This window comes from Nyctereutes procyonoides, unplaced genomic scaffold (genome assembly GCF_905146905.1).
Source record: "Nyctereutes procyonoides isolate TBG_1078 unplaced genomic scaffold, NYPRO_anot_genome, whole genome shotgun sequence".
NCBI lineage: Eukaryota > Metazoa > Chordata > Mammalia > Carnivora > Canidae > Nyctereutes > Nyctereutes procyonoides.
Window position 1 is genome coordinate 1,446,526 of NW_026575031.1, and position 576,716 is coordinate 2,023,241.

A 576,716-nucleotide genomic window follows, 5' to 3' on the forward strand; every position below is an offset into this window, starting at 1 on the left:
AAAATCTGCATTCCAGATGAAACCTGCAGGGAAGCGGAAGAAAGCATTTAAAAAAAAAAAAAAAAAAGCTTCAAGAGCAGTAAATTACTGCCTTTGAGAGTTCTGGGCATTTTGAGGTCATCTCTTTCTTGTGAGCAGCTGTATCTGTGTGTGCTGCTGGGTGTCTTCGGCCTGGACGGTGTCCGGCTGCCCACCGACATTTAGACGGCAGAAGGGGGGGGGTCCTCACAAGCCTGTCCCGCCTCTTGTGCTGGTCCCTGCTGAATCCCGGGGGTGCCCAGGGCCATTCCCGAGTCTCCGTCGCTCACCTCACGGGGAGGAAGTCGCAAGCCCCCGGGAGGCACCGGGGCGGGGCCCGCAGCGAGGTCCCGGGCCGGGATGACTTTCCGCGCGACAAAACCCCTTTTGTCCGCAGAAATAAACACGGAAGTCCCAGAGGGCGGCCTCCCCGGTTCGTGTGCGGCGGGGGTGCGGCCGGGCTGCGTCTGGGCTCCTTCCCGCCGGGCGCCCCCGCCGGGCCTGGGCGCGCCGTCCTTGCACGCGCACACCCCGCACGCGCCGGAAGGACCCGGAGGGCCCGAGCGTGCGGCCCCGGGAGCGAGCGCCGGCGACGGTGCGCGGCGCTGCCTGAGGGAGCGGGGCCCACCTCACGGCGCGGCGCGGCGCTGCGGGGACATGGAGCGCGTTGGGGACTCCCCGCGTGGCGGCGAGGCTGTCGCGGAACCAGGAAAGCCCGAAGCCAGACCTGAGGCGGCCCCGTGGGTCCTGAGCAAGTTCTCTATGAAAACTCTGCTGGGCTTTACCAGTACGTTGGAATCTGTGGGGCCCGACGAGGAGGACGCGGCCCTGAAGGCGTCGCACAGCTTAGCGGGGGGGCCAGTGCCTCGGCTCCGGGACTCCGGCGCCGGCGCCGGCTCGGGCTCGGGCTCGGGCTCGGGCTCGGGCTCGGGGCCGCCGCGGGCTGAGGCCCCGGGTCCGCCCGACCCGGGCCCCGACGGCACGACCGCGGGGGCCGACGCGGGGCCGGGGTCGCAGGGAGGTCAGGGACGAGCGGACGCAGGGACGCCCCCCCCCGCGCCACAGCGGCTGCCACCCGGCACCCCGAGTGTGAACGGAGACGACGTGATTTTGGTTCGAGGGACCCTAGTGAACACCACCAGTGACTCCGACTCGGACGACGGGGGCCGGCGGCAGCCAGAAGGGGCAAGCGACAGCAGCCGGCCCCGGGCCTCCGGCCTCGGCCTCGGCCTCGTGTCGGAGCCGTCCCCAGGTCCCAGGGGAAGGCCACCAGCCTGCGGGGAGCCCGGCCCCGCCGGGGAAGGGGACGCGGCCGAGCCCGGCGCAGACGGTCCTCCAAGGGCTGCGTGTGAGAGAAGCGGCAGCCCGGAGCCCGGCGCCCGCAGTGGGCGCGCCGCAGGGGAGCGAGCCCCCGTCCTCCCGTCAGCGACCGCCCGGAGCGTGCCTGCCGGCGGCCCCCACCACGCCTCGCCTGAGAAGGAAGCTCCTGAGGAGAAATCGTTCCAGCTTCCAGCCTTCTTTAGCGGGCTGCGTGTGCTGAAGAAGGGCGCCGCAGGGGCCGGAGGGAAGACCATCACTGACATCAAACCGAAGGATGGAGACTTGGCTTTGCTCAAACTGACGCAGCCTGTCCACAAGTCCTTAGCGCAGGCCGGGCCTCAGGCGGGGAAGGCCGGGGAGCCCGCGGGGGAGCCCAAGGCCGCGCCCACTCTCCTGGAGCAGCTCTCCCAGCTGTTCACCCTTGACGCGCCCAAGGCAGAAGTGAAAGCAGAAGACCCCGAGCTGCCCAGAAAGGACGAGCTGGGCTGCAGTGCTGCCCAGGACAGCCAGGGTGGCCCCGGTGGAGTCCAAAGCCAGGGCGGAGAGGTGAAGCCCAAGCCTCCAGAGACAGCCCTGGAGGCCTTCAAAGCCATATTTGTTCGTCCCCCCAAAAAGGGGCCCACAGCTGACACCTCAGAGCTGGAAGCTCTCAAGCGCAGGATGAAGCATGAGAAGGAGTCTCTAAGAGCTGTGTTTGAAAGATCCAGGCCAAGGCCAGGGGATGGTCCCCCCGATTCCAAAAGCGTATGTAGAATTGGGTTATGTATTTTGCCGCAGTGTGCAATGCTGCCGTGTTGCTTTTTCAGGTTTCCTGTCAAAGCGAATCCCAGTTACCTATTGTTAGGGAGTGTCCTGTAGGTGAAAGAGGATTATGATCAGATTGTCCTTGTGAGGAGTTAAACGAGCGACTTTTTTCTTCCTTGTATTTTTCTGGAGTGTTGTAAGAGGGATATACAGAATGATGTGTGGGTACAAAGGGGAAGCTGTCACTGAGTTTAAACACTGATAGATGTTCTTTTTTTTTTTTTTTTAAGATTTTATTTATTTGAGAGAAAGAGAGAACATGAGAGAATACCAGCGGTAGAGAGGGAGAAGCAGGCTGCCCACTGAGCAGGGAGTCCAATGTGGGGCTTGACCCCAGGACCGTGGGATCATGACGTGAGCTGAAGGCAGACCCTTAACCAGCTGAGCCACCCAGGCGCCCCTGATAGTAGATGTTCTTGTGAAAAATTAAGCAACACGAGGAAGCAATGCAATGGGGAGATAGAGCCCACATTTCCTTACCTCTTAATTATAACTCTGCAGAAACTCCGTTTTAACTTTGAAAGTCTGTCATTTGGCAAAATATGGGTTTGTGACGTGATAAAAATGTTCCGTGTTGGTTATAAGGCATCCTGATCACTGGGTCTGGAACAAGCCCTGGTTTTAATTCTAACTCTGCCATTTACTGACTGGGTTGACCTCGATCACCTCTGAGCCTCCATCCTCTCATCTGCAAGATGAAGAAAATCACCCTTACCTACACAGGAGTTGTAGAGTAAGTGAAGTTGGCACATGGTAACCACCTAATTAGTGAATGAGTGTTACTGGTAAGAAAATCAATTCAGGTCACTTACAAAGGCTAGCAAACAATCTGCCAGTAGATCTTAAACATTCATAAGAACAGTAGAATTTTAGTATAATCTCAGCATATAGTTCTCATTCCCTCTTGTGTAGTTGATCATTTAAGGTGTTAAAAATTTAAAAATCTTTTGGAAACATTCTTAGAATGTAGTTGAAAATTAAACACAATCTAGCATTCTCCCAGTTGTAAAAATCAACCCCTATGAAAATGGCTTCAATATGAAGGCTATATCATTTATTTAAAGGAAAGAAAAACACATTGAAATCAGCAGTGTCGAGTGCTTAGAGAAATGTATCTTGACCTACAGCTGATGTTCATGGAAAATGCAAAACTAGCCTTTATATTATAAATAACCCTGGAGTTGTTTGGGACCCATGTATAATCATTCCTATAAACGTACCTGATGATAGAACATTTATATCTGTATCTTCAGCTCAGAGTTTGTGATTAAAAAAAAAAAGTTATAAGCATCATCTATTAATTGTATCATACTTGGCCTTCAGGGGGTTTTGTTTTGTTTTATATTGTTGTTTTTTCCACCCTTACTGATTACTTTACCTTTGTGGTAAAGGATCACTCTGTAGTGCAATGTTTCAATTACAGTGAATGAGTGCACTGGGCAGCTGGCCATGAAAATTAATTTTAGAATTAGGGTTAGCATGTTTCAGGGATTAATTTGCCCTGGCCACATTTCATGTAATATACTCTTTCCTTTACCTACTTTTTTCAACAGCCTGACCACAGCCCCACTGAGCAGGACGATAGGACTCCAGGCAGACTCCAAGCTGTCTGGCCACCCCCAAAGACAAAGGACACAGAAGAAAAAGTGGGATTGAAGTACACCGAAGCAGGTAATGTGAAAAGAAGCCAGGTACCCATGGAAAGAATCCTTTGCTGCAGTGGCTTTTAGTGGCTGGCTCGGTACTCTCCAGATTTGAGTGTGTGTTTCACTGCAAAATGTAAGGCTGAAGGCTTTTCTTTTTTGTGGTGCTGTTCAAGAGAACCTTTGCGCAGTTATCATTAATGAATCTCTTAGAGATGAAGGGTGAAGGCTGTGGAATGAATGAAGGGCAGCCCGTGTGTAAAGTAGGAGGACCTTTGGGGAACAGAGGAGGTGGATTACACATTCCTCAGGAAGCAGGTGGTGGGCTCTTGTCCTGTTGTGAGCTGGCAGGGCTGCTGGAAGAGGCAGAGAATGATTCTCCAGAGCTGCGATCTGATTTGTTGTCTGTCTCTGAGAATGCTTTCGAGCTACAGGAACCTTGTGCTGAGTGAATGTACAGAGCCTGTATCGGTTACTCTTTGGCCTTTCGTAGACAAAGCTTTATTTAATGCATGGCCAATTTTAGAGCAATCTAACTCTCTGGAAACCTTCCCAGGAGCTTTGCTTGAATATATTAAAATGGAATGGGCATCTAGATTTTTTACTCTAACTGAAATGTTCACACGAAATTAAAAAAAAAATAGTGTGGTATATCTGAAATGAATATATGTGTTTATGCAGTTCCGGTGAAACCTGTTTTCTTCCTGATATTTGAAGATTACCTATGCAACCTTGTATGTTGCTGGTTGTCTTGGGGTATGGGTGTCCTCGAAGATTGGCCTAACCATTTATAGAAAAATGTTTTCCGTTCCTATTCACTGGTAGACATAAATGGATCAAATTTGGGCTGGCTTAGTAATATGTGGGTTTTCTGCAGTATGGTCAGTTACTTCAGTGTTTGAGAACACAGATGCATGTTGAATTGGCAAATGAATCTTCAGATCTACAACCTGATGGCTCTTAGCCTCCGTTTACACGATTGCAGACTTTTGACCATCCCAAGACACCTACTACTTCACAGCATTTTTTTCTGCAGTGCTTGACTTATAGAATGGAAAGTATCATAGCCTTAGTGAAAAAAATACATATTGCTGTTCCAGTGTTCTTACCCACAGCTGATTTTTCCAAAATTGGAGTGCTTGCAGTTGCAATCATTGAACCACCTATCAAGTTCTTATGATCTGTCACAGTTTGAACGATTAAAAGTTCTGAAGTTTGCTTTAATACAAAACCAGGACACTGTGAGTTCTTATTCCTGGTTTGTATTTGTGAGCTAAGTCTTGTTCCTACCAATAGATCATGGTAGTCTTCCTTGTCATGATGAGCATTTGCTGAGTAGAGAAGTTAACTAAATGTCAAAAATGGTTTTTCAACCCACTTCAGGTAATATTTTGGGGGCATTTATACCTTTACAGAGATTCCTTAGTCCATTTCCAGAAGCTCAGAGGAATACCCGAGATGAGGTAGTTGACCTCATCAGTGGCTTTCCCAGTCTTTGCTTGTCATGCTATGTATTCTCAGAGCTTTCTAAGGTCTGGGATAAGATGGGGAAGGGAAAGACAGATAACAATAGTGCTGCTGGATGAGCTATGATAGCATAGTGACTGAGAGGGCTGGCTGTTGTCTGAAGAAGGCATCCAAGTCCCCAGCCAGTTCCCAACGAGTGACAGTACTTCCTTACCATCCTCCCAGGTCTGGTTCTCAGCTCCCTCAGAGCCTTCTAGGTGCTCCCTATTCTGATGTCCTTTTGGTGGGTGTCACATAAGATACCCCATGCCTGTAGTAAACCTATTGTTACCCTATTACTTGATATCAGCAGAGGGTTCCCTTATCATTTATTGCTAATTATCAAAGTTGCTAATTTTGAGAAAGTTAACATTTTCCCTGTGATTTTCTTAAACTGCTGTTGAGAAAACTTTTGGTTTGTTATTTAAAGCATTTTGTGGTATTTCCACTGGTTTCCCTCCTTGCCCTTAGGGAAACATACAAAATTTGCCACTCCGCAGAGTGCAAAGAAACAGTGAAATTAGATTCAAGATATTTCAAGGTGTTTGAAGTCTTTGCTTTTATATCTTCAGTGTTCTTTATTTTTCCTGGGGTATACAAGAATCTAGCATTCCTATTTTAAGTGTGTTGTTGAACTTCTCTGCTATCAACATTTAAGCCCAGTCCTTGGCAGAGCTGGGAAAAAGAATGTGTTTTTCATCACGAGTCCCACATCGTCCTTGTGCTGCCCTCAGCCACTTTAGACTTGCCATTGCTTAGATTTTCCTTTATACAGTGTTTGTTATTCAATGGCTTTTTTTTTCCCTGAGGGCTTAAGAGATCACCTAATACTGTAAACTCACCTTTTGTTCAAGGATAAAAAGAAAGCAGATATCCGAAAACTTGTCCCTTTAGACTATGGCTTCTGGAGTTCTCTTAGCCGCATGAGGGTAGCTGACCACTGTTGTTGCTGCCCATTGCTAAGAAGGCTCTCTGCCACTTCTAAAACCACCAGCATCATCTGTAGCTGTTGACACTGTAACTATCTCCCTTGGCAGATAAAGCTTTTGGCCCACCAGAGCCTCCAATGCCTTTCTGATAACACTGCACTCACCATCAAGGACACTTCTACTACCAAAGTATGAGCTCTTGGAACTTCGGTGATGTGCCAGCTAAAAGAATCACTGGCACCCATCAGAGCCATTATGTAAGAGCCTTGCCACTGGTGCTGGGGTTGACCTCTTCAACTCAGTGAGGGGCCTCTGTGTTAACTCACTGTTTCTGAATTGCTCTGCTCAAATGAAAGTGCATTGTTTTCTCCCATCTCCCATGCTGTGCTTTCTTACAGTATTATCTCTGCAATTCTTCTTTGTGTTTGGGATGCCTCACAATAATTTGGAGTGGAGAGAGCACTCCCCACACACCCCCGTGCCCTGTTCCTGGCACTTGGAATTGAGACATTCTGATTGACAGACCCCATAATCTTTTTTTTTTTCAAAGATTTTATTATTTATTCATGAAAGACACAGAGAGGCAGAGACACAGGCAGAGGGAGAAGTAGGCTCCCTGCAGGGGAGATCCCAGGACCCTGGGATCACCACCTGAGCCAAAGGCAGACGCTTAACCACTGAGCCACCCAGGCATCTTGACAGACGTCATATTCTTCTTAGAATTGTTTTTCCTTCTTTGGGTAAGGAGTTGGCTCTTGAAACAGGATGTGGGATGATCTTGTTTTTTTAGGAGGAATCTCTTTCAGTGGGCTCTTCACATCCTTAAATGGTTCATCAACTTCTGTTGAGTCCATACCACTTTACTATGCTGCAATATCTGGATTCAGTAAACTTAATTAGCTTTTGAAGCTTGGGGCAACGTAAAACTCAATCAGAGCAATATGAAAAGGTGTGTTGTGAAACATACAAGGGGCTACCTAAGAAAAATGTCTACCTTTATATTTGATGTGGCCAAAGCAATTTCTCGTGAGAAATAGATAACTACTGTTCTCTCTCTGCTGTTTCTCTTCTAATATACTATTCTGTGCGTGGTGAGGTGATATAAGGGTTAGTAACTTGCCCAAAGTCTTAAAAAACAAAACAAACAAACAAAAAAACTGGAAAGCACAAGGACCTTGGTATCATAGAATCATTGAATCATAACATTAATATAGGGTTAAACTTATTTTTATCTCAAACAAGAACGAATTTTTCTAAGCCATAGCATGTCACTTTTGTTTTCTTTTTGCTTTGTGAAGTGTAGGAGAAGCCCCTGGGGAAACCCAGAATTTCAGAGGGAGGCTGAGTGGTATGGCTAGGGCTGCCCAGCAGGAGCTATGGCCTTGAGTAGAGGGATACAGCTGATCCATGGTGTCTTGACTGGAAAGGATCTGTTAAATAAATAGCTTGAGTCTCTTTTTTGTCTTGTCTCGTCTCCTGCCATCATTCCCATTGGCCAAGTCCAAAGACAAATCTGAGGACTCAGAGCCATCTTATGCCATTCCTTTAGGACTGCAGGCCCTAGAATAGGGCACGGAAGGGGGAAGTGTGGATCTGTAGCAGCACATATAGGATACCCAGCACCTTTACACTTCCAGCAGATTCCAGGTTAGAGAAGTTCCTAAATCTCCCCAGTCTACATGGAGAATTGGCGCACATTTATCTCCATCACACCTGACCACACAGGGTTCTAATACAATAGCATGAAGAGAAAGCTCTCTTTTTTATCCTATGGGAGGATTATGTCTTCTGCTTTGATCGATTCTTAGAAAATATAATGCCCATCATTCAGAGCTTTGCTCTGTGAATACCTTCTTTATCTTAGTGTAGAGAGTTTGTTTACTGATTTTCTCTAAGTTTTAAATGTTTCCATATATTACTAAGTAGAATAACACATTTTGGAAATAACCAGAAATATCACAAATCAAAAGAAACTTTCTATAATTCTGTTTCATAGGGAAGCCATTGCCAACATTTTGAATTGTGAAAGGCCAATGTGAATTGAATACTTAAAAAATTTTTTTTGATCATCTTATAAAGGCTGCTTTTCACACTTGAAAATGTGACTCAATTCTTTATTGACTACATTTTAACCATGGCTATATTTATAGACCTTTAGTTTTTTAAGGTATAAGTAATATGGAAATAACAATTCTATAAATATTTTTGTTCATAAATGTTTAATTATGGTAAATTTCTTGTGCTAGAATTGCCAAATGAAAATATATGCCTTAATGCTTTCAATGTATATTAATTGCCACAGTTAATTTTTTACATAAATATATTCAGTATGAAGACAGTACTTTTCAAACATTGGAAAAATGTTTCCATCTTTACCATTTGCTTTTAATTTGTCCAGTGTGAAAACATTTTAAATATTTGTGTATAGTCAAGTCTATTATCATTTTAATGTGTAACTTTTCTTTTTTGGCTTAAGAAGACCTCTCTTAATCAGATCACCTATGTCTTCAAATTGCTCAAGTGATTTTTTTTTCCTAACTTTTCTTTCTTTCTATTTTATATCAAAAATTTGTTTTGGTGCATAGCTTTAGGCAGAGATCTAAGACCACTTTCCCCTCCCCCAAGGTGCTAATTTAACAACAAGCTTCTAGCATAGTTACTCTATGCTAAGTTTGGGACTGTTCAGGGCTTTCTATTGTCTTTGTGTTTATATTTTGTATGGGTGTCTTAATTATTCCAGCATTAAAATACATTTCAGAATCTGTTCAAGTTTTTATTCAATTAAAAAAAATGTTTTTGGCTTGCTTATTCTTCCAGAAAACATTAGTTTGCCTTGGTTTCAAAAGGATCCATTTAGGATTTTTACTGGAATTGCATTAATTTATGAATTAATGTGAAGGTAGAAATGAGAATGGAGATCTTGAAAATGCTTAGTATTTCTATTCTATGTGTTCTATTGAGAAGAACACATCTTCTCAAACTATTCAAATTTTCTTTTTTTGACTCAGTAAAAAATATTGCCTCATTTTTTTCTAAATATATTCCTAGGCATATTATTTAAAAAAATATTATATGCATCTCGTGATTTCATTTTTCCTAAAAGTCAAATGCATTCCTGAGAATCTAGTGGTTCATGTAATACCAGCTCCGAGGCCATGGCTGGACTGAGTGAAGGCTGCATTTTGAATTGACTGACCGGCTGATACCAGGGGAACTTTACCTCTATTTCACTCTGGTTAGTGATTCTGAATATTCTGAGGTTTCTTTAAAAATCTAACAAAGATAGAAAGCCATGGAAGAAGACACTGCAGTTAATTTTGCATATAGACTCTCTTTATCCCTGGACTTGCCCCCTGCCCCCTCCCCATCTCTCCCACCTGCCCAGGTTTAGATGAAGAACCTTTGATGCAGAAGCTTAGCCCAGAGCTGGGCTTCCTTTCCTGCTCATCTCCTATTTTATGTTATGAAGGATGACCCGAAATATCTAATTATTTATTAAGAAATGTAAAAACATATTATCATGGTGTGTGCGTTAGCCTCCTGAGAGGAAATGAAGTTAATGTTTGTGAGTTTTACATTAAAATGGTATTGTACATTAAAATGGTATTATTTGGGAAACTGGCAGTGACTTAATTACCCATGGAAGGAGAAAATACCCAGAAGAAAAGAGCACTTATTTTTTTCTGAAACAAGATGAACTATGCCCTTCTGGTTTCTCTTCCAATATACATCTGGAAAACTCTCCTCTCCACTGACTGCAGCTCCTGCCCTGGGGCTGGGGGATGGCATATGGACTGCCCTGCTGAGAGTGAGTACCGCAGCTTTAGTAGAAGAGAGAGAACCAACCTAGCGTGCCATTATGGTATTGCGAGTGAGCAAGCTGTCAATGCATGTGGCATTTCTTAGGGCTTACTCATACCATCTTGGAGTAGCTCAGGAACATCCCTCTTTAGAGTATTTTGGGAAATAACCCATCCTTCAACTTAATAAATATCTGCCTACTTTCTGGTTTGTTTCTAATTTTGGTTCCCTTGGTTATATAGGATAGAGCTGTTTGCTATGCTTCCTGGTGAGTCAGACATCCTTGCTTACCAGAAAGAGCTATATATATATTATTTTATTGGCCTGCTGTACTTTAAAAAACTTCTCCATTCATAGCTGACAGGCTGTATTAGCTATGAATATATTTTCCTTTAATGTCCTGTATCTAGATAAATGATCCCAGGTGTCTTCTTTCACGACCTAGGCAATAGGTTTATTCATTGTGTATTTTATAGGCCTTTGTGACATGTCACCATCATTTGGATGGAGTTATGGTGATAGTCCAGAAAATTGGAAGCTGTACAGACTACAAAGCAGAAAAGTCTTACATTTTGTGGCTATAGAAATAGGGTATATTAGGGAATAAGAGGTGATTAGAATGTGTGCTGGGCTTCTACTTGCTACATAGCTGGGAGCCATGGGGAGGGAGATAGATTCTTCCAACACAAATGAGAGCAAAAGCTTGATACAAAGCAGAAGCAATGGGAATTCCAAAATGTGGACCAGGGTCTTGGGAATTTCATGTTGTGTTCCCGGACTTTAGCTTGGTGGCGGCGGCGGGGGGGGGGGGGGGGGGGGGGGAGTAGGGGAGTAGAAACAAGAGATTAAAATATAGAACCCCAAATTATACAATATTGAAAACTGAGAGCTGCGAACACGTTAGAAATCATTTAGTTCATTGTATTCATTTTCCGCATGAGAGCCAAAGAGGTTATGACTTCCTGAAAGATACACATAATTAATAAGAGCTGGAATTACAATGGGAAGAAACGAATGGCTGCTTCAAGTCAGGGAGGGGCTGGAGAGTGATGGATTTTTTTTTCTCCTGCCAATGTACTGACATTTAAAGATCCAGCAAACAAACAAACAAACAAAAAAACACACGGGGGTGGGGGGAAACACATGGGGACCAGGAGCACTTAAGAATTATGATGGTTATTTAAAAAAACAAAACCAAAAAAAGATGGGACCTGAGTGAGTCAATCTGAATAATAAAGGAGGTTGTAGGTGTACCCTACCAGCTCATAGCCACAAAAATTGACTGGATCATTTCATGTTGCCTTTTTGATGCCTAAAAAGAGGAGGTTTAATATTATTTTTAATGCTGGCAAGGCTCACAGAAGCTATTCAAAGCAAATAAAAATGCTTAAAAAAATGCTCTGGTTTGCAGATTCTTGCAGAGTTCAAGTGGAGCTCATTGTTGGGCCACAGTTTATGTGCTAACGTACACAGTATGTATACATGTATTTAATTTTAGGAGCTACTTGAAAAAAACATTTTTATTTTAATGGTTGTATGTATCAGTAGTTTTATTGTGTCATAGAGAAAACAAGGACTCAAATCTGCTTCGAGGCTTCTTTTGGGAAGATGAGAATTAAGTTTGTACCATATCCTATGACACATCTTTACATATGCCTCTGCATATTTTTCTTCTTCCTTAAAAACCAATCCAGGTGGTTCCATTTTTCTTCTCTTTCTCAAATCTCCATCTATTTGCAACTGTCAAGTGTTCTTCCTCTGGTTCTTTGGCCAAGCAGCCCCTCCAGGCCCTGCCTCAGCATCCTCCCCTCTAGCTCGCCATACCTTTCCGTCTGCAGCCCGTTTGGTTCCTTCCTCTTGTCCTCCTCTAGTGGTCTCACAGCCATCACCGAGCTCAGCGAAGACAAGGCAGCCACAAAACTGTAAAACTTTTCCCACTGTGCAGAGAGACCAAATTACTGTATCTCAGAGAAATAACTAAAACACGAGGCTTCAATGTTTAAACTCTTGAGTGTTTCCCTCCAGATAAAGGGAGACACTGGATAAGAGAGTGAGAACATCTCATGAGAAAAGTGAACTCAGAAACTGACCAGGGAAGTCTTGAGGACAGTCCTAAGTTTGGAAATAAACCTTTGCTGACGGTACCATGAGTTTGTGCATCATGCAGACTTGAGCATGGAGCTTGGCTCTCTGCCTTGTAGTAGCTATGACCAGTTGCTATCCTCATACTAGTGAGGATGGTGATGATAATTGTAAATAGCTATTGTACGGATAAATTGAGATCATTGTGGTGCTATTGAACTTTATATATGGGCTCTTTTCGTTTATTTTTTAATATTTTTTATTGGAGTTCAGTTTGCCAACATATAGCATAACACCCAGTGCTCATCCCGCCAAGTGCCCCCCTCAGTGCCCATCACCCAGTCACCCCAAACCCCCACCCACTTCCCCTTCCACTACCTCTTGTTCATTTTCCAGAGTTAGGTGTCTCTCATCTTTTGTCACCCTCACTGATATTTTCACTCATTTTCTCTTCTTTCCCTTTATTCCCTTTCACTATTTTTTATACTCCCCAAATGAATGAGACCATGTAATGTTTTCCCTTTTCCGATTGATTTATTTCACTCAGCATAATACCCTCCAGGTCCCTCCATGTCGAAGCAAATAGTGGGTATTTGTCGTTTCTAGTGGCTGAGTAATATTCCATTGTATACATATACCACATATTCTTTATCCATTCATTTTTCGATGGACACCAAGGCTCCTTCCACAGTTTGGCTATTGTGGACATGCTGCTATAAAAATTGGGGTGCAGGTATTCCGGCATTTCACTGCATCTGTATCTTTGGGGTAAATCCCCAGCAGTGCAATTGCTGGGTCATAGGGCAGATCTATTTTTAACTCTTTGAGGAACCTCCACACAGTTTTCCAGAGTGGCTGTACCAGTTCACATTCCCACCAACAGTGCAAGAGGGTTCCCCTTTCTCCACATCCTCTCCAACATTTGTTGTTTCCTGCCTTGTTAATTTTACCCTTTCTTACTGGTGTGAGGTGGTATCTCATTGTGGTTTTGATTTGTATTTCCCTGATGGCCAGTGATGGAGAGCATTTTCTCATGTGCGTGTTGGCCATGTCTATGTCTTCCTCTGTGAGATTTCTGTTCATGTCTTTTGCCCATTTCAGGACTGGATTGTTTGTTTCTTTGCTGTTGAGTTTAATAAGTTCTTTATAGATCTTGGAAACTAGCCCTTTATCTGATAGGTCATTTGCAAATATCTTCTCCCATTCTGTAGGTTGTCTTTTAGTTTTGTTGACTGTTTCTTTTGCTGTGCAGAAGCTTCTTATCTTGATGACATCCCAATAATTCATTTTTGCTTTTGTTTCCCTTTCCTTCATGGATGTATCTTGCAAGAAGTTGCTGTGGCCAAGTTCAAAAAGGGTGTTGCCCATGTCCTCCTCTAGGATTTTGATGGAATCTTGTCCCACATTTAGATCTTTCATCCATTTTGAGTTTATCTTTGTGTCTGATGTAAGAGAATGGTCTAGTTTCATTCTTCTGCATGTGGATGTCCAATTTTCCCAGCACCATTCATTGAAGAGACTGTCTTTCTTCCAGTGGATAGTCTTTCCTGCTTTGTCAAGTATTAATTGACCATAAAGTTGAGGGTCCACTTCTGGATTCTCTATTCTGTTCCATTGATCTATGTGTCTGTTTTTGCGCCAGTACCACACTGTCTTGATGACCACAGCTTGTAGTACAATCTGAAATCTGGCATTGTGATGCCCTCAGCTATGGTTTTCTCTTTCAATATTCCCCTGGCTATTCGGGGTCTTTTCTGATTCTACACAGATATTCAGATGATTTTTTTCCAACTCTCTGAAGAAAGTCCATAGTATTTTGATAGGGATTACATTAAATGTGTAAATTGGCCTGGGTAACATTGACATTTTCACAATATTAATTCTTCCAATCCATGAGCATGGAATATCTTTCCATCTCTTTGTGTCTTCCTCAATTTCTTTTAGAAGTGTTCTGTAGTTTTTAGGGTATAGATTCTTTAGCTCTTTGGTTTGGTTTATTCCTAGGTATCTTATGCTTTTGGGTGCAATTGTAAATGGGATTGACTCCTTAATTTCTCTTTCTTCAGTCTCATTGTTAGTGTATAGAAATGCCACTGATTTCTGGGCATTGATTTTGTATCCTGTATATGCACTCTTTTAAAGCCAGTTTTTATTGAAGTATAATATACATGTGGAAAAAAGATCAAATTTCAAGTGTATGGCTCTGAGTTGTAAACAAAGTGAACATGCAAATCAGGAAATAGTACGTTACCTACCTCCAACCCCGCCCCCCAGTTTGCCCCCTTCTAGTAAACCACAATGAACCCTCCTTCAGAGGAAACTACTATCCTGATTTCTGACATTATAGATTAATTTCACCTGCTTTTGACCTTCACTTAAACTGACTCGTTTTGTGTCTGGCTCCTTTCCTTCAACATTACACTTGGGAAAACTGGACACATTGTCGTGTATACCTATAATTCAGTTATATAGTATTTCATTGTGTGAATATATCATAATTTATTCATTGTAGTGATGGTGGACATCGGTGTGGTCCCCAGGTTTGGGCTGTTACGATTATGTTGCTGTAAACTTTCTTGCATAGGTCTTTTGGGGGCACATAGGAACAATCTCTCTTAGGTATATTCTTGGGAGTGGAACTGTTGGTCACAAGGCATGTCTGTATTTAATGTTAGGAGATGATAATAAAAGTCTTCCAAAGTGATGATAGCAATTTTTTTTTCTTCCACAAATGCAGCAGGTTTGTTCATGATGGCCATGGAACAAACCCACATGTCCATCATCAGGTAAAAGGGTAAACAAACTGTGTACATACAGTAGGTAATAGGATACTTCTCAGCAATCACCACTGATACACTCAATAGCATGGCTCAGTCTCCAGACCCTTATGCTGAGCAAAGGTAGCCAGACACACAGGAGTTCATACGGTCCATTTCTATTCATCAAATTTACTAGAATAAACAAAACTAACCAATAGTGACAAAAACCAGATCAGTGGTTGTCTGTGGCTAGAGTAGATGAATTGACTGGACAGGGATGTAAGGGGACATTCTGGGGGGACATAGCTGATTGTGAGGTTGAACCCTGGGATTCACTTGTCAAAACTAAACTGTATACTTAAAGTTGAACATTATATTATTATACCTTTATAAAACTAATTTAAAAAATATTCTATAACCTAATGCTCTCCTCAATCATTCCCAGAGCTATATTTACATATAGCCTTACTTAGAGACTCATATGGGCCCTGTTCTAGAATAATATCACCTTATTCTCAGTAATTTTTCTTTTTTATTGGATTCTTCATTTTTAAAGCTTTCCAATATTACTTTCTTATATTTGTTTTCATGATCTTAATAATTTCCACTCCAGTCATCGGTACATCACAGTTCTGGTTGCTTCATACCTTTGCCAACATTAGGTGTTGTTGGTCTTTTTAATTTCAGCCATGCTGTTTTTTATGTGTGTGTGTGTGTGTGTGTGTGTGTTTTTTTTAAGATTTTATTTATTTATTCATGAGAGACACAGAGAGAGAGAGACAGAGACACAGGCAGAGGAAGAAGCAGGCTCCCTTTGGGGAGCCCCATGCAGGACTCATCCCAAGACCCCAGGCTCATGACCTGAGCCAAAGGCGCCCAAGCCATTCTGTTTTTAATTCGTGTTTCCTGATCAAGTATTCTTTTTTTTTTTTTTGATCAAGTATTCTTTGATATGCTTTTTGGTTCATTGGGTATTCAGGTTCACTATTCAAGTCACTCGTCTGACTTTAAGAGATTGTCTATCTTTTATGATATTGTAAAGAAGTTCTTTTTATATGCTGCATATGAGTCCGTTGGTTAATTGGGTTGGACATGTTTTCTTCCACCTTTTGGGTTATCTTTTCTCCTCCTTAATGGAGCCCTTTGATGAATAGAAATTCTCAGTTTTAGTACTGTCTTGTCCTTATGGTTAGGCATTTTGAGCCACTTTCAAGTAATTTTTATCTTAACTCCATCATGAAAATATTCTCTTCAGTTATCTTAGAAAGGCATTAGTGGGGATCCCTGGGTGGCGCAGCGGCTTGGCGCCTGCCTTTGGCCCAGGGCGCGATCCTGGAGACCCGGGATCGAATCCCATATCGGGCTCCCAGTGCATGGAGCCTGCTTCTCCCTCTGCCTGTGTCTCTCTCTGTCTCTCTCTCTCTGTGACTATCATAAATAAATAAATAAAAATTAAAAAAAATCTTTATAAAAAAAAAAAAAGAAAGGCATTAGTGCTCTTCATTTAGACCTCCGATATTCTTGGAATTAACTTTTGTGTCGGAGTTGAAGTGTGTGTGTGTGGGGGTGTCAAGTTTGTTTTTCACATACCCAAATTATCTTGAAGTTTTTCCTAAAAAAACCAAAAAAACACCTCTTCCCCTGACCACACCAATTCTCCATTCTGTTCTACCATTCTCTAAGCTTACCTAACCTTGTAAGAGTTTAACACTGTGTTAATAACTATAAATTTGTAATAAGCCGTGATCTGCTAGTGGCCTCTTACCTTGGTTATTCTCAGGTTTTTGTATTTCCGTATGTGTTTTAGAATTTTTATCAAATTTGGCATGGTTTTGATGACATTGGCATCTTGATAATACTGTTTTTAATTCCATAAATATCTCTACATAATGAAATAATTACTTGAATATAGTCTTCTCTAATTTCTCTCACTGTTATAGTTTTATTTGTAAAGGTCTTACACAATTTCCTTTAAACTCAAATTTATTCCTAAGTATTCTCAAATTTTTGATGGAATTAAGCCTATGTTTTTTTAAAATTCCATTTTCTGACTTTTTTGTTAGAATCTCTCTCTCATTGACCTTGCATTCAACTATGTATCTTGCACACCTGCTACCACATGGCTGTTTTTATTTTGGAAAAATGAGGAGATCTGGGAGTCTGGCTGGCTCCATGGTTGAGCATCTGCCTTTGGCTCAGATCCCAGAGTCCTGGGATCGAATCCCATTTCGGGCTCCCCGCAGGAGCCTGCTTTTCCCTCTGTCTGTGTCTCTGCCTCTCTATCTGTGTGTCTTTCATGAATAAATAAATAAAATCTTTAAAAAAAATGGAGATCTTTCCATGACAATACATACGGAGCATTTCCCTTCTACCTCATTTTTTGAAATGGCTACACAGTAGTCAATAAAATAGTAACTGTAACGTATTGAACCATTCTCATATTGATCTTCTTATTAAAGTTTTTTACCATTTACCATTCTACACAATTTCATGAAAGCATGTTTGCATCTATGTTGTGCATATCTATAAGTACTTTGATAGTTTAGAAGCAGAATTTCTGTGTTAGAGCCCTTGCCCCTTTTAACCACTGGTATTTATAGCACAATTGCTCTCTTAAAATATTGAATAAATTAATACTAAACTAAAGCAAGACTGGCCATTATTCACACTTTACTAATATTCATTGAATTTTTGCCAACCTGATGTTGAAAGTGCATTGTATTGTCTTTAATTTGCATTCCTCTAATACTAGAATGGTTGGACATCTTTTCATTTTATCTCTTGTGACTTCCTTTCTGCCCTTTTCCCTTTTGGAAATTGGGTCATTAGTCTTTACTCTTACTGTTTTGAAGCAGTTTTTTATATACTAAGGGAATTAATCTCTTGACTTTTTTTTAAAAGATTTTATTTATTTATTCATGAGAGACACAGAGAGAAAGACAGAGACAGAGACACACACACAGAGGGAGAAGCAGGCTCCATGCAGGGAGCCCAACGTGGGACTTGATCCCGGGTCTCCGGGATCAGGCCCTGGACTGAAGGCGGTGCTAAACCGCTGAGCTACCGGGGCTGCCCCCAATCTCTTGACTGTTGTATGTATTGCAGTCATAGTTTCCAGCTTGCCCTGTTGTTTGCCTTCTGTCATCTTTCATTACGTGGAAATGTTGTTTTATGTAGTCATAGTGCTATCTTTTCTGGATTTGTTGGTGGTGGTTCCTTTTAAGGAAGATTTCCCTAACTTAAACTATAACAATATCCTTTATTGTACTTGTATACTTTAGCTAACGCACCCATATGTTTGGATTTTTTTTCCCAATCTAGAGTCAGTTTTTGTGTGCAGTATAGATAAGGATGTGTCAAGCCTGGCCATGTGCTGTAATAACTAGGGAGTTTGGGCTGTGGAATCTAATGTCATGGGGTTTAATTTTAGTCTTCAGCAATTATTGAGGCAAGTTAACTACCTTTACCGGGCAAATTATTGGGCAGGCTAATTGATGTAGTTTTCTTCTGTCTTTGTGTGTGTGTGTGTGTGTGTTTTAAGTTGTTCAGTAGTCAATGAACTAATGCATTTAAAGACCTTAGCACAATGCCTGGCAAGTTGTAAAACCAAAGCAAAGTAAGCTGCTCTTAGTTTTGTTTCTTCTAGGTTGTTAACTACTTGCTCCGATACCATTTAATAGTTACTGCTCTGCTGATGTGGAGTGCCATCTCTCACATTTGTAAATTCCTTTCTATCTGCCAACCTGTTTCTAGATCCTTTAATATTTTCTGTTTTGTTTATCTAGGCCTCCTGCCAATTTTTATGTCTTTACAGTTGTAGTTTTAAATTTATTTAGTTGTCTGGCAATTCAAATCACCTTAATTTTTTTTTCCATCTAAATTTTGTTTGGGTAGTTGTGTATATACACTGTTGAATGTGAACTGGAAAGTCAGCTTCTCAAGATCTATGAAATGATCCCAGTGGAATTTCATATTATTATGCTTAATTATATTAAAATGTAGATCAATATTAGGGAGGCCTAATAATACTGAGTCCTCCTATTCAGAAACATAATTTATCTCTTGATCCTGTTCAGGATTTCTTTTATGTTCTTTAGTAAAGTTGTACAGTTTTCTTAGAGCTTATGCACATTTAAATTTCTGCGTATTTGATTATAAATGGGATCCATTTCTCATTATGTTTTAAGTTTGGTTTTGTTGATATAGCAAAGTGATTTCCATGTTTCTAATTTTAACTTTTTATAATTGTATTGGTTCTACTAGTCTTTCAGTTGAGAGCCTTGGATTTTTTTTTTTTGTAGGTAATTTATGACAATTTCTGTTTCCATCTTGGCCGTTCAATTTTTTTTATTATTTTATTCATTCAGAAGCGTTTATTCATATTTTATATGTGTAACATATAATGGTTTACATAATAAAATGAGTAGGCATTGACCATTTTTAAGTACAGTTCAATGATGTTAAGTATATTCATATTGCACAGTGGATCTTTTTCATCTTGCAAAACTGAAACTATACCCATAACAGAACTCTTCATTTCCCCCTTTCCCTCACTCTGGCAAGCACCATCCTATTTTCCATTTCTATGAATTTGACTACTCTATGTACCCCATGTAAGTGCAACCATACAGTACTTGTTTTTTGTGTCTAGCTTATTTTACTTAGCATAATGTCCTCAAGGTTCATTCATGCTGTAACATGTATCAGAGTTTCCTTTTTAAGGCTGAATAGTATTCCATTTTATGCATATACTGCATTTTGTTGATCATCCATCCATTGATGGGATATTGGTTGCTTCTACTTTTTTGGCTATTGTGAATGATGCTGCTATGAACATGACTGTACAGATATCTCCATGAGATCCTGTTTTCAGTTCTTTTTGGGCCTATACCTAGAAGTGGGATTGTTGGATCATATGGTAATTCTGTTATTTTTTGTGGCACCTCCATACTGTTTTCCCCAGCTGTTGCATTGTTCTACATTCCTTCCAACAGTGCACAAGCATTCTGGTTTCTCCAGAGTCTTGCTAACACTTGCTATGTTCTGAGTTTCTTGTTTATTTTTTTAATAGTAGCTGCTCTGATCCATGTGAAATAGTATCTCACAGTAGTTTTAATTTGCATTGGAGTCTTCATGTGCCTACTGGTCACTGTATATCTGCTTTGGGGAAATGTCTATTCAAATCCTCTGCCCGTTTTCAATCAAGTTTTTAGCAGTAAAAAAATAAAACACAAATTGTACCTTTCTTTTTTCTAGTCCTTTTCTACTGCTTATTACCTCCAAAATAAAGCTGGAAAAGTAGTGAATAGGAGACATTGTTGTGTTATTTCTGATTTTATAGGCTTCCTTCTAATGTTTACAGGTAAGCATTAAGTTGGTCACAGATTTTTGGTCAACAACTTTTATCAAGTTAAGGAACATTCTTTATAGATCGGGGTTTCTGTGGTAATATCGCAAAGTAATTTGAATTTGCTATATTAAATTCAAGGATATATTTATTGAAATGACCATTTGACCTATGTAATTTTCTTTATTCTGATTATCTAGTGATTACATTTTAAGTTTGTTAGTGTGGAACTATTTCAATATTCTTGGGCTAGTCCTATTTCATCGTGATGAAATACTGAATTTGATTTGTTGATTTTCTGGTTATTTTAAATAAGGAAAAGTCTTAGCCAAAAATAATGAATTCTGTGAATTCACGATAAAGAAAACTAACAGAGGACATTTCCAATATTTTAAGTAGCAAAGTATATGATGACTACAGCAAAGCTCTAGATTTGTTAAAGTAGAAATGACAACCAATTAGTTTTTAGATAATCTTCCTTGTTTTATTCTGATGTTATCTTTTCCTAAATATTAAGATTTCTTCTTCAGTGTACCACCAATCAAGATAAGTAGAAAGGAACTTTGAAAAAAGCTGCTATTGTGTGTTGAGCTACATGGCATGGCTAGGATGATTCCTAGGGGGTTCTCTTGACTTAGAACACATATTGTATCTTGTGTTGTAATCTTAGAAGGTACAGGTAAATGCCCGTGACATCAGAGTTAATGATGCTCCTAGATTATCTCTGTTATTTAGTAACATCTAGCACATTATTAGTGTTGAATCCATTGATGTTATTAGTTACACAATTACAAATAAAAATGTTTATTTAGCAAATGTTTACTGAGCATCTACCATGGACTAGTAAGTGTGATGAGTGATTAGAATATAAAGATGAGTAAGACAAGATCCTTGCACTCAATCAACTCATGCTTTTTTTTTCTTTCCTTTTTTAGTAGAGGGGCAGTAGGTAGGTGACAGAGTACGGTGGCAGAGGTGATATGTACAAAAAGAAATACAACAAAACATTTACATATACTCCTTGGTAAGATATAATACACATTATGTACATACAATATTATGTATACACACACACACACATATATATATATATAATGTATTTTTAACGTTTATAGTAGACCACATAGAAAAGTACAGTCAGTCCTATCTAGAGTAATTAGGGTGGGCCTTCTGGGCAGATTTGGAAGACAGTAAGCTGGATAAGTCAGGTAGAGGCAATGTAGACCAAACATATAAAGGAAAGACAGAGCAGAGTTTGTTTGAAGAACTGCAAGTAGTTTATTATGATCAATAGATAAGACACAGGAAATGATATGCAAAAGCATTAAGCCATATCTTTGGGGGAGCCATTAAAAGATTTTAGGCAGGGGAATAACAGGTCCAAATATGAGTTTTGCTCATTGCTCTAGAGGTATTGAGGATGATTATGGAACTAGGATGGAAGTGAGTGGGTGCTTGGGGACATAGGAAGATGAGTTTGGAGTTCTTTTTAGTCTCCAGAGGATGGATGATAAAGATAGATTTCTATCTTCTTGTGAATGGATACATTGAAAAAATTATTTATGATACTGATTATGAAATCAGAGTTAATAAAAATCAGTTTATACTTTTGGTTTCATTTTAGGTGATGACTTATACCTCTTGCTAAGCCTATTTCCAGGGCTATTAAAAAGAATAAAATGAGAAAATATGAATTAAAATCTTTTCCCAGCCTGAATGACTGTGGGATTTAATAGTGATATGTATTATTAAATACTATGTTTATAGACTATCCAGTTTGTGGATAAAATATGTTCAGCTCTAGGCCAACTTGCCTGAAACTCACATAAAATTAGTTGCATAATTTACCTCAGTTAATATTCTCAACAGTCTATTTCTATTTTAAACATTAAGTAATTGTCATGATTGCAACACTGAGACAAAATAACCCACTGCCATACCATGAGGGTCTCCATAATGAGCCACTCACTTTCTGAAGACATTATCTGCTCCTTCTTTGTTAAGAAGATCAATAGCATATCTTTTGAAGTTGGTAAACTGTTTACCTCTGCCTTTTTATCTTTCAAATTCTACCCATCCTACCCTGACCCCCAGTCCCAGCCTTGCTTCCTTTAGACAGCCTTGACTCCCACTCTCTCTAGAGCCTTCTGAATTCCTTGGTCGCTAGGTACTGCTCATGATAGGTCTTTTATTGTTGCGTTTTCAAATCTTAATATTGCTTAACATTTTGTGTTTGTTTTATCCCCCAATTAAGTCTTTCTCAATCTTGAGTGTGTGTGTAGGTGGAGGGGGTGCAAGGAACAACTGGGGAGCCTGCTAATTCAGATATCTAGAGTAGGCCCATGAATCTGCCTTTTTCACAAGATACCCAGGCAATTTGGATCAGCAGTCTTCAAACTGGGGGGCATAGAAAACCCTTCAAAGGAATAGAGTGGGGGATAGATAATTTTGAGCAAATTACTTTCCAGATTCTCAGCTTTCATGAGTACTCTTAATTTTTTTTAAAGATTTTATTTATTTATTCACGAGACACACACACACACGCACACACACACACACACGAGAGAGAGAGAGAGAGAGAGAGAGAGAGAGAGAGAGAGACAGGCAGAGGGAGAAACAGGCTCCATGTAGGACTCGATCCCAGGTCTCCCGGATCACGCCTTAAGGCTGAAGGCGGCGCTAAACCGCTGAGCCACTTGGGCTGCCCAAGTACTCTTAATTTAAATGAGCCATTCACCCAATTTATTAAAGGCATAAGTGCATAAGTCTTACCTATTCTAAATCTTGCTGTACCTTCCTCAAGTATAAAAACCTCCAGGGTATCAAAAGATAATTGCAAATAGTAGTGTCTGGGAAGCCTTCTTTATTAGAACATCAAAAAAAAAAATCCATTCTATTCATTCATTCCAGGAAGAGAGTAAATATATTTCCAATTAAATTTTAATGTTTAATAATCACACGAATATGTACTGGGTATTAATAAAAAATTTTGATACCTCAGTTCAATAGGAAACCGGGAGCTAAAATTCTGTGATCCTGGAAAACTTTTAAAAATCGAATTATTTTTGTATTTGTATTCTATAGAAATTATGAAGGTGAAAGATAATGGACATTTAAACATAAAACTATATGACTTTGGGATAAGTTCTGGAAAAAACTGAAATGTTTTGAATGATGAAAAAGAACCATGTAAAATTTCTGAATTTTTAAAAAAGATTTTATTTATTTATTCTTGAGAGACACAGAGACATAGGCAGAGGGAGAAGCAGGATCCCTGCAGGAAGCCTGATGTGGGACTCGATCCCAGAACCCCGGATCACAACCTGAGCCGAAGGCAGACACCCAACTGCTGAGCCACCCAGACACCCTGAATTTCTAAATGTTAAAGCAAAGTTTGTTCACAGCCTTTTAAAACAGATAATGCTGAATGGCAAGTCATGGTGTTATTGCATTCCATTAGATACATTTAAAAGTGTAGTGGCTTTATTTTTAAGGTATCAGTATTGACAAACCCCTCAGAATCTGTCCTTTGTAAATGTTTAAACTTATAATGAAAAACTTCAGCTTTCAATTTCAAAGTGTATGAGGAGTATGCTATTTTTTGGGGAAAAATTTTAGTGGGTGCATGAGCAAAAAAGAGTTTGAAGAGCCCTGTTCTTATTTACACTTTGAAAAATACTGCCTCTGAATCACCTGTGACCGAGTTAAAAATATAGACTATGGGATCTGATCCAGGAATGACAATATACCTGATAACAGCTGACATTTATTTAATTCTGAGTGCCAAGTGAAAGTGGTGGATTCATTTCTACAGAACGTGTCAGTGGTATTTGTCTTTCCTTGTGGTTTATTGCCTGGTTTTTAGTGGCTATAACTGGAAACTAAGGTTACGAAGGACACTTTCGTCACCAACAAGCCCTGCTCAGAGAACCTGCTCCCCTCCCCTGCTACCCCTGCACCTGTGGAGTCAGCTGGTCTTTATAGACTCTGAGAGGAAGCTCACTCACACTCAGATCAGCTGCGGAGTGTTGGAAGGAGAGCCGGAACGTGGCTGTCTCTACCTGGAACTAAGAGATTCTATCCTGTTGTGCTGCCCCTGGAGAACCATCCAGCTTCTGTTGTCTGGGGTATGAGCTAATAATCTTCCAGAACTCTAAGACTGGTCTCTGAGAGGTCAGCAAGAAACGAGTGCAGTGCCTGTCTTACTATGGATCAGGAATAAAATAAATCAGTTACTGCAAAGTTCAAAGTCATTAAAAAAAATGTGGTTACAACCTTGATAAGATATATAGGACAAAGAACAGAAGGAAATATAGCAAGATGTGAACAGTGGTTGCTTTAGAGGGGTGGATTTTCCTTTGTTTCCTAAATTCTAATACTACATATAAGCATGCTTCTATTGCCTTGATAATTTAGAAGTCTTTTCTAAATTATCCTCTTTGAGGGAGGGAATATGAAGCACTCATAAATGGTACAAAAGGGTACTACTCTACTCTTGTATTAGAGAGTATTTCCATATCTTATTGATAATAGTAATGAATTTTTACATCTCCTGAGACATATAGAAATGAACTAAATGTACATGGATTAAATAATTCGATTTTAATGTTTATTTTAATGCAGTGTAGTAGATAATTATCCTTATTTTACTGATGAGACTATTGTAGCTTGTTAAAGTTATATACTTTTCTTGGGCTTTGCAAAACTAGTAAAGAGAGGAGCCAATACTTGAGCCTTGGCAGTTGGCTACAGAACCAATATTTTGTGCTATTGAACTGACAGACTTGTCAGTTCACAGCATGCTGTCTCCCTTCAAGATAAAGGAACATTTCTAAGAAATGGGGATTCACTTTGGAATGAATAGAAAGAAAGGAGTATGGAATATACAGTGATAATGAATGGATAAAATCTCTTAACATTGGTTTCTTAAATTGCAAAGTGTTTAACTTAATAGACATTCAAATGAAGCATTTCAAATGAAATTGTTTGGTGGTGTTGCTTGAATGCTTCCTACACGCCTGCTATTATGTGCTAGACATTTGAGTTACATCTATGAGTCAAAACAGAAAAAAGCTTCCTGCCCTCAAGTTTACATGGGGGTGACGGGTGGGAATAGTGATGAATACAGATAATAAAGAACTATGGTAAATAAATTATATAGCATATTAGATGGTGATAAATGGTGTGGGAGGGGGGAAAGCTAGATAAGAAGCAATGGGACTGTGGTAGTAGGGTTTGTTGCAGTTTTAGATAGAGTGGTTAGGGTGGGACTCATTGAGAAGACAACCTTTGAGCAAAGATACAAGGCAAGAGAAAGAGATAAAGGAATGCCCGGAGAGGGAATGGCCAGTGTGATGACTCCTAAGTATGGGATGGGCATGGTATGGTCTGGTTAACTGGAGCAGTTAATCCACTAGCCAGAAGGAGAGATTCTTAGCCTGGGATCTAAGGACCTTTGAGGGGTCTAGGATAGAATTTTCAGGGGTTTATTAACTTGGATTAAAAAAACATGTCATTTTTTTATCCTTAATAATAACATCTAACTGAAATCAAACATTTCTTTCAACCACAAACGTAGGCCAAAAACCTCTGTGACCTTGTCAGAAATAGAAATCACAAGTAGTGTCACGTTATATTATAGCTGTTGCTATCTTAAAATATGGTTTTGTTCATCACCACGTCACATCAGAATTATGTTAGTAGTTAGGCCTGCCACTCTATCTTATTATTTAGTGACCTAATAAAGGAATGCATCTGTTCCTGTGTTACAATTAAAAATATTTTGACAATTCAGTTGGTTTCCTTTATGATCTGTTGTATCTGAGAAAGGGTCCATAGACTGCCAACTGCCAAAGGGGTCCATGGCACATGCACAAAAAGATTAAGGAACCCCTGGTGTGCAACACTGTTGGCCCGTGTAGGACATTGTTTGACACTGATGTCTGTGCTGAGAATGGAATGGGGAGCTGGTAGAGAATTTTGAGCAGGGCAGGACATGAATAACGTTTGTTTGCAAAAGCTCACTCTTTGGCTGCTGTGTTCACCTCCAGTGAGGCAGCAGGTAGACCCAGGGTTGCAGTTACGGGGTTATAATGGTGATTCAGACAAGAGATTGTACTTGTTCAGGAGATGGTAGCTTGGACTACAGTTGTTAGCAGTGGATGCAATAAAAAGTAATTGGATTCTGGATTGATTTTGGAGATAGAACCATCAGGATTTAGTGATAAATTGGATGTGAGGAAAAACAGGGATGATGTCAGGATTTTTGGCTTGAGCAATGGAAGGATCAAATTGACATGGACTGGGGGAGAAGACTGGGTGTAGAGGGAATATCAAGTTTTCTTTCTTTCTTTCTTTCTTGCATTGTTTCTGATGTGAAACTTAGGATGTTGATTTGACATACACAAGGAAGTGTTAGCAGGCATTTGGCTTTGTGTGTGGAGTTGGGGAAAAGGGTTTGTAAGCTGTGGATATACATTGGGAGTTATTTGCACATATTGGTGTTTAAAACTCAGGTTGAATGAGATGCTTGAGTGTAGATGGAAAAGGGGAACGAGGAGTGACCCACGGGAACTCCAACAGGAAGAGATTGAGACAAGGAGAAGGAATCTGCAAAGTAAACTGAGAAGGGGAGTCCAGTGAGGTAGGAGGAAAACCAATAGATCTGGAGTCCTGCATGCTAAGTGTAAAAAGACCTATCAAGGAGAGACGTAATGTGCCAAATGGTAGAGCAAGTAAAGACTGGGAATTGGCCACTGAATTTAAAAACAGGATATTGGAGAGTACGGGTGGGGGAGAGGGTGAAAGTTTAAATTGGAGTGGCTTGAAGTGAAAATGACAGTTGGAGACAGTTATATAGGAAATTTTTTTAGAAGTTTCATTGCAAAAGGAAAAAAGTTGGGGGAATAGCTGAGGGAGCACACAGAATTAAAAGAAAGCTTTCATTTTTTCCTGACTAGGATGGGACAAATAAATAGCATTTTTATATGCTAAGGAGAGAGTTCCAGTAGAAAGGGGAAATTTGGTGTAGGATGAGGGAAGAGCTGCTGGAATCATCTCTTTGAGCATGTGAGTAGGGTAGAGATCTTGTGTACTAGCAGAGAGGCTGACTTTGACAGGAGCATGGAAAAGCCTCTCTAGTAATCTGAGCAGAGAATGTGGGTATCTATGCTGCTATGCTGGGTGGGAGGATGTGGAGTTCTTGTAGCAGCTTCAGTTTTTTCAGTGAAGCAGGAAGCAAAGTTAGCCATTAAGAGTAAAGATGAAATAATAGGAATTGTGAAAACAGCTAAAAATACATACCTGTGTGCCAGGCACTGCTCTAAGCACTGTGCAAACATTAATTCCCATCTTCATAATAACCTTGTCAAGGAGGAAACATTTTTTTTTTAAATTTTTATTTATTTACGATAGGCACACAGTGAGAGAGAGAGAGTCAGAGACACAGGCAGAGGGAGAAGCAGGCTCCATGCACCGGGAGCCCGACGTGGGATTCGATCCCGGGTCTCCAGGATCGCGCCCTGGGCCAAAGGCAGGCGCCAAACCACTGCGCCACCCACGGATCCCAGGAGGAAACATCATTATCCCCTTTTACAGATGAGGAAACAAAGGACACAGGAGGTGAAATAATTTGACCCAGGTCCTACTGCTCATGAGTGGCAGAGCTAGAATTCAAACCAGGCCTTCTGGATCTAGAGTCTGCTCTCTCAATCATAACGGTATCTATTGCCAGATTGACCTTCCAAATGGTAGTGCCCACTTCTTTTTCTGAAGCGGTGACCTCCCATCCTACAAAACGGGATATTATACTATCTGCCTCTAAGGATTAGAAAAAGTAGGATAAAATGCTTAGCATGTTGCCTGGTTCATAGAAGATAGTAAATGTTGATGCTAACAATAGTTCTGGCAGCAGTAATCTTTTTGTTGATAATGATGAGGTCATTACCTTAGGACTCTATTGATTGCTTTTTAGACAACATTAGGTTTCATGATTTTTTTTTAAGATTTTATTTATTTATTCATGACAGACGCAGAGAAAGAGAGGCAGAGACACAGACAGAGGGAGAAGCAGGCTCCATGCAGGGAGCCCGATGTGGGACTCGATCCCGGGTCTCCAGGATCACACCCTGGGCCGAAGGCAGTGCTAAACCGCTGGGCCACCGGGGCTGCCCTAGGTTTCATGATTTAAAGGTGTTTTTCAATCGGACAAAGATGGTATCTTAATCTTTGTTACTATTTCTTTGATTACTGGCAAGATTGAACACTTGCTGATATGTTTATAAGACACGGAAACAGCGATCTGACTTTGTATTTCCATGACATCTGTTCCCACAGTTACTGGGGCCATGAGCTGCAAAGAGAATGCATGGATTCCTGAGCCTGGTCTCCAACTTATTGGTTGTGAGAGCCAAGGGAATGGAGCCAGCAGAGGCTGGTTGGCTGGATGCATGTGGGGGCACATTCAGCTCTGGCTTCTCTATTAGGGATAGCCATGAATGTGGCTCCAGGAATCACCTTCATGAAATGAAGCACATAATGACTGTTGGAAGAGGAGAAGAATAAATGTCGCTAAAGATGGACACTGTAATGGCCATGGGGAAAAACCTGTGGACGTGTGGGGATGAGTTGGTGCTGATTAGTTGGTGCTGATTAGTTGGTGCCATGAGCAGTGGGTTTCAAGAAACCACTAATTGGGGTGGATCTCCTGGAGAGGCCTGGGTATGAGTCAGATCTGCTCTGTGGAATATGAATTCTCTCTGAGGAAGTCCATGTCCTCAGGCTCGACCCGTAGCAGATACTCCATGATGCTGGCTCCTTCTGGTGGTGATGGCCGAAAGCTTAGGTTGGCATACCATGCTGTTTTTTGTCCTCTTCAATGACTATCTATTGAGCTGGGATAGGGTTAAGAGTGAATTCTGTCACCAGGCTTTTTGGGTTCAAATCCTGGCTGTATTCCTTATTACCTAAGTGAATATGGACAAGTACTTAATGTGCGACTTGGTTTCTTTATCTATAATATGGGAGTAATAATAACAATACCTCTTGCATAAAACTTCTGTGAAGATTGAGTTAAAAATATATTTCACCTAATGTATGATACACATTTTCCAGTTCTGTAATTATGGTGTGTTTTACCGTTGATGACATTTTACATTTATTATTGGTAGCATTTTCTTCTTTCTTGGTGGTACTTAAATACTGATGGATCTTAGAATCAATGCGTGCCTTGTGTTTGAGGAAATGTGTATTAGTAAATCATTAGACATGGGTTAGTAATAGAAAATGCTATATAAAGCATCATTTATTTGGTTTATAATCACAACCAGAACCTAATGATTCCACTAAACCCACAGGGATATTTTTATTGCAAGTTCCTTATCCTTGTACTGTGAGAGCTCTTAAAAGCAAAACAAAAATTCAAATAAGTCAGAATATCAGCGCATAAAGAGTCACATGATCTTTTGGTCCTTTGGGGCTTCTGGGATGTATTATGTGACTTTTAAAATTTATTTTTATTTTTTAATTTTTTTGTATTATGTAACTTTTAAGGCTACTTTTCTTGTTACGCTCCACTCTTGACCCCCCAGGTTAGACCCTCTACTTTGCTTTCATGACCACGTGGACAACCCATTTTCAATACCAGCCTCTCCATCCTTCCAGTGGTATTCTTTGCCAGTGCAGCCAGCTATACTCGATATTCTGGACCTTACTTTTATTCAAGAGAGCTTTAATTTTGAAATTGAATGATAACATCCCCATTTCTGTCCACCACCTTCTGTTATTCCAGCTTTCCCCTTCCAGTTCTCCAAAAACACAGATCCCTTCTCTTCCACACAAGCTTGGCTCCAAACATCTTTCTTCATGCCTGTTGGCATCTCCTGCCTTCCCTCCTTCCTAGGGCACTAAGATTCTGTCTGTTCAGTCAGATTCTTGGTGTTGTCCTTGATTTCATTACCTTATCACCTTTAGTAACATGCATCTGACAAAATCCCAGCCCTGGAGAGATCCAAATATTTGTTTCTTCCCACACTGTCCAGGAGCTCTGATACATGTTCCTGACCTATGCTCTTCTCTTCACAGCACCTGCTGCTTCAAATATTTTCCACTTCCTTCAGAACCCCTAGTTCTTTTACTCTCCGTTTATTATGAACCTATGACCTCATTTCAAAGCCATAATGAGGCTTCAAAATATGGTAGAAAACGTATTAGAAGTAATCAGGAAACCTGTGTTCTGAACAGCCATGTGACTACCCCCCCCACCAAGTCATAAATGTGTTTTTGCCTGCTGATTGAGATTTGATTTGGCTATTAGTTTTTCCCTATGTACTTTGCCTACAAAGTACAGTAGAGATGGTTAGCCTAGGTGACTTCTGAGATTCCACCTTTAAGATTCTGTGATTTTATGATTTAAGTTTTGTGTGGCTTTTTTTTTTAAAGATTTTATTTATTTATTCATGAGAGACACAGAGGCAGAGACATAGGCAGAGATAGAAGCAGGCTCCCCACGGGGTGCTTGATGTGGGACTCCATCCCAGAACCCTAGGATCCATCCCAGAACCCAGAACCTGGGCCAAAGGCAGATGCTCAACCACTGAGCCACCCAGGCATCCCTTTGTATGGCTTTTAAAACTAGCTTGAATTTGCAGAAAGATTATGATGATATCATTTCGTTAGGTAAAACATAAGAATTCTCACATGTAATAAAAACTAAGAAGACCTGTCACCTTTTGTGATGGCAAATTTATCCTTTTTCTCTATTATTATTTTTGAATTGTGAAAATTACTTCTTATGGTTTGACCTATCATTCTAACCATAGGAAGGAGGAAAAACTCAAGAAGTGCCTTGTTTCTGTAATAGTTAATCAAGACTTGGCCTTGGGGAGCCTGGGTGGCTCAGTCGGGTAAGCCTCTGACTCTTGGTTTCACCTGGGTTTATTATCTCAGGGTCATGAGATGAGCCCGGTGTGGGGCTCCATGCTCAGTGCAAGTCGGCTTGAGATTCCTTCCCCCTTCTGCTCCTCCCCCAGCTCGCATGCCTGTGCATTCTCTCTCTCTCTCTCTCTTAATAAATAAATAAATAAATAAATAAATAAATAAATAAATAAATAAATAAATAAATAAATAAATAAAATATTAAAAAAAAAAGACTTGAACTTGAATCTTAGACTGGGGGCTTTGCAGAAGAAAGATGTGTTTCTTGACCAGGTCCTATTCTGGAGTAGGTAGGGCTGTGTTGGCATCGCAGCCCTAGGAGCTTTGTTGCCAGACTGAGCTAAGCATGGCTATGAAATGAGCTGATCCCTTCTCATGTTGCCCAGATGGTGCATTTCTAAATGATAATCTGGCAGGTTACGTTGGGATTTACCACTTAAGTGGAATTGCCTAAAAGCTCTTGCCTTTTTTATGCTTATTTTTTCCCCATCTGCCATCCCTTCTATGTATTCCCAACATTTGAGCATTATTTCTGGATGCTAGAATTTCAGGGGAACTATAGTACATCAAGGAAGAACCCAGTTCCTGTATAATAGCTTTTGGATCAATGCAGAATTAGCTTTCATGGCCTCATTAGCTTGGATAGAGGAGAGCTTGGATGTAGCAGCCAGCAGAGGAGCATACTTTTTAGAGTCAAGATGTATGTGTTACTTTCTAGCCTCATTAGACATCATTGTTTGGGGATAAACCCACGGATGCCATGGTTCTCGAGCTTGGCCGTATGTCAGAATCACTTGGAGTGCTGTCAATCCCAGTGCCCAACAAGCATCTCATACCAATTACCTCTGTCTCTGTGCTGGGATCTATGCAGAAGTAGTTTTTAAACCAGCTATGTATTGGGTGATTCTATTACGTTGCCACAGCTGAGAATCTCTGAATAAGGGCATTAAATTGGTTGGCCTTCCCGTAAGCTGGTTGTATCTCCAGTTCATCTCTATTGATTTTTTTACTCTGGTAACAATGCAGCAAGATCAGAGGTGGTCAGCTGCACATGACTGATTTTCCAAAGTGTGTTGCAACCTCTGAGTAGTGACTGTATTTTGCCTGTGAATCAGTAGACTTCTCTTTATACGTTGTCAGTGGTATTATGAAGTTTCTACAAGAAGGGAAAGTGGGTGATTTGTGTATTTGTGTGTGTGCATATCTTGTCTCTGTTTTAGTTAATATGTTATTGTTTGTTCACTTGGAAAACTTGATAATTTACTTCATCATAACTTTTGGTGAGAAATTATCCGAAAGGATCAGATTACTTGGGGAAAAACAAAACTGAAAGTATCATTGTGAAACTAAACAGCATCCAGAAGATTTTTAAAAAGACGTGTTAAACTGAAATGTCTAGAACCAGTGTTTCTGGCTGGTGAAAAGGCTGGCATGCCAGTTGCCACCCTTGGGTATACACATTCTTCCAATATTTATACATTCTCAGCCCTTTGAATACAGTTCCCACTAAGAATTCTTAGAGATCCAAAAGTGGGATTTCCAGATAAAATATAGGTTGTCCAGTTAAAATGTGAACTTCAGATAAACAATGAATAATTACTTAGTATAAATAGGTCTTAAGTATGACATGAGACACACTAAAACAGTTATCTCTTATTTATCTAAAGTTCGCATTTGACCAAGTATCCTGTATTTTTATTTTCTAAATCTGGCAACTCTGGAGATGTTGGCTGGATGGAGAGCCAGAGCACTGTGCAGTTCTTCTGGGCTGGATCTCCTCCATGTGACCTTGCCTCTCACCATATTCCTGCATGGAATATGCAGAAGCTGCTACTCAGCTGTCCAGCCCACACTCTTACTCTGCTGTCTTCCTATATGTCTGATAGGTTTTCCCATCTTTGGTATTAGGACTAAGAGACATAGGCTTGAAAAGAACCACACACGCACACACACAACCTGCACTTAAATTCTGAATGGTAGAAGCAATGTTAGTTATGACCTCCTACTTCCAGCCAGTAAGCCCTGTGGCAGGTGCAGTATGTTGTATTTGAGTACTTTTCCACCATTTGGGAGATGCAAGAGTCCTGTCTCCCTTAGAAACCTGGGCATGTGGCCTGGCCTCCTGGGTACTTGTCTGGCCTGGTTTACTAGAAAATTCCACTCTCAATCAAGTTAAAACTGGCTAGCTTTCACCTACCTCTCCAGAGACTGACCTTCACCTTCCTCTCCTGAGGTTCGTTTTGTTGGTCTTAAAATAAAGGGCTCTGTCAGTTGAGTCGAGGCACAAGCTGGAACTTCTTCCAAAGTTTTCCATCAAGTCAACTAATGCTTATATGTGCCACCTGAAAAGGGTGGGGTGGGAGGGAGGGAGAGAATGTGGGTGTTTCTTACTAGTACTGTGTATATTAATTCTGTTTGAGGTGGGCAGTTTTTCTCACTTGATTATAAAGCTAAACCCAGTCTTATATGCACATAGTCTATACTGTGAAATTTTGGAGATAGCCATTATTATTTATAGAAGACAGTCCCGAATCCTGAATCATTTCAAACTTGTAGAAAAATAGCAAAAAGTATATAGCATATGTATACCACCTGTATGTAAACATTTTGCCATAGTTTCTTCAGACTTTTAAAAGCCAGGGTTGAGGCCCGTGTCGCAATCCTCCTTTAATCCATTTTCTCTGCTCACCTCCCCAGAGTTCCCAAAGTTGGTGTGGGAGCCGCCGCAACGCAGAACTGTAGGAGGCGCCATTCCCAGGCAGCCTGTGTGTTCCTAGGCAACGTGCAGTGTGGGTTTTCTAAACCCTGTACAAACAGTATTAATGTATAAATTTTGATGATCATATTATTGTAAATGACACCAGTTTTGTCTCTTCCTACTTCTTACGTGTTATTTCTTCCTGCCTTGTCCCAGACCTCTGGCATAATATAGGAAAATAAGGGCAACAGTGGGCATTCTCAATCTTGCTTCCTGAAGTTTCCTATTACATTTGAAGTTTGCTGAAAGTTCTTGATAGATATCATGAATTCGACTCCCTTCTGTTAATGGAAAGTTGGCTTTTCTTCTTTTTAAAATCAAGAATGAATGTTGAACTTTATTAAGATATTTTCCTGTGTCATTCTGTATTGTTTTGAGATTTTGAAGTAATGGTTTTTCTCCTTTAGTATATTGTGGTAGATGTAACTGATAAATTTTCAGATGACATGTAATTCTTGCATTCTTAGAATAAACTCTGCATAGTTGCCTTGTTTATTTTCACAAATCACTGAACTAGCTTTGCTAATTTTTGTTATTTTTAGTCTGTCCTTTTTCTGTTTTTAATTGCATTATAAAAAGAGAACATGGGGGATACCTGGGTGGCTCAGTGGTTGAGGGTCTGCCTTTGGTTCAAGGTGTGATCCCGGGATCTTGGGATCGAGTCCCACATCGGGCTCCCTGCATAGAGCCTGCTTCTCCCTCTGCTTGTGTCTCTGCCTCTCTGTGTGTCTCATGAATAAATAAATAAAATCTTAAAAAAAAAACAAAACATGGTCTGTATGATAGTATTCACTTTGAAATTTTTAAAGAGATTTTCAATATGAATCATCAGTTTTTACAAATATATGTGCCTAAAAAGGATGTGTATTGTTGATTTGTTGGGTTCTGGGTTATATATGATCAGGGTTATTAATTGTATCAGTGTTTTTATTTGCTTGATTTATTAATTTATGATGGAGGGGTATTGCTAGTCCCCTATTTTACTTATTTCTGTCAGTTTTTGCTTTATATATTTTAAGAGTAAGGTGTTAGTTGCATTCAAGGTCATGATTATACCTACCACCTAACTTAAGAAATAAAACATTACAAATGCATTTGAAGCATTTTGTATGCCCTTTACCATCCCCTTAGGTGAAATTGTTTGTTAATCCCGTGTACTTCTTTATACATAGGTATACAGTCCCCAAACAATATATAAAATGGTTATGTGTTTTAAAAGTCTATAAAAAAGGCATCCTCCTATGTGTATTTTTTGGTGACTTTTTCTCTCGGAATTATTTGTTAGATAATCTGTGTCAGTATGTATAGCTCTAGGTCATTTATTTTTATTTTTTAAATTATTTTTAAAAATATTTTATTTATTTGAGAGAGAGCACAAGCAAGGGGAGCGGCAGAGGGAGAGAGAAAAGCAGACTCTCCGCTCAACAGGGAGCTGCTGTGGGCTTGATCCCAGGACCCTGAGCCACCCAGGAGCCCTGGTTCATTCATTTTAATATCTGCATAGTATCACTTTGAATATATCACTCGATATTTTCTTAGCTGTTTTGGTGATACAAATTTAAATTTATTCCCACTTTTCATGGTTAGGAACAATGCTTCTAGTAAATGTTCTTTTTTTTTTTTTTTAACATTTGTGCTCATATGTGAATGCTTCATCAGGAGTAAATTTGAAGTAGCGTTTTTGGTTTTATTGGTGTATACCTGTAAATTCAATATTGACAAAATGATCTTTAGAGAGGTTGTAGCAATTAATGCTCTCATCAATAATGTGTGGAATTCTCATTCTTCTTTCTTACCAGCAGTTGGTATTAGCAGACTTTTTAACCATTCCCAGTCTGATGTGTGTGACATAATATCCCATTGTGGTTTTAATTTGTGTTGTTTTGAAGCCAAGGGAGTTTGTTCTTTTATAGGCTTATTAGCCATTTGGAGCTCTTCTTCCATGAATTGACTGTCCATTTGCTTATTTTTTTTTTATTCGTTGCTTCTTTTATTTCTTTATGGTACCTGCTTGTTCTATATGCTAATCTTTTATCAGTTATATGCTTTGCAAATGTTTTATCTATGTATATAGTGTATCACTTTCTAGCAACTTAATATACTTCATTTTGGTAATTTTAATGCAACTCAATTTAAAAATAGATTTCCCTCTTGTAAAAAATCTTTTTTTAAACCCCAATTTCATCAAGATACTGTAATGTCCTTCCAAGGTGTTTTTTTTCCCCCTTATGCTTTTCACATTTAGATTTTTAATCCACTGGAATTGATTCTTCTGTATGGTTTGAAGTATGAATACTTCTTATATTTGGATTAAGAAATAATCTACCCTTTCTCCATAAGTTTCAATATACTGTCCAACCACACATTCAGTTTCCTTATGTGAGTGGCTCTATTTACAGTCTTTATTTCCTATTTTATATGGTATATTTTGTTGTCTGTGTACCAATGGCAGAGTTCCTTAATTATGACTTTTTTATTATCCTTGTCTTTTCTGTGCTGTTTTTCATTAATTATCATGTTATCTTTTATTCACAAATTACTTCCTTGATTGTGCCAGCTTACCTAGCTTTTCAACTTTTAATTTCAATGAGTATACTTTACATTCGTAATATTTATGAATTCTTTAGTTACCTACTATTCTTTTTTAATCCATGGTGTGCTATTACTGTCATTGTTCATAATGGTTGTTTTTATGTTGGTGAAGATTCTAAGCACGACAAGAATACTTGTAACATGTTTAATATTTAAAACTTGTGGGATTATATTTAATATTTAAATATATATTTAATATTTAAAACTTTAATATACTTATTGTGGGATTTTGTGTTTCAATATTTGGTTTTGTTGCCTATGTTGACATTTAGCTTTCTTCACATGTACTGGCAGCTTGGTTTGAAGGCTCCCTATCTATAGTTTGCTTTAAAAGAAAAAAAAAAAAGACAAAAAGAAAATAAGTTATCCCCCCACCTTTATGCTTGTCTATTTTGCAATTGTCTTAGCTGGTCCTTGCAAGGTCCCCAGACCAGAAGTTGGTCTTCCATTGGTGTTTGGGGTTCCCAGGCCAAGATGGTAATATGGGTATTGCAGATTTAGTCACTGGGGACAAGAGTGGGCAGGGTTTGGAGTCTGGTCTTCATCCCTGTCTGTATCCTCCAGTTCAAGCCTCCAGATAGCAGTTGACAGCAGATTCTTCTATCTTCCCTTTAGCTACCCTACTCCTCCTTTCTCACTTTTTCTTTTTTAAGATGTATTCCTTTGAGAGAGAGAGAGAGAGAGAGAGAGAGCGCAAGTGAGCATGGTAGGGAGGGCCAGAGGGAGAAGGAGAGAGAGAATCCCAAGCAGACTCCATGCTGAGTACAGAGCCCAAGGTGGGGCTTGATTTCACCACCCTGAGATCAGGACCCAAGCAGAAACTAGGAGTCCAACGCTTAACCCACTGCACCACCTAGGCACCCCTCTCCCTTTTTCTAAGCAGCAAGCTTGCCCCCCTCCGTTTTCTACCCCGCCCCTCCCCGGGGACCCTCTCAGCCCCTGTTGCTCTACAGAAACCTGACTCCAGGCCATCCTGTCTGCCTCTGGAACTGGGGCCCAGCACTTCAGGTGCAAAGTACTGCTTGGCTGTTCTTTTCCAGTTCTGTTTCTCCAGGATGTTACTCTATTTTGGTTCTCATCTGTGACTTCTAACTTTCTTGCTTTGTATTTTAGATTTCCTTGTCATGCAGGTTTAGGAGAGAATGAAAAAGGTGAACCTATAACAACTGGAGGTCTGTTGGGTCCCTTAACTTTTTGGAAACCTGGTCAGAAATATCCCTTACTTGTTCCAGTTTTTCTTTTGCCTTTTTTTTTTTTTAAGATTTTATTTATTTATTCATGAGAGACCCAGACACACACACACACACACACACACACACACACACACACACACACAGGCAGAAGGAGAAGCAGGCTCTCTGCAGGGAGCCCAATACAGGACTCAATCCCAGGACCTGGTATCATGCCCTGAGGCAAAGACAGACCCTCAGCTGCTGAACCAACCAGGCGTCCCCCCAGTTTTTCTCATCTAGTTACCATGTCCACACTAGTCCATCTTTCATAGTAAAGAAAAGCCTTCATTTCACACTCTGGTCCACCCTCCTCAGTCCCCACGTGCCCACCCCTGCAGAACCCTGTGTCCTGGTGGCTGAGTTTCAAGTTTAAATATGAAGTATTGTGACTGCCACCTAATGGCAGTCATGGGGTACTTTCAGCCGTGGCCTGGATTTTATTCTGACAAGTGTGTGCCTCTTTAGATTTGCTTCCTGGCTTTGACATGCTACATGAATAGAAAGGGAAACATAAGTCGTAGGGAGCTTGTTATGTTCCTGGGGTTCTAAGCTGTTTAGTATCTCTCCTTTAACAGATTGAAAATAGGGGTGTCAGAAGAAAACCACAGGGAAAGGTGAGTTATCCCGCACCGGGAGCTGGAATTTCATTGAATGGATGTCCCGGTGGTAAGCTGTCTAATGGGGCCTGGCCTTGAATATGTGCCTGGGGCATCTGGGTAAAGTCAAGACATATAGCCATGAATTTGCTGACCTTTGTACCTATCTTATACCATCACCTTGGGACATACAGACTCAACTGCTTAGTATTTAAAGGATACACATACCTTAATCATCGCCCGCTTCCCTTCAGTTTATCCTCTTCTCTAAGCCCTTTTCTGTCCATTCCAGTTATTGAAAGCCTCTAAAGTGGTCTGAGTCTCCACATAGTAAACTTAACTGGACACTTAGCATGTTTATCAGCTATGACTGTAATAATGCTGTGTAACAGGCTGTACTGAAACCTAGTAGTTTTCAATCTCAAGCATTTATTTGCAGAAGCCATCTGTGGTTCAACCGAGGCAGGCTGGGCTGTTGCATGCTGTGCGCAGACTGGATGTGGCCACTGACTATGGTGAGGGCATAGGTGTGCGCTGTGGGACCCAGGCAGCCTGAGGAGTGGTCACCTGGGGTATGTTCTTTTGTGAAAGAGTAGGAGTGAAGGAGGCAGGCCAAACTGGGTGCAAGCAAATTTAAATAGTCTCTTTCCCATCATGTCAGTTCACTCTCCACTAGGAGAGTATCTCCTGGGGCTTCTGGAGATACTCTGTATCCCAAGCAGAAAGGGCAGGCATGAGTGCATGAGTACCTGCTGAGCAATGTTCCAGGCTTTGACAGCTGTGTATCAAACAAGTGAATGGAATCAAATCTTTTAAGAAAACAAAAGCTTCATGTGTTAATACTTCAGTGTAAGTGCGAAAAGCTTCTAAGACAATTCAAAAGAGAAGTCTTTCAGGCTGGCAATATGTGCTGTTCCCTTTCTTATACCTACCCACTGCCTCAACAGTGCCTGGCTTGTGGAGACACTAAACACATGAATGAAAGAGCTACCAGGCTTAGAGAGAAACTCCTAGGCTTCAAGAGTTGGGATAATCTCCCGGTCTATGAATACTGGCATTTTTATATTTCTGCCTGAAAAAATCCTAAATGTCCTTAACCACGGAGAGAGATTGAAAGATAAATTCCTAACCTCGCGGGATGTCTTCCAGCTCTTGTCCAATCATGTATTTTTCTGATAATGGAAACTAGTCATCTCCTTTTTATACCTATCTAGAACAACATAATGGCTACTTTCACTGATGATTCGTATAACTTCTACATGACCTCATCCTTTTTGAGGAGACAGGATGAATCTCTATCCAAATTTCATTCAGATGCTAAGATTGATAACTCCACACATACACCACACACAAGAGAGGGTAGGAAAAGGTTCACTTATTAAAATAATGAGACTTCTGGGGAGAGCAGACCAGAAAAAGCCTTGAAAGGAAAGAGACTGGTTTGGGATTTTACAGTGTTTAGGGGATAGAGCCGGGCTGAGGATCCCCACTTACGGGCAGTAGCTTGTGTGGTTCTAATTCCCTGCTTATGTCAAAGGCTTGTTATTTAGATTGTCCAGATGTGAGGCAAAAGAGACGAGGGAGAGGTATTATTAGCAGTCTGGCATCAAAAAAAAAAAAAAAAAAAGGTTGGGCTCCTTATTATACACTTCCACTGTTATTGTTGCAGATCCACTGATAAAGAGGTGTTATATTGACATTTCAGGTGATGGACATGTTGACAGCTGTTGACTTGGATTATACCCCATTTTTTTCTCTGGACTCCACTGACTTTAATCTTCCTCGATTGTTTCTAACAGATACCAAAGCAGCGATCCCTGCCCCGACCTGTACAACTACTGCATTGTTTACAGGCACATGGCGAGGGAAACAAATCTAGAAGACCTACCGTGTACCAAGAGCAGGCCAAATGCTTTGCCCTCCTGAGCATATAAATATGAAAGCTCAAATTTTATTTTATTCTTAGGTATTGAAGTAAGTTGTCTGTGATTTTGCCTTTGATGACCCAGCACTGTTTTCATTAATGTTAGAGATAGTTGGAGAAAGTTTCTGCATTTGTTCTTGGGTAACTTTGTTTGAATTCATCCGTCAGTAATTCCCAAATGACATCTCTTATGTACCAGCTCTGTGACTTGGAGCATATATTTATACATTTTTACTACTTCAAAAATTTTAAACTTTTTTTGTACTGTGTAGGACTTTCTGTATGAGTAAGAGTAACCTATCTTCAGAGGCAGTGGTTCTCAAACTATAGAATGCATCATGACCACTTGGGAGCCTCGTTAGAGCATCCTCTAAGTTTTTATTGAGTCTGAGGTGGGCCTGAGAATTAGCATTTCTGAGAAGTTCCCAGTGATCTTTAGTTCCAGAGACTAAACTTTGACCAACGCTATTCTTATAACAGTAATATTCATGAGGTTGTGGGTTTAATGTGCTAGTTTGATTTTTTTCCTAACATATATTAAAATAAATATTCACCTGTTAAAATTCAGCTATTAGCAAAAAAAAAAAAAGGACCTCATATTGTGCATGCAAAGCTTTGGAAACTCTGACTGAATATTCTCCAGGTATAAATTCAGAGAAAGGATCCTTTCCCTTTAAGACTGAAGGTATGTGCTTTAACCTGTGTGTAGCAATGTGAGGCAATGGGTCAAGCCAATGAAAGGTGAAGGCAGTGCAAATTAGAATGCATGAGCAGGAAGAGAGCCACAGTTCTCATCCATCAGGGAATCAGGAATTCTCTAATTCTCCAACTGTATGCATGATCCATTTCTTCCAATGGGATGTGTGTATATCTGTGTAGGGGAAGGGTTTGGATACATGTAAGAGCATATAAGTGAAAACCAGATACAACCACAAACTGGTGGCCATAGTTCTGAAAGTCCCAGTAGAGAAAATAGATGAATCACAATCACATAACTTGATGGGACCAGCCATTGTAACTCACACTGTTCATGTTAACCCTGGACTCGTCAAACCTCCCTGGGGTTAAAAATGCCCCAGGCCCCTTTTAAAAAGTTATAGAAAGGATTTATCAAGTCCACTAGTGATTCTAGTGATTGGGTGAAGCCAGCAACCTTTAAATGCCTAGGAACTTTGAGCATTGGTTGTACCTGAAGCTTACCCAACTATAAGAAGAACAGTAGTACCAAACGAACAACTCCACAGGGCAAAAATCACAGGCTGGTGGGCCAGAATGACCTTGCCGGCACTTACTAGCATTTGAGTTGGGGAAAGGTGTTCAAACTGTGTACCTCAGTTTGCTTATCTGTAAACCCACCTTGTGAGTGTGATGTGAAGATGTCATATATTAATTATCTGTGTCAAGTGCTTAGAACAGTTACTGAAAAATAGCACTCAGTGTTACTTGTACCCATTTATAATTAAGGGAAACTGAGTGGAACTCTAGTTTTGGTGACTACATGCCTCCCTATGTTAGTGAGATCACCTTCAATTCTGCTCTTGGTGAATTGGAAGATGCATACTCTCATGATACTCGGCAGAAAGCCTGTTTTGTTGTTGTGAGCTGATTGAAAAAAAAAAAAAAGGAACGTTTGTGCTACAAAAGGGATCCATTCAAATTAGATTAAGTACTTGACTAGAAAGAATTTTTTTTTTTTTTAATGGAGGTAAGTTCTTAAATATTTTTCCCCAAAATGTTGAATCCTGCCTGTCAGGATCCTTTTTCCTATTTCTGTCTTTTCATATAATATATTATTTTCATAAAAATATTCTTCAAGCTTCTTTCTTGTGGGCTGGGTTAATTGAATTTATTTGTTAATTTCCTTTGGTGCTAATGTAGCCTCAAAGTGGTCTGCCCTTCTCAAGCCCTGAAACTCAAAATCTTGATTTCTCTTTTTCATGTGGTAGTCCCAGAGCTACTGGAGACCAGGGTGAAATTCTCTTTTTAACAACAACAAAAAAAACATCCTTAGTCTTGAATTGAGATTTCTGCCTCACTACCCTCATGTCCGAGAAAGAAGGGCTCTACCTTTGCATCTGCAAACTTAGAAAATGTAGAGGAGGGGACTGCCACTAACTAGTCATGTTTGGAAACCACCAATCTTGCCTAGACTCATTATTCTGTAACTTTTATATTCTCTTGTAAATCCATGGCATGAGCATTCCTTCTCAGCAGTGGGGATGTGTTCTTTGCCACTTGTTACACTGGGAAATATTCAAAAATATTTGAAGAAGGGATGAATCATGATTTGCTGGGTGTTAGCTTTGCAATAGTCTCCATCAATCTCTAAATTAGTCATAACTATATCTGTCACACCCTTACAGGTACAGTTTACACAAAATGAATAATTTCAAATATATTCTGTGTAATTTCTATTTAGAATGCATATGTTATTTCCAAGGAGCATCAGTTTTGTAAGAAGGTTGGCTTAGCTACAATTTGCCAACTTTGTAAAGGCCTGGAATTGAGTTTTGATTATGCTTTTTTTCCTTACATTTTAATGTTAGGTATACATACAGAAAATGACATAAAACACATAGAGGTTAAAGAATAATTTTTCATTGACCCCCTCATGTGATGCCACCTTGCTCAATCATAACCCGACTCACTTTGTCTTTTCCTGGATTCCACCATTATCCTGACTTTTGTTACTATTATTTGCTTTCCTTTTATAGGTATTTTTTTCCATTGATGTGTAGCCAGGATGCAGATTGTTGGGTAGGGAGGTATGAGTAGCTTCAACTTTATTAGAAAAATACCAAGCATTTTTCATAGTGATTGTACCAGTTTGTACTCTTGCCACAATTATGTGAGTATTTTGTCAGCCTTCCAGTATTCCTGATTACTAATGAGGATGAGTACCTTTGAATATATCTGTACTAGCATGTTGTCTTTTTAGGTGCCTGTTGGCATTTTTTCACCCATTTTTCATTTTTTGTAGTTTTGTAGGAAATAATGCACATGCGTGTGCGCACACACACACACACACACACACACACACACACGATTTTTGATTATTTGTTTTAAGTGTATTTTCCCAATCTGTGGCCTTGTCTTTTCCCTCTATGATGTATTTTGGTGAAATGAAGTTCTTAATTTTAATGTATTCAAATTTTCTTTCCTTTATATGTAATGCTTTTTGAATCTTAAGTTTTTTTGTGACCTGAAATTATAAAAATATTCTGTTGTATTGTCTTATTAAACATTTGTAGTTTGGTTTTTTACAGTTTAGGTTTTAATCATCTTAAAATTGGTTATTATCAGCTATTAAGTTGGGATCCAATTTTTTGTTTTTCCATAGGCATAACCACTTTTCCTAACCAATAATTATTAGAAAGAACATTCTTAGTGTAAACAAAGGTCTTCCATGATACTTCTGTCTTGTAAAGTGACCAAGAATTCACCATGTCTTTCTGAGCCCTATAGTCTGTTCTGTTATCGATGAGCCCTCTTTCAACACTGTGCTACTTTAATTATGTTGTGATAAAAATAATTCTTATCAGAATGTAAGGCAAGTTGTCTTTTTTTGTATTTTCAAGAGTTTCTTGGCTCTTATTATTATTATTATTTTTTTGCATATCTGTGCTTCGGTATATGTTTTAGAATGAACTCTTTATTAAAAAAAAAACCGCAAACCCTTAGAAATGTTTAACAGCATTGCACTGAATCAATAAATCAACTTGGGAAAATTAACAACTTTACAATACTGAGTCTTATTAAAAAACATAGCTTGCTCACCCTCTGTGTCTTGGCAGTATATTTCAATATGATGTTTTTGTTTTCTAATGAGGTCTTACAAATTAATGAGATTTTTCTAAGTACTTTGTGTTTTTAGAGGTACTGTGAATGTTAGGTTTTCCTTTTTTTTTTTTTTTTTTAAGATTTTATTCCTTCATAAGAGACACACAGAGAGAGGCAGAGACAAGGCAGAGGGAGAAGCAGGCTTCCTCCAGGGAGCCTGAGGCAGGACTCAATTCCAGGACCCCGGGATCATGACCTGAGCCAAAGGCAGATGCTCAACCACTGAGCCACCCAGGTGCCCCAGGTTTTCTGTGTGAAACTTGGTGGTATCAGGATTTTGTATACTTATTTTATATTTAGCAAATCTACTAAACTCCTATATTAATTCTTTTTTTTTTTTCCAAAACGTACAATTTTTTATTTATTAAAACAAAGAAAAAAGCAAACAAAAAATTAAACTATCAATATATAGTATGCCTTTCTCATAAAAGAATAATTAGGATTACTTGCAAAATCTCTTTTTTTTTTTTTATAAATTAATTTTTATTGGTGTTCAATTTACCAACATACAGAATAACACCCAGTGCTCATCCCATCAAGTGTCCCCCTCAGTGCCCGTCACCCATTCACCCCCACCCCCCGCCCTCCTCCCCCTCCACCACCCCTAGTTCATTTCCCAGAGTTAGAAGTCTTTATGTTCTGTCTCCCTTTCTGATATTTCTCACACATTTCTTCTCCCTTCCCTTATATTCCCTTTCGCTATTATTCCTATTCCCCAAATGAATGAGAACATACACTGTTTGTCCTTCTCCGGTTACTGTGGCCAAGTTCAAAAAGGGTGTTGCCTGAGTTCTTCTCTGGGATTTTGATGGAATCTTGTCTCACATTTAGATCTTTCATCTATTTTGAGTTTATCTTTGTGTATGGTGCAAGAGAGTGGTCCAGTTTCATTCTTCTGCATGTGGATGTCCAATTTTCCCAGCACCATTTATTGAAGAGACTGTCTTTCTTCTAGTGGATCGTCTTTCCTCCTTTATCGTATATTAGTTGAGCATAAAGTTCAGGGTCCACTTCTGGGTTCTCTGTTCTGTTCCATTGATCTATATGTCTGTTTTTGTGCCAGTACCACACTGTCTTGATGAACACAGCTTTGTAGTACAACCTGAAATCTGGCATTGTGATGCCCCCAGATATGGTTTTCTTTTTTTAAAATTCCCCTGGCTGTTTGGGGTCTTTTCTGATTCCACACGAATCTTAAAATAATTTGTTCTAAGTCTCTGAAGAAAGTCCATGGTACTCTGCGCCTTTTGATGGGGTCATTAAGCCCATTCACGTTCAGAGTTACTATTGACAGATATGAGTTTAGTGTCATCATGATATCTATTTAGTCCTTGTTTTTGTGGATTGTTCCACTGACCTTCTTCTTAAAGGGGAGTTTTAAGAGTCCCCCTTAAAATTTCTTGCAGAGCTGGTTTGGAGGTCACATATTCTTTCAGTTCCTGCCTGTCTTGGAAGCTCTTTATCTCTCCTTCCATTTTGAATGAGAGCCTTGCTGGATAAAGTATTCTTGGTTGCATGTTCTTCTCATTTAGGACCCTGAATATATCCTGCCAGCCCTTTCTGGCCTGCCACGTCTCTGTGGAGAGGTCTGCTGTTACCCTAATATTCCTCCCCATGAAAGTCAGGGACTTCTTGTCTCTTGCTGCTTTAAGGATCTTCTCTTTATCTTTGGAATTTGCAAGCTTCACTATTAGATGTCGAGGTGTTGAACGGTTTTTATTGATTTTAGGGGGGGATCTCTCTATTTCCTGGATCTGAATGCCTGTTTCCCTTCCCAGATTGGGAAAGTTTTCAGCTAGGATTTGTTCAAATACATATTCTGGCCCTCTGGCCCTTTCGGCGCCCTCGGGAACCCCAATTAAACGTAGGTTTTTCTTCCTTAGAGTGTCATTTATTTGCCTTAATCTGTCTTCGTGGTTCTTTAATTGTTTATCTCTTTTTTCCTCAGTTTCCCTCTTTGCCATTAACTTGTCTTCTATGTCACTCACTCGTTCTTCCACCTCGTTAACCCTCGTCGTTAGGACTTCTAGTTTGGATTGCATCTCATTCAGTTGATTTTTAATTTCTGCCTGATTGGATCTAAATTCTGCAGTCATGAAGTCTCGTGAGTCCTTAATGCTTTTTTCTAGAGCCACCAGTAGCTGTAGAATAGTGCTTCTGAATTGGCTTTCTGACATTGAAGTGTAATCCAGATTTTGTAACTCTGTGGGAGCGAGGGCTGTTTCTGATTCTTTCTTTTGAGGTGAGGTTTTCCTTCTAGTCATTTTGCTCAGTGCAGAGTGGCCAAAACCAAGTTGTATTGGAACACGGGGGAGTATCACTGGTCCGTCCAGCTGGTCTTCTGGGGGAGGGGCCTGCTGTGCTGATTCTCAGGTGTTAGCACTTGGGGGAGCTGCTCTGCCCCTGCCTGCTGCCGGGCTCAGCGGGGGTTGTTTACCCCGCCAGGCCCCAGGAGGAACAGCAGCGGTTGCTATGGCAACTCTGGAAGCCTGGATTCAGCCTCCGCAGGAACTACGGGGCTCGGGGCTCTCGGCTCTCCGTCCGCAGGGCCTGGAGGCTCCGGGGCGGGGCCGCTGATCTGCTCAGCTCGGGGCAGGAGCGTCCTTGCTGTCTCGGGCCCTCCCGGCCTCTGCCTGTCCCGGGGGAGGCCGGATCCTGGGCTGTGTCCCGGCGCCCTGTACTCCGGGGCCTGCGCTGTGGGATTCGCGCTCCCGCCCCGCAGCCCCCTCCGCGGAGCCGCCGCCCGAGCCCCTCCGAGCTGCTCCGGTCGGTCCCTCCGTGCGCGCTGCAGCCCTTAGGGAGCTCGGAGCACTCTCCCGGGGCGCAGGTGTCTGTTAGTGTCCCCGGGAGCCCGAGGGCATCCCCGCTCTCCTGGGTCCTGCTCCAACTCCCTGCGAGCCCCTTTCCTCCCGGGAAGGTTGGTGCAGCTCCTGCTCCTCCGGGACGGGGCTCTCCTGTCCTGGGGACACTCGCCCCGGCCTCAGCCCGGCTCCTCGCGGGGCCCCTCCCCCTCGGAGGCCTTTTGTTTCTTTATTTCTTTTTCCCCGTCTTCCTACCTTGATAGAAGCGCGAACTCTTCTCACTGTAGCGTTCCAGCTGGTCTCTCTTTACATCTCAGGCCGAATTCGTAAATTTTCAGGATGGTTTGAAGGTTATCTAGGTAATTTGGTGGGGACAGGTGATTTGGGGACCCTGCTCTTCCGCCATCTTGCCCCTCCCTCGCTCCTATATTAATTCTAACATGTTATCTGCAGGCAGTCTTTTGGATTTTTCTAAATATATGATCATAATAATAGCTTAATTTTTTCTTTTATTTTTTATATGTAAATGCATGTATGCGTGTGTGTGTGTGTGTGTGTATGCACCCACGTTTTCTTTTTTCTTATCCTATTGCATCTGCTAGTATCTTAGGAAAATAATGAATAGAAATAGTAGTAACAGGTCTTCATGAGTTATGCTGAGTCTCCTAGAGAAAACATTTAAAAGTAAAATATTTGTTGATTTTTTAAAAAAATTAACACACTATGGGGGCAGCCTGGGTGGCTTAGTGGTTTAGCACCGCCTTCAGCCCAGGGCGTGATCCTGGAGACTCAGGATCGAGTCCCACGTCAGACTCCATGCATGGAGCCTGCTTCTCCCTCTGCCTGTGTCTCTGTCTCTCTCTCTCTCTCTCTCTGTTTCTCATGAATAAATAAATAAAATCTCAAAGAAAATTAACACATTATTGAATGGACTTTTTCTTTTTGATGCACAGTTTTATGAATTTTAACTCATGTGTGAATTCATGTAGCCAGCACGGTAATCAGGATTAAGAAAGGTTGTTAAGAAAGGTTTCACCCCCAAAATTCCTTTGTGTGCCATTCCTTTTTAGTCAAATTCTAGCTCCCCTCCTTCCCACCTCTGCCCACTGATGCTCTGATCTGTTTTTATCCCTATAACTTTCTTTTCCAGAATGTCATATGAATGGACGTAAACAATACTTAGCCCTCTGAGACTTTTTCACTCTGCATAATGTCTTTGAGATTGATTTATGTTGATGTATGTATCAATAGTAATTCCTTAGTATTGCTGAGCAGTATTCCATTCTATAGATATATCACAATTTGTTTATACATTCACCCTTCAATTACGTGTATTTCCTAGCTCTGCAATTTATCCATCTTTTTTGAATAAGAAAGCTGCTTAACTTCATAATGCATTGATTTCTTCATCATTAATGGGGGTAATGTAGCTACATCATAGGGTTATTGTAGGAGGAAAAATGAGTCAATATATATATGAAATACTTAGATAATGCCTGATATACAGTAAATGCTCAGTAAATACAATCTATTATCTCCAGTATTGTAAAGATTTTGTGGTAGAAAAACTTGACAAGTTCAAGAAAGTCAGAGTGCCTGGTCTGTAATGAACAAGGCAAAGACAGGGAGAGGTATGTGGGAGCCAGGTCATGAAGGACGCTATGTGCTGCAGTAAGGAGTTAGGATTTCACTCTAAGTGCATTGAAAAGCCGGGGATGAGAATAATCTGGTTCATGCCTTTACTAGATCATTCAGACTGCTGTGAGGAGAATGGGTTAAGGTGGTGGTAGTGAGAGTCAAAGCAGTTGACCTTTCTAGGATATTACAGAGGTCCAGGAGAAGACTATGGTGGCTTAGACCATAGTGGTGATTGATGAGTGTGGGGTTTGATTCAAGGTGTAGTTTGGATGTAAAATTCACAGAACTTGCTGACAGTTTCACAGCTTAGTATGACACATTCCCTGTAAGAGCAGCAGTGTGACCATTTATAATAACAGCAACACTCCTGTCCTGTTATGGCTTTACCAATGATTTCCCTCATCCATTTTTGGTTTGACACTGAGTTTTCATGCCTGATTTCTGAAATCCACTTGAAGAAATAGTCTGTCCTTTTATATATTTTTTAAACAACATCTAACTACTTCTTTAGTACTCATACTCATAACCCCAAACACATTGTTAAGAAAACAACTTATCCTACAAAAATGTTTTTCCATAGCATTTTGCTTTGTGGTCCTCCAGTCTGTATAGTTCTGTGACCCCACATACTTAGTCCTCCTGCTGGAAATAAAGTTGTCCAAGCTGCTTCATGCTTAGCCAGCGGGCTGGTAGTTTTGGTTGTTGGCTGGAGTTCTTGTATACACTTGGAATTTTTTTGTTGGAATCAAGGTTATTAGACTCAGGCTAAAATTGGATCAAAATTTATTTTTGTCCTCCTTTTAACTTCAAGGCACCCTAGATTATCTCGTCCAAATGACAAATGGTCTTGACTTTCTGAAGTGATCTAAAGATTAAAATAAGCCCTGGGTGCTTGCTTATTAGCTTGGCATTCAAATGGAGATTTTTTTTTTTAAGCAGTTAAAAATAGAGTTCTCTGATCTTACATACAAAGTTTTGTTTCCTGTGTGTCTGCTTTTTTTAAAAAAAGTTATTTATGTATTTATGAGACACAGAGAGAGAGGCAGAGGGAGAAGCAGGCTCCCCATGGAAAGCCCAATGCGGACCCCATCCCCTGACCCAGGATCCCGCTCTGAGCCAAAGGCAGTCAACCGCTGAGCCACCCAGGCATCCCCCAATGTGTGTCTTCTCTTAACTTGTCTGTATTCTCAGTGCCGCCTGAGCTTCCAGCTCCTCCTTAAAGACAAACACCTGACCCAGTCTTTATCTGGAACACTTATCATGGTGTTTTTTTTTTTTTTTCTTTTTTAACCCTGTCCTATCTGCTTAACTTGGGGCCTCTCATAATTCAGAGTTTGCCAAGTGGTAGGAAATTTCCCTTCTATCCTGAGCTACTTGTCCTGTCTTGTCCCATTTTTCAACATCTCTTGTTAGGTTAATGTCCAGCTGTGGCGTTTATTTACTTAGTTTACTTGTAGGAGGGACTCTGGCATCTTGGAGATTCTCACTTGCATTTTGTGCATAATTTTGTGTGCGTCTTTGTAATTGCCTTCTTTTGTGATCTTACAGAATACCAAGCTGCTATTTTACACTTGAAGAGGGAACACAAAGAAGAAATTGAAAACCTACAGGTATATCTCTTTGATTCTACTGAACCGGTTATATGAGACTGATGCTTCGTTTTCTCATGGGCCAAAGTAAATACTCCCCTTTTGTTTCCATATTTACCTAGACGGCATCTGCAGCTGGTACCTGCCAGTGGGCACTGCCTGCATTTATCGTGGGAAGGGAAGACTTGAACTCCATTTTTAATGTAATTCAACTCCTATTTCTAAGAAATGCCACAAGTGCATTTGAGTGGGAAAGGGATATGCTTAGAGAAAATATTGGTTTTATTTGCAAAGCAGGAAACAAGATATTTAGACTTTTACTGTTTGTAGGAAGTCTTTAAAAATCTGTTTTCCCGAAATAGGGGTGGTGGAAGGGGAGGTGGGCGGGGGGTGGGGGTGACTGGGTGGCGGGTGCTGAGGTGGGCACTTGACGGGATGAGCACTGGGTGTTATTCTGTATGTTGACAAATTGAACACCAATAAAAAAATAAATTTATTAAAAAAAATCTGTTTTCCCTATGCGCACTGTAAACTATTTTGTTTGGCTTATTCCCATTCATGTTTTTGTATCCATCCATCTCAGGATATCCTTGCAATAGGATGTCATAGCAGCCAGAGTTGTGCTGAGCCATCCATTCTCTATCCCTAAGGGGTGCTTGGAGATTGCTGACTTGATCTCAGAAAGACTGAGGGATTATTTATTCCTTCCACTATCTAATTGTCATTCCCTTAATGTTTGGTCTTTGTTTGCAGTGCCTATAACAGGAAGTTGTAGGGTTTTAATTTCAAATAGCTAAATATTGAATCGGGCACTGATTCTAGTTTACTGATGGTTGGATTGACCCATGCCTTAAGGGACAATAGCAAAATTTAAATAAAACTTGGTGTTTATTCAGTGCTAACTCATTACTTGCTAATTTAATGAATTTGTAGATCAAATATTCTTCTTTCCAATAAGTGGTAATGTGCTTTTTAAAATAACTGAGACACTGTATTGGATTATAGATAAAGCCATTGCAAATAGCAAAGAAAGGTTATTAAATAGGTCATATGGTGCATAAATTCAGCTTGTCTTAAGCAGTTTGGAGGGATGAATGAGTCCATTTCACAAAGAAACAAACAAGCAAAAAAAAAGGGGGGGTGGAGTACCTTTGTCTCCTGGGGGGGAAGAGAGGTGGTGGCTCTTAGCTCCTTTGTTACAAAATGCTCTATAGAGACCTCTCTTCTTTGTTTTGGTGTGAAAAGAGTCTCAGCTGTCTCAAAGGAAGTGAAATGGGGATCAATTTAAGAAACAGACTGCTAAAGAGGGTAGGCACAGAAGTGATTCTGTGAGCAAAAGTTTGTGAACAGCTAGGTCGTAAGTTCACACTGGCTTCCCGAGGTTTCAGATCAGCCTTATGAGGGCTTTGATAGTTAAATAATTTTCACAGTTATCAGCAGGCTCTTACTGTTTGAGTTCTTACTTTGTGCTGGGCATTGTTCTATGTATACTACATATATTATCTTGTGTCATTTCCACAAGAGTCCTATTATCTTACATCTCAAACTAAGGAAAGGTTGGAGAAGGAAAAGAGAAAAGTAAATGGAAGGGGAGAGATTATATTGGGATCATGATCTCCAGTTCAAAATAAGAGTTAAATTGAAATATGATCGACAATAAAAAAGGCTAAAAAATGTTCCTAATTTTACCTTAAGTTTTCTTTGTCTGGGAAAGAATGATCTGTTCCCTGGATGCTATTAGTAAACTTAAACTCTTTAGGTACCATATTTATGATTCATAGAAAATTGTTGAAATCCTGCGGCCATGACACACTACAGCCATCAGGATGGGGGCAGTGTACCCAATCTCTTCACTTACCTGTAGTTTGGGACTATTCCAGCGATCATCGACTGACAACCTTCAATAGGAACCTGAGAACTCCTATCCCTGACCTGACCTGAAGAAGTGTTTTTGGGCCAGCACAGCATTTTAAAGGTTGAATTAGGAATACATATTTTAAAATATGGAGGAGTTTCTAGCTGCTTCTAAAAAAACATGAGAAAACCTAGCAACAGTGGGCTTATTTTTGTTTGACTTCAACCAGCTGGGATTGAGGAAGCAGGTGTTTATTTCAACTGAGGTATATGTTCTCCAGTTTGCCACTGTCCCCACGCTGGGCCATTTCATCTACTTGGCCCCTTTCTGCTTTAATTAACCCCCATTCTCTGGCAGTTGAAAATAACTAGATGGGCAGCAACACCAACCAGTCAGAACAGAGGTAGTTCACAAAACAGACAGTGACCCAGCCTGACTGTGCTTGTGTGTGTTCATTGAACACCATCCTCACTTGTTTTATTCCACAAAGAAACAACCACATCTGTTGTGACAGGACTAGTAGAACACAGTGAGTGACAGAGCTGGTACCTCGATGTTCATTTCCTTCTACATGATTTCCGTCAGCAGCCCTTATTAGGTTTCCTTTCTCCACTTACAGGTCAAGAATGTCAGATGTGCTTCAGGACTTCTTCAGCATACCTTTCTAGAATAAAAAGGATTTCATACTTAACATATACAGGAAAAGTGACTCATTCTGCCACTATATACGAGAATTGATATGTATCACTTTAGTTTTTTTAGTTTGTTTCTACAGACTTTAAATAAATGGCATGATTTAATAAACAGAGAACCTAAAATCAGCTATTTTTTTAAAAAAAATTATTTGTGGGGGAGAGAAGGAGGGGCAGAGGAGAGGGAGAGAGTCTCCAGCAGACTACCTGCTGAGCACAGAGCCTGACATTCAGTCCTATAACACTGACATCAGGACTTGAGCCAAAATCAGGAGTTGGTTGCTCAACCAACTGCCCCAACCAGGCACTCCAGCTGTCTATTGTTTTTGAGTATAGATTTGTAGAGAAGTCACTTAATTATTCAGTTTTCCCCTTAGCAAAATGGAAACCTTACCACCTAACGTAATTTGATTGGAGGTTGACCTTTCTAATCCAGAGTCCCAAGGCTAGTAAGTGGGAGGTGTTTGGAGTTCGTAATCTCATGCATGCTCTGCAGTTAAGATGTATGGAGCACTGTGCACTACTAAAGCACTTAGTCCTCAGGCTTTGTCCTCGAACTGGCTTTTCGAAATATATAGCAACTTACATGCATATTCTCCTTATATTCTACAGCAAAGATTTGTTTATGCTTGGAATGAATTTACACACCATCTACATAAATTGAGAGCACTTGGCTGACTCAGATCTCCAGTAGGAGCGTGGTAGCAGATCAGACATTTTTTGACTTCACTACATTGTCATTTATGATGTAGCCACAGAAATCTTGCAATTTTGTTCAAGTGTGCCCTTCATTAAGCAAACTCTACTTTGAAGGTTTATGATCCCTTTATGATACTCAGCATCATCTGGCTCATTTTTCATTTTTGGATAGTTCTGTATTGCAGACTTCATTTTTGAAAAGACAGTATCTTCCTTTTCCAGGTTCTCACTTATCTGAGAAGTGTTTGCCTGGAGTTACCATTGTACAAGTTCATGACTATTGGGTGGAAATGAAATGTATTTCAGACCTGCCCTTTTAAGGCACATGATAAAACTAATCTCCCATGCTACAAATAAAGAGTTACTTCTTTGAGATTCCTAGGATCAAAGTTTTTTTGAATACTGTTCTGTGTTTATTCATATAATGTTATCTCAACGTACAATCCACTCCTTAAGTTCAAGTTAAAGTCTTCATATGGTTTTGTTACATTTTTTTATACTGTCAAAGTCCTGTTTATTAATCTGCTGGTGGTAAGCATATTGGAGAGAAAAATGATTTTTTTTTTCCCTCTCTCTGAAAGTACCTAGCAAAGTGCTTGGCCACATAGATGGTACGTAAACATATCTTATCTAACAACCTATAACTGAAAAATAATAGTACCTAAATTTAATCTTATCCCTACTTTGTGCCAACCTTTGTTCTAGGTACTTAACATTAGTATTATAAAGCATAAATGTAGAAATATAAGCTAAGTAATAGATTTGTCACCATTTTACAGTTGATAAAACACGAGGCTCCCAGACTAGTCAGTGGAGGAACCTGAATTTGAATTTACCTAGACCAGTCTGACTCTGAAACTGATACCCTTTACATTAATCAGTGAAGCATTACTGGAAAGAACATTAGATCCAGAATCAGAAGGTCTGGATTGTGGTCTTAAGTTTGGGATGATGAATAATGTGAACTTTGGCAGGGCTTTCAGCTCAGTTTCCTAATATCTAAAACGAGGGACTGGGCCATATAATCTCTAATAGTGCCTTTGAATTTTATTTATTTATAAAATTTTATTTATTTATTTTACTTATTTTTTAAGACTTTTTATATTCATGAGAGACACAGAGAAAGAGATAGAGACATAGGCAGAGGGAGAAGCAGGCTCCATTGCAGGGAGCCTGAGGCAGGACTGGATCCCAGGACCCCGGGATCATGCCATGAGCCAAAGGCAGATGCTCAACCACTGAGCCACCCAGGCGCCCCCAATGCCTTTGAATTTTATTATTTGTCCCACCATACTTGGAAAAAAAATTCAGTTTATCCATAACATTGCCCTTTCAGACTTGGGGTTATCTAACTCAGAATCTGTAAATCCCCACTATTTACATACATGCCCTTTTTTATCTTTTACACTCTTTTGGAGGTTCCCCTCTCTAACATGGGCTTTCTTCTCAGTTCTGCCCATCTCTTTGGGGGCAGTGTGTTCATGTTTCAGTAATGCTCTGCATGCTCGCTTCCTAGTGCTTTCTTAGATGCCTGACTCAGTGAAGGATGCAGCTCTTAAAATGATAAATGAAACTTTTACAAGTGGGCCAGTTCTTTATGACAGGAGGGAAGCAGGAGCATGGAATGGCCCCGGCTTCTTTGGCTCTCTGCTTCTTCATTTTTGAAAGTTGGAGTGTGTGAATGTGTTGGGGGCAGGATGCATGCCCTCCGCCTGGCTTTTGAGGAGCTCTGGATAATTTAAGAATGTTGTTTTTGATCAGCACTTTGAGCAACTTGGAAGTAGGTGCCATGGAAATAACACCGTTTTATCTCTTTTTAAGTAATGTTCTTCGCATTGTAGGACAGAAGAAAGATCTAGCCAGCAGTGACATTTCCCTCACGGGAACCTTTCTCATTTCCCCCATTCATCACATGGATAGTCCATAGGTGAGGGGAAACTTGACTGATGGCCTCTGGCAGGCACCTGCTCATTGTGCAATGCAGTCACATTGCTAATATGGTAACTCCCACTGTGAAATGATCCAGGGACAGATGCCAAACTAGAAATTAACTTACATTGTACCTTGTTATCCCCAAGAGAACCAAATGGTATCTTGGCCTCCATTAAACAAAACTTGTAGACTTCCTTTTCTCTCTTCAATCCACCCCACAGATCCCTTTCTCATTTTACACATGCTGTTGACACAAAATTGATTATAAGCTATATATGAGCTGATACAGCTAAACTTATAAAGAAACATAAATCCTGAGCCCTTTCCATTTGTTACGTTCTTGGTTATCAACACAATACATTTAAATCTGTTAGTTCCTGGAGAATACTGTGAGGAAGAGGGAGTCATTTGTAGAGGGATAAACAAAACCTTCACAATTATGAAAAATGATGATTTCATTAAACCCTCGTAGTATTCCCCTAAGTGTTGCTGTTAGTATAATTAATTACTAAGATGTCTAAAGAGAAGACAAAATTTAAAATGTTGAAGAATATTTTAATTCATTGTTTCATTGTGGATATAGAATACAATGTTATGCATTCAGTGGATTTGTTGGTTTACTGGGGTTGAGATGCTTCTTAGGCTGTTGGCTCCCTGGAAGACCACAGATATCATATCTGTGTTCATCAGGGATATTGGCCGGTGGTTATCCTTTTTAGTGGTGTCTTTATCTGGTTTTGGTTTCAAGGTAATGCTGGCCTCGTAAGATGAATTTGGAAGGTTTCTTTCCTTTTCTATTTTTTGGAATGGTTTGGGAAGAATAGGTATTAACTCTTTAAATGTTTGGTTGATTTCCCCTGCAAAGCTACATCTGGTCCTGGAGTTTTGTTTGTTCGGAGTTTTTTTGATTACTGATTCAATTCTTTTGCTAGTTATTGGTCTGTTCGACTTTTCTGTTTCTTCAGGTTCCAGTTTTGGGAGGTTATATGTTTCCAGGAATATATCTGTTTCTTTTTAGGTTGTCCCAATTTGTTGGGGTATAGTTTTTCATAATATTCTCTTATAATTGTTTGCATTTCTGTGGTGTTGTTTGTTATTTCTCTTCTCTCATTTGTGATTTTATTTATTTGAGTCCTTTCTCTTTTTTCCTTGATAAGTCTGGCTAGAGGTTTATCAATTTTATTGATTTTTCTTTTTTTAAGAACCAGCTCCTGTTTTCATTGATCTATTATATTGTTTTTTCAGTTTCTATGTCATTTATTTCTGTGCTAACCTTTATTATTTCCTTCCTTCTGCTGCCTTTAGCTTTTGTTTGTTGTTCTTTTGCAGATCCTTTAGGTATAAGGTTAGATTGTTTCTTGAGATTTTTCTTGCTTCTTAAGGTGGGCTTGTGTTGCTATAAACTTCCTGTGAACCACTTTTTGCTACATCACAGAGGTTTTAGACGTTGTGTTTTCATTTGTTTCCATGTACTTTTTGATTTCTTTCATTTCCTGCTTGACCCATTCATCATTTAGTGGGGTGTTATTTAACCTCCATAATCCTCTTTGCAGATTTTTTTCTTGTGGTTGACTTCTAGTTTCACAGCATTGTGGTCAGAAAAGAAGCATGATAGGACTTTGATCTTATTAAATTTGTGGGAGCTTGTTTGTGGCCTAATATGTGACCTATTCTAGAGAATGTTCCATGTACAATTGAAAAAGAATGTGTATTCTGATGTTTTAGAATGGAATGTTTTGAATGTATCTGTTAAACCCATCTAGTCCAGTGTGTTAATTGAAGCTGTTGTTTTCTTGTTGATTTTCTGTTTAGATGATCTGTCCATTGATGTGAGGTATTAAAGTCTCTATTATTGTATTATTATCAATTATTTTCTTTATGTTTGTTATTAACTGTTTTATATATTTGAGTGTTCCTATGTTGGGTGCATAAATATTAACAATCATTAGATCTTCTTATTGGATTGTCCCTTGTATGATTACATAGTGCCCTTCTTCATCTCTTATTACAGTCTTTATTTTAAAGTCTATTTCGTCCAATAATAAGTATTGCTAATCTGGCTTTTTTTTTGACATCCACTTGCATGATAGATGTTTCTCCATCCCCTCACTTTTAGTCTACAGGTGTCCTAAGTCTAAAATGAGACTCATGTAGGCAGTATTATAGATGGGTCTTGGTTTGTTTTTTAATCTGTTCTGTCACCCTATATCTTTTTATTGGAGCATTTAGTCCATTTACATTCAAAGTAATAATTGATATGTATTTATTGTGATATTATTATTTGTTTTGTGGTTGTTTCTGAAGATTTTTCTCTGATCCTTTCTTGTCTTTATTTCATGGTTCAACTGATTTGCTTAGTGACATATTTGGATTTCTTTCTCTTTATTCTTTGCCTACTTATTAGTGGCTTTGGATATATGGTTACCTTTGGATTTGTATATAACCACTTTTGCATAAAACAGTCTATATTAAGTTGATTGTTCTTTAAATTTGAACCCATTCTTTAGTCCTGTCCTCCTCACATTTTAGGTATATGTTGTCATGTTTTACATCATTTTATTTTGTGAGTTCTTGACTGATATCTTACAGACACATTCATTGTTAACTGCTTTTGTGTTTCCTACCTCCATACTGTCATTTTTGGTCTCTCCTTTCTACAAAGAATCCCCTTTGATATCTCTCACAGTGGTGGTTTAGTGGTCATGAACTCTGTTAGTGCTTGTTTGTCGAGGAAACTCTTTATCTCTCCTTCTATTCTGAATGTTAGATAGAGTATTCCTGGCTACCGATTTTTCCCAGTTAGCACTTTGAATAGATCATGCCACTCTCTTCTGGCTTGTAAAGTTTCTGCTGAAAAATCTCCTACTTGCCTTGTGGGGTTTCCCTTGCATGCTACTGTCTTCTTTTGTCTTGCTGCTTTTAGTTTTTTTTTTTTTTTTCTTTATCACTATACTTTGCCAATTTAATTACAATAGGTCTTGGTCTGGATCTGCTTTTGTTGATTTTGCTGGGGGTTTTCTGTGACTTCTGGATCTGGATATTTGTTTCTTTCCCCAGAATAGGGAAGTTTTCAGCTAATATGTCTTCAAATAAGTTTCTTCTCCCCTTTCTCTCTCTTCTTTTCCTGGGACTCCTGAAATTCGAATATTATTACATTTGATGGAGCTACTGAGTTCCCTAAGTCTATTCCCATTATGCATAATTCTTTTTCTTTCTTTCATTCAGCTTAATTACTTTCCATTACTCTTTCTTCTGGGTCATTAATTTGTTCCTCTGCTTCTTCCAGCCGGCTATTCATTCCATTATGTTTCTCATTTCGTTTATTAAGCCCTTTATCTATGCTATGTTATTCCTTATCTCTGTGTTAAGGATCTCATGCATGTCTTCCACTCTTTTCTCAAGTCCAGTGAGTATCCTTATGATCACTACTTTAAATACTCCATTGGGCAGGGCATGTTACGTATTTTGCTTAGATCTCTGCACCTGGACTTGTCCTGTTCTTTCATTTGGGATACATTTCTCTGTCTTCTCATTTTATCTAAGTCTCTATGCCTGTTTCTCTGTGTTAGAAAAGTCAGCTTTGTCTCCTGCTCTTGAGGACAATGGCCCTAAGAAGAAGAGGTCCTGTGGTGCCCTGCTGTGTAGTGTCCCCTGTTCCCCAGGCATTTCCATTGCCAGTATCTCCAATGTGTCCTCTGCTATTTTTGTCCTGGCCACTTTATCCTTCAGGCCAGTCATCTGCAGAGGCTCTCTTTGCCTGCTGTGGGCATTGTTTGATCCCTGGCCTACATGTGCTTGAGTCTGTTTGTGAAATGAGACCTGTTGCCACTGCTTCCAGAACTGAGGATCTGCAAAACTCCCACATCGGGAGACACTGTAAAAGCAGGGATTGGGCCTGTCTTCTGGGGGAGGGGACCCCCTCCTGCTGGGACTGAAGCAATCATGTCTGGAAGGAGCAGTTTCACTAGAGTGTGGGGGGTGGGGCTTGGTATAAACAAGTTGGGTAGCAAGTGTTGGGTCTGCACTGGTTCCCACAGGTGGCCCTGTGCTTATGCTAAGGGATGGGGAAGGGAAATGATACCTCCAGTTCATTTGTTCCTGGAAGGGATTCTCTGTGAAGACAGCCAATCTGGCACACACTCCAAGATGAGCAACTAACCTCCCTACTTGTGCCCAGGCACTGTTCAGATCACTCTTTCCATGCTGTATGTCTGAGAGTTGTTTGCCTACCTTTTCTCCAAGGGCAGCCCCAGTGCTTCTGTGCTCTCCTCAAGTCAAACATGCTGACCTTTAAAATTCCAGTCTTCAAGTCCCTCTGTTTGCAAGAACTCAGGAAATTTGGGCCCTTTCCCTTTCCCTTTCCAAGCCAGTTGTATGGGGAATCATCTTCTCCATATGCTCCCCTGTGTGCTGGTCTATCTCTTACCTTTCTCCATGACTGCGACTCCCTCCCCACTGCAACGGCCAAGATCCATTTCTCTCTCAAGCCGCATCTCTGTACCCCATATTTTCTTTAATGTGGCCTTCTCTGTACCTTTAGTTGGGAAGTTTGTTCTGCTAGTCTTCAGGTTGATTTCTCAGGTACTTGGGATGATTTGATAGTTATCTAGTTGTATTTCTGGGAGAAGGGGAAGCCAAGGGTCTTCCTGCTTTACTGCCATTTTCCCCTCATCCGAAAGCTGGACTCCTTTATTTGTTTATGTTGATTGCCTGCCTCTGCAGACATCAGAGTTGATGACCCTGGGCTGAGGTGTAAAAAGGCTGAGTTAGGATGTCCTCATCCTCTTTCTCCATGGTCTCTTGAATACCAAGCAAAAGTCCCTTGAGCTCTTAGATCTTTGTGGCCTTTTATATTTCTTTTTCTTTCCTTTTTCCTTCCTTCCTCATCCCATTTCTTCCTGCCTCCTGTGTTTTCCTGAAAGGGCTGTTGATGGAATAGAAAGGGCAGCAGTATCAGAAGGGGAAGTGAAAAATAAGCTCTTGGTACAAAATATTGGGTATGTCCTAGGACATTTAGGGAAGGAATGGGAAGAAATTTTGTTTGATTTTAGAATTTAAATGCTGACTACCCTTTGCTTTCTAACTTTATTGGAGATGGTTACAATCCGTTGCCGAATATGAGGTACTAACTCATATTTGCATTGGGCTCAGTGTGTCATATATATAATTTCTAATCAATTGAGACTCAGAGAAGTAAGGTCCTGTCCTGAGGTTTCATAGCTGGTTACTATGATGGCAAGATTTACTAACTAGATGTAACTTATTTCCAAATCTGTTCCTAGCCACTGTAAACTTAGTAACTGATTTGATATACTTTCTCTTAGTATAGTGGTTTTCTGAATTTTCATTTTCCTTCTTCCCCTAATCCTGTGGCAAAGACTTCTGCAGATCACCCTTTATTCTTATCCTATACAAGCTCTTCATATGAAATTAAAAAAAAAAAACCACAATGGTGGCGTTGTGGTGTTGGGAAAGAGATATGGGATGAGTCCTCTTATTTCTCTGGTTTCAGAAGTCACAAGCTGTTCTGGTATTCTTCTCACCAAAGTACAGAAGGAAGCAGCAGGTAGAAGTTTCCCTCTCCAGCTTCATTGCTCACAGTTGGTTCTGAGCCCTGTTTGAAGAGAGACTCTAATACTTCTCAACCTTCCTCTAGATAGTTGTCTATATTTATCATAGGAATTTGAAACCTGGGTCTCAAATCAATTTGTCAAGCCCACAAAGTAGGTCAGAAGATACTGGGGCAAAACTTTCAGGCATCCTGCCAGCTAGTTTCTTCATTGATTTCTGCATCAGGATTTCCTTAGCTATTCCCAAACCTTATTTTCTCTAATACAGCTTCTAAAACCCAGTATTACTGATCCCTTCAAACATGGAATGATGTGGCTATTCCCCTATGCTGTCACCTATTTGTTGCATGTGCCCATGTGTGCCCTGTAGCCTCTTCTGAGTCCAGCCTCCTGTGGGCTTTGCAATGCATGTTGTGTATTTGTTGCATGTTTATGTGTGTGCATGTGCATATATGCTTGCGTATATTCTGAGCATTTCATTCCAAGTTATTCTAACTTGCTCTGTGTCCCAGTAGAGGAATAACAACAATAATAATAGCTGGTGTTTACTGAGCATTTACTATGTGCCAGTCTTTATATATGAGGATTAGATGGGTTAGTACACCAATTCTATGAGGTGGCGCTCCTAACCTCCACCTGAACTACCTCTGAAAATTCTTACATCTTGAAAGTCCTTGCCACAGAGTATTCATGACATGACCCTTGTTTCTGGTCTGACCCTTGCTTTTGATCTATCGTTGAGTAGAATATCAGTCCTTAAGAGTGGTGGGCCTTAGAAACAGAACCTGCTGAAGAATGAATCTGTATAGTGAAGTCAACTAACCATTTGTTGGATGAAATTCAACTTAATTCCAGGCAATACAGCTGTATAAAAACCCAGATGTGGATTCTTCCTTGAGTTTGAATCCTAGCATTACTATATACTGTATGTGTTTTCTTGAACAAATTGCTTAAGCCTTTCTGAGCTTCATTTTATCATTAGAAAGAGGTGATGATGATATTATAACTTGGTTGATGTGTGTGCTGAGGGTAAGTACTGTGGTAGTCACGTATGGGATTGGAGGTACAATGGCATGTAGTAGTAGGTAGCCCATAAATTGTAACTATTGTAATTTTTCTGATGACCAGCATGTTTAGTTTAAGTCAGTGGCTGTTGAAGTTTATTTTTTGGTGGTAAAGTTCTTTCATTATAAACTCTGTACCTATATAAAATAAAAAACATTCTGTAATTAGTGTTATATCTAATGGTCCAAAGAGCATTGCTTTTCATATTTTTGTCACAGAAGTGTGATGCTCTCATTTCCATTACCTCCTATTAGTGGAACTATTGTTGCTGCTGTGATTTTGTCAAATAAACCTCTAAATATGTAAAATCATCCCAACAGTTACAACATAGATTTAGGGGGTACCTAGGCAAGATGTCGCATTTCAAATTGTTTTTGCTATAAAGATAAGCACTTCCTAAAATATAATTTCATATATGTAATTCTGCTTTTTATGATCAAATACCAATTGAGTACCTCTCAAACCCTAAGAGGTGTGCTAGACATAAAACATCATTCAATAATGATAACAATAGCAGCTAACATTTACTATATTACTGGATTAATATATGCCAGACACTCTACTTAGCACATCTTTTGGATTATTTTATTTAATCCTCACATAAATTCTTTACTCAGAGGATTTACTATCTAGTTAGAAAAATAGAATTTATGCCATAAAAGTCAAATAGCAACAGAGAGCCTAAAATAAGTACCTAGTATTACCTAGAGACTAATGAAAGACTATATGAGTGTTAACATCTACTTTTAAAAATATTATCTACTTTTAGCATAATTTGAGAATTTCAGATACTAGATCTCAACTAAGAGAATTATCAAGTCTCCGATTTTCTGATTACCATAAATAAGTGGCAGTCGTTTTTTTCTGTTTCTGGAAGCTACTGTGTCTCTGTAATACACTTATCTGTATTTCATTCTGGTATTTTGTATGGTATGACTCCTATCTGTTGCAAATACATATAATTTGCGTAATTTAAAGAAGGGTATATAGCATAGATATATGGGTTTGTGTGACAGATAATCTGGGTATTTTACAATTATTTTAGAAGCCATTCCCCATTCTTACCACTGGAGGTCAGCTTGACCCTTTTTCTCTTAATAAAGCTCCAAGTAGATTTTCTTTGTATTGAAGCAGCTTTCCAGTTCAGAACTTTGCTTTAAACACATGAAGAATAAAACTGCTCTTGGGATCCCTGGGTGGCGCAGCGGTTTGGCACCTGCCTTTGGCCCAGGGCACGATCCTGGAGACCCAGGATCGAATCCCACATCGGGCTCCCGGTGCATGGAGCCTGCTTCTCCCTCTGCCTATGTCTCTGCACCTCTCTCTCTCTCTCTGTGACTATCATAAATAAATATAAATTAAAAAAAATTTAAAAAATATAAATCTGCTCTTAATTTCATCTCAGAACAACATGCACAGATATGTACGTATAGGTCTATACTCATAGGCATAAGGCTCAACGTAGTTAAGCAGTATGTGATGTGTTGATGACCATACATGTATATGCACATTCTGTATGACAAAAGAAAAAGAGACACCAGAAAACAGTGCCTTATGAAAGTGATCATCTATGTTTCATCAAGTGGAATCATTAGGAGAGAATTAGAATTCTATCATTCACTAGATATTAAGTGTCAGGTGCTGTGCTAGTTGCTGGAAGAAGGAACAGAATAGACATGGTTCCTGCCCTCTGGGAGCTTGTAGTCCAGTCAAAGAGAAAGATATTGATAAAAATAATCACTCAGGAAGTATAATATTACAGTGGAGCGAAATACAGTATAGGTTGCTATGATAGGATGTTATTTAGCTTTGAAGTCACGGAAGTATTCCTTTAGGAAGTGCCATTTAAGCAGAGGCCTGAAGGGTGAGGAGGAGCTTGGCTGGTTTGAAGGACTATGAGGAGGCCAGTATGACTGGACAGAGGAGAAAGGTTGAGGATGAAGGTCTGGAGTAGTGGCTTGCAAAATTTTTAAATTGCATCTTGGAATAAGCAATGGATTTCACATCGAAACCTAGATTACATATTTGTGAGAAATAAGAGTTCTATTAAACAGAACTAATTTCAGGTGAACTTCTTCTGATATATTTAACTCTCTTATATTAAAAAGAATGCTGATGGGAAAGCATAAATTGATTTCCATCCCATGAATGGATCATGGGCCATGGTTTGAAAAGCACTGCCATAGAGGAGGGCAAGAAGCCATAATCTGGAAGGGCCTTCTTGGTCCTTAAGGTTTTCCAATTTCATCCTAAGAACACTGGGAATCTAATTCTGAGCAGAGAAGTGTGAGATATGAAAAGATTGGCATTTTCAAAAGACCTGCCTCCCTCCTAGGCTGCTGTTGTAGAGGGTAGATAGTAGGGGAGCTAGAGTGCAAGTGGAGAGGACAGTTGGCAACTGTTGCTGGCCTAGAGGTAGGAGGTAATACTGGCTTGGCTTAGGTTGGGGGCGAGAGAGAGAACTCACGTGCTCTGGCAAGAATCGTGAACCTTCTCTCCAGAGCTGATGGTTGCTTCTGCTAAAGCTGGAGCTGCTGACACTGCCATTGTGGCTTCCCTGTGAATGTTTGCACAGCTTGATTCTCCATTGGGTACCTAGACCCCTACTTGAACATTGTAAGTACACAACAAATGTTTTTTGAATAAGTAAATAATAGGGGGAAGAGAGTGCTGACAATAATGCTATGCTTTCAAGCATGAAAGGAGGACACTGTTTCTTGGTATCTGCATACCCTTCCCTCATCATTACTGTATGTATGCACGACACCAAGGCAATCACTCTTCTCTACAAATAGATGACAATTTTTTTATACTCTGGAAGCTGTTGTGGGTATCTGTCTGATACAGTTTATTAATAAGAATATGGCATGAGTCATATCTGCTGCAAAGAAATATAATGCACATAATTTAAAGTATTAATTGATAAAACAGAAAATTTTTTCAAACTTGGTTGAGGTTTATAAGTTGAACCATATGAAATTGCTGACATTTGACTTACTTTGACTTATAAAATGGCAAGTTCATTTATGCTTAATCTAATATATTCACAAATGCAAGGAGGTGAATGTGTGTCAGAATTATATTCTTCTGGCTGGAACACTTTGAAATGTTCACTGGAGCCTCAGGCAGGGATTGAGAAACTATAACTGACAGTATCATGAGGCATTGCCCACTGGATAGCGACACTGTATTCTCTGGTAACTCTTTTCAAATTTGAATTAGACCTATCGTGACCCTTGTGCCCCATGTTATTTTACAGAATTATTCTGGTGAACAATTTCCCAGCCTTCAGACAATCCATAAAAAAATACTGTAAACTGTTTATCCAACCTAAAATTAGTATTCCCTGCTCTAGTGAAAAGGCTAAGTGTGTCATTGATCTGAGTCCAAACTACTGTTTTACTCCATAAAAAAATGAACAGTTGTGACCCACTATTGATCATTTGGTCTCTGTAAAAGTATTTGTGCTTGTCTTCCCTCATAGACCTTTTATAGTAAAACCTTCATTTCTGGAATTAGAAGTTATAGGAATATTGTGGTACAGATCATTAAAAGGAGATTAAATGGAAAATCATTAAAAGATTGGGAATGGAAGTGAATTAAACATATAAGTTTTATTTATGGCATATCTTTTGTTAAATGTCTCACTGAATATTTCTTTTACTTCTTCCATAGATAGCAGGTTTTGTTTTGTTTTGTTTTGTTTTTGCAGGGGCGGTTTGGGGTTTTTTTAGGTAAATGAAGTTTGAAAGCTAAGATGGGGTCTGCCACTCATTAATAGATAACCTGGGGGTCTTTTTATTTTTTTAATTAATTTTCAGTTAGTCTTGCTAGAAATTTATGAACACTAAATCTGATATTCTTCCTACTTCAGACTTGTCATATAGTTCTCAGCCACATTATCCTCTAACTCCTAAGTAGTGAAAATCTGTATTTTCATCCGGAAAATGGGCTTTTTGATATTTTATTTTCAGCACCTAAAATAACAGTGATTCTTCTGATGTTGATGAATATAATACAGTATCATTATTTTTCTCCGGAATTCCGGCATTCTAGAGTAGTGGCTCACTCTTGAAGCTTGATTGCCAAAAACAAATGGAAACTCCTTTCCTTTGGCTATAAAATAAAGGTGGATGGGCCCAAAAAATGAGGAGGGGAGAAAACAAGATTGCATTACAAATCTGGCAACATCAGCCACACTAGTAAAATCAAATCCAATGTTGTTTTATGACTCTGAATTTATGTGAGTGCCTAGGATCAAAGTACTCCAATCCCACTGGACTACAGGGTCCAAGGTTCATGGCAAAAACTCATCAAAAAGAACATTTTAGTCGTTTAAGCTTTTCATTTTAATCAGCCTCAGTAATAAAAGAGCCTTTAGGTGTCCAAAAACATTTTGCAAGATCAAGAGGTTGTTTTCTCACTCGTAGAAGCAGCTTTCTTATTGGATCCATATAATGCCTGTGGCCTTAGAGTGTCAAAGGGCCACCGCCTCCACATTGTTTGCCCTTGTGGGATGGTTTCTTTTGATTCTTCTGTGTATTATGTGATAGTAAATTATGGTGTCTGACAGAAGGACCATAAAATTTTCACACAATCTATCAAGCTATTTCAGCCATTTAACGTTTGGTCTCTGACAGCAAGCCAGGTACTTCGTAATGTTTAGACAGAAACAGAGTCTACTGCCGACATCTTGACACATATCTGGAGACAGCTCTGCATAGGAGAAAGAACATGAGGCTTGACAGAAGATCCAGTCTTGAGTCTTAGTGGATACCTCCATGATTGTGGTTTGGGACAGTCTACAAAATGGGGATCCTACCTTACCACAGGTAGGATTCAGATTACCTAGGCTAATGTTTGTGAAGTTGCTATGCAGTAAGAAGAATGGATATGCACTAGGCATAGATTATGCACAGAACCAGCCTGAGTAGTTGTGCATTTTCAATAGGAGACCTGAGTAGGTAAAGGGGAAAGCCAGCCAGAGAGGAGCAAATTAAGGAAACGTTCCTGGAGAACACAGGAAAAGGTGCAATCAGAAACCCAGGAATTTGAATTAGCTTTAGGGGAAAGGGGAAAGGGCATAGAAGACAAGCAGAAAATAAAAAAGAATGTGTGCCTTCATCTCTAGACTATGCACACCTTTATTTCATTGCCTCGTTTTAAACTTTGGCCCCCATACGTACAAAAAGAAACGGCTAAGACCACAGATGAAGTAATTATCTCCTGCTATTAGTCCCCTATTGGTCTTCATTGGCTTGGATTCTAGATCGAGTGTCAGTGTTGAGATCCTTCTCGGATCTCCTCCCTTGACCTCTAGGACACTGAGTTCTCATTTTTCCTCCTCCTTTGACTATGCTTCTCCATCTTCTTTGCTTCCCCCCAGCCCTGCCTCCACAGCACCCCCCAAATGTGACCCTGAGAAAGGTAGCCTTTAGTTACCTGACCTTCCATGAGTTGTCTCTTAAAGATTTTATTGGCTGGGGCACATTGGTGGCTCAATGGTTGAGCATCTGCCTTTGGCTCAGGTTGTCATTCTGGAGTCTTGGGATCAAGTTCCACATCGCGGGGGGCGGGGGGGGACTCCCTCTGCCTATGTCTCTGCCTCTCTTTCTGTGTCTCTCATGAATAAATAACATATTTTTTTTAAAAAAAGATTTCATTGACTGCTATCTGTATGTAAAGTCTTTTTTAGAGCTATTTGTTTGCATTCAAATGTTTCCCTGAGTTCCAGCTCCAGGAAAAGTTCTCGTTTTTTTGCTGGAAAATCTGCCCTGGGAACTGGTTTCAGTATCTCAAAATTTAAAATTTCTGAAGCCAGTGCATCAATTCTTACAATCCCAGGATTGAAAAGACTCATCTACTTGTCTCCTTCTGACTTTTCCCCACCCAATACAAACACAGCATAAAACAGTCTTTTGGGGGGCTGCCCTATATATTTAAGGTTCCACTGTTCTCCTAAGAGTAAGAGTCCAGGTACAAAATCTCAGCCATCTTTGGCAACTTCACGCTTAGCTTCTGTATCTCGTGGATTGCTAAATTAGGATCATTTTAGCTCCATAGTCTCTTACATATACTTGTTCCTTGGCACTCAGCTTCTGTTTAGCTCTTCTTCTAATTTAGGCCCTTAGATCTTGCCTATATTCAAGACATGTTATATATTACTTAGAGATTGTTGTTTCTCTGTCTTTCCCACCTTTAGTGGTTCACTATTCTTTATTGAGTTCAAAGTTCTTAGTGTGTGGAATTTCAGACCTTTTAAAATCATACTCAAACTTCCAACTAGTCTTTTATTCCACTATTTCATATGCTTTCCCATCACTTTACCTTCTTTTACTTGGATTATTCACAATCTGCCATTCCACCTTTGCCAATCCTTTGCAGCCCAGGAAGGGCTCCTCATCATATACGAAACCATCTCTTGATTTCCCAGGGCTCCCTGCTCAACCCCTTGGCTCTTTATACCTGACCCAGGCACTTAGCAAGACTTTTTCTCATCTTACAATCTTGAAAGCAGAGATATTGTCTCTCCTTTACCTTCTGTGCTGAACATAAGATTGACATAAACTTTCAATAAATAGTAAACAGATGAATCTTCTATCACAGTAATACATGCATTAGTGCATAAATTAACTGCTGATTGGTTTTCCCTTTTTCTTCCTCCATAGTGGAACTAGATTTAAACCAAAGTGATTTTGCAGGCAGTATTTTTCACATTTAGAGACATGGGAGAATTGTACTAGGAAAACTATGTTCTTGGAACGTTTTCAAAACATAATTTTGACAACTTATGGTTTTCTACTGGGAGAATACTCTCTGTTTCTCATTGTCTTAGATGCACATTTATTAGATGTTGCACATTGAAACAAATTACGGTGAATGTGTGGTCATTAGTGGTGGGTGGTACTGAGAGTATGCAAAGGTGTAACAGATCATGTTTAAAACCAAAATTTTGGGGACGCCTGGGTGGCTCAGTGGTTGAGGTCTGCCTTCGGCTCAGGGCGTGATCTTGGGGTCCTGGGATCGAGTTTCGCATCGGGCTCCCTGCAGTGAGCCTGCTTCTCCCTCTGCCTGTGTCTCTGCCTCTCTCTCTCTATGTCTCTCAGGAATATATAAATAAAATCTTAAAAAAATACAAAATCTTTGAACACACCAACAAAATTAAACATAATTCTTTTAAGAATGGACAAGTCAATTGGAGGAAAATAAGGCAACCTCTTCCAAATATCTCATTCAATTTCAACTTTTTGCCTGCCATCACCTTTCTGAGATCAAAAGGTTGTCTAATACTTTTTTTCCCCTCCTTTCCTCTCTTTTTGTCTCTGCAGATTTCAAATTGTACCCAGGATTTATAAATAGAGCTTGAGAGATTCATTTATAATTTTCATAGGAGATTTTCTAGACTTGTGAGATAGGGATCAGTGGCCAAAGTAACTCTGTTGTCACTTAGACTCAAACATTGGACTCCTACAGCATCACTCACTTCTTGCTCATTAGCAACCTAATTATCTTCTAAAAAATAAAAAAGAGGGGGAGAGGCAGAGGCTGCCAGCTATCAGGAGTATCTCTTGGAATTATTTTACATTTTTCCCCTCTAACCTGCAACCAAATGCCATAAGAAAAGGTTTCTTTCAAATTTTATTTATTTAAAAAATATTTATTTACGGGATCCCTGGGTGGCACAGTGGTTTGGCGCCTGCCTTTGGCCCAGGGTACGATCCTGGAGACCTGGGATCGAATCCCACATCGGGCTCCTGGTGTATGGAGCCTGCTTCTCCCTCTGCCTATGTCTCTGCCTCTCTCTCTCTCTCTCTCTCTCTCTCTGTGACTATCATAAATAAATTTAAAAAAAATTTTTTTAAATTTATTTATTTATTTGAGAGAGAATGCGAGCAGTGGGGGAGAGGGAGAAGCAGACTCCCTGCTGAGCAGGGAGCCCAATGTGGGACTCAATCCCAGGACCTGATCATGACCTGAGTCAAAGGCAGATATGCTTAACTGACTGAGCCACCCAAATGCCCAAGAAAAGATTATTTTTCAAAACCAGTACTGAGGAGATGTGAATGTTCCTGGAAGATTTTGCATAGCAAACCCCCTAAAAAGTAGCTTTTATAAAACCAATTGTATCCAGAAACAGACAAATGTTTCCTTCTTTATAAGCTCCAACTTTGAGTACTGGACTGTTAGGTGCTTTCCTCACAGGTACATCATATTTGGGTTTAATTCTATACTTTTATTCTTACCTGTTGTTATGTTGATATGAAAATATGAAAAGCATGTAAAGGAAAGTAAAAGAAAGTGATTGAGAAGTTATTTGCTTTTATATTTGGCAACCATATTGGAGACTGTGGAATGTTTTCATGTAGTAAATTTGGACCAAGAAGAATGATATTCATGTCCATTTTTATAAAAATCAAAATTCCTTTCTTCCAAACACCTCCACCGTTCTAATCTGTTTCATATGTGTATTAATACTGTATTCAACGGCATGTAGTCAGAAAGGTTTCTATTGCTCCAATGTGTGGTGAGGGGAAGGTGATGGTCCAACATTGAGATTCCTAGTAATCTAAATATTTAAGTGTAAGTAGTTTGTAGTTATTTAGAATGGAGCCAGTTCATGTTCTCATGAAGGGTGCATGGCATAAAACTGGCAGGATCAAGCTCTTGTAGCTGACAAACACATTCCATGAGATAGTGGCATGTTGTTGGTATAAAACACTACAGCAGTCATGGGGTTTGATAAACATGATATAGCTGGTCCTGTGTCATCCTTAACCTGTGTATTTAGTTATTAACTTTTGAGTGACTTGTGAAGAAATTATGTATGAGTGTTCAAGTAATAGTGCCCCTACCTTTTCACATTATTAATACGTGTAGCTGTAATGTCTAAAATAGAAAAATTGGTGGAGAGAAAATTATAGCCATTTCAACCCCCTGTCAAACTAAATTTGATGTGACATTTAAGCTTTGCACAGAACAGTTAAACATTTATTTTGAAAACATTTCATGAATTATGTTCAGTGTTTGATCACTTAGGAAATAAGTATTCTGATTTAAATTCATATCTTGTAATTCCTGGAAAACTGAAAAATGTAATTCTTGTAACAATTATCCTTTCAAAAAGCACAAATTATGGAGATGACTATCAATCAAAAGTAATATAGTTTAATCTAAGTTTGGCGGGGATAAGGGGGGGTAGTGCAGGAGGAAAACAAGAATGTGGTTTGTCTATATTCCAAGAGAAAACAAGTCAAAATGAGATCTGATCTTTTCCAAGTTATTGTGTGCCTCATACTTGAGTGTAATTTCACATGCATCTTGATGTTCCAAGTATCGTTAAACATCTAGTAATTGGAATAAATGTTCTGCCAAATTCCATTTATTATCATAACTGTTAAAGGCATTCAGCACCCTAGATTTATAAATATATAATTAATATTCTTATAAAAAAATAAACCTACATGGGGGATTTACATTTTTCTTAATCCATGTTTACACAAAGAAAAGATCTGTTTTTAAATATTACATCAGATCTTTGTGAGCTCAAATTAATCAGTGTAATACTTTGCCAAAACTGTTTCTAAAAATGATGTGTATTGATGCCCCCTAGTCAGGGGACCTTCTCTGTGAACTTTTAGAATTCTCTGACCATTATTATAGGTCTCTCTGTTTTCAAGAATAGGTATTACAGATGTGCTTTGTCACTTGTTTCCTGTCAACCTCAATTACAAGGATCCCAAATGAAGCAAGCACGGCTCTAGAAATATTTCTGCCCCTTCCTAGATAGATCGATCTGTAGCTGGAGATGTTTAGTAAACTTGATTGCTTGTATACAGAAACTCAGAAAGAGCCTAGCCACCTTGAAGAATAAACCAGTCACTCAAATCGTCACAGGTGCTGTTTCAAGACTTCTTGTCAATCAAGGCATTTCTATGACCCTATCACTTTGGTGTCTATCCTGGTGAAGGAAGATTGGAAAATAAGTCACAACATTTGAATACACATGAGATAACTCATATTTATGACTTCACTTAATCACTTAATGATTTTAAGGTGTAAAGATGTTTGGAACTATAAAAACTCATACCAATAAAAGTGTGTGTATTCAAAACGATGGCATTATTAACATTTTTGGTGTAGAATGCTAATTTTGACTAATTTGGGGTCAATTTGTTGACCCCCATGTAGGTCCTGTGCTTATTATAAAGTAACTCAGTTTGGATGTCCACTGAATGAGACAGAGTTAATCAGGTCTGGATGGAGATGGACCTAAAACTTTGGATTTAGGAATTTCATGAGGCTTGTTGGAAAGAACACAGTCTCACATCAGCAATGCACTTATCAGGACCTAGTTAAGAGATAATAGCAGTAATCATACAAGTCAGGGAGCTTTCATCATATTTGTAAAAGTGCCCATATTTGTTGCATGGGCACTCCTGAGAGTAGTTCCTTCCTTTTGCTCTTCCCCTTCCTAAGTGAATGCAATAGCTATAGGCACAAGAGCCTTAGGGATGTCTTGGCTGGGGACATTGGAAAATTCATTTATTCAACAACTATCTGAATGCCCTGGCAGGACAGGCACTACTCGTGGCTCTAGGACTACATCAGTGAAAAGGGGAGATGAAAACATTTGTCCTCTTAACTTAATGTAATTGAGGTACTTGGAAGATGGAAGGAGGAAGGGAAGGTAGCAGTAGGTAGAGTGATTGCACGGTAGGAAGAGGACCTGGGTGTTGTACGCTTAAGTTCAGCTGCAGAGCCCCAAAATAGATGGAGGAAAAATCCACCAAATGGAGTAATTCAGGAAGCCATTAACAGTGGTTTTTCATGAGCCTTTTCAGTAAAGTGGTGGCGACTGAGACTGGATTTTGAGGAAGTACACAAAGAATATGGTAAAAATGCAAATACAGCTGACAACTGTAAATCTTTTAGAGCAACACTTGTCAATGAACATAACGGAAGATATTTTTTCTTGAGGATGGGGTAGAGTTAAGGCACATGTTCTCTTATTTGTGAGAAGGAGACACATTTGAGAAGAAGGACTCAAGCACTTATTAGGTAGAGGTAAAAAGGCAAGAGAGATATGTGTCAATGAATATGCAAAATATTGCTTGAGAAGAACTTTGACATAAACATTGTGTCTTGTACATAGCGATATCCTAGCTTTTTGTTAAATGATACAATTCTAGTGCATTTGAATGTTCATTCTCAGGGTATTTGGATCCTACTTAAGGCCTTTTATTTAGAAAATAAGGTTGACTTTTATTTAACTGTGTTATGTTCATCTGTTTCTCTAAGGTCACCATCTAAACAGGCATATACATATTAATTGTATCCAATATTAAATAAACTCTGGAGTGTTTTTCAGTCAGTTATTCTTGATTTCTCCTGGGTACATTATTCTGAGATTCTTTCACCTTCCATGAAAAGTATATTGGGAAGCAAGAGAGAAAATGTGATCCTTGTTTTACAGAATAGAATTTGCCAGCCTATAACACTGATGGGATCATAGGCCCCTTATGTCTTGGAGATCCTGTGAATAAAAGAGGAAGCTGCTCTAATAGTCCTGTGGAATAGACCGTTTTTATCGTTTTGGTTTTTTCCCCCTAGTCACAGAGACACCACCTATCAACCTATTGCAAACCCAAAGCACATTTCCTCATGCCCTGATCCTTCCTTGGAGGGAACATTAGAAAAAAACATTAATAGAGAAAATTCTTCATGTTGACCTAAGAATAGAAGACGTTAGGTCTTTTTACTTACAGAAGCAGAGAAGTAGGAACTGGTATCCTTGAAAACACTTCATGATCAATTACAATGAGAAAATCAGACTTGTCATAAATAATGTGATAGGAAGGAGACTGACAGAGGGGAAGTAATGAGACATCACAGTGTTAAAGGCAATGTAACAGCCTTCCCAGATCTCTGAGCTCTTAATAGACGTTGCTTGCTCCCTGGATGTGTTGTCACATAACAGTTGATGTGAGAGTGATGCTGAATGTAGTGGTACTGTCTTAGATGGTCACCACTAACCCCATCTGAGCCCTGACCTAGACAGAGAAAGTTCCAGAACCTGGGCCACAGTTGTGAAAATGCTATAGCATTGATGAGAAAGGTTAAACTTTTATGTTAGGGAAGCTAGACCTTTGTTCTAGAGACTTCTTTAGATGTTTTTGACTCATTTTACTCTGTGTCTGTAGTAATGTCTTCTCAAACACAACAAAGTTGCTTGGAAGTCCAACTGATAAGTGGCATTTTATTAGTATGTATTTATTTTACAGTTTTAAATTTATACAAATGTGTACATATTATTATAATGTCAATCTGTAAGATGCTTTTTAAATTTGAGATTCTTTTAAACACACTAAAAATCACCCTTTATAGTGTACAAGTTTTGACAAAACCATGCAGTCATGTTACCATAACCACAATGAAGACATAGAACATTCCATCACCACAGAAAATTTTTCTGTGTGCCTTGGAAGACATCCTCTCTCCTGACCTCTAGCCCTTGGCAACCATTTCTGCTTTTTCTGTCCCTATAGCCTTGACTTTCCCAGATTTTGATATGAATGGAGTCATATAGTATGTGGCCTTTTGAGTCCAGATTCTTTCCTTTTTTTTTAAGATTTTTTTTATTTATTCATGAGAGATAGAGAGAGAGAAGAGAGGCAGAGACATAGGCAGAGAGAGAAGCAGGCTTCATACAGGGAGCCCAATACGGGACTCCATCTGGGACTCCAGGATCACACCCTGGGCTGAAGGCAGATGCTTAACCACTGAGCCACCCACGCATCCCCCAGCTTCTTTTCTTAACACTTTTGAGGTTCATCCATATTGTTGGACCTAAGAGTATTCCATTCCTTTTTATTTCTGAGTAGATTTTACTTTGTGCATGTACCACCATTTGTTTATCCTTTCCCTGTTGAAGAACATTTGGGTGGCTTCCAATTTTGGCAAAGTGCTAGGGTTCTCCACAAGAAAATAAATAAAATAATAAACTAAAATAAAATGATTGAGTATATATGTGTATAGAGAGAAAGATTTATTTTCAGGAATGACTCATGCAGTTATGGAACCTGACGAGTCCCAGTATCTCCAAGGTGAGTTGACATGCTGGAGACCGGGAGAATGGGTGCCATACTTCAGCCTGAAGACCAACAGGCTTGGGATCCAAGGAAGAGCCAGTGTTGATGATTCCATTCCAAGGCAGGAAGAGGTTAATGTCTCAGTTCAAAGGAAGTTAGGAGGAGTTTGTTCTATTCAGGCCTTAAACTTGAAAGGATCGTGAGTACCATCCCCATTAGAGAAAGCAACCTGCTTTACTTTGTCTGCTTTACTTAGTCTACTGATTGATTCAAATGTTAATCTCATCTAAAAACACCCTCAAAGAACAGTTTGAAAAATGTTTGGCCAAATTACTGGGCACCCAGTGGCCCAGTCAAGTTGACCCACAAGAATAATCATGAGTGACTATTAATAAAGCTGCTAAAAACATGTATATGGATTTTCATTTTAAGATGTCTCATTTCACTTGGGCAAATACTTAGAAGTGGTATTGTTGGATAACATGGAAAAAGTGTGTATTTAGCTTTATAAGGAACAGGGAAATTGTTTTCTAAAGTGGGGGTGCCATTTTACATTCCCATTGGTCACCTAGGAGAGTTCTAGTTGCTTCATATCCTCACTAGTCCATGATATTGTCAGATACGTCAGTTTTCCTTCCTCTCTCTCCCTTCCTTTCAATAAATATGTAGTGGTATCTCATTGTGGTTTAGATAAGGGATGTTGAGCATCTTTTTTGTGTGCATAAATGTTATCCATGTATCTTCTTTCATGTGCTATTTGAATCTGTTTGAATCCTTCCATCCTGGAAGGACGAGGTTATTTTTTTTAATCTCTTTTTAAATTTTATTTAAATTCAATTTGCCAGTATATAGTATAACACCCAGTGCCCATCTCATCATGTGTCCTCCTTAATTTAATTTTTGTTTTGAAAGTTTTTTTACGTTCTGGGTACAAGTCTTTGTCAGATACATAATTTGCAGATAATTTTCTCCTAGTCTGAAGCTTATGTTTTAACACTGCCTTGCAAAAATTGGACTTTTGAAAAATTCCAATTTACCAATTTTTGTGGTGGATTTTGCTTTTGATGGCATATTTAAGACCTTGTTAAGAGTACATTTACTATGTCGAGCACTGAGTAATGTATAGAATTGTTGAATTTCTGTATTATACATATGAAACTAATATAACACTGCATGTTAATTATACTTCAATTAAAAAAAAAAAACTCTGCCTAATCCAGGATCATAAAGGTACTCTTACATGTTTTCATGAAGATGCTTTTCTGATAAACACAAATTTGAATTTAGGAGTTTTAAGTTTTGAGTCTTATATTAACCATAGCATCCAATTACTTTTTTTATTTTACTAAAATAAAATCACAAAAAAATCACATTCTATAAAATATATAGTTAAAAATGGGAGCAATTTAAAAAATTTCCCTTAGAATCCTAAGGTTATATTCAGTTAAAACAATACCTAAGATTGAAATATGAATTGCAGGGAATTTTTACAGTTGAATTAGTGACAATTAAAAATGGCTGCAGTTATTTTTAATCATGCACATCACTCTGTCTAAAAGCATCAATTATGAAAATAAATGCCAGAATCGCCCGTTTCTCTGCTCATTCTTTTGCTTGTTATCAAACAACAGACTGGTTTGCCAATGTAGGAGCCTGCACAGAGCTGATGAACCTGAGCCTTGGCTCTGCTTAATTAAATATGTTAACTCTGCTGTAGCGATATACCTGCATGTATAAGTGCAAGCTTGAATTTTAAAAGAGAGACCAGTGTAGAGTTACAACTTTCCTAATCAATGAAATTTGTCTTCAAAACATCCAAATAGATCCTGAAATATGTCAGGGAAAACTTTGTATTCGATTGCTGGAAAAACGTAAACAAAGCCAAATACTTTAGTAATAGATGTGCCATTAGTATTGAAATGGGTATATTTTTTTTTCATATAACTTTATGTCTTTCTTAAAGGCTAATCTTGTTCTTAGGTTAAATATCCTTTTAAAATAGCATTATAACTAAGTGTTTGCAGAACTGCTTAGATACCTCCATGGATCCCAAGATACCTGATTTGTAAGCCTTCTGATCTTTTTCTAACCTGCTTATTTTACAGATGAAGACTATAGCCAGAGATAAGATGGGAATTTGAGGTTCTACAGCAATCTTATGCTGAACTAAATCCAGGCACTCTGACCGCTATTTTAGTGTTTTTTTTCCATTACCTGACCCAGTCTCTCCAATTATAGTAGAAAATATTTCTCCTTGGGTCTATTACTTAGAGAACGAAGACTATCCCTAATTTTGTGAGCCCTTTTCTGGCATCTCAATTTATATCTTGTATAATGAGTGTGCCTTTTGGCTGGGGTGAGCAATTTTTGGAAATTTAAGACCTTTCCCTTCCTAGCTTCCTTAGAGGACATGTCCTAGGCCAGAGCCCAGATCTTAATGAAAAACATGTAAACCCTCTTGTTTTCCTTGTCGATTAGCCTATAATTTTAAATCCATTCAATGGCAGATTTATCAAGTGACTAATCCCTAGGAAGACTCGAAGTGGCAAGGAGAAGGTGGTTGTGGCCTAGGCACACATCATTGGTCATTTATTCAAAATGTTAAGGTAGGAAGCCAAATCCTCCAGCTTACTCATTGAAAATATATTCCGAGAGGTTAGTTTTAAGTGTTTAGACCCGGAGTGGCCTGTTCTTGTGTAGTAAAAGCAACATGAATAACCTGGGATATCTTTGCTGGACAAATCAACTATGGTCCTTGTTTTTTTTTTTTAGTTCTCAAGGAAAATGTTATGTGTCAATAATAATAATGTAAAATCCATACAGCTCAGTTGTCTTAAAAATTGGGAATAACTCACAAATATTTCTTCTCAGCCAGAATGTCTCAAAGCATGGATTGTTTCTTAATGTCATTTCTCTGACTTTTTTCACAAGATTTGATGCATTATAGATGCTCATTAAAGCTTACTTGAATATTAGATGGTAGTCAGACTTTGGTAAAAGTGAGATACAGTCTGTCTGGTTCATATATTACCACTATGAAGTTTAAGTCCATAAGTAGATATTTGTCACAATCATGCCCTGATCTCTTCCTTGCTATCAGAGAACTATGCTTTGGAAAAGATGTGGAAACTTTTTTCTAATCGTTAATCCCAGAGTTTATGCATAAGTGTCACCTTTACTTTTAGTACCAGACAGAACTCAACAGCTAGCCCCTCCTCACTTGCTCCCATTTGATAACACTATTTAAGTGACCTACTATCACTTCTCACTTCAAGGAAAAAAAAAATATATATAAGGTTGGGTAGTAGGTGTGGCAAACGTAATTGAGGGAGGAATCCACTTTATAGTTTCCAAAATGATACTATGGGACAGGTTGACATTGGCCATAAAATGGTGTCCCTTCATAGACAGTTCATGAGTTGAGAGGGAAACAGCAAAGTAATTGCTGTAATTACTTGAGGAACCTCAGTTTGTTGCCACATTGAGGATCAGTATTTACTATCTGTTGCTTCTAAGCTCACATGTACTCTTCAATGGGTCGTACATACCTTTTTGGACTGGCTGTAGTTCCAGTGGTGATAATAATACAACATAAAATTCCAAGTCCTCTCTCTTAATAGAGGAGTTAGTGCGTTGGCTCGTTGCCCAAAAATGTGCAGTCTTGGGTTTGCTCATTAAATTTAGAATTAATTTTTGTGAAACTGAAGTCTGAAAATCATTTTCGTGGATATCCCAAGGTATATCCATTCTGTGACTTACCCTACATTTTGTGATGTTAATAAGTTAGAAATGAAATGTTACCAGAATCCCCTGTGAGTAATGATTTTTTTTTTCTTTTATTCCACAAAAGCACTCTGGGTACAATTAAGTTTTGTTTTGTTTCCCAGGTAGGAACCTCAGTCCAGATTTCAAAACTTTTTTTTGTTTTCCTTCCCCACTGTTTCCTTGGATGATGATCCATGGTTATATTTGTTTATTTTTGAAGTATATTCCTGAATCCTCATAGTAACCTAAGATTGCAAAAATAAAGCATGACCTCATCGAAACAGCAAATTGAGCCACTAGTGTGTTTTCAGAGCACCTAAATGAGTCTGTTTGACCTCATGTGTACATTTGCATTAATAATGAGAGTTGGGACCCTATATGGCTTAGATAATATTGTGCTTTAAGTCTTTCTCATGCTTTATTCTAGGAAGTTTTGAGGGAAAGAGATATGATAAAATCTTAGGTGTGAAAATTATTAGCATTTTAGAACTAAAGGAAAACTTACTAAGTATTTTACATCTCTCATTTTAGATATTAATAAAATGAGGATGACAGGAAGTAAAAAAAATTTGGAAGTACAAGTAGCTAATGACTGAGATAACCAGGAGTAGAATCCAGATCTTTTGACCCTCAGCCAGTGCTTTCTTCTCCTCTTTCCTAGGAACCAAAAAACTTCAGATCTATTATTTACTCAGTGACTCCAATTCTTTTCCAGAAGAATAGAGGGCAAATATTTTAAATATTTTTGAGAAAGCATCTTTTGTCAAAAAAAAAATCTGTATTTTGTGTTGGCATTCCAATTTGAGAATTTTAAATGGGAAGGATTATTAATAACTGAGGATCTGGGATAAGGTGAAAAAAGCTAAAGCGAAAAGGTCTGAATTTGAGTTTATCTCATTGGCAGTTTACTTACTGTCTCTATACCCTTCTTCAACTGGAAAACGGTTACAGTACCAGCCTTGTCAGAGGTCATTGCCATAATTATAAACATTAATGTAATACAAATGCATTGTAAGCCATAGGTAGTATGTAATGTTGTTACTCAATAATTATCATGGACCAGTTTCTTATACCAAATACAAAAAAAAAAAAACTAAAAATGAATTAAAGATCTAATGTAAGACAATGAAACTATAAAGCTTCTTAAAGAAAACATAGACAATAATGTCTTGGACATTGGCCTTAGCAACACTTTTCTAGATATGACTTCTCAGGCAAGGGGAACAAAAGCAAAACTACATTATTGGGACTACTCTAAAATTAAAATCTTCTGCATGGTGAAGGAAACTGTCAATAAAAAGAAAAGGCAACACGCTGAATGAGAAAAGATATTTGCAAATGATGTATAAAATAAGGGTTAATATAAAAAATATATAAAGAACTTATACAACTCAACACCAAAAACCCCCAAATAATCTGACTTAAAAATGGGCAGAGGACCTGAATAGACATTTTCCCAAAGAAGACATGCAACTAGCCAACAGACAGATGAAAAGTTGATCAACATCAGGGAGATGCAAATCAAAACAATAATGAGCCATCACCTCACACCAGTCAGAATGACTAGAATCAAAAAGACAAGAAACAACAAGTGTTGGTGAGGATGTGGACAAAAAGAAACCCTGTGCATTGATGGCAGGGATGTAATTTGGTACAACCAGTATAGGAAAATACATGGAGTTTCCTCAGAAAATTAAAAATAGTAATATAAGAGAAAACACTAATTTGAAAAGATATATATGCTCCTCTGTTTATTGCAACATTATTTAAATGAGATATGGAAGCGACCCAAGTATCCATCAATAGATGAATGGATAAAGAAGACGTGGTACAGGGACACCTGGATGGCTCAGCGGTTGAGCGTCTGCTTTTGGCTCAGGTCATGATCCGAGGATCTGGGATTGAGTTCTGCATGCGACTCCTGCAAAGAGCCTGCTGCTCCCTCTGCCTATGTCTCTGCCCCTCTCTCTGTCTCTCATGAATAAATAAGACTTCTTAAAAAATAAATCTTAAAAAAAAGAAGACGTACATATACACAATGGACTATTACTGAGTCATTAAAAAATAACTGGACCTTGATATTTGTGACAACATGGATAGACCTAGAGGGTATTATGCCAAGTGAAAAAAGTCAGAGAAAGACACATACTATGTAGTGATACTTATATGTCTAATCTAAAAAAACAAAAACCAAACAGACCTATAAGTACAGAGAACAAACTTATGGTTACCAGATGGGAAGGGTTTGGGGGGGGATGGATGAAATGGGTGAAGGGGAGTAGGAGGTACAGGCTTCTGGTAATGGAATAAAGAAGTCAGAAGGATGAAAGGAACAGGATAGAGAATATAGTCAATGGTATTGTAATAAGCATTGTATGGTGACAGGTGGTAGCTAAACATCTGTGGTGAGCACAGTAGAACATATAGTGTGGTTGCATTACTGGGTTGTACACCTGAAACTAACATTGTGTGTTAGCTGTTTTTCAGTTTTAAACATTATTATGAAATACTATTATTTTAGCTTCTGTCAATTCAAAATGGTAAAGTGGAAGAAGTGTGAATTTAATATCAACCAGATTTAAGTTTCTTTGTCACCATTTTCCAGATATGGGGTCTTATAGAAGTTAACACATCTCCCAGACTGTCTGCCTTGCAGAGTTTCAAGGATTAAATTAAGGCATCTGGCATGGCGTCTAGCACACTTACTTTATGTTGGTTTCTTTTCTCTCACTATCTTAACTGAGCAGCAGCATGGTAGATGATTACTGGAGATAGCACCATTTTTACATGCGCAATTTAACTTTGTATTCTACAGCTTTGCATAGAATGGGTTTTACTCCCAAGTCAACTTAAGTGTCATTTTATCTTTTGATTGCTCTTTACTCCTTTTCCTGCCCAGTTTCTTTATTTATTCTCCTAGCAAGTTCTAATTATGTTGATGTATCAGATGTGCCTCATGTTTTTGAGTGTCCCTGAGATGGCCTCTTAGTTATAACATGATGTGATTTATTTCTGATAAGAACCAAAAAAAATTATTGATAATAGTTAATTAAAACCAGCTTTTGTTAGCTTTTGGGAATTTTGTCAAGCCCGATGCCATTTTGTTGTTGTTGTTGTTAATAGAGACTGGTTTTTATAGTAATAAGTGTCATGAGACACTTGTCAGGCACCCTAACTGCCATTGTGCAGCCTTCAAAAACAAAATAGAAAAGCCAGGATGCGCACATCCAAAGCCATACAGTAACTGTCTTCTCACCTCACCTGAGCACTCTGTAAGGCCCCAATTCCATCCCTTTGAGGCACTTGATGCTCTTGGGCCCTGTTTTCTTTCCTTCTGGCTGCTCAGACTCTACTTCTCCAAAGTGGTGAAGCTTCAGTTGTGCTTCTGTGCAGTCCCTGGGAATATTCTAACTTTCCCCAGCCCAGAATGTAGAATTTGGGAGAATCCCTGGAAAAGGCTGACTTACTCAAGTTGTATAGTAGATAACCTGATTTTTTACTGGCCCTGGCAGCACCACTGGGAGAGATTGTTCATAACAACAGAATGCTAACAGATGATTTTTCCACATTGTTTGGCACCATCATGATGTCTTTCATTAGCAGGCACTTTTCCACGTTCTTTTTGACAGACTTGTTTGTGGGGACCAGAGAAGCAAAAGACTCCCTCTGTTGCTTGGGTTTCAGTACAGTGTGTTCCTTCAATGATATCTCTGAGTAGTTGGTAATGTGAAGGATATTAAAAAATAATGAGGATTTGGTAAGGGGAAGGAAGGACCAGCCCCTGAGGAGGCTGGGGGAGTTACCTAGAGTCCAGTCCCTAATCAGATTAAAATCACAAATGTGGTTCAGTTCTACTAGATAGTTTATTATACTTCTGGGATCAGCCTTTAAGACTGTTGTGGAAAGTACACTAATCTACAGTATTTTGAGTTGTTAAAATTAAAACGAATGTCAACTTTTAGAAATACCCACACTCTAAAAAAGAAAAAAACAACCCTGGATCTTTTATTTGAATTTTGTAGGCAATACGACTATGAAATCTCATAGTTTATGTTGTGCTTGGGACTGTCAAAGAGTAAGTACTACATGTGATTCTGTTTTAAAATTTTCCTGAAGCTGCAAGTCTAGTTGTGTGGGTAATACAGAGGCACAAAGAAATCTGAATATTTAAAACTAAGGAAATAATTCAATTCCATAAGCATTTATGGATCACTAACTAGCCAAGCAATGTGCAATGTTCAAACATGAATAAGGCATGGTCCCCAACTGCCTGGAGCTTTTAGATTTACGAAGAAGATAAGCATAAATGACTATAATGTTATGTGAACCTAGCAAGTTCTTTGGCGACAAAGTCAAAGAAAAACTTTTGTCAAGAAAAGTTTAAGCCAGAAGATTCAGCTGAACTTGACTGAATTTTCCTTTGGGGATTTTGCTGGGTGAAAATGGAGAGAAAAGGTGTTTTTAAGTAGTGCAAATAGCATGTGCAAAAACATAAAAATGTGAGATTTGAATGTATGCTTGATTCTGTAACGGCGTGGCACAAGGGAAAGTATAGGGAAATATCTGGAAAAGTTAGCAGAGGCCAGGTTTTAAAGAGCCATGAGGTATTTTGGAAAGAATGTAGACTTACCTGCTGTCAAGAATAACTATTTTCAATATAGGTAATGAAGGGGTAGTCCCCTTAGAGGGACATATCAGAATTAGGAAGGGGCTTTTTCAAATAGCACGTCTTTGTTTGGCAGTTCTGAAATGACCCACAGGTAAGTCATTGCTAAAAAGAATGCACTGATATTGTAGCATCATGCTGTCTCGGCTGTGCTTGGAGCAGAGTGACGATGAAGGACAGTTGCTATTGATTTCAACTCTGGATGCTCTTTGGAATCCCTTGGCAAGCTTTAAGGATATCAGTGCAAGGATACCATCTCAGATCTCTGAGGATGGTCCTGCTCATCAGTATCTTTTACAGAGCTCTCTAGGTGTTTCTAAGGGGGAGCAGGCTGAGAAGCATGACATTAAATAGATATAAGTAAAGCCAGTAAAGAAAAGGAAAATGAAAACATAATGGTTTAATTGGGGTTGTTCTCATAAGGATTGTGAATTTGAATCTTTCTTAGAAGGAGACAGATATAGATCACTAGGCTATTGCAAGTGGGAAGAGGGTACAATTAAAAATGAAGGCAGTAGAAGCAATTCAAGTTATGAGTAGAAGAAGGTGAATAAAACATGGATGGCATCTGGTAAATAAAACTGAGGAATCCTGGAAAGGTGTCAAACGTTAGCACCTGTCTCCTTTCAAATGTTATATTGGGATGAATGTAGAAAGAACAAATTTGTAACAGGGAGGGGGCAGGGAGAGGGAAACCCCTAGTGCTTCATATGATCCAAAGATCATTTAACTAGGAATAAATGGAAGGTTCATAACTATCTTGTCTCCTGTGTGTGAGCATCATATTCAATATGAAAGTAAAGGAGACTGAAAGGAGAGTCACCAGGATTCAAAAGGATTATGTTCCCTTGACCCAACATCATCTGTAGCTTTGGCTATAAGGAAATAAGGCTTGACATTTCATAAGTACTCCTATGACCTTAGGCAAACATTGTCCAGGAAGGAGTACATGATTACCTGACAAAAAGTTCTACTCAGTGATTCACCAAATCACTAGCAGTCCTTCTAGCTGTGGCTCTAGGTAAAGGAGAGGTTTCCATGTGCAAAGTGGATGTGCAAAGGGGTGCTTAACAAGAAGTCGAGTGGAAAACAGGGTTAAAAACTAGCTTTGCCAAAGCCTCAATTCACATAGAATGTGTGGACTTGAGATGCTTCATTATTATAGCTAGGTACAACTTGAAATAATTTTTCTAGGATGTGGACAGATGCATAGTGAATGAGGTACTTACTTCCTACTTTAATCATTTTGAATTACTCTGCCATGCTGTCCTCCTGAGCCACAATCAAGACAATATCAGAAGGGGTTGTGAACTGGGAAGGGCAAAGATAAGTTGTCTCTTTGGGCCATTTGAATTTAAGTGGTCAGAGGCTTTCTTATTATAATCCCAACATATTGAATGGAGTACATGGAACTCGGTATTCTTTCTTATTTGGGAATTCTTCATATCAGTGGATACAGATTGTGAGGAAGCCACTCATGAAATCTATGCTTAGTGATCTGTCCCCCTTACTTTGGGTCTGTGGGTGAGGAGGGGAGTTGAGAGAAAACAGTGTTTGCAGGGGCCCAGATGCATGAAAGAACATGGTCCTGGGAGAGGCAAGATGCTATGCAAGAATGGTGTCCAGGGCATATCTGGGAAGAGGTAGGAGCCAAAAGTGAAGAAAGTTGACAGAAAATAGATCAGAGGAGACTTCATTAGGTCCAGGCTAAGAAGTTTTGGTGTCAGTCTGTAAGTAATGGCCAATTATTATTTTTTTAAATATTTAATTTATTTATTTCCTCATGAGAGATGCAGAGAGAGGAGAGAGAGAGGCAGAGACACAGGCAGAGGGAGATGCAGGCTCCCTGCAGGGAGCCGGACATGGGACTCGATCCCGGGACTCCAGGATCACACCCTGGGCCAAAGGCAAATGCTCAACCACTGAGCCACCCAGGCATCCTAATGGCCAGTTATTAAGGAGATATTAAGGAATAAAAATCTTTACTTATTAAAAAAAATTGTCCTGGAACCAGTATGGCTAAACTGTGGTCAGGAAGATTAGTTAGGTGGCTCTTTCCTTTGTCCAGAGAAAGAGGACCCAGTGAAAAGTTGAGGCAGTTGGGATGAAAGGAAGGGAATGAATCAGAGAAATCAGTGAGGTTGGTTGATAAACCATATGATGGGAATGAGAGAGAGAAAACAAGAAATCCAGTAGGACATCCAGGTTTCTGAATGTGATCACTGGGAAGATGATGATGCCATTAACTGCAAGAAGGAATTTCAGAGGAGGAACAAATTGAGGTTTGGCAATGATGAGTTCATGATGAGTTCAGACATGTTGAATTTGAGGTGCAGGTAGACCTGTCAAGAGAATAGTTGGAATTATGAGTTTAAGGTACCACTTTGGAAGTAATATTGTCTAGTAAGTAATTATTGCTTACCATATAAGCATGCAAGATGGTCTAGAAAGATTGTGTGATAAGGGTAAAATGGTAAGCCAGATGCCTGGGGAACAACATTTAAGGGATGAATGGAGGGAGAGGAGTCTCCAGACTGACTGGAGAGAGCTGAGGAATGGGAGGAAAGTGGGGGTGGGTAGAGAAAGTATAGTGGGTAGAGAAAAGAAAAGTGGGTAGAGAAAATCTCAAGGCACGGACAATAGTCAACTCTAACAGTACAGCCTAGAGGACAAGATAACTGCAAAGTGCTGACCAAATGTAAGACTCAAATCACAGGATTTCAAAGAGTTGGGGGTGAGGGACAGGGGGCAGAAGCCAATTGTAATTGGATTAAAGGGGAATGGATGAGAAAATAGATGAAGCAAGAGTTGTATGCTTTTTTCACCAAAAATTCAGCTGTGAAGAAGAGATAATGAGAAAGAAAGGGCAACAGATAGAACGGATTAAAGAAGATATCTTTAGGGGTGCCTAGGTGGCTCAGTCGGTTAAGCATCTGACTCTTGATTTCAGCTCAGGTCATGATTTAAGGGTCCTGAGATCAAGCCCCGTGTGGGGCTCTTGCTCAGTGGGGAGTCTGCTTGATGATTCTCCCTCTCCCTCTGCCCCTCCCCATCACTCCTTCAGAAAAAAGAGGTATCTTTATTTTTGCTTTATTTTTTTAAAAGATTTTATTTATTTATTCATAGAGACACAGAGAGGCAGAGACACAGGCAGAGGGAGAAGCAGGCTCCACACAGGGAGCCTGATGTGGGACTCGATCCCGGGTCTCCAGGATCACGCCCTGGGCTGCAGGCGCCACTAAACCGCTGTGCCACCGGGGCTGCCCTATTTTTGCTTTAGATGGATAGAACATGGTGTGAGGAGCCTGCGGAGAGCTGAAAGCAAGATGGTGTGGCCACTGGCCTCTGGGATCTGTCAGGCAGCGAAGAAACAGTAATAATGATAGCAAACTTATGTGGCACCTACTGTGTTCCAAATACTCCTTTATATACTGTTTTACATTTATCGACTCATTTACTTCTCAGCTGTCTTGTGAGGTGGAATCTGTTAGTATCCCCATGGTACTAATGGGGGTCCAGAGAGGTCAAATAACCTGCCTGATTTGTGCTCTACCCCACTGAACTAAGCAAATGCACTATAGTCACCAAAACAGTGTGTAGGTCCATATATCAGCTCCAGTGGCTTCAGAAGACCATTGGTTGAGAGGGGGTGGGGCAGGACCAAGGTGTTTGCTGTAGATGCAGGTCAGTCATGTGATTGAAGGAATGTTTCTCGGTGAAACGTGTCTTTGCAACTTTTTCATATTAAGAAATTGAAAATTGAAGAAAGTTATTAGTTTATCATTGCTATTTGACTCAAATTTCTTGGAAGAAGGTTAGTTGGGAACAACAGGCAAGAGTTAGTTTGTGGCAGAAAAGAATCAGTCACTGTAATGAAACTGACATGTTGGTGAGGGATTCTGTGGTCATCAAGGCAGGCTGTAGATAGAGGTGGGTAGGGGAGTGGGGAACAGATGGCGATGGGCAGGTCGTTGAAACACAGATAATCTTGATCACATAGTTGAATAAAGTTTGAAATTACTTCCAGGCACTTGGTAGTTGAACTCTGGAAAGACTGGGCAAACTTTTATATTGAAATGTCTTGTTTATCCAGACTTGACAAAGCTTTTCCTGGTCTTGTGCCCATCATTCCACAAAGGTGGGATTATTTGGAAATGTGAAAGAATCATTGAAAATCTGTTAGTCTTTTCTTCTATTAGCATTAGCAACAGTACCTGATAGTAACATTTATTCAGATGTCATATACCTTTCTAAAAACCCTTGAGATGGCACACGATCATCTTCACTTTACACTTGGGGAAACTCAGGCTTGAAGACACAAAGTTCCCTGTATAAGGTTATAAAGCTACCAAATGGCTAAGCTGGGCTGCAAACCAGGAAGTATGAATCTAGAGCTCAGGTGCCTAACTGGCTGTACAAGAAATAGATGGTGTCTAGATTTCTCCTGTTTTTTTCAGAGTTGCATCAGATGATCACATCATCTGTGTTCACAGATGAAAAAAATCAAATTTAGAAAAACCTTGACTCTGGCTCTTCTGACCACAGTTATTTGGGAGTTGGTTCATAAGGGGAAAAGACTAGTATAAATACAGCTTTCTATAGTATAAAATTAGTATAAAAAATTTGTCTTAATGTGGAGAATTTTCACATGTCTTTACCTTCTCTGATGAGGTCATTACAAATATTCTCTACCTTTCCTACGCAAAAAGGATCTGCTCTTGTATACACTTTGGGGTTCTAGACATTTGTGGGCTGAAATTATAGTGAAGAGTTTGGTTAGCCATCAGGAAGGCCCATAGGACAATGACTGGATAGAACTGTTGCAGTGGTTTTTATCTATCCATCTCTTCAGTATTATGTACTTGTCATGCTAGCTGCTAGGATACAGAGGTGAAAGCAGGTAGCCTCCCTGATTGTATCTCATGGAATGTATAATCTGACGAGAAAGGCAGAAATTAAATAAGGTCATCAGGAATTTTTAATTACCATGAAACTGGATTCTAGAAACCCTAATAACACTATAAATTTGACTGCTTCCCATTTAATCATAGTAGGCTAAAGGCTTTGAAGCCAAGGAAACAGACTAGTTAATGATCGAGAGCATGTCAGCTCTGTGCTAATAAGTGTAAAACCATAGAATCTCAAGGCATTGAAATACCTGAAAAGATAAGTATTAAAAAGGTGAATGTCCTTCCCATTTACAACTGCACCAAAAATTTTAAGATATCTAGAAGTAAACCTAACCAAAGAGGTAAAAGATCTATACTCTGAAAACTACACAACACTAATAAAAGAAATTGAAGAGGACACAAAGACATGGAAAACATTCCATGCTCATGGATTGCAAGAACATATATTGTTAAAATGTCTATACTACCCAAAGTAATCTACACATTGAATGCGATCCCTAACAAAATATCACCCGCATTTTTCACAAAGCTAGAACAAACAACGTTAAAATTTGTATGGAACCACAAAGGCCCTGAATAGCCAAAGCAATCTTGAAAAGCAAAGCTGGGAAGCATTACAATTCTAGACTTCAAGCTCTGTTACAAAGCTGTAGGCATCAAGATAGTATGGAACTGGCACAAAAAACAGACACATAGATCATTGGAACAGAATAGAAAACCCAGAAATGGACCCACAACTTTATGGTCAACTAATGTTTGACAAAGCAGGAAAGATTACCCAATGGGAAAAAAGTCTCTTTAACAAATGGTGATGGGAAAACTGGACCACTTTTTTACAACATACAGATAAAAAAAAATCCAAAATGGATGAAAGACCTAAATGTGAGACAGAAATTCATCAAAATCCTAGAAGAAAACACAGGCAGGCAACCTCTTTGACCTCAGCCATAGCAATTTCTTACTAGTCATGTCTCTGGACCCAAGGGAAACAAAAGCAAAATGAACTATTGGAACTTCATCAAGAAAAAAGGCTTCTGCACAGCAATGGAAACCATGAATAAGACTAAAAGACAACCTATGAAATGGTAGAAGATATTTGCAAATGACGTATCTGATAAAGGGTTAGTATCCAAAATCTATAAAAAAACTTATCAAACACTCAGGAAATAAATAATCCAATTAAGAAATGGGCTGAAGATATGCAGACATTCTTCCAAAGAAGACATCCAGATAGCCAATAGACACATGCTCAACATCACTTGCCGTCAGGGAAATACAAAACAAATACAAAACAAAACCACAATGAGATACCATCTCACACCTGTCATAATGGCTAAAATTAACACAGGAAACAACATATTGGCAAGGATGCAGAGAAAGGGGGATGTTCTTACACGGTTGGTGGGAATGCAAACTGGTGTAGCCACTCTGGAGAAAATTTGGAGGTTCCTCAAAAAGTTAAAAATAGAACTACCCTATGCCCCGGGAATCATACTACTAGATATTTACCCAAAGGACACAAAAATACTGATTTGAAGGGACACATGTGCCCTGATGTTTATAAAAGAACATTATCAACAATAGCCAAACTATAGAAAGAGCCCAAATGGTCACTGACTGATGAGTGGATAAGGAAGAAGTGGTCTGTGTGTGTGTGTGTGTGTGTGTGTGTGTGTGTGTACACACATAATAGAATATTGCTCCACCGTCAGAAAGAATGAAATCTTGCCATTTACAATGGCATGGATGGAGCTAGAGGGTGTTATGCTGAGTGAAATAAGTCAGTCAGGGAAAGACAAATACCATATGATTTCCCTTATATGTGGAATCTAAAAAACAAAACAGATGAACATAGAGGAAGGGGAAAAAAAAGAAAAGCAAACCATAAGAGACTCTATGAAGAACATACTGAGTGTACTGAGGGTTGATGGAGGGAGGTAGGCAGGGAATGAACTGAATGGGTGATGAGTATTAAGGAGGGCACTTGTTGTGATGAGTGCTGGAGGTTTTATGTAAGTGAGGAATCATGAAGTTCTACTCTGGAAACCAATATTACACTATATGTTAACTAATTAGAATTCAAATAAAAAATTGAGATAGGAAAAAAGGTCAATGTCTTATAAACTATAGTTTAAAATACTGGGTATGTGGAAGAGAAAAATAGCAAACCTTAATGTTCCCATTTTCTGTGCATTTGTATTGCTTATTTATTACCATATTATGAAAGATTATGAAGTAGACCCAAATACTGATCAGAAACAGCTTTGATGTGGAAACCTCTAGAAAATACACGTGTGATAGCTTCTTCTCACACCTTTTGTTTCTGCTGTGTTGGCCCAGAAACCCAATAGAAGAGGTAAGGAGACTATGAGGATAGCCAGAAATATCTCAATTTTTTTTCTTTTTCCAAACCAAAAGTAGTGAAAGATATATTCAAGCATGTGTATATTGTTATGAACACTTTGTTTTGCATTTGATATTAAAACTGGGTGCAAGTTCTTAGGGGGGCAGTTTTGCTTTAAGCCTTAATCTATGGTAATTATTCCCCAGCAAATTCATAAAGTGAAATTTATAGCCTGTTAAATCCTCTAAAGAATATCTCTGTCTTTCCCTGTGTTGATGTGGGCTGTGCTATGGTGGCCCAGGGATGGCTTTGAAGTTTTTATTTCTGATATTTGTTTTTTTTTTTTTTTTATAAATTCTTTTACTTTCTTCCTCACTGCGGTCTCTACAGGCTCAGTTTGAACTTCAAGCATTTCATATCCGAGGGGAGCATGCCGTGGTTACAGCAAGACTAGAAGAAACCATTGAAAATCTCAAACAGGAGTTAGAACACCGACAGCGAGGAGGATGTGAAGAGATGAGAGATGCGTGTATCTCCACTGACGATGATCATCCTCCAAAGACCTACAGAAATGTGTGCATCCAGACAGACAGAGAGACTTTTCTCAAACCCTGTGAAGGTGAAGGCAAGACAATCAGAAATAACCAGATAATACCCAAAAAGCTGAATATCTCCTCTTTAAGTCAGCTTTCTCCCCCAAATGACAACAAAGACATCCATGTACCACTTCAGGCTGTGGAATGCATTTCACCAAGTCAGCAAAAGACATCACCTCCCCCTCCTGCACCACCCCTACCAGCAGTCATCCCTCCCCCTCCTCCTCCTCCCCTCCCCCCTGGACTTGAACCTTTGCTACCAGTACCTCCAGCACCACCTGTGAGTGCTGGACCACCACCCCCTCCACCCCTTCCACTGCCGCCAAGTGCTGGGCCTCCTCTGCCTCCTCCTCCACCACCGCTTCCTAATTCCTCTACTCTGCCCAACAGTGGGGGGCCTCCTCCTGCTCCCACACCTCCAGGACTTGCACCCCCACCTCCTCCTGGACTTTTCTTCGGAGTTGGCCCTTCTAGCCAGTGTCCTCGGAAGCCAGCCATTGAGCCAAGCTGCCCCATGAAGCCTTTGTACTGGACTAGAATACAAATAAGTGATAAAAGGTAAGCCTAAGTCCTCTGGCCCCTTCTCAGATTGTGAATTCCCAGGATTTTGCACAAGTGACATTTTATTCTTACCAGTTGGATATCTGTGTACTGTAGCATTCATTCTCAGATGCAGTACAGTGAATACCTTGGATAAACAAGGTTCGAATGTTTAGGGGGAGAATGTGTGCCTCTACCAGGTCTTGTCTGTATTTATTACAGACTCTTGCTGGAAGAAACAGTTTCTGCAATGTCAGATCCTTCTGTAAGATAAAGGTTCCGTTTTACAGACTCTTGTTAGAGAAGAGCGGTGGTCTAGGTTAGAGCCTTCTCCAACATCCCTACAGCTAGCAAGTAATCATAAAGACATTGAGCCTGAACCTATACTTAGGTTCACTGAAGATTTTTAGAATATCTGTCTTGTCTTTAGATGGGATCCTCAACCTTATGATCTGGACATTTAACAGGTATGTGTCATTTTTTGGGTTTTATTAGAAGAGCCAGGCATAGCTGAATCGTTAGCTCTTTAGGTCAGAATTGACCTTAACAATAGAAAAATCTCTGCTTGAACTCTCTCTCATTCCCCTAACTGCTACATGCGCTCACATCTTATGCCTTGTTGTCCTTCAGAGAAAGTGCTGATATAGCACACCCAACATTTGTAGAGCTTGTTAAGCTGAGTCTGTAAGGCAGCAAGGTAGGTTGGTTGGAAACTTCCATTCAAATATATTTGAATCTAATTTCTTCTGCCTCATTTCAGTCTGTCAAGAGGACAATGAGAGAGATGTTGGGTTGCTTCTTCACAATCTCTAGATTTGAAGTCCATTTGTTTGCGAAGAACAGCAAATAGGGAACACATTTTTAAAAGTAAATTTTTTAGCTTATTCCTCAAATCAACATGTGGTGGTGAATCTTTCAATTTATATAACATTTTGTATGTGGAAGACAGGATATGAAAAATAACATGAAATTTACAATTATAAAGCAACTGGAAACCGCTATAGGAGGAGTGGGGATTACCTTCAAACTAAGCATATGATGAACTTCGTTGATTATGTGCTTCATATTGGCCTCTTTCCTCTAGCCATGAAATAAGAACCAAGGGTTTATGTGTGGAAAATCCTGATACTTTTTTAAAAATGCTGATACTTTGTTATTTCCCAAATGAATGGTTTAAAAGAGAGAGAGAAAAGATCTTGAAATAGCTCCTAATGATTAGCTGCAATACTAGTATTCCTTTTTGTCCCATTCAAGACTCAGTTGACATTTCCTAAGAAATAGTTTCCCAGAATATTTATTTGGAGCTGTATTCCCTTATTAGTGCTCTTGAATTAATGTACCAACATTCCAGGGTGATGAGTCCCACCTGTGTGCCCTCGGGTGGTATGTCCTGACAGCACGTGTAAGTGTTCCACACCTATGTCTTACTAGCCTGCCCCCACTCCATTCCCCTCAAGACTTCAGCAGCAGCCAACATCCTTCACCAGAGCAGTGGTAGAACAGAACTGCTGGGAGATACGGGCCCTTTGCCCACTGGCCAAGAAGGGACAGAGTCAAACTGGAGAAAATCATTATGTTTTTCCCTCTTTATGTCATTGGCCATTTTGAGAAAGAAAACAATGACATACTCAAGTTCTTACTAGTTTCACTATAAGTTCAGCTTTGAGCGAAATGAAAAGGAGATGAATATACTGACTTCCCCACACGAGGAAGCAACGTGGCCACTGCCTGCTGCTCCACACATTTAGCCTCTCCTATCGTGGGTCCCTCAAGATTGTTTTGCACCCTCAGAGCATGGATACTTCTTTTACACGAAAAGGCTGTAGAGATTCTGTATAGTATTGATTTATGTACAAAACTAAAATTATTTGAGGTGTATTTATCAAAAAGAGAGGAAATAGGCTTTTAGTGTTTTGTACAACCAGAAAGGTGAGCACTTTGTATATAATATATGCATGATAAATTTTGTAGTTGGTCTTCTGGGGAGCCAGGAGTAAAATATGATTTTTCTCTATTATGTATGCACTGCCTCTCATCCAATTAGATGGCTTTTCACTACTGACATGAGCTGATTTTTAACTTCTCCTTTGCATTCTTTGGTTTCTATTTTCTGGCTTCTAGAATAGGGAAGAATTATTTAAAGAAAAAGAAATCCTCGCCTATCTACTTTTTTGACCTCCTAATATCTATTTTTCCTTTATCTTTCCTCTTTCTTCCACTTCTCCCACCATTTCTCCCCTCTAGTCTTTCTTCCTTCCTTCTTCTTCTACCTTCCTTTTCCTGTGAGCTAGATTTCAACATTCAGTCATGAGAGAGGAGTTGGCCATTATAACAGATGAGATGGTCTATAGTGATTGAGTCCTTGGTACCACCCCACCAAATGCTAGCTGTCCCCAGCTCACTGAGAAGTAGTATTCCAAAATTCTTTTATTCGTTATTAGATGTAATACATGGTGATGGAGGAAGGGCTCAACCTGCCAAAGCCTACTTACTCTAGAATAGGAGTGGGTTTTAGCACTAGCCCTACTAGTGTGAGCTCAGAGTCCTTGGAGCTGAGGCCAAGCAGTACAGGTGCAGGGTTGGAGGGTGGGGGACGCATGGGTCTGAACAATCGAATCCCCCTTATGCATCACACCACCTCCCTCTATATACCTTCTCTTCAGCTTTCCAGAACCTTCATGAGAGGCAGACCAGCAACCCTTAACAGGCTGCATGCTTCAGAATTCCCTGCCATCTTTTCTGTCATCAAGAGCCCCTTTTCTAAGTACTGCTGAGATAAGCACTTAACATTAATGATGTTTGCATCTCAAATGGAAGTTAAGTGAGTGGTAGAGGTGGGTGGCTGGGGCAGGAACACATGGTTGCATGTACTTCATTGGAAGTCTTCTAGATCTTGGGTGATGATTTTATAGGTATTCATTATACTGTCCTGTGTTATATACATGTCACACATATACTCTTAAATGGCTCAATTATTATATTATTTTAAAAAGTGTAGAGAAGTGAATCTGAACACGCCAAAATGTCCCTATTTCATGGGAAAGGCAGCCATATAGCAAAAGGTGAACACAGAAATCCGAGAAGTCCATCTTCCCAACAGTGCTGAATGTGAAAATTACCTTTTAGGGATGCCTGGGTGACTCAGTGGTTGAGCATCTGTCTTTAGCTTAGAGTGTGATCCTAGAGTCTTGGAATCAAATCCCACATCAGACTTCCCACAGGGAGCCTGCTTCTCCCTCTGCCTATGTCTCTGCCTCTCTGTTTGTCTCTCATGAATAAATAAATAAAATCTTAAAAAAAAAAAGAAAATCACCTTTTAGCATCAAAAAATTTTGTGGGCCGCTCCATATAATAATAGTTCTTTTAGTTTTCAGTGACAGAGAAAATACATATTAAAACAAGGGGTAGTTACTTATAGACATTATGGATCATAATATATACATATATTTACAAAACAATACATGTGTGAATGAAACATTAGTTTTTTCTGTCTACGGGTATTCTGTCTATGGGTTTAAAAATAAGATAAGAAAGCAGACACTTGGGGGAAAATGTGTTCTGAAGGAAACCCTTCCAAGTGTGGTCTCAGAGGCTGTACTTTTGTACCTGATTCTCCATATCTTCTCTTTCTTTGTTTCAAAACTAGGGTGCCCTTGTTTTTTTTTAAGACAAAAACAAAAAACAGAAACAAAAAATACAGCCTCTCCATGGTTGCATTAGTTGAAATCTCTGTGGGCCTGGTACAATGAAGTTTTTTGGTTCATTTTCATTGTTGAATATAACTGTTGTTGGGGAAAAGTGTTATTAAATCAAGTATTTTTAAGTGAGCTCAGTCTGTTCACAAATTATGGGTCCTGCCCTAAGTTAACCTGAGCTAATCCTAAAAACCATTTTTAGAAATACTAGAAAGAGTCCAAAGAGAGAGTAAATCTTTACCTCAGTCGAAGGTGAAGAATTTTATTCTTTTTAAGAATTTTTTAAAAGAATTATCCCATTAATATCTCAGAATTGGTTATCTTTTCAGCATTTATATGATGCTCATTTTAACCCATGATGGAAACGCCACAGACTGAGGGAGGAACAGCTTACGTGGCTTCAATCCTGTGAATCCCAGGGTTTCTGGTCCCACATGATCTCTCTAGATCTCTCTCTCTCTTTGATTGTATGTGATGATCATTCATTTGTGGAAATGGGTGTTGCCTTTGATGTTCTAGAGTATATTTTGACATTAAAAAGTGTAACATGAAAAGCTTTTCATCAAACTTTGCTAGAAGGAAATATAAATAAATATATATTGTATATATAAATATATATATCTTAAGTGAGTTATAAAATGAATAAGAAATTTCATGATATTCTGTTCTGAGGTTAATGTTTACCTTGTCATTTTTCTCTTTTAAGCCAAAATGCTACACCAACCTTATGGGATTCCTTAGAAGAACCTGATATTCAGGATACTAGTGAATTTGAGTATTTATTCTCCAAAGACACAACTCAGCAGAAGAAAAAGCCTCTCTCAGAGACTTATGAGAAAAAGAACAAGGTCAAAAAGGTATTGAGTGACTCTAGTAATCATTCTCTTTTTTTGTTGTATGTGGGAATTCATTATGCGCTGCTGGTTTGCTATCATTCTGTTTTCCAAAAATGTTTTGGAAGGTTTTAAGTCACTGATGACAATAGGGAGTCAACAATTTGAGAAATCTGTGCTTGTACTTTCAGTCATGTCTGAATTTTCAAACTTTTCTTAATTTAATCTAGACTCTTTTCAGCTAATAATTCTATTGAAAAATATAAAATTTAACTTGCAATCAGTGGAAGTAGGCCGTGTATTATATGGAAAATATGTTTTACTCATTAACTTATTTATAAATCCATTCATTTAACAAATATTTACTGGGAGTGTATTTATGCTTGATTTTATTTTAGGCCCATGTGATTCAGGATGGTAACTATTAGTCACACGTGGCTGTTTACATTTAATTTATACAATTAGATAAAACTAAAAATTCAGTCCTTTAGTGGCACTTGCCACTTTTCAGTTTTGTTTTTGTGGCTAGTAGCTACCATATAGCACAGATTTTTTTTTAAGATTGTCATTATAAAAAGTTTTATTGAATAGTATAGTATGAGCATCTGGGATTGTTTGATGAGGAAACCCCAAAGACCTTTGCCATGTGATACTTACATTAAAAATCAGTGTTAGAAACAAAACATTAAACTACGTGATAGGGTAAGGAAGATGAATTTTGGCAGGGGCAGGGTGAAGGGGCGGGAGGAGGGCTTCAGTTTTAAGTGGAGTGTTCAGAATAGTCCTCACGGAGAAGCTGACTTCTGAGCAAAGACATGAGGACTTGAAGTCAAAGGCCACCAGCTATACATCAGAGAGCAAGTTCAAGGTTCCCCAAGCAGTTACCCAGATGTGAAGTTCAATGGCAGCTGAGCCATGCACTGCTAGGGCTGTGCAACCTAGGTCAAAGTCCTTCCTCTCTTTGCCTCCATCCCCTCACTGTAACCTGAGATAATGACTACTCATATTATTATTCTAAGTAGTTATTAAATGAGGTATGCCTTCATATCCCTCTTCAAGTGGAGGCAAACCTGTAGATCTGTTGGGCTTGATGGTCTTGAGCCTGGTGGGTGTATTCAGTGAGCTTATGGTCTATGCCAAAGCTGGGATTTTAGTTTTAGGGGGAAAAATGGAAAAAAACAGGGCACTTGGGTAGCTCAGTGGTTGAGCACCTGCCTTCAGCTCAGGGCATGATCCCAGGGTCCTAGGATTGAGTCCCACATCAGGCTCCCTGCAGGGAGCTTGCTTTTCCCTCTGCCTGTGTCTCTCCCTCTCTCTCTGTGACTCATGAGTGAATAAATAAAATTTTTAAGGAAAGAAAAGAAAAAGAAAAAAACCCGAGCTGAACCAATGCCAGAAAACTCTGAGCCTGCCCTCTGTGCTCCTGGTCACATTTCACACATTGAGATGGATGCCTTGGTCTCTTCCAAGAGTCAGATTTTTTTGTTGTTGTTTCTCTTAAAATGAAAGTGAAAGTAAATTGCAGAGGTTTTGAACAGCTGAGGAGTTTCAGCATCAGAGGCCCAACTTCTTCAGCTTAACCGCAGAATGATTCCCACACAAGGTGACCAGGATGAACCCTGGCCAAATGGGTCTCATTTCTAATGATCGGAGTGGAGTGTATGTTAGAGATTTAGAAGTCAAACATTCTGAATCTTGGTCGTGGGGGCTCAGCCAACTTTGAGACCTACATGGGAATACCTCCTAAGCAGAGCTAGTCTTCATTCCTCAGCCCACTCGACATTCCTAGTTCAGAAGCAGCTGTCAGAACTGTCTAAGCTTCTGCTGAACTCAAGACACTAGTTTCTATTTCATCTTTTATAATTGCATTTGAAGTTCCTGTCACCGGCAGTGGTTATCAGTAAGAAGTTACATATATTCTTAGGCTGAGCCAGGTATCCTGTTCTATAATATCTTATCATCTGAGGATTAGAAGGAACCTTACCAATTGGTGAATTCAGTGCCCTCATTTGGCACGTGAGAAACTGAGACCTAGAAAGATGACGTGACTTCTTGGGTTTGCACACCGGTAATCAGGAAAGTGTTGGTGACAACAGACACTGGAGAGGATGTACAAGAGCCTCAGGATGTGTCTTCAATTCCCCTTAATTTAAACATGGATTTGCCATGTGAATGATGGTCACAGATTTTATTGGGATAACTGAGCCAATGTTTATAAATGAGAGGGGTCATTAACAAAATCATCAACAAAATACAGCAACACTTGTGCAAATCCAAAGTATTTCCTATACTGTAAAAGTATAGGAAAAGTATCCCGAGGTATTTTTTTTTTCAGATTCAGTCTTCCAGTAGGAACCTAAATCTTTGAATAAAAGGATGCTTTAGGCATAACTTCAACAACAAGATATTTAGATTTAGAGCAGTTTTCCTTTGAATGTATCAACCATTCTAAATACCAGCTGTAATACTTAGATTTGTATCCCATACTTGGGCATGTGCCATCCTCATTTGTGACACCAAACGATTCTGACACTGCAAATATAGTAGTCTCCAAATTGAGAACCAGAGCTGAAAACATCAGCTCCTGTTGGCACCACCAACACTCAGTACTGTCTCCTATATATTTTTTTTGGTCCCTGATAACCTCAGAACACGTTGTTTCACTTTCCCACACAGATCCCTTTTCTATGAAATGGGGAATATCAACCCTTTACAGGTTTGTTATGGGGATAAAATGAAATCATGGTTATGAAAGTACTTTAAGTGCTTCCTAAGACTATGTATTAATAGTCTTAGTCTGTGAACCAATGAGAATGTTTTATGAAGAAATTCTTGAACATCATTGTTTCCCGAGGTCATTGAGGAGTCTTAAAATATTAGTATGTCCATTTCTGGAAATATCTGCAAATGGTGATCTCTAGACCATTCCTGTTTTTCAGGATTTATAGAATTCTACAACTTCTCTTAATGACACATGCAGACATCTGGTAGGTAGTTCATCTTACACTGGTTTATATAGTCTTTTGCCCTGTAAAACAAAGTTTCCACTGTCAATATGCCCATACTTCTATAGCCTCTGGGTTACATTTGTTCCTAGGGAAAGGTAGGTCACCTTGACAGGAGCTAGGAATGTGTCTTCATCCTAGCTTTCTAGCATCCTAGTCTTTCTCCCGGTACCTGTCAAAGAAGTGGCTGCTCTGATTAACTTTCCACTTGCTTTCCAAGCCCACCCTACAACTTTCAGAAAAATCAGCATGACCTGTCACTATTTTTCCTCTCTTGAGATGCCAAGATCTCACTTTGAATTATAAATAATCTCTGTGCTTGTTCCCTCCTCTGTAAAGATACATAAAATCATTCCCCTCCCTTTGCCTTTTTAATAGATATTTCCTAAGAATTCATAAGATGAAGACTGAGCACTCTAGGTGGGGATGGGGACGGGGACTGCTGGGGAGGGGTTGCAATGCTTCAGCAGACACAAATCTGTTGAAACTTCCTGGAGCCAAGAGCCTTCAGTTGTAATTTGGTCACTTTGGCCAGGATCATAGCTGTAATTCTCAAATCCCAGACTTGGTGTCTCAGTTTAGCAGGGAGGGGAGAAGGGTGGAACGAGAACGTTGTTTGGAAGCCTGAACATAAATCTATAGGGTTTTCATACCTGTTGCCTGCTAAGTTTATATAACTTCAGCTTTTGTATACATAAATGATTTCTCTGGGCTGCCTTAGTAAGGTATGTGCTTTATTTTTTTCTCCCAGAAGCGGGGATGATTTGCTTTATATTTCTCATATGTTTGAAAAATGAGCAGTGAGGTTAGAGGTTATCATCTATAGAAATGAGTGAAATAACTTGCCCATGTGTTGATGGCACCAACATATATGACCTTGAGGTCACTAGCACTGTGTCCAGATTCTGGAATGATAAGGGCTTTCCTGCTTAAAGGCCCCTGACTGGCCAGAGCTACTGAAAGCAAATGAGAGCATCTACTCCATGACTGGCACCAGTTTACAAAAGTTGTGCCTTGCAAATTTTATTTGGAAATAAGGTGGCCCAAAAAGTTAAGTTGTATTTTGACTTTATTTGCTTATTTAAAAAAAAAGTGTCTAGAGCTTGTCGATTATTGAGATCAATGATTCTTTCAGAATGTTAAATCTGAATATTATTTTTGGAGCCCAGCTGTATTTCTCTGTTGGCTGTTGAGCAGTAACCCTGCGGACTCCAGCCCCTGGCCTTGTCATGAGGATGCTCATTACGTCCCCAGCCACAAGAGGGCTCCTTAGAATGCCCAGACACTAGGCTAGAGGCACTGCTTTGAGCAGGAAGAAGGGGAGCCACGCAAGAGTTAACTGCCCCTCAGTGACCTCCTTGTTAAGTCTTGTTAAGTCTCTTCATTGTGGACCATGAGAGCACGTTATCCCCACAAAGTATCAGGAGCCAAGTGTGTATTAAGAAGGCTTGTAGGTATTGGTAGAATAGAAATTATTATTTGACATAGTTCCAGTGCTTAGTTAGCATGAATGATCGCAGTATAAAAATGCGTGCTCTGTTAGGATTAGCCCCTATGTAACTGATCCTGGAATCACCTTCACAACATGCTTGCACGCGTGCACACACACAGAACTCTTTAAATCTTCCATATCTAAAGGGAGGGGAGTTTAAAAAAAAAGAGTGAAGATACATTCAGATATAGATTTTGTTTTAAAAAACAAAAAAAATCAGGCCACCTGGATGGCTCAGTGGTTGAGCGTCTGCCTTTGGCTCAGGGCGTGATCCTGGGTTCCCTCCCGGCAGGGAGCCTGCTTCTCCCTCTGTGTCTCTGCCTCTCTTTGTGTGTGTCTCATGAATAAACAAATAAAATCGTAAAAAAAAAATCTGATTAGATATAACAAGATAGGCTAAGAGAAAATCATTCCAAATATTTATATTTTTAAAAAGCATCCTTCTACCTGGTTGAAGAAAGTTTTGAATTTTTGCCTATATTTTTCTGGACCTCTTTTTTTATTTATGCTGAATTCAGGCCCTTTTCTAAGACTTATGACATGGACTGGAGCTAGACAGTGATGAATGCCAATGTAGTGAGTCCCCTGGCCTCCACTTCTGAGCTAAAAGTATGTGAGGCTGTAACAAGAATAGGTAAAAATCGTACAGGTGCATTTAAGTCACAAAATCAGGTCGCTGGGTACTTTCTCAACTGAACTCGTAAATGCTTTGCAAAGTGCACACATCTTCAGTATACATGACGGTCATGTGCTCACACAGGTACATGCTTAATGTGGACAGAAATAAGTCTTAATTAACCTTGCATTTATGTAATGTATTTCAAGTGAAGATGACAAGGATTTCAACAGCGATAATAGTACATGATTTTGGTTGAGTGTTTGGCACATACTAACTTATCTCATTGTCACAAGAACCCAAGAAGAGGGTTGCTGCTATTATTCCCATTTCGCAGATGAGGGATTGTTAGCCTAGAGGGGTTATATAACTTTTCTAGCCTCGCACAGCTTTTTAGTGGTAAGGAAATGGATCTAACAAACACCCCAGAGCTTGTGCTCTTAATTACTTGGGTTTGATGGTCTCAGTTTAACTACAAGTACTGACTTGAAGTTCACTTGGAGAAGGCTGACCTGTATTCCTTGGTCATCGTTTAGTGAAAGAAGCACTGGCTTTGGTGTCATTAGGCCTGGTTTCTATGTCTGGCTCTGACCTTAGCCAACTATTGAATCTTGGGCAAGTTCCTGAAATTCTCTAGGTCTCCATTCTCATCTGTTTAAAGACACAAACTTTAGATGAATTACAATGATCCATTGTTACTTCCACCTTGAAAATAGAGGCACTCAAGATACACCAACTTTCCTTTTACTTACTAGAGAGAAGACAGATGAGGGCTTACATATGAACCAGCCTCTTAGCACTCAGCCCCCAGGCACCATCTGCTAGATCAAGCCACTTGATACCATCCCTCCATGTTGTGGGAGTCATAGATATGTGGGAGCTCAGGGAATAGTTGTCAATAACCCCCAATTTAAGAGACATAAATGAACTGGAGAATTCTCTTAAACTAAGTTTCTTTATGTACCGGGGTGTTGACTGGGAATATGATGGGGAAAATTGCAATGGAAAGGCACCAGAGGTCTTGTCTTCGAGGTAAGTAGTTAGCAGGTGCTGTGTGTGTGTCCAGTCACGTCACATTTCTGGCCTGAGTCTCTGTAATGGTCATGGCATCCAAAGTGCATGTTTTTAAAGATGCTTTCCAGATGCCGAATATCAGATCATATCTGTGTGGACACCTTCATGCACACACACATCTTGAAACCAAGTGTGTACAAGTGTGGGAGCAGAAAGAACCTGCACATTTGGACTGTGCTTCCTTGGTGAGTAGCATGGGATATAATGCACGCCAGCCTCCTGCTTCAGTTTTTTTCCCTCAAAGATGTGGTGTTCCCTCCTCACACTTGTCTCCACTCAATAGAAAATGCATTTGGCCACATCTGCCACTAGTCAGCCTGGCCAGCCCCCCACCCCCCAGGCTGGTTTGGCCCTCTACCATCCTCCCTCCCTCCTCTTTCAGAGTGTCCAGGATCCAGGGGCCAGCCCAGAGTTCAGGTTATACCAGACAGAGCTGCCCATGTGTTTTTCAAGACAGTCTAGCTTGACCCCATGACTATGGCCACATTTCCAATTGTTGATAAAATACCTTTTGGCCCAGAGCTTGATTTTGGTTAGGCCTGACCTGATTTCTCTCCAGCTGAGGCTAATTTGCATGGCTGTAAACACGGGCCTTACGAAGCTCACCAACTGTGATAAAAGCAAAGGAAACCTGAGACCACTGGCAACTCCAAAACCCGCCTTCGCCTTCTGAGCCTGACTCTGAGTCATGGCTCAGCCAGGGAGGGAGGCTGCCAGCATGCAGCAGCTAAAGAAATGTTATTCTGATTGATCTGATTAGGGCAGCAAGGTTAGCCATGGTCAATTTACAAAGACAGTATGAGAAGAAATCATGTGTAGAGCCATGTTATGGGTCAGCGAGGCCCCTGCCAGAAGTTAAGAAAAGCCCCAGCTCTGCCAGGACCATTATCAGATCTCCTGGGTGGGGTACAAATGAGACTGGAAGGTTAGGGGCCCCTCCAGTGGAATGAATGACAAAAGGGATTGGGCTGAGAAGAGCTAGTGAATCATGCTTGCTTCCAGCTGGATTGCTTAGCTGCCAAGCCCCTTACATGTGAGTGGGAGAGACTAGGAGCCCTCCAGTCCAGGAGCTAGGACAGGGGGACTGTCCTAGCTTCTCATTGTGATGGAAAGGAGAGGGTGGAAAGGCTAATTTGAGAAGAACATGAGGCTCTAGATTGACCCACCCACCGAAGCAGCCAGATGGAACCTATTGGGCATTCTGATCCCTTCCTCCACCCAGGAGTGGTTTAATTGGGATCTGGCTCCAGGCTCTGGTTACTAAATAACCTGAGTTTTAGTGTTTTCATTTTCATTAATTACCTTTTATGCTAGGTACCTTATTAGTCAATTAGGCATTTTGCATGTGCAAAATATCCTAGGAGGTGAGAAGGGGGTCTTTAAAAATAATTTAGAGCTGCAAGTACCAGGGGGTTAATTCATGACCTAATTATCACATCACTTTTTACTTTCTTGTAGACTCTTGTACAACTTCCTTAGTTTACAGCAAGCACAAAAACTAACTTTTAAACTTTGCTTTCAAATGGTTATTGCATTTATATTGATTTTGAGGATTTTGGATCCTACACTCTGGGTGTGGTTCTCTTCTTTCCTGTCCAACTTAGGAACATAAAGGGTACTTACAACACTGGGATAAGGTGCATTAATTAACAAAGAATTATTTAAAATGTAGCCAACTGAAAGCCACATTACTTGAGCTGGGGCTTATTATAGATAGTTCATTCTGTACTATAATTATGTTACTAATGGAAAAAATGAGACATTGAGATGGTTGCTTAGAGAAGAATGTGATTCAGAATGTAGCAGCAAAATGTCTAAAGTATACAATGTTTAGCCTGATTTAGTTAGACCTTGGAGAAACTGGACCATGTGATGTCTTTGTTTTGTATTACATATCCTCTTGGGGTGCGGTGATATCCACATAACTCAGCCCTGTAGGATGCAGCCATTCATTTGCCACCAGAGGAAGGGGTAAGCCTCTGAGTTTGAACGTACATGTGGAAGGAGATAGGTACAAAGTCCCTGTGCTTGTCTGTGAGTCCTGTCACCTGAGATCTTGGGGTTTGCCCCAGAGTCACTCACCAAGAAGCCAGTAGCAAGGCTGTCGTGGAGGCCTGAGCTCTAGGCTTCTGACTGGCTGTTTCAGCACACCCAGTACACAGAGAGTCACAACTAGTCAGGACAGAAGGGGGTAGTGTAGTGGTTCAACATGGGTTTCTTTCTGACTCATCACTGTATCCATGAGGAAAGGCTCTTCATCCTTCTAAGGCTCCTCTGTACAATTTCCTCCTCTATAAGGTGAGAATAATAATAGTACTTACTTCAGAGGGGACTCGAGCAGAGTTGCCATTTCTCATTCAGTGATGGCATCTGAGCCCCTAGAGAACTATAGGAGGTCACTTTTACTCGGTCCTTTCTGTGTGTGCCCACTGGGACAGGACAATGTGATTTTTTTAAATGAATTTAAATTGGATGCTCAGAGGTGAATGTCCTCAAGGTGTGCCAAGAGAAAACAATGTAATAGAACAAAAAGGTGAGAAAATTTGCCTCTATTTTCTAGTACTATTTTTATTTGGCTTGGTAATCCACGTTTGCAGTACAGTTTTAAGTGTGCCAGCTGTTGGCAGGGACATAGGTGGCCTGCATGACTCCTTTTAGAACATGTTAAGCTACAAATAAATATAAGCATGTCTAGAGTGGCTGATTTAGGTGATGATGGAATTTAAAGTATGATATTTTAGGTTGGTTTCCATAAAAAAATAGACTGAATAGCTATTATACTTTAATTTTCATCAGCATTATACATGGATGTAATTTTAAGACATAAGCAGTATTATGGGGCACCTGGGTGGCTTAGTCAGTGAAACAGCCAACTCTTCAGTTCAGATTGTGATCTCAGGGTTGTGAGACTGAGCCCTGCATTGGACTCCATGCCAGGCATGGAGCCTGCTTAAGATTCTCTCTCTTTCTCTCCCTCCCTCCCTCCCTCCCTCCCTCCCTCCCTCCCTCCATCTGTCCCTCCTCCCTTCTCTCTTTCTCCCTCTCTTAAAAAAAAGAAAAGAAAAGAAAAAGAGTTAAGCAGTATTAAAAGGCTTAAGAAAATGAAAATGTCCTGCTAATATCAATAAATTTCAAGTGTTTTTCATACAGACCACATCCTCTGATCAAACTGAAATTACAAATAAATAGAGAACTTAAATATGTTAATAACAAAAACCTCCTTGCCTTTTAAATTTTACATTAATACCTGTAAATAATTCATGGATCAAGAAAGAAGTTATAATGGGACTCAAAAAACACATTTAACTCAGAAAATAAAAATATTGGTTATCAAGACTCCTGGAAATGTATAAGTGTTTATATTAGGAAAGAAAAAGGTAAAAAATAATTTAGCTTTCAAAATTAATAGCTAAAAAATGAAGCCAAAGAAATTAGAAAAAATATTAGGTTAAATGACAAGAAAAGCCATTTTTTAGGTCAAATGGTATCAAATATTTACAATTTCATATCCTTCAACCAAATTTTTAAAAATGAGAATGAGAATTTTAAAAACTTTTAAAACAGTACAAAAGATCAGTAAAGTTAAAGATTTGTTCTTTGAAAAAATTGACACACTTTTGGCAGGATTGAGCAGAACAAACATATATAAAAACTCTAGGAAAGTAAAAGTGAATATAACTACAAGATGTAATAGAAATGTATAAGATATAAGGGAATACCATGAACAAGCTTTTGCTAATTAACATGAAATAAACAACTTCCTAGAAAAATATAAATTAACAAATTAGAATCCAAAAGAAACAGAACACCCGAATACCTATAAATATTAAGGAAATTGGGTCAGTAATTTAAAATCTCCCCACAGAGTACCAGATGGTTTGATTACATCAAACAGTTCCTTCTTACACAAAATGCTTTAGAGACTAGAAAATGATGTTACACTCAAAGCTGGTATAGCCTTGCTAGCAATATCAGACAAGGACAGGAAGTAAAGAAACGTTACAGGCTAATTTCTCTAATATAGATGTGAAGATCCTAAATAGAAGATTAGCTAATTGAATCCAGCAATGGATAAAAATTACTGTATTGAAAGCATTAAAGTAGACCTAAATGAAGGAGAGATATTCTCTTTATGAATAGGAAAACCAGTATTATAAAGATGTCAGTTAACCCCAAATTGATATCTAGTTTCAAAGTAATTCCAATCAAAATCTAAATAGGATTATTTGGAGTTTGACAAGCTTATTCTAAAAATTTGTGTGAAAGAGCAGAGGTTCAAAAAATAATGTGACAAACACAACCTTAATTGTGATGTTTAATAAAAAAGTCACAATAAAATAATTCCACTGGCCTGAAGTTAAACACATGAAAATCCAAGGAATTTTATAGAATCATATATGTATCTGTAGCAAAACTATTTTTCCTTAAGTCAGAGAATAAGAAACATAAAACTCAGAAAAAGAAAAAAATATGAAAAAGAAAAACCAGGATACTTATTCTATCTCATATCAAGAAAAATAAGGTAGTTATGGTATGGTAATAATTGGCACAGAAAACTAAACAAAGATTAATAGAATTGAGGGTTCAGAAGCAAAAATCAATATATGATAAATGTGGTATCTCAGTTCAGTGGGTAAAATTGACTATTAAGAAATATTGTAAAAATTGAATATATATATATCATATATATATATATATATATATATATATATATATATATCCCAAAGGAAAGAAAATAGATCCCTTCCTATATCATGGATAAAAATCAATTCCAGATGCATCAAGTACATGAAAGGAAAAAGTTAATAGTTTTTAAAAAGAATATAGGAGCCTATGTTTTAACCTCACATGGAAAAGACACAAAAAGTATAAATCAAATAAGAAATATGTGCACTAAAATAAAAAACTCCTGTTCATCAAAAGATAGCCCAAAAATATGAAAAGATAAGCTGCAAGCTTAGGGAAAACATTCATAACATATATAACTGAAGAAGAATTACTCTCCAAAATATATATAGAATTTTTACTGATCAGTAATCACTTGATCACCTTCTACTAGGAAAATAGGCAAAAGACATGAAAGGGCTTGTCCTGGAATGGTCAATAAACATGTGAAGAGATAATCAACAAGTCAGCAACTAAGAAATGCAGAGATCTCATTTTATACCCACCAGCTTGGCAAAAATTAATAGTAGAACTGTGAAATTTCAGAGGGATGTGGAATGGTAGGAATTCTCAGTGTGCTAATTGGGAAGTCAAGTGTTGCATGCACTTGGAAAGCACATTGGCTTTACCTGGTTCATGTAAACATGTACACCCTCTGTTCAAACTTCTACACATTTGTACCAGAAGATTCCTATGAGAATGTTTGTAAAGGCTTTGTTTATAATAGCAAAAATATGAAAATGACACTATCACCAGAGTAAATGAGTAGACTGAGGTTAGGGCACAGAATAGAATTCTATACAGCTTTGAAAATGAGTTAGCTTATCCACATCGATGATTTTTAAGTGAGATGTTGAGTGACAAAAGTCATGAATAATTCCATTGACTTGAAGGTCAAAATTGTGAAAGCCTATAAAGTTTATGGAATCATACATTTGTGATAAAATTATAACAAAAAATAAAAGCAAGGCAATAATAAACATAAAATCAGAAGAGTGGGTCTTTTGGGGAAGATTTGGGTAAGTTAGAGTGCTTCCAAAGGTGTTAGTAGTTCTCACTTTCTTAGCACTATGGACTTCCTATTTTGATAGACAAAGATTTTTGTATTTCAAAGTTCATTTTACATTTTTTAAAGAATACAATTAACTTCTTAAGTTCATAAATTATAGTTTCTTTACATATGTCTTTTGCTTACTTCTTTCCTTCTGTTCCAGCTTCCAAGTTCCTTTTTAATATTTTTTTGGTTCTGACATCTGTATTGCATGTTAAAGGAGTCTTCAAATAGTTGGTGATCTTTGGCTGCTATTGCACATATGAGACTGAGGTGTGATAAATCTGGATGGAAGCTCAGTAGAAATGGACAAGATTTGCCCAGTGGTGGATCACATGGTGGAGCAAACAGTTGCAGACCAGCCACTTCAGTTGGGAGTTTGTCTTTGCTTTTATTTTATTTTATTTTATTTCTAAAATGTTTTATTTATTTATTTGAGAGAGAGAGAGAGATAATATGGAGTTGTGGGGGAAGGGGCAGAGGGAGAAGCAGACTCCTTGCTGAGCAGGGAGCCTGATGTGGGCTCCCTTTTGGATCATGACCTGAGCTGAAGGCAGGTGCTTAACCCACGTAGCCACCCAGGAGCCCCTTGTCTTTGCTTTTAGACTGATGTGTTTTTTCAGATGGAATTTCTCTAGGTACCTGATTGGGGCTGATATGTCAGCCTTTCATATCTTAGCCTCAGCAGCTAGCATTCTGACAGAGAGGCTAAGAAAGGATGTGGAATTTTAAAAATTATTCCATTCCACTACAAGACCTCCACTCTACTGTCTACTTTGCCTGATGTCCATGAACCCCAAGTCTTTCTGGTTGAATTCCTCCAGAAACTCTATTTCCTGAACACAGGTGAGATTATACATCTGGCATCTACTTGCACTGTATACCACTTTTAAATTATCCCCTTATTTTTGGCTCCCCACCTCATCATTGCCTCCGCGAGCACACGATCCCTCTAATTTGTGCATGTCCGAGGTTCTCCCTTCCCCTGCAGACAACCAGGTTTGTCCTTCCACCATGCTGTGGAATTTGCTACTCTTTTAACGACTTCTGCCTTCACATTTTCTGTTTTGATAATTGCAGGGGGCCTCCTAGTTTCACTGAAGACAGGTTTTGGTTCTGATACTCAGTCCCACAATTCAGAGTTGGTTTTATAGGAGAAAAGGAAGCAAAAAACCTTTCCTTTGCTACCCTAAAACTCGTACGCATTTTGATTTTCACGTTTTAGAGGCTATTGCCTTGTTGCAACGTGAGGGATGAGGAGTGTACCTTCTTGCAGGAATGAGATGTATTTCAAGGGTGAGTGCACAGGCCTAGTAGTCAGGTGGCTGGTGACTCTGGGCAAATCACTTACTGTGTGCTTTTTGCACTTGCCTGCTATCAGGAGGTGATTCATTCCTACGAGAACCTCAGGGTACATACACTGATGACTGCAGTCAGGACTCAGGTAGGGGCTTATTCTTCAGGGATAACAGTAAGTAAATATTTTGGATCACTGTGTTATTCCATCCACGTGGCAGCCTGCAGGATAGCATATAGCATGTGCTCACTTTCCCTGGTGGCTGCACTGTGAGTGCGAGGACAATGATGAAGACTAATCACTGACTCGGGGAGAGGTGCTGGGTTCCATACTGTAAGCCCTGACAGCATGTCATTGCGGTTTTCAGGTACCTATACACCTTGCTCTTTCATCTTTCCTTCCTTGCTAGAATTTCCTGGAATCCTTATGGCATGTTTATTGAAGAAACTCAGTCAGCCTACTGGAAGCAGTGGCTCTTATGTCTACTGCTGTTGCCCAGAAGGTTAACAGAGTAGGACTTAGGTTGTAAATAGCTGTACATTTCAGCAATGGCTGCACATTAAAACCATGCACAGGGTAGTCCTAGGTGAAGTGTGTCCATAAAAGGGAAAACTAAAGTAGCCTCAGGCTCCCTTAAAGAAGGGACTTTGAAACTCTTTGAGTTTTGCCACTGATTTTGCCCTCTGGTGGCTTGAAGCCCTGAAACTAGAAGTGCCCACTTTCACTAGCTCTTCACCATCTGAGCAGGAATGGGAAAGAGCCAGGTAATTTGCATCGCAGTGCACCCTGAATCAAAGGCCATCCATCATTTCTGATATCTTGAATGCAGTGATTATCATATCAAAGACCTCAAATGACATTGAAGATAATAAGATTTCTGTTGCCCATCATCACTACCCAGCTTGGAGTAATTATTAGCATGTGTTCTTTTCAAAAGCCTAACATTCTAAGCTTTGGAGAGAAAAAGCCTTATTTGAGTCACCAAGGATATATAGGAGACTTAGAATTAAATGGGAAATACTGATAAGTCAGCAAGTCCAAAGTCTTACAAACTTTGTTTTTTAGAATCCTTAGGAGACCAGCATGGCTATCTGCATTCCCAGAGTTGACCCTTACGTAAGAAAGCAGTCGTCCTTGACTGGACATACAGCTTTCGGAGACTGCTAGAGACAGGGGCACATTTCCAGCTGGTCAGTCAGGAAAGAACCTCTGGGAATCAGGGATCTTATAAACCTATGTTTATACATACGTATAAACCTATGTATATATACATATACGTACATGTATATGTCATGTGCTAAGCACCAGTAAGAGTGACCAAACAGGATATTTATTTGAGGTCACCTGACTTTGCAAAGTGTGACGTGTGAAGTAGCAGCATAAGCATTACCTGGTAGCTTACTAGAAATAGAAGGCCCTCAGCCCCTGTGTTAGTTTCCTAGGCCTGCCTTAACACACTGGGTGACTAAAAACAACAAATTTATTGTCTCATAGTTCTGGAGGCTGGGAGTCTGAAATCGAGGTATTGGAAAGAGCCATCCTCCCCATGGAATCAGTAGGGGAATCCTCCTTCACCACATCCCATCTGTTGGTGGTTGGCTGGCCATGTCTGCCATCCCTTGGCATACAGTAGTGCAATTCCATTCTCTACCTTTCTCATTACTCGGCATTCTCCCTCTTTGTCTCTGTGTTTTCCCGTGGCCATTTTCCTTTGAGGATACCAGCCACATTGGATTAGGGGCCCATCTGACTCCACTATGACCTCATCTTTATTAATTACACCTGGCCCCATTTCCAAATCACATCAATCTGAGCTATTGGAGGCCTGATCCAATAGTTCAATTCAAAATAGGTCCTATCTCATTCCTAGTGAATGAGAATCTGTTTTTTTTTTTTTAATGAGGTCCCTGGTAATTCACATGCACACTAAACTCCTAGAGGATATCCCACAAATTTTTAATTGCCTTATACGACAGCTTTCTATGGACAACCACAGGCTTTTCCTACAGTTTGTAGAAGTATGTAGGATCCCGATCCCATGGAATCCCAATTTAGGAATAACTGAACAAAAGCTTTCACTGTTCTCCTCAGTGCTGGATCCAGTGAGAAGAGAAGGGAGGAGAAAGAACATTTACACTACTCATTTTGATAGCCAGGTGCATTGCTTGTTGGGATGGGATTTTACAGTAGAATTATAATATGGAAATTTAAAACAACAGTAAAACCTGATGTAAAGCTTGATGCCTCTGTTATATCTTGGGTGGTGAACCACTCTACTCCCATCCCTCCTAAAACAGAGAGTAAATAAATTCTCCATCCAGCGTTAAAGGTTAAGTTATATATGTGGAATAAGCTCCTGGCCTTAGGAGAGTTTGAGCCCTGATGGTTGGAGGCCACCTGAAGCCATGAATTGAATATTTGTGGGTTATCCTGAAGTTATTAACATTTGTCCTAAAGAGAATACCTCTTTCCTCTCGCTCTTGGACCACTGTAGCTTAGCATTCACACCATCAGTTTAAAAAGCAGAGTCTTGGACAGTTGGGCCTGTGTTTTGTTTTGGTTTTGTTTTATATTTTACTAGGGGTTGGATCTTTTCTTAGTCTTCTGTTTTCTTTTTCATTTTCTTTCTGCCACGTAGCCCTCTGTCCAACTGCTTCTCACCAGGTCAGCTGTCAGTAGTTTAGAATTGTTTCATGCCCGTTACAGCCAAGCACTCTTGAAGAGGCTTTGAGCTCTCTGAAATAATAGGATGACATTTCTCACCTCTACCTTTGTGTGATGGTACTTTGGTCCCACTAGAAGTTGGGGAAATGAATACACTGATGTCGCCTGGTCATTTTCTCTCCTAAGTCTCTGATGGATGGGAAAATGCATATGATTTCATATTGGCACAAAAATTCCCAAACCATCAGGATTATCTCCTGCCCATATTCCCATCCCCCTCCACCCCTGTCTCAGCCTCAGCCTTCACCTGCTGTGATCTTCTCTCCATTTGCTTTCTGAGCAGAATTCACTGGTCTGAAAACCAATAAAAGGGCTTTTCTGTCTCGTCAGTAAGGGCATGGGTTGCCAAATATGTTCTCAGATGCAAGACAGGATGACAATTCGCCTTTTCACATTTCTTGGTGAAGAGCCTAAATCCTTAAAGTAAACTTCATCTGAGCAATTTTATGTGTCCCCAAAAATAAGGCCATGGAAGAGATTCAGACCTAGCAGTCTGACAGAACAGTGAAGCTTAGTTTTCCTTGAAACATTTAGTGGGACAGATAATCAGGCTATGTGTGGAAAGCTTATTTTAGTGGCGTCATCAGGCCAGTTGATGGAGGCCACTACCCAGAAGCATACCTGGCCATACTGACCCATCAGAAGTGAGGGCTTGTTTGTAGCAAGTCAGGTGACACTTCATAATATGGCACCATGGAGCCAGCCAACTGACTCCTCTGGGTGTGATGCCAAAGAGTGGCAGGGGAGGGAACACAGGAGAAGGGACAAGGAACCTGAGTCAGCATTTATTTTCCTGGGCACCTGCCAAGAAACAATTGCATCTTTCCAAAGAAGTGCTCACTCTCCCTGAGGAGAGACAACAAGATGACTGCCAACTCTAGTCTTGCCATTCCCCTCTAGCTGGCCCTCGTTTCTGGCATTGACTGGGAGGAGGAATTGCTTACCTGTCCCATCTCCAGTCACTGCCACATTAGAAATGGCATGGAGTGCACAAGAATAGCCACACCTATGAAGTGTAATTGTGTCAATTGTTTCATCCCATGAATTTAAAAAATTTTGTATATAAGGCCTGCATCCATAGGCTATTGTGCTTCATGACCTTGTGTTATCTTATATCACCTCTTAGAATTCCCTTGGGAAATTCTCATTCTATCTTCCAAATTAGGTTTCTATTAATTATAAAATAAGAATTTGCAATTTGGCAGGGATGGGGTTGTGAACAGGTGACAGGTCAGTAGGAGAGCACTAAACCCAAGGTTTCCCTGTTGTACCATATCTTGTCCCCAGAAGATGCTACTCCCCAATCCAGCCAGTTTGGGGTCCACACTTATTTATGATTTCGATGTATCCAGTGTAGGTTATCAGCTTGACTCTTAGAGATTGTAGCCTGTAGGATAGGTTCGTCAATTTCTGTCTCTACTGTAGGATTCTGTCCGCCTACCAAATTAGTCCACAAGAATGTCTTCAAGATAAATGCAGCAGTCATTATGAAAGTCCCTGGATCCCTTTGGCAACCAGTGGCTTACAAATTCAAGGGATAACTGTTGACGAGATAACCTGATTTCTCATTAGTAGTGCATGTGCTTTAAACCAGCTTCTTAATGTCTGTGGTTTTGCCAAGTAGTGGCATTCAGTGAGTATTGATATGAAGCCTAAGCCAAAGATCACCAGTCTGAAGGCACAAAAATAGAAATAATGGTTGATTTTTTTTTAGAATTTTGCTTTGGAGAGGCAGATGGTCTCCTTTCTGTGTATTTTAAACTGTCTTCAATTTCCTTGAGAGGCAAACCACTCACTCATTGGTTCTATAGAGTCAAACATGACCTGCACATGGATAATTGAAATATATCCCTGTCATGTAAGTAGATATCTGCCTATATATGTGGATCTTTTATTTATTTGTTTTTTGTGAAGGAGAGGGTGATTCAGACAGAAAAGACAGCAACTTTCACATGCTTTTATTTGCCTAAAGTGCCCAGGAGATATTTATTGGTAATAACATATATGGCTGTATCTAACTAGATGTGGCGCCTGTTCTATGATAAAACCAACTTCACTGGAGATGGAAATCCTGTGACTGAAACTGACAAATTTCAAATGTGAGGACTAAACCAAAGAACAGAGTACCTACCTGATCTGGTATAGGTTTGAATGTGTTTGATATCTAGTGAAGATAGAGGTGTAGAAATCCATCGTCTTCATTTCCAGACAGGGAAGGTTCCCTGGAAGAAGAAGGCTTCCATAATTCTCTTAATTTTGTAGCTGTGCTGAACTCACTTGGCCAAGTAGGCTTCCAGTATTTGTGGTCTATTCAGACCATTTATTTTTATTTTTACTTCTGGCCACATCTGCCAAGCTCAGGCAGAAAGCTGAAGATATATGTGGATTTTATGTAGATGTGAAAAATCCCTCTGGGCCTGGCAGGAGTTCTTTCTCAGTCTGTCTGGCAAGACTTTTCTAGCTGAGTAGTCAGGGTGTGGTTTTTCCAATGCAGCAAATCTGCCCGTTTCTGTCTTAATTCTTATTCAAAGAGGCAGGTTCTTCTAAAAATCCACATATGTAAGAAATAATAATCATTTGGATACACTAGCTCAAGGTGCAGGATTAGGCAGTGTGGGATGTCGGCCTGCCTATCCCCTCTCTGGAAGGCATTGCAAGAGCTCCTTAGGCAATGTAATAGTACGCATGTGTGATATGCCCTAATCCAGCATGAGGCGGGGGTCTGGAAAAGCTTTGCCTTAAACTAGGCATGTCTAATAGGGTTTAACGCAACCTGTGAATTTGCCCCTGCACAAGGTCAGCTTGTAGGTCAGTGGAATGCTGCACAAATTGCATTCTCCTCCAGACTGTAATTATACCTCGGAGAAAGCTGTGTGCTGCCAAGTTCAGCTGACTCCAGATAGGACCAAGATAAACTGAGAGCTTGCTGACGTTTCTCAAAACCTGATTTTTAAAGATGTGGTAGAAAGCATCTCTTGTTTAAAAAAATAACAAATGACAATCATAAAGTTTATGAAGGAGCTTTGTGTAGAGGATGATGAGACTAGCTATTATCTGCCTTCCCTGAGCACAGAAAAAGATTATTTGAAGTGGAAGCATGAGGAATTTGAATCAGACATTAAGTGAAACTCCTTGGTGCCAAAAGTTACTTAATACTAGAAAATGAGCTTTATGACAAATCAAGTAATATGCACGCAAGGACAAAGAAAAATGAAAAATAGGCATTGAGAGTAGTCACAGAATAGGAATAGGATGAAAAGTTTAGGCCATTTTCACAATTAGCTGAGGTACCACTGTGTTTTATTTATTTGATGATATAAAATGACTATAAATATGCATACATTGTATGAAGGTAACCTTAATAATCTCTTAAAGAATGAACTCTCCCTTGTAAAGTCAGGTCCATCTTTAATTTCTGAGCCTACCCAAAGGCAGAAGGTAAAGTATTGTCTACAATATTTGCAAGTTTCTTCAATGCTAATGGTAAATGATCCCAAAACCCATTTCAACTAGTGTATGCACTGAATGAGCAAACTTTTATGGTACTTATACCATCTCATGAATATTCTCTGAAGTATCTTTTTTGAACAGCATGGGGTGGCCACTTTTTTCCCTAAGAATCTACATGGGGAGGAAGTCACATCAGAAGCTTCAAGGCATAATTCCACTGACTGGTTCCACATAAACATGGAAAAACATTTGTTTGACGTTCACATTATGAAACTATGGATCGATAAAATCAGAAGCCTACCAATGTCCAACAATCAAATATGGTGGCCTGGCTTCAAGGTCTTCTGCAGTCTGAAAGTCCTGGCTGCTTATTAGTTCTAATGCCTAGAAGAACCTTTGCCCCATTGATTATGCAAGATGGAAAGAGCCCCCTTCTATATGCCTAAGCAGAACATGAGCTACCATGGCATTTGGGGGTTCATGGTCTGCCAAGCTTATCATCTTTCAAATCTCCTTCACAGGGTAGTTTTCTGAGCATGAGACCTGGATTTTTGTTTCAGGAAAGGGACACTGAATGTAACTTTGGGAAGTGCTCTTAGGCTACCCAGGGGAAGATTGTGTCCCAAACAGCCATCTCCTTCAAAACCCCCATTTTCAGTGAGTCCTGGCTCATATACGGGAGATTATAGAGGAAGGACAATTAGAATCTCTTTATATTCACTGATCCCTATTAGTAACTCCTTTGTATCAGACTTATTTATATGAGTTTCCCCTTTACACTAGTCTTTGAACTCCCACTGAACATATATATGTGTGTGTGTGTATGTGTGTATATGTATATATACACCCTTTGCGGTAGTACACCAACATAGGAGTTCGCATATTGTGGATTTTGTTGAATTGGACTGACTACATTTCAGTATTGATGTAAGGATGAGTCAGGGAAGTTCTAGAAATAGAAGGCTGGTCTCCTGACTTTTCTCTTAACAACTAGTTGCCAGACTTTGATGCTGATGACTTTTCATAGCTGGCCAAGAGCCTGTGGCTGCTCAGCATGCTAAAGCTAAAAGCGAGAAGGACTATTGTATTTATAGCTATAGTTCTTAGTCGTATTTCTATTTCTACTTACATTGTAACATTGTTGGGAACCTTTGGTTTGAGCCAACTTCCAAAAAGTGTTAAAATGGCACAGAATAATAACAACTAGTAGGCTTAAATAATGGTTTGATGTTGATTAATTAAATTGTTTAATTAATAAATGTTTTGATAGAACTTTTGTATTTTAAATCCTGTGGCTATTTTTTTTTAAATGTATCAGTTAAATCTCCTACTATAAAAAGGACAGACGATTAAATATCTGACAATCTCAGGAACATAACGGTTCTAAAAATGTTCCACATAATCCTATGATCACCAGTTCACACCGTTCAGTAATGTAGATATGGAATGTGTAGATGATTAGGTTTGATTTCTTCCAAGCCTAGGATATCTTAGAGAAGCTAGTGGATGGGAGAGAATAAATATCCAATAATAGTTTATCTTTTTGTCATGTGTTCTTTCTCTTCAGAGAAGAATTTTTGAAGTTCACTTTATCTAGAGGTCGCCTTACTAAGAATGCATATAATGTAATGAAAGAAAAGCAAGGGGAATTTTCAGTTAATAGAGGGTTCTACACAAATTGATATAGTTATTTGAAATTTTAGCACGATTCTAAAAAATTATTTGAAAAACAATGTAATAATTATAGGTTGATAACTAGGTGATCATCTTTTTTTTTCAACCTTTTATCATGTTCTCAATCTTTGTTCTCCTTTCTTCTCTTTATTTTCTCCATCAGTTTTCTTTACTCCCATCTTCTTCCCTCCTTGATATTTTCTTCCTAGCTACTCTGCAATGAAGGCAAATGCCTCTGATAACAGGTGTGTATCTGGGTAAGGAGTTGTGAGATTCGATCACAAATATCAGAAGAACAACAAAAGTATTGGGTTATCAGAACAAGGTGTTCTTCTATTTTTGTGTCCCTTGCTTCAATGCCCTAGCAATGAGGAGACTACACTTACTTTATAAGCCTCTTGAGTGTGAAGTATCATTCTCTCTAGAAATCCATAGGGGACCACTAAAGGAATAAAAGTTTACTGTATCCTGATGCTCACTGCCTCTAATTCACAACTGTCCATTTGGATTGGCTTGTGTGCAGAGCTAGCATAATACCTAGTACATCACGGGGGGGGGGACAATAAAAGGTAATTCTCCTCTCTCTTCTTCCCTTAGAAAATGCCTCCTCACCACAGCAATCTCTGTGTAAATCTCTTTCTTTTTGCTATTCAGACATGTCCTTATTTAAATTTCTTTGCTGTGTACCAGCCTAATAGATCTAGTAATTGGAAAACATAGTAAAAAGGATACAAAGACAATCCACAAGAACATGTTACCAATAACCAAATGTTTAACCTTACTATTAAATCATTAGAAATGTAGAAGAGTGAAAAAACATTTTACTTATCATATTGGCCAAAAATTGTTAAACCGATCATACCCAAAAGGGTGAAGGACTAGGAAAACAGTCACTCTCCAATACTTGTCAGGAGAGTAAATTGATAGCATCTATTAGAAGCAATTTGGCAGTATCTATCAAAACTAAAAATGGACGTATTGTTTGAACAACTTCTGTAAATCTCTTCTATAGAAATATAAGCTCAAATGGTTATCTGCAGGGCTGCACTTTACAGCATTGTTAATAATAGACAAATTTTTGAGAATTTCTAAATGTCCATCAATAGAGGAATACTTAAATTATGTACCATACTTAAAGTGGTCCTGTCTGCACTGACATGGAAGGTATCAGTAATATATTTGGAAAAGAAAAAGAATTACACAGAACAAGGGGGGAAAGTTGCAGAACAAAATGTATTGCTCATCATTTTTATAAAGGTAAAATCCTACACATATGCCTACACATATGTGGCCATGCACACATGTTTAGATCTGGAAGGAGACAAACCCCCATTACTGGGGGTGGTAACTTGGCAGTGGAACTGGGAGATGAGAGAATATTTCACCTTTTACTTTTTTACATTCTTTATAGTTTGTATTTTTCATTACAGTTAAGCATTTGTTGCTTTTGTAATTAAAAATAATGAACTCACAAAAAGAAAATAGAAAAAAATAACAAATATTTCTCTAAACTTGACAACTCTCCAAAGACCAAAGTTTATACTAGTCTTTAGTCCCAAGCTCAGTACCTGGCAAACAGGAGTCGTTTAACATGTGTGTTAAACAAAGGAAACTTTGCCTGTTCCAATCTGTGTTCCTGTGACCACATTGGCCAAGAGTTGGGCAGAAGCTTCTAAAATATGACCAGAGAACCCACAGAGCACCTCTCTTTTTTCCTCCTCTTCCCTCTTGCTGACACTGTCTCCTCACATCTTGCACAGCCCAATCTTTTAACCGGTTTCAGAAAGATCGGAATATATGCTGAAGTCTTGGGTCAGCATTTTTATTCACCTGAACTCTCACTTGGTCTGTTGATTATGTATTCTTCCATGTGCTTCTCCTTAATCATTTTACATATTGGACTTAAGGATTTTTTAAAACATATATTCTATTCTTTTTCTTAGCCCTATCTTTACTTCTCATTTTCTCCTTGTCATTTGTTTGATATTGTCCCCCACTTCCTAACTTCCAAACTTATTACAAACTATGGTATTCAAAACAGTATGGTATTACTATCAAAACAAGCATAGAGACCAATGGAAAAGAATAGAGAGCCCAAAAATAAACCCATACAATTATGGTCAAATGATCTTCAATGAGGGTGCCAAAACTACAAAACAGGGAAAGGATAGGCTCCTCCTCAAAAAAACCTGCATATCCACATGCAAAAGAATGAAATTTGACCTTTGTCTTACAGCATTAACAGAAACCAACTCAAAATGGATTAAAGACTTAAATGTAAGATCTGAGACTATGGGGCACCTAGGTGGCTCAGTAGTTGAGCATCTGCCTTTGACTCAGGTCGTGATCCGGGGGTCCTGGGATTGAGTCCCAAATCCGGCTCCCCACAGGGAGCCTGCTTCTCCCTCTGCTTGTGTCTTCCTCTTTCTCTGTGTCTCTCATGAATAAATTAATACCTTTTATTTTAAAAAATATGAAACTATAAAATTCCTAGAAGAAAATATAGGGAGGAAAGCTTCATAACAATGGTCTTGGAATTATTTCCTGGATATGACACCAAAGCACAGGCAACAAAAGCAAAATTAGGTAAGTGGGACTACATCAAACTGAAAAGCTTCTGCATAATAGAGGAAACAGCAGAGTGAAAGGACAACCTATGGAATGGGAGAAAATATTTGCAAGCCATATATCTGATGCGGCATTAATGTCCCAAAGCATATAAGGAATGCCTACAACTCAATAAAAGAGAAACCTGATTGAAAAATGGGCAAAGAATCAGGGAAATACAAATCAAAACCACAATGAGATACCACCTCACACCAGTGAGAATGGGGAAAATAAACAAGGCAGGAAACCACAAATGTTGGAGAGGATGTGGAGAAAGGGGAGCCCTCTTACACTGTTGGTGGCAATGTGAACTGGTACAGCCACTCTGGAAAACTGTGTGGAGGTTCCTCAAAGAGTTAAAAATAGATCTGCCCTACGACCCAGCAATTGCACTGTTGGGGATTTACCCCAAAGATACAGATGCAGTGAAATGCATCTGCACCCCAATGTTGATAGCAGCAATGTCCACAATAGCCAAACTGTGGAAGGAGCCTCGGTGTCCATCGAAAGATGAATGGATAAGGAAGATGTGGTTTATGTATACAATGGAATATTACTCAGCCATTAGAAATGACAAATACCCACCATTTGCTTTGACGTGGATGGAACTGGAGGGTATTATGCTGAGTGAAATAAGTCAATCGGAGAAGGACAAACATTACATGGTCTCATTTATTTGAGGAATATAAAAAATAGTGAAAGGGAATAAAGGGGAAAGGAGAAAAAATGAGTGGGAAATATCAGAAGGGGAGACAGAACATGAGAAACTCCTAACTCTGGGAAACGAACTAACTAGGGGTGGTAGAAAGGGAGGTGGGCGGGGGGGTGGGGTGACTGGGTGATGGGCACTGAGCGGGGCACTTGATGGGATGAGCACTGGGTGTTATTCTATATGTTGGCAAATTGAACACAAATAAAAAATAAATTGATAAAAATAAATAAATAAATAAATAAATAAATAAATGCAAAAAAAAAAAAGGAAAATGGGCAAAGGACTTAAAAATAGGCATTTCTCCAAAGAAGACCTACAAATGGTCAAAGGTGTATGAAAAGATGTTCAACATCACTAATCATCAGGAAATGCAAATCGACACCACAGTGAGGTATCATCTTACATTTGTTAGAATAGCTATAATTTTTCAAAAAGGAAAAATTAAGAAAAGAACAAGTGTTCGATAATATGTGGAAAAATTGGAACTCCTGTGCATTATTGATGGGAATGTAAAATGGTACCGCTACTGTAAAAAACAGTATGGAGTTTCCTTAAAAAAAAAAAATAGAACTACCACATGACCCAGCAGCCTCACTTCTGGGTATTTATCCAGAAGAATTGAAAACAGAATGTCAAGGGGTTAATTGCACTCCCATGTTCACTGAAGCAGTATTCACAATAGCCAAGAAGTGGAAATAACCTAAATGCCCATCAATAGATGAATGGACAAAGACAATGTGATTTGTGTGTGAGTGTGTGTTTGTATGTGTAAGCATATTATCCAGCCTTAAGGAAATTATATCACATGCTACAATATGGATGAACTTTGAGAAAATGATGCTAAGTGAAATCAGCCTAGTCTCAGAAGGAAAACTACTGCATGATTCCACTTATATGAGGCATCTAAAGTAGTCAAGCTCATAGAAGTAGAAAGTAGAAGCAGAAAACTTCTAGGGGCTGGAGGAAGAAGGAAATATGGGCAGTAGCTGTTCAATAGGTATAGAGTCTCCATCATTTAGTATCTAAAAATTGTAGAAACCCGCTGTACAACGTGTTACAGTTAACAATGCTCTACTGAACATTTAAAAATTCATTAATAGAGTAGATTTCATGTTCTTTTATTATTATCATTAAGCCTTCCAATCTAGAAGGTAGGGAGGGAGGGAAGGAGGAAAGGAAGGAAGGAAAGAAACAAGCAAACCAACTAAGAGGTCTTAAGACATACATACATTCAGTGTCCATTGTGCTCCTACCACATTTGGGCTGCTTTTGAGAAACCTTGTATTATTCCACAATTGAAGAGAGATTACATGGAAACTTAGAGGTCTATTTTTAAAGGTCTAGTCAGAGGTAAGGAATTTGGTACAAATAGGGAGGAGAATACAATTGCTCTGACAAATGCTCTCCTTTGGGGAGGAAGCACTACATTTCATACAACTCTTAAGGTTTTAGTCCAGCTTAAGAGTAATAACACTCTTTTCAGACACTTGCCATGTCAAGCCATTAGACAAAATACAAGGATGGCTGATTGTGGTGACATCCTTTCCATAATTCAGCCTGGATGAACACTGCAGAGATATATATGCTTATTTTTCCCAATGACAGATAATCTTAGTCTCAATCTTTTCCCCTCTCTCTCAATTCCCTTCTGATTGTTCTCTTGCCTTCTTTTAATTAGCTATTAGAAGAACTTGCATTTAAACCTTGTCTTTGGGATCCCTGGGTGGCGCAGTGGTTTGGCGCCTGCCTTTGGCCCAGGGTGCGATCCTGGAGACCCAGGATCGAATCCCACGTTGGGCTCCCGGTGCATGGAGCCTGCTTCTCCCTCTGCCTGTGTCTCTGCCTCTCTCTCTCTGTGTGTGTGACTATCATAAATAAATAAAAATTTAAAACAAACAAACAAACAAACAAAAAAAAAACCTTGTCTTTCCTGTAGGTAGAATGTGTTACTCATGGTTTTCAGAACTGTACCTAAGTAGCTTGGTGGGTGTTTGTTTGAAGAAATTGTTGCTACCCATTTGTGATCTCATCATAAATTTGATTTCTATGCCTGTCTCCACGATGTCAGTGTGTATGCCATGATGAAGGTTTTTTTTTTTTAAGATTTTATTTATTTATTCATAAGAGACACGGAGAGAGGTAGAGACACAGGCAGAGGGAGAAGCAGGCTCCCTGTGGGGAGGCCAATGTGGGACCCAATCCTGGACTCCAGGATCATGCCCTGGGCCTAAAGGAGGCACTTAACCACTGAGCCACCCAGGCATCACCTGTGATGAAGGTTTAATCAATCACTATCCTGGACATTTAAGAATGAATCTAGTCAATTCCCAAAGCCTTTCTTCTTTTGAATTTTCTTTTCAATTAGTTCAGGTGATGTTCTATTTGCCTGTTTGGTTCTTTAAAGCAATTTTAACAAAGTGATTTTTTGGAGGTATAATTGATATACAACATTCATTTTCAATGTACAACATAATGATTCAGTATTTGTACACATTGCAAAATGATTGCCACAATAAATGTAGTTACCATCACCATACAAACAACCTACAAAACTTTTTTTCTTGTGATGAGAACTTATAGGATTTGCTCTCTTCAAAATTTTCAAATATGTACTGTAGCATTATTGACTACAGTCACCATATTGGACATTATATTACCATGGGTTACTTATTTTATAATTCAAAGTTTATATCTCTTTACACCCTTCATCCATTTTTGTCTGCCCCCAACCTTCCTCCACTCCAGTGAATACCCTTCTGTTCTCTATATCTACGAATTTTGTTTTGTTTTTTAGATTCCACATATAAGTGAATTCTATGATATTTGTCTTTCTCTGTCTGGCTTATTTCACTTAGCATGATACCCCCAAAGTTCATCCATGTTGTTGCATATGGCAGGATTTCATTCTTTTTTATGGAGGAGTAGTATTCCTTTGTATATATACCACATCTTCTTCACTTGCACATCCATCTATGGACACTTAGGTTGTTTCTGTATCTTGGCCATTATAAATAATGCTGCAATGAAAATGGGATGTATATATCTTTTCAAATTAGTGTATTTGTTTTCTTTAGATAAATACATTTTAGTAGAATTGCTGGAATAAGGTAACATTGGCTTTAAATGACACATTAGACCAGATGGACTTAACAGATATACACAGAAAATTCCTTCCAAAAACAATAAAATATATAATTTTTTCAAGTACACGTGGAACATTACCAAAGCAGACCATGTTAAGCCATAAAACAAGTCTCAATAGATTTAAGAAGGTTGAAATCATGTCAAGCATTTTTTGTGACTACAACAGTATGAAGCTAGAAATCAATTACGAGAAGAAAAGTGGAAAAAAATCACAAATAAGTGAAGATTAAACAATATGCTGCTGAATAACCAGTAGGTCAGCAAAGAAATCAAGGGAGAAAGAAAAGAATACCTAGAGGCAAATGAAAATAGGAATATAACATGCTAAAATCGATGGGATGCAGCAAAAGTGGTTCTAAGGGGGAAGTTCATGAAGATATAGGCCTACTGCAAGAAACAAGAAAAATCTTAAATAATCGAAATTCATACCTGAAGGAACTAGAAAAAGAACAAATGTAGCCCAAATTTAGTAGAAAGAAAAAAATAACAAAGACCGGAGTAGAAATAAATGAAATAGAGATTAAAAAGACAAGATCAAGGAAATTAAGGGCTGGTTATTGAAAAGATAAATAAAATTGACAAATCTTTAGCTAGACTCACTGAGAAAAATAGAGGAAAGGCTTAAATAAGTAAAATTAGAAGTGAAAAAGAAGTTACAATTGATAAGACATAAATACAAAGGAATATAACAGATTACTTTGAATGACTACATGCCAATAAGTTGGACATTCTAGATAAAATGGATAAATCACTAGAAACCCAGTCTCCTATGACTGAATCATAGTAAATCTAAACAGACTGATTACTAGTAAGGAGATTAAATGAGTAATCAAAAACCTGCCAACAAACAAAAGCCAAGACTGTACGGCACCACTATGAATTCTACCGAATATTCAAAGAAGATCTAAACTGCATCCTTCTCAAACTCTTCCAAAAAAATTAGAGGAAGGAATGCTTCCAAACTCATTTTACAAATCCAGCATTACCCTGATACTAAAACCAGACATGGGTACCACCAAAGAAAGAAAACCACAGCTCAATCAATATCTTTGATAAACATAGATGCAAAAATCCTTGACAAAATTTTAGCAAACCAAACTCAGTGATATATCAAAAGGATCATACATCATGATCAAGTGGGATTTATTCCAGGCCTGCAAGGATAGTTCAATATCAATAAAGTGGGTAGAGAAGGAACACACCTCAACATAATAGAGGCCATATATGACAAGCCCACAGCTAACAGCATACTCAAGGCTGAATCAGGATCAAGAAAGGATGTCCTCCCTCTCTTACCACTTTTATTCAACACAATACTGGAAGAACTAGCCAGAGGACTTAGGCAAGGAAAAGAAATAAAATGCATCCAGATTGGAAAGGAAGAAGTACAACTGTTGCTATTTGCAAATAACCTTAATTTATATATAGACTAAAGACTCTATTCCCAAAACCAGTAGAATAAACGAATTCAGTAAAATTTCAAGGTATAAAATAAATATACAAAAATCTGTTGCATTTCTATATACTAGTAGTGAATAATCCCAGAAATTTAGAAAATAAACTCATTTACAATTGTATTATTGTATTGAAAAGAATAAAGTATCTAGGAATAAATTTAAATGAGGTGACAGACCTATACACTGAAAAGTTTAAGACACTGACAATTAAATTTAAGACAATTAAATGGAAGGGTATTCTGTGTTTATGGATTGGAAGAATGAATATTGTCAAAATGTCCATACTGCCCAAAGCAATCTATAGGTTCAGTGGAATCCCTATAAAAATTCCAATGTCATTTTTTTTCAAAGAAATAGAACAAATAATCCTAAAGTGTGTATGAAACTACAAAAGACCTCAAATAGCCAAGGCAATCTTGAGAAAGAAAAACAAAACCAAAGTGACGGTCTTAGATAACTAAGCTCTCCAGACTTTACAAGGGCAAGCAAGGACTCAATCTGTCTGGATTACCTCTGTATCCTTAGAGTCCAAAGCTGTGCCAGGCATGTAAAAGATTCACAGCAGGTATTTGTTGAATGAATGAATTCATGGCTGAATACTTACATAAAACTTATGTGGTTTTTCTTAATTTTGTACTGGACTTTTAAAAATCATTTCACTTTAAAATTAGTGTTTTCAATCTAAGAAAAAGCCAGAAATTGCATTTTTAAAGAAAGTATTTGATTATATATAATCTCTTTTTCTTTTGGTTTTGCTTTCATATAAAAAAAAAGTAAAAGACTAAGTACCTACCTTCTTATTTCTTTTAAAAACTCTTGAAATTCTTTATCCCCCAAGAATCTTTCTCTAAGACTAATGTTGAAATTATTAAACACATTGGACTAAAAAATCAGAACTCCTTTTATCTTTTTTTAAGGATCTTATTTATTTATTCATGAGAGATATATAGAGAGAGGCAGAGACACAGGAGGAGGGGGAAGCAGGCTCCATGCAGGGAGCCCAATGGGGGACTCGATCCCAGGACCCCAGGATCACGCCCTGAGCCAAAGGTAGACGCTCAACCACTGAGCCACCCAGGCACCCAGAATTCCTTTTATTTTGATGAAAACTTGGTATTTACTATATTTTAGGTCTAATAATTATATAAAAGTAGCCATTCTGAGCAGGGAAAGGAAAGATAAAGGACTGGCAATAACTGATTCAGGGTTGACTGATATGATAGATTGATAATTAGACAATCTTGGAACAAACTCATTATTCCTTATTGTTCAACCAGCATGCGATTCAGCTACTTTAGTGCCAATATAAACATAGATGTTTCTTACTGGCTGTGTCTTCACTATATTTTAAATGTAAGTTTATAAATACCTAGGTGGAAGGGGAAGCATAGCAATTGAGTTTAATTTGTATTTTACCCCACAAAGTACATTAAAAAAAACTTCAGGTTTGGCGATGTTTTGTGTGCATTCCCTATCGATTTTTGTAGTTGTGTCACATGAGACAAAAGATTGGTTTTTTTCCCCCCTTAGTGGCCACTGTGTGATGTATTAGAAGGAACTGATTTAGCTTACTAGGTTTAGAGAGACTAAAAATGTGTAGAGCTCTTTCTCTCTGTAATTGGCAAAAAGGCATTTGGAGTTTATAAGAAGACTGTAAAGTTTTATTTTATTTTTTTTGTAAAGTTTTAATATACCTATATTATTATTATAAAAGAACAATTCTAAGCAATTTAAAATTAAGGTTTAATGTACAAAGTATTGTATTGTTTATATTAAAAATAGCACAAATATGAAGCAAGTCAACTCCCTAAGACAGGGAAGTTTTACTTAAATAATCTATGTTAAGAATATACTATATGAGTGCTCTACATATATTACATCATGTAATTTTTAAAATAAATGTACAAAATAAATATAGTCAGCCCTACTCCTTGATGAAGAAGTTGAACTTTTCCTACACATGAAATCACTTTTCCAAGGCCGCATCACTGGTAGACAGCTGAGTTGAGATCACACTGATCTTTTCCTTAAACCACTGGGCAGATGACACAGCCAAGAAGATTGGAGGCTCTGAAGTGACCTCAGAAGTAGCAATGTGGGAATGTTATCCAATGATAAGTGGAAACATTGTATATACAATTATACATATGTTGCAGTTACAGTTTATAAGTGTTTCAATAAAAAGATTGGAATACAGTATCATAAAGATTTTAGTTCTTAGATTAGATGGACAGAGTTTGGGCTGGTGTTTCCCCTCTATTTTCTAAAATGTCTATAGTTGTAGGTAAGTCACTTTCAAATTAAAGTCTTGTTAAAATAGAGTGGCTGTTGCATCAGTTTAGTTCATCAAAGTATCTAAAAGTCAATATTTTTGGTATACTTCTGAAAGATTTCATGGTCATTTGAGCTTGTGTTAATTTTATTTTTAAATTCCAGATCATCAAGTTATTGGATGGAAAACGATCTCAAACTGTGGGAATCTTGATATCTAGTTTACATTTAGAAATGAAGGATATCCAGCAGGGTAAGTTTCATCCATCGCTTTTTTTTTCCAACTTTAAAATTTTTCAACATTTTATTGTGAAAAGTTTCAAGCATATAAATGATTAGAATGCCATAGTAAATCCCATGTACCCAATACCCAGCTACAAAACCACCAGCTCACTCTTGTTCCATCTGAAGTACCTTCCCTCCCCAGCTAGGGTGTTATAAAGCAAATCCTAGACATTTTATAATTCACCTGTTAAAATGTCAGAACACTGATAAAAAGTTAAGGATGCTTTTTCAAGCATAATTCCAGTGCAGTTGTCATGCATTTAAAAGCATTTACAGTGATTTCTCAGTTTTCATCATATATGTAGTTCTAATTTCCCCAGCTGTATACTCACTCTTTCATCCATTTGTTCATTATTAGTTTGAATGTGGGTTTAAACAACTTTTGTGCATTGTCTTTCCTGTGTATCTCTCGTTTTCTTTTAATCTAGAAGTTTCTGCACCACATCTCACTTTTTTCCTTTATAATTTTTTTTCCTTTGTAATTAGTTTTTGTTTTATTTTTGTTTTTGTTTTTTTAAGAAACCAGGTCATTTATCCTACGAAGTTTCCCTACATTGTAGATTGTCTGATTGCATTGCCATATTTTCACTTATTATGTTTTTCTGTCCTCTGTGGTCCTTTGTTTTTCTGTCCTCTGTCCTTTGATCTACAGACTTGATCCTACAGCTTTGCGCAGTGGCATTATTGTAGCCAGTGAGGCTTATCCATGGCATGATTATTGCTAATTGAAAACTACAGATTTGATCCGAGTAGGGGAAGAATGTTTCATAAATGCTGTTTCATATTATATCAAGAAATACATAATATCTGTTTCTTTATGTTGTTAGTGGGCACTAAAGATATTTGCCTAGATTCATTATTTCATTAGAAGTTTGCAAAATAGTGATAAACTAACTCTATCATTTCTTCTCCATTGGCTGGAATACTTCTATGGCGAAACACTTTGCTTCTTCATCTACCTGATTATGTCATTGTTTCTTAATCCCTTCTTTTTTTTAAGTGATGCTATTTTAACTTGGTCCTCTTTTGACTTAATTTGAAATACAACATTTAAAAAAAAAGAAATTTTACTTATATACGTTTTTCTTGTCTCTAGAAAAAATAGACCAAACACTATTGTAACTTTTTGAAATCTGTGACTTGCATGAACACAATACTTCCCTTTTTCATTAATCAATTAAATGTAAATCTTTATTTGGACATGTCATCGATAATCTTTTCTGAGTAGTCATAGGATCTCCCATAGGTAGTTTCAGCTGAGTTTAGTGTGGGTTTGACAGAGGAGATACTCTCAAACCACATTGCCCTTCAGGTTTACTTTGTGTTGCCTCTGGGTTGTTTTACCCAGGTACACAGCAGAAGACTTCCAGAGGTCCTGAACCAAAAGACACTTGAGGAACACACGCTACTTCTCTCAAAGGAGCTTTATTATTAAGGATTTAAAATGTTTGCTTTATTGCAAACATCAAAAGTTCCACGTAAAACTAAAAATATTCTGAAGTGGATGATGGTCACAGAGTATGTAAACAAGCTATTTGTAATACTTAAGCTTAATTAAGTAGAAGCAAATGCATAAGGGGGGATAATAAACCTCAGAAAATGTTGCGGGAGGGGATTTGAATCAGGGCCACCATCAAAATGAGATGAGGATTCTTTATCGATTATAGGGGCCGGATATTCTAGAAGAATTGAGTTTCTGGTAAATTCAAACCAGGAAACTGTGATGCCCCATCAAAGGGGAAAAATGGAAAAAATAAACAGATAAATCAGTAGGAAAATGTATGATCTTTTGTCAAAGACAAGCTTTTTTGATGTAGTCTGAGTTTGGAAAGCAATTCTCCAGACCTAGTGGCAGAGTCTTATCCTAAACAACAGTACTCTTCCTAAGTTTGTTGAAAACCAAACATGCTGGGTTTCATCACCATGATGTATGGCACCATGGAAATGAGTCTTCTTAATGGCAGCAGCACCTTAGGCTCGATTCAGTTCTTCTTAGGCATGGTGCTATAGTTTATCAGGTTACCGTATAATGACAGTCATTCCAGCCACATGGTGTTCCAGTTTCCAACTCTAGACTATAAACCTTCCCATGGAGTCTCATTGGAGTGAGTGCTCATTGTGAGTTAGATAAGAGATTAGCTTACCTGTACCTTCTCCAAGACTCTACTCTTGACAAGAACACACTTACATGAAGCAGGAGCAGACTTAGTGTCAGCATTGGAAATACCAGTTGTAGCATCACAGATCTGTAGGACTTGTGGGCACCATTTTAGTTCTTCCTCCTGTTTCAACGACCTCCATTCCCCATCATAGAGTTGGCTCCTACATTCTAAAAAAAAAAAAAAATCACCTCTATTCCATGTCTTCATTTAGTAATGCATTCCAGATGAATAAAACCCGAGCTTAATTTTTCTTTAGAATCATTTGACTGACACTGGCATCTGAAGGTCACTCAGGAGCCCAAGCTGTGTCAGTTACATTTCGTTCTGAGTCTGTGTCTGGTCGTGAATGGAATGCACTTGGCCTTGTGTTGTCATCGTGATGAAAGGACTCCCTGTGCTGATGTTGGCCCAGAAAGCGTGTTTTAACATGAGAGAGGCTACAGTGAGGTCTGATCGGGGGCCAGCCAGCTGGCAGCCAGGCAAGGTCACACAGCACATCGGCCCTGGTGAAATGACCACAGTCCAGGGACTGTTCTCCAGCCTTTGGCCATACATTTGCCTTTGCCAGTGCACAAAGACAGACACACTAACTTATATTTCCCAAACTCACAAGGAGCTGATGTATAAACCAAAAAAATGTGCATATTCATTTCGGGAAAAGATTTTTCCTCTGTCATGATGAAAATATTTATCACATCTGCTCATCGTTGAGTCCATATCACTTGCCTCTTCTCTCAGTGTATATTTGTGTATGCTTTTTTTTTTTTCATCCTTGCTGGGACAACAGTGTGGTCACCTTGATAATAGTTTTGGGTATGTCGGTTCATACTCATTTCCCAGATCTGGATAATCTGCTTTTTCCTGGTTCAACTCTTAAAAGGCAACCTTGTCTTCCTCACTGGGAAAGGTGGTCACTTTTCTTTTGTCCACTAGACACTGCCTATAATGTATATTCAAGAAGTAGAATTTTGGAAGCTCTGTACATCCAAGTCTTACAGATAGCAAGTTGGTTCCTTTATGTCATGTTACAGTTTTTTTCCTAAGAATTTCTCTGATAATTAAGCCTTGTTTACAACTAATTGAGGTAATGTATCACATATAAAGGCCACTTGTTTTTTTTTTGAGAAATTTAATTTGATTAAAAAAATAGACTAAACCTTAGAATAGATGGAATCAGAATGTCATCTATTGCTCTCTAGTGAGTGCATTGAGACAAAACTTCCTTCCTGCCTTCCCTCCCTCAGTAAATATGGATTGAATGCTCGTTCTGTATCAGGCACCATGACCACCACTGCATGTAAGCTCCAGACTCTCTGACACTCTCAGGAGTGCACAGGATGGTGGGGGAGAGGGGGTACATAAAGCAGCCTACAAGGACAAGAGAGCTGTCTCTGAAATAACAGGAAGTAGTATCTTGACCTCTCCTGTGAAGTCTTAAAGGATGAAACAATGGTCCCCCCACACAGAGGAGTTTTTCCAGCTGAGAACAGAAGGCATGTGAGGAGGCCCTGCCCCAATATATAGATCACATGTGAATGTGGGCTGTTTTCGGGGATGGGGCTGGAAGGGCCCTGAGTATCATCACATGAAATTTGTACATTACCCCATGAGTAATAGGGTGAGAGAATTTATGAGTATCAGTGCTGTGACCTAAGTCTGAGTACGGAATACCTCTCAGGCTATGGAAGAATGGCTTCCAAAGGTCTTGTGTGCTCTGGCCCCAGCCGGTACCTGCTACTTTCCTTGGTGGTTTTTGTTTCCCATCTCACTGCATGCTAACCATAGCAGTCCTCTTTGATTCCTTAAGAATCAAAGTTCTTTTCTTTTTCTGTATCTTTGAAGACATAACACTTTTTGAAGGAGCAGCATTGCACATTCCCTCTGTTTGAAAGGCTTTTCCACCCCTCTATAGCTAGCTCCTCAGAGAGGAGCTTTCTTAGGTTTTTAGCACATAGGATGCCTCAGAGACCCTCCCAAACTTAAGCTAAGTTAATTCTCTTATGTTCCACCCTGCATTCAATATTTCACTTGTTCTTCTACTAATGTTTTCATGTACATCCACCACCAGAATATAAGTTCCAAGAGGGAGATTGCTCAGTGATGTGTCCCTAGCACTTGCATGGGGCCTGGCACCTGGGGCAATGATCTTCAAGTATCTGTTGAATGGAAAAACAGAAATCATACTAAAGTAGATAAACCTGTTAGGGATTGTGATGATTGAGATAATAAGTGGTGATGGCCAAAACTAAGGCTGTGTCTATAGAAATATAGAGGAGACCACATACAAGGGCTATTTGGAGAGAAAATTGCTCCATTTAGCCACATCAGAGGCAAGCAGTGATGGAGAGGTCATCTTACATGCACCTTGGATTTCTGGCTTCAACAAGAATGTATATAATGGCACCAAAACATTTTACACTGGAAATACAGGAGGAAAAGCATAGGTAAAAGCAGAAAAATCAATTCTGTTTTTAGATGATGTGAGTCTAAAATGACTGGAGACATTGCAACTTACATGTTCAATGAGCATCTGAAGAGTCTAGCCCGATGCGAAGTAGATGAGGCTGTGCTGGAGATAGAACATCTCCAAAAAAAATGAACACCCCATCTGTTTCTTTCTACTCAAGATGGTGTTGGATATCATGTAGGAGAAAGCCATGTCCCTAAACAGACTAAAGTGTGAAGCACGACATGACTAAAGACAGGGCCGTGGTTGTGGGGGAAGAATGGTTTCAGGAGACTCACCATAATCCCCATAGCACTTGTGTTTCGTCCAGGAGAGATTCTGAATCAGTGATTTACTTCTTGCTGGCTTTCCATCTGCTAAACTGGATGACTTGTATTTAAAAGCATTTTGGCATCCTTGGACACAGTGACTGCCTACATGATTGCAAATTAGTGTTTTCATTCCACGTTAGTGATTTCCTCTCATTCTTTTCCCAGGGGAGATGGAAAATTGCTGTTGACTGTTCTTGACATAAACCTCTGTATGCCTTGCAACAGACTAGGTGCCAGAAACCTCCTGGCATTCATTTGGAATTTCCCGTACACTCAGAATTTGTATTTATAATATTTAATCTAACATCAAAATAAAACATTTTTCAGTTTACTTCCTACCAGCCCAGAATCTTGGTTTGGGAGTTTGGTTGCATCAAAGACTTATCTTTCTGTTTGTGAGTCTCAAGTCAAAATGTGAAAAGGATGCCAGTTAGTTACGTGCCAGGAGTCTAAAACCCAGATCTGAGAATGCTCACTGGACTTTGCTCCCTTATTTCTAGAAATCTCTGTCCAGGATTATGACAGGTGTCTAAAACAGAGTGCGTCTTACCAGGCATCTGAAATCCACCATGAGTTGTCTAGGATTTCCCTGAGGAGCGTTCTAATTCTAGCCTGGAAGACCCTCCACTAAAGACAGGTGGTCTCCAAAATTTTTATTGTGCACCCCTGCCAGTAAAACGTTTCAGGATATGCTTCTCATGCTGTGTTCTCTGAAACATGTATGTCATGTAAGCATGTGACAGAACTAATATTCACATTATAAAACACATGGCAAAATATGAATTGAAGTGAGATTAATATCATTTGTAAAGGTCTTGCTAATTCTGATTTTGATGGCTCTGGGTTCTCACTGGCTAAAATCTCAAGGCTCAATATGTAAACAGGGTGAAACACATTATTAACGACAGTGTATCTAAATCCACATTTCACATATTCCCATGATAAATTCTGTTGTATGGAGGCCAGTGTCTGACAAATCTGATTCAACTGTTCTTGCTTCTTAACTCATTCCCAAGCTGGTGGAGAACTTACTGGCAGTCCAAGTGTCTGCTCTGTCATTTTCTTATTGTTGATAGATCATCTTCTGGGGTTTCTCTGCCAGAATCTTTTGAAGCCAACTTATTTCTTTTGTCTAGATTAATTTAGTTTAAAAAAAAAAGATTTTAGAATCAGAAAACTTCATTTAATTGCATTCCCTCCCCCCCAAAAAAATCACAGTATGTTGAAAGTAAAAGAAGGAGTGAAGATACCATGTAAGGGTTTGCCCACCAAAGTGCTTATGTGCTCCTGACCTGCTGACATACTGGATAAAGGTGCCAGGATCTGTCAACCTATTAAATATTGAAAGAGCTTAATTTTAAAAAACATCTCTTTGTGAATGGAAACAATACCTTTGATACTTCCTCCCTTCGCTTTCCCACCTTTTTTTCCTCCTCCTGCCAAGTGTTAAGACACCTGAGAGGCAGGGCTCCCACCCACCTCTTTCTAAACCGCTGTACATTCCTTGGCTCACAGAGCTCAGTCCAGAAAGTAGAGGGTGGGCAGTTCTTTGTACTTTCCCGAAGGCAACTAACTGAGACCATCCAATCTGCCGGAATGCAATTTTGGCTTAAAAGAACCAGAACTAATGGAAGAACAGAAGCGGCTTAAGCCAAACTGTTTCTCATTCCCCTGCCCTACAGAGAAGAGAGGAGATGAAGGAGGAGAGGTTTTGTCAATTCCCTGCCTGTGCCTTTCTTTGAGGTTTGAACCATAGACAATTTTAATTGCACCTATAAAATGACACCGTGGGCACCTCGAGGCATGCCCAAACATGGGTGAGAATTGGGAGTTAGTTTGGCTTTATAAGTTTGAGCAATTGTGAGTGTTCGGAAGAGATGAAATAGGTTAAGTGTCCCCTTTGGGATTGTCATTTCTCCCACCTCCCGGCCAGCCTTGTGCTTCCATCAAAGCCCAAATTAAGGTCTGTACGAGCTGACATGCCACACGGGCAGGCATTAGGTAACACAGGGAAGACTGTAAATATAGTCCCCAGGTAGTTCTTGTTCTTTATGGGTCCGGAGGCAACTTTTGTTTGTTTGCATTTCTTCATTCTTTGTGCTTTTGCCTCCCTCTTTAGTCTGTTCCGGCATGCCGTATAAAATCATACTTATTAATATCTTTTCAAGAAAGTTAGAACTTTACGTTAGTCTAGAGTTTATCTTTTTTATATTTTTATTTTCTTTTAAGACAATGCCTTTTCAGGTTCCATATTTCTATTTTTTAGAAATTCTTTTGGCAGTGCACCTGGGTGGCTCATTCGGTTGAGTGTCTGCCTTCAGCCCTTGTCATGATCCCAGAGTCCTGGGTTGAAGCCCTGCATCTGGCCCCCTGCTCAGTGGGGAGTCTGCTTTTCCCAATGCCTGCCACTCCCCCTGTACTCATGCTCTACCTCTCGCTTTCTCTCTGTCCCAAATAAATGAATAAATTTTTTTTAAAAAAAATTTTTTTTGCTTTGATTTTAACTGCAATACTGATTATTTTGAATTACTGCAAATAGTTGATGAAGATTAAAATTGAGATTATTTTATTATGTATATTGAGATAGCATATTAGAATTAAGTATCAGTGATAGATAATGGTGAGGTTGTGGATGTGTATAATACACACCTGAAGCTTTTGTTGTATGGGCTACATATGGTTCCCACTAGGAGGCTGCTGATTAATGTAAAGAGCATGTAATGCCTTTTAAAAACAAGTGTCAATAGAGGCTGTTGTGGGTAGTTGGTTTGCTGACTTTTTTGTTTTTTTAAGATGGTGAGGATTTTAGGTGGGGTGATTATTTATAGCCTAACACAACGTATAAAGAAGTGCAATCGGGCGCCTGGGTGGCTCATTTGGTTGAGCGCCTGACTCTTGGTTTCAGCTCAGGTCATGATCTCGTGGGTCTTGGGATGGAGCCCCATGCATCAGGCTCTGCACTCAGCAGGGAGGCTGCTTGAGATTTTCTCCCTGCCCCCACTCCCCACACATGTCTGTGCTCTCCCTCCCCACCCCCTGAATAAATAAATAAATCTTTGAAAAAAAAGTACAATCATAGTTCAGTAAATTTGATTATAGAACTGAATCATTTCTTGGCCTTTTGGCTAAGACCAAGTGTTGATTATAGAACTGAGCCTGAGAAATCAAGCTGTGTGACTTTATGCCTTAGTTTCATCATCTGTAAAACTAGGGAATGCAATAGCACCCACCTCATACAATTAAATATGAAACACTTAGAACAACACAGCAAGGGCCCAATAAATGCAGCTATTAATTGTGTATCCCCAGCAAGGCCTGCCTACTATACTCACCCTCTGGTATAGTAGACAGATTACTTGAAGCTGCTTTCATAGTTGGTGCCCTTGGCACTTCATTAGGATAGACGCATAGAGTTAGGCCTTGTGCATCCCTGTATCCGTCTGTCCCTAGAGGAGGGACAGATGGAGTGGCGGGTAGGGACCAGTAAGGCATCTTGATGGTGGCAAAGAGACCTAGCAACAGAGCTCTCAATGGAGGCAGGTTCTCCCCTACTCCACACCTCTCTTCGCCAGGCCTCTTCCTTCTCAGCTCTCACCCAGCTTTGTCAAGAATTTGGTCTTCCCTTTACATGATAACCTCCTTGTTACAAGGTGGGGAGATATTCCTGTTGTGCCTTTCCTCAGCACTCGGATTCATCACCGCCTCATTCCATGACCCACATCCTTGCCATTTTCCTTGGTAAGGGTCAGGATGGGAGGTTTGTGGGACTTTTGAGGGGTTAGGTTACCTGAGAGTTCTAAAGTCCCAAAGCTGCCTTTGATATGGTACCCATCTCATTCTCTTTCCCCCACAAGTTGAATATGTATCAAGCCCTAAGAATATCAGTAACTTGGGCAAAACAGCCACCTTTTATGTTGGCCACTGGGAAGTTAACATTGTTAAGAAAATAATCTCTATTAATAGAGTCAAGTCACCCTCTTAATCTTTGCTTTCACGGGCTGAGAATAAACCTAGCTCATTTGCAAGCAGTTGTTAAACACCCACTTGGTGCAGTATGTTCTACGAGTAGTTGAAGGAGATACAAGGAGGCATCACCAGGCTGCAGAGAGGTGATTTCTCGAGTCAACAACAGCCACCACACAGTAGGCCACCGCAGCCCCACACCTTCCACACTGGGGCAGCCAGGTTCACCCTGGCTCCTCTCACAGACCCCACAGAGTGGGCCTTTCCTGCCTCAGGCTCCCATGTGTTTCCTGCCCAGAGGTCAGTCAAAAAAGAAACAGCTCCTTTAAGTTACTGCTGGTTTTTTACCAATTAGAAGCCCCTCAGGTGGCAAGCGCAGGCATTTTTTGTCTAGTTGGCAAAGGTGCGTGTGCTTGGGGACCAACCAGTGACAGGCGTTCAGGGTTAGTGGCTGGGGGTCGAGAGCATCCCCTCCTGACAAGCTGCCCCAAGCGGCGGGAACTTAGGATGGCGTGAGCCCTGCCCCTTAGCCTGAGCCCGCCGCAGGCGTGTGGTTTTATGTGCGCCTGGGAGTTGGACTCTGCGACACTGATCTGCTTTGTGTCCCCGCTGACGGTTATTATATCTTAATGGGCCCAGCACTACTCTAATGATCTGCGTGTACGTAATTCTTGGAGCACAGAGCAGGCACCAGAGGACCACATAAAAATGTTTGCCTCAATTTCCCTGCAAAAAAAGGAGCCCAGAAACCAGACTTGACCAAGTAACAGATTTTTAAAGGTAAAGGAACCCAATAAAATTACCAGCTTTTCACAGCGTGTGTCTATTTCCTCTCGACATATTGTGAGGTGTAGGTGAAATAGTCTAACCAAACTGACAGTGCGAGCGGGGAACAACTAAGGGAAGAGGAAGATAAAAGTAAAAACCACCAAGCATGATTGATATTGCGGTAGCAGGGAGTTGTTGGGGTCGCCCCTTTGTGGGTTTGACACTTCACCTTTCTGACACCATCTGCAGGAGTGTCGGTATAATGAGCCCTGTACAGATGGGAACAAAAGCTACACTGGCCTGGAACGACTGCATCAGGCCTGTGAGGCACACTGTGGAAGCGTGTAGGCTGGCATTCGCTAATCGGACTTAAGATAAAGGGGATGTCCGTGTGTGTCAGAGCAAGAAAGAGTAGGTTTTTTAAAATATAAAATGGAGGGAGCTAAGTGATCCTGGGCCACTCCAAAAGTAACTTAATCAATGACTGATCTCTTTTTGTATTGTAACCACCAGTTACCTAATTAAATGGATTCATGCAACGCTTTTGAGTTTGACAATAAATGCCTTCAAGAACTGGTTCCCTAGTACGCCATTGCCAGGGTTTGGGGAGCAGAATCACCAGGTGTTGATTCCAGCCCTATGTAGGAACTCAGGCTGGTTTTGGTGACCAGGAAGCAGAATCATCTGCATGCAGAACCACCCTCCCAGGAGTCCCAGTACCTGTGCCTTTTCACTCTGTAGACCTTTGGCCAGTCACCTAACCTTGCTTGGCTACTCTGTAGAAGAGAGATAATAGAAATGATTTCCTGAAGCTCCTGGACTCAACCAGGATGTCTCTTCATAATGCTTCTTCCACCTCTGAATTTTATTTCCCTTTTTTCCTTGTGTCTTTAAGATCCTTCCATGGAAAAAGGAAAGCCAATACTACTTGGTATTGACCCCCAATTAGTCTATCTAATCCTTCTCCGGTAGTCTTCCTCTCTCCCATTCCTGCTTCTGGCCCCTGGGGTAAGATCATATCCAGCCCGTAGGCCCCTCTGCCTACTTCTGTCCAAAGCTCTTCCTCCAAATTTAGTGGCAAAGCCTCGGGTGGTCTTACGTCCGTTTCCTCAGTCCCGTAGCGAGTTAGTGATGCCACTCCATTGTGCTCTGATGTGTCCTGCCCCCCAGTTCCATGCCTTCCATCCATGGTATTTGCTACTTTTTGTTCATTGGAATAGGTTCTAAGCCAGTTTTTCCAAATGTTGACATGTCCTGTGGAGTATAACCCTGCTCAGCTCACACCACTGCTGGTAGCTGCTCAGTGCCTCCATGCTACATGTGGAGGGCATTATAGGCCCTTCCTTGTGGCATTCAGAATTCCACCCAGTATGTTCCAGAATGGAATTAATGCTCTCTTCAAGCCAGGTTTGAACTACCTGCCATGGCCTGTGCCTACCATGAGCCCGTCTGTATCTGCTTCTTCCACTTGACATGTCTCACATCCTTCTAGTAGGTGTTCACTGGCACTTGTTATAAATTTACAGATAGTCCTTGCTTGGAACGAACGTGGCTTTAAATGAGTGTTTCACATGTCTGCCTGAAGCAATATAACTGTTGAATTTTTACTCGGAGCCTATTTACCTAAGGCGATACTGCTGTTTAAAACATTTCTGGAGGTAAAAATTATTCTTTCCTTGAAAACAAGAAAATTTACTTGTGAAACTTAATTGTTTTTTGGTATGGACTATTCAGGCAAGCAGTGTATCTATACTGAGTATGTGGATGAGAGCATGATAACGCAACTCGGCTGACTAAACTTTGATTTTTTTTTTTAACTGGGGATTAATAGGGGTGAGCAAATTACCCTAATTCAGATATATCCCCCATAAGCATTTTCATCTGCCAAAATTGTATCCCTTTTAAAAGTTTCTTTTTCAAGAAACTTTTCCTGAGGGACACCTGGGTGACTCAGTGGTTGAGGGTCTGCCTTTAGCTCAGGGCGTGACCCCGGGTCCTGGGATCGAGTCCCACATTGGGCTCCCTGCATGGAGCCTGCTTCTCCCTCAGTCTGTGTTTGCCTCTCTCTCTGTGTCTCTCATGGATAGATAAATGAATCTTTATTAAAAAAAAAAAAAGAAAGAAAGAAAGAAAGAAACTTTTCCTGATACTCAACAGAAGGACTCATTTTGGGAGATTCCTACAGGCTCTAACCCATCCACACACGTTTATCCTTGTAGCACCCCAGGTGCTATGCTGGGTGCAGGGGTTAACAAAATGCTTAGAAATAACCCCTGGCTACAGGCCTTCTGCATTCCCAGCAGAGGAGGGAAACTCTTCTGGTACACGTAGTAACACAAGTTCTTTATGAGACTCTCTTCCTCTGTGTAAAATACTTGTGTTAGGGCCATGGAAGAGGTACAGAGCAAGGACTTAAGGATCTGAAGTTCAAAGGGTTCCTTCCAGAGCAGGAAACCAATCCCCTAGGCATTTGGGGAAGAGCTGTAAGGAGGGAGGAAGACACGGTATGTTGCCCCCAGTGGCTGGAGCAAGGGTACCTGGGAGAAAAATGGAAGTGGTAGGAGATGAAATTGGAAGCATAGCTTGGGTCCAGGAAAGAAATGGGCTTCAACATCAGGCCAAGCCTGATGTTGGACCTTACCTGATACTTAAAGGAAAGACATATGGGATATTGTCAACATCAAAGTAAAATGTTGAGACCCATGGTTTTAAAAAAATAATGGTGGTGGTATGACATACGGTAGATTGGTGGGAAAGATGGAAATTGGAGATGCAAATGAGGTTGACGTTCTGAATAGATCCCAAAGTACCTCGGATTTCTCTGAAGACATCTGAGGCATTATTTTTTGTAATTACAACTATGTGTGCATATACCTTGACTGTTAATAATGCTTCCTGAAGTTGAACTTCGAGCAGGGTTTCCTATCTGAAACACTCATGAATTCTGGAAAGTTTCATTTATAACATAAACTACTCCATAGTTGTAGTCTGCTTTCTCTAATTCTTTCCAGATGTTAAAGGAGATAAGGCATTAACAAGCATTAAATGCATTAACCATGTGTGTACTTAAAATCCTACTCATCATTGTTCATTGGGACCATTCTGAGTTCATACCAGGCTCTATCTAGGTGCTATGCCAAGCATACATATTCCCGCATTTCGTCTCTTCAGCATATGATAGTAGACTCATTTTATGGATGTGCTGAGCTTGGACACTTTAACCTATTAGGATCACATAGGGAATAAATTTTGCTCCTTCCATGACAGTCATCTTGGTCTCTTTCTGTACCTTAAGCTTGTTCCTTCCTCAGAAAAAGAAACTTCATTTTGAAGTTACCTTTCCCTAGAAAGTTCTCCCGAACATTTTACAGAACTGACCTCTTCAGCTCTTAGCTTACATGTTGCCTCCTCAAAGAAGCCTTCATTGACCATCCTGTGTCATGCTGCTCATTTCTCTACTTTCTTCATAGTGTATTGTTATCTGAAATAAGTTATTTATTTTGTATCCCTTCAGCTAGAGAATAAATTTCAAGAGATCAGAATGTCTGGATGGCTCAGTGGTTGAGCATCTGCCTTTGGCTTAGGGATCCTGGGGTCTTGGGATTGAGTCCCACATTGGGCTCCCCGCAGGGAGCCTGCTTCTCCCTCTGCCTGTGTCTCTGCCTCTCTCTTGTCTCTCATGAATAAATAAACAAAATCTTTAAAAAAATTCATGAGATCAAGTGTTTTGAACCTCTTACACACTTTTGATTTATATAATCACAGCATTTTAGAACAGTTTCTAGAACTTAATACACATTCAACAAATATTTATTCATGGGTGGGTGAATGAATGAATAAATGTCTCCAGAGCCCATGCTTATTCTCCAGGCCCATCCTCCAGATGTTTTCTTGCTGCTGCCTAGCACACTGGAGAAGAATTGACTGATGATACAACCTGTCAAACTGCATATCTGGGACCTAGACTGATTAACTTTTAAAAACCAAATGTTTACTCACCAGAAAAACAACCCATAGGTCATTCTCTTTGTCATTAGTTAAGATCACTTGGTCATATCTAAGCTTGCAATTCATAGAGTATACCTACAATGTAGGATTAATTTAGGAGAGAACTTCTCTGATAAACTGTAGAATTTTAACTTTTCTTATTGCATTCCCGTTGGCCAATTTTTGTAGGAGAATGTTGGAATTTACATAAATTAGGCCTTGTTTCTAGTTATTTTTTTAAAGCACCAAACAGGTAGAAATTCATGGTCTTTCTAATGAATTACTGAATTCATATGATCTCCACACACAAAATAACCATCCTGGGAGGATAAATTCTTCCATTCTTTCCTCAAACTACTTTTTAATTTTGTGGTTTCAGATTAGGCTTTTTAGAAGTGTGGTTTTCTTTTGTCTTAGTGGAATCTGAGCTGACTTTTTCACTAGCATGTTAACCTCTTCTTTCCCCACTCTCCCATATCTAAGAATAGTTTGTTGATTAACCCTAAGTTAGAGAAGGTGGCCTGCGAAGGAATTTTAAGTACGTTTTTTGGTGTTCTGTGAAGTTATGTGATCTTAGCTCAGTTCATTAACTTTATTAAAATTGTATAAGGGGGTTCATATATGATTCAGCTACAGAAGATGCAAAACAATTTGAAAGGAACCTGCCCTTTACCTTGATCCCTACCTTCTCCAAAAATCATGGTGTAATGCCAATGAATGGAATAATGGTTGACGAGCAAAATTTTAAGGCATTCTAAATATCACTGGTTGGTTTAATAAAATTAATTAGCCTGCCATGGAGAAAATTTACTAGCGTGCTGGTTAATTTCACAATGTAAAGTCAGAGAAGGGAGGTGGGGTTGAGAGAACAAACCTTATTAGTTTTGAATAATTATTTAAAGATGTGGAGCTGCCTATTTCAAACACTTTGATTGCCAAATCCATTAAGGCTTTACAATCTCAATGTTTGTACCCAGCATATATGGGAAGGAATCTCTCTAGGTGAAATCATAAGCATATATGTTAGCAGTTAAGTGACTTAAAGATATAGAACAAGTAGAATCCTAATAAAACCATGGGAATGACAACTTGCCTTAAGACTAACTCATGGGAGGTTTCCATAATCTTAATTTGCTATTGATGCAATTATTGCTTTTTCTTGTCTTTTTAATCCAAACAAGATGTTTGCAGTGGCCATGGAAAGGTGCCTAAAATCACATGCCTGAATTCATTTAATTTGCCAACATTGTCTTTTTTTCTCTCTTCCTAGTAATGGGCAAGAGTCAGTTCTGGTGCATTAGGTACTAAATCTCTTCAATTACCAGCCGGGAAGAAAGATTTAAAATTGTGCTTCAAACCTACAAACTGATTTCATTTTAAAGCACAAACACTTCTCCTGTGGAGCCTAAATTAAACTGCAGAAAGGACATGGAACTTGAGGAATTAAACCAGGCAGGGCTTGGCTAGCGATAGGAGCCATTTTGGTTTCTTTCATCGGAGCCCCCCTGGCACAAAAATAAAAATAGCAAGAAGATGTGGAAAGACGCAACTTGTATAAGAAAGTGCAGTGTTCTATTGCCTGGAAGCTAGACGTGGAGTGTGGCTAGCGTGCCAGTGTGGGGGAGTCTAATCAAACCTTTTATCTTGTTCTTCCTCTTCCTTTTTGGGTACATGGCAGCCATTTTCAACGTGGACGACTCTGTGGTTGATCTGGAGACCCTGGCAGCCTTATATGAAAATGTGAGTATTGAAGACATACAGAGGCAGAGTTTTCAGGTTTTCATATCTTCTTCACTAATTTAAAAAACGTTGAATCTAAAAAATGGTTATATGTGACTCCTTCTGCCCCCCCATCACTAAGTCATTCATGTTCCTTTGCAGTAAAGATTTTGACATAGCAAGGGAGAGAGGAAGGCAGTTTCTGTAAACATATGCTCAAATGAGAGCATATATGAAAGAAAGCACTAGTTCCCAACCCCACTGTGGTATCTGGGTTAGCAGATCTCTTTGCACACCTGCGTGGGAGGGTGGTTCAAGGTAGAGACCCCTTCCATGCCATGGACCCAGCCCTGTGCCTTATTGTCACAGCAAGTGAAGCTAAACTACCAGTTTCCCGTGGTGTACAGCAGTGTCTTCCTCTGAGGAATGAGAATACTAATACCACCTTGGATGATTACTTTTAGATTAGATGCACTAATGACATTGAATGTGAGAAGTAGTATAAGATGGTGGGTGTGAGCTTTGGATTTAGAGTCAGACAATTTTAGATTTGAGATCCCACTCTGCTATTGACTTCTGAGTGACTTTGAGCCAAATTCCTTAAGCCTGTTTGATTGTCAGTGCAATGGGGATTATAAAGGTCTCTATCTGATATTTGTATTAAAACAGAATTCGATATGGGTAGCGGTAGCAATATATTTTGAAAATAAACAGCACTATACACATTTGAGGTCTTTAAGTTTGGGTTATGTGTGGAATAACCAGCAAATTGGCAGACCCTCTTGAGAAGATGACACAGGAGAATCAGAATTCCCATGGTTGTTAACATTCCTGATTCATTGACTCTGTTAAGATTTGAAAATAGAGTGAACCAGATTCTCTTTACTGAAGCAGTGGTATTTCCCCAGAAGTTGCCTGGAACCCTAATAGTGTGCCCTGAAAATAGAGTGAACCAGATTCTCTTTACTGAAGCAGTGGTATTTCCCCAGAAGTTGCCTGGAACCCTAATAGTGTGCCCTGTTCGCCGAGCTCATAAAAAAATTATTCATTTCAATGCTATGTCCCCTGGGACCTTAAGTCCCTTAATGAAAATTTCGAGAGTGTGATAATCCAGCCTTGTGGGATTGCCAGATCCCTACACATTTTCACATCCTTTATACATATCAGGAGCTGTTTAGTACAATTCGGTGGTAACTTCTCCCATTTCATCAGTAAGGCTTTTGTTAATAGACAAGAAAGTGCACAAATACCAGGCCCCTGGGAGCTAACAGTGCATTTGTTGAGTACCTGGAGGACAGCGTGGTATCATGGGAGAAAGAGAGGTTCTGAGTCAGGCCCTTTTTCCAGTACTTAGTACAAGTTTGATAGAATCATCTGAAAAACAAAGATACAGTAATTGATATTGATGGATTTTGTAAAAAGCAAAGTGCCTTCTAGATTGCCTTTGTTGTTACCATGAGCTCAGGACTGTGCACATGGGCAGCACTTGTTAGCTCACAGTAGAGGAAACCTGCATGCAACTGAAATTGTTGGATAAATTGAGAAAATACATAACTAAATGCCAAAATAAGCAGTACAGATGAGCGTTCACAAAACTCAGAAAAAGAGAAGGCTGAGAATGGAAATTCAAAAGTAAGAAGCCTACGTAAGTTAGGAGGGCTGTTCTAAGGGTCAGGAAATAAATGATAAGGACAACTGGCTGATACTTGTTTCCATAGGAAAAGACGGGATTCAAATGTCCTGACTTCTCTATCCACCTACAGTCGCTCGTTATGACCATTTGCTTTAGTCAGTGGTTCTCAAATGTTAGCGTGCATCAGAATCACTCAGAAGGCTTGCTGGGCCCCACCCCTGGGGCTTCTTATGCCTGGGGTAGGGCCAATTGTTTGTATTTCTAACTAGAAACAGGTGATGCCAGCGCTGCTGGTCCAGAGACCACACTTTGAGACACAGTTGCTCTAGCCAGTTCTCACTGTTCATTTGTTGTGTGCTTTGTTTGATATCTATTTCAACGCAGAGAGCCCAAGAGGACGAACTGGTTAAAATAAGGAAGTATTACGAGACATCCAAGGAAGAAGAATTGAAGTTGCTGGATAAACCTGAGCAGTAAGGACCCTTGAACACTTTTCTTGTAGACCAAAAGGACAAGTGCAATCTCTGTCCTCTGGCCGCCCAACTCTGAGTAATTGCACCTAAACTGTGCAGTGAGCTAAGTCCTAGCACCATCATTCCCATGACCTATTGCGTGCAGCAGAATGACCTGATTGCCGAGAAAAGCAGCCGGGAGATTTATGCTGCTGGATCTAATATGTCTCAACCCCTTCCCCCACCCCTCATGATTCCCCTTTCTTGTTCTAGCAGCTTGTTAATTCCTCCTAGACTAAACATTCTGGCCAAAAGAGTAACTGAGGAAGGAAGAAGTCATTGCTCTGATTAGGGTTCTGCTGATGCAGTTAAAAAGATGAGGTTAGAGTCATAGGATTCAAATGGATTTTCCTATGTGTTGTATCTGGAAAACGTAGCCCGAACGTGCCAGCTTTCCCCCAGATCCCTCCACCTGCTCTGTCCAAATGACAGGTGACCTTTTCATCCTCTGTGTATGTGCTTGTTTTTCTGTTCAGGGTCTAGAGTTGTTTCTCTATGGTTTGAGCTGTCGCACCACAGCCTTTGAAAGCCTAGACCTCTAATGAGGAACTGAGTGACTCTCACCTTGGCTGGGCTCTTGGGGTCTGCAAGCCACAGATAAGTGTATGGGACCCTTCAGCCCTGGGACCCTATGTACCTTTTCATGGCCCAGAACTGAGAATGTGAAGTGGGCCCAGAGTGAACACAGGGATCCTTTGCCTTTTACCACCTCAAGTGTTTCATTCATGTCCAGGTCAGGCCACTCCCCACAACGTGGAGATGAGGCAGGGGATAGAAAACAAAGTAGAAACTAAGAATTATGTTTAGGGTAACAAGTGGGCTCCAGAGACATCGAAGTTCCTGTGTCTTGTTTTGAAACTTTCATGGCTTGCCCTTGGATCCACTAGAATACCCCACTCCCCTTGGATTGCCTGGGCATTTAGGTCCAGGAAAATATCTCTAAATGAGTGGGTGAGGATTTCTAGGTTTGCTCAGTTATTGGCAAGCTTTCATGATAATTTTGAGAACCTTAGATGAATTGTTCTCACATGGGGCAGAATCCAGGAACCACTCCCCAATCCACCCCAACTCTGCCCCAACTTAGTTCATGAAGCCTAGGGATATTGTGAATCAGTGCAAATGAAGTTCTAATGCCCTTCTGGTCCATCGATTTGAGCTACCCTCCCTGCCAGTTCCTGCCCCTGTCCTGTGATCCACTCCCAAAGTCATGTTTCCTAATATAATAAATCAATTCCCACTAAGATGCTAACGACTGAACGTGAAGTGCCTAATAATGGGATAGACACTGACAGGGCTATGGGGAGTTTTTGAAGACTATCCTAGTCTGCTTGGACTGCTATAACAAAATATCCTAAACCGGGTGACTTATAAACAACAGAAATTTATCTCATAGTTCTGGAGATTGAAGTCTGAATTTGGGGTACCATTACCGTTGGGTTTTGGTGAGAACCCTCTTCCAGCATGTAGACTGCCAACTTTTCTCGGTATCCTCCCGTGGCAGAAAGCAAAGAGAAGGGAACAAGCCCTCATCTCTCTTCTCCTAAGGGCACTAATTTCACTCATGATGGGTCAACACTCATGACTTAATTACCTCCCAGAGGCCCTACCTCCTTAACCCATCACATTAAGGGTTAGGATTTCAACATATAAGTTTTGGGGGATCACAAACATTCAGTCCTTAACAGGGACAATAGGGTACATCAAGCATTTGGGTAGTCCCAACTATGCTACATTGAGCAATGATCTCTAAGCCTGGAGTTTGCACACTTTTCATGTAAGGCATCAAATAGTATTTTAGGCTTTGTTGGAGGTACTTAAATCTGTTGTAGTGCAAAAGCAACCATAGACAATACATAAACAAATGGGCACGACTGTGTATCAGTAGAATTTTATTTAGGGACATTGAAATTTGAATGTTATACTATTTGTGTCAATGTCATAAAACATGATCTTTCCATTGATTCTTTTTCAACCATTTAAAAATATAAAAACCATTCTCAGCTGGTGGGCCATATAAACCCGAGTGACAAGCTGAATTTGGCCTGTGCGCTATAATTTGCCAACTCCTGCTCCATGCTCTGGGAGTGGCTGACCCAGTGAAATGAAGAGTGGGTTTCTGCCACTATAAGTGTTCCCCTTTTCCTTTTAGGATAATGTCATTCTAGCATTATGTTTGAAAATTAATTGCCAGGAAACAGAATAATGGTGGCAGGTCATTAAGAGGTAACTTATGATTCCTGCTTTCGCTACTGATGATTTGGATAAGAGAGCATTTTCAAAGTTTGTGAATAGTCACAGCAGTGAGGCTTCCCAAAGATGCTAAGCTATCACTGACAGCAGAGAGGACTGTCATGTTGTCCTGGTGAGGTGATGTGCTCAGACTCAGTTGCTGGTAGGTAAGGTGGACAGAGGTTGGGGCTTCAAGCCTGAGTGAATTTCACCTTTGCTCTTGACCTCTTGCATAGTGCAGCATTTGCTTGATTTTAGCCAGAGTCTGATTTCCTGGCAACTCACTTGCCATCGGCTCCAAGTTAGTTGACTATAAGCATGTTTTACATACTGGAAAATATGAATCATTTGTAGTTTCAACATTGCGATTTCCTAAGATCCTTGTGATGCTGAGTCCTATAAATCATAGCATGGAAAGGGTGGTCTCATCATTCACCTTATCAGCCTTCTTGCAGCCCAGTGCCAGATTTAGAATGCCATTTCCCACACAGTAGTCATCTGGTTGGGCCCAAGCTGCCTGAGAGCCATTCCCTCCAAGGATGGCCCTGAACTCTTTGCATTCTGCTTTAGGATGGTGGTGAGGTGAGATGAGACTCTATTGGGTTTGATTAGGTCAAACACATGCTTTTCATGGCCTAGATTGAGGATACCAGGTGCAGCCTATCGAGATGTTCCACTGGAGTCCCCACTTGCCTCAGGGACCTCACAAAGAAGACACATTGACTTGGTGAGACAAGACTCTGTTAGTGTACCCTTTGTGGACGAACAGTATACATTGTGCTGTGTACACGGCCCTTGTTCACACACACCTGATATGGGACCATTTGGGTGTTAAGGGGATGATAAACTAAATGTGAAAAGAATGGGCCAAATTGCATCATTTCACCTGTCAGCTTAGTCGATGCTGTGGATGGGGACCCCACACCACGTCATGTGCAGATCTTTTCTCCTACAGACAGAGTTGCAGCCCTTCCTGGGAAAATAAGGCTACACTGGGAAAGAATGAGAAGATTCCCCAGTTTGTGGCTTCTTTGTGGTTGTTTAGTCCTCTTTATAACTGGCCCTAGGTTATAAAGGTACACTAGTCCAAAAGAAAAGTCAATCTAGACCTATTCATAGGTACCAAGGCCCAACATCTAAGACCTATACTTGGGGATTTGAGGAAGAGTTCTTGTCCCTGCCCTCATGGATAGAGTATAAAGTGCAGCTGAGGTGAATAAGATATTTATCATACAGATGTTTGCCTTTGAGGTTAGTTGTACCTCAGGTACTCTTCCAGAGAAACGAGAAAGGAACTATGCTACTCTAACTCAAACCTTTGCCTGGCTATTTTGGGACACAAAGTCACATAAAATCATAGTTTTTCCAAATTTATGTCTCCAGTAATTCTTATCCTCACATTCTATCAGGTGTCCAAGCCAAAAACCTGCAAGTCATTCTGAATGCTTCTCAGCATCCCTGGGGTTGGTCAGTTACTCTGGTTCCTGCTGCCGGAGTAGCTCTCTCATGCGCTGGCCTCTCCCCACTCACCCCTGGCCCACCATCCCAGAACTCTGCAACTGCCATCCAGAAAGTCTTCCAGCCTCTACTCTGCTGCCCCCTCCAACCAATCAGCTGAACCACTGCCATGCTGGTCTTTAGGACAAAAAGCCCAAAGTATCACTTCTCCGCTTAAAACCCTTCATTCGTTCAGGAAAAGTTTAAACCCTTTATTTTAGAATACAAAGCCTGTTTTATCATCTGACTTCTAGTTATCTTCCCCTGCATTCATCCTGCCTGGGCCTTCCCTGACAGTTGCTCATATGTATCTGGCACAAGCACCAGAGGGATCCAGGGAACCGTGGCTGACATTGTCCATCTAGGGCTCTGATCCGGATGCCCTGCACATGGCTATCATAAGCCCCCATTGTTGATAATACTTCCCACACTCTACGGTAATTGGTGATTTATTTTTCAGGTTATCAACAAGGAGCTGTGTGTAAGTTAAATTCTATTCTCAGGTCTTAGCCTGGTGCCTGACACACCATAAATGCTTCATACGCGTCTAAAACATTGACTAACATTCTTGATGACTCACGCTCTGGTATTAGTTTTCACTGACCTGTTCCTACAGATCTATCCAAAAGTAGTGTAGTATTCTTGAACTTCCCTTCACCCTCTAACTCAGGATATGTATTTCAGACCCTTCTTCATGTGTAGAGCTCTGGATCTTTCAGGCTCTTTGAGAAACCTCCTCATCCAGTTCCTATTCCCAATAAAGCTTGATCCTGAAGAACCTTGTGATTGTTCTTCACTCTTTTCTGGGTAATATTATGTCGGTGAGCCAATGGGCATGTCTCCTTATATTGGCCCCAAAATTCCTTTTCTTGAGACTAGTTATAAGTAATTGTTCATCTAGCATTTCATCCTTTTCACCTATGTCCTTGTTGATGAGCTGAGGTGTTGATCTGAATCTTCTCTCACACGCTCTCCATAAAGGCTTCACTCTCTCTGTGTGTTTATTTAAACTACAAAATTCATGTACTCTGCAGATCTGGGTCCTTTTTGGGGAAGAGTGTCTGGTGGTCACTGCAGGAAGAGGAGAAAGGCAGGGCGTGACACTGGAGGTAGCTCTTGGCATTATCTGAATAAGTAAAACTTCCCAACGTACCCCTCAGGACCAGATGCCACCAGTCCCACAAGCTTTTCACTGCTTATATTTGTGAAAGCTGGTGATACCCCTGATTTGGGTCACAAATGAATCAGTGGTTGAAACCTTATCTGTAAGAAACAATTTACATATAAGGTATAATTTTTCATCTTGTCCCAATTCAGAGTACCTATGGGTTTCTGCTTTTACATCTCATCACATGGCTTTCATAATAATGAGAAATACAGAACTTTAAAACAAAGGTATGTTTATTTATATGGGCATTCCTTGCTTCATCTCAGTATCATTAAAAGAAAACTGAATAAAGGGGCACCTGGCTGGCTCAGAGTCAAGGCAGGCAACTCTTGATCTCATAGAGCTTACTTAAAAAAAGAAGAAGAAAAAAAAAGATTATGACTTGGATCCTGGATGTAGGATACATTTTTTAAAAAGCTAATAATTAGAATCTTATTAAAATACAAGTCTCCCTTTAAAAAAGCAAAGTAAAAGAGGCACCAAGTATAAGTTAAGGAAACTGCCTTGGGTATGGAAAAAAGAAGGAATCAGCTTTGCTCCTATGGAAAAGCATTCTTGGTGTGAGATCACAAAATGTCAAAGTAATGATGTTAGGCATTAACCAAGACTTTCAGAAATATCAGTTAATCATCATTTCAGCCCCAAAATGAATTTAATAGGTGTTAGTGGATTCTCTCCTCTGAATTCATGCCCAACTCTCTCCGCCCATTTTAGTTTATGCCTCCTCTTCTGGTAGTTGGCCTGAAGAGTGTGTAGCTCTTCCAACTTATTTTTGCAAAGGGCACCAGTGCCCAGCTGCCCAGACAGTGAGCTTCTGTGTATAGATTAGTACTCACCTTCAGCTTTTAAAATCTGTCTCACCATAGTTTTTAAGATTGATGTCCACTTAATGAGTGCCTTCTTTGTTCCACTCACTGAGCTATGAACTCTGTCTTCATAGGTAAGCTGATGAGGAAAAGCAAACAAATATCTGTAGAATAGGGTCTCTGTAGACTATTGTCTAATTCAGGGAAAAGGAATAGAAGTAATCTCACTTTAGGAAGAGACATTTTGTCATTTCTCTAGACATCTACCTCCAGCCTTCATTTGACTTTGCCTGTGTGAAATAGACCCTTAAAGAATGCTGTGTTATAAAGGGAGTTCATTATGTATTTATTTTCATGTGCTCAAGGTAATGCATTTTATTTGGGTTTGATCTTCTGTTTGCACAGCAGGAGATGATTCATGGTGGTTCAGTATAATTGCATTAACTTTCTGTTCCTCAAGCACCTTATACACCGTACATTTATATACCATCATAGAAACCCATTTTTTAAAAAAAATGGTTTTATTGTCAACAATAGAACACAGACCCTTGGAGTACCTCAGGTGTGCCTGTCAGAGATATTTTAGAATTGCTAAATTGACACCATCAAGTAAGGAATGCTCTCATGGTGAATCTTTTTCAGCTGTCTTTTTTTTCTCTCTCTCTTTGTGATTGTATGTGAAGCGAGGTGATTCATTATTAATTTTTGCAGATTTTTACACGAGTTAGCCCAGATCCCGAATTTTGCTGAACGGGCTCAGTGCATAATCTTCAGATCTGTCTTTTCTGAGAGTATCACCTCCTTGCGCCGAAAGGTAGAGATCGTCACAGGAGCTTCCAAGGTATGTTTGCTGTCTGATTTAAGAGGCTAGTTTTACTCTAGTAAAGGAGGAAATAGGGAGTGGAAGAATCAACTGTAATTCTTTTGTAGAAAACTTTTGGATCTAAGATTATGTGTTTTTTTTTTAAGTAGAGTTATGATGATTATCTCCAGTGTGAGTATGTGTGTGCATGCAGGTGAATGAGTGAGGAAGAGAGGGGGAAAGTCAGATGCAGACTGATGGGGAGAAGGAATAAAAAAATGACTCTTCTATAGCCATCTTCTTAGGTATTCCAGATACCTTCTCAGGTACATACTGGCCATGTAAAACTAACCTAAATAGCGTAGTTTGCTTGCTACTCATCTAACTGGATTGCCAGAGATTTTGTGTTAGACCCATTCACCTGATCATCTGAAATGTGTCTCCATAGTGAAATAAAAAGATTCTAGAGACTTGGTAAGCGAAATAAATGATTATGATAATGAGTGGCAAACAAATACGTTTCTGTGGGCTTTACCACACTGGTAATTCCTTGTAAATTTTAATATTTGTTTTTTCTCACGATAACCCATGTCCTTAAGAACATGATAATCCTCTCCACACATACTACAATATTTAGTTTTTACCTGAAGGCATGATTCTTTTCCTTCCAAAGTATAAAAGATTTCAATAAAGAAAGTATAAATACTTCCCAGGTATAATATACACCCTCTAATAACACCCTAAAGGGCAGGAAGAGAGGTTGGCCTAGAGCTGCATTTGCCTTTCATTCTTTACCCTAAAATAAAAGAATATAAAGTCAACTAAAACTGTAAAGAAGCGGGGGGTGGGGGAGTATCAATTTCTTAAAAATTGCACTTTGAGAAGGAAAAGAAGAGGAGGAATAAATGGGACAAGGAAGTGAAGAAAACCCTACACAGATTGAAATTGATCAAGTTAATGGACATATCGCAAATACTTAATAAACATATGCTTAAAATACTATTATTGTGGTTCACCTCTGAGGATTATACCCAGGGATAAAGAAGAATAGACTTGCTATTAACCTATCCTACATATAACTGTACTGTTTATATAGAAACATTGCCCAAAAACAAATCCTTATTAAAACAATCCTCTCTGCTTAGAAGTCACCAACTGTAAAAGTCTGACTATAACAACTCTCTTTTTGCAATTCACAAATATTTTTAAGTATTTAAAAAATAAAACTAAAAAAAAACTGGCTGAAGCAAAAATGTAAATATCTAACCTGCAACGTAGACACATGCACAGTTCATAATTCATCAGAAGGATAGAAAACGATGACTGATTAATGTGGTTTTTTTTCAGACTCTTATGTCTTAATAAAGTGTATTTTCCGTTTCACCAGCTGCCAATCCAGCTAGCACCATGCCACCAAACAGCCTGATGAGTACTCAGTAAATTTCTGTTGTTGAACGAACATAGGTGCCTTTGAAGTTCAGCTCTGTAATAATTGGCGTTTGCCGTCACAGGGTTTGCTGCACATGAAGAGTGTGAAGGATATTTTAGCTCTCATTCTGGCTTTTGGAAATTATATGAATGGAGGAAATAGGACTCGGGGACAAGCAGATGGATATAGCTTAGAAATTCTGCCCAAACTCAAGGACGTCAAAAGTCGGGTATTTATTTTTCATAACTAGATTCCATAACTTGCCATTATATTCCTTCTATATCATTAATTTAAAAAAAAATCTTGGTTGCTCCCTTCATCTCCTTTCTCCTGCTAGCAATACATTTTTTTTCTTTGCTTCCTTTTGATGTTTGAATAAAGATAGGTTTTTCATGTTTAATCTTACTGAGATGACAAAACCTCCAATATTGGTTTGACCTAAAAGAAAACAATTGGATGTTGAACTGTAATGAGAGAAGAAACAGCGCACAGTATCCATCAGAGCACAAGGCTTGATTCTGTTGGAATTTAGTGTCAGCTACTTGTAATTTACTCATTCCTGAGTAGGGAGCAATGTTGAATCACCAGTTGAGCTGAGCATTTGAATTATTCTTTTGCCCACAACAATCAGGCTGGGGTCTACTGTCAAACTCTCAGAGCCTGATTATCATTTGGCTCCACACCCCTGCAGAGCTCCCTCTTTAGAAACAACCAGCCCATATCTAGGCGTCCCATGGGGAGCAGGGGGAGTGAAGGGAGGGCAAACACACAGGCAAATTAGAATTAGACCCATGTGAACAAGACACAAAGGCTGCCTTGTGGGAGGGCCTGCTTGCCCCTGGCCTCCTAGGGTCATAAAGTGGCATGGCGTTCCTTTTAAGCTGTCCTGATTGTTTTTCAAGCCATTAAGAACACACATTTTTTTTTGAAAGGTGGGAAGGGAGGGATGGTTTTCTGTTCTAGTCCCTGGTTCCCTTTGGCACTCCCCTACTCCCTCCTGTCTTGGCTTTATGCCAGAAAATAATGAGCCAGTCTGTGTATTTGTTTATTTTAGCAATCACCTCAGAGGTCTTATGGATTATCTGTTTGGGTTTTTCCCCCCCACAAAGAATAGCGAGTGTCATTTCTTTGTATAGATGCCATTAAAAAAAATTGATGAGAAAAAGAAGAGAGGGGAAAGTCTTGCCAATCACAAACAGAAGTAGGACCAGGTATCACGAATTAAAAGTATTAGGGTCTCAAACTGAGATTTCAGTACTCAACTACATAACATGGTAATCTCATGTGAATGATTTTCATTTAAGTTTCTCTTTTATCCCTAGGATAATGGGATTAATCTGGTGGACTATGTCGTGAAATATTACCTGCGTTACTATGATCAGGTAAGAAATGCCATTATAAGGAAAACAACACTAATGGGGTTCCAACTCTTACACGTTGTTGGCATTCAGAAGTTGGATGATGGATGGATGGATGAATTTCAAGTCCAACACAGAATTTGAGAACTATCCAGGCTCCTTGGTTTACAGATGGGAACGCTGAAGCCAAGAAAGTTTAGTTGACTCTTGTAAAGAGAAACATTATTCAGTAACTCTCAAACCACTGACTCTTAACCTGCTAATATAACACAGTTTTAGAGAGACCCCTGATTATCTGGGTGCCACCAGATCGTGAGTGTCTCCGTGAAATCTATATCCGTTCAGTAACTGGTTGTGTCTGAAACTAGTTCTGGGCTGCAGACCAAAATTTAGGAAATGAAAAAGCAGTAATACCCAATACCTTATCAGTAATGTTCATCTGTGAACAAGTTAAAGAAGTGGAATTTGAAATCCATCCTCTCTGCTTAGATTACATTTGCAATTAGAAAAAAAAATTTCAGTGGGAATCCACCTGAGCACAGTTTTCTATGTTTTATTCCTTCTCATTAAATTGAGAACAAGGAGTCTAACTTTGAGAAGAAAGAGGCACTGTTGTGTGGTGTTGGAAAATCCAGCAATCAATATGAAGGGGGAAAGTCTCAGGAAAACGTTGTCCTGCTTAGCTTGCCACATGAGCAGAGTTTTTCCGAGGCACCAAGTGAAAAAAAGGAAAGATTCCAGGGCCTTGTTTTCAAAAGACCTATAATTCCACCCAGAAGACAAGCTAGGTACTGATAAAATCTACTGTCTTGTCTCCTCCCCTCCTCATCTAACCCTTCTCAGTGTATCTATAGTAAATCATCTCCCACCCCCCTTAAACTTCTCCTGTTTCTACTGAGGAGATTATCATTTCAGTCATTCAGGCATGAAACTTGTCCTCCTCTTTGGTTCCTCTCTGTCCTTCAACTAAATTGTTTCTCATGTTTCTTCCCTATTTTCCATCCCTATGCTCCACTTATCCAGGCTTCTTTTCAATAATTTATTTTATTTAAATTCAGTTAATGAACATATCATGTATTATTAGTTTCAGAGGTAGAGTTCAGGGATTCATCAGATGCATGTAACACCCAGTGCTCATTACATCACATGCTTCCTTTAATGCCCATCACCCATTACCCCATCCCCTAAATCCTCCCCTACAGCAAACCTTAGTTTGTTTCCTAGAGTTGAGATTCTTTTATGGTTTATCTCTGTCTCTATTTTCATCTTACTTTATTTTTCCCCAACCTTCTCTCTGATCCTCTGTTTTGTTTCTGAAATTCCACATGAGTGAAATATAATTTTCAGAGCGTTTAATCCTAAAGCAATAGAACACACATTCTTCTCAAGTGCACATGGAATTTTCTCCAAAATAGATCACATACTAGTTTACAAATCAGGTCTCAACTGATATCAAAAGATTGAGATCATTCCCTGCATATTCTCAGATCACAATGCTTTAAAACTTGAACTCACAAGAGAAAATTTGGAAGGAACACAAATGCATGGAGGTTAAAGAGCATCCTACCAAAGAATGAATGGGTCAACCAGGAAATCAAAGAAGAGTTTTAAAAATTCATGGAAACAAATGAAAATGAAAACACAGTAGTTTAGAACCTTTGGGATGCAGCAAAGTTGGTCCTAAGAGGGAAGTTTATAGCAATATAAGCCTTTCTCAAGAAACAAGAAAAGTCTCAAATACACGACCTAAACTTACACCTAAAGGAGCTGGAGGAAGAACAACAAATAAAGCCTAAACCAGCAGGAGAAAAGAAATAAAAAGGACTAGAGGAGAAATCAATGAAATAGAAACCAAAAGAACAGTAGAACAGGTCAACAAAACTAGGAACGGGTTCTTTGAGAGAATTAACAAGATAGATAAACCCCTAGCCAGACTTATCAAAAAGAAAAGAGAAAGGACCCACTTATCCAGGCATTAAGGTAACTCACTTGAAGTATTCCTGTTGTTTTCCAGCCTGTCTCCCCACCTTAGCCTTCATTCCCACTCCAGTCCATCCCACACCCAAGGCCTGACCAGTTTTTATAGTTCTGGTCATATTATATCACTTATTTACTCAAAAACAGAAAGGGCTCCTCATTTTCAAGCAACTTAAGACTACCTAATTTTTTTTTTAAGATTTTATTTATTTATTCATGAGAGACACAGAGAGAGAGGCAGAGACACAGGCAGAGGGAGAAGCAGGCTCCATGCAGGGAGCCTGACCTGGGACTCGATCCCAGGACTCCAGGATCACACCCTGGGCCGAAGGCAGGCACTAAACCACTGAGCCACCCAGGGATTCCCAACTCTACTTAATTTAATTCCAGTCTTTCACAACCATGCTTTTATTACTTTCCCCCTACACACTCTCTGTGATCCAACTCAAGACCCAGTGTTTTCCAAATACACCCTATGTTTTCTCACACTTAGGTTTTTAATCTGATTTTTTCTCTAACTGGAACTATCCTTGCCACTAGCCTTTCTATTGATCTTTTGTTTTGTCTTATTAATACTCTCTTGAAATAATAAAAGGCCTTTTGGGAAAAGCTCCCAGTAGCAACATATATATTTGCAACATATTAGGTAACACACTTTTAAGAATCAACATGGAAAGGATAACTGGTCTCCTTTCATTTAAAAAACGAAACAAAACAAAACAAACCCATAAGAGACTACAGGCAATTTACCCAAACAGCAACGACAAAAACAAACAGAAGATATAAATTGCCAACTAGGAATATAGAGCTAGCAATATAAATGGATCAAACCTTTCTCAATTCTATCATGAATGGCTGAGTTATTTTTTGTTTAATATCTCTAGGTATATGGGACCCATATCTTGACTGCCCTTGACTCACCAAATTGCCTTCTATAAAGGGTACCTTTAAAAAATTCCATATAAAGTTGCCATGTATTTGTCAAGCTATCTCCCCAGGGAGCTGTGCCTACTTATAGGGGACACTTTTTCCTCATTCATGCAAATGTGCAGTATGAGTTAGCAAGACTTTAACCTTTCTATATCAGAAGCCCTAGAAATACATATGATCTTTCTAGAAATTTTTATCCTAAGGAAATAAATAAGGACATGTATCACTATTTTACTTATAATCATTTGTAATAAAAAATATAGCAAAATTTTTGGTAGATGTCCAAAGGTAGAGACTAAGGTCAAAAAATTATGCTAGAGTTATAAAATGGAATAATACACTGCCATGAGAAGTATATAGAAGAAAATGTAGTGGCATTAGAAAATACTCTTTTTCTGCTTTTATAATACAAACATACATTTAATATAGAATATAATTTGATAATAATGTAGAATAAATATGCACAGAAAAACCTGGTATATCAGCCATATATATAAATGTTTGATTATCTCTGTGTGGTAGGATTGGAAGAGATTTTTACTTTCTTCTATCTTTCAGTTAGACATAACGAACATGAGTCATCTTTGTAAATGGGAAAGAAGATCAAATAAAAACTAGTGCAATCTTACATGGCCCTTCTTCCATGGACCCTTTGTTTACTTCCTCATCTTTTCCCCTTTAAAGCCTGGGAACACTTGGGTTGAACCTCTGTTGTGATACATCTTACTCTGCCCTGCATGTAGATACCAACGAGCAATTGCCTGTTAGCTTGGCATTGCTCCTTGAGGTCCAGAGCTCATTGTTTGTAATTTAGGTGTCTGACAAATACTTACTGGGTTGAATCTACTGCAAATATCTACAAGAGGGCAATGAGTGGCATCTGTAGATGACTAGGTGCAAAGTGGTGAGAGCTTTTTTTCTGGTAGAATAGGGCGAGCATGTTGAAGCTCTGGCAGTATGCAAATAACTGAAGTTCTGACAGCAGGTACCAATGTGACAGAGGAATTATCCTGAAGAATCTTGAGAAGTACCCTTTCTCATCTAGCATAAGTAGAATTACTTTGTAGTGTCTGTCTCAACCAAGTCAGATGCATTATGTTGGAGGGCTGAAATTTGCCAGTGAAGTGTGATTCATGAGGAGAGCTGAATACAGAATTAACTTCAGAGCAAAATCTCACAGTAAGAGTAGTTTCAAATATGGGATGGCCCAGTTTAGGGAAAATTCAGAAGTCAACATTTGTGTGCGGCTCTCCCGGTTTTCACTGTGCAAAAATTCATTTCACTCAGCAAGAGTATAGAATTATGTGATTTATTAAGCTATCCCCTCCCTGTAGGAGCATAAGTGATGATTTTTGTGGTTAGTGGTGATGAGCAATTAGCTGAATAAAGGTGAATCCTGCTCCAAGCCTCCTTCCACTCATGCTGGTTTTTGGTCCAAGTCTAAGTCTGTGAAGTTTACAGAATTTCATCTCCAGCCATGTCTTTTGAACTCTAATTGAGCAGCTTTTTCAAGAGCTACTACCAGGCTGATTTGCTCAGCAGCACTTTCTCATTTTCTAGCTTAAAACAAAACAAAAACCCCTGAAGCCAAGACTGAATATGATAAAGCTTTGGAAAATAGGAAGAGATAATATACATGAGTTTCCAATGTAGATTGCCATGGAGTTTTGTGGCAAGCATCTTAGATGATTTCCATCCTGGCACTCAGACTACAGTACTGCTTCCATTATTTTGAAAGGAGCAAAATAATTTTAGGGAGATAGGGGGACAAAGTACACTGATCATGTAAGATATTTCAATAAAACAAGGAAAACCACCTTTCTTAGCATCTCAAGTGAAGCTAATGATCTTAAAGGAAGGGGACAGGTCCAGAGAATTCCTGAAACCACAAGAAAATATGACAGTAAGTTAGTTGTCTCCTGCTAAAGGGTACACACTTTTCAGAACAACCTTTTATAGGCTATATGTAAGGGTGCCAAACAAATTTTGAGAGGCCGGATGTTGTATGCACTACCAAGAATAAAACACAATTATTGCCATCACAGTGTTTATAGTCTACCAGAGGACACACATAAGCTAATGTGGCAATGTTGAAAATGATGTTGATAAGTGCTGTGATAATGGTACACCCTAAGGACTCTTGGAAACACCCACATGCTGGGAGGTGAGAGGCGATCTTGGAGGAAGTGCTATCTGTCTTAAGACTTGAAGAATGATATGAACAAGAAGGCATGAAGACTTTGTGTAGAAGAGTTAGAAAGGGATGGCTTTATAGACAAAAGTCCAGACATAGAGAATGTGGCCAGTGCTGTCATTTTATGGATGTTAAGGGGAGGGAGGTTGAGATAGGGGAAGGTGGAAGACAGCTGAGGGCATAGACAGAGGCCAGATCATAAAGTGCCTTATAAAGCAGTTTCAGAGTTTGGAGTTAGTCCTAATGGCAGTAAGAGAAATGGAATGTGAAGGAAAGCTGGCAGAGTAGCCTGTGTGGAGAGAGGAAGGGCTGAAGACTGCCTGAGATATTCAAGATTCAGAGCTTACATTAAACAACCTCAGGGAGAAAGCAGATGGGACTGGAAAAGATGTATTTGAGACCCAGCTTTCTTTCCATGTGTCTGAAGCTTATTTCCCAGCTTAGATCCTCTACAACGTAGAGTTGGGGAGCTTGTCAAAAACTATGGCCAACCATGCCCTCAGCAAGTATCCAAAATAAGCCAAACAAGATTTGGCAAATCTTTATAAATATGTGAAGAATTTGATACCACACACACACACCCCTCTGAGCTTTAAGCTACAGCAAAAGGTAGGGAACAGCATAAGGCAGCGTGACTGTTTCTCCCATCGCGGTGCTGTCTTGTCTAGCACCTTCCATCCAGTTCACACCCATTGGCATACCTCAAGGATAAGTTATCTAATTGCTGCCATGTGAAACTCGAACAGGGACTTTGAATTTAAGTACTTTCATGTGTCCTTCCCATGTCTTTTTCCATGGGAGTAGGGTGTCCAAGATCAGGACATACCTGACAATTTTCTCTTTGATTCATGAAACAAAATAGAACAAGACCCATGCCAGAGCCAGAGCCAACCTCAGTGTCAGTAAGATCAAAATGATACTGTAGAAGACACAAAAGCATTTCTGAGTAACCAGTCCAAATTTAGGAACAGCAGAGGAGTGTTTCTCTGATTCTTATTTGCACGTCCAATAAAAGATGCTTTGGAATTTCAATTGAAAGTGACAATCGGAAAGTATAATGTACTTGTTAACCGTTGTCTTTTAGGAAGCAGGAACCGAAAAGAGTGTTTTCCCTCTGCCCGAACCACAAGATTTCTTTCTGGCTTCCCAAGTCAAGTTTGAAGACCTCATAAAAGATTTGAGAAAACTCAAGAGACAACTAGAAGGTAACAGGAACTCTTCTGTTATTATGATAATAGCTAAGATTTTTTATATTTTTAAATGATTGAAGAGGATCATTGATGTCTGGTTCACAGGGTGGAATTGGTGCAGAGTTCAGTTATGGTGCACCATGGCCCTCATGAAACTTTCCATCTTTTAGGCGCTATTTGGAGGCACTGGGTTTGCATAGCCCGTTTATTAGTGTTAATTTGCACTTCTTATGTCTACAGCTTTTACATCTACATTTTCCAACATATAACAGATGTCATCTTCATGATAAAAGCAGCAACCTTTTTATTGAATGCTTACTATCATCTCATATTATTACAACGACCCTAATAAGCAGAAACTATACCAACTCCATTTTGCAGATGAGAAAAATGAGGTTTAGAGAAGTTATGTTCGCAAGCCAGCAAGAGGCACATTTCCTGGGCTCTGATCAGGTCCATCTGATTAGAGCTCATGTGGTTTCTAGGCTAACTTACTACACTGCCTTATATGCATCATCACATGTGCATGAACACATCTCTGTTTATTCAGTTTCTGTATAGGAATCTAATAAAGATGACAGGACCCGTAGTTAGCATTCTGTTTTAGTTTAATTTACATTTTTAATTGTCCACAGTGAAATGCTGAGAGTCCTTTTTGGCTTTTTTTAAAAGGTGAAAATATGTCCCTCCTGAGCAGGAATGTTCTTTGGCATTGCTAGAGTCTTGTGTTTTCACTGTGGAGACATCTCTTTATCCAAGTATATAAATACTTGCATTGGAGCTTGTATAACTCCAGTTGAAGAGCTCCATGGAGGATTTAGGGAGCGTGTTAATGTGGAAATGGAGCACAGAGTGCCAAAAGGCGAGCTTGAGGAAATGAAGAGCTTGAACCAGGAATATTTTTACACCAAGACATAAAATAAACATTTTAAAAATGTTTATTGTGCAAGAGAGCTCAGAAACCCAAGTCTCAGATGAAGAACTGCCTGGAGATGGAAGGGACATGGGACAGAGCTCCTGGTGGCAGGGAGGGCCGCTTAGTTTTACTTTGGGCATAAAACTTGCTTAACTGAGAGTGATTACAAGGGAATAGAATATATTGACCTTGTGAATTATTTTTAAAGTAACATGTGGATTTTGTTTTTTTTTTTCTCCACCCGCTGATGTGGTTGAGAGTGTGTGTTCGACCAAGTGGCTGCTTCATTTCGGAATGTGATATATGAACTTCTGGTCATTCTTTTCCCTCTCCTAAAAACCTGACAGTTTTATCCTTGTCTAAGATGAGGCACTTGGTTCTTGTCATAGTTCAACAGGGCAAGCCATACTGGGATGGTTTCTTCTGTGGCTCTCCAGTGGCAGAACTGGGGCCCAGGCCAGTCCATCTGGCTACAAGCTTAGCCATAGCTGAAAAGAGCCTTGCTTGTTCACCCCATGGCTGCCCCTGAACACACAGCCCCTCTAGCCTCCTGGTTCCTGGCCCTCTCTTGTGTAGTTTTTTGAGCAGAAACCGGATGTATACATGATCATTCCTCTTCTGCCTTCCTTAGAAGGGCTGGCTTTTCTGTGCATCCTGGCTAGGCTGCCTCCTTTGACATCTGCAAGTGTTTGGTGATTGATTAATAATAAAGGGATGAGAAGAATGAATTGGATGGCACCTGGGTGGCTCAGGTCGTGATCCCAGGGTCTTGAGATCGAGTCCCCCACCGGGCTCCCCATAGGGAGCCTACTTCTCCCTCTGCCTGTGTCTCTGCCTCTCTCTGTGTCTCTCATGAATAAATAAATGCAAAGAGTAAACTGGGAGGACAGGGGATAGGCAGGTGTTCCCACAAAGGCTCCCCCCTTTGGTGGATCTTATTTTCTGCAGGGAGATCCCAGGTGCCTTTGCACACCTCTTACTACTCAACTGATACATTTCCTCAGTCCATTTTAAGGAACCACAAGAAGTTCTGAAACTGGAGGACCCTCTTTAAAATGATGGAAAACCAAACATTGCCTGGGTTGTTTTCTCCTCTGTACCGAGCTTCACCAAAGTCACAAGGTACCACAAGGCAAAGAGGAGTGGGACTCCCCACCCGCCCCTGCATACACATTGGATATTTAAACAAAAATGCCCTGCTAATCTTTAGAGATGCCAGTGTTTTTCACACATGAAAGGTACCTAGTAAATATTTAAAGAAAATACAGACCATCGGTTCTCTAATGAATTTCTTTTTCTCCTAAATGCCATCTGGCAAGATGGCCAGAGTTGTGGCGGTCCGTTTCATCGTCCTTTTCCATAAGGCCTTGGTGTGAGCCTAGATTGAATGTTTAATTGAAGAGGACATAATTTTCACACATACACAAAGATTTGATGAGGCTTTGAGGTTTATTGTAGCCATTAAAATGTCGTGGCTGCTGGCAAAACCCCAGAAAATGTCTAAAGCTAAACCAGATGTGATTAGCAAATTTCAAGACATCTCAGCCCCCATTTCTCCAGGCAGGCACAGTCCTTCAGAAGAAAACAGGTTTGAAGCACACCTTGGCAAAAGGGTATGAGTTACACTAGAGTTTTTGGTTGTGCAAATTTCACTGCTACAAATGGACATTGCCATTGAGCATCTTTCACAGAAACAAGAGCTCTGGAGAGCATGCTTACATAGGTAGTTGATAATCGTATCAGCTACAGTCTATTGTGCAATTATCATATATCAGATGCTTTGCATAATCATCTCTTAATCTTTCCAATGACCTTGGGAAGCAGATATTGTTCTGAATCTCTTCCAGCACGAGGAACCCAAAGTTCGTGGTGCTCACATTACTTGCCAAGTTACAAGTGATGACCGAGCCACCTTTTGAAGCCACATAGGACTCTAAGGCGTGTGCTTGTGATGCATCCTACCTGGGACACAGAGGTCTCCATATCTCATCACAGATCAAAATTGAAAGTCATGTATTCAAGGCAGAAAGCCTCAAGAAGGTACCTGTGACAGAAGGAGGGTCACTCTCAGAGCCACATGTGTAGGCCCTCAGACCAGAGGGAGACAGGAAAGAATTTACTTTGGGTTCAGATGGGAGAGGGAAGACATATGAGAAAGATGGGTCATAAAAATGAATAGATACATACACACACAAAAGTGAACAAACGACATTACTGTGCTCTGGATTAAGAATTTTGGCTCTGGAACCAGATTATGTACGTTTTACTGGTTCAGTGGAAGCAAGGTCTTGTCAGGTAACAGAACCATAAAGAAGATTCGTTTTCTGACCAGCCAAATGGGACAATTACAGAGCCTGCATCAGAGGAGGTAACAAATGCATGGTCTGTTAGTAAAGAAAACTTTGGTAAAACTGATTAGGGATATGTACCTTTTCCTGGAAAATGCGCACCTTGTAGAATAATCATGCCCATATCACTGAGCGGCCTGCTGGATATGTTTGTGGAACATCTGACCTCCAGAGCACTTGTGGTCTCTTTTCTACCTTGTGGAAACAGAACCAGATTATTGGTGCTTGGGAACATGTTTCATGTTTTCTTTACGGTTCCATATCCCCAAACGACACAATAATTTTAACTTCCCTGATACTGTGATAAGTAATAATTAGGGGGAAAAATGATAGGAGTGGTTGCTATCTTTCTTGTTCTTTGGCCTTGTTTGCTGGCCAGAACTCCCAAGGTATTTTTACCAACCCGTATGTGGTAGGCAGAATAATGGCTCCCGAAAATGTCCAGACCCTAATCCCTGAAATATATTACCTTACATGGCAAAAGGGAATTTTGCCGATGTTGCGTTGGGGAGATTATCTTGGACTATCCAAGTGGACCTAATCTAATCACATGGATCTTTAAAATGAATCTTTAAACACTGAGAATTTTCCTTGTCTGCGGCCAGCGGGAAATAGTACAGTAGAATGATCAGAGAGATGCAGTATTGCAGGCTTTGAAGATGGTGGAAGAATGTGGGAAGCCTCCAATACTGGAAAAGGCAAGGAGCCGATCCTTCCCAAGAGCCCCCAGAAGGGAACGCAGCCCTGTCAACACACCTTGATTGCAGCCCAGTAGGCACACATTAGACTTCTAACACATAGAGCTATAAGGTAATATGTTTGTACTGTTTTAAGCCACTTAAGTTTGTGATAATTTGTTAGAAAAGCAATAAGAAATGCACTGTGCGATGTATCCTTCCTGGTTGTGCCACTTAAACCAGACACATACACACCTACACGCGCACACACACCCCGGTGCTGAGGCCATAAGATGTACAGTTTCTCAAGTAGTGGCATTCACCAGTATTGCATAAAATGTGAATTGGTGCTCTCTGAAGAAAGAGTCCATAGTCAAACAAGCCTAGAAATGCTCTATACTAAAATCATGTCCTAGGGGTTCACAGTACACATGAGCTGATACAAAGACTCTGTGAAATCCTGAGGTGAAAAAACAAAACATAATAGTTTAATTCTGTTTAAAGCATTTCCCAACCTAAAACTGGTTTTTCTTCAGTATTCCTTCACTGAATACTTAGTAATGTGTTGCAGAGCATGCAGTCTGTGAGATACAGTTTAAGAAGGCATGTTAGGGAAGCCTAGTGGCTCAGTGGTTGAGCATCTGCCTTTGGCTCAGGCTATGATCCCAGAGTACCGGGATCGAGTCCCACATCAGGCTCCCTGCACGGAGCCTGCTTCTCCCTCTGTCAGTGTCTCTGCCTCTTCCTCTCTTTGTTTCTCATGAATAAATAAATAAAATCTTTTTTAAAAAAAGAAGGAATGTTAATATTACTATCAAATTTTTAATATAAAGATCACTGTTGTTGGTTCATGGGGTCATTCTAGGACAACCACAATAGGAGGAGCTGCAATGAACAATTATGACCTACACCCTTTAGTATGGCCTTAGTTATCCTGGCAACACTATCCCCAATGAATTTGTTCTCCTTGGAACAAATAGAATGGGCCAAATCCTCTCTGGTGTCTTGATGCCTGAAAGCCAAAATTAGGAACATTGGTGTCATTCAGAATTGCTCTGGCATCACCAACCTTAAATCCTTATTGATTTGATAGGATCCTATGGTAGTATTTTCTTATGAAAAGTTCATTGTGGTTATGAAAGTAGGAAAGCTGAATTAATTTTTGGTTGTTGAAAACTGAGACGGGGGTGCCTGGGGGGCTCAGTCGGTTGAGCGTCTGCCTTTGGACAGGCAGGACATATCCTGACATCCCGGGATCAAGTCCCACATCAGGCTCCCTGCTCAGCGGGGATTCTGCTTCTCCCTCTGACCCTCACCCTGCTCATGCTCACTCTCTCGCTCTATCGCTCTCTCTCTCAAATAAGTTTTTAAAAAGAAAAAAAAGGAAAATGAGACAGGAACTCTTCAAATAGGTGTTGAGAAGTCAGCATGTTCTCAAAAGTTTAGGAACAAAATTAAATCACTCTTATTAACTAGCAGTAGTTACTTAGTATCTCCTGCCTTAAATGTAGGCAGTATGCTAAGTCTTGCTTGAAAATGATGCATTATTAGCCTTGCTATTCCATATATAAATTGGGAAAATGTAATTGGCAGTTAGCTCTCAGTGTAAGATACTCAAACTTGTTTGAGAATGTGGGCTGAGATGCAAGTGTGTGTGTGTGTGTGTGTGTGTGTGTTTTAAGATAATTTTCATGATGTCCTTCTCCCTAAATATTTAAGAATATGTATTTGAACATGTCCTTTCTTCTCTACCATTTAGATATATTTAGGAATATAACAGTTTAAGAAAGAGCGTCTATTGACTTTTTGATATCTGTTATCACTTTATAAATGTTTATCCTATAAATATTTATCCTAAAATGTTAACTTTTTAAAACTTTCTCTGAATGAGACTCTGCATAAAATGCATAGTCCAGGCATTCAACAACTGTAAAAAATCTTCATTCTAAGCTTGAATAGTAGTAATATTTCCAAACTAACTTTAAAATACAACTGCCACCACCTTAAGCATCTTCATTCCCAATGGCCTTATTCTGATGGACGGACCACATTAGCTCAGGGCCATCTTGATTTTGCACATCTGTATTGTATAACACTAGGACCTGAACATTCTACCTCCAGATATAAAGTACAGGAGAATATTAATTCATACATACATGAAAATAAAAGTTCAAGAGGGAGAGGGGCTTTTTGTTGTAGGGTGTTTTTGTTGTTGTTTGTAGATTTCCCAAATGATAGTCAATGTGTTTTCCAGATAAAGAAGACAGATTGAATTCATTTGTTTAGCTCCAATCCCTTTTGAAGGCCCCCCCCAAAATTAATACTCATGTTATTTAGAGGCATACAGTTAATACCAGTATAATGAGCTAAAAGAAAAGGAGTTGGGGAAGGAACCACATACCTCCACATATAAAAGCAGGCAATGGGAATGTTTTTACATTGGTTTTCATGGCCCTAGGCAGAGACTGATACAGGGGCAGTCATTTAGCCAGTTGGATATATACTGTTATGTACTGGCAATTCTAAACAACCCCAGAGATAAAATTCTCCCTTCAAGGATGGTCATGGACCCAGGCATGGTAAGTATGTTCCAGGGTGTAGTGCATATCCATTTCCACCGTCACTAATGACTGTGCTTGCCATTTAATGAGCACTAACTAAATACCTATGGATTTGCTTACATCATTTCTGTTTCCTAAAACTCCTTCCAAATAAGGACTACCTGCATTTTGACAGTAAGGAAGCTGAAGCAACTTTGCTACTAATGATGAAGCTGAGATCAGAGGCAGGTTTATCTGATTATATAGTTCATACCCTCTGCACCATGCTTTCTTTATTTTTCTACTGTTCATAGGCCCACCCCTCAGGCACTAACAATACAATCAAGAATGAGAAAGCCTGAAGAGTAAGCCCCACTTATTTCCCTCATTCATCTTCTAAAGGGATTACAGGTAACAGTTGGATTGACTTTAGGCTTTTTTGGTCTCTATTGATAACTACCGAGAAAATCTGTTGTAATCCTAGCACCTCTCGCTCCATTTTTTTTTAATTTTTATTTATTTATGATAGACATACAGAGAGAGAGAGAGACAGGCAGAGACACAGGCAGAGGGAGAAGCAGGCTCCATGCACCGGGAGCCCAATGTGGGACTCGATCCCGGGTCTCCAGGATCGCGCCCTGGGCCAAAGGCAGGTGCCAAACCACTGCGCCACCCAGGGATCCCCTCTTGCTCCATTTTAAAAAAAAAATTTTTTTTAAGATTTTAATTATTCATGAGAGACAGAGGCGGGGGGCAAAGACACCGGAAGAGGGAGAAGCAGGCTCCATGCAGAAAGCCCGATGCGGGACTTGATCCCAGATCTCCAGGATCATGCCCTGGGCCGAAGGCAGGCGCCAAACTGCTGAGCCACCCAGGGATCCCCTCGCTCCATATCTTTTGGTGTCTCTGATGCTCTGTCTCTGTCTTGGTCTCTCTCAAAATCACCTAGCCTATGTTGTATATTCCTTTATGACTCAGAAGGGGGGTCCACTGGTCTGATGTGGGTAGCCAGATGACACAGAGGACTACATGGCTGCTTAAGGCAACCTGCATGGTTTTGACTCCTTTGTTATCTCTTCATTTGTGGAAATTACATGTAATGTGGTTCTGGCATAGATGAGAAATTAAAGGAAACTTCCTGGACTTGTCAAGTCACACAGCAGAGCAGACTGTTGCTTCTCTGCTCAGGACCAGCCCTGACTGTGCAGGATAAATGACTTCTATCAAGTAGCTTTCCCTCCCCAAGAGTGTAAGTGTTCTTTAAGAGAGAAAGAAAAGAAAACTAGATCTCACCATGAGAATGAATATTCTTTTTTGTTTTTGTTTTTGTTTTTTTTTTTAGAGAGGGAAGGGTGAGAGAGAGGGGGCTGGGGAGGAGCAGAAGGAGAGGGAGAGAAAGAATCTTAAGCAGGATCCACACCCAGCACAGATCCTGACATGGGGATCCATGTCACGACCCTGAGATGATGACCTGAGCTGAAATCAAGAGCCAGACACCCAATTGACTGAGCCACCCAGGTGCGCATGAGTCTTTTTTTTATTTACTCAATGAGCATGGTCCATAAGCAGTATGACTTTGGTGAGGGGAGAAATAAAGACTTTGGAAAACTTTGGGACAGCCTCTGGGAAAAGATGGCCAGCTGAACCTTGATTTGGATTGAACACTCATGTAGGATTTCAGTTCCTCTTGAAAAAAAAAAATTAAAGATTTTATTTATTTATTCACGAGAGAGAGGCAGAGAGACAAGCAGAGGGAGAAGCAGGCTCCCTACAGGGAGCCTGCTGTAGGACTCTATCCCAGGACTCCAGGATCATGCCCTGAGCCAAAGGCAGATGCTCAATGCTGAGCCACCCAGGCATCCCTCCTCTTGAAAATTGTATTAAAAATAGTAAAGGGAATTCTTTGAAAGCATAAAGTGAAGAGCACAGAATGAAAGAGAAAAACATAATGGCAAAATTTCAGAAGCTCAAGAAATAGACAAAAACAAGACAAAATCAGAGAGGGAGACAAACCATAAGAGACTCTTAATCCTAGGAAACAAACTGAGGCCTGATGGAGGGAAGAGGAGTAGGGGAATGGGGTAATTGGGTGATGTAATGAGCACTGGGTTTTATGTACAACTGATGAATCACTGCACTCTAACTCTGAAACTAATAATACACTATATGTTAATTCAATTTAAATAAAAATTTAAAAAGATGGTAGAGGTAACCTAAATAAATGGACAGAAAGAAAGAAAGAGAGAGAGAGAGAGAGAGAAAGAAAGATGAAAGAATTCTAGAAAGAAAGAAAGAAAGAAAGAAAGAAAGAAAGAAAGAAAGAAGTAGTAAATGAATTTGCCAAACAAGAAAGTGGAATTCTAATCCAGGAGTGGAGAAAAGTGAGAAACAACCCAATTTTTAACCACAGGATTCATACATACCACAAATTCGTATGTAAATTAATATGTATACATATATAAACATTCCTACATAGTCATACATAAATAAATCAACAAAATCATTCAAGAAAATTTCCCAAAATGTTGGACACAAGGTCCTAATTTTAAAAGGCCCAAAGAGGGGCATCTGGGTGGCTCATTTGGTTAAGCATCTGCCTTTGGCTCAGGTCATGTTCTTGGGGTCTTGGGATTAAGCACTGCATGGGGCTCCCTATTCAGGGGGGAGACTGCTTCTCCCTTGGCCTCTACCCCTGTCCTCTACTCATGCTTACTCTCTCTCTCAAATAAATAAAATATTTTAAAAAATAAAAGGCCCAAAGAGATTCCAGCACAATGGAATAAAGTAGATCCATACCATTGTTAGAAAATTTCAGAATACTCAAGACAAAAAGAAAAGCTTCTATGCTTTTAGAAGGGGCGGGGGTGAGGAAAGAGATATGGAAAGAAATTACCCAGAATCAGGAAGCAGAATGGCTTCAGACTTTTCAATAGCAACACCAGAAGCTAAAAACGGATCAGAATTCTGAAGGAAAATTATTCCCAATCCAGAATTGTATATTCACCAAAGTATCAATCAAATATGAAGGCAAATGGAAATTATTTTCAAACATGTAAGTCATCAAAAAATTTATCTCCCAAGCAACACTCCTTAGGATGCTACTAGAGAATGTGCTCTATCATGAAATAGGAAGACAGGAAATTACAGATCCAATGGAGAAGACAGGTGAAGAACTAAGCCAGGATAGACAGCCTTGGATGACAGCCAGGCAGAGAGGAAACATTTCAGATCGGATTAGGTCAACAGAATCATGGAGAAGATCCTTGAGGGACCTGCAATGCACGTATCTGATGTATCTGGAATGTGTTGACCAGAGTTACACAACTAGTGACAATTTGGAGTTCATTTAGTGATAAGCACATGGAAAACAGAGGAAAACAGAAAAGTATTATGAGGGTGAGAGTGAGGGAGCTTGAGGGGCACGTTGAGGAAAGGCAAATTAGAATTTATAAATCAGCTGGGACTGGGAGCTGGTTTTTTTTTTTTTTTTATAAATTAATTTTTATTGGTGTTCAATTTACCAACATACAGAATAACACCCAGTGCTCATCCCGTCAAGTGTCCCCCTCCGTGCCCGTCACCCATTCACCCCCACCCCCGCCCTCCTCCCCTTCCACCACCCCTAGTTCATTTCCCAGAGTTAGAAGTCTTTATGTTCTGTGTCCCTTTCTGATATCTGGGAGCTGGTTTTTGCAGAGTCATAGTGGTGTTAAGGTGGGATGCTCGTGTGGTCAAACCATAGTCATGCTATACTGGGAGGGGGCTCACGTTTGGTGGGTGCGGGGCAGGGGGGAAGGAAAAAGAAATGTATCACCTATGCTGCATAAAGAAAAAAATCCAAGAGTGCCAATAGGAAGTTGTTGGAGACATGCAATTAAGTGCTGAAGTAATCAGGTCAAATTCGCACAAGTGGCTGCCTCCGGGGAGGGAAGGACGGGGTGACAATTGTGGATGGAAATGGGAACCTGTTTTTCCTACAACACACAGGGCTACATGTGTTATTTTAACTATGTGCAGGTATAGCTCTGATGAATATACCAACATGGCAACAGCCACAGACTGAAGCATTTGTAAGTGACACTTAAATCTCTGTGGCATCCTAGCTTGGGATTCAAGAAATTAACTTAAAATCAATCTTAAAAATTCAGTTCTGCGTCTTACCAACCATGTGATAAAGCCATGCAACTCTGACGGATCCCTGAAGCTCCGTGAACCTCCATGGAAACCCTGCAGCTGATCATCTTCTCCTACCCAACTCCAGGATACTGGAGGTGTCAGAGGAGCAGATGTCTGAGGAAGTACTAGGGGAGGCATGGGAGGTTTTATCCAAACTCATTCAGAAGCCATGGGATTCACAGTTTGCTTGAAGTGCACTGTGTGCCCTGGGAGGGAGCAAGGGGAATCAGCCATCAGGGCTGCGTGGCTAATTCGTCACCTTGAAAGAAGCTCCAGAAGACGTGACTTGAATGATTATTGACCATGCCTAATTTATTAGCTCTTTCCACCTTCGCGGCCCATTTGTCCAAGGCAGTAGTTTGCTAAGCCCAGACTCCGGTATGGGGATGGATACATTAGCCAGAGTCCTGACAGTGTTGCCATGGTGTTAAAAATATTTAGTTTTGCAAGCAAAGTTTTAGAAACAATAAAAAAAAACTTTGATATGATTTATTTTCGTAAAGTGATTTCAATAAAACAGACATGAGGGACTGGGTTTGTAGTAAGTATTTCAGAAAGGCAGTGGGTGTAAAATGTTGATCAGCGTGGTGACTTTTGATGCAAAGCATTCAATTAAGTGCGTTGTGGTGGGTAAAGGTCACCCATCTCCCAAATGGGATGCCTTCAAAGACAAGTCGTACAGAAAGGAGAGAGGATACGGAAACTGAAACCTGATTCATTCATTTAATTAATGGAAAAGAAACTTGTGTTTTCCTTTGAAGCCAAGGTTGTGACATCTCTAGGTGGGAAGGATGAGTTATGTCCCACCAGTGTCCTCCTCTTAGCTCTCCCTCTACTTCAACCTTTTATTATAAATCAACACAGTGAATAGAATTGATTTTGTTTTACTTTTCTCTGACAAGAAGCGTAAAACACTGAAAAGCTACTGTCATGGAATGGTCTGAGTCACGGGCCCTGAGTTCGGATCCTTGCTCCGCAAGCTCTGTGACCCTTGATATGTCCTGTCATCCCTTCGTGTCTCTGTGCCCTCGTGGAGAAAGGCAGTTGCCATGCCTGCCTCGCGGGCTGTTTGAAGGAGAGAGCCCTGAGCCATATGAAGGAGTCCCAACGCAAAATATCAGCAAAATGAATAATACTTTTCCCTGACTCCCTTTATGCTCTCATTTCTGATATCCAGTCCCAGAGCAAATCTGGTTCAGTCTTTCCCTAAGACAAGCCTTGAGTCCATTCAATGCCCTCTGCATCCCCAGCACGTTTCTCATCCAAGCAGCACCTTCCCTCACCAGGGCCCCTGCTCCCACGCATGCCCTCTCTTTAATTCAGTCTCTGCTCATCAGACAAGTCAGGCCACCTTGTTTCATATTCGTGGCTCTTGGAATAAAGTCCAACCTGAAAACCTGCATTTATGCCTTACAAGTTTCTACATGGTTGGACCTCTGCTACCTTTGCTGTCGCTTCTCATGCCACCTCACCTGCTCCAGCCTCACAGGACTTTGTGTTCCACCCCAAGAAGCTTGTTTATGTTTTGGGACCTTTGCAGCAGCTATTCATTCTGCCTCGAATGTCCTGATTTTAGATATTCCCATACCTCCGGGCTTCCCCAGTCACCCAGACTATAGCAGCCCTGTGAACAGTGAGCTCTGCATCAGGACTCCCTGTTTGTATAGTGCTATGGTTTCCTATTTATTTGTAAGTATCTCCCTACCTTCCCTCCTCCCCTGCTCCTTGAGGGCAGAGATCTAATGACCTCTTCAGTGTTTATATCTACGGCGTCAATCAATACCTGCCACACAGTTAAGTGGATGAGTGAGCCAATTAATAAGTGGTAGAAAAGACTCAACTTCTGGTAATTGCTGACCTTGCTATTAATGGAAAATTAGATTATTTCCTTATGGGCAAAGATGTCAATCAGATACAGATAGGTAGAAACCTTAGGGAGATATATTATAAAATTGTACAAAGGGAGAACTCACGGCCATGAGAGGTAGTGGGTGTTGTACCCACTTCCAATTGGAAACGGTGTTACAATAGCTGCGTAGGATAGATGACATTAGGAAGGGGAGTTGTGCTAGATGATTTTGAAAGTGAATTTCAACTCTGAATTTCTAAGATGATCCTTACTATGCTATTCCAGTGCCTTCAACAGTTCTCTTTACTCATTGAAAGTTACTGGTCTCTGCCCTAGACTTTGTTCATTGAACATCTAAGAATCCCTGGAATCCTGGCCATGTACAGGATATAGGATATAAAAGTTAACTGCAAAATTATACCAAGTTTAGATCTCAGGTATTCTCTTTCTAAATGGCAAGAATCTGCTCTGGAATTAATCCATGCCTCAAAAATTCTGGCATTGAGACCACCTAGACATCATCATTATAGAGTAGACTCCTTAGCCAGTGTGGTCAGTTAATGAGAAAAGTTGGCCCAATTCAAGAATCATAGAAAAGCATACTTGGGTCCCTTAATCTTTAACTTAAAACCAGTTAAATATAGCATCATTCCCACACTTTTTTCAAAATGAACTTTTTATGTTTAGTTTGGAATAACTTTAGGTTTACAGAAAAGTTGCAAGGATAGTACAGAGAATACTCATATATCCATTTTCCCCAGTGCTGATGTTATTTTGACAACATCTCACGTTTTTGGGATGTATTCATCGAAACTAAGAAATGGCACTGACACCTTTCAATTAACTAAAGTTTCGTATCTCTCTGGACTTCACCAGTTTTCCATTAATGTCCTTCTGTTCCAGGACCCAAACCTGAGTACCAAGTTGCCCTGAGTTGCCATGTCTCCCTAGCCTCTACTGTTCTCTCCCACCTATATTTGACAACAATATTTTAGCTGCTTCTACTTAAATTTACAGAAATAATGCTTTTTCACAGTCATAGAGTGTGGCCTTTCAGCTGCAAGCTTTCAGCATGCTGTGGGAATGGGGCAGGATAAGTAGAAAGTAGCATTTATTTGGCAACTTTATGAAGGAAGTGCCTTTCGCATTCCCATTTGTAAAAAGAAAAAGGTAGTGATGCAGTTGTCATGGTGATACCCTACTTGTGGATGTCTTCATCCTCTGACATGCTTAGGGCAGGCCTATGAAGCAGAGAATATGGGTCTCCAAGATAAAAAGCCAAATGGCCAGCAGAGAACTTGGATCTTTCAATTACTGAGCCAGAGCTTACGCTATGTTACCATAAACTTGTGTCGGGTCAACACATTTCTTCACAGAAATAGATTTGCGGGTGGTTTTGTGAATATCAAAATATTTTCCTGCCTAAGTAAATTGTGTATCTTGGACCCTGGAATATTCACAGTCCACAAGTGGATTCTTTTCATGTCAGACAGTGAAATGAGTGAGGTTGGAGGGAGACCTCTTCAGCCCTAGCAAAGGAGATTGGAGTTTTTGCCAATGTCCTTATCTCTTCCAGATTTCTTCCTAGATTTCTTGGCCTCAGCACAGGTCTAAGGATGGATAGAAGTCGTGGACTGTTCCTTTACTCTTTAGGTACCTGTGGAGAGACCAGTGACCTGCCTGAGAGCCCTGGGCCCTGCTCTGGGTCTCCTCTGTGCCACTTAATCACATGACCTCCAGCTAACCTCCTCAGCCTTCTGTTTCTCTGTGTAAAATGAAGGGGTCCCACTGGGTGGCACTGGGTGATTTTCAGCTCTTGTTGCCTTGTTCCTTACCTTTTGCAGAGCACTTTCATGGGTATTCCACATTGTTCCTACAACACCCCTGTGGGTGGTTGGGGTCAGAGGCTGTATAGCACAAGGCCAGCAGGTCTGACATCCTTGGGTTCAGATTCTGACTCACCCACTTAAGATCTGTGAAATTTTACTCACCCTTACCTACCAAAAGGCATAAGGACTGAGCTCATAGAATTCTTGTGAGGAATAAAATGAAACATATAGGGCAGACTAAGGTCTAAGACACCTTTGGCCATTAAGAGCCATTTGTTATCAGTCATACAAGTTGAGAACTTGGTATAATTTTCAAGGAATTATCAGGTACAGAGATGAACAGCAACATGTCCAACTCTGTGTAGATGACCAGGTACCATTAACCCAGTAACTTCTTCTGTGCCAAAACTTAAAAAAAGAATAAAGCTCATGGAAATCCATATTGGCTAATGTGCTAAAACTGCTAATTTGACTATTGTTTTTATACTGTTTTTCTTGACTATTTTGATGAACTTTAAAAACACTATCAAATTTTCAGGTATTAAAAAAAAAAACCCTCCAAAATATGAGGGCCTTGTTTGATCTTTTCAATCAGTTCATTTGTCTAGCAAATATTTATTCAAAGCCCTGAGTTAGCTGCTAATTTTAAATAAGCTAACTGAAATATCAAGTCATTTATAAACACATTCTAAGAGCAAGTGTCACCCTCATTTTCTAGGGGGGGAGTTCATCCCTACTTAGTCTTCTGATTTCTCTCAAGGACAGGAATCTGTCCTTAAGAACAGTGATTAAAACTTGCTGTCAGTAGGACAGGGGTGAAGGTGAGCCAAGTTTGCCCTCCGGCTCATCCACAGATGCACAAATATTTGCAAAGCCCCTTCCTTATCGTAAGAGCATGAAGAGGAATCCACAAGTATTTGCTACCTCAAGTTTGGGGGACTAGATCCAGGACACATCCTTCCCCTAACCAGCCCCCCTGCCCTCAAATTGGATGATTTAAGCTGGAGCCAAGCTTCTAAGCTGGTTTATATACATTTTCCGTATTGTCTTTCCTAAAGCTGTGATCCAGGTCATTGTGAATCACAAACAACAATGTGCTGAAGTCAGTGACACGGAGTGAAAGTAAAGAGGCAGCTAATCTAATGGGAGTAACTGAACAAGTGAACCAAGTCCTGTCACAAGTACCTGACTCATCTGGAAGCCAGGGACAGATTTCCGGGGCTCTGCGGGCCAGTGGGATGTAGCTTACCAGGGGTCCCCCTCGCCTCACCGTGACCTCAGGACTGATGAAGACCCTCAGGAGTTCCATAGGCATATCGGAGTCTGCTATGCCCAGCCTCTCCCCTAGGGGGGTGAGGGGGGACTACTGCCTCTGTGTCACTATTTCAGCCATCGCCTTCCCCCCCCCACTTCAGCACTGCCCTACATTTCTCCTCTCCTCTAAAAGCCTCCCTCCCTCCTGACGCATCCCACGCACCCACAGAACCCAACAACAGCCTCCCCTGGCCTGGCGGGCCTCCCCAGCTCGCCTTCCCTACCCTGCCTTCTCTAACTGGACCAGTCACTTTCCCTGGGCCACTGTCACTCAACAGCGAGGTAGAATCAGTGACAGGTTTACAGGGGAGCGAGACTTTAACTAGCTGAGGGCCGTGTCTGCAGGCTTCCCAGGAACGCCACTAACAGCAGCCCGCCAGCCAGTCTGTTGGCTGTTTTGTCACCCAAGAAATAGCTCTAAACTATTTCTGATTTTTTAGCTTCATTTTCAGACATATCCTGAGAAGTCCCAACTCTTAGCGAACTGACAGCACAGCCCTCTTTATATGAAGCCTTGTTTATAGGCCACAATTCTCCCGACAGATTTACAAGTGTCTGTGGAGTTTTAAAAGACGATTGCTTAACAGGCATTAAGTGAGACACATAGGACTGTGTAAATATTTTAGCTGGAATAGGAATTTTTTTTTTAAATGCCTGAGCCAAATATCGCATTAAATCTGAAAACAGTGGCAAACTGATTAGTGGTAGTTGCCAGCTTCATGCCTTGCCAGTGATTCCTGTAGCCAAGAATAGATACCAAAATCCAACCACCAGTTTAGGTTGTATGTTTTAAAATAACTTTCCATCCTTTTCTTTCTTCTCCTTATGCCTTTCCATTTTCTTCTTCTTTCTGTTTTTTTTTTTTTTAATTTTAATTTCTTCATGGTTTATCTAGATGTAAACACTCTCCAGAGTAGGAAATTACGGTTAATGTGACTAAACAGTAGATGCTGAAAAGAGAACATGGGCCCAGGGGTCAGAGACACTTATGGAAGGCTTCCAGCTGTCCTGGTGGAGCCATGTGGAAACAGGTTGTTTTTTTGCTAATGGGGTTTATGTATCTTAATCACTAGTCTCCTTGTAGCCAGCTATTGACCTGCTGGAAGGAAATAGTCCTAAGAGCAGCATTGTTACCTCTTCCCCTCACTGATTTCCTTAAATTCTACAGAGGCAGTCCTGTTGCCTTCAAGAGTCTATGTATGAAAGAATCTGTCACTTAATTTTAGTAAAAACTACCATGTACTAAGCATTTTGGCTCCAGGGGATGTTCTTTTTAACTTAAGCATTTTTTTCCAAAGATTTTATTTATTTCATGAGAGACACAGAGAGGCAGAAACAAAGGCAGAGGGAGAAGCAGGTTCCCTGCAGGGAGCCAGATGCAGGACTTGATCCCAGGACTCCGGGTTCATGACCTGAGCCAAAGGCAGATGTTCAATCAGCTGAGCCACCCAGGCATCCCTAACTTAGCATTTCTACGGGGAAACCATTTCCCTGATTTGAGTGCTTGACTGAGAACATAATTTCTGTGAGAATACGGCATACTACTACTATTTTTCTGGGAGTAAATATTTTTCATGTTTCTTCATGTGTGTTACCTTCATAATATTTTTTAGAAGGGACTTGCTGTCCTTCTCCTCAAGATGCATTCCCTTGTCCTTAACATGCCCAGGAACTTTGTGTTTGGGACTGCCTGCCTAAGGCTGCCTGTTAATACAGTCTACTTGGAGATCAGAGCCTCACTGATGTGCCTTTTCCTTCTATTATAACACAGCTTCCCTGTCTATTGCTTGAAATCCCTAGCCTTTTCAATCCAGTCTGAGAAATAAATTTACACTAAGGTGTCAATGAATTCTTCTTCGATGGTGTTTTCTTTTTTTAACTAATATATATGCATGTCTGAAGAGATCTTCTGGAGTTGGCATCTTCATTCTAAGCTTCTGATGTTCATGGGAACCTTGGGGAGGGATATTTTTAAATAAATGGATGGATCGATTAACACCCTATAAATCAAGTCATGCCCAATCCATCTATATTTAGACCTAGTCATGGGTGGGTGATTAATGAATATTTTTCATACTAATGTCTCTCAGACCCAGGCTGCGTCTATAACCACATAATCATCACAGTGCAAATTCTGACTCAGCTGTGATGTTTGACAGGAGGGACTTTTGAATAGTGCTTCAGACAATTCCGTGCAGAGGCTGTGGTCAGCGGCCCAGTTTTGCAAGTCTTTCCAAAAGTCCTAAAGCATGTTGGCATGTCCTCACTTGGCCCTGTCACTTCTGCTTAAATTTTTTCATGGAGAATACTCATGATCATGGGACATTAAGGTGAATGTGATCTTGGGCAGCCTCCCTCTGTGAAGTGAATCAGCATCATGGGATTCCCCCGGGGCTCAAGCTTCCTGGTGGGTTTATTTTTACACAGCATTCCTCTGGGGAAAGGACCACCCATTCTTGATCAGAGTAGCTCTAGATAATATCTTCTTGGATGGAAAGATTTTCTTCATTTTTCTATATTTTCTCTAGCTGAATTTCTTAAATGAATGGCTATAGAAATCTGCCTCTACCTACCTCCCCCTTCCCTAATTCGGCTTCTTTCTTCCATCCTCCAGACTCTGAAACTGCTTTTGAGACGACCAGAGACCTCTATGTTGCTAGAATCAGTAGTCATTTCTCTTTCTACTTGACCTTTCAACAGTATTGCACAGAGCTGACTGCTCTTTTTTTCTTGCAGTGCTGGGTTCCTCTCAGATCATGTGACTCCATACACCTACTTTATCCAGCTGCTCATCTCCGTCCTTTGCTGGCCTCTCCTCCACCACCTGTGTGCGCCCAGGGTTTTTCCTACAGCCCCTTCTCTGGCTACATTTTTCTATCCCAGCCATGCAGCCTAAACTTTTATACATAATATGAGTATCTAATTGACATCTCAGACTTAACATGTCTTAAATAACACCCTTGATTGCCCTCAAACTGGCTCATGGCTCTCTCCCTTACTCTGGCCAAGTCTCTAGCCAAATATCTTCACAGTGAGACTTTTCCTTACCATCTTACTTAAAATGACAAGCCTTTTACTTCTATGGCACTTTGTGACCTCCTTTTCCCAGAGTGGCTCCAGCTCCTTTGAATCCAATTCTATTAGTCCAGTTCCTTTGAATCAAAATCTAGCCACAGGACACTAAAGAGCTGGGAAAAAGAACAGCAGTATGTCCCTGAGGTCCAGGCATACTATTACCACTTAATTGATCCCACAAGACATGCATTCCCATCATGCTTTACTTTTACTCATCATATTTCCTCTTTCAGAAACTACTTCCCTCTTCCTTCATTCTCCTTGGCTGGCTAGCTAACTCCTCCTGACCTTTGCAATTGAACTCATAAGTTATCTATTTTGGAGAACTTTCTCTGGCCACCACTTCCCAACCCTAGTCTGAGTTGGAAGCCCCTACGCAGTGCCCCATGACACTGCAGTGTATTACAATTTGTTGATTTCATTGTTTGCCTCTGTTTCTAGATTCTTATGACCATTTTTAGAGGAGAGATGACCAATAGGTCTGGTTAAATAGTTTGCCCTTCAACATTTAACACAATAGCCTGTTGCAGATACTCAGTATTTTGAATGCGTGATATTTGCATAACCCATGTGTATGCACAGTAGGGCTAGAAACCACCCTGTCTCCTGTGATCTAAGAACAATTTACTCCAAAATCTCATCTCTGTAGAAAAACAAAGCTATCTATAAGATTTGACGAGAGGATTGGAAAGGTGCATGGGGGGAACCTCTACCCCCTTGTAAAGGGTCTTTGTTCTGTGTGAGGTCCAAACTCAGCATAAAGCTCAGCCCCTGCTTTAGTATTCATAGCACATGCTCACAGCAACCACTGTGAGTTTAGGAGGCTTTATTGAGACTATAGGGGTGCCCCAGGGGCCAGATATCACCATTCATTTACTCCTCTCTTGCTCTCCTTTATCTGTATCCATCTCTCCTTCTGAAAGAGACCCAGACTCTTTTCATTCTGTTATAGAAGACAGCACCCATTTCCCTGAAGCCCTCATCTGGGGATGGTGGGGTGCTTGACCCCAAGAATTAATCAAAGATTTTTTGTTCCCAATAATGACTATGTCCTGTCTAAAAACTCTGAATTTAACTTTTGCGATTGAAAAAAACCTGTATCTCGTATCTAAATGAATGAATGTGAATGAAAATGGCATGATATCCAGTCCACTTGTGCTTTCTCCACCCCTACAAGCATTTACATGGATTATGCATACACATATAAAGAGATATGTTTTTCACGTACCTGTGTGTATATATGTCTGTGTATGTACGTGTGATACTGAAACCAAGTGCTATCTAGGTACTGAGATCTGTACTGCATGTGTATAAGACCTCCCTCTACTCATCTGGTAGTTTATTCATTTATTTAGCAAATACTCATTGAATATCTTCATGTGGGCTAGATATTATCATACATGCTGGGGATAGAATAGTATGCAGAATACACTCTCCCTAATAAGAGATGGCCAATCATGAAAATAATAATTACAAAGAAGTATACAGTGCTTAAGACTGTAACACAACTCATTAGTATAGAGTGAGGGGTTGAAAAGAAATACTGATGAAATGACCTTTGAGCTGAGATCAGAACAACTAACCACTAGAGGTACTAGAGGCACTAAAGGTAAAGAAGAATGTCACTGGCGAAGGAACACACTGATGGTGCGAGGGAAGTGATCATGTTTGAGGAACTGGGAGAGGGCCATGTGGCTAGAGCACAGAGTGTGGCCAGGACAGTAGAGTGAGCCTGGGGAAGTAAGCAGGAGCCAGCCCATGCAGGGCCTTGGAAAGACCAATCTCTAGGAGTAATGGAAGCCGCTGGCAGGTTTAAGCAAGGGATTGGTATAATCAGATGTATATTTTATAAAGGTCACTGACTTCACTGTGGGGAAAAAATCAGAAGGAAGCAAGGGTACATGTGGGAAGACCAGGTAAGAAGGTACTCAGGCAGCCTGGTGGCAGGTGATGGATTCAAGAGCTCTTTTGGAGTTGAAACGATAGTCTAGACTTGTCACCTTGGGAGAGTCGTTGTCCTGGTGATGGTTACTGCAGTGTTTACCTGCACCTGCATGAGATTTTCCAGAGGTAGAGAGCATAGCATGAGAGAAAAAGAAATGGTAGAGAACTTTTATGTTTAGTGGTTGGATATAGAAGAATGAGATGGCAAAGAAGATAGCATGGTCAGAGGTAGAAGGAAATCCAGGAGCAGGGGCACAGAGCTAGGGGAAAAGTGTTTTAGGAAGGGCAGATATTTGTTCAACGAAGTGGAATCCTGCTGGGCTGTGAACTAAAATTAGATTAAAAAGAAAATTAAGGGAATCCTTGGGTGGCTCAGTGGTTTAACGCCTGCCTTTGCCCAGGGTGTGATCCTGGAGTCCCGGGATCGAGTCCCACATCGGGCTCCCTGCATTGGAGCCTGCTTCTCCCTCTGCCTGTGTCTCTGCCTCTCTCTCCTCTGTGTCTTTAATGAATAAATAAAATGTTAAAAAAAAAAAAGAAAATTAAGAGGGCACTGTGCATAGGATGGGTTCCTTGGGGACTTCAGAGCATTTTCTCAGTGTTATACTTGGGATGAAATGAATTTCAATGGGTCTGGAAGTGTTCAGTGAATAAGAAATAGAAAAAGTAAGCCTAAGCAATCTTTAAAAGATAGTTTGGCTGTGAAAAGGATTAGGGTATTTATAACATAATATCTATTTACTAAACAAATATTAGGAATGTCAAATTAATTCAAAGAGTTTGTAGGGTGGTTGTTATTTTTCCCTTGTTACTGGAAATGCAAAGGGTAAAGCTGCATACAGTATGTTATCTCACTGGCCTTAGCAAACGGGTAAAGAATATTGCTGGTGGCATTTTACTGCTCAGTATGCAAAGGGCTTTTCGTGTACATTTTGTTTCGTCCTTATGAAACTTTATACATCAAGAAACTTAGAAGTATTAAATAACTTTCCCAGTTGATAAAGGGTATGGAAAATGAAGAAATAAATGTACCTTTAGATTAAGAGTAGTTCAAGGAAGACAATTTTTTGAATTTTTTTTGTTGGTATGTGTGTAGATACTGCAGATAGATTAATATACATAAGCATTATACCACAAGAAAATACCGAAGCTTTTGTTTGAATTTTTTTAAGTTAGCAGATTCTTTAAGTATCTTGCTAGATTTGTCTTGACTCTATTTAATGGGTCTTTTATTTTGATAATGTTTATTGGTACCTTTTATTTATTTATTTATTTTTTTATTTTATTATTATTATTTTTTAATGATAGTCACACACACAGAGAGAGGCAGAGACATAGGCAGAGGGAGAAGCAGGCTCCATGCACCGGGAGCCCAACGTGGGATTCGATCCCAGGTCTCCAGGATCGTGCCCTGGGCCAAAGGCAGGCGCTAAACCGCTGCGCCACCCAGGGATCCCTATTGGTACCTTTTAAAGACTAGTGTGTTTGATTTCTCAAATACGGGTTATAGTTCAAACTCATCTCCTACTTCAGTTTAATAAAGATAACTGTTGAAATGAAGACATAGTCACATCTAAGAATTGAAAAATCACTACATGCAAAAAAAAAAAGGCACAAATAGGACATTCTTCACTTATCTGCTCATTATTGTTCCAGCTTAAGACTCAGAGTTTCTAATTAGCTTTTTTTAAAAATGCCTTTATGAGATATAATCACATTCTACCTAATTCATCCATTTAAAATGTAAAAAATAATGATTTTTGGGTGTATTCACAGAGTCACGCATCCATTACCACAAACAATTTTAGAAAGTTTTCATTACTCCAAAAAGAAACCTCATCACCCCCTCAGCCTCTCCATCCTTTCCTCTCCCGGCCCTAGGCAACTGTGATCTACTTTGTGGCTCCTCTGATTTGCTTATTGTGGACATTTCCTATAAATGGAATTATACAATATGTAGTTCTTTGTGATGGGCTTCCTTCACTCAACATAATGTTCTAATCGGCTTTTAAGGCATACACCCTGTATATGTACAGGCACAAAGCAGTGCTGGTGCGTGTCAGTCTGTCTGTGATCTACATGGTTCTGAAGTAACATTCTGACCCAGGTACCATGCATATAAGGCCTATGGTTTCACTCCTACTACTCAGTTGCTCAGCTAAATTTTTTGATCACTCTGGATACAGACTTTTTTCCTTTGGATGAATACAGTCACTAAAAGGAATGATTTAGACATAATAGTTACATCAACTGGATTCCCAAACTAAGGGTAAAGAATCAAAGGTAAACACCTTTGATTACATATCTACAGGTTGTCCACACTGGGGTCATTAATGCACAGTTGTCTAATTCAAACCCAGAAATTTGGCTGTAGGGAGATGATTTAGCAAAATGTGTCTAGCAGCCCCCTGTGGAGTAGGTCTAGGTCTCTTCTAGATTAGATTTTCTACTTCTCCCACCCCAGGATTTTCTCTGATACCACTTACCACTCACCATGCTTAGCCTTAAAATGCTCTCCCATATTTAGCATCAGAGCTCAGGAACATGAAATAGGCATTTTTTATTTCAAGCTTTTATCATTTGTGTTTGACTTAAATCAACTTGAAGTCTTCCTTCATGTAGCCTTAAAAAAAAAAAAGTGCAAAAAATAACCACAAAATAGCACACTCTCTTTTGGGCCTACTTTAATAGCCAGAGTTTTAAAATTCTTAATATTTTATCAGTTTTATTTTTTTAAGATCTTATTTACTTATTCATGAGACACACACACACAGAGAGAGAGAGAGAGAGAGAGAGAGAGACAGGCAGAGGGAGAAGCAGGCTCCATTCAGGGAGCCTGATATGGGACTCAATCCTGGGACCCCAGGATCATGCCCCGGGCCAACACAGGCGCTTAACTGCTGAGCCACCCAGGCATCCCAATATTTTATCAGTGTTATATATAATTTTTCCGTTTCATAGAAATCCCTCAATTTTAGCTGGCAAAAGGCTGGTTTTATTTTACTATTTTAACACATCGGATGTTGTGTCATTCCCTAGCCATTCAGTTCAAGGCCAAGATCATGAAAAAGAACTGCATACATTTATTGTGCTAATGTTGTGATTTTGATTTCTGAATTTGCTTTTAGTTTCTTTTAATAAAAGTGTGTTTGGAGGTAGAAAACTAAAAGCTTTGTCTTTCTATGTGTGTGTGTTTCACAGGGGAAGCACTAGGGAAGGACACTATACTGCCCTGGTATTACTAAACAGAGACTCTAGAGTACAGGATATTAATGTGGAAGATAATGAGTCACATTGTTTGCATGAAGTTCAAATTACTAGAAACAGAAATTACCCTGTGCCCTACCCATGGACAAGATGTTGGTGACCTATTTGCTACAATGTTTGAGGGCAGAGATTTTACTCTGTTTTTTGTTTGTTTGTTTTGTTTTGTTTTGTTTTACCTGATAGATCCTCAGGTACCAAGTACACATTGTGGCACAGAGTTGGCACACACGGGGATATTGGATGAACTGGTGTATTTGTTGAGTGAATTCCTTGAGGAGAAACTCCTCAACCCGGCATTCTATGCCCTTTATATCTAACTCTGATTTGTATCTCTCAGGTAAACCCCATTGATAAAATTAAAAATTTGCTTAAGGGACACCTGGGTGGCTCAGCAGTTAAAGTGCCTGCCTTCAGCTCAGGGCGTGATCCTAGAATCCCGGGATCGAGTCCTGCATCAGGCTCGCTGCATGGAGCCTGCTTCTCCCTCTGCCTCTCTCTCTCTCTCTCTCTCTCTCTGTGTGTGTCTCTCATGAATCAATAAATAAAAATCTTTAAATATAAATAAATAAATAAAAATTTGCTTAAGTCATAGCTCTCTATGTTTCTATGACAATCTTCCATAATGGTCCTTGAAGCTTGCAGCTTTTGGAAAGCATGGGCATCTTGTAAAACTGAGGGAAATGTAGAACTGGCACAGAGCCCTAGAGGGGGAGAGGTAGGAATTAGGTAAGCAGAGAAGAGAGGATTCTAGACTAAAAAAAGCAGAGTCTAGATAAATCTCTCCTTTCTTCTAAAAATGTATTCTGATTCCACTAAACCCACAGGTCCTTCAACTCAGAGGAACATGCTTCATGTTCTAGAAGATGCCCGTGTACATTTGAGCAATTAAACATGTCTTTGGTTTGATTAGTTGTACCTGGGCCAGGCCTCTATATTCTTGTAACCTACCCAGGCTTTTTAAGTGGCTCCAGCAAACCTTATTCCTTATTCTTAGCTGACAAAAAAAAAAAAAAAAAAGAGAGAGAGAGAGAGAGAGACAACCACCTATGACCTTAACAGTCTAATATCTGAAATTTTAAAACTTTCAAGTCCATATCTTTCCCTAAAATGCTTCACAAGCACTTAACTTTTCAATGAGTTAAAATAACTCTCAATTTAGTATCTAATATTCCATTATGTTCTGGTTTTCAATATTTAATCTTTCTCACGATCACCATTTAGTAGCTAACTTCAGGAATCAATATATTTTTACTTCTGCCAAAAGTGTAATAGATAACGAACAAGAGAAATGTAGGGCGACTTTGGCTTTAAACATTGGAACTCCTGGCACAGACTGTGTCCCAGGCGACCTTGGTGGTCTAGGGATATTGAATACGCACCCTCTGGCTGGACGATAAAAGACGTTTGTGGATCTGTCAGTGACCTCTGTCCTTTGTTCATGGTCAGTCTCTGTTGTCATCATTAATTCATCTTCAGGTCTCCCATTTGTCTGCCAGAAAGCACCTTGGATAAGCCAAGTGAATGAGTGGGAGTGGGTGAGCTTGCCTGGCCACTGGACATGCCACCGGCCTGAGACTGTCGGAGGGTCGGTTAGAGGGCAGCCATCTGCTCTGATCACGTAAAGAAGTTTCGTTCTAACAGGCCACATGGGAGGCCAGGCCTCTTGGGGTGCAGTGAGGCCCTCTGAGCGCAGCAGAGATGCTGCTCCCATGCACGCTGGTTTCATTTCTGATTTCAGAACCGTGAGGCTCAGACATGTAGGGCTCTTGCTTCATACCTGCTTCATCTTTCTTGGCAGTTTCTTCAGTGAATCCTGACAGTGGTTGGTAGGACTTCAGCAGGAGAACAGAAATTATCACCCCTGTGTTTTAAACAGGAGATTTGCATGGGAAGGATGTTTCCCTAAATATGGTGTGCTGCATTTGTAGTCACTGATTCTCAGCCACGACTCCCTTGCCATCCTAGTTGTGGCGTGTTTTCTGGCCAATTTTACTAAACCATAAAAATAACAAATAATCTTTTTGAGGCCTCTTGCCAGTGCCAGCCATTGTGCAAACCATTTTATGTGCATTATCTCACTTGATTCTGATATCACATCAGTTAAGGGGGGAGTGTCCCCGTTTTGCAGAGAGAAACAAGCCACATCCCACCCTATCCTGGATGGGACTTGATTCCAGCACAAGCCCTTTACCACACCACTCCATGACCTCACAAAATCTGAGCTGTGACCCTGTGGGCCCTGTCACCACAACCAGGATGAAGGGAGAGCCACAATGATCAATCTTTTTAATTCAGGTAGAAGTGGAGGTTTTGCTTTTGGTTTTGGGAAAACAACCTCTGCCTTTGGCTTTGCTTTGGCTAGGGAAAAGAGACTTTCAAGAAATTATTTTCATAGGTTTAATTACGTCCTATTACCAAAATATGGGCATGCCTTTACCATATATTATTTGTGTTTGTGAAGAACAGTTCTCTAAAAATGGAATTGTTGGAATTTGAATATAGTAAAAGCTACTATATTCAAGAAAGAATTTAAAAGATTTTCCCAATTTATAAGAAATTCCAGCTTTTTAAAAAATATGGCTGCCTGTATTCTCAGAATCATAGCTGGATATCATCAGAAAAGTTCACGTGACCATGAAAGTTCATTGAAAAATGCCAATTCTTGAAAGCAGACATCCTTAAAGTGTTTCTAATCAATCTGCTAGAGGCAGAGGCAGAACGACCCAATCTGCAAGATCACCTTTGCTGCTTTGCTTGTGCCTTACACCATTAAGTAATAGATGTCTTGAGAAGTCTTTGGAAGAGACTGAGCCCTTTCAAATCAGCTTGGAACAATCACAGTGTTTACAGAGTAGAGACTGGGACCCTTAGCAGACCTCTCCTAGAAAGGGAGGAGAGAGGGAAAAGAGGAGGAGGTCACACTAGACTCCCAGAAAGCCCACTTTGAGTCTGGGCCAACACTGCTAAATTTTTTTAACCTTCCTTCACATAAGAATGTAGTTAAGATGAGGAAATCATATAGCTTGGCCAGATATGCATGGAGCTCTCTGGAGAAGTTTGGAGACAAGTAAATGAAACCTGGATGAAGACTTCACAGGGATTAATATGAGTGCACAAATTAATATAATAAAAGGCAAAACATAAATACTATACAGAGGGGGATCTGTAGGTGGCTCAGTGGTTTAGCGCCTGCCTTCAGCCTGTGGCGTGATCCTGTAGACCTGGGATTGAATCCCATGTCGGGCTCCCTGCATGGAGCCTGCTTCTCCCTCTGCCTGTGTCTCTGCCTCTTTCTCTCTCTGTGTGTCTATCATGAATAAATAAACTTAAAAAAATAAAACAAATACTATACAGAAAGTACTAGAGATATTTGAAGAATGCAAAAACTTTGGATTGGAAAGGGCTTTGTGGTGGTGGAAGCATGTCAAAGAGACTTTTTAGGATGAGTGGGACTTTGTCAAATGCTGGTAAGTATGTATGAGAGGCAAACAGAATGGGCAGAGAACCACATGCAGATGTAGAACTGGGAATGTTGGCTGATGTAATTTGGAGACATTGCAGAATTTTGGTTTGGTTGGTCAAATATATGTGGGAAGTAGAGCTGAAAGGTAGAAATAACCTAAATGGCCTTTCCATAATGGAAAGGACCTAGAGTTTGAATTTAGTTAGCAAAGAGCACCCATTCATGGTTTTATCTTGTCTTGTATCTTCCGTACTTTGGTTTTAGTGAACGATTTTGCCTTGTAATTCACACGGACCAAAGAAATTGTAACAAGCCTCAGAGTTCACCCTTGATCTCCTCTCTCTTAAAGCAGCAAAAAGATCATACTTTTCACTATTCCCCATCTCAGTAAATGATACTTCCAGCCATTCCCACTGTGTTGGTGAACTCTGGGTTAGGATGGTTTCCGTATTACCAAATCAGAACTGATTTGAGGGGGCATGGTTGTCATAAAACCAATCTATTATAAGTGACATATTATATATTAGAAATTCTATCTGAGGTAAATCACATGTAAAACAATTTCACATGTGTTAGGGGAGTATTCGTGGGAAGCCTAGGTGAATGGGAAGTGTGAAGAGAGAGATGCAGTCCTACCTGAATTAGGCTTGCTCCTCCTGCTGGGATGTGGGATGCCTGGGAATTTCTGCAAAATCTATTCAAGCTCTGTTTCTGAAGTATGAATCCAAAGAGGATCAGGGCCTTTAAATCGCTAGGAATTCAGTAGTTTTTGCCTCTTCATTTTTGAGAACCCAAAAGCCTACTACTTTTCCTTTTCCAAGTCAGAGGTCTTTCTGCAACTCTAAAATGAAAGTCAAAGGTGGTATATTTCTTTGTTCCTGAAGAAAGGTATGGAATGAGCTAACCTTTTTTGTCTGTTGTGTTGTTTCTGTTTTTGTTTTTTCCCCCGGAATTTTGACAGTGACTGATAAGGATTTCGAGCAATTAATACCGAAGAACATAGCACAGAGCACAAGCTCCACAAATAATATATTCTTAAGGAAACCTAATTCCAAACTTTTCTTCACAGCAAGTGAGAAACAAATGATCGTGGTATGCAAGGAATCACCAAAGGAGTATCTCCAGCCTTTCAAGGACAAACTAGAAGAGTTCTTCCAGAAAGGTAGGGAACTGCATCAGGTATGCATACACGAAACTCTGAAATATCCCCCATTCCAGCTTACTATGTAAAACAAAAATAAGTGTGGGGCATGAACTTGTAGTTATAAAATAAATAAATCATGGGAATGTATTGTACAGCATGGTGACTATAGTTAATAATACTGTGTTGTATATTTGAAAGTTGAGAAGAGAGTAGATCTTAAAAGTTTGCATCATAAGAAAAAAATGTTGTAACCATATGTGGTGATGGATATTAACTAGACTTCTTGTGATGATCATTTTGCAATATACACATAAATGGTTGTGTTGTACATCTGAAACTAATATGTTATATGTCAATTATATCAATAAAAAAAGCATAAGGTAGTTAGAGGGAGCTTTTGTCTTTGCTAGGAGGTCAGAGGAAATACATGTAGGAGCCTTTGGAGATGTATTAACATGCTCTTTCTACTTATTAATAAGGCCACATAATATCTCATCATCAACAAAAGACCATTTCAGCAGGGGGAATCCATAAAGTATGGCCAAACCACCTTGGGAATTGGCAGGAAAATTCTCAGTCCATGAGTCAGAGGAACTCCATTCCAGCTGTTCCTTTGGTGCAGAGATCACTGTCCGCCTCATCCTTGATGATGGCTTGTTTGTGTTGAAGCAGAAGTCATGTGTTATGTGACTAAAATTAGGTGTGCTGTATATGTGATTTATCAAAATAGATGTATTTGCTTCAGGATTATACCAGATAAATATAACCTAAATGGCCTGAAGAAAAAGCATGAAGGATTTCCTTTTGCTGACCCCCAATCAATAATTTCTGCTTTTGGCATTTGTAGAATTAACTTGAAATTAAGTTCATATGTGCTTAGATTCTGTTTTATTTTTGTTATTGTTCTATATCTGGATAATTCTGCACTGTATATAGGTAGGTATTATCAGCCTGTATACTATAATGGCTTTATCCTCCTTTCTCTTTAAACCAGCTAGCAAAAAATAAAAGATAAAAAATAAAAAATAGGGATCCCTGGGTGGCGCAGCGGTTTGGCGCCTGCCTTTGGCCCAGGGCGCGATCCTGGAGACCCAGGATCGAATCCCACATCAGGCTTCCGGTGCATGGAACCTGCTTCTCCCTCTGCCTGTGTCTCTGCCTCTCTCTCTCTCTCTCTCTCTCTCTCTCTCTCTCTGTGTGTGTGACTATCATGAATAAATAAAAAATTAAAAAAAAATAAATAAACCAGCTAGCATCTTCAAACTTATGTAGTGAATCTTAATTTTGGTTGTTGTTGGAAAAAGAAGAAGTACAAATAGATTTAGAACCTTGAAAATCTTCAGTGCCTTGCAAAAAGGAATTTGCAAATCACTGTTTGGGGTTCCGTGTTTGCTTCTCTGTTAGGTTTCTCAAGAAACTTCTGGTCTGTTCTGAAAGAGGAAACTGAGTTGAGGCAAACTGGACCTTATGTCAGCGAGGGTGTGGCCACAGTAAAATCTTCTAGAAATACCCTACAGCAGTGATTCTCAATCCTTGCTGTACACCAGAATCCACTGGGGAAGATCTTTTTAAGCATTTGATATCCAGGCCAAACTCCAGACTTCCTATCAGCATCTCCAGGGGTGTGACCAGGCATTAGCATTATTGATTGGCTTCCCAGGTGATTCCAGTATGCAGTGCAGATTGAGAACTTCTGTTGTCCAGCTTAGGTCACCATTCAGTGTATCTTCAAAGATGTTTATTCAGGGGTGCCTGGCTGGCTCAGTCAGTGGAGCACGACTTACTCTCAGGGTTGTGAGTTCAAGCCCCATGTTGGGGGTCTCCATGGAGCCTACTTAAATTAAAAAAAAAAAAAAGGAATGATGTTTATTCAAGAGACTGCTATATCTCAGGCACTCCTTCTTCCTGTCTCAGGGACTGTCTCACTGGGAAAAGATCTCCAACTGAATAAAGGAGTCAGTTCTCCCTGAACCAACCTAGTGAAAGATGGGAAAGGACGTTAGAAATAACGTCAACTCATGCTTCGAACAAAAACAACTAAAGCAAAGCACAAAAAGAATTTAAAGTAAAGCTATCACTTACACAGAGCTTTAAAATATAAAAATAAAATGTAATATCATTGGAATCTTAGTTTCCTAATATTGTGTGGTGGAAAGAGCCACTATTGAAATAGCCTGTTACCATCATCTTATTACTTAACTGAGTTGGTCAAAAATCAGTCTAGAATTGTACTGTCCAATATAAATGGCAGGCAGTAGCCACATGAAGCTATTGAGCAGCTGAAATGTGGCTGATCCAATATGAGATGTACTCTAAGTGTAAAACACACAGCAGATTTTGAAGACTAAGTGTGAAAAAACACAAAATATTTCTGACTTTTTAATATTGATTATGCAATAAAATGATACGTTGAATATATTAGGTTTTAAAATAAAGTATTATTGGGGATCCCTGGGTGGCTCAGCAGTTTGGTGCCTGCCTTCGGCCCAGGGTGTGATCCTGGGGACCGGGGATGGAGTTCCACATCAGGCTTCCTGCATGGAGCCTGCTTCTCCTCTGTGTCTCTGCCTCTCTCTTTCTCTCTCTCTCTCTCTCTGTGTGTCTCTCATGAATAAATAAATAAAGACTTTTAAAAAAATGAATAAAATAAAATAAGGTATTATTATTAATTTACCTGTTTCTTTTAGTTTTTAAGTATGGCTACTAGAAAATTTAAAATGGCAGCTCACCTTTTATTTCTATTAGCAATATTAGTCTAGACACATGGTCGCTTGGCCTTTCTTATCTCATTCCTTTTCTCCACTCATTCTCATCTCATTCCATTCCTACACTCCCCTCTTCATGTTCTTGCTCAGCTTAAAGCCTAGGTTACTGGAATGGAATTTCTGGAGCTAGCCCTCCCCACTTTTGCTGTGGTCCTGGCTGTTATTCGGCTAACAGGTAGGGGTGGATACTACTTCATCAAGCTGTTCCTCTGTGGTTCGATGGGTGGGGGTTTGCCATTTTGCAGAATATACAAATGGAATGTCTCTTGGCTGCTATGGAACTCTAAACAGTAGTATCTTTTTTATGTAGATGTCTTACTGAGGAAAGGCTTTTCCTTCCACCATAAATATGCACTATCTCCCTTGGATAACCAAATTTTTATGGCAATTATACAGTTTTAAGTATAGTATCTCATCTAAATATGCCATTCATTGTAAGAAACATCATTATTACAAGTACTACTAAGAAAGAAAAATTGCTGGCAATTAAGCCACAATATGTCATAGATCATAAGATGCACCCCCCAAAAGCAGGTGCTGAAATATGAAAATCCCATCAAATTGGAAGTTGATGTAATATGCTACCATAATGAGGCATATAGAATCAAGGAGGGGAGTCCCTAACACTTCCAGGTAAGTCAGGGAAGATTTTCAACAAAGGAGATGTTTTTGTTCAGTTTTGACAAAAAAAAAAAAAAAATCAATGCCAAGATACTGATAATGATGGCAGTGACAGCAGATTAGTGGATGGTAGCTCACATTTGCAGAGTACCACTGTATCCCCAGACACTCTGGGAAGAAGATCTTTCTTGTTTAGTCCTCATGACAACCCTCTGGAATCAGCACTATTATCAACCTGCTGTGTGGACGAGGAAATTGCAGATTAGGAATTCTCAGCAGACAGGTTATGAGGGGCATTCCAGGCAGAGGAAAACACTGCAAATCTCAGGATAAAAGACATGAAGTATTTGGAGAATGTCAAGAGACTTGGTGTGGCTAGATCACAGGGCATATGGGAAGAACACAATACCAAAAAGCGGAGGAGAGTCACAATATGACTTGCTAAACGATCTGAACTTTGTCTTATAGGCAACTGGGAGCCTCTGAAAAGTAGTGTGTATGGGAGTGGCGTGGTCACATTGCATTTGTTTTGTTATGGTGCATGGAATCCCTTTGCTTTTTGTGTTTAAGAACTACATTAGGGGCTCCTGGGAGGCTCAGTCAGTTAGCCATCTGCCTTCAGCTCAGGTCATGATCTCAGGGTCCTGGGATCCAGCGCCACATGGGGCTTCCTGCTCAGTGGGAAGCCTGTTCCTCCCTCTCCCTCTCTGGTTCCCCCTGCTTGTGTTTGCACTTTTTCTTTCTCTCAGTCAAATAAATAAATAAAACCTTCTAAAAAATACTTTTAAAAAAAGAGACAAATACATTATAACCAAGAGTAATATGAAGAGTTGAAATAGTAAAAGAGAGGCAGTATATTGAGTTATTCTACAGTGGTCCAGGCAAATGATGGTGAGAACAAAAGCAATCGCAGAAAAATAACGAAGGGACACATTTATAAAGCTTTTAGGAATTATAGGACGAGATAACCCAATCGAAGTACAGAAACAGGAGTTTTCTTGTGTGGATAACTGGCTTGATACTGATGAGGAGAACCAGATTTGGGATGGAAAACAATGTAATAATTGACCTACATATGAGACATCCTGGTAGAGAATATTGGGTTCCTGAGACTATCATAGACGGTAGAAGTTCAAGTCGCAGAAATGAATGAGAAAGCCCAAAGAAAGGGTGTAAAACAAGAACTCACCGTAGTAGTAGAGTTTCTAATCACAGGATATAATAACTATAGTTGAGAAAAGATACTTCCATAATATTTGAGTATTTGGCAGGAAAGCCAGTTTTCTATTAGAATTCTTATCACTCATGAAGTCTTAAGCAATGGAGTGCTCTATTCCTGAGAAGTCACATATGTGTTTGGTGACTCAGTTGATTCATAGTCTAATTTTTATATGAGCTGCAATTCAGTTCTTCTAACAACCATGATGATTTAATTTTTCTTTTGTAAATCATATCCTGTTGCCACACTCAAGTGGGGATGATGTGTTTGTCTTTGTATCATCCTTCCCTTCTCAAAATGCCCTTAAATAGCATTACTTGACAAAATTGTGGTACTTGTTCTTAACTAATTTCATTTCCTATGCAGAATAGAAAGTAATTTTAATGCCTCCATCCCTCAGAGTTGCAATCCATGGTATCTAAGCCTTTTTCCTTACATGATTTTTCTTTTCCACAGTAAGCTCTTGTTGCTGCCAATTTACAGCACAGCACAGAGTAACTGTGCAATCATTACTTGAGCTTATGTTTTCCCACCCTCAGATCTAACGTAGTCATAATGATATGGCCTTCAAAAATGTGATGCTCGCATTAAAGGTCCCCATAAACATGGCAGGGATCCTGTAATTGAAAGAAGGCGCAGAGCAACTGATTAGATCCTGGGTATAGATCTTGTAGGTGGTCTTTGCATGCTGTTAAATTGGTCATTTGTATTTATAGCTTTGGCAGGGAGGGCTGGAACCTAAACTGATGCTAATACCAGTACTCTCCCACACTTGGCCTGATCTCATTCTGCATTAGTTTTAGCTGGCATCCATGAGTGGAACCAAATCAAAATGAATCTGAATGAGCCATGTTAGTCCTAGTGTCTCAAATTATCTTCCGAGGTTCTTTGACCAGCTGAGATTAGAGGTATTCTTTATGTCAAGAAACTTTTCTAGGAAAAAGTAAATAGATAAATTTTACAAAACTAAAAAACAAACAAAACAACTCTGATTTCCTGCACTGAATACAAAAAGGATTACCTAAAAAGCTGAATACCCCATGATGGCTGAGACTATCTGGTCTTATTCACGTTGTCATCCCAGGAGAATGGAGGCTCAGTGTAGCTCATGATAGGTGTTAATAATTATTTGTGGAATTAATGAACAAACATCCTGGTTCTTATAAAGGGCCTGGAGGCTATTTGATTTTTACTCTGTGAGTTTTCTGTTTAAATTCTTTCAGAACTGGTAAATCATGCCAGAATTTGGTGAGATGTACTTTTGGTCTACAGCACACATCTGTGGTCAAACCTCCTGGATATCAAAACATCCTTCTATGTCACAAATATGCATATAATCCCTTCTTAATAAATACTTAGATTGACAAGATCTCTAACTGAACCTCAAACTATAGACTAATCTCTTCAACCCCTAGCATATTCAGGCTTTTTATAGAGAACAGGAAGGACCAATGATCTGGATGGTGTAACCGGGAGAATGTGCACTCTCTGTAGAACAAACCATCTTCTTGTACACTTCACTTTCAAAAAAGGACCAGGGATGGCTCCAAATAACATCAATGGTCGAATTAAGAGAGTCTGTTGTGATTTATGAGTTACCGAAGTAACACAGCAATAATCTTTGGAAAGTGGAGCTACTATTTTATCAAATATTAAGTAGAGTGTTTTCTGAAAGGGTTAGTTTGAATCAGTTTATTTTGTTTTTTTTTCCTTCCCATAAATTTCTACAAAGAGCACCATTCTGCTCATCCCAACATTAGCTTCTCTCTGCTTCCTCCCTCTCTCTTTCTCTGTTCTCTCCCTCCATACTCACCCCTCACCTTTGTATCTTTAATTTACTCAATTTTTCTTTTTTGGCCAAACATCCAGTAAGCTGTCTTTCCAAAAAATCCTATTCTCTTTTACTTTTCCTTTCTCTCCAATGAAAATTTCACAAGAAGAAAAATGTCTAAATTAGTTCTCTGTGTGTATAATACTGATATAAATACCTGGAAAAGATTATACCCACCCACCCCCAGAAGAAGGAAAACTACAGATCAATCTCACCACAGTTTAAAATTTTTAAATATAACAGCACATTTCATGACCAAAGGGAGCTTATTCCCACAATGTGAAGATGATAGGATATTGAGAAATCTATTAACATAAATCATCACTGTTAATAACTCTAACAAGAAAACACATATGATCATCTCTTTACATGCTAAAAAAGGCACTTGATAAAATTCAACATCTATTCTTCATTTCAAGCTCAATAAAACATTGAGTACCATATACTTCCTTATTATAATAAAAATCAATCTGTGTCAGCCTCAGTTTCTCAACTGAAAAACTGAATATCATAGAAAATCAGTGTACCTAATACATAAGAGCTATGAGACAATGTTAAGAAATGAGACCAACATTCAATACAAAGGCAAATCATATGAAAAGTGACAAAAACTGCTCTTCAATCATATGAGAAGATACCGCCCTCAAAATAAAAGAAGTCCAAAAGAAATTACATTGGAATTCCATTTTTCATTTATAAGACTGGCAAAGTCACAGAAGTTTGATAACAGACTCCCCTTGGTAGCACAGTACAGTTAACCTCTGTCCTCTATTGCTTGTGAAAGTATAAATTGTTGTGATCCATGTGGAGATCTATTTAGCAGTATCTAATAAAGCTCCATGTGCACATGCCTTCTGACTTGTCAGTTCTACTTCTAGGCCCAAACCCTTAGATCTTACACATGCAAAGTGATTTCTGTACCATGCTACCTATTGAGACATTGTTTGTAATGGCAAAAGATTGGTGACATCTTCAATGACCATGAGTAATGAAATGGTCAAATTATGGTACTTCCAGATGGCGGAATACTAAGCATATGCTTAAAAAAATGAGAAATGTCTTTATGTATAGACAGGAAAACTCTCTAAGGTATATGTTAAGTGGAAAACAAGGGTCAGAAGAGGAGGTATATTACCATTATATGTAAAAAAGAAAAAGAAAAATGAATGCTACTTAACAAAAAATCTCCAAGGACAAATAATAAATTAATCTGGCAATAGTATCAACCATGCAAGTTGTCCTGTTTAGCTGGTATCCAGGCTGTTGTTAAATATTTAGAATATTACCCCTGAAAATGCCCAGACAAGTTCATTATATAGTGGATAGAAAATGGATGGACGGGGTTCAGAAGTGGCATGGAGACTTTTCATAAATCTTTTAATCAATGTATACATCTTCAAAATATCAAACAACTAATTTCTTAAACAACTTTCTATGGTACTTTGCACTTACGTTTTGTCTTTAAGACTGCTTCCCTGGGCACCGGGGTGGCTCAGCGGTTGAGCGTCTGCCTTTGACTCAGGGGTGATCCTGGGGTCCTGGGATCAAGTCCCACATGGGGCTCCCCACAGGGCAACTGCTTCTCCCTCTGCCTGTGTCTCTGCCTCTCTCTCTCTCTCTCTCTCTCTGACTCTCATAAATGAAGTCTTTGAAAAAAAAAAAAAGACTGCTTCCTTTTCAGATTTTCCCATTGTGGTACCCGTTGAGATCCCTTAGTCTGTTGAACCTAGCCCTTCCTGTTCAATTTCTGAGGAATTAGAAATGAAGTGGTCTTATTCAGTGACTCTTTCCCTCTACTGAGGGCTGGACTGGACCACTCAGAAGGATATTTCAGGCTCTGTTTGTATTTTCCTTCCCTCCCTTCATGAGGTCTATTTAGCAGCATCTAATAAAGTTACATATGCACATGCCTCACAGTCTCCTCCTCAACATCCTCCCACAGCAGCTCTGGACAGTGGAGTCCTCCCAGCACAGACACATACACACACGCTAAAGTCCCTCAAGTTCTTTCTTCTGGACTTAGACTGCCATCACTCATTTTTCTCATGGTTCAGTCACACTCTTATGATGGCTTTAACTGAAATGTCCTTGAAGAGGCCTCTTTGAAATCCTTTTTATTAAAAGATTTTATTTATTTATTTACCTATTTATTCGTTCATTCATTCATTTGTGAGAGACACAGAGAGAGGCAGAGACACAGGCAGAGGTAGAAGCAGGCTCCCTGTGGGGAGCCCCATGTGGGACTCGATTCCAGGACCCCAGGATCACGACCTGAGCCAAAGGCAGAGGCTCAACCACTGAGCCACCCAGGTGCCCCAATATGTTAGGTCTTTCAATGAACTGTTTCTTGAACATACAGGGTGAGAGTATAGGGATCTGCATTTCAGATTACCCTGACACAGGCCAGCTTCTAAACCTAACCACAGGGTAGCACCAGCATCATTCATTTACATCTTAAGATGATTTTCAGGATCTGACCTCCCCTATGGATGTATGTATTTTAAGCCTTACCTGTAATTTTTGAAAGAAGGGCTTTATCTGCTGTTTTTAAGCAGTGTCTCAGAACTACATGCAAGTGGAAGAGGTTGTGGTGGTTTGGTTTGGAGAAAAGAGTAGGATAAGTATTATTAACTCTTAATGGGTCTTCTCTGGAGCAGCAGGTATTTAGACAGACTTGCATACACATGTGCCCATTGCAACAGCTCCAAACTTACATGACCAAGCTGCGTTAGTGGAACAGGGGCTATACCTTAAATTGACTTTTCTAACTTTGAGTAAGGCCTTTAACCGTCTAAGTATTAAAGTATTACTAGTGCCCACCTACTGCTGGTTTTGCTGGTGTTGATGTAATCCCTTCATTTCCCTTCATCACGACAGAATCCAAGATCCTTTGAGATGACAATAACCTCTTTTTGATTAGTAGAAACATTCCCAGGTAGAAGAAGGCCATGAAGCCAAGCGAGCCACTCTCTTTCTAGGTGTAGACCTTCAGTCCCACTTGTGAATTCCCTTTACATATTTCATTGACTTGTTTTGGAAAAACCAAGAGTGGACTCAGTTGTGTTCTCTAGAAGCAGGGTTTTAGTAATTTCTGAAGTTTTATTCATGCTATTAAGCTATAATCACAATATTTAATCCTCCGATCATTACTGTATGTACACCATTTGATGAAAAAGGGTTTTTTAGGTTTTCTGAATATAACAGAAAGAGCATCATGCATGAAATTAGAAGACCTCTCTCTGAATCCCAGCTTTACCATTTAACTTTCCTGTATGACTTTGGACAGTTTTGTAAATTTCTCTGAGCCTTTTTCTTCTTATCTATAAAATGTCCATTGTGTAGCATCATTATGAAAATTAAATAGGGACGCCTGGGTGACTCAGTGTTTGAGCATCTGCCTTTGGCTCAGGGCATGATTCTGGGGATCATGTGGGGATCAAGTCCCACATTGACCTTCCTGCACAGTCTGCTTCTCCCTCTGCCTGTGTCTCTGCCTCTCTCTCTCTCTCTCTCTCTGTCTGTCTCTCATGAATAATGTATAAAATCTTAAAAAAAAGAACTTAAAAAAATGAAAATTAAATGGGATAACATCATATGACTATAGAGCATTAATACAGTATGTTATTTTTAGAGCATAATTACTATCCTACCTGCCTTCTATGAGAAATACCAATTGTCTGAAATTTTCCCTCAATTTTTCAGTTCAGACAGGGAGTTGGGAGGATGCTTCTTGAGTTCAACAGTTGAAGCACAGTGCTTTGCTTAATATTCAGTTCTTTGAAGCTAATTTTGTTGTTACTAACTTTCCAGGTAAGGAAACTATGAGGATTTCAGCAACTTACTCAAGGTCAATGTGATCTCAGTCCCAACATTGGTACTCTGCCATCCTAATAACTTGGAAAATCACTTTTTTTTCCCTGTGTCCCAAGGCCTGTGTGGGTAACTAGAAATAACTATTTTCTCTCACCATCTAAGGAGCAGACTTGCTGGCAGTAGCTCACCCCTCCCCACAGGGACTCTTGTTCCTGGAGTCCTAATAGAAGCCCTCATTCTACCTTCCCCAGCAGCAACAAGAAGAATTGTCATCTGTGCTTCGGAAAGAATTGTGGTGACAAATAGTTAAGTATTTTATGGAATCAGTATTGAGCTCTGCATTCTTGCATAATAGTTGTTTTCATGATAAATTGCTTCATGTAATTGTTGGCATCGCCACCACTTCCTCTCTGGATTCTTGACAACTATCAGCAAGGTTTTAATCAGTGATTGATTGCAGTTGCCATCACATGACTTCTCTTTGAAAGTACTTAGTTATTGTCTTCTTTATGCTGGAAGAATTTGACGCCTATACTACCTTCTGGGAGTTGTTTTGCAGAATACAGATCACATAATACATGATTTTACAGATAATGCACAACTCTGGAAAGATTTCTTCATTCCTTCGAAATATGCAGGTCTGTTTCTTCTGCTGAGTCAGTTTTGCTGTAGAAGAACTGTGGCAGCACTACTAGAAGCCCAGGATGGAATGAGATCATTTGCAGGGAGCATTTAGCACAGAACCAGGCACTCTGTTAGCATCTGCTGCTACTGTTACATATTCAGTCATTTTATCACAGTCTTATCAGGTGGTTCCAAGAGGAGAGCCCAGAAAGTCAATCACAAAATGTTACTTTCTCAGTGGTGTGAATAGCTGTCATTCCAAATTCAAATGGCAAATAATAGATAATTCCAATGAAAAGTTGTAAGTACTAGCAGGAAAATCATGTTCATCTTGTCCATCTCCTCTAAAAGTAATCAAAAAACAGTGGTTTTCTACAGGAGTGTGTCATTTCACCATTACAGTATTTTTAAAGTGTAATTGTGATTTCTAAAGTTATATCTTATTGATGGAAAGTATTCACATAATTCCATGAAAGATGGCCTGCCTCATGGATCTCCCATCATGGCTACCCCCAATCAACAATATTACCACCTAGTGGCCACCAAGTTGCACTGCAAACACACGATCCTTGAGACCCACAGATTCAAGTGCCTGTCTCAGTGGCTAAAAGATTGAGGATAACAGTAAACACCACCAGAGTAAACGACCTTATCTCTGATAACTGTTAATTACCGGGACATTCAAACTGTTTTATAGCAGAGGGGAGAATTATGAGACTGAAAGGTTGTCAACTGAGGCTAGAGAACATGATCATTTAATTTTTTTAATCCTTTTATGAATCTTTTGAATCGAGAAGAAAGCTATCTACCTCTCTCCACCAGCTTTTATATTTTTGATTGGTTTCTACTGTTTTTCTTCTGAAATTAGATATGTGCATTTGAGTGGATCAATGGGGATAAACTATGGTTTCTTCCACTATAGGAAATATGCCATGTCAATTTGTGTCCTTACACAAAGTTAACAAAACCTTAAATGCTTAGCTTCCTGAAGTGCTGCTCCTTAATGGCACGTCCTGTCTCCACGTCTGAGTCTGGCACCGAACCTTTGTTATTTACCATGTTCCACCTCCCCCTAGCATCTACCAACTTGTTGACATTCTATTATTCATTGAAATAAACAAACCATCTGCCTACTAAGCTCATCTCACCATCCCATTTCCTTGCTGAAATAAATGAAATGTGGAGTAACTGTAATCATTCTAGGGAAGTGGAATGTATTCAAATAGATAATATAGGAATCTCCTTAAAAATCTGAATTGCTCTTCTTCCCTGGAAGGCACTATTCTTCCCCTAAAATCTTCTCTTAGGTTTCATGATTCTGTGATTGGGCCTCATTGCTGACATGATATATGTGTGTGATCATCTGCTTTCTTAAATTTAAGCTTCCTTTGGCATTGGCTCCCAGTTTGTACTCATGGCTGTAGCATTAATTGTAATTGGTCTGAGCTCCATGTGGTGAAATAGGTCCAGCTTGTTGCCAGTAACTAATGGAGCTCAATAGTCTTGGGTAAGATTCAAGGGATGGGTTTTGTATCTCTTTCAAATTGTTTTCTTACTGTTTCTATTATAATCTCCTGGGAGACTGTAGTGTAAAGAGGGCTGGCTTTAGAATTACACAAACCTGAGTTCACATCTCTTCTCTAACTATTCTCAGGAAACTTATTTTTATCCAAACAAGGCTGAGTTCTCTCATCTCAAAGACAGATGCTAACACCAGTACTGTAAAGTTACTATGAAAATCAAATCACCTACCATACATCAGCCATCCAGTACAATATCCAGCATAATCATATGTATAAATATTCTCTGCCTTTTTACCCTCTCCTTACATTCCCTTATGCTTTGCCATGATTTTTATTTCTTGAGCCAAGTCAGATTTAGTTTCATCTAAGATACTTTGTTGATCATGGGTCCTTCTTTTACCATACTAGCACAGATATAGCTGTTCAAAATGTTCATTAAACATCAATTTAATTCAGGTCTTATTATGTTCTAGGCACTGTGCTACTTGCTATTGATATGGGGTGAGCAAGATGAACACAACTTTGCCCCTGGAATTTATATTTGCTAGTGGAGATTATAGCCTGTTGGCTATTAGAAATCTATGGAGTGTATTCTGGCTGTCTCTTGCAATACAACCAACCACTTCAGAATTTGGCAGCTTAGATGGACAATGTATTACTATTTCCCACAACTCTGTGGGTTGTCTAGACTGAACTGAGTGGTTCTTGTCCTGAGTTTCCATGAGGTTGGCATCAGAAGGTGGCTAGTTTTGGAATCATCTGATGACTTTTTCATGCACATGTCTGGATCCTGGGCTGGAATGGATGGCACAGGTGGGGATTGGCTGGACATCTGAATCCATGCAACCTCTCCACATGACTTGGGCTTCTTCATCATGGTGGTCTCCGGGTAGTTAGACTTACTTACGTAGTGGCTAGCTCTTTCCAGGGAAAATGTTTCGAATGAAGAGAAGCAGAAACTACCAATCCTTTTAAAGTCTAGGGATAAGACGTTGTGTCACTTTTAGTCAAAGAAGTTACAAGCCAGCCCAGTTTTAAGGAGTAGAGCTATAGACTCCACTTCTCAGTGGAGAACAATGCATAATCCAAGGAAGGAAAGAATTGATGCTGGCCATCCTGGAGGCAAGCTACTACTTTTTAAATTGATTGTTCCTTAGTTTCATGGCCCTTGATATTTAGACCCTTCAGTAGTAGATTCTGGCTTTTATTTGACTTAGTCTGTCTATCAAGATGTGCAAAGCTGACCACTAGTGCTTGCCCTAGGAAAAGGCATCACTGTTGTCTTTAGGGGTCAGATCAATAGCAAACTATAGGTGTGTTTGCTCTGGTCCTTGTAATTTCTTCAGGATAGATGGTGTTTCCAGGGAATAAGGTTTTGTCATTCTCCTCGGTCAGTACCCTCTAAAAGAAACTTATTTCTTTGAGTTGCTACATGGGAAGAAATAAACTGCCTCGTAAGTAGTGTAATAATTGTCTTTCTCTGATTGACTTATTTCACTTAACATAATACCCTCTAGTTCCATCCTCATTGTTGCACATGCCAAGATTTCAATTTTTTTTTTGATGGCTGAGTAGTACATACTGAGTTATATATATATATATATATATATATATATATATATATATATATACACACACACACACACACACACACCACATCTTCTTTATCCATTCATCAGTTGATGGACATCTGGGCTCTTTCCATAGTGTGGCTATTGTGGACATTGCTGCTATGAACACTGGGGCTCAGGTGCCCCTTTGGATCACTACATCTGTATCTTTGAGGTAAATACCCAGGAGTATAATTGCTGGGTCGTAGGATAGCTCTATTTCCAACTTTTTGAGGAACCTCCATGCTCCAGAGTGGCTGTCCCAACCTGCATTCCCACCAATAATGTAAGAGGGTTCCCCTTTCTCCGAACCCTTGCCAATATCTGTTGTTTCCTGACTTGTTAATTGTAGCCATTCTGACCCTTGTGAGGTGGGATCTCATTGTGGTTTTGATTTGTATTTCCCTGATGCCAAGTGATGTAGAGCACTTTTTCATGTGTCTGTTGGCCATCTGGATGTCTTCTTTGGAGAAATGTCTGTTCATGTCTTCTGCCCATGTCTTGATTGGATTATTTGTTCTTTGGGTGTTGAGTTTGAGAAGTTCTTTATAGATTTGGGATACTAGCCCTTTATCTGATACGTCATTTGGCAAACATCTTCTCCCATTCTATCAGTTGTCTTTGGTTTTAAAATGCTTTCTGTTAGGGAAGCAAGAGAGTGGCTAATACAATGTATAGATAAGAGCCACTTCTAAATCACACTGAAATAATATTTTTTTTTATTTACTAGTTTATATACAAGTTTTCTGCTCCTGAAAATGTAGATGAGAAACTAGAAGGGCTCCTGGGTGGCTCAGTCAGTTAAGCGTCTGCCTTTGGCTTAGGTCATGATCCCAGGGTTCTGGGATTAAGCCCCATGTCAGGCTCCCTGCTCAGCAGAGTATCTGCTTCTCCCTCTCCCTCTGCCGCACCTCCTGCTCTTGTTATCTCACCTGCTTACTCTCTCTCTCTCTCTCTCTCTCAAATAAATAAAATCTTAAAAAAAAATTTAAACTTTTTTTAAAATTTTTATTTATTTATTCATGAGAGACACAGAGAGAGAAAGAGAGGCAGAGACACAGGCAGAGGGAAAAGCAGGCCCCATGCAGGGTGCCCGACGTGGGACTCGATCCTGGGTCTCTAGGATCATGCCCTGGGCTGAAGGCAGTGCTAAACCACTGAGCTACCTGGGCTGCTCTTAAAAAAAAAAAAAATTTTTAAACCAAAATTTGGAATTTATATTAAAGTTCTGAAGTTTTGATTACATCTTCCACATGGATCAATTTGAAAACTCTGCCTATCTTAATTTAAAATAATGGCATTGTTTCCTTGGATTTATGTAATCTCTACTCCAGGGGCATACTATATATACTCTGAGATTAAAATACCATGTGTATATCTATAGAGAGACAGACAGAAGACAGAGAGACAGACAGATTTCCCAAAAATTTTAAATGGACACCATCCAAGAAGCATCTAAGAAAGAATAAGCTAGAAAAGTAGCTTAGATTGTTTCTTGCAAACTATGATAATCCAAACGCAACCAAGATCAATGAGCTGTCAGGAAAGAGGAAAAAAAAAACAAATTCCAAGCAAAAATATCTAAAGTAATAGCCAAAAGGATCAAGAAAACCACTGGCTGGATAAACTGTGATAAATGGTGGTGGTTTGTTTGTTTTTAAATTTTGTTCCTATGTGTAAGTCCCATTTTGAGCAACAGTTTCAGTGTAATACAAACCTTTTGTACTGTGTGACACTCATCTGTGTGTATCTTCCAGAGAGTAAGAGGGTGGAGTGAGGACGTCCTCTTTTCTTCTTTAAACAACTCTTTCTCACACTATTGCAGAATTAACCAGTTGTGTGCATCCTCTTTCCAGGGCTCTAGCTGTCCAAAAGCACAGTCCACTTACTGCTCCGTATGAATGAGAGAGACATGCAGATTCTCGAGCACAACTTCTCCTTGTGCTTGTACCATTCTCACACGTTCTGCCTCCCTCTTAGGTGGCTATCCTAGTCACCCCAAAGGTTGCTCCACTGCCCGGAGGACTGTGTCTCCCTCGAGCAGTCACCTCTGCTGCACTGCCTAATGATAGAACCGATCCGTGGGATCCCTGTACTCTGCCTGCAGTGGGATCCCACAGCATCTAAAATGCCTTTCACATAACCTGCTGTGTGTGTCATGCGGAATGGTTTTAGTCACTTGCATGCAGTTATCTGTGGAGATTAACTCCTTGGTAGTATTTTGAACCATGCTGTTATCTCCCCTAGCAGTATTTTTAGTGTGCTGATACCGCATGTTCCCACTCTTATACTACTGATCTGGGAAAAATAGAGCTATCACCAGCTAGGTATTCAAATAGTGTCGTAGCTACTTCTGAGAATACAAGAATCCTAAAGGTGACCTATTCACAGCCCTTTCCAGAAAAAAGATATCTCTTCTTCTTCTGGCTTTTCTCTGCCCTGCCACTGACACAGCCACTCCAACAGTAGAGTCTGAGTCACACGGATGCTCACTAAGGCCTGGGACACAGCAGTGATAAGCAGAAAGCTGAGGCCATGGGTGCATGGTGGGACTAAGGTGGGACTGCTGAGCTTGGCTCACAGAACTCAGGCCCACAGACCCATCAATGGGGATTCTAGGGCTGGATTCCTCCTCCCCTTTGGGAGGATTGGTCCCTTCTCAGGTATATTCAACATGAGTTTATTAAGTTTCTAATATGTGGTATTCTAAATGCTCACAGGGCCAAATCTGAAATTGCTGGGTTGACTTACTAATGTAGGCCTCCCTCCTTTTAAGTATGCCGTCTTCAGGGGTACCTGGGTGGCTCAGTTGGTTAGGCATCTGCCTTTGGCTCAGGTCATGATCTCAGGGTCCTGGGATCAAGCCCTGCATGGGAGAAGCAGACTCCCTGCTCAGTGGGGAGTCTGCTTCTCCCTCGTCCCCTACCCCTCCCCCTGCTCATGCTCTCTCTCTCAAATAAATAAATAAATATTTTAAAATATATATATATAGTGGGCAGCCTGGGTGGCTCAGCGGTTTAACTTTAAAAAAATCTGTTAAAAAATAAATAAAAAATTGTAATAAGTATAGTCTTCAGTATACCTATGGTAAGTTCTGGACAATTCCTACTTCATGGCCGTATTGCTACACATTAGCAGTCAACTATGTATGAGCAGTACAGAGATAGATTTTTTTTTAAGATTTTATTTATTTATCCATGAGAGATGCAGAGAGACCATAGGCAGAGGGAGAAGCAGGCTCCATGCAGGAGCCGAATGTGGGACTCGATCCCCAGGATCATGCCCTGAGCTAAAGGCAGATGCTCAACCATTGAGCCACCCAGGTGCCCCTAGATTTTTTTTTAAGGCCATTCTCATTTTGAGGAGAAATAGGTCCTTAAGACAGTCTTCTCCGTCTTCTTTCCAGGAGTCTGATAGGAGCCAGGCATTACTGATTTGTGTAGTCAGCTGGTGGTATAACCAAGAGGTCTGGTTTTCTTGTCTCAAGAACACCTGTCTTCTGATGTAAAAAAAACAAATACCATGTCATGTTAGGAGTTGCTAATCATGATTAACAAGCATAGTCATTTTCTGGCTAATGGCTCTTCACAAGGAAGTTGTCCTGCTGTGGGATCCAGGAGCTTCTGGTTCCTGTCCTCAAGTGGCTCCCAGGCTAGTTGAGGGGATGAGAGGAACACCACAATGGCAAACAGTTACATGGCGTAACACATGCTACCTTCCCCTCGAGGTCTGAAAAGGTGGAGAGGCTCACTGGGGGCATCAAACCTACCTGTGGAAGCCTTGGTGTCCACTTGGTGGTGACACTCTCTGGTTGATTCTTGGATCTGAATATCTTAAAACTACCTGACCTGGGAACGTGGCGGTGTGGGGGGAGACACTGCAGGTGGCAGACCTGTCACTACCTAGGGAGAGCCAGCCACGCAGACCCGTCTTTGTTCAGCTCGCTGGTTGCTGGCTTTGATCTGGAATCATGTTCCCAGGAGAGCTGTGACAGCTCCTCCTGTGTCACATAGGACAGGCTCCCCCGGGTTTGGTCCAGTTTCAAGGGAAATGAACTGTTTGTCCGGCCACCATCCCTGGTCTGTGTAAACAAGCAGATGGGCAATTAGTGGCTCTGTCAGGGCCTTGGCCCACCACCCGGCTTGCACAAACGGAGAATCATCACTCATCTTTTGGACTGTAGTCGTGCAAGCATGAGATAATGGGGCCTGCTCGGCCTTCAGGATTTCTTCATGCTGTTTAGATTTCAGTCTTCGTGTCAGGATCCTATTGTTCAAGCATTTTTGGCAAAGCAATCACTGCCACTCAGTGCATTTGGGGAAAAGAAAATAATTTCAATTCTGTTTCCTTGATTTCTTTTTTTCTCATTAAACCATTTCTTAACGAGCAGGAAATAGGACCGAGACCTAGAGATCTGTAGGTGATATCTTTCCTTAATTAGCCAAATGCTGACAAGAGAGGTCACCCAGTTAAACACAGTTGGGTTCCCCCCCTTCTCCCCTTGAAATGGCCACATGTGTTGTACACACAGGCTGCAAACCAGGGAGACGCTGCAGCCTCCCGGGCTGCTCGGCCGCCCATGGCCTTGGCAAACCCACAGACAGGTTGCTTGTCACCCCAGGGCCCTTGTGGTCGGTGTTTACTTGAGCCTTTCACCCTGGCCAGTGTGTTTCATCTTGGATTCAGACACCCAGAGGCTTTGTGGAGGGCTCCCCTGAATGGACCATTTATCTTTTGTCGGAGGCCTGTGGAAATCAGACCCCAGTCCCCGGGGCCCCGGGCCAGGCCCAGCACCATCCCTCAGCATTGTGTTCCTTGTGTTCTTTCTCCAGACCTGGCATCACCAACTCAGATTTTTTCTTTGTCTCCTTCTGCTTTTAATTTCTTTTCCCGCTTACCTCACTTTTCTCTGCCTTCTCTTGCAGCTTTCTCTTTTCTCTCTGCTTCCCTACCCTGTCATGTGTTTAATTTCTCGTGACACAATCTCCGGATTCTCTCTTATTCCTGCATCACTCTGTTCACGCAGTGTCATCCCGACCACTCTGATCTTTCTGTCTTTTTCCTCATCATGTTCCCCTGTGCAGTCATTCCCTCCCCAGCCCTCCCACTCCACCTCCAACAGCCTTTGAAGTTCTACAGATGGGAGAGTGTCTCCGGGTCGAGCCCCATAGATGAGGCAAGAGCACTCAGGGATCCTTTCAGTGGAACATGTGTAAAAGCAGTCAGCTCTTCCCTGTTTTGCCCCAGGACAGTCATCTGCTGATGGAGTACACCATGCTTGCTGCGTCCAATCACAACTGTTCTTTATCAGGCATTTCTTCAGTGTTTATGCTCTATCTGGTGTATGTGAGGCCCTGAGAACTAATGACGCATCAGATATGAATTCTAGCCTCAAGGACCCCACCGCTTTGACACAAATCTCACCCCACCTTTCAGCAGCCTTTGGTGGAGTTGATTAACCCATCCTTGAGGAGATTCATTCTCTTTGCCTTAGGCCATCTTTCTGTTTTGTCCTCTTTCTGCTTCACGGATACCCCATGATATCTTCTACACTGGTTCATCGCCTTCCTGATTTCTACACTTTGAGGGGCTTCAGAACTCAGCCCATGGATTTCTCCCTTTCTGGTTCTGTTCACTTACCAGGTGTGATCCCATCAAAGCTTTAGATAGCCATCTATATATAGTCTGATGACTCCCAGATTTATATCTGTAGCCCCTACCTCTCCCCTGCATTCCAAATTTGTACATCCAGCTGCTGGTTCAATGTCTTCACTTGGCTGGATCTGAACTTGGGGTCCAAAACCAGACTTCAATTTACCCACTTTGCCCTCATCATCTTCATATGAGTGCTTCCCTCCAGCAAATGGAACTGCCTTGCTTCAAGATGCTCAGGCCAGAGATTGTGGAAACATATCTGTTTTATCTCTCACTGCACAACCAGGCCATCAGCTCTTCCTTCAACATATAACCAGAACCTGACAAACCCTTTCCACTTCCCCTCCTACTACAATGGTTTGCGCCATCATCATTTCTTACCTGGACTATTGTAATAGATTCCAAGTGACCTTCCTTCTTCCAACCTTGCAGGAAGTTAATGTAAGATTAGGTCACTCATTTTCTTAAAACCCTCCAGAGACTTTCCATTTCATTCACCATGAGACTCAAGGTCTTTCCTGAACTGACAAGGCACTGTGTGATCTGACTCCCACCACCTCACTGTTCTCAATTTTTATCACTCCTTGCCTTTTCTTTTTATTTTTTTTAATAATAAATTTATTTTTTATTGGTGTTCAATTTGCCAAAATACAGAATAACACCTCTCAGCTCTAGCACCTGTAGCCTTCCTACCGATCTCTGAGTTGGGCCAGCATACTTCTGCTGTGGGAAGTGTGCTGGCCCTTCCTCTGGTCACAGTGCACTTTCTGCAGATATCTGCATGGCCTGCTCCTTCACTTCATTCTGGCCCGTGCTCCAATATCAAAGAGAATACCCTGATAAAATAACACCTCCTCAGTCTCTGCTATTGTCTCTTCTCATTTCTCTGCTTTATAATAGCTTCATAGCACTTAATCTCCATTTGAAATTTCACATATTCATTGCTTTCTGTCTGCTCCCACAAGAAGTATATTTCTTGAGGTCTGAGGTTCTGGTCTCCTCACTGCTTACAGATAAGCATGCTACCAATATTTTTTTAATTAATGAACAGAAGAGGTTCTGTCAAGGATATGCATAAAAGCCACCATGTAGCTCAGGGGTAAGAAAAGAATGTAGGTTATGAGCTAAGCATTGATGTATGGAATGTGAAGAATATTCCAAGGGAATTGAATTGACTCCATGGAGCACATACAGTTATAGTGAATATATCCATTGTAGGTTGAATGTTATACATATAATGTCCCAGTTACCCAGGAGAGATCACTAGGCCAGATAATTCTAACCATGCTCCTGACCACTCTGACTAGGCAGGCCTGTCTTATGTAGATTAGATTTCTGACCAGCCAGTACTAAACCCAAAGAAAGGTAATGGGAGTTGGGGAGGAGAGGATGCTGATAGAACTGGGAGGTGATCCTACAAAATTACTTTGGGGAGAGTATGAGCCAGATGGAGATATAAAGAGACAGTGGAGACTGAATCAGTTGGCAGAGATGATTGGTAATCATACAGATATACTTCCAAAAACTAAACATTTAAAAATGATATGCTGTACCTGGATTGATCAGGAGTCTTCCATCAACCAAAGTTCTATCCCCTGTAAATGCCGCCTGAGTGCTCCATTTCATACTGGGTTGAGAATTTGAGCATGAAAGTGATGTGATAAGAGCTGTGGAATAAAAAGGTGATACTGGCTGCAATATATACAGTGAACTGGAGACAGAGGGACAGTGACTAGAGGTGACCATTTACGAAGCCATGCAATAACAAAAGGGAAAAGCGATAAGGATCTGAACTAGGGGGCATTTCATGGGAAAAGATACAAGTTAAATATGGATGACATTACCTAGGCCAGGTCTCCAGAATTTAAGCAGCTGATAGAATATAAGCTCTGTGAAGCCAGAGACCATTTAAGTTGTGTTCACTTCTCTATCCCTGTGGCCCAGCAAATAATGGGTGCGCACTGAATATTGTTGGTGGATAAATCTGAATTACTGAAAGTGGGAGAGTGAAAATTTAGGATGGTGAGACTCACAGCTTAAGTGATGAAAGGAATGGAGTGCCCCTACAGGAAGTAAACATGCAAGATGAACATGTACTGAAGACCTAGACTTCACCGTAGAACATGCAGGGTGTACACCTGAATGATGTGTCCAGCAGAAGGATGGATATTTGAGTCTAGCACTCATAGCTGGGAGGTTGCCACAAAGCAGCGATTGGTGAAACTGTAAAGAAATTGAAAAATGGAAAGAACGTAGAGGAAAAAGCAAGTAATGGAGAGAATTGGGCGGGGCGGGGATGGTGTTGGGCAGTAATATACCATAGAGATAGACAGAAGGAAAAAAAGAATTGGAAGAAATAGGAGAAGCCCTGAGAGTACACAGCACTCCAGCTAAGGGAAGAAAGTTCCAAGGAGGTGATGTTAACTCTTATGTAAAGAGGCTGGAGAGACTGAGTATCAAAAGGCAACAAAAGCCAAACCATGCATAAAGAAAATGGAATCCAGCAATCAGAAGTGACCATGGTGTGACAAACTTGCCACAGGGCAGTACTGCAAGTGGCTCCAAGAGGTGGTGTCCAAATCACATCTTTCTTTAATAGTCCCATAGCCATGCCTGTTGTACCTTCATCTACCAGGTATCTGGATCTCAGACCCAAGTTTGTCCATCTCAACATATACTTTTTACAATGATAAAGCATTTGACTACTGTTACACTATCACCAAGCCTGGAAAAACAGAGCTACCATTTTGATTCCATTAGGTGAGTGCACAATTAGGAGGGGCTTAGGAGAAGGATTGGAAAAGCAAGGAATGTTCTGGAACATAGCCCATGGACACCAGCTATACCCTGTCATTACTCACCTAACCCCTAAAACGCCCTCTCACAACAGGGCGCACACAGTCCTTATTTTCCTCATGTTGCTTAATGGAAGCCCTGTGGCCCTCATTGTCAGGATTTCTGAGGTGCATAAAAGCCTGAGACTTTCTTCTCAATTAAGTGTAGGATGAAGAAACTGAGCAAGACACAGACTCAAACAATGAGTGTGTCATCTTCACCAAGTGAGGGGCACAGTTTGGCATTCATTAAGTGCAGAGTTTGTGAAATATATACAGTTTAGGTAGAAAAATATGAAGGGATTGGCTCTGGGGAGGGAGCATTGGGGCATTTATATGTAATATTGAAACCAAAAGAATGAGAAGAAGTCACTAAAGTAAAGTTGAGTGAATATGAATTACCATGGGACGCCGGGGTGGCCCAATGGTTGAGCATCTGCCTTTGGCTCAGGGCATGATCCCAGGATCCTGGGATGGAGTCCCACATTGGGCACCCTGCAGAGAGCCTGCTTCTCCTTCTGCCTGTGTCTCTGCCTCTCTCTGTGTGTCTCTCGTGAATAAATAAAATCTTTAAAAAGAATATGAATTATCATTGCTATAAATTACAATAAATATGAACCAATGAAGCAGGGATGTGAACATTACTAATTACTACACTCCTAAATCAAAGTAAAATGAGGAGCAGCAAGCAGGATGGCACATGAAAAGCTCTGTTGGTTTTTTTCTTCATCAGTTCACAAGGTATCCCATCTTCCCCAAACCCCCTCCACCTGTGCATCAGACAGACATTTCCTGGGACTCCTCCTTGTCTGTGTCCCAAGCTTATCCGAGCATCAGGGTCACACTCAGGGAGGGAAAGTTATCGATTCCAGGGGGTTGAGAGAGGACGCCCATGGAATAACCCATGACCTCTACTTGAAAACAAAACCCTTGTGAATCTTCACATAATGGAAATCGCAGTCCAGGATGAAAAAGCTGCCAAGCTGTTTAAAGTTGCAACTTAGACCATGGGGGGAATAATATGTCTGCATCTGCAAGTGTCTTTGGTTTGGAAATTGGGAGGATAGAGCAGGCTTCCTCACAGCATATCTAGTGCTTTCCATCTTCCAGTGGTAGAAACTTGGTGGGTGGTCTGGGCTGGGAAGGCAAATGATATTCTAGTTTGGAATAGGAAAATAACTCTAGGTTCATTTTTTAAGGAAACTATTTAGAAAAAAATTGACTAAAATAGGGGATGCCTTATATTTAAAGTCGGTCCACATTTATTATGTCTGATTGATTTGCTATCCCTTATATGGGAATATCTGTGAGTATATGGTCAGAACCAGACGTGCAGCCCTGGCAGGCTGGGTGACATGCCTGCCTTCTGCCCTCTGCCCTCTCCTCCAGCCCATCCTCTTGGGTTATCCAGCAGCTAAGGACTTTTAGGAAGAGAGGGACTGCACTCCCAGATGGTACTCTGCTTCCAAACCAGCCCTACATAATTCAAATTCACAAACTGTAACGAAGGTATTGCCATCCCCCTGAGAACCCCCGAAGCCACAGTGCCAAGTTTTGGTATGAAGATGTTAGCATTGTGAAGGGCTTGGATGAAGGAAAGCCTCTGCCTTCTATGCAATGACTGTGGAGCACCTGCTCTAGAATTAACCAAGGTCATCAGAATTGGCAAAGGGCTCCCCTTTGAAGAATGGTTCCATTTTCAGGATGAACAGGAATAAGAAAAAGATGAAAGAGTGTTCAGAGAAAAGTAATACCTAGATTACCTTTATCTGCTCACTTTTCATAATGCTGTCTTTTCTTGGAGGGAAGAAAATGGCTGAAATTTGTAATAACAGTGGAAACGAGAGAGACCGGCAGGGAGGTGAGTTTCAGTCACATTTGGGGTAGAGGAGCAACCAGCCAAGTGGAGCCTCGGCAATGGCCATTTGGTTTCTTTGTTTGGAGTATAAAGTCTTGACTTGGGCCTTTGGCTTCTATCTTTGTTTGTGTTTTGTGTCTCTATTTTTTTTTCTCTTTGAAGCAGCCTAAAAAGAAAGGGCAAGGGACCTTAAACTGAGTTAACATAGAGTGAGAAACATATGTGTCTATGATTAAAGTTTCAGTTCCTCAGTTTGCCACTACCAAAGCCCAATTCCAGAAGCTGTGTGAGAGGAGGAGATTGACTCAAATGAGCTGGGCAGTCTCATCAGCTTGTTGGTCAGGGAACAAGGGATCCTGAGCTAGGCTCAAGACCGTGTTGACATGGTACAAATATAATTTTTCTAATTTTTCTGAGGGAACAAGAAGCTTAAGAAGAGCAGTTCAGGGGCACCTGAGTGGCTCAGTGGGTTAAGTGACCGATTCTTGATTTCAGCTCACTTCATGATTTCAGGATTGTAAAATGGAACCCTGCATTGAGGTCCGTGCTCAGTGTGCAGTCTGCTTATCCCTCTCCTTCCTTCTCTGCCCCTCACCCCCTAGTGACCCCCCCAAATAAATAAATATATTTTTTTAAAGAGCAGTTTACCATTCAAGGGTTTGATTTGGTTTTCAGCAGAATCTGGAAAGACAGACATGTTGAGCCTGGTCTCAAATAGAACTAACTGGGGTGGAAATAAATCTCAGGAATTTCCAAGAACCAGGAAAAAATGAGAAAGGTCAGAGTAGAGATTATAGGGGGCTATCACTCTCAAAATCCCTCAATGGAGTGAAAGGTATCTGCCTCTTAGTATAAAATTTGAGCTTATGAAGGAGTCTGACAAAGTAAGAATGGGATAAGAAAATCCACTATTTAATTAAATGAGATGCCCACAGTCCTTTTCCCTATGGATATCAGAGGTTGATCTTGAACTCGAGTTAGGTCATTAAAGATTAAAATTAAAGATTAAAAATTAAAATCTAAGATTACTCGCTAGGAGTTTAAGGGGTTGGGGCAGTCAGTTCAGCACATTGCCAAGTCCATTACACTTTAGAGTCAGTGATATGGCTGGCAAACCATTCCGTAGGCTGTTACTCCATCGCTTCTGTGGGCTAATTTGGAGCCTATTGGATGAGCTTGTTCAGAAGGCTCACTTCCTCTGCCCTTGGCTTTCAAGACTGGCTTTCTGTGGGTCTTCTCCCTCACCAGTATGGCATACATCCTACTTCTCCAGTTAAGACCCTTACAAAACAACCATTGTTTCAAAAGCTATTCCCATAACCCAAGCCTTAGCTCCCCATCAGCTTCACTAACTCAGGACCAAAATCCTTTTCTTTCCCTTCACTATGTCTTTCCTACTTAGACTCTAAGTGAAGAATTACAGAGTGGGATTGCTTTAGAAGAGGCAGCAGCCATTAGAAGAACCACATCTTAAAGGACGACCATTAGAGATGAGGAAGTTAGAAAGATAGCATACAATAAACATTCAATATATGATGGGGGGTAGGGGAGAGGAGAGAGGAGGGATGGTAAAATGGAGAAGGGGAAGATAATGTTCTAGAAGAAAAACAGAATTGAGGCAAAACAGTCCAGCCCTTGCTTTTCCCTTGTTGACCACTCTCAGCATAAGAAATTGCCCTACCTCCTGCCTTACACACACACACACACACACACACACACACACACACACACAGTGGACTCTATTCAGATAATCCTGGATCAGAGCTGAGTGATGAAGAAATAAGAGCCCCAGAAAATGCCCTACATATTGTCAAGCCTTGAATAACCAGCAGTTTGAAACACTGCTTGAGTCATCATCTCAAAAAGCAATTAATTCCCTTTGCTCTGAAAATCTTCACAATATCATCTTAGCAGCCACCACACTGAAACTCCTCTCCACCTCGATGTACAGTTGTCAGTGGAGAAAAGTCAGGGGAGCCTTAGAAGAACAATAATTCCTTTGCAAATTGCTGCTACATCAGAAGAAAAGCTGAGGCAGGCATAGAGTATTTTATTTTACACACCGCAGACAAACAACCCCCAGATTTGGAATCCAGAGTTAACAAAAGCATTAAATCCATTGGGCTTTGAGAAGGGGCAATGTTTTTTCATATTTCTTGTCTGCTACCATTATTTATATAACAAATGGCTGCAAAATGCAATCATGTCAAATGTTGGAAATAAACTCTTTGGGGCATAGCTATTTTTAGACAACCCATAGTTAAAGGGATGTTTTAAAAACATGCAAAAGCTGAGTTTGTGTTTTAAATCCTAAGTAGTCTCCAGAACTCTGTATTGGTAGCCTGTTGCTAACCTATGGAACAGAAAAGCTTTTCAACAGAGCCTTAACTCCCTCAGGAATGATGATTTTTCAAGAGTTGCAAAAATTCATATTGGCCATGGAAATCCCTGGTGCTTAGTTTTTCCCAACTAAAGCATTTCAAGAGCGTTGAACTTCTCTTGCAACTATATTCAATGTACTTCCTTGCTAGAAGATTCTATTTACTGACACCAGGAACAAGCATTCTTTCTCTACCTCCCCGCCTTCTTCACTCATGGGAATCAGAAGTTCCTAAAAAGAATGCTACATTCTTGGGGGATTATTTGCCTGAGTGGATTATATGCGTCACTCTCTGAGAGGTTATATTCGTGGTCTTTATTCCAGTTGCCCAAGCTTACTGCTCCCACTAATGATTTTTTCCCCAGTCTAGTGAGTCCCATTATTGACTCCCTAACCCCTGCCACACCCCTCAACACGCAAACACCCCCATCCCATCATCTGCCACTCTTCCTCCCTCCCCAGCCCTGCCTAGGCTCTTGCTCACATTGACGAAGTAGAAGTTTCAGCTTGAGCCTGGGGTCCTAACTCTACTTTCCTTTTTCTAGCCAAGGTAACACACACACCCTCAAAACTGTCCTCACGTCCCACTTCCTGTATAGGACTTCCCAAGCTTCTATATTTATGATTTATTATTAAGAATAATAAAAATAGTATTAGGTAGCATTTATTTAACACTCTGAGCCTGAGGTTAAGCATATTCTCATTCAGTTCTCATTTAAAAAGCCCTTGAGAAAAAAAAAAAAGAGCCCTTGAGGAGGGGCACCTGGGTGGCTCAGTGGTTGAGCATCTGCCTTTGGCTCAGGTCATGATACCGGGGTCCTGGGATCAAGTCCTGTATCAGGCTTCCCTCAAGGAGCCTGCTTCTCCCTCTGCCTTTGTCTCTGCCTTTCTGTCTTTCTCTCATGAATAAATAAATAAAATCTTAAAAAAAAAAAACCCTTGAGAAAGCCCTCTTGTTACTTCCATTTAGCAAATGTGGAAACTGAACTCAAACAAGTTCTGTCTGATGTCAAAGAAAGACTTCAATGAGGATAAGTTAAGAATTCAGGGTGGGATTCAGGTGGCTTGGGCTGGAGTGGGGGAAACAGAGAGAGAGAGAGGATCAAAAGGAGGAATATTTAGATGGTAGAAGCCACTCCTTGGAGAGGAAGGACTTTCCTTAGACATATACACCCCTGTGGGAATGATGTTCTCTCTGTTGTTATTAATGCAGTTGTCATTGTTTCCTCGTGTCACTTTTCAAGCATTTTAAAAATTTTTAAATATTTGAGAAATTACTTGGCTAATAAAAGACAGCAAGTGTCTATTTTGATCATCATAGCACTTAGCATGCTGTGGGTGCTCAGGAAATACAGATTGAATTTGTCCAAAAAAGGAAGGGAGCATTTAGAGGTGTTCTTCTTCATTCGAATCATAAATGGAATGGAGTGCCTTTAAAGATGAAAGTGAAATTTTAGAAGATCTTGAAAACAAGATCTAAAAATACTTCCTACCTATATAACCAGAAAAACAAGGTCAAAAATGTGATCAGGAGAAGAAAACAACAAACTTAAGCAGAATGGAAGATACTGAGCCAGGAGCACTGAGCCATTGCACTTTCTGCAATGAACACAAAGCCAGGGTGATTTTTTTTTTTAATCGATCTTTTTCTAATGACCAGTAGTGAGTCAGATGCAAGGATTATGAGGTTTTTATATACCTTATCATTTATTAGATGGTCTGTGTCTAATAACTTTGGAGCCAAGTCTTCAGCCTTCCAGATTCTCCCAAATTTTGGATAATCTGAGTGTGGCATCCTGTGTCACCTAGAAAAATGCAAAAGCTCCCTTCACTTGTCTAATTGGAAAGGAAACACTAAAATGAATTGCAGATAAAAGTAATCCTTATCTAGTTATTTCTCTTTGGTCAGCACAAGGTATATCCATAAGTACAGAATTTGGATTCAGTACCCTTTAACTTTGTCCCATAAAAGAAATGTGTCCCCCCCCCACCTTCATTTCTACAGACGTATTGACCTAAATCTCTTCTTCCTTCTACCACCAAGGTCTCAGACCTTGGGGAGTTGTATCTAGATGTAGAACCTGGTTTTATATGCCAGCACCAGAGGAGTGTTAACTATTTTCATCGCTCATGGATCCTAGTCCTTACCCAGATGAAAGGGTGATTTCCACGAATTGGCAGGAGTCTGAAGATCCTTACTGCTTTTGTAAGCTGAAACAATAGATCCAGCCCATAACAACACTGAATAAGTTATCTTAGAAAGTGATGGCATCCATGTGCTTTCAGCTCATGTGCAAGAGAACTAATCCTGGGAAACTGGCCTCAAAGGAAGGCATGGGCTGATGATTTCATTCTTGCCCTTCTACCCTGGCAGCCATGTATGCAGTCCTTAATTTTGATGAAAGTGTAAGTTGGAAGAAATTTTTTATTCTTAGAAAACCTCAAAAAGAAAATCTTTTCCAGACTCCCCTCTCCTGGAACCTGTACCAGCTGGAAACACTAGCAACTGGAAAGTAGAAAGTGGCTTATCCAGTCTTCTTGGTCCCTCACCCAGAAGACCCATAGGTTGACTGGACTTTTGCCCAGGTGTCTGTTTTTAACTTAGTGGGAAGACTTGATGAGTCTCATTGACTGTTGCCTCATCTTAGACTAGATATTGCATAAAAAATTTTTGTTCTCAGATATTTAGTCACATCAATGTTAACTTAGAGTAGACCTTGAGGAAGCAGAGTGGGAAGTTGTCTTCAATTTGCCTGGAGTTTTCCTGCCCTACTTCTGTGTTCTTACAGTTTGTATCTGGAGTTTGCAACCAGCTAGCTCTTGCTACAAGGAAGCAATTATTAGCATGCTTGTCATCTACCAGGGCCTTTCCTCTAAGGGGCGACAATGCATTTGACATGGAGCACATGTATAAAGGTGCCAGCAGATTTGCCTTAGGTCATCTCCCAAGAAATACTATATTTTACCTCTCTGTCTCCCTATTCATTGGAAATGCCATACAGTAGGGTAGGGAGGAATCCTGAAATGTTTAAATAAAAGACACTGAAACTATTAAAGTGTTTATTGTGCCAATATTCCTAGTAGTCGGAGAGACTGCAGAGAGAGTGTGCTTTCTCTCCCCAATCATTTTATTAGACTACTAAAATTTTGTGGTTCACTTATGACGGAGCATGAACCAAGTGGTACACCTAACTCCCTCCTTTTATCTGAGAATCATGACACCATTGTAACCATGAATATTTATCTTTCATTCTCAGCAGAGATGGGTAGCTTCTTCAGATCATCCTTGGCAGAATTCAGTAGATTTATGCAGAGCTAGTATCCAAATTGTTAGATCTTAGAGCCAGACTTAACTCTGTTCACTATTATAAAAACCCAGTGAGGAAAGAAAATTCTAAATGATTAAAAATAGATATATAAGGCATCACTTTTTTTATTAGTGCTATTAATGTAGAGAATTGAAATTCCTCCTGGATGGCATTTAGTGATCAAAATTTACCAAATTAAGAATCAGAAATCCAGACTTTAGAAAGTCAGTAAAAGTATAATAGAAAGCATGGATCCTACTAGATTTACCATTGTGCATCCCAGTTTTTCACTTCAAGACTGTTTGAAACCTATCCATATTGATACGTATGGATCTAATTCTTTTGACTGCTGCAGATTTTTCCATTGCATGAGTAGACCATATTTTTCTTTATTCAATATGCCTTCTCCTTTCCATCATTAAGCCAGTTACATCTATCTGGAGCTCTACTAGAAAGAAGAGCCAGTAATCTTTATATATTCTTCATTGGAACTTTGGAAAGCTAAACAAGACAATAACATGAAATGACTAGAACCCCTTTCTTATGAAGTAGGGCAATAATTGTAACCAACTCTACTTCCTTACACGTTGTGCTTTCCATCTAGAAGGACAAGATTCCTCAAGCATTCTTTTCTTCCATTTAAATAACGCAGTGGCAATCATTCATATGTGAAAGTGATGTAAAATCAGATCATTATAATTAGCTGGGCCTTAATGCCACAAACTCAGCTCAAAATAATGCTTCTGAGACCCCAAAACAATTGTTTTGCTGCTCATAAATGATAGTTTAAGTGGCTGGGTGGATGAGGTCCAGGATTCTCCTTGGCCCCTCGATGGACAGTAACGCTGCTTGGACCATAATTTTCCATCTTTCTTCTTGGAAAGTCTGACTATAGGCCACAGTAAAATGAACCCTGGAATTAGGACTTCTGTCTCATGCCATCTATTCACAAAAGAGAGTCATAAAAATAAACACATACCCCAGAATCTAATGGAGATATGGCAACAAGCCTGAGGGAAATGCCATCCCTTCAGCCTCTCTTTTAATTCCCTTATAGCTTTATGTAGTTTCAGGACAGGGTGAGGGCATTGGTCATAGGGAGACGTTTGTGTTTTCCTAACTTGTTTATTCAGAGGGGTAGTTGAAAGAGATAAGAATGATTAACTCTGGAAAGAGCCAACACAAGGAAACCTGAGAAGGACATACAGAATAGTGTTTCCACAACTTTGTTGCTATCTGAAAACTACCTGAAACATTTTAGAGAAACTATTCTATGAGATAACACCTAGTATTCTATTATAAGGTAGATCTCTCTTGGTTCCTACAAAAAAAAAAATAAACTCCTGTGTTGGGCATGAGTTAGACATGGAACAAAGCAGTCCAGTCTTGAACCAAACTCAGACTGGACTCCACAGTGGATTAGGAAGGATGTCAAGGGAAACCACCCTTGTTTCTCTAACTGCTTCCCTATTTCTTATGAAATTGGCATATTCTTCCCTAGTATCCTTCAATTCTGTTTTTCTCTCTTTTCACTAAATCTTCCTACCACCTGATTTTCTTTTTATCAGTTTCTGAGCATTCCCTGTTGGTCTGTTTTTCTTTTTCTTAATATCAGGGAAACATTTTTTCCTAGGAATTCAACTTCAGTCTTGTGCAACAACTTCGCCATTGGCATATAGCTTCTCAAACTGCAGTAAGCAGGGTCTGCAGAGAGTTTTCCATTCATAGAGTGCCTTTTCTCCAGTGGGCATTTGACATTATACCACCTCATTTGTTCTTCCAATATTATTGTAAAAGAAGCAAACATCAGGCCCTCTTGACATATTTGATATATGAGGGAAAGGATACTCTGAGAGATGCTCCCTTTCCAGAGTTCACACTGCTACATCAGTGATAGATTTAGATATCCAAAGAGAGAATCAGCTCCCTTGGGTCTCTCTTGGAGTTATTTCTGACTACTATGTCAAACTTGTTTCCATCATTCAAGTTTTGTTAACCAAGCAGACCTTATCCATGCTTTCCTTGGCCTCTGATTATTACTAACTTTTTTTTAACCTCTCAAGACTACTTACTCTAAATAACATCTCCCAAGTTGATTTTGTGTGTCAGATCTAATACAATTTGAGAAAAAATTACTGAGTGCCTAATCATAACCATTCATTCATTATGTATAGGCCCAAGTGTTGGCTATTGTGCCAAGCAAAAGCAAGAGACAGTTCCCTGGCTTAAAGATCTCACAGCCTAGGCTGGAGAGCCAATCCTAAACAGATGTGACTACAGTAGGTCAATTAACATGCATAGAATAGTAGGAAAATCCATTCAACTGATGTTGAGTGCCTATAGTGTGTCAGGTTCTGTGCCAGGCAGTTTATATAGTCATAAACAGAATAGATAAACTTATAATTAAGAAGAAAAATAAAAAAGCAAATAACTAGCCCAATGTATATTATATTGTAATTATTGTGTATTATAAATTATGGGATGTTTAGGTTTGGTAGGGGGCAGAGCTTTAAGAAAACCGATTTAAAAGAGTGGGAAGGACACTGTTCCATGCTGACATTTAAGCCAGGACAGGATCTAGTCATGGGAAATGTAGGAAGAAAAACACCACAAGCAAAAAGGATATCATGGGTGACAGACCTGATGTGAGTGAGAGCTTGGCATACTGAGAAACCAGAATGGGCTAGTGCCATGGGGACTGATGCAAGCCCTGAAAACCATGAAAAGGGATTTCGACATCATTCAATATTCAGTGGGAAGCCTTAGAAGAGTTTGTAAAATGGAAGTAATAGACTGCATTTATGTTTTAAAAGTTCATTCTGATTGCTATGTAGAAAATAAATGAAAGTGGGCAAAAGTATAAGTTATTAAAGTAACTCAGGTGAAAAACAATAGCACTTTGGGCCAGAGTGATGGAAATTGAGATAGAAAAATGTGGTGTATTTTGGAAGTAAAGACAGGGATTCGGTAATGACTTTGACTCTGGCGTTGAAGCAAAGGGAGGCACCAAAAATAATTTCCAGGTTTTGATCATCTTAGTGACTGGTGATGTTTGCGGCATTGTGGAAGATTATGAAAGGCTAGATGGGTGATGGGCATTAAGGAGGGCACTTGTGATGAGCACTGAGTGTCGTATGTAAGTGATGAATCACTCAATTCTACTCCCGAAACCGGGATTGCACTACATGTTCACTAACTAGAATTTAAATAAAATTTAAAACAAACCAAAAAGGCTATGAAAGGAAAATGTTTGTATTATGGTGGGGGACTCAGGGATAATTTGAATTGCTGGACAGTTTTTCATGTCATGGTGTCCCACACACCAAGAGAAATGGAAATCTGGTTGTTGAGAATGGAGTTTGACAGTATAAACATGAGATTCATCAGAAGAAGAATGGTAGCCTGTGTCTAGCTGATTATATAAGACAGAAATGAGAAAAGCCTAAGGGAGCTGAATATCTTCAGAGTGCGAGAGGATGTTTGAGATATCAACCAGTATCAAACATGGACAATATTGCCTGGCTTGCCACTGATAAGTACTTTGTTTTGCATGATAACAGTAATAAAAACACTGTTTCTGAAAATGTGTGAAAAACTGTAAAGCATTACCTACATGTAACCAATGCTTCAGTAGTGTCTGATACATTGGAAGTAATGAAACTACGTAAGAATCTGAGCCTCTGCAAATCACTGTAGAATTCCAGGTCCCGCCCAAGTAGACTTGCCTTTCATGACATGAAGGAGATGGGAGATGTCCCTTCTCAAATTATGTTTACATTTATTTAATATGATCAATAATAAAGTGACACAGGAAATAAAAAATTTCTTCCTTACTCACTCCTGCTCATACTCCTACACCCAGCCCTCCCCATGACTGCAATATGGTATCTGCTGGTGATGGCATGTGCTGCCATCCCCAAGCCCTTGTTCTCCAACTGTGTGTGGCTTCTAGCACTTAAATAAAATCTTATTTATTCACAGATGCCATTTTATAGAACTATAAAAACCATAGCACATGGCTTCTAGCAGGGGCAGACAGCTCTAACATGGCCTTCCACTATTTTTGCAGTAGCATGTTCCAGGCACTGTGCCTCTCTCTTGTAAGTTCAGAGAAGCCCGATCTGTGAATAAAACTCTGAAAATGTGAAAGTTACCTGTAAAACATTCTGTACCATCTTTATGGCTAGACTTCTGTGTGCCATCTGTGTGGCTTTGTTTCCACATAGCTGCTTTAAAATAGATCTTCATGTTCAAGTGGTTAATACGAATTTTTTTATATCCCCACATCATTACTTTGTGATAGTAATAGTGAGATTGCTACTTGGGCATTGTATTTGGTTTTAAAATCTAGGAAAACCTGCATGATCTATCTTATCATCATAAATCTGTGGGGAGAGAAATGCAAAACTTTGAATTTTGAAATTTAAGCAGCTCTTTAGAATTACAACCCTTGGGGGAGTCTTATTTTGCAGAGACAGCACCTATGGCCACACCCTGGAGTTTACAACTATAATAGAAAAGTATCTGTTTCTAAGACAGGGCCATGAATGGGGCTTCTGGGTGGGAGAGGCCCCAGAAGCTTCTTGGGTAGCTAATGCCGTCTTGGGATATGATGGAGTACCCTGCCTCATGAAATATTCTGACCCTCCTCTATGTTTCCCCAAACAACTAGAATAATATCCCACTTGTGTACCTAAAGGTGAGATTCAACTACAAAGACTGGCTTACTATCTGGGATCCATAATTGAGGAAAGTTGACAAACTGAACAAGCAGAGCTTACACTTGAGAAAATACACTTGTAGGTAGAGCAAGTCTTCAGAAAATATGTTTTATAATCTCAGAGAATTATCACAGGCCACCACTCCATATGAAAGAACCCAGGAGAAAACATAGAAATGAAAATTTTGGTTGATAAATTTTTCTTTAAAAAATCAGTAATTGCACAGAGTAGTAAAATAGACATCACCGAGACAAAGTAGTGAATTCAAAGATAGATCAAGTCAAGGGAATCTTCTAGAATATAGTATAAAGAGAGAAATATATGGAAAGCATGGAGAAATGATAAGGTATAAAAAGTGGTTTAGAAATTCAATCTATTTAATCCAACATCTATTTAGTACAAGAGAGGAAGAAATACTTAAACCATATAAGATTACTTCCTAGAAATGAAGAGAAAGACATTGCATATTTTATTGAAAGAGCTCCTCAAGCACCAAATGATAAATGTACATGTGTACATACTCTTAACTCTTTATTATCAAATTTGAGAAAGAAGGATTTGGAAAAATTCTGAGAGCAATGTAACAAATTTCTCAGCAACAACACTGGGTGTAAGAAAACAATGGAGCATTAAATGGAAAATTCTGAAGAAAAATATTTTTCAAGCTGGAATTCTACATTTAGCCAAACCATCATGAAAATAAAAGGGAAAAGTAAATTCTTTTGAGCCTAGGAAGTTGATTATTCATAAATCCTCTCTTGAGGTTGTACTCCTTCAATGAGAAAATGAATCCAGGAAGAAGTGGAGTGGCAAAATGTGTGATGAATAAATACATGCATAAAATGATGCATAAATATTAGTCATAAATTCTTTTTGGTAATCTGGAAGTAAAGCTGCAGATGATAGCGACACAGAATGTGGCATAGAATGTGGTCCTGAGATTTGGCCAGGAGGAAGGGAGAAGCAGGCCATTCTTATGTTGCTCAGAGTTAAGAGTGTAGAACTATAATTAACTCTAGATACTCTTAGAATTGAAGATGTTTGTGTAATGGGTGTTGAAACTTAAATGTATTCACCATTGAGAAAGTTAGAATTTTCATTTTCAAACCAGTACAGAAAAATGACCAAAGGCAATTGGTGAATCCAACAAAAGTCAGGAAAGGGGGAACAGGAAAGAGCTAGAAAGCCTGGTGAATAAAAGTGAAAAAATAAATACGATGGAAATGTATCCAAATACATCTGTACTCACAATAAACAGGAATGGGTCAACTTTACCGAGAGATGGAAAGCCCTAGCCAAGGCAACATGAAAGGAAAAGAAATAACATGTTTTAAATGTGACAGAGCCACACAATCTAGAAGCTGAAGACAGTGGAATGCTGGCCTAGGTGTGCAGATTTGCTACTGACAATGTGTAGCCATAATACTGTAGTGCCTCTTGCAGGCTCTAAATTTAATTTTAATTTCTAATTCAGGAATTGCTGTTATATTTGAAAGTATCAATTGGGGTTTTTTTTTTAATGGTAAACAATGGAAATTGACCCTGCTATATTAAGCTATAAAGAGGGGTTTATTGAAAATATTCTAAGCCGGGGTGCCTGGATGACTCAGTGGTTGAGTATTTGCCTTTGGCTCAGGTCATGATAAATAAATAAATCTTTTTAAAAAAAAATGTGACAGAGGACAAGGTAAAACTGCCATTATTTGCATACTCTGATTATCTTTTAGGACATCAATGCTATTTGAATAGTGCTGATCCATTCCCCCCAAAAAAGTGTTCTACCCCACACAATGCCAAATGATTAATGACCTACATATAAAAAGACAAAAGGCAAAAGAGAAAATATATATATGTATGCATATGTCTATATATGAAGACATGAAGTATTTATTGACTACTTCAAAATTAAATTTGTGAATGAAAGATATTGTAAACTAAGTCAAAAGAAAAGCAAAACCATGGAAAGATATCTGCACTGTAGGCAGTAGAGATTTGTACCAAAATCTATGTGATTAGCAAAAATTATAGTTCGGTCTTATCGGTTATTGGCTGTGAAGAATATAAAATGTTACTCTCACCATGGAGGATTACTTGATAGTCTTGACTAAAATTAAAGCCTTACATCCTTGATGAGCAAGCAAGTGTACTTCCACATGTCTGACTTAGAAAAACCTTGCACATTTGCACAGGGACACTTGGGAAAAGTTCTGAAAGGACATACCTCAAACTAGTAACAGTCATTGGGTCTTGGGGGAGGATGAGGATGTGTGTTGGGGGAGGCAGAGGATGGGGTGCAGAAGGCCACCAACAAAGGAGCTTTACCTGTAATTCTTAATAGTTTTACAAAAAGAATGCCTATAACCTAAAGTAATTAAAAATAAACTTTTCAAACTCTTTAAGACTGAATGTTTTATTTTCAGTTTTGCAATATTCAGAATCAAAGGCTCTCCAATAGCTGTCACCAAAAAAAAAAAAAAATAGCTTGTCTTGTCTGTCATTCTGGGTTCCAGGTTGAGCCCAAGTAATTATGAATCTCCATGACGGTGCTCACGTGCTACAGGACAAGAAATTTTTAGATGGAGATGTTTATAAGCACCCTTCACATTGTCTTGATGGATTTGGGTTGGAAATTTTCTGTGTTTATCTTGAAGCATATCGATTTTAAATGTCTAAATATCTATAATTTTTTTCTGTTTGATGCTGATGTGGTTGGGCTTACTTAGCTCACCATTTGGGATGGTGAAATCTTAAAAAGTACATCAAAGGCAGATTATTCTTTCCAGTCCTGTTTCAGGTCTGCAGAAAATGGTAGGTTATGCACTTAAATTTTTAACTTTATTATATGAGTGGCATTAAGCCAGCCATAAAATAATTGCCAATGATAACCGCATTGTTTCACTGAGCTTTTATTCGTGACTCTTGAGTCATTTTTCCTCTTCAGAATGAGAAGTGTATTTTATTTGTTTTTTTTTTGTTTGTTTTTTAAAACTAAGTTCTAAATACCCTACTTTTGGCCATATTTTTCTTCTGCTTTGGCTTTCTTTTTTTTTCCCTGTCAGTCATTATACTTCTGTAGGAAACTTCTTTAAATTTTTTTAAGGGAAGGACCAAAGCTAGCAAAGAAACAGATGTATCCCATATAAAATATGCAATAAATCTTGTCCCACAGATTCTTTGCTCTGAACTTTCTGACAGAAACTGTCAAATATCCACTTTAATTCAGGTATAAACTGTTCACTCCGTGTCATGGCGCCAACAGCCATATGCCAGAATAAAGTTAGTGACCAGCCATAAAAACAGCAGCATAAGCACCTTTGAAACGGTGCAAGTCATCGTGGGTGAGAACGAGCCATATAAATCCATGGGGAATTAATCTCGGCTTTGCTACTATCCTGCTGCGCATTTACAATGCAGGACTAGCAATACTTTTAAAAGGAGAGAGAATAAGAGAGCCGTGTGTACACCTAATGAGCTTGTGAGAGGGGAGAAGGTGGTTCATGGAGCAGAAAGCAACAGCTTTCCCCCCTCCGTGGAGCTCTGGAATCCCCTTGAAGAGGGCAGATACCAGCCTGAGTGGAACATGTGGGCCGGTTCTTCGCCTTGCATTGCCTGGCTTTGCAGATCATGTGAAACCAATCTCCCCGAAGCGCAATCACAAGAAATGACTTCAGCTTCATAAATCATTGTTATCATCCCACAGGAGGAGGTAATGCTATGGTTTTTCTCCAGTAAAACATTTCAAGCCTCTGGTTTCAGGAGCTTTCCTTTTTTTTTTTTTTTTTTTTTTTTTCCCTGAAATCAGCTTTATGCCATTTGCACAATTAGCTTCAGGTTCCTGCCTAAAGGAGACAGTGGCATGGCGCTTCTCCAGTTTACCTAATATTTGAACGTTTCCTCCTCTCTCAAATTCTAAGGGAGATCTATTTCCTACTGAGAGGGTATATATTCAGAGACCTCACACTTGCTTCAAAGTATACTGACCCTCAGTATTTTTTCCTGTTAAGAATATTTTCTTTATCTTGTGTTTTCCAAATATAGAACAGACTTATTAGGTTTAAGCATTGCGGAAATAAATTTTAACTTATTTTGCAGCATAAGACATGATTTTAATGCTTGGGGTCATCTAAAACATTCCTCTTCTAAGCTACAGAAAGCAGAAGACTGAAGGGTAAAGCAACAGATTATTTCTGAGTTGAATCAAAAGATAAAACCCTGTTTTAATTATATTTGATCATATTTTAATAATCCTTCATAACCATTTTTTCCCTACAAGATCTTATTGAAGAAATGTTGTCAGAAAATTATTTTGAAATGGGGCTTTCTTGGGTTTCTAGAAAATTATTTTATTTGAATAGGCTTCATTCAATGAAAGAAAGGCTTGTTTTTCAATTACTTTTGGGCATTACCAACTAAATGATAAAAGATCTTTAAAAGTATTCATTTAGGGCAGCCCTGGTGGCTCAGCAGTTTAGCGCCGCCTTCAGCCTGCGGCATGGTCCTGGAGACCTAGGATCGAGTCCCACGTCAGGCTCCCTGCGTGGAGCCTGCTTCTCCCTCTTCCTGTGTCTCTGCCTCTCTCTCTCTGTCTCTCATGAATAAATAAATAATCTTTTTTAAAAAAGTATTCATTTAAAAATCGACCTATGCTTTGACAGATTAAAGGAAAAAACAAGAAACTGAATGATATATTCAGTATGACCTCAACTATCTAAGACAGCACAAATGGCTTTGTGAATATAAATATACACCTACATTTATGGAAATGAATCAAAATATTAGCAAAAGCATTACATAAGAAAGCCTTCTGCACTATGTTTATGGGTTTTTTTTTCATATTTTCCCCTCACATATCTATATGTTCTACAATGAGTTATTTTAAAATCTGGGGGAAATTATAAAAATTCATTAAAAGGAGAGGAAAAGGAGGATGACAATTATTGTTGAAAGGTGACTCCACCTCAAATTTTATTAAGCTCACCAACAGTATATTTACCCCAGCAGACTTCTAAGCTGTGTGGTCAGTTTTAAAACCAAACCTCATTTCTTTGTCTCTTTTTACTGACTCCGATAATGATCATTTGTGCTAATAGCCCTTCTGCGTAACTTCTAACGGAGCAAATTAAATGTGCTTCAATGTGGAAAAATATCTTCTACAGTGTCTTCTTTGGGAATCCTCATTCTCCCAGTACTTTTCTTTCTTGGACATATCTCCTGAGAAATGCACTATCACTACCTTCCCTGCACCTAAGATTCTTTGTAGCATCACAGCTATTGAAGTTAGGGTAATTCTTTGGTACCATTTCCAGTGGACCAATTTAAATCCCCAGCTATGACAAATTCTTGACCATAAGAAAGAAAATTAGGTAGTTATTTTGAAAGTCAATGCAATAACAGATATCAGGATGGTTCAAATTTTTTCAGTTTTTCAATCACCCTATAAACCTGGTTTCCCAAGGACACTTAGCTTTTGCCAGGGCTCTAAAAGAAGAACAGTTTAAAGATAGCAATGAGCATTCTGTGATTACTTATGGAAATTCTAGTGGTCCATTTCTTTTCATGATTAAATATCTGAATACTAATTTTTCCAAAGGGAGAGTTTCAATTATTTAACAAATGTCTTATGCTACAAAGATGTAAGTGGTTTTGTATAAATAAATCTAGATGCAGAGGAAATCTCCTTTGTAAAGCTATAGGTAGGTGCCATGTAATATTTTATCTGATATATGAGTATGGCTTTTTTTCTCTTCATTTTTGATTGGTTAAAATCAATCTGTTAAGCTCTCTGATCATGCATTAATGGCTTTTATCTGAGTTTTCATCTTTAAAAGTGATTAAAATCATTTTTTATATTGTACATATTTCTAGACAATTCATAAAAATATGTGGGATGGTTACCAGATAGAAATTGTAAATTTTACATTTGTGAGTATGTATGTGTAAGGTATAAATAAAGAGCTTTAGGACTTTATTGTAGGTGACTCAGCCTTTAAATTTAACTTATTCACCTGAATGCTTATTTTCCCAGTTATGACTTCTCTAATTATCTAGCCTATGATTATATGGCAGTTTTATAGTTTTTAAGCAGGAACATGTAAAGAATAACAATTTGATGTAATGAAAACTATACCGAGTAAGGGTACAAGTTCTTTTTTGCCCCCAAACTAGTTATATGACGTTAGGCAGGTCACTGACTTTCAGCGTGCTCCACTGCTGCTTCCAAATACCATCAGTATTTCTTTTTCTGGTTATATTAAATGATACTAATTCTTCAAAAAGCAATTAAAGGCATGTGAAAAACAAAATGCCTATCAACCAGAGAGACAGAAATAGCAACTATGATATTTTGGTATATTACTTTCTGGTATTTTTAATGAATATATAATTTATTTCTGTGATATGTATTTTAACATAATTTCCATTCACATCATATTTGCTGCACTGTATTCTGAATTTTATCACTTATAACTGTTGTAGCATTTCTCTATGATATCCTTTGAAAGCCTGATTTGTGGGATATTTGGATGTAGTACATTTGCTTCAGGTCTTGGGGAGTTTATTGTAGGGATAGATACATTATTAAAGGAAGAACAGGATGCTCAACTACTCAAGACAGTGGGTGCCCAAGCAGGCAAATGTCACTGGACAACTAGGAATTGTTGTGGAGTGGTGGTAATGATTGCAATAATTGATGTTTACTGAGTTAATGTGCCAAGTGCGATGGCTGAGCACCTTACAAACATCTCATAATTATGATAACAACTGTATAATATAAGTCCTATCATTACCTCCATTTATAGATTAGAAAACTCATTGTTATCCAAGTTAAACCACTTGCCCAAGGCCAATAGCTGGAAAGTAATGGAGCAATTTGAAGTTTTGCTTCCACTATTATCCACAATGTAGAACTCCTCTGCTATGACTTGGAATGATTAAATTATCTATGTAAATCCCTGAGCACATTATCTGACATACTGAGTGCTCAATGAATGTTCATCTTCTTCATCATCATAATCATCATTGCCACCACGACCATCAGCCTGATTATTCCAGTCAAGTGTGTTAAACTACTTCACCAACTGATCAGCCAGTGGACTGACTGCCCCTCAGATCCCATTAGCTGTGACTGGTGGGCTGAAGAGATCATAGTTCAGTACACTGTTCTATTATCATAAAATCCAATATTTATTCAGTCCTCTATTATTTAACTTCACTCACTTATAAACTATAGGAGAGGTTTACACTGGGAATTTCTTAGGTTTCTTCTAGCTAGTTCTCAGCTGTAAGTCTTCATTTTATCCAGTTTACAGATAGACAGGTTGAGATATGAAGAATCAAATGATGACTCTAAGTAACAGAGATAGGCATCAGAGGCAGTTATAGGAAACCCAAAGATGCCAGTTGGTGCCAGTTTTTTTTACATTTGTTAGTGCAGTGCTTAAAGGAGTATCTGTTGAAAGTCAAGTGCTAAAATGCTATGAAACTTTTTTTAAAAATGAGGCCGTTGCTTTTGAAGAGCACTACTTTAAATCAAAGAGGAAAATGAGCACAGAGCCTGTTACGACTTTGCTCATGAACTTGCTTACAAATTCAAACTAGCAGCTGCTTTTGTAGTCATTCTCACCAATCAATGAAGCAACAAATTACTTATTTATAAACACTAGGTTTATAGTCTCAAGTGCTAAACATTTTGAATACAAACTTTTTAAAAAGCATAGTCCATGCCTTCCAGAAATTATATACCTTTAGGCTGGTGCTAATATCAAAATACAACAGAGTTGTTTGGGAAAGGAGAACTTCCAGTGTTAAAATACCTGCACTTTATATCACCAAATGGTTATTTAGAGCCTTGTGACTCTGAACCCCATTGCCACTGAAATGTCCTCAAGCTTCTTGATGAAGCAAAATGGGGGCAACCCTTTTGTAAATCCAACTTCTTTGCAATTCCTAAGATTTCCTAAATGATGTTTCATTTGGTGTCTTTTCCCTGAATGATGAAACCAGAGAGTTCACTATCCCTACATAACCCTTGAAAAAATTCTAAAGTATTATGGTAGGGATGAGCCTCCCTCCTGGGAATGAGATGGCAGGGAGACAGGGTAGACACTACAGGAAACAGGAGTTATGTGTATTCTCTAAGTGAAAATTATAATTTATATTTGTTTAGAAGTATTTGTGAAAAAATAACTTCAAATAAAAGCATTTTTTCAAAAGAGGTGTCACTTCTATTAATGCTGATAAGTTAAAGGTATATATGGGCCTACAGGATGAGATAATATGGAGAATTTCAGGCCCTGTTCGAGAATGCAACCACCTGACTCCCATTAATGCTAATGAGCCTCTCACTGGATCATTCTAAAATTTTACCTCCATGGTCTGTTTTAAAGCATCGAGAGTCAGGAAATTTAGAATGAAAGCTGAAATTCCATCTTGGCACTTTCTCTCTGATGTATATACTCCTATGAAAAATGTGTGGTATAGTGCAGCTTCAAGATATCACCTAAATATTTGAGAATTCTAGAGAAAAATATAGCCTGTTGGGAAGCAGTAGGGGGCATTGGAAACTATACTGGGTTATGAATCAAGAGACCTGGATACAAGAAAGTCATTTCATCAACCTGGGTGTTCACTTTCTCATTTCTATAACATTAAATTGTTGGACTAGGTTACAGATTATATTGTCTTACAAACTTTCTCAAGTTATTGCATCCGTATCACCTTGATGCCAAAAAAAATTGCTGTGTACAGGAAGTTGTACAGAATTGAAGGACTTCACTAGACTATACAGAAGCAGAGGGGAAAAGATCGTAGACTATTAAAAGCTAAATAAATGGTTGCCTTTAAGAAGATTGAGCAGAATTCCTCATACAGTCTAAAGGCTGTGTTGTGTCTAAATTGTGAGTGGCTAAAAACGTAACTGTGAGGGCAAAAGTCTCCTCTAAGATAAAGCTATATTAGAGAAAAAGAAGTTGTAAAGCTTTTACAGTGGGATGAGTTGTGAACTATAGATATATTTATTTCATTTAGACCCAACTGCACTCTGATTACCTTCTAGAATTGCAAATGGACAAAATATTTGCTTTTGTAATAATTATTATAGAGAACAAACCAGATGCTTAATCTGATGAGGACTTAGAATTGTATTATGATCTCTTGGGATACCTGGCTGGCTCAGTGGTGAGAGTCTGCCTTTGGCTCAGGGTGTGATCCTGGAGTCGTGGGTTTGAGTCCCACATTGGGCTCCCTGCATGGAGCCTGCTACTCCCTCTGCCTGTGTCTCTGCCTCTCTCTGTGTGTCTCTCATGGATAAATAAATAAAATCTTAAAAAAAAAAAAAAAGAATTAGGACAGCCCTGGTGGCTCTGCAGTTTAGTGCCGCCTTCAGCCCAGGGCCTGATCCTGGGGACCTGAGATCGAGTCCCACATCGGGCTTGCTGCATGGAGCCTGCTTCTCTCTCTGCCTGTGTCTCTGCACCTCTCTCTCTCTCTCTCTGCGTATGTGTCTCTCATGAATGAATAAAGTCTTTAAAAAAGAAAGAATTCTATTATGATCTCACAAGTAATTACTACAATCATCCCAGAATATAAAAGAATCATAGATTCTTTTCATTGTAGAACCAGAGAGATTTTTCTAATTCAAATTTTTATACCAGTAAGATATTTTATGAGGCATTTGAATATTATGCCTGGGTTTTGAAATATAAAAATGTAAATGACAGGGCAGCCCCTGTGGCGCAGCGGTTTAGCGCCGCCTGCAGCCCAGGGCGTGATCCTGGAGACCCTGGATCAAGTCCCATGTCGGGCTCTCTGTGTGATGCCTGCTTCTCCCTCTGCCTGTGTCTCTGCCTCTCTCTCTCTGTCTCTATGAATAAATAAGTAAAATTTTATAAAAATGTAAATTACATATAATCATGTCATTGTAAGCTTGATTGCATCAGAACTTCGTGTTTTCAACCATATATGAAAGAATTGAGCCCTATGGCCTGAAGGCCATCATTATGTGTTATGAACTGACATATCCGTACCATCTAGAATGGTGCTACTTATGTATATATGAGGTGGAGAAGACTGAGAGAATAGTTGATCAAATCACCTTCCATATTCTGCAGCTCAGAGGAAGAACCTTGGCTGAGAAAAGCCCCAGGTGCCCAAGTTAGGTGATACTAGTATTTAGTTTTTCTTTGATGCCCATAAAAATATTTAGTTCAGTTATAAAGGCAACTGAAAATGGAGGATAAATATGATGAAAAAGATGAGATCTGGAAAGTCTGAACATAGGAGGATCCCAGCTCAAACATCAGCCCAAGGGTTGGACTAAATGACTTTTAAGACTCCTTGTATCCGGGTTCCTTTGATTTTAGGACTCTAAAAGCCTCTTCAAAGTCTTTTGATACAGCATCTATTGCTTAGTACTTTCATCAAAAGCCTGAGTTGTCTATTTCACTTTAGCCTTAGGTGACCTGGAAATCAAATTATAGTCATATACTAGGAACCTTGATAGCATATCTTCACCCAGCCTCATACCAATTTACACAGAAATTCTCACAGATGGCCCCTTATGCTCTTCAACTTTACCATCCAACTAGTTATTTACAAATGTAAAATCTATGTCAGACCAGAAATAATCATCCTTCTAATTTAACCACAACCAGGAAAAGTCAATAAAACAAGAAGTTTAGATAAGAGGGTAGCATCCTTCATGGGCAAGCATATCAGGAGGAAAAATGCAAATATAAGATACTCCTCTTGCTGTAACTCAGTGGTTCCACATACAAATATTTTCCCTCTGCAAATGTTAAAAAGTCATCCCTCTTTCCAGTGTCAGTGTGCTGTTGCCTCCATTGGCGAAAGCATTTTTTTCTCCTGGAAAGTGCACGACAGGGTGATTTCCTAAGAAATGAAAAATGACTGCCATGTTCACATCAGATGGATAGCACACGAAGTGCAGTACAGTCCTTTTGTTTCCTTGTTAGCATCACCTGGCTCCTCTATTTGTAGAGCTGTAATAAAAACAGCTTCTTTACTGTGTGTCCTGTTGGTTTATACCAACCATGTCAGGTCCATAAACCATGGTATATTAAAGTGTAATAGACTGTGTAAAGAATACTGGGAAGATATTCCAACCTTTATCCCTTGCCCTCATTCCACACTTTACTACCTCCCAGATGGGTATTCATAAATATGACTTAATTATGTTTGGCATAAAACCTCCACTTTCTTTGAAAAGTGATGTCCTTCTTTGGCCACTTTCAGTGCATGAATATCACCCTCTTGAGGATAAAACCTTGAAAATTTCGGTACATTTAGATGGCAAGTATTCATAGTCCAAATATTTTCTGGAAGTGTCATCTTATTTATAAAAACATTACATTTCTCATAATACTTTTAAAAATTGCAGTCTGATACAGACAAACTCAAGGATCAATGTTTTTTGTATCTGTGATCTATGATTCTAAATAAGATCTGGATGGAAATCCATTCTCTCTTGCTGTGTGATTCTATTGGACTCGCTTCTAATTTGTTGAAAAAAGAAAACAAAGATCAGAAATTGCTGTGGGAGGAAATGGGCTCTGATCCCCCAGTAGGGAGGTAATGAGCAGGGACTATGATCTGCTAGTATGGGTCCCTTCCTGTCACTTCATTCACCTGTCAAATAAGAGGAGTACCTGCTAGTTTGTTAAAGTTGAGGCACACAGATTTTGAAATTCCTTTATGAAATAGATTTTTAGGGGGCACCTGGGTGACTCAGTTGGTTAAGCATCTGCCTTTAATTCAGGTCATAACCTCAGGATCCTGGGATCAAGCCCCAAATCAGTCTCTCTGCTCAGCAGGGAGTCAGCTTCTCCCTCTCCTTTTATGCTTTCTTTCTCTTTCTCTCTCTCTCTCAAATAAATAAACCCTATAAAATAAGTTTAAAAAAAAGAAGTAGATTTTGGTTGCTGCCCTCAAGAAGCACCAAGTCTAGTAGGAAAAGCAGACTGCCAGTAAATGATGTCCGTACTGTGCCCCCACATATGTGAACACAGCATGGAACTGTACAGAAAGAGCAGCTCACCACTCAGTGAAGGAAAGGCATGCATAGAGGTCTTCATGAAAGATGTAATGTTAAATCTTGGCTTTTGAAGGAAGAAAAGATGTTTCCAGTGAGGCTGTTTGGGAGGAGAAGGCAAGAAGGAGGAGGAATGCAAAGCAGAAGAAACAGTGGTCCCCAAGAAGAAAGGTGCAAGAAAACAGGTTGGGTGACAAGAACAGTGAGGAGTCCCCTTGACAGGAGCATGGCACATGTAGCAGGAAGTAACAGGAGCCAGGCTGTTTAAGGGCTTACTGTGTAATGTGAGTGTACCTCATTCTGGATAGAGAGGAAGCTCCTGAACACATAAGCACAGCAGCAGCATAATCCAGTTTGCCATTTAGGTTGGCAATTCAGCTGCAATGCAGAGAACTGGGTTTCCTATGTCATGCAAGGAACCCATTATAGATCACAGAGCTGAGAGCTTAGAGCAGGAGTCTTTGCTCTCAGAAAACTACCTTTTTGAAGTAGATCCCTACTTCATTGTCTTTCCCTGAGTATATGAGAGGTGATTCAGTTCATCAGGTCAAAGATTGATAATTCAATAATGATGAAGTGGGGGAAAAAATCATAAGCTCCTCATACCTACCCCCTTGACTCCTGGGTAAATTTTCAAAATTATCAATCAGTTTCTTTTTCCTGAGGCTTAAATAAAATAAAATGGGCTTAAACAGCAAATATAATGACTTTAGGTCCAACATAGAAACCACCCTCCTAGAGACAAGCCTTAGGTGCCATGGTAAAGACATCAGTTTTGGAAGTGAAATGGGAGAACAGTGAGGATCAGAGCAGAGGACACCTGATCTGACTCGAAAATGATCACATGCAAAACTATCCTATACTGAGGGTGATTGTAGACATTCTTAAGAAAGAAAGGAAATTTGAAATTTTGTATTACTCATTCCAAAATCAGACAGGTGGAATAATGACTACTAGCGTTTGCTTCTAGCCAATCAAATAATAAATGGCTGTCAGTTTTGAGTTCTTAGGGCACGTTAGTCACTATGTTGATCTCTCATGTTCAGTAGCTCCAAGAGTCACAACCAGCTTGCAGGATAGATCTTATCATTCTAGTGTAAAGGGTAAGGCTCAGAGGAGTTAAGTGACTTCCCCAAGGTCTTTCAGTTAATAAGTGACAGAGCACAAAGTCAACTCAGGCCTGCCCAACACAAAGCCCAAGTTCTTTCTGCTATGCTACACTTGCATATAATTTTGTTGGAATTGCCATCCCGCTGGAAGCTTGAACCCCCAGCAGTCTCAACATGACATGGGGCCACCAGAGGCCAACTTAAGAGATTCTGATGCTAGCAAGCATTGGCCCCTCTTCATGTAGCCTTCATATTTCCATGCACATAGACATTATCATCTTCATTTTGCAGAGATGGAAACCAAAATGTGAGACTTATCCTGACACTTATGTGGCAGAAATGGGCTTAAAAGTTGGAATTATCCATCCTGAGTTCTGCCTCACTCGGTAGGCCACAGTACTAAGGAATTTCACACTGGTTATTATGGGGTGTCTTTTTGATAACTAATGAGACAATGGTGATAAAATGAACTAGGAAACAATATTCCAAGGTATTAAAGCTTTACACAAAAGCATATGGTCTTTATTCAGAAAGGCTGCATTAAATAAAATCCTCATAAATACCTCTTAAACAAATAAATATCTTCCATAGAAGGCATGTTGCTTTCTGCCTGCGACATAGAATTATGAAAAATAAACATTGTTCTTTAATGGAGAAAGTTGAAGCTCAAGAAAAGCAACACATCTACCAATTACAGAGAAATTATAGTATATGTAGGTAGGTCACTGAGCACACTTGCCACTCACCTTTCTCCAAGGACATCCAGAAGTTCACCATCATCACAGTGTGTCCACAGCCTTAATAAAGACGTTTGGAAGACAGAATTGATGTTGAGAGAAGCTTCTCACTTTTAGTATTCTGATTTGTTTTCCTTATTGCTTTTACTATCTGAAAAAGTGAGACTGTCAGGTCATCATCCTAAGCAACTACTTTACAACTCAGATTTGGAAAACCATTGTATTTAACTCATTGCAGACAATGAGACAGCCTCTTGTGCCAGAAAGAGAAGAGGGCAAGGCTGGGGATGCCTATTATTTTCTTCCTTTGGTGCCATGTCAGTCTCTGACAACTCATCCAAATTTACTCTTCTAAGAAGCCTACCCAGCCCCCACCATACCCATATACAATGTAAGCTAAAAAGGAAGCACCTGGGGCACCTGGGTGGCTCAGTTGGTTAAGTGTCTGCCCTTGGCTCAAGGCATGATCCCAGGATCCTGGGATTGAGCCCTGTGTCAGGCTCCCTGCTCAGTAGGGAGTCTACTTCTCCTTCTGCCCCTCTCCCCACTAGTGTTCGCTTGCACTCTCTCAAATAAATAAAATCTAAAGAAGAAGAACAACAACAACAACAACCACAACAACCGCCTAAGTACTAATGTCCATGGGGTTTTGTAGAATAGAAGACTAAGTAAATCCCATACATACATTCAGGGCCACTGCTAGTCAAAGCTGTAGGGTAAAGACAATTTACACCTGAGACTTGTCATCTTCAGTTTAGACATTGTCTCCCTTTTGCGTGCCTGGTACCTCTGTAGCATGCTGTGGAGGCCTGGCACCCTAATTCAGTAATCCATAGTAATCTCCTATAGGCAACAAGCCGTGCTCTGGAAATTTTTGTTGCTATCCATTACCAAAAATTACTTACACTGGATCTTTTTCTCTCCAGTTTAATTGTCTGTCTTCCCCAACTGGAATGAAAGTTCTGTGGGGACCTTTGTTTTCTCCACTGGGGTATCCCAAGCACCCAGAATAGGGTCTGGTACATGGAACAGAAGAACAAACCCACCTATGTCATTATGTCTGTTGATACTAATTGCTTAAGTCAGAGCTTGCAGAACCTGATATGGTCAACAGAAATGTTCTCTTTGTCCTATAGAGCATCTGGGAAAAAAATGTTTTTCAGTTGAGAACATCCATTTAAAAATCTTAGCTTCTCTGAAAAAGGAGGAAGATCTGATAACAATGGCAAATGCTTTCCCTCCCCTACATGGGGTATGGCCTTCCCATTTTCCTACCACAGCCTGTCAGCTTCCCTATACTGAGACTGTTGGTCCCAATGTTGAGAAGCAAGGCATAGAGTTTTAGAATATTAGGATTCTTATACTTGGCCTACAGTTGCCTTAGTGGCTGGTGATACTAGGATTTGAATTTGTGACTCCAGTCTTTAAACATTTTATTTCCAAGTAATGTGTTTTTGTTATGCTTAGAGCACTTTAAAGACTTAAAGTGTATAATGACATGGTTGGAAATGTCACATATTTTGCTGGGAGAAATCTTTTAGGCTGATAGAGCTTCCAGGTCACACCATGGAAGTAGCTGCCTTTTCTGTCTATACACAGGCTCCTTGCTTAGAAAAAATCAGGGTCTCTAGGTTCTTCTCATTTTCCCAAAGGTTCTTTCCCTGCCCCCAGACCCTCAGAAGTTCTGCAGTATGCATTGGGCCTCTTGGAAACCCTTATTTTTACATTTTGCATGCTAGTTTTTTTTCCAAATAACCACATTTAGAGAGCTATTCGAAAATCTTATTGAACGCTTAATTCCATGTAGAAAGGGTATCTGTTGTCAGTGAATTTATATGCAAAGACAGCTGGACTACGATCTACTTATGGCCTGGAAATAGCCAGTTAGAAACCACCTGGTGACAGAGAACAGCAGAGGTGCTCCAGGAAGATCACTCAGGCCTCAAAGGAATTTTTCCTTGTGTTTGGCCATGCACATAGTTAAGAACCACTGGCTAAGAACAAACTACTTGTTTCTCTCACATTTTGGAGGACTCGGTAGTCTAGGAGAGACAAAAGTCACTTATCTGTGTCTGACTGGCTAAGAATGAGACTAATTCACAGAGACTCCTACTAGGAGGATGGGGGGGAAATCATACTGCAAAAGATAACCGTAACTATGATCTTACCTAAGATGGCATAGTTATCAAAGCAGAATCATTTTAATACTTAAAAAAGTTGGGGATCCCCAGTGGCTCAGCAGTTTAGTGCCTGCCTTTGGCCCAGGTCGTGATCTTGGAGTCCCAGGATTGAGTCCCACATCGGGTTCCCTGCATGGAGCCTGCTTCTCAGTCTGCCTCTCTCTCACTCTCTCTCTCTCTCTCTCTCTCTCTCTCTCTCTCATAAATAAATAAAATCTTTTTTTTTAAAGTCATTTTTGTTCACTAACATTTGCTGGACTTTAAGGTATACAACATTCACCTGACATTCTTGTTTAGTCTATGTTTGTATTCTGAGTATCAAGTGCTATGTTTAGGGAATCTAGTATCTTTCTTTTTAAGGAATATTTGTCCAATATATGCATTTTTCAGCTAAAATAAGTTATTTAATATATAGGCACTCCTACCATGTTTAAGGCTCAGCAGAAAACAACCTAGATAAAGTTGCTTCTCTCCTTGAGCTTACATTCAATTGTCATATAATGAATGCTTGAGAAAACAAATTATCTGCCAGGCAGATAGAGGCTGGGCAGGGAAAAGGTAAGGTGCAGAGGTTGAGAGAGTTGGGGGAGGGGACAGGGATGTGCAGAAAGGGGTGGTTTTTACTTAGTGAAGTCAGAGAGTGTTATGTTTGAGCTGAGACCTGAATACAGTAAGGGGGCCAGTCATGCATAGACTGTTGGGCAAAGTGTCCCAGGGCAGAGAGGCAGCAAGTGCAGAGGACCCTCCCATCCCCCTCACCCAGTGCACATGCTCAGTGTGCTCAAGCATCAGCAAACTGGCAGAGAGACTGAAAAGGAATGAGCCTGGGAAAAGAGAAAGTGACATCACAGAGGAGCCAGCAAGCAGACCTGCGAGGCCTAATGGGACATTGTGAAGATGTTAGAGGTTATATCAAGAGTGATGACCAGATTTGGAAGGTTTTGAGCAGGGTGTAACTTGATAAAATTGACATTTTAAAATCAATGATGATAAGGTACTGATAATACCTTTCATGTCATTTATTGGTCGATCATGTATTACATGACAAGCACTTGATCATTCAATCTCTGTAACAGCTGTATGAGGTAGTCACTGGGGCTATTCTTATAGGACAGATGAGTCAATAACTGCAGTTGGTCATGAGTTGACCACAGTCACACAGGTAGTACATGGCAGAACTAAGCTTAATAAAATAGTGCTATTTTAAAATCCTTTAATATCTTTCACGAAGTAGCTTTCATGAACATCAGAGACCCTAATAGATATGACTGATTGTCTTTTCCTGTTCATTTTATATCACTGTAGCCCTAAATGAAGCCTCAAGACTTACATAGAAAATGATTTAACTATTTTTCTAAACATTTTTAAAATGAATAAGTTTTATTTTCATATATAAAACATTTTCTGATTAGAGAGATATGTAAAACCACCACCCAAAAACGAAACCTCTTAAATAAATAGTTCCTAAGGAACACTGGTTCTTAATCTATAAATTCAGAGTTATGTGGATTTCCTTAGTAGTCTTCTATAAATTCAGAGTTATGTGGATTTCCTTAGTAGTCTTAAATATATTTTTTTTCAAAGCATTTAAAGATAGTATTCTGAGAAAGGAGACCATAGGCTTCCCCAGACCTCCAAAGGAGCCTCTGGGTGTAGAGACAGTGTGTGCAATTGTTCCAGTGAATTTGTTGGAATCTGAACAGAACTGCTATAAATGGTACTGGGTTTCTGATGTTTGGGGAGAAGTGGGGAGAGTGCCAAGTACGCACCAAAGCTCCCAAAGAGGCCATCTGTAGCTGGGGTGACTACATGTACCAATCTGGTCAGGATTGTTCCAATTTATGTTATTGTCCAGGTGTATTATTAGCTGTCACCTTCTTTCATTCTCAGAAGTGTCCCACTGAGAACACTAAATTATATGACCCCCATTAGCCACAGCTATTCTCATGAAAGCAAGGGTGGTAGATGTAACCATTTGAGAACTATCTCCAGGACATGTGGTAGGGGCTGCCAACCCCTGAATTCAGAATTATTTTGATAATACATGGGTGTAATAGAGTAGAAGATTACACAAAAGATATGGTGGAAGAGAATACTGTTTTAATAATAATAATTTCTGGGGGATCCCTGAGTTGCTCAGCGGTTTAGCACCTGCCTTGGGCCCAGGGCACGATCCTGAAGTCCCAGGATCGAGTCCTATATCGGGCTCCTGGCATGGAGCCTGCTTCTCCCTCTGCCTGTGTCTCTGCCTCTCTCTTTCTCTCTCTCTCTCTGTGTCTATCATGAATAAATAAATAATCTTTAAATAACAACAACAACAATAATAATAATTTCTCTTTCACAGCCAAAAAAGAGCATAAAATGGAAGAAAGTCACTTAGAGAATGCACAGAAAAGGTAAGTGGCTCTGAGTTGGCCTTAGTCTTTTTGGGGGGCTAGCTGTCCCTTTTTATTATTGTTATGTTTAAGTGCAGTCATACCAGAAAGCCTTCACCATTGTCTATCTTCAGAACTCCAAATGGAACTCTGTACCCATTAAATCATAACTCCCCTGTCTTGTTCTCCCACCCCGGCTCCTGGTAACCATTATTCTACTTCCCATCTCTGTGACTTTGACTACACTAAATACCTCATGTAAGTGGAATCAAGATAGCATTTTTCATTTTATGACTGGCTTATTTTACTTAGCATGGTGTCTTATGAGCCATTCTTTTGGCCCCATTTTTTGAGACTATATATCCTTGAGCAATCAAGATTCATAGGGAGCTCAAGACTTGGAAATATTTCTCCTCAAAGAGTACAGAAACAGTCAGAAGTGATTGACATGCATTGCGTCATGGCACTGTCTGCATCTCCTCCATTTCTCTGATCCTGAACCACTTTATGGAAGTAAGGAACAATGTGATCCTTCTTAGCCTTACAACAAGAGTAAACCAATTATTCCAAACACCTAAGCAACTTATTAAGTCTTTCCTCAGATCTGAGAGGATTCTATAGACATGGGGCAAGTGGGGAGGAGGGACTGACCTCCAACTATGAAAAGTGCCTCAGAAATTGGAAGAGACCTCAGAAGTCTTCTGTTCTATGCTTCACCTACTCCAGGCCTCCTCTTTGCTCTTCTTGCTCTTAACTGGCAGCAGAAAGGAACCACCCACTTCACCCAGTAATCAGTGGCTCTGGTCCCTGGCAGAGATTTTTGGTTTTGCCACCTGACCAGATTAGTCAGCTTGGCTATGCCTCCCTCTTAAAAAGGGATGAGTGAGAATATACTGAGCCATTCTCATTTTCAGCACAGAGATCCAAGATAGATTTTGCTGGTGCTGATTCTAAAAGTACTAGAAAATTAAATGAGCAGTAGGCAGAGGAAATAGCCTACAAGGAAAATGAGCTTTACAAATGCATGAAGAGAGGAGTTCATTAGGTGCAAATGAACAAACTCTAGAAACAAACCGTTTCCTCCTGCCTAGCCACAATTTCCAAGAGTTCTGAGAGCCTATGGACAGTGCTGTCGTCTCTGCCTTGACAGGCGCCAACATCTTGCCCCACTTCCAACTGCCAGTCAAATTAAAATGCAGATGAAAGGGACGTGAAGGCCAATCCTGCATTTTGCTAAACGCAGCCATGTTCTTGAGTCATGACTATCACGCAAGCATGATCATCTTTGAAACCCCCAAAGCAATGACATGACTATGTTTTTAGATTTCTGTGCCCGTTGATTGGACTTAACCCTCTATTAAGTTTTCCTTTCCTCCGTGTGTAAAATGAATATCTCTGTGTTGCAGAAAACAGCATGTTCAGAAGAGGCCATCAACAAGGGTACATTGGTGTCAGGCCAAACAGAAATTTGGTTTCTGGGGTGGATGTCAAATATCTAATATTTCTTCAAGATTCTTGCTTCAGGGGGCACCTGGTTGGCTCTGTGGTTGAGCATCTGCCTTTGACTCAGGGCATGATCCTGGGGTCCTGGGATTGAGTCCCATATCGGGCTCCTCGTGGGGAGCCTGCTGCTCCCTCTGCCTGTGTCTCTGCCTCTTTCTCTGTGTCTCTTGGGGATAAATAAATAAAATCTTAAAAAAAAAAAAAGAAATTCTTGCTTCAAGAAAAGGGGGCCCACCTCAGAGGGGCCGAAGCTGCTGCTGTGCATTAGCTATGCTGAGGGGGATCATAAATTTTAGTTGTCAGCGTTTTCCGTGACTTTGTGGTGAAGGTAGTATAGCTTTCATGTCATACATGAAATACGTTAGATCCCATCTTTAATGTAGTAACCACAGTTGTTTGCTTGCACTCTTTAAGGAGGCTGGTGGTCAGTGTTGCAATATTCGTGTGAGATTTAGTAAATTTTTCTGTTTTATTCTCAAGAGAAACCATTTACTCTGAGGCCAAGGCATGTTTGCTTTTCCTCAGCAGTTTCTACAGGCATGCATGTAAAACAGTAAGTAAATGTGTTCCGCTTTGGCGTCTCAACACTGTAAAAGAGCTCACGTTGCCATGGGCGCTTTGATATCATCGTCATCTGTGCTTTCAAAATATGTAGCCGAATTAAAAAGATAGGACTCAGATAAGGAATTAGAGCAGGGAGAAAAAGAAGGAACAGAGTGAAGTCAAGAAGTTTACGAAATGTAATGTATGATTAGAAATCAGTCTTTCCACAGTTGAAAGCTGTTTTAGAGTTGTCTGCTGGCAAATAGACATCTTGAATGACTGCATTGTCCATTGGAAAAGATTATCCTGGCTGTTAAATAGCAATAGTTTCAGGAGGACAGTAGTCCAGTAGGCGGTCATAGGTTCATATTCGAGCCTTTAGCTTTTTCTTGAACAAAGGGATAACTCTGAAGTCAAAAGAGGCATATCCTCAGAGCAACTTCCTCTTTGTCAAAGTTGCAGAGTGCCAAAGCCAGGCCATCCCCTGGGAATTTGTTTGCTCCAGTTCTTCTGAGGAGGTTCACTTGCTTTCTTAGTTTCTAAAACACATAAGGGAGGGGGGGGGGGAAGTGCTAAAATTCAGTATTTCCTTTAGTTTCTGCCCCCTTGGAGGGTTAGCAAGCCAGACCTCACAAACCCCCAGAGTGAGAGGTGATGAAGGTACATGTTTAGCTCCAGTTTAGGCTGGGAAAAATGAGGTCTCTAGAATCATGACATGCTTTTCAGAAGCTCCATGATAACCCACCAAACAACACCTGCATTCTGTGAAATAATACTAGTATTGGCAGCATCTTGAACTCCAGATACTGCCAGGGGTGCTGGGATGATCCATAAGGCACAGTGACTGGGATTTCTGTACTCCTCACTATATTCTGCTGGAAAATAATTTTCTCCTCTGAATACTAAGAGGGAAAGACTTTCTCTTTTCTATTAATGCACAAAGAAATATGCTTCTGTATCAAAGGTGACCATAAAGAAGAGAAAAAACGATGATGATATGCCTTGCTGGGGGGTGATGCCAGGAGGGCAGCTGTGTCTAAAGTAGAAATGGAAAAAAAGAGAGAGAGAAGAGGGTTTTTTTTTTTTAGATGCCTGTGTCAATGAGCATGAGCAACAGAAGGGTGGAGTGGGAAAAGCACTTCACTTAGAATCGGGGATCTCAGGTGGTAGGCCCAACTCTGCCAACGAATAAAGTCATTTAATCTTCCCAGCTCTCTGTTTTCTCATCTCTAAATTGAGAGCATCAGAAAAGTTCTCCTATACATCTCTTCCAGTTCTAAAGCTCCATGACTCTATAAGAAATTCATGTCCTGTTCCTAGAGGTCACATAACTCTCTACTTGCATATTTCCATTCCACAGTCAATATAATTTTCATTTTGAATGAAATAAAAGTATATGCTATAGAGCATATATTTGGTTGTATCAGTGTTTTGACTGCCACGGAGTTAAGAGTCACCTCTGGCTGGGAAGTGGGCATTGCGACTTTCTTCCATTCCTGGTTTTGTTCCAAATTATGTATGTTTGGAATTATAAGAGAGTCCCTTAAGAAATTACTGCAGTTATTGCCTTTCTCCACTTATGCACTTCCAGTCTTTTAATAACTGGGAGCCAAAATTCCCTGGCCAGTAGTTTTAATTTGCATTAAAAACAGATTTATTATTTACAGAAGCACAAAGAATTTATGGGACTCAGAGCTGCAGCTCCAGCTTGGATCTCACCTAATCATAGCCATGGAATCAATTAACAGTTCATCTGTGAAATGTGATAAAATCTTATGAGATACATATTGCCCAATAACTGAGAATGAGATGAAAGTATTCTCCATAATAGTAACGGGGCTTCAGGATTTTACAATTACCATTGAAGAGAGCTCCATTAGAAACTCAGTATTCAGGATGGCCACAAAAAACACTGTCTGAACAGATGATAGAGCACCGCGTAGTAAACCTAGCCAGCCATTCCTGCTTTGATTAGTTTCCAACACCCTAGAAGAAGGGGACCATTTATTTAAGTGTTCTTGCTCATGGCAAATGAGCTTGTGAGGCTTTGGGTGGGTGGAGGTTGGGGGGGGGACTAAGTGCAGAGCTATAAATTGCTACAAAGCTAGTGCCTCCAAGAAGGGCTGCCTGGGAGGCCCGGTGTGCAATGAGTCTGGTGTGCAATGAGCTTCTGAGGGGTAGGTCAGGGGATTCGGAGTGATGGCTGAGAATCAGCTTTGGGAAACTCAGACCCTTTTCTGACCGATTAGAGATCATCTTTCCAAGATCAAAGATGGTTTTTCATCCAAACCTGGTCCTGCCTTCAGTTATATCTCCTTTGATACATCGGTGGTTTGCATTCTTGTATTATATCAAGCCTTAAGCTGTAACCTTCTTAGAGATCATATATTCTAAGTCTTACTTCACCCTTGAGAAAATGGAGTCTGGTGCTGAGTGATTGACCCAAGATTACAAAGCCAGCGGATGCCAGAATAAGGATAGAATAGCTCCTTGATTTTTCTAGGAAGCACTCAACAGATTAATCTCTTCCCCGTGGGCCGCCTAACTGACCACTGCTACCACTGCAGAATCGGTATGTCATCCTTACATGCCCACACAATCATGACACACAAAATGAAGAGCTGGTAAATGATGTGGATTTGAGGTGGAGAACAAATACAGCGCTTTACTGGCATACCCCCCGGCATTGGACATGATCATTTTCATACACATAAAATGTGGCCAGGAGTGTCAGGTTGAATTTCTTGGCGAATCGGCCCAAGCAAATAAGGTTTCTGAGGCTTGGGATAAGCCAGTCACTATGATTCTGGGCTCCTGTCTTAGAGAATGAATATGGGGAAAATGCCCCCAGCATCCCCACTCTGAGGGTGTGAACAGTTTCTCACTCCCTACCTCACTCTGGTTTGTTTTTTTTCCCCCTACCTGTTGCAGTTTTGAAACAACAGTAGGATATTTTGGGATGAAGCCAAAGTCTGGTGAGAAGGAGATCACACCCAACTATGTGTTTATGGTGTGGTACGAGTTCTGCAGTGACTTCAAGACCATCTGGAAGCGGGAGAGTAAAGCTCTATCTAAAGAAAGGTAAGGTTCCAGCAGAGGCATCAGTACCTGTTCAGGAGGCAAGGAACTGCCTCACCAAGGGAGCACATTTCACACGCAGCCGTATTTTCTTTCAGATCAAGTGGACATTGAGGAAAGACTCCTGCCTGGGGGCTCCCGGGGAGATCCGGGGAGATCCAGGGAGGTGTGCTATCCACACTAGCAGATAGCTCACGTGTCTGCTAAGTTACATGTTCTTCACCCCTTCCAATTACAAGCCAGTAAATGAAAGGGGAGCAGCGCTAATTTGCAACAGATTGCTTCACTGTGCATTTTCACTTGGGCCGAGGCTAAATGAGGCCGCCTCAGTGTTGTAGACACTACAGACAAAAGTGAATGCTTTTCCCATTAATATACTGAACTTGCATCTAAAGGAAATCTCTGAGACTCAGGCCACACTTAACACAGCGCTGAAGCCCCGCTCTGAATTTACAGCGCCACTTCTGACTCCTTGTATCCTGCTGAGGACATCAAACTGCTTGCCGCTCAGCCTTATTGCAGCCTCCTGAGTTTATTAGCTGGTGGTAGAAGGAAAATCTCGACTCTGAATATAGGAAGAGAGAGAGGGAAAGAGTGTGTGTGTGTGTGTGTGTGTGTGTTCATTCTGCTTAGAAAGAGACTAAATTGGGCCCTGCTTATCAGAAAGAAAAAAAAGCATTTCTACTTGACCGCTGTTTTGGTCAGATTGCCACCATGCTACGAAAGGTGTCCTGCATTTAAACTTCAGAAAGTCTTGCTATATATACTACTGCTGTGGAACAGATGCATGAGAGTGTCATTCAAAGTGGAATAGGAGGGGATCCCTGGGTGGCCCAGTGGTTTGGCGCCTGCCTTCGGCCCAGGGCTTGATCCTGGAGACCCGGGATCAGGTCCCACATCAGGGTCCCTGAATGGAGCCTGCTTCTCCCTCTGCCTGTGTCTCTGACTCTCTCTCTGTCTCTGTCTCAAATAAATAAATAAATAAATAAATAAATAAATAAATAAATAAATCTTTTTTAAAAAGTGGAGTAGGAGGAGGCAAAGATTTCTACAAATTAAGGGAAATAGTTTATCTAATTACAGCATCTGTATCTCACTTAAACATTGAGACCTGGAATTCCATAATTGAGTATTTTTTTCTTTGTAATCAGAGAAGAGACATGTACATAATATATCTATACACACACGTGCACACACACACATACAATCACTAATATGTTTTGCCATACAAAGCTATTTTTAAAGGGATCAGGGTTTAGAGATTTTTGACTCAGTATTATTGACTCTCTAAATATTTTCTCAGAGAACTTTTTCAAAAGACTGCTTTCTTTCTGAGGCAAAGACCTTTAAAAATGCCTATCAGCATCTCTCTCCACCATGACTTCTTTGAAAACCTGGGGATTAAAGTGAGTATATCCATTATATAGACAAAAGGAAGCAAAGATACAGTTGTGACATTGGTGAGAAAATAGATTATTAATGTGGAGGGGGAAAAAAAACCCTAAAATTCTTGGCACCCGACTTCTTGGTCTTGCCCCACAGTTGCTTATTTGGCCTTTGCAGCTAACCTATGCTCCTTTGAAACAGATGCTGCTCTGTTAGCCCCGTAGGAAAGTGGCAGGACCAAGTTCCTGGCCCTGTCACGGCGGGCAGTGCTCCAGGCAGCAGCTCTCCGAACCCACACCTGACAGTCACACAATCCCGCAGCGTGTGCTGAATGGACAGCCTGTACTTAGGATCTTGTGCCTCAGATTTTGAATGGAATTCGGACACGTAGAGGGCTCAGTGGTTAAACATCTGCCCTCAGTTCAGGTCATGATCCCAGGATGCTGGGATTGAGTCCCGCCAACCGGCTCCCTGCTCAGCGGGGAGCCTGCTTCTTCCTCTCCTTCTGCTCCTGCTCTCTCACTCTCTCTCAAATAAGTAAATAAAATCTATTTTTTAAAAAAGGATTTTGAGCATAATCCTTAGCTAATTTGTCTTTATAGTGGAGCCCTAAAAAAATGGTCAAAAAAAAAAAAAGGGAGAGAGAGAGAGAGAGAGAGTAATTAATAGCTTTTTATTTTCATAATCTGGATGAGAAGAGGAAAGCTGACAGGATTCTGCTGAATGCATGCTGCCCAGGGTGGGTGAATATGGACATGAGTGGGCCTTACAGCCCCAGGACTGTGGAGGAGGGAGCTGAGACCCCTGTCTACTTGGCTCTCTCCTGCCTCCAGATGCTACTGAGCACCATGGCCAGCTAGTCCATGACAAAGTCGTCCTAAACTGGTGAATATCTGCTTTGGTGCTCAAAGCTTAATAAATGTTTGTGGGCTGAATGAATGAAAAAAAAATTTTTTTTGAAAAAAATTTGAAATATCGAACTGTTGAAATATTGAACTGTAGTCCAAATTAAGGAGTTTTCCCCCATCACAGAAGTTAGAGCAAATTCACTGTGAGTCTGAAGTGGCAGGGGGATCCACCCGTCCTCAAAGTTCCTTTCCCTCCTGGCCACCGCATGTCCAGCACTGCTTCCTGGGTGCAGCTGGTGAATTGCCTGCTTCACACTCTGTAAACCAACACCTTCCAAGGGTCATGACTTCACAGGACCCTTCTCAGTCCTCCCCATTTAGCGATTGCAGGGGTCTCTCCATTCCAGCCATCCTTTTGCAAGATGGATCACCAAGGTTGCCAACCTAGAAAAACATCTCTGAAGTTAGTGACAGCTCATAAAATATTTTTGGAAGCAATTTGTTTACAGAAATCTATTTGTTAAGAAATGTTAGCACATTATATAAATGACTGTTCATCGGGTTATACAAACGGATTCATATCCAGTGTCTTCTTGTGATGTGAGGATTTTTTTTTTCCTCTCTACCTGCTAAGGATTTTAACTTTTAAATTGTTGGAATCACATGTATCATTATGCTAAAATAAGCAAATTAACTTGAATTCTTCTAGTAGAATTACATGGGAAACAGCACGATCGCTTTGTCTTGAAATCATGGTCAATATTATTTTTTTTATTACACTTTTCCAAGAAATCCCAATAAGACTAAATATCAGGAGGTAACATCACATAATACAAAGACATCTTCAAAAGGAAATTCAAAACCAAAATGAAAACCTGACAGCTTATAATTATTAGGGGGGGAAAAAACCCTATAGTTTGGGATTCCATCAAAAGAAAATTCACCTGTTTGATTTTTAAATATATTTAAAGGCCAATTAAAATCCCAAAAATCATTGAGATGAATTAAGCAGAAATAATAATATTTTGGAAGGTGTAAATTCACTTCTAAATGAAATGTTGATGACCACTTTAGGCCAACTTGTAATCAGTTCTTGGGGTTGGAGAATATTTACTCTTGTTCTGTTTAATGTGGTTTCCATCGATATACATTAGCTTGATGCAAAGTTGAAATGGATGCAGCTTCATAACAGGATGTCAAGCAATTGCCCTTTGTAAAACCCAGAATAATACCGAAACACACAAATGACTGTACAGAAACACTGGATGTTTCTGTACCTTGTGAGCAAATAATAAATGGTACCATCAAGTTTGTATCAGGATACAATTCTGGTTTTTTTTTAAGATTTTATTTAATCATTCAAGACAGACACAGAAAGAGAGAGAGACAGAGACACAGGTAGAGGGAGAAGCAGGCTCCATGCAGGGAGCCCGACGTGGGACTCGATCCTGGGTCTCCAGGGTGATAACCCGGGCTGAAGGCGGCACCAAACCGCTGGGCCATCGGGGCTGCCCACAATTCTGTTTTTGAGTAGAGAAGACATAATATTTCACTAGGGATATGACTTATCTGCAGATAAGTAGATCAATAGAAGAGCAAACCACTATATGATGGTATATTAATGTCATTACATTGTCATTGTCATTTAAACCAATATTAGGCAAAATAGCAACTTCTTTTTCATCCAGGCACAAATCCAGAATGCCCCACTCCCTAGGCCTTCAGTTGGTGGCCCACCCAGTCCTCATGCTGTCCCAAATTCTGGAACTTATCCCTGCAGTAAAGTGTACCAGGCCCCTCTTTTACCCCTTCTGATTATAGGCAGTGCTCAGTAGTGCAAAAAAGACCCCTAGATAGAGCATTGAAAATCAGCATTTTTACGCCAATAATTTGCTATGTGATCTTGGGCCAGTTGCTTTTTGTCTGAGGGACACAATTGTCACATCTGTTAAATATACATATTGGAATGCTCTCTTCTAGCTAGAAATCTCTAATGAATCTAGAAACTACTTGTCTAATATTCTGAGAAACAATGTGTTCCATTTCCGAGAAAATGCCTCCCACCCTTGCCCTTCAGCTCATTAGGGACTGTATTGGAAGGCATTTCTAGCCAAGGTGTGGCAGTGAGCTGGGGAGAGATTTGGGGGCAGGGAGAATTTTCCTTGCCCTCTTGATTGGCAAATGTACATAGCCAACTTGCCTCGTGCCCTGAGCTCTTCCCCTACAATAGTAATATTGGTCTGGGAGACACCATATTTTTAAAAAGTGTGCACAGAAAAATGTTTTCCTCTGCTCATGTGTATCTAACATTGCATTTGGTGGGTTATTAGGTTCATCAAAATTTTACTCTCAGAGGCAGCTTTGCCTCATTTTACCTTTTCATGTACTTTTGTGTTTGTGCCTCCTGATATCCAAACGCTCAATGAATTTTTTAGCACATATTTCTTCCACCTAGTAAATCAACAGATTATCCAAGTATATGCATAATTACAAGGAGGTAACCTAATTGTTGCTACTTTTATTGACTACTCTCTACTCATTTTCTGATTTTTCTTTTTATTTTTTCTGTTTAGTTACTCTGGGATATAGGACCCTTTCTTATGAAATGTTTTACTACTTAGAATATCTTAAGACTGTTCCCCACACATGCACACACAGGGGCCACAAACCACTATGACCCACAAAAAGAGCTATGAATTTGCAAAAGGTAAAGAAGCCTTGGGGGATTCATGACTCCAGGAATAAACTCTTGGCAAATAATTCGCTCTGAGCCAAAGCAAACTTTAAAAGTGCTGTTTAAAAAAACACATAATGGGTAAGTAATGAGTGAATAAGGAGTTTGGTGAATTTTATGAAAAATGCAAATAAATCTCATTGTACACATAGCTATAATTTACACTATGGGGGAATGGGTGATCACTTTCTAATTTTTAGTTCAGCTGAATACCAACAGGGTTTCTGTCCTAAGTATATTACTTGCAGCTATTATGGTTAATTATGCAATTGCCATACTCTTAACAGCAGATGGTTCAGAGCTGTTGTGGGCTTATCCCAAAAACTGTCCTCACAGCGCTCTGCTGCTCAGGTCACTTTAGGCCCAGGAGTTGGAAACTTAGAGAGGCCGTCCCTCAGCCCACAAAGGAGCCATTGGTCTCAGCATAGATGTTGCAGAAATTCTTCTTTTTATATGATAGTTTTTCCTGGAAAAAGTTCCATAACCTAACATTTTTATTTATAGAATTATGCTTTCTTACTGACATGCATACTTGGTCCTTACAGTAGTAACTTGTAACAAGTTAACTTTCTCTTCCCTAGCCCTCTGTTGTATGGTCAGATGGTTTATGTACACTTACCTGCTAAGAAGCTTCATATTTTGAAGGACTTCTTTAATAATACAAATAATCACCCCCTAATAAACTGGCAAAATTTTGAATTTTTCTAAGTCATATTTGAAGATAGTTCTGTACAAATACACAAATAGTAAATGTCCCAGTGAGCTGACTTATAAACATAATTGTCGTAACCATGAAGAATAAAAGCTGCTTATTTCCCAAGTGGCAAATTTAAAACTATTTCTGCAGAATATTCCATGAATTAGGAGAGGAGGTGGGTGGTAGACTTAGAAATGGTAACAAGTATGGGAGCATTGATTTGAAAAAAAATGAAAACATTTTTTGACCCTCTGCCCTCTAGAAAACTATCATTTCATTTCTTTCTTTTCCCCTATAGCTTATTAAAAAGGTTTTGTTCATTTTCTTACTTTTTTTTACTTGTTGGCACATGTTCACTTTTTCCTATATCAATAGGGATAAAGCCTCAGCTCCCAAAACAAAGGACAAAACCACTGTTGCTTGAATAAGGAAAATTTATTTTCCTTTTGTATAAAAATCTTTGAAGGCAACCACTCCTCCTCCATCTCTTTCATTAGCTCCTCATTTTCTTTTCTCCTCAAGAGCAAACCTTTCCCAGGATCCAGATGTCAGTGTTCCTCTTTTCTGCTCGGTCCCCTCTCCCCAGCTAGCCCCAACTAGTTTCATAGCTTCCTCTCCTAGCTCTGCCAACCCCTCCTACATCTTCTGTCCCAGAACCAAGCCCTGTGTTCCCTGTCCTGGACCGAAATCTCCTGCTGAACACTAACCATTCCCACAGGATGCTCAGCCTTCATCTGCAATTCAGTAAGTCCCCTCTCGTACCTGAGGCCTGCTCCTCTTGGGTTCCCCAATCCTTTGCCTCTCTCACTATCCTCCTCCTAGCAGCTGAAGGCAGGCTGCAAGTCTGAATCATCCTCACTCCATGAGATCATTTTCCACCTATTGCTGACCTCTTGGTTTTGCCTCCTCAGTGGTTATTCTTCTGTACCTTGTTTTCACAGTGGCTCTGCCCCCGTTCAGGATCTCAGTCTCACCTAGACTATTGGAACACCCTTCTCTTCTATGTGTTTCTTGTTTCCTCCCTAATGTCCCTTAATATTATGTCCAATTCTCTTCCTAAAACAGAAGTTAGATCATATCTATTTCTTTAAACAGATCCTATGGTTTTCTATTACTGACAAAATAAAGGTAAGAGAATTGGCCATGATAGGAATTGATATTCATTAACTCATTGTGTCCTTACAACAGCCTTGAGAAGAGGGCGTATTTCTATTCTGTACAGAAGCACAGAAGAGAGTGAATTAATTGCCAGCATCACAGTTATACTAGAAAGCAACAGAATGGAGATGAAAGATGGAGGTCCTCTTTGACCCTAAAGCTTGTGCTCTTAAAAAAAAAAAAAAAAAAAAAAGATTGATTTTAGAAAGAGAGAGCAGGAGGGAGGGGCAGTGGCAGAGGGAGAGAATCTCAGACTCCCTGCTAAGTGCACAGCTTGACATGGGGCTCAATCTCATCTCACCACCCTGAGATCATGACCTGAGCCAAAATCAAGAGTTATATGATTTTGAGCCACTTGGGTGCCCCAAGCTTGAGCTCTTTCAGGTATTCCATATTCTCTTTAATACTAGAGCATGAGCCTTCAGCAACTTGTTCTTAATTCACTTTCCAACCTCATTTCCTGCGTACCCACCCTGATGATTGACTGTTCCTCATATGTGCACATTCTTGCCTTGTGTTCTCATTGGATAATTTCTTTACACTGTATTGTCCCCAGTTATTTCCTCTTGGTTTAAAAATTTAGTCATTTGTTAAGGGCTACCTCCAAAACCAGCCTTTCTAGAAAGCTTCTGAAATGTCTCTCAGTAGAAAAACTACCACTTCCTCTCATCTTTTACCCTGTTTTGTTTTGTTTTTGTTTTTTAACATCATTTAGAATTTAATTCATTCCAACTTGTTACTTTAGCGGTTTCTGTGTCTTTTCCCACTTCTAGACCATAAACCCATTGCTTGTATATATTCTTTGGTACATTCTCCAGCACAGAGCCTAATAATTGTTTATTGACATAGAAGGGACTTTACAACATAGTACAATGTGATAGTAAGTGAGCATTGAAGATTTGGGATGGTGTAAGAATTTGGGGGAGGAAGTGATGCCAGAGAAATGTGGAAATTAGGGAGGACTTTAGGAAGATGTCAGGACCACACTGAGCAGAAAGTTGTAGAGGGGATTCAGAAGCCATTGGAAGAATGTTGCAGATCCGCTGTCCTAAATCTGCTAGGTCCTTCAAATCACCTGGAGAACTTTGTAAAAAAGCAAATAGATATACTACATCAGAATCCCAGTGGGGTGGAGCCCAGCAATCTACAGTTTTAGGGAGCTCCCCAGAATGAGAGCAGAGCAGAAACTCATTCTCTATTTGGTTGCCCCAATCAATGTCATCCCTTACATAAATATATGCGGTGAGCTTTGGAAGAGGGAGAGAGAAGGACTGCTCCCTTATTGGGTTCTATGTTGATTTTTACTATGTTCAGCCAAGTTCAGAAACTGCTAGACTTAGGTGATCTTGAAGGTCTATTCCAAGCCTGAAATCCTGTGATTTTAGGTAGAAAATGAGCTGGGCATTGACAGAGCAGATGAATTAAACTGCTTAGAGAGGAAAGGGATAAGGACATTCTCAGAAGGAGCATGGCAAAGGCCTGGACTTCAGTCTCATTGACCATTTTGAAGGAATCACACAGCATGATTTCTGGGGCCAGCCTAAAGTGCCATCTTTTCTGTGTGTCCTCTGGGTACTCAGTCCACCTCTGCCTCTCATGTATGTGCACTTTGCATTCCCATAATGCAGATTCATAGCACATAATCAGCTTGATTTAAACACATACTCTTAAAATATCTATTACATCTTTAATGCTGTACAAGTTATGAGACCCTATTCTGAAAGGATTCGATCTACGGATTGCATGTTGCCTCCTTCATGAAGTATTCCCCAATCTCTGAGTTATCTTTTTTCCACAACTCGGGGGGGGGGGGGTCACCATCCCTTCAATTTTGGCATTAGTGACTTATTTTTCATTCATTTAGTTATAGACACTTTCTCCCTTAAATAAGTTGTGAGCCCTAGAAGACAAGGGCAATGTCTCAGGCTTCTTTGTTTTCTCTCTAGCACCTTGTATTTCCTTATACATAGTAGATGCTCAACTAATATCCGTTAAACAAATAAGCAATCCCTGTGTTTTCTTTGCCATGTTGAAATTGATTACAGGATTTGCTGTCTGCTATTGGTAGATGAGATATCTTATGTATTTGGATTTTGGTAATAGAATGCCCCAAATATATTTCCCAGATGGGTTGCTTTTGCCCAAGAATCTCAAATCTTAGTAGCTTTGTTAAAGAGGATAGATATGTTCAGAACAAGAAAGATTAGTTAATGGGGTAAGACAATCACCTTCTCTGTTCTTGACTATATTACTTTCAATTTATCTAAAAAAAAAAAAAAAAAGCTGGAAAAAACAAGGAAGTGAAGATCCTTGGGGTTCATGGTTGTGCCAAGTCTCCAACCTTTTGGAGCTCAAGTAAGAACCTGAGAGAGCATCTGTCTGCACTCTTTTTCCCTGGCTTGGCAGACAGCAATGGAAACCCACAGTAAATCTCCTTCATTCAGCTAGAATCTATCTAAATTGCTTATCCATGGGACTCCTGACAGCTCTTGCCTTGGGCATAGAGTAGATGGAATAGGGGGCCTGCCTGGCTAGGATGATTTGAGGAGCGCCAGAACAGCTACCTGCTGCACACAATCTTCCCGTTTTGTCACCCTTTTTATTTCAGCCACTGGTGCAAACAGGTTCCAATCAGTTCTAGTTTTTGGTGAGATTTGGTTGGTGGTATAGGTTCCAAAACCAAAAGCAGGGGAGTTGGCATCTACAAGCACATGCATGTCTTCATTATCAGGATTGGAAAGGTCTTCCAAAGACTAACTGTGCATTGCAATTAAACTTGCAGATTTATGACACAGAGCTGGCTTCGATTTGCAAGCTGTCTCCCAGATGCCCCTCCCTGAACAAGGAAACACAGTGCTGTTACCTTTCACTCTGCACCTACATCGCTGGGGTGGCTCGGGGTGCTTCCTCGACCAAGTGCAGAGTGATGGGCTTTAACTGCTCATGCATTCCAGGGCAAGTCCAGAGACCCCCCCACACACACACTTCCACTCCCCTGTGGCCTAGGGGAGAAGCTCTGCAAACGGAAGCAGCCTTTGTTCTTCAATTAATCATTTGAAGTCAGAGTATGTTTGGGTACTACAAGTGATAGCCCACAAACACTGTGAAGTGGCTGATTCTGTAGCTGGTGAAATTCAGTCTCTAAGAGGACTTCTTTCATTGTAAGTAGAAAAATATCTTAGGAATGAGGTAGGGAAAAATTGTCAAACTTAGGAAAGAGAACTGATGGGCTAATTTATCATAGGATAACTTTTAGAGACTAAATTCTAATGTGTAAGGAGCTCAGTCTTTTGAGTCAAAGACCTGTACTACTTTCCTGCTGGTCTGTCTTACCACAGCCACTGGTGAGACTGACCTGAGGAGCCTGGGGGGTGAAGGGATAGTCAGGGTCAAAGGTCAGACTCTGAAGAAAGAATGGGCATAGAAAAGTGTGTTGGCCTCCCTGAGATAAATGATTTTGGGGTTACCCATTATTTCCTACCGTCTATTGCTTTCTTCTCTGAGTTTTATTTTCTTACCCTTTGGAAGCATTCCACACACACTAGTCAATAGTGTTTTCATCAGCTGCTGCAGTGAGGAAGAAATTTCCCTTTGCACTGACGAGTTAATGAGTTTGGTCTTGGTGTTGTTTGTTTTTTACTTCAAGAGTGAAGAGTGACTACTTATTTCATTGACTTTCATAAATATTATCCATGTGTGATAATTATACCAAGAATTCAGTAATACCTAGTAAGGGAGTATTGTCAAAGTGGCAAGAAATGAGGGAGCTTTCCACAGCCCCTGGCAGGTCTCCACGATTACACTTACTTATTGAGAACCAAAGCTGGACATTAGCCCCTTTCCCCCTGGTTGTTGAGAAACCATGTGAGGACAGTACTTTTTTAGAGACTTGAGGAATATCAGAATATCAAAAGGCTTGCACAAACTCCACAGAGTACACAGAGCCTGACTTCTGATGTCCAGGCTATTAGGCACTGACTGGAAGGCTAGCCTGATAGGATAGCTGTGTCCTTCTATAAGCACATTAAAAACAACCCCTGTGATGTTAATGCTGACTATCCTGCAGGGAATCCTTATGAGGAAAATACCAGGATGTTGCCTTCTCCATCCAAAGTGCCATAAGTTAGGTGGTATTGGCTTTCTTAAGCAACAAAGCCATTTCCACACCTCCCTCAAAGACCATGTAGTATTCTTTGTTCCTTGGCCTGATGCTGCTTTGTTCAAGACTGCAAGGAGATCATGGCACAGGAGTATACAGCCAGTTGGTATTTCATCTTTGTCCTTTCTTACACCCTTTCCCTGACTTTTTCTCCTGAAGAGAGACCATAAAAATACCATCATTTGGTTATAGAAAAAGCTGTTCCTAATGATGATTGGAAAAAGCAACCCACATTGGGTAGCCAGACTGGCAAGTTATTTATTTTATAAGTGTGATCGTCAGTAGGTGCCAACACCTACCTTCTTCATCCCACAAAACTTTATCCACCATTCAGAGGGCCCTAGGCCAGAATATACTAGGCCATTGAAAAAGGCATGTTTTTCTCACGTTCCTTCATTGATCATGTCTTTCCGTGTATTTCAGGATAGCCACCAGAATGAAGAGTTCTTAAATATGATAGAGTCTGGTTCACATGGCCTTAAATTTTCAGACAAGTCTAGTGAGATAATAGTTTAGACCTTCAGCTTTTATTAATCCTGCATTTTGGGAACTCAACTTGAGTGTTCCCTATGCTATGCTGATTCAGAGACCCATTTCTATATACATTGGTGCATGGAACCTGCCTTGTTGCCTTTCTGGACTATTTTGACCTTCTGTCTCTTGATAAGTGATATTAGGTCTTTCTTGAACAGGTTCACATTACAGCTGGTCAGATTTTGTGCTTTTACCAACTTGAATTTCATGAACTGTATTCCCTGCAATGCTTTTTTTTTTCTTTGTCTTTATCCACCAATGTTTCTAATGCTATTGCCTTTGAATGTATTCAGTGAAGGTACATGCTTGGTCTGGTCATGCTATAATTGGTGTTTTGGGTCCCACAGTACAGGATAGCTAACAGAGCTTCCTCTTTGAAGCTCCTGACACTATAGGCAGAAACTCTGCTTCCATACCCCTGAAGTCACTTGCTTGGTCCTATTATCTATACTTCAAAAGCAAGTGACTTATTGACATATGCCCTATGTCAAAATCTAGTGATATTACTAGATTATATATTTTGATTTGCTGATATGAATTGGTCACTGTCATTTAAGAGAACTTCTAACTATCACCAATACGTATTTAAAACAGAATAATATTTTGTGGGGGCCATTTATTTACTCTTTTGTCTTCATTTTCTAAAAGACTTTATATTTTTAGCATAGTTTTAGATTTACAGCAAAATTGAGAGACGTACAGAGATTTTCCGTATGCCCTTTGTTCCTCCCCAGACATACATAGTCCCCTATTATCAACATCACTCATCAGAATGGCACTTTCCTTTTAATCCAAGTGTTTTTTTAACTAAAGATTTCCCATTGTAATCCAAAAGAAATCAGTGATAACAGTCAAATCATGTAAACTTTAACCTGTATTTAAGCAAAGTCATCAATTTTTTAAAGCCTTTATTTTTTAGAAGACTTTTAGATTCACAGCAAAAGTGGAAGTGCAGAGATTTCCCACATCTCCCTGCATCCACACATATACAGCCTCTCCCATTATCAGTGTTCCTCATTGGAGAGACCATTTTTTACAACTGATGAATCTGCATTTACACATTATAATTACCCAGAGTCCATTGTTTACTATTGGGTCTGCCGTTGGTTTACTTTCTATGGATTTGGATAACTGTATAATGACATATATCCATCATTATATCATACAGAGTATTTTCACTGCCCTAAAAATCTTATGTGTTCCATCTCTTCATCCTTCCCCCTCCCCACCCCTGGCAACCACTGAGCCTTTACTGTCTCTATAGTTTTGCTTTTCCAGAACATTTACTCATTTTTTAAAGATTTATTTGTTTGAGAGAGAGAAAGAGCATGAGTGGGAGGAGCAGAGGAAGGAGAGAGAGACTCAAGCAGACTGCACAATGAGCATGAAGCCCAATGCAGGGCTCAATCCCACAACCCTGAGATTATGACCTGAGCTAAAATCAAGAATTGGATGCTTAACCAACTGTGCCACCCAGGCACCCCAACATTTATTCATTTTTAAACACGAAAATTAACTCCATTGTTTAGAGTATACACCACAACCTGAACCATTATGAGATCAACTATATCGAGTACCAATTAATTGCTTGCATGACTTTTTAAATTAAAAATATGACCTACCCCCAAAAACAAATAATCCAGTTTAAAAAAAGGGCAGAAGATGTGAATAGATATTTTCCCTAAGAAGACCTACAGATGGCTAATAGACAGATGGAAAGATGCTCAATGTCACTCGTCAGGGAAATAAAAATAAAAACTATAATGAGATATCACTTCACACCTATCAGAGTAGCTAAAATTAACAACACAGGAAACAGCAAGTATCGGTGAGGGTGAGGAGAAAGGGGAACCCTTCTACACTGTTGCTGGTGGGAATGCAAACTGGTTCAGACACTCTGGAGAACAGTATGGAAGGTCCTCAAAAAGTTAAAAAAGAAAAGTATCCTACGATCCATCAATTGCACTACTAGGTATTTACCCAAAGGAAACAAAAATGCTGATTTGAAGGATATCTCAACCCGATGTTTATAGCAGAATTATCAACAATAGCCAGACCATGGAAAGAGCCCAAGTGTCCAACAACTGATGAATAGATAAAGATGTGGACTATTACTCAGCCAAAAAAAAAAAAAAGAATGAAATCTTACCATTTGCAACGTTGATGGAGCTGGAGAGTATTATGCTAAGCGAAATAAGTTGGCCAGAGAAAGACAAATACCACATGATTTCACTTCTATGTGGAATTTAAGAAACAAAACAAATGAACATTAGGTGAAAAAAAGAGAGGCAAATCAAGAAACAGACCCTTAACTATAGAGAACAAACTGGTGGTTACCAGAGGGGAGGTGAGAGGAGAGATGGGTTAAATGAGTGATAGGGATTACGGAGGGCACTTATGATGAGCACTGGGTGTTGTATGTAGGTGACAAATCACTAAATTCTACACTTGAAACTGAAAAATAAGATAATAAAATTATCTCTTTTTCAAAAGAATTTATTCATGAGAGACACACAGAGAGAGGCAGAGACATAGGCAGAGGTAGAAGCAGGCTCTATGCAGGGAGCCCGATATGGGACTGGATGACCTAAGCCAAAGGCAGGTGCTCAACCGCTGAGCCACCCAGGCATCCCGATAATAAAATCATCTTTCAAATAAAAAGAAAAGTATGTGTATATATGTATATATACATACACATACACACACATATATTTATATATACACACACACTCCTAGCCTCATACTTTTTATTCAAAAGATGACAAGTTGACAGTCTTATTACAATTCAGTTATTTGGAATGGGAAAGAAAGAAAAAGGGAAAGAGCAGATGATTTAAAACATACACACACATACAAATACCCCAAACAAAACAATAGAACATTAATTGCAGTCACAGAATTAAACTGGGAGGAACATTAGGCAGAGTGTAATCAGATGGATCCATTTCATTTTCATTCTAGGGTTATTAAAAATTAAAAGAACACAAATCTAAATTGGAGAGCAGAATAGAACTGAAATCAGGAGGATCAAGCAAAATTCCAAGCAAGATCTTAAAAAAAAAAAAAAAAACCATAATGAAATGTGAGATAACTCCTGAGTGTATGAGAGATAAGTGAGTGGGTGGCCCAGTGGGCTCTTATGCTTCCCCACAGTTTAGCTCATCTGGATCTTTCTCCACAGTTCTTGTCTGTATTTGTCAGTTACTGTTGATCTCACCACCTTAGAATATGTCTGGAAGGTAACAAGCAGGGGAGAGTGCTAGAACTGGCCATGTTTTGATTTTTAAAGAGTTGATATTTTATTAGAGCCCCAAAGCTGGAATCTGGTATCTGGCTATCACAAGAATCATCCTTATGAGAGGCATTGTCCTCTTATTCTGTTGTCCAGCTCCAAGATGTCCCTGGACAGTTCTTTAGATAGAAGACTTCTATTGGCTCTCATTATCTTGGAGACAAAGGTGTTTTTTTTTCTCCCCCTGCCCCGCCACCCACCAGAGATTTTGATGGGTTCCGTTGAAGTCCATACACTGGAGTTTTACAATTTTTTTAGACAGAGCTTTTTTTGTCCCATTGAAGGCATACACGAAACTCCAATATACAAAACAGAAGAAAATGAAGCTTTTCTAGCTGAAGCAGAGTTGCAGATGTTGGGATCTAGAGGATCCCCTAACCCTTCCTCCTCTCCCTGAGGCACCTTTGCTGAATGCTAAGGCTCTTTGGAAGACAATTTGAAAACATTGCTCTGAAGTATTGGTTTTCCCATAGTGACCAGGAATATAAAACACCCTGAACAGTCTAACTACCCCACCTCCAAGATATTGCACTTGGCTCTTGATTGGCAGATGTGCTCAATTCCGATGGTCACAAAATAAAAGCACTTCTCGCATTCTACACTTCATGATAATTTCAATATTTTCTGCCTTGTATTTTATGAACCAATGAAATGCTAGATATCAAAAAAATAAAGACATTGTCCTCCTTCAGTCTCATGGATCGCTGGGTTCTGACTTGGTCTGATTTCGCTGTGGGCATATAAATCAGCCTATAGAGACCCCCACGTATCTCAGTTTTAAACTCTCCCAGAAAAGGAGTTTGCAATAGTGGGGAACCCAAGGCAGTGAATGGAATGGCATGCCACTCTTTGTATTGCAGTTCACGTAGCTGCCTTGTGACCCTAGATCTCTGATGGGTTAAAAAGAAGAAGAAGGAGAAGAAGAATTAGAAGTATAATGTTGTAGATTATCCATCTCTTGTCAGTGCTAGGAGGGAATGATGTTGTGTGACACTTCTACATTCTAAGCAGAAGCAGATCCCCTCCCCAGATAGTTCTAATATGAAACCAAGGTTGCAGATCACATCTATAGCATAAGGACTAAGCAGGAGCATCAGAAGACACATGTCCCAGTCCCATCTCATACTTGCATTTTTCCTCAAGTATTTTTTGGCAGCATTTGAAATTTACCAGGATCTTTAATAACTCTCAAGGGCTTCTTTATAATGAGAAAGAAGAAAAGATAGAGGTTTTATTTTTTTAATATTTTATTTAAATTCAGTTAGCCAACATAGAGTACATCATTAGTTTCAGATGTAGTGTTTAATCATTTATCATTTGTGTATAACACCCAGTGCTCACCACATCACGTGCCCTCCTTAATGCCCATCACTCAATTATCCCATCCCCTCCACACCCCTCCCCTCCAGCAACTCTGAGTTTATTTCCTTTAGTTAAGAGTCTCATGGTTTTTCTCCCTCTCTGATGACTTAGGTAGGAGTTTTAATAGTCCATTTTACTGAGGCATTTATGAGTTGAGAATAGTTATTTTCTTTCTCTAAACTTACTTGTGTTTTCCCCTTATTTCAGGTTTGCTTTTTGTTTTTTGTTTTGTTTTGTTTTTTGCTTTTTGTTTTTATTTTGGTGGTGGGGTGGTGCCGTGGAACTTCGAAATCAAGTCTAGGTATTTGCCTATGAGTAATCATGAGCAACTGTGATTTTTCTAGAGTAAATATTTAGACCAGAAACAACAATAACCAACATCTAGGCTAGAACCAAAAACAAGTCCATACACAATAGAGCAGGGGTGTGGGTGTTGTGAGTGAGCAGGTTATGTGGCTACCAACTATCTAAACTGTCTAATCAGTTCTCTTTAGCTAAGGCAGTAAAGTTCTTACCTCCTAAGTGAGAGAAGTAAAGTCCAGACTCAAAAAAAGTTTTATTAAGCTTCTCTAAGCCTTAGTCTTCTTTTGGGCAATGTCACGTGGATACTTTTAGGAATCCTGGAATGTATACATAAGTTGACATGTATAAATATTTAGCACATTTGGGTGGCCTTGAACACCCTTTCTTTTTGCTTATTCAGGAGTCAATCAGCTAATCAGTAAGCAGAACTAGATTTTTCAACATTTTTACACCCCCACCCCCACCCCAAGATAAATGTAAAGGCTAATTATTTTGTAATTCTGGGTATTTACTAAACATTTAGACTTGTTGAAAGTGGGAGAGGGGGCACTACCAATGCACATCATTCATTTGTCACGTTAGGTATTTGCTAACAACTGACTTGTTCATGGCACAGCACTTGATATAGGAAGGGGAGGAGACCCAGATACGCACAAGGCATTATCATTGTCCTCAAGTGGTTCCCGTGGTTTAAGGGAAATCAGACATCTGGATAGTCCGAAAATGAAAAGCCCTAAGTGCCTGAAGAGAGATGCAAAGTGCTCTTTCACTTGAGAAAATAGCAGTTACTTCTGGCTAAGAGAGATGAAGGAAGCTTTCATGCCTTTGGCACTTAAGCCAAGAGTTGAATAATGGGAAGACTCTAAACTCATGAAAATGAGTGAGAAAGTCATCGAGGGCAACATGCCGAGATGAGAAAAGCCTTGGTGCAAGGAGCAGCAAGTTGTTTGCCTGGGACAGGAGCACATGAGTGAGGGGAAGGGATGGGGTATTTGATAAGTAATCATACACAATATGTTCTGTACTGTTCACAGCAGTGGTGTTAAGTAGGTGTGGTATTATTCCCCCTTTCAAACAGTTGAGACTCCAAGGGTTAAGTAATTTGTCCAAGGACAATATCAAACCAGATGCATGTCTAAAAACATAACCTAGGGGTATCTGGGGGGCTCAGTGGTTGAGCGTCTGCCTTTGGCTCAGGGTGTGATCCCGGGGTCCTGGGATCAAGTCCTGCATCAGGCTCCCTGCGGAGCCTTCTGCCTGTTCTCTGCCTCTCTCTCTCTCTGTGTCTCTCATGGATAAATAAATAAATAAAATCTTTTAAAAAGAAAAGAAAATGTAAGCTAGATAAGTAAGCTAAGTTTAGAACAGGGAGACCTTTGATTGCCAGTCCTGTATAGGACTTTGATTCCTATACAGTAGTTCAAGGATTAGCAAACTTTGGCCTGTGAGCCAAATTTAGCTCACTACCAGTTTTTGTAAATGAAGTTTGTTAGAGCACAGCATTGCACTGCTCTTGATTCATGTTTTTTTGTTTTGTTTTGTTTTTATGATTCCTTCCACACCTCAACAGCAGAATTGAGTAACCACAGAGATCAGATACCCAAAAGGGGAGAGGGAATGGGGGGATGGACAAAATGGGTGAATGGGTGTAGGAGATAGACTTCCAATTATGAAGTGAATAGGTCATCGGAATAAAAGGCACAGCATCAGGAATATATATATGCTTTGCGATAGCGTCCTCTGATGACGGATGGTAGCTACACTTGCTGAGAGTACAGCATGATATATACTCTGTACAGTATATGTGCCCATACATGTCTACAGCATATAGAGATATTGAAGCACTGTTGTACACCTGAAATTCATGTACCATTGTGCTTCAACTATATCTAATAAATAACAAAAAAATACTTAGGAAAAAGTTATAGGAAATCAGTATTAATTCCCATTCCTGGGACGCCTGGGTAGCTCAGCAGTTGAGTGTCTGCCTTAGGCTCAGGACATGATGTCCTGGCAGGTCCTCGTGGGGAGCCTGCTTCTCCCTCTGCTTATGTCTCTGCCTCTCTCTCTGAGTATCTCTCATGAATAAATAAATTAAATCTTTGAAAAAAAAATCCCATTCCAAATCTTTCAGCTATTGGAAAAAGATCTAACTGGTCTACATTATTTTCCCTTTTATAGATCAACTTTAAAACTGGATGGACTATATTTTTAAGACAATATACCCTTAACATCAACAACTTGATGACGTTTATATATCTTAAATATATAGCTTGTATAGCCCAAATGATCCATATTGGAATTGTCTGTGATATCACTGCAATTCAGATATTAAAGAAAAAATACCTTGTCCTACAAAAAAGACATTTAGAATATTTACTATTTGGCCCATTGCAGAAAACCTTTGTTAACCCCAGCTCTAGTTGATTGAGAATCACTACGAGTAACATGGAAGTACAAGGTGAAGCAGTGAGTGCTGATATGGAGCTATAGCAAGTCACCCAAAAGAGCCAGCTAAGATCATTAATAAAGGTGACTAAACTAAACACCAAATTTTCAGTGTAGATAAAACAGTCTTCTGTTGGAAAATCATGCTATCTAGGACCGTCATAGCTTCAGAGGAAAAGTCAATGCCTGGCTTCAAAGGAGAAACTGACTCTTTTGTTAGGGGCTAATGCAGCTGGTGAGTTGAAGCTGAAGCCAATGTTCACTTACCATTCTGAAAATCCTAGGACCTGTAAGAACTATGCTATATCTACTCTCCCTGTGCTCTGTAAATAGAACAACAAAGCCAGAATGACAGCATATCTGTTTACAACATGGTTTACCAATATTTTAAGCCTGCTGTTGAGAACTGTTTAGAAAAAAAAGATTCCTTTCGCTCATTGACAATGTACCTGGTCCCCCAAGGGTTTGATTCTTTGGATGATTCTCTTCTTGTGTGGGCATAGTCATAGTTATTGCTGCAGATGGAAATGTGTAGAAATAGTCAGTGGTCTATACACTTAGATCTGTATCCTGGCAGCTCTGAAGATGTATTTCTTAGGTTATATCAACCACTACTCATCTTTGTCTCATTCTTATTTCTTTTCTGATGCACAAGTTAGCACGTTGAATTCATCATGACTTACTTGTGCTTGTAGGCAGGGAGATTGAATTACTAATAAGCATGTGTTTTAAGTAAATTGTGTAAAATTAGCTAAGTGAAGAAGTAAGTGGGTAATTGCACTGCACCTGAAGCTGCACTAGAGATAGCCTCAGTCTAACTATTGGATGTGCAAATATGATGACATAATTCATGTACTATGATGTTCACCTTTTTAAAGTGTGCATTCTAGTGGTTTTTAGCATATTCACCAGGATGTGCCACCATCACTACTTAATTCTAGGAGAAACTCTTTTACCCATTAGCAGGCATTCCCTCCTCTCCCCCACCCCAGCCCCAGGTTGCTCATCTAGTTTCAATCTTGGTAGATTTGCCTATTCTGGATATTTCATACAAATGGAATCATATGATATGTGGATTTTTGAGGCTCTTCCACGCTATAGCACGTACCATCACTTCATTCTTTTTCGTGGCCCAGAACTATTCCACTGTGGGTAAACCACATTTTGTTTATCCATTTTGGCTATTTGTACTCTAGGCAATTATGAATAATGTTGCCATAAACATTTATATGAAAAATTTTGTATGAACATATATTTTCATTCATATATATATATATATATATATATATATATACACATACATACATACATACATACCTAACCTGTATATATAGATATAGTTATATTGCTGGGTCATATGATAACTATGTTTAACATTTTGAAACTGCCAAAGTGACTACACCATTTTAGAATCCCATCAGCAATGTATGAGGATTCCAATTTTATCCACATCTGTACCTATGACACTTATTACTATCTTTCATTTTAATTCTAGAATACTAGTAGATATGCAGTGTTATCTTGGGGCTTTGATCAGCATTGCCCTGAAAACTAATGATGTTGAGTGTCTATTCATAGGCTTATCAGCCCTTTGTATGTCATCTTTGGCCTGTTTTCTCAGTGGGCAGTTTGTCTTTTTATTTGAATTATAAGAGTTCTTCATATATTCTGAATACAAGTCCCTTACTAGATATATGATTTACAAATATTTTCTTCCATCTTGTAGGTTGCCTTTTCACTTGGCATGAATCAGTATATTTTAGAATTTGTATTTTTCATGTTTCCTCAATACTGCAGTTTTCAAAATTGGCTATGTATTATCTGCTGAATGTATCCCAAGCCAGAGTGCCTTGAAGTGTTCACTGAATGTCAGTTAGGTGCACCTAGCATTCCATAGATCAGAAGCTCCTGCATTGGCCACTGAAGTCACCTAAGTGAGCCTCTCAGCCAGTGAAGGAAATTCAGTTTTGATAACCTAGAAACATACCTTCGCACCTGATTAGAGTTCGAATTTGATCATGAAAGACATTGAGAACCCATTCCTTAGATCTCCAAACTGCCAATTGATTCATTTAAAAGCATTTAGATACCTGTTTAACCTAACCTCTTACTTTTTTTCCCCCTCTCTCCTGCTCCTTCCCCCTCCCACTCCCTGTTTCGATCGATTTTCAGATTGAAAATGGCTCAGGAATCAGTGAGCAAGCTGACATCAGAGAAGAAAGTGGAGACAAAGAAAATCAATCCCACGGCTAGTCTGGTGAGACGCATGTTTCAACATAACCTCAAGAGTTTTCCTTATAACTGGGGTGCATCTAGGAGTGTGCTGAATTTAAAGGATAAAACCCAGAGGAATGAGTAGTATCCAGATTCTCAGTTCCCATCCCAGAAGGGAGTGAGGAACAAAACATAACTTCCAGTATTCTCCCAGCAGACCCAACAAACATCGTTTCCTGATCAAGCAAATGTAGTCACTTGCCATGCCACACCCTTTCACACCCCAGTCATCCCCTTTTCTCAAAGCACCTTTTTCTGAAATGTTTGAGCATTTAAGAAAGGGGTAGAGATGATACTCTTTAGATAATTGGGAAAACCAAGATGCAGAAAGATACAGCCAACCTAGGATCATTTTACAAGTGAATAGCAGATACCAGGCCCAGACTCTTGGTCCCCTGACATCTCTCCATGGGCTAGAAACTTGGAGGCTAGTCTGTCTTCCCAGGTGGGGGTGGGAGGGAGAATTGTCCTCCATGGTCTCATTCAGAAAGGTTTCCAATGAAGCTCGACCTCTTACGTTAGTTAGAGACCATCGTTGGAATAGCTAAATGGTTAGGAACCCAAGGTGTTGGGGTTCAAATCCCAGCTCAGCTGCTTACTAGTTGTAAAACCTTACTGAAATTACTTTGCTTCTTTTTGGAAAAGAGAGAAGTAATACTACCTTTGCTTTAGGATTATTTTGACGAAACAGACATATGAAGTGGCTGGCATATAATAAGAGCTTAAAAATGTTAGCTGTTTTTCTTGTTATTAATGAATTTAGGCAGCATTAGTTAGCCCTGCCTGGAGAATAGCAATGAGTGGTAAGTGGGAGTATCACTCTCCTCACTTTGATTTTCAGACCCTACCTCCCCTGTGCTCTAGTATCCTACAGCTACTTACTTTTTATCCTTTTGAGTTCTAAGTACCATTTGACAGATTCTTTTAAACTTTTTGACCATCTAAGTGAGGTTTAAGTTGTGAAGTGAGTTTTTTTTTCTGTTGGTTGGTTATGGTGTCTCTCATCCTAGAAGCCCCATCAGCAGCTAAATGATTGTTGAGTGAGAGATGGAGAAGCCAGGGTCATATGGCTTGAGCAGAGAAAGCCACAGTTGGTGGACATAGCTCCTACCCAAATGGACACATCCCCTGTGCCTCTTTGATGGTGTATTCCTTACATTTACTTGAAGCATTTTCAGTGGCAGTGGGTTCAACCCTAACTTTCATCTTCCTCCTTGGTCAGCCCATCCCCCTGTCCCCAGCCCTCTAATTTGAGCCTCTAGCCTAACTATCACAGCCAAACCTTACTTCCAGGGGCACAGAATGAATGGAGCCCTGGAGACAAAGGAGAAACAGTGGCTTTACTGTGGCATTTTTTTTTTTATAGGTGGCCTCCACTGTGAGCTAGCTCCCAGTTGTGATCCTAAACTCGTTAGGGTTGTTTCTTTTGTTGTTTATTTGGGTGGGGATTTGGGAAGAGCTCATAAACGGATTCCTAATTCAACCTCCCAAGTCAGAGATGTCATCGAAACTTAGGATAGGTGCTTAAAAATCACCCGCTTGAGTTTATATATAGGCCCAGTTAGTAGTTCGGTGCACCACATCTCATACGTCACAGGCAGCTGAGGATTTATCTGTTCACAAGGGACCTCTGTGCAAAGGAATATACCTCTTCCATTTCTTTCATAGACTTCTATTTGCCCACCCAAAGAGTAGACACACCCATCCACAATAGGCTTAATATTTTATTTCTCAAAAGTCCTAGCAACAGTGAGGGTCCATGTTTCTGTTTTTCATTTTCTTGTCTGTATTTGTATCTTGCCAGCAGACTTTCATGTCCTACCTCTTCAGAAGGCTGTCCCTGGGCAGGAAGCTCAGGGAGAGCAGAGAAGAACATCCATGGCAAGTTGGGAATTTCCTCCACGCTGCATGAATTAAATCTGCTCCTCTTCCATTTTGCATAGCCTTTGTTCAGGTCCACCAACCTAGCTGTATGCAGTTGCGTTCAAGAGGGAAACTGATTTTTTTTTCTATCTAGCCTCCCTAGGAACTATTTCTTAAGCGTTCCCTAATTCCATTAATAAACTGAACATGGGGGATGCCTGGGTGGCTCAGTGGTTAAATGCCTGCCTTTGGCCCAGGGCATGATCCTGGAGTCCCAGGATCGAATCCCAGGATCAAGTCCACATCAGGCTTCCTGTAGGGAGCCTGCTTCTCTCTCTGCCTATGTCTCTGCCTCTCTCTCTGTGTGTGTCTCTCATGAATAAATAAATAAAACTTAAAAAAATAGACTGAACATGGGGGTAGGAGGAGTCTTTGAGCAATGCTGGAAAGTTAGGCTCTTTGTCACAGAGGAAGAGAGCAGACCAGCCTAGCATGTTAAAGGTCATTCTTTTAGATGGGTATCATTGATTGATTAGCTGGTTACTCGTTGTTTGCTTTTGAAAAGTAAGGGTGAGAGGAGCAGGTAACAGGATTTCAGGAAAGGATAGAATTACTTGCATTTCTAGGGTATTGAGTACAGCTCTATTCATCATTGTAGAGTTGAGTACAACTCTATTCATCATCTCAAAAGTTTGAAAAATCTATCAAAATTTGGGAATATGAAAATTTAGAAAAAAGAATGATAATAAACTCCTATTTTTTTCCTCAAACAACAGAAAGAAAGACTGCGTCAGAAAGAAGCCAGCGTGACCACTAACTAACACAGAGCTATGTGAGAATGACGGCAGCAAGATGCATTTTCTTGCATGGTCCTTTGCAACATTAGTGCTGCAGAAAGTTCTTGAAAGATATATCACCAAATGTTTGTTTTGCTCATCTCTTCTGAGGTCATTGCAGGGAGCACCCCATGCCTTAAGGGAGTCCCTTGTTAAGGCACAGGAACAATGAGAAACTGTTTAAGGGAACATTGCAGGAATATTTGATTATTGTTTCTTATAGAGGTCCAAAGTCACTCCATTACAAGACCAGAAGAAATACCAAGATGGTTTTAAAAGTGGAGATTTGAAGCTTTCTAATACAAGCTAGATATATATAAACTTCTGACAGAAGAAAAGAAGGATCTTTTATGACAGTTGCCTTGAGAGAGTTCAAGCCTTGGTCTTTATGCCCTGCTGGTGTGACTATTGATCTTAATTTTGATCCTGTTGCGGTGATATCCTAAAGCATCTTTCTCATCAAAAATGTTGAAACTTACCAAAACTATATTTTAAGCCATCCTAGACTATTTATTTTCCAAATGACAGAAAGAGTTATTTTGTTGTCCTTGTTGTTGTTCATATTATGGAAAGGATGGAGATGGAATTATACATGGGTGGAGAGGGAACTAAATAGCCATAAACTTCATCCTGAAGAAGAAATTACTAGACAGGAAGTTGACATCAACCAGTGAGCAAGACCTATTTCTTTGTTTTTATGTAAGTTCATTGTGGTTTCTTTGCCTGGCAAAATTCTGCACCCTAACCCCTGGAGAAACAGTGATACCCAAGCCACCACAGTTTTGGAGGTCAAAGTACCTGCTTGGGCAGGTGACCCAGTAACAGCATATTTCACATTTCAGAACGTTCATGAATGGGTAAGGCTGTGTTGGCATGCAGCCAAGCCCTGCATTGTGTTCTGGGACTGTGCGCATCTGTACACCTCCCACCACCTTCAGGAGGCAGTTTCCAAACCGGAGAGCAAATGCTACTGGTAGCCTTTCATCGTGACCTTGACTGACAGGCCTGTGACCTAAGGTGAAGCAAAAGTCTTAAACATTGAAAAAATTAAGAGCATAAAAAAGTTCTTTATGTCAAAATGAAAAGGTTATTACATTAATATTAAGCTTTGAGTGAAATATCACTCATAGACAGCTTTTTCTGATCCTGGGAGCCCATATGACCACTGCCCCTTGAATCACAAGGGAAACCATCATGGACTTTTCCCCTGACATTTTTTTCCTGAAGCTGTCTCTCTTCAAATCTATCTTGTGAAAGGAAAAGAGAGAGGACTGGGGGTGAATTGAGAAGAGAATCAAAGACTATCCATTTTTGCCTTGAAGGGAAAGAGGTCCAAGCCTTCTCCTTGAGTTGGTGGACAACAGTCTAGAGGTGTGTAAGAACCTTAAAACCCTTCCTGATTGGGCTTCCATGTGTGGCCTTGCCCCTAACCCCAGCCTCTTCCCAGAACCTCTCAATTCACCAGGTGCCTGAGTGTCCACCCAGGACTGCCTGCCAATTATTAGCCCCCTCAGGGAACCCCTAATAGAGTCAGCTAATTAAAGCAGAACTGTATCCTAATATAATATAATCAGGATCAAATCAAATCTCAGAAGCCATATTTGTCCAGGTGCTAACCACCTTCTCTAATAATTCAAAATAAAGGAATATGGTAGCATAGTGGGTTCTTCTTTTCCCATTCAAAGTAAGAGATGAGACAAGCAAAACAAAAAAAGCTGGTAAAGAACTGACATCACTAAAGGAAGTTGCTCAGGAGCAAGAAGCTTTCCATACTGTTTTCTTATGTTATTTGTCTTCATTTTCACCTAAGTATGAAGAAAACCGAAGAAACTCCTCAATTTAAAACAAATTCCACTTACAGCCATCCTGTGCTCTGTGACAGTCCTTGCTCTGTGACATTCCTTCTTGTATTATCATGTGGGAGAAAAGTGCCTGTCTTGCCTATTCCTTGGGGATCAACTTTGAGCTCAGTGAGATCAACATGTGTTGAAATCCTCATTGGTCCCCACAGACTTGATGGGTGAGAGCAGCAGGTGGTTTCAGGGGGATCCCTGGTCCACTTCAGGTCTTTAAGAAGGATACTCCCAAGAAAATCACTGACAGTAAACAGGGCTGTCACTATGGCCTGCAAGAATATGCTCTCAGGGAACCAGTGCTGAAGAATGAATGGAAATGTTTAGTGTGAAAGTTAGACAAATGCAGCCCACATAGGATTCCATCCACATGGACAGACTAGAAATTGGCAGTAAAATACCTGTTTCCAAAGACTATACTTTGCCTGCTCTATTGGGGAAACATGGTAATTTTATCTGACTAGTCAAATATAGTAAGTTAGTATATTAAGACACTAGGGTGGAATCTCCATTGTTCTTACCCAACTTGGATCCTGCAATGTGTATCTCGGTGCTGCCTCCCAAGTTCATACATTTACTGCAGTGTTGGCACAGCCTTTATTTCTAACATAAGTCAAGCTCAGTAGAAGTTCACAAGAGTTTGTTCAAGGTGGGCCATCTAAAACAACCTGGGGCCCCTTGAAAAAATCCCTCTAAAATGCAATTGAGTTTATGTTAAATGCAACAGGTTTCTCCAAACTTGTCATGGAGAGGAAGTAAGTGTACCACTTAAGCAGCTTGAGCATGTTAGCCAAGCAGCATTTGAGTAACTCTTCTAAGAACAGCCCTCCCCAAACTAGAGGTAGAGTGGCCAGTATTGCTACTCTGTGTTTAACAAGACACTCACACCCACCTTTACTAATCAGACTCTGAAAAACCTTGACACAGAAGCAACATCATCTCTTCCTAGCCAAGAGTCATTCCTGAAGCATAGTTAGTTGGATAGCAATTTGGATTCTTGCATGAGTAACCTGCAATCGTCATCAAGCATACAAGTTATACATGACACTAAAGCATGATATAAACATGTTAGGTAAAAAGCATCAGGCCTGTGAAGTGTCAAAGATCAGGTTAGAAGGTGTTGTGATATGTGGTCTTTAACACAAAAATTAGCTTAACAGTGGGGGTGGGAGGGAGTCACAGAAAGAGAAAAGTGTGGCTAAACAGAAATAGATGATCATGATGATGATGGTCCTGCTGCCTTTTGAATCTTTGAGTTGACATGTCTCTTCAAATGCCCCCCACAAGTATCTAGGAATAATGGAAAAACAATTTCTGAAACCTGGGAAGTAGCATAAGGAAACCCAGCTGTGTGAGTACATCTTTAAATGACCTAACCAAAACAAACTAGTGGTGTGGTTGAGGAATCAATTGTCAGACATTTGCTAGTCTTGTGTCCCCTCTTGCCCCCCAGTAAGCTACTGGGCCCACTTTAGGCACCTCTCTTTTCCCTAAGAACCATAAGGAAAGGCGTTTCCTAAAGAAACACTTCATATGCTGCTGGTGGAGAAGCTGGAAAAACTGAAGGAAGGAGCAAAACTGGTGGGGGATTGGAAACCTCCTGCAAAATGTGCAAGTCATTGCCATGGTTCATTCAAGGACCAAGATTGGATATAGCGGAAGAGTCGTGTTATTTTTGGTAAAGATTATGCCTGTTGGCTTGGGACTGTACATCTCTCTGTAGATTTTTTGTGTGCAGTGGGGGTATTTTCATTTTAATGATATTCTTGCTTTCTTGAATGTTACATTTTCTCATTTCTGTTTCTGTTTCTCTCTTGCCTGACATCATGGCCACAGATCATTGCACACAACATTGCCTGCCACAGTAGAGCCTAAGACAGTGCCTGGTCTGAGTATCTAGGGGGAATCAGTAGTACAGACCTATGGGTTCTTTTCCAGTAACCAGACTATAACCTTAACAGGGAAACTTCTTCATTCCCTGACCTCCTGCATCAGGCTTATTTTGTGGTATTCTCCCCTCCCCAAATAAAGATAAAAACCAAGTTGGAGCTTTCTGTGTCAAGAAGAAGTCCAAAATGCATAGCTTTCTTTCCCCAAAAAATATCTGATCCAAATATCAAATATATCATTTTATAAAATAGTTAGATTCATGCATGATTTTCTTTCATTGTGCCTATTCTAATCAGGAAAAAAAAAGTGACCAAAAGCTAGAAGGGAAAGAAAAAAACATCAGTAGATTTGGTATTTCACAAATTAGTTTATTAGTTTCTAAACCACACCAAACATGGACATACTGTGAAATCCAAAGTTATGGAAATCCTGAGCACAGAAAGATTGGAACAGCCGTGAGAGCTGATGAGTATGGACAAAGTAAGAGCTGTCTGTGGCCCGTTTGAGACTTTAGCCTCAAACAGGAAATTTTTAGAGTGTGGATTTGAAAGAGTCAAGGATTTCCCTGAATAGTGTACTTTTTTTAAAAGCTACATATATGGAGAAGTGGTGTGATATTGTGGAAGAAGTGGCCAGACCATTACGCCATCCTTACTCTGGGTTCTCTTAAGAGCAGTTGATAAATGTGCAGAACATCTGGAAGGCTGTCAGAACTACATTTCACTTATTAGCTATTGTACCTTTAGGAATAATTCAGCTCAAGAAAGTGGACTGAATGAAGAAATGAACTTTCATTCATGTCAGCTACTTTGTCATCATGAAGAAATCAGCAACACAAGAGAAGGCTATGTTGCCAAAATAATAGTATTTAACATTTGCAAAGTTTGAATCGTTTTTAGCCTTGCCAAAATGCAAGTCATGTGTTGAATATGTTTCCATCTTCTGGCTATAGAGAAAAACAATCCAGCTGCTTGGAATCTTCTCTATTATTGGCTATTATTGGTGCAAAAGTCACTTAAAGAAAAGCACCTTCAGAGATTGGCCTCAGCATGGCGGTGGCTGCAGACTCACATCACAGTATTTATAACCCTGTTAGCAATTAAATCCAGGCATCTCTAGGCTCTTGTTACTCATAGCTGTATGTGAGCGAGAGGCCCATTTTGTGGCATTTCTGCAGACCCATCAGTTGTTGACACCTTGTTAGAGTACTGAATGCTAGTTTCACAATTCTTTATTTCCCCTTCCAAGGAGTCGGCAATCTCCCAAACTCTCCCAAATGGATTCTTTGCTGGGAAGTAGTGAATTCAAGAGCATTTTAACATGCAGGGTTGAAGCCAGTTTGGTAGCCATATTCATGCCAAGACTCTTAATCAACGCTGTGATATAAACCTAGGATGTCGAAGTTCATGTACTTGACAATTTAATTGGAACTGTGAAGATATTAAAATGGCAGCTAGTTAACTACTCTCACAAAGCCCTTGTGCAGCTGTCCTCAAGTAGAGCTTCCTGGGTTCACTTCCCCCCACTCTCAACCAGCCCAGCCCAGTGATAACCAGTAACACACACAAAAAACACCTTTTTGTTTTCATTCTTCTCTGGTATGATGGTTCACTTCAGTCAGGAGCTCAAATGAACTCTGGACTTTATTGTATATACATCTATGAAGTACTTGTTCATGAACTTCGCCTGCATTCCATGATCTGGAGAAGACCAAGTTAATCTCATTTTTTTATAGGAAAGTGGTAGCTAAAGCCATTAATTTATCCCTCTGCATTCCATCTATATGGTCATATGATTTTCTGTTTTTTAATCTTGTCTTAAGTGTACTAAGAAACCCCAGTCTGCCTCCTTTTCTAAAAGCTAATCCAAATACTTCTGAGAGCTATTTTTTTATGGTTTGTGTGAAATTTGAGAGCATTGGTCTAGCAAGATGCAAATGAGCCCATAGTTTCCAGCAGAAATTCACCTCCCAAGAATTTGGCGTTCTTCTCCAAGGAATAAACAACTTCTACTATAGTTAGGCTATTTTGTTGGCTGAGCATTTCCCTAAATTTTACCTGTGCAGACACCAAGGAGCTTTCTGTCTTTGAAACTTTAAGGAGGTCTTCTGAGAGAATGAATATTTCTCACTATTTTGGGAGCCCCCATCTTATACCTAGCATGGATTCATTCTTAGGCATGTATTCACTGTGGTTGGTCAACATCTTTGGCAAAATTGTGCTTCCTTTCATCCTTGTTCTCTTCCAGAGCTTGCTTCTATTCTTTGTCTCATGAAACAAATGTGTTTTTGTTTATTCATCTGGGCCATCCTTCCAAAATGAAAGGCTAGTCCCATAGACATCTGAGTGTACAGGGAAATTACTCTCTACCTCCCCACAGTGTGGACAATAAACAGGAATGAGCAACTCTCTGGGAACTCTTGGGGCAGATTTTGAATTCTAAGTTTCTATGAGAAGCATAAAAATGGGTATATAGCTTACAAAAATTGTACTACTCTCCAATAAGAGACTAGAAAGAGATTCAAAATCTTTACATCTTAAGTAGGTTTGAGCAAACTTTAAGTAGCTCTCCCCCCCCCCCCCGCCTCTTTGTTTTTGGCAACTTGTCCCTAGCTATAGTCTTACTTTTTTCATATTTGGCCACCAAGGCCTAATGATGGTGGTTTCAGCCCCACCAGAACTGCATTCTGTATAATCCTCCAAAGACATCCATTTCCTTTGGAAACAAATCTGTAAATGAGAGGAAAGTAGTGCACTTCTTCTGTCTGTCCAGAGTGCCATACATAGGATTTTAGGGTCCACCAAAAGGATAGGTCTATACCAAATCATTAATTTTATAATTCTTCAATTTCTCAAGACACATATGACCCTACTGTTAGCAAAATATATAATCTTCAAAGACAATAAGCATTAAAAAAAAAGACTTCCCTTTTGAGAAGGAATCTAAAATACTCCTACAACGGCAGAAACTTACAACATTTGAAATTGAATAATTTTTTAGAGAAAACATGTCATTGATTCATCATAGTTTTTTCCTCTCATTGAGTTTTAATTCAGACTAGCGTGGGAAGCAGGGTGCCCCTGGATTTTGATTTAAGGGATCATACTTTGGCCTGGAAATTCAGCCCTGAGCTGTATGCCCAGAACCTAAGTGAAATCAGTCAGCATCCTAATAGGAATCAGGCCTAACAAGTGTAAGTTACTTCAAGTCAGTTAGGGTTTAATTTTCTCAGTGACACCCTGGACCCCAGACGCTGCTTCCTAAAATGCATTTGATCCACACAGTTATATCTCCCTACGGCCTTGGGAGATGGTAAGCAATGGGTTGTGGGAGTAGAGCATGAGATGGAGAGAAGGAAAATTTGAACACGGCCAGGGTGCAATGCTTTGCTGGTATAATGCACTGTTATGGGCCTGGTGGTTTTTGACGTCTTCTATCATGGGCTCCAGGAATCTGTATTAGGCAAACAGGAGTGTTCAGTTTCTGGTATCGGTCCATGCCTGACAACGTGCTGGGAAAGCAGGTACCCTGGTGAGACTGGCCTGTGCTTGCTGAAATTACTCCATTACCTTTCAGATTCGTTCCCATGGGGCGGGCTGTGCATGCGCCTTCCTGTTTTCTCTGTGCCTGTCCCAAAGTCATTTTGGCAGCTAACTTCATTTCACTTTTCTTGCTTTAATACTTGCTCTTTGGCCTCCCCTTCCTTTACAGCCCACAGCTTTTTCGCTCACTTTATCTTTCCAGTTTCTCTAGGACCTAGCCTTTCTTAGCTCTTCCCCCCACCAAGCATGACGCGCCATTCCTCAGCCCTTTGGACCGAGGCACTTTGCTGTCACCAAGTGAGACACAGTGCTGTGACTGCCTCCTGTTAATGTCAGCATCACCTCATCACTTAGGCAAAGAGGGAAAAATCCATAAAAGAGATGGAAAATGCATTTCTTTTTCATTTTATTCTCCTTTATTTTAAGAAGTTTGAAGGGAGGGTTCTAGTGCTTTTCAATTTCTCTTAGATTGTACTTTAAAACTGCCTAATTAGGGACCACCCTTTGATAAATTAGAAATCAGTCCAGGTTCTCACCATCTACGATGCATAAGACTAAATTTTTGAATCTGAAGTAACTTTTCTGCACTGCTGAAGAAATTGATTTAATTCTGTGCAAATAGTTTGAATCACAGGCTTTTTATTGCCACCCCATTCTTACTACTACTCATGATCCAAACATCTACACGAATCTGGATCAGGATGTTGACAATTTGTGGTTATTTTCAGATCAACAGTAACTGATACACTCTTGAAAGTGCTTTAAAAAAAAAGTGTAAGCATGTTCCTAAGTAGTTAATTTTTGGCCCTGGAAAAGTCTTGGCTTTTCTGTTAAACATTAGATCAATCTGTAATATTAAAGGATTCTAAGCAATAACGAAGACAGTTTGAGAAATGAGAAGGCACTTTACAGACGTGAAACCTTACATTACATGCTCTTGGACATTTTTTAATATAAGCTCATTGGATTCAGGTATTTTTTTCCCTTTAAATTTTTAAAAATATGTTTCTAATTTGCATATTTAATTTTGTCAAAGCTGAGAAATGCTCATTAGTTGGATTTGTAAATGTCATTTGCAACCAAATGAAGTATTTATTTTTAAAAAAAGGTGAAGGAACCAATATTGACTTGTACATAATGAAATGTGTGTGTCTACATATATATTTTTTTCCTCCTTAACACTATTTGGTCACCACATCAAGTGTATTTTTGTATATAATATATATTGGTTAGAAAATGTAGATTGTCTATTCAAAGAATTCTAGCTCTGTGATAGATTATATTTATCCTAATCTGTTGATACCTCTGTTAATTTGTTTTAAGAGAACTCTATTTTTTGCAATTTTCAGAGAACTGCATTCATGGCTTCCAATTGTAAATATGATGAGAATATTTTAATAAATCTTGGTTTCATGTCTGCTGGTGTGTGCTGCAGATTTGTTTTCAGGAGACACTCAGGACAGTCTCCCAACAGTACTTTCCTGTAGAGGATGCCAGTCATCTGTGACATTCATTGCTGCTCAAGCACAATGTTATTACTGAGTTGCAAGAGCTGGGTAATGGTAAGTCCATCCTGTTTCCTTCCTTCTCCCTCTTCCATCCCACCAACAGCGGACAATCTGGCTAGGTGCTGGAGGCCAACCAGCCAGGCATTGGGTCAGCTAGGCTGACAAAAACAATACTGCCTGAAGATAAATTGCCCAAGGTGGGGGCATACAGGCAGAACCATAAGTATTGGTGACTTCAAACTGGGAAACAGAACAGAAATGAAACTGTATTGTGTTCTAGCACTAAGCACAAGGTACAAATTCTTTTCAAGCAATGATATGACACATGCAAATATTTAAGAACAAGAACAGACTTTCAACAAAACACTCTTCCATTTAAATAAAAGTGTGCTTGTGTTTTTTAAAATTTATTTACTCAGTGTTCCTGAATGCTATGCACTCTTAAGTTCTAGAAGTTTCCTGAAATATGTCCCAATTTATGCAGATACATTTAATGAACAGACACAGTTACTACCTGCGGAGACATTTCATCACTGGGAAATTTTCTAAATCATAGAGTCATAGAGCTGCAAAAATATTCAAACATCAGATGAAATCTCCTATTTCACAGAGTAAAAACAACTGAAGTCCAAGGGACTTGTTGAAAACTACAGTTAGTATTAGTGAACACATAAGACTAGAATCCAAATCTCTTGACCCTAAGGCCAAAACCATTCCCACTGCTTAACTCTTTCATCATGTTAAATTATTCTCCAAAATGCAGGTCTCCCCTCCCCTGCAATCTGACAATAAGAGTGTGCTTGTGAAACTTTTCATAGCCAAAATGGCATAATTTGAAGAAGCAATTACCTTTAATTTATACGGAAAATTATTTGAGCATTCCCAGACCCCAGAAATAACCTCTCTTAAACTTTTCTGATACCTCAGGACACATCTTACCAACTGATACACAAAATAAATGAAGATAAAGCACAGATGTTCACAGACACTGTTCAAAGCTGTAATGTCTTGATGCTGAGATGCTGAGTGTAGGTCTGGGGAAGGAACTCCTAGGGGCCATTTTGCTGCTTGAATGCATGTTGCCTCTATAAGGCTCACTGTGAAACAATTGTGCATGCCATTTTTGCTTTCTGCCTTTTTTTTTTTATAAAAGCAAAATTCTTCAGATTTCTTCTGAAGCAAAAACAAGTACTAAAGGGAAGTAATGAACTTTCAGAAAGTGGGAGATACCTATACACCATTATGGAGAAATATTCTAGAACTGCTGTTTGAAGGAAAGGCTCTAAATTCTCCTACAGGTTTGTAGAAACCGTTATTAAACTGACATTTCAAGGGCACGTGAGTGTCTCAGTCAGTTAGGTGTCCGACTCAGCTCAGGTGATGATCTCAGGGTTGTGAGATGGAGCCTTATGTTGGGGGAGGGAAGGGCCCATGCTCAGCAGGGAGTCTGCTTCAGATGCTCTCTCTCTCTCTCCCCCTCTCCTTCTGCCCCTCCCCCTGCTCACTCTCTCTCTAAAATATATATTTTTTTTAAGTTTTAAAGTTGTGTTCTGAATTAGAACACCTAGCAAAAGACAGAAGCCTGAGTATCAAGGAACCTAGGAAAAATATCAGTCCATCTTAGGAAGAATCTCCATTCTGGTTTAATCAAAATTTACTCTCCCTTGCTGAGGGATTACTGACAAATTTAGAAGTATATATATATTTTTTGCCTATTCTTGAAGTAGTTCATGTATGCTGATGGTCCAACTAACAGGCCATAAATTTCTGAGGCTAAATGTTCCACATCAGACTCTAGCTGCCCACTTTTATCTGCCTGTGATGTATTCATGGAAATAAACGACTTGACAGTTGGCCTGCACTGTTGCTTTGGATGCCTTTTAAGTCCTCTCAAAGTAGATCTACTTCATGCAAATTATTGTATGATAATGAACAGTGAGAGAAGATAACTGTATTATTTATCAACTGGTGCATTAAAAAGGCTCCCAAACAGTGGATTAAATCAAGAATGATCATTTCTTTTTCATGGTTTTTGTTAGTTTGGAAAGAGCTCAACTGGGCAGTTCTTACTTCAGAGTCTCATAAGATTGTAGGACTATGTCTGTTGGGTCCTCAGTCCTCTGAAAACTGGAAGGCTTGAGTGGGGCTGGAACTTACACTCACTTAGCTGGCAGGTTGGTGCTGGCTCTAGGCTGGGGGACTCAGCATCTCTCTACAGGGCGGCTTGAGGGAGCTAAGGCAAAACATATAATGCTTTTTTTGACCAAAGCCCAGAAGACACATCCAGTCACCTTCATGATAGTCTACTGGTTGAGGCATTTATAGAATTCTGCCCAGGTTGCACGGGAAGGAAATTGGACTCCAAGTCTTTTTTTAGACTCCACCTCTTGATAAAGGAATGTGAACACCATATTGTAAAAAGAGAATGTGATATGGGACATCTATTGGTACAACCACCTTTGGATAATCTGTCCAAGTAGCTTGCCCTATTCTTTGTCTGGTCTTCCTCTTCCTTTTCTCATTCCTATTTTTATTCAAAAACTAAACATCAGATTTCTTTTTCAGAGTCTTCCCTTCTCCTTTTCCCCAAACCTTCCCTTTACCTGCATATCTGAGAACAGAAATACTTGTCTTGAAGAAAGTGAGATATGTCCAAACTGAGACTTTATAAACACTAACGGGGAAAAGAACTCAAAGGTAACCTTAGAATTTGACTCCTCAGTCATAAGCCTGCATTTTTTGTCATGGCTAGGAGTGATGCTGATCCCCACTGAAGCTGTGTCTTGGACAGTAAGTAAATCAAATCATATTTTTGGTGGCTGGAATAAAACTTTGACTATTACAATACTGTGTAGGTATTAATACAGTGGAATATTATTCAGCCTTAAACAGGAAGGAAATTCTGACCAATGCTACAACTTGTATGAGCCTAGAAGACATGACACTCAATGAAATAACCCAGTCACAAAAGAACAAATGTTGTTTGATTTCATTTTACAAGAAATTAATATCGAAGTCAAATTCATAGAGGTAGAAAACAGAATGATGAGGGCACGTGGGTTGGTTCCGTGGCTGCCTGCAGCTTAGGTCATGATCCTGGGGTCCTGGGATGCAGCCCCACATCAGGCTCCCTGCTTAGCAGAGAGTCTGCTTCTCCATCTCCCTCTGTTGCTCCTCCTGTGTGTTTCTCTCTCTCTCTCTCTCTCTCTCTCTCTCTCTGTCAAATAAATAAATTGTAAAAAAAAAAAATGAGAGAGAAGAAAGTAGCATGATGGTTTCCAGGAGCTAGAGGGAAGAGGGAATGGAGTTGTTAAATGGGTATGCAGTTTTAGTTTGGGAAGCTGGAAGCATTCTGGAGATGAATGGTGATCATGGTCACATAACAATGTGAATGTAGGGGATCCCTGGGTGGCGCAGCGGTTTGGCCCCTGCCTTTGGCCCAGGGCGCAATCCTGGAGAGCCGGGATCAAATCCCACGTCGGGCTCCCGGTGCATGGAGCCTGCTTCTCCCTCTGCCTATGTCTCTGCCTCTCTCTCTCTCTCTCTCTCTCTCTGTGTGTGTGACTATCATAAATAAAAAATTAATAAAAACAAAAAAATAAAAAAATGTGAATGTATTTAATGTATAAAACTGTACACTTAAAAGTGGTTAAAATCATAAACTATATATATTTTACCATGATTTTTTAAAGTATGTATGTATTAAAAGCTTTCTATAGGCCAGGTGCTACATGAAGCATTGTATATGCATTATTTGCTTAATCCTCATAATTAATATGAGGTAAAGATTACTACTATCCCCATTTTGCAAATAAGAAAACTTTTATGCCATGCTTAGGTAAGTTGATAGCTTTCCCATGCAATTGGTAAGGGGAGAAACCAAAATTCAGATACTCCAAAGAAACACTCTCATCCACTATTTTATTTCTAAGATCACAGAAATAAAATTAGCTGATCCAGGGAATATGGGGATATTGGCGGTCAACACATTGGCGGTCTTACAATCTTACTTTTGAGATGTCAAAAATATTGTCCTTCTAACAAGATCCTTCTTTTTCACAAAATACTACCTTTCCAAATCTTAGTGTAGTTTTTATCAAATATCTAGCCCAAGAGTATTGAAGCTACCAACACTTTGTAAAAAGCCAAAGAAACTAACAGAATGGGGCTGTGTGTGTGTGTATCATTTAAGGAACAGCTAATATGCAACTTCCAGAATTTTCTTCTTACTGTGGATGAGATGAAGTAGAGTATAACACCATGCAAAAAATGAATAGGAATTGGTGAGAACCAAATGAGGAATGCAGTGAGAGGAAAAGAAGCAGCTACCTAATCTACCTGTGAGTAATTATCCTGAACTAACCTCATAATCAATCTGGAAATATATGACAAGGTAAAACAATATCTTATCAACAAAAAGAATGTTTAAACATTCGTGTATGCTAGAACTTCCCAGAGCCTTCTACCAATATTGTGGCATGTCCATTGCTTGATTTGAGGCCAAATTGAGACCCATTTGGACCTCATTTAGAGTCATTTTGAAGTTATTTGCTGCTGAAATTAAATCCTCCTGTTGGAAGAGTATTTTATTGCTAGTGAAGGAATCACAAATGATTAGATAGTTCTCAGTGTTCTCATGCTGGCCAGAACTAGAAGTAGAAAATTCCTTCAAGAAAGAACATACCCTCCCTCATCCTCCAAGTTCTAGAAAACATCAATAGTTACCAAATTGTCCAATACCTTGCCTTATCTTCCAAGATTTCCATCCTAGATCCTAATACCAGAATGGTTTGGCCATCTTTGAGAAACTATTGCACTTAGGGGGATTTATTCCACAGAAGAAGAAAGTGGAGCTAAGAAGAAGAGAAAGGGTGCAAATCTAAAAAATTAGTCACTTATATTCTTTAGCCTCTACTTCTGGTTTTGTGTGACAGGTAAGACCCACCAGGGTCTCCTGGTAGCCACCTCACAGCTCTCCAAAAAGTACCTTTCTGATATGAGTCCTTCTTCTCACTGGATTCCCACCTAAGACTCAATGGTAACTTAGAGAAATATGGGCTTCTGAAATATACATTTTAAATACATGCCCTAAAAAGAGAAGTCATGACCCTAAGAGAACTGTAGGAGTAGCAAAATATAAGAAAAAAAAAGTTACAGACTTAGAGGTTATAGCAAAATATAAGAAAAAAAAAGTTACAGACTTAGAGGTTAGAGCCAATCTAATATCCCAGTTCGGCCACTTATTATCCTGGTGATTTGAAGCAAATTACAGCACACTAAACCACTGATTCCTCATTAAAAATGGAGATTAAAAAAGATCTTAAGTAGATTCCATAAGGTTGTCAAGGGTAAAAAAGAAATAATGCAGAAATTCCTAACATAAAACAATAAATGTCATTTATTTCTCTCATATAGGAACAGTCAGTATTGCTTGGGATCATCCCCTCTTGGTCACAATGGGAAAGTGTTGTCAATATCCTCAATCCAAGCCTTGTCACTTTATTACCTGGTTTGCATGTGAGTTGGTTCACTCTGGCTCTTATTCATTTAGAGGTGGCTTTTTTCTTTTCAGTTCCAGTTATTCCATGACAATGTATTATTTATACAAACTACTACACTTCAATTTCCACAACTGTTTGGACTAGATGATTTTTAAGACCCCTGATTTCTCTGTGAGCAGCTATTATAGAAATCGCCCCTAATCTTATACAATATACCAAGCAGGAAACACACCATGAATAAAAAATGGAAGAGCACTTGCAGTCAGTACATATTAATATTTGAGCTTGGGCCATTGAAGTTTAAAGTTGAAGATTGTTCACTAGACATTTGTCTTGAAGAATGTCTTAATAGCAAAAATGACCCTGGCATGGCAAAGGAAAAGAGAAAGCCTCTACCAGGTGGCAGAATGGCCCATGTGAGAGGCAGGCAATTTAGATAGAGTCCCTACATCCATAGTTGCAGATAAGTCATAGGATACGACAGGGTGTTCTCCTGCTATCACAAACAGCAGGAATGTGTATACATATATGTCTCTATGTCAGATTTTGGATCTAGTTTTTACTGTAGACAACTAGAAAAACAAGATCATTTTTTTAAGATCATTTTTTTTTAATTCCTTTGAAAGACTGGAAAAATCCTTGCAAAGTAAAAATTACTGAATAAGAGGTTAAGACGGGTTCTCAAGTACCAACAGGCATTTGACAATATCTGAAGACATTTTTTAATTATCAAAACTGGGAAGAGGTACTCTTGATATCTAGTAGGAAGAGTCTGAGATACTATTAAACATCCTGTAAGGCATAGGACATCCCCACAATAAAGAATTATCCAGCTTGAAATGTAAGTAGAGCCAAGATAAGGTGGTATCAGCTTGCTAGGTCTCTTAGAAACAATAGAAAAATTTTCTGGAAACATACACACATTATTTATGGGGGAATATAATATTCTAGATCTGTAGAAACAAACCAGTTTTTCCAGTAAAATGTCACACAATCAAAGACAAACAAGCATATGAAAAGCCAACAGTCATGAATGAGAATCAGTAGTGGCAATGCTCAATAAAAGCAAATAGACTCCAAATATTAGAACTATGGGCTTACTATGTTCAAGGAGTAAAAATTAAAAATTGGAAATTTCGGCAAAGAAATGAAAATCACAAAAAATTACAGAGTAGATTTGAGAGAAAGAAAAATTCTAGAAATGAAGTATACAATAATCCCAATTAAGAATGCAATGGATGGATGCGTGTCACAGCACATTAGAAATAATTTAACAGAGAATTGGAAAACTGAGAGACACATCTGAAGAAAATATCCAAAATGAAACTCAGACACATGAAACACTGAAGAGCAGGGAAGAAAAGTCAATGACCTGGTGAGATCAAAGGTCATAAAACAATAGCACAGTTAATGACAGAGTTTTCCAAAACTAAAGACAGACATGAATCAACAGATTCAAGAAATAGTAAGAAACTGCTACAGTGTAAATGAAAAGCAATTCCCTCCTAGACACACCATAACTAAACTTAAGAAAGGCAAAAATAAAACCATCCAGAGAAAAAAGATATTAAAATTAAAGGGTCATTATAGTATAATGGTAAATTTAAACTCACCTGAGTAATTCAGCCATTACATAGCAAGTAAATGAACCCCAAATAAAAGGCAAATTCTGAGAATTTGAGGGGGAAAAAACAGTCTTTTAGCTACTGACAAATATATATATATATATATATATATATATATATATATATATATATATATATATGGATCCAAAGTGGATGAAAGGGAAAGGATGGAAAAGTATACAGTTTCATCATCTAAAATAGCAAATTGACAGCTGATTGCTCAAATGAAACAAAAGATTCCCCCAGAGATAGGACACGGGTTGTTCAGTATTCAAACAACACACAAAAGGGAATTTGTCACTAGAAGCCATGCCCTAATATCGGTATGAGTATGTTAACATCATTTAAAAGACACTTTAAGGCAAAAAGCATTACTGTGGATTCACAGGGACACTCCCCAACGAGAAAAGGCATAACCTACAAAAAAATAAAAAATAAAACAATTTGAAAGCTTATTCCCCTCATGATATAGCCTCAGAATATTTCTTTTTTATTATTTATTTTTATATAATTTTTACTTATGATAGTCACACAGAGAGAGAGAGGCAGACACACAGGCAGAGGGAGAAGCAGGCTCCATGCACCGGGAGCCCGACGTGGGATTTGATCCCAGGTCTCCAGGATCGCGCCCTGAACCAAAGGCAGGCACCAAACCGCTGCGCCACCCAGGGATCCCAGCCTCAGAGTATTTCAAGGAAAAAGGGTACCATACAGAGAAATAGATTCACAAACATTGTGGGAATAACTGATAGAACACACAGAAGAAAATAGAGATTTGAATGGCATGATTAAGAAATAGACCTAATTGGGGAGACCTGGGTGGCTCAGCGGTTGAACATCTGCCTTTGGCTCAGGTCGTGATCCTGGAGTCCCAGAATCGAGTCCCACATCGGGCTCCCTGCAGGGAGCCTGCTTCTCCCTCTGCCTGTGTCTCTGTGTCTCTCATGAATAAATAAATAACATACTTTTTTAAAAAGAAATAGACCTAATTGATGTATATTAGAACACAGCACCCAACAACTCTTTAAACAGGTACAAAAGCATTTTCAAAACTTTATCATGTGTTGGGCCATAAAGCAAGTCTCAACAAATTTAAAGGAACTGAATCCATTGAATATGCTCTGTGAAAATAATGCAATTAACCTAAAAAAAAAACTTTTTTAATCTGGAAAATTTATATGTTTATGGAAATTAAGAAATTCACTTCTAAAATATCTAGTGGGTAAAAAGAAATCACAATAAAATTTAGAAAATATTTTGAGCTGAATGATAATATTATTCATGAAGAAACTTGTGGAATGTAGCAAAATCAGTGTTTTAAAAGGAAAGCTATAATCTTAAATTCATAAACGGGAAAGATGGGTAAGTCCTAATGAGCTAATATCCATCTCAAGAAATTAGAAAAATAATGATAAATAAAACCAAAAGAACATAAAAGGGAGAGAAAATTAAAATTGGATTAGCAAAGCCAGAAGTTGATTATTTAAAAAGTCTAACAAACTTCTTAAAACTTTGAGGAGGCTGGCTCAAATCAGAGACAGAGAGAGAGAGACAAATAATTAATATAAAAAACAAGAGAAGGTACCTCACTACAGAGGCTGGAGAAGGTAAAAAGATAATATTATTTATTATTTAAAAACTATCTACTGATATATTTTAAAACCTTGAAAAAAATAAAACCTTGATAAAATGGAAAAACTCAGGGGCACCTGGGTGGCTCAGCAGTTGAGCCTTCGGCTCAGGGCGTGATCCCGGGGTTCCGGGATTGAGTCCTGCACTGGGCTCCCTGCATGGAGCGTGCTTCTCCCTCTGCCTGTGCCTGCCTGTCTCTCTCTGTGTCTCTCATGAATAAATAAATACAATCTTTTTAAAAAAAATGAAAAAATATCCAAGTAGCCAAAACTAACAAACAAGAAACAGAATATCTGAAAATTATTAAAATATTAAAGAAATTGGACATAATTGAAACTCTAAACCACTGCCTTCAGCAGCAAAATTGATCAATAATTTAAGGAGAAAATACTGATATTACATGCTCTAACATGGAATAAAAAGGTAGATGACCAAATGAATTTGATCTAATGAAGACATATAATAATGGAAAAGTATAGGTTAACTCAGTCAGAACCCTAGATCTAAAAGCCCTAAACAAAATATTAGCAACCTGAATTCAACTAATGTACAAAGGATAATATACCATGACTAAATTAGGTTTGTTATTCCAAGAATGTTTTGACTATTTAATATTGGATAATCAAACAATTTAATCAATCACAGTAGCAGAATAGAGAAAAATTATCATCTCATTTGCTGAAATGCACATATTAAATATGAAATGCATATATTAATAATGGAAAAAAGATAACACTCTTAACTAGAATACAATAGAACTTCCTAAATCTGATAAAGATGTGTGTGTGTGTGTGTGTGTGTACACCTAAGCAAGCACTATACATAATGATAAAATAGTAAAATGCTTTTCCTCTGAAATTGAGAACAAGACAAAAATGCTACTTACCATCACCAATCAGGTTTATACTGGATAAAGGCGCTAAGCAGTGCATTCATGTAAGAAATTTATTTTTTTACATAAAAATGTAAAAATTGCTGAGGCGCCTGGATGGCACAGCTTCTGACTCTTGGTTTCAGCTCAGGTCATGATCTCCAGGTGGTGAGATCGAGCACCACCCTCCACCTCCATCCCACCTCCCTATCCCTACCCCGCTCCGCACTCAGTCCTGAGTCTGCTTAATTTTCCCTTTTCCTCTCCCCCTGCCCTCCCCCCACTCTGCTTTCTCTCTTTCTCAAATAAATAGATAAATCTTTCATAAAAATGTAAAAACTGTAGGAATTAGAAAGGAATATATAAAACTTACTATTTACAGATACCATTCTATACATATGTGATCTAAAATAACCTGTAGGCAAATTATTAGAATTGATAAGTATATAAAAGAGCTGTTGGACACAACACAAGGCATATTTTATATAAAACTTGTTGATACACACACACACACTTTTTAAAATTTTGCAAAATACCAAGTACCAAAGAACAAATGTAACAAAATATGTGCACAACATCCACACAAGAGATTATAAATCACTATTATGGGTAAAGACCTCAAATAGAGAAATACATAAGCATATTTATGCACTGAGTATTTCAGGGTGTTAATTCACTCCTCACTGATAAATAGATTCAGTGCAATCCCATCCAAAATCCCAACAGATCTCACTGTGAAACCTGACAAGCTGATTCTAGTATTTGAATGTAAAGGCGAAGAGTTAAGAAGAGCCAACCACTTTTGAAAAGGGGAATAAGGTAAAAAAAAATTTTAAGTGTTCTACAGGATATCAAAAGCATTTTTTGAAACTATCAACATGATAGCAGTGTGGTTTCAGTGCAAGGATAGGCAGACAAATGAATAGACAAGAGAGCCCCCAGCACTGACTCTTATACGAACACGTGATCTAGGACACAACTCTGCGGCACTCCAGAGAAGTGGGGAAAGGACGTTTGCAAGAAGAGGTGCTTACATAACGGGATGTTTATACAGGAAAAATAAAACTTCGCCTCTTTGCTGATATTATACACCAGTATGAGTCCAGGTGCTTTGCAGATCTAAAAATGAAAAGCTAAGGAATCAGGCTTTTATAAGACTATCTTTGTGATTTGGAAAAGGGGAAGATTTTTAAACAATACACAAAGAATCACCAAACTAATGATTGATAGATTTTACTACATTAAAACTAAGAGCTTCTCTTCATCAAACAAAAATATCTTTAAGGCACAGTCTGATAAAAGATGTATGCAATATGTGTTTTTGACAAAGGATTCTTGTTCGTGTATATAAAGAACTCCTACAGGGGCACCTGGGTGGCTCAGTCGGCTGGGCGTCTGTCTGCAGCTCGGGTCATGGTCTGCAGGTCCTGGGATGGAGCCCTGCATTGGGCTCCCTCCTTCGTGGGGAGTCTGCTTCTCCGCTCCCTCTGCCCCTCACCCCCTCCCCAGCTCATGCCCCCCCCCCGCCTCCCTCGCTGTCGCTCTCACTCTCTTTCAAATAAATAAAACTATTTTCTTAAAAAATTAAAAAATCCCTATAAATTCATATGAAAATACCCCAAATAGTACAATTTAAAAATCAGCAAGAAACCAGACAGAAGAGGATACTCAGGTGGCCAGTACATTTTAAAAAGTTGCTCAGTCTCATTATTGGGTCAGGGGAGTCCAAATTAAAATTATGAGATATCACGGTGATTTAATATACCCACCAGAACGGCTAAAATTAAAAAGACGGCCGCTACCCAGTGTTGGTCAGCATGCAAAGCAAGGAAACTGTCTTATGCAGTTGGAGATAACATAAATTGAGACAGCTACTTTAGAAAAAGTTTCTCGTTACCTGCTACAGCTGAGCAAACACACACTTTAGGACCTAGCAATTTCACTCTTAGGTAAGCAAATGCTCCACAGAAGTGCCTCCACTTTTTATCGCGTCCTGGCCTTTGGGCTAAGATCAAGTGTAGAAATGCATGCGCCTTTGCACAAAGATGCACACCCAGCTGTGTCTGTGGCACCCTTATTCGTAGCCATCAAGATGGGAAACAACTCACATTTTCTTCAAGAGTGGAACAGGTAAATCGTGACACATATTTGCACATTAGAATATTATGTAGCAGTGAGACTGAATGACAGCTACAAATAACCGTGTGGATAAGTCACAAACAAGACTGAAAAAACCTCACACATAGAATAATATGCTGTGTGCTTCCACTTATATGAAGTTCCAAAACGAGTGAAATAAACCATCATGTTTATATATGCATACTGAAGTGATGAAACAATAAAGAGAAGGGACCATCAAAAAATAAGTTGGAGGGCACGACTGCATAATTGATAGGCCCAGTGCAAAACTAAAATATAGGGTCTCCTCTTCACAGGTTGTCAAGAACTTCAAAACAGTGACAGCAGAACATTAAACCAAATGTGGAGCCCTCCTAAGCATGGGATCCTAAGCACGCCCATGAGGCCACCCCAGGGAGGGCATACGAAAGGCCTCCATGGTGCTGGCCATGTAACAGTCTTAGTTTTCCAATAATTCAGTCACCTTAACTGTGTATTTTTTTGTATATGTATGTTAAAGCATGGTAAAGAAAAAATCTTTAGGGCACCGGGGTGGCTCAGTGTTTGAGTGGCTGCCTTCGGCTCAGGGTGTGATCCCAGGGTCCTGGAATCGAGTCCCACATCAGGCTCCCTACAGGGAGCCTGCTTCTCCCTCTGCCTGTGTCTCTGCCTCTCTCTCTGTGTCTCTCATGAATAAATAAATAAAACCTTAAAAAAAAAAAAGGAAGAAAGAAAGATCTTTAAAAGGAGCAGAACACAGGTCAACAATTTCATTCCAATCCAGGGAGCCTTGAAGGCTAATGCTGGTCAGACCATGTGGGAAAAAATAAATAGAAAAATTTAAAAGCACTGGCATCAGGAGGCTGGATTCTTGTCACAATTATGCTCTATGACTTGAAGCAAGTCACTGGACCTTTTAGAATCGTGATCTCTCAATCTGCCAACTGTGCATTCACCTCCCTACCTCACAAAGTTATGAGAATCAAATGCTATCAAATAGTAGATTTAGAAAGAAGTTGCTATCAACTGTAAGACAGGATTATTCTTTACACTTTAAATTCCATGTCCAAATATCCACATGCTATCTACACCAGATGATTTAGATTTAAATGGTGTCACCTGGCTACCTTCTCATGTTCTGGTTTGGGCTGGGCAGGATTCGAGCCCCGGAACGCAGGAGCTAGGCCACACGCGTCACCCACTCAGCGGGGCTTCCGCTCACCATGGTTCCCTGCATACTAACCGCAGGACACAGCCCAGGACCCAAGGGCGGGAAGAAGGCAGACCGGGCTGAAGGCCAGACAGGGTGTGGAGAAGGAAGACACTCTGATGTCGGTTCCTGCGTTTAACCCGGGTTTTTCTGCTTTAACGCTTTCCTCAATGTGCACGTGTAAATCCGGCCAGGCCCAGGAATGGAAAACCTCATTTTGGAGCAAAACAACTAGAAGTGGAAAAGCTGTTGCCCCTGAATTGTCTTTGTTTCCTGGAGAAAAAATGTACACGAGCCTCTGCCCAGCACTTCTCAAAAAGCTACTGGCATTTTTTTGGCCTCCATTAAGCTTTCCCGGTTGCCTATATATAGCCCTGTCTTGTGTAAAGAATTTAAAAAGCATTAGGATGCAGAAATCAAAGAGACAATAAATTTAAAACCAATCTTATTGTCTGCAGCCTAAAGTGTTATTCAGATCAAAGGGGAGGGGACATCTGGCTTCTGGCTTGCTGCAAAAGGCAGATCACGTTACCTACATTGCAATCACTAGATTCATCCACTCTCTCAATTTTGGGGTCTAGAGAATAAGGCTTTTTTAGCTCCCAGCGAACCATACATAGTACGTGAATCCATCAGACTTCCCCATACTTTTGAAATAAAACAAGCTCCACAGGATTATATAAACACGTACTCAGGAGCTCTACCCCAGGCCTCTCTGGTCCTGTGTGAGGCCTTGGAGAGCTCAAAGCCATAGCCACGTTGTCACCACTCTTCTCTACCCCCACCTCCAAAGCTAGAACTTTCTGATTTGCGAACCCAGCTTCATAATCGAGGATGCTCATCCATATGTGACTATTTGAATCTGTTTGGCCCAAATCACAGTTTGGAGCTGAGTCACAGGACAGTTAGTCAAAAACTTCTGTGCTGCTCTTCCTCCATTTTGGTTATAAAAGCGTAGACTTGTCTTACTACAAATTTTTCATAATAATGGCTTTGAAAGAAGGGCCAATTGTGCTCTTTGTCTAGCAATTTACTTAGTGTCTGTACAAATTCTATACATGAGCCAGTTCTACATTATGTGGATAAGATCTCCCTTGTAGCCCAGATGAGGGAAGTACAGCAATTGACAGGCCATGAATATACCATTACAGGCTCAAACCAGGAGGTCTTTGGTCAGTGTGTAGCTCCGATTTCATTTGTCCTCAGGAGCAAGTAGCACAAGCACAGGATACGGTTTTGGTGTGGCTTGGTTTGGTTTGCAGAGTGTTTCAGAGGGGAACAAAGAAGGAAGCTCCACATTTAAAAACACCTTCCAGTAACTCGGTGTCTCCACACACCTCTCTCTCTCCTTACCAGGTTCTCACCCCCAAAGGTCTAGAGAGGAATGCAGAAAACAGCAGCATGAATTGTGTTGAGGGACATCACATACAGCTCCCGGCGGCATTATTCAATTACTGATGTGGTTCACTCACTTTCCAATAAAATGGGGAAGGTTCCAAAATGATGGACAATGAGGGATCCCCAGAAATTACTTGATATTGCTCAGCCCCACTCGTGTATTTCCGTTCCACCACAATTTTCTTTTACCGACTCTAGATTCCTCCCTGCATTAAGAGCCTTCTGGAAACTTGCAAAACAAACGAAATTTTTCTGTCTTATCACCTAAGCCTTCTCTTCTCCTCACCCATTCTCACCTACCCCATCTTTCAGGAGAAAGGGTCTCTGCCAACCAAGTGTCAGAAAATCTCCAAGAGATTTAGCATGATCCTAGCTTGATAATCTTCTCCAAGAGACATGATTCTCTTCCATAATCTTACTTTGTATTTCACTAAGAATGCCATTTTGTTGCTGATGAAAGACTCTCATTCAAAATACAAAGAATCTTTGGTGAGAGGTAAGAATGAGTGGGGAAATTTTAATTTTTGTACATAACAGCATCTCAGAGTAAAGGATATTTGAGGGTCTTCAGCTTCTGGAGGGAATTGGAATTAAGATTTTTTAATGTAGCATTTCATCAACATTAATGGCTCTTTAATTCCATTTTTTCTGAAACGTTAGTTGACATAACTGTTATGTCAGTCTCAGGTGTACAACATAGTGACTCAGCAATTCTGAACATTATACAGTACTCACCACGATGAACATAGTCACCATGTGTCACCATACAGCATGATTACAATATTATTGGCTATATTCCCTCAACGTTCTTTTCATCTCCATGACCTATTTATTTTATAATTAGAAGTCTGTGCCTCTTAATCCCCTTTACCTATTTCTCTCCTATCCTCACCCCCCTCCTCCAGCAACCACCAGTTTTCTGTATTTATGAGTCCGTTTCTGTTTTTTTGTTTGTTTCTTCATTGTTCTGTTTTTTAGATTCCACGTGTAAGTGAAATCATACGATATTGTGTTTCTCATTTCACTCAGCCTAATATCCTGTAGGCCCATCCATATTGTTGCAAGTAGCAAGACTTTATTCTTTTTTTTTATGGCTGAGAGATATTCCATTGTAATTATAACCACATCTTTATCCATTCACCATATCGATGGACCCTTGGGTGGCTTTCATATTTTGACTATATTTGTAAATAAGGCCGCAATAAACATAGGGGTGCATGGATCTTTTTGAATTAGTGTTTTTGTTTTCTTTGGGTAAATACCCAGGAGTGGAATTACTGGCCTTAATTATGTTTTGCGAGTAATGCCCAGTTGGCTTTGAATCCTGGGTGAGCCTCAGAAGTGAAATTTTGCTATAAGTCTAGATTCCAGTTCTGACAGCGTGTCTGAAAAGAAAGTGAAGAATTGAAATGTTTTGTAAAATATAGAGGGGAGAGACTAACAAGGAAGAATCTTCTAACCCTTCCAGCCTTGCTATGAACACCTGGAAAGGTGAATTTTCAGTGTTAAGTATCAGGAAAAGAAAACTGAATACCATTATCTTCTTTTACACCAACATCTATTCTTTTTCTTGTTTTTCCTTTACATACACAGCCCCTCTCTCTGGGGCTCACTGCCATATCCCATAAACTTTTCTGGATGCCTTCTGGCTCTCAAAACCACCTGAGAGGTGGGGCTATGCATATCCTAACTACTACCCACTAAAAGAAAGACTTAATGCTTCTCTTAATTATGTTGTTGAGAACATAAACTAGCCTACAACTCTGAAAGGACCCAGGAGTGCCTCCAAACAGGCTTTGTTCATTATGACAGGTCTATGTATTTATTGTGGATACAATGACAAAAATGTTATGTCTTCCCCCATTAGGGAGCCGAGGTTTTACTTTGATAGACATATAACTTTTCTCAGATTTCTGAAAAGTAGACCTTTCTTTCTACCCCTGCCCTCTCCCATGCCTCCAGAAAGCACATCAATAAAGCCAAACTTTGGCAGAAAAGGAAAAATGTAGAGCAGAAATGAATCTCTAATAATTGAAAGCATCGTGGACCTTATTATGGTTTATTGCCTTATTCTAGGGGTCGGATGAGCACACTGTAAAGAGTGTGGCACTAAATTTATTAGCATGGTTATCATATTTCAGACAAGACATAAAACTGAGGGGACCCACTTCTTCCATCCCATGGCACCTTCTACAAGAAGAGTCGAGTTATCCTGGCACAGATCCAGATCCTACTATCTGATGACTTATATTTCCTTTGTAGAATGCCTGGCAGACATTATAGGTTCTTCCTCTTTGAAACTCAGTCACTACCATAGAACAGCCAAAATGGGCTTCTGCAAAGGGATGTGGGAAAAAATTCTCACGTCCTAGCATGTGGATCAAGTGAACAGAAGGAGCAGTGTGGCCTTAAGTAGGAAGCTGAGCTAGATCATCAGTGTTCCTCATTTGTTACTAAATAGGTTCCTGACCCACCTGACCACAACTGCTCGCTTTATTTATTTATTTATTTATTTATTTATTTATTTATTTATTATGTATGTATGTATTTATGTATTTTTAAAGCCCAGATTCTGAATTGGCTGCTCCAATGCTATTTTTTCTGAACTCTATGCACTGCATTCTCTACCTCAAAAAGTAGGGCAAGTTTTGTTTTCCTTGGCTTGTCCTTGTTACCTTTAGACTTAATTCCACATTTCTCTACAGAATTTAAAAGAAAACTACTCATGCAATATCATGTAAATCATTTTGCTTCTGATTTCATTCCTCCAAAATGGGAATCATTTAAATATGTCCTGCCTTTCTTTCAAAATTAATGAGGATCAAATAAAACAATGTCTGCAAAAGGGTACATTTTTCCATTTTAAAGCAATCTACAAAATCAACTTGTTATCAAGTAACAAAGGGTATAAATTTGTGTTGAGCTCTGATAAACACACCACATGAATTTATTGTTTCCTTCTTGTAGAACTCCACTAAAAGGCAAAGAATTTAAAAGGTATGAACGTACAAGGACAAAGAATAAGAAAAAGAGACAATAGAAATTGAGTGGTTTCTATAAATTTTTTAGGACATGGAAGGCAGGCAGGGGACAGTGGATTTGACTGTGTGATAGTAACTTCAAACTGACTTCAAAATCCTAAGGCTCAGAGGTAAGGTGTGGGAAAAGATGGGTGTCATGGGGAGCCGCAGAGCTGATCTGAAGGAGACTGAGTCCAAGTTTGTACACAGAACAGCTGAACACTCCTATCCTTTCTCCCAGCCTGTGAGGTCCTTTGTGGTGGCTTAAAGATGGCCACATATTATCTGACATTTCTCTCAAGAGGTGGGGATATCTCCTTCTTGGTCTGGGCAGGTCTAGACTGCTTTGACCAATTGAATACGGTGGAGGTGACACTGTGTAGGTTTTCAGGGCCAGCCCAAAGAAATTGGGAGAATTTACCTTCTTTTTCTTGGAACACTTGCTTTTGAAACCCAACCACCATACTCAGAAGCTTAAGACACGTGAAGAGACTGAAGCTCAGCTTCCAGCTGTGGCCATCAATTACCAGCCTCGTGAGTCAGTCATTTGGGGCATTTCTCTCTGTTGAGCTTCCAGTGATCCCAGCTCCAGGTGCTATCTGACTGCACCAGCATGAGAAACCTCTACCCAAGTAAGAACCACTCAGCTGAGTTCAGTCAGCTCACAGAACCATGATAGATAATAATAATAATAATAATAATAATAATAATAATAATAATAAATTAAGCTACTTGGGCAGGCCAGGTGGCTCAGTGGTTTAGCGCCGCCTTCATCCCAGGGGGTAATCCTGGACACCGGGGATCAAGTCCCACATCGGGCTCCATGCATGGAGCCTGCTTCTCCCTCTGCCTATGTCTCTGCCTCTCTCTCTCTCTCTCTCTCTCTCTCTCTCTCTCTCATGAATAAATAAATAAAATCTTAAAAAAAATTAAGCTACTTAGTTTTTGAATGGTTTCTCATGCAACAGACAACTAGAACACCAAATTACACCAGGGAACTATAACCTTATCTAACCTAACTTGACCACTGAAAAACATTAATTCTTTCAAAAAATTAAACCCAAAGTTTTGAACACTAGACTTAACATACTGTGTTGTAGATTATCCTTCGATGAACTATTTTAAATATTTAAATTAGGTGCCACTTAAATTTAGTTTATCACACCATCAATAGCTGATTAAAAAGAAAAGTATTTCTAGAGAGAAAGAAGAAGAAGGAAGGAAGGAAGGAAGGAAGGAAGGAAGGAAGGAAGGAAGGAAGGGAGGGAGGAAGGGAGGGAGGAAGGAAGGAAGGAATTAGTTAATTAAACCCAGAAATCTTTGAATTTCAGAACAACCAGTCTAACTAAAGACAGAGATGAGACATGGAGCTAATAAATAAAAGTCTTCATACTGAACAAAGAGCTCACCCAGCCTTTTTTTTTTTTCACCCTCATGGAAGGCTAGCAGCTTCCCCCAAAAAATGTATAGTGGATTCTTCTCTTGGGAAACTTAATAGCTCCAGAGAAAAGATCATCAAATATTGACATTTGGGAATTCCCCCAATTAAAAGGTTGCCTCACCACCAGATTAGCTTGCAGTGAAGGATTCCAGCTTAATAACTTTCCCAAACACAGATCTTCTCAATTGGCTTATTAGAGCTCAAATAAAATATACCACTAAGAATCACCAACATCTTAGGAAAGCCAGACGTTAATACACACATCCATACCTAAGAGAGCCAGAGACAATATAGAGAATGGGGGTGGGGAGGACTGACAAAAAAAAAAAAAAAAGGGCAGCCCCGGTGGCCCAGCGGTTTAGCGTGGCCTTCAGCCTGGGGCGTGATCCTGGACACTGGGGATCGAGTCCCATGTCAGGCTCCCAGCATGGAGCCTGCTTCTCCCTCTGCCTATGTCTCTGCCTCTCTCTCTCTCTCTCTCTCTGTGTGTGTGTGTGTGTCTGTGTGTGTCTCATGAATAAATAAATAAAATCTTTAAAAAAAGGATTACATCCATGAAACAAGAACAGGATATTATTTTATTTTTTTAAATAGGCTCTGCATACAACGTGGGGCTCAAACTCATGACCTCGAGATCGAGAGCCACATGCTCTACCAACTGACCCAGCCACCCAGAACATTATTTAAAAAAAAAAAAACAGAAAGAATGACAGAAACTCTTTAGAAACAACAACAAACCTGACTGCCTAAATTTAAAATTCCTGGGAAGATATATGTCGTAAAAAAGACTACCACAAACTTAGTGGCTTAAAACAACACACATTTATCATCTCACAGTTTCTGTGGGTCAGGCGTCCAGGCACAGCTTAGCTGGGTCCTCTACTCATGATCCCACAAGGCAATAATCAATGTGTCACCCAGGACTGGGTTCTCACCAGAGGCTAGAGTGAAAAAAGATCCAATTCTCAGCTCCTTTAAGTTGTTTCCAAAATTCATTTCCTTGCAGCTATAGATTCCTGGCAGCTTGCTTCTTCAAAGCCAGCAATGGAGAGAGAGAAACAGACCCTGGCAAGGTGGGAGCTACACTTTCATGTGATCACATTCACATTATGATCATATGCATCCTGTCCCCTGTGTCACATTCCACTTATGAGAAGCAATTTCCAGGTCCTAGCCACACTACAGAGAAGGGTATCATGCAAAGATATGAATGCAGGAAATAGAATACTTGGGGGAATTCCTTAAGACATCATGTAAATAGGGATAAGTGTGTGTGTGGGGGGGTGTACATGTATATATTTGAATATATTTTTTAAGAAAATCAAATGAATGGAAAAAAATCAAATGGCTAACTCCAAGATCAATTGAACAAAGCAAACCTAAATTCAGCAGTCAATAGTAATTGATGATCATAACAGTGTATGATGATTGATGTAAGCAAAATTTGCAGCACAAATTTTATAGCATAGAATGAGTGAAATGGAGAATGAACTCGCTGTCTTCTTTACCATAACACAATGTTAGCAAACAATATATATAATTAAAAGTAAGAAATAGAAAGATGGGGATGTCTGGGTGGCTCAGTGGTTGAGTGTCTGCCTTCGGCCCAGGGCATGATCCCAGGGTCCCGGGATCCAGTCCCACATCAGGCTCCCCATAGGGAGGCTGCTTCTTCCTCTGCCTGTATCTCTGCCTCTCTCTGTGTGTCTCTCATGAATAAATAAATAAAATTTAAATAAGTAGAAAGATGGATGCAATGGCAGAAGAAACAGCCATTTTCAATGGTTGACTCTCAAAAATGAGACTGAAGGAGTCAAGTAGAAGAGCTGGGACAAGAGCTGGTTTTTTCATCATAAGCCTTTGAACACTGTTTTCTTTTGCCCTTGTATCCATGAGTTACTTCAATGTGGCATCTTGCCCTCTCAGTACCTATTCCAGTATCCTCCTGGATTGTCTCCTATACTGCAGAGCGCAGAAAGCTAAACAGTTGCATTTCCCAAACATTCATGAAGTTAATGTTTATAATTTGCCCTAGGTTCCAATGAGCAGATCCATCACACTAGACCTGCAGGCAGAAGTAACCAACCTGAGCCAGCAACCATTCATAGGAATTCATAACGTCTGTCAAGAATGGGGAGGGAGTCATTGGGATCTTGGGCAGCTGGGCTGCAGTTTTCTCTTGAATGTAGGCAAACTCGGTGACTTCTTTTGACAAATAAGATAGAGCAAAAGTAAAGGTCTGTGGCTTTGAAGGCTAAGTCATGAAAGGTACCACGACTTCTTCATTGCTCTTTCTTGATTTACTTACTCTGGAGAAAGCCAGTTGTGAGGAGCTAAGACCGCCAGCCGCCAGCCACGTGAGTGAACCATGTTGGAAGTAGGTTCTCCAGCCTGTGAAGTCATTAGAGGTCTGAGACCTCTGCTGACACCTTGCCTGCAAACTCCTGAGAGAGAGAACCACCCTGTTGAGTCATTCCCAAATCCCTACCAGAAAATGTCAGATACACTTGACAGGATGAGTACTGGGTGTTATACTATATGTTGGCAAATCGAACTTCAATAAAATATATATAAAGAAAATGTCAGATAATAAATATTTCTTGTTTTAGGCTACTGAGCTTTGACATAATTTGTTACAGAGCAATCTCTAGCAAATACAAGATGATTCATAGGTTGGCCTGACTTCGACATACTTCAATTCAGTAAAAAAATTATTTCATTAGGATACCCGGTCCATCTTTTGGCTCTGTTTTTCTGTGTGAAGAGACCTCATTCTTCAGACAGTTTCATCCATATACCTGGGAAGAAAGATGGCCATCAGCAGATTTTTATCTACAGGCTTATGATCCCAGAGGAGGGGGAAAAATCTTGTTTCTCCCGGCCTCTGTATGCAAATCTGAAGGAAGATTCTTATAGACTCAGTTTGGGTTTCAAGATCATTTGAAAAACCAACGATGGTGGCCAAGTTGAATGACTATTCTTATTTTCCAATATGGTCAAATGTCATCCCTATGCCTACAGAGGGAATAAAAACATACAGTGATAAGAAAACTTACTGACACCCCAAGGAATGAGGGAAGGGTAGGTCCAAAAAAAAAAGTTTTAAGGAGAAGAGATGTAGGAAGTAAAAAACAATAGATATCTACTTAAAAGCCATCCCAAATATAACCTCTGCTGTCACTGTGGTATAATAATAAACTTCTACATTCAAAATGTCAGTATTGACACTTGTGGAATGGAATTTCTGAAAGGTCATGAAGCTCATTTCTTTTTTTTTTTTATGAAGCTCATTTCTAATGGACTCTTGCTACATTGTCTAATGATAAATACACATGATAGAGAAAGTGGTTTCAGCTATAAACATACAAGACAGTAGAATTGTTTTGTGAGCATCAGTATCGAAGCCTTGTTTTTATGCTAACAGGGAACAGTGACAATAAGAATAATTATCTAAAATACTTTGAAATAGCCAATGATTTTAACCTCTGCCCGCTAAATTTGTTGGTGCCATAGGAGGAAATGGACTCTGGTAATCCTCTACTTGGTAATCCCCATCAAGCTCATAGGAAGAGGGCTAGAGCTGCCTTACTTCAGGCCTTTATCTGTTCCCTCTTAAGCAGTTTGCAACCATATAGAGTTAGGGATGCACACTTTGGTGATGAAACTATCAAGATATGGAAAGAAAAAATTACTATAAAAGTTGAGGGTGTCATTATTAACTGTGGCATGAGAAAGGATTAAAACTGAGATGGGACATAGGAGAGCTTCTGCAAAGGTTATAAAAAATATAGATTTCTTAATCTAATGGTAGTTATAAGGGTATTTGCCCTAGAACAATTCTTTGGTGTAAGTTTTGAAATCAGGAGGTGTCAGTCCTTCAACTTTGTTCTTCTTTTTCAAGATGGTTTCGACTGTTTTGGGTCCCTTGCATTTTCATATAAATTTTAGGATCATCGAGCAGCCTGGGCGGCTCAGAGGTTTAGTGCCATCTTCCGCCCAGGGCCTGCTCCTGAAGACCCAGAATCGAGTCCCACATCAGCCTCCCTGCATGGAGCCTGCTTTCCCCTCTGCCTATGTCTCTGCCTCTCTTTTTCTGTGTCGCTCATGAATAAATAAAATTGTTTAAAAAAAAATTCTAATCCATGAACACAGGAAGTCTTTCCATTTATTTTGGGTTTCTTTAATTGCCTTAAACAATGTCTTATAGTTTCCAATATACAAGTCTTACACTCTGTTAAATTTGTTCCTATATTTATTCCTCCTTTTGATGCTAAACAAAGGAATTGGTTTCATTTCATTTTTAGGTTTTCTCATTGCTAATGTATAAAATACAATTAATTTGTGCATATTGACCTTGCATCCTGCAATCTTAATATACTCACTTATTAAGCTCTTGCTGTGGTCTGAAAGGTTGTGTCCACCCCAAAATTCATGTTGAAATCCTAACTTCTAACACGATTGGTATTGGAGGAGGGACCTTTGGGATGTCCTTAAGTCATGAGGATGGAACCCTCATGAAAAGGATTGGTGCCTTATAAAAGAGGTTCCGGAGAGATCTCTAGCCCCTTTCACTGGGTCAGGATACATACAAGAAGTCTGGGACCCAGAAGCCTGCCTTCACCTGACCATGCGGGCAACCTGATCTCAGACTTCCAGCCTCCAAACTATGAGGAATGATTGTTTTTTTTTAATAAGCTACCAGTTTTTTTCATAAACTGTGGTATTTCGTTATAGTAGCCTGAATGCACTAAGATAGCTCTAATACTTCTTTAGTGGATTCCTTAGGGTTTCTACATACAAGATCATATCATCTGAAAATAAAAATAGTTTGAAGTAATGTGATAAGTCTTGAAATAAGTCTCTCTCCCACTTCATGGGATCTGTTATTGCTGTTTGTTGTTTGTCTCTTTGTTTAGCAGTGACTTTTATGAATTAATTCAGTGAGGTTTGTATTTTGTGTTGTGTGTTGCCACTGAAGTCTCTGCTTGGTTAGTTTAGTGGTCAGCTAATATTTGAACAGTGACTTCCTGTAACACTTGGAACCAATAAGTCTCTCAATATTTGCCAGGGGGTTCTGATAAATGTTGGGGGCACACCTTCCATACTCAGACAGGCAATTGACAACTGGGCCTTAGCCTTCACTTCCTGCTTGTGCCGTGATGATCAGCCTGAGGTAAGAGTTTACAGTCCTCTCAGATTCTTCCTGAGCATGTAGAGCCCTGGGCATGTCCACAGCCCTATGCAAGCATTGGTCTTTTAGATATCCAGTCCTATGTAGGAACTTTTCAAAGCCCCAAGGAAATCTCATTCCCCTGTGTTCAGCCTTTTGCTGCCCAGCTGCTATCCTCTACCTCAAGCAACCACAAAAATAATCAATTGTCTGTTTTCAACAAGGCTTTTCACATTGGGCAGCTTCCAATCAGGTCAAATAAAGATAGCCTTGCAAGTGCTGTCTCCAGGGTCTGACAGACAAGTCAAATAATAAGACTGTTCTCTTCGTATTTGGCTTTGAAGGAACTCCAATCCCATTCTACCCCACTCTCCCCCCAGGGTTGCTAGACTGCTGGTTTTCACTGCCACTGCAGGCTGTTGGTTTTTCCGTCTTCTATGGAACTGAAGAAGGAGGATGAGAACAGGGCAAGTTACAATATCACAGTATTTGCTGTTCCTACAGAGATTCAGCCTTTTTCTAGAATAAATGCTCCCCAGACTGCTGCAAGCCCTTAGTTAATTTTCAGAGTTCTAAAAAGTTGGTTCTGCTTATTTTTGCCAATTTGTCATTGGATTGATGGAGAATTTTTAGAGCTCCTCGCTTCAACAGTTTTGCTGATATCCTACCATGTACTTTTTTTTTTTTTTAAACCTAGAATGCCTTTCTGTATCCGGTCCCACTACCCTGTTCAGACGTTGCCTCCTAGATGCAGGTATGGCTTCTCTGAGGACACTGTCTCCTTGGTACTTGCTGTCATATTTCCCCTCCAAGTCCAAGGAAGCCATAACAAAAAGAGAGGTGGCAAAGAGGCTTTAAATGCTTTAGAGCTACGGCACCTGGTGATGCCAACCACAACCCCAGGGTAACCAGTCATTAAATGTGAATAATCAAGAGTTGGATCTATCTTTAGAGTATTGTGTTCTGTCCTTAAAAGAGTAACTGATATAAGTTGAAAATATCACAATTTTGCATAGTGCTTAAGTGCATAAGTGTTGCAGTGAAACCATATGAGTTCACTACCCCTAGCAGCGATAATAATGGTATACGTACAATATACGAAGATTGTGGGAAACAATTCAAATAAAATCTTTGGCACAGAGTCTGGCCTAAGCACTCCAGACATAGTTGCTGGGATTTTCATCACCATTGTCAGAGCACAGATACCTAGAAGAAATCCTGTATTGTTTGTCCAAGTAGGAAGGGACCTCAGAAATCTGCTAGTTCAACTGCAAAACCAAGACAGTAACTTGCTTTACCTCACACCCCTATGTAATGAGTTCTAGCATGTGTTTTCATACTTCTAAGCACAGAGAGTTCACCATCTCAAAGCCAGCTCATTGTGTTGATGAATCACTCTCATTATTATCTCCCTTCTAGTGAGCCCCAAATCTTTCTTCCATTTTTCCCTTGAACACTTCAAAATAGAGGTATCATCATTTCTGCATGACAACTCTTCCATGCCTGAAAGGTTCACAAAACCCTTTGCAGCTCTTTTTTTCTAGCTCTGGGTTAGAGGCTGGTACTTTCCATTACACACTGACTTTCCCTCACCTCTAACTGCCTGAGGTGTCCTACTGAAATCTTAAAGGTCTAGTTGGAAGAAATAAATTCCCTTTGAGATACAAGAAATCTATTTATCTCTTTTCTAGCTCCCTTCCCATGACAAGTGAATCCTGTTCCACCCTACCCTGTGAACACTACCAGTTAAACACACACATACGCACAGAGAAGAGTTTCAATTTATTGGTTGCTCTTTGGGAAAGGTTGCTCTTTGGGAAAGGTTATATGGAACATAATTGGGATTAAAATCAAATTCTAGTTACAGATTCATAAAACTTTGCTTTAAACCAAATCAACTTTTATGAGGCTATTAAATCCCCCTCATCCTCATACATAGCAAAGTAACTCAATCATAGTCTATATAATCCTCTGTTGTTTTTACGTGATTAAAGCACACATAATACATAATGCAGTTGATATTAAATATCTTGAGAATGACAAATCAATAGGACTACTTCCACTCTTAAGCATTAACTGGTCATTTATATAGGTTCTGTACATATACTTCATTTTAGATTTTCTCCTTAAAAGGACTTGTGAACTATTCATTATTTTCAGCTATTTGTATACACACATCAAAAGTCTTCCAAAATAACACTTAAAATCTTTCTTAATATTGCTTCAGAAATGTTAACCTTTAAGGAACATTCAATTAAAAGGAAAAAAAGTTCAGGTCCTGACTCTGTAACACAAGTTCAGATGTGTCAAGATCTTATTGTTTCCCTCTGACCTGATAAAAAGCATCTAACAACATATACTGTGCCAGTTTCTTATTTGCTCAACTCAGAGGAAGTCAAATAAAGGAGAAAAAAATGCTCAAAATCACAGTGACCAAAGGATTAGAATTAATAATTACATTAAATAACCATAACTTTTTGTTTAACTATTCACATTCCACACAGTGGAAATTATCTTTTCCTCCAGATTTTTCCTGTACATTTTTAACAACAACAACAAAAAAAAAACCAAGTTACAGACTTGTAGGATGTGTGTTTTTCTCTTTTAATGCCAAGCACAAAGTGTACATCATAAAATTCATATTTGGCGTTTGGCATCATTTTAATAGGAAAGATTGAGATCACCGATATCTTTCCATTAAAAATTTCTACTGTAGTAATGAAAAAAACATTTCTTCATCGAAGACTCCAATACAATATGTAATAGATATGGCACTTTCAATAAATGCTGTAAGACACACCACACTTTCCTAGTCTTAATACAGGCACAGTAAGAAAAGCAGACGTTTCCCTCTCTGGCTAGCGCTGGGTACTTTTCCAGGGTAGTTATGCTGCTGATTAACCCAGCGAAGTTAATTTTGAGGAAATTCTCTTTATTTAAGCCAAATCCAACTTACATGCAAGACTGTGGTATGAGCTACTAAAAGAATTTTACTGCTGCCAACTTAAGTCATCTCTTTTTAACAAAATTGCATGCTTGTGGCAGAGTTAAAACAACAAGAGAAATTCAGTGTCTCTAGTTCTAAATGTTATTTTTCCTCTCTAGTGTGGCTTTACATATTCAGCTCCTTCCCCTTTCTTTTCCTCTTCCCCACCCTCAAAATTCTGGCTTAGTATTTGTGTGCTTAATTAAATCCATTCTGCATTTTATTGTTGGAGGATGTGGATGATAGAAAAATTTAGGGCAGGGGCATACAGTGTATATGAAATACACAGACCGTGTGTTTGGACAAGTTTGCCTAGGGTGGAATCATCAGTAGTGAGTTTAGAAGTTTCAAAATTTGACCCAGTAGTTTGGGTGTCCAAGGTAACTTCTGCCTCAAAGCATGGTTCTGGCTTGGTCATTAGACAGGAGAGCGCTGCACCAAAATAATAAAAATAAGATACAAACAGCCTCTATAGTGCAAGGCTGGAGCCTTGATGGGCAACTAAAATGCTAGTCAATGGTGAGTGTTTCCCATATCACACAACTTGCCTAGTGAGGATGAGAAGGCACAAGGCAAAAACAAAACAAAACAAAAAAGTGTTTTGGGTGTGGGAATGGGTTCGCACAGAAAACCTCAGGCTTAAAGAGAACAGATTAGCCAAATCCAAAATGCACTAAAGTCCACCGACCCTGCTCTAGATAAATCCTAAGCAGGGGTTGCCAGGAGCTGGAGTTTAATTAGAGGAGGGGGTCCACCGGTAGGTTCTGACTGGCAACGTGAATCCCACTGCCAGTAGAGAGAGAGCGAATGCACAAAAATGCTTGTTTGGTTGGTTCTTTTCCAAATGCTCTGATTTCTTAACTAGGGTTTCCCATTAGACCCTGAGGAGGCAAAGGAAGAAGGGGAGGATGCATCCCTTTTAACTCTTCCCAGGCATTAAACTACTCCTTCATCAGAGGCAGTTTCCTTTATTTCTTTATTCTCCTTGGCTCTCCAGCTCTATCTCCTACCAGTGGCTAAAACAAAAAGGCCCAGGATACTGGTAGCTCACATGGAGCAGGCTCCAGGCGCTCCCGCCTTAGCCGGATTCTTCCCTGCCAGGTGCACTGGGTAGAGCCACAGTCTCTGTAGGACAGGTTTGTGGCTCTCAGAAGCATCACACGGAAATAACTGGCAAAGCGGTGATCACATCCAGGCAAGAGGAAAGAGACCAGGACCCCTTATGAGGTGCTCGCTTCCTCCCTCCCCAGCGGGCACAGGGGGGTCCCCCGGGGGATGTGGAGCTGGGGAGTCTCCTTGGTCTAGCTCACTCACTTGGTTCTGAATATAGGACTGGTCAATATTTATGTTCGAAGTTTGCTCTTGGGGGGCAGTCAAGTTCAGCAGATCACGTGGACAGCCAGGTGATGACTGTTGGGCGCCTCCATCTCTTGTCCATTTGCTTGGTTTCCATTAAACATCAAGGAAACCGTGGGGAAGCCCGGCTGTGCTGTTTTTTGGGGCGGGCCCTGCAAGACTGCGCCTCCCTCCGCAGGACCCTCCCACTCCTCGCCGGCCTCTCCGGGTGGGAGGACCTTCCCAAAGCCAGAAAGGGTGACCATCTATGGTCCCCTGAGCGGAGTTAGTGTCCTGGCAGGTAGGGAATTGGAAGAGTCGCCGAGATCCTAAGGGGTGGGCTGGGGAAGGGAGGAACGAAGACCTTCTCCAGTGTCCTGCGGCTGAAGACAGGTCCCTCGCCCCAGAGTAGCCTCTTGCACCAGCATTCGTTTGGGGGGAGCCCCGGTGCCCATCCACCGGCCCCACTCCTCCCCCCACCCCCCACCCCCGGCTTTCCCTGCCGTCCCAGGGAAGCGGATGTGTCTACATGATAGGAAGTGCCCTCCACAGCGTCTGCAAACCCCCAAACACCACGCACACGCATGCACACAAACTATGCACTAGCAGGCTCCGGTCACACGGCAGCTGGTTGTTCTTGCCTGTAGGTTTAAGCCGAGTAGGGATCAGGTCGCTTAGGTCTGGCTCAGGCCACCCAGGGCTGCATCCCTAGGACAGGCTGGCTGTGCCCGGCTTAATCCAGATCGATGGATATGCATCTACACTGCTTGACGCGTGTGACCCTCTTCTTCTTGGTGGGCGGCTGCAGCTCAGGGCAGTTGAGCGTGACCATCATGGTGGTGAATTTCTTGGGCTTGCAGAAGGAGCAGGACTGAAAGGAGCCTTCCTCCTTCCGGATGTGCCTGGGGATGTAGAAGGAGTTGCACTGGCCGTAGCAGAAGCGGTTGATGATGGTGCGGCTGTTGCAGCCTTCCTCGTGGATGGTCTGCTTGAGCGGCTGGGTTTTGCACCAGTCTCGCTTCAGGTACTTGCGCTCGGTCACATGCAGGGCCTCCTGGCTGGACTCCAGCACCTCCTCGCCAGGCATAGCTGTGCCGCGACCCTGGCCGCGCCCCCGGTTCCTGGAGCCCGGCTGCTGGGGAGACTGAGTCTGCTCCGAGTCATTGTGCTGGGCCTTGTCTGGCGGGGGGATGGCACCTTGGGACCCCTTCTTTTTCCCTTCAGCAGTGGGCAGCAGGGTCCCCAGGAGGAGAAGCAGGGCTCCCACAGTGTAGGCCGTGCGGCTCATGCTAGTGGAGGGAAGCACAGAGAGGACAAGGATGGACAAGTCAGTGAGAACAGTAAGAGTAGCTAACGCCTTCTCAGGCACATGGTAAACATTTCCTGGAAAATATTTCATTTCCTCCTCACCAGATCTTGAGAGATCAGGTATTATTAGTCTTGTCATCAGCCAAGCCATCAAGCCACAATGACGTAGCTGGCCCAGGGTCACCAGTGAATAAGGCAAGAGCTCAACGGGGGCCTGTCTCTCCACAGCATGTTCACCCCCCGGAATTCCTTCCTGGCTGCTGACACCCATCACGCCTGGCTCTATAGCATGGTCACTTCATTGCATTTGGTCTTGTTTTATGCCAAATTACCTTCGCACCTCCCTGGGGAAACCAGTTTTCTATTTTGTTTTACAGCAAGACAAGCAGCTTTCCTGTCCAGGCTTCATCAGCCACAAAAGGCTTCCACTCTTTTTTTTTTTTTTATCCCCAGCGAGCCTGAGCGCTTCCTGGGTTGTGCCTTGTTCGGTTGGTTGGATGCTTAGGGGAAGTTTGTTCGCTGCTGCCAGGCGTTGCAAGGGAACCCCAGGAGGGGACTGGGAAGCAGCTGACCCAGGAGGAGCACTCAGCAGAAACAACACTGGATGCAGAGCCCAGATGGACTGCAAGTCCCAGACGGACTCCAAGTCCTAGGGCGACAACCTGCTACCTGACCTGGAGAAAATCACTTCACGTCTCAATAAATGGCTTCTTGGAAGCACAGGTACACATGCTTTATCTCCCCGGACAGGTTGCTCACATCAAATCTGATGTACAAACAGGAGCAGTCTGAGAACTGACCAAATGTGTAGCAGCACGGCGGACAGAACAAATTCCCTTACCACAAAGATTACACAGATATTTATTATATCATCCAGTATATCATGAGGTACATTTTTCTACTTTTAAATGGTGACATATGTCATTCGTGTGTGTGGGTGCACATGCGCATGGGTAAAATCTAGAAGGTAGAAAGCGGCATAAGAAAACATGTATGTGCAAATATTTATATTAATAAATGCTATGGACATGTTGAGTAAATGAATTATAGTGAATTACCATGGACAGGCCTGGAGTTAGACATGGATCAGAAAGGCAATGAACAACGGCAAAAAAAATCCCCAGATAACTGGGGGAGGTGGAGGGAAAAGTGACCAAACAAACAGGAAATCAAAGATGGGGAGAAAAAAAAAATGGGAGTGAGGACTGTAAATCAGAGAAAGGAGAGCTAGTCTATCAGGCAGAGCGATGAGCAAAGGTACAGCACATAGAGGACAAAGAGGAGAAGCCCCAGGATATTTTTTTAAAAGGCTAGTGCAAGCACCTTGCTAGTGAAACTCTCCCAAACCTCAAAGAGCAGGCCATCACCTGGGGGTATTGTTAAAATGCAGATTCTGATTCAGTAGGTCTGCTTTTCTAACAGGCTTTGAGTAGCCAGGCCTGCAGCGCTTGCAGCCTTGGAACGCAGAGCCAGTTATTCGGATGTGGAAGGATTTTCTTTTCCAAGAGAGCAGCTTCAAATTCACAGCCTCCCTCTCAGGCCATCATACCAAGTGTGACCTGAATCTTGAGGCTTCCACTCCCCTTGCTACTCCCCAGCTGTACCCTGAGGCCCGGTGGGCTCTGAGCCCACCCCTTCTGCCCCCGTGCCCACCATGGTTCCCAACATAAGGGCACAGCTGGGGAGCACCCATTCCCCTGCTCTCCTCTGTACACCAGCATTACATAGAATAACCACGAAGTGCAATTTAATAGTAACCTTACCACGATCCCCTGAGGAAGCGTACACATTGGCATGATTAGCTAAAGCAGTTACCTTTGAGAGACCAAGGCAGTGTAGCATCTACATTCTCTAAGCAGCAGTCCCTGTAAGTAAAGACCATGCAACCCTAAGGATAATGTCAAATGAAGATAATTAAAGATTAATTTTAAAATACCCTTAAATGGCACCATTCCTCCGACATTAGCCTAATACTTTTTGGGCAAGTTTAAGTTTGGAACTGATAATGTGACATTTAGCTCCCGTGCTTTTGACTATGGACTCCCTGGCTTCTATCAGTTTATGTTACAACATCCCTGTTCTTTAAACAGAGCCCTTTTTGCCTCAACAACAAAAAAAAATTAATTTCCTTGTTTTGTCTTTTTAAAAAATCGCTCATGAAAAAAGTCCAGTTATAAAACAGTGCTGATTTTCTCCAGAGACCAGGATAACTTGAGCCATGACAGTTCAGTCTCCTAGGCAAATGTATTCGAGTTTGAGAAGCTTTTACAAGCTTCTGCTATTTATTCAACTGGGAGCCAAGATCTAAACTAAAATCCAGTCTCTGCCCATTTCAAAGAGGAGCACATGAGACAACCCTAGGCCTACACCCACAGTCTTCCCTCATCCCTCCTAAAAATGGCCCCAGGGACAGTTCAGCCCTCCCAGCGCAAGACCCTCAGAGCCCAACATCACAGAGGCCAATCTGAAGCTGACTGGGAATGTACACTGTCTGCATATGACAGTTCGCGTCATAAAGCCATCCCCTCCCACAAACATCTGTCCAAAAAATGCAATTTCCTTTCTCCAGACCAACACAGGACTCTTTTATGCTCAACTTTTCCTTCCTGGCATTTTCACATCCATCATCAAACAGATACCTAGTCTGAGAGTCAGGAGGATTTACTCATCACCTTAATCTCAGTGCCTGGCACAGAGTAGGTGCTCTTTTGTTAAACAAATGCTTGTTAGGGAACCACGATGATTAACAGTCTCCGTTTTCATTTTAAAATCCCTCATGTGTGCCAGTAAACAGCGGAGCCTAATTCAATCTTCATGATTGCTGACTTGCAGTACAGCAAACTCCTTCTAACCTAGGGAGCACCTTGATACTGGTCTTTCTTTCTTTCTTTTTTTTTTTTTTTTTTTAGGAACACTTAAGATATCCACTACTTTTTACCTGGTCCCATGCAGAATGCTGCAGGCTTTATTTTCTAATTGAAGCCACTGAACTTACTCTGGCAGAAACCAACAATAAAGCATGTAGTACATTCAAAATTAGTCAACTGTGGTTTTCAGTTTTAATTTGGACAGACTTCTTGTTCCTATGGGAGCAAGCGAATGCCATAAGCCAAAGGGGTCTAGAACAACAGGCTATTTTCTTTTTTTCTTTCTTTTTTTTTTTAAAGAAAAGTACATTTAAAAAAAAGAAAAGCACATTTTTTGCAAAGTAAGATTTATTAGGTGGGGAAAATATTATAAAATGGTTTTTCTTTTTTTTTTAAAAAAAAAAACCTACTTTTTCAAAGATCTTTAGTGTTTATTGTGAGGCTTCCAAATTTTTAAACCTTGCAACTAGTTATTTGGAGAAAAGTAAAAACCAATGTCAGGAATCTCAACACAGACCTTAGTTAAAGGACAGCGCTCTCAGAAGGACTCTGCATATTCCATGTGAGTAAGTTAGAAGGTTTGGAACTGGACTGGCACTAGAACCAGGGCTGTGTCAAGTCACTGCGGTCAATCACCCAACCTCCACCCACACACACCACAGACTGGTGGGGATTACTCAGGGAGGGAAAAGGGACTGTTTTTGCTCTTGAAAAATAATTTGCACTTTGTAAATGTCATAAGCACGGAGGAAATCGCAAAGATGTAAATTGCTTGAGGACAGTTCTTTTCCTTATCAACACCTCCCAGAATGCCTCGTTATAAAAAAAAAATCAATCCAAATGCTAATCAAGCCTTGGGTTCCTATGAATTATTCCCACGTGCCAGAGCTGCCAACATTTTTGGTGATTTGCATTCATAAAATGACCCAATCACAGCATTAAACTTGAGCTGCATTTTGTGGGACCGGAGTGCATCAAGACACCCACAAAGACCTCCCTATGTACTCACTGCAAACAGCATCTTCTTTTCAAACTCTGCCTCAACTTCACCATAATGCAGGTCTGCTTCTCCAAGAAACGTGATCGTATTTTTGTGGTGAGCTTTCTCTGCAATTGTTTTCCATCAGCAAAATCCACTCACTCCTACCTTTCTTCCCTTGATGACTCATGTCCTCCCCTCCAATCCACTTGTCCCAGAGTACACAGATATTCTCAAGCAGTTCTTCTCTACTGGATGCTTTCCTTCGGGTTTTCCTTAGTGATCAAGAGAAAACATGTGTACTCCGGCTAAGCCACATCAGCCACCTCTGTCCTATAGAGATCATGGTGATTTATTCCAATCTTCACAAGGCCCAAAAGAGCACAATCATCTAACTCTAAGGAATCAGAAATAAAAATGCTCTGGGTGACCTGTGTCCAATATCCTCAACATCTTGGGAAAGTTTAGGCCAACTCCTCTTGGCGCTCTTCTTGTTGTAGCTAACCAACCTGCTCATAATCAGTTAAATGGAGTGCTGAGTGGGAATTACGGTGAATTGACAATGGTCAGCGAGCCAGAGGCCTATGCCTGAACATCTCTGATCGACTTGTCCTGAAGAATTAAGTTTTAGAAAGATGTTTAACAGGCATGACATCAAATTATTTCCCCAGTAGAAGAAGATAATGAAAGTGACAGCAAATGCTTTAAACTCAAGCCAGATTTCAGAATAATCTCTTCCTTTTTCTTGGGACTGAATCTTTGAGAAGGGAAAGGTTATTTTTAATTTGATCTTTGATTTTTAAAAAGATAGCCTTTAGAAGTTAAGGAGAATTTCATAAGAATATACCGGGTCTTTTTTTTTTTTCCAGACAAGCTGAATCAAGAAGATAAGAAGAATGACTTGCTGGCAAACTAGTAAAGGATAAAGTATCATCCTGTATGAGTCACAAGGCCCTAGTTACAACCTCCCTATTCAGAAGACCATTCAAGCTAAATCAGCCTGGCTGCCCACCTCACATACAGGGACCACCAGGTAATTAAGTATCTCGGGAGCAATATGCTCTCAGGAAATTTGTTTTGTTGAAGTGAATGCACACAATTTTTTAGGTCAACAGGAAACAAGTTAGAAAGTAGTAAATATTCACCAAGTGGCACCACTGGGAGTCAATCTGTAGGTTCTGTATTGTAATGCAAGATGCGTGCTAGTCCCTAGGTGTGTGGAATTTGGGATTTAATTTCAGAACCACCTTGTAATATATATCTGGTGCCATATAACGTTACTGCCTTCTCCCAATACCACCACTAATACTAAGAGTGATCTTTATTTTTGAATCCTTAGCATGCATGGCATTGTGCTACATTCAGACCGTATTTTATAATTTCTTTTTCACGATATAACAATAATATTGTCCTCCTCTTATCAATCAGGGAATCGAGAGTAAGAAAAGTGAGGAATCTGCCCAAGGTCAGACAGCTTCGCAGCTGGAGAGTCAGGGTTTGAGACCAGTTCTGCGTAGTCCCCAAACAGTGTCTTTTCCCACTGTTCAGTGGATACTTGGCACAGTACTTAAAGAGGGACACATGAACTTGTTTCTAATGCAATACAGTTTGAAGAATATTGTAAGTCAAATAATTATCTAGTTTGTATCTTCATGTTCACATGTGAAGAGAAAAAACTCCTGTCGTCCCAGGAATTACTGTTGTACTTTGCATTTCTAGGAGCATATGTTAAAACTAAAGAAAATTCCTTGCAGATGTAAGACATGGGCTGGTAACACTTGCCTGATCAGAGCCTTTCAGTTGGATGCTACAGTTACCTCGCTGTCTGTCCCCCAACTTTTCTTTACATAAATGCATTAGGTTTTCCCATTAGTCCTTAACTCTCTATCCTAGGACATGCTCCACAGCTTTGCTGTTGATGAGCATTTCTTCAGAAAGGGGTCCATGGCATACAATTTCTTGGCCTTTTTTGACTTGTAATATATATTTTTTTAAGATTTTATTTATTTATTCATGAGAGACACACAGAGAGAGGCAGAGACACAGGCAGAGGGAGAAGCAGGCTCCCTGGGGGGGGGGGGGGAACCAGATGCGGGACTCAATCCAAGGACCCAGGATCATGCCCTGAGCTGAAGGCAGACCTCAACCGCTGAGCCACCCAGGTGACCCCTCCCTTGTAATATTTAATGTTAAGAAGGCAGGCAGCTCTTATTCAAAGATGTGGGGACATAGTAGGTTTCTACTGTTCTTTGTGTAATCATTCACATAAAGACTGTTAGCAAACTAGGATTTCCTATAGATTGTGGGTTACCAAAAACATCTCACTCAAAATGGACTTTTAAAAATAGGAAAACTGTAACATTACAAAGTTTATGAAAGACTTTAATTCCAATGACCTGAGGGTTAAACACACACAGAGCAACTCCGGTTCTAAAGAACCCCTCAATAATTAGTTAATACTTCAATTGGAGACTCCAATTTATCCACTGATAGCAATCAAATCACCTACTGTTGTTGATTTGGGTGTGCCAGGGAGGAGATGAGGCTGTAGTTTTAATATCTTTCCCTTGTTGCTTTGCAATGTCCATCTCTTAAAGATCCCAGCCCCCGCTCCCGCCCGCCGCCCTTCCAAAAAAGAGAAAAAAGAAAGAAAAGAAGAGCAAAGGACAGAAAAGAAAAAAGGAAAGGAAGGTTTGGGGACTGGGACACTTTGGGGTGAAAGGAGACTCTTCACCCTGGGCTGGGGGTTATCTCAACCTCTTCTCTGCTATTTATTTAAGTTGTGTGTGCAGCCTAAAGGAAGCCACCACTCTGGGGTCCCCGGGACAGCTTAAATCCTCGTGACCCACTCAACACAATAGATCGTTTTAATCATCTCGGGTCCTGGCACCAGCTCTCAAAGGGGAACATAAACACACGCGCACACCACTCAAATCTGCTTTTTTCCAACAAGAGATCCAATTACCTACCAGTGGTCGCCCCTCGACCCTTGTGTCATTTAAGGAGAGATTTTAGCCCCTAAGGTTGAGGCTGCATTTCTGTGTACAAGGGCTGGGATTCGAAGTCGACGGAGGAGGAGGAGGAGGCGGCGGCGCAGCGGGATTCAGCCCCGGGACCCATTCGGGCCAGCTCTGGGCGCGTGAAGACTCTTCCCTGCGGAGACCTGGGCTCCTCCTGTGTGCCCCGCCACGTCCCCCCGGGGAGGGGGCTGTCCCCAGAGCCTCCTGCGGGGAACACCGGGCAGGGGTGCCCCCAGGGTGCAGCCGGGATCCGAGGGCAATGCCTAGCCGGGCCGTGGCGCGTTCGTTTTCCCAGCGCCCAGGTGACAGCCCCTCCGCCCCGGCCCGGCCCTGCGAGGGGTCAGCAGCACCGAGCGAAGGAGCGCGGGCCGCGCCGTCCGCCGCTGGCGAGACTCAGCGGGGCGAGGCGGGGGGGGGGGGTGGTGGGCGCTGGGACGCAAATCAAGGAGCACCCGGGAGAGGGGCCCCGGGACCGGGCGCTGCGGCCGAGGCGCGCGTGCGGCGACCGACGCCTGGAAGAGCGCACGGGGCGCCCGCGGGTGCGCAGCCAGCCCGGGAGGGTGCGGCGCGGTGCGGCGCGGGTGCGGGGCGCTCCGCGGGCTCGCCGGGCTCCGGGGCCCACCCGTTACCCGCCGCTCGGGTTCCCACCCGCCGCCGCGGCCCTGTTGGCGCCCGAGTCTCCGTCTCACCTTGCGGACCGGCCGGTGGGCCCGCGGCTGACTCTCGGGATCCTCCCGCCCCGCGCAGGATCACGGCTCGGACGCCCACGGGAGCCCGCACACGCCGCGAGCCCCGCGCCCCGCTTCGGACTCTGGGCACCCGCTCCGCGCGGCTGGCGCCGGGGTCCGGGGGGCATCGCAGGTCCCGGCTGCTCCCCAGCGCTCCGGCTCGCGCCCCCTCGGCTCCCGCGGCGCGTCCACCGGGGCTCCGCGCCTTGGAGGTGCGGCCGAGGCTGGCAGCGCACCAGGAGCGCGTTAGCAGGGCCCCCGGGAGTGGAAGAGGGATGCGGGGCCGAGGCTCCCGTTCCTGGCATCCTCCTCCCCAGGCTTCCCTTGCGGACGGCGCGGGGGGAGGTTACGGCAGCCGCGACGGCGGGAAGGACCCTCGATTCTTCCGCATCATTCCCCCTTGGGAAGCGGGGCCCCGTCCCTGCGCCCGGAGGGGCCCGGAGGGGCCTGGAGGGCTCCCGCGCGTCTGCACCGAGCGGGACGTGGCAGTCTGGCTGGGGACCCCTGCGCCCGCGCCCGCCCCCACCCCGCATCTCTCTCTGCTCTGGCGCCTCTCTCTGACGGGCGCCTCGGCACTCACCTGTCGGTCCGGCGGATCCCTGGGGCCTGATGCGACCGCGGCCGGAGCCGCCCCGGCGTGGCGCGGGGTCAGCCGGACGGGGAGGGTGGCCGGGTCCGCGGAGGGCGCCCCGAGTGCCGGGCATCGCGCCGCCTCGGGTTTAAATGCCGGCGGCCGAGCTGGGCGCCCGGGGCCGCGCCTCTCCATTGGCCAGACGCCGTCGCCGCGGCCGGACCCGCCGTCCGCCCCCTTTCCCGGTACTGCCCCCGCCCCCCGCACCCCTCCTGCCTCCCCGCGGGGTCCCCTCTCCGCCCGCCTCGCCTCTTTGTCTGCGCCCCCGCCCGGGCCGGCTGGGAGAGGTCACCCCAGGGAACCGCGCCTGGAATGCACAGCAAATCACATTTTCCGCTCCCGTTGGAGGGGGAAGCGCGGAAGGAAATCCCCCCGGCTCCCGGCCCCTCGTTCCTCCTCCGCCCCGGGCCTGGGCTGTTCTCGTGCCAGCCCCGCTTGGCCTGCGTCGGCCCCGCAACGCGCTCGGTGGCGGCGGCGGCACCGCAGGGGCCAGATCTCGGCGGGAGCCCGGCAGGGGACCGCCCGCGGGATGCTCCGGCTGCGCGCGCGGCTCCGGCGGGGCTTCGAGGGCGCTGACCCCCGCGCCCCCCCAAGCACCCTCCCCAGTCCGGGTTTCCACTGCCAAAGCCATCCCTGAGCGGGAGAGAACAATAGCCGTGCGCCCCGAGGCTCCCCGTAGCGTGCCCGGGATGCTTACCTCGGGAAGGTGGGCCGGCGGGCGAGGAAGCAACTTCCCCGAACACGAGGCAAACACCTAGGGATGTGGAAGGACCGGTACCGCGTTCTGCATTCACTACTGAGAACCCAAAGGGCAGTGACAAACGTACCAAGCGCCCAAATAGTTCTCGAAAGATGAGCGAAAGATGAGCGAACTTTCATTTGCTCTTTGACTTGAAAATTGGTTCCCCAACGAAGCCGTAAATTCTGTGTGTCCAAGTTATAGCCCGTGCAAAAGTCAACCCTGCTGCGAGATCCGCAGACCGGCCCCACCAGCCAGGTCGGATGATGACTTGGGGGGGGGGGTGGAGGCGGAGGAGAAAATGGTTACAGGAGAAGGAAATTTGAAGGTGCCTGTACCGACTAAAGCAAAATAAACAAAACAATGAAACCCAACAAAAGGTACTTCTTAAACAGTCCTGATTGAAGCATTTGGCTAAGAAAACAAAACCCAGAATAGCTTGATTTTTTTCTCTTTAGGCAGTCATTGTGGGGAGGCCGCAAGAAACACTCAACACCTACTAGATACTCTTAAGAACTTGAAACCATTTTTTTTTTCAAAATAAAGGGAACAAGGAGGAAGTCTGCATTAAATCAGTATCTAGAAAAATCTTCATCACGGGAATGTTTTGTTTGTGCAATCTGCAGTTTCTGCCCGTAAACTCTGTGCTGCACTTTAAATTTGGTTTCCAATAATTTTTTGTGAAATCCTCCCACGAGCTGTAGTTTGCAGTTGCTTGCAGAATGAGAACACTCAGCAGGGCTTGGAGATGGACCCTGGTGGAGTGAGCTGTAGGAGACAGACGTGGTCAGAAATACACAAAATGCTTAGACCATTAGCCCACCACCAATCTGTAGAAGCCAGTTGTTCTCTCTGGGTATAAACTATTCCCCCCCCCCAAAGAAAAGAGCATATTTTAAAGTGCATTATTAGTTCTTTCTATTTTAAAATCAATGTTTCACACCCCCCCCAAAAAAAATAAAAACTCATATAAACTGCCCCAAATGAAAATGCATAGTCTGAGCTTACTTTTTGAATTGGAAGTAACGGTTCTGGAGCCCTGACTCTGTGGCTTGCTATATCTTAATCTACCTCTGTGACTGCTTCTTTCTCTGTCTAGTAAATGTTGCTGAATTCACTGGGACCCCTCCTAGAGAGGCTTCTCAGACCACAGTCTCTGTAACAGAAACTCTCCTGCCCCTACCCCACCACTCCACAACTCTATCCCATTTCACTTCTCTTTAGTGTCACTCCTGTCTCCTGCCACTACAATGGACCCTTCATGAGGGCGGGGACTTTGTCTGAAGTGGTCACTCAGATTACACCAAGCTCCTAGAATACAGAGTGCCTAAAACAGATTTAGGATTCAACAAAGAGCTGTGAACTGGGAATGTTCTGCACATGCCCACAAACTAGGATTAGCAACCCAGTTGAACACTGAGGCTGTAACCATTGTGAATATGGTAAACATGGGCCCTCACCTCACAGAGATTATAGTTGAGCATATTTGTAAATATTTACATAGATAGCCAAGCTTTTGGCCTATATTTGTGTTTCCACAGCTCTCAACCAGTCATTGCAAACCATTATCCAATCAGGGTGAAGGCATAAGAGTAAAAACTATTCAGGCCTCTTTAACCATAATTACATAATTGAAACCTGCTCTTAGTAAGACAGGGGAAAAGTAGAAGGACTCCACGGAGTCAAAGTTAAAATTTTCAATCTGAGATGCCTAAACAGTGATCACTAAGTGATAAATTCACTTACAGAAACTCCTTTCAAATTACTTCGAGGCCATTTTGAGAAGGGTGGGTTCTGTTCAGCTACTGGTATATTAACGGAGAGTCTATTTCTCTTGTTTTGCTCTCACCTAGCTGTAGCAGTTTGTCTCCATCTAACTCCCAAAATGCTAAGAGGGGTTTACTCTTCAGATTTGGGGAAGAACCTTGAAGGCCTTTGTAGGGAAGTTTTGCTCAAATCCGCAGAAAATTGTTCAGCTAATTGCAGAGACTAGGTATGGCATCTTGCATTGGGTTAAAGAAGAAAAAAATGCCCTTCACCCATTTGGAATGACCTTGTATGCCCTTCCTAAAGGAAAAAAAATATGTGATGATGAACTTGACAATGGACAAAGAAAAAGATACTTGCAATGGCCAAATAACAGCTAAATGATTGGTATCCAGAACAGATTTCTCTTTTATGTTAATAAGAAAAAAACTCCCCAAATCACCCAATAGCAGTTGGCAAAGCGCATGCCTGAACACTTCACAAAGGAAGAAATCTGAATGGCCAATAAGCATGAAAAGGCACTAGATTATACTAGTAAACTGGGAAAATGAAAACCTAAATAAAAAGATGCCCTTGCTTAGCTCACAGATTGGCAAACATTAAAGTCTGCCAGCATCCAGCATGGAAAAGGGTATGGGGAAGCAGGCACTTAAGTGCACTGGTAGTGAGAGTGTATTGGTACAACTACTTCAGAGAGTAATTTGCCAAATTGTGATAAAATTCAGCATGCCCCTCGTGTGCCATTCAGCCATTCTACTTAGGTAGATACCTTACAGGGCTTGAGTACACGTGTGAGGACTAGAATTGTGTGAGCACTTCCACTGCAGTATCATTCCTAACGATCTTAGAGTCCATGAACTGAAGTGGGAGAAGGCATAAATAATTGTTTATAATATAAAGTATGCTATACAGCTACTTAAAGGAATGGACTAGATTTCTATATTTCAACACGGAGCTCAAAAACACAGTGATGTTCTCAAGGGGTCAAAGCAAGTTGCAAAATGGTGCAAGCAGTATGACACCCTATGCATATTTTATAGTAAACGCAAAACAATGGTATGAATCGTCCAGGTAAGATAGATTGCAACCTAGACTTTGAAGGAGCCTACGAGAGTGCAGTGAGAGAGGAGTTTGGATTGGAGAGGGAAGCAAAAGAGATTTCAACTTTATAATGCTTTCTAAATTTCATCTTAAAAATCTTGGAACTAGTATGACAAGATGTTGACAATTTTCATTTCTGGGTGATGGGTACATGGGTATGTGTCAGATTACCTTTTTTTGGCATTTTAGAAATTTTTTTAATTTCTCAAAACTAAAAAAAAAAAATCTGGCCTTTCTATCATGATTTCAAGAGTAATCTTGATCCTTACTTGGACACTGAGGATCTTTCTCTCCTGTGTGTCCTCTGTAATCAGCTCCAAGCAAAGTAAGCATGCTTTCAGAATACATACAAATCCCTACTGATGTTTATATGTCAGCTCCTGGCTATGCACCTTGCCGTCTGCACATAAGCAGTAAAACATTGACCAGTTTCCAGTATGTGAACAATGAGTATACACGTGAAAATTCTGAACAATGCCGCCAAGTACAAGCACATGAAAGAATAAATTGCGCAGACCATTTTAATACAATTGGGACCTAATTCCATACAAATATTTATAGTGTACACTATATGTGTAGTGTAGTATGAAAAAGGCAAAAAACAAAAACAAACAAATTTACAAATTAACAAAAAAGGAAAAAGGAAAAGGCAAAAAACATAAAAGTATGGATGTGGTCCTTTGCAGTCAATATGTAGGCCCAGCAGAAAAAGCACTGAACTTAGAGGCAAAAAATAATAATAATAAATAAATAAATAAATTTCTGACTCCTTCGTAGGAAATGAGTGCCCCTGGGTTAGATATTTAAACCCTCTGAGCCTACACTCAATCATCTGTATAATACCTACCTCTGGGTAGAAGATGGAATTAAGTAAAATAACCTCCGTGAAAATGCCAGACACATAAGAAACACTTCATGAACAGGAGCGACTACGTGGATACTAGAGTGTAATTAGGAGCTAAAAAACAAAAAGAGTGAAAATGTAGTATCAGCGTGGATCAGGCCTTAGGAGTCTTTATATCCACGGGGCGTGAAGCACTGGATGGCCCCTAAGGGATGGAGAGGGAGGGAGGTGGGGGGGGGGAGCGGATGGAGGACTGCAGGGAGGAAGGGAAGGGAGGGAGGGGAAGGGGGTGGGAAGAGTGAGATCCCCTCCGGTAAAGGGCCCAGCAACTTCTCTCTTCTCCGCAGATGGTGTGGGCACCCCAGAGAGGGGCACAGGCGGAGCAGCAGCCCCCCTGGCTCCCTGGCCTGCTCTGACGCAGGTCACCGTTCCCAGCCTGTGATGGGGCAGCAGAACCCGGGGGGAGCGGGGAGGAGCCGGCCGTGGAGCTTCCCACCCGAGGCTGCTGGCAGAGCCCTGCGAGCGCAGCACAGCGAACGCGGGTTTCGCAGCAAAAATTCACGGACCCGGTGCCCACATAAAGGGACCTGCTGAACGCGGCGCCCACCTTCGGCAGCAGGGCTGCAAAGTTTCTATTTGTTTTCAGCTCTACGATGCCACTTGGCTCCTAGAAAAAAAAAAAATCGAAAGGGACTTTAATCTGTTGTTGATTCCCTGCTTTTCCTTAGCGCTTGAACAAGGCTGTGGCTCTTCATTTTCGGAATCTTTTAAGGTACGCTTTCCAAGAAAGGCTCATTCTGCTGCAATTTTAAAATGCCAGTGCCTTGGAGAAGATCTGCTGGAAGGGCTTAGTAAACTGAAGGCCTCTAGGTTTTACCTCATTGTCTTTGGCTGCCCTGCCCCTTCTTTTGCTTTTAGCTTATTCAACTCATTTCCAGCTTTTGTTCCCTGCTATTCAGTAGGAGCCACATAGTATGGTTTACCTTTTCACTTTTTTTGTCCTTTTTTTAAGGCAAAGAAGCTTACATGTGATTTTGCTCTTGCCATAACTGTACTAATAAGTCACTTGCCCTGCCTGGTGTCTTTTTTTTTTTTTTTAATTTTTTTTTTTTTTTTTATTTATGATAGTCACAGAGAGAGAGGGAGAGGCAGAGACACAGGCAGAGGGAGAAGCAGGCTCCATGCACCGGGAGCCCGATGTGGGATTCGATCCCGGGTCTCCAGGATCGCGCCCTGGGCCAAAGGCAGGCGCCAAACCGCTGCGCCACCCAGGGATCCCTGCCTGGTGTCTTTTAAAAAGATTTTATGACGTTGGGGCACCTGGGTGGCTCAGCTGTTGAGCGTCATGATCCCGGGGTCCTGGGATGGAGTCCTGCATCAGGCTCCTGATACACTCTGCCTGTGTATCTCTGCCTCTTTCTCTGGGTCTCTCATGAATAAATAAATAAAACCTTTTTTTTAAAAAGAATTTTATGACATTATAAATATCTGATAAACTCCTCCTAGAAAACTTGAAAAATAGAGAGAAAATTAAAATCTCCTATAATCCCATAACCCCCAAATAACCACATTTATGCGTATATGACACACATACGATCCATATATATATATATATATATATATATATATATATACACACACATATAGATTTCCTTCCAGCCGTATGAAGTATATGCACAAATGTGTCTTAAAGTTGGCTTTTATGAACTACTTACTATGTACAAAACACTAGGCTTTGCCTCCCTACATTATCTAACTTAACCCTCACACCAGTCCTATGAAGGTACTATTATTATTTGTGCTTTTTTAAAGGTGAGGAAACTGATGTCTGGGGGGTTATGTCACTGTCTCAAAAGCACACAGCTGTATAAGAGGGGTTCACAAGAGGGGTTCATGGCCAGCAATGCTTATGCCTGCTTCACTCCCCTGCTACATGGCCACGATGTAGTTAAAAAGCTATGTCATAGGCTGTGTTAGAACTGATATTCAAACACCATGATCACCCCACAGAAAAAGCACATGAGATGCCAAGTGATTTAAATAATTCAGTAGCTGATATTAATGCATTTTCTTGTGTAATATATGGACATACAGAAGAAATATGAGTGTGGATTCCATATGACTTTATTTATAAAGACTTCTAACACGTGGCCATTGAAAACTCAGATACGGCCTGTCTTCTTGGGTTTTTTGGACAGATGCTGACTTATTTCCACTATCATTGTTATTAGGGACACTCTATTTTTTATAATTAGGAGCTCATAAAGAAGTTCAGTACTGTGGGGTCTGCTCAAAGCAGAGAAGCATGAATCTGAAGGTGGAAAGTTAAACTCCGGACTTGCCTTCCTTTCTAAAGATCAACATGAGCCCACATGCCAATTTGCATGCACCTCACAAAAGTTCCAAATTTAAATCTTTTTAAAAATCCTGGTTCCTTCGTCACACCCCTCTATCCTAGCATAAAAGGCTGGATCATCTGGAATATAATTTCTCATTTCTCCCTAAAAGAAAGACAAAAAATGTATACCGTGGGCCCTCCCTGCTTACCTCAGAGCAATACATGAACACTTCATCTAAACCAACCATTCGCCTGTTAATGTTTGTATAGAGCTTCATAGACATCCAGCATTTGAAACACGCTCTCTTGAGAGATGTGTCTTTGGAAAGAGGGTCAGAGGCTGAAGAAACCAGTGGTAAGAGACACTCCCTGATACTCCCCTCCAGGATGTGAATACATCTCCAGCATGAGTGTTGAGCTACATTGCCCCCCACATCGAAGGCCGCAGCCGCAAGGGGGAAACGTTTCCAGAGACTCAGTAGCCTTGTGTGTGATGCGTATTTCTATGCACCTGTGTGACAAGAAAAAGAAAAACACGAAGGACATGGTTTGGACCGGCCAGGATAGCAGTGTGCCTCCAGAGGCTGGCTTCCAGATGGTTTCCCAGGGGTCACACAGGTGCAGCAGGGCTTTCCTGAGGGTTGCTTTCCCCCGTCAGGTCAGTCAGAGCTCTGAGGGCATCTCAGGTATCACCTGGGCATGTGCCTGTCTGCCACAGGCCTACCTGGGTGTAGGGACGTGCAGGGCTGAGCACAGCTCTTAAAAACTGTAAAGCAAGGTTCTCAGTTGTAGTGACAAAGAGCCAAATGGAAAAAAAAATCTTTCTGAAAATAAGTCATAACAATTCTTGCAGCAGCTACTCTGCTCAGCAGAGCAATCTGTGAACATCAGCAGGTAGATTAGGATGTACTTCCCCTACACAAATCTCTGTGGCCACGTCTCAGCACCAGCAACCTCAAAAAGCCCATCTGGCCAAAATTTCTGGACAGTAGCCTGAGCTCCTTGACATCCTTCCAGTATTCCTTGGAAGGAAGGAAGGAAGGAGGGAAGGAAGGAAGGAAGAAAGGGAGGGAGGGGAGGAAGGAAGGAAGGAAGGAAGGAAGGAAGGAAGGAAGGGAGGGAGGGGAGGGAGGAAGGGAGGAAGGGAGGGAGGAAGGAAGGAAGGAAGGAAGGGAGGGAGGGGAGGGAAGGGAGGAAGGGGAGGAAGGAAGGAAGGAAGGAAGGAAGGAAGGAAGGAAGGAAGGGGAGGGAAGGGAGGAAGGGAGGGAGGAAGGGAGGGAGGAAGGAAGGAAGGGAGGGAGGGAGGGAGGGAGGGAGGGAGGGAGGGAGGGAGGGAGGGAGGAAGGAAGGGAGGGGAGGAAGGCAGGGGATGAGAAGGGAAGGAGCAATTCTCTGGATTAAGAAAGACAGTCTTTCAGAAGTCTCAGCTTCCCTTAGTAGGTATCTAAGCTTCAGCTCTGTAGTTCTGAGCATCTATTTTTTTTAATATTTCATTTATTTATTCATGAGAGAGACGCAGGCAGAGGGAGAAGCAGGCTCCATGCAAGGAGCCCGACGCGGGGCTCGATCCGGGGGCTCCAGGACCACGACCCCGGCGGAAGGCAGGCGCTACACCGCGGAGCCAGCCAGGGACCCCTGAGCATCTGTTTTAATCGCGTACTACTCTAGGAGCTCCGTGTTGCAGCGTAGGGGACGGAACCTTGCAACCGGGTCAAAGAATTTCAAAGAGAGGGTTTGCTTTCCATGTGAGCGTTTGCTGCAGGTGCCCGGGGGCTGGTGGCCGGTGCCGGCCCGCGCTGCGCCCTGGGGCTCCCGCCTCGCCCAAGCCCCGCGGCGGCGCCCTCGCCGGCTGCTCCCTCCACTTGGGACTTCCTGTCCCGTCTCCTGCCGTTGGCTTCCTCCTGTCGCTTCTTCTTTTTTTTTTCTTTTTTTTTTTAAGATTTTATTTATTTATTTGACAAAGAGAGAGAGCACAAGTAGGCAGATTGACAGGCACAAGGTGAGGAGAAGCAGGATCCCCCTGAGCAGGGGGCCCGATGCCGAGCTCCATCCCAGGACCCCAAGATCAGGACCTGAGCTGAAGGCAGATGCTCAGTCCTGGACTGCACTTCTTAGCTCACACTGCAGGTCATGCCCTTCCCTCCCTGAAAATCCTTTCTCTCTAGCTCTTACAAAACTTTGAAATTATTCTGTGTGTCAGTTGGCTTCCCCACACACCTGCAAGTTCCAGGGGGCAAGAAGCACCTGGGCCTGGTGCACTGGCCCCCAGGGCCCCTGGCCGGGACCTTGGAACACTGCAGATGCTCACAAACATGCTGAGTGAGGTGATAAAAATGCAGAGTCGCTCTCCTTCTCCTTCATGTCATAAGGCTTGCTCTACCGCCCGCTTTCCTTGTCTCTGCTTCCCATTCCCACACTTTGACTGGAACTCACTGGAAAAATGAGTACGGCGTGGCCCTGGATCTGAGTCCTCCAACAGAACCGTTGTCTTTAGTTTTGCTGTGAAATCAGAGAGCGCACCCCCGTGCTCTGTGCGTGCCCCCTCTTGAGGAACAGCCAGCAATAATGGCACAGACTCGCTCCACTCCAGGAACTGCTGCTGCATGGCCTAGTCTCTTCTCTTGTAAGGCCAATCATGAGGCGACATCCCAGAGACCCCAGAGATGGGAATGAGTTTCATGGCCTTGCCAGATGTGACTGTGTCCAGTCTGCTACACACATCATGGTATGTGATGTGATGAGCGCTGGGTGTTACACGATATGCTGGCAAATTGAATTTCAATTTAAGCAAGCAAGCAAACAAACAAACAAATATCATGATAAAGTTTGGTTAGAAACTAATAATACGCTATTCCCCGTGTGTTTCTGGGAGATCTCAAAGACTTATTGTAGGCAGATATTTTCCTTTTCTCTGCCTGATGTGATAGAGCACCAAAGATAAAGGCGATTTTGAATAAAAGAAAGAACATTTGTGCAATATTGGCAGGACTGATGCACATTTTGCTACTGAATTTACTGTTTACTTTTTCATTTTTTGAAACAGGCTCACATAACTAGCCAAGTACATAGTCAAGGCATCCAGAGTTTCGAATGCCTGTTTTGTTTTGTTGTTGTTTTGCCATTTATCGATGGGGGCCTGAATATCTCATCATAATTCATCTTGGGGGTTACACGGTGAGGCAGCAGCATTTTATCATGGTCGCTGTGGCTTCTGAAGGCACAGTTTCAAACCACAGGAGTATCTGAGAACCATCTGGGAGGAGGTGGGCTGATTAGGAAGGTCTGGGGTCTTAGACATAAATGCAGGTGATGCCAAAGCAAGTTCTTCAGATGGAGGAGGATTTTCAGAGGCTCCCTGCGGCTGGTGTAGTTGTGCAGGCTGGCCACAGGGCAGGGGATATCCCTGCTCCTCTATTCTACCCCCTTTCCTCCCCACCCCTCATCCTCAACTGTTCTCATGCTACCTGTTTGCAACTGTGGCCATTGTTTTCCCCTAGACAGTGATGTATCAGAGTCACTAGAAGAACTTAAAAAATATTTGATCCTCAGAGCTTGCTCTAGACTACTGAATCCAAATTTCTGGGCTGGAGCCCATCTGTATTTTTTACAAAATGCTTGAGATGATTCTGCCAGATGGGGGATCACTGGGGGAGGGAGAGTTCTGTTTGCACCTAAACCCAACCACCAGCTACCTAAGCAACTTGAGACAAGTAAACTCTTGGGCCATTCGGTAAACAAGAAGAAATGATATGTATTGAGTAGACTTGATGTAGAATTAAATGAAATTACACATGTGATCTATCCCTATGTGTATTTCATAGACTGAGGTAGTTAATACTCCACTGGTGACTTAGAAGCTTCTCAGAGTCGTTTGCTGAAATCATGTTTAGCTTCCTCTTCAGTGTTTAATTCCTTATGGAACTTGGTTTCCCCTTTGTCTGTCACCAAGCATAAGGCCATATGTAGATGAATCATAAGACCATCATGCCATGTGTTCTATGAGCCTTCCAAGTTCATTGCTACAAGAAATGCTCAACATTTAATGCATATTGTTTCTTGGTATCTCTTTCCAAATTGCCAGTACAGTTTCCATTTCTGGGAAATTACATAGACATGTCTGGATCCAACTCTTTCATCTTTGCATTTCCAACTGCTCTGTTTTCCTTCTTTCTTCCCATCAAATTCTCATATTTTGACAGTTTTAAGAGCAGCTCTTCCTTGATCTTTCCCTTCCTATAGTATATTGAATTGAAATGAGCCCATTCTCCTTGGTGTGCCTTCTCTCCAAACACAAAATACTCTGAAGTTCAGATTCTCTTTCTGTGAGCGGGTTAACATCACAAAAAGTTTGTGGTTTCATCCATCATAAACGAAAGTGTTTTTAAATGAACTCTGCTTCTTTTCTCCAAGCATCACAGAAAGGTTGGGACACAGTGAAATGAACTTTTGGTAAGAAAAGTTACTTATTAAACAGAGTGGTGTTAAAAAGTATGTAAATTGATAGAAAGAATTTGTAAAATGTAAAATGCTTTAACTTAAAAGGAAATACTCATGTAGGCATCCACCCTGAATCAGAAGGAAAACACTCTGGTCTCTTGAAAAAGCTGTTTACTCTGTTCGTTGTTGACAAAATGTATCCAAAAAAGCTCTTTCTGTTAAGAAGTGGAGGAAGAAGGCAAACTGCATGTGAAAGCATTTGATCATATTTCACGTGGGTATGTTACAGTTCTGCTTGTGTACCCAGTTGATCTGAGCACATCAACAACCATATTAGCTGCTGACAGTGCTTTACATTGAACACATCCATTTGCAAAAATAGAAGAAATACTATATTCACATTTTCAGTCCTTTTTATTTAAAAAAAAACGCAATGTGGTTTGAGTTGTGAATCCATTGAAGACATCTTTGATGAATCAACAGTCAAGGCATATGTAAAAAGTGATTTGGAAAATTTTTCATGGGTTATTGGTGGGGAGTGGGGAAGAGTAAACTGTTGGGCATCTGCCCATTGTCGTTCTGGCTCATCCACTGGCCCCTTTCACTCTCGAAGTTCATCTGTTACAGTGAAAATAACCACCCCCCTCCTTTGTCAACCTCTCTGAGATGTCTGGGATATGATTGACTACTTGCAAAGTAATTTGACATCATTGAATAACCAGTGCCCTCTCAATATGATGCATTGGTCCTCATCAGACACTCTGAAATAGCTTCATCTCAAGCATCATCCAATCTGAAAGCTTCCAAAAGCCGTTCGAGACCAACAGCTAACAATACAATTCAAAAAGTAACAACAACAAAAAGCCAAAGCATAGTGAAAAAATGAAAAAGAAAAACTTCCATCTCTACCTTTTTTTTTTTATGCCATTGTCCATCAGGGGGAAAAGTGGTTACCATGTCAATACTAATGATAGAGCTTGAGTTTTATTTACAACCTTGCTACAGTTACTCATTTTCTTTATAACATACTTTATTGCATCAAATAAGAAGGTTGGTTTCCCTTTTTTTTTTTAAAGAGAGTAATCACTGGAATTCTACTGTCTACTATTTGGCCATACTTGCTCCCTAGGGGCTATTATGAAATGGTGACTTAATGAACAGAGATGAGAACATCTGGGCTAGACCTTTGACTGAGCATTAGTTTACCCGGGCTTCAGTCATTCCTTTATGGAACATACTGATTTCCTGATTAAATAATTTAGACAAAGGGGAGAAGGGAAATATGATATGTACTATCTTCACTTCTCAGAATAATAGTTTATTAATGCTGGCATAGATCTTTTGGGGGGCATAGATTTTTGTATCTATTATAATCATAGTTAACATTTAAGACCTTATCATATATGAATACTATGAAAAGTACTTTAAATGTTGCATATAGTCAGCTGCCACACAATACGTACTTCTATCAACCACTATGTTCCTTTTTGTGTTACAGGGGCTAGAGAGCTAAAAAATGACATTAGCTGATTCCCTGGCATCTAGGATTCTCCAAGAAAATAAAACACCAAATAGATACACACTCCCACATGATCTTGAAGATGGAAGACGAGAGAAACTATTTGTCTGCTGAGGTATCTGCTATGAGAGGCAGTGGCTGCAGGCGAATTCAGCATTCCTGTGTCAAGACCATGGCTTTGGGGTTGTCATATATCAATTGATCATAGCAGTGAGATTAGCCAACGCTCCCCGATCTCTGAGTTCCAGCTGTGTTGCTGACCACTGAGGCCCAGCTGTGGATCCCTGCTTCTTGCTCCTCCACATCTTCAAATCCTTTTGTAAGCACCCAGTTTCTTGCATTACATCACTTTGAACTGGACCATGTGGAGTAACGCATGTGTTTCTTTTTTTTTTTAAGATTTTATTTATTTATTCACGAGAGACACACACAGAGAGAGAGAGAGAGAGAGAGAGAGAGAGAGAGAGAGAGGCGGAGAAGCAGGCTCCATGCAGGGAGCCCGACGTGGGATCGATCCCGGGTCTCCAGGATCACGCCCTGGGCTGTAGGCTGTGCTAAACCGCTGAGCCACCAGGGCTGCCCAACGCATGTGTTTCTTGCACTGAAATCTGACTAATTCTGAATTTGGCATCCAGATCAAGGTTAAATACAGGTGCTATGTGGCCTGGAATTCGTCCTCACATCAGTCTGATGTGGGAGGGATTGCCTTTCTCCAGTTGCTAAATGGGAGAACTAAAATTCAGTGAGATGGAACTCGTAGGGGGCTCAGCGTTTTAGCATCTGTCTTTGGCTCAGGGCGTGATCTAGGATCGAGTCCCACATCGGGCTCCCCACAGGGAGCCTACTTCTGCCTCTGCCTGTGTCTCTACTTCTCTCTCTGCATGTCATGAATAAATAAATAAAATATTTTTAAAATAAATTAAATTCAGTGAGATGAAATAACTTACTCAAAGTCACACACCTTGTAGATTGCAGAACCCAAGGTCAAATACAAAACAATTGCAAAGTTTTTGAGCCTAACTACTCTACTAAACTGTGATGGTACAGGATCAAGGACATTGTGATTTGCACACAAACAGTTAAAAATTAATTCTGTATTTTGCTACAAACTACATGAGGGAAGAATCTGTATCTTGTACATCTTTGAACAAGACTTCCGAATCCCAGAGCATGGCTCAGTATTTGGCACCTAGGATAGGTCCTTGGTAAGTCACTGCTGAAAGAATAAATGAATGAATAAATGAATGGCATTACGATGAGTCCTACTAAGGAAAGTGACGCCAAAAGATGAAAAATTCATATGATGCCTTGCTTGTGGCTAAATCTCTGTAATTGCCAACTTGGCCTCATTAAGATGTTTCTCACTCTTCATGGGTCCAGTTGCCTCTACTAAGAGCTACCACAAACATTTTTATTGTGCCTGTGTCTATGCTTTTGGCTTCTGTTGGTTTCTGCTTATCAACAAGTTCTCCTGCCGTATTATTAAATTCATTCCGCAATGGAACGTTCAGTCTGGTAAGATGAGCCCCCAGGTCTGTCCCGTTCCAGTCTGTAGCACCTCTTTTCCTAAAAGGATCTTTCTTTATAACTTATAAGTCAGTATTTCGACTCCAAATTCAAGGACATAGTTCTACTAGAATCTTTGTAAACAGGCTGTCTTTCTTATAAGCTTCGGAAGCCAAGGTGTGCCGTCTCCAAATCCTTTGCCGGTTTTCACCATGGTTTTTTCTGTGCTCATTAGCCATCAAGTTTTCTCTCAGCAGTTATGATCATTTGGGCCACCCCCTCTTGCAGGGCTGGTGGCCACCAAAATCTGCTATATTTGTACACATTTTCATTTTATTGCCAAACCGAAGTGTATTTTAGAAGGAAATTTGATGCATATGTTTCTGATTCACCCACAATGAAGTCACCAGACTATTTGGAGAGAACAGCCTGACAGCCACAAAGTCTTGGTAGAGTCTCTCTTTCCCTTTAGAAACAGGAAGTTAAGTATGTAAAAAGCCAGCACCTCAAATCTTGCCATGTTTAGGCTGTTGGTAAAACTCAGGCTTCGGGGAATGTTACTTTTACAAGACACATGCCTCCTCCAATAGGTCTGGCTTTCGGGGGATCTTGTGAATGTCCCAGACCTTCTTTGGAGGAGGGATGGAGCGGACTTCCTTCACTGACTCCTCCTCGGGGCTCTCTACCCTGGCTCTAGGCAAGCTCCCCATCGACTGGCCAACATTCCCCAAAGTCTCTTGCTCTAATTCCCAAAGCTGCTGCCAGAGCCCTTGATATCATTCAAGGCAGCATGTGCCCTGTGTGCTGCCTACATGGTGCCCAGATATTCCCATGGTCAGAGGCTCACTGGCAGGTGAGAGCCTTTGGTGTAACCCAGCGCGGAGCCCGCCCACAGATTCACCCTCAAGGTAAGCAGGACCACTACAGAGTCTGGTCCAGTTTGCTCATAAATATGACATGCACAGTGTTCCCTGGAGTGCAGCAAATTGAGATATTTGGCTAGAATTCTGTGCCCTGACATTTCTTAACTGCTGCCTTTAGATTGTGACTCAGGAAAGAAGCGAGAAGTTCTATTGGCTGGTTTTTTTTTAATTTTTTTATTTATTTATGATAGGCACACACACACAGAGAGAGAGAGAGAGAGAGAGAGAGAGAGAGAGAGAAAGAGAGGCAGAGACACAGGCAGAGGGAGAAGCAGGCTCCATGCACCGGGAGCCTGACGTGGGATTCGATCCCGGGTCTCCAGGATCGCGCCCTGGGCCAAAGGCAGGCGCCAAACCGCTGCGCCACCCAGGGATCCCTATTGGCTGGTTTTAAAAGGACTTGAGGCTTGTACAATCTGTCAACCCTACCAAAGTAAGAGGTAATAATACCACCCTGCCTTCTTTATGTGTAGTCCAGGTAATCAACCTTTTACGACTTCTTTAAAACATCTCACAGAAAAAAAAAAAACATCTCACAGAGTTCATCCATCAATAGATGAATGGATAAAGAAGCTATATATCTATAATGGACTACTACTCAGCCATCAAAAAAATGAAATCTTGCCATTTGCAATGACATGAATAGAAGTAGAGGGTATTATGCTGAGTAAAATAGGTCCATCAGAGAAAGAATTATCCTATGATCTCACTCATATGTGGAATTTAAGAAACAAACAGAGGACAACAGGGGAAGAGGATAAAATAAAATAAGACAAAATCAGAGAGGGAGACAAGGCATGAGAGACCGTTAATTATAGGAAACAAACTGATGGCTGCTGGAGGAGATGGGGTAACTGGTGATGGACATTAAGGAGGACACGTGATGGGATGAGCACTGGGCATTATATAAGATGGATGAGTCACTGAACTCTATCTCTGAAACTAATAATACATTATATGTTAATTAATTGAATTTAAATTTAGAATTTTTTTAAAAATCATCAAATCAGGTGGCATTGAATACATTCACAGTGTTGTATATGCACCACCTCTATCTAGTGCTAAAACATTTTCATCACCCCCTAATAAAACCATATTCATTAAGCACTTTCCATTCTCTACGTATTCTGTGCCAGGCCTCAACAACTACCAATCCGCTTTCTCTTTATATGGATTTGTCTATTCTCAACACTTCATATAAATGAAATCGTGTTGTATGTGAAAGAGAGAGAGAGAGAGAGAGAGAGAGAGAGAGAGAGAGAGAGAGAGAGAGGCAGAGACACAGGAAGAAGGAGAAGCAGGCTCCACTCCGGGAGTCTGACGTGGGACTCGATCCCGGGACTCCAGGACCGCGCCCCGGGCCAAAGGCAGGTGCTAAACCACTGAGCCACCCAGGGATCCCCACAATGGGTTATTTTAAAGGAACTCCAAGACAGCTTAGCATTTCATCAATAAATAATTCAGAATGTATCCCCAAGAAGTAAGAACTCTTTAAAAAAAAATAGCCATAACACCATGTAACCCTTAAATAACCCCAAATATCCAGCCCATCACTAGTCAATTGTCTCGTTGATATCTTTTTAATTTGATTTGAGGATACAAATAAGACTTATACACTGTATTTGGTTTGTTGGGTCTCTTAAGTCTTTTAAAATCTGTAATAGTCCCCCCTGCCTTTTTGTTTCAATTCCTGTCATTTATTCATTGAAAAAGCCTATAGCCTCCCCATTCTAGATTTTGGTGATTGCTTCTTAGTTGTGTATTAAACATGTTTCTCTACACCCGTGCTTGCTATTGGCAGGGAGTTAAATCTAGAGGTTCAGGTTAAATTGTTACGTCAAGGATATTTTGTTTTTGTTTTTTTTTAATAAATTTATTTTTTATTGGTGTTCAATTTACCCATACAGAATAACACCCAGTGCTCATCCCGTCAAGTGTCCCCCTCAGTGCCCGTCACCCATTCACCCCCACCCCCCGCCCTCCTCCCCTTCCACCACCCCTAGTTCGTTTCCCAGAGGTAGGAGTCTTTATGTTCTGTCTCCCTTTCTGATATTTCCCACACATTTCTTCTCCCTTCCCTTATATTCCCTTTCACTATAATTTATATTCCCCAAATGAATGAGACCATGTAATGTTTGTCCTTCTCCGATTGACTTACTTCACTCAGCATAATACCTTCCAGTTCCATCCATGTTGAAGCAAATGGTGGGTATTTGTCGTTTCTAATGGCTGAGGAATATTCCATTGTATACATAGACCACATCTTCTTTATCCATTCATCTTTCGATGGACACCGAGGCACCTTCCACAGTTTGGCTACTGTGGACATTGCTGCTAGAAACATCGGGGTGCAGGTGTCCCGGCGTTTCATTGCATCTGAATCTTTGGGGTAAATCCCCAGCAGTGCAATTGCTGGGTCGTAGGGCAGGTCTATTTTTAACTCTTTGAGGAGCCTCCACACAGTTTTCCAGAGTGGCTGCACCAGTTCACATTCCCACCAACAGTGTAAGAGGGTTCCCTTTTCTCCACATCCTCTCCAACATTTGTGGTTTCCTGCCTTGTTAATTTCCCCCATTCTCACTGGTGTGAGGTGGTATCTCATTGTGGTTTTGATTTGTATTTCCCTGATCGGCAAGTGACGCAGAGCATTTTCTCATGTGCTTGTTGGCCATGTCTATGTCTTCCTCTGTGAGATTTCTCTTCATGTCTTTTGCCCATTTCATGATTGGATTGTTTGTTTCTTTGGTGTTGAGTTTAATAAGTTCTTTATAGATCTTGGAAACTAGCCCTTTATCTGATATGTTATTTGCAAATATCTTCTCCCATTCTGCAGGTTGTCTTTGAGTTTTGTTGACTGTATCCTTTGCTGTGCAAAAGCTTCTTATCTTGGTGAAGTCCCAATAGTTCATTTTTGCTTTTGTTTCTTTTGCTTTCGTGGATGTATCTTGCAAGAAGTTATTGTGGCCGAGTTCAAAGAGGGTGTTGCCTGTGTTCTCCTCTAGGATTTTGATGGAATCTTGTCTCACATTTAGATCTTTCATCCATTTTGAGTTTATCTTTGTGTATGGTGCAAGAGAGTGGTCTAGTTTCATTCTTCTGCATGTGGATGTCCAATTTTCCCAGCACCATCTATTGAAGAGACTGTCTTTCTTCCAGTGGATAGTCTTTCCTCCTTTGTCGAATATTAGTTGACCATAAAGTTCAGGGTCCACTTCTGGATTCTCTATTGTGTTCCATGGATCTATGTGTCTGTTTTTGTGCCAGTATCACACTGTCTTGATGACCACAGCTTTGTAGTACAACCTGAAATCTGGCATTGTGATGCCCCGAGCTATGGTTTTCTTTTTTAAAATTCCCCTGGCTATTCGGGGTCTTTTCTGATTCCACACAAATCTTAAGATAATTTGTTCTAAGTCTCTGAAGAAAGTCCATGGTATTTTGATAGGGATTGCATTATACGTGTAAATTGCCCTGGGTAACATTGACATTTTCACAATATTAATTCTGCCAATCCATGAGCATGGAATATTTTTCCATCTCTTTGTGTCTTCCTCAATTTCTTTCAGAAGTGTTCTATAGTTTTTAGGGTATAGATCCTTTACCTCTTTGGTTAGGTTTATTCCTAGGTATCATATGCTTTTGGGTGCAATTGTAAATGGGATTGACTCCTTAATTTCTCTTTTTCAGTCTCATTGTTAGTGTATAGAAATGCCACTGATTTCTGGGCATTGATTTTGTATCCTGCCACGCTACCAAATTGCTGCATGAGTTCTAGCAATCTTGGGGTGGAGGCTTTTGAGTTTTCTATGTAGAGTATCATGTCATCGGCGAAGAGGGAGAGTTTGACTTCTTCTTTGCCAATTTGAATGCCTTTAATGTCTTTTTGTTGTCTGATTGCTGAGGCTAGGACTTCCAGTACCATGTTGAATAGCAGTGGTGAGATTGGACATCCCTGTCTTGTTCCTGATCTTAGGGGAAAGGCTCCCAGTGCTTCCTCACTGAGAATGATATTTGCTGTGGGCTTTTCATAGATGACTTTTAAGATGCTATCCCTACACTCTAAAGAGTTTTGATCAGGAATGGATGCTGTATTTTGTCAAATGCTTTCTCTGCATCTATTGAGAGGATCATATGGTTCTTGGTTTTTCTCTTGCTGATATGATGAATCACATTGATTGTTTTACGAGTGTTGAACCAGCCTTGTGTCCCGGGGATAAATCCTACTTGGTCATGGTGAATAATTTTCTTAATGTATTGTTGGATCCTATTGGCTAGTATCTTGTTGAGAATTTTTGCATCCATGTTCATCAGGGATATTGGTCTGTAATTCTCCTTTTTGGTGGGGTCTTTGTCTGGTTTTGGAATTATGGTGATGCTGGCCTCATAGAACAAATTTGGAAGGACTCCATCTCTTTCTATCTTTCCAAACAGCTTTAGTAGAATAGGTATGGTTTCTTCTTTAAACGTTTGATAGAATTCCCCTGGGAAGCCATCTGGCCCTGGACTCTTGTGTCTTGGGAGGTTTTTGATGACTGCTTCAATTTCCTCCCTGGTTATTGGCCTATTCTGGTTTTCTATTTCTTCCTGTTCCAGTTTTGGTAGTTTGTGCCTTTCCAGGAATGTGTCCATTTCTTCTAGATTGCCTAATTTACTGGCGTATAGCTGTTCATAATATGCTTTTAAAATCATTTGTATTTCCTTGGTGTTGGTAGTGATCTCTCCTTTCTCATTCATGATTTTATTAATTTGAGTCTTCTCTCTCTTCTTTTTAATAAGGCTGGCTAATGGTTTATCTATCTTATCAATTCTTTCAAAGAACCAACTCCTGGTTCTGTTGATATCTTCCATAGTTCTTCTGGTCTCAATTTCGTTGAGTTCTGCTCAAATTTTAATTAACTCTCTTCTTCTGCTGGGTGTAGGGTCCATCTGCTGTTTTTTCTCTAGCTCCTTTATGTGTAAGGTTAGCTTTTGTATTTGAGTTCTTTCCAGTTTTTGAATGGATGCTTGTATTGCGATGTATTTCCCCCTCAGGACTGATTTTGCTGCATCCCAAAGATTTTGAACGGTTGTATCTTCATTCTCATTAGTTTTCATGAATCTTTTTAATTCTTCCTTAATTTCCTGGTTGACCCTTTCATCTTTTAGCAGGATGGTCCTTAACCTCCACGTGTTTGAGGTCCTTCCAAACTTCTTGTTGTGATTTAGTTCTAATTTCAAGGCATTATGGTCTGAGAATATGCAGGGGACGATCCCAATCTTTTGGTATCGGTTCAGACCCGATTTGTGACCCAGTATGTGCTCTATTCTGGAGAAAGTTCCATGTGCACTTGAGATGAATGTGTATTCAGTTGAGTTTGGATGTAAAGTTCTGTAGATATCTGTGAAATCCATCTGATCCAGTGTATCATTTAAAGCTCTCGTGTCTTTGGATATGTTGTGCTTAGAAGACCTATAGAGTATAGAAAGAGCTAGATTGAAGTCACCAAGTATAAGTGTATTATTATCTAAGTACTTCTTCACTTTGGTTATTAATTGATTTAAATATTTGGGAGCTCCCACATTCGGGGCATATATATTGAGGATTGTTAAGTCCTCTTGTTGGATAGATCCTTTAAGTATGATATAGTGTCCCTCTTCATCTCTCACTACAGTCTTCGGGGTAAATTTTAGTTTATCTGATATAAGGATGGCTACCCCTGCTTTCTTTTGAGGACCATTCGAATGGTAAATGGTTCTCCAACCTTTTATTTTCAGGCTGTAGGTGTCCTTCTGTCTAAAATGAGTCTCTTATAGACAGCAAATAGATGGGCCTTGCTTTTTTTATCCAGTCTGAAACCCCGCGCCTTTTGATGGGGTCATTAAGCCCATTCACGTTCAGAGTTACTATTGACAGATATGAGTTTAGTGTCATCATGATATCTATTCAGTCCTTGTTTTTGTGGATTGTTCCACTGAACTTCTTCTTAAAGGTGAATTTTAAGAGTCCCCCTTAAAATTTCTTGCAGAGCTGGTTTGGAGGTCACATATTCTTTCAGTTCCTGCCTGTCTTGGAAGCTCTTTATCTCTCCTTCCATTTGGAATGAGAGCCTTGCTGGATAAAGTATTCTTGGTTGCATGTTCTTCTCATTTAGGACCCTGAATATATCCTGCCAGCCCTTTCTGGCCTGCCAGGTCTCTGTGGAGAGGTCTGCTGTTACCCTAATACTCCTCCCCATAAAAGTCAGGGATTTCTTGCCTCTTGCTGCTTTAAGGATCTTCTCTTTATCTTTGGAATTTGCAAGCTTCACTATTAAATGTCGAGGTGTTGAACGGTTTTTATTGATTTTAGGGGGGGATCGCTCTATTTCCTGGATCTGAATGCCTGTTTCCCTTCCCAGTTTAAGAAATTTTTCAGCTATGATTTGTTCAAATACATATTCTGGCCCTCTGTCCCTTTCGGCGCCCTCGGGAACCCCAATTAAATGTAGGTTTTTCTTCCTCAGGCTGTCGTTTATTTCCCTTAATCTATCTTCATGGTCTTTTAATTGTTTGTCTCTTTTTTCCTCAGTTTCCCTCTTTGCCATCAACTTGTCTTCTATGTCACTCACTCGTTCTTCCACCTCATTAACCCTCGTCAGTTAGGACTTCTAGTTTGGATTGCATCTCATTCAATTGATTTTTAATTTCTGCCTGATTGGATCTAAATTCTGCAGTCGTGAAGTCTCTTGAGTCCTTTATGCTTTTTTCTAGAGCCACCAGTAGCTGTATAATAGTGCTTCTGAATTGGCTTTCTGACATTGAATTGTAATCCAGATTTTGTAACTCTTTGGGAGAGAGAACTGTTTCTGATTCTTTCTTTTGAGGTGAGGTTTTCCTTCTAGTCATTTTGCTCAGTGCAGAGTGGCCAAAAACAAGTTGTACTGCGAAAAGGAGAAAAAGAGAGGAGAGAAAGAAGGAAAGAAAAGAGAAAAAGAAAAAAGAAAAAAGGAAGAAAAAAAGAGAAGAAAAAGAGAAAGAAAGGGAAAAAAGGGGGTGGGGGGAAGCAAACAAATCAAAAAGCAAAAAAAAAAAAAAAAAACACGGGGGAGTATCTTCTGATTCTCTATACTATAAGTCCCTTGACTTCCCCTGGAACTTGTCCGTCTAGCTGGTCTTCTGGGGGAGGGGCCTGTTGTGCTGATTTTCAGGTGTTAGCACTTGGGGGAGCTGCTCTGCCCCTGCCGGGTGCAAGGCTCAGTGGGGGCTGTTTACCCCGTGAGGCCCCAGGAGGAACAACCGCAGTTGCGGGGCCAGCTCTGCCGCCCTGGAGTCAGCTCCCGCAGTAGCTCCAGAGCTCTCCTTCTGCAGGGCCTGGAGGCTCCGGGGCGGGGCCGCTGATCTGCTCAGCTCGGGCAGGAGCGTCCTTGCTGTCCTGGGCCCTCCCGGCCTCTGCCTGTCCCGGGGGTGGCCGGATCCTGGGCTGTGTCCCGGCGCCCTGTGCTCCGGGGCCTGCGCTGTTGGATTCGCGCTCCCGCCCTGCAGCCGCCTCCGCGGAGCCGCCGCCCGAGCCCCTCCGAGCTGCTCCGGGTCCCGCCGTGCGCGCTGCAGCCCTTAGGGAGCTCGGCGCACTCTCCCGGGGCGCAGGTGTCTGTTAGTGTCCCCGGGAGCCCGAGGGCATCCCCGCCCTCCTGGGTCCTGCTCCAACTCCCTGCGGGCAGGGAAGGTTGGTGCAGCTCCTGCTTCTCCGGGACGGGGCTCTCCTGTCCTGGGGACACTCGCCCTGGCCTCAGCCCTGCTCCTCATGGGGCCCCTCCCCCTTGGATGTTTTTTTATTTATTTATTTTTCTATCTTCCTACCTTGATAGAAGCACGAACTCTTCTCACTGTAACATTCCAGCTGGTCTCTCTTTAAATCTCAGGCCGAATTCATAGATTTTCAGGATGATTTGAAGGTTATCTAGGTAATTTGGTGGGGACAGGTGACCTGGGGACCCTACTCTTCTGCCGTCTTGCCCCTCCTCCCGTCAAGGATATTTTGTTGATATTACTTATTAATCATACCAGGAGGCACATAATATCCACCCCTTTTTGATCAGATTTACCAGTGGATTCTGGTGCTCTGGGCCTGATCTAGCCATTAGGCATTAACTCCTTGGTTTTTCACCCACTGTCATAGAACCCACTGATAATGATTGACCAGGAGGATCTCCTTTTGAAAGCTACATGAGAGAAGTTATTCTGTCTTCTTCTTTCTCATAGGCCCTGCGTGACAAACTTTTATATTCCTCAGTGACTGCCAACGTGGCTCATGCTGCTACTCTTGACAGTGGTGTCTTTTTTTTTTAATTTCTAAAAATATTTTATTTAATTTCAATTTGCCAACAGATAGTCTTGGCAGTGATTTCTAACCTTTTGAGGGTCACAGATCCCTTTGAGCATCTAGAACTTTGTAAGAAGAAGAAAAAAAAATCTATGCTTAGGCACTCAGATTTCCATTTAGTATCAGAATATTCTGGCCCTTGGGTTAACCTTGCACTCTACAAACTTATGGTGCAGGTTTGATTTTGTACAGAACCTTGGTACTTGACCTTCCCCTCTAACTTGAAGACTTGACCTCTCACATTGATGATTCTGTCTTTTGTTCCCTGACCTCATGGCTTTTCTGCTTCTTTAAGTCCATTGGTCTTTGGCTTCACTCAGTTCTATTTTTTTGTAGTTGTCCCAATGGAGACACCATTTATTGCACGTGAAAATTTTCCTTTGTCAAGGATCCAAACTCAGCTTCCCCCCTAACTGCCAACTCCTTGACTTTATTTTCATCCACATCATTTCCAACATTTTTCTGACTTCTCAAATCATTGGTCTCAGCCCAACCCATCACAAAGTCTCACATCTATAACGGGGCATCTCAGGGTTGCCTTCTCTGGGCATTTAGGATCTTTGACTTGTTGGTGTTCTACCGTGGGGCTCACTCTCTTATCTGCCCTCTCTGCTTTTCTTCGGAAGTCACTGAGAGCGGCCATGCTGACAGGGCCTTCACAAATTCAGACTAAGTTGAGTTGATCTCCTGGTGCAGTTCACCCACTTCCATTCCTACTTCCCTATTTCTGTGCTACTCAGATGTTGTTTTTGAACCAGCATCAGCATCACCTAGAAACTTATAAGAAATAAAAAATCTAAGGCCTCTCCTGGACCTACTGCATCAGAGTGTGCATTTTTAACAATATGTGAATCATAGTCACATGAAAGATTGAGAAGCACCATCCTATCTGTTCCCCATATTGGTCACTCTAAATTTTTCTCACAGTACTTAATTCTTGATTCTTCCGATGATGGCTGTATCAGGCAAAGTCCAATCAGGAAAACAGAAAATACTCTAAAGATTTCAAACAGAAGGAATTTAATATAGAAAACTGGTTACCCAGGTGGTGGAAGAGCCAGGAAGCTAGATATAACCCTGGGGTTAACAATATGGCAGAAGCCGTGGCCTCCTTATGCTGCAGGGACCAGGGGAGGAGGCAACATGACTGGAGGCCAGAGGCCATGCTCACCTAGAGGAGACAGGCCCTCAGAGAAGATGCAGCTCCTAGGAGAGGAAGCACAACACCGTGCTGCTGCCCCTTCTCTCACCTTCTACTTTCCTCAGTGACCTCACATGAAATGTGAGCAGAGAGCTCAGCTGACAAGAGAGCCTTGGAAACCCAGCCTGCCATTCCTAGAACGACAGAGCAGAGAGTGCATCTGAGGGCAGACAAGCCCAACAGGGGCACAGTGACCTCACCTCCTCCTGCATCACCTGCGCTTCCTTCTCCATGACTCAAAACATCTGCTTTTAGCCCCTTTGCCTTCCTTCTGTCCAGTCTCAGAAAAATAGATATCTTTTGGGTTTTCTTTGAGAGCTAAAACTGATATGAAAAGTAACTAGATGCCAACAAAACACAAGCTTCCTCGGGGAAGCCCCCCAGCTCGTAAGGCTCCAGGACACAGGGAAACATCTTGGGGGATCCGGTGCCCACGGCGCTTCCGACGTCATGCTGTGAAATGTGGGCACACTGCCCACAGAAGCTCTCTAGAAAAAATGTGTCCTGCTATGAAAAAGGTACCAGTGCCTTTCTCGATTTTTACAAACGATAACAATGGACTCACGTGTTAGCTAAAGACGGTCAGTCTGTTTCTATTAGATGAGTCACCGACGTTTAGACTTCACGTGCAGTCACTAAAATTCAAACCAAGAACATCCATCTTCCTCCTTCAGTGCCTTCTCACTGCGGCCTCCCTTCCATAGACCAGGACATCGAGGCCACTTCCTTACAGTGAAGAGTGGTAAAGGACACGGAAATAATCTCACCGGTGCCCTGAATCCTGCTAGCATTCCACTGAATTGACTTTCTGACTTGAAAGGATGGGGCTGAATGAAAACTGCACCCCTTTTCAGAAACAGGCAGGGGAGTGCACCTGCACCTGCTGCTCCACACTTTCAGAGCAGTGTGGAGCTGACCAACCTCCTCTGTGCCCACGAGGAGATGCTCTGTGACCCAGACTGTGGACTCTGCTGCCCTAGGACCTTGGTGGTGTGAACCTGAGTCACTGATGCACCCACAGCGCCCAGCCCCATGCCTGGCAGGTGGCAGCAACCCAAAATTTGCTGCATAAACAACAATAACTCAGAGGCAAAGACCTCAGTTACCATGTACCGACTGCATCACTTCCACTTTCCATAGAAGCCAGGAGTCTCAGCCCCACCATTTATAAAACAGAGATATAGTGCCTGTCCCCATTTACTTCACAGTATTAGTGTTAAGATCAGATAAGACCATATCTGTAAGTTTGTTCCAGTAAAAAAATAAATTGTTTTTATAATGATCTAAATAAAAAAGCTTCACATGCCAATGCTTGCATACATGTTTATTAAGATGTAGCCAAGTGAAATGTCTCTGCTCCTCCTCTCAAGTACAATCTTCTTTATTGATGTGTAACGACGCCCAAGGGCTGGGTGAACTACATAATCAAAATCAAATGCCAGTTTTTTACATACTTGGCCAAAAGAGTGCAGCCCAAAACACCATGTTAAGCTGCAAGAAATCTGAGGACATTTCATTCATAGCCTTGCTTTTAACTGTTGTTGATATGTACACTTTAATTTCAATGCCCATCGCAGATCCACATTTAAAAAGAAAAAGGCTCTTATTCTAATTTAGTAGAAAGCAGAGCTGTCAGTGGAAAGGACAATGCAACATCAAATACAGCTGCTTTTCATCCATACTAGTCTAAATTAGAAACATGCTGCCATTCACAGGGGCTCTAATTGCACGTGCACATAAGCAGTACCAAGACCTGACCAGCGGTGTGGGTTTCTACCAGCATCTTCTCTTTATTCTGAGTCCTTATCCTCATCTGAAAAATGAGGGACTGACTTCTTTGCGACCACGTTGTCCAGTCTCTGTCCTTGCAGATATGGGTTGACACTCTGAAAAAAACACGGTTTGGTATTACACCTGAACATCAGATACAGACATCTCACAAAAGGTGCGAGTAACAATGGCCTCCGGCCCTATTGGGTCAAAAACAAGGTAACAGTGGTAACTACCACCTACCAAATGATTACTCTGGTATATCTTCAATGCCTCAGTGGCCCGAGAAATACTGTCTCCCTGACAGATGTGTCTCATTGTGTCTTTCACGCAACCCAAGAGTTCTTTATCGAATGCAATCTGTCTCCTTCCTGCTTTTTGGCACAAGGATTTGGAGTGAGCCAGCTGATAAATTCTGGGGACTAACTTAGATACCAAGCCCCATATAACATAAAGTTATTACTCTACGGCCTTATTCAGTGGGAGAGAGAATATTTTATAAGAATGTTCTAAAGACGACGACAGAACATGACCAAGCAGGAATCGGCATCTGCAGACTGGTCCTGGGACATCCCGTTGCTGTACTGGTTCTTCTATGCTGGTATTCCACCTCAGGGGGATTCATCGGCAGCCCTAGTAATTATTTCCACCTTCTGTCAGTCAGGTTCAAAAGCTAAAGAAAAGAAGTAAGCTAGACACAAGGTGCCTTTATTTTTGACTCAGGACTTCACAGTCTGAAATCTTTCATCGGTTGCTATTCTGAATGAGTCAAGGTTTTTCCAGTCTTTCTCTAATACATATCTATTTTTTGAGGTTTGGATTTGAACTAGTAATTGGAGCTTTACAACAGAGTATTTAGCAAGCAGGAAAAAATTCAAAAGTTTTGGAGGATATTGGTTTTTTTGAAGTCACCTTCCCGTAACTGAACAAAAATATAAGGAAGAAGCTGTAGCTACAAATGATCAGTAATCCCAAGTCCCTGGGGAATGAACTGCGGCAGCTCACAGGTGGGTCTCTCTTGCCAATGGGACATCGGTCGGCCTTGGCTCTTTTGAAGGGTGAGCAGGTCATTCTCCAAAAGAGAAGGAATGGAACCTGAGTTTAGTATTTGTAAATGTCCTTCCACATTTTCACAGCTAAAAGCCTGAATCATGGAAGGCCCCACTCATCCAGTAAAAATGCATTGCAAACAAGCTGAGAATTACAAAGTATGGATGTCTTCACATCTGAAAAGAGACATGTCACAAAAACACAGTACTTTGCTGGGAAGACATCTTTAAAATATTTAAAATAACGAAAATACTTTTTACATCAGAGAGTGTCCACTGGAATGGGCTGGCTTACTCCAGAGGGTCACATGGGAATATCCAGGAAGGTGATGCAAATGTAGACTGAAAAGTTCTACTCAACATCAAAAATACCTTTTTTGTTTTTTAGTAATAATATTCTGAAAATTCCAAGTTATTAAAAAGGGTATGAGATTTTCATATTCTTCAAATATGGAAATAAAAGATTGATAGACTCTTTAAGATAAACAGTAGATCTCAAATATTAACAAGATGCATCTTAACAAAGTTTGCAAAGGTGATCATTTAAAGGGGAATTGATCTTTTACTCATGAAGCAACCTGGAGTTCTGCTGGATTTGAGCAAATACAAAAAGTCCCATAAAACCACCTGGGGGGTCTTTTGTAAGTCCAGGGAGAACCTCTTGGTGAAGGGACTTCCACACGACCAAGTCCTCCTGCCCAGATGCAGAAAATGTCAAATGCTGGAGGGCAGGGGAAGTAAAAGGAGTAATCACTTGAACTTTTTTTGATAAATGTTCATTAGTATTGAATCTTATACTTAAGAGGAATACTAGGAGTGAGAGTTGATTTCAATTACCCACTGGAGTACTCAAGGCACTTATATATTTTTCTTCTCTCTTGGGTGAGAGATACTGGCTAGGTTACAGAAGGGAACACTTGTTCCATTTCAAAACTGGAAGACCCATTGGGACCAGATTCCTGCTTTGGAATGTCCTTTGGAAATCCACAGCAGATACTGAGCTTTGTTGGAGAAACCCTTGGTGACTGGTGCACCTGGGGAGGTGATTAAAGTTTTCAATCAAGTGGAAGCATCACCTGAGGCCTCATGGCAGGGAAACAAATTCTGTTTTCCCATCGGTCCGGAGGGGGCCAGTCCCAGCAGGACTACAGGGTTTTGTAGCTGTCTGAGAAACAGGAAGAACTTGATATCACTGGGTCAAAATGACCCTTATTTTCATAAATCGTAAGCCTTTCCTATGTGGAGGAAATTGAGGCCAACATACAATCCTTTGTAACGTGTGTCCTAGCCAGAATTCTGAATTTTGGTAATCACTGGTCTTACGGAAAAATGATCTAAATCCTGACCCATGGTCATTATCCGAGTCAGGCCAGAAGGAATGGTGAGCCAGGACGTAGAAACAATTAAAGCTTCATCCTGTTATTATTCATTTTGGGTCAGTCATTGGTCTTATTCGGGAATGTTCTTGTTGTGCCACAGGGAGATATTCAAGCCATCTTATTGGTAAATTATGTGTATTCTGAGCTTCTGAAATAGAATTTCTTGATGTTCTCTCAAGACCACATTACATCCTTCAGACCCTTTCTGCCACCATTTGCCACTGGAAACTGTAATCACCCAAGAAAAACCCCTAATAATCCTGTTAGCTCTCCCAAAGAAGATGTTTCCAGACAACTGCTTCTCGATAGAAAACTGGCCTCGTGTCATCTGTATTTTGTCAGGCAGCACAGGGGCTTGGAACCTTGTGTCGGGGGCCTATGAATTAATGTTGCATCCAGAAAATCTACACTTCCTCCAGCACTCTGACCGGATTCAGCCAAACCATGCAGAGTGGCCGCAACTACCACTGTCCAGATTCCCAGATGATGCCAGGATCCAGGCCACGTGCTGTTCTAAATACACAGTCAGTGGCCTTGGGTATACGGTTTGGCAAGTATAGTTACCTAACGCGGTTACTATCCGGCAACGCTTGCTATGGACTAGCAGGACTTTAACATCTTCTTCCACCTAATCAGAAAAATGAGGCAGGTGGCCAGGCCCTTCACTCCACTAGGGCACTAGTGGATTGTCAGAATCAACACTGACCACTGACTCAGTCTCATGCCATCAAATGCATTGGAAACTCAAAGCAAACTTGACCTTCAGCTTTACAGGAGGCCACACCCAGCGGCTCAGTGCATGATACCCAGACCAATGCCCCACCATGGGCAGCCCTGAGATGGTGAATAACTAAGCCTGAGACCAGTTCACCAGTCAGAAAACAAATACAACAGATCTAGTAGATTTTACATCGGTCTGGCGAGGTGCAGAAGAGGGTATGTAGGAGGAATGAGGTTTGTTCATCTCATCTTTGCCCCTACATTCCTTCAGAAGTATTGTCTGGAGCTTGCAGGTCAGCAACCACTTCCCTGCTCCTGTCCTGTGTTTTTATAGAATTGGTGCAGGTGTGTGAGCAGTTGCCCCCAGTGGCCTAGAGCTCCTCTGAGGAAAGATACCCTCACGTGCTCCCTGAATTCCCACATCTGTGGGAGGGATGCAACCCATATTTCTCGAATGCAGTGGGAGTGTGGGAGGACCACAGAAGAGCGCTCCACTATAAAGCATGTGCTACATCGTGGTCATGCCATTGCAGGAACCAAGGGTGCAACCCTTGCTACTCAGGACCCTGGTCCTGCCTTCCCAGGGTTGCTGCATGTGAAAGGCTTCTGCTTTTTTGCAACAACTGAGGGTTACACTCAGAAAGCTCCAGGCATCCCAGCCGGCCGCACGTTACCCTCCGCTTTCGTGTCTGTCCTCCCTTCATCTTCTCATAAAGGAGTTTCTTGTTCTAGAATGGGGAGAGAAGAAAACACAAATGCAGAAGTATGGATCAAATTTGGTGAATGTCTATTTTAGAAGCAATACTTGGTGTGTCCCCCTGGATATCTGCATACACATATTTTGGAAACAAAGCTGGATGAAAGGCATATCGTGTCAGAAAGATAGACCACAAGAGAAAAGCTGGTGGCGGTTGTAGCTTTTAATAAAGTTCTCTGCAATGCCCCGAGGCACACCAGTGTCACCAACAATCACATAAACAGGAAAATACGACATTCTAAAACACAAGGGGTACTGGAAACTCAGCTCCTCACTTTGAACAGCCTTTGTTTAAAACAAACAGTTTTATCTCATTTTACTTTTGAATCCAACTGCCTTGTTATGAGCCGTACACATAAACTGTTCTCTGGAGGAGTGTCTGACTATTAATAACAACCCTCTATGTAAATAAACGAGACATTCTGACTTCTGCAACCTTTCCTCTTGCGGCTTCAGTCGGTGCCCCCAGTCAAGACAATCGGAAAACCATTTGGTCTATAACATTTTTAATAGAGTGAACCTTTTAAAAACTGCCAAAAAACTTCTTGGCAGAGGGAAAGCTATGTTGGGGGAAAAAAACGGGCTCTGTTACCACAGTTTGTATAAGTGTTTCCACATATTGTTGCATTTCAAACACATAGTGGACTTAAATGAGCTCTAGAATATCAGACACATGCTCCACAGATTTCTCTTCTGTGGGATTATAAAAGACAGAACACTTAATCTGAAGGCAGAACAGGAGAAGGGACATTGGGGGGACTTATTTGTGTCGCTTTTTTATTTGTTTGTTTTTTTAATCAGAAGGGAGATAATGTATAAAAGAGATGACTCATTTTACTCTAAATAAAATACACTGACACTGTTTTTTTTGTTGTTGTTGTTGTTTCAAAGAGATGACCAACTTCTGTTAAGGAACAAGTTTATACAACACTTATATCCTCTAAACTGTTTGGATAGAGATTTTTTTTTTAATGGTAGATTTGGAAATGAAAATGACAAATGCCAAAAATGAGCTTCATAATTTTCATGTCCGTTAAAATCCACCCCTCCCGCAGTTTACAATGCATCTGGCCTGCCCCCCTCAACTATGCAGGAGCCGGACACCAGGGCATGAAAGGGCCTCTGTTGCTCACGCGGGAAGCTGGTCAACCTAACACTGGAAGGGAGAAATGGCAGACGTGCACACCGCATCCTCGAACACTGAGCACATTGCCATGCGCCCCCTTCTTGTCATCTGCTGTTGCCTCTCTGTGGGCGTAATAAGTCCTCTCGCACTGGGAATGTCTGAGAGCTCGTGCCAACACTGGGGACAGGGGACCAGAACTGAGGCTTTTCTTGCACATCCTCGGGCTCCGCTGCCTGAGTGGGTGGGAGTGCAGGGGGCCTGGGGCTAGAGCCAAGGGCCGGGGCAGTCCCACTGCACCAGCAGGATGGCGACGGCAGCATCATTTTAGCTCATCTCCTTTAGAAGGTCATGGGGCAGAGGGTACGGATAAGAGCCCTGGTTCAAAAAGAAAAGCACAAAGTCTAGAGGGTCCTCCTCTCAGAGATGATCGCTGGGTTTTCCTAAGAGCCAGCATTCGGACCAGCTGGAGGATGCTTTCCCACACCTGCCTGAAAGGGGCCGGCATTCCTGACTAGGCCGGCTATGGAGTGGATTGAAAGGCAAGGATTGGCAGGTCGGGGTGCGTAAGAGAAGTAGACAAAAGGAACCAGAAGAAGGCAGCCCCCTCTCCTGACACCCATTCCCTGTAGATGGGGTGGGCATGGGGGAGTGGTGAGCCTGTTTTCCATGTGAGTAGCAGGTTCGAGTTCACAAAAAGGGCTTTCTGTTGTGCCATCAAGATTTTGGACAATCGCCCAGATCTGGGTCTCAAATTCCATTCTTAAATGGAACCAGGGAGACTCCTCAGAGAGCATCTGATTCCAGGGTGAGGGCAGGGAAAGCATGAGGATCAATGGATCAATCAAGTTGGAAAATCTAAATGTGCCATGAAGTAAGAACATGCTCAAAAAGTGATGAGACGTGTCAAAAGGACAGCGAAGGCAGCATGGAGACTCCCCCTTGGCTCAGTCTACAACAGTTTGAGCACCAAAATAAGTCATGACAGGAATCCACGAATCCACAGTGCTAAAAAATAAATGGATTTTTAAATGCGAAAATTAATCAATGGGGGAGGAGGGGAGACTCTTGCTTAGAGTAGAGCGCCAGCCAGTAAATGTAGAATGAGTCATAGAATTTAAAAATCACCACTTTACAACTACCATTGTTATAACTGATTCTGGCGCCTATCATCAATGGAGACTGAAGCTGTCGGCTGCAAGTTCAACAGGGACAGATCATTTATAGTCTGAACGTATCTCCTCATAGATTATGGATTTCAAAGGGAAAAAATTGTAAGTTTACACTTGAGAAACCTGGCAGGCATCACTTAGACCAGGTCACCACCAATTCTGGGACAAAGTGGCATCATGTGTCTCCAGATGGGAAACACATAGGAGGCACGTCTCAGAAAGGCGTAACTCAAGCCATTCTACTCTCTGGCTGGCTTGAGGTCCTGAGAGACAGAGAAAAGCAGAGAGGGTCCTTGTTGCCCATTTCTTTCTTGGCTCAGGCTCTGGCCTTGATCAGCTGCTTCCAGGGAAGGAAAAGACCCTAGTCATCTCAGCAAGGGGATGAAAAGATATGAACAGCACTTGGAAAGGAGAGACATTCGCTCTCAATGAGCAATTGCTGTGTGAAGGCGGGGGAGACTAACACCCTACAGTAGCCAGCCTTTGGGTGAGACACTCAATGCTGGGGGCACACAGTGTCTGAGAGACAGCCAGTCCTAGACAGGACTCAACAGGACCAATGTATAGGACACATTATGAAGCATGAGCCATGAAAAGATAAGGAATCTATCCAATTTCTAAAGAACTCCTAGAGTCAGATGGTCCAGTTCAAATCCAAACTCTGCTGATCATCAGCTCTGTGGTGTTGGGCAGGCTACTCACCACCACCTCCAAGCCTACATTGTCTCATCTGTAGAATGGGAGTGCCAGGGATGGGCAGGTCGAATGAGATAATTCGCACACAGTATTTAGCACACTGTCTGGTACATAGTATGTGCTCGATAAATATTACTATTTGCTACCATATAATAAAATACAATGACCATTATTCTTCATCTTCATTACCATCACCTAACAGAGAGCCTGGAAGGCACGTGATGTGCATCTAACAAATGTGCCTTTTTTTTAAAAAAAAAGATTTTATTTATTCATGAGAGAGAGAGAGAGGCAGAGACACAGAGGGAGAAGTAGGCTTCATGCACAGAGCCTGATACAGGACTCGATCCCTGGACCCCAGGATCACACCCTGAGCCGAAGGAAGACGCTCAACCGCTGAGCCACCCAGGCATTCCAACAAATGTGTCTTGATGCATTCACAAAGAGAAAGTAATGCAGGAAACAAGACAGACACTGATATTTATAATATATGAATCATGGCTCAAGACCCAGCTGAACTCCAGCTAATGTCAAAAACAGGCAAACGTTACCAGCATGTAAGGAATCCTGGTGTTGTGCACCATTCTCTTGTGTAAGATCATTACTTTGTGAACTTACAATGTGGCTGAGCTTCAGACAAGCTTGAGACCATCATTCTGTATAAATAGCAAGGAAGGCCTCTCAATTCCAGTGTAGAAGAGCAAGACACACAGTAGTTCCCTCCTTATCTGCGGTTCTGCTTTCCGTGGTTTTAGTTACCCGTGGTCAACCATGGTCTGGAAGCAGACGACCCTCCTTCCGACATGTGGTCACTTACTGTTCCATCACAATGCCCATGTTATTCACCTCACTTCACCTCATCACCAGAAGAAGGGTGGTGCAGGTACAATAGAGATATTTTGAGAGAGAGACCACATTCAAGTAACCTTTATTACAGTATACTGTTATAATGGTTCTATTTTATTATTCATTACTGTTGTTTATTTCTCTCTGCACCTAATTTATACATTAAGCTTTATCATTTATGTATAGGAAAAAACAGTGTATACGGGGCCTGGTACTCTCTGCAGTTTCAGTCATCCATCGGGGGTCTTGGAACAAATTCCCCTCGGTTAAGGGAAGGCTACCGTCCTCAGTTCACACCTCTACATAAAGATCAAGCAAATCGTGTTTCACTGCCCGGTGGTAATGAGATAATAAATGAGAGAAACTGAAGTTTAAATAAACACATGATCCCAGATGATTAAAGGTGTGCAAACCCTGTTCCTGGTCATTGATCTGTCACAGTCATCTGTCCAGGTTTTCAAGAAGAGGCAAGGAAAGGCACGAGAGAACTGCTTCCTCAAAAGGGCTCTCTGCCCTCACTCAGACTTTTCTCAGTCTCTCTCCTGCTTCCTTTTACTTATTACCAGCCCACCAGTTCTTCTGTGTAACTTCTCAGCTCAGACTTCGTGTTGCCTTCAACTTCCCCGCAGTCGGCCATACAAGGCTTGGGCTTGGGTGTTCCTCTGCCCTCATCTGCTCTCTTTGCCAGTAATTGCAGCTGGTGCTCAAGAGAGAGCTAGAACATGAAGCTGGACAGTGCTATGGTGGGTTCACTGTGTCCTCGTGTAGGCCACACACCAGTCCTAGTCAGCTCCCCGGGAACCTTCGAAATGTTGTAGGTTCTCATGACGTCAGTGAGGTGCACTGAATTCCCTATGTTCGTGGCCTTCGTAACTGGATTTGCTTCATATATTTTTTCTTGCGTTTAGTCTGTTCTTTTTCTACTTTCTCTACTCTCCATCCATATGCCACCAGAACAATCTCTTTTATAGAAAACTTTGATGATGTCAGTCTCCTATGCAAGAACCTACAGATGTTTGCCTATGTACTTCAATGTGTTTAAATTCTACTAGCAGGCTTCAGAACGGCTCCATAAACCAAGTTTCTCTAACAGAACTGCTTATGACAGAGAAGAGGAAGGAAGCAAAATTAAAACTGCTTTGGTGTTTTAAGATGGGAAATGTGTACACATTAAAGGTAGAGGGAATCAGCTCAATGTAATTTTAAAGCAAGGTAATGGAAAAATCAAAGTGGTAATTCCTGAGGAGAGGCATTTCTCTCTAAGACAGTCTAAAAGGAAGGGCAGATTTCAGTCCTTAGAGTATGATAGCTCCCGCAATGAAGGAAGCAAGGTCAGCTGCCAGCAATGACCCATAGCTCTAGAAAGGCTGAGGCAGATAAAAAAAACCATAATAAAACAAAACAACTTTCCATTTGCAACGACGTGGATGGCACTAGAGGGTATTATGCTGAGGGAAGCAAGTCAATCAGTGAAAGACAACTGTATGATCTCACTCCTATGTGGACTTTAAGAAACAAAACAAGAATATGTGCTCATTCACTCACACCACAGATGCACCACCTCCTGACTCCTTAGTATTTTTCCATTTTTCTCAGGGCCACAGGACAGGGCTAGAACCCCGTCGGGCTGCGACCTTGCCTGACTCACTGTCCCGGCCCGCTGGGGTCTTCCTGAATTCTGACTCTTGGGTCATCCCTGGTGAATCTGAGAAATACAGGTTCTCTATTTTTTTTATTATGTTTTTATTAAACGTCCCTAAAGATGCAGAGTAGGAGAGCGCTGAGACACGCAGGCTACCACGTGAAGTCACTCTCCCCACTGACGCGGATGCGTCAACATACTCCCCTCTGGTGATTCTGTCTTGCGAGGCTGTGCCTCCCCGCCTGTTCCAGCAGGTTGTGGAAGAGCTCATCAAGCGCTTGGCTAAAGCCAAGTGCACCATGTCCGTTTCCCTCATTACGCTGGCAGGTGAATGAGTGATGCTGGCAAGTAGAAGAGCACCATCGGAAGGACAAAACTTGTTTTGAACAAACCTATGCCAAATGGTGATGATGTCTCCTTCCAAGGGCTTACAATTTCTCTCATGGACAGTTATAGATTCTTGCCTGCTGCTGACAGCAAGCTCACTGCTCCACACTTTGGAAAATTTCTTCTTCAGAATTCTTCGCAGAATTATATACATCTGCTTCTAAGCTTCTGGCCCCATTTTTCCTTGGTCCTGCAGAGATCATCTCCCTCAGTCTAGAGATACAATTTGAAAATTTTCTCAGTATCCCTTTTTTTTTTTAACCAAAGAACCCCACCGCACATACCCAAGTACTTCCTATACGAGCTTTGTGAAACACTGGTGAGGCTTTAGGAGGTAGGATGTGTTATGACCAAGGTTGTGTAGGAGACCAGAGTAGAAGCTTCCGGAGATCACAGCTGCTAAGATGGGTTCAGGTCACTGACTCTTGGCAGAGGCTGGTATATTGTATCCTAGACATGAATGTGGTTTGGTAGTTACTTAAATTCCCTCTCAATCAGAGATTTCTGAAAAAATCAGCTTCTAAAACAATTTGTCTTCTCTCACCGTACCCACATTGCTCATCTCTGCCATCAGTAGCCTCAGACTATCAGAGTGTAAAATCTACTCATCATCAAGATTAGACTTACCCACTTGCCCAAGCCTGGATAGTCATGTTCTGGATCAAAGAGGTGCTGGTGCAACTGGAATTCTCGACTGAACTCTGCTGTGTCGGGGGTGTTCTCTAGACATCCATCATCTACTGCAAACAGCAAAAGACTTTTGAGGAATGGCCGAAGCATCTATTGTCATTCTAAGAGTTAATTTCTTAAAAACAACTAGACGACCAAAGGTCAGCATCTATCCACATCACCTGCCCTCTCTAATTTGCTCATCCCAAATTCTCACTCCTCCTCCTACCTGTGGCAGAGACTGGTTGGCTACTCACCAAACCCACTTCTCTTTCCCACTCGGCACATAGCTAATTTCCCTGCCTTGCCCTGCAAGCAGGTGGAGTCACATGCCTGAGTTTGTGCCAGTGGAACGTGGGCAGAAGTGATGTATTCCACCTCTAGGTCTGGCCCATAAAAACCTTCTATATGTTCCCCTCTCCCTCCCATCCCCTACGCCTCCCCACCCCCATCTGTTGTTCTGCCTGCTGCATGCTGCCGACCAGGGCAACTGTGAATGTCACGTGTCAAGATGAAAGATGGCAATTTGGGTTGCTGAACTATCCATCCCTGCCACACCCTCACCCACCTCTGGCAGGACTTCACAAGAGGGAGAAATAAACTTCTAATTGTGTTACCACTATAATTTTTTTATCTGTTATAAGAGCAAATTGTTCCCTAACTGGTATACTTCCATTCCAATGACTCACTGTGTTTTCTCTTGGGTGAGTTCTTCAGAAACAATGTCAGCTTCTTGGAGAAAGTGCCTTATGTAAGAAGAACAACATCACCAGATGGATGGAAGTGTGCTATAGTGGTGACGGTGTAAGCTTGGAGTCTGACCGACCAGAGCTCAGGGTTTCCGTTCTAGCTCATAAGTGACAGGTGGTCTTAACTCCTTGGTTAGATTATCTTTGTCCCTCCAAACCCATTTATCCATTTATGAGAGGGGCAGAATCAAGGACTTACCTTACTGGGTAGCTGTGAGGAACAGACATGATCACACACAGAACATGTGGCACACAACAGGTCCACTCTGCTTTAGCTCCCTTCCCACCATCTCTCCTTAACTGACAGTGTATACTATGACTGCTCTTAGAAATAAAGCACGTCTTTCTATCAAATCCAAGAAAGGTCATCCCACTTGGTTGCAGCTTTGACCTAGGCCCTGTCATTATGAGAAATGACGCTCTGAAAATAAATCCTTTTTTCCTATCTCTAATGCGCTTTTGGACAATAGCATAAAAGGGTGGGGGGCATGGGGAAGGTTATGAATTTTGCACAGGCCTAGGGGGAGGAAAGAGAGTCCTTTTGCAAAGGGATAATGAGGCATCAAGGTCAATGCTAAAAGGAGTCCACTATAACCAGATAGGTCCAGTCTCTTGAGACTGCTCCGAAGCCTTCCAGCAGCCTGGAACATCCAATACCTTCACCGCATGAAGCTCGTGCAGAAGTCTTTAGTGTTCAAACAAACCCTTCAGGTGGCTCCCCACTTTCCTTGGAACTACTTATCTAACTTCTTTATCTACAGCAATTAGCCAATCCAGAGAGTTCTGGCACTGTGCATAGGGCAGCTTAACAACCTTTTCACAGTTGTTTCTCAAGTACTTCCAAGTGGGCCCAGGACGAGATGGAGAAATATGGCTCTGCTCTGAGAACCATAGTATCTTGGGGCCTGAGAACATGCCCTGGGATGCACATAATACCCCTGAGGATGCCCTCTCTGCATTCCACTGCTCTATCCGGGGTGGCTGGACCATGGTTCAGAAGAGAGCATGGCCTGGGAGGGAGAAGCTAAGGTTTTATTCTTGGACTGCTCTCTTGGATTGCTCAATTGTGTGGTGTCATGATTCTCACTGAGGCATATCACAAGCAATTTCTTACAAATAGTGTCTAAATTTCACTAGTGATTTCCTTTTTAGAATGAAAATAATGGTAGAACAAAGAATGAGAAACATGTTACCTGCATGGCAGGATAGCAAAGAAAATGGCAGATAATGCGTGACAAGAAAGGGCCTGGGAGTTGCGATTTGATCCAACTGTATCAGCCCATCTGGACCGCCCTGTCTCAGAGCTCCTGTGTGCACAAAGCTAGTGCTTGATTACATAGATCTGGACTTCTTTTCCTTTCTCAGGACAGCCCAGCACTGCATTTATGTTTTTTAAGGCACTATGTCTTCATTTTACAGATGAAGAAACTGAGGCACACGGAAGTAAACTGACCTACTGTAGTTAGAACTAGAACTCAGATCTCCCAGCTCAAGCTCTCTCCAGTCTCCTACAATAGTGGTTCTCCAAATTTAGTAGGTGCCAGAATCACACAGAAAGCAGGTTAGAACACACGTTTCTGGGGCCGACCCCAGGAGTTTCTGACTCAGTAGATCTGGGGAAAAACCTGAAAATTTACATTTCCTATGAGTTCCCAGGCAATGGTGATGCTGCTGGTCCTGGGACCACACTTTAAGAACCATATGCACCATAAGTACCATAAGTACCATATGACATCTAATCAATTTGACCAAATCCCCATGGAGACTGTTGCTCTTCAAATTCTGAACTTGTCTTTCCTCCCACCCATCGAAAACCCTATGAGCATGTACAATGTGGCCCAAGTGATGATTCTGGGCAGTAATTCAAGTTTTCCTGAAGTCATGGCCCAGTATTCCTACACTGGCTAAGTCACAGCCAACCAGTCTGGTTGTTTCAGAGGCTCTGTGTCCCATAGAAAACAGACACCTACCCTAAATGAAAGGAGGAACTTTCAGGGAAAGCCTCTTTCAGAGAAAGCCTGTATCATGTTTAGAAAATCTGAGAGGCCAATACTGTCACAATTTTCAGAGCAAGGCAATATGTCATGGTGGTTGAGCACATGGTCTTGAATCAGGTTGACCTGGGTTTGAGTCTTGGCTCAGCTACTTGCTACATAGAGAAGCTTGGGCAAGCTATGCTCTGAGCTTCAGTTTCCATAAGTACAAAGTAGGGATAATAAATATCAACTATCATTACTGCAGGCTTGGAGAAAAAGACTACTCTGGTGCTAGAAGTTAACACAAGTCCAACGCGAGCGATGCATTATTTCCTAGTGGCAAAACTAATTCTAATCAGGATGCCATTTAATGAGCCTTTACTTTGTGCAAGGTGCTACACTAAGTGGATAATGTCATTTAATTCCCACAACAAGCCCCATTTTGCAAATGAGGAACCTGAGGTGCAAACCGGTTAATTAGCTTGTTCAAGGTCACACATATCTTGACCTTGGTACTGAATTCATGTAGTCTGAGTTTGGAGCCATTGCTCTTAGCCACCAAGGCTAGCTGCTCAAAGCCCACCATAAATGAACCGCCATTCATTTTCTTTCGCATTAAGGAGTAGGAAAGTGGGAGGGACACACGAGAAGCAAAGAAAGTTTCAAGCTTCTCCTTTAACCAACTTCTTATCTTCCTGGATCCACTGTCTCTCATGCCACCTCCTGACCCCACAGAGATATTCTGGGGTAGATGCTGTTTATGACATAGTTAAAATGTCCACTGTCAAAGGAAGTAAGGAAAACAGATGGACATGGACAATCCACAAACTAGTAAGTTCCAAAGACACTAAAAGTGGGCAGCAGCTGTATCATAGAAAAGGCAAAAAGAAAAAAATCTTTCTCCATTTTTATTAAAAGAATAGCAAGTGCAGAAAAAAGAAACCAATTCCTAAAGAGGGAATAAGATTGAAGGTAAAGCTTTGGCAAGGGAGTCTCATGTGGGTATATCTGACCTCCAGAATATACTGAGGGTTCTCAAATAAATTTCCCTTTCCAATCTACCTACAAATTACATAGGGGGTCATTAGAATAGAAATTCTATTTCTCAGAATATTTGTAGCTGACATTAGACTTTGTAACTACCTCCCAAAGACTACTATCCACGAGAACCCAAGGACATACCCATTACCTGTTTTTCCAATGGGACAGGGATTTGGAGGGTCTGGGTAGCCCTGATCTTCACTAAAGTCCTTGGGAATGTTGTCACCAGTCAACTCTGCCACAATGTTTGGGATGTTGCCAAAAGGACCCAAGTGCTGAAGACCTTCATGAGCTCCACCTGCAAGGGAATCAGAGTAGTCCCCTTCAGTGCAATCCCACTCATTTCAACTAATATTTATTCAGGCAAAGCTCTGTGATCCATGCCAGAGAAAGAGTAAGAAATTAAATAGTTCCTGCCCTTTAGGGCTTAAAACATTAATTGTGCAAACAGACATACACTGTCCATGTAGCATTTCCACAGAAGGCACATTAGGGATGCACCCTGATAGAAGTGTTAATACAGCATCCTGGGAGCATGGGGAAGGGAGGGTTTCATTTGGCTGAGAGAAGGGGGAGGGCTTCCTGGAGGACCTAGAACTCGAGGGGCATGTGGGGGCGGAGGGGGGTGGATAGAGGGAGGCAGCCACAGCTGGATAGGATAGGCCGAAAGACAACACGTCTCCAAAAAAAATTTAAAAAGTCATTGTCCTTCTGCCGTTCTGGAGCAACCACTTAAACCTTAGTATATTTACTTCGATCCTTTCTCCTCTGCGTATCTTTTTATACTTATGTGTTTATTCAGTTTTATTTAATATTAAAGCCCAAGCATCTTCCCATGTGGCTGCGTGGTCTCTCATCACATAATTATAAACGACTATGTTGTTTTTCTATCCAGTGGCTGTACCACAACATATTAATCATTCCCCTATTGTGGGACATTTAGTGTTTCCCAATTTACTCTTAGGGATTTATTTTTTTCCCATGTTTTGGATTGATATTTCTCAGGATAGATTCCCAGAAGTTAAATTACTGGGTCAAAGGCTATATATATTTTTATGGCTCTTTATATTATATTGCCAAGCTGTTTTCCGCCCTGGAAAAGGAGGTACCAATTTGTAAAATAATGTCCACAAAATAAGAGAATACCATTTTTACAACATCTCTACCAGTACTGGGTTTTATAAAAATAATGTTTATGAAAAAAAAATTATGTTTTCCTTGCTAATTTAAAAGGGGTTTATTTTTTTTATTTTTTTAAAAGGGGTTTAGAAAAATTAATGTCTTATTTTGAATGTCTTTGATTACCAGCTCAGTCAATATATGTGTTTTTTTTAAAGATTTTATTTATTAAAAAAAGGTTTTATTTATTTATTCATCAGAGAGAGAGGCAAAGATACAGACAGAGGGAGAAGCAGGTTCTATGCAGGGAGCCCGATGTGGGACTTGATCCGAGGACCCCAGGATCACGCCCTGGGCCAAAGGCAGGCACTAAACCACTGAGCCACCCAGGGATTCCTCTATGTGTTTATTCACTAGCTTTAATTGCAAGTTGTCTTTATGCTCTTGGAATTTTATTTTATTTTACTTTTTAAAAGTTGGTTTATTTTATTTATTTATTTATAAGAGAGCACATGCACACATAAGCAGTGAGGAGGGGCAGAGGGAGAGGGAGAAGCAGACTCCTTGCTTAAGCAGGAACCCTGGTGCAGGGCTTGAACCCAAGACCCTGGGATCATGACCTGAGCCAAAGGCAGACGCTTAACCAACTGAGCCATCCAGGTGCTCTATGTACTCTTGGAATTTTAATTTTTCTCTTATCAGTTTGCATGAACATTTCACATAATAAAGATAACAAGACTGGCTGTTACACCTCCCGCAACCACTTTCAGGTTTTCTCTGATTTGGAATTCTGATTATTAAAGCAATATATTGTAAACATAAGTTTTTAATATGTATGTAGTCGGATCTGTTGCTCTTAGTCTCTGTGATTTCTTCTTGTCTTTCTAAAGTTACGAAACGGTTGCCCTTTCAAAAGCACCACCATTTGGATATTTTAGTTTTTCTTTTTACTTTTCTTTTAGTGCATGTAAAATAATTAACCAATTATCCTACCAGCAATTAGGTAAGTAATTCTGTCTTTCCTGTTCAGAAGTTTAATCTACCAGCAGTAGAGCAGACTATTTCTTGGAATGAATTTCTATTTAATAATGTCCTGGGACATAGCTCCCTCAATGTACAATCACCCTGTACATCCTATATACGAAGGGCCAACTCAAAATCACAAGGGGCCTTGGTTGGTGTACATGAATTTAGAGCCAGCCTCTAAAGAGCCAGGCTGTGATGGCCACACTTCCAGGAGAAGGCTCCATATTTCGGGAGTTAGGGCACTCATCTTGTATAACAGTCCTATTCCCATCTCCACGGAAGCACACTCTTGCCAACAGGTTACATTATTTAAGTCCAGCTGGATGAGGCACCATTCTCTCCTGGATGAGTTGTGTCAAGGTTATTGCTCTGACACTTGCTTTTTTCACTTTTTTGACTGAGCCAGCTCCCCTTTGGAGCGACACACTTTTTTTTCTTTCGGTGATATTAATATTGTCAGTAGAGTCACAGTTAGATCTTAGCATCCTGGGAATCACATTGTCTTTGAAGTGACTTTGTAGCAGTCTGTCTAATTTATTATGTCACTTTAAAAATGATCCTTAGAAGAATAATGGTACCTCCTTTAATTTCAAATTCTTTAGCTCCCAAAATATAGATATCATCAAGTGGCTGCGTCGTTTCATTCACATTTATATTATATTTCATGCTTTGTGATGGGAGTGAGAAGCCTGTAAAATTTCTGCATTAAAAAAAGGTATTTTTGGAAAATGTCCACATGAATATTTAAAATAAGATGCAATTATCATAATCTATTACACTCTTACCGTTTAATCTATCCTAATTTGAGGGCTATTCGTTAAAATCTATTTAATTTGAGGGCACCTGTGTGGCTCACTCGGTTAAGCATCTGCCTTCAGCCCGGGTCATGGTCCCAGTGTCCTGGGTTGGAGCCCTGCATCAGGCTCCTTGCTCAGCTGGGAGCCTACTTCCTCCTCCCGCTCTGCCTGCCATATGCTCTCACTGTCTCTCTCTCTGTCAAATAAGTAAATAAAATCTTAAAAAAAAAATCTATTACTACCAATAAGTCTCTCAGTCTCTTATTCTTCACTGTTCTTGCTTTAGCATTCTGATGCTATGAGAGTTGCCATGTTTGAGAGTATAAATTCATTTTAATTGTGTTATTAATTGGCTATTAAGTAAAAAGTTAATTGACAGATCATGTTTCTTCCATTAGCATGGCTGCTCCTCATTCTGTTGTTTTGCTTGGTAAATCTTTGATCATTCTTTTTATTTGTAACTTTCTGTATCTTTCTGATGGTTTTCCCAATTCCTACTGTGGGGCCTGCCTTCAGAGACAGTCAAGGGATCCTTGTCTATTACCCAGTCAGTAAACCCAAGCCTTGCAAAAGGTTAAACAGATTGATCAGTACACTTTGTATTGATCTGTCTGAAGCTTTGTACAATCTTGGCAACGTAGCCACTACTGTGTTCCTATAGGGCATCCTCTCTGGTGTGTCAATACATGTCTGGACTTTTGAAAGCACCCTCGCCTTAAGTGCCAGGAATTATCCAACTTGGCTGAAGGGAGAATGCATGTCTTTTTAATGCTCCATTAGTAATTAATGAAGGAAGCACACACAGTTTCCTTTATGGAAGGCCTGCCAAGTCTCTGTTTACCTCTGTGCACCAGTGCCATTAAAATGAATGCAGCACTTGTTAGGGAGCAGCAGCTGTTTAGTACCAGGCAGATACACTGTAACACAGGCTCTTTTAAAACTATATTTAATGACATCAAGAAATAAAGAAACACTGAGGTAGGAACTGGGGGAGATAACACAGAAGTAACACATGCTATCTTTTGCCCTCTAGGAGCTTGAATTTTATGGGCAAGAAACCACATATAGGAAATAATTAGAAAATGATCTACTTGGGTATGCAGCCAAATGCTAGTTATCTGGTTCATTATGTTTAAATTTATGTTAGTTTATTGTACTTGAAACCAATTCAATCAAAATGTTATGATGCCATGGATGCTCTTTGTTCTATTTGTTGCAGTCTCAACCAAACATGTATTTTAAAATCATTATTAGTTTAAAAATATGTATTGAGCACATACTACACATATCAAGACCTAGACTAAGTGCTAGAACTAGGTGTGGGGGGCCTGCTTTCACAGAATTTACAGTCCATGAAGACACACAGAGAATACACTGGAAATGCAGAGTTGTAATGAATTTATAATATAACTGGGACACAGCAAGATATCACAGGCATGAGCAGAGAAAAATCTAACCCAGAGGTGGGACATGGAGGACTTCTCGCAGGAAGGTACTGCAAAAGACAAATGTAAAAGATATGGTTCCTGCCCTCTAACTGGTTTTTCATTCTAGATCATTCTTCAAAGCGAACACAGTAAGCCTGTGGTATATGATAAAACACATCCCCTGACATAATTCATTATGGTATAGACTGTAAATGATGTAGAAATTCAGGAAATGGGGAGCCTGCCAAGAAAACATCCATGGAAGAGGTAACCACTGAATTGGAATCATCAAAGACAGGATCCATCCTTACAGGGGGCAAAGAAAAAAAAAACAAAAACAAAAACACAAGTGAGAGCACAGAGGTAGGTGTAAGCAAGGAATGTGTGAGCATCAAGTGATGAGCACTGTTGGGGAAGAGAGGAGCTGGATGGGAAAGGAGAAAGCAAATGCCAAGCAGAAAAGTGTGAATTAATATAGTAATAAATAACAACCAAACTTTCTGGGCAGGAGAGCAACGTAATAATTGGATATTAAACAGAATGTTAACTTAGCAGCAATTTAAAGCCCTTGTTCCCATCTAAGGATGCATATCAGAAGCACTTGTGGCATTTTTAAAAAAATTCCAATGCCCCCTACTCCAGAGCCACTGTATCTGAGTGTCCTTCTAAAGACCACTGTACTGGGGCACCTGGGTGGCTCAGTGGTTGAGTGTCTGCGTTTGGTTCAGGTCGTGATCCCGGGGTCCTGCAGGGGGGAGCCTTCTTTTCCCTCTGCCCATGTCTCTGTCTCTCTGTGTGTCTCTCATGAATAAATAAATAAAATCTAAAAAAAAAAAATGACCACTCTACAAAGGTAGATTGGAAAGAAGTTCAAGAAGTCCTGCTATAAGGCTATTGTTGAAATTCAGAGGTGGAGCAATGAGGTTAGGGGTTAGGATAGCCACAACAGTAGAAAGAAGAGAGATTTCAAACAGTGTACAAGGGAAAGAGGAGTCAAAGTCCATGAGCTTTCCAAAGTGTAGAGGCCCCCAACTGAGGAAAATAATCCTATTGGTAAAGACACAATCTTTCACTACAGCTTTAAAATTATTTCAGGCAATTAATTCTAACCTGTGAAGATGCTTTGTTTCCATCACAGCCTTAGTACTCCACAAATGTCTCTGGACTAAAGAGAAAATATTTAATTCTTGCCAAATAGGTTTTAGGCTCAGTTTTGTTTATATAAACTTTGCTTTCTTTAATGCAGTTGGTACCATGCAGCTGTTTATTCTCAAGCTGTAGGCCATCGGTAGGTTTTCTTTGCATTGTTAGGGCACTAAAGTGGCAGTTGGTTATAGCGTTCAGAAGCAAGGGAAGCAGGGCATGGGGAAGAAGAGGAAAAAGACCCAGGTTGGTCTGATCCAGGCCAGCACTCTTAAATCTTCTTGGCTTGCGTTGAAACCTTACATAAAAATCTGTTGAGGCACTTTTCTCCATCTTGGGGGATTCTTCCAACAGCTTTCAGCCCTTCTCTGCATTCCTCCCTTGCCTTGTGCCTACATTCTCTCTCCTCTGCATGTCTCCTGTAGATGGGTAATTCTGCTGTTTCAGCTGGCTATCTAGTCAACATCAGTTCTTGCTCTGCCACCCATGGACTTGTGCATCTCAACATGGCAGCTTCTAGCAGGCTTCCTGACAACCCCCAGCTGGCCCCACATCCCCATTATTTGTTCATCCAGGAAAGGGCACTAGCTTTTCTGAAATGGCTTTGGTCGTTTCAGCCATTTTCTTGCCTTAGTGATTCTGGAGATCAGTTGCCAGTATCTAGTAAATGAAAATATGAAAATTTAATACCTAGCGACCTCTCAAAATCTACTTGGCTTCAAATCGTTGTTTGTGTGTATGTGTGTGTGTGTGTGTGTGTGTGTGTCTGTGTGTGGTATCATTTGAGATGTTTAGTTATACAGTAGAGTAAATCTCTGGTATTGTATTTTATCTTGATGTAATTTGATGCTCCTAAATGTAATGCATTAAAAAAATCTGAATGAAGTAAAGTTTCCAATGATAGTGACATTTCACTTATTTCTTTCCTGGAGAATGTAGTTTTGCATATACTATCTGCATCACGGAAGCATCCTCTTTAACATCAGGATTCACTTATTTAACCATTTTAAAGGATAAGTTTCAGGATGAATTTTAGGTAAAGACTTTAAACAGCAGCTTTGGGATATGACTTTCCCTCCTTTTGTTAATCTGGGACTATTACTGGCAGTATCAGTGACTACATGGTGTTGTAGCAGTGTGTTTTCAGTGTAGGGAAGTGCACACAATGATATCACCCTATTACATGGTCCCAGCTACAATGGCTTTTACAGTTCTTGATCTCTTCCCTCTTTGTAAGCTATTAATCCTAGTGATCCCAGATCCTTTTCATAATGAAGCACTTACATATATAAATAAAGAGTGGGCCTAGGCCTTGCAAATCCCCTCTTTTTTTTTTTTTTTTTTTTTTTTTTTTTTTTTTGCAAATCCCCTCTTTTAATTTGCTTTGTTGCACATATAAATCACACGAGGATCCTGTCAAAATACATGTTCTGATTAACAGGTGAGAGGGCGCCTGAGTCTCTGCATTTCTAACCAGCTCCCAGGTAATAATGATGCTGTCAGCCCACACACCACAGTTCCAGTAGCAAGGGGCTAAAAAATGAGAGCCTGAGTCATTCAAATTCTATAGAGAATGAGATTATATAATCTGTGAGAGAGACCTTAGGGGTAATGATCTTGGTTCATGGAATTTGTGACGTCCAGGGTGGCTGCTGAGCGGCTTTCTAAAATTCACTTGAGGTTTCAGATTGAGCAGCTGTGGCTACTGTTGACATCCCTTTATTTTAGGTTTTATTCTAATAATAGAGGCACTCCTTTACATTTCACAAGGAAAGAATCCCACCGTACCCTTTCTCACTCAAACGAATTCTGTGAGAATTAGAAGTAAATACCACCATCCTGAAGGTTATGTTGGCACATACAGGCCACGTTCTTCACAGAGCCTGATGACCGCACACCGTAATGCAGGAGTCCCTCCTGGCTGGGACTGCTGGGGACAGTTTTGGTGAAAGTCAAAGCTGGCGGGAAATGGAGATCAATGCGGTCCTGCACCACTATCTCCTTTTTGTACTGTTACTGTTTCGATAGTTTCAAAGTCCTCTTACATGCTCATTAAAGATGTTTGGTGAGGTCTGTAAGACAAGGATGACTACTCAGGGGGCTCCCAGGGGGCTGAGCCGGTGGAGCTTTTGCCTTGGGCTCCTCTCTCTGCCTGTGTCTCTGCCTCTCCGTGTCTCTCATGAATAAATAAATAAAGTTAAAAAGACAAAGAAAGAAGGACTACTCATTAGTGAGAAAGTGGGTCCCTGGAGATTTAACCCGCCTGAAGCCGCACAGCCGGCTGGTGCTGTTGGGAGCCTGGATGGAGCGCCCTTCCTGCTCCACCGCCCGTCGCTCGGGCTGCAGCAGCAGTGGCAGGGTGACCGCGAGCAAGCGGGCCTGTCTCCGGGTTCCCGCTCCGGCCCAGCCGCCCCAGCCCTGGGCAGTTGGCTCCGTGGTGCCCACCTGGCGCAGGGGCCTGGAGCCCGCAGCCTCTGCCCCTGGCACCCCGGCAGCCCCCCGACCTCCCGCAGCCCCCCGATCCTCGGCCCCCGGCAGCCCCCCTGGCAGCCCCCCGGCCCGGGCTGAGCGGTGAAGGAGGATCGTGGCCGGGCCACCGGGCCCAGGAGCCAGGCCGCAGCCTCGTAGAAGGGCAGCTCGGAGCGGAGGTGGCGGGGCTGGCGCTGTCCTGAAAGCGGCCATTGAGCCCAGGGGACACAGCCAGCAGGTCTCCCCCAGGGCACAGCAAACAGCCGGGCTACAAACACTCCGCACAATCCTGGCCCAGCCCGCACGGCCACACACGTCAGGCATAGAGCCAGCTGGGGAGAGAGGGCCAGGCCATGCGGGTGCGCGCCACCCTGCGTGGGGTGCCCCTCACCCCCGAGCCCCAGGGTCACAGGCAGGACGCGAGGGTGGGCCGCCCCAGGTGGCCCCAGGGGGTGACCAGGAGCCCGCGTGCCAGGACATCCTGAGGCCCAACCGGGGTGGGCCTGCTGGCCCCACAAGCCTTCTCCCCCCAACTGGAGGTAAACACAATACCCTTTACACCAGGCACTACCACTTCTCCAGGATGGGAGGACCGATCCGTCACCCCCTGCCCAACCTGTCCAACCCACACCCGGGCCTCCTCCTTGGTGCTACTCGCCACTGCGGCTGGGAGCAAGGACACAGGAGCACAGAGAAAGGCCAGAGAAAAACATACAACTGAGCCCTTCTTAACCAGCTGGGAGGGGAGGCAGGGAGGAACACCTGAAAAAAAAATGACCAACTTAAGGGTGGGATTCTAAAATGTGAGATGTCTAATATTCATGTTTCTGCTTCCTTCAGGCCAGATAATTTAAATGAGCTAAAAAGAAGCAAAAAAAAAAATGAGTAATTTCATGTCCCTCCCCAAAATTAACTCCATATGAAGGTATTTTTGCCTTGATTCCCGGTAAGAAATGACAGTCTCAAAATTCAAACATGTCATTGAAAAGCAACTAATGTTCATTTACTGAGGACCCACAGAAAGGAGAGCGTCGTTTATACAAAGAACCTTTTATAGCTTCCCATTGTTAAGACCCTGGGTTCAAGTCTGCATTGGGTCACACTTCTGAGAACATCTCAATCTCTCTGAATACCAGTTTGCTTCTTCTGAACTTGGGGACAGTATGCTTGTAGGGGCTGGGGTGGGGAGGTCAGGGGGTCAGGGGGGTTGGACAAATACACCTGGGTGGCTCAGCGGTTTAGCGCCTCCCTTCAGCCCAGGGCGTGATCCTGCAGTCCTGCAATGGAGCCCATCGGGCTCTCTGCATGAAGCCTGCTTCTCCCTCTGCCGCTTTCTGCGTCTCTCATGAATAAATAAATAAAATCTTAAAAAAAAATCAAATAAGAAATCATATGCAAAATGCTTAGCTCACTCCCTAGTAGGTAGGCAATAAGCACTCTATAAGCGTTTACTGCTTTCCTAACAGCACAATTACCAGAGCCCAAATTACCGAACCTCTGTATTCTTCACTCTGATGACCACAGTCCTGTATTTGGGGCTGCGAGCAACAGGGCCTCACAATAGTCGAACTTCTTCTTGACAGCAGTGCCTTCTTATTCACTGAAAACTAAGTACCTAAGTAACTAAGTACCTAAAAATTTAATAGCTGGACTCATCCTACTCGAGGTGTTCAGGGCAGGCATCCTCCACTGTTGCCCAGGTGACATAATCCCTTCTCTGAAGGATGTGTCCTCCGGGTATAGGGGGCCAAGCGCGTCCACATAGTCACACATCTGATGTAGGTGCCCGTTTGTGAAGGAGACCATGAGCACCTCGGGGACAGAGAAGTACGTGTCCTACAATGAGACGATGAATGAAGACTCATTTACAATTAGAGATGGGTGTTATGGTCTCAGCCTCCTCCTCCTTGGTAATGGAGCTTTGCAGGCGTTTAGAATGGTGAGGACTCTTGTTGCAATATCCACATTCTCTAAACCCATGACAAGTGACCCCAAAGCGGACAGCATTTGGTAATTGAGAAAAAGGAATGATTCTATCTCTGCTGAAATTCAGGCTTATTCATTGATGTGCCCTGGCGCAGCTGGTCCCAGCAGTTTGCAAGAGCCCTCCTAAGGCCCTGAACACCAGCCTGGTTTCTCACAGGGACTTCCCCACGCAGCCCACATCCTCAGCAAACACTGTGCACTGCGCCGGCCTCACCGTGAAGGTGCAGGAGAGGTCTGAATCCAGCTGAATGTGCTGGCAGATAAGCAAAATAAAAGTCATTGTTCGGATATTCCGTCTTGAAAGGCATTTGTTTTCATTTCTTTCCTTTCTTCTGCTTTCTTCCACCACCACCCCTCCTCCCGCCCAAACTAGGATCTAAAAAAACTCGGGCTCCTTTAGGACAGAAAGCAACATTATCATCATCTAGTCGGAGGCACGCTAACAGTGAAGGCAGAAACTCGGAGGCGAAGTGTCCTGCATCTGTGGTTTTCACATCTACATATGGTCCCAATTTAGGATCACAAGCAGAGTGGTTTATTTTAGAAAAGCTTTTTAGTTCACTTTTAAGGTATTTTGCTTAGGCATTGCTTGCTTTTCAAAAGAAGAAAATGTGTATTTTTTTCCAAAGTGGTGTTTGTTTTGACTGTTTGCTCATTTGCAAAAGTTCGAATTTTATTCTGTGAATTTGACTAATTCTCCTACAGCAACCACAAGCCCCAGCCCTCCCCGAAGTATACACACAAAACCCCAAATTATAATAAAATACATTAATTTGAAAATGAGGCATTTGCAGGATAGCTGTGAATTTTGTAGGTTTTTGAAAAAGTCACTTTAATAGGTAATTTGCAGTAGCACTTCCTTCCTATAACTCTATTTGCTGCCTGAAGGGAAGTCTCTATCTGGCAATTTGTATGGAGGCCAAGTGGGTTTCTGTACTGAGGCTAAGGTCCTTTAAAACCTTTATTCTATGATTCTTGCTGAAATTATATGACTTAACTGGGAGTCAGAGTTGAGTTTCAATAAGGGATACCCCTTATTGTTGGAAAAATAATGTGATATTTATTTATTTGTTTGTTTTTAAAGATTTTTTGTTTATTTATTCATGAGAGACACACCGAGGCAGAGACATAGGTAGAGGGAGAAGCAGGCTCCCGGCAGGGAGCTCAATGTGAGACTTGATCCCAGGACCCCAGGGTCATGCCCTGAGCCAAAGGCAGGCGCTCAACCACTGAGCCACCTGGGTACCCCATAATGCGACATTTAAACAAAATTGTGGTAGGGGTTGAGATTGGGCTACGACATGAAGAAAACCATAAACAAGATATAAACTTGGGCCCTCGAGGACCTGGTCCTGTCTCAAGTCCTACTGTCTCCAAATATTTAAAGCTCCCAATTCCATTTTTCTGAAATTCCACTTACAGACATCCTCTGCCCAGAGCCAGCTCCCCACATCTCTGTTCTCGAAGGTGTGGCAAGTCTCATTCCTTTGGGTACGGTTTTCTGCTAACGGGGTAACAGGCACTAATTAACACGTGGTCCTCTGCCCCTGTCAATTTCTGGGGTAACCACTGTGACCTAATGTAGTGCCTTCCCTCTCAGGCGCCCCAGGCCCCCTGGTGTAGCAGCTAGAGACCAGGGGCCAGCACAGGCTGCGGGGCGAGGACAAAGAAATGAACACCAGGAGGATAGCAGAGGCCAGAGCAGAGCAAGGAAGTGGTCGGGAGGTTTACAATTAGTGATCGGGTGTGCAAGGAGCTAGCTTCTGACACAGAGGCTGACGGGGGGCTGCAGAAGCCTGGGCCACGAGAGGACATAACGCCAAGCCACAGGGCAGCGGAGTGCCCCAGTGCCCCAGAGCTCCTTGGTGGTTCCATTGGAGGCTGCACCCTCCCAGCCAGCCTGGGAACACAGGGAGCGGAGAGGAAGGGGTGAGTAGGGCATGGCAGGGACTCGGATGGGCCCTTCTGGAAGCGGGCCCTTCTGGAAGCGCTGGAGGCAGAGGGGCGGAGGGGGGCTGTGGGGCCGGCCCAGAGCCCCCCTGCCAGGAGGCCCGCTGTGGGTGGGGGGGCTCCCTTCTCAGGCTCTGGGCTGGCCCAGGGAGCGGCACCCTGGCTGGACTGGGCATGAGGCTCAGAAACACAGTTCCTTCTACTCCTTTGTGAATTAAGACAAGGGGACGGACGTGATGTGAGTCAGGGGAGGTTTTCTGGAACAGGACAAAGAAGGTCTCCCTCAGCCTAACTAATTGGCACTCGCATTGATTATTGATCTCCTATCCCCCTTTTTCCACTGGAACCTGCTATAAATAAGCAAGTGTCTTCCATAAATAGCTGATGTAAAGGTTTGTTTTGGACAAACGGTGATCTCCTCATAGGTCACTCTTTTCTGTTTCTGATTCTCTAGTCATTATTACCTCTTCCCTTCTTTGTTTTTAATTCCAGCCTTGGGAAGGGAGAGCAGGTGGTGTGTCTGCGGGTCGGGGAGATCACTCAGATGAAATCTACAAACCTCTGGGATAGTTTTTTGGCCTGTAGGTTTCCCACCTCACACAAATATTCCCAACTTCTTCCTTTTGTACCCATGTAATAATCTCTGCCTAGTATTAGTCATTGAGAATAAGACATCATCAAAAAAATGAAAACCAGGGGAGGTGGGTGGAAGGGTAGGGGAACTGGTGACTACATGTTGGCAAACTGATTTTAAATAAAATGTAATCTTTGAAAAAATAAATAAAAACAGAGGCACCTGGATGGCTCAGTGGAGTGTTTTCCCTTCGGCTCGGGGTCCTGGGCCTGACTCCCGCATCGGGTTCCCCACGGGGAGCCTGCTTCTCCTCCCTCTGTCTGTGTCTCTGCCACTCTCTGTGTCTCTCATGAATAAATAAATAAAATCTTTAAAGTAAATAAAAACAAAACAAAACAAACAATGGAAACCGCTTAGCTCCTCACTGAGCACCAACTAAGTGCCAAGCACCATACCTGGGGTGAGGGCCCAGCAGCAGGGTGAAGGAGACACAGGGCTACTGGGTCAGGAGGTTGTGCAGAAGTGGCTTGCAATTCACATGGATGGATCTAGAAGGGAGGCCTCTGGGATCATATACCCAGCGAAGCACTCCCTGTGGTAGACACTGGAATTATGACTCCTGTGCTTTTTTCCGACCTTAAAAATGGCAATTCTTCTTACCCACAAATGGTAATGGGGGTAAAGAAAGCATAGCTCAAAATTGCAAATAAATCCAGACTTAATGATCTAACACATATATTTGTAAGGCATTTTTTAAAAATCGCTTTAAAAATAATTTTTAAATTTAAAAAATTTTAAATTTAAATTTTTAGTTGAGAGTATAGGCTCCCCACGTATACCCTCAACTAAAACTTTACCTAGAAGTACTGGTGGGGAACAATGTTGGCCTGGGTAAATTTCACCATCCCTTGTTACTTAGAATAACTCACAGTAGCACCATCTGGGGTAAAATATAAATGTGAGCTACACAGTTAAGCTCAAAATGTCTAGTACCCTCATATCCAAAAGTAAAAAGAAACAAGTGAAATTAAGTTTAATAACTTATTTATCGCAGTATAGCCAAATTATTATCATTTCAACATGCAATCAGTATGAAGAATGAGTGATGAGATATTTTGCATTTTTGTTGCACTCCTTCCCAAACCCGATGTGGAGTCTATACTTAGGGCCCATGACGATTCAGACCAGTGATAGTCCGAGGGTTTAGTAGCCCCACGCAGCTGGTGACCGTATGGGACTGCTCGGGCACACAGAGCAAGCCTGGTGGGCAGACGCACGGGCTCTGCTGTGATCCATCTGCTGGAATCTGAATCTTGGCTCCCCTCACACTAGCTGTATGACCTTGTCTGTAAAATGAGGACACAAGTAATGCCAATTCAAGGGGGTGGTATGAGGATAAAATAAAATAGTCCTTGTAAGGCTCTCCGCATGGAATCTGGCAAATATTAAGTGGCTGTCCTTTTACAATGCACGATTAAAAACTTATGTGATCCTGGGCAAATCGTCTCACCTATTTGAATATTTGTTTTCCTTCTCTGTAAAACAGGGGTGATAATAATACTTCATTGAGCAGATTAACTGGTACAAACATAGCACTTAATAAATGTTCACTTATTTTGCCTTGGATTCAGAGGTCAATAAACAGAGACATAGCCAAAGGGTCAGCGTAGTGGTAACAGAGGTAAATGGGCCTGGATAATTGGCAAAGTGCGTAGTCACAAGGTAGCCATGTTACAGCAAGCATCCGGAGGGCTGCAACCTACCTCGGGCAGCCTGAGCGAACCCACCAGATGTGGTCCTTAGGTAGTCGCTTTGCTAGAAGCTACAGACCAGCAAGCAGGTTCCCGGATTCACAGGTCAACGGAGGGCTCTTCTATGACATATCCCTGCACATACCTAATTCTGTATTTTAAAATCATAGCCATGACTCGGCTCCCTGATGTTAAGAAAATAGGAAAGAAACCAGATAAACTATTTGTTTATTAGAGAATTCAAACTCTCTAATGGTAATGGCCTTGACTGCTTTTCTACTCATAAGCTTGCTTTTGCATATTTAGTGGCTTCAAGATTTTGAGAAGGAAGACTTAAAAATTTTTAATTAAAACCATACCCTAATGATCCTTCTGCTCTTCTGTATATTTGTTTGTTTTTTCTTAGGATTGATTTGTTAAGAATTTTGGAATTACTGGAGAAGAGCTTTTGAGGATGGCTGAAATCATGATTCAAAGCAGGGAGGGATGCAATAGTGATGGGATTGGTTGTGACATCAGAAGTAGCAGGCCATTCCTCAACTAGTCTGGGAATCCTCCGTGCTGCCCTAAAAGAAGATGTTGTAAACCCTCCCCAGGCTTTAATACCCCTTTGTGCTTTACCATTCCAGAAGGTCTGTGTCGAAATGACAGTAAAACTTCCATGAAAAACAACATGAGTTCTGGGAGATACTGAGGACCTCATCTACTTCTCCTACTAACGGAAAGGGAAATACCGGTAAGACACAAACAATCCTTGGTTTTACCGAAAGGGACTTATGACCTTGCAGCTCTGGCACTGCATTCAGCCACAGGAATTCAATAAAAACTAAATGTAACAGTAAAAAATGAAATAGAGCAAACATCACAAAAACACCTTCCGCTAAACTCATTCCACTCTTAACCCTAGATTTATTTCTATCTCCATGTTTTATCTTTCAGAAAGCAGCAGAAACCAAGATTTTTTTTTAAAATACAGGAGCTGATGTTAATGTGATCAGTTAAATAAACAGAATTATGGAAAGATGTCTTACCAAAATGGAAATAAAATAAATTTCTTGAGAACATGCACAGAGCTTACTCAGGATCCTTATGCTATTCTAGTTGTTTCAATGGCATTAGGCAAATTTTGGGGAAAAGTGACTGTGATAATTTCAAGCTGGTGATCTGAGATTTAAGGGACTTGGTAGGGGCAGTGCCCAGCTGTAGGAATGTCATTTAAACCTTAACAGGTGTTCCATCCAGAAACCCCAAAGGGTTTGACTCATGTTGAGGTCCATTCCCCACTGGATAGAGGGAGGAGAATGTCTGAGGAAGAATACTCTCTGAGACCAAAACTGGGGAGAGAAACAGAGGCTGGGCTCCGGAGGTGCCCTGGCCCAGACCACAGTTCCACAGCTGGTGAGGAGGACTGGTGCCAGTGCCTTCAAGCCTCATCTCCTCAGCAGGACTCCAGCTTCTGTCCCTTTCTCTGCCCCCTTCATCATGCTTTCTGTAAAACGGTCTCTCAACATATATTTGTTGACAGGATGGCCCCCATCCTGTGCGGCTGGAGGTAACTGTTTTTCAGCAGGACGCACATTATTTATGTACATCGAAGAACTCAGGAGAACCCATATACGTCCAGGGATGCTGCTCTGACTATTGCTAGAGGTGAATTTACAGCGAAGTGAATGAAGTGTAAGATTCAGAGCCCCTCATGTGCCCAGATGGCTTCCAAAGCCTTGGATTTAATCTTGCCTTTGGAGCTTTGTATTATTTTTCTTAAATAGTGTTTCTAAATTGCATAAGCTTCAGGCCTCACAGAACTTGGATCTCCTCTGGGCTGTTCTTAAAAACCATCCACGAATGCCATCTTGGATTCTTCATCTGTCATCATTGTAACTCCTACTCATCCAAGCAAATATAAATCAATTGTCCAAAACATTGGACAAATTAGGCCTGGGTTTCCTCACTTCTGAAAATGAAAGGCGGTTGGATAGGATTCCTCAGATCCCCAAAGAGAGAGAGACATGGGGAGAAGCAAGGCATGGTGGGAAAAGAGAAAGAGGCAGAGGATCCCACCCTAGCCCTAGTCCCAGCTGCTCTAACAGTGAGGGCATGGCCTTCAGAGAGGAACCTCTGCTCTCAAGGCCACATCTTCTCCACTGTGAAACAGCAGGTGGACAGATGCTCTCTAACATCCCGTGCTGACCGATGACTCAATACCCTGCCCATGCTGTGTGCCATACCTCACACCCTGCTCTCGCCAGATGTCACAACGGCCCCTGAGGGCATTTGGTGCAACGTTCTGGTGAGTCTCAGACTTCTAATTTGGTGTTCCTTCTGCTATACCACAGTGCACATACTTGCCAGCTGAATGGTAAATGAGGCTGATGTCATTGGCTTTGCTGGCCTTCAAATATGCACTGTTGTCATGCTGAGTCAAAGATGACACTGACATGAACCAGCGCTGTAGCATGCAACATGGCAGGCGATGAAGGTAGGGCCTCTCCCCGGAGAGATGCTGGATTTAGAGCTGCAGCTTCTAGAACTAGTCTACAGGGAAAGGCCACGTCACTCCCATGTCTCTTTTCAAAACCAGGTCTCCTTTGCTTCACTACGTGACTGCCTGTTGCTTACTGCTGACAGCTAAACTATCAGTAGAATCACCTGGAGCATCCCCCAAAAGAGAAAAAAGAAAAGAAAAGAAAAGAAAAGAAAAGAGAAAAAGAAAAAAAGAAAAAGAAAAAGAAAAAGAAAATCCTAAGCAGCACAACTTCCCAGAACCACCAAATTTAAATTCCTGGACTATTTACTGGGGGCCAGGAACTGCTGCTGGTCTAACAGCTTCCAGGTGATTCTTACTATCTATCAGGTCAAAAAAACGCTGTCGTAGGTAGTTGTCTCCATCCTAACGGGCCTGGAAATGCCATGGCACTTGAAATAGTTCATAGCGCTACCCTGATGCCTCATGCCACAAGGTAAACTGGGGTAGTGTTGACTGGTGCAGAAAACAGCCCTATCACAGGAGACCACCTATTGTGTGTGTTATGTTTTACATGAATTTGTACATTCATATGAAATGTCCAAAGTAGGCGCATTCTTGGAGACAGAGATTGGCTTAGTGGCTACCAGGGTCTGGGGGAAGGGGCAGCCGGGATGGGGTGGGGAAGGGTGCGGAGATGGGGGGCATGATGGCAAAGGGGAATGGAATTTCTTATGGGAGTGGGACAAATCTCACACACACAGGTGCAATATGCCAACCTGTAACCTCGGTGGTTACAAACACCTCACTCACGAATGTCCTATGCATGTGACTGGCCCCCGGCCTCCTTACCCCTCACCCACCTTCTGACCACTTACTAACCTGCTACCCTAGCCTGCTCCCACCCGCGAAACCAAATCCCCCTGGGCGGGTGGCGCCACCTGGTGGCCATCACTGGGCTCAGTCTGCGTGTGGGCCTCATGCACAAGCCATGCTCCCCTTTCTTCTTCTGAGTTCAGCTAGATAACCCACAGCTGACACACAAGCACTCCCTTCTCTCTCTTCTCCCAACCCTTGCCGTGCATCTCCCTCTCTTGCTACTTAAAAAGCATATAAGGAGCTTCAGCTCTCAACTCTGAACTGTGGAAAAAGCAGCAAATCTTGAAGTGGTGATGTGCCACTTGGATTATTACCACTTTAGATCAACTAAACCAACAATGCCTCTCACCAACAAATACTTTGGAGAATAAGAAAAGCAAATAGCTATGTAATAGATGGAAAGATGGTCAGAGTTTTTTCAAAGATTTTTTTTTTTTAGAGAGAGAAAGAGAGAGTACATGTATGAGCGGGAGGCGAAGAGGGAGGGAGAATCTCAAGCAGACTCCGCGCTGAGCACAGAGCCCAAATTAGGGCTCGATTCCATGATCCCCCCCCAGATCAGGACCTGAGCTGAAATCAAGAATCAGCACTCAACCAACCGTGCGACCCTGGCACCCCAAGACAGTTTTACTGGTAATCAATGAATGCAAATTTAAAAAAAAATGAGGTGTTATTTTTGGCTGTCAAATGAAAAGATTATAAAAGGTAACACCCAGAGGCACCTGGATGACTCAGTTGGTTAAGTATCTGCCTTTAGTTTGGGTTGCGGTCCTAGGGTCCTGGGATCCAGCCCTTTATCTGACTCTCTGCCCAGTGGCCAGTCAGCTTCTCCCTCTCCATTTCCCTCCATAATCTCTCTGGCTCTCGCTCTTTCTCAAGTAAATAAATAAATAAAATCTCAATTTAAAAAAAAAAGGTAATACACATAGTTAAGAAGTGAGACAAGATTCCCATGAACAGATGAAGAGAAGGCAGCCAGGTTCATCCAGCATTTTCAGAAAGCAAGGTGACAACATGGAGGAAACAGAATCTAAGAGTAGGCATGGAGCTTCACCCAATTTCCCTTTTCAGAGAAATACATACCTAAAGAATTTATCAGGAGTCTACACAGAAACTTTTGTGCAAATACATTCACTGAAGCAATGTTTATGATGGGGACGAACTGGAAAAACTCTAATAAGTGTCCAATGTGGGGAATGCTTAACTGAATGAACTGTGGTAAAAACATATAAGAAGATAGAATTCAGTTACTAAAAATAACTATAATGATTTTTTTAATGATATACAAAGTTCTTGATGTAATATAAAGTATAAAAATTCAGATAAAGGGGCGCCTGGGTTGAGCATCTGCCTTTGTCTCAGGGTGTGATCCTCGAGTCCTGGGTTTGGGTCGCGCATCAGGCTCCTTGCATGGAGTCTCCTTCTCCTCTGCCTCTGTCTCTGCCTCTCTTTCTTTCATGAATAAATAAATAAAATCTTTAAAAAAAATTCAGATAAAAAGGTATAATTTGGGGCGGCACCTGGGTGGCTCCATGGGTTAAGCTCTGACTTTTGATTTTGGCTCAGGACGTGATCTCAGGGTCCTGAGATGGAGCTCCATGCTCAGCACAGAGTCCACTTGAGATTCTCTCTCTTTCTCCCTCTTCCCTTCCCCCTGCTGTCTCTAATAAATAAATAAATACTTTTTTTAAAGTATGACTTAAAAAAATACATATATATGCATAGAGAAAGATTCTAGAAGGAAATATACCAGATATTGAAAGTGGGTCTCTCTAGGTTGTGAGATGATTAATTTTCCAAATCATCCACAGTAGACTTTATTATGGTTATAAGAAAAATCACTACAAATATAAGCAAACCATACCATGTACAGTCTTTAAGGGTACCTACCCCCAAATTTCTTTCTGGATGTGCAGTGGCAGTAACAATTAAGCCCCTGGAGAGTGGTGCTCCACTCTTTATTGGTGGAGGACCATATCTGGAGACCTTTCTGGCTGTCACAGGTGGGAGGATTCTCCTGGCATCCCGTGGGCAGGGGCCAGGGATGCAGCCCTCATGACAGAGAATTATCTGGCCCGACATCAAGAGCGTTTGGAGTGAAAACCGTGCTCTAGAAACTCACAGATTTGAATCCAGATCCTATCTCCCCTCGATGGTCAATGTGGGGCCAACGGCTCACACACTTTACACCTCAACTTGCCCTTGTGAAAGGGAATCACCACATGGGGTTTTCTGAGGATTTTTAAATAACAATATATGAAATGTCAGGCAAATAGTGGTAAAATATTAGTTCTCTTCCCCCTAAAGCCACATTTAAAGATCTAACACTCTTACTCAACCTAGTGTCTCCTTTTGTGAGGTATTATAAAAAAGAGTTCCTCTAACCTTTTAATGTTTCTCGGTTACCTGTTTAAAACATAGATTGTGCTCTCCCTGGATTCTACAGCTTCAATATTCAAGTTGATATGATTAAAAAAAATAGAATTCTTAGGTCTACAATAGTGATTACCAAAAACTCATGGAGGCAAATGTTCTAAGTTCTGGGGCTCACGTAGGTGAAAAAAGCTGATCTCTGGTTCTCACACTGCCCAGATGGGTCTGTCCTGTGACTGAAAGGTTGAGCCTGCAGAGCATCAAGGGGCACGCATGTCTCTCCTTACCAACCCAAGCCACACGCAGTTGGCTGGTGTGCATCCATCTATTTGGGTTTCTGGTACTTTTCTCCTGCGCTGAATGATTCAGGTCTATTTCTAAATTTGCTTGTTGAAGTGACAAGCGGTCTAAAGAGGGCAGAAGTCTAGACCCAAGACACCCTCGCTCCTACTACTTCTACATCAGAACAGTGCTGGCACCACCCAGTAAGAACTGTTGGGGCATCCTGCCATCACCTCTTGCCCCTTTGCCTAAATCCGAGCAAGGCAGTCATTCAGGCACACTCCTCAAGGCTGTCTTGGAGGGGCTGAGGATGACGCGGCCTCCCCTGGAGCCCGGGTGAATGCACTGAAGCATCCCAGCCCTGGACCTGGCAAGCTGGGAGCAAGCTGACCACTCCCTGCCTGCAGGGATGTCTTGATTGTCCACAGCCCAGACCCCTAGGCACCAAAACTCTGCCTGTAAAAAAAAACAGAGATGCTTACCCGGCTCCAGCATGCTGTATACAGATCTAGTTAAGCGAGAGCCAACTGCCAAAAATTCTCTTTACTGACCACACAGGAAAAAAAAATGGAAAAAGAAAATCTTTGTGATATTAGGAGAATGCACCCTTACTGTCAGAATAACCGCTCTTCCCCTTCCCTTTGGAAACATTTGCAGACAACAGCACCTGTGTTGTTGCCATATTTTTGCACACTCCAGTGAGCAAGGGCTATTCAGGGTCTGCACAAACTCGACAAACGGTCCCTCCCATCATCCGCTGAAGGGCTGAAAAGAAGACGGAAATAAACTAAGAGACAGGAGAAGAGACCCGCTGGTTCCATTCAGGAGACAGACGTCTTCGATAGTTTACAGCAGAGGAATTCTTTCCAGCAGGCCCATCCATTCCTGCTGCTTCAGGGGAAAACGTTAGTCACCCGCATCTTGTCCAAACCAGGCTGGATTTGCCGACACGGGCCTGCTGAGCTGTCGTACCAGAAAGTGGCATCGGGATGGTCCCCTGGGCCTCTGCTGGGAAGGCCAGTCGTCGGACTGAACGTCCCTGAAGCCACAATCTGTCTTGTGCAAAGAAAGACCTTGACAGGCTCTTGGGGGAAATAGCCAGTAGTGCCACAAGCCTGTGTGAGCTGGGAGGGCCCACCACCATGGTCACATCAGGCTAGGGGGAGGGACCCTCGACTTGTTCAACCCAAGTGCCAGTGCCACACCTGTCATCCCACTGTGTGCTGCGCCACCACCAACTCGAGACCAAGTATGCTCCAAGATACCGTGAGAGGTCAGCCTCTGATCCTCTGGCACCCTAGAGGCGGATGTACCCAAGTGAAAACCCACACGGAAAGGTGGGTGACGACAGCAGAGGTCCACCTGACAGACTGCTCAGTGTGTGCTGAGATGACGGAAAACACGTTCCTTCATTACCTTTTTGACACCCTTCAGTGCCTGGGATGGGGGATGACAGAAATACCCAGCTCGATGCCCAGACCCCGGCACAAAGAGAAATACCCAATCCCTGCGCCCATCTGATACCACTGCTATCAGCCCTGCTGCCACCGAGGGCATCTCTAGACTTAGGGCTGCCTTTCTACCTGCAGAGAGAGGCTTACAAGACACTCCACAGGCCAGGGCCTCCTTGGGGGACCTTTGAGCTCTGAACATTACTTACCACATGCCCCTACTGCCCAGATGCTCCTTTGCCGGGAAACTCGGTGACACTCCTCAAAGTGTCCAGCCTTCCCCCCGCCACTGCCACTCCCCATCACCACCCTAAACTCGACACCTATTAGCTACACAAGGTATTTCTTCCTAGTTCTTCCTGCCCGGATCTGAGTCCCCCTCACCCATGGCTACCCTCCAAAGGAAGGCCAGCTCGAATCCAGCTCATCTGTGATGGCTTTTCTGGGGGCTACCTCCCGACCTGCTTATAGAGCTCCTTGGTGGGAACGGTCTGGGCTACATCCTGGGCTCTCAGCTTCTGTCCCAGTGTATCGTAGACATGAATCTCAATTTCCAACATCCCTTTCCTTCCCCTGCACTTCAAGGAACTTGAAACAAGAGACAATGCACCTGGCTACTCCTCTCTGTCATTCCCTGGATACCAGGTTTTCTGACACCCATTTAGTAGGCACCCTCACTGGGGTGGGACACTACGTGAAAACATAGCTCATCCTTCCTGATCTTCCTTGTGTTGTCACTCTGCACATCTGGATGCCTCTAGACCGAAACACCAACAGGAAATGCAGCCAGGGGACGGAGAAGGCAAGACATGGCCCAACCCAGCTCTGCTCCAGATTAGCTGTAAAACTACTCAATGATGCCACTCAGAGTTGAACTGTGACTGCCAGGTTAGAAGAAGATAATGCCCGACTCTGTCTATTTTATGAAAATCCTACATAATAAATCAGATGGTGTGCTTATTGGTTTTAAAAAATGTATGGAGGTGGGCACCTGGGGGGCTCAGCGGTTGAGAGTCTGCCTTTGGCTCAGGGTCCTGGGATAAAGTCCCACGTCGGGCTCCCTGCATGGAGCCTGCTTCTCCCTCTGCCTGTGTCTCTGCCTCTCTCTGTGTGTGTCTCTCATGAATAAATAAATAAAATCTTTAAACAATTAGGTAAAAATGCATGTAGGCAACAATTCCTGGCAGGTGGTAAGTGCTCAGTAATTCCTTATTGAGTAAACCAAACTGGAAATGGATGAGATGACATTTTGATACAATGTGTGTGGTTCAGAGGGAGCATTGGTCACTGCCTCCCACACTTACCAACATGTGGACAGCCTGCCCCCCAGCCAAGGAGGGCACGACTTCCAGTTCACCCGCACATCTTCCTGGCACAGACATCGCTGACGCCTCTACGGGCACTTCACTCTTGGCTCAGCAGCTGACTAAACTGTCTTCCTGACTTTAAAGATGCTTGTATAACCTATTTGATGGCAAAAGACAACATGTGAACAGCCACAACGATGAGAGATGGAGCAGAGCGTGCTGGGTATGCAGATAGCGTGCTTTAGTGGTGCTTTCGGGAAGCACCTGTCCATCCTTGCTGCCTCGCCTGGCTCTAGCTCCGCAGGTGAACCCTGAGGGGGCAGACACTTCCCAGGAGCAAAGGGAAGCCCGTGCATCCAGTGATAAACAGCTTCTGGTGGCAGGTTTCCCAGGCCAAGCTTAGTGGAAGGATGTCAGGGACAGAGAAGGTAGGATGCCTTCACCCTGTCCTCATCCTGGAAGCCAGTGCCCTTGGGGAGATACACAGACAAGGAAGGCACCACTACTATGACAGTGATGCCTGGGGCTGTGTGCCCGTTCCCTGTCCGACACCCTTCTTTATACAGTATTTGCCTCGACTGCCCCAAGATGATGTGACATGGCCTGTGTCGCTTGTGTATGGGTGCAGACTGGGAAAACAAACCTCGTGGAATCTGGGGGACCTGCTTGGTGCTACCGGCTGTCCGAGCCCCTCCTAGGCCTGGTGCCTCTGCAGCCACGCTCCCCGCACCCGTGGTGCCCCAAGGCAGCCATGTGCACCGGGCCCCCGCGGCGTCCCAGGTGCCGCACCGACCTGCTCCAGGAGGGCGGTCCGTCAGAAAAACCTGCTTCCTGAAGCGCCATCCGCCTGCGGCTGCGACGGCAACCACCCCGCCAGGCATCCCTGCAGGCTCGCACACATCCAGGGGACAGGAGGCAGCCGCAGGTGCCCCGCCGACCCACGCAGAGCGCAGGGCCCACTGGGCCGGCTGCCCAGCCCGGCTCCCTCAGGGCTTCCCTGGGGCCTGGCCCGCTCCTCGTGGGCTCACCTTCTCCCGCACGGCCGTCCCGTGATGGGGAACAAGGTCCCGGCTGGACCTCCTCAGCTTCAGCTAGGCCGCGGCTCGGAGGACGCCTGCCAGCAGCCGGTGGCACGAGGGCCGTGAGGCGCCCGGGGCCGGCTCACACCCAGGGAAGGCCGGCTCGCCCAGGCCGGGGCGGGAAGGAGGCAGGCCGCTGGGAGCCGAGCAGGAGGGGGATCCTCCCCCCGCCCCCCCCCCCGGCCCAGTGGGCCAGGACGGAGGGGGCCAGTGAGGAGGCGGGGGAAGGCCAGCTTCCCAAGAACTCCCTGGGAGCTGGGGCACCAGGCAAGCCGAGGGACCCCCCCCCCCGCCCTCCCGAGGCAGCCACAGCTGCGGGCGGAGGCTGACCGGCAGGTGGTGCCAGCTGAGGGGACAAGGACGAGGAGGGCACATGGGCCCTGGCCCCCAGCGGCTCCCCGGTCTGTTATGTCCCATTGTGCCCCGAATCCTGTGTGCCGCGGGCTGGGGGACCGTGAGCAACACCGAAGGCGTTCTGCCAGGCGCTGGGGTCCCGCGGGAGCAGGTGCGCAGAAAGCCAGGGGACTCAGGACTACCAGGGTGGCTCCAAGTGCGCTGGCAGCTGTATTACAGGAAGCTCCCGGCCGAAATGACATGAGTTTCAAGTGCTGGAGTCTAGGAGTTAACGTTGTCTCAAGGCAGCAACTAGAGCAACGTGATTTTAACAAGCGCCCAGCAGGGCCCCGGCACGTGCCAGCGCTGTCCAGGCCCTGCACATACATGATGCAGGCCCACGTCATGTCTGCTCTCGCAGGGCCTACGGTCCACAGAGGAGGGCAAGCAGTGCCTGCTCGGAAATGCCGATTCGTGGTGAGCCAATAAGCAGCCCATTCCAAGGAAGATCAACAATGAGCCCAGGGGCAAGAAAGAATCATCCTTAAAGGTGAACTTCTTTCACCACCTGCTCTAACATTAACGCTGTCCACATCTATACCTTTATTTTTTGTTTGTTTGAAGATTTTATTTATTTGAGAGCAAGAACAAGAGAGAGTATGGGCTAGGGTGGGGAAGCAGAGTCTCTCCTGGGCAGGGCTCAGTCCTAGGACCCTGGGATATGGCCTGAACCAAAGGCAGACGCTTCACTCCCTGAGCCACCCAGGCGTCCCCATCTATAGCCTTAATCAAGCAGCCTGGGAAGCTGCACGCTGTGTGGGACACAACGGAACAGCAGGGTCACGCTCGGGCTGTAAATCCACATGCAAATAATAACTGCATCCCTAGTTAAGACACTTCTCGCAGATTCTCTATGTCTCTAGCGTGTAGCAGGAATATGTGTCCTCCTTGCCCATCTCAAGCAAGTGGCTGTGAGGTGTAAGTAAGCACAAGACTGTACAAGCAAGTAACTCGAGATCCAGGATCTGACGGGGGACCCTAAAGCACAGTACTGATTATATGTGGGTAACAACCATCTTCCTCAGGAAATAGCAGCTTGATGCAATCGTGTTGATGCGACCGCATTACTGTGTCACCTGCTGCACTAGAGAGACGTTCACTTAGCGCGTCAGCTTGGCTGGACTATTGTGCCCAGCTGTGTGGTCAAATGCCAGGATGGATGCGAGATGGAGGTTGCGTGGAAGGCCTTTTTTTGGATGCAGTTGACAACAAAATCATTAGGCTGAGTAGAGCAGACCGTCTTCCATAATGTGGAATCATATTTTTGCAAGTTACATAATGGTCTTAGAATGTCAAACAGTCGGAGGCCTTCAGACACCGAGGTTCCCTGAAGAGGAAAGGGCTCTGCCTTCAGATGCCTCCAGACTCAAGGTCACAACACTGACTCTTCCCTGGGTGAGAGGTCTCCAGGGTGCAGGTCTACTCTGCAGATTTCAGACCTTTCAACCCCCAACTGCAGAGGCCAACACCTTCAGACCAATCTCTCTCTACACACACACATCCTTATGTATAATTGATGATTTATTTATAAATCCTACACATACATGCACACACATCATCTGTTCTGATTCCCTGGAAAACCCTAACTAATAAGCACATCTGAACTCCACAGAGTTCCATGAAAACATGTGGAGGCTCAGATTCTCAGATTCAAGTGGGTTCCAACCTGTCTGGAAGTGAGCACTCCACAGCCTGTGTCCTGGACTTGGACCCCGCACAGCAATCAGCAGTCGTCGCACAGTCAACCTGACCTTGTCTTGTGTGCCACGCTGCCATCGCAAGACAGTCACACTTTACTGAAGGGATGAGTTGAAGATGTTGACGCAACTCACAAGTCATGTAACACGAGAACAATCCTGACCAGGGATGATGACTGTTTCCACCTATCAGCTAAAACGCAGTAAGCACTGTGTATGATCACTAAGCCTACCTGCCACAAACTGTAACTGTGCTGGTGATCCACATCCCTTCTCACTCCGTGCATGCGGTGAGAGCATACTGATGCTTGGTCCTGCACTGCTGCAAAGTTACTTAAAATGCACATACAACATTCCCCAACAGCAGCACATTATTTTCTCTTTTTGCTTTTGGAGAATGCCTCACTGAAAAATTTATTTTATATATCTAGATGTATGTTTTTAAAGATTTTATTTATTTGAGAGAGAGAGAGAGATAGAGGGAGAGAGAGAGAGAAAGCATGCACAGGGGAGAGGCCAGGAGATGGAGAAGCAGGCTTCCTGCTGAGCAGGGATCATGATGTGGGATTCAATCCCAAGACCCTGAGGTCACGACCTGAGCTGATGGCAGATGCCTGGCCGAGCCATCCAGGCACCTCAATATTTATTCTATATTTTTTAAGAATTTATTTATTTGAAAGAGAGTACAGAAGGCAAAGACAACACTCTTCATCTTGAATTATACTTTGCAAGTTATATAGGGATTTTCTAATGTAAATACAGAAATGCTGTAATATATTTAGTAAGTAACTACAGAGTATACATTTATGATAGAAAATATATATTGGTCTTTGCCCCAGTTCCTGGCAGACAGCTCCTGAGAAACCTTGTAATTTCCTGAGTGATGAGAGTATGAGGACCACCTTTTGCTCTTGTATTTGGTCTTTGATTCTGGTTTCTGACCCAGGGCTCTGGAAACCCTTGTAATTTCCTGGGTGACAGGGATGTATTTTGTTCCAATGAAGTGACTCTGCCTGTGTTCCTGGGTGGCTCCTAGAGGAGGGCCGGACACCGGAAAGACGAAGCTTTGATTAGAAGCTTGGGATTTTCAACTCCACCTCCATTCTCTCGAGAGGGGTAAGGGCTGAAAATAGAGTCAATGACTGATCTTATGTAAGGAAGCCTCCATAAAATCCCAAGAGGACAGGGTTCTGGAGCCTGCAGGTTGAAGAGGTCCACTCTGGGAGGGTGATACACCCCAACCCCATGGACACAGAAGCCCCTGCACTGGGGACCTACCCAGACCTGACCCTGGGTCTCTCTCCCTGTTGTATCCTTTCACAAACTGGGAAACCATCAGTGTTCCCTTGAGTTCTGTGAGCGGCTCCTGCAAATCAACCCAACCAACAAGGGGGTGCTAGGAAAGTCAGATTTATCACCAGGCAGTCAGAAGCCCAGGTGACAAGCTAGATTGGGATCGGCTCCTATGGGCGTCCTGTGGGTCTGAGCACTCACCCGGGGGAGTGTCACCACATCCAGGGAACCAGTGTCAGAGTGGAGTCACACTGCAGAATGTCCAGTCAACCAGCCCATGCAACACAATTGCCTGGTGTAGGAAACACTCCCCACATTTGGGGTCAGAAGTGTTGTGTGACGGTCCTGTGACAGTCAAGGGGAAACACGGCAGGAAAAAGGGGAAACACGGTAGGAAAGTCTCTAATACACTTCATAAAGAGTTACAGTTATCTGATATTTTATTTTTTTAAGATTTTATTTATTTATTCATGAGAGACACACAGAGAAAGGCAGAGACACAGGCAGAGGGAGAAGCAGGCTCCCTGCAGGAGCCTGACATGGGACTCAATTCTGGGACCCTGGGGTCATGACCTGGGCCGAAGGCAGATGCTCAACCCCTGAGCCCCCAGGTGCCTGGACCACGGCTCATTCTTGAAACAATTTTTCCTTGTTTTCTACGCGTGTCATCATTCTAGTGCTTTCTGGCCAATTGTTGTTTCCCCTCCAGGTCCTACTACCTGGCACCTACACATGGTCTTCTAGGCCTCTTCTTAACCACTCCGCTCTTCCTCCCTGACACTCGCCTGGGGTGACCTCCCCCACTCTTACAGCAGCAGCCACCACGACCGGGACAACTGTGAAATTTCTCCCTTTGCCGCAGTATCTCTCCTGTGTCATACTCAGCTACGTGCCTCCTGCACACCTGCCCCTAGACACCCAGGGTGATGTGAACAGAATAGAAAAAGAACCCATTATTCTCATCTTCCTGCCCACCCCGCCTCCCCGCCTTCTCCTTCTGAATTTCTTTATCACTATCTGCGCAATTGAGCAAGATGGGAAACTGGAAATCACCCAGGGACATTTTTAAGGATTTGAGTAGAGGGTGGGCTGAATGGAACCGCAAAGGACATGGGCTTCCGCTTTGGAGGCCTCCCAAGGATGAGGGGCCTCCTCAAAGATCCAACCCATTGTCCTCACTGGCTCCCCCAGGACAAGGGGATCCTAGAAGGGCTGTCTTTAGGATACCAGGGTCAAGAGTTGGCCCCATTCTTCCAAATGCAACCTTCAAACGAGAAACAAGTGCTTGAACTCAGCCACAGTAACTTCTTGCAAGATACATCCACGAAGGCAAAAGAAACAAAAGCAAAAATGAACTATTGGGACTTCATCAAGATAAGAAGCTTTTGCACAGCAAAGGATACAGGCAACAAAACTACAAGACAACCTACAGAATGGGAGAAGATATTTGCAAATGACGTATCAGATAAAGGGCTAGTTTCCAAGATCTATAAAGAACTTATTAAACTCAACAGCAAAGAAACAAACAATCCAATCATGAAATGGGCAAAAGACATGAAGAGAAATCTCACAGAGGAAGACATAGACATGGCCAACACGCACATGAGAAAATGCTCTGCATCACTTGCCATCAGGGAAATACAAATCAAAACCACAATGAGATCCCACCTCACACCAGTGGGAATGGGGAAAATTAACAAGGCAGGAAACAACAAATGTTGGAGAGGATGTGGAGAAAGGGAACCCTCTTACACTGTTGGTGGGAATGTGAACTGGTGCAGCCACTCTGGAAAACTGTGTGGAGGTTCCTCAAAGAGTTAAAAATAGACCTGCCCTACGACCCAGCAATTGCACTGTTGGGGATTTACCCCAAAGATACAGATGCAATGAAATGCCAGGACACCTGCACCCCAATGTTTATAGCAGCCATGTCCACAATAGCCAAACTGTGGAAGGAGCCTCGGTGTCCATCGAAAGATGAATGGATAAAGAAGATGTGGTTTATGTATACAATGGAATATTACTCAGCCATTAGAAACGACAAATACCCACCATTTGCTTCAACGTGGATGGGACTGGAGGGTATTATGCTGAGTGAAGTAAGTCAATCGGAGAAGGACAAACATTGTATGTTCTCATTCATTTGGGGAATATAAATAATAGTGAAAGGGAATATAAGGGAAGGGAGAAGAAATGTGTGGGAAATATCAGAAAGGGAGACAGAACATGAAAGACTCCTAACTCTGGGAAACGAACTAGGGGTGGTGGAAGGGGAGGAGGGCGGGGGGTGGGGGTGAATGGGTGACGGGCACTGAGGGGAGCACTTGACGGGATGAGCACTGGGAGTTATTCTGTATGATGGTAAATTGAACACCAATAAAAATTAATTTATTATTAAAAAAAAAAAAGAAAACAAACAAGTGCTGCCCCGCTGTGGCAAGTCAGAGGCACTGCCGCCCGTGACAGAGGCCAAGGGCTGGCAACGGCTGCTCAGGGACCTGCCCTTCACACAGGTTGTACCTAACAAAGGACTGTCTGCACTACATACTTAGTAGGAAAACACCCTGGGTTCTCTTTATTTTGAGGTGAAAAAACTAAGAATAAAAACAGCAGGCCTACTTCTCTTCCCTCTATGTCTCTGCCTCTCTCTGTGTGTCTCTCATGAATAAATAAAATCTTAAAAAAAATTTTATATAGTGGTTTGTTGTCTGGCATTATCACAGAGCTCGGCATATGGTGGCCTAGAGTTGTGGGAAAAATAAACAGGTGGCGCTCAGATCTCCTTACCGGAGGGGGTCAGCATTCTGGAAACTAAGGCACATGTGCGGGCTGCATTCATCCAAGGGAGCACCAGGGTCAGCAGCAGAACCATCCTGACACCCAAGAGTCCCTGGCCCTGGCCCTGGCTTTCTGATCACCTTGGCTAGCTGCTGGCATTACGCATTCTGGGGACAACAGAACAGCAGCAGCCATTCCAGGAGGGCCCAGGAAGCACGAGCACCTCTGGGCTGGCGGGGGTGGGGAGGCTGGGGGCAGCACCGTGGCCACCTGATGAGTCATCCGAGTGACTTGGGGGCAGGCCGTAGGAGGCTGGGAATGTGCACAGTGACCCACCGCGATGGGGGCGGCCTCCTGATGGTGCTGTGGGCTGCGTTGGGCAGGTGGGCTCCAGGCCCCCTCTACGGGGGACAAAACAAAGGCTCGATAAGTTGTCATGGTGGCACACAGCTTGTGAACACTGTGGTCGAGACTCAGCCCCCATGTTCTCTTCTCTATTAAAAACAAGTTGGCCCCTGCTTGTCTTTGTGTGTCCGTCTGGCTCTGGCTGAGGGTGCATGTGTCTGAAAGCTGCTCCCTACCATGTCTCAGGTGCCCACGGACAAATTAAGAATAATGGCCACTGCCCTTCAATGTTTTTGGCAAATGCTTCCTCCCCAGGGACCACTTAACAATCAGCACTGAACCAGGAGGCCGGACACCAAATTTTAGGACTCCTCCAGCACACGGCACATCTCGCTGGGTGAGCCGGGGACCTGCAAGAGGTCCTGCCTGCTTCTGAATGGGCCCCAGCCCTGTGCTGTGTTCATCGGTCACCATCAAAGTAAACAGACTTTTTGCTCAGCAGAAATCACCGAGCTCTGGGCAGATTTTTTTAAAACACAGAATAGAAATGAAATACCTGCCTCGAACTGAAAGGAGAAAAGCCTCAACAGATGCAGATGGCAAACACTTACCTGTTGCTGTGGGATGTATTTATTTTCCCCTGATACATGTACATTCAATCTGTAAGTGTTTGCCATGTGCCTACTGTGTGTCTGGGTGGGAAGTGGTAAATAAAACAGTCTCGTGGAGCTGACATATTGGTGGGGACACAGACGATGAGCAAGGAAACAAACCCTAATGACAAATCACAAAGGATGCTATGGTGGTTAAGAAAACACCAGGACATGGTGACAGAGAAGGGGGGCTGCTCAGAGCAGTCTGGGCAGCTGTCCCTGAGTAGGCAACTTAGAGTGGAGACCGCAGAAGGAGGTCTGCTAAGCAGAGCAGAAAGGACCAGTGGTATGAAGCTGGAGTGTGAACCTCACCCCACCGGTGTGACCGGGGACTGAAGGGACGCGGGCTGGGAGTGGGTGGGACAGCAAGGCCAGGAGGAGAGTGTGCAAGCAGGGCCCTGGCAGGCTGCAGCAAGAGGTGCTATTTTTTTTTTTTAATTCATGAGAGATGCAGAGAGAGAGAGAGAGAGAGAGAGAGGCAGAGACACAGGCAGAGGGAGAAGCAGGCTCCATGCAGGGAGCCCAACGTGGGACTCGATCCTGGATCTCCAGGATCAGGCCCTGGGCTGATGGCTGCACTAAACCACTGAGCCACTCAGTCTGCCCCTAGAGGTGCTATTTTTGATCTAGGTGCAGTGGAAAGCCATGGATGGATTGAATTTTCACCACAGAGAGCGATGCTCACGGGATTTAAACCGATACTTTCAAAGTTTAACTCTGCCTTTCGGACAATTTGAAAGAAACAAAAAGTGGAGGCAATGTGGTTTCTCAACAGACAATTGCATAGATCTGTGCCAGGCACAACGGTATCCTGAGCCAGGCTGTTTGAAGTCGAGCCAGAGAGAAGAGAGGACAGGCAAAGACAGACGTATTATAGAAACAGAAAGGAAATAAATTGCTGATAACTGAGTCTGACATGTAATGGAGAAAAGTGAGGACTATCCCAGGTTTTTCACCCACATGTATGGCTCTGTGGTGGCACCGTTCATTTAGACAGGAAAGACTGACATAAGCAAGCTGAGGAAGGGCGTGGTAGAGGTATCAGGATTGACAGATGGTACTTTGGCAAGTCACAGAAGGCTTTAGATGTATGAGAAACAAGATGGGGCTGAAAATATAAATGTCAGCATCATCAGCAAAGAAATAGCATTTGGAGTCAGAGAAGAAATGAGGGATGCCCGGGTGGCTCAGTGGTTGGGCGAGCAAGCTGAAGAATAAAAGCAGTGGGCCAGGCACTGAGCTCTGGGGAACTTAACGTGGCGTACGAGGGCAGCAGGAGAAAATCACCAAGGAATCTGGGGAAGAAAACTGTTCATGGGCAAAGAGAGAGGAGGAAAGCCAACAGGGCGCCATCTTGGCATAAAAATCAAGAAAGAAAAGGGCTTTAGGAAAGGTCAAGTGTGCGGAATGCTGCCGAGGCTGAATAGGATGAAGGCAGAATGTAGGTGATTTTGGCAAGAGTGGCTGGCCCTGACAGGAATTGTGTAAGGCATCTCAGAATTGGCCAGTGGAAAGCTCAACTTGAACTCTCCCCCTGGAGAGGCTCAGTTTGCTCCCCTTCCAGTTCCTCAGGCCCAAATCCTGATGTCATCCCCGACTCCTCGTTCTTTCAGGTCCTGCCTCCAACTCCCTAGCAAGTCCTGTTCATTTCAAAGCATACCCACAACCCGACTACATCTCCCCACCCCTCTACCTATCATGCTCATCTCTCTCTCTCCTGGCTCCCTTGGCTCATTATCGAAGCATCCTAAGTGATGTGTCCTCCCTCCCTTGGGAGGATTTTCAGTACAGCAGCTCGAGTGATCATTTCCAAGGATACATGCTCAGAGGACAAGCCAAAACCCTGTGAGCTCTGCCCCCATGTACCCAGCCTCCGCCTCCCCTTCTTCCCAGCGTCACGCCTACTACCATGCTCCTGAGTCTTGGGCTGTTGCCACATGGGCCTCCTTGCTCCCATCCAGCTTGTGTATGAGCAGCTTTCTCCCTGGACGTCTTCCTCTACACACCACCCAGCTCACCCTCCAACTCTCAAAGCTTTGCTTATCTCTCTGGGAAGGAGCTCCTGCCCCTATTTGAAGCTGTTTCCACCATCCCCCTCCTCTGCTATAAACTATATAGTTTATGTGTTAATTTAGGAACTGTATCTCTCCTGTCCTACCTATCTGGGAAGTTCACACTTCTTTCCCCAGTGCCTAAAACAGTGCCCGGCATCCAAGAGATACTTGTTGACCTGACAAATAAGTGGTAAGAATGGGAGACTGCTGTGGACTGAGGGAGAATGGAAGGTGAGGAAGCACAATCAGTACATAGTGAACAGATGCCGGGAGAGGTAGCGAAACAACGGCACAGTAACTACAAGTGGTACGAGGTCAAAGGAGGGAGAGTTTTTGTAACAGGATGTATGAACACGGGGACCCCACGGTAATTTATGTTGACCCTGTATTCTATACTAAAAGGCTAGTTTATAAGCCTATGTTCAAGAGCTAATATGTATCTTCAGTAATGAGATGAATCTGAGGACCAGAAGATTAATCAATCAGAGTAGGCAAAGTACAGGAACATTGTCTCCGATTTGTCATTTATTAGACAATAATCAGCCCCTCCTGCAAGTCCAGTCATAGTCATCTAAAGTCTGGTGATGATGCATTCAGAAAGGATTTCGCAGGACTGCAATTACACAGGTGAACACCTTTTCTTCTGAATGAGAATATTACCTTCTCACAAGTAATAAATTCAAATGTAGACAGTAAATTCAAATCCCATCCCCAAGCTAAACAAAGCTTAGAGGAGTTGGGTAATTCGCTCAACGTCACATCACTAGTAAATGAGGGAGCTGGCATCGAAATTCAAGCATCTTTGCCAATAGTCTATGTCAAACGTGTGTTAAAATTCACACCAGAATACACGTATTGTGTCTATTCTTTCTATAAAAAATCAGAAAAAAAAAAACCAACCCTTTCTAATTTGATCCTTTAGGGGTACCTGGGTGGCTCAGTGGCTGAGTGTCTGCCTTTGGCTCAGGTTGTGACCCTGGGGTCCTGGGATCGAGTTCTGAATCGGGCTCCCTGCAGGGAGCCTGCTTCTCTCTCTGCTTGTGTCTCTGCCTCTCTGTGTCTCTCATGAATAAACAAAATATTAAAAAAAATTTGATCCTTCATAACAAAATTCTACAATAAATGTTGGAAGGGATACAAAAGTTACCACACATCTGTCAGAAGCCTGGGAATTAACACAAGTAAATGAGCGGAGACAATGCAAACAAATGGATGAGTTGGATGAATGCTATCTTCAATAAATACTAGATCACCTAACAAATTAAGGGCCAAGGTCCACAACTGGGGGAAAAAAACAAAACAAAACCCAGGCTTCTTATTTTGTTTCTTTTGTTTCTATCCCCCCCTCCCCCCAAGTCTCTGGACTATTTTCTATTAGCTTTCATCCAAGATGTAATAGGCAGAATCCTAAAATGATCCCCCAGGAGGCCCCCTGGTGTCCTTGTTCTGCATAATCCTCTGCTTCTGAGTGTGGGTGAGACCTGTGAGTATAATGAGATATCACTCCCTTGTTAAATGACAAAGGTGATGGGATGGCCACTCCCATCATTACAATCAGGAGACCACAGGGATATTCTGCCTCTGGTGCTGAAGACTGCAAGCTGCCCCTCTGTGCTAGGGCCACCTGGCTTAGGACCCAGGGTAGCCTCTTAGAGCAGAGAGGGACCCTGGCTGGTAGCCAGCAAGAGAGGACCCCAGTCCTATAGCAGCAAGAAACCAAACGCTGCCAACAACCTCAATGAGTTTGAATGAGGACCCCAAGTTCTAGTCAATACCTCCATTTTAGCCTGATGAGACACTGAGCAGAGGGCCCAGCAAACCCACACCAGACTCATGACCAAAAGAAACCATGGGGTAATAAACTGGCATTATGGTAAGGTGCTAAATTTGTCATCATTTGCCTCAGAGTAATAGAAAACTAAAACACAAGCCAATCTTCACCCTGACACAGACACTTCTGGAGGTGAACAAGTGGCCATGACCCCACATAGTCCTAGAGAATAATAATGGAGACAGAATTTTTCATTCTGAATCGTCCTGACTGTCCCGCTCTTTCAAACCTCTGTGCTGTTTCACTCCATATTCCCTGAAAAATTCTGATTCAGACTTCAAGACTCAAGTCAAATGTTGCTCTCTGAAGAAGTCTTTCCTCATAGGTACGCCCATCCAGTCCCAAGCAGAATAAGTTACTCCTGTTCTTTTCTTCTGTGACAGCAGCTTGTCTGTCCATCTCCCGAAACACTTACCACGGTGCATTGTGGTAACCTCTCTCTGACAGAGAGGCCTATTCTTTTAGGACATAGATGCTCCAGGTTCTGCACAGAGGCTGGCATGGAGTAAGTGCTAAATAATTGGATCTTGAGTAATGAAAACGAGGCTCTGGAAAAACATAAGCTTTGGATGCCCAGGGAGCTGCTGTTTCTCTTCCACCCAGATGACCAGGCCTCAGGTATTAATGGAAACTCAGAGAGATTTCTCCATGACAACAGCTGAGTGACTAACCAAGCATTTACTGTGCTGCCAGGGCAGATATTTACTGTCTTGAAAAGGCTGGTCTGAAATGGAAAAGTGTGCTAGGAGCGACAGGTGGTAGGTGCTGGGAAGGATTTAAATTTTTCCTAAAGGGGTGGCATGATTTGCTCTGCTTCAAACCCCTGCTTCTAGGTTTGCATGCTTGCTGACTCAAATTATCTGTTAATTTGACAGACATCAAATGCCAACCTAAACACAATAATCCCACAGAGTTAGTTTTACTCAATGGCTTATAACTATGGGTAACAAGGCAGAAATGAGAATCCTATAGTCACAATATCCATGGTACTTACAGGCCTCTGGGGAGGACAGTATTTTTAGGAAATCACCAGACTTAGGCAGAATTATGCGTCATCGATTCATACAGAATACCACTTCCTGGCTATGTATTCTGAGAAAACTCAGAATTCACATTTTTCCTTAGGATCCACTCACAGGGGAAAGAGCTGAAGTGCTCCGCTGCAGTTAACGTTAACTAACCATGCGACTGCTTTAGGCCTCCCCCTCACTGGAGAAAGACATCCTTCAAAATCAGAGAGGATATAAAGCAAGGCATAGAAATAAGGCACTAGCTTGTCACCGACTCTTAAGACTTAGATTCAGATTCTCTCTAAAAAGAAATCACCGAACAACAAAGTACCGCTTTTTAATAAAAGTATTACAATAACATTGCCAGAAACTTAAAAAAAAAAATCCTAGAGGAAATCATCTTGCCACACTAAAAGAATTTAATTGACATTTGCTATTATTAAAATTATCTCAAAAATTTTTTGACATAAACTCAGTGAAATGACCTCTTTCAGCTCCCTTTGCATTTACACAACATCATTCTTAAGAATCGAGTCATATCCTATAGACTCTGCATTTTAAGGATCTTTTACAAGTATTGGTTGGCAATGACTCAAAGAGGAAGCCAGCTGGGGACACAGTTTCCTAAAGATGAATGGGAGAAGAAGCAGGTTCTGGGCTCTAATCTTTCTCTACGGATAATGCTAGGTGCTCCTTTATTCACTCAAATATTAATGTACGAGATTTTGTGCCAGGTGATAGAGCTACAGCTGTGAGCTAGACAGATAAGGTCCCTATTCTCTAGATACTTATATTCCTAGGTGGAGGCATGCATTATATATCGTGTGGAATAAGAAGACATGGGAAACGGGGGGAGAAAGTAAAGGTTCTTTAGCATGTATTAATGATTGTAAGTGCTACTGGAAACTTCAAACAGGGGGAATATAGTAAATACCTTCGATGCTCTGTGGGCCCACAAGATTCATGGCCTGGTGAGCTGGATACTCTACCCGTGGTCTGGCGATGCCCAACTGCTCCATAACCCCATGGAGCAGCCTCTGGATATCTGTTTCTGAGACCCGGTCAGGGGTCCTTGGGCTATAAGCAGATGCTGGAGTCCATCCGAACGTCAGCCAAAACACTAGGCCAGAGAACACGACAGAAACCATCTCAGAGGCCATGTTTAAACCTGCAGAAGAAAGACCAAACATGTTTCTACTGGACACCACTGGCACCTGCGATGCTCCCACGCAAGTAAGTCACAGAAGGGACCACCTGTTGGGGTCTGTGATGAAAAATCCTTAGGGATTTGCCCTAAGTGTCCAGTGGAGACAGAACGTCTGCTTTGGAATAATATTAAAGAAACCGAACACCCCAAGATAGCCAGTTCCCTGTGCACACAGCACCAGACAGAAGGAATGGCTCCTCTCACACCTTCTCTCCTTGCAACTCCCTGGAAGTGCTTCATTACCCCCAACCCCTCTGCCCTCCGCTCTCTTAGTAAAGCAAGCAAACCAACAACAAGAACTTGCTTCAGTTTTGAGAGAGGGAGAGGGAGAATGACATCTCAAGTTTTCCCCATCTCCGGGGAGAAAAGCGGTTCCTAAGGAGAAGTCAGGAAGACTCAAATGGTCAAGAAGCACAGAGGTCACGAGCTGTGCAAGGGAACATCTTAGCTCAGCAAACATGCAACACATCTGAGATCCTGCAGGGGATGAGGGTACAGCCACGCAGGCCTGCCCTGCAGTCTGAGAAGTGAGGACAGGCCAACTGGCTGGGCCACGGACCCGCTGAGCAGTCCTGGGCACACGTGCCGGCTTTGTCTGCAAAATGGGCCTGAGGAAAGCACCCATGTTGGAGGGTTCTGTGAGTGTCTGCACAACATCAGGCACAGAGCCCCCACAGCGTTGCTATGAGGCTGGCAATACTGTCTCACGGTTCTATACGTTAGAGCTTGAAGAAGTGGCTGCGAGGAGAGCAAAAGGAGAAGACTGCCCTAGGGACCCAAGCTGTCTTACATGTTGGCTTCTATGGAGTCAGGGGCCTGCAGAGCAAGGGGCCAGGTACTCGTGCGGCTGCCCAACCTGGGTAAGACCGCAGCTTCAGCAGTGGCTGTGCAAACCCTCCCTCCTTTGGCCCAGTCTTCCAGGGAGCGGGCTGGGGGTGCATTCTCTTCCTTCCAGCTGCAAGAATCACAACCTCCATTTTCTTCTCTGTAAAGGAAAGGCTTTCCCCAAGTCATTCCTGGACGTGAAACCTTATCCCCCAAAGAGCTAAGACAGTAAGGCCTGCAGTGGTGCCGCAGAAGGCGGGAGGCAGAGACCACCGTGCGCGGCCCTCTCCTACTCCCGCCTGCTGTGGAGGCAGGACGGCTTTGTGCCACCCTCAGCCCCGGCCCACACCCTTCTCCTGAGCCGAGCCACCCAATTTCCATCCTCCGTTCCTTTCCCTTATTTATGACCGCACCTCCTAACCCGCACCCACCCGTTGTCCTCCCCCAGCCTCCAGCCCAAGGACGACTGCAGGACGCCCCCCCCCCATCTCCATACGGCGCACCTGCGGGCCCGGGCGGCCCCCAGGGGCTAGGGCAGGCATCCGCGCAGGACTCACCGGGGCGGCCGCAGGACTCCTCGGCGGCCGGGCCTGGGCGGGGGTCGAGCCGGGCCGGGAGAGCCGCGATGCGCGTGCGTCACCTCCTCCGCGTCGTGGCTCCGCCCCCGCCGCGCCTCGGCAGGTGCATCCCCGGGCCGCGGCCCAGAGGCGGGAGCCCCCGCCCGGCCACCGCGCAGCGTTCCACCCACGCGACCCAGGTATTCGCTCCCAATATCACATCCTTCATTTTGCCACCTTCTAGCATTTATTTATTTATTTATTTATTTATTTATTTATTTATTTATTTAGTCTTCTGGCTTGAAGCAGGGGGCAATAGTAGGAGAGAAAAAAGATGAAGAGGTCCTAAGAACTATTCATGACGACCATGATAGGGTGCATCATAAGGGTGTTCACAGGAGCCCTTTTACTGAGCAGGAAAAAACAAAAAAAAAAACCTATGGCGATAGTTAACACAAAATGTCAAAAACTTCTGTTAAAGTGATACACTAAAAAACATGCGAAAGCCTCTAGGAACATTAGTTCTAAGTGCTAATTCTAAACTTCAAGACCAACTATCAAGTAAGATTTATTTGGCCTGAAGGGATATTGAACCCCCTGCACACTACAGAAATTCATCAAGGTAGACCCAAATTTGTTAAAAACTTATGGAACAACATTGACAAAATTGAGATGCAAAATCATACAATAGAACATGGCATATTTCTTTCAAGACTGGAGAGAAGTACCAGGGTAGGGGGACAGAGAATAAGTAACTTGATGAGACTAGACTCCACATCCTTTTACCCTAGCTCCATCCAGCAAATCCATTCTCACCTATACCATTTTACGCAATGAGGGGCCCACGCAATTCACTCACAAGACACATAGCCTTTTGGTTTAAAGCCAAGCCTCCTTCCTAGAGTCTTGTCTTCCTTGGGAGCTCTTCTTTCCAGCTTGTTTCAGTGCATGCTAAATCAACAGCACAAATACAGTCTATTGGTTTTAGGCTCAAAGACCATGCTGGGGTTGAATATTGATTATTCACACATAACTGGTTTTTCAATTCAGAATTTTACCTTAACATTGTTTACTGTTATCTTCATTTTGTGCTTGGAAAAATGGAGAAGCCATTACAATTTACTGCTTTTGTGTTGGATGGAAATTGAGATGCAACGAAAGGTTTGTTTCATATGAAATTTGACTTTTTAAAACACATACATCCTGGACTTGATAATCATCAAACAGCAATATTAAATTCTTAGTGATTTTAAAATGCTGTGAGGCAGCCTGCTAATTTAAGTCCAATGTAATTGTATTGTTTGTTGCTCATAATAAACAAATTTGTACAAGATCTTTACTTGCAAGAACAAAGTGGAAATCATCTTTTAAGTTACTGCCCACATCCATACTTTTTATAACTGTTGAGTATGTTCACATATCATTTGACCAAAGACCCTGAGTAACATGATCTCCATTTTATATGAAATGAAGATATTAATTCTAAAATTTAACTTTCCTGTCCAAGCTACTCACCTTCATAGTCCTCCTATACTGTTTGCTTTCAGCTAACAAAAATGGGATTGACATGTGGGTTTGTTTGTTTGTTTTTAAATAAATCTCTTTCATTATTTCTCTCCCCAAAAGCCACTAATTCAGGTAATTCTACAGTTAGTCTCAATCTCTTGTGCCTTTTTACTGGTCTTCCAATTCAACACTTCACCCATTCCCATGGATAGAAAATGACATTAGTACATTTCTAAAAGTTTACCCAGAAGGCAGGTGAAGTTTAAACAACTGTTTTGAACCAAGACAACATATATTTCAACAGTTTGAGTGTTTTCTATCTTTACTTACTACCAGAAATATCATAAACTTGAAATGCATTGTTTATGTAACAAACCTGTTTTGATATCATAAAACATGGTATATAGGTTTTCAGTCTTTCTAGAAGTCAAATTCTTACTAGTGAGAAAGGGCTCATTCCTAGGTAATATAAACAGGAAATAGCTTTGAAATAAAACAGATGTGTTGCTATCAGGTAGAACTTGGTAAAGCAGACATCTGAGGACTTTTAAATTTCTCTGTGAATATGGCTGCTCTGTGTAGATGTGCAACGCTGTTCTATTCAGCTCCATATCTGAATGTGGCATTCTAATACCTGCAAACTATCTTTTGTGGTTCCCTCTGCCTACAACATTCCTTCTTCTAAGGTCTAGAGAATATCCACCAGTGTTGACATTATTCTTTCCTTAAATATTTATGACTTCTAATAATTTAAAATAGAAATTTAGATTTGCTTAACAGTTTAGATCAAATTCTAAAAGGTACTTTGAATTTCATCAGATTCAGACAAGCCATTTTCCAAGTTACCTTTAATGTCTATGCTAAATAAATAACATTTACACACCAGACAAAACCATCATAGGCTTTTATAAGAATCAAAAGTTAAGAAACAAAGTAAATGTAGAGATACATCAACTATTTTAAATTATAAAATCAAGCATGTGCATATAAGAAATCACCTTGATTAAAAATTTCCAAACTTCATTATTCCTCCTTAAATAATTTTAAATTCTTTGTCGGACAAAACAGCTACAAATGTATTGTGCAAATTTACTTTAAAAACATAGTATGGCTCAAAAGTCATTTATTTCTGCAGCATTATTCTCTAAGAGCACACTCAGGTCATTATTCTGCTTTAGCCGTTAATTCTTAGTCCAAGTGGACACACTGTACACAACTACAGACAATATAAACCTAATTACTCTGCCCCAAATAGGAGTACAGGATTAAGATGCTATTGAAACTAGTCAATTTCTAGGGATTTTGGCAAAATCCACAAATATCAATGTAATTCAAGAAATAAGATTTGTCAGGCTTATCTCTTCCCTTTACATGTTAGAAATATCTTATAGAGCCCTTCTCTGACTTAGGAGGAATAACAGGAAATAGGGACAACTCATTTCATTCTTCCGATCACACTTAATACAAAATTCATACAATTTTCAAAAATTAATTTCTCACAAACCAAGCCAACAATTTCTTTCAAAAGGCAAAGTGTAACCTCTGCTTTAAGAGATCATGATACAATTAACAAGTTTAAATACTGCCATAATTAAGAAAAACAAAAGTCATTTATACAAGCGTCTAAGAATTCAAGTTGCTTGTGCAGTTAAATTAAAATCTATCACTTAATCTTCCTGAGCTAACAAACTAACATGCAGATTATCCTGCCAGGCCCATTGCCAACTACTAATTTTATTTACATTAACAAATATTAACATCTACCAATTACAAGTCTACAGGTTTACTGGTTGGTAGTAGCTGAGCTTTTCCAAAAGGATTTTTCGGAGAACCTTTATACCAGACCCTCTCTTTTTCTGACGGCTTCTTAAGGACTCGATTTATCCCAGGAGAAAAGCCCGTATTATTATTTACAACAGATTTTAATATGTCATGATTGGTCAGGTCATCCAAGGGAATCTTAATTTGGCCATCGGATATCACTTCCTGTTTACAAACTCTGGTAGACCCGCGAGAAGCCTTCATGGAGTCAGGGTGTCTCTTCATTTTTGAGAAAGATTGGGAAGTTGACTCCATGCCTGATCTTGAAATTGCATCAACATCTGGCTGTTCACATGCTGTAAATTTCTGTTCTTTAGGACCTGATTTAGTATATGAAATCAAGTAATCTTTTGATGTACTCCCTACACCAGAGGAAAGAGCACTGTCACAGCTCACTGACTTAACCAGAGGAGAAGCAGCATCACCAAGACTTGCCAATTTGTGCCTTACAGGTTGCCTGCTGTACTCCAACAAGGAGTTAATCCTTCTGACAGACTGACGGACAGGTGTACGCTGAAACTTAAGAGGTGATCTAACTTTGGTTCTATTTGATTCATTGAGAGAAAGCTTATTAAACCATTGTATGTGGTCTGACACCTTCCCATGCTCTGTCATTTGTGAGCTTTCAGAGATAGTTGTATGGCAGGTTTCCACCAGTGACTGCTGCTTAACGATTCGCACTGGCCTCGGTTTGGGCAAATTTGTTATATTACATGTAATCTGCTCTGAGGAACAGGTGTCAGCTGCAACCTCCCTAGAAGCTGCACATTCTAGTAAGTTCTCCTCAATCATATTCTCGTTCTCCTTTAATTGAGTATTTAGTTTATCCCTTGTGGACTGCTGATTCTTTATGTGTTCATCACTAGGCAATTCTGGCTGGACTGAATTATCTCTAGGTATATTGGAATGGGTGCTTTTCTCATGTTCAATCTTCATATGAGTTGAATAACATGTTATAGTTGTTTCTCTATCCAATTTTTGAGTTTGATGTAGTGAGATGTCTTGTTCTGACAAACTATTTTCATCTGTACTAGTTTGATGTTCATTCGATTCTATCACAGTCAAATCATTAGTTTCAAATAGATTTTTTTCTGGGCTATATTCTATAGAAGGTGTTTCATTTAGCTTTACTTTCCCCAAATTAGTTACTGATGACTGCCTGTGATTTATCAATTCATGGAAATTACTTCCAGATTCAGAAAATGCTCTCTGAATTTTCACCAAAGTCTCTGTGGTCAAGTTATTTTCATCCCCACTAAAAGAGCTTCTAGTTACGTTGATGTTATGCTTATCGTGTAGAGTAGAAGGGGTGAGTTCATATGAACCAAGAGAGGACTTTTCAACTGGAGTATCAGGCTCCAAAGAAGCGCTTTCCACCTTAAGATTTCCCTTGAGTGGAGAGGCTTCATTTGTAGCTATTTCTTGAAAACTAGAATTACTAGGTCCTGTCCAAGACATCCGGTAACTTGTTCCATCTAGATGCTCTGGAGTTAGTAAGTTTTCCTCAGACTTACTGATCTTTTTTGAACCTAAAATAAAGCAGTTCAGTCTTTTTAATCATTTATGTTTGAAACATATTTGAAATATTATTCAGATACATGGCAGATAAAGGTATTAAGCATTAAATTTTAACAAATTAAGGATCTGCGTTAAAAGAAATAATATAAAAGCATCAAACATTTTTGTATTTATAAGCATCTTCCAATTGTTCATACAAAAATACAATGCCAATTCAAATATTTTTACTATCAAACATGAATTTTTAATTTCTAGAACAGTAAATTAATATATTTTAAGATAAAATAACTGAAAGCTTATGTCAATTATATCTCAAGAAAGCTGGAAAAAAATTTTCAGAAAAACAATGAAAATAGGTTTTTTGGTAAAAATAACAAATATCATGCAAATGTACCTTTCTTTGTTAATCTTTCATCAATATCTGGGCTAAAAAGCAGACCTGTTTTTACAGACTCAATTCTATTTTTTAAACTTTGTTGATTTGCAAGTCGTCGACCAACATTTTCATATCTGTCAACACCAGAACACCCATTCTGTACAGAAAAGAAAAATTGAAAATGTTTTAAGAAATAAACCTAATTATTTCAAATATTAAGACAAATATTAAATTTATTTGTGGTTATCAGCATCCTCTAGAGCTGACTGAAAAAGGTATATAAAATTAAAAAAACAATTTTATACCAAATAGAAACATACTTGCATGCCTGCTGATAAGAACTAGAAGCAATTGACTTGACTACTACTTGATATTTTATGATCTGAAATAAAAACAGCCTCACATATTAACTAAAAAAAAATTTCTTTTGTGATGACTCTATGCCAGGAGCTGCTCACAACTGTGAGAGAACAAAAACAAAACAAACAGACCAAAATCTTACCCTTGCAAGGATTTACATTCTAGATGGGGAGATTTCAAATAGGACAAGAAAACTAGTAATTATATTGTATATTATATAATACACAAGGTGAGAAGTGCTATGAAGAAAAGTAGAGCGGGGTAAGAAGGCTTTGGTGGGGTGTCAGTCTATACAGAGTGATCAGAAGATGACTTGTGATTAAAGAAAAATGTGAGAGCCATGCAGATAAAAGGGGAAAGAACATTATCCCACAGAGAAGGAAGGTCAGGTCAGTGTCCAAGGCTGAAACCAGGTGTGGCACATCTAACAGCAAGGAGACAAGAAGCTAAATGATCACGAAGGAGTGGCGAGAGGAGGCCTCAGAGAGGTACACGTAAACATAAGAACTTTATCTTTTTTCAGAGTGAAATGAGTCACCGGAGGATTCTGGGCAGAAGAGTGACAGGACTTTACTTGGTATTTAAAAGGATAATTCTGGCTGTAGTACTGTAGCAAGGGAGGAGCATAGACCTACTAGTAGGAACTGATTGCAGTAATCCAGGTTGGGGATGACAGAATTTAGAGAACACCAAAAATGCAGTACTAGTGAGAACTGGTCAGTCTGGATATGCTCTAACGGCAGAGAGACACAAGATTCTTTAATGGTTTACACAGGGTGTGTGAGAAAGTGAGGAGTCAAGAATGCCTGCATGGACTGTGGGTGGGAATTCAAACTGGTACGGCCACTCTGGAAAACTGTGTGGAGGTTCCTCAAAGAGTTAAAAATATATCTGCCCTATGATCTGGCAATTGCACTGCTGGGTATTTACCCCCAAAGATACAGATGCAGTGAAAGACTGAGATACCTGCACCCCAATGTTCATAGCAGCAATGTCCACAATAGCCAAACTGTGGAAGGAGCCTCAGTGTCCATTGAAAGATGAATGGATAAAGATGTGGTCTATAGATACAGTGGAATATAGATACAGTGGAATACTGTCAGTCGGAGAAGGACAATCATCACATGGTTTCACTCATAAGGGGAATATAAGAAACAGTGAAAGGGATTACAGGGGAAAGGAGGGGCACTGAGTGGGAAAAATCAGTGGAAAAATCAGACAAACCATGAGAGACTCCTGACTCTGGGAAACAAACAAGGGTAGTGGAAGGGGAGGTGGGCCGGGGGCTGGGGGGGTGCCTGGGTGACAGGCACTGAGGGGGGGGGTCACTTGACGAGATGAGCACTGGGTATTGGCAAATCGAACTCCAATAAAAAAATATACAAAAAAAAAAAAAAAGAATGCCTACATGGTTTTTGGCCTAAGTGACTGGAAGAATGAGTTGCCATACCTCAGATGATGAAGACCGTAGGTGGGGATGTAGATGGTGGAAAGGGGGAGGAGTGGAGAAACAGCAGCAGAGAAAAGATGCATCTTGGAAGCTCTATTTGGGACAGGTTGACCCTGGGATGTCTATTTGGATGGACATCAAGTAGAGAAGTAGGCAGATATTGAGAAACATCAAGTTGTTCAGGGAAGCATTTTGCACTAAAGATACAAACTTGGGAGTCTTAAGTAAATACATGGTATTTAAAGCTAATGGGCACCTTGGTATGTAGAAAGAGAAAAGAAAAATCCAAGGACAAAGCTTTGGGCATTCCATTGTAAAGGAATTAGAAAAGTAACCTGTGAAGAAGGAAGAAAATCGTGAGGAAAGTGCCCCTGAAGCAAGGAAGGAAAGTATGCTAAAAAGAACAAGTGATAAAAAAAAAAAAAAAAAAAAAAAAAAGAAAAGAACAAGTGACTAGCCAGGTCAAATGCTGTTGACAGGTCAAATCTAACACAGACTGGTGTTTGTCTGCTGGCTTGAGCACCACTCAATTAATTCATGGATGACCTTGAGAGCAGGTGCATTGAGTGTTGGGGAGGCAAGCCTCACTGGAATCATGTAAGCAGAACAGAAAAGGAGGGAATAGTAGATATCAAAACATGTGTAAGAATTTGGTTTAGGGAAGAACGAGACAGTAGCTGGAGAGGCAGGGCTTTACCATCAAGTCTATAGCTTTATGCTAATATGAACATCAATGAAAGGATCTAAGACACTTACTATCTCTTTGCTACTTTTCCCCAGACTAAACTTCAAACGAAGAGATCTTCGGACCTTTTCTTTACGACTGATCTTGGGAGAGAAGCAGCCTGCTTTTCCTGATTCCACCCTAAAAAAAGCATGGGATTAAAAATGTCAGCATTAAAAAAAATGTTAACATAAAAACTGGAAACATTCTTTTTTTTTTTTGGAAACATTCTTGCAAAATGAAATTTCAAAGTCCAGAGCAAATTATATTGCTAGTAATCAAATAGCGTAATAATTTTCTAAAATTAGTTAAGCTTTAAGATACCATATGTGAACATATTATATTTGTATATAAAATGGTCTCTCCTGTTTATCACAAGAGTTAGTCACTTATAAACCAGAATCATTAGAATCATTAGAGACTAGCCTTGGGGCACCTGGGTGGGCTCAGTCAGTAGAGAGTCTGACTCTTGGGCAGCCCAGGTGGCTCACTGGTTTAGCCTAAGGATCAAGTCCCACATCGGGCTCCCTGCATGGAGCCTACTTCTCTCTCTGCCTCTCTCTCTCTCTGTGTGTCTCTCATGAATAAATAAATAAAATCTTTTAACAAAAAAAAAAAAAAAAAAGAGTCTGACTCTTAATTTCAGCTCAGGTCATGATCTCAGGATCCTGGGATGGAGCCCCATGTCTGGTTCCAACGCTTAGTTGAGGAGTCTGTTGGAGGATTCTCTCTCTCCCTCTCACCCAGCCCCTCCCCACTCCAATAGTTTCCTTTTTTTTTTTTAATAATAGACTAGCCTTTAAACGGAAATTTAAAAACTACAATCAATATACAGTAGGATTTTAAGCAAGCAAAGTGGACTCAAATTACGAGTCATTCTCTGGAGGATATATAAAGGGCAACTGATTGATAATAATGACAGAGAGAATTTTTAAAAATTTTGACTCCAATATGATTCTCAGCAGAAAGACAAACAAAATATTTTCTTAACTCTATACACCACATGTTTATCCAGTGAAACAAAATGTCCTGCATTTATTACCTGCAAACTTTTTTGCTTGCAATCCTCTTACTTCGCCTTAGCACACCTGTGCTGATCAAATGGTTTCCACTGATGGCAACAGGAGAGAGTGAATTCTGAGATGACCCTTCTGGGCTTGTATCAAAGGGAACTGTAAAAATATAACCACATGTAATATACCACCCATACTTTTTTTTCAAAGTATAAAATATTAATAGCAACTAGGTTTAAAATTTTCATTTTCAATCCTAAGCAACAACAAAATCACATAGTTTCTGATGAGAACTTGAAAAACCAAATAAACCCAATTTGACTTGAAAAAAAAAAAGTGTAAGTTTCTCACTTTTTGGTTGCCAATAAGGGTCAGATTATACATGACTTTTACATTAGAGTTTTGCTTTAAACTTGTTTAATAATGGGCTGTAGACTAATATAGGAAAAAAAATTATAAATGATACTGTGGACTGTAGATTAATATAGCTGCCTTTATACATTAAAAAAAGCATATTTTGTCTATTATCCAAACTTAGAAAGCAGTTCATTTTCAGTTTTGCAGATGGAATTTACTGAACCATGGCTGAGAAAATAGGACCAAAGAAAAATGGTAAGTTGTAATAATAGGACTCCTGTTATTGAACTTGTGATTTTTTTTTTTTTGTCATCAATTAAGTAGGCTCATACTAATGTTCCAGTAACAAAAGAATGTTTAAACTACTTTTGGGGAGCTTGGAAAGAAGGAATTATTAGGTTCGTTTCTTGGAGCAGATGTTATAATGCTAATAAGCAAAGGCAGATAGAATTACAATTCACATTGGCCATTTGGAAACAGTGTTCCAAAGTGGAAAAAACTTGAGGAAAACACTAAGTTAGGGGCACCTGGATGGCTCAATTGGTTAAGCCTCAGACTCTTGATTTTGGCTCAGGTCATGATCTCAGGGTCATGAGATTTGAGCTCAGCCTCTGGCTCTGCATCAAGTTTGCTTGAGATTCTCTCTCTCTCCTTCTCCCTCTGTCCCTCCCCCTCTGCTTGCACTCTCTCTCTCTAAAAAAATAAAATAAAATAAAATAAGAGAGAGAGAGAGAGAGAGAGAGAGAGAGAGAGAACACTAAGTTAGTTTAAATGAACTTAAGTCTCCAACCTCTGAATATTGAAAGAAATAGTAACATATTCTCAGAGTTCTTTCATTACATTTTAACAGACCACACACAGAGAACCTGTGAAGGACCATAAAAAACAAGTTGCTGTTTTGTTCAACTTTCTAATAAAACAAAGAAGGAAAAGCTAAACTTTTTGGATAATGAAACAAAAGAGGTGCTTTTGGGTAGATCTCATAAACCTAGCTAACAAATTCAAAGTAAAACTCAACATTTGTCTGAAATCAATAAAAACCTAAAAGAATCAGAGATCACTCACTTTTTGATGAAATGTGTGATAAATAGGAGATAGAGGACTCTGGGCTTAGTTAGGATTTTGGTTCCTTTTGGGTAAATTGTAACATTACCTTGTATGACTGAGCGTGACCCAACCAGCGTTCCATACATTCTAAAGGAGCCAACTCAATCTAAGACCATACTAGCAAAAGAGCTAGTACTCAAATTAGCAAAATTGCGTTTTTCTCTGGAGGCTCTGGTTGGCCACGTTAGAAACTGTAAGTCATTTGGAAGAAAATGCCTGGGCTGGTAACAGATCTGGAAACCATGCCATAATGCACAGCATAAACAAAGTTTTTAAAGCTTTTACAAAAACTACTTCAGTATGAAACTAAAAAGTAACTCCCTCCTCCTTCAACTGCAACCACAATGGTTCCTCCAATGACAGTACTCATCACAATGTGTTTAGGGAAAATCAAACTTTAGTAACCTCAACAGGAGATAGCAATACAGCCACAGTTACAGATCAGGAAGTAACTAAACTAATTCAAGTAACTAAACTAATTCAAGTCCAATCACTTAACACTTGAGCACCAGTGCTATACACAGAAGCCTAAACTCTCATTCTGAGTTATCATAATTTTCAATAGGCATGGTCATAAAACATACACATTAATTATACTGAGCCAGTATAATTAAAATTTAAAAATTAGAGGACTTTATAAAAATTCAGGTATTTGATAGACAGAATAAAGCTGTAACTCCTAAAGGAGGTAGCATTAATATGAAATAGCACTTTGCCCAGAATAGGCACTCATGTTAATGTTTACAACTCAATTACACAAATTTTCTTTGCTACCTGATACTGGCGTAGAACTGCTACTGAAAAGATTAGCTGGCAAGAACTCAAAGTTAAAATTGTGCTTGATGGACTTCCTCTTCTTACTTGAGAAACCATGAGAAGAATCCACTGGCAGTTTACGCTTAGCATTTGGTGTAAGAATTGTGGGTGATATGGATAGCTGGGCTAAAAAAAAAAAACAACAAAAAAAACAAATTGTGTTTTTTCAACTCCATGGAAGAAACTTTATATAATTTCTCCTTATAAAGCTATTCCTTAGAGGTAACCAAAGAATGAGGGAATATGTTTACATTTACATTATCAAATATATGTTATAACTAAATTAACACCATGCAATTATTTAAAATGATAATAGGGAAGTCATAAATAGGCAAGATTAACAAACAATAGTAACTTAAACCACAGACTGAAAGACACATATAATCCAAATTAAAGAATATTAACACACGGAATAAAATCATTATCAAGGAGTTCAAACAAACTAATCTACATAAGAGTTTTGCTTTTCATCATAGCTGAGTATTAATAACCACTTAAATTTCTTCAGAAACAAATGATCATATTGTCTATTATTATGTTATTGGGCTAATTTCAGCCACAAGCAAACCAAGATAAAAATGGGAACATACACTAATAAACTTCTGGTTCTAAAACAAAAATAAGATTTGAGTTATTTTCACATATTCAACAGCATCCTTACATTCAACAGAAAAGCATGCTTTAAAAGACTAAAGATGTTTGTAACAACAGACTAAAAGAAATTCTTACCTATAATTTTGGGTTCCTTATATCCAATGTAATTAGCAATGTCACAGCACAGTATTACAGTACAGTGTTTCCACTGAAAATATTTGGATTTGATTAAACCAAAAAAAGTTAAGTAATGGTTACTTTTTAAATAATATAAAGAAATTTTCACTTCAATAAAAAATATATAATACCTACCATTTTTTTCCTGTTGAGGTGTAACAGAGGGTGTTCTGTTAGATTTAAGTTTACTTAATGCTCCACTAACAAAATCTGAAATGCAAAGCACATATAATCATATCATCATTATAATTTAACATTTACCTCTCTTTCACCAATAATTCATATTGATATTTATGGTTTACAGCATGTAAGTTTGTTAGTTTATACCTTTTCTTTTTCAGCTTATAAATCTTAAAGGCATTTAAGCTTATTTAGAAGGAATTATCTCAAAATAGGAAAAAAACTAAAGGATACATTTCAATTATATTCCTCACTTATATGCCCATCTCTTTCTCTCTCTCTCTCTCTCTCTCAAAAAATGATATACAGGAACACCTGGGTGGCTCAGCAGTTGAGCATCTGCCTTTGGCTCAGGGCGTGATCCCAGGGTGGGGGATCAAGTCCACATCAGGCTCCTTTCAGGGAGCCTGCTTCTCCCTCTGCCTGTGTCTCTGCCTCTTTCTCTGTCTCATGAATAAATAAAATCAAAAAAAAAAAAGGAAGAAGAAGAAGAAAAAAGGCTAGCTGTAACAACACAAAAAAGATAAACACTAATAGTCTACAATTCCTGAACAATTTCAAATTCCTAATAAAATCAATGTATTTTAATGATGCTTGACAAATGCTATCTTAACCCTTTTGATACCCAGGAGTGAAGCATGGAACAAAACAAACTGAATTTTGATAACTGGATATAATATGAATAGCAAGGGTAGGTGGAAGTAAAAACATTCTATCAAAAATACGATAAGAAAAAAAAAAACCCACAAAGTGTGTAAAAAAACAATAAAAAGGGACACCTGGGTGGCTCAGTGGTAGAGCGTCTGCCTTTGGCTCAGGGTGTGACCCTGGGGTTGGGGATCAAGTCCTGTATCGGGCTCCCTATGAGGAGCCTGCTTCTCCCTCTGCCTCTGTCTCTGCGCCTCTGTCTCTCTGTGTCTCTTATGAATAAATAAATCTTAAAAAAAAAAATTAAATTAAATAAAAACAAAAAACAAATAAAATGCAGTTGGACTATAGTATACATTACATAAAGGAGAAAGAATAAACAGTAAAAAGGCATGCTAAACAAATCCTATGAAAGACCTTTAATAACAGGCTATAAATAGCAGTCTTATCAGTGAAAGTTTTTGACTAGTATGTGTGAGACATGATTTAAGTTATACATTAAGAACATCAGCCTTGACAGCAATATAAGCAGGGCAGATTCAACGAAGATGCATGAAGATCAACAAGGAGATTTTCACAGTAAAGATGCAGCAAATACCATGGACAGTATCTTACAGAACCTGAAAACTGTGAATATAAATGGTACAGTAAGAGTTAGGTACCCATGCTTTAAAGCCTGAGTGACTAGAGAATGATGGTGATGTTAACAGAAAAGGAAATTGGGAACCAGTTTAAAGAGGGTGACGACAATTATTTCAAAATGCTGAGCTTAAAGTGCGTGCGCGCGCACACACACACACACACAAAAGCATAAGCAAAGATATCTGCCTAGCAAGTTTTCACCAAAGTGGAACTGATATTCACAAGACGACAGTATCACTGAGATCCAGATCCAGTGTCTACCTGTGTAGATGCCATACATGAAACTCCAAGAGTGAATGAAATCACAAAGGAAAGAGGGTAAAGAGGATCTGTGTCTGAGAATACCTGCATTTGGGGTATTTTATGGTGCTCTGAAAATACATGTTTAAGTCCTAACTCCCAGGGATCCCTGGGTGGCTCAGCAGTTTAGCGCCTGCCTTTGGCCCAGGGTGCGATCCTGGAGACCCAGGATCGAGTCCCACATCAGGCTCCCTGCATGGAGCCTGCTTCTGACCTCTGCCTGGGTCTCTGCCTCTCTCTGTCTCTCATGAATGAATAAAAATCTTTAAAAAACACAAAACAAAACAAAACAAAACAAAACAAGAAAACAATCACTTCTCGGCCTTTTGGCTAAGATCAAGTGTAAAACAAAACCAAACAAAGTCCTAACTCCCAAGTACTTGTGAATGTGACCTTATTTGAAATTAGGGCCTTTGCAGATGGTACTCAAGTTAAGAAGAGGTCATTAGAGTAGGTCCTAATTCAATGTAACTGGTGTCACCGTAAGATGAAAACTTGGACAGTGACACCCAGGGAGAAGGCCATGTGATAACAGAGGTAGACTCTGGATGCAGCTGCAGCTGCAGCCAAAGAATGCCAACAATCAACAGCCACCACCAGAAGCTAGAAGAAGCAAGAAGATTCTCCCCCTACAGGTTTCACAGGGAACACAGCTCAGGCAACAGCTTGATTTTAACTTCTACCTTCCAGAATGGTGAAACAATAAATTTTTGTTGTTTTGCCACCCAATTTGTGGCACTTTGTTACAGTGGCCCCAGGAAACTAACATAGAAGGTAGAGGGGGATCAACAAATAAAGGAAGGAAGAATCATAAGGCTATATCGTATAAGCCAAGAATCAAACAAGAATGGGAGAGTCAATAACAATTAGTCCTGATACTCAAAAGATGAGAAATTTCCTAAGGCAATCAGAAGAATGGCCTCAGGCTTCTTGATCAAGAAAAGATAAAAAAATCTTATGACTGATTTTTTGATGATGGAGCTTTAGGTCTTTTGTTTTTTTTTTTCTTTTGCTTCCTTGGTAATGTTTCCTTCATCAGTTAGCTCATACCTCTAACTCTCTACTTCATATCACTATTTGAAAGCATGGTCTCATGCTTGGATTATTACTGCCCATTTCTGACTATTCTCCCTACTTCCAAATCTCAATTCTTCAAACCAGGTAATTTTCTAAAACATTATAATCCTGTAATGCCTCTACTCATAAATCTTCAATGGTTGTTCTCCAATACCCAGCTTCATAGTCTAATATTTCAGCCTAACATTGAGCTCACCGTAATATCCTCCTAATCTTCAGGATAAACCCCTCACTCAAGTCATGTTAGGCTATTTTACTGATAGTCATTGATTACTTCTTCCATACACAAATCTTTCTTCATAGCATACTTTTTACCTACAATAGGATACAAGTATTCTGACTCAATTCCCCTAGATTCTATCCATTTTTCAAGAAGGCTCAGTCCTTGAACCTTCTTTGGACTCCCTGATCACTACAACCCAGGGAACTTTTCTCCTTTGAACACATTTCACATTTGTGCTAAAGATTTAGCATTTAATATTAGATTTTATCGCCATTTTTGCTTTTCCCATGCATGTGTCCTGTTTTTCCAACTATGCTGTAAGCACCAAAAGGGCACATGCCATAGCTTAGGCTTATGTTTAAACAGTTTAGATAAAAGTAAACTGCTCTACCGCCACAAAATTTAACTGGCACTCCCACTTACCTCCTACACTTTGTCTTCGCTTTCTCTTACACTCACCAGGAGATTCACATTCACCTTCTTCACAGCCTTCTAATGATGGAGTAGCACAGAGACCATCAAGACCCAACATAACTGGTATCTTTTCCTGGATAAAATCTGGAACATGCCCTAAATAAAAACGTTGAGAGTTAAAATTTTTCCTCTACTCTCCCTAAAAATGTTCAAATAGTATATATTTCTAACAGTAATCTTCACAGTTCACTTGGAGGAAACTGGGATCTCCTTCATTTAAACAAATCCTGTTTGTTTTTTATAATGCAACTACATCTTACCAATATCTGATGCATAATCAATAAGAGTCTGCACCACTGCAACCTGTAATCGTAGCTTTTTTTCTGTGTTAGCAGACATCTTTTCATGTCCTTCACTTGTCTGAAGGAGGTTTGGTGCAAATATTACTGCAAGATTGCTACTATCCATCTTATTCTCACTGGACCTTAAAATGAAACAAGGTTTTCTTAGATTAAGCCAAAGAGAAATATATAGAAATAAAATTAACATACTGAGCACATTTTGAAGAATTCTTACTTTATAAGTCAAACACAAGTCAAAAATAGTTACCCTTTGTCCACCCATCTGTATGATTGGCTTCAAATAAGACGAACCAAAAATAGCTTCTGTGTGCTTAAATATGTATCATAAAAACCATGCTAACCAGAGTCTACACTTTGTTCTTCCATACAAATTGAACATATATATTTGATTTTCAAACCCACACATAACAACTGTATTATCTAGGACAAGCAAGCTCACTGACAACAGAGAGGGGGAACAAATTTGAGAAGCAAAACACAAATACATTAAAAACACAGTAACCTGAAGCCATTCAATGGACAAAGAATCCTATCAACACCAATAAGCCATTCATGATGTTAAGACAGTAAGAAAATACTAAATCATTTGGTAAATTGTTTCTTAAATTATACAAGTTATACTTCTTGTAGTAAAGAACTCTTTAAAAAAAATTTCCATCCCAAATTTAATCCTAACTTATTATCTATAATGGTAAAGCTACCTAATTAGCAAACTATTTCCCAAGACTTTTAATTACTTACCTAAGGGAAACATTCCTGAGAAAGTTAAAGAAGTATCTTAATACATCAATTGTGTGGTCAGCCATAAGACAGGAGAGCAATATTGTAGCTTTATTCTTCTCCTCTGTTCCTAACTGTTGAGCTTTGAAAAGTGCTTCATGCAAATCAGCTGGAAGAATGGGCTCTGGCAACTCCCTAAAAAACTGCTTAAGAAGTCCTGCAACATCACAAGGAGGTGCAGATGACAGGCAACTTTCACCATGATCCAGTTTATTCTGAAATAAATATAATAATCTTAAGCATTTGAGAACATGAGAGTCTACTGCAAATAAAATATCCCTTTTTATAATCTAGAGAGCTTTTTCTTAAAAAGTTCCTCTTAACCTTGTTTTAATATGTATCATGCATTTTTGAAGGCTAATAATAAAATCAAAAAAATATATCTTTCATTTCATATGGTGCTTTATTGGAAAAAAGGATGACAAACTTGAAAGTACTCAACTTTTAAAGCATTATATAGATTGTAGAAATCATTTCACAATATATACATACACTAAAATGTGAAGTTATACACCTTAATGTATTTGTCAATTATATCCCAATAAAACTGAAAGAAAAAAAAAGCATTAAATAATGTATAATTCTTTTTTTTTTTTTTAATAGAGAGAGTGCATGAGTGAATGCTCGTGTTGGGGGTGGGAAGGGAGAAAGAGAATCTTAAGCAGGCTTCATAGCCAGCGTGGGGCTGGATGTGGGGCTTGATCTGTCAACCCTGAGATCATGACCTGAGCCAAAATCAAGAATCAGGCTGGGCCACCCAGGCACTCCTGTATAATTGCTTTTAGAAAAAAAAATTCTTTTGCCATGAAAAAGGCTATCTGCAAATTCAATTTCTATCAATAATTCATGCAATAGTTTAAGTATTTCTATTCTAAGAGCCAAATAAAGTACAGATATTCAAGAATATGCTTACCTTTAGGGCTCTTAGACGAATAACAGATCCTGACTTCCTAAAAAGCCCTTCTGTATGAATATGCTTTTCTAAAGATGTGCAAGCATCAACAAGAAAACTGAAAGAGAGAAATCTTTTCAGGTGGCCAGAAACACATCTCACTAAATCCTATTTTTCTACCAAAGCACATGAACAGACCAAGCCCCTTGGTCTAACCCCCTTTCAGAGGCTCTAATGTCACAAATCCCTTCAATTTTTGTAGGTTTTTTTGCTTCCTAAATTCTCCTCTCGGGCCCATCTTTTTATCCATGACTTCTATGAGCTTGCTTTAATCCAACATCAATCCTACTTCTCAATCCTACTTTATTGCTCTGCTTCCACTCAGAGTACAAGATGTGTTTTTACTGACTCTCCTCAACCCTCTCCAATGAGATTCTCACCCCCATTACTCCAACAAAACAGCTCCCATCTTAAATATCATGTATATATTTAAGTAGATAGTAAGTAGCATTAGGTATTAAATACCATGCAGGTATTTAAATAAATATTAAGGTCACCAACCCCATGATCAATTGTCTTCATTTTGCTTGTCCTGCCAGCATCTGACACACTTGCTTTTCTTGAAAATATTCCTTTTTGTGACACTTCTGGTTTTCCTGCTATACCCCTAACTATTCCTTCTCAAACTCCTTTTCTGGTTTTTTTTCTGCCAGACCTCTACATGCTAGTATGACCCAGGGCCCTAAGGCTTTCTTCTTTTTATTCTCTCTTCATGTGTGACTTTGCAGAGCATACATAGCTTTAAATGTCTACCATCTACATTTGCCCAAAAATAAGGCAATGTGCTTTTCTCACTCTAACATTACCTCAGAAAAATTAGATATATCCTAGGCCTTACAATTTTTCTCATACTTAGAGGTGTGTGCTCAGTTTCTTTATATTAAACCAGTTTTAACCATCAATGCTGGCTTTAGTAAAAAACAACTGATACCACAAATCAGAATGGATGTCAGCAGCAAGCAACTGATAGCACTGTACTAGTGCCCAGTGGCTGAATATCACAGAAAGTAAGTGACAGAACTTAACATTTGTTTGTTTAAAGCAGGCAATGAAATTACGACAAAGATTTAGTCATCATTACTAGGGATATGACTTTACAATTCTAAAGGTAAAAAATCATTATAAACAAATCTTTTATAGGTCATTTAAAAAGCAAAATAGTAAGTGCTTACCTTATGAAGACTGTGAATCTGCACCTATATGCTGAATGAGGGAAAACTGTCCTAACACAACAAGGTATTCAATAAATGCTTTTGGACAATACATCAGTTAAAAACCTAGGTAACTGAACTAGAGTAGCCAGAAGGAACCCTACTTTGGATGAAGGGGAAATGAATTAGTAACAGCTAAGATAGTGTCTTTACAGCATCTTTATTTATTTAAGATGTAAACTTCTCTAGTAATTTCTGATGCAGTTAGTCAAAAGGTTACTTTTAAATAGTGACATAGTAAAAAGCTCAAGTGTTCATAATTTATACTCACAAATACTCTATTTAATCTTAGCTTAAATATTCTTTCATCCACAAAGGAAAAAGGGGTGGGAGTGTGTGTGTGGGGGGAACAGACTCTTAGGAGAACAAACTGATGGTTACCAGATGGGAGCTAGGTGGGGGACCAGGTGAAATAGGTAAAGGGAATAAGAGAACATTTATGATAATCACTGAGTAATGTGTCGAATTGTTGAATCACTATACTGTACACATGAAACTAACATAACACTATATATTAACCACACTGGAATTACAGTTTTAAAAACTTAACTGTAACTGAATTCATAATCAGCATATTGTTGAATACAATCAGAACTGCAGCAAAAGAACTGGTATAGAACTAAAAACTCTTGACTAAAAAGAACAAAAAAAATTGCTTTCTAACATTTATTCATTACTGAACCTTAAAATTCAACCTTAGGAATGAATACAAATTAAAAAGTTTAGTGTAAAAATTTAAAAACATTTCTACATTAGTTAATGTTGAGAAATTAAAATCATTTGCTAGTTCAAATCAAATGTGTAAGTCAATCAACTATTTTATTTATTTTTTAAAGATTTTATTTGAGAGAGAGAGAGAGAAAGGGGGGAGGGAGAATGTGCACATGAGCAAGCATGAGCAAGCAAGGGGTGGGGTCGAGGCAGACAAGCAGATTCCTCACTGAGTGGGATGCAGGGATCAATGGGGGGCTCGGTCCCAGGACCCTGAGATCATGACCTGAGCTGAACTGACACTTAGCCGACTGAGCCACTCAGGTGCCCCTCAACTATTTATTTTTAAACACGCAAACACCAGTTTGAAATATTTTTTCTTCATCCCAGACTTAGCTTACCTTGGAATGTGTCCATATTCTGGTACAACAGAATGGGGCAATGCATTAAAAGGTACTCCAAATATTTTACCCTAAAATGGCAAATTCAGTTAACTTAACACAAATATTAGGCATAATGTCAGTTTTCTTAAATAGTAAGCAAATTAAAAACCCCAGGAAATTTAAAAAATAGAAATATTTAGGATAATGAAAATAATTATTACAAGTAACTTTGGTAAAAACTAACTGCTATATTCTACACATTACATAGGTGCTGGGAGTACAAAAATGGTCAAGAAAAAGTCATTGTGCCTGGGGGGATGGGTGAGATAGGTGAAGGGGATTAAGAGTACACTTAACATGATAAGCAGAGTAATGTAAGGAATTGTTGAATCACTATACTGATTACTTGAAACTAACACTGCATATTAACTGTAATAGAATTAAAATAAAGTCATTGCCCTAAAGCAATATAATACATTCCATCAGTTTCCTTTTTTTTTTTTTTTTTCATTCCATCAGTTTCCAATCCCATAATGGAAAATTAATCCAGTTAGTGCTTAGCTAGGAAATTCTTAAACAAAATTTGGCCAAAACAGCAACATTTTCTAAAAACACTATATATTCTTTCAGTAACATTGTAACACTAACCTTATTCTTTCCTTCTGTCACCTTATAAATACTAACGTGAACAAAAGGCTAAGTTGATTGGCAATGGTAATTCTTGTCACTCATTGAGTACTTCCTAAAATTACATCAAAAGTGGTTATTTTTAGACTCGATCTTCTTTTCCACGTTCTATTAGAAAACTCCCATTCAAACTATGATCTGAGGTAAACAAGGCAGGGATTCTGCAAATATTTAATTTAAATTACTTTAACTACTTTGAAAAATATTTTTAAAAAGTCACAATCACATAAATGTATTACTTATATTCAAATTTAATACACTGAAGATCCCAATAGTAAATTTGTATGTTACACTTCTTAATAAAGAATCTGCTACTATCTTTGTGCATGCATTCCAACTTCTTAAAAATTTGTCACTGATTAAGAAGGTTGTGGTTTTCCACTGGACTTAAACACAAGCGTATATAGATCTGCTTATACAAAACTAAATAAGTGGGTATGCCTAATCTCATAAACATTAATTTAGCTTAGAAGCATCTATTCTCCAAGAATGCTCTTGAAGCACTGTTAAGAAATCATTCAGCACTGTTAATTATTCAACAGAGTAACAAAATCTTACTAGTCCTTGTTTTCAAGCATCTGGTTCCATTTAATTGATGAATATAGAATACAGAACAGCATAGTGCTTAAAGGAACAGGATCCTAGTGGCAGGGCTCCCAGGTTTTAAATCCTTCTACTTATTAGTTCAATGATCAAATTAATTCTTTATGCCTCAGCATGTTCATAAGGGTCCTAAGTCACAGAGTGGTAGGAAGAAGTAAATAAATTAAAAGCATATATGTTAGGGTCTGACATAGAGTAAGCATTCAAAGATATTTGTTGCCATTGCAATTACCATTTCAAAGTAACACAAAAAAATGTTAATGTGGAAAAACCCTTTTTTGGGTAAATCAAAATTTTCTTGATACTATGCAACCAAACAAAATGCAAAAATCAGATGCTGAAGCTGATTATAAGTCTACAAAGGTCTTACATACCTAGAACTCAGGGTCTATTATTCTCAATAATGGTCTCATAATAACAGCTATAATCTCAAAAAATAAAATAACATGCTTTTTAAATTTTATGTATTGGGATATCATTTACAATGTTACCTTCAAAAGACTTCTAGCACTTTTCTTTACAAGCTCAAAACTATCATTAGCTAACAAACACCAAAGAGCCAAAGAAATCTAGTTTACAAATATTACTTATCTTGGTCCCATTCTTACAACATGAAGATCTTCTGTATTTATTAGAATATTTCTATTATGATTTCTAGCTCGACTACCAATTAGGATGTCGATCACTGATTACCATAACAACTATCATTAGTTGAATAAATGGCACGCGACAGGTACTGTGCTAGTCCTACCTACAGATCTTACCATTTTTAAATCCCCCAAAGAGAGATACCATTATTCCCACTTTATAGAGTAGGAAACAGAAACTTAGGAAAATTAAACAGCCCAAGATCACCCAGGGCTGGTGATCAAGGGATAAAGCAGGATTCAAACTCAGGTCTATCTGACTGTCAAAGTAGGTATCAATTTTCTTAAGGGTTGAAAAAAATCCAAATACAAAATCTGTCATACACTTACAAAACCAACTATATTTAAGATCCTGGAAAACCAGTTTTACAATCTGATGAAATCACTCATGTATGTGATTTAAAAATCACATTTTTAAAATATAAATGAATATGCTGCCATACATATTTTTTTTGCCATACAAAAGCTTTTCTCCAGAATGTGTAAGCTATTAAGAGGTATAGAATTTATTTTTGTTAGCTTTGTTATCCAACTCCTTACTTTCTTTCAGAAATTATAAACTGAGCCATGCAAAGTTTATTAGTTTTCATCTCTAAATACTTAAAAATATTATATAATTAGGCAAATATATTCAAAATAAAATGCTTTATGTTCAACCTAATTTTTCACAATGAAATTCTTGATGCTGCGATAGATAATAAAATTTCTTCAAAATCCCCTTACGTTGACCACCCTCAGATCAACAGCTTTTCAGTTATTCCACTCTGTCATCTCAATTTACTCACTTTAAAAAATAGCATTATATCTCGAAAATAACCAAGCAGCAAGTTTGTTTTTTTTTTTTTTCAAATTAGTGAATAGAGAGGTGTTACCTGAAGCCTGTTTCTAATGCTCTTTCACGCCTTTCTAAATATTCGTTTAGAAAATTTACTGATCCTCCTGACCCTTTCCAAATTTTACTCTAAAAACGGTGGGGGGGGGGAGGTGTAGTGTTCAGTGTTTGTCTCCCTTCCCACATGCTACTTGTTCAAAATACAATACATTGGCAGCATCTGGAGATATTTTTAATTACCAAAACTAGGAAATTCTCCTGGCATCTAGCGGGTACAAGCCAGAGATGCTGCTATCACATCCTACAATGCACAAGGCAGCCTCCATGTCCCAATCTCAAAAGAATGAATTATCTAGTTCCAAATGTCAACGTCGCGAGGTCGAAGAATCCTGCAACTTCCTCAGTGATCAAAAAACCCCTGTAAAGAATGAACAATGTCATTCTTTAAATTTCAGCAGTTGACCATCAGGATTGCATTGGTCACGCTTAGCCACATTCTCTTTGGGATCCACACAGGATGAACATTTTAACATGACCTGTAATGAGTGATGGTACAGGGTGGACTCTTTTTTGTGTGTGTGTGTGGTTTCTTTTGTTTTGTTTTTTTAGCCCACACCTTATTTCCGCAGAACTTACCACTGTTTCGGTGGCTGCTGTCTCAGGTATCCTGCGATCGCACTGCCCACGGCCACTCTTGACCTTAATACCATGGACGGCCCGAAGCTGCTGCAACAAGGCCAGCCTTACCAGCCTCCGATCCCACATCGCGGACACGTCGTCGCCCGCTCTCCGAGGCAGGATCTGAGTCCCGACCCCGGTTCGCCACCAGGTCTTCCAATTTCCAAACACTCTCAGGTTTGCGCTCTGCTCCGCGGCCTTCCGGCCAAGCCTGGCACAGTTCCGGCCCCGGAGCCCAGCCACTTCCACGGCTTTCCCCTCGGTTCTCTGCCCACTTCCGCCGACCTTCTCCGCTTCCCCGCTGACCCAGCCACAGCGCACCTTCCCTTCACTTACACGGACCTTCTTTCTTGTCACCTGATCCTCTCGGCCACTTACACAGACCCCCCTTCTCTCTTGGGTTCCTTGCACCGACGCCTCTTACCAGCTTCTCTCCACTTCCGGCCACTTTCCAAGATCCCGTTTCCTCCAAACCTCACTTTCCCTTTCGTCCCTCCGCACCGGTAAAGGCGCCCCCTCCCGCCTCGGCAGGCTGAGCCGGGCGTTCGTCTCTCAAGTCCCGGTGCCCCCAGCCCTGACCCAGCCGCCGGACCAGCCGGCTGCTCACACGCCTTTTCCAGTCCCGGTCCCCGCCCGGGCTGGTCGCCGCCGTCACCCCGTTTCACAGGCTGCTCCTTCCCTCCCCCATCAGCCCGCCAGCGGCCCCCGGCCTGCACATCCCGGTGCGCTCACTGAAGCCACGCAGCCGTCCTCATGCCTGCGCCTCCGCCGCCTCGGCCGCCCGGGGAGCCGCGACCGTCCCACCCTCGCTCGCAGCCCAGGCTCAAATGGCAGCGCCAAACAGCGCCCCGCGCTCTGATTGGCCCGCTCCTCTTTTCAAAATCAGGACCCTTGAGGGTGGCCAGGAGCTGCCTGTCAGGGAGACGCAGGCAAACGGGGCAATCGCGGAGGGCGTGGCGGGCCAAACCAAGAAATATGAAAAAAATAAAATAAAAGGTGAGTTCCACGTGTACCTTCACAGCCACGTCCTTGGGAGAAAATTCAGTTTAAAGTGCATTTTAACACACCTGGCCTGCGACTCCGACAATACATTAGGGGAAATGTAATAGACACCCCAGTCGCTTTTTTTTTTTTTTTTTTTGCGGCGCTTGGCGGAGGCTGAAGACCCACCCCCCCCCACCCCCCCGCTTCGAGAGAGAAACCGGTTCTACGGAAGCCGAGTTGGGACAACCTGAGTCAGGGTTCACAGACTCTGGCTTCGGGAACCCTCAAGCTGGATTTTGGGGGGTGGTGATTCCAGCTGCAAAACTGATAGTGCCGCTCAAATCTTGGCGCGCAGGGAGCTCAATACACAAGGAAGACTTGTCACGGGAGAGTCTAGTGCGGGAGGAACGCGACCTCCGCGGGAGGCGGGCGGCGGCCGCCGAAGCCTCGCTCCTCGGGATGCGGAGTGGGAGCTGGGCTCCAGGCTCTCAGTGCTGGCGAACAGGGCTGCACGTCCCCAACTCTTTTTTTTTTTTTTTTTTTTAAGATTTATTTATTTGGGAGAGAGAGAGCAAGCAGAAAGGGGTGGCGGAGTGTGGAGGGCAGAGGGAAAGGGAGAAGCAGGCTCCCCATCTGGGGCTTGACCCCAGGGCCCCGGGATCACGACCTTACCCGCGGGCAGATGCTTATCGGGCGGAGCCACCCAGGCGCCCCATGCACTTGCCCATCTCGGGTGCCGGCTGCTGTATTGGGTCTCAAACATCTGCTGTCCCATCAGGATGTTCTCTCTCTCTCTCTCTCTCTCTCATAAATAAATAAAAATCTTAAAAAAAAAAAAAGTGAAGGTGGGATGGTGGAGTGGGACTAGCATTCAGGAGACAAAAGCACTGCAGGAAAGCCATCGAATTTAACAGGAACCAGTGCATCAGAGACAACTGGACCTCCTTCTACTCTTCTGTTTTGTTTCTGAAATAACTTTCAAAAATTATGTTAAAAAAAATTACTTGTCTTTAGCCTCCTCCCTCTCCCAAACTTCACATTGTTTTGGATTTTAGATGTCTCAGATTTCCTTTTCTTAAACACCCGACACTGCTCTTGAACATTAAGCGCCTTTTCTGTGTCATGATTCTTTTTTTCAAAGTTGAGCTCTTTGATTTGGTTTCTTTTGTCACCTTTTAATATGAAATTATTGGTTCTTCATGATATTAACATAATTGCTCATTTGCCTTACCCATGTACACTTATATACACATACATTTATATAAAACTGAATAACAATAGCAATATTGCTAAATAAGACTGCTGAATGAAGTTTAAGTTTGTGTGTCTTTTGTTTTCATGTTGTGTCCCATCTGGGATGTACTAACAGAATACCATGTTTTCAATGAACTGAACATAATTCTTCCTTTGGTTGCACGTAGGTCTACCATAGTTTATTCAACCTGGTCTCTATGGATAGACACAGAGGCTATTTCTTTTGCTATCATAAAAAGTTCCCTGTGCATATACAATATGCTTTTACTAATAGCTCATTAGCATAGACTCCTACAAATGGGATTGCTAAGTAAAAGAACATGTTATTTTGTTTAATATTGCCAAATTCACCTTCATAGGAGTTGTGCGATTTTGTAGTCACACTTGAAATGTATGAGAGTTCCTATTTCCTCACAGCCTCTCCAATAGAGAAAATTTTTGCTAGTTTGATAGTTGACTGATGGTATCGCATTACGGTTTTGCACTTAACTTTTTGTAAGTGAGGTGGAGAATCTTTTCAAACAATGCATACATACCATGAAGTATGATGAGTCTTAAGAAATTTGGGAAATAGATATACAGCTATGAAATGAAGTGGAATAAGCAAGGCCCAAAAGAAGGCTATAGTATGCTACTTTGTGTGTGTGTGTGGGGGGGTGCTTAGAAATACATACACAAGGAGACATTTGTTTGTATTTTCAAAGTAAATATAATAAGTAAACCAAAATATAATAAAAATGGTACCCAATAGAGGAAGAGCAAGGCCTATTTTCTATCGGATGACCTCTTTAAAAAATTTTAGGAGCATTTTACATAACAGCCCAATGTGAAATACCTTGAACTCTTTCAATTAATGGCTTTTATTGGACTTTCGGCTTTGCATTTTTGTTTGTTTAAGTTATTATCAATATGTTCCTTTAATGCTCTAGATCCTGAGTCATAGGTAGAAATGTTTTCCCTATTCTCAAGTTATAAAGGATTTCACTCATTTTATTTTTTTTAGTACTGGTGTAGTTTTCTTTCTTTTTTTTAGAAAATATATTTATATCTCTGATCCATTTGGGATTTATCCAGTGTAGAGTAAAGAATGGAATTTTGTCTTTTTCCATATGGCTATCCAACTATAGACCTTTTTATTTCACTTCAGCAAACTCCCACACCTACCTCCAAAAGTAGCAAAACACTACTACTGAAAGCCCCGTACTTATGACTGTTGAACTAAATTTTTAAGAATTTTATGATGGTATGAAAGGCCCTACACATTCAATAGAAATCATTCTTCACATTTTGAATTTTGATCTTTCTTGGGGCTAGCAATATGCAGTGAGATATTCTCTTATGATGCAGGGCAGTGACAGCAAGCTACAGCCATGACGAGAGTAAACAACCCATACACCTACTACCATTCTGTTCTCCAACAACCATTCTGCTTTTCACTTTCAGTACAATATTCAATAAGTTACATGAGATATTCAACACTTATAAAATGGGATCTGTGTTAGATGATTTTACCCAACTATAGGCTAATGTAATTGCTCTGACTATGTTTAAGATAGGCTAGGCTAAGATATGATGTTCAGTTTTGTTAGGTGTATTAAATGTATTTTTTTTTGACTGAATATTTTCAACTAAGTTGAAAATCTGTACGTTGACTGGATAAAAGAGATATGTTTACTGAAACATTAGACTTTGCTTTTAGGTACTACCACCAGGTGGCACACACCGTTTTCTTTTATCTAGCACCTAACTTAGCTCTCTTCTGTGAAATCAAGTATCTGTTAAACTGCCTCTCTGAAACTTCTTCCTGTATCCTTGCTTGGAAAAAGGTGGCTTGTGTAGCTTCTCAAATCAGATCAAGAGCTTTTCTCTGTAAAACCAAAATGATTGTCCTTGAAATCACTGCTTCTGAGGCCTGGCGCATTGCAGGGCACATGACTCATTTATTAATAAAACAGAACCATTTGAGGAAACATCTGTCTTAAATTTGGATTTGACCAGGTGAAAAATAATACAATTATTTCCTCAGGTTACTGCAACTATCACCAGAATAATGGCCATGGTGGTGCCTCACCTAGATCCCCCTCTAAAGCTGCGGTCCTTCATCTCCCGCTTGCAAGAGTTAGCCACTGACGGCTCACAGCCCAACTCTGCAATGACTGACCAAAAAATGTCAAACATAGAATAATAACCTTCTGAGACTTGTCAGTGAAAGAGACCAATATAAATGTTCTGAAGCAAGAAATATGAATGCTTTTTAAATATTTTTAAGGTATAGGAGAAATGAGGTGGAAAAGAATAATGATAGGTAAACCAAAATGACTCAATAAAAACTGTAAGTATATAAAGCCTTAGGAAGTTTTGGGTCTTTTACAAAACTAAACAATGGGCAGCTTATAGTGCTTTCAATCACAGTACAGACTTGATTAGATAAATTATTGTGTACCAATTACCTGGGTCATATATATTTACTGATTTGGAAGATATTCAGGGTATAATTTGAGAAAAAGCCCATTACAAAATTGCATATATAGGGACACCTGGGTGGCTCAGTGGTTGAGCATCTGCCTTTGGCTCAGGGCATGATCCCGGGGTCCTGGTATCGAGTCCCACATTGACTTCCTTGCATGGAGCCTGCTTCTCCTCCTTCCGCCTATGTCTCTGCCTCTGTCTCTCATGAATAAATAAATCTTTAAAAAAATTGTATATATCATTGTTGTTCTTTATATGGTGTATGCAAAAAAATGGAAAGATATTAACAATGGTATTTCTCAGTGGTATCACTGCAGGACTTTTGCATTCTTCTTTGTGCTTCTCTGCTATTATCATGTGAATTTTTTTTATAATAAGTATATTAGATGAGGTTGAATTCTGTCCCCCCAAAAGATACGTTGAAGTCCTAACCCTCAGCTTCTGAAAATGTGACCTTATTGACATCTGTACCTAGTTAAAATGAGTCCATACTAGAATAGTGTGGGTCCTTACTTCAACATAAGCAGTATCCTCATAAGAAGAAGAGACACAGCCATGTGAGGTGAGGATGCCATATGATGATGGAGAAAGAGATTGAAGTATTGTGTCTAAGAACCACCAAGGATTGAGGCACCTGAGTGACTCAATTGGTTAAGCGTCTGCCTTTGGCTCAGGTCATGATCCCGGGGGTCCTGGGATGGAGCCCCACATCGGGCTCCCTGCTAAGTGTGCAGCTCCCCCTGTTTGTTCTCTCTTTCTCAAATAAAATCTTTAAAAAAAGAAAGGAAGAAAGGAAGAAGAAAGAAAGAAAGAAAGAAAGAAAGAAAGAAAGAAAGAAAAGAAGAATCACCAAGGATTGGTGCTTGATGCCTCCCACCAGAAGCTAGGAAGAGGTAAGAAGTCAACACCAGATTCCAGATTTCTAGTGTCCAGAATTGTGAAAGAATAAATTTCTGTTGTTTAAAGCCACTCGTTTTGTGATACTTTGTCATGGTAGCCCCCTAGGAAACTAATATGCATGTCTTTATGATCATTAAAAGTAAAGCTATTTCCATTTTGAAAACTAATTGGAGTTATAATCAATATGAGGGAAGATGAAACTTAAAGGCCAGCACAAAGATGATTTTTCTCACAAAATGTTACCCATTGGTTCCAAGGAGCAACAGTAGAGCCCTTGTCAGGAGTAGTAGCTCCTATTGAGTAATCTGTTTGCCTGCCTTACCTTTCCTTCTCTAGTTCTAAGTCTCTCAAGAAGCCAGGAGCCAGGTTCATGTTTGCTTCCCACAAAGTATAGCCCACAACTTGAAATAAAGTTCTCAGTGAATGCTTTTTGAATGAATGGATGGTTGGATGAGGAATTCCTCTTAGCTAGAAAATCTTTCTGCTGCCACTCTTGTAGAGTAGGGTAAAATAACACATGAAAGCAAGAAAACTCCTTGAGGATGAAAATTAAGACTAGATTTGGGATGAGAGGAAGGCAGGGAAACCTACAGGTGTACATAGCTGTATGCATAGACCAGATCCCTTGTTCTGTGGGGTGTTAAAGCAGATCACCTATCAAATAAATGTGGGGACTGAAGCCAGTTCCCTTGCTATGGGATCTCTAGGAGGTCTTTAATACACCATTGTTTATTGGGACCTTCCAGGAAGAGGAGGGAATTAGGGGGACGCCTGGGTTGCTCAGTGGTTGAATGTCTGCCTTTGGCTTAGGGTGTGATCCTGGGATCCCAGGAGTGAGTCCCACATCAGGCTCCTCATGAGGAGCCTGCTTCTCCCTCTGCCTATGTCTCTGCCTCTCTCTCTCTCTGTCTCATGAATAAATAAATAGAATCTTAAAAAAAAAAAAGGAGGGAATTAGGCTACATATCCCAGGATTTGCTGAATTTTTTTTTTCTGTGCTTTCAAAGCACTTGGTGGCTTGGGGAATTAGCTTTGGTGCACTTTGCACCAAGTTCACATAAACGCCTCAAGAGCACCTTCAGGGCTCTTCTCACTTTCCTATATCTGAGGACACACACTCACACTGTGTCTCCAAGCTTCAGTCAAATGTTTTTGTCTCTCAGATCTAATAAATGTGAACATAGTTGTAGATCATGTATGTTTTATTTTATTGAAAGAAAGAAGATAGAATGAGTACGAGGGAAGTGATCTCTTGAAATCATCAAAGGTCTTTCAAAGACAAACATTCCATCAATCTAAAATGTGACTGGCAATGCTTGCTTAACCCTTGGAGTAAGCAGACAAGGATAGGTTTAAGTCAGAGTAAGGCAGGGGTAGTGTGCTGTTTGGATCCCCCCACAAGCAGACACCAAGACATGATTAGATATGCAAGAGATTTGTTGGGAGCAATGCTTTTAAAGGATAAGAGAGGAAGCAGGAGAAAGGGGAGAGCCTTACATCCTGGTACAGGTCTCGCACCCACAAGGAGAGGGAAAGAAGGATCTCCAGCTACAGAGCAGGTATAAGAAATTTTGACCAGGCCGATGGGGTGTTCCTCATATAGAGTTATGTGTTGGAGGAGTCCAATACCCCATAGGAATGGGTTAGCACTGGTAACCCTAAGTCATTGACTGGGAGTAGCCCATAGTACAAATATTGTGGTGGATCCAGATGGCCAGCAGCTGGGACTATCCACCAACTATGCTCCTTGCCACAGGAGAGCTGAGGGGTGAATGTTTATGGCCCCCAGGAGAGTGAAATCAGATAACCAGCACTTGAATTCCAGCTCTAACACTTACGGGAAAGTCATCTAGCTTGTCCAGACTCCAAATTCCTCATCTGCAGAATGGAAATCATTCAAGTATCTACCCCAGGAAGTTGTTCTGAGAATAACAAGACTAAAATTCTTAGCATTTTGCCTGGTTCACTGAAGACTTCAGTAAATATAAATTATTATCTTTACAGGTAATTTTGCTGGCACCAAAATCAGAAGTCTCAGGGAATCCTGACAGTTGATGAAAAGGTAGGAGAATGTCTTTGCACTGCATGCCATACCATAGCAGGAACTCTTCTCCAGGATCTTCTAAACGTGATCCTTTCCCCCCTGCTTCTCAGAACAAAGCCTCTCTCTGCTGAACTTCACTTCCAAATACTTAGTATAAGAGAAAAGGATAGCATTTCCATTTCCCTGCTAGATGGACAGGGCTGGTGGGGATCCTTTCACACCCCGCCCTGGCAAGTTTCCTTTGAAGAGTTTAGTGTATTTAACCTATTTAGTTTGTGTACTTCCTGAGGAGGTCAATAATGCTGTAAACAGAGGAGAGCTCCTGGCTCAGTCAAGCAAATTACAGAATATTGAAAAGGCCACGGCGGTAAAGGACATCATTATAACCCACAGAATATATGAGGCATTAAAATCCTAATGCCTTGGCTTTTGATTAGAATTTATGGATGAGAAGAATGAACCTATCTCAGTACATTTTTATGGCCAAAATTAAAACAGGGGTGGATTCACTTAACCCCTGCCAGCAGCCTGAAATTCACTGAACTGCCTTCTGTGTTCATAGGGTTCCGTCTCCATGGAACTCCGCGCTCTGGGGAGTAGTTACTGCTTTGGCACTTTCCCTGATGAGAAAGAAGAGAAAAAAAGATGGGTGATAATAGAACCAGCTGATGAGACTTCCTCACACATCTGAGGCCAGGCTGATGGTTTCTCAAGGATGCTGGGCACCCAACTCCCTGAGTCAATGATGTTGACTGGCTCAAATGCATGACCTGTCCTTCCATTGACCGTGCAGTAGGACAGCTCCACACAGATTCTGTTCCTCTGTTCCCCACTAAGCAGAATTGGTTGTGAACTAAAGACAGTGGCTTCACAGCCCAGGAAGAGAGTGGAAAGAGAGTGACATGAAGCTACATGGTTATTTCACATCCAGAGATGAGTCCTTACTACCTAAGGGAACTCTGGATAAAGCAGCTAATGGGGCCTGATTTGGAAATATTTTTAGGAAATGTTTCCTATAAAAAATTACCTAGGGAAGAGCTTATTCACCTGCACAACTTTATTACTGATTTATCAGGTGTTAGTGTGTAACTTTTTGAAAAACTTGGAGTACTCTTTCATCTGAGAGGCACCATCATGGGAAGAGGTAGAGGGAAATAGCATTTATTATACACAACATGCCAGACATTAATTTTCAGTAGGTATTATCCCAACTTTATATAGATGAGAAAGCTGAGGCCGAGAAAGTTTAAGAAAATTGTACAAGATCCTAAGCTGTTAATTGGTAGAGCTTAGATTCCAGTCTGGATCTGCGTGGCTCCAAATGCCATGCCCCATGGAGCACACACAATAAAATTGATAGCAACAGCTTTCCTGTAGGGGACCTGGGGAAACTTGGGTGCAACCTCAATTCATTTTTTATTTTTTTTTATTTATGATAGTCAGAGAGAGAGAGAGAGAGAGAGAGAGAGAGAGAGAGAGAGAGGCAGAGACACAGGCAGAGGGAGAAGCAGGCTCCATGCATCGGGAGCCCGACGTGGGACTCGATCCCGGGTCGCCAGGATTGCGCCCTGGGCCAAAGGCAGGCCGCAGCCTCAATTCAAAAGCAATCATGTTTTGATTTGAGTGGCAGCTCAGAACCTGTCGTTCTACACATGTCTCTCTCATTAATCTGTATGGTTTCCTGTGAGTGGCTGGTTACTCTAGCTCTGGTTTTCTTTGAAAATGCACATTATCCACTGAATAAATCTTTTTTATTCCTGTGAATCAATTTTTCAGATAGTTTCTTCTTTTTTCATTCTTACTTTCTTTCATTCTTTCTTTCTTTCCTTCTTTGTCTCTAAAAAGAGAAGGAGAGAGGTGTGGAGAGGGAGAGAGAGCATCTTAAGCAGGTTCCTCCACACTCAGCATGGAGCCCAATGAGGAGCTCCATCTCATGACCCTGAGATCGCGACCTGAGCTGGAATCTAGTCAGACACTTAACTAACTGAGCCACTCAGGTGCCCCCAGATACTTTCTTTTCTAAAGAGCACTCTGCATAGCATTAGACCATGGGTCACCTGGAGAGGAGACAGAGGGGTTTATAGTGGAAGTTGTGAAAAAGGAACAGTTGGAGGTGTCAAAGACATGAATCTATTTCAAAATTTTACCTGAAGCTGGCCTCAGTGATCATTTTTGCTTTTTAGGAAGAGTTAAGTTCTCTATTTTAGAATGTACATACCTGTTTCATGGTATTGTTGTAGGACGAGGCACATGTGCACGTGAGAATGCTTTGCAATGTAAATGAATCAATATAAGGAAGGTGTGGTGTGGTGCTAGTTCAATTTGTAAATGAATTCAGTTTTTGTGGCCAGACTCACTCCTCCTGTTCCACGGGGCTCTGTTCTTTTGACCATTCATCCAATATAAGTTGGAAAAAAATATCTGGACATTAGAAACACATTATATAGACCAAATTATATAGACCAGATCTGTGGTAGAAAATAAGGTCCAATATTTCAAATGTAAGGAATTGCCTTCTAGGAAAAGATCAAATATATTTTGTGTGTGATTTTCAACATTTTTAAATATTAAAAGTAGTATTTCTATCAATTAAAAAAAAGTGCTATATTAGAATATACCAGCAGAGAGCAGTAAAGGAACACAAAACACCTTTCAGTTTAGGATGATTTTTGTGCATAAACCTGGTAGCAAAGTGTACGATTCTATGCCTTTTTATTAGCCAGTGAATCCACACGAACACATAGAATTTTATGAATATCTCAGTTCATGAGGAAGGCAAACAAACAGATCTGTGGGTCATAAAGGCATTGACCTTTTGATTGGAAGGTGTAACAGGTGAGAAGAATGGACTATTTTAGTGCATTTTTAAGGCCAAATCTGCAAAGTTATAAAGTTTTACTTTCCAAGTCCCCTGAAGCTATAAAGAAATCAAATTTGCTCAAATCAAAGTTTGTCTTGATTTTGTATGCCTGTTTTTGAATATTCATTTAGAAGGAAATTCCAGTGAGATGCATTTTTTGAGACAACTCTGTCTCATGGTGGATGGAAACATATCTTGCCCAAACTGTGTCTCAGACATATGCAGCCTTTGCTTAAATGAAGAGTGGATGTGGGAACACAATGCAATGCCAGTTCAAAATATACCAGTAGTATATGCGCATGCACACATTCACAGACACAACCGTTGAGAAGCCAGTTATTCGCCCCTAGATGAATGCTAGTTAATGTTCCAAAATCTCTTTCCCTATTTTTTGAAAGAAGGTGACTTTGGAGATTAAAATTATGAATCCTTACCTAGTGGGACTAGATTGCACGTTCATTGTCAACAACCTAAAATACCTGGTGAATGATTCCTGTCCTGGCATTGGAGACAAAAAGATATTAAAGAGGTCATTGCCTTGAGGGGGAACAATCAAGTTGAGGAGACAATTGAGAGTATATTTTGCAATGAGATATCTCTTGTAGGAAACAGAAGGCCAATCATCAATAAATGAGAAACCCAGTATCTAACCAAGGTATTATTCACCGGGTTTCTCATTCCTTTTCATTCATTCCATAAAGATTATTAATATAACTGCTGTTAGTGAAATTCTCATAGAGCGGTGTTAAAAGATAAACTGAGACGTGTTAAGAGGTTTGAGGGTTTATTTGAACAAAAATCTGTTGGAATCCTGCAGTGCCAAACTGGAAGTGGATAGGTGTGCTCCACTGACAAGAGCTCAGGGAGAGACTTTTAACAAAGAAAAGGTGAAAACAGATCAAGGAAATGGTTGATTGGCTATAGCTTAAAGCCTAGTTGGCTATTTGTGATTGGTTGTCCTCAGACTTTGATTCTGTAACCATGAGGCATTTACAGGCTTGCATTTTGGTTTGCTTATGTAGGCTGCCAAGGCATTAGAGCCACTTCAGTCCAGTGGTCTCCGTGTGTGTGTGTGTGTGTGTGTGTGTGTGTGTGTGTGTTTAAGATTTTATTCATTTATTCATGAGAGACAGAGAGAGAGAGAGAGAGAGAAAGAGAGACAGGCAGAGAGAGAAGCAGGCTCCATGCAGGGAGCCCGATGTGGGACTCGATCCTGGGTCTCCAGGATCAGGCCCTGGGCTGAATGTGGTACTAAACCACTGAGCCACCCGGGCTGCCTGGTCTCCTTGTTTAATTTAACAGTGGTAACCAGAGTTTTGTGCTCTTACCAAGAGTTCCAATCTGGTAGTACAGAGAAGGAAAATGTCAGCTTTAAATTTCACTTTATGAAATGTCCACTCATCATTTTCATCTTCATTGGCTTTTTATAAAGGATCTAGAAGTAATACCACCCTCTTTGTTTTAATGAACATCCTAGGTACATTGTTATTTACCTGGTTTAGTAGATTTGAAGGTCTTCTATTCATATTGATGTTTTCCAGTCCCAGCACATCAAGTGTTGATAGAAAGACTTAATAAGTCATCCATGGACCCACCATGGTTCCAGAATGTGTTGTCATTTGCTAAGGTAGGCTTGATTCCTTCCTGGTCTTAGTGAGGGTTTTAGAGCTCAGCACACCAGACAATCAAGGAATTCTAGGACTGCTGGGGAAGGACGAAAAAATGGAACGTTAGCTGGACTTCAAAGACAAGGAAAGAATATGAGCATTAAAAGGGGAGTAAAAAGGCAATCCAGGTAGGAAAAAGTGCTTAGTAAGAACACAATGCTCTACTAGAAAGAACCTGATTAAAAAAAAAAAAAAAAAAAGAACCTGATGGGTTAATCAGGAATGATGAGTAATGGCAGGGTTCAAGTAGTAGAGATTAGTCTTAGTCTCCCAGAGTTGAAAGGATGCCCTACCGGAAGACATGGAGAAAAGAAAGGACACTGTTTTGGATCTAACACATACACATGGGAGTAATTCCAGTAGGTTTCTCTCTCTCCCTGAATTAATAAATGTAAATGTATTGAATGGTTAAGAATAACCACTGTTTCACAGTTTGGGAAGTAAATGAGAATATGTATGCAAGCCTCCCAGGCTCCAGTGGGTACCTAACAAATATTAACTTCCTTTCCATTCCCCAGTCATCAGAATCCATCCTAGAAATACAATTCTCCAAGAAAATGGCAGTTGGTAAGCATTAAATGTTGTAAATCTCTGAGTGTTACCCAAAGCACATTATCAACAATTTCAATAATAAATATAAACATAAATAATAAACATTGTATTTCTCTATTACCCTCTGTGCTCTGTGCTCAAGAAAATAGTCCCTTGAAGCTCATAAAAAAATGTTCATACTTAAGTTCTAGCAATAATTCTTTAAGGCAAATCTTTTCTATTTTTCTCTAGCAACAGATGCAATGCAAATGTACAATGGGTGGGAGTGTTTCTAAATGAAATCACTCTAACTAAACTCAAGCATTTTCCCGGCTTCTGTTCTGGAATGCACATAGGTACTATTTTTGCATTGTAGGCTAAATGCCTTAAAATGAATTTCATTGTTAAGAAAACAATTATCCCTTGCGTTTGATGACAAATTTCCCCTTTCATAAAGACCACCACATTTGTAGGGGAGAACGGAATGAAGTATGGAGTTACATTTGCACTTAGAGTAAGGTTATTTTGTGGGTCAGGCCATTTAATAGATGATGTTAGATAGTGACATGGTCGCTTAGCAACCCTGCCATCCACAAACTCAGGATTCCTGTTTTGCTGGGGATCATAAGGAGCAATATCCAGGAGAGTCCATATATTGTTTTTGGTGATTTTTTACAAAAGATTTCATTGACTAAGATAGGATTAGAAATTTAGATAGTAGGATTTGTATTTCTATTGTTGTTTTAATAATGGAGAAAGACATTGATCGATTTTCAGTCTCAACTGAGTACTAAGAGACTTGTTGTAAAATGCAAGAAGGAATGAGTCCCCTACACAGGAGAGCCGCGTGCAGTGCCAGAACAGCTGTTCTTACCTCCTCTAGCCCAAGGCTAATGTGTCCCCTGGGATTTTAAGCCTGGTGAATTTTTCACTTCAGGATTCTGTTTTATCAATTTTCCCCCTCTTCTCTTCCATTTCCAGCTCTTCTTTCCACCTAAAAACATACTCATCTCAGAAAAAAACAACCAACCAACCAGAAAAGTAAAAACTAAAAGCTTTTCTTTCAATTCTCCAGTTATCTTCCCACCCTTTCCTCCCTTTTACAAAAACCTTGGCAGAGCATTCCACACTGATGGTTTTCAGCTCCTCACCTCCCTCAGGTCGATGCAATCTGAGTTCTATGGCCTTTCATCCACAGAAAATGCTCTCACCCTGGTGACAATTATCTAGTTGCCAAATTCACTGGACAGATTTTCAGTCAATATCTTACTTCTCTGGCCAACCTGAGCTCTATCTCTCTCTCTCTCTCTCTCTCTCTCTCTCTCTCTCGCTTTTTTTTTTAAGGTTTTATGTATTTATTCATGAGAGACACACATAGAGAGGCAGAGACAAAGACCAGGGAGAAGCAGGCTTCATGCAGGGAGCCCGATGTGGGACTCGATCCTGGGACTCGGTCCTGGAACTCTAGGATCATGCCCTGGGCCGAAGGCAGGTGCTTAACTGCTGAGCCACCCAGGCGTCCCCTGAGAACTCTTTCCTCTGGCTCTTCTGACCTTTTCACATGTCTCTCTCATCCTGTAAATGCTGGGCTTCCCTGAGTTTTGTCTGCAGTCTTCTCCAGTGCTGTGTGGTCTGCTGAGTGATGTTATCCCTCCCGTGGGCTTCACTACTCTATCTGTGGTAACTTCCAAATCTACGTTGTTCTGGCTCAGACCTCATTCTAGAGCTCCATGCACGTTTCCAGCTACCCCTATAAATATCTCTCTTCCGCTATCTCCTTGTCCTCCTAGCACCCCCACCTCAATAGCACCAACAGCCTGCTTGCTCCGCATCCTCTCTTCTCATCTCAGTTCATGTCATCACATCCACACAGTTTCCCAAATCAGAAATCTGAGAGTTCCTGGGTTCCTTACCTTGCATTCTGCACCACATTAAGCAGCTCAGTAGAGCCCATATTCACCTCCCAAGTCCACATTCATTGGAGTTCACATTCAACTCTCAAGTATCTTTTGAATCTGGCCTATGTTGACATCCCTATTTAATTCAACCTATATTCAGAACAACAGAGATTTCCCAACTGTCCTCCTTATCATCAGTCTTGTCTTCTTCACCTCTCCTCCAGTACATCCATCTCACTTCCATAATCGTGGAATTAACACCTTCTTCTAGAACATGGCACACCAACACTTCATATTTTGTCCTTGCCCACACGTCAGCATCAACTCTACCATTTGCTTTGTCACACTCCTTTGTGCCTCCATCACACTCCACTGCACATCCTGTGCTCTGACCATCTCCATGGGAAACATCCTGTGGTTTCCTAAGCTTGAATGTTCTTCCATTTCTTTGTACCTATGCACATGCAAAACCCTGGGCCTCCCCTTCCTCCTTCTCTGCCTTAAGAACTTTATGCTTTAAGAATCAGCTCAAGCAGTACTTAAGTACGCCCTCCTTAGTGCTCTGTCACATTTTACCTGAATGTATTTTGACACTTACCACTCACTTATGTGATATAAATGTAATATATGATTATGTATTTAAGTTCTGTCCTTGATGAAACTGTTAGCTCTCTGACGGCAAGCAAAATATCTTTTAAAAAAGTCTTTATATTCACTTATCCCTAGCACAGTGTAGGTGCTAAACAAAGACTGAGTGAATGAATGAGCAAGCATAAATTATTTCAATAGTGAACATTACAGGACATAGAAATAGACCCTGATAGAAGGTGTGTAATCTGTTGGTTAAAAATCAGTAAGATTTGGGGCACCTGGGTGGCTTAGTTGGTTGAGCATCTGACTCTTGATTTTGGCTCAGCATCATGGGATTGATCCCCAGGGCAGGCTCTGTGCTTAGCCTGGAGTCTGATTGGGATTTCCTCTCCCTCTCCCTCTGCCCCTTCCACCCATAAACAAACAAACAAACAAAGAAACAAATAAATAAATATTTTTTTTAAAAAGAAAAATCAGTAAGATTCACACCCATTAGGACAGCTATCTGAAAAACAAAAACTAACAAGTGTTGGTGAGGACGTAGAGAAATTGGAACCCTTGTGGACTGCTGGTGGACTGTGAAAAGGCTCAACTACTATGGAAAATAGGATTTTTTTTAAATTAAAAATATAACTACCAGCAATCCTACTTCTGGGTATATATCCAAAAAGATTGAAAGTGGGGTCTTGAAGAGCTATCTGCATGCCCATATTCATACCAGCGTTGTTCACGATAGCCAAGAAGTGAAAGCAGTGCAAATGTCCAACAACAGATGAATGGATAAAGAAAATGGGACTTATACATACAATGGGATATTATGCCTTAAAAACAGTAGGAAATCTTGTCATGCTACAACGTGGGTGAAATTTGAGGACATTATGCTAAGTGAAAGAAGCCACTAACAAAAAAAATAAATATTGTATAATTCCACTCATATGATACATCTAAAGTAGTCAAATTCTTAGAAACAGAAAGAAGAATAGTGATTACCAGGAGCTAAGAAAAGAAGAAAGGGGGGACTTGTTTAATGGGTATAGAGTTTCAGATATGCAAGATGAAAAAGTTCTAGAGATCAATGCATATATACTTAACACTACTAACCTGTACGCTTAAACATAATTAACATGGTAAATTTTATGTGGTTTTGGCACAATAAGAAGATCAATAAAAGCACAATACATGATGATATGCTTTTCACGGAATAGATACTGTTGGGAGGCCAAGGGCTTGATAGGAAGACTAAACATTGATGACTTATGCTTTTATAGGTCATACCAGACTGAATATACTTAGACTATTTACTTTGAATCCTTTTACTCACAAAAGATTCAATAATACAATAGCATAATATTTGAATATAATAACAAAACAAATGATGTGAATTGGCTTATATGGATTATGATATGTGCATACAAAAAATTCCAATTCCCTTCTCAGGAAAGGTGCTCTACCTTTCACCATCTTCATTGTACTTCTGTTTTGAGTATTACATAGTGATAGAATTCAACTTTAACAGACCTACCAGTAGTTCCCTTGGATCTAATAATCTGAACACTGACCCAATGTGGACAATTACCTAGAAAGCTTAGAGATTTGACAAACGGGTGCACATGAAAACACACACATATGCCTGAGTGTATATACACACCCCACTCGCTGAAGCTCAAGAAGCATTCAGGAGTCAGGTTTTTGAATAATTAAGTGATGTTGAGAAAATAAATATTTCCATAAAAGGCATATGTTGAGAAAATGTTTCTAAAGAAGATAAAGCAGGGGACGCCTGAATGGCTCAGTGGTTGAGTGTCGGCCTTTGGTTCAGGGACATGATCCTAGAGTCCTGAGATCGAGTCCCACATTATCAGGCTCCTCACAGGGAGCCTGCTTCTCCCTCGCCTGTGTCTCTGCCTTTCTCTCTGTGTCTCTCATGAATACATAAATAAAATCTTTAAAAAATAAAATAAATAAAGAAGATAAAGCAGGAACTTCAAAATGTCTCTACTGATCTTCATTGACTTAAAAGGGCTGACATGAAATCCACCAAGAGCAATCACTAGTCATCCAAAAAGTGGACCTCCCTTTGGAGCTAAGTTTTTGGTCTTTAACAGTCCTTTAACACAGCAGGAAATATCCCACACTTTCCCTTTAGGGTTTCCGAAATTTTCTTTTTCCGAACCTATACATTTTTTTTATGTCTCCCATGGAAAACATAAACACCAGGGGTAAAATGGAATTCAGGATCCTTAAATGATTCCTGGCTCTCAAGTGGCTCATTTTCTATCATTGAACCTCTGGGGTGACTTCAATTTTTTAAAAGCCTGTTAGCCACTGAAATGGAAGCAGTTGATTCAAACTGGCGAAACAGACAAGAAGGGGACCTGTGAAAATTGCCATGTGCCTAGGGTGCCAGAGAAAATCCCTGATACAGTACTCCTTTCCTTTCTATCTGCAGCTTGGGGAAGCAGCACAAATGCCAGGCCTGGCTCCTCATTCCTTCTAAATCTACAGGAAGTGCTTCTCTGCTAGTCTGAGCCCTGCCATTTCTGAGTTGCCTGGGAGCTATAGAAAAACATCATTAACTCAATCTGTGTTAACCTGAAATGCTGAAAATAAAAATAGCATCTAGGAGACCACTTCGCTAGATTCCTGTTATTTCATATAAAGATTTTATTTTTCCTTGAGCTGCTATTGGTTGCTGACCACCTTCCTCATTAGAGCTGCTCTTTCATTTGTCCAGGTTTATTGAGATATATTTGACATATAACATTGTGTTAAGGTGTAAACACCATGATGATTTGACGCATGTCTATACTGTGGAATGATTACCAACACTAAGGTTAGTTAATACATTTATCACCTCACATAATTACTGTGTGTGTGTGTGTGTGTGTGTGTAGTAAGAACACTTAGGAACTACTCTCTTTACAGCTGCTCTTTTAAAATTTCATTTTGCATGGAGCTCTGTCAGCAAGTTTCCTTGGGAGAGAAGGGGCTCTGTGCAGAGGCAGGAAAGGGAGGGGGGCTGGTCTATTATACTTTGAGATCTCCTTCTTAGGCCCACATGTATTTATGCAGATGGCACTACATAAAAGTGAATTCCTTTCAAAAGCAGGCTTAATGGGAGAAATCACAAAAGCTAAAATGCTTTAGAAACTCTGAGAGAATATGGAGGAAGAGATGTGAGGCAGTGGAGGGTTTCTAGGCTGATGGCCTATAATGTGCTAAATCTTGCTTTTTATTTGCTCACTTGCTTCTTTGTTTTTTTGGTATGAGCCTACCAAAGGGCCACTGATATTTGACTCCTTCCCTCCCTCAGCAAATCATCCTGGGAAACTATTACTTGGTCTTCTGATCCCACCCGAAAGAGATTTCTTACAGAGAGGCACAGTACCTCAATTTTACCTTATAAATAGTGGCCAAGTAACTTCTCACATAAACCAAGACACATCTCAGAGTCAAAGTAGCCACTAAGAATTAATGGACAGTAATTGACCTACAGCTGGTGAAAACCAGGACGGATGGGCAATAATTCACCACTGGACCCCGGAGTATTGGCAGTAATCCAGGTCAGGAATCGACCCACTTCAGCTTCTCAGGGAGCTTATGGGGGATGCTTTTGTCTTCCAAAGACCCTGCAAACATGGGTGAAACTGCAAAATCACTGGGCAATTCTATTTCTGGTTCACACCATAGCCTTCAAAAGAAGTCTCTTATTTGGCTCGCTTGAATGCTTATTAACAATGGTCTATTATGGACCACCTGCATTAGTGTGCAGGGGCTGCCAAACAAAGTACCACACCCTGGGTGGCTTCAACAACAGGAATGTATTTTGTTGGGGCCCCTGGGGGGCTGTGGTGGAGCGTCTGCCTTTAGCTTAGGTTGTGATCTGGGGTCCCGGGATCGAGTCCCGCATTGGGCTCCCCACAGGGAACCTGCTTCTTCCTCTGCCCGTATCTCCGCCTCTCTCTGTGTCTCTCATGAATAAATGAATAAAATATTTAAAAAAACAACAACTGTATTTTCTCACAGTTACAGTCTCGAGGCTGGATGTCCAGGTCAAGGTGTCAGCAGGGTTAGTTTCCTCTGAGTCCTCTCTCTTTGTTCTGAGATGACCACCTTCTAGCTGAGTCCTCACAGGGTCACGCCTCTGTTCACGTGTAACCCTACTGTCTCTCGGTGTCCTAATCTCTGCCTCCTCTAAGGATACTGGTCAGATTGGATTAGGGTGGACCCTATAGTCCTCATCTTAATTTACTTACCTCCTTAAAGGCTTTATCTCCAGAAACAGTCACATTCTGAGGCTCTAGGGTTTAGAGCTTGGACATATGAACCCGAAAGAGAAACAATTCAGGCCATAATACTTCCACTTCTCCATTCAGCTTGCTGCCATATGAGGATACATCAAGAGGCAGTTGTTGATGAACCAAGAATCAGACTCACCAGACCTCTACTCTGCCAGCACTTGATCATAGATTTCCTGGCTTCTAGATTGTGAGAAATAAATGTTAGTGAGTATCTTTATATTTTTGTTATATACATGATCCTTTTGCACATTGCAAATAGGTGGATTTACAGAGAAAATCTAGATGAGGTGCCCACAGGGCTGTGCCAAAACTGAACCACGTGCTGAGCTATAATAAAATATGAACTCAGAGACTGAAATCACTTCAAAATACTAGAGTCAAGTTGCTTGGATGTCAAATGCTTACTGAAGTCAGAAAGTCTGTCTGTTTTCATTACAGACTTGAATGAGGGAGCCCCATGCAAGCCTTCCAGGCTGATGCCTTGATGCCAGCCAGTGGATCAGCACTCATTGTCCTGGGGGTGGCAGCTGGGGAACTCCTGGTGACATTTCATTCTTTCTGTGAGAGTGTCAACATGGTTTCCTCTGATATAGATAAGTGATCTACAGGCATCAGAAATTTGAAAAAAAAGTAATGCAAAGAATATTATTTAGCTTTCATTGTTAGTCATAGTTATGAGCTGCAGAGAATTAAATGCAGGGATGAAGCTAAAGTCTTCAGAACTGGAGGAACTTTGATAGGTTCCAAATTCATCTAGAAAGATCTTCAAGAAAGATTGTACCAAACCATGACTGACGAAGGATGGGGGAGACACCTGTGATGAGATCTTTTGGCCTAAGTGGCCAAATGGGATTGATTGGTGTGTCATATGTGTGTTTTTTAACACCAAGCAATTTTCTAATTCTCAGGAGACATTGGATGTCCTATAATTTAATTTAATCCTGATCCTACCTACCTGGAGATAGTGTCAGATACCCCAGATTAAGGGCTTGGTCCTGATTTCAGGGCAGGCGGGACTAGGTAGGGAGAGATAGATAGGGGGCTATGTGACCAAACTCACAGAAATCCTAAAAATGCCAAGGTGTAAGGAAACCAAAGATAAGGGAACAAGCCAGAACGTCCTGCCCTACAAGTGGGCAGGGAGGTGTCTTTTTTATGAGAGTCAGCTGTGACCAACAAATAACCAGACCCCAAAGAAGTAAGCCATTAAAGATGTTATCACCAGTCCTTACTCAAACCAAGACAGCACAAGAATCTCAAGCTTCCCAGTCAGTTCTCAATAAAAAACTGCCACTAAAAGCCCTCTGTGGCAACCCCATCAGGACCCCTCTCACTTCTGAGAGCTTTCTCTGTATCTTTGCTTAATAAACATCTATCGCTTTACTCATTCTCCATTGTCTGCGAGATTCATTCTTCGACTCGGTGAGATAAGAACCTAGCTCTTCAGTATCAGTCCCACAAGACTGCCCCCACTTCAAATGCCATTCACAAGGCTGGGTTACTATCTACGCTTCTTACTTTTACCAGTTTATTATAAAGGATATTATAAAAGATACAGATAAATAGCCAAATGAAGAGGTACATAGGGTGAGGTCTGGAGGGCCCCCAAGTGCAGGAACTTCTATTCCCAGGACACTGGGTTGTGCCACTCTCCTCATGTGGGTGTATTCACCAGCATGGAACCTCGATCAACTCTTGTTCATGAGAATTTATAGAGCTTCATCTATAGCCACCCTCCTCCCCTTCCCGGAGGTGGGTGGGTGAGATCAAAAGTTCTAGCTCTTTCTGGTGACCAGCCCTATCCTGACATTACCAGGAACCCCACCTTAGGTCACCTCATTAGCATCAACTCAAGTGGGCTCAAAAGGCCTCCTTATTAATGACAAAAGACACTCTTGCCCATGAGGAAATCCCAAGAGTTTTAGTTTGTGCCAGGAACCAGGGACAAAGACCAAATATATTTCTTATTATACCACAGTGGAGAAGGAAGGGCACATTGTTTTTCATTCAATTGTTTTTTAAGACAAAATAAAAATAAACAAAAAACTTTTCATTGAAATAGATAAGCAAAGGCATTTGAAGTTTGTGTCATGGGCTGAAAAAAAAAATGTCCACGATATACACTTGCTTGGAGAGGTAGATACAGGAATGAGGTATGCACAAGGGGAATGATCTGGAAATTTCCATTTCAAGGAAAGAACCAGATGTGCCCTTTGAGGTGAAAAGAAGTAGATTCAGAGTCAGCAAGCTGAAGACAACCTAAAGGAGAAAACAGGCAGACCAAGGAAACGGACCAAAAGTTTGATTCTGATGAGTCTAAACAAACTGATCAAGGCAAGGATCTGAAGAACCCAAGGAATGGACAGGGAGCAGACACATCCAGGAACAATTTCCCAAGTCTTAGTGCAGAAGGACAAGTCCCACATTGCCAGTTTCATAGTTGTCTTATCACTGATCAAAGTAGCTGCCTTTTTCTCAACTCTCAATTTTCTGTGGGTTTGGGTAGACAAGGTATCTGTGAGCCAGTGGGCATCGCTCACCTAGCAGCATCTCGCAGCCTGCACGGCGCTTTAGCAAGATCTAGCTGCTGTGTCCTCAGTGCATCTCTATTGCCAACATGTGATTTATTCGTCCCAAAGGTTCTCAGCTATTCATCCACCTGGAACACTCATTCCTCGAGATTCAGTGCAGGAGTTACTGAGTAAAGCCTGTGCACACACACCACCGCCACCAACACACAGATACACATACCACACACACACACACACACACATGTACTTACACATACCACACACTCCCACACCAAGCACATACCCTTGTGCTCCCCTCCCCCTGACATACACACTCCACAGTGGAGAATCTTTGACTCACAGTGCAGGTGGACATGCTTCTATTGCTATATATAGCATACAGCTTAAACAATGATTTCCTTATAATAAGAAATTATACTCAGAACATTTCAGGTGATATGTATTTCTTTTTTTTTCTTTTTCTTTTCTTTTTTTAAAATTTCATTTTTAAGTAATCTTCACACCCAACATGGGGCATTTTTTTTTTAAGATTCTATTTATTTATTTGAGAAAGAAAGCAGAGAGAGAGAGAGAGACAGACAGACAGACAGACAGCAGGAGCAGGGGCAGTGGGAGATGGTGAAGCAGATTGCAGACTCTCTACTAAGCAGGGAGCCCCTCGCTCTATCCCAGGACCCTGAACTGATGACCTGAGCTGAAGGCAGATACCAATTCACTGAGCCACCCAGGCGCCCTCCCTCTTTTTAAAAGATTGTATTTATTTACGAGAAAGAGAGAGAGAGAGAGAGAGAGAGAGAGAGAGAGCAAGCAACATGGGGCTTTTACTCACTACCCTGAGATCAAGACCCTGTGATCAAGAATGGCACGCTTCACTGACTGAGCCAGCCAGGGCTCCTCAAGTAGAATGAATTTCAAAGTGGTTTATCGACCAGTGCTTAATACAACTTCACCCTCAGACCCCCACTGACCCTAGGACTGTAATGATTTTAGGACCCTAAGCCAATGTCAGTTCAAAATCTGTTATAGGTGGAAAGGAGGAAGTCACAAAGTACTGACAACTTGTGTTTTAATGAAAAGGATTTGCTTTCCATTCCCTTGGTTCAAGTAAAAAGAGAAAAATCTCTGGAATATAAACAAGCATATCAACAGGGAAGGCCATGCATGATCTCTTTTTCCTATTGGAGAAGAGGCACTTGGCCTCTGGCTTCTCTTCACCTTAGCTCTTTACCCCCTGAAGATTTGTTATTTCCAACATGACACCAACTGTCTCCCTAGCAACAATCTCAAATAAGGTCAGCTTTATCTCTTTTCTGGTGAAGATTACTTCTTTCTTTAAAAAAAGAAGAAAGCATTCTTTTTATAATTATAAACCCAAGCCCTACAGAACATGATTTTTAAAACAAACAAAAGTAAAACGTAGTCTTACAACAGAAGCTCCTCTAATTGGAAGTCTAATTATATCATAGAGGATATAACTGGTCTGTGAACGAAGTCAGCTATGAAGTAGCTATGAAATGACCAGAAAGCCAGCTATAAGGAAGATTAGACAATGAAAGAAAAGCAAGAGGCCTCAGTGCCTGTTCCTTGAATTACCTACAAAGCTGAGCCTTATCATTAATGGGGAAATTAAGTGTTTCTGCTAGAAGGAAAAATGAAGATATTACATACTCTTACTGCATTTAGAGTTACCCCAAATGCAGGCTCTTGAGAAGGGCCGACATTATAGACCCTAAGGGGTAGAACAAGGTTTTACAGCTGTGGGATTGGTGGAAGGCTGGGTGTTCCGTCTTCCAATTCATTACCACACATCATCTATGGCTTTTGGGTAATTGAGCAAATAATGCCCCTGACAGCCATTCTCCCTCTTCAACGCGGAGGCAAGGTAATTAATTAAGGCCAGAAAGGGATCGTTAATGGCTGTTAATGAGCCACAATTGAGGGAATTACCTAGGAGAGCACTCTCAGAGCCTGTAAAAGTACATGAACGAGAGTAGTCTGGGTGTGGAATGTTCCCAGCCCTTCCCATCACTCTTCATCACGGAAAGGCACATTAGAGATGAAATGGCTGGGGAATTTCCAGGACATGGACCTGCCTGGTTATGCTTGTATTACTTGGAATGGCTCTTTATTCTCAAACCCCATCATTTCCAGAGAAACTTTTCTAGGACACACACCTAATATGTAGCACACACCAAAATCGAATGACCTGGACAATTACCTGGTTAGCCAGGGTCTGTTCAACACTGTGTGATGTAGTTTGGGTGAAACTACATCACAGAAACATCCTAAAACACTATGGGAGGTACCCTCTGCCCTAAAGAAGTCATAATCTCAATGGGGCCACACGAGGGACACAAGAAACAAATGGAGACCAATGTGACCTGATAGTACATGATTGTGAAAACAAGAAAAAGGAACCTCACTTAAAATGGAGCTGGGAAGCCCTGAAGGGGGCACATCACGCTCACACCAGTCCTTGCAACCTCCATAACCAGCAGGAAGAAGGAAGAGAATTCTTCTATAGATGAGGGCTGACACTTTTCACATAGGAATTTTATTTCCTGCTTCTAAGAAAAAGAAGGCAAGGCCCCTGGCTGGCTCAGTCTGTAAGGCATGCAACTCTTGTTCTTGGGGTCGTGAGTTTGAGCCTCACGTTTCATAGTCAGATAATAAATAAAAAGATTTTTTTTTAAAACGAAAGAAACCTCACACTAAGCCCCACTTGTAGTCAATGAGAAACCACTATGACCTCAAACTTGTACTCTAATAAACTTTTGTTCAAAACAATCCTCTCAGGACACCTGAAGGGCTCAGTGGTTGTGCATCAGGGCATGATCCCAGGGTCCTGGGATCCAGTCCCATATTGAGTTCCCCACAGGGAACCTGCTTCTCCCTCTGCCTGTGTCTCTGCCTCTCTCTCTGTGTCTCCCATGAATAAATAAATAAATCTTTAAGAAAAATCCTCTCCAATTTCCTCATAAAACTTAATAAAAGCTGACCTTCCCTTTGTCTCCTCTGACTTGCATGTAGTTTACCACAGCTTGTCCGTCCTCAATCGCAATTCCTCAACTATTTCAGAATGAACACATTTTGCTGGTAAAAGAACTGGCTGTTTTGCTGTTGAGGTTGACATAAATGCTAAACTGCACAGCTTAGACCTTATGTGCTAAAGAAGTTTAGAAAAGTGAGAGACAGCTGTGTGGGCTGGGTGAGTAGAGCAGGTCAAGGAGGAGAGGTGGAATCAGAATTGGCGGACAGGAGCAGGGGGCAGTGCAGATAAAAGCAGGGGGAGGATGGCCTGTAAGAGAGCAAACCACTTGAGTCCTTCTCCCCAGAGAAGAATTTCATGCCAAAGTCTACAGAACAATCTTTCCTTCCTCATTGTCCTTTTCCTCTTCTCCTTTATCTGAAGTGTAAGAGACTATGGGAGATGACCGAGTCCCCCCAATACACACACACACACACACACATACCAGGAGATAAGCCAAGGGGCTCATGCCACACACAGTTCTTTGGTGACAGAACATGGAACTAGACCCAGACAAGAAATTAGATCACATAATTTTGAGTCTGGTGTCTTTCTTACTAGAACCTGAGGTTAGCTAGGTAGTAGGAGGACAGATTATAAAAGACCTAGATATTGGGCAGGGAAGAGTTCAGGCAGGTGATGCAGTAGACAAGGAGTCTCTGCGGGGAAGTGCACCCTGAAGCCCCAGGAAGAACTCTTTCCATTATGCGTAAGATTTATTAACAGATTCCTACGTGTTAGGCTCTGTTAAGGATCCCTGATGGCTATTCTTACCTAAGGCTCACAACTACTCTCTGGGGCTCTAACAAAATGTATTCCCATGTACAGATGAACAGTAGGCTTAGAGAAATTAGCTACCTTGCCTACACCAAGTAAGAGTAGAACTAGAAGTACTGAAAGCTGAGTTCCCACAGATTATGCGTTATTACTTCTCAAATAAATCTCTCTTGTGTTCTTTACACCTTTTCTGCTCAAATACCCCTAAAACAGGGCAGCCTGGGTGGCTCAGCGGTTTAGCGCTACCTTCAGCCCAGGGCGTGATCCTGGAGACCCGGGATCAAGAACTGAGGGTGATTTTGCTTGCCAGGGACATTTGGCAATCTCTGAAGATACTTTTGGTTATCATAACTGGGGGGGAAATGCTACTGGCATTATTTGCCATATACTGGAAGAGAACAGGGATGTTGGTAAATACCCTACCATGCACAGCCTCACAGAGCAAAGACTCATCCAGCCCCAAATGCGAATGATGCCAAAGCTGAGAAGTCTTGCCCTATAAGAATTTTAAAAACTGATAACCCCTTCAAGCATATTTTGGTTGACATCTAAATGTTTCATCATCAGTTTAAACAGTAGCAAAGGATTTAATGTATATCATTAGTACTGATATTTAAAAATAAAGTCATACCATTCTTTTAAATATATCCAGTACTATTTAAATACCGAATCAAATTTTGCTAACATCATCCTTTTAAAGAGATCCATGAACAAAGTATATTTCCATTCCTCTTCCTCCAAAGAATGCTATTCCGATGCAATATAGACTTATAAATCTTATTATTACCCCATTTTCTTTCCAATAATGACAACAAAATATATATACTGAATATAAATATAAAATATAAATACAAGGATGCCTAGGTGGCTCAGTGGTTTGGCGCCTGCCTTTCTCTCTGCCTGTGTCTCTGCCTCTCTCTCTGTACCTCTTATGAATAAATAAATAAAATCTTTTTTAAAATATATAAATATAAATATATAAATATAAATATATATAAATATAAAACATTTTAAAGACATTTACTGTGACCCTAAGGTTCTAAGTCTGTAGCTCCCAAACTATTTACTCAGGAGTGTCAGAGGCTCTTCAGTGCAGTGGGTACTATAAGGTATTTTAAATTTTCAAAGGTAAATCAGTATGAATCACCAGTTTGGAAGTCATTCACAGCTTCCATATTAGATCAAACTACATTTCTTGGATAATGTTTATTTTTGCAAAACTGTTTTTTTTTTTCAAGTTGCTGTGATTACAAAGCAAATCAGCACAAAGGGCAGCTTGGAGGAGGAAATGAGTGTGGTAGTGATGGGGAAACAGAGGACTAGCTGAGGACAAAGCACACTGACAAGTCCTTGAAACAGGCAGTCCCATTCCTCTACAGACTCAACTGCCTCGATGTTCATACTTTGCTAAGGGCAGAAGCAATCTTAGTTCGACCCCCAGGAGCCTGTAAGTCTACTCTAACATCTAAAAATTCCTTTAGAAATTTGCTTTAACTCTAAACCCCACAAGATACATGTTGGCCACCATTCCCTAAGCACATGGCCCACCGATACACACCTGAAAGGTCTCATGACTCAGGCTTTATTAGACGGTAATAAGTGACCTTTTCCCAACAATAGCTAGCCCCCTCCAGGTCCTGGAAACCTTGCTTCCAAATTCCTTAGAGACCACGCTATCCTCAAACCCCTTCCAACTCCCAGGGATATAATCAGCCACCCCTCACAGGCCCGGGGGCAGCAGCTCTTCTTGCCTCTGGGTCCCATTCCTGGGCTTTAATAAAACCACCATTTTGCACCAAAGACGTCTCAAGGAATTCTTTCTTGGTCATCAGCTCTGGACCTCACCTATATTCCAAAACTTCATCAGTAGGACCCAATCTGATTCCCAGATTGAGAAGTTGTGAGGCATACAATGCGGGCACCATCTCATGAGTAACTGTGGTTATTTAAGAATGAAACAAAAATATGATTTTTTTCTTTCACTTTATGTTTTGTCTTTGCGAATGACTGTAATCAAGGTGCAAGGGTGCAAGAGCACCTGACTGTGATGTAGAGGTGAGTTAGGGGCAGATGGGGCGAGGCAAGGAAAGATAAGAGAAAGGCCCAGAGTCGGGATACCACAAATCTGTGGGCGCCCATACATCCCAAGGACCCTACATGGTCCAGAGTCAGACTCCTATTCATCCCAAGGAAACAGAGATAAGACAGTAGAGACAGAGAGAAAAGTAGATTAGGCTCCCTGGCTCCCAAGTGTGAGGAAGTATCTCCCTTTGATGGTTACCGGGCAATCCCAGGGACTCACCAGATCCCAAATAGCCATATGTCAACCACTTGAGTTGGCATGAAGACACGTCAAGGCTTTCTCTCAATGAAAGGCCAGCCATAAAACCCTCCATGGCAACCCTGCTGGGACCCCTCACTCCCGAGAGCTTTCTCTGTGTCTTCACTTAAACGTCTACCACTTTGCTCACTCTCTGTTGTCTGCGAGGTTCATTCTTTAACACCGTGAGACAAGAACCCAGCTCTCCCATATCACTTTGGTGCTGAAACCCAGGATCATTTCTCCCGAGGGGTGAGTACATGCAGACTCTCTTCTCTTCCTTCCTAGGAGATGGCTCTCCCTTGGGTAACCTCTTCTCGGAACAAACAGCAAAACCAGGCACCTGTCCACCAGTTCAAGGCCGATAGTGCAGCCGTGGGTCTGAAGACTCGGGTGACAGGTCAAGGGGTAAGGTTTGGTCAATCCCCTTCCTTAAAGGAAGGGAATGTTGGCCTAACCCCACTCAGTTCCACTTTCTATCTTCTGACTTTCTTAAATGGCGTTTCCCTGCCCCAGGGACTTTGCTTCGTGGGGCCCTGCTTGCCCACGGAATCTCAGGTATGTGAATGGAAAAGCACCTGGAGGGAGGTGAGGAAGCTTGATGAAATTGGCCTGTGATGGGCCGGACTGGTCGACTGGTCAGCACCGTGGAGCTAGGAATGCAAGAATCCACCAGACCAAACGGTGAAGGCTCCTCCTCCTCCTCTGAGGAAGTCCCTTATAGGATTCCCTACTAGCTCAAGGTTCATCCAGAGGGTGCACAGGACTGGTGCTCCAGGGCTCTGCACCTGCGCTACGGTTACCACCGGTGGACTTGGGGGCTGTGAGACACTTAAAAGGATGGAGACCGGCCCTGGGACTCACACCCTGGGGAAGCCTCTTCCCATAAGCAGCACACACCTCCCGATGAGAGACCCTAGGTGTTTCCTCTGCTTCCTCCCTCAGCCTTCTAAAGGTAATATCACAGTTTAAACTATTAACCTTGCTAAGCTCTGTGATTAGGCCAGACTTTTTTGGGGGGAGATCTGAGAAGGCCAGAAGGATTAGGTGAATGACAGGTAAGAGTGGTGACTCCCACCTGCCCAATCCCTCCCTCCTCATGCCCAGATGTTAGGCCACTCTTTGACCTTGGGCCATCGAATCAAGGACTGCGTTGGTTTAATTGAGAACTGATATGGGAGGATGCTTTCAGAGTCACCGCTCTATCCCAGGTACTGGGGAAGAGACTCCTACAGGATTGTGAGAGGGGAAGCAAACCATCCTCGGTGGAGATGCCTCTGGATTGCAGAAAAATTGGGAAAATTTTGACCCGCTGACACTCAAAAAGGAAGTATATAAAGTTTTTCTGTTCCCAGGCTTGGCCTCAATATCGCCTGGAGGATGGAGAGATCTGGCCTCCTGAGGGAAGCATCAAATACACTATTTCACAGTTAGATCTACATTGTAAAAGAGAGGGTAAATATTCGGGATTTGCTGATGTGCAAACTTTCTCAGCCTCGAGAGAGCAGGCAAACTTATGTCAATCTTGTAAACGCCTCCCCCCTGCCTCTGTAAAAGATCACAAGCTTTACACTGTCTGCCCTGGTAGATGGGAAAAGCATTAATGCTGGAGGCCACAAACTTGGGCTTGCCTTGGAGTTGGAGGCTTAACCAGCCTCTGGGAATGGTTATCAGAAGATCTGGCCTTAATATATTTCCAGTGTGGCCAGCAGGCTTCCCCCCTAACCCCCCAAGAAGGTGATCAAAACAAAGGATGATCTGAACAAGAGCTGTATTTTAAATATTTAGACAGTTACTTGTTAGCTTGTTTCTAGTTAAATTGGTTATCTAGTTACCAATACTGCAGTCGTGCTGTCACCTATACATTATTTAAATGTATTTAACTGTTAAATGTGCTACCCACCAATAATGAAATAGAACTTTATGAAAACTGTAAAAAAAAAAAAAAAAGGTCACAAGGAGAGATTGCCTAATAACCCACCCCCTGAGGCTCCTTCCCAGGAAAAGCCACTCAGGAAACCCTCTTGCCCACCTTCTCTGGGGTGGCCTCCAACTGAGAACCCTCCCAGTAAGAAAAAGGTGCACTTGCTAAATCCATTACCTTGAAATGCCTCGTGAATGTGTAAGGTGCATGTGCCCTTCTCTCTCCAAGACTTTACACAGATCGAAAGTGACTTGGGCAAGTTCACAGATAACCCTGACCAATAAACTGAAGTCTTTCAAAATATAACCCAAGTGTTTGAATGAGGTTGGAGAGATGCAATGTGGATTCTTAATCAGACTTTGCTGCAGAAAGGCCTTGCAGGCTCCTGAAACCTTTGGGGACCAACACAGGATGGCCTTTGGGGAAGGAGTGCAGATTGGGGAAGAGGCTTTCCCCACTGGTAAACAGGCGGTTCCTCTAGACGATCCCAGATAGGACTATGATAGTTCCGTGGGGATCTGGAAACAGAAACATTTTCAGGCATGTATTCTGGGAGGATTGAGGAGAACCAGGGCCAAGCCTTGAAGCTATTCCAAGCTGGCCCAAGTGTTTCAGGGGCGCTTAGAGCCCCCTTCTACCTTCTTAGAAAGACTAAGAGAGACTTTAATATAGCAGATCTCCTAACCCCAGATACTCCAGAAGGGGAAATGATATTACAAGGTAAGTTTGTAACTCAATCAGCTCCTGATATTCAGAGAAAATGATAAAAGATGGCTATAGGTCCGGAAAACTCCCTAAATACTCCCCTGAAGATGGCTAATTCCGTCTTTCTAATAGAGATCAGCTGGAGGCCAGAGAAAAGGAGAGATCAGAAGGAGGCCGATTGTCTAGTGGTGGCCCTAAAAGGACAAGACTTCCAGTCAACCTGAAAAAACCCTGATACCTGTTATAAATGTGGGCAGACCGGGCACTTCAAGTGAGAATGTCCCAAAAGACCACCATGGCGCTGTCCTCTATGCGCAGGAGACCACCGGAAGAGTGTCTGTCCTCACAGATGTGGGTCCAGAGCCAGTTGCCTTCTGAAGGAATCCAGCAAGACTGGCAGGGCCCCAGGCTCTATCTCTCTGCCCCTGTCACACAGGAGATCATCACTACACAGGAGCCTTGGGTTATACTTGAATTAGAGGAAAACTAAATCAGTTTCCTTCTGGGTACAGGGGCCACTGACTGTCCTTTCCAATCCCGGTTGCCTCACTACTCCTAAGATTACTATAAGGGGCGTCTCGGGAGAAGCCCCGACCAAACACTTTTCACAGCCCCTCTGCCTTGTCTGGGGAGAGAAAATGTTCACTCATTCATCTCTAATCATGCCTGCAAGTCCAACTCCTTTTTTAGAAAGAGACATTTTAGCTCAAATGACAACAACGGGACCAGTGACCCTGGGACAACGTTTCTGTCTCCCTCTAACAGAGATCCTCAGGTATGGACCTCTGAAGGAAAGAGGATAGGCTAAGACCACCTCCCCAATTGTGATCTGCCTGAAGGATCCCTCCTGCTTTCTCCATCAAAAGCAATATCCTCTGAAATCCAGGACAAAAATGGGATTAGAAAGCAGCATAAATAATGTAAAGGCACAGGGACTTTTAAAGCCCTGTGACAGTCCCTGTAATTTCCCCATTTTGGGGGTACAAAGGCCCAATGGCAAACAGAGATTAGTTCAAGACCTCTGCCTGATTAATGGAGCAGTCATCCCACTCCACCCTGTGGTCCCTAACCCTGATACCCTGTTGGCACAGATACCCAGTGACACTAAGTGGTCTTCAGCACTGGATCTGAAGGATGCCTTTTCCCACGTCCCTGTTCAAGCTGACTCACACAATAGCTCTTTGCTTTCCAAGATCTGATAGGACAAAATACACAGCTAACTTGGGCTGCTCTGCCCCAGGGATTTCGGGACAGTCTACATTCATTTGGTCAGGCTCTCGCAAAGGATCTTTTGGAGCTTAATTATCCTCAGGTTAAGGTTTTGAAATACATTAAACAGCTGTGTGGGTTTGGGGGAATCACAGGATACTGCAGGTTAGAGATAGCCGGGTTTGGAGAAATAGCCACTCCCTATATCGCTTAGTAAAGGAGTCTCAATCTAATGGAACCTCTATCCTACCATGGGAGCCTGACAGGCCTTTTGTAAACTTAAGCTTTATTAAAAGCTGCAACTCTAAGTCTTCCTGGGGGAAAGGATTTTAACTTATGTGTCACAGAAAGGAAGGGAACAGCTCTGGGAGTTGTGACCCAGACGAGGGGATCAATTCAGCAACTGATAGGATACTTAAGCAAGGAATTAGACATAGTGGCAAACAGGTGGCTGGCATGCTTATGGACTGTAGCAGCTGTTGCCCTACTGACACCAGAAGCCACTAAGATAACCTTAGGGTCAGGTATAACTGTTTATGCCTCTCATAATATAACAAGACTATTGGAATCAAAAGGAAGCTTCTGGGTAACCAATAGTTGTCTCTTAAAATATCTGTCAAGCCTGACTCCTGGAAGGACCTGCTATTTGCATTAAAACTTGTACATCTTTAAATCCTGCAACTCTCCCACCAGAGGAGGAGGCTAAACTTGAACACGACTGTGAACAAATTATAATGCAAAATTATGCTGCCAGACAGGATCTGCAAGTAACTCCACTAGACGATCCAGATTGGATCCTATATACTGATGGTAGCTCCTTTATAGAACAAGGAATAATGAAAGCCAGATATGCTGTAGTTACTTCTAAAGTAATTGAAAGCAAGCCCCTTTCTCCCGTCACCAGTGCTCAACTCGCTGGATTAATAGCCTTGACCCGAGCATTAGAACTAAGCAAAAATAAACGGGTTAATGTTTATAGAGATTCTAAATATGCCTTCTTAGGCTTACAGGCCCATGCTGCAATATGGAAAGGATGACATTTGCTGACAGCAAATGGATCCCCTTAAAATATCACAAGGAAATAGAGAACCTTTTAAGATCTGTCTTGCTACCCCTAGAGGTAGCAGTCCTACATCATAAGGAACATGCAAAAGGGACCCAACAAGCAACTACGGGCAATGCTTTTGCTGGTATCACAGCTAAACCTGCTGCAAAGCAATCCTTTCAAAAGGAGCCGGCTACTGAAGCCTCCCTTACCTGGGATGTTTCTCTTACTCAGTTTAGACCTACTTATTCTCCTGAAGAAATGGAATGGGGACTCTCCCATGGGTATAGGCTCCAGCCCTCCAGATGGTTACAGACCAAGCTGGGGCAACCACAATTACCTGGCCCACAAAGTCGGAAGGTCATTAAATTGTTACATCAAGCTATTCATTTGGTTAGAGACAAAGCTTATCAGTTGGTCAAGAAAATGTGGGGAAAAATTTGTCAAAAATGGTCCAACAAGTAACTTCTGCCTGTGAAATCTGTCTCAAAAACAATCCCCTTGGCAGAAGACTTGCAGCTCCGGGAAAGGTGGCTATTCCAGAGAGGACTGGCAATTAGACTGGCAATTAGACTTTACCCATATGCCAAAGTCAAAAGGTTTCTGGTATTTGTTCATATGAGTTGATACTTTTGCCAAGTGGGCAGAGGCCTTTCCATGTGGGACTGAAAAGGCTCAGGAAGTAATAAGGGTTTTGCTTCATGAAATAATACCTAGATTTGGCTTGCTTAAAAGTTTGCAAAGTGACAATGGTCCTTCTTTTAAGGCCACTATCACCCAGGAATTATCAAAGGCCCTGGGAATAGACTATCACTTATATTGTGCTTGGAGACCTCAGTCCTCAGGAAAGGTGGAAAAAATAAAATTATATCCTAAAAAAACACCTAAGGAAATTAGTCAGGAGCCCCAGCTCTCCTGGACATCAGCCCTTTCATAGCATTAATTAGAATAATACTCCAAAACTTCAAGGATTTAGTCTGTATGAATTGTTACATGGACGAGCTTTCCTAACCAATGTTTTTCTATCTGATCCAGAGACAGATGTCCAGATTAAAAATATAACATCTTTAGCTCAATGCCAACAACAACTACAACAGCCTTCCAATAAGCCAACACGAGAAAAGGGACCTATTATATATCAACCAGGGGATCTGGTGTTGGTTAAAACTTTACCCACTAATTCCCCATCAGTGAATAAAATATGGGAAGGACCATATCCTGTCATTCTCCTTACCCCAAATGCTGTCAAAGTTTTAGGTCTTGAATCCCTGGATTCATCATTCCCATATTAAGAATTCTGAATATCAGGGATGCCTGGGTGGCTCAGTGGTTGAGTGTCTGCCTTCGGCCTAGGGTGTGATCCTGGAGTCCCGGGATCGAGTCCCGCATCAGGCTCCTGGCATGGAGCCTGCTTCTCTCTCCCTGCCTATGTCTCTGGTTCTCTTTCTGTGTCTCTCATGAATAAATAAATAAAATCTTTAAAAAAAAAAGCCTTGATAATCAATATCAATATCAGGCCTTGATAATCTCTTGATCCTCTAACCTATTTCCGTGGGCCTGTAGAAAACCTTCATTTACTATTCAAAAAACAAGGCAAGTAAACCTAAGAGCCACGATTTTGGGATTACTTTTACTATGGAATAATATGCATATGGGGGCCATGAGAGGATGTTCTATTTTCACATCCCCGGCCATTAATATAACTGTGGGGGAACACTTAATTCTCCAATGCTGGTCCAACTGTTCTTTGCCCGTCAGGCCCATGGTATGAAAAAAAAAGATACTGTTATTTACAAACAGGAAACAGCCAGTATTTCTCATTTTATCAACTTAACAAATCAATCCTATAAACAAAATAAGACTTATATCATACAATTGGCCACCAGCACGTTAATGGACACTGGAAAATACACCTGTGTTAAAATGAAAAAAGGATCTCCCAATATTGACAAAGAAAATTCTCCCACTAGGGTCACTATAAACCCTAACCCCATAAAACTGTTCGCAACACAAAACTGAGGCTGATTCCTGACATTGAGAGACAAATGTATCCAAAAGTTGTATGTAGGGGCAGCCTGTGTGGCTCAGCAGTTTAGCGCTGCCTTGGGCCTAGGGCCTGATCCTGGAGACCCGGGATCGAGTCCCACGTCAGGCTTCTTGCATGGCGCCTGCTTCTCCCCTGCCTGTGTCTCTGCTTCTCTCTCTCCTCTCTGTGTATTCTCAGAAATAAATAAATAAAATCTTAAAAAAAAATTGTATGTAGCCAATAGCTAATCCCCACAAAACTTACTTTTCAATAGTCTAATAGGTGTGGGGACCACCCAGTCGAAATTTTACTACTCAACGAGAGTCTTACCTCTCATCTTCAAGCTTCTTCTCTGTCATACAGGCCCCCAATACATCTAAAACACATAGTTCAAGCCAATTGCATATGCATAGGTTGCAATAAGCCTCTAATTCAATGCGACTTTACTCTACACCTCCCATCCCCAACTAGTGACTTCTATCTGCCAAGAGGATGGGCCTTATTTTGTGCTGATGTGGCCTATTAGTCATTCCTAAATGATTCTTGGGATTATGTACTGTAGGCAGACTAGGATTATTACTCTTCCAACCCTCAGGAATGCACTACCAACGAAAACTGCCTCATCTACCTCCCAATTGCAGTTGGGAGGTTTTCATATGGGATGGGGAAGTAGCAGCCTTAGCCCTCTCATTAGTAGGTCTCTCAGCACTAGGAAAAGTCTTACATCGTGAGATAAAGCAAACTGTTTGCTCAGGAGAACCTTACATGACACATCCTAAGTGCTGGATACTCTAAATCAAGAACCAAGTGAAATTAGGGCAGAATTTCTAGAAAATTGGGCAACTATTGATTACTTACTCCAACTTCACTTAGGTTGTAAAGATTTTCCAAACATGTGCTGTTTTAATATAACTGACAATTCTTATAAGGTCTCACAATCAATAAAAGACATTCGAGCTCAACTGGACAAAATCAGAGTCTCTCCAGGATTGTTTGATTGGCTTGGAAACTGGGGTCAATATTTCAGAGATGCCGTTTTACTCATAGAAATAATTGTTGGATTTTGTCTTTTTCTCTGTGTTTGTCGATGTCTGTGTTGTCTCATGCCTTCCAACATCTCTTGGGAGCCATTCCGTGGACCTCTTGACACATCCCTGCAAATACTCTGACTTCCATTCCTTTATGTGGTCCCTTTTCAGCCTGAAGGAGCCAGAGTGGTCATTGTCCCATTCCTTAATGGCAGTTAGGGTTACTATTCCAGTGATAGAAATGATGTAGGAATGAATTAGGGGCAGATGGGGCTAGTCAGGGAAAGATAAGGGAAAGGCCCAGAGTTGGGCTCCCATAAATCTATGGGCACCCATACATCCCAAGAACCCCACATGGTCCAGAGTTAGGCTCCTATTCATCCCAAGGAAGCAGAGATAAGACAGTAAAAACAGAGAGAATAGTAAATTAGACTCCCTAGGTCCAAAGTATGATGGAGTATCTCCCTTTGATGGTTACCAGGCAATCCTAGGGACTCACCAGACCCTTAAACAGCCATATGTCAACCACTTGGGACAACACAAAGACATATCAAGGCTGTGGGCTTCCTGGCAGGCTCTCAATGAAAGACCAGCCATAAAGCCCTCCGTGGCAACTCTGCTGGGACCCCTCTCACTCCTGACAGCTTTCTCTGTGTCTTTGCTTAATAAACGTCTACCACTTTCCTCACTCTCTGTCGTCTGTGAAATTCATTCTTCGATGCCGTGAAACAAGAACCCAAGTCTCTGGTATCATCTGGAGGCCCCAAACAGACCAGGTTTGGCCGCTTGCCACTGACAAAATCCAAAGGCAGAGAGATATGTGCTGGTGAAACAAGAAAGAAATTGATTTAGGGCAGCTCAGGTGGCTCAGGGGTTTAGCGCTGCCTTCAGCCCAGGGCATGGTTCTAGAGCCCTGGGGTCGAGTCCCACGTCGGGCTCCCTGCATGGAGCCTGCTTCTCCCTCTGCCTGTGTCTCTGCCTCTGCCTCTCTGTGTGTGTGTCATAAACAAATAAAATCTTAAAAAAGAAAAAAAAGAAATTTATTTAGCGAGGCCAATACCAGAAGACAGCAGACTAGTGTCTCAAAGACTGTCTCTGACAGGCTGGAAATACTTATAAGTTTACATAAGGAAACTGTGGGGTGAGGGTGGGTGGGTCCCTGCAGGTGGGCAGAAAAGGGCGGGTGGTTCATTGTCTTGGGGTCACACTCATGGAGTCACCCTAGTTCAGGGCAGTCCCTATTGCTTGAAGGGGTAGTTTCTGTTCCCAACATAGGACGATTTCCCCCCAGGGTCTTTTCAGGGTCTTTGCCCGAGTTAAGATATTAGGGGAGAAGAGGAAATTAATTAATTAGAAAGATTGAGGTCAACATGGAGGGAGTTGAAGTCCTCTTTCAGGGCTACTATATTGTTAGGATATACAGGCTTATTAAGTTGTTTGGCTCTAAGCACTTACTAGATGGTAGGGATAGGTATTTCTTTTGGTTTCGGGAACACAGTGAAAATATTACTGATTCATTAAGGGTGCTGTGAAAGAAAGTTTGGGAACCGCTGTGTAAGTGTAATGAAAGGGTCTTCTGGGCTTCCATATTAGCACAATGACTATTAGTATGTAACATATCAAAATAATATTATGAATTTGGTAATTATTAAAAATAAAAAGTAAAAAATTTTCGAAATACATCTCTAGTGAATGTCCCTCCTGTCCATTAATCATATACCTGTGGATGAACAGTGTTATGTATCCACAGATAAATATTACAAAAGAATGTAAAATAGGAACAATTGGAATTTCTATTGTTGGAATATAATTCCAGTTATTTTACAGTGAAACGAGTTTATTTAGGAATAGCAGAGGAATTGTAATTTAAGACATGCAAGGTATGGCAAACTTAAGGCAAGTCCTGAGGTCAAAGCAGAACTTTATCGAGTTACTTTATAGAGAAAAAAAAAAAAGTTGGGAGGGGCTGAGGCCAGAGTTCAGTGAGGACAATGGTTTCTTATTGACTGAATTGTGATATTTTTTTTCTTTCTTTTTCCTTTTTTTTTTTTTTTTTTGAATTGTGATATTTTCTTATTGGTGGAACTTGTTGCTGAGCAGGCTAGAGGGTAACTTTTCCTGTTGAGTCTGCACCTGACAAGGAGGGTTGCCATATGAGGACTCCCACCCCTGGACTCCCCACGCCTCTTTTTTTTTTTTTAAATAGAGAGAGAGAGAGAGAGAGAGAGAGAGAGAGAGAGAGAGAGGACATGTGCAATGCGGAGGGGCAGAGGGAGATGGGAAGAGAGAATCTTAAGCAGGCTCCACACAGGGCACAAGATTTAATCTCATGACCCTGAGATCATGGCCAGAGACAAAATCAAGAGTTGGACTCAACTGACTGAACTATTCAGGTTCCCCACCCCACTCCATTTTAAATGAGGATTCCTTTATTTAGTTCCACACTATTTCTATTTTAATAGATGTAAGCACTGAATAATCTTTTTCACACAAATATCTGAGGGGTTTCATTATAGCAGTGTCACTCAATTTTCCAGCTCCTGAATTATATGCCAAAAGTCACATAGAGCTCCAGCATCAACAATTTTATTTTTAATGATCTTTGAGCTCTACTAGAATTTGTTTTGTTAAAAGAAAAGACTTGGAAACATTTAATTTCCAAAAGAACAGGTTATGCAATCATTAGAGTTATTTACTTTCTCAGCCCCAGAATTTCCAACTGTCCCTTTGTTTGTGCCCTAGAGGTTTACAACCTGGGGCAATGCACCTTATCGGCAGGTGGGAAGGATAAGAGGTGGTGTACTTGTTTGTTTTAATTAGAAGAAGGGCTAGGGTGGAAGGGAGGTGGGAGGGACAGTCTGCCAGTCTATCACTGGGAAGTTTACAAGAATATGTACTTTAGGGAAGTATACTTGGAGAGTGAGAACGTGGAAATTGGTCCCCTTAAAACTGTACCTGGGGCTCCTAGGGAGCTCAGTGGTTCAGTGTGATCCCAGGGTGCTGGGATTGAGTCCCACATTGGGCTTCCTAAAAGGAGCCTTCTTGTCCCTCTGCCTACATCTCTGACTCTCTTTCTCTCTCTCTCTCTCTCTCTCTCTCTCTCTCTCTGTTTCTCATGAATAAATGAATAAAATCTTTAAAAATAACTGACTGTACCCACATAAGTCTTGGAAAGCCTCTGCGTATGCCTAAGAACACTCAGATCCCAGGGTGAAGATCACTGCCAACCTGAGGGAAGAGGAGTTTTACTCCAGGATGTGGACTTCATGGCATCCTTGGCCACAACTACGTGGGGTATGGGGCTAAGGGGCAAACATTTGGGATCGCTCCCTTCTTTTCTTTCTCTTCCCCTAGGAGCAGATGAATATGGCCTCTGAAGGTTTAAGTAAGATTTAAGTTTTAGTTTTCTCACATACCAGTTTTCTAAATTTGCGCAAGTGACTTAATTGTGTGCTTCAGTTTACTAATGTGTAAAGTGTTGATTATTATGTATGTAGCTCATAAGATGGATGTGAAAGTTAAATGAATCTGGGCAGCCTGGGTGGCTCATCGGTTTAGCTCTGCCTTCAGCCCCGGGTGTGATCCTGGAGACCCGGGATCACAGTCTCACGTCAGGCTCCCTGCATGGAGCCTGCTTTTCCCTCTGCCTGTGTCTCTGCCTCTCTCTCTCTCCTCTCTGTGTATTGTCATGAATAAATAAATAAAATCTTTAAAAATAAATAAATGAATGAATCCAAGTGCATAAAGCTGATGAAGTTTGGCTGAGTCCGAGGACCCAGAGAGGATCCCTCAGGATCAGCCAAGGGAGCCCTTGGCCTCACACAATAAGGAAATCAAATGTGAGCTGAGAGGAAGTGAGAGTAGAGTTTATTGAAGACATAAAGAGTAGAGATATGGACACACCATCCAGGAGACTCAGAAAGGAAAGGAGAATGAGTCTCACCTTTGCTTGGGGGCTGGGGTTTTTATTAAGGATGGTGGTCTGGTGCATGTGTCTTCTCAGTAATCCAGAAACAAAGACAAATGTTTACCTGTCCTCCATAAGTCACTTATGTCCTGGAACCAGGGGTCTTGATGAGTTAGTGGTCTTGGGAAAACTTTTATGAAGACTTTACCTTAGATGGTATCTAAGGAACCTAAAATAGGTACCTAAGATACCTTGGATGGTATCTAAGGTCATGCCTTAGATGGTATCTATTGTGCTGGAAGATTCCAAAGAAATCATTAAATCCTGACCTTTATAAGGAGGACATGCATTATCTGTTCTATAAGGTGTGGTAAAGTGTGGGTGTAGATCCTAGCAAGACTAGAAGTGGGAAAAGCAGCTCTTCATAGGGCTCCTTTAGTTTCCCCGTCTCAAAGCTCTCAAGCATTGTGCCTGGCATATGACAAGTACTCAATTATAGAGCTTCTCAACTGTTTCCCTTTAGGGGCAATGCTGCCTTCCATCCTGGGAGGCCACCAGGTCCAGGAAAAATGGAGCCTTTGTGGCCAGTTCTTAGAGAGAAAGCTCTAGTTTCTACACCTGAGGCCCACAGAGTAGAGAGACTGAGGCAACAGACCCACAAGAGACTCGGAAGAAAGGAATCAAGGAACCGGCCACTTGAGTTTTCTTCTGTCCTAGACTAAAAGAGCCCTCTTAAGGTCCCAGGAATTTGGAGGCAAAGTGCTGACCTACAACAGTGGGCATTCCCTTGTGTCAGATGCGCTTCAAGGGACCTATGACATCTCCACCGGGTTCCCCATGAGGCTGTCAAGACTGGCACTAAGGCTGCGGGTTGATGCCTCTTTGCGTTTGCTCTCTGGCGTTGAGCGCAGTGGCATCGCTGTCTCCTCCTGTACTTCCTTACTCCCTCAGGAAAGCAACTTGTTCTGGTTTTGTCTCTCCTTCTGGGAGCACCACTGTGGCTTCTGCCTGGTTAATACCCAGCATTTCTGTAAAGCTTGCATCTGTCTGCTATGTTGGAGCTGGTCACTGGGGACGGCCGAAGGGCTAGCCTCGGTGCCAGAGGTGAATTAAGCAGAGGAACCCGTGACCTGGGGGGTCTTGGGCTGCAGACGCTTCCCAGGCAGAAGGATTTGTGAAGACAAGCATCTCTGAACTGGGGCAAAGTTTGTGTTGATCGGCTGCCTCTTTCATCCTCATTCTTTTCCCCTGCTGCTTTGCTTGGTAAATAAGGCCGGTAAGGTGGTGAAAAGAGTAGAAACAGGAAAGGAACCCGGATTATTATTATTATTATTTTTTGTAGTCAGAGACCTTGTGCAAAGGTCTTTCTTAGGTTAAGTAAAACAAAACAAAACAAAACAACACAAAACAAAACAACCTCTTGTAATTTTAATACATGGCTCCTGTTCTGACCTGCGGCGCCACACAATCTGCTCTGTCTTCCACAGGCCAAACATGGGCAGGTGGCTATCACCCCCCATGGCCCCACCCTGACCCCTGTAGATGGTGGCTCCTCCCCAGCCCCGGGAAGTCTGGGACTGCCTCCCCGGCTGAGGTGAGTCAGGCCTTGCGGTGAAGGCCCAACCGCGGTGGAGCTTGTCCGAAGGCAGGCAGGGGAACGGACACATCCTTCCAGGCAGGGATGGAGCCTCCCACCCCCCCACCCTTAGCGCCATCCAGGATACAGCTGAAACAGATTCCTAAATTCTTTTTCAAAAAGTCAATTTATGCTCTAGGGCTTTTCTCACCTGACTAAAAACCCCCATGCTTCTCTGTTGCCTCCATTCAGGATTAGGCTTCAATCCACTCATTTCAGCAGGACCGCCAGGATGGAGTGTTGGGTATTGGTCTTCCTGCAGCCAGAGCTGCAGGGCTGCTATGCCTTAGGGCTTCTCACTGGAGGCTGTCATTGGGTCTGCTCTGGAAGTGATGAATGTGCTAAGCTCTAAGAAAAGGGGGCCAGGCTGTGGTATGCATGTGAACTCAGGCCCCTGGGATTTTAGCTTCACCTGCACACACGAGGGGACTGCTTGCTACAGATCTGACGGGTCCTCGCTCCTAGAAGCCGACTTCCAACAGGAATCTGCATCAGGCTAGAGGGTTCCCAAAGCTATTTGTCCCATGTGCCAGGGACCATTTGCTAATGTTTTTTGAGGATGCATTTGTTGAATGCTTCCTAGTGGTTGACACTATGCTAAAGATTTCTTGAACTCACGAAGTGGCCCTACACTGTAGGTTCTATTATAATACCAACAGGCTCATATACTCAGTTCTATCTGCTAGTTATGCTGTTGTACAAAGAGGAAAAGTAAGAAGATGTGGGTACTGTGAAGACTCTCACTCACAAGATGAGATGTGATTGTGACAGATGGGATTCTTGAAATGAAGATTCTGGAGGGGTGTAATTATTGCAACAAGATCTACAGTATGAGAAAAGTCCTCGGGCTTATGAAGACCCTTTATTTCCTTTTAGAATCATCTCTTGGAATATGAATCTTGGATGCCAGGTACATATGGCCAAGGAAGTTATCTATGACCTTTTTTCCCCTCCTTTTTAAAATTTAGATAGATTCATTGCAGGTGAACATTTTTGCTTTAGCTTGGGGCAGGGAGTAGAAAGAGAAAGAAAGAGTGACAGAGAACAATAGGGAGTATCCTGGACTGATCTGTAGTCTTTAAAAGTAGAAGAGAAAAATTTAAATCATTATCTCCATCACACACACACACAAATCTCCCAAAGTCATGAGCACCTTGGTTATAGAGTACACCAAGCATAGTCTCAGGAACCCAGCTCCATTTAACAACGTGACACTATAATATGCAGACTAATTTTAAAACTCATCTCTTAGTTCCTAATTTGAAAGTAGCATCAAATAACAGAAAACCAGCAGCTTGGAAAACAGTCGGTCATAGTTCAAACCCCAGCTCTGCTGCTTCTTAGCTTTGTGCCATTGTACACATGACTGAATTTCTATGAGCTTTGGTTTCCTCATCTATAAAATGGGGAGCATAGTATCTACTTCATAGGATCCTTGTAAAGATTAAAAGGAATCATGTTTCTAAAACAACTAGCTCAGTGCTGCTAGCCCATCATTAATACCTTCTTTCTCTTTCTTTCTTTCAGCTTATTTTGATGCACACACAATCTAAAACATATTGGTAAAATTTAACCTCCATATAGGCCCATACATGAAAGGAACAAAGGAAAATGCCTATACTTATCCGTTATTTATTTTGAAATGTTTAGTTTCTAGAAATATATATGTATAGACATATAATAAAAATAAATATATACGTATATAGACAATGCTTATTCACTAACAACCTAACACATTTCATTCTGAGATCTTGATCTTGAGATTCAGAGGACAGGAGGTAGTATTAATAATACTACTTCCTGGGTAATTCATGTGACAGAATTTATGAGGAAATTTAAAGTAATTTGATTTGGTTAAGGAAAGAAGGCTAGAAAGGGAACTTAGTACAGACAAGAATATTGTCCCCTTATTAGATGAGGTATACTGGAGGCTGATGTGGGATTAAGGACACTGGCTCTGGGGTCAGGCCAGGTTCCAATCCTGAGTCTGCCGCTTCCCAGGCATGTTTTATTGAGCAAGTTACCTAAACCCCTTGAACTTCAATTTTTTATAAAATAACCCCTATCTTGCAGAGTTGGTGGGATAATTAAGTGGGGTGGTGTACGTAAAGAGCCTAGCCTACGAGGCTCTCAGTAGTGCTTTTGGAAGACGATGGCAAATATTATTGTACCTTATGAGGAAGACAGCGCCTTGGTGGCAAAAGTACACCACAGACAGTGCTCTTAAACCAGTGCTCTTAGTCATGTGATTTGGGACCTGCTTCACCTCCCCACACATCCGTTCCAGCAGATGTGCCTGCTGGGGTTTTTTCAGTTTTCATATACTCACAGGAAATAATATGGGGGAACCTATTGGAAAACTATAAGATGGGTTACAAATGCAAGAGATTAATATGAAATGATGGGCTACTGTACAGGTTGAGGCATGAAGTCTAAGTATTTTAGGGTTTCCTCTTTGGAGGTGTAAGCCTGAAGATGCTGTATTATCCTTTTCTCTGTAAAACTCGCCTCCTCTCTCCACAGTTTGCACAGAAGCACCCACGGTCCTCAGAGGTGAGGCGTGCAGGTGGTGTAGAAGAGGTGTCTGCAATTATTACGAGGTCATTTCAAAATCTGACCCGCCCAATCTTCCCTCCTCACACAGACTAGCATTTCTTTGTTTATCTCCATTATTGTCAGATGTACTACTATTCTCCAGGCTTCTGGAATTTTCTTGATTCTACCTCTGTATCCTTATCCTAACAGGAATCCTTATTCTTCCTTCAATATGCTTTTGAGGTTTAACTGTTTTCTCCTCATTCCACCTGCATTCCTCTTTTCCAGGCCCTTGGTTGCTCATGCCCAAATGACCACACATTCCCCGAAAGATTAGATCCTGGGTTCTTCTCAGCCTGGGCCATGCTGCAACTCAGTCCCTTGATTAGCCCCCTTCAAATATCACTCCGACATGTGATTCAGCCACCATGGGAACCCTCAATGGGGTTAGTCAGAGTCCCCTTAGCCTGATACTTTTTTTCTAAAGATTTGTTTGTTTGTTTACTTATTTAATTTATTTATTTGTAAGAGACACTGAGAGAGGCAGACACAGGCAGAGGGAGAAGCAGGCTCCATGCAGGGAGCCCGATGTGGGACTCGATCCCGGGACTCCAGGATCACACCCTGGGCCAAAGGCAGACGCTCGCCCACTGAGCCACCCAGGCTAACATTTTAAATGAATCCATGAATGATAAAGGGGAAGAGTTGAACCCTGAGGTCCCAGAGCCTCCTACTTTAGGAGGTTTATCAGACCCAACTGCTTCACAAACTCATAGGGAGGCATTTTATAGCAGAGAAACTTCGATGGCACTCTCAACTACAGAATTGAGTGACCACCTAGTTGTTTATTTGGAATGCCAACCTGCATATGCATGGTGCCTATTTGCATGGTGATGTGCTAGGGATTTTCTCTGTGCATTTGAAGGATAGAAGGACAGGTAATTTGTACAGAAGCGGCCCGGCAGGGATGTGGCAGGTAAAATGAAGGGCTTCTAAGAAATGAATTGCATCAGAAAAAAATATTTTCAGTCCTGACCCTTCAAGAAAGTCATGTTTCTGTAAATCAGATGTCTCCTGCCCCAGTTGCACATCATTTTGACAAGTAAGTGCTTATTGATGGGGCAAAAGGCGAAAAGACCGCCTGGGTAGTTGACTGACTCCGCCGGTCCTTTCCTCAGTTTCCCCATAGCTGATTAGGACACATTCCTTTGTAGGTTTGAGGCAAGGAGAGAGGGTATAATGAAAGCCAGTCTGTGTGGAGTTTACAAAGCATCCTTAACATTTGTCACCTCGTGTAGTCCTTTTTTTTTTTTTTAAGATTTTATTTATTTATTCATGAGAGACACACACAGAGAGAGAGAGAGAGAGAGAGGCAGAGACACAGGCAGCAGGAGAAGCAGGCTCCATGTAGGGAGCCCGACGTGGGACTCGATCCCAAGTCTCCAGGATCACAACTCAGGCTGAAGGCTGCTGAGCCACCTGTGCTGCCCACCCTTGTGTAGTCCTTACACAAGCCTGGGATGTGGTGCTTAAGCCCCTCTTTGTGCAAGAGGAAGCTGAGGCTCCCAGAGGTTAGGCAACTTCTCAGCGAAGAGGAAGGTGGTCCGAAAGGCCCCCTCCTCAGAGCATGTGTTTGCTCTGACTGAGCTTAGTGAACTTAGCCAACAGGGAAGGATACAGGGGAAAAGGCTTCAAATCAGCCTTTCCTCCTGCCTAGTGCATGACCAGCTGGGGTGGGCCCAGGGGGCGGGGGGAGGCAGCGTTTTTATCTGCTCTGAATATTTTATATTGCTTTGCATCTTCCTGAAGCTAGTTGACTAGTGGAGATTCATATGAAAGTTCAACCAATATTTATTGGCCTATGTGACACAGTCTGGCTGCTGCTGCTTCTTCTTCTTCTTCTTCTTCTTCTTCTTCTTCTTCTTCTTCTTCTTCTTTTTACAGGGGGAAGACCTATGTGGTACATTGCATTTCTGCTTGCCTACAGTCCTGACAGGAAAGTTAGCCTTAATCTGCCGACTCATTCTGATGAGATTGCTTTGGAAGTCACTCCAAAGTCACCACGGCTAAATGGGATGCGGCTGTTAAGAGAGAAATGCATTTCAGTTAATACCTCGACTGCACTGAAGCTAAGCCAGTGCCAGCCCTAATTCCTAAAGGAAAACAAATCCCCAATAATCCATCTTCTAATTCCGTGCAGACTGGCATGACACCAGATCCCGTGGGCTTGTGGGTCCGCTTACCCTCACACTGTGGCCCAGACTAACCCTTCACAATTTCAGGCCGGCAGACCGCACATGTAGAAGCCTGAGGACAGGACGACTCCAACAGCTTCCTTGATTGATCTGAAACAAGAGCCTTTCCTCACTGAGAGAAATACACTTCTTCTTTTTCCATGGGAAAATAACGTTTCCTGGGCAGCAAACCAAATGGGTCCTGTTCTGCAGGTCGCAGGCAAGGCTTGTTGGGTTAAACCCGGTTTTGTCTTCTTGCTTCCTTTGGAGCATCCTTAACCTTCACGCTCTCCCCAGGCTCTGAGAAAAGGCCTGGTAAGTACTCATCCGCCCTGAGCTGCAAATGACAGATCTGAGAGTCTGTTGCTATCTAGGGATAGTCACATTTAAATATCATTGTTTAAGTAGAGCAAAAGGAATAGGGATCCCTGGGTGGTGCAGCGGTTTGGCGCCTGCCTTTGGCCCAGGGCGTGATCCTGGAGACCCGGGATCGAATCCCACGTCAGGCTCCCGGTGCATGGAGCCTGCTTCTCCCTCTGCCTGTGTCTCTGCCTCTCTCTCTCTGTATGACTATCATAAATAAATAAAAAAAAAAATTTTAAAAAAAAAGGAATAGACATAGAAGGGAACAGACAAGGTTGAGGGGAAGAAACCGGTTTAGGGCAGCAGGAGCCAAACTGTAGCCCTGAGCCTATTGCTGTACAGCCTGCAAATGAACAGTGACTTTTACATTTTTTAAATGGTAGGGGAAAAAAAATCAAAAGAAGGATATTTTGTGACATGTGAAAATTATATGAAATCCCAATTGTGGTGTCTGCAGTTTTCTTAGACAAGAGCCATCCTCCTTACACAATGTCTGTGGCTGCTCTTGCACGACGAGGGGAAAGCTCAGTAGTTGTTGCCCCTGTGGACTGCAGGGCCCAGGAAGCCTGAGGGATTTAGTACTGGGCCCTTTACAGAAGATGCTTGCTGACCCTTAAGGGTAACTTTATAGGGCCGGCAAGTGGCTCCCAAAGAGAAAGAGGTGTGGAAGGGCAGAAATGAACCCCCTTGACAACAAATGTATCTGAGTGGGCTCAGGTTTAACTTAGTTACATAGTCCTTGCTGGCGTTAACCAGAAGGCTCGTCCCAGGGAGAGGAGGCCACAGAAGATTTCCCAGGACACTGGACCTTGAGTCATCTTCCTTCCAAGATGCTTGCTCGGGCAGGGTATCTCACTCCTGGCTGGCAGAGGTGTGGTGGCTTCTGGGGGGCTCTGCTCTGGGGCCTCACTGTCACCACTCCTTTACTGAACAGATGAGTTAATAGTAAATCCTCCAGGAAAAAAACTCCCTCAAGTTACCTTTGGTTCATGCAGCACCTGGGGGGCTCAGTCACTTGAGCATCTGCCTTTGACTCAGGTTGTGATCCCGGGGTCCTGGGATCCAGCCCCCTGTGGGGCTCCCTGTTCAGCGGGGAGTCTCTTCTCCCTCCGCCCCTCCCTTTGCTGTGCTCTCTCACTCTTGCTCTCTCTTAAGTAAATAAATAAAATCTTTTTTTTTAAATTTTATCTTTTGGTTTTAAGTGTTTCTATTTTCTTCTATTCATTTATTATATCCTTTACTCCATATACATTTGTTGAGCACCTCCTAGGTGCCAGGCACCAGACTGCGATACTGCCCTAGCCCCCGCTTTTGAGGGGCTCATGGTCTAGTGGTGGAGACACAGACTGGATATAGTTTCACACCATAGCTGCAGGAAGGATGCCTGTGAGAATGCCGAGAACACGGAGACTATGGGGTGGAAATGGCAAGAACTAATGGTTCCCTACGTACTAAGTAAATATATGGAGGAATCACATGGTTGCACACAGAATTTTGAAGAAATGTGAGACTGACACCACCTGATGGGACCTCAATAGTAGCTACAGTTTTCTAAAGTCTCAAGCTCTTTCTCCCTGTATTAGGTGCTAGGGCTACCACAGCAAAACACCACAACCTGGGTGGCTTATACAACACATTTATTTTCTCACTGTTCTGGAGGCCAGAAGTCTAAGATCATGGTGTGAGCAGAGTTGATATCTTCTGAGGTCCCTCTCTTTGGTTTGTAGATGAGGTCTTTTCCTTTCTACCTTTGAGCTAGCAATTCTACTTCTTCTTCTTCTTCTTCTTTTTTTTTTTTTAAGTAATCTCTATGCCCAATGTGGTACTTGAACTCATGACTCCAAGATCAGGAATCACATACTCTATGAACTGACTAAGCCAGCTGGGCTCCTATAATCCTACTTTTTGATTCAAGGGAAAGAGAGTTATATGTAAAAACTGTTTTCCCCTCTTTTCGTTTAAATAGAAAATCTGTAAGATGCCAAAGCACAAGATTTTTAGTATCTTGCTAACAAAATATCACATAAAAAAAAGGGTCTATAGCAATTCTTACACCTCACTGCTTTGAACTCAGAAGGCCAGAGCATCAGGGGCAGTGTCCAACGAAGTGGTAGCAGTGCTGGGAGGACCCATTCCTATAGACCTACCAGGAGGCCCAGAGAAAGAAGCAGTAACAACAGATGATATCTGATCAGCCATCTCTGTGAGCACCTGTGAGACTGAATACACCCCAAGGTATTTGGTTAGGAGGACTTTTCAGGGCCTGGGGTCCATGCAGGAAACAGATTGTAGCAGATTTTATTTATTTTTATTTTTTATTTACTTTTTAAAAAGATTTTATTTATTTGAGAGAGAGAGAAAGAGAGAGAGAGAGAGCACAAGCAGGGGGAGCAGCAGAGGCAGAGGGAGAAGCAGGCCCCCTCTTCTCCCACCAAGCAGTGGGCCCGATGCGGGGCTCGATCCCAGGACCCTGGGATCATGACCTAAGCCAAAGGCAGACACCTGAAGTAGTGTTAGTTCTGAGATTATACCAATATTAAGTAAAGTTTATGGTCTTCTTATTTGTAATGTTATTGTCAGATTTTTTGTTTGCAAGTATTCAGCAAGTCCACGTGGGATGACGGGAAAGAAATATGTCCAGTAGTTTTCTGGTGGAGGCAGGGAAAGTTGAGTAAAATCTGCCTTGTCCTGGCATTGGGGTGGAAAATATGTCTATGCCATCTCAGCCAGGCTCTAAGCTCACATCTAGTCGAAATCTGAGGTTTCAACCTGCCTGGTTTAAAAGAAATCTTCTAAAAAATAAATAAATAAATAAAAATTAAAAATAAAAGAAGTCTTCTGGTCCCGCATTTCCCAAAAGGACCAATGAGTGAATCAATTTTAAAGGAAAAAAAATGAGTGCTTGAACTAACATGTTTTATGCTATCTATGTATAAATATTGATATGCTTATGGCTCTTATATAAAGACAAAACCAAAACAAATAATGATTTGCAGAAGCAGAATGGCTGATATTGGGTTTAGTGCTAGAAAGAGTTGGCCTCTGTGTGGTAAATTTTTATATATCGAATGTAAAACATTAAAGCAGAGAATACTAATAATCAAATATTTCTATTAAATCAAGTATCCAGTATGCAGTGTACCCATTCACAAAGTGAATATTGCTGTGCTGTGGGTATGTGATGAACTTCCGCTCCCGTCTTTTTCTTTCTCCAGAGTGCAAACAAGACTTTAGGAGAGCATTCCAATATCAGTGACCCTTTGCAGGGTTTGAGTGTAAATACAAGCCAGTCAGGCACCAGCAGCGAGTGGTATCTGAATCATAAGGCAGTTATTCAGATGGTTAGAACTGTGTTAAACATACCGTTCAGAATAAAGTGACAGAATAATATTAAAAATGTTAATTAAGGCACTTTTAGAAGTTTACCAAAGGCTATCAAGAGAAAGAGGTCTAGTTCCTCAAACATCTGGGGTCCTTCAAGGAGGGCGTTGGGCAAGGCCAGAAGGTGGCACTAACTGTCCTCTACTCTTCAGGATTGAGTGCTGAGCCTTTTATTTCTTGAGCTCTCAGTCTTATCATGTTAATACATAATCCTTGAGAAATGAGAAGCAGGTTGTCTACTAATAAATGTTCATTTCCTGCGATGTTGAAATCAGTTCTTTATTATTGACTTTTGCTTTTCACCTTAACCTGAAAAGTCTTTGACCCTGGCTCGGAATGTTTAAAATCAGTTGTATGAAGCACCATTTATTTGTTGGGGGTAGACCATGTGCTTGGTCTGAATGCGGCAATGGTGAAGGTCTGTCCTCTTGTTATTCCATCAGAATTCCCATCTGTTAACCTCTGGGGCATCGCACCCAAACCATCTGCTTGACCAGTATTTGCTAGGGGGATTGGGAGTTGGGGTGAAAGGGACAGAGAAAGAGTAAATTGGAAAACTTTCTTTTGGCCTTTCAGGGTGCTGAGAAGTATCCAGATTCAACTGGTACATCAGGACATAAAGGAAAACATTCCTGTCCTCTTTAGATTTAAGTAAAGCTGAAAGCCAAGCTTTGGGGCACCAGAATAAAATTCTCTTTTCCTTATAATTTTTTGAAAAGAGTAAGAAGATCTTTGACAACTTAGAGCTATATAAAATTGTATCTATACATACATGGATCAGCCACGAAAAGTGAAATATCTCAAGTGATCAAGCCATATGAATGAAAAATCGCAAATAACTCTTGATTTGAATAGTCAACATGACCCCTAGGAAAAAAAAAGAAAAAAACATTACTACATTGCATTGATAGAAATCACTCTCTCCCTCCCATAACTGAGTCCTCTGTGTATGAGTGCATGGTTAGTATAGAAAATAACCTTTCTGTTTGTTTAGATTTGTGGTGCCCAACCCTAGGTATAATAAAGATCACTTGGGGAAGTTTTTTTTTTAAGATTTAAAAAGATATATTTATTTTAGAGAGAGAGAGAAGCAGAGGGAAAGAGAGAAAGAGAATCCTCAAGCAGGCTCCCCGCTGTGCAGAATCCAGTGTGGGGCTCAAATCTGAGGACCCTTGAGATCATGACCTGAGCTGAAATCAAGAGTTGGATGCTTAACCAGCTGAGCCATCCAAGTGCTTCTGTGTTTTAAAGATTTTATTTGTTTGAGAGAAAGAGTGAGAGAGCGAGAGAGCACGAGTAGGGAGGTGGAGGGGTAGAGGGAGAGGAAGAAGCAGATTCCTCAGATGTGGGGCTCCATCCCAGGACCCCAGGAGTATGACCTGAGCCAAAGGTAGACACTTAACTGACTGAGCCACCTAGGCGCCCCATTGAGCCACCGAAGTGCCCCTAAACTTGGGAAACTTTTAAAACATGCTGTGATCTGGTCCCATCCCTGAAGATTTGGATTTAATTGATTCAAGGGTGGGGTCCAGACATTGATATGGTTTAAAAGTTCCTCCAGGTGATACTAATGTGTAGAAATGTTGAGGACCACTGATTTGGAGAAAAGTGTGTTTTTCTGCAGCTGCTGGTATACTAATTTCAGAAGCTAATCATTCAATTGGTTGAACCTGTTAGGTCAGGAGGACAAGGTATTAGAAGGAAGAAGCAAAAAGAAATGTGATTCAGTGAAGTAAAACAATTATATCGAAACCAGCATGGATTTTGCAACCTCAGTAGTGTTAACATTTTGGGTCAGATAATTTTTTGTTATAAAGAACATTTCTGTGCATTGTAAGATGTTTAGTATCCGTGACTTCTACTCCTTAGATATGCCAGTAGCAGTACAATGGATCTTTCCCCAGGTGTGACAACCAAAAATGTCTCCGGGTGTTGCCAAAGATCTCCTGGGGTGCAGCTCCAACTTGCATTTGAGAACCACTGATCTGGACAATTAGAGTGTGAGTTTTTTTCCCCTCTTCTTTATCTAAATCTGCTTTATCTTCCCTACAATTAACAAGTCTAATACTTTCTTAAAACCCATCTGGAACTGGCAGAAAAGTTACCAGCTTTCCAGAAAGGCCAGGAAGGCTCTGTTTAATGATGACAATTGCCATCTTCATGGATGCTTTGGAATTAGGGTAGCATCCAAAACAAAAGGGGTTTTAGTTGTTTGTTTTTTAAAATGTGGAGTCATGAGTCTTACTATAGATTAACCTTTTGGAGGAAAAGACCTTAGATCCAAAATTAGTTCAAAAAAAATTACAAACCACAATAAAATTGTAATCTAGTCAAACGAAGAGGACTTTTTGAAACATAGACATATTGCAGAGATGCCAGAGAATAGTTTTGATGAATTTGTTCTAAATTTACTTCTTAAAATATCACTATATTTACTAAACCCCTATTTTTCATAACACAGAATAAGCAATCTGTGAACTAAAGAGGAAAGCTCTAACACAAGACTGACAATGAAATCATTCCTATAAGACCATGAAAACCTCAGGTGGGTTGTTAATTTTCTGGTTTCAGAATGACTTAGTGACACCAGATACTACAGATACTACAAGAGTCACCATGGCAACAGCACTTGATTTGAAAAGCTGTAAGCTTAAGAATGAATCAAGGTTGAGGTAGTTGGGGTAGGGACTAAGTACTACTGCTCCTGTAGTGCCCAGAATTCTGTGGATCTACATTTGCCAGTGCTTACTGATTAAGGGTGTGCCACCCTCGTGTTGGGTGCCTGACTTGCATTCTCTCATTAACCTTCATAATAGCCCTGAGGGCAGTTAATCTCTTTTTAAAAATATTTTATATATTTATTTATTTGGGAGAGTGAGAGAGAGAGCAGGGGGTAGGGATAGAGAGAGTAGACTCCCTATTGAGCTGGGAGCCTGATGTGGGACTCAATCCCAGGACCCTGGGATCATGACCTAAGCCGAAGGCAAACATAACTGACTGAGCCACCCAGGCTCCCTATTTTATAATTGAAGAACTTCTGGTTGAGCTGAAAATGTTAACCTTTCCAAGGTCACAACACTGGTAAGTAGTGTTACATATCCATCTCAGAAGTTCCTGGACTTTATTGGTTCATAATGTGCTTAGTAATGTTCTCTCAGTGAACATGGGCCAAGAGGAACACCCAGTAGTTCCATTTATTACAGAGTTAGGCGCAAACAACTTCATAAATATTTCTGTCCCAACAACTTAGTAGTCATTTGAGGAAGCAATTCATATAATCGGAAGACAAAATAACATTTTATTTCATTCCTAAAAAACCACGATCAATTAGTCGTGGTATGGGTAATGGGATGTTCCACATGCACTGCTTCTCGAACTTGTAATCAAATTGGACACCACCAGTCTCATTTTCTGTTCCATGTTGAGTTTTGCATGTTACTTGCTTTTTTAGCTCAGCCTAGTTCCAAAAACCTAGCTTTGAAAAGATAGGGTGTGCTATCAAAAAGAGTGTTTCAATCTAATGTTGAAACTGTGAATGAACTACTTTGAGTTCATTGTACCATATCTGACAGATGTCAAGTCTTGCTGTGCTTTTCTTGAACATTTAAAAGGTGCTCACTGTTTGGGAACTTACGAGTCTATCTGTTTCTTTCCATGAGGCTGTGAGCCATTTGATGGGCTGCCAAATTACCTTATTCATCTCTATACACTCATTCTTAGCATAGGGCCTGGCGCACGGTACATAGTGGGTGAAAGGAGAGGTCTGAATTGTTCCTGGTTCTTGGCTCCACCTCTCACATCTATAGAGAAAACCTGAACTCTTCTGAGTCTTCTCAGGGTGACTGTCTTCCCAGAGCTTGTTGATTTCAGATCCCCCCTCCTAAAGATAAGCTCAAGCTGGCCTCCAAGGGCTGGGGAACCCAGAGCCCCATCACCAAGACCTGTTCATTCTAGAAAAGTCAGAATCAAGCAAACCTGCCCACACAAAGTCAAACTCTCTGTGACCTCTGTGATCTCCACAGCTGTCCCCAAAAGCAGCTGCTCCAACAATCACACATGTTTGCCTCCAAGGCTGTGAGATAGCTCTTTTTAGAGAATGAGAACAGGGAGGGAGGTGGGGAGAAATTTGCAACTAGGACAAAGAGTGACCTTAACAGGAGTGAATGCTCTTGCACTGGTTTCTACAGTCCTGATACATGAGTCAATTTATTTGAATAAATAAATCTATTTATTGAATAAATAAGTCAATTTATTTGAAACATACTTTCCATCTGTCAGCTTCCCATGGTCCCATTCCAGGACTATGGCTGAAAACAACCACTACTCACTCTCCTTTGAAACAATGTCCTTCATTTCATCTTCTACAGCACAGAGTTCTCAATTAATTCTTGTTATTGGTCTAACTCCTGGCTGTGGCCTTCCTTTACATCATTAATACTGGTAGCACCAGATTAACAGATACATCCATGAAAAGCCTATGACATCGCTTGCTCAGTAATCCCATTCCTAGCTACTTCTACAGATATGTATTATCAATTACAGCAGTATTTTCAATTAAAGACTAGAAATAACTGATGTGTCCTTTAATAGGGGACTATTAAACCCTGACACTTTACATATAGAATATTAGGCAGCCATTTAAAGCAGGAGTTGCCAAATTTTTCTGTAAAGGGCCATACAGTAAAATCTTTTTTAAAAAATATTTTATTTATTTATTCATGAGAGACACTGAGAGAAAGAGAGGCAGAGACACAGGCAGAGGGAGAAGCAGGCTCCATGCAGGGAGCCCGATGTGGGATTTGATCCCAGGGTTCCAGGATCGTGCCCTGTGCTGAAGGTGGTGCTAAACTGCTGTGCCACCCAGGGATCCCCCATACAGTAATATCTTAACTTCTGGAGATCATACATTCTCTGTTGCAATTACCCAGCTCTGTCATTGTAGGACAAAAGTGGCCACATACCATGAATACATGAATGTGCACGACTGTGTTCTAATAAAACTTTATTTAGAAAAACAGGTGTAGACCTGTGGGCTGTAGTCTGCCCATCCTGATTTAAATGAATGAGGCAAGTCTATATGTACTGCTATGGAAAAGTTTCTAAGATATATTATTATGCAAAGTAGACCAAGGAGGAAAAGAAATACAAGGACATAAGTAAATATGCAGAATAATCTGGAAGGCTGTATAAGAAACTAAATGTGGTTGCATCTGGAGATGGGAACTGAAAGGCTGGGAGACTTGTCCCTATCAGTTTGGAGTTTTTATTGTGTGCATGCGTTTCTTTTTCAAAAGCAACGAACTATTAACAAGCGGATTATAGGAGCAGAATTCCAATTTGTGATACCAAGGCTGACCTTTTGTATATTCCTTCCACAGGCAGCACTCTTCTGCCCAACTTCCCCTTCTGGCAGAGGCACATCTGATTCCCCATGTAAACTGCAAATTCTTTTGAAGGACTATTTTTATATTTGCAGCCTTTCCTGCTTCTCGCCACAACATACAATTTACACAATGTTTTGCACAAAGCAGGCTTTCTTTATATACTTATGACATAAGAACTGTAAAATAAATATTCACTTATAGAGGTAATGGTGGGAGGGAACCCTTCCTCTCACTCTCCCCATGACTCAGTTACTTTTGTAGGTGTAGAATCGAATCAAAGCACACTTCAAGGACTAAAGGAAACCATATGTGGACGTACTTGGCCCATGACGGGTGCTCATTCCATGCTGAATAGCCACCTAAGTTAGACGACCGCTCTGGCCCAGTGGCTCCTCCACGATCCCTATGAAGACATTGCCTGGCCCCCAATGTTCGAGTCATCCCTGGGCCCAGAGGGAATGTGTCTACGGGTGCAAAGGGCTTGCAGCTTTCTGGACACTTACACACTAGGCATGAGTCAGGGCAAAATGGGAAACACCCCCTTCTCCCTCAAAAGAAGGTTATGTCCAGTCTTGAATGGCCCAACTGTGAGATATTTTCAACTCACAGGGAGGGTGTGGGTGGGAGACGTTTGCTGTGACTGTACTGATGGCTGCCTTCTCATTCTCCCGAAGGACTCAGCTCCCTCCCCGAGAACCATAGGACAGGGTAGTGTACTTCTCAGATGCTTGCTTTCCAGTGATATTATGGCCCTGATGTGAGTTGCCATGACGATTTCCACATATCAGATCCACACTCTTTGGGTCTTTTTAGGTCCTTATGGGGAATAAAGCTTGTGATATTCCAAGTTGAAATTCTATCTGTTCTTATGGACTCTCCAGGTCAGAGGTTTCAGCTCCAATGACGTCAACACCCTTGCTCCTGGTTATAGTAGCAGGACACCCCTCTTGTTGACGGCCTATGGCTGCTGTATGAATGGGGCTCTGTACACGGATTCAGGCATTTGAGTGTACCCTGAGCTGGGGGAAAGAGAGGAAGAAAGGGTAGTCTGGCATAAGAAAAACAGAATCATCTGATTAAAAGTCAACCACAGGGGCACATGGGGGCGCTCAGTGGTTGAGTATCTGCCTTCGGCTCAGGTCATGATCCCAGGGTCCTAGGATGGAGTCCTACATCGGACTCCCTGCTCAGTGGGGAATCTGTTTCTTCCTCTCCCTCCCTCCACTAGTGTTCTCTCTCTCTCAGATAGATAGATAGATAGATAGATAGATAGATAGATAGATAAATAAAACCTTTAATAAAAAAAATAAAAGCCAACCACAAAAATCTTGGATTTGGAAGTGATCAGAAGAACTACCCAGCTCAGGCACAGCATTCACATATGGAGAGTAGACACAGAAAGAGGAAGTGACCTCCCAAGGCCACAGAGCTACTCAGTGGCAAACAGAGGATTAAAATTTGAGTCTCTTGGTGCCTTTCTAGGTGACACGTAATATGAACACCATGCAACATAGTAGAATTTCTCAAAAAGCAGAAAAGAAGATCTGCTTTCCTTTAATTTATGAATGCAGAGTCACATGATATTATCTGGTGCTGGAGGCTGAAGATTATGATGGACGTTCCTAAAGATATTAATGAATGCCACGGGTATACATGAGGCTAATTCAAGGGAATTTATTGCAAATGATCACTTTCTCCAAAGTCTCCAAAATAACTGTTCTAAGAGAGCAGACCAAGTAAAAATAAATTTTTGAAAATCTATTATCTTATTTTATTTTTAAAGAGATTTTACTTATTTATTTGAGAGTGAGAGAGAGAATGAACAGCGGAGAGGGGCAGGGGAAGAGAGAGAAGCAGATTCCCCGCCAAGCAGGGAGCCTGATGCAGGGCTCGATCCCAGGACCCTGAGTTATGACTTGAGCCAAAGGCAAATATGCATCTGACTGAGCCACCTAGGTGCCCTAAAACATATTACATTTTTTTTTAATTTTTAAAATTTTTAAAAATTTTTAAAGATTTTATTTATTTATTCATGAGAGACACATAAAGAGAGAGAGGCAGAGACACAGGCGGAGGGAGAAGCAGACTCCATGCAGGGAGCCCGACGTGGGACTTGATCCCAGGACTCCAGGATCACGCCCTGGGCCGAAGGCAGGCGCTAAACCACTGAGCCACCCAGGGATCTCCAATAGCCATTTTTTTTTAATGTAAAAAGAAGACAGGCATAGTAGCCTTGGTTCCAGATTTGCCAACTCTGAGAATTTGCAAACTCTTTATTGCTTCTGCAGTATGCAGGCCTTTAGAATTAGAGCACCTTGATAGGCAGCAGCTACATATAAGGTGATGAGGAGGAGGTGGAGCATTCCTTGAATGCATACTATGTGCTAATCACACAGTTAAAACTAAATCACATGGGAAAGGCTTTATATATATTCTCTTGTTTTATCTTCTCAATAACCCTAAGAGGTGGATATTGCTATTCCCATTTCTAGAAAGTAAGCTAAGGCTTAGGGAAGTCTCCTGACTACAAAGTAGATGCAGTATTTATATTCAGATAGGTGCAAGAGCCTGTCTGCTACGGTCTTGGGTTATTTATTTATCCTCTCTGTGCCTCACTTTCTTCATCTGTAGAGTAAGGGCAGCGACTTCACAGAGTTGTGAGTATATATGTTCAGTGCTAGATGCAATGGGGACTCTGCATAAGTGTAAGCTAACTTACATAATGATCTGTTCCTATAAATGTGGGGGAGAAGAGACATAGGGATGGAAGAGGGTCATTTCCATACTGTGCAAGTAGCACTCTGGCTGGATGTTGAAACCAGGTGGCCACCCTGCCCTTTTCCCTTGATGCCTTTTAGAGCCGTATCCAATCTGTTTGCCACTGCCTGAGCATCAGACCATTGAAACCACGTTTCATGTCTGCCACACAACTGCCGCGCACTCCCTGCCCTCACTGCATCCTCTTTGAGAATCTTGTGTAGGGCAAATCACTTCACTGGCAACTCACTTCCACTGGACCTGGGTTTACGCATCAGCTAAAGGAGCAACTAAAGAGAATAACATGTTATGAATTAATTTATTATTTTTAAAAAAGATTTTTTATTCATGAGACACACACAGAGAGAGAGAGAGAGAGGCAGAGACATAGGCAGACAGAGAAGCAGGCTCCATGCAGAGAGCCCAACCTGGGACTCAATCCCCAGTCTCCAGGATCATGCCGTGGGCTGAAGGTGGCGCTAAACTGCTGAGCCACCTGGGCTACCCGAATTGATTTAATTATATATTAGATACAACTTTATGGGTGATCTAAGAATCTACTGAGCATTATTTCTCTGGGACATATGCATCAGGAAATGTGCTGGAAAACTATTCAGCAAAGAAATTTGGGAGATAGGGGATCCCTGGGTGGCTCAGCGGTTTAGCGTCTGCCTTTGGCCCAGGGCGCGATCCTGGAGTCCCGGGATCGAGTCCCACATCAGGCTCCTGGCATGGAGCCTGCTTCTCCCTCCTCCTGTGTCTCTGCCTCTCTCTCTCTCTCTACGTCTAACATAAATAAATAAATAAAATCTTAAAAAAAAAAAGAAATTTGGGGGATATGATCCCCTGTAAGCTGGAAACATCCTGTAATAGTCATCCTATTTTGGAATAGGGAGGATTTTCAGAGGATGGGGACAGGGATGGTGGGTGGGAGTGGGAGGTGGGGGGAAATAGCGATTTGGCTTATAAGCTGTATTCAAATGGGAGAGGCTGGAAGATGGAGCCTTATGAGGGGCTAGGTCCTGAGCATTCTGCTGCCTTTCTGTGCAGATAATTACTCTGATGACCTACAGTGAATTCAAAGTGACAGCTGACATGATGCCACCATCCTGGAGGTTGTCAACCTGAGGTAGCCCAGATGCTGCAGCAGCATCAACATTAGGGGATACACAGACCTGAGATGTGTAGAGGGAGTGCATAAAGAGGGGGATGTTCTCAGAACCTGAGGTCAACAAGCTCCCACTGCTCTTTCAGGGAAGCTCCCCCGCCCCACCGTCATCTCCAGTTCTGTGTTCTTCCTTCCCCGTGTTGGCTCACTTAATGGTTGCTCAACCTGGCTAATGGTAAGGAGCATCTGAAGACCCAGAGCCATATCAGTAGATGTTCCCTGGGTGTTTCAGTGGTTGCTCAGTTTGGGCACAATCCTGAGATCACAACCTGAGCTGAAACCAAGAGTTGGATGCTTAACCGACTGAGCCACCCGGGCGTCCCTCCATCTCCCACTCCTAACCTCAGGAGGTTGGGTTCTAAGAAATAGACTGTTTTGCACAGAGGGATCAAGGGTGTGGTTCGGGTCCCTCTGGTAGTAAGAAGGAAGGAGCAGACTTCTGCCTCTGCTCTTGGGGCCAGGCCACCAGCCCACGGGAAAGGGTGTCGTTTCCTAACTGACCTGTGGGCTGCCTATATCTCATCACCACAGCCAGGGAGCGAGAATCTTTATAATCCGTCCTCCTGAGGAGGGTACTTTTTCTAACTCACAAGGTAGAAGTGCTGCTAGGTGCTAGTGGTAGAGTGGAACTCACCTTTTCTTCATGACTTCTTTCACTGAACACAGATCCAAACACGTGTAATGAAAATAAGCTAAATATATATATATATATATTTTTACTAAAGGTTAAATTATGATCCTTTTATATAGGCATAAAAGCCTCTTTTATAAGAAAAAATGAATTTCTTTTATATTATCATGTATGATATATGAGAACTAAAAGAAAATCAGCATTCCCACCAGCCCAACAAGGGCAGAACGCTGCTTAGTGGGATTAAACCTTCCAGGCTTAGTTCCAAAAAATGCTTATTGAAGTTCTCAATCCTTGTACAGGGGCAGACACCTTGTAGAATCTGCTTGCGAACCACAGTACACCCCCCGAACCACAGGTACACCCCCCTGAACCACAGGTACACCCCCGAACCACAGGTACAAGCCCCAAGCCACAGGTACATTCCCTGAACCACAGGTATACCCCCTGAATCACAGGTACACCCCTGAATCACAGGTACACCCCTCAAACCATAGGTACACCCCCCCGAACCACAGGTATACCCCCCAAAGCATAGGTACACCCCCCCGAACCACATGTACACCCCCCAAACCACAGGTACACACCCCAAACCACAGGCACACCCCACGAATCACAGGTACACCCCACGAACCACAGGTACACCTCTCAAGCCACAGGTATACCCCCTGAACCACAGGTACACCCCCCGAATCACACTGCCACCATCAGACTGGAGGGTGCAGGGTTCTATTGCAGCTGCTGCTTGAGTTCATTGCTGAGCCAGCAAGTTCCATGGGGAAGCGATTAGACTGATCAGAACCAGAAGCCTCCCCAGAGAGCATATGAATTAAACCCTGGAGACCCAAAGTAGAGGAGCTACTTCCACTTAGCATCAACTTCACTTTTTCATCTTTAATTTGGGTTGAAGAGTTTTAAGATGTTGTCAGCATTCCTAAATGGCCTTCCAGTTTTCAGACACTTTGTTTTTCTCAAAAGTTACTGGCTGTGTGCTGCAAATATGTATGTATGTATTTATTTTAAAAATATTTTATTTAATGAGAGAGACAGAGGGAGAGAGCATGCATGAGCAAGGGGAGGGGCAGAAAGAGAGAAGCACACTTCCCACTGAGCAGGGAGCCCGATGTGGGGCTCAATCCTAAGACTCTGGGATCATAACCTGAGCCAATGGCAGATGCTTAACTGACTGAGCCACCCAGGTGCCCATTTGTATTTGTTTTAAAGCTTTCTATGACCCATCCAATTAAATATCCCATGTTCAACATTTGCATTTACCTTCAAAACCCCCAAATAGGGAAAACTAACACCTGCCCTGTATTTTATAATTTCAAAGTGTTGCACATCTATTTCTTCAACTGATTTGCAAAGAATTTTATGACCTGGGTAGGTCTGATTATTTCAAAAGTGAGGTAACATCTCAACAGTTAACTGAATTGCTCAGGATCGTATAGCTAGATAAGGACAGAGTGAAATCATCTCGGCTCCAGTTCTTTTACCACCACACTAGGCAAAATGATGTATGGGAAGAGTCTGGTCTTGGAGATTTGTGACCTTGAAAATCACAACTTTTCTGTTGTTCCAAATATAAAAGCTGAAGGGATGCCTGGGTGGCTCAGCAGTTGAGCATCTGCCTTTGGCTCACGGCATGATCCTGGGGTCCTGGGATCAAGTCCCACATCAGGCTCCCTGCAGGGAGCCTGTTTCTCCCTCTGCCTGTGTCTCTGCCTCTCTCTATGTGTCTTTCATGAATAAAACAAAAACAAAAACAAAAACAAAAACAAAAATAAAAAAAAACTATAGTTGGTTATAGGGATACTAGGTTTGCTATAATCCAGTGAGATCATTTAAGTTGCAGTCCTGACTCAGCTGCGTGTCCTGGGTCATGCCTAGTACAGTACCCACTATCAACAAGGCTCCATATTCCTATCTGCAATACCTGCCTTACTAGCTTATGTAAGGAACATGAAATAGTACATGTAAGGGGCCTAGAATATTTCCTGTTATGTAGCCAATGCTCAGTGGGCATGTATGGGGATCAATATTCCAACATTCTCTAGTCTGTCTTTAGGAGTATACCATCTTCCCTAAGCTATAGTCTTCTATTAAGAAATATTGTGAAAGACTCTGAACTGGACAACAAAAAAGATTCGTGGGTGTCTGATCTTGCTCATCTATCTGGCTTATTTCCACCTTTGGTTCTCTTTGATAAAGGCTGTTTTATAGCTCTGTAGAGCTACAAGTTGTAGAAAATCAGTAATCATACAAATGTTTCTCATTCATATGATTGCTGTACATAGCAAAGCAAATGGATTTTGCCCACTAGAGGATATAAATTTTTGTAAATCAAATTCTCGCTTGAGCCAGTTGTAGCATCTTACTAGTTCCCTCATTAATTAGTGAATTTGATAGAAAATTTGACAATCTTCATTTTGCATTTGTATGAGAATCATAATTATATCCTCTTTTAGAAATTATCCTTTAACAGTTCCCAGAGTTCACCTTCTTCGTTCTTAACTGCAATGGCTGTGCCATGTTCTACTCAGTTATCTGTTCCAGCCCCTGCACACATTCACTGCACCATCATAGTAGCTTCTACTCATTCTGTGGGGTTTAATAAAGTAGATTCGATGCAGATAAAAATCGCTAATGACCAAGTACTGAGACATAATGGAGACTAAGATTTAAAAATTGAATGGAATTGTTTTGAAGATTTTATTTATTTATTCATGAAAGACACACACAGAGAGAGAGAGAGAGAGAGGCAGAGACACAGGCAGGGAGAGAAGCAGGTCCCACGCAAGGAGCCCGATGTGGGACTCGATCCTGGGACTTCAGGATCACACCCTGGGCCAAAGCCAACTGCTGAGCTACCCAGGCATCCCTTGAATGGAATTTTGAAAGCTTAATCACTCTGCCTTAATATTTGAAATGAAATATGTGAAGGTCACACACAGAGTATGTGGATCAAACAAGAGATACTTACTCTTCAATATTCTACAACTTGCTAAAGAGATTTTAGGCAAGTTTTTCCCTTCTCAGGGTCACCACTTAAGGCAAGAGAATATATAACTATATATATATAACTATATATATATATATAGTTAAGATAACATGTTTAATAGATCAATAGAATGATTTTAAAGCAGGAAATCTCACGGACATGGGCCATCTGTGTCTCGGCTTTTCTTCTTGCAATCTGAGTCATACTACTAGGTCTGTTTATTGAGAGAGAAACACACTGAAGTAAGTGCATAGACATAGCAAAGAGGACATCCTTATGATTGAACTTTAAATATGAATAAGGTATGAAAGTAAAGTCTGAAAAAATAAAGACTTTTGCACACATGATTAATCATAGTTTAATAGTTACTATGTCTTGGCTAAAAAATGCTAAAAGAATTTCATTTTTATGGATCTGAAGCAAGACATGGAAAATAGAAATCTTAGAAACATATAATCATTTTGTAAAGCAGAAATTAGCTCCAAATACAGCTTTTCCAGTTCTGTTATCTGCACATTCATTCATTCATTCACTAAATTTTCTTTTTCTTTTTTTTTTTAAATATTTTTTTAAGTTTATTTATTTATGATAGGCACACAGTGAGAGAGAGAGAGGCAGAGACATAGGCAGAGGGAGAAGCAGGCTCCATGCACCGAGAGCCCGACGTGGGATTCGATCCCGGGTCTCCAGGATCGCGCCCTGGGCCAAAGGCAGGCGCTAAACCGCTGCGCCACCCAGGGATCCCATTCGCTAAATTTTCAACAAATTATTTATAGAATGTCTATTCTGTTCCAGGCACCATGCTAAACACCAGGAATAAAGATATAAAAAATGTCACTTTTGTTGCTCTTAAGGAATATTTAGTCTATCAGGATGGACAAACAAGTAAACATCAAATTATAATATCGTATATTAGGTAGTAAGCTACTTATAAAAACAAAGTACCGATGAACATACATGGGACATGCCCCTAACCTGGACGAGGAGGGAGGAGTTAGGGAAGGTTTCATAGAGGAAGTAATGAATGATGTCTGTGCACTGAAAGGCATTGAATGGTGTTGGGGACACAAACGGGGTTTAGATTAAGATATTGGTGGAGATTAAAAAAAAAAAGTAGGGGCACCTGGGTGGCTCAGTGATTGAGCCTCTGCCCTCGGCTCAGGGCATGATCCTGGGGACCTGGGATCGAGTCCCACATCGGGCTTCCCGCAGGGAGCCTGCTTCTCCCTCTGCCTGTGTCTCTGCCTCCCTCTCTGTGTCTCTCATGAATAAATAAGTAAATCTTTTTAAAAAAAGTAGACAATTAAGATAAACCATAGAGATAGACAGAATGAGAAACACTGCCAAACTGGGTGTGAAGCTGAGGAAGAGGATGCAGTCCAGGATGACTCTAGATTCTGCTTTGAGCAGCTGTATGGATTGGTAGGGTCAGCCATCAAGATGGGGAAGGCTGGGAGGGATTCCTCATGGCAGGTCTGCGGATAAAGAAGGCCGCAGGAGGACAGGTTTATAAGGGGTAAAGAGTAGAAATCAGAAGTTTAGTTTTGGATGTGCTGAGGTGGACATGCCTCTGAGACAGCCAGGTGGGGGGAAGTGAGTAGGCAATTTGGATATGCATATGTCAATTTGGAGTGGAGGGCTTAGTTTGAAATGAAAATTTGGGAGTCATCAGCTTCAGGGGGACTGGATGAGATCACCCAGAGAACACGTGAAGAGAGAGAAGAGCAAAGCACTCAAGATGGACTAAGTCCTGAGGAATTTCAATATCACATTTTGAAGTCAGCAAGGTAAACTGAAAAGAAGTGGCCAGTGATGTAAGTGGAAATCCAAGAAATGATGACAAAGAATTTTTCAAGAATGAAAGTGCTAAGAGTATAGGTAAGATGGGAAGCAGAGAATTAATCATTGGTTTGGGCAACATGAAGTTTGTTGGTGTATTAATCAGTTCTCTAGGGAAACAGAAGCAACAAGGTGTGTGTGCATGTGTGTGTGTGTGTGTAATATCTATATATCTATATATCTGTATCTATAGCTATACCTACCTATCAAGAGAGATTTATTTTCAGGAAGTGGCTCATGCAATTATGGAGGTGTGGCAGATCCAAACTCTGTATTGTATGTCAGTTATACTCCATTGTTTTAAAAAAGGAATTTGAAAAAGAAAAGGTTTGTTGATTTTAGAAAAATGTGGTTGATTGCTTTGGAATAATCCAATAAAATATATTAAATATATTTTTATTTAAAAAATCTTATCAATTGAATGACTGGCAAATGAATATATATATCATGTGCCCTAAAATAAAATGTTTAAGGTAAGCATCATTTTGATTCCCCAGTTTAAGAAAGTTTTCACTCTTGTTGGCAGTTTTGACAGTGTCAAATAAGAGGCCTTTACGTGATGATGGTAAAGATTTTTATAATAAGCCCCACATTTTGAGCTGAGCCATTATGTATCTTACCTCAAAGGAAAAAGGCTGAGCAAGTTCCATCAAATTCTTCCTGCTGTCTTCTCTCCTTTGGCTGCAGCTCCTAACCTCTAGAACCTTCAAGTTTCTTGTGCTCTCCATCTTCAGGAGTTTGAGTTGAGGCTGTAGAGAGATAGGCTCAGAGGCCCAGAACTCTGCAAAGACATGAAAATCATTTTCCACTGCTATAAATAAAAACCTGAAACCTGTCACACTTAGTTAATGTCACCCACATTAGGAGACACAGACAGAAAAGAAAGAGGCAAAGACAAAACATCTGTTGCTTTATTTAGAAACAAAGCACATGCCAGGAAAAAAAAAAAGGTCTCTGGTTTTCAGATTTCAGATTTCAAATGCTTTACCCGGTAAGATGATCTAGGAAGCTCCGTGGTCTGTCCCAGTTAGTGTCCGCAACACTCAGTACCAACTAGAGCAGAAGGAATCTCAGCGAGAGCTTCTTTCTCTGCCTCTGTTGACACCAACCACCCAGAGCAGGAAAAATCTGCATCTCAGACTCAAGTGCTTCATTCAAAGACTCATCAGAGAGTAAGCAGTGCCCGTCCAATGCCTGTGGATCATCAGCCCATTTCTCATCTCAGCCATCCCTGGAGACTGAGCGGCAGCCAGAAGCAGGTGATTAGCACACCTTTGGGAGCCAAGGCTGCCACCAAGCCAGCTGCCCAACGAGGCTGATACTGTTAGAATAGGCAGTTACTTAGGTTCTAACCAGATGCCAGGAGGCCAGCAACAAAGGCATGGCCACCTGTCGGGGAAAGTCAGAGGCCTGTCCTGGCAGCACTCCACAAGAAGCCAGATCAAGCCAGACAAGCCCAAGATGGCGGGTGCCGTGACAGGAAACCCCTGGCCAGATTGGGGAGAGAATGTGGGAAACCGTGTTTCCCACCCCAAGTAATGATGATTCTGCTCCTTAGTTAACAACTGTTGATAATAGGTAGGAACCCGACCCCCAGGACATGCAACTGCCTAGCTTGCCCACTCTCATATCTCTAGAATATACTTCTTGCTTTAATGAACTTTCCCACTTGTGTCGCTTGTCAGCTCTGTTGTGTGACTGTACTTGATTTTTTTCTCAAGATAAGACCAAGAACCTTCAGCCACACCTTTGGGACAGGCTGGATTGAGGATCCAGGGCCCATGGTATCTCCAGTTCACCTCCCCACAAACCCACTCCATCAGACAAAATCTGGGGCACTTCCTCTCAAAGTATATTTATGTTTTCCTTATAAGTCATATACATGTTTTCCTGCATTGGTGTATTCCACTCATTTTAAATCAAACACATCAAGGAGATGAGTTGAAGATGAAGGAAATATTTCTAGTACCGAGATAGCCATGAGCACTTTTTGTCACCATTAGTGAATGCCTGAAGTCCCATTACACACTTAGGACAAAATTCTTTATTAAAATTAATGAATGTAAGTCTCCCAAATACCAAAAAAAATTGAGGATTTGAGGGGGCACCTGAGTGACTCAGTCGGTTGAGTGTCTGCCTTCGGCTCAGGTCATGATCCCGGGGTTCCAGAGCCAGTGCCCCATCGTGCTCCCTGTGCAGTGGGGAGCCTGCGTCTCCCTCTGCTTCTGCCCTTCCCTGTGCTCATGCTTTGTCTCGCTCACTCTTCCTCTCAACAAATACATGAAATCAGAAAGAAAGAAAGAAAGAAAGAAAGAAAGAAAGAAAGAAAGAAAGAAAGAAAGAAAGAAAGGAAGGAAGGAAGGAAGGAAGAAAGAAAGGAAGAAAGAAAGAAAGAAGAAAGAAAGAAAGAAATTGAAATATCTCCGTAGGAGTCAGGCAGGTGGTCAGACAAATACCACCTGTGTGTCCGCTACAAGGTTGCTTGGACTTGGAGGGAACAGCTCACGAGCGCGGCAACAGTGCTTCCCTAGGATGCGCCCCAGAGTCAGATTTAGGTCCCCCACTCTTGGTGGCAGTGCCAGGTCTCCGGGTCCCCCCTGTGGGTGCCATGAAGGAGTCCAGCAGGGTGTGTGCTTGTGCTTTTGAGGAGGGGCAGATGCCCAAAGAGGAAGAAGGAAGAAGCGGGGTCAGGCCCCTGGCGCTCCTGGGCCGCTCACCCATCCCAAGAGCTACTCTTCCTTCCGTGGGGAGCAGAGCCAGGGGTTGGTGGAATGAGAAGATGCGGCCTCCTCCGCTCCTAGCACAAACCAGGGAAACACATCCCCGACAAGGCCCGTGTCTCGGACCCCGTGTGCTCCTCCTTGCCCGTGACCCTCGGGCGCTGCTGGGACTCCGCACCGCCTTCACCCGCAGCAGCGATTGCGTTTCCTAAGTCCAGACGTTGTTTGACACGGCGGCCTCGGAAGTGGACATTCGCGATGAACCGACCTGACCGCCGCAGCGAGCACAGCCCCGGGAGACACCTGCTGCGTCTGCGCCCGCCCCCCGCCCCCCGCCCCCATCCCTGGGCCCTGGGCAGCTGCGGGCTCCGCTGCGGGCTCCGCACACCTTGCTCCGCCGCCCTCGCCTCCTCCGGGGCGCACGGGGGTGGGTGGGGGGGGGGCGGGGGTGGTCCTCCGAGACCCATCAGCTCTCCCGCGTTTCTGATTCGGCCAGAAAACAGAGATGATCTCCAGGGAAACCGACGCCAGGGACGCTCTTTGTCAGATTTTCCCGTTCTCCACTATTTACGTCGCTCCACGTTTACTTTCTTTTACATTTCCTCTATTTTCAATCCCTCTTTTTTTCCTTCCTTTTTTCCTTCCTTCCCATTTTCTTTCCCCGCAGAGCACATGCCAAGAGCCACCCCATGTGTTTCCCAGTAATAGGGGGCCACCGTTTGCACGGGGGCTTATAGTTTACCTAGTGCTTTTGTAACTCAGAAATAAGCCTAAATGGGACAGAATTCTTCTTCTTTTTTTAAGATTTTATTTATTTATGAGAGGGAGAGTGAGCACAAGAAGGTAGAGGGGTAGAGGAAGAGGGAGAAGCTACTCATTCAGGTGCCCCATAGGACAGAATCCTTAAAATCTGTTCACTTTGTGTTCCAGAATCAATCTGAGCCACAGACAGGTATCACTGAGTCCGGACACCTCTAAATAACAAATCCTGCAGTGATCGCTCGGTTGTGAGGGTAACCACAGGACGGCTGACAAGTGGCCGCCTGCACGCTCTTCACTCACCTCCTGCCTGTGGCCTGTGACACAACCCACCAGGGAACTGCTAGTAAACTTCCATCCTCTCTGTGCCTCTGAGCCTACCGTGCTCCCGGCCTGTGCCATCAGGAGAGGACGTGTCATGTTAGGATGGCCCTTATTTCGATGTCACCTGTGATGGTGGTGGTGAGCTGCCTGCTTGCTCATGGCTGCTCATTGCTCCCAACCGAAGTGCCCCATGTCCGTGTTCACTCGGCGGGCTCAATCCCTGTGTGGGAACCGACTCAAGATAGGTTTGAAATGATTTTAGCAGGAAGTGTCACTTTCTTCCTGGAGTAGAAAAGTGATGTTTTCTCAGTAACATCACTTTATACCTCCCATCTTCACCACCCTTACTGAGAGCCCAGTGAGAGGCCACTGTGTTCTCTTAATACTCGTGTCCCTGCTGCTGTCTGCAGCTGACATCTGAAACCTCCAGGCTTCAGAGGACAACGTAACATACTAAAAATAGCAAAGCAGAAAAACAGAAAAATCTTCCATTTTTGATGCTGATGTCGAGCCACCGAATTAACCAGCAGTGGACTTATCCTTTCTCTGGGTTTTGTTATGCGCTTTAATAAGTTTCTTTGGTTAGCCGTTTTTTGTTTGGCCTTCTGTTACTTGCAGCTGATACCATTCTTTTTTTTTTTTTAACAGATTTTATCTATTTATTTGACAGAGAGAGAGAGAGAGAGAGCACAAGAAGCAGGAGGAGCAGCAGCAGCAGCAGAGGGAGAGGGAGAAGCAGACTCCCTGTGGGGGAGGGGCTCCATCCCAGGTCCCTGAGATCACCACCTGGGCTGAAGTCAGATTTGCTTAACCGACTAAGCCACCCAGGCACCTCAGCTGATAACCTCTTAACTAGTACTTTCCCTGGACATCAATATTGGAAGTTATTTTTGCCTACTTTGGATTTCTACATGTTGGCTGTATTTCTATCATGGCAAGTTTCAAACTTATACCAAAATAATTTGCATAGATATAATTTCCATTTTATCAGTCTGTACTCCTGATCTTAACAGCATTATTATCTCCACAAAGTATACCCCATGTACCACTAGTCCTGTGGGATGCTCCATAATCGCAGGGTTCTATGGTTGCATAAGTTTGGGAGACACAGCGATGCCTGGGTGGCTCAGTGGTTGAGCATCTGCCTTTGGCTCAGGGCATGACCCCAGGGTCCTGGGATCGAATCCCACATCGGGCTCCCTGCAGGGAGCCTGTGTCTCTGCCTCTCTCTCTCTGTCTCTCGTAGATAAATAAGATCTTAAAAAAAAAAAAAGTTTGGGAGACACAGCATGCTGTGTCTCCCTTCCTTAGATTCACTATATTCATTAGCACATGGAAATAATATGACGTGATTATTAAGGGTGAGATTCTACTCATTGCTAGATGCATGGGATTTTTGCTTTGTTAATCCTTATGACCCCCAATTTCCCCACGTGCAAAATGGGTGCAAAATACATATCTCATAGTGTTATGGGAACCTAAAATAATGTGTGTCCAATATTTAGTTTTACATCTGGCCGTGTCCCGCAATGCCTTTGGCTTGTATCACCTGCACTAGGGGTTTCTTGCTTCATGACCCATATTACTACATTGTTAGTTTATATTTGTGTATTTGCTCACAGATTATTTTCAAGTTTCTGAACAGTTTTCTCAGGGACTTTGCAAAATTTCCAAATTGCCCAAAGCACGCATAATAAGTAGAACTTCTTAAATGCTTAATAATGATAGTCATTATCGTCAGCAGTAGCTGCAACATAATAAAGGCTCTGAGAAGTCCTGCAGCAGAGACATCTGGTTTAGTGTTTAACTTGACATTTCACAAACTTATCTGAGAATATCTCCGGCTTTTGACACAATACCATCACATGTCTAGTAGAGCTGGTGTTACAAGGCATGTATTTTTACAAAATGTAGCTCTTCCTGCTGCACTCAGGCAAGAAACCTGGCTGCCTTCTCAGGCAAATCCCTCTCCTTCATCATCCCACCCCTTATATTCAGTCCATCATCATGTACTCCTGGCTCTTCTGATCTTACCTCCTAAATACTTCTCAGACTACCCCCCTCCTTTCTGTCTCTACCACCACTGCCTTGCAGCACCGATATCTTTGCACAGACCTAATGGATCCGCCGGCTGTAGTCTTACTCTTGTTAAACCCACCCTCTCCCTGCTATCTCTCTATGCATATTGATCATATAATTTCTTTACTCAGCAGCCCTTCAGTGGCTTCCAAACTCCTGCAGAAGAGAGGTCAGTTTCCTTTCCAAGGCTCTCAAATCCCTCCCTCACCTGGCTGCGTAAGTCTCAAGCCTTGGCTTCAGCTTTGCACCCTTGCTACCTGGGTTCCCTACTATGCCAAGCTGTTAATGCCCTGTACCCATCCCCATGCCTACAATTTCCTTTCTAACCTGCTTCATCTGATTCTTCCTTCCCCTTTGCAACACAACTCAGGCGGCAGCCTCTTTTGGGCTAAGATCTCCCCTATGGGCTCCCATAGCAACCTGTGCATGTGTTTATATTACCACTTATCCTGTCTCATTGTTCATGTAAAATCTCATACGTTAGATTGTGAACTCTTCAAATGCATAAACCATGTATTTTTCCCCCTTGGCTCATTAGACCCACCTTTCTATAGTGCACAGGCACTTATTAAATCAATGGTGGCAGGAAAAAAAATGCATTTGATTGCACAGGAAAAAAAATCGATGGTGGATTAAGCCATTTGGAGCACCATCTCTGTGCTGTCTTCATCTTCCAACTGGAAAGATCAAAAGGTCCAGGCCCAAACAAATGTCTCATTGCCGTCTGGGGTAGCCCGGCTCTGACCCCCATTGCCTGTGCTGAGCCAACCGGCCCGGGCGACTCCAGGCTTGCCTCTCTCTGGGCCAGATGCCAACGTGGCTGCTCGCAGCCCTGCAGAGCTACAGCTGGGCAGTGCTGGGTGGGGAGGGCACATCAGGCTGGCTTCCTGCCCTCTTGAAGCTTCAGGGTAGCTTGAGATGAGTGGGCTGAAAAAGCCAACCTGGGGATGAAGAGAGGCAGAGGGGGAGAGGGAAAAGAGGCTCCTGAGAGCCCAGAACTAGCCCCACCTGGGGGTTCCATGGATGCCAGGTGTCAGTAGACACCAGCCCCTTGTCGTTACTTAGCATCATCAAGCCTCACGTTATATTTAATAACAACGATTAAAAAAACAAACAGTAATCAACATGCATGCAGCTGGATTGCTACCCAGAATGGGTGATGGAGTCGGTCTGTATTTTAAATCAGGATCTATGGCTGACCAGCTCTGACAAGGCTTCAAGGCTCAAGGGATAGAAGGCAGCATCAGCTTTATCAAGTCTGATTTGATTAGTTTCTCCAGTCAATTTTGTGCACTCTGGTCACAGGATAAATCATCTGTCTCTCTTGCTGTTCTGCTCTTTTCTTATTGATTTAAAAATAGTGACCTTATTTCTCTGTCAATTGGTTACCAGATTTCCCTAATGGTGTACATGTGGAGAACTCATAAGGTCTCCTGCTCTCCTCAGATGGCCAAATCTCTGCTTTGGCTAAAAGAAAACTGACTTAACTCTGTGGCAAAAGGGTCATTTTACTTCACCCTTTTGTGCCCAAATAGAATTCCTGGGAGTCCTTTAATCACAGGAAAGTTTTAGAACGATGTTTTCCTGGCCTTCTTAGACTCACTTAGAAATGTGGTTCACATGCCTAACCATTTAGAACCATGTGATTTTTCTGAACTATAAAGGACCCTATGGACAATCAAGTTGAACCATTTCATTCCACAGATAAGGAAAACTGAGGGCCAATATAGGGGAAGCAAAGCACCTTGCCAGATCTTCCAGCAGGTCGGAGATGTGATGGGGAGGATGTTCATGGCTTTCAGGGAAAGTTATTTACCAAAACTTAAATCTGAATAATAGCAGAAGATTGTTGACCCTTCAAACACTTCACCTTTAAAAAGAAAAAAAGAATTTGCCTTAAGAATTTTTTAATTCTGGATTCTTCATTTAAAATATGTGATCCGGGATCCCTGAGTGGCGCAGCGGTTTGGCGCCTGCCTTTGGCCCAGGGCGCGATCCTGGAGACCCGGGATCGAATCCCATATCGGGCTCCTGGTGCATGGAGCCTGCTTCTCCCTCTGCCTGTGTCTCTGCCTCTCTCTCTCTCTCTCTGTGACTATCATAAATAAATAAATAAATTGAAAAAAAAATTAAAATATGTGATCCAATTTACCAAAGTTACATTTAGAAAGACATTTTCAAGGACGGCTCTTTCCAACTAAGACAATCTTGTCTCTTTCTTCCCACTTCCATTCCAAATCCATTTCTCTGGCTCATGACAGCTCTGAATCCTCGATGCTCCTCCATTGGGATTGCCCTCTTGTTCTGTTCAGTTACAGGCACACTCTCCAGATAGTTTCACTAGTTTCAGTACTGGTTCCACCCTTGGGGTGTCCATCGTTACCAATTCAAAATGATTTCTTTCTTTTCTGATCACTATGCCTTCACACTGTTCAGCTATGCCTTGGTTCTCCTTGATTCCTAATGTATGTCATGGCTCCTAGACTAAACTGGAAACTCTTAACAGTAACTATGACTTATTTTTAATGATTGTTCTGTAGTTACTAACATGATCCTGGGTGTAGAGTAGATATCTGTGGTGCTGGCAAAGTGGCTCCTCAAAGGAAAAGGAAAGTCCTGATTTCTACCATTTGCTTATTTTTTGTGGTGTAAGTATTCCCATCATGGCTACCAATGTGATGTCATAAGTGTGAAATTGGGAAGAGATGCCCAGAACTGGCTCTCTTAAAACTATCTCAGCCTGTTCCAGCACACCGCTGGTAGAGGGTAATAAACAGGCGTCTGACACCCTGTCACGTGTATTGTGTGAATACATGTCAGTAGTCTTAGAGATGAAAGAGATACAGTCTGGGGGAGGGGCAAGATGGCGGAAGAGCAGGGTCCCCAAATCACCTGTCCCCACCAAATTACCTAGATAACCTTCAAACCATCCTGAAAATTTACGAATTCGGCCTGAGATGTAAAGAGAGACCAGCTGGAATGCTGCAATGAGAAGAGTTCGCGCTTCTATCAAGGTAGGAAGACGGGGAAAAAGAAATAAAGAAACAAAAGGCCTCCGAGGGGGAGGGGCCCCGCGAGGAGCCGGGCTAGGGCCGGGGCGAGTGTCCCCAGGACAGGAGAGCCCCGTCCCGGAGGAGCAGGAGCTGCACCAACCTTCCCGGGCGGAAAGGGGCTCGCAGGGAGTTGGAGCAGGACCCAGGAGGGCGGGGATGCCCTCGGGCTCCCGGGGACACTAACAGACACCTGCGCCCCGGGAGAGTGCGCCGAGCTCCCTAAGGGCTGCAGCGCGCACGGCGGGACCGACCGGAGCAGCTCGGAGGGGCTCGGGCGGCGGCTCCGCGGAGGGGGCTGCGGGGCGGGAGCGCGAATCCCACAGCGCAGGCCCCGGAGCACAGGGCGCCGGGACACAGCCCAGGATCCGACCTCCCCCGGGACAGGCAGAGGCCGGGAGGGCCCAGGACAGCAAGGATGCTCCTGCCCCGAGCTGAGCAGATCAGCGGCCCCGCCCCGGAGCCTCCAGGCCCTGCAGACGGAGAACCGAGAGCCCGGAGCCCCGTAGTTCCTGCGGAGGCTGAATCCAGGCTTCCAGAGTTGCCATAGCAACTGCGGCTGATCCTCCTGGGGCCCCACGGGGTAAACAACCCCCGCTGAGCCCTGCAGCAGGCAGGGGCAGAGCAGCTCCCCCAAGTGCTAACACCTGAGAATCAGCACAGCAGGCCCCTCCCCCAGAAGACCAGCTAGACGGACCAGTGATACTCCCCCGTGTTCCAACACAACTTGTTTTTGGCCACTCTGCACTGAGCAAAATGACTAGAAGGAAAACCTCACCTCAAAAGAAAGAATCAGAAACAGCCCTCTCTCCCACAGAGTTACAAAATCTGGATTACAATTCAATGTCAGAAAGCCAATTCAGAAGCACTATTCTACAGCTACTGGTGGCTCTAGAAAAAAGCATTAAGGACTCACGAGACTTCATGACTGCAGAATTTAGATCCAATCAGGCAGAAATTAAAAATCAATTGAATGAGATGCAATCCAAACTAGAAGTCCTAACGACGAGGGTTAACGAGGTGGAAGAACGAGTGAGTGACATAGAAGACAAGTTAATGGCAAAGAGGGAAACTGAGGAAAAAAGAGACAAACAATTAAGGGACCATGAAGACAGATTAAGGGAAATTAATGACAACCTAAGGAAGAAAAACCTACGCTTAATTGGGGTTCCCGAGGGCGCCGAAAGGGACAGAGGGCCAGAATATGTATTTGAACAAATCCTAGCTGAAAACTTTCCCAATCTGGGAAGGGAAACAGGCATTCAGATCCAGGAAATAGAGAGATCCCCCCCTAAAATCAATAAAAACCGTTCAACACCTCGACATCTAATAGTGAAGCTTGCAAATTCCAAAGATAAAGAGAAGATCCTTAAAGCAGCAAGAGACAAGAAGTCCCTGACTTTCATGGGGAGGAATATTAGGGTAACAGCAGACCTCTCCACAGAGACCTGGCAGGCCAGAAAGGGCTGGCAGGATATATTCAGGGTCCTAAATGAGAAGAACATGCAACCAAGAATACTTTATCCAGCAAGGCTCTCATTCAAAATGGAAGGAGAGATAAAGAGCTTCCAAGACAGGCAGGAACTGAAAGAATATGTGACCTCCAAACCAGCTCTGCAAGAAATTTTAAGGGGGACTCTTAAAACTCCCCTTTAAGAAGAAGTTCAGTGGAACAATCCACAAAAACAAGGACTAAATAGATATCATGATGACACTAAACTCATATCTGTCAATAGTAACTCTGAACGTGAAGGCGCAGGGTTTCAGACTGGATAAAAAAGCAGGACCCATCTATTTGCTGTCTACAAGAGACTCATTTTAGACAGAAGGACACCTACAACCTGAAAATAAAAGGTTGGAGAACCATTTGCCATTCAAATGGGTCTCAAAATATACCCTAAAATCTATAGAACACTTCTGAAAGAAATTGAGGAAGACACAAAGAGATGGAAAAATATTCCATGCTCATGGATTGGCAGAATTAATATTGTGAAAATGTCAATGTTACCCAGGGCAATTTACACGTATAATGCAATCCCTATCAAAATACCATGGACTTTCTTTAGAGACTTAGAACAAATTATTTTAAGATTTGTGTGGAATCAGAAAAGACCCCGAACAACCAGGGGAATTTTAAAAAAGAAAACCATATCTGGGGGCATCACAATGCCAGATTTCAGGTTGTACTACAAAGCTGTGTTCATCAAGACAGTGTGGTACTGGCACAAAAACAGACATATAGATCAATGGAACAGAACAGAGAACCCAGACATGGACCCTGAACTTTATGGTCAACTAATATACGATAAAGGAGGAAAGACGATCCACTGGAAGAAAGACAGTCTCTTCAATAAATGGTGCTGGGAAAATTGGACATCCACATGCAGAAGAATGAAACTGGACCACTCTCTTGCACCATACACAAAGATAAACCCAAAATAGATGAAAGATCTAAATGTGAGACAAGATCCCATCAAAATCCCAGAGGAGAACTCAGGCAACACCCTTTTTGAACTTGGCCACAGTAACCGGAGAAGGACAAACAGTGTATGTTCTCATTCATTTGGGGAATATGAATAATAGTGAAAGGGAATATAAGGGAAGGGAGAAGAAATGTGTGAGAAATATCAGAAAGGGAGTCAGAACATAAAGACTTCTAACTCTGGGAAATGAACTAGGGGTGGTGGAGGGGGAGGAGGGCGGGGGGTGGGGGTGAATGGGTGACGGGCACTGAAGGGTACACTTGACGGGATGAGCACTGGGTGTTATTCTGTATGTTGGTAAATTGAACACCAATAAAATTAATTAGAAATCTGAAAAAAAAAAGAGATACAGTCTGTCAATGTTTAGCATACATTTGAAATAGCCATCATATTCCTCATTCATTTATTTAAAAACTGTTGAGCATTTACTAGTATCTTAGGTACTGTTCTAGGCATCAGCCTCATGGAACTTGTAGCTAAATTAAAAAAAAACATATTAAGAAGCAAACAAAAGAACATAGAGATAATTATTTAATTATAAGTTTTAGTATCTGTTGGGGCATCTGGGTGGTTCAGTCAATTAAGCAGCTAATTTGGGAGAGGTTTCTCTAAAGAATTAATACTTCAGCGGCCACCTGAAGGATAGATGACCAGGTCAAGTGGGAAGGGCGCAATTGCTAAAAAGTGGTCAGTGTGTACAGGGAATCTGAGGCAGGAAAGATCTTGACCATATAAGAAATGAAGAGAAGGGCTGTGTGGCAGGAGAACAGAGAGTGAAGTGGGAGAATGGAAGAAGGTGAGGCTGGAGAGGTGGGCAGGGCTTAGATGCCTCAGGGCCTTCCTTGTAGACTATGTTCAGGAGCTTGGATTCTATTTTAAGTTCAAAGGGAAATGATTTTTTATTTTCAAACAAGGAAGTGACATCATTTGATTTATGTTTTAGAGATATTACTATGATTGCTATATGAGAAATAGATCGGTGGGTGGGGTAGAGGCAGGGGTGAAATTAGAACTGGGGAGACCAGTAAGGGAATTATGGCAAGGGTAGAGGTGAAGTGTGATGGCGGCTTGGCCTAGGTAGTAGCAGTGGAGATCCAGTAGAGTGAACAGACTTGCCCCAGGTATTGGAGGTGGGGAGTCAACAGGACTTGATCAAGGAGCAGTCAAATGAAAGGAGTTGCCATTTACCCCAGTGGGGAATATTAAGGGGGTATCTTTTTCTTGATGGGAGAGAGAGATCCCAACAGGCAAAGATCAATTCAAGATAGAAAAGCCAGTAAAGACTAGAGGAGGGATGGTTGAAAAATAGGAGGAAAAGCCAAGAGAGTAGGTGTGCTGTCAGGGATGCCAAGATCATAGTCTTTCAAGGAGATGGGAGAGAGAACTGTGTCTAAAGCTGCTAAAACACTGAAGAAGGTGAGAAATGAAAAGTCTCTGTTAGATTTAGTAATATAGAAGTCACTGGTGGCCTTTATAACAAGAGTATGTTTGGTGGAGTGGTAGGTGCTGAAGGCAGACCAGCAAAAGAGTAAATGCAGATGGCAACTCCTTAGAGAAGCTTCTCTGTGAATGGGAACTGAGAGAGAGTACAGTCCCTGGAGGAGGACATGGAACCAATGGAGGCACATTTTTAAAGATGGGATATACTGTGACATATCTGTATGTTTGGGAAAGAATCTGGTAGAGAGGGAAGGATGGGAGATTCAAAAGAGAGAAGGTAGTCAACTGCGTGAGGTTCAGAAAGACCGTGGGGGATGGGATCTGATCACACACGGAAGCAGGGGCAGTTGATAGCTTTCCACCAAGCAGTCTGACTTAGAGACAGTTTTCCAAAGGAGTGACTAAACTATTTATGCATCCTAAAGAGAGAAGAGAACCTGTTAATCCATGTTATTTTCTTCACAAAGTCAGAGATTCAGAACACAATGAGAATAAAGCTTTTTGGCAGCCAGATGTATCTGTTTTGTTAAGTGTTACTTATTTGTCTCTTTCCTGTTTTCCTGTTTCAGTAGAACCTAGCAATACAATTTAGGGTTTGTATGCTGGGCCCGTCATGGGGTAATGGAGGTTCTCTTAATTCTTCCTGTCGACACTCAGCATGTTCTCTGGGATAGGGGAGAGAGGCTGGTAGGTTTAGTAGAGAATAATGAAGGGATTCCCTTCTGAGAGCTTCCGTTTTCTCTGAAAAGTATAAGACAAGGTCATTAATTCAGATGGAGGGGACCAGATGAAAGAATCGGTGACTCTGAAAGAAAGGAAAGAGTCTGATATAGACACTGTAGAGAGTGAGAGATGGAGTTGACCTTTTTCAGGGTAAGGAAAAGCAGTCAAGTTCTTTGCAGTAAAATCTTCACATTTTTCTCTGACCCATTCCTCTGCAGGCAGGAATTAAGTTTCTGAAATTGTCTGAAAGGGACTTTCTCCCCCAGCTGGATGGGATCCCTGGAAAAGTATGTATACTTTCTCCAAGTCAGGTCCCATGGTCTCAGTGATGTGTATTCATGGGTTTTCCAAGAGGCACTCACCATCCACTCTTCCATCCTTATACTCTGTATCCCCCCCTCTGCTCCTCTGGACCCCTGCTCCCCGGGCTTGTCTCATCTATTCTGTGTCAGACCCTAGCTTGTAATTGCTTCTCAAAGTGTCATCTGAGGAACTGGTGATCACCAAGGAACGATATATTCCCTCTTGTGACAGGATAAGGAACTTACACCAGAACACAAACCAACAGTTGCTAAGTGTGCTATTCAGCTGACATTGTGTTCAGAGCAAGATCTTCTCAGGGAAGGAAGCGGCTTTTTGATTTACATTGTGAGGCAAATTCCTTTTCTATTGGAGACCACTACATGCAGTTCCAGGTAGTGGTTTCTAAACCACAGATCACAGTCCACCAGTTGGTTGAGAAATCATTCGAGTGCTCAGCTCTAAGAGAAAGAGAGAGAGAGAGAGAGAGAGATCAGAGTAGAAAATACCAGTGTGCATTATATGTAATAATTGTACATGTAGTGATGGTGGATGTTCCATGAAACTTTTGTTTCAATTACATGTATATGGAGGTGTGTTTGTGGGTCTCTACGAAAAATGTATTTCTCACTATAGGTCAGAGTCCAAAACATTCTAGAAACGCTGCTCTGGTACTTCCTATTGCAACAAAATATTCTCGAGCCAAGTTTTCCTCTCCTTTGCTCAAAGAGCACACATCCCACTGTACCCTTTCTACTTCTTCTGATAGCACAATGTGAGATTTAGAATGAAGATGTTTTGTAACAGCAAAGGATCACTTCGCTGAAAGGTCTTTTGCTCCTTGCCTGGTTGGCTTTACACCCGATGCAGCCCTTTTCTGGCTTGGATTCCATCAAACAATAGTCATTTTGGAGAGGGCACATTTCATTTCTGGAACTGCTGGACCTCTACAGAGTGCCACCTGCACAATGAAACCTGAAGAAATTCTGTGTGGTATATTTAAGAGATTGAAGTCAGTCTGCTTTCTTTTTTTTTATATATAAATTAATTTTTATTGGTGTTCAATTTACCAACATACAGATACAGAATAACACCCAGTGCTCATCCCGTCAAGTGTCCCCCTCAGTGCCCGTCACCCATTCATCCCTACCCCCCGCCCTCCTCCCCCTCCACCACCCCTAGTTCATTTCCCAGAGTTAGAAGTCTTTATGTTTTGTCTCCCTTTCTGATATTTCTCACACATTTCTTCTCCCTTCCCTTATATTCCCTTTCACTATTATTCATATTCCCCAAGTGAATGAGAACATACACTGTTTGTCCTTCTCCGGTTACTGTGGCCAAGTTCAAAAAGGGTGTTGCCTGAGTTCTCCTCTGGGATTTTGATGGAATCTTGTCTCACATTTAGATCTTTCATCTATTTTGAGTTTATCTTTGTGTATGGTGCAAGAGAGTGGTCCAGTTTCATTCTCCTGCATGTGGATGTCCAATTTTCCCAGCACCATTTATTGAAGAGACTGTCTTTCTTCCAGTGGATCGTCTTTCCTCCTTTATCGTATATTAGTTGACCATAAAGTTCAGGGTCCACTTCTGGGTTCTCTATTCTGTTCCATTGATCTATTGTCTGTTTTTGTGCCAGTACCACACTGTCTTGATGACCACAGCTTTGTAGTACAACCTGAAATCTGGCATTGTGATGCCCCCAGATATGGTTTTCTTTTTTAAAATTCCCCTGGCTGTTCGGGGTCTTTTCTGATTCCACACAAATCTTAAAATAACTTGTTCTAAGTCTCTGAAGAAAGTCCATGGTATTTTGATAGGGATTGCATTATACGTGTAAATTGCCCTGGGTACCATTGACATTTTCACAATATTAATTCTTCCAATCCATGAGCATGGAATATTTTTCCATCTCTTTGTGTCTTCCTCAATTTCTTTCAGAAGTGTTCTATAGTTTTTAGGGTATATTTTGAGAACCATTTGAATGGTAAATGGTTCTCCAACCTTTTATTTTCAGGTTGTAGGTGTCCTTCTGTCTAAAATGAGTCTCTTGTAGACAGCAAATAGATGGGTCCTGCTTTTTTATCCAGTCTGAAACCCTGCGCCTTTTGATGGGGTCATTAAGCCCATTCACGTTCAGAGTTACTATTGACAGATATGAGTTTAGTGTCATCATGATATCTATTTAGTCCTTGTTTTTGTGGATTGTTCCACTGAACTTCTTCTTAAAGGGGAATTTTAAGAGTCCCCCTTAAAATTTCTTGCAGAGCTGGTTTGGAGGTCACATATTCTTTCAGTTCCTGCCTGTCTTGGAAGCTCTTTATCTCTCCTTCCATTTTGAATGAGAGCCTTGCTGGATAGAGTATTCTTGGTTGCATGTTCTTCTCATTTAGGACCCTGAATATATCCTGCCAGCCCTTTCTGGCCTGCCAGGTCTCTGTGGAGAGGTCTGCTGTTACCCTAATATTCCTCCCCATGAAAGTCAGGGACTTCTTGTCTCTTGCTGCTTTAAGGATCTTCTCTTTATCTTTGGAATTTGCAAGCTTCACTATTAGATGTCGAGGTGTTGAACGGTTTTTATTGATTTTAGGGGGGGATCTCTCTATTTCCTGGATCTGAATGCCTGTTTCCCTTCCCAGATTGGGAAAGTTTTCAGCTAGGATTTGTTCAAATACATATTCTGGCCCTCTGTCCCTTTCGGCGCCCTCGGGAACCCCAATTAAACGTAGGTTTTTCTTCCTTAGAGTGTCATTTATTTGCCTTAATCTGTCTTCATGGTCCCTTAATTGATTGTCTCTTTTTTCCTCAGTTTCCCTCTTTGCCATTAACTTGTCTTCTATGTCACTCACTCGTTCTTCCACCTCGTTAACCCTCGTCGTTAGGACTTCTAGTTTGGATTGCATCTCATTCAATTGATTTTTAATTTCTGCCTGATTGGATCTAAATTCTGCAGTCATGAAGTCTCGTGAGGCCTTAATGCTTTTTTCTAGAGCCACCAGTAGCTGTATAATGGTGTTTCTGAATTGGCTTTCTGACATTGAAGTGTAATCCAGATTTTGTAACTCTGTGGGAGAGAGGGCTGTTTCTGATTCTTTCTTTTGAGGTGAAGTTTTCCTTCTAGTCATTTTGCTCAGTGCAGAGTGGCCAAAAACAAGTTGTGTTGGAACACGGGGGAGTATCACTGGTCCGTCCAGCTGGTCTTCTGGGGGAGGGGCCTGTTGTGCTGATTTTCAGGTGTTAGCACTTGGGGGAGCTGCTCTGCCCCTGCCTGCTGCGGGGCTCAGTGGGGGTTGTTTACCCCGTGGGGCCCCAGGAGGAACAGCCGCAGTTGCTATGGCAACTCTGGAAGCCTGGATTCAGCCTCCTCAGGAACTACGGGCTCGGGGCTCTCGGCTCTCCGTCCGCAGGGCCTGGAGGCTCCGGGGCGGGGCCGCTGATCTGCTCAGCTCGGGGCAGGAGCGTCCTCGCTGTCCTGGGCCCTCCCGGCCTCTGCCTGTCCCGGGGGAGGCCGGATCCTGGGCTGTGTCCCGGCGCCCTGTGCCCCGGGGCCTGCGCTGTTGGATTCGCGCTCCCGCCCCGCAGCCTCCTCCGTGGAGCGGCTCCCGGGCCCCTCCGAGCTGCTCCGGCCCCGCCGTGCGCGCTGCAGCCCTTAGGGAGCTCGGAGCACTCTCCCGGGGCGCAGGTGTCTGTTAGTGTCCCCGGGAGCCCGAGGGCATCCCCGCCCTCCTGGATCCTGCTCCAACTCCCTGCGAGCCCCTTTCCGCCCGGGAAGGTTGGTGCAGCTCCTGCTCCTCCGGGACGGGACGGGGCTCTCCTGTCCTGGGGACACTCGCCCCGGCCTCAGCCCGGCTCCTCGCGGGGCCCCTCCCCCTCGGAGGCCTTTTGTTCCTTTATTTCTTTTTCCCCGTCTTCCTACCTTGATAGAAGCGCGGACTCTTCTCACTGTAGCATTCCAGCTGGTCTCTCTTTACATCTCAGGCCGAATTCGTAGATTTTCAGGATGGTTTGAAGGTTATCTAGGTAATTTGGTGGGGACAGGTGATTTGTGGACCCTGCTCTTCCGCCATCTTGCCCCTCCTCTCTGCTCTCAGTCTGCTTTCTGAGATTCAAATACTAAGGGGTTTATAAAACCAATGAAACAAAGGAGTTTGTGCCTCAGTGTGCCTGGATTGTCACTAGGTTTTCAGGAAGTGTCTCTGAGTGCTTATTGTCCTGGCTCCACTTGACCTTTGTAGACTTATGAAGATGACACCTTTTTAAACAAAGCAATACCATTAATGGAGCCATTAGCAAATGATCGGGCTTAAGGTAAGAATGTCCAATGTAGATTGTTGCCTAATATCCCCCACATGCAACTTTGAAATTTGTCATCATTCAATATGTTTCTCCAATAGAATTAAGTCCTAATGAGTTACTGAGAGAGGAAAGAAGTCCTAGTATACTGAAAAAAAAATGGGAGCTTCAATGTCATACAGACTCTGGTTAAAACCTTGGTTATTAAATCTCCTTGTGTTTCAATGTCCTTCTTTGTAAAAAGAAAAAATGATTATCTATATAGTTGTTATGGGAATTAGAGAAGATGTTGGTAAGTTTTTGGCCTAGTGCCTGACACATAGCAGAGGATCAATAAACAACTGCCATTGTCCTTATGTTAATAATGATAATAATAATAATCATAGATGAGGTATCAAATTTGTTTAACCATATTGAGAACCTAAAAGAGAAGCACGGTTGAAAATAAGCAATAAAGAGATACAGGATTATGGAGGAAACCGTTATGACTGGGTTTCCTTCATTTTCCATTTCAACATATATCATATTTCTCGGAGAAACCATGATTTTGGAATAAAGCCCAGAGAGCAAAATCCACAAGGAGAGCACATCTTCAAATCACATCTGGCCTGGGAAGAGAGTCAGATTTTAGCATGTATTTCTAGGGACCAAAAGCTTTTATTTCGTCCTACCACGGGGTAACATAATAGCTATAGAACCCCGGTAACATAATAGCTATAGAACACCTGATGGTTGGCCATCTGTCCTTCAGGAAAAAGCAAGTCAAAAGGGAAGAAGAAACATTCTATGAATGAAGTTCCTCATTTCCCTGGGGATAAGCTCGGAGCTGAGCACCCTTCCGATCGCAGCGGGTGTCAGAACGTCTGGATGTGCCATGTCCAGGGGGATTTATCACAATCAGAGAGAATAATGTGATTATGGTAAATCTCCTCATCAGTGTGGCTTAATGTTACCAGGAACTTGAACTGATTCAAACTATGGACTCAACAGGATATAAACATCACCAATTTGCTGAAATTTCCAGCAAACTAAACCAAAGGCAAGTGTCTATCCTATCCCCAGGAAAATAAACTTAGTAAATGGTTCTGAATCTATCTTTCAACTTATAAAGGAAATCTAGAATCATATCAATATATTTTCTAAATGGCATCCAAACAAAATTAACTATTGCTAGTTGGTCATTAAGCATATTATAATAAATATATTGGTGGTCCCAGTGTTCTGCTGATAAATGCTTAACAACACGCTCTTTAGTACATATATTATATACAGCATGTTAATTGTAAATTTCATAAAAGATTCTCACATAATGCTTTTGTTGATTTTTTTCTAAACTCATGTATACATAATTATCCTATGGTTGCTGGTAACAAATGAGTGTAACTCTGATCTGAATGTTGGCTGATATGCTCATTTATGTTAATGAGTAATATGAAAATGAAACAAGGAAGATGCTTGTTGATGACTTTGCTGGTTCAAATAATGGCTTTTGAGACCCGGAGGAACACTTCTTCAATATTTTGTGCTATTCACAATATAATGGCTACAGACATAACACATTTTTAAGTTTAATCTGCACTGGCAACATTTTCTCCATCACTTTCTTAAATCTGGACAACTAGCAAAGCAATAATGAAGCCTTGACTTGTATCACTTGACTATCCCCATGGTGTAAATACTCACAGCATAGCTTTTTTCAGATGATCAGTGTGATGTCACTGAATGCAGGGTTGAGATGCATAGTAGTTCTCCCTTACTTGGCATTCCCACCATGCAGATGCAACTGTAAATAATAGCAAAAGCAAAGATAGTAGTGTGATGTAGTAAAAATAATTAGGAAGTGATGACTTTTGACTATTTGTTACCTCTGCTTTAATATACTTTCATCGTCAGCTTATATAATTTAAGTTTTGATAATGACTGTGTTGAACCACTAATATTCAAAATTCCTGAACCTAACAATTGTCTCTTACAAGCCTACACCGGACAGCCCCAGTCTACCACCTGTTGTCTATTCAAATGCTCATCCTCCCTTCTTCCTTCCTTTCTCTTCAAGTATCTCACCTTCACCACTCATGACATGGAAGAAGATGACTTTGTCCCCAGTTCTGGGACAATTGCAGCCCATCGTGGTAATCCCATTTTCTCCTATAGTTGAAGAAATGTCATGTAACTCAATTCTGGCTAATAGATGTGAGGTGAAGTCTACTGGAGAAGTTATAGAAATCTTCACATTCCTGTAGGCATTTTCTCTCTCCAGATATTGTTACGACTGAAGGGGCTCAGGGATAGCCCCAGACATTTCCCTACCAGCCTGAGGGTGAAATCAACTCATAAAAGCAGGTAGAGCATCACAGAGAGAGGTGGAGCTGGGATCCCAACATGCCACACCTAGAGCCCACCCTGGAGTTTTTGTTTCTTTGCAGCTGGAAGTTAAGTTGTTTCTTTCCCAGCTGGGAGTTTGGGAGATCTAAAAACATCCAATATAAAAGTATGTGATAAATTAGCCTCTTCAGAAGCTTGGCTCCTAGATCGGAGATGAGACTAACTCATGGAAAATGAGGAAACAATCCAGTACAGATGAGGAATGCCTGTTTTTTACACTGTGTGGCACAGACTCTGAATTTAAGAGGATTTTAGAGGAAAGTTTGGTCAGCAAGATGAGAGTCACCATGGACCTCTTTGTGGAAGAGATGGGGTTTGAGTCAGGTCATAAAGAATGAGTGAGATTTGAGAAAATGGGGAATAGAGTTTCATGTGACTGGGGAAGATAAAGGGAGAGGCTCCCAATGATGCTACCCAGAGTCCTGTTCTGCAGGTTGCAAGCATCCTTCAGGTGAAAAAATATACTGCTTCACTTTGCAAAATACCTGAACCCATAATTTTTGTTTATTTTATACATTGGCTACTCTTTGTGGTCATTTGTGAATCCAAACACACACTCTGTGTGTGTCTTTGGAAGTTTGAAGAGCAAGGTATTACACACATACCTAACTTCATTCTCTTCTGTCTCTTCCCTCCTGATCCTTTTGATGCTTCCCATAAACTGTCAGCCTGTCAGAGCCCACTGGTTGCATGATGGGATGTATACACTCCTGCTTTGAGGAAGGGCTACTCCTTATTTCTAACAGGCAATGGCCTGTACTTTATTTTTTCTTTAAGCCAGGAAAGAGACTCCATAGCTCTCCTTGCTATGCAAGTATTTATGCCTTTCTATTCTCATTGTTTGAGAATTCTTTCCCATTTTTACCCACATTCCCACTGCCAATGTGTATGACTGCTGTTCTCTCACCCAATCCTCAACTGTTGTTGCCTTTCATTCATTAAAAAATCTCTTAACATACCGGACTCTTCTGGAAAATCTCTCAGATATATATATGTGACATAAGTGGAATGCAATTGCACTGTTTCTTTTAAATCCTCTTCAAAGGGGGTGCTGGACACTCAGCAATAGCCAGCATGAGTTGTGAGGAAGCTGTGACAGATTCAGGAGGAATAAATGGGAGCAGAGCACTGACAGGTGTTTGAGACCACAGTTCTCCTTGCTCAGTTCCCTGCCTGCTGAGAGGCATGTATTTTTGGAGGCTGGTGACTGCTTTGCTCAGGATTATGAACCTATTAATATGAAGACAGAGGGCTTGACATGAGAAAGACAAAGACAGTGAGAAACCTATCAGAACCAGCAATGATATTTATCACAGATTTCTCCTCAATATCTACCATAGAAATAGCCTACTTTATTCAAAATTTCGACACAGCCTATTGCACACCAGGAGTAGTCTCATAAATTGGCTTGAATTCATATCAATATTCCTTTTGGCCTTGCTGCTCCCTGACAACAGCATTTCCTCCCTATGTCTGTGAAGTATGAGGTGTTCACACAGCTCAAACACTACAATGTTTTCAAGAGCAACTGTTTTTCGTAATTGTCATGAAGTATTTTTTAGGAAAATACGTACTCTTTTTAAATTTTATTTATTTATTTATTTTTAAATATTTTATTTGTTTATTTGAGAGAGAGAGAGAGAGAGAGAGAGAGAGCGAGCGCACACAAGCGGGGGGAGCAGCAGAGGAAGAGGGAGAAGAAGGCTCTCTGCTGAACAGAAAGCCCAATATGGGACTCGATCCCAGGAGGCTGGGATCACGACCTGAGCTGAAGGCAGACGCTTAACTGAGCCACTCAGGTGCCCCCTACCCTTTTTTTAATGACTTGGTTTGTAAACTGGCCAAGAACCAAGCCAGTGTAGACACTGGCTATTATGGTTCACTACAGGATAAGGAAGGTCCGAGTGTGAGGGCAGCTAAGAGTAGTAGGGACAATTGCAGGGTAAGACATGCAGCAAGATGGATGTACAAGGAGAATGTAATGATTAAAAACCTGTGTTTGAACCCTAGGTCTGTCCCTGACCGACAGTCATCTAAAGCAAATTATGTATCTTCCTGGTAACTTGGTTTCCCTATGTATAAAATGGGGGTAATAATCGTTCCTCTCTCAGAGATTTAATTATTAGAATTGAATGAGTTAATGTTTGTAAAGTGCTGGCACATTAAAAAACTTATATGTGTTGAATACATTTTAAACACCAAAATTCTAAGTTTCACACCGTAGATATCAGCCATTGTGAATTTAGGCAGAAGATATCGGTTAGCTCACAGAATATTTCAGAGGATAGATGGGCAGACCACAGAGCTGGCTCCATGTAGACAGCACAGGCAAGGAGGCAAGACAGCACGACCCTGCAGTTTGCTAATGCCACATTGCTTCTTTCCAGCAGGAATTGTGTAGCATTCCCACCTGCTTGAGCCAGCAGCCTCTAATTCCATGTCTGGAACAGACGATGGCTGGTGTCTGGGATGAGGTAGGTTAGGGTTCATCATTCCAAGGGAGCTTATAAAATTAGAGGTAAGTGAGACCTCTCAAATTTGAGGAATTCCCAATTTTAGAAATGAAAGTTGCTGAGAAGTCAAAAAGAATGCTAAATAGGCAAAGGACATCAAGAAATAAAGTTTAAAGGACTATTAAGGAGTGTGGGTGGCTTGACTGGTCAAGCAGCTGACTTAACTTCAGCTCAGGTCATGATTTCAGGATGTGGGATTGAGCCCCATGTCAGGCTCCATGGAGCCTACTTGGGATTCTCTCTCTCCCTCTCCTTCTGCCCCTCCTTGCCGCTGTGCACACACATGCTCTGTCTCTCTCTCTCTTTCTATCAAAAAAAAAAAGAGGAATATTAAGTGAAAAAACCAGCAATCCATACATAATGCTGAACATATTGTAGGCTATCTACAAATATTTATTGATCAAATCTGGATGAGAAGTTGTTCTAAGGGAATGAAAAATGGATAGAAGAGAAAATCATCCAGAATTCCTTAAGGAGCTCAGGGACAGTGCAGGGAAAATACTTGGTTTTCAAATACACAATTGCCTTTGACAGTTTTTCTGTTCCTTGTTAATCTCCTCATTTCTATGACTCTACATCCCAGGCCTTTCATCTATTGCAACCCTCCTTCCCTACCCTCATCTCAAGGACTATTTCGCATCCCATTTTTCTCTTAATAAACTATTGGTTAATTTTCTTGCAGAAACATTCACCAAAAATTGAGGTGGCAGCTGATATACCATTTATGTGTGAAGTTTTCCAGGGAGCATTTGCACTTCAAGAGAAAAACAGAGCCTTCCAGCTCTGGAGAAGTGACAAAAGGTGGACAGTGTTATGTGGCAGAGAGCTCTTCCTGTGATTTCACTCTAGCTAGAGCACCTGACTGCAATGCCAACCCTGCTCTGCAAAGGGCCCTTCCTCATGCTGAATGGCCGCAGATGAAGCAGACTTGTCTATAGACACAAGGCTTCCAAGGGTCAACCACTGAGTGCATGCCCATCACGGGGTGGGTGAATGCACCCTTTTATTGTTCACACCATTCACCTTTTGTCCTATGAAGACACAGACTTCCCTAAGGCCCAGTTCACCCCATTTTCTCCTCTCCTAAAGATTAAAAATAGCACTTTCTTCAATGACCTCAATAATTTAGAACCCATGAATAAGTCATTTGCCCAAGAGACTACACTGGGGCTTCTATTTTTACTTATAGTGTCTCACCAAGCAAAGTGACCTCTCCCAAGGACCCAACATTGATACCCACTGATCTTCTGGCTTCTCAGGGAACAACCCAGGCAATACTTGCAATGCAGAGCCTTTTCTCAAGGGCAAAGATGGACCAATAGGTGTCACTGGCTGCAGAATGTACATAACCAAACATGAACTTAGCATATCTGCCTTGCTCAGAACTCAGAGCAGCCTAGAGCATGCCCCAGGAGGAACACTTGCTATAAGGTAGGGCAGGCAAATGCAGCATACAGTAGTCTTCCTTTGGGGCCCTTCTTCCTTAAGACACCATTTTTTAAATATTGGACCTCAACAGAAGAGCAATACGATAGCTCAGGTCCCTAAACCCTTGGGATTGCTCCAGCCTCCTACTACATGCCTCCTTCATCCACCTTCAATACACATTCCTTTGCCCTATCTCATCTATGTACTACTTTCAGGAAGGTTGGGCATTTACTCTGGGTCAATCCAGGGGTCACTGAGGAGGCTCTACCTCAGTCTTTTGACCACCACTCTATAAAAACAAGTTTGATCTTTTTCCCCTCCATATTGTCATACCTAGGGATTGTTCTAGTTCCCCTTCTTCAAGCCGTAGGATTCTGTTATAAGCCAGGTGCTGGATTGGGTAACCTCAAAGATCCCTTCCAATTTTGAGAATCTATAATTCTAAGAGAAAGTTGAAGTGGGCCTTGAAGAATTCATTGGGTTTTGTCGAGAGGAGACATAGAGGGACAGCTTTCCACATCATGTTAGTGAAGGATAGTGGTAGGAACAGAAGTTCCTACTTATCTACTCTCTAGTAGAACAAAGGGAACATTCCAGAAAATCATGAAAAATGTGGGCCCAGAAGACTGGGCCAGGTTATTGGATACCTTAAAACTCAGGCAGAGGATTCCAAGTTGGTACTATAGGCAAGAAAAAACCATTGTCATGATCCTGAGCTGGGTAATGCTAGGAGGACATCGAGTCTTCCCTGTGATCATTGCTGGTAAAGGTGAAACATCCCTCCCATTATACACACAAAGAAAATGAACATCCCTGAGGCCTAGATGTGTAGCTTAGATACAGGAATGCAAGGCAGTTCTATTTCCTTTCACAGTTCTCATTTCTCTATAAACCCTCCTCACTCAGATCATGACAATGTGGTTTGCTAGATGTTCCAGAGGCTGCTAATGAGATGCAGCTATAATATATTCACTTCATAGTCATCACTAGAAACAGACTACCCTCTTTCCCTGCTGCATTTCTCAGGTGCCTGTGGGGGGCTGGCAGTGTGGGCTGAGGGGGTCCTGGGTAAGGCCTGTCCTCATATAGGCAGCTCATCACTGCTCCTCAGGCCTTCAGTGAATGGAGGAGACATGGACCTCTCACTGCCACAAAGCCTGAACGAACAAGGAAAAAGCATGCAGGAGGGAAACAGGAATGTTTGAATACAGGAAGAGTTTGGGAACAAAAAAGAGAAACCCAGAGACAGACTTAATCACTCAAAGGGCATCTAACCCAAAGAAGAGGAACCAGCATTCTGTGTAACATCAGACAGGACAGAATGAGGAAGAAGCAGAGCTTAGAGGGTGGTAGGACTGATGCTATCTTCACAGGTAAGCTTGCTTCCTGGCAAGGGCTGGTAACAGGCCGAGTTACCTAAGAAGGTTGTGAAATCTGCCCGCGGGCCTTTTTTTTTTTTTGAAGATTTTATTTATTTATTCGTGAGAGACACAGAAAGAAAGATAAAGACAGGCAGAAGGAGAAGCAGGCCCCTACAGGGAGCCTGATGCCTGGACTGGGGATCACACCCTGAGCTGAAGGCAGTCGCTCAACAGCTGAGCCACCCAGGCATTCCTACCTGCAGGTCTTTAAAAGGAGCTCCAGGGATCCCTGGGTGTCACAGCGGTTTGGCGCCTGCCTTTGGCCCAGGGCCTGATCCTGGAGACCCCGGATCGAATCCCACGTCGGGCTCCCGGTGCATGGAGCCTGCTTCTCCCTCTGCCTATGTCTCTGCCTCTCTCTCTCTCTCTCTCTCTCTCTCTGTGTGTGTGTGTGTGTGTGTGACTATTATAAATAAATAAAAATTAAAAAAAAATAAACCTAATTAAAAAAAAATAAAAGGAGCTCCAATCTGTATTTTCCTGGAAGAGCAAAGAAGTGACATAGTATGAGATGAGAAGTTACTTTCAAAGCCCTTCCTTTTTTTTATTTTAAAATTTTATCTATTTATTCATAAGAGACACACAGAAAGAGAGAGGCAGAGACACAGGCAGAGGGAGAGGCAGGCTCCATGTGGGGAGCCAGACGCGGGACTCGATCCTGGGTCTCCAGGATCACGCACTGGGCTGAAGGTGGTGCTAAACCGCTAGGTCACCAGGGCTGCCCTCAAAGTCCTTCCTTTTTTTTTTTTTTCTTTTTTTTTCAAAGTCCTTCCTAATTAGTAATCATGTCTCTTTCTTTTTAGTTGAATTAAACTAACTTAGCTCAAATGGCTTGCACATGGTTAAGATCTGGGGTATTTTGTATGTGTGCTCTTGTTCTTGTCCTTTCATTTTTTGAGATTCTCCCAGGCCCATCTAACTGCCTTTAGAAGGCCACACTTGACTGCCCCATGTCTTAAGAAACCCACCATGCTTCCATATTCTTTGTACAGTCTTTGCCACAATTTATTTTTTTATTTTATTTTTTTATTTATTTATGATAGCCAGAGAGAGAGAGAGAGAGAGAGAGAGAGAGAGGCAGAGACACAGGCAGAGGGAGAAAGGGAGAAGCAGGCTCCATGCCCCGGGAGCCTGATGTGGGATTCAATCCCGGGTCTCCAGGATCGCGCCCTGGGCCAAAGGCAGGCGCCAAACCGCTGCGCCACCAAGGGATCCCTGCCACAATTTAAATAACTGAGCACAAACTGTCCTATAGTCTTTATTGTTGGCCAAGTATTGGTTTTTAATCTCAACTCATTGCCAGCTCAAATAAGGCAAAGGCAGTATTTTATACTTTGTCTTTTCCCCCTAGACTTCTGTGCAGGCTGTTGCAGTTTAATAAATTTTTACCGGTTAACAGCAAAGGAAATGGCAAATAAATTGTATATATGTAAATTAATATTTACTGAACAGCTACATGTGCGAGATGTTTTAAAATCCTTAATTGGGAATTTTTTTTTAAAACACTAGCACTAAAACAAACAAACAAACAAAACAACAACAACAAAAAAAAACTACCAGCACTTTTAGGAAACAGCCTCTACTGTAGCTGAGGATTTTGTTAGCCTAGTGTTTTGTCACAGGCAAGATGTTGGTTGCTTAGGACACGATCATATAGGAATTACCAGTAAACATAACTTAAAAATTAGACTCCTGAATGCAGAAAGAAAGACTAGGTGAAGAAATTGGATTTGAAAATTGAGCAGAAGAAACCTTAATCAAAAAAGATAATATCAGAGTATAGTACATATACAGAGCATTCTAACAGGATAGTCTGTCATGACACTTGTAGTTAAGTTTAAAAAAAAAGGAAGGTAGAAGCCAAGGGAATGGCAAGAGTGTTGATTTAGGACCAGCAGTCAAATACATATGGTGAAGTCCCAATAGTTCATTTTTGCTTTTGTTTCTTTTGCCTTCGTGGATGTATCTTGCAAGAAGTTACTGTGGCCGAGTTCAAAAAGGGTGTTGCCTGTGTTCTCCTCTAGGATTTTGATGGAATCTTGTCTCACATTTAGAACTTTCATCCATTTTGAGTTTATCTTTGTGTATGGTGCAAGAGAGGGGTCTAGTTTCATTCTTCTGCATGTGGATGTCCAATTTTCCCAGCACCGTTTATTGAAGAGACTGTCTTTCTTCCAGTGGATAGTCTTTCCTCCTTTATCGAATATTAGTTGACCATAAAGTTGAGGGTCCACTTCTGGGTTCTCTATTCTGTTCCATTGATCTATGTGTCTGTTTTTGTGCCAGTACCACACTGTCTTGATGACCACAGCTTTGTAGTACAACCTGAAATCTGGCATTGTGATGCTCCTGGCTATGGTTTTCTTTTTTGAAATTCCCCTGGCTATTCGGGGTCTTTTCTGATTCCACACAAATCTTAAAATAATTTGTTCTAACTCTCTGAAGAAAGTCTATGGCATTTTCATAAGGATTGCATTAAACCTGTACATTGCCCTGGGTAACATTGACATTTTCACAATATTAATTCTGCCAATCCATGAGCATGGAATATTTTTCCATCTCTTTGTGTCTTCCTCAATTTCTTTCAGAAGTGTTCTATAGTTTTTAGGGTATAGATCCTTTACCTCTTTGGTTAGGTTTATTCCTAGGTATCTTATGCTTTTGGGTACAATTGTAAATGGGATTGACTCCTTAATTTCTCTTAATTTCTCTTTCTTCAGTCTCATTGTTAGTGTATAGAAATGCCACTGACTTCTGGGCATTGATTTTGTATCCTGCCACGCTACCAAATTGCTGTATGAGTTCTAGCAATCTTGGGGTGGAGGCTTTTGGGTTTTCTATGTAGAGTATCATGTCATCAGCGAAGAGGGAGAGTTTGACTTCTTCTTTGCCAATTTGAATGCCTTAATAGACCTGCCCTACGACCCAGCAATTGCACTGTTGGGGATTTACCCCAAAGATACAGATGCAATGAAACGCCAGGACACCTGCACCCCGATGTTTCTAGCAGCAATGTCCACAATAGCCAAACTGTGGAAGGAGCCTCGGTGTCCATCGAAAGATGAATGGATAAAGAAGATGTGGTTTATGTATACAATGGAATATTACTCAGCCATTAGAAATGACAAATACCCACCATTTGCTTCAACGTGGATGGAACTGGAGGGTATTATGCTGAGTGAAGTAAGTAAATCGGAGAAGGACAAACATTATATGTTCTCATATTATTTGGGGAATATAAATAATAGTGAAAGGGAATATAAGGGAAGGGAGAAGAAATGTGTGGGAAATATCAGAAAGGGAGACAGAACATAAAGACTCCTAACTCTGGGAAACGAACTAGGGGTGGTGGAAGGGGAGGAGGGCGGGGGGGTGGGGGCGAATGGGTGACGGGCACTGAGGGGGGCACTTGATGGGATGAGCACTGGGTGTTATTCTGTATGTTGGTAAATTGAACACCAATAAAAACAAATTTATTATATATATAAAAACAAATGCATATGGTGGTGGGTTGCTTTGTTGTCTGGAAAAACCAACTCAGAAACTTTTGACGCCAAATTAGTCTAGAGTCCTAGAAGTTTATGGACAAATTCCAAGGAATGATCTGTTTGAAGGTGAAAGAAAGAAACAATCCACTGTTGGTCTAGAGACGTGAACTGACTTGAGCCCAAATGGATAGAAGTTAAGGATGAGTAGAAAGGATAAGACTTGATATTTCTAAATCTTTCTCCTTATGTATCATTCTTAAAAACATAGCATCTTTAAATGTGTCACACTTAATTTTAAGAAGAAAAAAAAAGACTGAGACAGTCTTTCCATCAACCTGATTGACAAAGAAACAAAGTTAGGAAATCTGGGTGCTATGGTTACAATTTCATAACCAAGACACAATCATTGTTCTCTTTGAGAATTTAGTAAATTGGCTTAATCTCACTCAAAGTACCTCTGAAGGGCTAAATATATCATGATAAAACTATAAAACATTCTAATGGCACATCATAAATGAATTGCAATTTCATGATGAATTAGGCCACAATCAAATACCCAATAATGACAAGGAACACTTTAGCCTGCAGAGATGCAGAGGACCTTCACAATCCCACAGGACTCTAGTGTTAAGGAGCTTTACTTTGAACCATGAAAGCCTGGACACCTGAAAACCTGGACATTTTGGTTTCTGGTTATTTGGACATAGTTATTACAGTCTTATCATAGATCACAAAATGCATAATTAGGAGGCAGAATTTAGATATCTGACATATTTTCCAGGAAATAAGAATTTAGCTATCCTTGAGTTCTTTGTACTTTAACCTTGTTATTAATGATAAATGAAATAACATCTGAGTCTTTCCCAATCATATTATCTGCACTTCCCAGACTCTTTCACATCTGGCATAGATAGAAAATAATAATAATCATAATCACAACAACAACAACATGAATGTACCCTGGAATAATGGAGGAAGCTACTTGGGCCTGGCCTCCCAGTGTCTCTTCCCACTTGGCTTGAGTGAGAAAGAGACCTGTACCTTTGCTCACCTAGAACCCATCTGTGGCACATGACAGAGAAGCTCTGGAGATGGCCAGTTCTGGACCACCTTGCCTGCGCTGCGCCCTAGCTATCATGAAAACATATTCTCCCAGCATCCTTATCCTCACTGAACTCAGCACCTTGGGCAAGCAGAAAGGACATGAGCAGCCTCACAGAAAAGAAGGAAGGAAGAAGCAGCATGCATTCCCAAGTGGAGTGAGCAGAGATAATCATTTGTAGGCAGCAGCAGCCGCTGTCCTCCAGGAATTCTGCTGACACTATGAGAGTGGGGCATGATGTCACAGGAACCCTGGCTTGGCCAGAACAGCATGGTGTCCCAGGCAGCTGATCTGTTCATCCAGATTGAAAGGATTTCTTCTCCTGCTGGTCTCCCACCCTCCTTTTCTCCCTGCCAGTCTGAGTGATAATTGTAAAGCCATCCAGTTCCTTTCAGAAGTAGGCTACGGGATCCAGGCCTGGGTGTTTTCATTGCTGGCATGTTGTAATTATCACCGAGGATGGCTTTGATGACAGCATAATACATGTGGTGTTTTGTGCTAAAAAAGTCAATGCCAATGGCTCAAAGAGCAAAACTTGCCAGTGATCCAAGCTCAGTTTCAATATAACATATGATCTGTGTGGGCCCCCATTCATGGTCACCTTTATCACCCTCAAGATTATTTCTACAAAACAGTTTTTAGATCCAGTTCTTGGAAAGCGATGAAAGAGAAATTCTTCTTTATTCAGAAACTTGTAAGCTCTTAACAGAGGAGCAAGGGGATACTTTAAACGTTTTGGTGTTTAGAATTCAAATTTATCAGAACTTAAGAGAAAGATGTTGGCCTCAGAATAAGACTTTGAGCATGTCTAAATCCTGACTCTACCATATAGTAGCTGTGCAATTTGAGGAATTTTACTTAACTTTTCTGATTCTTACTGTTAAAAAGAAAATATATAGTTAGGTATAGCTGTTAGAATTACATGACTAAATGTAAGTAAAATACTTAGCATGGAGCCTGGTCCAGTGAAAATGCTACATAAGTAGCTGTTGTTGCTATTGCTGTATTTGTAGTTGTTATTACATATACCATTCCGATTTTGAGGAAGGGAACTCGGTGGGTGAACATTATTATGTACAATTCCTAAATTCTTGGTACTGGGCAGTCATATCATACAGTTAATTAGAATCATGTTACCAGTTGTAACCTCTTCAAAAATCTTAATATGGTATGTTGCTGAGAAGTTTGAATGGCAAAAAAATCTCAAATAAGAAGAGGACAATTTGGAACACACACCCCTCCACCAGAGCAATCTCCAACTTGAACATTTCTTCAAGACACCAAAAAGTTAAAGTATTGTTTTGCTGGAAGAGTTTTTAAAAAGTGAATATAATATACATTGAATATTGACATTTTTATACCAAAGGCCATACATAGCTTACTCTTTCATATTATTGAGCCATTGAACGTAAGTTAGCTTTCCATATTACATGACTATTTTTATTTATCTAACTGTGAATGTCAACCTGAAAAGCCTTCACCTTATTCATTATTCAACATGAAGCAGCTACTTTTCACTTTGATGTAAGTTACTAATTTATAGGCTGCTTTTACCTCAAGTCATCTAGTGACAAAGACAGTTCCAGATGTAGATTTTGGATAGAAACATCTTAAAGCAGGAGAATATTTAAGTCAGCGTGATGTTTGCTCGATAATTCATTACAGGAAACAATGAAAAGAAAGTGGTGTTTGGGCAGAAGACTATCTTCTTCATAGTCATATTCAACTATTAAGTTTTCATTAAGTAAGTGTGCAATTGTGTTAGGAAATCATTACATTTCTGCAACAAAACTGACAATGAGTAAAGACCTTGGCGGACTGGCTATTATAAAAGACAGACTGAAAATCCATTTGGAAATCACAGAGAAACAGTTTCCCTGTGAACAGATTCATAGAGCATCCATCAAGATAAGAACTCAAGAAATCAAGGAGGCCAGATCTACATAAATTCCTCCACTTAGCTCTACTGCCATATATTTGTACAATAATGAGACTAGAAAAGACAATGTCCTGGTTTTTCCATTTTTACCTCAATATTCTGTGTTTAGAAAAGAAGAAGGAGAAGGGGAGAATAGTTAATAATAGAATGGAAAACCCTGAAATGTCCCTTTATGATAAATGCTAAGTGGTTAAGAATGCAGGCTCGGGAGTCAGCTCAGCTTAGTTCAAATGCTGACTCAGCCACTTTCCAGTTGTGTGGCCTTGGGGATCCCTTGGGGAAGTGATTTGTTTGTACTTTTCTGAATTCTAAAGTGAAAGTACAGGGTAATGAAAGTATTTACAGTATTGGGTTATTGTGACAAGTCAATGGGGCCACACATAAATGTTAGATGTTGTTACAAACGAGAGAGTTAAGGAATTTGTGTGAAGTTCCTTAGCTAGGTGGCAGTGGAATCCAGTGTCCTTGCTCCAATCCAAGACACCACATTCTGCCAGTGAGTAGCATTGTAGTGGACATAGATCCTTTCTGCCTAAACAGTACCCATTCCTCCTTCTTCTGGTAATAACAACTTAATATTTCTTTTGCAGAGCCACCCAACCCCCATCCTTAGTCTATGTGTCTCAGCTTTATTTTTGGAGTTGGAAGGGGTGTCACTTAACCCAAGCCTGGGCAGTCAGAGCCACCTTGACCACAAGGTTTGGCCCAGGGAGGAGCATTGGATTCCAGGTCAATGAGATATCATCCAGGACTTTTGGCACAAGAACTGGGAGAGAAAAGCCCTTGTTCAATACAAGTTACTATTAAGATATACGTTTAGAGCTCTTGATGGCCATCTTGCCTCTAAGAAAGTAAAGACCTAATGAAAAAGAAGCCAGCAGGTTGGAAAGATAGCTCATCTATGGAGAGAGAAATATTCAATGTGGTATTACTTTGAACACTTGGATCAAGTCACACTTGAAGGTAGGGGAGATCTATCCTTGGACATTCCATTTAATTGCATTTATTTGAGCCAATAAAGTGGATGCTGTCACTTGGATTAAAAAAGTTCTGACTTACGCAGCATTTTTAAAATGTACCACATAATACTAGCCTCAAGAACAAGCCTGAGTATATTCATGTAAGAACATACTGTGAAACACAAATATTCCTGTTACAGCACACAGAGCAAATTCAATAGTCCTTCCTAATCCACACTATCTTGTTATTGTCTTGGTCAGTAGCCTCTTGGTAGGCAACTTGAGAAAGCAGGAGAGGGTGGCATCTGGAGTCAGACCTGAGTCGGAATTCCTGCCCTTCCACTGGTTAGTCCCTTCTGTTTGGTTGGTTGTTTAACCTCTAGAGCCTTAGCTTCCTTATTGGAATAGATTTATTGCAAGGGTTCAGTGAGGCGATGCATGTGAAATGCTAAGAATTAAAAACACAGTAGTGACAATAAGGATGGCTCATGTTTATGGATGTGGACTAGACTGTGTTGGGTACTTCATGGATGTTAACCCACTGACTCCTCATGACAACTTCATACGGTAGATAGCTGGTTCCTTTCCTCATTTTTCAGCTAAGGAAATGGAGAGGCAGAGTGGTTAAATAATCTGCACCAATCTGAATAACTAGTAAGGGCTGGAGCCAGAATTCTTATTTCAGAAGCCAAGCTCATTATAAATTGCCTCTCGTTTCATCCAATAACTATTCACTGCTGAGGATGTGGCTGCTGATAACTGACTCAAGCCATAAGTTCAAAAGTTGATTTATTTGAAGTAGTGACTTCGAAGCATTGGGCTCAAAGTTTCAAGGATCCATAGGACATAGGCCCTTCACTAGAGGAGTTTATAATATAGCCAGGAATGGAGTTGGGTAGTGAGAAGAGACAAGTGTTATTTTGGAGAACTTAGGGTAAATTTTTCTGAGCCTTGGTCTCTTCATCTGTAAAATGGATTTACATATGTTTCAGATTTATTAGCTGCCTCCTAAGAGCACATGGGGCTTCTGAAAAAGTGCATGGGAAGGGCAGGTCCCAGCACAGAAGAGCTGTTGAACAACAGAAGACCCACCTTGGCTTTCTTGTACAGTTCTTGCCAGGCAAAGAGCTAACTGGGCCTCCATCTTCCCTGGATGACCATTTTAATACTCTTGTTTCTAACTCTTTGAGATAGTCTATATTGGGCTTTGGCTATATCTCCATTTCCTCATTTCCCACCATGGTCATCACTTTCCACGTCATGATCACACTCACCTAGGAGGCACATTCACATACAGACCCCTCTCCTCACAGTGAGACTCAGGTCCTCTTCTCTGTTTCTCACCACTCCACCCAACTGTCATCTCCTGGTGAGAGGGACTTGGGGACTGAAGCTCTGTCTGGCACTAAAAGTACAAGTAAAAGATGTCCTTGGTTCTATTGGGCAGAGAGAGCTATAGGAACCACTTTATCTGTAGTTGTAAGATCCAACTTTCAGTTGGATAGAGAGTGAGAATGGAGTCGACTTATTTTCAGTGGGTGGTATTCTATTTCCTTTTCCAAGGATTCATAGTTGGCTTCTGGTCATCCTCTGTTCCTGAGAACAGGATCACAATTCCCTTAAAAACAGAACAGCAAAAGAGTGGACAGTCTTAAATTCAGTGTTGTACCTGTTCGTCTATCACATGAAGACATTGGTTCATGTGGTTTGCCCTGCTTGCTTTGGTAAAATATTTTCAAAATTTAAAGCACTTCAGTAGGAAGAACAAATAACATAAGTAAATAAAAGTGCCTTATCAGGCAGGAGGTCACATGCCTTAGCATAAAGTTTAACAGTTTCATTTTTTATCTCCTCTCATCTCTTCCTCTTCTTGGTGATCAAATGATAGGAATGAATATTTTCAGATGATTTATCCTTGATTATTTTATTGTGAAGTTATATATATGCATTGCCAAAACTAAATCAGACAATACAAAAAAGCACAAAATGGAAAACATCACGCAAATGATCCCACTATTCTGTGCTGAGATTTGCAGACATTTCATTGTACATTTTAAAAAGATCATGTCCGGGATCCCTGGGTGGCGCAGCGGTTTGGCGCCTGCCTTTGGCCCAGGGCGCGATCCTGGAGACCCGGGGTCGAATCCCACATCGGGCTCTCGGTGCATGGAGCCTGCTTCTCCCTCTGCCTATGTCTCTGCCTCTCTTTCTCTCTCTCTGTGACTATCATAAATAAATAAATTTAAAAAAAAATAAATAAAAAGATCATGTCCTGTAGCTTGCTTTTATCAAGATATTCTTAACATCTTATAATGTTAAAATATATAGACTTACTTTAAACCTTAAAAAATTCTCCATAGTATTCCATTATATGGGGTTACTTGATTTAGTTCACCTGTTCCTTATTGATAGACATTTAGATTGTTTTTAAGAATTTTTACAATGAACAACTCTCTGATACATCTTTCAGTACTTGTTTGGTCATTTTCTTAGGACATATTTCTAGACTTTGGAGTAAAAGGTTTTTGAGCTTTTAAACTCCTTTGTCAACTATAGATAAATTACCTTCCAGGAAGGTTCTCAGGGAATAGATAATTCATTTACTCACTGAGGTGCTCACATATCCTTCTGTTAATTAAAATGTTCTAGACATAGAGAGATCCATTAAAATCAGTCAAACCAAAGTCCACTATTTTTATAGACAAACTGAGGGTGGAAGGAGGGTGGGTGATTTCTGAACTCAAGGGCCTCTCTCCTCAGTTTTTCTTTGAATTAGAGGATGGTATCTGCAACCTTATATAGAGCCATCCTGCCTCTGATGTTATAAGCTCTAGAGTTTTCCTTCATGGGACTTTTTATTCTCTAGTAATCAAACCTTTCCACCACCACTTTAACCAACCCCATTGTAAAGGCCAGTGGTCAGGATACAGACAGGCTTTCAGATCTGGTGTCTTAAAACAGTTTTTTTTTTTTCCTTTAAAGCTGGAAATGGTTCTCTGTAAGTCACATCCAAATCTAGGATTCAGAGGTGCTGTTGAGACATTTTCTTCCTGAATCACGTGTGGTTAGTTCCAGGCCTCCCTGGTGACCACTAGGCGTCAGACTTTCCCATCTCTCCTCCAACTGTGTTGCTTACTTAGTAATTAACTCATTTGCTCAGAGTCATTAGCTCTTATCTAAGGGGGCTTCTTTGTCATCATATGAACATGGTCATTATGAAGCAGAATTCTCACAGATTTCAACAGGACTTATTAAGTCTGACTGTCTCCTAGTGACTAGTTTTTCAACAGAGCTCTTCACTGCAAAGCTCAAGACTTAAACCAGAGAAATGTGGAAGAAAGACCCATAACCAGGCTCTTCATTATTCCCAAGGGAACCCACACAGTGCCACTGCCTTTCACAGCATAGACATCTGTACCCTCATTGCTAATACTGTACCATTGTGAGCACCACCCCTCATTCATCTTAAGAACAATGCAATGCCAAAGCAGTCAACACCAGGCTCTAGATTCTGTACATAAAATGAGTTGAAATAGAACATCATCAATCAAGCACTTACTGAGTGGCCACTGAATATATGACCCTACACTTGAAGTCCAAAAAAGGATACTTTCATTCAGCCAGTTGTTCGATTATTTACCAAGTCCTTGTTGAGCACCTCCAGGGGACTGGAAACCCAGGGAGGAGAAAAACAACATGGGGGTAAATACACCAACAATATAGCTTGTGTGATAACAGGACCACTTCCACACCACAGCCAGTTCCAGCCTGCTTGATCCCTCCTGCCTTGGAAGAGGCTTCATAGGTGGGATTAAAGCCACGGCATGTCTCCCAGCCAAAGTGACTTTCCCCTGGCAACCCATGTCACCCTTTTGGAGGGCCTTTGTGTCACAGCCTCAGCACTTCCTCACTTCCTACCCTCCCTCCTGACAATATCCATGAGAGAGGGAGATAAATATCACCCTCATCTCAGGCTTGGGGCAACTGGGAGAGAAAAGTAGAAGAGGTTCTCAAATCTCATAGAAGGACCTAGGCTGAAACAGCCTTCTGGGCTCCATGGGTTACATCACATGGGATCCCAAGAAGATGGTCACAGATAACCAAGACACACATAATAACACTAAATGCCTTGCAGACAGCTGCTACCTAATATTAGAAGACTAATGAATGGGAACAGAAGGTCTCATTGTGTGAACTCACTTCCAGAAAACACAGCCTCCTGACCATTATGCCCCTGAAGAGGAAATCTCTCATCATCATCATCCTTTCCTGGAGAAAGAGGTACCATTCCTTGATAGGAGCTAACTTATCTGGGAAAATGCATCGATTGTGATTTCCCACAGCCTATGTTCAACTTTTGCAGAATTGCTCAGACAAAACACAGCCCAGTATCTGTGGCTGAGATCCATTAAGATCTATTTCCATTTGCCCAAGAAATCACTACTACCAGAGTGTTTCCCCAAGTAGCTGGGTGTTTCTCATTTGGTTATTTTGAACTTTACTTGACACTTACTGGATTTTTTAAAAATAATGTCTCTATAAGATATGCCTCTAAAATGATGAGACATTTATTCCCTTTCTTTCTCTTCATAAAGATACATTTCTCTAAATAAGTCATAATTGCTCTTTTATCTGCACTTTACTTTAAATTGGTTTAAAAAAATTATTATTTTCAAAGCAAATAAACATGATAGCAACAAGGACAACAAAACAATCTATCAGCATCTTCATAGTATATGAATCTCAGACTTTCTTTTTTCAATTTGCATTGCCAGACTCCAAATGATCCTATAATAGAATTGTCCCCCACTTCTTAAGGAATGCTTGCAGTGGCTCTGGAAGCCACATTTGTTCCCTTTCCCACAGCTCCTTAAAAAGGGATATGACAACATCACTTCACCCATTCAATCCAATACCAGAGTGGTGCCTCACCTGCCAGCCTTGCTCTGGGTTGCTGGTGCCCGCAGGTCAGTTCAGCTTTTGCCACATGAGTTATATGAAAAATTTAACTGGGCAGCTTGGCTTTTGAATAGCCATTCCACTCTTGTGAAGATATTTTCTAAATAAACACATGGCAACCACACTAATTTCACAGGATTTGGGCATTTCCTTTAGAGCTAGGCTAAAGGAACTGGCTTTTTGAGGGCACAGGAAGAAGGCAAAACTAAGGCCAGATAAGTATTTTTAAACTGGGAGCATTGAGATATTTGTAACCTTTAGTTTCTCAACTAAAAACCGTATATTGAGGACAGATTATAGAAAGTCTGGAGATGGGAGTGTGCACCTTATTTGAGACATAAAGAGCTGGACTAGGAACAAGAGTTTCCAGAAGCTATTCTTACCCAAGACTCTATATCTCTTACCTCTTCCCTCACTTACTTCTGTTAAGAAACTAAGAGTGGCATCATTACTAATCATCAGGAAAATACAAATCAAAACCACCATAAGACATCATCTCAAATCGATCAGAATGTCTGTATCAAAAAGACAAGAGGTACAAGTGTTGGCAAGGATATGGGAAAAAAAGGAACTCTCATATGCTGTTGGTGGAAATGTAGATTGGTGCAACGACTATGGAGCAATAAGGAGATTCTTCAGAAAACTAAAAATAGAAGTACCACAAGATCCAGCAACTCCACTTCTGAGTATTTACCCAAAGAAAACAAAACCACTAATTTGAAAAGATATATGCACTCCTATGTTTACTGTAATATTATTTATAATAGCCAAGATATGGAAGCAGTCTAAGTGTCCATCAACAGATAATGGATAAAGAAGAGGTGGTATATCTAGACAATGGAATATTACTCAGCCATAAAACAAATTAGTTCTTGCCATGTGTGACAACATGGATGGACCTAGAACATATCATGCTAATTAAAATTAGATGGAGAAAGACAAATACCATAAGATTTCACTTATGTGGAGTCTAAAGACCAAAACAAACAACCACAACAACAAAACATAGAAAGAGACTCATGGACACAGAGAATTGGTGGTTGCCACAGGGGAAGGGATGGGAATTAAGAGGGACAAATTTCCACTTGAAAAATGAATAACCCACATGAAAGTACAGCATAGGTAATATGATCAATAATATTGTAATAATGTTGTATGGTGACAGATGGTAACTACACTTACTAGGGTGAGCAATGAGTAATGTTTATAATTGTCAAATCACTATGTTGTACACCTGAAACTAATATAATATTATATGTCAACTACATTTCAATAAAAAATTTAGAAATAAAAAAATTAGAAAGTAGCTAAGAGTGGTAGACTGTGAATCCAGTAAGTACCTAGCAATTAACTCAGACTATTGTTTGACTTAGGTTGTTGACTCTCAAGACCTTACGGAGTTCAAAACCTGAATATTTCATCACAGTTAATTAATAAAAAAAAAGGCACCTGAGTGACTCACTCAGTTAAGCATCTGACTTTTTTTTTTTAAGATTTTATTTATTTATTCATGAGAGACCCAGAGAGGCAGAGACATAGGCAGAGGGAGAAACAGGACCCCGGGATCATGCTCTGAGCTGAAGGCAGATGCTCAGTCCCTGAGCTACCCAAGCATCCCAAGCATCTCCCTCTTGATTTTGGCTCAGGTCAAGATCTCAGGGTCATAAGATCAAGCCCTGTGTTGGGCTCTGCACTGGGCATGGTGTCTGCTTAAGATTCTCTCTTCTCTCTCTCCCGCTCACCCACTGCTCATGCTCTCTCTCTCTCTCCCTCTCAAAAAAAAATACAATTAACTAATAAAAGTAGCACATCAAATAAATTATTTTTTATGATGGCTCCTAATTGCCAGTGGGTAATGTTTATTTGGAGCTCCCCAGGTGTTCAGGGAAATATATTAATTCATTCTGATTTTCAACAAACATTTACATAATTATCCTCAGTGCTGTGGGAAATAGAAAGGATTGTGGCCTATGAGGAGTTACAGGGTGGTATAGACTAAATTGCATATCTATAAGAGCTACAATTCAAAACAATACCCAAGAACGACCACTTAGGTGACAAAGAATATCTGAGATGTGCATATGTATGTGGGAAAAATATGGAAGTGGACATTACAGAATGTTCTACTGAGATGAAGTTATCTTTGGGGCATAAAGATGTGAATTGATTTTACTTTCACGTTTCACTTTTAAAATTTTTCCACCTCGAACATGTAATACCTGTATAAGTTATGTCTTAAAGCTTAAATGAAAACAAAGACAATAGCAAGGAATTTAGATGAGGGAGTGCTTTCCTACAGCTGGGACAATCAGGAAGGCTTGGTGGGAAAGGAACACATGAACTCAGCCTCAAGGACCTCAGGAGGTGGAAAGGGAGTGGAGAATTAGGTGAGTGTGAACCATAAAAGTATAACGTGTATTTGGAAATTGTAAGTTTCTCTGACGGTAGCATGGGGCGTAAATAGTCTGTAAATGGACATCAGCCTAGTAAGGGCAGTTGGGGATTTATTAGGAAGACTTTTAAATGTCAGGCTCTGGAGTTTGGACTTGGTCAGCAGTCAGTGGGGATCACTGAAGTTTCTTTGGTAATAGAGGAGCAGGTGACCAAAGGCGTGGTTAACATGGGAGGCTGAGGAGAAGGCAGGGAAGGAAAGAAGGCTCTTCTAAGCAACCTGGGCTGGAGGTGGTGGTAGAGTCGCCCACAAGTAGTGCTTGGGGTAGCGTTAAGAAAGTGAGAGGCAGTGACCTACAGCAGGAAAAGGCCTTGTTTCACCCTCAGACACTTACTTAATAAGCTCAATGAGAAAAGCGGGGCATAGTTGCATCACAGGATATATACATTAACAGTGAGGCTGATTTTCAGCTATAGCTATAGAATTATTCTCTTTATCATTCAGGCACATATGAAAAGTGAATAAAATTCTATTGTTGATGGGTCATTCTACGTGAAGGCATGCACAAGAGTGGGATAGCCAAGCTGGTCAGCAGACATCAAGAGAACATCGCGTTCCAGAGGAGAAAAGGCTCCTGGCTCTCAGATCGAAAGGGAATGTCCTCATTAGGTCACAGCACAAGGTTCTCCAACCTGAGGGGAAGGTCACTTTCCCCTCAAACGGTTAGAGTGTTCTAAATGCTGAACTGTGCAATGCCCTGGGCAAATTTAGCAGATGGAGCAGAGGGTGTGGGAGAGGCTTTTGGTCAACGCACTACTATTTCAGTAATTTGATATTATTTGTTCCTATGAAGCATTTACAAGCTAGGCTTTACACCTATCACAACTCAGAGATGCAGGCAAGCTGTGCTCACCTTGCTGGGAAGAGGAGTAGCCTGAGGATGCCTTCATAAGAGGTCATAAAACATCTATTCCAATGGCTGGTGATCAAAACTAACATTCTTAAGCTTTCAGGAATCATGATACTAAGGTGCACACCACTCTAGGTGAATCTAGCCCTGGTTTCCCATCGCCTTGGTCATAGTTTCAATATTCTCTCTTCCTCTTCATTTCATTATAAAGCCCTAAATGTTACTCCTTTCTGTTTGCTTCAATCCTTACTTCTGTCATCAGTACTCACTCACCTCAACAGATACCAAGACTGGTAAATTTATCAGCAACCAGAATACCCCTTGGATGCTCATTTGCCTACAATTAATTTTTGTCAAATGAAAACCAGGTGCAACATGGCTATACTTGCAATTCCACATGGACATGACATAGCACATGTAAAAGGACGTCCTTGGCACACTCTTGATCATACACATGTGACAACTTGCACATGAGATAGGACCAAGAATGAAGCACATCTCTGCATCATCCAGAGAAAGCTCATGAGTGGTACACGTCCCTGTATCTTCTGCCCCACGCAGGCATTGGGAAACCTGGAGCCATGCAGTAGATAAGATGTACTCACTTTGCTGTGCAGCCCAGAGAAAGACTTAGGACAAAATGCTAAACATGGTTCTGGGTTTTCTGCATAAGCACTAAAATGCCAGATCTTGGCGAAGGTGTCCGGGTGGCATAGCTAGATACAGCTGTGTGTCTGGCTTTTTGCTCGATGATAAGCTCGAAGGATGGATCCGTTTGTTCTTTTGGAGTCAACAGTGACTTATTCTTACTTTCTAGAGCTTTTGGGCCTCCTGAATGAAGTCACAGAGTGCCACTGCCTTTCACTGCCCCGCATAGATATCGGTAACTTCATTGCTAGTAGGGTGTTGATGTGGGCAGCCCTGAGCACCACCCCTCATTCATCTTAAGGACAATGCAATGCCAAAGCAGTCAAGACCAGGCTCTAGATTCTGTACATAAAATGAGTTGAAATAGAACATCATCAATCAAGCACTTACTGAGTGGCCACTGAATATATGACCCTACACTTGAAGTCCAAAAAAGGATACTTTCATTCAGCCAGTTGTTCGATTATTTACCAAGTCCTTGTTGAGCACCTCCAGGGGACTGGAAACCCAGGGAGGAGAAAAACAACATGGGGGTAAATACACCAACAATATAGCTTGTGTGATAACAGGACCACTTCCACACCACAGCCAGTTCCAGCCTGCTTGATCCCTCCTGCCTTGGAAGAGACTTCATAGGTGGGATTAAAGCCACGGCATGTCTCCCAGCCAAAGTGACTTTCCCCTGGCAACCCATGTCACCCTTTTGGAGGGCCTTTGTGTCACAGCCTCAGCACTTCCTCACTTCCTACCCTCCCTCCTGACAATATCCATGAGAGAGGGAGATAAATATCACCCTCATCTCAGGCTTGGGGCAACTGGGAGAGAAAAGTAGAAGAGGTTCTCAAATCTCACAGAAGGACAGGGGCACCTGGGTGGCTCATCTGCCTTCAGCTCAGGTCATGATTCTGGGGTCCCAGGATCAAGTCCCGTATGCAGCTCCCTGCATGGAGCTTGCTTCTCCCTCTGCCTGTGTCTCTGCCTCTCTCTCTCTCTCTCTCTCTCTCTCTCTCTCATATGAATAAATAAATAAAATCTTAAAAAATATATGTCATAGAAGAACAGAGGCTGACCCAGACTTGCATCATAGGGACCCCATGAAGATGGCTACAGATTACCAAGACACACATAATAACAACAATCAATGCTCTTCAAGTTTTGCTATGTCTGTGATGTTAAGGAAATGTCAATTATGTGAGGAAAGTGAAGGACAATGAGGTCAGTGAGACAGAGTTAACCCATCAGCAAAAATCCACAGGGGCTGTTTGAGCTCATTCAAACAAGGACTCCGGGGGAAGGGAGTTGTGTTGCAGGCAGGTTGGAAAGGCCGCATCCACCAAAACCCTTCCAATGAGAGTCTGATGACTGGCAGTCATTTCTCAGGCCAATAGTGCATAAAATGTGTTCAGCAACATGGATTAATTCCCACCTTAGACCTCGTTCTCCATCATCTTACCACCCTCCCTGGGTTTGGCCGGTAATAAAAGCTAGCTCTAACTAGAAAAGTGACAAATGCATGGCAATCATTTCTTTCTCTTTGCAAGTGGGTGGGGGAAGCCACGTGTGTGAAGCAGCATTTATTTCTTCATGACTGAACTATTTCTGTGGCTCAAGGGGTGTAGAGCTGGTGAACAGACGTGCCCCGCTGCCTCCAGCCGTCCCTGCCCTGACCCACTGCCAGAGCCACTCGCATGGAGACCGGGAAGCACATGGTGCTTGCTGCCCTGCAGCCCTGCCCAGTAACCACACTGTCCCCTCTCTTCCAGAGCAAGGTCCTGCTGTTCCGCAGGCCCTGGCATGTGAGCAGTTTCTGCCTGCAGGTCACTGTGCTGAGGGGACTCTCGTACGTCCCCCCTTTGACACAAGTACGTAACCATTTAAATCCATACCTCTGGGGGTGGCAGTAATAGGACAGAGAGGACGGGTGGGTTTCCTGGAGGGCTGGATTAGGAAAGGGTTTAAGAAGAGCAGAAATGGGGTGCATGGAGCAGATCTGCCGGGAACCTTCAAAAGGTTGGTCAGACAACTTGTTGCTAAAACCAGTGTTTACCACTAAACATGTTACAATAAACATACCAACAGGTCTGGGAATAAAAAATCAAGCAATGTGGGACTGAATCTAGTTTGCTCAAATACCGTATTTCTTTTGAATGGCCAAGCAGTGGCTTTATTTTTATTTATTTATTTATTTATTTATTTATTTATTTATTCATTCATTCATTCATTCACGAGAGACACAGAGACAGAGGTGGAGATACAGGCAGGAGGAGAAGCAGACTCCCTGCGGGGAGCCCGGTGGGGGACTTGATCCCGGGACCCCAGGATCATGCCCTGAGCCAAAGGCACTCAGCTCAACCACTGAGCCACCCAGGTGCCCCAAGAAGTGACATATGTGATGTGTCTTGAAGGGCACTAGAAAGATACCCCTTCCTCCAAAACAATCACAACCTCTCCCATCCACATCCTGCCAAGGATCCTGCAATTCCAGCATTAAAGAGGTAATTCTTTCAGGTTTCACCTTTTCCAGGCTTCTCCTTTAACATGTAAAAGGGCTCTTCACTAACCTCTAATATGTTATGGATCATGCTTGTTTTCAGCCCCAGTTCCACAGGAGAGCTCTGGGTCTTGGGAAAACCTCTCTGGGTCTTAGGATGATCTGGGAAGAAAAGTGAGTAGAGGAGGACTAAGAGGCCCAGAAACAGAACTGGCAAAACAGCCTTTGCTACACCGGGTGGGGCCGTGCAATGCGGAGCGAGGTACGAACCTGCAAAAATGGCTAATGAAAATTCCCCTCTGTAAGCAAGAAACCTTGTCTTCACATCAAGTCTTCAGCTATTAGGGTCTGACAATTCCTCTCAATCATAATTAGAGGGTAGAATAAACCTGTAGAACTGATATTCAAGTCCCTGCCTGGATCTCACATGTGTGTGTGTTGGGTGTGTGTGTGTGTGTGTGTGTGTGTGTGTGTGTGTGTGTGTGTTGGGGGGGGTTGACTTCCCTACAGCCCCTGAAATAAATGGACACCAAGCTTTGCAATAGTTAATTTACTATAAATAAATGCTCTGAGCAATGTGAGTTACTTACCAGACTCTTCACCATAAATGTCCTACGTGAAAACTGACCCCTGTTTGACACCTCAGCTATTTTAAAGCTACTCGTACAAATTCCGCCGCTCTGCTAATCTGCAAAGGCTAAAATGTCCCTGCTTCTAAGGCTCTGCGGGACTCTCCTGACAAGGAAAGCTGGTGTCAGGGAATAATTAGGTTCTGTTTGAGAGGGGGAGGGAAATGTCAGGAGCTTATTATTTTCTGGTCACCTTGGTAGACATCTATATTGAAATGCTGCAGAAAATAACAGACATGCAGAGTATTCAAGTCAATGAGAATCACTGCGTTGGCTAAAGAGAAATTCATTTGTTTCATTTCTAAGCAACTTGCTGCTTAGTCTTGGAGCACAGATTCTAGATAAAATAGAAAGGTATCAGAGTAGTCTTTCCACAGAGGACTGAGCAACAGCCGAGGTCTCATTGTCTAAACAAACTGGCTGTTATCAAACACAGGTGACGGCTGTGTATCAGTGACACCCTTCATCCCATTCCCTGAGAGAATGTTACAGGTGGTTCACCTCCTTCAGCCTAACTCTCTCACCCCACTTCCACAAAGAGTTAAATACAGAAGTCGTAAAAAGAGGTTCATAGCAATGTGGTTTTCTTGGAATGAGTGAGAACAGGTTTGTAATTCAGTCTCCTTGAACAGAATATCAACGCTCATGAGAAACCATTATTTTTGCCTCTGACAGCACAGAGTAATCAAGCACTTCCAGATCCAAATCCCAAAGTGATCGGCTCTTAGCTAAATCAAGTGTAGATGACTAAAATGGTGACGTTTTTATTTTTACATAGAGACTATAGTTGGGGGGATACGAGGAGAGCAAAATCTCTTGAGAAACCCGAGCACAGCGAGAAGCCTGATGTATGAATGTCTGTGAGTGATGAAGCAGGACCCTTATTCCATATGGGAAACCACTGTAGTAAGATTTACCTGAGCAGTCAGGTTAGGAACTACCGGGGGCCATGAGGTTGTAAGCTCTAGGTCATCACACCACTGCCACTGGGACAGGCCCCGGCTACGGGGCACTCAGGCCAGTGAGTAGTTGTATGTCAGCTTGAGTTAGTGAGAACACTTAACCCATATGTATGGGGTGGGGACGTGCAATTGCAACACGCACATCCGAATGTCACTACAAGGGCTTTCTTGTGTTTCTTAACACTTGTTACTTTGTATGCACAGGCAAAGAATTCCACTAGCATTCTCTCTCTATCTCTCTCTCTCTCTCTCCTTCCCCTTCACCTCCAGTTATCCTTGGCACAGCTGATTAGCTGGTCAGAACCATAGCTTCTGATTTACACTTAAAGAAATTGAGAAACGGAGAGGTTGAGTGACTGGCTCAAGGTCACCAGCAGCGGAGTTGGGTTTAGAAACAACTGCTTGATTTTCTGGGCGCCGAGCCAATTTGCCTCTCTGCACTTCAGTGTGAGTGTTAAATACCTTTATGTGAATTTGTTTTCTTTTCTTTTCTTTTCTTTTCTTTTTCTTTCTTTCTTTTTCTTTCTTTTTTGCGCATTTGTTTTCATGTCAGGTTTCTATCTGCTTGCAAAGTGTATGTGGACAACATATCTCAGTCCCGTTGCTGAAAACAGCAGCTTGCTCTTTCTAGCAGGCTGGTCCATCCTCCGGAACGAGGTGCTGTTAGACCTGGGCCTGGCTTTGGAAGCTGGTCCCAGGTGCTGTGTGTGTGTGTGTGTGTGTGTGTGTGTGTGTGTGTGTGTGTGTGCATGAAGAGAGCCTTAATGGGCCCAGGTGCTCTGTGAGGGCAGCATCTACACATCTGATCTTACATAAGGGAGCTACAGTGGTGGCAGCTCGGGCCAGGTTCACACCGACCACGTCCTGCTCACTGCCCTGCCCCATTCCTGCAGATGCCCCATGGACAGGCTTCTAAAGAGAGTCTTTGGCTGACAAGGAACTGACTTGTCACACACTTTGGGCCTACTTGTTGGAATGTGCGGGTACCACCCTTTATAGGCCATGACTCATCTATGATTTCTAGCAAAATCTGCCTTAGAGGACCAAAGTGTGTGAGACTGGAGGTCAGCATGGGGCAGAAGCTATTCAAGTCGGGGGGGGGGGGGGCGGGGGGGAGGGCCAGAGCTAGCGCCCAAGCATGCATTTTTGTTCCCCAAACCTTTTCCAGCAGCCCTGATGCTCTCTCCTAACCTTCAAGCCTTGGCTCCTCTTTTCTCTGCTGCCCTTTCCAGCCACCATTTAATCATTGCCTGTGGCTTTTCATTCCTGCTGCCCAGTGTCATTCATCTCCTCCTCCTTCCCCAGCCTCCCTGGCCAGGGCCAAAGGTTGTTTAAGGTCCCTGAAAATTAACTTTAGCCTCCTGCAAGGTGAATCGTTTTCTGACGAAGCCTCACACCCTAACGAGCTTGTGAAAATATTCCACACAAAAATAACCTGCTTACTGTGTGAGACTCCAGAGTTTTCGTGCACTCCACCCCAATTTTGCTCCCCCCATTTTTTTCCCTTGTTTATAAGCTACAACCAATCATTTCTGGATCTTTCCAAAGAATTCTTTTTGGTAATTCCTAAGAGATATATACATATATGTATAGTTTTATATGTTGTATGGCTCACAATAGTTAGGTTTGGAACGTTTAGTGAAAATTATAGCCTAGCTCTCTCCTCCCTACTCACTTTGAATGGGATGATAAGAGATGGTGGGAAAAGATGAGAGTCCATGCCCATGGGAAGGATAGACTTTATAGAGAAGGGTTGGATGTTGGGGATCCCTGGGTGGCTCAGCATTTTAGTGCCTGCCTTCAGCCCAGGGCGTGATCCTGAAGTCCCGCATTGGGCTCCCTACATGGAACCTGCTTCTCCCTCTGCCTGTATCTCTGCCTCTTTCTCTGTCTGTGTCTCTCATGAATAAATAAATAAAATCTTTAAAAAAAAAGAGAGAGAAGGGTTGGATGCATGACTCCCTACTTCTTCCTCCAAAAGCTGGATTACTGAAAAGTCAGTCCTGGGGAACTGGCAGCAGTGCATCTTGAATGAAGTTCCAAGTCCACCGTAGGGTGGGCCCACATGCTTGGGTACCTGCCATGTTGACTCAGCCTCCAAATACTCCTCTAAACACAAAGGGGCCCTGAGGTGGGTCTCTGAGCAGCTCTCACAAGTTGACCTTAATTATTCCTAAACTTCAGAACCAATTCACCAAAAGAACAACAGAATCAGTGCTAGTCATCATCACTCTGCCGGCACCTTTCCAGGTGTCTCGTCCAGGCTACCTTCAGGATTATCCACTGTCTCCTTTGTAAGTCAGGGGGTCAAGGGCAATAGAATTCGCTTTGGGCTATTCTATTTTCTGGCTCAACATATTCACTCATTCATTCTGTGTGTATAAATTGAAGATGCCTATGAGTGAGGTGATGGGAAAACTTATGTACAAGCCAGAAGTCTTTTTGACTAAAAAAAAAATGAAGCTTCATATTTGAAATCAAGTGGGGAATGATATAAATCATGGGAGAATAATAATAGCCAACATTGCATTGCACTTTATATACCTGGCACAGTGTGTGTGTGTGTGTGTGTGTGTTTTGTTGAGGTAAAACATATACACAATTTACCATTTTTAAAAAAGATTTTATTTACTTATTCATGAGAGACACACAGAGAGGCAGAGACACAGGCAGAGGGAGAAGTAGGCTCCCTGTGGGGAGCCCCATGTGGGACTCAATCCCAGGATCCCGAGGTCACAACCTAAGCCGAAGGCGGACGCTCGACCTCAACTGCTGAGCCCACCCAGGCGTCCCTACAATTTACCATTTTAGCCATTTTTAAAGGTACAGTCCAGTAGCACTAAGTACATTCACATTGTTGTGCAACCATCACTGTATCGGCCTCAGAACCTTTCCCATCTTCCCAAACTGAAGCTCTGTACCTACGTTCTAAACACTAACTGCCCTTCCCCTCTCCCCTCAAGCCCTAGAAACTACCATTCTACTTTCTGATTTTCTTTTCTTTTTAAAAAAGATTTTATTTATTTGAGAGAGAAAGAGAGAGAGTGAGAGAGAAATCATGAGCAGAGGGGAAAGGCAGAGACAGAGGGAGAAGCAGGCTGTCTGCTGAGCAGGGAGCCTGATTTGGGGCTGGACCCCAGGACCCTGGGATCATGACCTGAGCCAAGGGCAGGCACTTAATCGACTGAGCCACCCAGGCGCCCCTACTTTCTGATTTTTCTGTCTATATGAATTTAGCTACTTGAGTGACTTCATATAAAGGAATCCTTCATTATTTGTCCATTTGTGAAGTTCTGGTCACCTTACATCTACTCTACCCGTTGAATCATAATGCTAGCCCTATGAGGTATTATTATCCCCATTTTACAGATGAGGAGATGGAAATAGAAACAGGCTGAGAAGTAGACATTAAATGCTCAGGGAGAGCAGAGGAAGGAAAAGTCTCCCTTAGTTTGGCTCTCTGTCCCTGGGGTTCCAGGAACCACTTAAAAGGAGGCAAAGGACCCTCCGGTGGGAGGCCCCCCCAGGCACCTGCCAGCCGGCTCTCTGTGTCTACCCAGGGGCTGAGCAGCGGGGCCAGGCCCTGGTGCGGGAGAGAAGAGGGAATGTGCCCAACCAGTCAAGCGCCCCCTGTCCCCGCCGCCCCCGCCCCAGCAGGCCGCGTGGGCTGAGCCGGTGACCCGGGCAGGTTGCGAGCCAAGGATTAATCCGTCACCACCAGACGTTCTATTTTGGGCAGGCGGCGGGGGCAGGTGCGGGTGCGGGCACCTCGCGGAGGCCGCGCACCCAGGAGGCCGGGGCGGGGAGGCTGGGAGGGGGAGCGCCAGGGCTCACCTGCACCCGCACCCCACCGACCGCCTAGAGGGGACCCAGGAACCGGGCCGCGGCAGGTGGTCCCCTGAGGATGCCCGAGGAGTATCCAGACGACACCTGCAGGTGCCCACGGGATGTCTGAGAAGCTCAGTTTTCTTGCCAGGACTGGGTTTTGACTTGGCAGAGGCCACCTGGGTCAGCTCCCTTCCCCTACAAATTCCTCAGCCTTCCCCCCCACCCCAAGCCTGTCTTCCCTGCCCTGGCCAGTGGGATCTCCTCCAAGGATGAGGGCCGGGGGCAGCCCGCCAGCCTCTGCAGGAGGAGAAGGCCGTGAATCCCCTGCTGCCGCCCTGCGGGAGCCCGGGTCAGGGCAGGTGCTGTCACTCCGGGAGTCACCACTGCGCTCCCAGTGGAGACTGTGTCCTGCTGCCTCGTCCCCGCCCCCCCCCCCGCCGCCCCCCGCAGCCTTTGGCCCTTCGGCCTCCTGTTTACATGGAACCGCACAGGGCAGCGCAGTGACTGCAGGATTGCCCCCCAAAGATGTCAGGGAGGACATGAGGAAGAAAGATAAAACAGTAGTTGAACACTTTGGGTTAGAAAGCTCAATGTTTGTTTTTTTGTTTTTAAGATTGTATTTATTTATTCATGAGAGACCCAGAGAGAGAGAGAGAGGCAGAGACACAGGCAGAGGGAGAGGCAGGCTCCGTGCAGGGGGCCCGGTTCGGGACTTGACCCCAGGACCCTGGGATCTCCCCCTGGGAGGAAGGCAGACGGTCAACCGCTGAGCCCCCCAGGCATCAGGAAAGTTCAATTTTGAAAGGAAATTGGATTTCAAGTCAATATTGATGGTCGACAACTTTTTAATCAGTCTCATCAGTCTCTCCCGGGCAAAAGGAAGCATATTTTGGATCGTGGAGAACATTTTTGCAGGTTTTATTAGTGACTGGGACAGAGCTTTGAAAATCTAAAGCTTTAAATATCTAAATGTTACTTAGATAAGATCGGAATATCTAAACGTTAGGACAACACTTAGAGACGGAGGGGTTGTCTTTTTGTTGGCCTGGTTTTCAAAGTGGTTTGGGATTATTTCCCCCTAAATTAATGCAGTCCTGCCAGCATTTTCACCCAACCCAGTTACCATGCACTGTTCTTGTTTCTATCTAGACCGTCTGCTCTCTGAGTTTCAATCTTGGTAAAGATCAGTTAAGGAAGTTTTTTGATTGATCAAAAATATCAGATTTTTTAAAAAGATTTTATTTATTTGACAAAGAGAGACAGAGTGCGAGAATGAGCACAGGAAATAGGCAGAGCAGCAGGCAGGGGAGAGGGAGAAGCAGACACCCCCACTCCAACAGGGAGCCAGATGTGGGGCTGGATGCGGGGCTCGATCCCAGGACCGCAGGATCATAACCTGAGTCAAAGGCAGCCGCTCACCCGCTTAAGTAGCCGAGCCACCCAGGCGCCCCTCGGATTTCCATCTTACAGATCTCAGGGTGGGGAGTGAGCACAAAAAGTTTCTCTATGCTTTGAAGCACACATTTTTTAGGTGGAGATGGTAAATAACTGAAAAGGCCTAGAGCTTTTGGGTCCTAGACAGACTTCCCTGCAGACAAACTTGGGCTCACCCAGCTGCCCTCCGCCGTCTGCCAACCTCCCAGGCTTCCTTACCCAGCCCACACAGGAAGCAAACCACAGAGGAGGAGCGTCTTACCAAGCTGGGCTCTGGAAGCAGATTTGGTACTAAAGGCACATGAGCAATCTAAGCCATGAACAGATGACAGCCAAACACTGCTGCAGGTGAGCTGATGGCAAGTGTCTCATGCCTGAGAACAAAAGAAATAATTGCTGCCTCATTTGCTCTTAAAAAGCTGTTCACCTCTACCACTGAGACTCAGTGCTTCCCTTGGCCCTTAGTTTTTTTTGTTTTTGTTTTTGTTTTTTTTTTTTTTCTGCTTCAACACCAGTCTCACTCTCTGAAGCTTTGGCTTCTCTTCCAGACTCTATCCCACCCTCACCCCAGTGCACAAAATCCCTCCTTTCCCCCAGAGTCCATTAGTCAATGGAAGCTGACTACACCTTAGAGATCAGTTTGTGCCGTGATTTTTAAATAATGTTCAAGGAACCTTAGGATCCCTAGCAGGCAAGCGACAGAAGCCACTGAGTGTGGGGATATGTGTATGAGTGAGCAAGTAAGTACACACAACAATAATTATCTAGAAAAATAAAGTCTCCCAAAGTCCCTTATGCACATAGGCAGATTTATCAACCAGAACAAAAGACTATTATCTCTTTTATGCATTGGGATACTTCCTTGTTTGATAAAAGGATTCTGTAATTTAAAGAAAATCATTTGAAAAAGACAGTGAATCTGCCCCACCCTTTCTTAATCCATGGGGACGCGACCCTGGGTGTGCCCAGGTGGTATTCCCATGCCTGCCTTCCTCCACACGGAGGAGCTGTCTTCTGGTTCCATTCCTGAATAAAGAGGACAGAGCCTCATGACTCCATCTGGGCCACAGTGAGTTATTGCCAAGAATAACCTGGCATCAGGATATTCAAACTCTTTGCCTTCAAGCTCTGGCATTCCAGTAGAGGCTGAGTTGGAGCTGTTGCAGAGAAGCTCAGCAGGCTAGGGTCAGTGAATGCAGTCTAGCCCCTGGCTGGAACTAGAGCATGGCTCAAAAATGATGACAATGAATAAAACTTGGTAGCAGCTTTCTTTAAACAAATATGTGCATAGTGCTAAGTCCTTTTGCAATAGGACTTGAATGTTGTTGTATACTCTTGGATTCCTATGAATCACCCAAGACTACTCCAGCTAGTATTTTATTCTTCAGAAAGATTATTTCCCCAGGAGCCTAGATGCCTCTGTATAAGTAAATATACCTGCTATTTTTAAGAGGAGGGTGACTATGTTCTCCATACTTAAAGTGCTTCAAAGCAATCACACAGAACACTATGTACACCTAAGTGAGATTAAACTAAGTCCTAAGGGAATCCCAGACTCACCCTAGATCCACAGTGGTTTCTAATGTACATAATACAGACTATGATAATAATGATGATCATAATACTATGTGTGGAGCCCTTCTGTATAGCAGATGCAATGCTATGTACTATACATTTAATCTGCACAAAATTTCTGTAAATTGGATTCTCTCACCCTCCTACTTCTACAGAAGAAAACACTAATGTCAAAATTTAAGAAGGAACACATCCAAGATCAAAGCTTGGGTGTGGCAGAAGTAGGATCCAAACAAAATTTACCTGGCTTCGAAACTCATCTTCTTAATCTCAATACAATATTTTGTTATGCTGCCCCCATTGGAACCCAGACACAGGTCTCATTAAATGGGAGTGGCCAAGGTGAAAGTATGAAAGTAGAGGAAGCTCATCTTGACTGAAGCTTTTCTGGGCTTCTACTCTCTATACCAGGAGACTCTTTTCTCAACTAATGATGAGGAGACGAAGAACAGTGTGTGCCCAAGAAACTTATTTTGGATTAATCAGTCCCTTCCCATGTCCTACTGAAATAGTCAAATACCTAAGGCATTGCTCAGACCCAGCTGCCAGTGCCTGCTCTGAAGCCACTAAGCCATACTGGAAAGAGATCCAACCCGGCACAAGCTATGAGAGGCTGAAGCCAAATCAAGTAGAAAACAAGAGACTCAAGAAATATGGATGGCATCTGAATAACTCATACACTCAGCTGTTGTGCACTGAGTACATAATTGAATGCTGAGCTGTGGCATTCTGGTGCATCTTTTCCCCACCCATCAATCATTTGTCTGGCCAACTGCAGTACAACTGGCTGGTCTGTCTCTCAGTCTCTCTTTACTATATATATGACTCTGAGTACACTTTATATGTAATTTCACCTAATGATTAACCACAGAGAATGGGCTTTATGGTAGGGAACTAATGACCTCATTTTTTAGGAGATGAAAGAAGGAACAGAGTGTATCATCCCTTCTGCATAATAAACGTCCTAATGTCAGAGCATTTACCCCAGTGGTATCCACGTAGAGACTGTATAGAGCAGCAATTCACAAATTGTAAAGTTTATAGAAATCAGCTGAAGATCTAACAACTCAGAATTTGACTCATTAGGTAGGCTTGGGAGTCTGAATTTCTATCAAACATCCAGGTAATGCCACAGGGGCTGGTCTCAGGACTAAACTCTGAATAGCAAAGTCCCAGAGTCAGAAGAAGGTGCTACATATCAGAGGAATATGGGAAGGGAAGAGAGGAGGGAGCAGCCCCTTAAAGACACTACATAGTCACTTCAAAACAGGGAGAGTGGATAAGGGAGGATGTGGGTTCTGCTTATTCTGGCAAAACTACATGAAAGAGCATTGCAGGAATTTAATTCTCCTTAGAATCTGTGAACTAATCCAGCAGTATATAGGTCCTATGTAGGTTATTGCTATGGACTGGTTCAGATTGCGGAGGCCGAGAAAAATTAAGGCCATCCCACCTAAAGTTTAGCATTAGCACAAGTACAGCCATCTTAGGTCCCTGTGAATAAGAGCTGAACTTTATGGGAAAAACTGCAGAATGTCCTCAATGTCCTCGGCAGGTAATCCCATATCAGAAAGACAACAGAACCCACACCCGTGGTAGAAAGTCCCATCTTAGATTGAGAACAGAGCTCAATGCCCCCATATCAAAATGTAAACAGAACTTGAGAAATTCTTCCACCCCTTCTGAAAATCCGCTAGATCAGCCTATAAAAAACCCAGCTGTAACCCACTTCGGGGTCCAAGTCCCTGCTCCGCTGTGTCGGGTATACTTGGACCCAAGCTCGAGCTTGCAAATAAACCCTGGTGTGTTTGCATCGGTGTCGGCTCCTTGGTGGTTTCTCGGATTCGCAATCTTGGGCACAACAAGATGAGTGCTTCTCAATTCAAAATGGTTGCATGTTAGATTCACTAGAGTCATGAAAATGTATCCATGCTACATTTCCATCCAGAGAGTTAAGTCTTCATATCCGGAGTCAGAGCCCTAGCTCCAAGTTTGTTTGCTTGCTTTACATCTCTCCAGGTTGACCAACCTTGGTCTAACTGTTCCACGTGGCAAAGGCTGTGCTGTGCACAAGAAAACTTGGGCAAAGAAGTCTGTACTCTGGCTGGGACAGGGCTAACCTCAGAGTCTGATTCAATGGAACAAGTTGCCCTACTTAGCTGAAGAACTGAAACTTGGTCATTTTGCTATTTTGGGATTACTGGACTCTACCTGAACATTATTTTCAGAGTAATACCAGATAGGGTCATGTACAGAACATTCCCAACACAAGTCTGGTCACAAAACTTCCTTGCCTCTCTTAGATAGTCTTTTCCCCCCCCTTTTCTGATTTTATCTGTTATGGAAAGTCATACTATTTCTGTGGAGGCCGAGAAAAATTAAGGCCATTCCACCTCAAGTTTAGCATTAGCACAAGTACAGCCATCTTAGGCCCCTGGGAATAAGAGCTGAACTTTTCAGGAAAGACTGCAGAATGTCCTCTGCAGGGAATCCCATATCAGAAAGACAACAGAGCCCAAACCTGTGGCAGAAAGTCCCATATTAGAATAACAGAGCTCAATGCCCTTGAAAGCCCCATATCAAAATGTAAACAGAACTTGAGAAATTCCTCCATCCCTTCGGAAGTTCCCCTAGACCAGTCCATAAAAAAACCCAGCTGTAACCCGCTTCGGGGTCCAAGCCCCTGCTCCGCTGTGTCGGGTATACTTGGACCCAAGCTCGAGCTTGCAAATAAACCCTCGTGCGGTTGCATCGGTGTCGGCTCCTTGGTGGTTTCTTGGATTCACAATCTTGGGCACAACAATTTCAATACAATTTCTCTTAGAAGTCTGAGAAGACAAATCTTTGGCCATAGGAAGGTCACTCCGACCCAGTCTTTGGCCTGTGGATCTTCTTGTCCATCCAGACTATGTAGGAATCCCTCTAGTTCCAGGCTAGACCTACAGATTGGAGCAGGAGTGCCTCTCCTACCTCTGAATTCACTCCCTGAGGAGCTGTGGACAGAGTTGAACTTTCTGATTCACTGTTTCATATGTACTAGGGTTCTCCAAAGAAACAGAACCAATAGGATACACCACACACACACACACACACACACACACACGACATTCAATATAAGGTATTGGTTCATGTGATTATGGAGGCTGAGAAGTTCCAAGATCTGGAGTCAGTAAGCTGGAGCTCCAGGAGGGTGATATAGTTCCAACCCAAGTCTGAGTCTGAAACAGACAGAGCACAAATTCTCCTTTAGTCCACATGTTTGTTCTATTTGCCTCCAAAGGATTGGATAAGGTCCACCCACAATGGAGAGGACAATATGGTTTACTCATCTACTGATTCCAGTGTTAATCACATTCGGAAACACCCTCATAGACATACTTAGTCATTTTTTAACCAAATATCTGCGCTCTTTTGGCCCAGTCAAGTTGACACATAAAATAGAATCTCATAGAAAGATGATCTGGAGCCAGCTCCACTATTTGCAATCTCCCAAGAGAGGCTGCCTGCGAGGACTAAGCAATTTGCAAACAGGTTGAAATTTAAGTATTATCATCTCAACCATCATCTTTAAATCGTTAAATACCCTCCAGCAGCAATTTCATCAGTGTTTGTTTGTTTAGTCTTTTTACTCCTAATTGGGTCCAGCTTCTAGAATGCCATTATCAGAAGACCAACACGCTCTCTGTTATAGCCAGTGCCCTCATTTGTGCTGTTTGTTTATTCCTTTGTCTATCGCCCCCATTCTCCATTAAATCCTCCAGTCCTCCAAGGCCAGTTTATATTTCACTCTGCTCACAAAGCATGTACTCGCCACTGCAGCTCACTATAATCAGTTTCTTTGGACTTCATAGTCTTTATTACTATCCATATGACTTTCTTGGTACTTTATCACATACTATCTGATACTATCTGATCCTTCCTGTATGGAGGCAGTAACTCAGAATAATTGAAGTGTGGCCATCGGAGCCATATATCACTAGGTTCAAATCTGACACTACCGCTTACTGGCCATATGACCCTGAGCAGGTATTAACTTCTCTGACTCTCAGTCTGCACATTAATTATAATAAAAAAAAGATGAAGAATGGCCTACCTTGCAGAGTAATAGTAAAGGTGAAATTAATGAGAATAATGAGAGTACAACTTTAACTGTGAGTCACATTGTCTTCTCTCAGTGTGATGATCAAAGAACACAGTCCAATTAAAAAATATCAACCTCAAAATAATTCTACTTGTTTACTCACATATCTCTATATCTGGAAGGAATATGTATATATAGTCTGCAACAAACCCTTGATAATCCTCTTTCTTTTCCAATATACTTCCCTTACAGCCCATAGCTGCTCAGAACATTTCTTTTCATGGTATTCATCCTCTCCCAGTGAGACCACAGAATCTTGCTGGCTTACCTTCCACCCTTTCCTCTCCCCATTCCAATACTGCATCTATTTCCCCATTCTTGTAAATCTGCATATAACAATATAGTTCAATATAGATCGGACTATATTGTAACAAAGGGCCGATACTTTCCCACACACCTGGAAGATGAGAACAAGGGAAAGGCTAACAAGCACAAAGAAAGGGCATGTAGTATTTCCGTTCGGCTACATTTGTAAAGAATTTAGCATGACCTGACCCATAATAATACATGCCCCCAAAATGGCAACTCCTATTATTTTATTGCTATCATGTATTGCAAAATGAAATATAATTATACTCCTTTTCTTTATAAATGTGTAGCTAGATTGCAAAGTCTTTTAAGGAAAAAACTTTGTATTATAATTTCTTATACTCTGTACCAGAGCTGCCCATTAGACCATTCTGTGGTGATGGAAATGATCTACCATTATGCTGCGCAGTGTGCTAGCCATTGGCTATATGTGAGTGTTGAGTATTTGAGACATGGCTAGAACAACAAAGGAAGTAAAGTGACTATTTTTTTTAATATTATTGAATTTATATTACAAAGTCCAACCTGTCTACCGGGTACCATATTGGACAGAGCAGACAATGCCTACCACAGTACTTTGTACAAAGTAGACACTCAGTAACTTTTATTAGCTGGATGGATGAAAAAGTGATTAAATAAACCAAACTATAAACTATATATGTTTCAGTGCTGGTACTTTTACAAGTAGGTAATTTTACAATCCACTTACCTAAGTGGGCAGTAGCTATTTTCCTGTTGTCTTATACTCTGGAACACTTTTCTTGACACAAGAAAAATAGGAAATGCTAAAACAAATAAGATTCTATATTTAGATCTCACTGTTTCTTTGTTCAGTATAAATCCCTTCTGACTCTGAGGTCAGCCTCTTTTGTTTTTCAAAAATTTTTAAAAAAAATCTGTGATGTACATGTTTTATTTAATGGTGGATTCTTGTTATGACATTTCCCTTCAGGAATGAAAGAGGAGGAGATAAGTTACTGTCAATGCAGCCACAAGCAAATTCAACCATCTTCCTCAGCACTGAAGAGAAATGTCAAAAAGGATTAATCATGCATTAAAGATCCATGGACATGTTATCTCTCCCATATATCGAAGGACTAGGATATGTGTAAATACTCGTAGACCATTATTAGATTGTCAGGGGCTTAGCAGCCTTGAAATAATGTTTATATCAGTAGCTATATGTCTTCAGCTTTCAACACAAAGATAGAAAAAATATTTCATTGATATTCATCTGAATAATAATTGTGTTTAAGATTATTGAGCCTTGTAAAAGAATATCTTTATATTGAATTTATTTCTTCATCACTTTATGTTTTTAAAGCATTGCATTTGAAGAAAGTTCTGTATATTTGGGTCTCTTTCCTCTTCTTAGGCAGTTAAGAAGCCAAGATAAAATGAAGTCATAAAGAGATTCCCAAAACTGGAAGAGAGGGGAACCTTTATATTCAATCTGAACGGAAGGAGGCTGGGATCTTAAGATGAACATTCTGCTATGTGAAATTAACCAGACACAAAAAGGCAGGTATCGTATTATTCCACTTATATGAAATATCTAGAAGAGGCAAATTCACAGAGATAGAAAGTGGATTTGAGTTAACTAGGGCTTGGGGAGAGAGGGGATTGGGAAGTATTGCTTAACGGTTACAGAGTTTCTGTTTTGGGGGATGAAAAAATTTTGAAACTAGATAGTCATGATGGTTGCACCACATTGTGAATGTAATCAATGCCATTTAACTTAACCAATTAAAAATGGTTAAATGGCCACTTTGGTGTTAAATATTTTTTACCACAATAAGAAAAAAAAAGAATTTGGTATCCAAGCAGTAGGTCCCACATAAAAGAAAAATTATACCATTTAGAAGAGGTCTATAGGCAAGTTTAACCCAGGTATTTACACCAGCCAAGTCATGGAGAAAACATCTAACTTCAGGACTCTCATTTTGACAAGCGACATTCTATAGGGAAGCAAGGTTGTCCCTTCACCAACTGCAAAGAAGTAACAACTAATGGCATTAAATAGGAGGCAAATGTTAATAAGGTTTGGGAAAGCTTGCTGGAAGGCACCTTTCACATTTAGATGATATACTGGAGCATAGCTATATCCTCACACAAATATCTCTTGGGGCCACCGGGAGAAAAAGAAAGATGGGCTGGAACCAATAAACGGACTTAATGTGGTATTTCTTGAGTCTTCTGTAGCTATAGTATGACATCAGTACTAGAAAGGATTCTCAGGGCCATTTATTCATCCTTTTCACTTGAAGCAGGACAGCAATTAAGCCATCTCAAACTGAGAACTTACACTTTTTCTGAAGACCTCCAAAATTGTGCCCTGGATGTTTAATTCACATCTCCTAATGAAAGCCTAAATTGCTCCTTTTGTGCCACCTAATTAGAAGTAAACAAGGAGCCATCATCTTGTTGTTACTCTCAAGTTTCTCATCTGCCTCTCATAACAGAGAGCCTGGAAATGGGTGAGCTATTTCAGAAAGGATATAACCAAGTGAGCATTTCCTGTATAAAGCAGTCAGGGGAAAAAAAAAATAAAAAAATGAAGCAGTCAGGGGCCCGGCAGGAAAGCAGAGCCAAGATCGTTATGATAAGAATAAAGGATTTGTTGTAGGAATGAGATCGTACACTAGTGTGGAGGAGCTGGGGAAGGTCTACAAGGAAGAGTCAGAGAATCAAATAAGGAATCACCAGCCAGTCCAACTGAATTCAGCACTGACATGGATGGACGTGTCAGACCTTCCAGGGAAATCTGAGAAACCAAGCATATCTAACTGCTAGAGTAGGACCACAAAAGAGGAACTCATGGAGAGACCCAAGGGTGGCTGTGGCTCTGTGCAGCTATATGCAGCCAAGCTCCTGGAGGGCTTGGTGCCTCTGTTGGCCTGCAGGGCTGGAGGTTGTGAAGGTGACCCAGTAGCAGGGCAGAGGACAGCAAGGACCAGCTGGAAACTACCAGATACCTCTGCTTCTGTCCCTCAACATCTATGAACACATAATCTTCGTGATTATGTCTGCCACCTTGCAAATCTCACCAGAATTTCCTCCTTGATGAGCTCTAACTCTGAAACATGTTATCAGCATAACCAAGCTGAAATAGCACAATCCAGCATGCTGGACCACCTTTCTGTGCCTTGCAATTACTGTCTAGACTTAAGCTTAAGTTAAGGCACCATTGGAATAGAGAAAGCTCAATCCATCCTCTTCTTGCCCTGTCCAGGTGAATAAAAGATTGAAAATTGATTTTAAAAAGTCAAGAGTATCTCCCTTCTTCCCTAGTGACACAGTTTATTTACTTCATGGTAATTAGTGGTAGAAAAGGATAGTGCTTTATTACTACCCATCACATCAAGTGAGACACACGACTGTGTTATTCCACATTTTTAGTTCAACTATAAACCATTATCCATTGACAAATTGAGTAATTTCTAAATTGGCTGTCTTTACTAATGCCTGACATTCAGAAGTAGAGTGTTGTTTGCTGTGACAAAAACTTGCAAACAAGCAAAATATTCATCACCAGGAGAGTGGTTAAATAGATTATGAAATAAACATGCATTGGAATATTATGCAGGCTTTGGGAAAAAATAGAGGCAGGAGTGATATGGAGCCATGTCAGTGTTATTTAGTTAAATAAAAAGGCAATACTGCATTGGTAATAGTGGAAATAGTGCACACAGCATCATTAAACAAAGGATGCATAGAATGTCTCTTTTCTCTGGGAAAAGTGACTAGGGATGGAGTGGAGAAAAGAATATATAACCTCTGAATTTTACGTCATATATTTGTGCTGTTTATTAGGTGATTGATAGATGATAGATGGATAATAGAAAGATAGATAGATTTAGATATGCATAGATAAATAGATTGACCCACAATTTAATAATGATGTCCTCTGTGATAATAGTGTGATTTGGCATCTTCTACCCCCAAATCCTCTGCTGTTCATATCAAAGATGTCCAGGAGAATTGATAGCTATCAGAATTCATATCATGATTAGAAAACCAAATTTACATGTTGCGTCAACGTACCCAAGTGTATACATGTGAGAAAAATGTGGGAAAATGTCCTACTTCCTCTGCCTTGCCTCATTTCATTCCTTCATGTAACTGATATTTTTATGTCTGTTTATACATTTAGTTGCTTTTCTCTTTTTTTGAGAGGGAGAGGGGGTTGGGGGAGGGCAGAAGGAGAGAGAGAATCTTAAGCAGGCTCCATGCCCAGCAGAGAGCTCAGCAGAGAGAGCACAACCCTGAGACCATGACCTGAGCCGAAATCAAGAGTTAGACACCTCACCGACTGAGCCACCTAGGTGTCCCATGTTTGCACATTTTGTGCCAAGTTTAAAGAGAGATGTAAATTACCTGTTAGACACAGCTCTTCTCTGAGACACCACCTATTCCAAAGTACAGGAAGAAGTTCCATGATCTGATCATCAGAGTCAGCTATTAAAGGGGAGAATATTGTTACTAATCTACGTCAGTTAAGAGGCTTATTCTGCCCGCCCACCCCCCTTTCCTGGACCACCTGCTACAGGAGGATTGGATTTGCTGTGCTTCTCCTTTGTAATTCATTTCCTCCATCTAAATTACATTTCCCTCTTTCCTGCTGCCCAGATGTCTGACAGGTGCTTAACTCCTGGAATCCCTCACCCAATGACCATGCGTTCTTTCTTATGCCTGGTGGCCTGAGGCTCAGAACGAGCTGCATGCGGCCTGAGAGTACAGTCTGTTCTGGCACTAAACGAATCATGGCTTGTGGAGAAGAGCAGCACATCGGTGTGGGCTTTTGGATTTTCTGGGAACAGAAAACGGCTTTTCTCTGGCTCTTCCTTTCCCTTTTCTCCTGGCCCTTTATTAGCTAATGTCCTTGCTCACAATACTCAACTGGGACCATTACAGAAAGGGCTGTGGGACATGCCCACATAACAAGGGCTTTTTCCTCTGAAACTACATGCATCATCTCTTGATTAATATGTAGAATTAAGGGCACTGAAAAAATTGTATGTTGGCATCTTTTAGAAGTGGTAAGTGTTCTTTCTTACAAGAAATCCTGGCCTTGCATTTTCTTTCTTCAGTGGCCCAGCTGTGTGCAAAAGGTCATTGAACCTTCATGGAACCCATGATTGTCTCACTAGCACTGTGTGCCTCTTTCAGTGCTTGGCAAAGAACAGCCCTGTGGAGGTGAGGGGTATACTGAGTGTTAGTATGTACCATACCTTTCTTCCTCAGGTAGAAAATTCCTAAAGATCTGGTAAAGGGGACGCCTGGGTGGCTCAGCAGTTTAGCATTCACCTTAGGCTCAGGGCATGATCCTGGGTTCCTGGGATTGAGTCTCACGTCGGGCTCCTTGCAGTGAGCCTGCTTCTCCCTCTGCCTGTGTCTCTGCATCTCTCTGTGTCTCTCATGAATAACTAAACAAAATATTTTTTTAAAAGATCCAATAAAGATCCTTGTTTTGTATGTCTCATGCACTTCCTTTCTCTCGCCTTACTCAAGCTATGGTGGTCTTCCTGCCATTCTCTCTGACTCAGGGCTTTGGTGCCTGCTGTTTCCTCTACTTGGATTACTCTTCTCCCAGAGAGCCACATGATTCGTTCCTTCATCTTCTTCAAGTCTTTGTTGCAACAGAGCTTCCTTGTCGGCCACCCTGCTTAGAATTATAAGCCCCGGCACTTCCTATTCCACTTTCTCCAAGGTGCTCCACCTTATGTATTTTGGCTTTTGTTATGGCATCACTCCATCATTGGTTCCATGAGGGCAGGTTTTTTGTCTCTGTTTTGTTGCTGTTTCCTTTTTGCCCAGCACAGAGTAGACACACTGGAATGAAGGAATGAAGGAATAGTTGTCATCGGTTTCCTCCTCTTTTTACTGGATAGGCTAACCTAAGACTTTCCCTGGAGGGCATGAATGGGTCCATTCAAATGAGGAGCCAATACTTAACTACAAACTACTGTGTTCTAAATATTTTCTATTTTGACTCATCATTTTGTCTGCCAGCACCACCATCACCTTACCCTGATCATATGTTGGAGACTGCTCTCCCTTCCTTCGGGAACTTCTCCTTGCCAGCTCTACTCATACGGCTACCATGGGAGCTTCTATGTTAACACAGTGTGACCTCAGCTCCTGGCCTTCATCATTGGGTGTAGAAGTAGACCTCTTTCTTATTCAAGCTAGACAGAAGACATGCTCCAGGAAACTTAGAACCCAGATCCAGGAGATCTAAACTTAGCCTGGGTGTGTGATTGGATTGAGAAAAGGCAAACCCAGGAGCTGCTGTTGACAGCCAAATTTTCATTCATGCAGACTGGCAATAAAGAATGCTGGTCTGAGGCAAAGGGAACAGTAGGCCAATTATGCAGAAAGGCCCAGAGACATGAAACCAAGTATGGTCCTTTGTACCCTCGGAGTCTCTGATTTCAATTCACTCTTGAGAATCAGCTGCAGTCCCATCTTTGAATTTTGAAATACGCTTAGATCTTATACTACATTCTCCTTTTTTTCTTAAACTTATTAAAGATTATTTCCATCACTTAAGAAGAAAACTTTGTTATCTCACTCGATGCTGTCAGAAACCTGATGAGGTAACTAGTATGTGTCTGATTTACACATAGGGACATCTCAAGAAGTTAAGTGAAATGACCAGTTACTGTTGGAAAGTTGCCAAGCTGGGATTTGCTCTCAGGCCAGCCTGACTCCAGAGTTTGAATTAATCAAGCCTTCCATTCTGTGGGTCAGTAAAATCCACTCTTCTTGATGCATTGTCTTTTCAAAAATGCTTTATTATGGACACTTCACACACATAAAGTAGAGTAACACAGTGATTTCCTGTGCACTGATCAACCAGCTTCCACCATTATTCACATTTACCAGCCTTATTTCTTGATGCTTTTTTAAGTAACAGACCTCCAGAGAAAAAAAGAATACAGTATAAGCTGTGAGTCCTTGGAGTGCAGCCTATAGTGTGGCTGTACAGTGATCCTCCATGGAGAAATGCAGAGAATGAAGAGACACGAGATCAAGAAGAATGGCCGCTGAGAGCCCAGCCGTCCACTGTGAAGTTGGAGGCAGGGGAATCCATTGGATCACCCAAGAGACAGAGGGGACTTTCTCAGCCCCTGTGGAAAATACCAAACATTGGAAGACTCTACAGAGTTAAATAAAGTTCAAAATGCAGTCCTCTCCCCACACACAGAATATTGCATGTGGATGATAACCAGGTAAGATAAATGCTCAGCTGCTAACTATCTGAGATGTGACGAGAGGCCTCAGTAGCAGAGTTCATTTATTTGCACCTCTCTCTCTCTGGTTCCTCTCTCTGTGTCTGGTTAATGATTTACAAGTAACACCTTGGTAACAGCTAAGGGACCCTCTCTCCCTGTTCTCTTTAAGGTAAGAAGTAATCCTGAGCCTGGGGACAATCCCATCACCCATGATTAGAGCTGCACCCAGGACACCGTTGAAGCTGGCCCAAGCTCTGTTCAATGAGATGGCAGGTCCCCAGCCTGACACTGCTGACAGCTGCTGTTTCCCTTCTCTCTCCCTCCGCCCTCCCTCCCTCCTGCCAGAAGGACATTTATGCAAGCGCCACTGGCTCAGTACTGAGTAAACCAAGATAAGAAATGAAATGTTTGGACTCAGCAGGGTGGTGGGGTGAGCTTTCCCACACTGAAGAAGCACAGCCCCAGGACTGCCAGGATGAGCTAGAGTCATTCTCAGGGGATTCTCCTCCAGAGGGTTTCTCCTCTCATCTTGGCTCTTAGGTGCCCACGCCTTTATTCCTGGGACGGAGGCAGCTGCCAGCCCTAATACCTATCTCACAGGGGAGTTGGGAGGATCAAGTGAGATTGTGAATGGGGAGGCAGTTTTGTTAACTGCAAAATGCCAGACAATCATAAAGAACTGTCATTTTCATGACTCTTACCTGATACCTGAGGACCTGCTCCTACACCCAGTCAGGACTTCTTGCAGCCTGAAATCCAGGTCTTTTTTCTAAAGAGAAGCGCTTTGTTCAGCTCTATTTCTGAATGACAGCTACTCCTGAAAAGAATCCACTAATATTTATGATTCACATGTGAAAATGTGTCAAACATATTCCATGTGCCTAGCAACCAAAACAGAAAAGGCAACATATGGATTTGTGGTTATTCAATACCAGTTTGATCTGAATGAACAAACAAATTTGCCTGTTTTTCCAAACGTGAACCTCGTACAGTGATCATTGCGTGTGTGTAGGGTAAAAAATGCTCTCGTACTAGAATTTTATGTCTATTTTTTCAGAATGAAATTTTTATTCCTGGCAAAGAGAGAATCTTTGAATCCAGTATGTACATCCTCTTACATTCTAACACACTTCTCCATGCCCTGTTTTTTCCAGTTCCAAAACCCTTGAATTTAAAAGCGACTTTCTTCCTACTGAGAACATCATATCAGACATCACAGTAGTAACATTTTTCTCCAGAAGAAAGCCAGCGGTTATAACTCCGCCATAGGCAGCAAACCCGGTGGGGAGCTTGACTGGGAAGAAACCAAATGATAAAAATACCTTTTCTTTTGGACTTTTGTCTGGAAAGTGCCTCAGCTTCTGGGAGGAGATTTCGAGTCAACATGAGGGAGAACTTTCAAGCAATCAGAGCTCCAGAAGATAGGATGGATTCCCTTGAAGGGAACCAGTTTCTTAGTAGCTGGATTTCAGCAGCCACTGGGAAAGGAGGCTGTATAGAGAGTTCAAACATCCAGTAGAGGCTGAACTAATTGTACTCAATGCTGGTGCCAACCTCAGGAGCCTGTGGGTCTAAGACAGCTGAATGATTCACAATACTCTCTCTGATATAGCTTGAATGAGCTGGTAGGATCTTGCTTAAAAATATCTCCTTCACTGACACCTGAGAGTCTATTATTAGTGATTTATTCCTGTGTGCCAAAATTTTAATTTTCCTAAAAGTTTTTAAAAAGATTTATTTAGTTGAGAGAGAGAGCAGGTGCAGGGTGTGTGTGGGGGGGCAAAGTGCAGAGGGAGAGGGAGAGAGAAAATCTCAAGCAGACATCCCATAGATCCCAGAGCCCAATGTGGGACTCAATCTCACAACCCTGAAATCATGACCTGAATGGAAACCAAGAGTTGGACGCCTAGCTGGCTGAACCACCCAGGAGCCTCTAATTTTCCTAAAAAAAATTTTTTTTTAAAGGAGTAGTAATTTTAAAAGTTCATCCTAGGAGTGAAAGAGCTTATAAAGTGCTTGCCCACCTCCCCCCACCCCAAAAGAAAAGATGGAAACCCAATAAAAGCATGAACAGGGAGAAAAAAAAGAACGAAGGAAGGACAGAAGGCAGGAAGGAAGACAGGCAGACCACCGGGGCTGTGAGAAATTTTGCCCACACCATAGTAATTTGGGACCATGTCTGACAAGGGCTGTGACAGCCTTGGAATTTCCCAATTACTTGTGTGTCTTACGAATCTGTCCTCCCCAATATCCCAGTCCCAATATTATTTGACCAATCTCAGTGGAGAGTCTACCTTCACAGCTACCCATTGCCTCCCCATTGTACCCTCCCTGTACCCAACTCCTGCCAGGCAACATTTTAGGATTCTAGAATCATCAATAGGGAAGGTGAATTCAACCAAGAGTCTTCTTTTTAACTGTCAGTGACTTGAGCTCTTACCTCTGCCCTTCCACCTCCTTCTGCTTCCTTAAGCTTTGTTATAATTTTTGGGGGAAGACACAATTACATTTAGTTATACTAACTCTCTCCTTGCAGGCTTGGGCAAGCTAGCCACTCACCTCAGACTTTCCATCTGTAAACTGGGTCTGAAAACACCTTTCTCACAAGAACACTGCATTAGTAGGACATATGGTGGATTTTTTAAAAATTTATTTATGAGAGAGAGAGAGAGAGAGAGAGAGAGAGAGAGAGAGAGGCAGAGACACAGGCAGAGGGAGAAGCAGGCTCCGTGAAGGGAGCCTGACGTGGGGCTCAACCCTGGGTCTCCAGGATCACTCCCTGGGCCAAAGGCGGCGCTAAGCCGCTGAGCCACCCAGGCTGCCCTTTTTATTTTTATTTTTTTTATCATATGGTGGATTCTTGTGTCAGTCAGGGGCCAGTCTGGAAACTGATGGTGTATTTAATCTGAGTGTTTGAGAAAACTTTCCCGAGTAAACAATTGACAAAGGTAAAGTCACAGGAGACCAGTGTTAAACTCCATACTTTCCTCTAAATGCAGTAAGTAAAAATTATTGTAAGATTACAAAATAAATATAATGCAACGGTTTATTTAGGTATTATAAATTGTATTGTATTTGTGGAAAACCTGTAAATTAAAATTAAAACCATCCAATTTCTTTACCATTCAGAGACTAATGTATTCCTTACAGACTTTTCTACATGCAAATACATATAGCCAAAAAATAAGTTTATAGCATACTTAGCACTCTATAAGCCTTTTGGGTTTCACCGTCCTCTTCTCTAAAATGGGCCTATAGTGGAGTGCATGGGTGGCTTAGTCGGTTGAGCAATTAAGTCTTGATTTTGGCTTGGTTCATGATCTCAAGGTCATGAGATGGAGCCCTGCAGCAAGCTCCTACTGGGTGTGGAGCCTGCTTATGATTCTCTCTCTCCCTCTGCCTCTCCCCCGTTCCCCACCCCCCTCAGTGCACACACTTTGTCTCTCTCTAAAAAAAATAAGAGATGCCTTGGTAGCTCAGTGGTTGAGCATCTGCCTTTGGCTCAGGGCTTGAACCTGGGGTGCCCGGATGGAGTTCCCCATCAGGCTCCCTGTGAGAAGCCTGCTCCTCCCTCTGCCTGTGTCTCTGCCTCTCTCTGTGTGTCTCTCATAAATAAATAAATAAATAAAATCTTTAAAAAATAAAATAAAATGGGCCTACAGGGTTGTTTTGGTTACCAAATGTACTATTACACAGAAAACCCTTAATAAGCATTCAATAAATAAAATGACTTTTCATTCAGTAATATGTGAGTCCCCTGAGGACATACGATGTGTCACTGTCCATAAGAACTTCACATCCATTAATTCAATAAATGAGTCCATTAGTAAAGCCCAGGGAGTCCACAAATAAAAAAAAAGGGCGGTCAGTTCCTCTTCATCTCCATCAAGAGTCAAGGTTAGGGAGAGAGATAGTAATAATATTTTTCAAATTTCTCTTTGGTTTTAGAATTTGTTATATGTGCTTTGCAATGTCTCCAAAAATTGTGGTTTTTTTAAATCATGCTTTTATCCGGACAAGGTGAAGATAAGTTTCCCTCTGCCCAGAACAGTGCTCTGAGGAGCAGATCTTCACATGAACTGTAAAGGAGTCAGTCATTCTAGTAACTGGAGAATATTCTAGTAACTGGAAGTTTGGGTTTAGACTAGGGTTTGGCTTCAAGTCTGACTCTTAGTCTGATTGTTTGAAGAATAAGTGTCTCTAAACCTCACTTTCTTGTCTGTAAGATGGGGTTATTTTCTACTCTGTCTTACACTGTTTCTGAGGGAGGATCATTTGAGAATGTGGATATCATCTTGTTGGACACTATGAAGGTCTACACAAATGGAAGCGATTTGTTTAGGTTGTAATAGAACCAAATTCTAGGTAAATAAACAAAGGATTTCTTTCCTAACCACTCTTCTTTCAGCAAGGAATCTGATGTCCTGGCAGTCCTGTCTACCTCCTTTGATGTCAAAGCTGGATTAGATCATGTGTTTTCTACATATACCTGCTCTTTCCATCAAACTGACCCTGGGAGTCATTGCAGTGGCCTGAGACAAACTGTGGGATGGGGAAAAGCTGCAATCCCTACCCAGACATAGATTCCTATGTTCTTCTCTTCTTTTTCAGGCTTCTTGCACAAAAGGCTGCAAACTCAGTGTACCAATGGCCATAACCAATACAGGAAGTCTCAATAATAATAATCATTACAATAAATCAACATTTGTTAAGCACTTAGTAGGTATCAGGCAATGTGAAGAGTTCTTTTTTACAGACAATCAGATTTAAAACTTCCAACAACCCAATGAGATAGATGGTTCTTTTACTCCCATTTTACAGATCTGGAAACAGTTTTCAGGAGGTTACGTAACTGCCCAGATCACACAGCTAGAAAATGAAAGAGTCAATAAGCTAATTCAGTATCTGACCCACACAGAGGCTTAGCAAATGCTTATACAATGAATGCATCAAATGCATTAATGAGATCATCAAACGCATGATCAGAGATGATCATGGGACATTAAGTTATGGGTCCCTATTATTTATATAGGGAAGTTTGACTGTAAAGTCTATGCTTGTAGCTACTCTCCAGCTACCCGTCATTCTCCTATGTTCCTCATTTAATTTGTTGACCTCAGAGAGCCCCCAAGCACATGCTAGTTGTGAAATCCACCCCCACAAACTATGCAGACAAGTGAAGTTAGAGTTTGACTTTCAATTTTCTTAAAACATTACTTTTTCTGTCCACCACTCACCTCCCTTCTCCCCTTGTTCCTTAAAAAAGAAGTCATTACGTCATTGTAACTTCTCACCTAGGAAAGTCTTTTTAAGTACTAGCCCCCCTCATTTCAACACCAGAGGACCCTAAGAGCCCCAGAGAGAGGTGTGGTAAGGAGAACAAATATATCAAAGTGAGGAATAAATGCCTGTCGAGCTCATTAGCACCCAGGCACAGAGAAGGAAACTGCTATTTTTATCAAATGTACCTTCATTTAAATAAATTTCAGAGTAACTTGATAGAAACAGGGTTCCTTTGGAAATATTTGATTCTTCTAATAAGGACTGGCTATCTTATATGCCCTTTCTAGCCTGATTTTTAACCCCCAGATGTATAATGTGTAAGTTTTTACAATCATTCCCTTATAAAATATCCATCTCTGCCGCTTGTCTTTGGGGTTTAGTTAAACATAGACCCAACATTGGCGTATGAAAGCTTCATGGCCAAGAGTGCCACCTGTGCGACCAGGAGTTAGGACTCCATCTCCTCCTTGTGATGCACCTGCTGGGTATTGATCACTCAATGTGGGTCCAGTCATATGATTCCTATAGCCAAGGCTGGCTCATGACTCAGTGCATGAGCAGGTCTTCAGAGTTTAATATATCCATTAGTTTTTCTCACTCAGAACTTTGCCATCATTTATGGAGTCTCTAGGATGCTTCCTGGACCTGGTTGTGCATCATGTTCATCCTCAACCCTTGGACCAAGATTTTTTACTCAAATTCAGGAGTCACGGACACTCAGAGTCTCTGTGCTGAGACCTTGTATTTAGAAAGTTAGCTTCCATTATGCACACACACACACTCCTAGGATGTTTTCAGTAAAATACAAAAATGAACTCCAAAATGGTTTTACCTCCACCTTTTCCACTGAAAGCAAATTTGAGGAAACTTACTGTCTGTTCTTATGAGCCAGTTTTTCTAGAATCTCAGAAATTATCTGCTCCTTGAACATTCTTAACTATTAATAGCTGCCAACATTCCCAAATTTACTTTCTCTCAAATAAATAAATAAAATCTTTTAAAAAAAAAAAGTCTTAGTATTTATTTCCGCCAATTACAGAAGTAACACCTATTCAGAGGAGAGAAGAGCATAATGAAAAAAATTCTGTCACTCAAAGAATCATCATCAACCACAGCACAGCAGGGGGAGAGGCAGAAGCAGATTTCCCATGAGCAGGGAGCCTGATGCAGGCTCAATCCTGGGACTCCAGGACCATAACCTGAGCTGAAGGCAGATGCTTAACCAAGTCACCCAGGTGCCCCAATGCTAGGTTTTTTAAAAAGAAAAAGTGCTCTTTGTTCTTCCTCATCTCTGAAATCATGGAAAACAGCTAAAAGGAGGATCACCTGTGGGTATGGCTCCCTCTCCAGAATGTTCGCTTCAGCCTCCACTTGGTCTGCAGTCCACATGAAAGCACTGTGTTCTGACTACAGTGAAGAAGTCTCAGTTTCCAAGAGACCAAGACCAGCATCCTCTCCTAAAGACTGGCTTGCCACATTTCCTTGAAACCTCTTTGAATGTATTAGAAACCACTTTTTGAGAACACATTCATTTCTCTAATATTTCTAGATTTCTTTCCTGACAATGTAGAGTTTGACATTTGATGAGTCAAGAAGCCATGTATACTAGAAAGTGGACCAGACCCAAGTCAGAGAATTGGGTTCTGTCCTGTCTGTGTTAAAACTAACCATGGTTTTGCCATAAGAGACTCTTAACTATAGGAAACAAACTGAGGGTTACTGAGGGGACAGGGTAACTGGGGGACGGGCATTAGGGAGGGCACTTGATGTAATGAGCACTGGATGCTGTATGCAACTGAAGAATCATTAAACTCTACCCTGAAACTAATAATACACTATATGTTAAGTAAATTGAATTTAAATTAAAAAATTAAATCTAGCAGACCAATGAGCCAGGTTTCTGAGACCCCATCTAGCAGAGTTTTCTTGGAAGTAGTGTCACAAACTATTAAAACTTGACTGCAAGGAAAATGCTTGGCTTCAATATCACATTACCTGGGCTGGAACCTAGACATACCATGGACTGATTGTATAACCTAGGCAAGCTGCTTTCACACCTACATTTGGTTCTCTCATCTGAAAAATGGGTGTAATCATACTAAGTACTCTTCTTCCAGGGCTCTTGTAAGGATTAAGAGGGATATATTTAACACAGAGTTGCTACTACTAAATATGAATTGAAATTTTTAGACCGTATTTCACATGAAAAGGCTCCAGTGATTTTTTTTCTTTTATTATCATTGGAAAAATAAAGATATAGAGGGAAGAAAAAAGAAAATTATGAAAAAGGAAGAATTAAAAAAAAAACAATCATTTGCAAAAATTTATCCTCTACTTGGAGACAGGTATAACAGAAAAAGGTCCCTAGATCAAATATCTCAGAGGTATCAACATTCACCAAATCTATATTTACATGCCCATATGTTCCTACTGGCCACAGTTACCCAAAAATACAGACATTTCAGTGCTCACAGCAACATTTTTCAGAAAGATTTTTCCTTTTAGCCCAGGGAGATGCTACAAAGTGTAATCCGTTCTAAGCAATTCTGAAATATTGTATCAATTTACAGCAGGAAGGTCACTGTTGGTGAATAAACATAAGGATTCTGTTTTGTGTCTGGGATTTAGCAGGCTAACCCCCACTAATGTTAATGGGGCCAGGCTGCCAAATCCCTAACCATCACCCTGGATATTTGCTCCAATCCTTTACTGTTTGAGATTGAAATGTGTTTTCCAAATCAAAGCTGATCCTGAAATGGGATCTCTACATCATCAGACAGGAACAGTGTGCTGATGCCTGGGGACCTGCAAGTGCTCGAAATGATGATATTAAGGAGTTGAAAGGTGGGTCTTCACATTGTCTACCTAAATCACTGTGGCTTTCTTTGCTTGATGCACAATATAGTTTGCTCATTTTCCAAACCCACCTCCCATTACTTCTCTGTGAACTCCAGGCAAAGGAAAATCCTCCAGCCCTCTCCATATATCTCCAGGCTTCTCTACCAGAGGAGATCATTTATATTGGTCCCTACCTACTTCTCTTTTCTTCAAGGAGACCCATTTCAGTGCCACCGTGGTGAAGTGTTTCTTTATCTGCTCCACATCCCCTACTCAAATACACACATACACACAGACATGCACACATTGTATATGATGTCTCCCTCCTTGAAACTCAGAATACTTTGAGCCTTGAGTATGGCACAGTGCAAATTCTGCCTTACGAAGTTGTCTCATTTTGCTCAGGTAGTGTGTAGGCCCTGCAAGGGTAGGAAGTGTATCACACCTGTCTATATTTCTTTTAATATCCAGTCCAGGCCCTTGCACACCATCCATGTTCAAGAAAGCACTGAATTGGATTGAATGAATTTCTATTACTCATTGTTTTTGGAGATTGGGACTTCCAAGGAAGGGGTTTGGGAACGGAGGATTTGGGGTATAATTGTAGATGATAGACCCTTTATTTATGAAATTAAATGAACATGTTTGAGAGAGCATCCCTGGTCTGTGGAGCCAGAGAGAAGAATTGGTCCATTCTTCACAACTCCAGTTGCCACAGTTGTCAGAGACTTAGAACACCAGCCTGGGTGAGTAATGGAATTGATGCACAACAGCAAGTCATGCACTGATACTTAGCATCAGTGTCCCTCAGAGATCTCTAGATTTATGCAGTGACCTTGCCTATAGCCCTCAAGGTCCAAAGCTGAGTACATTTGGGCCACAACTACTCATTTGGGCTTGGTTCAACCAGGTCGGTTTCAGCTAACATACATTCTCACTGGTGTGTGATAATCTTCTAAATGAACTTAGCCTTTGAGTAGTGACAAACCTGGCTAGCCGTGCCTGCCTGAATATCAGAGCCCTAGCTGAGATGGGACTGATGATTTATCCTTTGTCTGCTCTAATTTTAATTGCTTCTGTGAAACCTGCAGGAGGTCTGGAAGTATCTGAGGCAAAGGATAGTCCGTGCTCAATCTTTCTGTTTTCTCACAACCCACTCAGCAAATCTAGTGGAATTTCTTGAGGCTTTTTATCTAGCTTTTATTTAGTTGTTTTATAAATTGAATTGAACTAATAGCAGATCTTCTTCCTGGAGATTGTCTCCCTTAACTTTATGATACCACTTTGCAACTATCCTCTGCTAGCTAGCTCTTTCCAACCTCCATTCTGCTCTCCTCCTCCGCCTCCTCTGTCGCCTCCAGGTTTTACCCTTTTTCAGACCTTCTCACTGCCACAGCCACTGCTTCTACTCCAGAAGACTTGAGAATTGTTGTTAGTCTTCCATCTATAACTTTCCATCACTAACTTCACAGAAGATATAAACAAGGGTGGCTCTGTTGGGAAACTTAGTCTTCGCTTCTCCTCCCTCTTCCTAATTTCCACTCCAAATATCTGATTCTCATAATTTTATGCTTGTTCTCATAATTGTTTTCATCCCTGACCACACATTAGATCCCCTAGGTATAGAAAATTTAAAACTCCTGGTGGCTGGGCTCTGACATCAGAGATCTAATCTAGGTGGTCAGGAGTAGGCCAAAGGGATTGGTAATGTTTTAATTACTATTTTCCCATTATTATTGACACAAATTTCCATCTTTTTGTTGGAGATGTAGCTCTAACTGCCCTTCTTAAAAGCTGAGATAGGTATTATTATGTCCAGGCTTTCAGGCCCTGGAGCAGGGGCTCAATGGCAATTTATTGTCTTAAGTAAGATATCCACACATTTTGGTTTGTTCAGGACAGATCCAATTAAACCCATTGTTCTGGTGTACCATGCAATTAGCTATCCTGCCCCTTTCATTCTCTAAGGTATCCCATTTTGTGCAGTAAATTATATAGCTCCTCTAAACATAAGGGTACCTAAAGGTTGGAGATAGTATTAAAGGCTGAATTGTGTTCCTCAGGTAAGACTGTGACTGTATTTTGAGACAGGGTCTTTAAAGAGGTGATTAAGTTAAACTGAGGCCATTGGGGAGGACTCTAGTCTAATCTGACTAGTGTCATCACAGAAAGAGAAAATTTAGACATACGGAGAGACATCAGACATTCACCCATGTGCAGTGAGGACAGACCATGTGACACAAGACACAAGAAGGTGGTCACTTGCAAGCCAAGGAGAGGGGCCTTTGGAAAAAAACCAAACCTGTTGATACCTTGATCTTGAACATTTAGCCTCCAGAACTGTGAGAAAATAAATTTTTGTTATCCAAGCCATCCAGCCTTTATTTTGTTATGGTAGCAGTAGCAAGAAATAAACAGAGAAAAAAAACCAAAACACCAAAACAACAAACACACACATTTGGTAAAATATTAAAAAAGTAAAACAAAACTAAATACAGTTTCCTAAATATTCCAATCCTCCAAGATGGATCCTTATACCATTTTCCAAGAAACTCACTGTCTTGGTTTTAGATTGTTGGGGTTCTTCAATCAAATAACAGAGGTTTGACTTAATGTTTTCATAGAATGTTTTTAGCTTTCATGCCCTCTGAGTCTATGAAACCTTTTCCAGGTGGAAGACTGAGGTAGTAAATGAGATTATGACAATAAATGTCACATATGGCTGCCATGACTAAGGCACAGTTCCTACTCTGATCTAGAAACATCTCATCTCCATATAGCTAGAAACAGTGACTTTAATGAAGGCTCAGTCAAGGTCACTAAGCCAGCCTGGATGAGTTTAGTGCAGCTTCCTGTACAAGTGGACATCTAAACTGGTTTTTAATGGGTGAAGAGGAACATTCAGTGAGAGGAGGTGGTGGGACAAATATCCTGAGCAGAAGAAACTGTTAAAAAAAAATAATAATAATAGTAGTAGTAGTAGTAGTAGTAGGGGGGGATCCCTGGGTGGCGCAGCAGTTTGGCGCCTGCCTTTGGCCCAGGGCGCGATCCTGGAGACCTGGGATTGAATCCCACGTCGGGCTCCCGGTGCATGGAGCCTGCTTCTCCCTCTGCCTGTGTCTCTGCCTCTCTCTCTCTGTGTGACTATCATAAATTAAAAATAATAATAATAATAAGGGTAGGGGCTCCTGAGTGTTTCAGTCGATTAAGCATCTGATTCTTGATTGCAGCTCAGGTTGTGATCGCAGAGTCTTGAGATCCAGCCCCGCGTCAAGTCGGCTCGGGCTCCTCTCTGGGCATGGATCTTGCTTGGGATTCTCTCTTTCTCTCCCTCTGCCCCAAGTCGCCCTCACTCCCATTTTCTGTCTCTTGAAAAAAAAAGGGAGAGGTAAAAAGAAACCATGTTCTATCTGGTGCTTTCTTAACCTCCTGCACCTCCAATTTTAAATGCAGTCCTTTACCTTTGTCCTCAGAGGTTAGAGGGCACAGCTGTTATCCCTGATTTTTTTTAACTCTTTCAGTATTTGAGGATTTTAAAATTATAAATTCTGTACTTTCAGCTTTTCTTTTCCCTGATTAAATAACTTCAGTCTGTTCAGGGTATTCCCCAAATTTTTATATCCAGTTTGTACATTGGAATCTATTGCCCCTACTGAGGCATATGTGTGTGTGTGTGTGTGCGCACACACACACACACACACACAGTCATACATAGGCCAAAAGGGCCTGCAGTTCACCAAAAGGCTCTTAAATCTAAGAGAATATATTGGTGCTGTCCTGTCACAAAGTAGAGATTAAGGTCACATTCATCACATAGCTATATGAACCATCAAGTCATCAGTATATTTTCTTCATTAAGTAGAAAGCAACAGAACGACAAACAGCATTCTGAGGGGTGACTCCATATGTCCAGAGGAAGGTGTGTTCCCTCCTCCATTTCTGATGAGTGAATTAATAATCTTTCCATTTGTGGGTGTTTGGAAACATCAAAGAACTGAAATAGATCAGGCCCACTGATACACTATCATTCTTCTAACCTTACATCACAGCATAAATACAACAGTCCTTGTTTTCCACACAGATTCCTACTTCTTTCACACCCAAGCATATGCTAAGAGCTCTCAAACAACACTCTTCCTCCATCTCAGGGAGGTGTCTTAAAACATTTTTAGCTCACCAAACAGAAAACAGAGGAGGATCTGTTTCTTTACTCAAGGATAATAATCTTCAAGTGCCTATTTATAATACCAATGGAAACCTATAGATTGAAAAAAAATGTATTTTCATTCTAAAATTGGCGTTTGCTCTGCTATAGTTAAAAGGTGCCACGATTGTATTTGAAAAACAATCATCCAGGAAAGTCCACGTTGCTTCACAATGTTCAGACCAAGTGCTCACTGAATAAGAAGATGAATAGCATTGAAGCCGTGGAGGAAAAACGTAAGCCTACCGAGCTAATAGAACCACAAGTAGATGGAAAATGCCAAAAATTATAGTGAAATGTGGGACTAAAAAGTAGTATCTTATGACCTACAGGCAAAGGATCAATCTCTTTGAAAGAACCCAATAAGAAATGATTGACTAAAAGTCTAAAACTGTGCTTGTAATACAGTAGCAACTAACCATATATGGCTATTTGATTTATTTAAGATTAAATAAACTTAGAAGTTCAATCACATTTTAAGAGTTCAACAGCGGGCAGCCCAGGTGGCTCAGCAGTTTAGCACCTGCCTTCGGCCTGTGGCATGATCCTGGAGACCCGGGATCGAGTCCCACGTCGGGCTCCCTGCATGGAGCCTGTTTCTCCCTCTGCCTGTGTCTCTGCCCCACCCCCCTCCCCCCGTGTGTCTTTCATGAATGGATGAATAAAATCTAAAAAAAAGAAAAAAGAGTTCAATAGTCACATATAACTAGTTGTTCCCATATTGGGTAACACAGAGAATAGACATTTCCATCATTACACAAAGTTGTATTGGACAGGGCTGTTCTAGAGGGTTCTGTTTGACTATTGGGTTAGCATCATTTTAAACATTAGGCCTTAAAGAGATGATGGGGAATACGGCATACCTGCCAAAAGTGACCATCCATGGCAGAAAAGTATGATGGAAAGGAAAAAATATTCTATTCACAGAATGAGCTAATATGATATGTGGTTACCATTTTATTACAAGAAATCTTCCTAGACGAGCAGAGAAGTCTTGGGCTAAGATGGAAAGGAGTTAGTAAATACTACTATCTGAATGCCTCAGCACACTCTTGTAAACATTCCAAAATGTACCAGCCTCTTCTCATCTGTTAGTGGTGATAGGACTTTATCGGTCATCGATTCCTCACTTTCTGCCCCGCAATGTTCTTCTCTTTTGAATATGCAACAAAACATTTGTGAACATATATTTAAATAAATAGAAACCCCACTTGGAATAAAAAAAATGCAGACTCTTCCCAGGTTACAAAAAAAAAAAGGCAAGAACTTTATTTTAAACAAATCCTCAGTTGTGTGTTACACCATGTCCGTACCTAAATCAAAAATCATAAATGATAATGCAAAGGAAATAGAGGGCTTCATAATAGCAATAATCCATATATTATTCTTGGCCAATGCTTTAACTAAATACACAGTGGATGTGGAAGGTAGAGTATGGCACTTAAATAAATAAGAGCAAAGAGAAGGAAACATAGTCACAGTCCAAAGAAATAGGTTTTTGAACCTTTGGTATATGTCTCAAATATCCGTAAACACATGTTAGCCAATAGTGTTTCATTCCAAGCTTCTTAGGCTAGTGATTGAGTGTGTGTTATTTCAGAAATAACTTATAAAATGATAAATCGGGATTGACACGGGCTGATTAAGGTCTCTGGTGTGAGCGCACAGGTAAATTCAAACCATGGCAAAAGGAAGTGCAGCTGTGTTGCACAACAAACCTATGTAAGAAAATGAGTGAAATACATGAGTTAGAAATTCTGTGGCTCAGCTAGATACCCTTGATAGGAACAACGACAATAAAATATAATTTTAATGCTAGCCAAAGTCCACAAGCTGGAAGGCAGAAATACCCCAAAGCTCATAACCACATGCCTAACAGTGCAACAACCATCTCACAGAATTATAGCTGCATATTGCAATTCCCTCCCTCCCACCCAAACCCTGCCCCTAATAAACAGCACCAGTGCAGTTTGAGTTAGAAAATTGGAAATACTGAGACATTCCAAAGGTTTTCATAATGACTACGGGTTAGTCAGATGGGGCTTTAATGCAAACCTCTACCGTGGCCATTCTCCAAAAAGCACCCCCTGTAATTCCCTCTGGCTTGCAGATAAACCATATTAGGTCTACTGTAAGGCCAGATTCAGGAAAAAAGCTGGCATGCTATCCTGGGTTGAGGGAGAGGGGCATGCTGATGAGGGAGGTACACAAAAGATGCCTCAAGGATGTTTGTCCTGCAGCCCAGGATGAAGGGATGTGTTGAGATAGGTCACCAATTTTACCAATGAAGTATTTGTCTCACACCATTCACGAGGATATAGAGCTCAGCAGAGCTAAGTCCTACTTTGTAGCTGGGCCAGTACACTGGTATCAGGATCAGATTGGGCCACAAATGAAAAGGCCCAAAGAAGTCCAACTCATCCATCTCCTCACTTTACTCGGTGCTTTCTGTAGGAACCGATGGTGTGACCTGTGGTAACGGTTCTACTTTTTCTCCTCTCGCACTGATGCAAGGTCTTCTCTCAACCAGTCTTGTCCTATGTCTCAATGGTGAGGGCAGCTAGAGCCACTCTCTGAGCAGTTCTGCCTTGGGGCTTCTTTCATTCCCCGGGCCTTCCTCAAACCTGTCCCTTCACACATAGGCAGAGTCACTGGACTGAGTCCTGCCAAAATTGGGAACACTGACCCGGGGCAGGTCCTTGTTGCGGATCTCATAGACTGACTTCCTCTTGGCCTGGGCCCCTCTCACAGCCAGCTTGATCTTGCGCCATCCCAGGTGGTTGAGTTCAGCCAGGTTGAGCACAACACAGATGCCACTCACAGCAAACATGAACACTAGAAAGACAGTCTTCTCAGTAGGCCGGGACACATAACATTCCACTTCCTTGATGCAGGGGTAGCGGTCACACTCATACAACCCCGGGACACTGAAGCCATAGAGAAAGTATTGGCCCACCAGAAACCCAATCTCCAGGGCGTTTCTGAACACCACTTGGATAATGTAGAAGCGAGAGATGCCTTCCTGCCTTCGGAGCTTGGATCGTGCTGCAGTGCGCAGCCCTGATGGGTGTGGGGTCAGCTCCTTAACCTCTAAACAATCTGGCTCCGCTTCCTTGCTGGTGTTCTCTGTGTTCTGCAGCACCCCATTGACAATGGCATTTTGCAACTTCTTATCTTCTCGTTTGCTACTGCCACTGGCTCCACTCCCGGTTCCTCCAGGACCCCCCATGGACTCAGGGGGTTCCCTGTCCAAGGCTAGGAAGACAGTAGAGTAGCGGCGTTCTCGCTGCTTAGCAGACTGGTGCACAGAGTAGGTGATAAAGCAGAGACTGGGGGTACACACCATTATTATCTGGAAGACCCAGTAACGAATGTGGGAGATGGGGAAGGCGCGGTCATAGCAGGCCTGGTTACAGCCGGGCTGCAGAGTGTTGCACACAAACATGGTCTGCTCATCATCGTACACTGTCTCCCCCACAATGGCCACAATGAGGATCCGGAATATCACCACCACAGTCAATAGGATCCTGAGCAAGGGAAGAGGGAGGGAGAGAGGTTCTCAAGGGTTGAATCACTGGCTTAGGAAACCCCCTCCTCCTTTCCCTGCCCTGGTGTTTGCCAGTCTTTGGCTGGGGAGCTGTCCATCCCTGGGTGGTACTGACCTGGGAATCTAGGAAATCTTTTCTGGCTCTACCCCTTCTGCTTGCTGGTAGTCTGGGAACACTTCATATCACAAGGGTGTCGTGTGTGTGTGTGTGTGTGTGTTGTGTGTGTGTGTGTGTCCATACAGTAGACACAGTGTGCTGCATCAGATAGATTTCATCTGTATACGTGGAATGGACAGAGCCAAAAGACACGTCTTCACTCTGGATATGGCAAATGCACATGGAATATCTGAACAGAGTACATGTTTCAAAGTCTACACATAGAGTGTGCATATAACCATCCCAAGTGAATAGTTCAGCCTCAGTATAAATATTGAACTTAATGCTTTATATAAACAGCTAAGATTATATATCCATACATACATGGGTATATATAGTGTATATACATATGAATATAAATATGAAGACACAAGTGTTATCGATTGGCAGTGTGGGGTTCTGACACCATAAGTTTTAACATCCAAATCAGTTTAGCTTAATAAATATTTTTTGGCGGGGGGGGGGGAGATACATCTGCTCCAAAGAGCAAATCCATTTCCCCCATTTGCCCTTCTCTGTCCAAACACAATCCTGCCTTCCTTGTAGATTCTATTTAGGGAACCGGATGGAGATTGGCTCCGACTCCGGGGAGTGGGGGTACCACGACTGAGCCAACAATTCCTTTTCTAATGGGAGAAGTCAAACCCCACCCCCCACCCCGTGGGGCTTCAGGGGGAAGGGATGGAGAGTTTGGTCAGAAGCAGCTGGGGAGGGGGGCATCACTGGGCATCGGGTACACAATTACCCGGGGACACGGGCGCCCAGACCGAAGACGACTGGAAGGGGGCAGTGGACGGGCTGGGGACTGCTGGGGCTGGGGCTGGACGTGGGAAGGGATTCCCGGGGGTCGCCCGACGGGACCCGCTGGCGGCCGGCTCCGCGCCTTACCTCCCGATCATAGTGGAGTGCTGCTGCACCGCGGCTTCCAGCAGCCTCTCCAAGATGGTCCATTCCCCCATCGCTGTGCATCCGGAGGCAGCAGACAAAGACTGGGCAGCACCGGGCACGTTCCCGCTCCTGGCCCCTCCCTGGGCCGCACCTCCCGACTGGGAGCGTAGCCCCCCGATTAAAGAAGCAAACGAATTTAAAAAAAAATCCAGGAGTCCCCTCTCCTGTATTGCACTTAAAAGAGGGCAATGAGGAGGAGATCGCAGCGCTCCCCGACGATGGGGCAGCCGGCGCGGTGGGGAGGCGGGCGCGCACCTCCGCAGCGTCCCGGGATCGGGTCTGGAGCCCGCGGGTGCCGGGCGGGGCGCGGTGGGCAGCGCGGGGGCCGCGAGCTCTCGGCTGCTCGAGGGAGGGCTCTCCCCGGGGCTGGGGCCTCCCGCGGGCACCTGCGCCCTGCGCTGCCGCCTGCGAGGCCCGGGCGGAGCGCTCGGAGCGGGCTGCAGCGCTCGGGAATCCGCGGCCGCCGCCTCTAATCCGCCCTTAAGTAGTCTCCGCCTGCGTCACGCCAGGTCGGCGGAGGGGAGCGGAGCGCGCCGCGCGGATGGGGAGCGCGCCAGGCCCGGGGCAGGGGACGCGGGGCGGGGGATGCGCGGGGCGGGGGATGCGCGGGGCGGCGGGCGCGAGGCTGCGGGCCGGACCGGGAGTGCGGCGACTTCGGGAGCAGGGGTCCCCGCGCCCCTCGGGGCTGGGCGGGGCGCGCAGGTGACCTCACCTGACCGCGGGGCCCGGGAGGAGGGGGCCGGGGGCGGGCGCGTGGCTGAGTCGGGAGGGGTGCGACTTGGTCGCGGGGCTTTTCCACGTGCGTCCCTCACCTTTTGCTCCTCGTCTTCGGGAGGACGAGCCAAAATCCCTCCCTAAATGGATACGCCGGTTAGGGGAAGGAGCGGGGCAGCGACCGCAGGACACTTTTAATGGAACCTCCCTTGGCGAGGACCGAGTGGCGAGTGGCGGAGAGCGAGCCTGCGTGCAGCTCGGTGCCTCCGGGTCCGGGTCCGAGGCCGCGGGAGCAAGGCTTGAGGACGGTGCATTCAGGCCGGAGCTTCAATGCAGGTGTGAAGCTGCTTCTGAGGAAGGGGTCTGGACCCAAGTCTATACCCAGGTAGTCACCCGCGTGGGTAGGCGCGTGGCCGTGATTTAAAGTCTTGCTTCCCCCAGCACAAACGCAGATGCTCTGCGATTTTTTTTAAAGTTGTGGTTTATGTGTTTATTTATTTCCAGTGGGGCTACTTCCCAGGTTAACCCCACTGAATTCTGAATCTGAATTTAAGGAGGCCCCCGTGTTCTACGACCACAAACAAAACCACTGACAACCTCACCCCATCTTGACTTCCCTTATACGGCCTTGGCTTTCTCCACTCTAGCAGCAGATCCTGGTTTCTGTCTTTAAATTTACATTTTGTTGTCAGTTCTATCCAGAGCCACTGTTTAATTGGTTGCTACAAAATAGAGACAATCACACCAGGCTGCTAATTAGCTCAGGGGTCAGTATTTGAAACACAGTAGATGAGAGTGATTCACATAAATGTACCCAAAGCACAATGGGTAAGTAGTTGTCACCCTTTTAAACACACGACTGTAAAGGGTTGCTAACTCATTCTAGGAGCCTTAATTACCCATGGGGATCATAACACATATGTGTGGTACATAGATTACACCATGATAAGCTTTCAGTTTTAGAGCAACCAAGGTGGTTGAGTAGCAGGTGGTCCCCAGGACTGGGAGGAAGGGTACCAGGCATGGGCTTGAGTCCATTCATAGTGCACTTTTGTGTAAAGTGACTTTCAAAACACAACTCAATATTTAGAGCAAGAGGGATCAGTGAGATTTCTCCTTAGGCCAGACACCTTTACGAAGCAAAGAAGTGAAAGAGTCTACTAAAAATGGGAAGGAATAGGGTATAAATGGAACATTAGGGCTAAGACAGGTGCTCCTTATTTCCTGCTGGGCCGAGAAAAGACACAAAGATGAGGGTGGATGTATATCCTATTATCCAACTTACTCCCAGATCAAATGATAATCACCAGGCTCAGACTGTGTGTTTTCTTGGAATTCCCTCCTACTTTCTCAGACTCTGACTCCCTATATTCTCTCCTTTGGCAGACACTTTTGGAGTAAGGGATCTTATACAGGGGTGAATGAGTGAGACAGTCCCAAGGAAATCTGACATCTTCAAGTCTCCTAAAATAGGCCTCACAACTCAAAATCGTTATGTTCTATACATGTGGCTTTACCAAACCCTTAATGGACGATGATTCTAAGGCTATAAATTACAGGAAATAAATTTTAAATATTCTTACAAAGCAATTTCCAAGCACTAAGTTTTGATTACAGTGTCAATCCTTAGTTTGTTGTTTTAAAATACAGTTTAATATGTCATGTAGATTTGACATGCAAACATGTGTTGAATGTATGTAACACATGAATATAAACACAGAAATATCTTTTTTTAAAAGGTTTTATTTATTCATTCATCATAGACATAGAAAGAGAGAGAGAGAGAGAGGCAGAGATACAGGCAGAGGGAGAAGCAGGCTCCATGCAGGGAACCTGATGCGGGACTCGATCCCAGGACTCCAGGACACGCCCTGGGCCAAAGGCAGGCGCCAAACTGCTGAGCCACCCAGGGCTCCCCTAAACACAGGAATATCTATATGTAGAACCTATATTTTAAAACTCATCTAAGGCGCCAAACCGCTAAGCCACCCAGGGCTCCCCTAAACACAGGAATATCTATATGTAGAACCTATATTTTAAAACTCATCTAAGGCGCCAAACCGCTAAGCCACCCAGGGCTCCCCTAAACACAGAAATATCTATATGTAGAACCTGTATTTTAAAACTCATCTATTAGATTTGGTAGCCTGTTTTTAGAAAAAAACCTCACCCCCACACCTTGAAAACAGTGAACTGTTTTTTGTTTTTTTCTTTTTTTAAAAGACATCTATCCATTGTGGGAGAGGGAGGGAATGTGAGTTGGGGGCGAGAGTGGAGGGAAAGAGAGAACTCCCAAGCAGAACCCCCACTGAGCGGGGAGCCGGTCTTTGTCTTCGAGATCCCAGGACCCTGACATCATGACCCAAGCTGAAATCAAAAGCCAGACAGCCAACCAACTGAGCCGCTCAGGTGCCCCAAACTGTTTCTTTTTTAAAAAATTACTCATAAGTTTCTTTACTTACTTTATATTTCCTTTTGTGAGTATAATCAATGCCACATTCAATTAACAATTTGCCGTGATAGTGTTGCATTAAATATGGAGAGGTTCTGTGTAAAGCTGGACATTTCTACATTTCCTCAGAGCTTTCTCTCATCTAGCTGATTCTCACTGTCTCAATTCCCCTCTGATTGAAGATCCCCTTTTAAGTCAACTGGGAAGTTAATTTCTTTAGCTTTTATGTAAAACTCATTTTGCTCTATGAAAGTCATGATTACGGATGGAAAACAACGAAGCTCATAGAATAAACTTTGCTGTACGTTAGGCCATTTGGGGATATACATTTAAAAAACAGATTCTGTAGTCCTATCCCAAATCTGCTAAATTAAAAACTATGCAAGTGAGGTTTAAGTACCTGCATTTTCATTTAATTCTCACCAGTGATTCTGATAGCAATAAAAAGTTAAGAATTTTTGTTTCTGTCAGTGTTAGGGCAGAAAAGATATTAGAAATCAGGAAATCCCATCTTCTTGTTTCATAGATGTTAAAATTGACTCCCCCAAATTAGGTGGATTGCCTTAGGTTATACAAGTAAGGAAAAAGCTATGAAGAAAGTGCTATTTAAAAGTCCTGGAGAGGGATCCCTGGGTGGCGCAGTGGTTTGGCGCCTGCCTTTGGCCCAGGGCGCGATCCTGGAGACCCCGATCGAATCCCACGTCAGGCTTCCGGTGCATGAAGCCTGCTTCTCCCTCTGCCTGTGTCTCTGCCTCTCTCTCTCTGTGTGACTATCATAAATAAATAAAAATTAAAAAAAAATAAAAGTCCTGGAGAAAAAGACCAAATACTTGAAAAGGATCGGAGATATGACCTTTGAAGAAGGGAAGGGAATGAAGGTGGTTTGGATCATGGAGACATATCAATCAGTAAGCACCTAACGGCAGGTGCAAATGCATGTCTTACTAAACAGTAATTTCCATTAATAGAACAGGGAAGTGTTCTCCACATTTAGTGGAGAAAACTATAAAGGCACATAGCAAAAGGCATGTATATTGTAAGCAAGGAGGGAATAGAGAGTTATTGACAGTGATCCAGTTTATGACGTGAGTGTATCTGGGTTTGCTCTTATCCTTGTACTTAGAATTTCATTCTCTTCTTAACCGCAGATTCCCAGGTGAACCTGTCAGGTTTGCAGCTTCTAACATTTGGTAAAGGAAACCCCGTTGAGAACGTTCGTTGTTGAAGGTGTAAGAATGAAAGTGAATCTATTGACCTTCACTGGTCTGCAAATTCTTGGGGAGCAGACGGCTATGCCTTCTATAGGTCATGGTACTTTCCACAGCGTCTTTGGCACTGTAGAGACAAGTTCACTGAAGAAGGAGGATGGCTCCTCTGGCATTCTATTCCCCTCAACCTGGGAAAGCTACACCTTCCCGGAGTAGAGGTGGGGCCTGGCTCCCCTGTGACCATAAGTTACATTCAAACTGAGAGGAGAGAAGGGTTCTCTTTTGCCAGGGGGAAGTCCCTGCAAACTTGGGGCAGCCTGGGCCCCTCACTGGAAAGCTGTTTTGCTAACCACCAGCCCCCTGCTCTCCCTTGGTGTTGCTTTCACTCTGTGACCCCAACAACTCACTGGATTAACCCAGGGAGTGCTGCTGAGCTTGCAGGCCTTGCGCTGTCCCCTCAGAGAGGCAGGGCAACCCAGGAAGCTGGCCATGGCCCTGGATACAGAGATTGTGGGAAGCACCAGAGTCTGTAGCCTCCGGGATTTGTGCGGCGGGGGAGGGACTGCATTCCCAGTTTGGGATTGGTGTCTGTGTTAAAGTCCTCCACATTTCATTCACAAACAGCGAGGATTCGCTCCCCTGGTGGCCTACATGCATCTGTTTCCTAAAGAAACGTCAAATTGTCTTCTGAGGAGGCAACCCCAACCTGTCTTGTGAGACTTACAAGAATGTAAGTGACAAATGAAACTTACTTCTCTTTGCTGCAAAGTGTTTTTTTTCTCTTTTTTTCTTTTGTGCTCCCTCACCCACATTTAAGCCCCAGCCCAAATGCTTAGGGAAGCACTTCGGTTTTTGTGTCCAGACAAAATCTACAGAGTAACGTTTCCCATAGGAAGAAAGCTGTCCAGCCCACGGTTACAAGTAGCCCTGAATATGGTAGCTTGCTGCGTGGCTTGGGACTTCCAGAGCCTGTTACCTTCAGAACTATTCCTCAGCCTCATGGTTTCAAATGCCAAGTCACATCCTAGCCCCAGGAGACCGTGTACCCAAATAGCGGGCAAATCAAACATCTCTGGGTGTTAGTCCTTTTTAAAAAATCGCATGTGCTAATTCTCCATTCCCCACCCACCTTGTATGTAGAGAATCCACCTATGCGTAGTAATAGCTCAGGGATTAACGTAATATGACATTGTGGCCAAAGCAGCTGCGTGAAATCACAGCAAATAAATTAACACTCCATTAAGCATCGAATCAGCCCTGCTGACACATCATCTTTCACGTCTGTGTCAAATCGTGATTCCCATTCACATCAGGAGCTTCCCAGGGGGGCTTATTTATTAAACCTGCAGGAAGAGATTTCTTTAAAGTCAACACCATTCAGGAGTCATTCAGCTACAGTGCGGAAGACCTGCCTGGGGTCTGGGCACCCGCCTCTTCACACTCTCATTGTCACCGTCCAGCCAGCGTCCCAGCCACGCAGGATCCAGCTGGGCTTCCAGCTGAGCACATTTCCGGGCTGTATAAGGGAAACGCACCGGGGTAGGACCTGCCTCTGGCAGACTTGTTAAACTGGGAGAATAAATGTCATCAGTTCCCGTGTGCACCCTTCCTGCACGTCTTACATATCAGTGAGCTGCTAAAAGATGGATTCATCGTGCTGCTTCGTATCTATAGTCAAGATAATTATGTGGAATTGGTATTTATCCCCCAAGGAACCTTCTCTAACATCTGGAGCTTATTTTCAAGGTTATTTCTTGCTCTCAAAATCATACTTGGATTCTCCTGGCTGCCCGGTATCTTGACCCTCTGAAATCAATCCAGTTCTGTTTTTGCCAAGACTCTGGGGGCTCAGGCACTAACCCAGCCCAGAGGCTTTTGTGATTTTCTGGCTCTTGTCTACCTAACTGCCTTCTGATCACTTTTGGGCTCCAAATCCAAGTCTAGTATGGAATGCGTCTTGTTTCTGGAGCTGGGGTGAGACTGGAAAGAAGCTACCACTCACTCATTACTCACCACGTGTTTAGCTCCCTCACTGCAGTGTTTTGATAGTCAGCCAAGGATTTGTCAAGACCACAGACTCCAGCTTACCCCTTTGTTCCAGTTCACAATCTTCACTGACCAGCATAATCCCACACCAAAGTTCTCTTTTTGTTATAAAATCATCATTCTATCTTGACTACAGACTGTCTTGGTTCATACCTCCCATTCCTGGAGCTCACCTTGAAACCACAACCTAGTGACCTTTGAAGCACCATTGTGCTTCACCCACTCCCCACCCCTTACTCCACCACCATAAATGAAAGTAATCCGATAAACAAGCATACCAGGGTGTTAATAACTGATAACCACTTAATGTATTATCCTTCTCAGAGGAATTATCCTCATTTAACTTGTAAAGCCTTCACTGAAAGACATGAAATTTGCTAGGTAGTTTTCCAAAACACTGTGTGGAAAAATAGAATAGCTATTTGGGAGTGAAGGGTGTTCTGAGCCTCCTCAAATCACGCCACACAAGGACTTGCTTCTTTAATGGATCTGTAAAGTGGTCCTACTTGTGGAAATATGGGGATTACATTAACACAGTGGTTCTTCAACTTTATGTTAGAATCACCTGGAGAGCTTTGGAAAATCCCAATGCCTAGATTGTATCCCAGACCAATTAAAGCAGCATTTCTGGAGATGAGCCCAATGCATTGATATTATTCTTAAAAACTCTCCAGGTGATTCCAATATCCAGTCAAGTTTGAGCACTAGTGCAATAATACCCACCTCCAACTATTTAGGCACAACCGCCCTGTGAGAGACCAATAAAATAGGCTTTCTTTTCATGCTGGGAATGATGCTTCTGGACACAAAGCCAGAATTTCATTCTGAAAATGTGTTCCTGTGGTTCTGTAAGTACTTAGTATAATCTATACGGGCTAAGTAGTTAGTTGCTAAACTGCAAACACCCATCTCATTTCCTCTCGGTCCATTTTTGGCCATCTGGTCCTCGTATTTCCAGTACAGGGCTATGTGTATATTAATGAAATGATTGTATCCGATTACATCTTTTATTCAGAGCACAAGAAGAACAGTCCATGTATCTTGTTCTCCAGCGTCACTGTTTCTCTCATGGTGTCAATAATTAAGTTATTCTATTTCATGCAGAGGGGGCATGTTCTTCCATTAAGGTAAGAGTGTACAGCAAATCTGTTATTGCTTACAATAAAATTTCAATTTTGCTTCCTGTTATCTATAATGTAGATATAATATAGATGTTTCAGTCAAAAGCATAGACTTCCCCAAGTCAAATACTTGTTAGTCATCTCCATTTAAAAACGTCCCATCATAAGAGTGCCTGGATGGCTCAGTTGATTGATTGTCTGACTTAGTTTTGACTCAAGTCATGGTCTCAGGATTATGAGACTGAGTCTCAAGTTGGGTTTGCACTCAGTTCAGAGTCTGCTTAGGATTCTAACTCTTCCTCTCCATCTGCCCCTTCCCATGCTTTCATGTGCTCTCTCTCTAAAATAAATAAATAAAATCTTTAATAAACTAAAACTAAAAATGTCTGTCATATAATTCATGTTAACAACCAATGTGACAATTGGTATACAAGAGAGATCACCTAAGAGCACCAAATAGCTGAGTTAGTTGCAGTTTTCTCTAGTTCCTCTGCAAAAGTCAGATGGTCAGAAAGCCATATGCCTAAACTGTATTTTTTTTTTGCCACTGCTTGGTGGACTAGGGAAGGGTCAGGGGGAGGGGACCCACTTCTTAACCTAAATCTTTCATCACAGTCTTTTACGTTGTTGTTGCAACCAAAACTGTTCTCCTTTTTTAAAAGATTTTTTTTATTTATTTATTTATTTATTTATTTATTTATTTATTTATTTATTTATTTACGAGAGACACACACAGAGAGGCAGAGACAGGCAGAGGCAGGCAGAGAAGCAGGCTCCATGCAGGAAGCCTGATGTGGGACTCGATCCCGGGACTCTGGGATCATGCCCTGAGCCAAAGGCAGACGCCTAACTGCTGAGCCACCCAGGTGTCCCAACGGTTCTCCTTTCCTTAAAATTTTTAAGGAAATTTTATAATGCCAGTTGTTCAAATAAAAAGGAAGTTATTCTATCTTGTGACATCCAACTGAACAAAAATGAACGAAGAACAGACGAACTGTTAAATAGTATGATGCTCACTCTTTATCACTACTTTCCTATGCTTTTACTTTCTAGAGTAAGCATTTAAAAATCAACAAATATACATAAATATAAATATATGTACATTGTTACAACCAAATTCCCCCAACCCATTAATATTTGATCTTTGCACATATAGATTCTTAGCCCTCACATTCATTTGTTTGTTCAGTGAATATTTACTCATGGCCTGGTAGATGCCAGGGGGATACAATAATGAATTAAATGATATAGAGAGATCACAAATTAATCGATAGTAATATAATTTTAAAACTGTGAAAAGTGCCACCAATGGACAGCTCTGAAATATGCAGCCCTGAATATATAAGAGGGCAGGGATGGGCTGCCCTGCTTTGTGGGTAGGGTTGGGAAGTGAAAGTCATTCTT

At 41.5% G+C, this 576,716-nt stretch overlaps 5 protein-coding genes and 1 pseudogene across 8 annotated transcripts; 2 read left to right on the top strand and 4 right to left on the bottom strand.

The window, feature by feature from the left end:
• Positions 1-525: 525 nt before the first annotated feature.
• On the top strand, positions 526-280,458 carry FMN1 (formin 1). The gene is made up of 17 exons (XM_055316676.1): positions 526-2,082; positions 3,696-3,813; positions 50,071-50,132; positions 91,088-91,851; positions 96,235-96,385; positions 127,766-127,853; positions 143,222-143,283; positions 145,280-145,368; positions 151,819-151,948; positions 153,421-153,567; positions 154,661-154,720; positions 160,882-161,002; positions 189,455-189,547; positions 242,708-242,759; positions 247,716-247,865; positions 268,956-269,040; positions 271,697-280,458. The coding sequence occupies exons 1-17, from the start codon at positions 676-678 to the stop codon at positions 271,739-271,741; spliced, it is 3,624 nt and encodes a 1,207-aa protein (XP_055172651.1). The 5' UTR covers positions 526-675; the 3' UTR covers positions 271,742-280,458.
• LOC129504279 (U4 spliceosomal RNA) lies at positions 128,550-128,668 on the top strand (annotated as a pseudogene).
• A 28,908-nt stretch (positions 280,459-309,366) lies between the features above and the next one.
• Positions 309,367-319,156, bottom strand: GREM1 (gremlin 1, DAN family BMP antagonist). 2 transcript variants are annotated; one of them, XM_055316827.1, is made up of 2 exons: positions 319,087-319,156; positions 309,367-310,145 (listed from the first exon to the last, which is right to left on the bottom strand). In XM_055316827.1, exon 2 carries the CDS (start codon positions 310,142-310,144, stop codon positions 309,590-309,592), a length of 555 nt encoding a protein of 184 aa, XP_055172802.1. In that variant the 5' UTR covers position 310,145; positions 319,087-319,156; the 3' UTR covers positions 309,367-309,589. The 2 variants fall into 2 exon arrangements, with proteins under 2 accessions (XP_055172802.1, XP_055172801.1); XM_055316826.1 differs by lacking the exon at positions 319,087-319,156 and adding an exon at positions 318,339-318,457.
• Positions 319,157-344,419: 25,263 nt separating this feature from the next.
• SCG5 (secretogranin V) lies at positions 344,420-397,908 on the bottom strand. Of its 3 annotated transcripts, none has more exons than XM_055316805.1 (6): positions 397,799-397,908; positions 396,144-396,377; positions 359,227-359,376; positions 355,271-355,380; positions 348,695-348,748; positions 344,420-344,988 (listed from the first exon to the last, which is right to left on the bottom strand). In XM_055316805.1, the coding sequence occupies exons 2-6, from the start codon at positions 396,367-396,369 to the stop codon at positions 344,893-344,895; spliced, it is 636 nt and encodes a 211-aa protein (XP_055172780.1). In that variant the 5' UTR covers positions 396,370-396,377; positions 397,799-397,908; the 3' UTR covers positions 344,420-344,892. The 3 variants fall into 3 exon arrangements, with proteins under 3 accessions (XP_055172780.1, XP_055172778.1, XP_055172779.1); XM_055316803.1 differs by having other exon boundaries at positions 355,271-355,383; XM_055316804.1 differs by lacking the exon at positions 397,799-397,908 and adding an exon at positions 397,745-397,782 and having other exon boundaries at positions 355,271-355,383.
• Positions 397,909-400,135: 2,227 nt separating this feature from the next.
• Positions 400,136-421,771, bottom strand: ARHGAP11A (Rho GTPase activating protein 11A). Its single transcript, XM_055316802.1, has 12 exons — positions 420,906-421,771; positions 417,519-417,589; positions 415,157-415,253; positions 414,205-414,458; positions 413,422-413,585; positions 413,111-413,257; positions 409,753-409,827; positions 408,805-408,972; positions 406,596-406,725; positions 405,586-405,694; positions 403,038-403,176; positions 400,136-402,654 (listed from the first exon to the last, which is right to left on the bottom strand). The coding sequence occupies exons 1-12, from the start codon at positions 421,032-421,034 to the stop codon at positions 401,072-401,074; spliced, it is 3,066 nt and encodes a 1,021-aa protein (XP_055172777.1). The 5' UTR covers positions 421,035-421,771; the 3' UTR covers positions 400,136-401,071.
• Positions 421,772-565,602: 143,831 nt separating this feature from the next.
• GJD2 (gap junction protein delta 2) lies at positions 565,603-567,789 on the bottom strand. Its single transcript, XM_055316856.1, has 2 exons — positions 567,712-567,789; positions 565,603-566,646 (listed from the first exon to the last, which is right to left on the bottom strand). The coding sequence occupies exons 1-2, from the start codon at positions 567,780-567,782 to the stop codon at positions 565,752-565,754; spliced, it is 966 nt and encodes a 321-aa protein (XP_055172831.1). The 5' UTR covers positions 567,783-567,789; the 3' UTR covers positions 565,603-565,751.
• Between the last annotated feature and the right edge of the window lie 8,927 nt (positions 567,790-576,716).

Bases quoted from the DNA above. Each gene is read 5' to 3' on its own strand.
- FMN1 (XM_055316676.1), top strand. From the start codon at position 676: ATGGAGCGCGTTGGGGACTCCCCGCGTGGCGGCGAGGCTGTCGCGGAA. The intron at 96,386-127,765 runs GTATTGAGTGAC...TTTAAATTCCAG, and splicing joins AAAAGAACAAGGTCAAAAAG to ATCATCAAGTTATTGGATGG. The intron at 154,721-160,881 runs GTAAGAAATGCC...GTTGTCTTTTAG, and splicing joins ACCTGCGTTACTATGATCAG to GAAGCAGGAACCGAAAAGAG.
- GJD2 (XM_055316856.1), bottom strand. From the start codon at position 567,782: ATGGGGGAATGGACCATCTTGGAGAGGCTGCTGGAAGCCGCGGTGCAG. The intron at 566,647-567,711 runs GTAAGGCGCGGA...TCCCTTGCTCAG, and splicing joins CACTCCACTATGATCGGGAG to GATCCTATTGACTGTGGTGG.
- GREM1 (XM_055316827.1), bottom strand. From the start codon at position 310,144: ATGAGCCGCACGGCCTACACTGTGGGAGCCCTGCTTCTCCTCCTGGGG.
- SCG5 (XM_055316803.1), bottom strand. From the start codon at position 396,369: ATGGCCTCTGAGATGGTTTCTGTCGTGTTCTCTGGCCTAGTGTTTTGG. The intron at 359,377-396,143 runs GTATTTACTATA...ATTCCCTTGCAG, and splicing joins GGGCCCACAGAGCATCGAAG to GTGGAGCTCATGAAGGTCTT. The intron at 355,384-359,226 runs GTAATGGGTATG...TGCTGTTTGCAG, and splicing joins CTGTCCCATTGGAAAAACAG to TAGATGATGGATGTCTAGAG.
- ARHGAP11A (XM_055316802.1), bottom strand. From the start codon at position 421,034: ATGTGGGATCGGAGGCTGGTAAGGCTGGCCTTGTTGCAGCAGCTTCGG. The intron at 417,590-420,905 runs GTAAGTTCTGCG...TTGCCATTTTAG, and splicing joins CAGCAGCCACCGAAACAGTG to GGTAAAATATTTGGAGTACC. The intron at 414,459-415,156 runs GTAAGCATATTC...TATTTATTTCAG, and splicing joins TTCGTCTAAGAGCCCTAAAG to AATAAACTGGATCATGGTGA.